Source organism: Macrotis lagotis, chromosome 2, assembly GCF_037893015.1.
Source record: "Macrotis lagotis isolate mMagLag1 chromosome 2, bilby.v1.9.chrom.fasta, whole genome shotgun sequence".
Classification (NCBI taxonomy): Eukaryota; Metazoa; Chordata; class Mammalia; order Peramelemorphia; family Peramelidae; genus Macrotis; species Macrotis lagotis.
The window spans coordinates 56,443,465-57,020,180 of NC_133659.1; the positions used below are offsets into that span (position 1 = coordinate 56,443,465).

The 576,716-nt window shown below is 37.1% G+C and overlaps 1 protein-coding gene, 2 long non-coding RNA genes and 1 pseudogene across 4 annotated transcripts; all 4 read left to right on the top strand.

The window, feature by feature from the left end:
- The first annotated feature begins 19,055 nt into the window (after positions 1–19,055).
- LOC141511868 (monocyte to macrophage differentiation factor-like) lies at positions 19,056–35,491 on the top strand (annotated as a pseudogene).
- A 13,181-nt stretch (positions 35,492–48,672) lies between these two features.
- On the top strand, positions 48,673–373,771 carry PBX1 (PBX homeobox 1). 2 transcript variants are annotated; one of them, XM_074221876.1, is made up of 9 exons: positions 48,673–49,335; positions 52,694–52,767; positions 312,215–312,459; positions 322,919–323,109; positions 327,495–327,630; positions 332,685–332,844; positions 342,629–342,741; positions 344,025–344,114; positions 367,764–373,771. In XM_074221876.1, exons 1-9 carry the CDS (start codon positions 49,145–49,147, stop codon positions 367,854–367,856), a joined length of 1,293 nt encoding a protein of 430 aa, XP_074077977.1. In that variant the 5' UTR covers positions 48,673–49,144; the 3' UTR covers positions 367,857–373,771. The 2 variants fall into 2 exon arrangements, with proteins under 2 accessions (XP_074077977.1, XP_074077978.1); XM_074221877.1 differs by lacking the exon at positions 342,629–342,741 and having other exon boundaries at positions 367,764–367,852.
- On the top strand, positions 61,861–126,085 carry LOC141512717 (uncharacterized). The gene is made up of 2 exons (XR_012475583.1): positions 61,861–75,166; positions 75,399–126,085. It is a non-coding gene; the product is annotated as an uncharacterized LOC141512717 (long non-coding RNA).
- A 17,830-nt stretch (positions 373,772–391,601) lies between the features above and the next one.
- Positions 391,602–409,458, top strand: LOC141511009 (uncharacterized). The gene is made up of 3 exons (XR_012475233.1): positions 391,602–391,807; positions 408,925–408,982; positions 409,258–409,458. It is a non-coding gene; the product is annotated as an uncharacterized LOC141511009 (long non-coding RNA).
- Positions 409,459–576,716: the final 167,258 nt, after the last annotated feature.

Below are 576,716 nucleotides of genomic sequence, written 5' to 3' on the forward strand. Positions count from 1 at the left end.
TGCTCCCAATTTACATGATGGGGCAGCTAGGTGGCACAGTGGATAGAACACTAGCCCTGGAGTCAGGAGGACCTAAATTCAAATCCAGCCTTAGACACTTCATAATTACCTGTGTGACCTTGGGCAAGTCACTTAATCCCATTGCCTTGCAAAAAACAAAACCAATTTACCCTGTGTATACCTTGTATATATGTAGTTGTTTACTTGTTGTCTTGTTGTCTCTCACATTAGGATATGAACTGCTTGAGGACAGGGACTGTTTTTGTCTTTCTTTGCAGTTTCAGCACTTGATATAACAGTATCTGGCACACAGTATACCCTTATTTATTTTTGAATTTTACAATTGCCCCCCTAATCTCCCTTCCCTCTCCTCACCCCCTACAGAAGGCAATCTATACATTGCTATACATGCTATACATTGATCTAAATTGAGTGTATTGAGAGAGTAATCATATCCTTAAGGAAAAAAATAAAATATAAGAGAAAAATTACATAATAAGAAAGCTTTGTGTAAAGGCAGTAAGACTTTGGTCTCTGTTCAAACTTCACAATTCTTTCTCTGGATACAGATGGTATTCTCCATCACAGATATCCCAAAATTGTCCCTGATTGTTGCACTGTTGAAATGAGCAAATCCATTAAGATTGATCATTAACCCCACGTTGCTGTTATGGTGTATAACGTTCTTCTGGTTCTGCTCATCTCGTTCAGCATCAGTTCATGCAAATCCTTCCAGGCTTCTCTGAATTCCCATCCCTCCTGCTTTTTAATAGAATGATAGTAATCCATAGCATGCATTTACCACAATTTGTTCAACCATTCCCCAATTGATGGACATTCACTCAATTTCCAATTCTTTACCACCATAAACAGAACTGCTATGAATATTTTTGTGCAAGTAATGGTTTTACCTTTTTTTCATGATCTCTTCAGGGTATAGACCCAGTAGTGGTATTACTGGATCAAAGAGTATGCATATTTTTATTGCCTTTTGGGCATAATCCCAAATTGCTCTCCAGAAAGGTTAGATAAGTTCAAAGATCCACCAGTGTTTCTGACTCTGTCTTAGCAGGTAGACTCCCAAGTATTTTATATTTCCTGAAGTTACTTTGAATGGGATTTCTCTTTCTAGTTCTTTCTGTTGTATCTTGCTAGTCATATATAGAAATGTTGAGGATTTATGAGGGTTTATTTTATCTCCTGCAACTTTGAGAAAGTTGCTAATTGTTTCTAGTATTTTTTTAGATGATTTTTTTAAGGATTTGCTAGGTATACCATCATGTCATCTGCAAAGAGTAAGTTTTGTCTCTTCCTTCCCAATTCTAATTCCTTCAATTTCTTTTTCTTCTCTAATTGCTGAAGCTAATATTTCTAACACAAAATTTAATAGTAGTGGTAATAATGAGCATCCTTGTTTCACCCCTGATGCTACTGGGAATGCCTCTAGCTTATCCACATTGCATATAATGCTTGTTGATAGGTTCAAGTGGATAATTATGCTTATTATTCTTAGGAACAATCCATTTATTGCTACACTCTCTAGTGTTAGTAGAATGGATGCTGTATTTTATCAAAGGCTTTTTCAGCATCTATTGATATAATCATGTGATTTCTGATAGGTTTTCTATTGATGTAGTTAATTATAATAGCAGTTTTCCTAGTATTAAACCACCCCTGCATTCCTGGGATAAATCCTACTTGGTCATAGTGTATTATCCTAGTGATAACTTGCTGAAATAATTTTGCTCAGATTTTAAAAATTGTGAATCTATATTCACCAGGAAGATGTCTATAATTTTCTTTCTCTGGTTTGACTCTACCATATTGTTGTCATAGAGAGTTAGGCAGAGTTCCATCTTCACCTATTTTCCAAAGAGTTTATATAGAATTGGAACCAATGGTTCCTCAAAGGTTTGATGAAACTCATTTGTGAACCCATCTGGCACTGGAGATTTTTTCTTAGGGAGTTCATTGATGGATTGTTGAATTTCTTTTTCTGAGATAGGGTAATTTAGGTATTTAATTTCCTCTTCATTTAGCCTGGACAACTTGTATTTTTGTAAATACTCATCCCTTTCATTTATATTATGAAGCTTAATGTCATATAGCTGGACAAAATAATTCTGAGTTTACCTTTTTCATTTATGATACTAACAATTTGGTTTTCTTCTTTCTTTTTTAAATCAAATTAACCAGAGGTTTATCCATTTTATTGGATGTTTTCTTCATAAACCCAACTCTTTGTTTTATTTATAAGTTCAATAGTTTTCTTGCTTTCAATTTTATTAATATGTCCCTTAATTTTTAGAATTTCTAATTTGATATTTAATTGGAGGTTTTTAATTTATTCTTTCTCTAATTTTTTAGTTGCATGCTTAGCTCATTGATTTCCTCTTTCTCTAATTTATTTATATAGATATTTAAAGATATAATATATCCCTCAATAACAGCTTTGGCTGTATCCCATAAGTTTTGGTATGTTGTTTCCTTATAGTCATTATCTAGGATGAAATTATTAATTTTTTTCTATGATTTTTTATTTGATCCAATAATTCTTTAAAATTAGATTATTTAGTTTCCAAATAGTTTTAGGTTTATCTCTCCCTGACCTATTATTTCATGTGATTTTTATTGCATTATGATCTGAGAAAGATGTATTTACCATTTCTGTCTTTCTGCATTTGATTATTAGGTTTTTATGCCCTAGTACTTGGTCAATTTTTGTGTAAGTGCCATGTATTGCAGAAAAAAGTATAATCCTTCTGTCCCCATTCAATTTTCTCCAAAGGTCTATCATATCTAGGTTTTCTAACAATCTATTTACCTCCTTAACTTCCTTCTTGTTTATTTTATGGTTAGATTTATCTAAATCTGAGAGCTGGAGGTTGAGGTCTCCCACCAATAGAGTTTTGCTGTCTATGTCTTCCTGTAACTCTTTCAACTTCTCCTCTAAGAAACTGGATTCTGTCCCATTGAGTGTATACATATTTAGTATTGAAATTGCTTCATTGTCTATGGTACCTTTTAGGAGGATGTAGTTTCCTTCCTTATTTCTTTGAATGAGATCTATTTTTGTAACTGCTTTGTCTGAGATAAGGATTGCTACCTCTGCTTTTTTCACTTTAGCTGATGCAAAATATACTTTGCTCCAACCTTTTACCTTTACTCTATATGTATCTCTCTGCTTCAAATGAGTTTCTTGTAAACAGCATATTGTAGGATTCTGATTTTTAAACCACTCAGCTATTCACTTACCTTTTATGGGAGAGTTCAACCCATTCACATTCAAAGTTATAATTATTCTTTATTGCTCTCCATGCTATCTTCCCTCTGTATTTTTCCTCTTTTTTCACTTTACCCATATTCCCTAGTATTTTGTTTCTGAATACCACCACCTTCAGTGTGTTTGTCCTATTATATCTAACCCCTCCCCTTTTTTCACCTTTGCCCCATCTTCCTTCCCTTCCTTCTGTTAGTTCCTCTTTTCCTCCCCCTCCCCCTTCCCCTTTTAATACTTGAAAGGTAAAATAAGTTTCTTAACTTAACTGAATTTGTGTATTTTAACTTTAATCCAAGTCTGATGACAGTAAGATTCAGGCGGTTCACAGTGCCTATGTTCTCTCTAACATCTTAGATGGAAGTCCATAGTAGATGGAAGTCCATAGACATACTTTTGTGCTGACTTGTGGCCCTGGACAAATCACTTAAACTTCCTCAACATCAGTTCCCTCATCTGTAAAAGAAGGAAAATGGACTCAATGAACTCTAAGATCTGTTCCAGTCCTAAATCTATGAGCCTGTAAAATACAGAATGTTAAAAAAAAAGTCTTACTCTAATTTTAGACTTTAATAGCTTAACGTTGCTATAAATTTTGGAGACATTGTTTATTCATAATAATAATAATTATAAAATAAATAAAATGTAGATAATAAGGGAGAATACTAGTATTGGGAGTATTGAGAAAAGCCTTACACAGAGTAGAGAGCTTAGTTGTGACTTGAAGGAATTGAGTAACTATATAAGGTAGAGGAATGCTGAGCATACATTTCAGATATGGAGGATAGACCAGTGCAGCAGAAATATAGCAATTGGAGATGGGAGTCCAGGAGTGAGGGATATAAAGAAGGTCTGTTTACCTCGACTTTGTAGGAAGGGGAAAGGATTACTATATGATAAGATGGCATTCTTCTGGCCCTGTGTCCTAGTATGGGCAGAGTCCCTGAGTCTCTTTGCACTGAGTGGCTAAACAATACATGTTTTAGGGATGGTTAAGTCAAGTCAGTTCTCTACCAGACATTTCCACTATCTCATCATGAGGCAAAGGGAATTATTCTTCCTTTTACCTTTAAGGATTACAAGCATATCTCATTTTTTGTGCTTTGCTTTATTGGACTTGCAGATATTGTGTTTTTTTACAAATTGAAAATTTCTGGCAAGTCAATGTCCAGCAAGGCAACATTTTTCTAATAATGTGCTCATGTTGAGTCTCTGTCACCTTTTGATAATTACTGTAATACTTAATTTTTTTCATTATCATATCTGTTATGGTGATCTGTGATCAATGATTTTTTATGATAATCTTGTAATTGTTTGATATGCCATGAGCTACATCCTTATAAGACAGTTAAATTAATTGATAAATTTTGTGTATTCTAATTGTCCCACTGTTAAACCATTCTCCATCTTTCTCCCTCTCCTTGACCTCCTTATTTCCTGAGACAGAACAATATTGAAATTAGGTCAGTTAATAACCCTGGAATGACACCTAAGTATTCCAGTGAAAGATTCAATCCATATGGCAAACTTCATTGTTGTCTTATTTTAAGAAATGACCCCAGCCTCCTCAATCTTCAGCAATTACCAACCTGATCAATCAACAGATATCAATATTGAAGAAAGACCCTAATAGCTAGTATTTTTAGCAATTAATAAAAGTATGGATGACACCATTTATATGCCAACATATGGCATAAGCATAACTTTTATATGCACTGGGAAACAAAAACAAATTCCTGTGACTCTCTTTATTGTAATATCTATTTTATCAGAGTAGTCTGTAATGAAAATCAGTAATATCTCTGTGATTTCCCTACATGGTGTTTTATACTTCCTACTTCTCAAGACACATTTATTGAACTGAATTACATTGGATTGGAGTGAACTGGATCAAACTGAGTTAAATTGAATTACAACATTAAAGCAAACATTTTGATTAAATCTAAGCTGTAAGGCATTGTTCTAAATTCTGGAGCTAGAAGACAAGTAATCCCTTCCTCAAGGTGCTTACAGTCTATTGAAAAGAAAAGAATTATGTTGCAGGCATGAGATCTATAATTGAAAAGTCCTATCAGAACGAAGTGCTGTTGAAAGGCCTGTGGCACAGGGCCCAGTGGACAAGAATTGATCCAAGTGTTCTCACGTGGCCCTAGAATATCTTGCATCTGAACTATATGGTCTGCTTTACTAGTTTATCCAGCTCATTCTGCCAATATTAGATGTTTCTAATGGGAAAATTTTGAAGACAGAGCAACTTTTAGAAATAAAAGGACTGAAACTTTAATAGTAGAATTCCAGCTGCCTTGTCAAAGAATGAAAGAATTTATTTCTGAGTGGATAGAATGTCTGGCAATCTTCCAATTACTTCACTTAGGTTGACTACCTAGTAAGACTGGATTTCATGGTAACTATCCCCAGGGATATCAGAGATCAACTTAAAGGCAAGCAATTAAATTGTGAAACTGAATAAAGACAATAAATAGACCGTAGTCTTCAGATTAGGTGATCATGGTCAAATCTCACCCAATGGGAGTGTTGAGGGTCTGGAGAGCAGGAAGTGTCCTGCTTGGGTTTTGCTCATAGTATGCATTAACTTAATGATCTTTCATTCATTCCTTTCACTCATGGACTAAAACATTTCCTTATATTTGTGAGTTGATCTGTTCCTTTTTTTTTTTTACAAAAATCAAATCTGAAGATTCATGATGACATAAAAGTGAGTCTAGGTTCTTGAAGGATTCTCTAAGACAGAGAGATTGGAGCACAGTAATCTCATTACCATGAAGCTAATCACCTAAAACCAAGCCTCTGTATACTGATGGGAGATGGTACCAGGTTGGGGATTTACTAATGCATGAAAGGGTTTGGATATGTGTCTAAATGCCTACATTGGTGAAAGTAAATATCTTTTAAAGAATTAGAGAATCTTCACTCAAAATTTAATTTTCCTATATTATATAGCTTCAGAAATTTTTCTGCTTTTGCAAAATGAAATTAGCATAGTAAGGAATCATTTATTTAGATATCAAGATTTTGGTTATATTGATCATCACACAGCTATATAAATGTAAAAGAAATGAAAAAGAGCTCAGAGGAAAAAAATTAATATCTCCAAGTTCAGTCAATCAACAAGCAATTATTAAGTACATCCTAGATTTCAGCACTTTTCGGATCCATGACAGAGAAGGGAATAAACAAATATTGAGCACATATTAGATGCAGGAACTGTAGGAAGCATATTAAAGTACTATCTGGCTTGATAGGTATGTGTATAAAAATGGCATAAACAATTTTATCAAGGAATTTCTGTTCCAACGAAGAGACAACATTTAAGTATATAGGGACAGAATAAACTGGAAGTACAGGAGTGAAGTCACTAAGATCAAGGGGTATGTGGAAAGATTTTCTTGCAAAAAGGTTAGACATGAAGGAAGCCAGAAAAAGTAGGAGGCAGAGGCAAGGAGTGGTAGAGATACCCCTTGAGTCATCAAGAATAGGTGAAATTATATTTCATACACTCTTTTTAACAAGACAGGAGAATCTCTTAGAAATATTTCCTTTAAAATTGTTATATAAAAATATTTCAGCACTTTAAGAAGTGTCAGTCAACATTCTTCTTCATTCATCTGAAATATCTTCACTCCCCAATAATATAAGGGAATGTAATTAAACACTCTACTCCACCCAGGAACCAAGTTTTTCTTCTTCCCAGTGGACTACATCTGGGATTTTGTAATAATGTCCATGGAAACCAAAGGTTTAGTTAACATACATTTGCTTTACAGCAAACAAGTAGAACCAATTTCTCAGGGAATATTTGCTTCCCATTACTTGGTTACCCTGAAATTGAATTTCATGACTTTGTCCAGTTTAAAAATTACCTTTCGAAGTTGGAATCCAGCCCCATAAAAAGCCCCCACCTTTGTATCTTAATGATTGAACACTAGTCGTGTCCTTAGAATTCCTGAGCATAGAAACCAGTGAGGAAATGTGAAATTGGCCCATTGAGCTCGAGTCAGAATTGTAAAAGAGAAACAAATAACATCAGTGCTGAAATGATAAATGGATTTTTAAAAGCATTCTCTCTTCAAGAACAGTAGATGATACTAGGCAAAAGAAAGGGCTCATCTTCAAAAGCAGTTATACCTGGATTGTGTCTCTTTAAGTGTGACACACTGAAGGATTTTGGCAGCTTGAAAGAACCAAACCTTCTGGTGAATACTGCCAACGGTTAGTTCTTAGGTTAATTTTAGCATTGCTGTTTGCATCAGGCTGGTGTTTTTTTTTTAAAACCAATTCTAAGAGCTATTTTGATACTAATGAGACAAGACCATATAATACAATAGTTGTTTTTAAAGCTATCTGAACCAATCTCCTCCTCTAGAAAAAGCATTGACCTTAAATGTGCACATACATACATGTGTGTGCACATGTGTATCTCTGTGTCCATGTATGTTCTCTGTAACATGCAATATAATCACACATACAACATATGTATATGTTCATGTATCTTATCGTGTGTCTGTACATTTATACACAACACAGTGTATAATACAGTGCACTGACAACTTGCATATATGTGCACAATACAGTGCACTGACAACTTCATATATGTGAACATGCATGAACACATGCATATATAAACATAAACATTTCTGACATAATTGAGTGTCTAGATTTTTAATCCTCAAACACACCTATAAATGCTAGTTCTGGTCAGCTACTGATCCAGGCTAATATTGGTGCAGTTATATAAGTGAACAGAATGATAGAGGAATATATTTTATCATAAAAAGCATCATAATATTATACTGCAGCATAATAAAAATTCAATGCTATTCTCCAAGGAGCTGAAAACACTTTGTACATCATGGCCTCATTAATTCTCACCTAAGATTTGTCAGGCCAGTTATTTATTATTGTTTTCCCCATTTTACAGATGGGGAAACTGACACATGAAGCTTTGTAATATTCTTTTAAAAAAAAGTTAAACCTTCATCTTTTTAATCTAAATTCTAGATACTTACTGAAAGTATCAGGATCTCAAAAATGGAACCATTTCCCTCCTATCCTCCACTGTTCCCCCTCCCCCTTGACCTCCAGGCCTTTGTGAAATTCCATTGTCTCTTCTTTTTAAGGAGAGAAGTCAAGGATTTGTTTTTTCTAACAATCTAACTTGAATCATCTACTAAAATGATGTTACAGTTCATGGAATTGCTAAGTTAATTGGATTTCAATTCCACTTAAATTATTTTTAAGAGACCAATCTCTTGGTCAAAAAGGAAACAAGTGAAACCTAAAACTAAAATGTTTAAGTGACATAACAAAATACTACCAAATTAGTAGAAGATATACTTATAGTTCCTTAATTCAGTAATTATGAGTTTGTTGACTTTATTGGGGAAATACAACATATATTCATGGGATACAAGCAAAAACTTTGAATAAAAAATATGGTAATTATAAGATAGCAGTTAAATTATATGATTAAAAATGTCAAATTAAAAAAAATAGATCAGTTGGTCTTTGAAATTTCTTAACAAATTATTCAATTCAATTGCTAGAATAGATTTGATTGAAAATTATCTTTAGGGTGGCTAAAATTAACCTAAAATCAGTCTATTTGAAAGCCTTACACATATCCTAATAGGAAACAAATTAGAAATTTTGAAAAGAAAAATAAAATTATCTTGGAAAATACTATGGAAGAGTAGAAAAAGCTGAACGGTTTAAGGAAAAGAAACCATACTTCTCCATCTGCCAACTGTGAGTAATAATATTTCCTAACTCAAAATCAAGAGAGAGCCTACAGACAATCACCTAAACTAGTGTGTCCAAAAATGACAAAAAGATCTAATGGAGGCAACATTTTCTGACAAGGATCTGTGTGAAGACATGGACACAAATCCCTAAGGATGATAAGATACAGATAAATCTAAGCTTTGTGAAGCCAGGATTACTCATATGAATGAGATCAAGTAGTCATTGAAGTATGGAATTATAATATATTAAATATATAATTATATATTAAATATATATATTAAAGAGTTATGGTTATGAAAGTGTTTTATATACTTACATGTCTGTATAAATAGAAGTAATAATGAATATGGTTAATAATGACATTATGGAAATATCAAATAATAAAAATGTTATCGTAAATAGCATAAAATTTTCATTAAAAAATTTAAAAATATATTATTTAGTGTTTATTTCAGGATCTTCAGAAAGCTAAGGAGTGCAAGGGATACAGTCTAGTGCTTGAAGTCTAGAAGAACTGAGTTCAAATCCTTATCATTCAGGATATGACCTTGCACAAATCACTTGACATCTCTATTCTGCAGTTTCTTCACCTATTCAATGGGCATAATAATCACACCTACCTCACAGGTGAGCATGTAATGAGTTAACATATATAAAGCATTTTGCAAATCTTAAAGCACTTTGTGAACTCTAGCTATTATTATTTTCTTATATGACGATAATAGGTCATTCAGCCTTCTTCCATTTGAATTGATGAGGGAAAAGATTTGTTTGAATTAGTGAAATTTCTAATTTGGAGAATTTTTTAAAAAATCACTCACACAAATCTAAAAGACCATTATTTGGAAGAGGTCTTCAGTGATGTTAGTGGTCCTTAGCATGTGTGGATGCATATAAATAGATGCTCTGGAAATCCTTAAGAATTTTTGAACATTATACTTTTTAAGACTTTAAATATTCTTCCTGAAGCTTTACCTCTTTACACTATTGTTTTGTTATATCCAAAGAAGGAATTTTATGAGTTAATATTAACTTTTGTCCATTTGTGCTGGGACCATTTGACTATCACAAACTCCAAATTCATGAATTCTTTTGATATTTGGTTTAGCAACCAATAAAATCTATGAGAAAATGGTGCCAGGAAATTGAGGACAATCAGAAGAAGTTGACAGGATATGAATAATGCACTAGGGAGATGAATTCAATTGCTTGAAAGGGAAGTACCAGTGTGAAGTATTGTCCTAAACTAGAATTAAAAGAGATAAAATAAAGAAGTAAATGTAACAAATGTAAATGAATGAATGAATGAGTAATTTTTCAAAATCCTTTGAAATGAAGCAACTGGGTTAAAAGTCACTATGCTAAAAATATGATACTAATTTTCCCTGTGACCCAGGGACAGTTGGTTATCAAAATGTGGGATCATTGTATCTATCCTTGAGCAAATATTATGCTTTGTCATTTATCGATGCTACATAATGGATAAATTATCCACGCTTTCTGAGACTCAAGTCCTTTCTCTATAAAATGAAACTTGACCAGATAAACTCTAAAGCCCCCCCCCTCACTCTATGGGGATATTTGCTCTATTCATATTTTCCAGCTACCTCAGATGAAACAGGTTGGCCATACTGACATAAACCAGCCTCTCATCCACCATAATCAAACTTACCATTTTTGTACTATAGACCATTTCATGAATGACTAAAAGGGACCAGTTAGGCATTCTAAGGGTGTATCTGCTAACTGAGCATCCTTCTAATCAGCTCTTAATTCCTCCATATTTATTTCCCCACATGTGGTGCAACTAGCTAGCTCAGGAGACTGACCATCCTGAAGTCAGGAATACTCCTCCTCCCAAGTTCAAATCTGACCTCAGACACTTATTAGCTATATGACCTTAGCAAGTCACTTAACTGTGTTTGTTTCCATTTTTTTCACCTTTAAAGTGAATGGAGGGAAAAAATGGCAAACAACCCCAATATCTATGCCAAAAAAAAATGGCATAATGAAATTGAACACAACTGAAAAGATAACAACAAATGTTTAAAAATATTTCCTTTCCTCTTCTCATCTCCAAACACAAACTTAATCCTCACACGTGGCAATTGATGACATAACCTCCAACTTCACTTGAGTCCATTTAAAATGTACTTTGCTATTCCTCCTCCTTCTTAATTCTTCAAAACTTTTCATTATTACCACCTAATTAATCTGTCTTTCCTCAGTCCACAAAATGAGGGATATACCTATTTATCATGAATATTAATCACATTTCTTCCTGTCTTCTCTAGAAACTTACACCAAAAGTTAGAACCTCTCACCAAAATCTTAGTCCTTCTGATCTCCATTGGCTCCTTCCTTTCGGAGTTCAAATATTCTCAATTATATCTAATTCTAAAGCTCATTTCTGTGATTTTCATCCATTCATCCTGCATCTCTCCCTCTAAGTTTCTTGAACAAGTTTTTTAATAAACTCAAATATCTAGGTGATGGTATATTACTGGTCTGTACTGAGAAGCAGACTCGTAATTCTGTCATTCTTACTCTTCTCAACTATTTTATGCACATGGAACTACCTCTTCCTAGCCACTCCCTTGATTTCTCCTTCCCTCTGGAGGAGTGATTTTCCTTTAAAATTAGGAATGAGGAAATAATGGGAAGAAAAGTAATTAGAGTCCAAAATCCCAATGCTATTTAGTTAACAAAAGCTTTCAACCCCCCCATACCACCACTGTAACAAAAGACTAACTCCTCACCTAAAGAGAAGACTCAGAATAAGAATTCTCTTTCTCTCTATGTATACCTATGAATTTCATAAAGAGAAAAGTACATATTGAACAAATAATGCAAAAATGCGTATCTCTAAATGTAATTTATTCATTCATTCTTTCAAATATTCATTTGCTTATTTATCTTTTTTACAGTTCCAAACCCCCATCCAGAAAATTGATCTGGTAGTGTATGCACACGCATATTTGTATATATGCAAACATATACATATGTATATATTTCTAAATTAAATTCTCTTTTCTCTTGCTCCTCGGTTTTGCCCTTATTGTCTTTCTATACTGAATTTAAGTAAGGACAGATATAGTTCAACAATTCAATGATGCAATTGTTAAACATATTGATCATATTTAAAAGAGAAAGCATCGAAGTAAAGAAATTCTTGAAAAATGGAAGTGTGTCAGGAATCAGTCCCATTTTTTTTCTTAAAAGAGAGAAAGAAGAAAAAAGACAGAACAAAAATTGTAGGAAGGACCAACTGGACAGATGGAGTTTCAGCAATACATCATCCATTCCAATACAGCTCATACTCATTTTACCATATAGGTTCTCTCCTATACAATGATGAGAAGCTGATGACTGGAACTTCCTCCTTCACAGTTCCTCACTCAGTTTCTAGCATGACTATTGATACCAGCATGCTCACCTTTACATATACAAGCACACTGACATCTTTGTCCTCTCACACTCTTCTCTCCTTCTAATATGACTTAGCTATCCACAATTCCTTAGGCTTGGAAGTCAGAATAATGAGACATGTAAGCCCTTTCCACTAGTTTCCAGGTTAAAGGAAATTCCTCAGGGAGGTCAAAAACGTAAACTGTTAGCATAGTTTTTGCCTAAACCAGTAGATATTCAGATGCAGAATCCTTCTGACTTTCACAAGACCAAGGAGAGCTATATATGTCTGTTGCCCCTTTTCCTCACAACGTACTCTCTCTTTTACCTTTCAGAACAAGAATCTAACTTCTTGTACATACCACTTTATTGAATCTGCTTTTTAACAGGTCACTGATGATGTCCTAATCACCAAATCTATTATTTGGTTTTCAGTCATCATTCTCTTGACCTCTCTGTCTCTTGACATTGCTAATCACCACCTCCTAGTGAACACTTTCCCATCTTTGGGCTCCAGAACAACACATTCTATTTTCCTACTCTCTCTCCAAATACTCATTTTCTGTCTTCTTCTCTGGTTGTCATGTCTTTTCTGAAGCTTTATGATGGTATTTCATAATGGTTTTCCCTTGATCCTTGTCTCCTCTCCTCTCCCCTTCTCTTCTCTCTTCTTCTCTGCCCTAGTTCTCCTATAGTTTTCTTTTGCCTTCTCTCTTTCACCTCCTCTCATCTCTCCTCCTCTCTACTCCTGTTCTCTCCTTTTCCTTCTCCTCCTTTTCTCTCTCCTGTGTTCTCCTCTCCTGTGCTCTCCTCTCCTCTTCTCTCCTCTCTTCTCATCTCAACCCTTTCCCTCTAACTTCTCATTCACATCCATCAGTCAATTGCCACCTATATAGAGATGACTCCAAAAGGTACACACCACACTTCCCTTCTGGGTTCTAGACCTATAGCTTCATCACTAAGTGAACATCAAATACACATCTATAAACTAAGCCTCCTGAAATATGTTTTTTTTCTTCATATCACAATATTGATCTGTAATTCTCAACTACATGTCAAACTCTCAAACTTTGAGATATTGTTGATGTTTCTTTCTCGCTCACCTCTCAAATTCAATGAAATATCAAGTCTTGCTAATTCCACCTCCATCTTTCAGAGCAATTCCATCTTCTGGTGCTATCACACTACCCAAGTCTCTCATTGTGGCTAAACTATTGCAATAGCTTTGTAACAAGTATTATTGATTCAACCATTGTCCTCGTTCCTTTCTGAGCATACAACACACAATAGACAACACATATACACACATATTTCTACCTACCACTCACATACATAAACACACACATATTTGCAAAGTCAATTTCTCTTCCCTCTTGCTCCCTATTGTTCCCATATTTTTCACTGCATGTTGAGTTTAAGCAGGGGCAGATATAGTTCAACAATGCAATGATGCAATGTAATCATATTTAAAAGACAAAGTCAAGAAATTCTTGCAAAATATGTGTGCATAAAACAGCCACATAAGCAGACACATACATACACACACGAACATACATTCCATAGGATCAGAGAATCATAGCCATGGAGCAGAAAGTAACATCTCAAAGGCAATGTAATTCAACCTTCTCATGTTACAAATGAGAAACTGAACTCAATGGAGATGAAATGAGTTTTCTCAAGAACACACAGATATGTATCCAGAACATCATCTGTACCTTGGAGGCACAGTGGAGAAAATATGGGAGTTGAAGTAAAGAAGAACTGAGTTCAAATCCACCTTCAGATAATTCTTAACTATTTTACCCTGGGCAAGTCATTTAATCTTGCTAGGTTGTACAGTGGATAGAGCACAGACTTTGGAGTCAAGAGGATGGAAGTTTGGATCCAGTCTCTTGATGCTTACTGTGTGACCTTGAGCAAGTCACTTAACCCTGATTGCCTCACAAATAGGGCCATCCTGATCCACATCTTACCACTGGATCCAGATGGCTCTGGAGGAAAAAGTGAGACTGGTGACTTAACACACCCCTCCCCCTTCATTCAATTCTAATTCAGGTGCTTGTCATGGCATTACTTCCCTGATATCATTCAAAGGATAAATATCATCATCATTAACTGTAAAATGGGAATTATGATTGCACCTATCAAATAGAGACAGTGTAAGATAAAATACATAAAGTTTTTCAAAAACTTTAAAGTGCCATAAATATGATAGTTATTATTATGTGCCTTACATATATAGCTCTTTAAAGTTGACAAAGTATTTTACAAATATCTAATTTTATCCTCAAATCTCTTATTATTATCTCCATTTTACAAAAGAAGAAACCAAATGGCAAGGGATTGTAACTTGCCCAGGATCACACTACTAGTGAGTATTTGAGGTTGCATCCAGGTTTCCTGACTCCAGTTCCCTAACTCTATCTAGTGTTCTATCTAGCTCTTTAATTCCAGGTGCCACCCCTTCCATGAAGTCTTTCTTGACGCCCCCCCAGTCAATCATAATCTTTTCCTTCAGACATCACACAACATTTTGTTTTACTTCTCTCTAATGTATTTGTCTTATAATAGTGTATGTAAAGCATATCTATGCCTTACTTGTCCTATTTAGTCGAAAAGCTTCATAAGACTGACCTATGTCTTATCTAAACTGTCTTACCCCGCCCCCAGAATCTGCAAATAGTAGGTATTTTACTGATATTGGCTGAATTTGAATACATTAGAATAAATATTACAATAACTATAAAGGACATATGAAGAAAGATGCTATCCATATTTTACTGATATTGGCTGAATTTGAAAACATTAAAATAAATATTAAAATAACTATAAAGGACATGAAGAAAGATGGTATCTGAATTCAGAAAAAGAACTGATAAATAGAAGTATGTTTAGAATAATTTTACATATATTTTCATATAATGTATATGTGTGTACACACATATATACCTATTTGTATCTAATAGTAGTCAGGGAAAAGAAAAAAGGAAAAAAGAAATTTACATAACTTTATTATATATTTAAAAGGAATGGCAAGTTGTGCCTAATAAATTTGTAGCTTCATGTGAAATCATTTTTTATTATATTATGTTAGAGAAATGTTTGTTTTAATCTATAAATTAAAATAAAATAAAATTTTAAATAGGAAATATATTCTACAATTTTTTTTTTCTTGTTGCCTTAGTGGTCACATCCTCTCCCACCATTCTGTTAGATTTTCCTGTGGTCCCTGATTTCCAAATTTGTCTAGGATCAAAATAAGAACTGGGAAAACACTTAGATAAAAGATTGAGTCTCAGTGTCTCTAACCTGATTGGAAACAGGAAGGAAGAAAACTTATTTCTGTGAGAATTCCAGTACTTTTTTTGCCCATCTCTATAAGTCAGATGGAAAGCCTCAGCCCCTTGGCTTATTAATTTGATCCCAACCATTTGACAGGTATTCCTAGCTACTGCTGTCAGTGGGGAAGAAGAAGTGATCACAGAAAATGGCAAATCAAAACTCAGGGACCAAGAAGCCCTAGCTGAAAAATTTAAAAAATGAAATAAAAAGAGAAATATATATATGACTTTGGAATTAAGGAGGAAATCGGATTGGTCCTGATGATCTCAAAACAATGACTAACAAATAAACAACAAGCAAAGGACAGGGACGGAAAGAATGTTTTTCCCTAATAAAGGAAAAAGGACTTCATAAATAACAGTTTCCCCAGACCACAGCAGAGTGCATAAGCAATGAGAGGATACATCATGTGATTGACTCCTAAAAGAAACACTTACATGGAACAAATTAAGTTTCATTTCAATTTTAGTTTCAAACTAAGTTTCATTTCAAAACCTGGTTTCATTTCAATTTTAGTCCTAGTGTCACATTGCTTCTTACCCCAATTGTACAGAAAATATCCTTAGATACAAGTTTTGCCACTTAAACTGTAAATGTAAACAGGAAAATCTCAAAGAAAACAATTGAGACACATTCAGCAGAAATATTAATTCCACATCAATCAATTCAATTTGACAAACATTTGTTAATCTCCCTACTAGGTGCAAGAGATTGCTCTGTGAACAAAAAACATAGCCTATGTCCTCAAGAAGGCAATTAGCTTGGAATAGATAGTATGCAAAAGGGTGTGGGGGCAGGAGGGAGAGGAAGGACGGGATTCAACATGTCCTGAGTTAATCAATGTTCGTGAGTCATTTCAGTCATGTCCAACTCTTCATGAGCTTTTCTTGGCAAAGATACTGGAATAGTTTGCCATTTCCTTTTTCCAGTTCATTTTACAGATAAAGAAACTAAAGTTAACAGAGTTGTGACTTACCCAGGGTGACACAGCTAGAACATGTCTGAGGCCAGATTTGAACTCAGAAAGATGAGTTTTTCTGACTCCAGGTGTGTGTGTATGTATGAGTGTATGCTTATATATACAAATGTGTGTGTGTGTGTGTGTGTGTGTGTGTGTGTGTGTGTGTGTGTAAAATGGTTGCCTTCTCTAGCACAGGGTAGGGAGGGAGACAGTTTGGATTTTAATTTGTAACAAAAATATATTCCATAAATTTTTAAAATAAAGAGAGAAGAATCAAGATGTAAGCCTAAATCACTGAAGAAGTGTAACCATTGACCAAAAAAAGTGTTGTATGTGAGAAGAAACAAGTCTAAGGTAAAATATGAATTATTTTGTACATGAGTTAGAAATAATTCCTCATTTCATTGGCAATGACTGATAGATAGTCAAAGAGCAGGAGAGAGATGAGGGCTAGGAAAATAGATTGGATAGTCATGCTGATAGTGATAATGGAACCAATGGAAGGTAATGAGATCACCAAAGCAGAATAAATAGAGAGAAAAACAAGAGGGTCCAGTATAGAACATTAGGAGATGGCCAAAGTTAGTAGGCAAGAAAGAGCAAAAGACACTGAAGAGAATGGATCAAAGTAGATTCATGTTACAAATCAATTAAGATTGACAAATCCATTGACATATCACAAGTCCAGGCTGTGGGGGATATGAGAGACACATAAGACATTGTCTTAATAATGATTTCAGTGTGAGATCTATTGAGGAGATGGCATACCAAATAAGACATTTCACAAAGTATACCAAGTACATACATACCACACTTACAATAATGGACATAATACATAAACAAGTATTATTCTTACCTCACTCTCTCAGAACCAGGTCTGATACATTTTATACCTCCCCTCAGAGTTGGGAGATTTATTTTCATTGCCATAGCCTTGAAGCTTATTGTTCTTCCCATCTGGGGTAACAGGTAGTGACTAGTACCCCAATTCTAGTTAGCTATTTAATATCAGAATACTTTGACAAAACAAGAGCAAACATAGATTATTCCTCCATTACAAGACTACAAGGACATCATTCCTCCACAACAGACACACACACATACACACATACACACACACTCCATCTCTGGGAAAAAAAAGATTAAATTCATAGTTTTAGTTCAGTTTCCCAAATAGCAATAACCCTACCAAGTTGAAATCCAATTACTGTATATGGCTAGTATTCCCAGGACTTTCCTTTTGGGTTGTCTACAATAACCAACTTAGATTCTTGGAATCCCAGATTCATATGATTAGAATTCCCAGGTTGAAGTTTCCATTTCTTACATAGAGAAATGAAAAGGATAAAAGAAAAGATCAAAGCTTCAGGACCATTCCTCTTGGCCATATAACCTAAAGAACCTTCTTTCTCTGGCTAACAAAAGGTGTGAGTGGAGTCTTTCATCCTCAGATGGAAATGCAGGAAAGGTCTGACAATCCTCAGGCGGCTTTAAAGGTGCAGACAGTTCTGATTAGACAGCCCATGCTAAAAGGTTACTTCCACCTACATGATAGACCAACAGAAAATGTCCATGGGTGCTCCAGTCATCCAGTATCCCAGTCACATAGAAGACTCCTTCTTATATTATCAGAATATGTACCAATCATCCACTAGAATCAGTCAATAAACATTAATTAAGAATCTACCATGTGCCAGACAGAATACTTTGTGATGAAAACTAATACATAAAATATTGACATGATGTATCAATTCAATTGGATTTGTTAAAAAAAAAAAAGGGTACCAGAATCCAATTCCCAAATTGTATGTTCCACAGAGTCAACTACTTTTAGTTACTTTTATCTACAAAACATCAGATCAATTCTTTTACATATTGGCTCTTACAAGACCAAAATAATTCAAAAGTATTTAAAGTTAAGGCTCAAAAACTGCTTCTACTAGCCAGTCATTCTTTATACTGAAGCCATGTCTTTCCCTTTTCTTTCCCCATGGCTACTCACTTCTTAGTTCTTAACTCTTCCAGTGACATCTAGATTTTACTGCTTTGAAATGCATTTTTGTGGTTCCTTTTTTAGTCTATAATTTCAGCTCATCGAGCTAATTCTAAACTTGAGTTATTTGTTTGTCCTTCTGGATCTTGCTGAGGCATTTTTGGTTCCAGATGCCAACTTAGTAATACATCATGCTAATCACTTCTTACCTAGGGATCGCAAAAGGATAGATAATTTGGAATGTCATAGTCAGAGAAATTTCACGAAAGAGATAGGTCTTGAACTGGGCATGGAAAACAGACTTCAGAAAGATGAGCCAAAAGCTGGAGGAATGTGTAATAAGTAGCATGAGTAAAGGCATGAAAGTGGAACTGAAGAAAGCACATGTAGGGAATGGGAAGGGTCCATCCTGATTGAAGGAGACAGGAGTCCTCATTGGTGCACAGCAAAAGAAAATATCTCTCCACTGCCCCACTTATGTCCTGATGCTTTTCAGGACATAGTTCAGATAGTGGAAGACAGGATTACATATTCAAACTCTCAGCACTAAAGTGCTCCTCATTCTGATTCTTTTTTTCTGTGATTTTAGGGAAGTATGATAGTTGTTAATGGCTGGTTTATAAACTGCAAAAGAACCATAAGAGGTAAGCTTTTGTTGCCCTAATAAACTGGGAAAGAACTAGATTATTCAGTTAATGGCGGTTTTGGCATTCCAAGCATTCAGGAATATCACTTAGCTCTTCTGGAGTCAAAAAAAATGGGCAAGATATCTGTCTATGGCCAAGTGTTTCCCATGTAACTTTTAACATATTCTAATACCTAGAGTAAGTCCTAACATAACCCTGATCCATACAGTGCTTCTGACTAAGTACCAGACTAGGAGTAGACACTCCATTGGAATTTTAAAGATGAAATCTTTTTTTTTATTTGAATTTAATGAGTACCAATAAAAAGAACATTTCTACCTACAAAAAGAAGAGCAAATGTTATATATGAAAATTCAAATCTCTGTTCTATTTTGCTTTTTTTAAACAAAGTATATGATAAATCAATATGTTGCTTTCAAAACTGTATGTTTTTCTTTTTGAACTTCCTTTCATATTCTCCTTTGCATTTAAACAAATGGAATGACTCCAACGAATCTCATTTTTCTTTCTTTTTCTTTTTTCTTCATAACAACTCTGTCACTAACTCCCCTCCCTCCAAAATGCTCTATCTCAAATAAAGAAAAGGAAAAAGAATATAAGAAAAAAAGTCAAACAAAGTAAGTCTATACATTTTCCTTAAGTCTAATTTTTCATCTTGAGCCTATCATACCTCTAGCAGGAAGTGGAGAGAGTATTTTCAAGATCTGAATATCTTACTCATTTCTTCAGTGTGAAACCACTCTTTTGGCAGTTCCAAGAGGTCTAAATGAATATACATTCAGCTTCATGGAAAACACATCCAGAAGTCTGATATGTATTAGGTATAAGTAGGAGGAGTGGGAAAGTGAAGACATTCCTCCTCCTGCATTCCTTTTCCCTCCAGAATTGATAAAGTATTCCGCTGATATTCCTAATTTTTTTTAAAAGGTCTGATATCACAAAGTTAAACACCTATTGAATTTTAGGGGGGGGGAAGCTATTTTTAGATGCCTCAATTCCCTCATTCCTAAATGAAGACATTGAGAACCAAAAGGATTAAGTGATTGGTTTGCAGTTTGCTGTGTTAACCAAATGAAAGGGAAGATTTCCTATCAGATGTACAACTGTTATGAAATAAATTTAAATTTCCTCAGGTGGCCCTACTAGTCATATATTAGGGCAATGTCCCTTCCTGCCAATGGGAAGGGGGATGAGAAATAGTCTTCTATCACTGGAAATTCTACCTGGTGACCTGAAAGGAAGGATATTTTCCCAATCCCTTTGACTGACATTATCCTTCTTTAGGGTTTCCCTCAGCTAAAATGTCTGGTTCCTTTAACAATCTAAACAAAAATCAAATGTTCTCAAGGGAAGAGCATAAAGACACACTAGAGAAAAGTAATTTTCCAAATATTTTATAAATTGAATACCAAAGGAAGAACAAGGTGCTACCCACAAGTTTATGTTCTGTCTTAATGGGGTAAGATGTTTGTTAGCCTGTGTTTCCTTTCTTCTAAAACAAATCTCATTCAATTCATGAGAAGCTAAAAGTATCATTAAAATAGCTATGAAGGAGATGAATAGAATGACAAGAACTAAGGGGAATTTCAGAAAATTCTAAGATGACTTATATGAACTGATGCAGTGTGAAGCAAAAAGATCCAAAAGAGTAATGGCAACATTAAGACCCATGATTTGAAATGATTTAAGCACTCTGATCAATACAATGGCCAACCATAATTATAGAGAAATGATGAATCATACTATCCACCTTCTGACAGACAAGTAATGGACTAAGTTTGCAGAATGAGAATCATTTTTCTACAAGGTTTGACAGCATAGTTTTGGTTTTCTTTCTTTTTTTCTCCTTCAATTCAGGGCAGGGAGGAAAGAAAGGAAATAGTTGTTAATTTGAGAACATATATATGTATGTGCATAAATATACATACACATGTATATATATATACACGTGTGTGTGTGTGTGTGTGTAAAGTCTTAGGAACATTTTAAAAGTCTTTGTCTTAGGATATTTAGATATAACTCTTTTCTCACTAGCCAGGAGTCAACACTATAAGCCAAAATTACATATTTTAGAGGAGTGAATATTTTTGTATAATTTTCCTGTGATATTTGAAAGCACAAAAGAGAAATTTTAAATATGTATATCTATATATCTTAATATCTCAGAGAGAGAGAGAGAGAGAGAGAGAGAGAGAGAGAGAGAGAGAGAGAGAAGAGAGAGAATTTTATTTATCTGCTATTGATATACCTGGAAAACAGAAAGAAGCAGAAATGGTTATGTGAGTGTGACTTAAATCTCCCAACAAGATATTCAGTCTGAAAGAGGATTAGAAGAATTCACTAGGGTTAATAAGACCACACTTACAAAAGCTACAAACTAAAGAATTCACCAGGGTTAATAGGACCACTACTTACAAAGGCTACAAAATTAATATCAACAATAGCAGTTGAATGCAAAATTAGTCACATATTTTGAATATTAGCCAACAAAATTGAATAATATTCACATTATCTACATTTCCAATCTTAACTTTGGAACATGTTCATATTTTCATGACTGTCTATACCTGCCCTACAAAGAGTTTGGTTATTTTTTTTTAATCTGAAGACCTAAAATATGTCCACCATGAAATCATTCATAAGGCTATCATATAAGATAATGCAGCAAGGCTGTATGTCTAATGGTATTAAGCTTCTCTAACTTTGGGTAATATAGCAACTGTTCTGTGGTTTATATTTTCTACTAATAGAGAAATGATTCTTTGTCCATAGTATACATTGTTAGATCCAGCTGATCTTTTCACCCGTGGGCCTTTTGGCATGGCTAATCCGGATTTCTCATTGTTACACTGGTGGCTTTTCCTATCTAGTTTCCCTTTCCTAATTCTTTTGTCCTAACTACCCAGTTTCCAGGAAGAGGTGATGACCTTGTAGGTAAATTTCTTTGTGCTTAAAAGATTGGACATTATGCCATATGTACCCCCTTCTTTCCACCATACTTCTATTCATCCATTTTTTTTCCTGCCTTGGGCTTTGTCAGTTTTTTCTTTCCACACTGCATCTCTGTTAGCTCCTAAAATAGTTCATTCAATTTAGGAAGAACAATTAACTGAAAAGGGAAAAAAAAATCTTAAGTACAGGGAGGTGTTTCAGCTCCTTTCTCAGGCATGAAGCAAATCGCGATGGTTCTTACTGAGGATTCTTCTCAGCTCTGAAAGAGGGGTTCATGGAAAGCCTGCAGAGGAACTTTGAAAGGTCAGGCTGAGTTTTTCCAAGGGATCCCTTCCACACTACCTCTTGGGTCATCAGCCCTCTGCCTCAAATAGGACAGTGACTCACTTTATGAAAGACAAGACTATTGAGGCTGCCCTGGAATGTGCACAGATGGCATCTATGCTGGCTACAACTGCCACAGACTCTCTCTCTCTCTCTCTCTCTCTCTCTCTCTCTCTCTCTCTCTCTCTCTCTCTCTCTCTTTTCTCCTTTATCTCTGTATATCCCTTCTTGCTTTGTCTGTCTGTCTCTGTGAGCTTTTTTGAAAAATTATTTTGATAACTAAATTGCAATTGATCAATCAATATACATTTATTTCATACCCACGGTGTGCTGAGAACTGTGTAAGCACTTGAGCTCTCCTTTTTGTATTCCTACTTATATCTTATTTTATAAACTTATAAGAATCATTCTGAGATGTTGATAGATTTCACCAGAATGCCAAAGGAACCCAATACACACACACACACACACACACACACACACACACACACACACACACACATTTAAGAAGACCTACCATAGAGCTGAAAGTGAGGAGAACCCAGACACTTCACAGTCATCTCAGGGGATCCAGAATGGTCTGGAATATAACTCTACCAAAATATTTTTATTGTGACTCAGAACCTTGAGGTGGACTAAATGCTGCTGAACTCAAGTAAGGGTTTCCATTGATGCCAGTTTGGATTGTATCCTCTGAGAAGGTTGCAGACTTCCTGGATCTCCTTTAATCCTCATTTCCTGAAATTCAATCTCTAGGTTGATTTCAGGGGAACTGGAAATTTTTTAGGTAACGTAGAGTTTCAGGTCCCCAAATAGACATGTGCCAAGACTCCTTGTAAAATAAAACAAGTCTCTCTCACCCTTTTCCTTTTGCCATACCAACTGACAACATGATGAGATATGCTGCTTCTGGGAGTGATATTTCTTTACCTAAACATGCTAACCCCATGACTTTTTATTGACACCTACTCCATTTTCTTCCTCCTTATACCTTTAGCCATCAAAAACAGTCTTTGGGGCAGTTAGGTGGTACAGTGGATAGAGCACCAGCCCTGGAGTCAGAAGTACCTGAGTTCAAATCTGACTTCAGACACTTAATAATTACCTAACTGTGTGGCCTTGGGCAAGCCACTTAACCCCATTACCTAGGGGAAAAAAAGCAGTCTTTTAGCTAAGAATAAACATGTTGGATATGGTACATGCCTCTTTGTACACAAGAAAAGTCATGAGTTTTTTTTTTTTAAATGTATCTTTTGATTCAGAGTTATTGTTATCTATGTAATGTGAGTTCAGGAATTCCACCTCCACCTTTTAGTCTGTGATTCCATGGAAAGCCTGAAAAGAATGCTTTGACTAGAAAGGAATTTGTCATGGTCAAAATATTGCTTTCCTGATTAGCAAGATGGCATGTCTGCCCATCTCTTTTCATCAGGAGAAACTGTGAGTATTAGAATCTGAACTTTAAATATTTAGCACAAACAGTAAATTCCTTTAGTGGGTTCCTGAATCCCACTTCCCCCAATCAACTGATACTACATTATAGAGTCAGGCATCACAAAAAGTCTAGTACTCTAAAACTACTCAGGAATTTCGAGTAATTTAAACTCCTATTTGAATCTTAAGCCCTCTGGAAAGTGGGAAAATAAGACAATGGATCAACATGACATACCAATTTCAGCAATTCCTTTATATATCAGCGCTGGAGTGAAAAAGATAGCACAAATGGAAAGAGTCCTAGCTCTGGCATTTTGGGGTCTGGGTTCAAATTTTGGTTTAATTAATAACTCAACTACCCAGTTAATCAGCCACTTTATTAAGCTCTCTTGTTTGTAGCTCAGTCATTTCAGTGACCACATTTGGAGTTTTTTTGCCAAAAATATTTGAGGTTTGCCATTTCCTTCCTTCACCTTCCTGTCTATCTTGTTGTCATTCCTTTACAAAATTATAGGAATTCTCTGAATGCATTCAACTCTTGAGTAAAATCGTGAAATTTCTCTTTGATCTTCTATTTGCTTCAGTTTTGTTAATATAATATTGGCAGAATTGGCAGATTTGACAAGAGCTTCATATAACCAACTCAATAGTATCTCTCAAAATTAGGGAACTTTTTTACGTGTGTTTTCTCCTAATTATTTAAATCAGTCATGTGGGTCAAAATATAGTCCCCTGATGGTAAAAAGTGGAAGCACGGATATAAAATTAAGGGTTGCGGAGGGGATAAGGAAATGAAAAAGAGGAGGAAGAACAGAGGAATACTAGGCCTGAAGAAGTGGATTTGTGTAACCTTTCAAACTTATTGTGTATCCAACATTCTGAGAGAACTTAAAGGCAGATTTATAATATAAGAAAGAACTATTCCCTTTGGTTGGACCAGTTGATTTCTGTAGGAAAATCATCATATAATTTAAGCAAATGTTCTTTCTATTGGCTCTTCCCAAATCCATTTTTAGTTCTGTCAATGAATTCATTGTTATACTGGAATAGCAGAAAGTTCATTAGACTGAGAATCAACAGATCCAAATTCAAACTTTAAGTCTGCTCTGGAATAGTTATGTAATCTTGGAGTTATATATGGGCCTCAGGTTCTTAATCTGCTATGATAGATTAGGGAAACTACCATATGTATCCATGTATATGATACATCCTTTTTCAAAAAATTTGTTGTCTAAAAACTGGGAGTGTCTTATACAGTGGTTGTAGATTTTTTTACTTGCATTTCCCACTTTTTTCACACTTGTTGTCTTTGCACACAGTTTCACAATTGTTACCAGTATATTAGGCCATATTTTGCCAAGTCCTGCCCAGAAATAGCTCAAAAAAGACTTTCATACAGCACTAAATTCAAGTTCAAAGTGAACCAGTTTGCAAAAGTGAGTGGAATTGTACTGGTGAACATCAGTTTGCTCCTCTTCCAACTGAGAAAACAACTGGTTACAGGAAGAAGAAACTACTGAAAATGCCCTGGCAGAAGGTCATGAGAGGCAAGGCAGCCAAAAATGGCTTGATTTAGAGAGGGAATTGAAGAGATGATTTGAGGAGCAAAGGGCCATTGGAATTCCTGTGTCCACAAAGATAGTTCAGCAGGAGACCAGGAGAATTGCTGATGAAGAAAAAGATTTCAAAGGAGGATACAACTGGTACTTCAGGTTCATGAAATGGAATGGATTAAGCATGCATCCATGCACCAGACTTGCCCAAAAGATGCCTGAAAGCTATGAGCAGAAGGTCCTTGAATTTCATGATAAATAAAATTTGAGTACAATAACTTTATATAATATATTATTTTTTCAAATTTTGGGCCCCCAAATAAATGTGCATCTTATACATGGGGAAATTTGGTATGTGGATAGAGAGAGGGATCTGGAGTCAGGAAGACCTGAATTAAAATCTAGCCTACTTGAAAGTCTCTTAATCTTTGAATCAGTTTCCTCATCTGCAAAATGGGCATACTAACATAGCCTCCTTTACAGGATTGAATAGTGATAAAGCACTTTGCAAATGTGGTATATAAATGCTAGTTAATATTATTGTAGTGCTATCTATATAACCTTACAGATCCATATCTATGTTTGTGGGAAACTATAACTTTGATACCTCCACAACTAGTATTTATTTTTTCTATTAGAGCATAAATTCATTAGTCTACCTCATTATAATTTTTCTAACACACATCAAATTTAATATTACCAGAAATTCATTGGTTAGAAACAGTCAGAACCAGTGTCCCATACATTATATTCCTCTTTAATTCAAGTCTGGAAATTAATTCCAGAGATTTCAAGTGCACTGTTAACATTTATTGCATTTATTGAATTTGCTTATTCCAAAATTTCAAGCATGTCATGATATAGATTCAGTGAAATTGGATCAATAGGATAGTCTAGCTTGCTGTAAAGTGAGAATAGTGATACCTACCCTACCAACCCCAGAGGGTTGTGACCTTTAGCTGACCAGATAGAAATGAAAAGTATACTGCAAATCATGAAGTACCATGTAAATTTGGGCTATTTTGGTTATTTACTCTAATAGGACTTTAAATTACAAAATAGGGGTTCAAAATATACTTATTAATTTGGACGAATTAGAGCAGTGATCTCCAAATTGAAGGCTGTACTTCCCTAGGGAAGGGTGACCTTAACCCAGGGAGCAATAGATTTAACCCCAAGGGATGTGTGTGTGGTGTGTGTGTGTGTGTGTGTGTGTGATCAATCAATCAATCAGCAGGTTAGAAGATGGGTTACAGGGGCAGCTAGGTGGCACAGTGGATAAATGTAGTGGTCCTGGAGTCAGGAGGACCTGAGTTCAAATTTGACCTCAGACACTTAATACTTATCAAGCTGTGTGACCTTGAGCAAGTCACTTAACCCCATTACCTTGAAAAAAACAAAAAGAAAATAAAAGAAAATCTTTCCTTAGGAATGGTAACTGTGGGGTTCATCTCCAATACAACCTATCCTCATCTCCCAATACCACACTATTCTACCTTCTCCCTCATCGCTACATCTCTTATGCACGTTATTATTTTCCTGTCTTCTGAGTTGGTGTGAGTCCCTCAAGGTGCTCAGGCGCCCACGACACCTGCCACTCTAGTGCCATTAAAAAGATCTGCCCTTGATTCCCTCCAGATCACCACTCAGTTTTGATTTGGGCCCCTCACAGGTGTGTTCTTCACTAGAAAACAGTGATAGATAAGAACCTTTCCTTCTTCCTTTTATTCTTGCCTTCTTCCTTGGGTGAAGAAGAGTGAGTCACACTAAAAAGTACAAATGGACAGGTAGTGGTTTGCATCATTACTCTCTTTCTATCCCAAAACATCCCTCTTCCAAATGTTCCTATTACTTTCAAGGACACCATTCTGCTTTTGTTCACAATCACAGTCATATGTGATTGTAATGACTCAAGCACTAACAGCTCTTCACCCCACCTATGGAAATTAGTTACCAAATCATGTGGTTTCTGTCTATCTCTCCCACCTGGCCCTTTCTCTTTAGTAAGATAGCCTTTCATTCAGACTTCTGCCAGCTCCACCTGGACTATTACAATAACTCCTAATTGGTCACTCAGCCTCTGTTCTCTTCACTACACTGTTTACAATATCCACCAAAGAGATTTTTCCAAATTTCAGATAAGTCCTGTCCTTCCCCTACTCAATCAACTCTAGTAGCCAGGTAAAGCAGTGGATAGACCACTGGCCCAGGAGTCAGGAGGATGAGAGTTCAAATCCATCCTCAGACACTTAATAGTTGCCTAGCTGTGTGACCTTGGGCAAGTCACTCTTGATCCCATTGCCTTAAATAATTTTTTTAAAAAAAGAAAAGATTTACTCTAGGAAGAAATGTTACTTTACCTTTATCTCTTCCTTTTTATTTCTTTTTTATATTTTATGTGAATGTTTATGAATGCAGTGGCACTTTTATAACATAATAAAGGCAATAACCTTCTCTAACACTGGCATTTTGCATCTCCAAAGGGTGAAGTTTTTTTTTTCAATGTTCTACCAGTCATTCTGTTCAGTGACAATCCTTAATAGGGGAGCCTTAACTGAGATGCTTCCCTTCTTCCACAATCAGCCAATAATTTAATTATCTTTTTAGGGGAAAAAAAAGGTCATTTACTTAAATGACATAACTGAAAGAAAAGTTGCAAAGCATTTCTCCCCAAACTTTGACAGACTTCCACAACTTCACATAGAATTCATGGGGCAAAGAGAGGCATGAACTTAAAGTACAATGTTAGTGAGGTTTTGGGCAAGGAACACACATTGCCAAAGTAACTCTCTCTGTTGGTCTGTGAGATTTCAGTGTCTGGTTTGTCTGGAGAATCCTCTCAAAGCTTGCTGTAAGGCGTTGTATTAGTGATGGATGTCTTGCTCTGCTACTCCAATGGGCTGGCCCCACAAAGGACACAGCATCCAAGGGGGATGGGTCAATACACCACTAGGCTTGGCAAGAAGGTTCCTTTGCTGCAGAACTGGTTCCTCCTCATGCTCCACTGCTACTTACCTGGATAGGATAGGTTGCCTTTCTAGGCAACTGTTGTAAGACAGGGACTGGCAGATTACTAAGTTCTTTACCAGGTAAAAGATCTCTGCTCCATAAATTGATCTGCATATCTTGATTTAGGTCTCCAATGTGCAGCTTCAGTCTTCTCTGCCTTCAGCCTCTAGCTAGACCAGGTGTTATTGTATTTACTTTATCTAGTGTTATTGTAATTTTTTTTCTTCAAGTGCATAGTTCTGGCACTTAGAAGGCACTAATATGTTGAGTGACTGATTGATTGATTGGGATGCTACACTACTTTTTTCATCTAGGGTAATGACACTTGCCCTAGTATTGTCAGAGCCTCTCCCAATTATGAGATTTTTCATTTCTGGGCAAGAGGTGAGAGAGAGGTCTCAGTTCTGCTGTTGGGCAATCATTTTTGGTTAAGAGCAAATTCCTTCATTGAGGGAACCAGTCTTGATAGATAAAGCAATCAGCATAGTTATGCTTCTCAGATTACTATGGGGGATTTAGACAGATGAGGAATTGAGTCCAAAGGTGTGGAGGCAATCTCTACCTTAAGGAACCTTCATTGTCATTCTTTCTTTTTTCAAGGTGTGGAAAGTTTCCTTGTGCAGTTGAAAGGGTTTCCCATTTACATTGCAATGGTTCTGATTTTTCCTTCTGGCATAAAGTTTTGCTATACTTAAAAGATCACAACCTTAAATCCATGATAGGAAAGTGTGGAGGTTGTTGTGGTGGATATTGGTACTTGGGAAAAATTAAGAAATAAAACCATTTACTTTTTATGCAATATTGTTATCACATATGTAACAGTTATTTAAGGAATTGGATAAACTTGAAAGAGTCAAAGGTATTTAGCAACTATCAAAATCTGTCTATTAATGCTGTCAGATGCTTTTTTTTGAAATATCATCTAAATTAATATATCATTTACTCTACTCTGAGGCTAGTCACCACCAACAGATAGGACAAAAATATAACTTTTCTTTTTTCTTTCTTTGTCTTCCTTCCTTCCTTCCTCCCTTTCTCTCCCCTCAGGGAGAGACCTCACCCTTAATTTAGAGTGACCATCTGATATTTTCCCCAAATATTCTTCTCTAAGAAGATCATGCCCAAGTAAAAAAAGCCAAAAATCAACCGGAATTCATGTTTCCAGTATTTTTAAATGATAAGTTTCTCCTATTGGCTGAACCAAATAAGTGACTGAGGAAAAGATTTGAAGATAATCTAGACCCTCATAAAACTTCTTAATTATTTGTCTCTGAAAACATTTTTGTTTGTGTAGTCATCTATCCTTTTTGAGGTATAGAATCACCAGTCATAGGTAAAAGAGCTTCATTCACTGCTATATAGGAACAAGGCCTGAATAGGACATCCCTTTACATCTCATTGTGTCTATAACTTACCTTTTAAAACCTGAAAATTTGCTAGTCTGAAAGGGGCACACCCTTACCCTTAATTTGGGGGCACTCCAGTAGGTAGGGAAGTTTAGGAAATAACTCATGTTAGTTTTAGATGTTTTGAAAAAAAGTTAGGTATTCTAAAGAGCAAGGATAAGCATGAAGTATATTGCAGGCATAGGTTATAGCTTCTGCAAAGACACAGGTTTGGAATCTTGTGTAAAATAAATAGCAGGAAGGATTCTCTGGTTAGGCCATATAGTGTATGAAGACAGATAATGTCTAATAAGTATAGAAAGGTAAAAAAGTGTCAAATTGTGGGGAATTTAAATGCTAAAAAGAGGAGTTGGTATTTTACTCTAGCGGCAATAGAAAAACATCAAAGGATTTTGAACAAAAATAACAGAACTGTGATTTATGAAAATCAATTTTGCAACTGTATAGCGATTAGTTGCAGAGGGGGGGAAAGGTTGAAAGTATGAGAACAATTGGGAAAGCATTGTAATAATCTTTTTAAAGATGTGATTAGGACCTGAATCACACTAGATTAGTCGTAAAGTGAGTAGAGAGAAGTGAAAAGTTATTGGCTGTTGGGAACCATTGTGTAGTATTATGAATTATCTTTACATGGTGTCCTTGAACACGAGAATCTTATCTTGCTAAGCACCGTGGGAGTGGGAGTGGATTAGAGACTGGAAAGGTATTTAGGCACTGCTGTTTTGGTGAATAAATAGAGTGCTTGGGGAAGATAAAAAAGAGTCCAGAACTGGGACTCTACAATTGACATATTGTGAAAATAGAACTGCTAAAATTTGATAGCAAATTAGAAATGTTGACTAAGGGAAAGTGACTATAAACTGATGATTTCAAGCTGACAAACTTGGGTGACTAAAATATGATGATATTTTCCCCCTAATCTTGCTTCCCTCCCTCCAGCCTCAACAGAAGGCAGTCTATTAGTCTTTATATTGTTTTCATGGTGTACATTGATCTAAGTTGAATGTGATGAGAGAGATATTATATCCTTAAGGAAGAAAAATAAAGTGTAAGAGATAGCAAAATTGTATAATAACATAATTTTTTTTTAAATTAAAGGTAATAGTCTTTGGTCTTTGTTCAAACTCTACAATTCTTTCTCTGGATACAAATGCTATCTCCTTTGCAGATTCCCCAAAATTATCTCTGATTGTTGCACTGATGGAATGAGCAAGTCTATTAAGGTTCTCATCACCCCCATGTTGCTGTTAGGGTGTACAGTGTTCCTCTGGTTCTGCTCATCAGTTCATGCAAATCCTTCTAGGCTTCCCTGAATTCCCATGACTCCTGGTTTCTAATAGAACAAAAGTGTTCCATGACATACCTTTGCCTCAGTTTGTTAAGCTATTCCCCAGTTGAAGGACATTCACTTAATTTCCAATTCTTTTCCATCACAAACAGGGCGGCTATGAATATTTTTGTACAAATGATGTTTTTACCCCTTTTCATAATCTGATACAAAAAAACTTTTCAAAAAAATTTCAGAATATAGCAAAGATACTCATTATCATTTGTTAAAATTTGGGAAACCTCAATAATAATAATAATATGACAAGAGGGAAAAATACATAAAGACACTGAAAATCATTAAGAAAAGTAAAAAGGAAATTTGGAGAAGATATGGTAATTTACTTTAAAAACTCTAGGGAAGGGAAAATGAATGTAATATATAATTAGTAAGCACTTACAAGGCTCTGTGCTAAGTCCTTTTACAAATATTATCTCATTTGATCTTTACAATAGTCTTTTGAAGTGGATGTTATTATCCCCATCTTACAGCTAAGAAACTAAAGTAGACAGAGGTGTAGTGACAAGCGTAGGCTCACACAGCTAGTAACTATCTGAGGCTGATTTTGATTTCAGGTCTTTCTAACTCAAAATCTAGTAATGGCTGCCAGCAAAGATATTAATTGATACATTTGCTTCAGCATAGTTACTGGGTACAAATTAAACTCTCGAAAAACTTAACTGCTTTCCCTTATTTTAAATTACATTTTATTTTTTAAAATAAGCAAAAATTTACCTCCTCTACCACGCCTTACTTTAGCAAGAATGAAGGTATTTCAAAAAAGTATAATCAAACAAAATAAATTTATGTATTGACCATGTCCAAATATATATACATTTGCAGTGTACACATATGCAATACAAGTCTAGATATGAATATACATACATACATAGATTGTGATGTATATATGTATACATATGCATGTATGTGTTTATAAGTGTGTGTGGCTGTACACATACACACACATATATTTCTCAACGCTACACTCTGAGTCCTCCTTCTCTCTATCAAGAGGTAAATAACATATTTCATTATTAGTCCTTTGGAGTTGTGATTGATCTTTACTCTAATCAAAGTTCCTAGTCAGACATTCCTGATCAGAATTCCTAATTCTCTCAAGGTCATTTGTCTTTACCATATCATTGTCATTGCATAAATTGTTCCCTGGTCCTGTTCATTTCATTCATGTATCAATTCATACATGTCTCTACAGGTTTCTCCATCCTTTCATCATTTCCTATATAGCATAATGGTGTTCCATAACATTTGCATACTATTAACTTGCTCAGTCGTTCCCCAATTTATGGATATACCCTTAGATTTCCCATCTCTGCCACCTCGAAAGGAGTTAGACATTTTTTTTTTTTGTATATTCTTGGACTTAGTTTCACTTAAGAGTAACTCCTTTAATCTTTGTTGTTCTTGTTGTTTTTTTGCAAGCCAATGGGGTTAGGTGACTTGTCCAAGGTCACACATAGCTAGGTAATGATTAAGTATCTGAGGTCAGATTTGAACTCAGGACTGGTGCTCTATCCACTGTGTCACCTAGATGCCCCCCTCCTTTAATCTTGCTGTTGTCCAGTTTAGGTCTCTGTGGATCATTGTACCCTTCATGTTTTCTTGGCAAAGATATTAAAGTGATTTTACAATTTTCTTCCCCAGTGGATTAAAGGAAACAGGAGTGGTTTGTGCTGGGTCCCATAGCCAGTGAGTGTCTGAAGCTGTATTTGAACTCAGGTCTTCCTGACACCAGGCCAACTGATCTATTCACTAAGTTATATAAAGTATTCCCAATCAAAAAGTTGTCAAATTTTATGAATAAACCATTCTCACTAAATTTTTGTAAATTATAAGCAACCATCAAAGAATGTTCCAAGTTACTAAGAATCAAAGAACTGTGAATCAAAACAATCCTGAGATTTTATATCAAACCTTGCAGATTTCAAAAATAATGGATATAATTTAGTTCTAAAATTAACAGTATTGTGTATGATAATTTAAAAAACATAACAACTAGGTGGAGCAGAGGACAGAGCACTGACCTTGGAGTCAGAAGGATGGGAGTTCGAATCCAGCCTCAGATACTTGACACTTTCTAGCCATGTGACCTCACATCCAGGACCATCTCCGGTCATCCCTAATTCAAGTCTGACCACTGGACTCAAATGGTTCTGGACGAGAAAGTGAGACAAATGACTCAGTACAACTCCCCCCACTCAAATGCAATTCATGTGCCTGTCATGGCATCATCACTCTGATAACATGATCTTCTTTGAGAAGGAAGGAAAAATCATCATCAAAACACAAGAGGCACTAAGAGAAAAGGAAATTCCATTCTGAATAACAACAAAATATAGAAAAACATCCAGGGATCAATCTTCTGAGGTGTTCAAAAGACTCCTATAGATTGAATTATAAAATCTTTCAAGAAGTAAAGAACAACTTAAATAGCTAGAGGAATATTCAGTGCAAATGACTAGTGCATTCCAATAAAATAGAAATGACAATACTAAAAAATTAATAATAATTTATACTTTTAATCTATAACAATGAAATTACCCAGAAAATGCCTTATAAATCTTAATGAAACTCATTTGCAAAAACAAAAGATCTAAAATATCAAGGGAAATTATTTTTTAAAAGTAAGCGCAATGAGGGAATAGCACTTTCAGACTGCAAACTGTATTATAAATCAGCAGTCCTCTAAACCATCTGGTATTAGTTAAGGAACAGTGAAATAGATCAATGAAACAGACTGGAAAAGAAAGATTCAGAAACAACAGGACTCAATAATCTAATGTTTGACAGAGTGAAATACATAAATTTCTTAAGAAAGAGTTTCTTATTTGATTTTTTTTAATGCTAGGAAAACTGGAAAGTCTAGCAGAAGTTAGACATAGATCAACAACTTACATCATATTCTACAATACATTCTAAATGAATGCATGGCCTTGACATTGAGAATCATTTTATTTTAAAAGTTATAAATATATATATATATAAAAATATAAATATATATATATATATATATATATATATATATATATATATATATATATATATATATATATATATATATCCCATCCCAGGTCCCCATTGCCCTCCTGCATGTTTAGCCCCACTTTGGAGGAGCAGTGTCCTATAGGGACAGAAAGTCAAGTAGTCAGTGTCTGGAGCAACCTAAGCCTGAGCCTGGGAGATGAGAGCCTTCAACCCATATGACCTGTCAAGTTGAAAGCTGAGGTGGAGCTCCCAAAGACCTCAGTGCATTCATTAAGAACTAATTCTAATGGTACAAAAACCATTGGGCCTCAATCAACAGCCATGTTAAACCTATTTGTCAGGAACATACAGTTACTTTTACACACATGCACTCCTCCTTGCTCCTGCTATCATGGACCATGCCCTTCTCCATCAGCAATCAGACAACTGTTGGGAAAAGATCACAGTATAGATTTATGATATGAGCTCAAGTGACTTCTTTAGAGTTTCCACAGTATTTCACATTGCTTCATGGAAAAAGAGTCACTTTGAGACAATGAAGCATTATTTTTATATATGTGATAGAATGGTGAGCTATTTCTTCATGGCAGCCTACTATGCACCATAATTAAATCTTGAAATTGAACCATTGGTATCTCATAGGTATGGGTTTATCTGGCTCATGGCAACTGGAGGAACCATTTATGCAATTCTCTTTTATGAAAAATAAAAGAGGTCAAGCTTTTTTTTCTAACAATGGGGCTTTCTCCTGCCTTCATAGTAATATCAATCCCATGACATGACCAGGAAAATCATACTTATAACTTTAATCAATTCATGCTTATCCTCAAGAACACATGGAAATAATGTGGTTTCCACTGAAGGCAGGTTTTTCTCCTGTCACACACAAACTAAAGAGGAAATAACAGTGATGAGCTGCAAGAACTTGCCTTTGGAGGCTTAATTTATTGCTTGGGAGTCCTGTTCTTCAAAAGTAATGGCATCATTCCATTTGCCCATGCCATCTGGCACCTTTTTGTGGCCACAGCAGAAGCAGTACATTACTATGGCATTTGGAAATACCTTTACCCAAGTCCTACGGACTTAATCTGAGACTTATGATTAGACCTGTGCTAAGTCTCCAAACCAGTATGACTTCAATTGTGGAAATGGTACAGTAAAGGGGAATTGGGGAATGAGGAGTATATAATTGCAGAAGGAAAAAATACTGAAAAAAATACAATTACTGTGAACCAAAATTAGGAACTGGTGGGTTTCTCCCCTTAGCAAATAAAATACTGTATTAACTATCTATTCCATTCCACCCTCATGAAATACTCTGTATAGAATGACCAATGGATATTTACAATTTGCATTTTGGATTTTTAACCTTACCAATTTTAATGTATTAATTTCCTAAATTAGACAATCAAAATATAAGAAGTTATTGTTTAAGTGCAATAATGATTTTTTCTTTTTAAAAATAATTAGTTTTAGAAAGAATCATGGACAGAACTCAAATGATTTTTTGGCCTTGTTCATTATATCATAGTAAAGCTATTTTTTTTTAGGTTTTTGCAAGGCAAATGGGGTTAAGTGGCTTGCCCAAGGCCACACAGCTAGGTAATTATTAAGTGTCTGAGACCGGATTTGAACCCAGGTACTCCTGACTCCAGGGCCGGTGCCCTATCCACTGCACCACCTAGCCGCCCCAGTATAGATATTTTTTTAAATGGAAACTTAAGAGTATTGTAGAGATTTTTTTAAATCTCATTGAGAAGACATCTATATAGTTATTTATTCATCTGTGCTGCAAGTTATCACAACTTGAAGTCAACATTCAGCATAGTGATAAAAGTTATATATCTTCAAGTGGTTTTGTTAGGTCAAGTAATTTCAATTTTTAAAAAAGAGAGATTCAAAACTTGTCTGTCAACCTGTATCTATAAATTAAATGCTGCTTCAGATAGTTGACCTATAATTTATCAGCAATGAAAAAATTCTTTTGACTTCATCACATTTTATGGATTTTTGACTCTTCCTCTGCCTATGTCACCATTATTTAGGAATCCTTTAGAAGATGATGCAAGGTAGCGCAATAGATAAAGCACCGGCCCTGGAGTCAGGAGTACCTGGGTTCAAATCCGGTCTCAGACACTTAATAATTACCTAGCTGTGTGGCCTTGGGCATGCCACTTAACCCCATTACCCTGCAAAAAAAAAAACCTAAATAAAAAAAAAGATGATGCATGAAGGGATACTTCTGTATCAGGTCAGTACTCATGGATTTGGGTTCTCCATCAGTGGAAAAACCTTGAAGATTATGATAAATTAAATTGAATGATCTTTGCCTACTTGGTGTCCAGTGGTTAAGTTGATGTAGTTATTGAATAATTTCATTTGAAATTTGGGAATTTGCTTTGAGATTTATGATTAGATGCATCAATTCATTCACATCCCTACCATTTAACACACTTTTCCTTTTCTTCCTAAAAAAGACATTCAAGCATTATGAAACTGAAAGTTGTGAGTCTAGATCCCATTTTTCTAGTCCCACTTCAGTGCCATGGTGCTGGTCTGTTTAGCATGCTATTGTAATTTCTCTTAACCTTCTATTAATGTCATATTAAGATTCACACTCTCATTGCTTCATTCACTAGGTTTTTCATGTTGGTATGTTAATAATGAAACAACCTTTTGTCTTCAGCTTTGATTCCAGGTATTACCTACTTTTGACTAATCGACCTGATCAGTGAGAATTATGTAACATTGATGACTTACTTTGAACTCACTAATCCAGTAAAATTTAATTTTTTTTTCTTGATGAGACTTTAAAGGGGATAAATTTTGTTGTTGTTTTAATAGGTTAATAACAAGAAATAATGAAGAGCAAGGTGAATAGAACCAAGAGAACGTTGTATAGAGTAACAGTAATATTGTTTTAAGGATGATTTTGATCAAATAAGTTACTTTGACTATTTTTAAATACCAAAGGACATATGGAGAAAGATACTATCTATTTGTGTCTAATGGTAACCATCTCTAAGGTGGGGATGGGATGGGGGAAAGGAGAATAAAAAAATTGCAAGATAATTTTGTTGTGTATTTTAAAAGAATAGCAAATTGTGCAGAGTAGATTTGTAGTTTCATGTGCAGTCATCTTTTTTATTGTACTATGTTATGGAAATGCTTGTTATATTACATAAATTTTTTTGAAAGAACTCTGCACACACTTGTGTGAATTATGTGGGAATGAATGAGCATAAGACCTCTACATTATTAGGTGGTAAACACACAAAACTACATGTTCTAAAGCAGGCCGCAGTCACAGCAACCACAGACCACTCCTTTATATGCTTGACTCACACACATCTGGATTCCTGATATTTTCTTGTTATATGTTTTAATATATTACTGTTTTTTGTAGGTTCCTTTATTCTGTTCAAAAGTAGCATTATCAACACCACTAAAATTTCTGTAAAATCCTACTATAGTCTTGCGTAAAACTGTAATTTGTACTTGCTCCATTGTCTCTAAAAAAAGAGAGAAAAACAGATTATATACCTTCGATAGCTATGGATAGGAACTTTATTCATAAACAAAAAAAAGAGGCAATTTGAAAAAAAGATAACTGATTATTTGAAAAAAAAATTTTTGAATTAAACTTTTCTGATACAATATCCAAGATAAAAATACACACACACACACACACACACACACACACACACACACACACACACACACACACACACACACACACTCTCATACTTGGATGCATATAGATGTATGTATAAATGTGTAAGTGTGTATTCATGTGTGTGTGTTTATGGAAATAGTCGATTTAGGAAGGATTGGAGGAAAATAAGCAAACTAATGCATTGTTGATGCACTTTTGCATGAATAAGACTATTTGGATTGCAATTTGAGATTATAGAAATAAAGTACTGAAATGTTCACAAATCTTTGACCCAAAGGTTTTGCTATGAGGATTGTATCCAAGAAGATCATTGGTAAAAAGAAATTTCCCATATACATCAATATATTTATTCTGTGATAACACAGAATTGCAAATAAAGTCCAAATCCATCAACTCGGGAGTGGCTAAGAAAACAGTAGTATAGGAATATAATAATATATTATTGTGCACTGAGAACTGATGAATGTGAATAATGAAAATCATTATTGAAGGGCATCTGTTGGATGGTACATCTTAACTGGATAATCATCATCTGTAAAATATGAATAATAATTATAGTAATATTCATACCTACCTCTCAATGTCGTGTGGATTAAATGGAATTTTTGTTAAAGACTTTGTATATATATAATTATTATTATTATTATTATTATTCTCACTTCTGATGCAGAATGAAGTAACCATAACCAAGAAAATATACACAATTACTACAACGATGTAAATGAAAATGATGGCCTCAAAAAAATCAACAATGAATACTGCGAAATTGTTAAATTAAAAAAAGGCAAAAAGTGTGGCTTGAAAGAAGAGCTATGAAAAAAATACCTCAATCCCACTTTTGTGCAGAATGAGGGGGTCCACAAGCATTGCACATTTAACATATTATCAGACTTGTTAAACTATTTTCTTTATTATTATTATTAGCTTTAAGTTATTATACGTTATATAGTATGATTCTTGTGGAGGGAGAAAGGAAGGGCAATGGGGAAAATTATGGTGCTGTAAAAAAAAGGTTAATTTTTTTTTTCTCCCTCAAAAAGTATTGAGACCCCTCCTTGCATCCTAGTGAATTTGTTTAATTTGGGGACTAAAGACTCAAACTGTTCACATCCTTTCCTTTTCCCTTGAGGACAAAGTAGTTACAAGGAGTTATAGGATTTCCAAAATTCTTAACCTAGAAAAATTGGTGGAGTCTTAAAAGATTGAAAAATAGTGACCTCATTGAAGAGGGGGATAGGCAGTGCAGGTGAGCATGAATTGACCTTCATTCATCTGATATGGCTTTGGAAGATGCCTTTAGAAATGGTGGTTGTTTACTATAAACAACTTTCAACTCCTAGTGGACTGGAGAGTAAACTGCCTGGGGTTATTCAGCAATCCCATTATGAGTAGATTCCTAAAGAGGTGCACCTTGATGATAATTTTGGTGAATTGTCTTTTAGCTGGGCCTACTACACTGGTAATTTAAGCCTTCTTCAAGTTCTCCTAGTTTGACCTTCATATCTCATTTTATCTTCAAAACAGCCTGAAGGGATTTCAATGGGGGGGGTAGAAAAAGGAATGTTCCCCTCACTGGAAAAGGTCACATTCTAGAGAAACTGTTGTTTTCTGCCCTTGCTGGTAATGGATAACCTATTATTGCTAATGACCATCATCACACATGACTCTGTGGGGAGACCTTCTGTAAGAAAGCCCCTCCTAACTTTAAAAGAGTCATATTTATTTATAAATAGATAAAAAATTTCTTTGGTATTACATGACTTTCTGGAAATGACAGTGCTACAGAACCAGTAGTCCTTAGTTCTATAATTGACTTAAACCCATGGCCAACCACTGAGGGGAGAAGGGTGGGGAGACTCCAACAATAAGAAAATAAAAACCCTTTAATTTTAGTATTGTTTAATAATTGTATTGAAGAAAAAATTGTATTTTTTATTTTTAATTTGGAATTTGAGTTGGTTAATCAGAATTTTGCCACATGAATTATGTTGTTACTTAGAGTGAAATGTACAATGCTTTTCATTCTTACCAAAAGCCAGAAGTGGGGATATGGAAAAATGTAAAACTTATTCCCTCAACTAATTAGCTGAGGATAGGCAGGGATGCTGCAATAGGTAAAAAGTTTCCATACTCATTCTCAAACTTTTAACTTCTCTGTTGTCTTTATCTTGTCTCTCTCTGACTCTTTGTCTCTGTCTCTGTCTCTGTCTCTAGCTCTGTGTCTCTCTTTTTTTTCTCTCTCTCTCTCTCTGTCCCTCTCTCTCCTTCCCCCACCCCCCTGCCCCAGTAAGGGTCCCCTTCATAGAACAGAGTTTAGGTCTCAGGTATACTTCTTCAACTGCAGAAGACATGGTTTCTACTTGCACCTCTCAAATAGAGTAGGTGCAAATGTATTGGCCTAGCAAGTTTCTGGCTTTTTTGTGTATTAGTCCTTCCCTCAGCACAGAAAGATAAAGTTAGGCCCCAACAGAATCCACACTCACTATACAATACTATACAGAAGCATACCTGGACTCCTGTAGGTGTGAACAGAGGGACAATCCCCAGTAGGAGGGACAATTCAGTGGCAGAACACAATTCAGGGAGGGGGAAATGTGACTCCTGGGAAACACTATGTTTGAGGCCAAGTCTGCTTAATTTGTGATAAGATTAGTGACTTGACCTGAAGCATCATCTTTGTTCTAATCCTGACATTCTCTATGCTGCTCTAGCTTTTAGTAATTTTTTTTATGCTAATGGACTCACTAACAACTGGAAAGATTCAGCATCATTCACCACATGGAACTAGACTTTTGGAGACTCCCAGATGCAGTCATTTCTTGTTATATATTTCATTTAAGTTTCTTTCTTCCTGAAATGTTCCTTATATATCAGACTGCTTGAATATCAGAGGTCAAGATGGACCAGTAACCTCCCTAACCTCATTTAAGTAGAAGGTCATCTGAGACTTTACAAGGATGGAATAAACTTAGGTAGGACTGTACTATACCCAACCCTCATGCAAAACTGGGCTAATTTTTCCTTTAAAAGTATTGAGAACATCATTTAGATTTGATTGATTCAGGGAATGAAGGTTCTGGCTATTAGAATCATTTCCTGGTCACCTGAGTGCAAGACAGATACAAGAAACTCCAGGGATCCTTCCTGGTTTTGAGTTGGTGGGTCATGATAAGTGACTTGAGTAAAGGTACTTCCCTTCACTGAATAAATCTGAGGTATACACAATGACTATTCTTGGTGAATATCTTTCTCCTGTTATCACTAAATGAATCTCTTTTTGCAAACTACTGATGACCTAAGAAGGTCTCATTTTGTTCCAATATGGAACCTAAACTATCACATGCACAGCTTAGTTAGATCCAACCTAAACTATTTAGATATATAGACATGGTAGCTATTCTCCAAGAGATGACAGTTGAATTAATGATTGTTTATGAGTTCATCAATAGAGAAAAGTGCTTCTCACTTCTTAGAAGAGTTTCTAAGATGATTTACTGGAAGTCAGTGGTATGATGGAAACAGTGCATCTGGACTCACAAAAGCAGGTTGTTAAATTTTCTTTGTGAATATTTTCACCTTTGAAGTTAGTAAGCACTACAAATTAGGGCTTGCTATATTATTTTGTTGGACTGTCTAGACTTAAACTTTCATGAAATGATACAAAATGAAGTAAGAAGAAGCAGAACATTATACTTAAAGTAATAACAATAATGTATGATCCCAGATAATTCCAAAGAACTCTTTTTGTTTTTTAGATTTTTGCAAGGTAATGGGGTTAAGTGCCTTGTCCGAGGCCACACAGCTAGGTAATTATTAAGTGTCTTAGGCCAGATTTGAAGTCAGTTACTCCTGACTCTATCCACTGAGCCACCTAGCTGCCTCTCCAAAGAACTCTTGATGAAATGGGCTACTAAACTGATGGAATATGAATGGAGATTAAACATACTATTTTTCATTTTCTTTATTTTGTCTTTTTTTACATGACTAATATGAAATATGCTTTTCATGATTACATATGTATAAAATATATATCAAATTCTTACTGTTTCAGGATAGGAATAGGGAATAAGGAAGAAAGAGAATTTTGAACTCAAAATTTAAAAAAAATGAATGTTAAAATTGGTTTTTACAAAAAAACTAAAATAAAATTGTTTTTATATAACAATTGAGAAGAATAAAATATCATTAAAATATGTCCAGTCTTAAAAAATGACAAACTGTTAATAATGCAGATTGCATTTAAAAACATGTTGTGTGGCCTTTTTTCCTCAGTGATCCAGTTGATAAATATCTACCAGTGTTCCCCTATATGGAGTAAAACCAGAAGTGTAAAGAAAGACATGAACAGTGATCAAAGGAGCTTGAGAAGAATTGGTTAGAGAAGCAGAAGGAGAACCAAAATACATCATGAAAATCCAGAAAGGGGAAGGTAGTGGTAAGGGAATATTGCTACTTCTAAGTCAAGAAAAAAGAGAACTGAGAAAAGGTTATTGAATTCAGCAATTAAACTATTCTTGTTAATTTAGAAGAGAGTAATGAGTAATAAGATTGGAAAATTGACATGAGGAGAGGAAGTAAAGATAGATTATACTACCAATTTGGTAGTGAAAGTGAGGAGGGATATAAGATGAGTAGTTAGGATCAAGTAAACTTTTTTTTAAGCATGGGATTGATCTGGGATGAGTCTAGGCAACAGTGAAGGAACTAATAGATTGGGAGATACTGAAGGGTATCAATTTGGTCTAACACAATCTTTGTGAGGATCAAATGAGAAAATACAATTTGAAAGCCCTTTGAAGAACATGAAATATTAAAGAAATATAATATAATGAAATTTTCCTGTGTCTCTACAACACGTAGTGGACATTTTTTTCCCCTTGAATTGGATAGATTGATTTGCCAGCAATAGAAACTAATGATTCCATGGTAGTTGCTTTTCTCATTTTCTCCCTGAATAATGGTAACAACAGCAGAGTCATTGAAATTCAATAGAGTTTTTTAATGGAAAGAGCACTGCACTAGGAGGCCGGAATACCTGAATCCAGGTTCTAGTCTGACTAGTTATATGAATTTACACAAACCAATCTAGAAAATGAAAGGGTAGAACTAGTATGATAGTATTATAATTTATCAAGTATGCTCTGGATAATGGTTCCTCAGAGTCAGGCTAGTAGATGTCATTTGCAGGGTGCTGGGTTAACCTGGAAATTTGGGATGTCTCTTTTATACTACCATGGGCTCCAGCCCTTACACACTATACTCTCTCTCCATTGTTAGGGGCTTTCAATTAGCTCCCCAATACCATTAATATTGATTAACTTTTACAAAGGATTATTTCCTTTGAAGATATGGGAGAACCAAGTACAAATAATTTCCCTCTTAACAATACCACATGATATAATATCTCTGATTCAACTTCAGTTTCTGTACAGAATAGGATCAGTTCCCTACAGGCCATTATTCCCAACAAGATCATGTCCAAAAATGGCATCAATGCCAGATGAGTCACTATCTCAGCTACTCTTTCAGGTCCTCTATGATTCAATGAACCTATGAGTCTGGAAATAGTTTGAATAGACAGACAATAAACACCTCTCCACTTTATCCCAAAACTTTTGTGACTAGGCCAACTAATCTAGGATTTTATAGTTTAATGATTTCTCAGAAATCAAGATAGAAAACATATTTGATCATATTTGAAAAGTCCTATCATTCTTCCTCTAACCCAAGTTTGAAATTTCAGAGTTTTTTTTTATTTCTCTTACAGCTAATGAAGATTCTTATCTTGTTGATTTTTCCTTGTTTCTCATATGGATCCCTTATTTTCCATTTTATTCTCAATACTCTTGCTCATGTTTTCCCTTAAATGTTGCACTATCCTCCTAATTCTCTTACCTTTGTCCTCTCTCTGGTCTAGTCCATTTCACATAGGACTTCCAAACTAATTGTCTCAAAGTACCCATTTGATTATGCCAAAAACAGTTCTTAAGGTCAAAAGCACTTAGTGGTTACCGTCACCTTACTGAATGGAAGGAAAAAAGCATTTATTTAGTGCCTGCTTGCCTTCTTTCCTTCCTACCTTCTTTTTCTATGTCCTTTATTAAACATGACCATAACAGAATTAGAAAAGATCTTAGAGACCCAAGCCCCTCTTTTTACATGAGGACAATATTAAGTCCTGTAACTCATAAATGATAGAGTTGAGATTCAAGTCTGGGTCTTCTAATTCTAACTCTATCGGTATCGGTATCTTCACCTTACCATGTGGGAAGACATCATACTTTTCGAATAACTAATCAAAATCTAATAGAATTCAAGCTGGAAAAGACCATGAAGGAAGTTGGATCCAACTTCTTTATTTTATAGATGAGGAAACTGACAATCAGAAATGTAAAGGGATATGCTCAGGGTCACACAACCAGTAAACATCTGAATTAACATTTGAAGCTAGGTCTTTCTGAAAAATGAATATTCCAAATACAAATTCACCAATCAGGGTTTTCAAAGATCATCATTAGACTCAAACCTCTCCTTCCAGGTTTATTACCAACAACTCTCCTTCACATGTCCTATGCTTTATTCACAGGCACATTCTTTTCACCATATTAGATTTTTCTTGGATCATTCTCCCTGCCTGAAATGTCATTTCTTCCCACCTCCCAATCCTTCCATCCTTTAAAGTCCAGATTCAATTCTACATCCTCAGTGATTGTTCCATTGACCTTTCAACCTTCCAACATTTGGAATAGTTGGATCAAATTACATTCACACTACCAGTGTATTGCCAACTTCTTCCCTCCTTCCCTTCTTCTCATCCTTTCCTTTCTCCTTTTCTCCCTCCCTCCTTCCCTCCCTCCTCTCCCTTTGTCCATATAGAGTATCATGCCTTTATCTGCAGATGCTCTGCTCAAAGGAATGTAAATTTTGATCTCTGATAGCTTGCAAGTTATCTTGGAGCTTATGACCTTGATTTCTTTTTTAAGGTTCTTATTAGTTTGAGGTTCAGAATGAGAATAAATTGTGATTATTTCTGTTCCAGAAACCCTGAGGGTCTTCACCTCCCAGACTGATTTTTTTAAACTTGGTAAAACAAGTCATTCTTTGCCTCATTTCTTCTTACCTAGTCTTAATCGCCAATTGGACCTTGCCTTAGAGAAACTGAGATACAGGAAAGAACTTAGCTTAAAAGGTCAAGGGCTCCCACTGTATCCAGGGCCATCTCCAGTCATCCTGATATGTATATTGTCATTGGACCCAGATGGTTCTGGAACAGAGTTCAGCCCTCCCTCACTTAAATCCAATTCACTTGCAAGTCATGGCATCACCTTCTTGATGACACGGTCCTCTTCCAGAATGAAGGACAAACAACAGTGACCTTCCAATCGGCAGTATTCACTTCTATTTCCTCCTATTTCCATCTGTTCTTCTCCAGAGATTCCTATACTTTGTACTATTACTATGGCACTTTTTACATAAAACTTAATAATTACATGTATAGTTTATCTCCTCCCTTGTACTGTAAACTCTTCATATGCAGAAGCTGTGTTCATCTTTGTATCCCCCATAATCACTTAACAAGTTCTATGAAGAATGATTATTATGATGATAATTGATGATGATGGTAAAGAAAAAAGATGAGAAAAAGGAGGAGGAAGAGGAGACAACTTGGTGGTAAAGTGGATAGAATGAAAGAACTGAGTCAGGAAGACTCATCTGGAGTTCACATCAGGCCTTAGACATGTGATATCTGTTTGACCCTGGGTAAGTCACTTAAATCTCTTTGCTTCAGTTTCCCTATCTGTAAAATATGCTGGAGAATGAAATAGCAAACCACTCTAGTATCTTTGCCAAGAAAACTGCAAATGGGATCACAAAGAATCAAAAAAGACTGAGTAATGACAAAATGATTTTTATTTGAAAACAATAAGGGCACTTAATTATTTAAGTAAAGATTTGGGTTTGAATTATAGTTCCGTTGCATGATATGAGAATGATCTGGGATGTTGTCCAAGTAGGGAAAGTTGGCTACCAGCTAAGTGGCAGAGTAGATACAATCCTGGGTCTGGAGCAGGAAGGACCTGAATTCAGATCCAACGCTATCTACTTACTAACTGTGGGACCCTAGGCAAGTCACTCAACTTTTGTCTGCTTCAATTTTCTCCTCTTAAAATGACTATAATAACCTACTTCTCAGGGCTGTTGTGAAGATCAAGGAATATAATGGAACCATTATGGCATGATTGCATTATGGTGAAGTTTAAGTGCCTTTAAAATTTTTAAGTCTTAGTCTTAATCTTAATATCTTTGAGACCTTGGGCTTGACTTTGGGTCTGTGGCAAATTGCATAGCTGCCTATTATCAGTAAGATCATTGTGTTATTTGATAATGTATTATTGTGGTTTTACTTTTCACTAGGATTTGATATTTAAAACAGCTTACAAATCAGTATATACATATATGTTAATAAAATAGTTGTTAGTAATATGACTTTGTAATTACAAATAATATTCATGCCCTTATGCCTTTGTCCTGTCCTGTCAAGCAGCCTGTTAAAAGCTGCTCAGGAATGCCTTAATAATTACCCACTCCACTTATCTTGCCAAACTTGTTTTGTGCTAATGAGTGGGAAGGAGACTAGGTCTATGCTAAGAATAACATTTTTCATCTAAAGATCTCAAAGCACCTATCAGGTACTACTTGGCAGCAATTCTTATCTTCATTTGCTGATAAGGAAACTGAGGCTTTGGGTGGCTAAATAACTTTCCAGTTATTCTTCCTGACAGTTAGGGAAAGAGGCACTCCATCTGTTCTCTTCTTTCAGTTTACAATTGGGCTACTAAGGACTACATTAAAAAAATAAAGCAGCCTAGAACTAGATTCTCACTGCCTATTTATTTCCTTATTTATACTTATTAAGTTTTGAATAGACTCTGATTTTTGTGGTTTGTATTTGTAGGCTTTAGACTTAAAGGGCCCTCAAGATCATTAGGCTCCCAAAGTTTCTGAGAACCTTTTTATAGCACTTAATATGTTTGTATTAATTTTAGAAAACAAATAAGAATTCAGGTTTCTATGAATTCAGTACCGTTTCTATTGTTTCTGGATGGTTTAGTGGATAGAGCACCAGTCAGGAGGACCCGAGTTTAAATTTGTGGCATTTACGGTGTGACCTTGGGCAAGTCCCTTAACCCTGATTGCCTCCCATCTCCAGTCTCCTGGTTCATATCTGACCACTGGACCCAGATGACTCAGGTGGAGAAGGGCAGACTGGAGATTCGGCTCAGCCCTAACTCACTGGCATTCAATTCCCATGTTTATCATGATAACACAGTCTTCTTCAGAATGAAGGACAAACAACAGCAACAATTTGGTGTCGTAGAATTGGGGGTCAAAGGATTTTGTTTGCATCCCTGGCTTCTGTAGGGATCAGCTGGGTCACTTTGGGCCAATTATTTGATCACTGATCCCCCCCACCCCCACCACCATAAATGAGTATACTATTTGCATTACTCCTCCCATAGAGATTTTGGGGGGAAAGTACTCTGTAAACTTCCAATACAAAAAGTATGATTCTAAGAACTCATTTTCCAGGCGTGGAGGAGGGAGGCATAGATGGGGAGGAAAGTTGACTTTTCTTCCCCTGATTTGGCAGGATCCTGCTCGTTTAAATTTCTGCTTCTTCGGTGTCATTTAGTTTTACTGTCCTTCCTTTCTTTCTGATGAAACAAAGTGCATTGTCTGCTAGTGGGACTCAACCCTTGATGCAGTCGATTTTGGCCATGTGGCTGGTCCCAATCACTGTTCCTTCTCTCTGCTCTGGCTCAGCGTAGTCTTAAGCAATGCCTCCGGATTCCGAGGAGGGAGCCGAGTTTTAAGAGGTTCTGACACGGTGGTGGGGTGGGGGTGGGGGGGAGCCCGGAGAGTTCAGGGTCTTTTCCTTGTGCTTTGATCGGCCTGCGGCTAGCTAAGTAAAGTCACGCACGTCCTTCCCACGTCCTGGGAAAACCTTCTAGAAGGAGGAAAAGTGGCAACTGCCTAATGCAATTGAAACTCTGGTGTCGGTGGCACCTTTAAGGACCGGAGACTGGCTGGTAAGCTCAGCCTCCTTTACAGCCCACCTCTGAACTCTGATTGACAGAGTGCCGGGTGAGGAGGAGGAGAAGGAGGCCGAGGAGGAGGTGATGTGAGGGAAGGAGGGAGGAGGAGGGGCTCGTCTTTTCTGAGATGGCCAATCAGGGCAGGGGGGCGGGGACCCAGGCCCCCTCCTCCCCTCCCTCTCTCCTCCTCTGCTTCCCAGCTTTCCCTCCCCCCTCCCCACTCCTCCTCCTCCTCCTCCTCCTCCTCCTCCTCCTCCTCCTCGTCCTCCTCCTCCTCCTCCTCCTCTCCGGCTGTGGTTTTCTGTGTCAGTTTTCAGGAGTCCGGAGCCTGAGCTAAACAAAAGCAGAAGGGGCTGTTGGAGTTTGCAGAGCCGCGGAGAGGAAGGGAGGCTCTCTGTGCTTTGCCTGCTGCCGCTGCTGGGGGAGATCTGGCTTTTGCAACAGCCCACCCCCTTTGAGATCACTCTGGCTGGGGGTGGGGGTGGGGGGGGTGGCGGGGGGTGGGGGGGAAAGTTTGCATTGCAATCCCCCAGCCTTCCTCTCTTTTCTCCAGATCAATGCATATTTGCAAAAGGATTAAGCCACAGATTTAAGCTCCGAGAGCCCATTCCTGCTTTGCCAAGGAGCCGGGACTAAAAACAAGCCCCCAAATCCAGCTCTGATTTCTTTTCACCAAGTGGGAAGGTGGTTTATTTTTTCTTGCTTTTGGGAGTCAACACCCTTCCTCATCTGCCCTCATCCCCACCCTCACCCTGCAACCCTTTCGCGCCCCCCCTTCCTCTCCCCACTCCCCATCCTCCCACCATCCTCTAAAAGAGGCAAAGGGATTTTTTTTTGGTCCCCCCCTTCCCCCCCCCAACCTTTATTCTGAGAAGGATTTGGAGAGAGCTTGAACGATAAAGAGCCTTGGTAGTCCCAAGGAGCCGCGCGGCGGAGAAGAGGAGGAAAGAGGGGCTGCTGTAGCCTGCGGAGATGGATGACCAGCCCAGGTTGATGCATTCCCATGCCGGGGTGGGGATGGCAGGACACCCCGGCCTGTCCCAACACTTGCAGGATGGGGCTGGAGGGACCGAGGGGGAGGGGGGCAGAAAACAGGACATCGGAGACATTTTACAGCAGATCATGACCATCACAGACCAGAGTTTGGACGAGGCGCAGGCCAGGTGAGGCTCAGGCTTTTCTTTTTCATTTCTTGGGGAGGTTTTATTTGTTTGTTTATTTTTTTTTCCTTCGGGGCGGGGGGGCGTGGGGAACAATGGGATTTGAATCACTACAGCGCATTCTTTTGGGGGGTTATTTCTTTTCCCGTTCTGTGGAGCGACTACATGGCGGAGGAGTAAGATTTGCAGGAGTGTTGTTATTGAAAGTGTAATCGCCCATGCCGTGATGTGTCTGTATACATATTCTATGCGTGTATATGTATATGAACACAGAACCCGAGGCTCACATTATCTGGGCTTGCCGGCTGATCACCCCACGGCCCTCCACACTTTTTACTGCCTTTTAAAAAAAAAGTCACCCACAGAAGGCAGAAATGTTAAGTTTGGACCAGCATTCCCCATCTTCCTGTGGGGTACCCCCCACATCTCAGGACAACATGTCCCAAGAACACTTTTATTTGCTAAATTCTAAGTTGTCTAATTCAGATCGTTTGGATTTTCTTTATTGACTCAAGAGAGGAAAAAAAATTCTAATTTCCATGTTCTCTTTTCGTTCCCTTCCCCCCACGACCTCCCTTCTGTCTGTGGAACAGGGTATTTCTTTGTCAGTAGTTGTCAGCTATCCAGAGAATATTTTGCATATACTTAATGCTCTCTCTTAAGGGGGAAAAATGGGCCGTGGAAAGGAGAAAAATGGAATTTTGCTTGTAGATCTGTTGATCAGCTTTCTAAGACTCAGGGGAAAAAAATCACCTGGATTTTGAATTCTAATTTGGGTCAGTTTCCTAAGGTGCACTGACATAATTATACCAGCTATTTATGTTTCTGCAAAAAAAAAAATCTATCTATCTATATTTAGACACAGAACTCAAGATTGCTCTTTCCTCTCTTCCTCCTTCAGGAGCACCTGAAGGTAGGATGCCAGAAATCATAACTGAGACCGTGTTGACTCCACGGGGCTTGAGGATGTTCCTTGAGGAAATATAATGACCAAAAGTGCAGTTTTTCAACTTAAATCAGCGCCAAGAAATTGGTATCTCTTACTGGAAATTGGATTTCAAAATAAAAACAGGGAATGCTCAACAATCCGGTCCAAAAGCTTTCCCTTCCCCAACTCCTGAGGGAAAAAAGCAACCTCAAAACAAAATAAAGAAGTCTAATTTCACTTAGATCTATGGGGTTGTCCAGTCTTGGAAAGCAGAATCAATCACAGAAGTATCCCCCCCCCCTTCTTTTACTTTGGAAACGTTTTGAAGAATTTTTCTTTAAAAAAACAAAGAGAACAAACCTTAAATCCCTTGGTTATTTTGAGGCTTTATTACACGATTTAAGAAAGTGAGAATTTTGAAATGATAGCTGGAGAAGAAACAGCAAAAAGCAGAGATTGAATGAATTATTGTATTATTTTAGCTGCAAGCACATGCAACACGTAACTCAGAAGTAAGGGGGATGGAGAGGCTGTTGAAAAGTTGGGAAGGTTTAAAGACCCTTTCCCCAAATATAAAGGGAGTGATGGGGGGATGTAGTTCTTTAAAATCCACTGGTACCTTTTTATATTTTTATGATCTGAAGAAAAGATGGTAGGTGTGGTAAGAGTTTTCAATAGCATTTATATTCTGAACTGGGACAAATTACTTCATTGCATCGGTTCAGAAAAACACATACCAACAAATTACTTTATTAAGTTTGAAATGAGGAAGAATGGAGATGAGTAGACACTAAGACATCTTTCTGATATTCTCATATGTATGTATGTGTGTTGGTGTGTATGAATATATATTATATGTATTTGCACATATATGTATAAACTAAGGAGACAACTCATCTTGGAGTTCAAAGAACTAAATGGTGCAAAAGAGATTAGACCTGATGTTGGGATGGAAAAAACCCATCTCTCCTTCCCCCTCCCCCACAATCAAATAGTGTGTAAATGTCAACCTTTTAAAATTGCAATTATTTTTGTTTGTATTCAGATAGGTGTACAATTAAAGGACATTGTAGAAACCAATGAAAAGGTGTTAATACCTGCAGAAAGACACTCACTTCTTCCCTTTCCTTCACCCCCCCACCGAGAAGAGGTTGTTGAAATTGCCACTTTACTACTTCCTCCTTGGTTGCTAAGCCTAAGGAGTGTCTTTAGTAAATAATATAAATTGTATCCAGTTTCCCTTTTTCTCATTCATTCTTTGACCAAGGGCATTTATTATTTATGAAATATGTGGAATAGGTATTATATGTTTTAGGTACAAAGGCTTATGTTCATTTGGATACTTTTACAGTTTGGGACTTCTGTACAGGAAATAGAAAACGTGCTTCTGGCTTCTCTTCCCTGGGAGGAAAGAGTTGATTTGATTGCATAGCCATAATTATTTTTAACTTTCAAAGGGATTTTTAAAAAAAATCATGTTTTTTGGTACCAGAGGCTTATATTAATCTTTCTGTGTTAATTTTGGTTGGTAAATAGAGGTCCCATAATTCATAGACTGAATATGTTATATTTTGTTTCCACTAAAAAAAATAATCCTTCTACTCTGAGTAATTACAGAGAAAAATCAAGAGAAAAGGTATTGTTTTAATCCTCAAGTTCATAGTGAGCATAAAAACAACCTAGTAAAGAACCAGTCCATAAGGCAGAATCGGTTCCTTTTTTCCCCCCCTATGTGTGCAAGGTCCTAATTGTAAATAATTGAATTTCAACACCTGCAAATAAGCTGTGTGTGCACAAGAGGTATAATGTGAACATAGAGAAATGAATTTATTCCCCATATGTGTATGTTTGCCCCTGGCAATGCATTTCCATAGTCTTTAACTTGGGGACTGAAATTTTATAAATTGACAGTTCTGCTCAGAAGACCTTTCAAGCATCTTATGTTTATGAGGATGTGGGGGGAGGGGGCGTCTGCAGAATGAATTTGAACACACGGATGAATTCAATTTGGAAAGCAAAGAAAGACCTTAAAGCTGTGGATGGTGAATAAGAAGTAGATCTTGGGCTGGGTTATTAACCCATGCATTTGGCTTTTCCTCTGTTAATTGCCCTCCGTAGAAGTATTGGTTTAGGAAGGCCACTTTATTGCAACTGCTTTTTAAAAACTATTCATAAACAGGCATAATTTAGGTTCATTCTGTTCTGTAGTTAAGCCCCCTCCTTTCCCTCTCTTAATTAACATGATTTCTTTTTCCGTGGTGGGACTCTGTACATTAAGTCATAAAAACAATTGGAGCATGCCACAGAGTTATGCTTAGGATATAATTTTGGCTAAACGTTAGGAATTTTTCTTTCCCCCTGTGCATTATCAGCAATTTGATCTTGAAAGTTCACCTAAAGCTGCGGTGTTATAATGTTGTTTCTTTCTTACAGGAAACATGCTTTAAACTGCCACAGAATGAAGCCTGCCTTGTTTAATGTCTTGTGCGAAATCAAAGAAAAAACAGGTAGGGATGGGTTTCTAGTCTCTTCATCGTTGTTTTCTTTTTCTTTTTTCTCTTTCTCTTTCTTTTCCTTGGTCAAATGGCTTCGCTAACCTCTTGCCCTCTGATTGAGGCAATTCTATTTTCTCTCTCTAAAAAAAAAAGTTTGTTTTTTTAAATGAATCAGTTGTCTAGTTTGATTTAAGCCCAAGAATTCCAGAATAAAGGATGTGAGCAGGGTATTGTTCTTTTCCAAATCAACCTTATTTTTCAACATTTAGGACTATCCCCGGGATTACCTCTAGAAAAAAAAATCACCAAATTTGCATAGAGAGTGAAGCCTGTAGGTTTCACTAGGAAGACTTTCCTTTCCTCCACCCCACCCCTAGGGTCTTTGGCTTTCTTGATGGGGGGGGCTAATGATAGGTGGGGGGGTTCATTAAAATGGCGAGTCTTTTGGAGAAAGACATTCTGAAAGTGAAAGTCCATTTCCTGGGGAGAGCCTGTTTTGATTGATAGTAAAATGTATCTTATTAAGAATGAGGGCCCTTTTAAAGTTTTCCTTTCACTCCTTTTTCCTAATTAAAAAACCCAAATCAGCTGCTTCTTGGAAAAGCCAAGTCAGGGTGTCTTGTCAAATGTCTCTGCAGAAACCTCAATATCGGATTAGGTGATTGGTTAGTTTAGGATAGTATCATTTTATGGCTGAGAGATTCTTGGGTTTAGGAAGGTGGAATGACATGAGGATACTTATTCTGATGTTTTCTTACTTTCTAGACCTCAAACCTTGGACTAACAGCACTTATAGTGCATCCCAGGAGAGCATTTAAAATTTAAAAGCAACAATTAAAAAATTGCAGGCATCAATCAGAGGTGTTCTTAAACAACAGATGCTAGGGGAGGGCGTTTAGGAAAATACTATTGTTTGTTTATTTCAGTCCTTTGATTTTCCTAGGTGGGCAAATTCCTACCTCGAGGACCATAGGAATTAAAGAGGCAGCTGGAAAATTGGGGATGGGGAGGGGGTGGGATGATCCTGAAGGGTCAGATATGGAAAAGAAGAGGCTCTTCTTTCTTTTTCTTCTTTCTTCTTCTTCTTCTTCTTCTTCTTCTTCTTCTTCTTCTTCTTCTTCTTCTTCTTCTTCTTCTTCTTCTTCTTCTTTCTTCTCCTTCAACTACTAATACCACTCTTTTTTCTTCTCTTCTGTTTCTGTTTCTTTTCTTCTTTTCTCTTCTGTTTCTTCTTTTTCTCTTCTATTGCTACTACTCTTTTTTCTTCTCTTCTATTTCTTTTAATTTTCTTCTATTTCTTTGTTCTCTCTTCTGTTTCTTCTTTCCTGTTTCTCTTTTTCTTTTCTTCTTCTTCTTCTTCTTCTTCTTCTTCTTTTTCTTCTTCTTCTTCATCTGCTTCTTCTGTTTCTTCTTCTGACTCTCTCATTTTAGAGCAGTGCAAAGTACCTGACATTTTATTTATTTATATATTTTTACAACAAGGAGCATAACAGTCAATAATTCATATCTAAACCATATAAGCAAGGGCATGACATGAATGAAAGTGACAATAAATATGATTGCATGCCCGCTTGATATACATTGATAGTTACACATAAAGGGGGGGGAGGATGTAGGGAGGGTAAACAGGGTAGCTTTCTTTTGAGCAATTCATCCCCATGCCCTTTCTTAAATAAATAAATGAATGCTTCAAAGTGTGAGAAACTGATTAAAAATGTGATTATTTGACTCTTGAAGTATATCTAAAATGACTACAGCCCTTTGTTGAATGTTATTTGGACAGCTTGTAATCTAGACAAAGCACCTAAGCAAAGACATTCAACCCGCTGAAGTCCTTAAGGTTGCATTGCCAAAGTCTAACCTTATTGGGAAGTTGTTAATTACATTACTCCAGAGACTATATAATAGATTATATAGACTGTGCATACACATTTCAAAGTACTTTTATTTTTTGATACTGGGGGTAGCTAATATGCCTCATACTCTGAATTTATTTCCTGAGAGTGAAGGGAAAAATACCAAAGTTTATATGTTACTGACTTTTCCCCTTCTCTTTTATTCTTCATCATTTTTCCCCTCTGTATTTTCCTTCTTCATTAGGCCTAATGACATTCTTTTGAATATTTGAGCCACTGATATTCCTGTCCCTCAAAAGAAAATCAAAACTGGACACTACTGCCGGTTCATTTTTTTTTTCTCTGAAGACGCAAAACCACAAACCAGCCGCCTGAAAGTTATATGTGATGGGGCTGTCTGAAAAGAATATAGGTTTTGAAGATACTTCATTACATTTCTGGGGCCAGGACACAAAATCAGAACCCTTAGACTTTACATAGTGATGAAGATGGCTATTCTAGTCTTCCAATTAAAGTCTATATGGGACAGTAGATCAAAGTTAGATAGTGTAGCTAAAGACTCACTACAGGTATTGGATTAGGTTTCTATCTCTTTAATGTTGACTGTAATATCATGATAAGAATTCACTGTATGCTTAAGGATAAAAATCATCTTATGGTTTTAGAAAAAATAATAGTCTGCTTAAAATAATGTTTGACCTTCTTCATATTAAAACAAAAATAAAAATAAAACTCGTTCTGAAAGAATATGAGCTGTAAAAGGTAGGGACTATTGGTCACGGTGAGTTAGCATTGCTGAAGAGGAAGTAAATGGGAAGATAGATTCCAGGACAGGGGAATGCTCTGGGCAAAGCTAAAGATTTAGATATTTTTTTTTGACTTGTGTTCTGAAGGGCCAAGATGAGGTAGATAGAGGTGCCATAGCAGGGAGAAATGAGTAGACCCCAGTGGTATGTATATCTTCCATGGTAAGGTAGGTGTTATCTATGATTTCTTGCAAAGAACCTCTCCAATTCCAGAACATGATTAGTACGTGACTCAAGAGCTGCTGTAGACTCCGTAATGTGATGGTATATCTTTCATGGGGTTAATGTGTCGGAGAAACATAAAATGTCTGTAAAGTTGCCCAAGCGTTCTTTTCGACACAGAGATACCGAAGCGATCCTGTTAGCGCACTCATTCCTTCGTTGTTTGGGGAGCCCTTATTGCCATTACTTTTACCCTCATTTCCCTTCTGGGAATATTTTCAGTGCTTCCATCTTGTGGGTGACTGGGAGTTGGTGGTTTTCTTTGTCAATTTAAAGTTCTGATATTTGTCTTTCCCTGGGTGAAATTCTTGAACTTCGATTATTGTTAGATGTACAACTCAGAGAAGAACACAGTAGTCATGATACTGATTTATTCCTTTGTGCTATTTATAGTTCTTTTTGTTGGAGGTTTGAGAGGTAAAAAAGAAAAACTTGCTCGCACTGACTTATATGCCTTTTAGAACTTTAAAAAAACAATTAGGCGGCACTGTCTAAATTACAACTGATTGATCGATACTGAAGACCGAAATTACAGTGGGTATATTTTTTTTAAATGTATGTAAGGCTCTTTGCTTCAGGGTGCGGGTGGGTCATTATGATGCCCTTTTTTCCCTCTTTAATAAGGATTAAAACACTAACAAAAACACTTGGATGGCAAAGTGTTAAAAAACAAAACAAAACAGTGTCAGCCTATATTTCAGCTACATGTGTGTTATACTACTTTCTCATTGTGAAGACCCATTAGAGAGACGGAATACAGTATATGGGACCATTTAATATGACTTTATCTTTGGTCTTAAGAACTATTTCTTGTCATCTGACAGATTAGCAGTAGGATCAGGAGTAGGAGAGAGAGAAAATAGGGGAGGAGGAGAAGCGTCAAACAAATTCCATTTCTTAAAAAGACCTTGAATAATTTTTCCCCTCCTGAATCCCCTGTTATTTGTCTTCTTTGTCAAAATGATGAAGGTTTTAAAAGTAGGAAAAACATTCAAATTTTTTTTGGGGGGGGGATGCAGTTTACTAAGCAGAATATTTATAGCTGGCAATGAATAGCTGCAATTGTTGTGAATAGTTTTTAATTTTAGAACATAATAGCTATATCTGGCACTTTGCAGCCCTTTTTCCTCTGTGCATTATCTTTATCGAAGTTAAATCAAATCATTGGAGGAGGTAAATTTTTTTTCTCCTTAACACCCCTTTGTTCTCTTTCTTTCTTTTTTCTCTCTGTGTTCAATTAACACCCCCATCAGAGAACTGTAGTGTATTTTTTTAAATGCTTAATACCGTATTTCACTTCTGACACCCTCTCTTATTATTCTCGCCTGCCTTTTCTTTTTAATATAGCAATTACATTATGGGGTTTCTCCCCCCCCCTTAAAGCACTGGAAAATTGTGTGTGTGTGTGTTTGTGTGTGTGTGTATGTGTGTAGGTGCATTGGGGGGTATTGTGGAGGGAAGCTGTATATTGCAAAGGAAATGTATCTGATGATTTTGGGCCTTGGGCAGGGGGCAGAGAAATAACTCCAAATGATCTAAAGTGTTCTCTGATCAGATTCCTTCTGGGAGTCAAGGTAGCAGGAATGACTTTTCTGAGATACTTGTCTTTAGCGAGCAAATGCTAGCTTAGCTTTTTTGTCTTCTGATAAAAAAGGAGACACTATTAAATCCCATGGATTAAAAAAATACAAATTGTTATTTTTAGAGAAGAAAGAATGGAAGTTGAAGGAAAAAAGTTTCAGTCTAACACTTAATACAAAAAATGTGTTTTTAATGGAGAGGTAGAATGGTTAGGGATTGTATTATTTATTAGAAATATCAATTCTAGTGATAGAGTTAAGGCAGTGGGACATTCTGGGGGACATTGAGTAAGATGAGTTTATCATGGACGATTCTCAATAAACCGTTCTGGCAGAGTATCTATCTAATGCATTTTGAGAGTATAGGTTTAGCAAGGCAAAAGGAGAGGAAAAGATTATTGGTAACTCTCTGAAGGGTCATGGGGTCAGAAACGTTCCAGCTACAGTCATTTCCAGAAATGTAGGACTTATGTGTGCTGGAGTAGTTGGGACAGGAATGGGGAAGCAGAGATTGAAACCAAAATGAAGGAAGTGGAATTGGATATATGAGATATGTGTGTGTGTGTGTGTGTGTGTGTGTGTGTGTGTGTGTGTGTGTGTATGTGTGCATGTATGCTAAAATACAAGATTACTGTCCAAAAGGGTTTGGTTTGACTGTTATATCTCTTGTGCTCTGGGACTGAGATGGGTAGATAGACCCAGGGCTGCCCTGGATAAGTGAGGGTATCTCCTTGTTCTAACTGAGGAGGAAAGAATATGGGCTGCAGCTCTGGATGGGCTGAGGGTGGCATTGCCTGCTTGTATAATTACAGCTCTCTGCTGGTCCTCAGGCCCTTTCTACTGCTATTTGCTGCTGTGGCATGCAAGGCCACAGCTGCCTCTCTCTGTAGTCTCTTTCCTCATTGAAGAGGTCGAACTTTATTTTTGTTTCAAAAGAAATCTCCAAGCAAACAAACAAAACCAAACTCAGAGTGCATTCAAATTAAGGAGAGTTGATTTAGTTATTTTTCTATATTTAAAATAGAATATTGGTTTCTTTAAGAGACCTGGATTCTTCAAGTCATTATTAGCACATATTGTACTTACTTTTGTTCTTTCTTACTTCCATCCTTTTTCAGATGCTTTTTGTTGTGTTGACCATTTACTCGGGCTCTAACCTAGAGCTTTGGAGTTTTGATTTTTGTTTTTGTATTTTTTTTAAAGCATCAGTCTGAGAATCCAAAGGCCAGAATTCCAACTTGGGTTCAGCCAGTTCTCTTCCCTGGGTGGCTCTGTGATCCTGGGCCTAACAACTCCCATGTTTGAGCTCCTCAGTACAGCACAGGTCCTATGAAGATAATTATCCCTGACATTCTCCCCCTCAGCCTTCCAAGGGGGTGTGGTGACAGTTAATGAATGCAGCAATTGATAAATAAAAATTGGTAGAGAATTAATGAGATGTTTGCAAAGAGCTTTGGTCTATATAAACAAAATATGTTATAATAGTTGTATGAAAGTAATAAAATTAGAGAACGTGGCCTATTCTGTTTTTTACTTATTGTTAACTCTTTTGGGACAGGTGAGTGCCTTTTACTTACAGGGATACACTAATTTTTTTAAATTGCTTCATTAGTATATATTAAATGGTAGTGTTTCAGTATCTATTCCATAGAAGATTCTGATATGTTCTTATTTACTGTTTTTGTATCTGAGTATTTTCCCTGATTGGTGCTGGTCTAGTCCAATCCTGAAAACAGAATGTTGTTTATTGGTGGGAAGAATGTAATAAAGTCCCAGAGTCCTTCTTCTGCACTACAACAGTAGTTTGTTAAAAGTCAAGTAGCTATCTCTTAATTATCCATGGTAATGAGAGATCAAAATGGACATCGATAATTCAGTAGCTGCTTTTTAATCCATGGTTTGAACCATATCTTTTGCTTAATCTTTTCTCATAAATGCCAAAAAGCAATATATTGAATTTGAGATTTACTTCTTTTTGTTTCTCCTATCTACACTCTCTTGGAGGTGCTAATGAGCAGTGAGTATACTTGTCCTGGAAGGTAGCAGGCACTTTAGGGAGAAAATAGGAAAGGGGAACAAGGAAAGGCAACAAATTTCTTACATATCCCTCAAATGGGGAAATAACCTTTGAAAATCTAGAGCTGAATGTATTGCTTAATGGCGTTTGTTTGTTTTTTTTCTTTAACTCTGGAGACCTACCCAGAAATTGTGAATGAAGAAAGGCTGAAAGGAATATATGACTGTGGAAAGCAGGAAAATTATATATAAAGTGAACTGCCATAGTAGTAATCATTTCGATCTGCTGTTCCTTAATTTAGGAAAAAGATTGCCCCAAGACTAAGTAAAAAGCATTGGTCATAGATCTGTGGGGTCCTAAACAGAATTATAAAGTAGAGAAAATGTTGATCTTTGGGACCCTTAGCCACCCTTTTCTTTGAAATCTCAAGCTTTCAGTGACATCCTTTCTCTCTATTTTCCCCTTATGCATCCAGTGCACTCATGCTGGGTCTCTTTTCTCTCTTTCTGCCTTTCCCCAACAAAACTTGCTTTCAAAATCTGGTAAACTTATTTACACTGAAGTGTAAATGAATGATAAGTTTTAATATGCTACTTCTTAGGGGGTATATTTACATTTTAATAGGGAACAAAGTCTTATAACAAAGAAATGTCTTTAATTAGCAGAATTTCTACTAAAAGAGAACAGGGATTTTCTTTGGGGGGGGCTATAAAGGGAGATGTGTACGTTGAAGGCCTTCCGGGCATGTCTGATATTCTGCTTTGTAGGTGTCTGTTTAATGTGGCAATCTTGAAATGTGTATGTTGAGGTGCATCAGCTCTATTTCCCTCCTACCCTACCTGGGTACTACTGGGCCATATCCTTATTTCTAAAAGTTTGTCAGCATGAGGAAGGAAAAAAAAAAGATCCTCAACAGCAGCTTTGCTGGGAAAGTCCTTGGAACTCAAAGAAAAGAACACCAGACTGGTTGCAAAATGGGCCAATCCTCAATTTGGCATCAATTAGGTCCCCAATTTACCCTTGCACTCTGGCTGGCTCTTTAAACTAGGACAAAGCAGTCCTGCTGTGGGAGCCTCCCTTCTCCCCAGCCTTTCCTTTCCCAATACAAAAATTTGGTTTAAGAGTTATGTGGTGGTTAAAATTTTCAGAATAGTAATAAAAATATCTAATACTACTTCATGGCCATTATTACTATTTTCTGCAGTAAAACTGCGCAAAATGTGTTTTGAAGTGGGTATTGTATATGCCTCACTCTTCTTTCTCTCCATTGCTATTTTTCTGCTTTCAGTTCTTGACTCTTCTTCCTGATGTATTGTTTTCTTATCCTTAATGGAACCTGGGGGACTCCCTAAAAGAGGGTGTTATGCAGGTGCTGCCATCTTGCTTGTTATGTTAAAAGCACATGGAAGCAAACTCCATGGTCTCTGGGCAAAGACCTTAACTTGGGTGAGAGGGGATACATACTTTTTGATTCTTAATTGTTTCTTCTTTTTTACAACCCTCCTGCTTTTTTTCTAAGACTGTCAAGTGAAAATAGCTTTAATTGGATTAAAGCTATGGGTGCATTGTTCTGCATAGGACTTTCATGACTGATACTAGGTTTTCCTCTGGCATTCTATTTCATTTAGTTGATTCTATGATGTAAAGAAAAATAATGTCTTCTCATATATACTTCATGTCTATCCAGTTCTAGGTTGGATCACTTTTTTTAAGAAAGATTTTATTTATTTTTGAGTTTTGCAATTTTTCCCCCCTTCTTGCTTCCCCCCACAGAAGGCAGTCTGTTAGTCTTTACATTGTTTCCATGGTATATACTGATCTGAGTTGAATGTGAAGAGAGAGAGAAATCATATCCTTAAGGAAGAAAAATAAAGTACGAGATAGCAAAATTACATAATAAGATATTGTGTTTTTTTCTAATTTGAAGATAATAGTCTTTAGTCTTTGTTCATACTGCACAAGTCTTTCTCTGGATATAGATGGTATCCTTCATTGCAGACAGCCCCAAATTGTCCCTGGTTGTTGCACTGATGGAACGAGCAAGTCTATCAAGGTTGATCATCACTCCCATGTTGCTGTTAGATTATACAATGTTTTCTTGGTTCTGCTCATGGAGATCACTTTTGAAAACTGAGGTGTGGGGGCAGCTAGGTGGCGCAGTGGCCTTGGAGTCAGGAGTACCTGAGTTCAAATCTGGCCTCAGACACTTAATAATTACCTAGCTATGTGGCCTTGGACAAGCTGCTTAACTCCATTGCCTTGCAAAAACTAAATAAAAAAAAAAACTGAGGTGTAGTAGGCTTAGAAAGTATTGGGCCTTAGTAGATAGATAATTTGATTGATGGATGGTTAGATGGATGGATAGATAGATGGATGGATGGATGATAGTATTCTTAATGGTGAAGATATAGGGCCTTCTAATAGGAATTAAAATATTTGGCCTTGGTTTTTGGTGAGTGACCTTTGGTAAGGTATCCTGCTGTTCTTCCTTCATCTTATTCACATAGCTATTAAATGGAAATTATATTTGTCTCCCATATACCTAATGTGAAGCTTGTATAGAATTTAGTGTAATAATTACATCAAAGGGTCCTAGCTCTGTGTGTGGGGGGTGGGGGGGTGGGTGTGGGTGTGGGTGTTTGTGTTCTTGATTTTTGGGATCCTCAGTCTCTGTTTTCTTTCAAATTTCAAGTTTTCTCTCCCCACCCATGCATTCATGATGAGTCTGAACCTCCATTGACTTGGCTCCTGAGGTCTCTTCCAAGTTGTAATGTTCTATGGACTTGACATCCTTAAAATATGATAGTAGATGAGATTAGAAAGATAGAGTTTATCTCATGCTTTGAGCTGAGGTAAAAAGGGGATATATTTAACTGGTGGTCCTGTGCTTTTAGGGCAGATGAGGATGAATGTGGTGGTTCATCTTTCTCTGTAGCTCGGGGTTTTTCTACATTTTTTTTTATTAGCCAATTTGAGTCTTAGAGTGTTTGTTATTCCAACAGATACACTCTGTAATTGTCATTGTTACTTGACTTGAAACTCTATGCCCCTGCCTTTTATTGATAACAAGGAATGCTTCCCCAAAACTATAGTGATGAGCCAGAGCAAATGCCTGCTTATGAAGGTGACTTCTACCCATGTCTGTCTGGTATAAGAAATGTTAGAGGTTAGTGTGTGTGATTGGGTGTTGGTTGACCTCTTGAGAATTTTTTATTGGAAGACATGTATTAATGATCATTTACAAACAAAAATTATGGTATCAGGCCTGCAAACTCCCTTTTTATAGGGCATCCTCACCTCCAACTTCTCTAACCCTTAGGAGTGCAGTATCAGGAAGGTGCTGGGTAGTGGGGTGCTGTGGACAATTCGAGGGTATAAATTACAGAGCTTGGTGATGTCAAAACTTTTGTGTGCTGAATAAATCTAAGCCTTTGAGTCATGAGGCCAATTAGGGAGGGAGGGAGAAAGGAAGAGAGGTAAAGAGGAACAGTAGGGTGAAACAAAGTGATAGCGGAGCGGACTGGGAAGGGTTAAGGGGTCCCCTTGTGAAATGGAAACTTAGGTTAGTTTAAAAAAAAAGAAGGTAAGTGGATGAACATGGTAGCAAATCACATGACCTTGGACTAATAAGTGAGGCCCCCTTTTTAGACAGGATAATAACGCAGGGAACTGGGCCTTGGTAGACAGGCGTCTTCATCCCCCCCTCCCCGCAGCGCACTCTGCACAATTAGCCTTTCAGAAGTGGGGGCTGGGGGAGGGAGGGCAGAAACCCCCATATCAAATCTGTTTACTTAACCACAGGGCTGATTTACATGTCATTCATGACATAAAAGTAATGCACAGCCCACCTCTTGTCCCCCTCCCCCATATCTTCCTAATGCTGTCTCTTTTCCTCACATAGAGGTCCCCCCTCCTGTCTGTGCCCTCCCACTTAAGTAAGAGAAATTGCTCCATAAATTAGAGCAGAGTGAAGAGAAACCCAAGGACCACCAGTGTGTGGGCAGAGGACACAGGGACACCGGCTTGCCAGGCAGGCGGTCGGACTCCCCAGCTTCTCATCTTCCAGTCGGCCTTCTTTGTCAGCCGGATCTCTTAGACTGGGGGAAGAGTTTTCTTTCTCTGTTGTGTTTTTTTTCCCTAATTTCCCTATTCATCCCTAGTGCCTCTGTCTCCTTTCTGAGGCATCCTGCTGAGCCCTGGGGCACAGTGCCATAGACTAGTCCCTCTGGGTCTGACTCCCTGGGTATCTCTTCCCTCTCCCCTTCCCCAGCCTCTAGGAAACTCCTTCTGCACAGCTGACCCCCTGCTACCTCTCCTTGGAGCCTCCTTCTTCTCCCAGGGTGGTCAAGGGAGAAGATCCCCCCCGGGGAGAAAAACACACAGGAGCCATCATTCCTTTATTAAAAACCTCCTAATATGGACTTGGGCCGGGATAGCTTGGCCTCTCTGGATCGAGGGAGCTCTATGGCCTTCATGGGAGCTGCTGCTGCTGCTGCTGCTGCTGCCTGGCCTCGTTGGGGGACTGACGCAGGCTCAGACGCACTCCAGGGCCCAGGCAGCACAGACAGGAGGGGTGGCTGGTGTGTGAGCCACAAGGTAGAATGTGAGTGTCTGTTGCAGGTTCTTTCTCCCTAGGCTCTGCGGTTCTGTATTAAATGAATCAAATACTTTATAATCCAAAGTCCCTGGAGAAACCTTCCCTTCTTCCCCTGGCTCCATTCCTACAGAGGGCGGCAGCGGCAGCAGCAAGCAACCCTCATGTCGTCTTTCCTCTGGAGAGATTTTTTTTTAACCCAAAGAACCTTGGCTTACTTTAAACAAGGCTGACATTTGTTTTGGTTAAGCTTGGTCTGATTTCTTTAACATTTGAAACAGGTTTGAGTTCTGCAAACATACCCTGTTCTTCCAAGGCCGCTTTCTCTGTCTCAGAGAAATAACTAGAGGGGCCTCTAATCTGCTTTATTTTTACAAGAGTCTTGGGAAAATGGATAACCGTTCAAAAAAATCCCCCTGCATAGTTGCTGTCTCCTTTGACCCTGCTTGCTGGAGTCAAGCAGGAAGGGGCCATCATCATATTCATACCTAATCCATATTGGGTTATTTTTTTTTAACTTGCAAGCCTAGAAATGGGGGCCCTTGATTTTTATTACTTTATTATTATAACTGCTGCTATTATTGTTGCAACTACTTTTGCTGCTTTTGCTACCATATCAATCATTGTGGTTCATTGTTACTTTTTTAGGGCTGGTGGATGAGATCCAACATTGTACTTTTTATAAACTTTACATTGACTGGATGTCGAGGCAGCTAAATGTTAGAGTACTAGACCAGAAATCATAAAGAACTGAGTTCGAATGTTACCTCAGGGAAAGTCACTTTACTGCTCTCTGCCTGAGGTTTGTTGTGAACATAAATTGATATCTGTAAATGATAGCTATTACTATTATCATCATCATTATTATTATTGTTAGAATGAGGGTCAGGAAAGCTAGCCACTACCATCACTACATATATACCCAAACTGAAGGCTTCCTCTCTGTAGATTTTTATTGTGTCATATTGTCTGCCTAAGTCTGAAGAAGTGAAATCATACATTCTGGACCAGTTTCTAATCTCCAGTACCTTAGGGATATATGTAGAGGAAAAAAGTGTCAAATTAGAAGATCAGAGTTCAAATCTCAGATCTGATGTCCGACTTCAAATCTCAGATCTGATGCTTACTACCTCTTTGGTCTTGACAAATCACTTAATTTCTCAGAACCTCAGTTTTTTTTCTTCTGTAAAAGGTAGAATAGATCAACTCTAACATTCCCTATAGTTTCATTTTCTAAGTGTTTAGAATTGTATTTTTTTTTTAACTGGAGTTAGGAACAGACTCTAGACTCTTTGAAGATAGGCATTATTTTCATTTTTTTTACTTCTAATAGAAGACTTTGAACATAGGAGATCCTTTAGAAATTCTTGATGAGTTGATTTGATTTGTTTGATTGAATTGACTGTAGCTTGTTTTGAAGGTCTAATATGCTCACCCTTGCTAAAGGAGAAAATCTGCTCAGTATCTTCCATTTGGGCCATACAGTAATATTTGCTTCTTCAGTGTATAACAGTTCTTGCCTTTCCTTTATTTTCTTTCTTTGCACCTTTGAAAATGGTGATAGTTCAAATTATAATTATTATTAATTTTAATGCTTACTAGGATATTTCTAAATATTACACACTATAGCCTCTGCTAAGTAACTCTTCCAGCTCGCAAATTAAATGACAAAATTAAAAACAACCTAAAAACTCAAACATGTCAATCCTTGTGGAGTTAGTTTATGTTGTTAAGCTTTTTGGGGAGACATTCAGCTGATAGGAATTTCAAAGTATTTCTGTTCCTTTTTTTGTTTAATTATTAATTTTTTTTTAAATATACCTCATCCCTCCTCTGGTAAGTTATCTTAGGAGATGAGTTATTGACCAAAGTCATCTTTGATTCTATGATCTTTCTATGATCTTTCAGGAACTGGAGAAAATAGAAGCGCCGGGATACTGAACACAGACCAGTATTATCCTGGGGAAAATGAAAACTTTAAATCAATGAGTTTGAGGATACCCTTGGTAAAAATCTAGAATGAACTGCTAAATAGATGTTTTGTAAGCATGTTGAAAGGGAAACTATGATTACTGGAAATTTCTACTATTATAGCTCAAAGAGAAAGCTTTACCAGTCAGTCTAACTTTAGTTTTGTTTGTGTTTTTGAACAGGAGTACTAGATAGGATTGTGTGATGTTAATGGGATATTTAGCAAGTTTTTTTTTTTAACAAAGAATTTGTCATTCTGTCTTATGCTTTCATAACTGGATGATTGGTGATTTGGTGAATTCAAAACTGATTCAATATCTATATTTTCATTAAAATACTTTTTAGTTTAATGAATCACTGTGAGTTTTGAGCACAGGTTCTTAAACTGGGGTCTTGAATTAGTTTTAAAATATCTTAATGATTTTGTTTCAATATAATTGGCTTCTTTTGTAATGGTATTTTATGCATTTAAAAATGCATTTCCTGAGAAGAAAAGACTTTGTCAGGCCACCAAAGTGATCTCAGATCTGATACTTCGGTTAACTGGGAGATGTACCTCAGGTTTTATTTATGATCCTGTTTTATTTAACATTTTATGAAAGATCTGGGTGGAGAAATGAATGTAAATGTTTATCAAATTCATGGATAACTTAGAACTGAGAAGTGTAGGTAATTCATAGCAGAATCAGATCCAAAATAATGATAGACTAACTATAGCAATTAAATGTAATAGAAATAAATAGAAAATGATGAGATTAAGCTGGAAAAAAAAATCAGAATAAACACTCAACAAGGGAAACCTGGCTTAATGAGAGCTCCGGATGGAAAGATCTTGGAGTTTGAATTGACTGCAAACTCAGTGTGACTCAGCAGTGTGATATAGCAGCCCAGAAAGCTAATGTAACCTTAGGCAGCACTAATGGAAGGGGTAGTGTCCAGAAAATACCATCATACTCTGCACTGCTTTTGCTATACTTGCTATATTATTATATGTTTAGGTGAATGTGCTATATTGTTTTTGTTTGTTTGGTTTTTGGATGCTTCAGGCAAGCTGGAGGACCACTAGGATGGTGATAGAACTTAGTTGTGTGATATGAGGAATACATATGAGGGATTTTACCAAAAATCTAGCAATTATGATTATCTTTGGATATCTAAAGAGCTATCATAAAGTGAGGATTTAGTTGAATTTGTAATTCTTGAGGGTTAGGTGTACATTAGTAGATGTAATGAATAAAAGTTACAGGGTGGCAGATTTGAACCTGATTTAAGGAAAACCTTTCAATAATTTGTTGCTCAGTTGTTTTCAGTTGTTCCAGATCCTTCATACTGAAATATTCTAGAGTCATTTGCCTTTTCCTTCTCTAGCTCATTTTATAGAAGAGGAAACTGAGGCATATAGGGGTTAAGGGTCATCCAAGTTGGAAATGTCTGAGGCCAGATCTGAACTCAGGAAGATGAGTTTTCCTGACTCCACCTAGCTGTCTCTAACAACTAGAGGTATGCAAAAATGGAGTTCACTGTCTAATACCATGCTGTGTTCTCTGTGGCTAGAAATGTTCAAAGAATGGAGATCTAATCGGGAATTTTGTAGAATGAATTTGTGTATCAGGCAGTGCGTAGAAGGCTTCTAAGCCTGTTCTGGCCCTATTATTTCAGGTTTATAAGAGATAGACTTGCATAAAGGGGGAGGGAAGGGAATATCAACCTCTGTCTGTCTATCTATCTAGATAAATACATATAGAGAGACAGAGCTAAAGACAGACACACATCTGCATAGAAAAAACTTATGTGATAATGTACTAAAGTTTTTTTCCAACTATTATCTCTTTTGATCCTCAGAACAACTCTGGAGGTAGGCGATATTATTATTCATACTCTACAATTGCGGAAAGTGAAGTGACTTGCTAATGGTTCCATTGTGTCTGAGGACAAATTTGTATTCAGAAGAGTTTGAGACAAGATCTCAAACTTATAATCAAATGAAGAGATTAAGCCATATATCCAAATAAGAATATAATTCAGTGTGAAAGTATATAAAATGGAGGTGGCTAGGTGGTGCAGTGGATAGAGCACCGACCCTGGAGTCAGGAGTACCTGAGTTCAAATTTGACCTCAGACACTTAATAATTGCCTAGCTGTGTGGCCTTGGGCAAGCCACTTTAACCCTATTTGCCTTGCAAAATCCTAAAAAAAAAAGTGTACAAAATGTAATATGTATATGGTTTTTTAAGTGTCTGAGGACCGATTTGAAATCAGGAGAGTTTGAGACAAGATCTCAAACATAATCAAATGAAGTGGTTAAGCCATATATCCAAATAATAATGAATTCAGTGTGGAAGTGTTTAAATGTGATGTGTATATGGTTTAGACAAGAAAGGGTGAGGAAGCATAAGGGAAGTCATTTACATTAGCCTTGAAGGATGAGTAGAATCTAGTCATAGAACATGGGGAAGTTGGAAGAAGTATGATGTGTTTGAGGATTAGTGACTAAGTAGTTTGGTTGGAGTATTGCATTTATATGAAGAACTTGAAAGTAGGAGAATCAACATTTATCAGTGGAAAGGGTGCTAGATTCAGGGACCAAAGGCCATTGTTTGAATCCAGACCTTATCATTTACTTCCTGTATAACCTATGTCTGTTTCCATCTTTGTGAAAAAAAGGATCTGCTTCATTTGATTCCAAAGTCCCTTGCAAATTTCTATATCGGAAGTTAAGGCTGGTGTCCTACTGTGGGAGAAGGTAGATCTGGAATTCTGGACACTGGAAATAAGGAAATATTGGAGATTGTTGAAGAAGAGAGTAGTGATTTTCCCTTATCAAACATAGAAGATTCCCAAATAGTCTGATCTGATTGTGTTAGCCAATTTGGAACTTCTCTGAAAACCATTATTTAACACTAGTTTTATTAATTTTATAATAGAGAGAGTCACTAAATAGAGAAATAGGCCCTGGGAGTAAAGCTATGTAGGAGGTAGGGAGAAGAAACTAGATGAGTGTAGAATATTTCCCGTGGCATACTTTGCCTCTTAAGTGACATTGTTATTCAGCTCCTGGAGGTAGAGGTTGGTTTTAAAGGTCATCCTCGTTCTGAGCTAACATTTCATTTCCACACTGGGTGATTACATGCAGAAACAGGTTTTGGTTGGTGCAGGGGGTTCTCCAACTTCTTGTCTAGTCAGCCTGGAAAATGCTCGTGTCTTGTTTCTGTTCATTTCCTTCCTCTTACATTCCTTTCTTTGCCCCTGTTTGGGGCCTCCTCCTTTCGAAGCCCCCCCCTCCCACCCCTCTTTCGTCCAGTTTGCTATTTACCCACGCAGGGACCTGGGACCACTTGGCATTTCCCAGGGTGGCTGAAATTTACCACCTGCTGAATAGGCATTCTGTGACATTTGCTCACCTGGGCAGCTTAAGCTATGTTGTCTGGGCTGGAGGAATAGGAAAGGGAAGGGTGAAATTTACCTCTATGCTCCAGGGTTCTTGCTGGGAAGGGGAGCAAACAGTGATGGTTTCCACAAGACTGAATTAATTTTCATCATCGCTTGAATATATGTGTACACATATGTATATTAAATGTCATAAATGAATGGAGACAATTTTTGCATTCTGTGTCATTCTATAGTCATTATTTTAACAAATTAAGTTTTCATGCTTAGCATCCTCTTTCTCATGCACCCGCCTCTCCTTTTTCTTCTGTTTCCTTCTTTCCCTGCTGGTAAGAACTGGCTTGAGTTAATGTCTTTTGAGCCCTTGTATAATTAGACTGACTGTCTCCTTAAGGTTTATGATACTCTGGATGATGGTGCACACAAAGCTTTCTCCTTGAGCCCTCCCCAATCTCTTTGCTGGTTAAGGAAATAGCTGCTTGTCTTTTTGGATCAAACCAGCATAGAGGCTTGTGCAGTCCAGTTCCTGGGACAGGCGGACCCTTGGGGCCTCTGGCTACTGGAATACACATACTCCCAGTCTGTCTGTCCTGGCTGTCAGCCTAGGAAGGGGAGCAGGCCATGGATGGTTAAGGTGTTACTCTATACATGGATTTGTCCTGATCTGGTGATGCAAATGGAAGGGTGCTAGAAGCCTGGGGCTGGAGGAAAGTATGACTGAATTGTCTCAGACTGGGCAGTAGCAAAGCAGTAGATATTTCTTTGATTCTACTTCATGGAGCCCAGGGATGGGAATTCTGCTCATTTAAAGTTGACAAGTTCCCTTCAGGAAGTGCAGATGGATTTCTGCTCATTGCTGTAGAGTCATAGCCCTTCAGATGATAGTTACTTGATTTTAAAAAAAATCATTTATAGTCCCACAGAAATTTTCTTCTGTCTGAAAAAATGAACTTTGGCCATGTCCTGTATCCCCTGATGGCTAACCCCATAGAGAGGAAGTGGACAGAGAGGAAGGACTGAGATGCCTCATGAATAAGAGGAAGGAGGACTTGGATATTCTTTCCTGATTGGCATTATACCCCTTACCTGTTTTCCTTTTTATTTATCCTGATTTCTTTCACTAGTGATCCAAGAGAGTTTATTTTGACACATAGATTAAAGGCAACTACCACTTTTTCTGAAATACTCTTAATTTTTTTTCCTGTTTTATAGCTTTAGGGTTTTCAGAAAGAGTTAAGGATGGTAAAGGCTATTTTACTTGTCTTCTTTGGCTTCTATTTCTGCCATTGCTTCACACATAGTTCTTCTTGTGAATCACAGAAATTTTAACGTTCTCTTCCTGTCATCAAGGTAGATCCCTTTTGGATAAGTGCTCTTTGCATTGAGGAAGAGAGTAGAAGTCTTCCTAATAGGAGGATAGATGCTACATTAAAATCTAGAGACGGTTGGCCAGATTACACGTGCATAAGGGGAATAATTTCATTCCTCCTTTATAGTACATGCATTTGTGTACATCTTTTTCCTGTATAAAATTTGATATGGATCCTTGTTACTGAAGATAAAATATAAATTCCTCTGACTAGCATTTAAAGACTAATCATAAATTCTCTTCAAATTCCCATTTCAGATTTATTCAGATATATTGTTGTGGTTTATTTGTTTCAGTTGTGTCTGACTCTTCCTGGCCCCATTTGGGGTTTTCTTGGCAAAATTACTGGAGTGGTTTATTATTTCCTTCTCCAGATCATTTTACAGTTGGAGAAATTGAGGCACAGGGTTAAGTGATTTCTCCAGAACCATATGGCTAGTAGGAGTTTGAGGTTCAATTTGAACTCATCCCAAATCCTAAGGGAGACTGTCTTTATCCCTGATCCTTCATCCCCCTTTCTATCTTTAATTTCTTCTTCTTTAATTTACATTGCATTTTTTTCTGTCTCTGAATAGATTCTCTTCTCCCAACTTAATAAGATTAAGGCTACTATGTTAACTTTTATTTTTCTGTCTTTAGTCAGTCACCAAGCATCTAGTAAGCTGGGGGATACAAAGAAAAACAAACACAAAAGAAGTAAACTACGTAACCCGGGTCATCATATGAAGTAATAGCTGGCATTTATTTTTAATGAATACTTTGCAAAATGCTTTACATATTTTATTTCATTTACATCTCACAAAAACCCTATGTGGTAATAATTATAGTATTAGTAATAATATTAATATAACATTAGCATCAGTATGGTATCGTAGGGTAACATTAACTTCATTTTACAGATTTGAAACTAGGTCGGGAAAGGTTAAATGAGTTGCCTAGAGGCACAGAAGTGATATTTCTGAGACTGGATTTGAACTCAGATCTGTCTAATTCCAAGAAAAGCTCTCTTACCCACTGTGCTAAAGGGTTATTGAAATGAACTGTAAGAATCTTGAGACTTGGAATCATGAAGATCTAGGTTCAAATTCTACTTTTAGATAATTTCTTCTGTGTGAATGTTAGCTTTAAGTTTCCTGAGGCTTAACTTTTTCATTCACAAAATGGGGATAGTGGTTGTTATGAAGTTCAAGTGAGATAATGTATATAAAGTGCTTTGCAAACTGTAAATTATTAGTGATTTTGTTATTTATTAATTTATTTATCTATTTATTCACTAACTCATTCCTTTATCTATTATCTCTTGTCTCTCCAGCACTGTATAAGTTTTCCATAACTTGTGGTTTCAATTTGTTTTCTCTGGCTATTCCAAAATATTCTTTAGCAGTATCAAGGTAAAAATTTCTTCATGTTCCTGGCCAGCCATCAGGGAGAAGATGAGAAGCTTCTCATATAGGTTGACTGAATAGCCGTCCTAAGCTTTTTAAGGAAAAAAAGGAAAAGAGACTTGGGCGGTCTCACCTAGAAGAAACTAGAAAAAACACTTATTGAAATGAAAAGGGAGGGAGGGAGGGAGAAAACTTTTTTGAGAGAACACATGGTCTTATAGAAAGAGCATGGGACTGGGAGTTTGAACACCTGCATTCTAGCCTTGGTTTTGCCACTTAACTAGCTCTCTGACTTGGGGGAAGTGACTGTTGAGTCTTTATTGTGAGGATAAAATGGGATCATCATTGTGATTATTATTTCTTGGAGAAGTTCAATAGGATCTATACATTTAAGAAACAATCAGATTTTTCATCTGTTCCTAAGAAAGAGCCTTTCTTCCTTATTTCCATGAACAATGACCCCCTTCAATCACTAACATACATAATCCCTCATATGTATTTGGCTATATTGTTATTGCTTCCTTAGTAAATCCTAAAGTCTCCCATGGACCCAATGCCTAGAGGAATTAAGCTTAAATAAATTGAACTGGGAACATATTTTAAAATAAAAAATATAGTAATAATAACAGTCATTTAGCCAAAATCTTAGTGGCATTTGAGACTTCATAACAGAAAACCAAAGTAACCCTGTATCATGCTTTTTTAGTTTTTTGCTAAAGTGTGTTACGTAATGAATGATCTTATTTTGATCCTTACAACAAGATTGTGAGGTAGGTATTCTTATTATCCCTTTCTTACAAATGAGGAAATTAAGGTTCAGAGTGTGTAAGTGACTTGTCTAGAGATCGCAAAACTGTGGTTAGCTAGGAAGTCATGTTTTCCTTATTCCTCCAGGTTCAGTGCTCTCCCTGTTATTTTTCCAAATAAACTATAACTGAAGTAGGAACTTTTCAGCTAATGCTCTTTGGTCATGTTATAGATATCCCCATCTCTAGAACTCTGCTAAGGTTCTAAGGACCCTTCCAGTTCTAACTCCTCCTTTAAAGGTATTTGAACTCTGAAATTTGAAAGAATTGACAAAATTTGGGAACTCTTATGTGGATCTGAAGGTAATATTAGGGTCATTTTTAAATCACCAGGAATAGCTCCAAGACAGGAAGTAAATGATCTGTTGTTGGGGGTGGATGGATGGCAATTCAGGGATCACCTGAATGTTGGGTTGCTAGTACTATCATCTTGGGAAAGTGCTTCCCTCTTCTCATCCTTCTCAATCATCATATTTCATATTTTCCAACCACTACAGGATAGGTAGGTCACCAAAATATTCTGTTTATGTCTAAAATGGTGATTTCTCTACTTGTCACTGTCACTCGTCACTTTTAATCCAGACAATGAGGAAGGGTAGGAAGATTATGATACTTGTAGGAGAAGGGATTTGCTTATAGGGATGTATGTGAAATATGCTTTTCAGTCTTGGCAAGTTCACTGAAGCTCCATGGGAAATACAACTGTGTAAATATCACTAAAAAAATAGTTGGCACTCATTGGAATTCCCTTCCCCCTCTTCACTCCAAGTCATTGCTCATGGATATGAGAGGGAGACCACTTGAGAAACATTCCCAAATACATACACACACACACACACACACACACACACACATATATATATATATATATATATATACATCTCCTTCTCTGCCTTGAAATACAGGCAGAAAACTAAAAATTATTGTGATTCTATTTGCCATTTATAATGTGTTACAAAAAACTTTACTTTTTTTTATTTACTCCACAGATAACAATCCTGAGGAAGATACTATTATATTATTCAACACATTTTACAGTGGAGCATACCTGTGAGATTTGGGCAGGTGATATTCTTCCTAGACCTCAGTTTTCTTATCTGTAAAATGAGGGCATTGAATTATAAGGTTGCTCTCAGCTCTAGATCTTTGATCCTTGAGTGATATGGAGAAGTTAAGAGGCTTATCGAGAAAAAAATAAGGAAATAAAACAGTAAGTTGTAGCAATTTTGGCTTGGGGGGGGGAAACAAATGACACACTAAAATCCCAAAATACCCCACAACAAAACAAAACAGGAGAATGTGGGTCTTCACTGCTGATTTCATTTATCAATGCCTTTCCTTCCCCCCCATTATGAAAGTGAATCCAGTGTTGGCGATGAAACCAACTTCCATTTATCTTCCTGTGAATTATTTGCCCTGTGAATTTTCTGTGTGCAGCCCCCAAATTATCCCGTTGTGGCCCCACTGCTATTGTTGCCCCACACCATGGCCTCACGCAGCACCATAAAGATTGCTCTGTTGGCTCAGACCTGTCGTTCATCAGGCCAGTCATTCTGTTTTTGGACAGCAGCATAGGGCGATATTGCTATGTGGAAGAGAGCTTATTGTACTAAGGATTCACAATTACAGTTATGAGAGGACTGTGATGATACATTTTTGCCAGAACTGCTGTGTAACATATACAAGACTAGGTTTCATGTGCTTAATGTTCATTGTAGTAAAGCGATGGGTACTGCAGTTGTGGGCCACTACTTTTAAGTTCTGTGTGACCATAGTTTAGAACTTCCATTTTTATAGGGCACATATGTGGATATGTACATGCACACACATGCACACAGACACAGACACACACACACACACACACACACACACACACACACTACACTTCTTTCCTAACAACAACTTTGTATGACTTGCAGTTATGCAAATAGTATTTTTCTCATTTTGCAGATGACAAAACTGAGGTTGAAGGTTAGTCAATTGCTAAGCTAGCAGATTTCAGAATTTTGAGTTTTGATCTTCTGACTCCAGGATCAAGGCTCCTATTGATGATCCCAATCTACTCCATTATGTTCTATTCTTGAGCAGGAAGGGGAAAATCTTGAACTGACTTCTCTAATAAATATTTTTTAGTACAGTTATCTTGGAGTCTATGGTTGTGAAGGTCTTGAAGAAGAATCATGGAAGATAAGGAAAGAGACTGGGGTGCAAAGGACTCAAGAGCACTTAGATTATGTCATAAAAACTGGAAATCAGATTTAGGAAGCAGATTATTTAAGTAAACTTATACATGGGAAGGGATCCATGAGAAACATAGCATGTTTCTTTCATCCATCAATTTTTTTTTTAGGTTTTTTGCAAGGCAAATGGTGTTAGGTGGCTTGCCCAAGGCCACACAGCTAGGTAATTAATTATTAAGTGTCTGGGGGTGGCTAGGTGGTGCAGTGGATAGAGCACCGGCCCTGGGGTCAGGAGCACCTGAGTTCAAATCCGGCCTCAGACACTTAATAATTGCCTAGTCGTGTGGCCTTGGGCAAGCCACTTAACCCCATTTCCTTGCAAAAAAAAAAAAAATTAAGTGTCTGAGGCTGGATTTGAACTCAGGTACTCCTGACTCCAGGGCCAGTGCTCTATCTACTACACCACCTAGCTGCCCTCCCTCATCAAGTTTTAATCTCAGCTGTATATGAGCATGTACAATTAGCTTATATATTTAGACTTTCTCAGTTATTCTCTAAGGGATCAAATCTTCCTAATGTCCTTTCACCTCCTACCTGAGGTGTTAATATTCCTTCTCTCCTCAGTTTTCCTCTAGTTATACTTACCCATGTAATATTGTATCCTTTTTCTGTCCCATTCCTCCTAGTAAAAACAATTTTTAAAAACAAGTCTAGAAATATTGAAAGGAATGAAAACTTCTTGAGAACATTTATGCTTTGTATTAGCAGTTCATGGAGCCTATACATGGTAGGTACTTAATAAATGTTCTAAAATTTTTACTGTTTTTTTTTAAAGTTCTGAAATGGGTTGCTTTTTAAAATATATTTATTTCAAAGCTCCTTTCTTCCTTTTTCTTTCCCAAATATTGAATAAATTGTTTATTCAGTCAATATAGTTTTATTTATTTTTTTGATTTTTATAAGGCAATGGGATTAAGTGACTCGCCCAAGGACACAGCTAGGTAATTATTAAGAATCTGAAGTCAGATTTGAATTCAACTCAGGTCCTCTTGATTCCAGGGCTGGTGCTCTATCCAATGTGCCACCTAACTGTCCCATATTTGATATGGTTTTAAAGGGCTTTGCACAATGACTGGTGTTTAGTAGGTGCTTATTCCCTTCCTGCTTACCCTGTCTTACCTGGATCAATGGAAATAGTTTCTCTAATTAAAAACCCTAAAAGGCAGCTCTTTTAAAAATTTTGAAAATGGTAACTTCACCCAAAGATTTGTGATAGGGAAGAGGTTTTATAAATGGACATAGAACCTGATTGGAAGAGAAAAGACTATGCATTTGAGCTTTCTGAATGCATCTTGGTTTCTTCCTTCCCCCTCCCTGACCATGTGTAATTGAAACCTTTTCCTTAAGGGGAGTGAAGGCAAAATGCCCACCTTGCCTTATTCTCTACCTCCAACCCCTCCTCCCAACCTCAGTGAAAATTCCAAGCCAGATAGAATCTGTGATATCTCAAATAGTCCTGTCACTTTTCAGGGTCATCCCCTGGGGACACCCCTCCTCCACCTTCCAGTTAAGCACACATTTTCTGCATAGAGAAAGGAAGAACTGGGCTCCTCAGGCCTTCATAGTTGCTCCATTTGAAGTCCATATGTGCCTAGGTTAAAGGCTTTGTTGTCCACTTGGGGCCATAAGCATGGAACATCAAAAGAAACATTGTTGGGTGGTGGAGGGGAGAACATTTAAATAAAAGAATCCTGCCCGCCATGGAGGCGCTGAAGGCTTTTCTTTAAATTTTCTCAAGGGTTTAACCTGGGCCCAGCCATTTGCTGACCTACTGCAGTGAATTCTCCCCCCCACAATAGAACCACCCACAAGTGAGAATTTCTGTAGCAGTCTGAATTTTGTTTAAGCCTCATAGTCTGGACCTTTCTCATACTCTGAATCTTAAATTCTCTACCTTGGCATATTGACACCATTCGGTAGCAGTGCATTTTCAGCTAATAGAAGAGCTAATAGCCTTTTTTTTGCTCTGTTTCCCCCCCCCCCTCCAATCTTAGAATCACACATTTCCATCTTAAACAAAAACAACCTTAGTCTTGTTAGGAGGGACAAAATTAAAAAATAACTCTGCTAATTACTTTCATTCTATTTTCGTTCCTTGCAATATTTCTAGACTTGTTTAAAAATTGTTTTTACTAGGGTACTAAGTTTTTGTTTTTAAAGAAAGCAAAATGGGAAACCAATAATTTATCTTCCACATATATAGAATATAAATTCTATAAATACTCCTTGAAATGGAGACTTATTAAAAATAGTCAAAATGGGAAGCAGAGAGGAAGGGTGGGAAAGTAAGGGGTTGGAAGGCAGAAGACTTTGTTCAAGTCCCAGCTTCCCCTCTTTCTAGGTGTGAGCTGATGCTCTAATTCTCAGTTGTACTAGAATGATCTATGCATCTCCCAGGTTCCTTTTAGCCTTGAAGCTTGTATGAAATTCTAAATATAGTGACCTTCAACCTGAACCATCTCTACAAATCTTCAGGCCAGACTCTATATGAGATCATGTCCCTAATCCTAAGAGATCATGTCCTTGTCTATGGCTTTAATTGTGCTTGTATTCCTGAGGGTATTGGTTAGGATAGACTTTTGGTCCTTCCCATTTAGATAAGATGGGGGTGTTTAGAATAACAAAGCATTGTCATTCCAGTTTAATCCACAAATTTTAATTAAGCACCTACTAAATTCCAAACTTCGTGCTTGTCCTGGGGGACTAAGAAAGAAAAAAAGAAACAATTCTTTCTTCCTCTTTGCCTCAAAGAAGCATTTAACTTTGAGGAAGGTACCAGAACAGAAATAAATAAGCATAAACTGTTTAATTCAGGGGTGGGAAGCAAGAGAGATCTTTTGTAGGAGTACTTGAGCTGAGCATCAAAGGGATTTGGTGGTTCTGTGGCCCACAGGTGATAAGGGAGCACACTGGATATAAGGGGAGCATCACCTGATCCTGTTTGATTGGAACATAGCCTGGGTGAAGGTGAATAAATGCATATTAGCCTGGAAAGATGGATTGGAATCAGATTATCTACAGAGTGTATATGTAGAAGTAGTCCTTGAGATAGGAGAATCTGAGTTCAAATCTATGTGAATTTGGACAAACCACTTAACCCTGATTGTCTCAAATCTAGGGTCATCTCCAGTCATCCTGATTCATATCTGGCTATTAGACCCAGATGACTGTGGAGGAGAAAGTGAGACTGGTGACTTAGCACAGCACCCCCTCACTGAAATACAATTCACTTTCTTTATGGCATCATTTAGTTCCCTGATGTCATGATCTTTTTTGAGAATGAAGGTCAGTGAGGCAGCTAGGTGGCACAGTGGATAGAGCACCGGCCTGGGAGTCATAAGGACCTGAGTTCAAATCAGGCCTCAGATACTTAATAATTGCCTAGCTGTGTGACCTTGGACAAGTCACTTAAACCCATTGCTTTAAATAAATAAACAAAAGAATGAAGGTCAAACATTTATCTTTAAAGACTGTCAGCAGAGAGCTCAACACTCAGTGATGTTGGATTGAGGACATTCATGTTCTTTTTCTTTAATTTATGATGCTTATACCTTGTGTAAACTTGAGTAGAGACAGTACTTGAGTTCTCTGGGACTCAGTTTCTTATCTATCTATCTATCTATCTATCTATCTATGGCTATGGGGTTAAGTGACTTGCCCAAGGCTACACAGCTAGGTGTCTGAGGCCAGATTTGAACTCAGGTACTCCTGACTCCAGGGCCGGTGCTCTATCCACTGCACGGCCTAGCTGCCTCTGAAACTCAGTTTCTAATCTATAAAATGGACTATTTAGATTCTCAGGTTCCATCTAGCTCTAAACCTTTGATCCTGCTTGAAGAAGAGATTGGAAAAATAGAATTTTAGTGAATTATACTTGAACAAGAGAAAGGTGTTGTAGATGTAGACAGATGTGAATGGCCAATTGGAAGTACAACTGAGAACTCCCACTGACAACAGGTTACTGGCCCATGTATTAAGAAATGAGCCATCTGAGAGATTTGAACCTATAGGGATAGAGACTGGAGAAATATCATTTTTAGATCTTGTAATTCTATAATGTGGTTGAAATAGGAAGGTAAGAATATAGATATTTATTAGATAGATAGATAATTGACAATCTTTCTTATATATTATGAACTAGGCAGTTGAAATCTTCAGGTCCCTTTATATTTTAGTGATGGTAATAATATTATCATTATTAGTAATTATATCAGTTCTATAGTTAATAACAATAAAAGGTGTGGTCTCTGATCTTGAAAAGCATATAAATATAGGGTATCTCAAGTCTTAGTACAGTTTTAAGCTTTATTAGTTATTAAGGCTCAAGTAATAATAAAAGCTATTATTTTATAATAATAGTTATTAAAGATTTAATAAGCTATTAAAACTTACAACTTCACAAAGACTTTTGGAATGACCTCTGTTTGTGTGTAATGCATATGCATATGTATGTACTTTTCATGTCTATTTGGTGCCATCCATTCAAAATATTAGAAATGAACAGCTCCCCACCTGTATACCTATGGGATGAAAATTTCCATAGATAATAATAATGTATCTCAACACAAACAGTAGATATACTGTTTCCTGCACTCAGGAATTTATTCAATAAAAGAACAAAAAGTTGCATGTAAATCAAAATTTTATATACATCATATATTTGCACTGGAGGTTGTTTATTAAATCTTCTGTGATTCTTTTTGTAAAATAAATAATTAAAAATTGTTTTAAATCCCTTTGCAGACATAGTTAGTCTACCCACATAATTTATGTGTTTTTCAAGATTGGAACATTTCCCTAAAATACAGTAAGAGCTATATTCTACATGTAGAAATATAAAATAAAACTTTTCTTCCTTTGGTCTCACCCCTACCACAGTTTCCTATAGATTGAACAAAATCTAAAGTCATCCCATGTGTTGAGTAGCAGGGAATATTTTTCCTTCACATACTGACCTCTCATGTGCTTTTTTTCTTCTCGTAGCAGACATAGAAGCAGTGTGGCCCACACCATCTTAGGACAACCCATATGCTTACACAGAATATTACCCAGAAAATGGGGGAGACACTTGGATTTGTAGGGCAGCAGTCTGCTGTCTCATCCACAGAGTGTCATTCTCTCACAAAACTTTTTTTTTTACTATTGTTCTTTTTAAAAAATTAATATTTTATTTTCTCCTGGTTATATGTAAAAATAATTTTTAGCATTTTAAAAAAATTTTGAGTTCCAGATTCTCTCCTTTCCTCCCACTCCATTATTCCTGATTGTCTCCCAAAACTTGTAACCAATCTTGTATGCACTAATAGAGGATAAAAGAGAAATGTAGAACCTAAGCTATTGCCACTTCTTACCTTTGTATCTCTGATGGAAAATTTACCTGGTTCTCTTGAGGTGATAGACTGAGCCAGAAATATCCTAACCACAAGGACCTAGGGACAGAGGCCAAACCAAAAGTGATTGTGTGTGTACTCACGTGCAAGCAGAAAAATGATTGAATGAGGCCAACACCCATCACTGTGTGTTGGGAAACCTCACGTCCAGATGTGGTTAGAGAGGTTCACAGATGGAGACAGTCCGATGAGTGAGATACACGCACACCTAGACAGTACTCTACAAAAATCAATAGTAAATGGAGGTGAAAGGGGGTCTGAGCTGGGCTTTTATTGAACGCAGACAAAGCGGAATAGCTTTTTCAAAAGTTCCTGCTACATGTTAATAGATCCTTTGTGAAAAGTACAGTACAAGATTGGGAAGAAAAGTCAACCAATGTGTAGTGATTTTTCCTCCTGTCCAGCACCAGCTTAGGAACTCAGAGCCTGTGACCTCTGAGATACATGAAGTTGCTTTGACATTTCCTTCATCCCTCTGTATTTTGTTTTAATATTTAGAAAGCTTTGGCTTGGCCCTTCTTTCTCCCTCATCCCTTTCTTCTCTCCCTGCTTCCCCCACCTATTTTACAAGCCTGGCTATGGCTTTATTAGGAATTCCCTATGGTTTAGGGAGGGGGAAGGGAATGGAGATGGAGGGGAGAGGAAGACCACCTCCTCCCCAAGAATCTAGGATTTGGCTCATCACCCAGTGCTTACTTTGTTGAGAGGGGTTGCCTTGGCCTCTTTTATTATGCATCCCCCCCCACCCCAGCCCTCTGCTTCTGGGCAGTCTGAGGATGATTGGCTCCATCTCTCTCTCTCTCTCTCTCTCTCTCTCTCTCTCTCTCTCTCTCTCTCTCCTACGCCCCCCCTCTTCTGTTGTTTAGAGAGGGCCTTTTTTTAAGAGTGAGCAAAGAGGGCCTACAGCTCCCTCCTGGCCTCCCCTCTCTTTCCCCAGCCCCCTCCCCGACCAGGAGTTCATCCAAAGTTCGCATCCAGACTCCGAACAAAGTGGCGCAGACCTTTTCCTGACTCCTCACCCTTTGTCCTCATCACTCAGTGACAGACAGGAATCAAACGCTGAGGACCCAGCCAGGAGAGGAGGGGCCGCTGGTCAGGGGAGAGAAGCAGGGCCAGGGGGAGGGGAGAGAAGTGGAAGAGGAGGGAAAAGTTCCCACTACCTCCCCCACACTATTTAACAAGCACCGGAGTGGGAGGGGAGGGCAGGAGCAGTGGAGGGACAGGAGGAAAAGGAGGAGGAGGAGGAGAAGGGCCACAGCTGAGGAGGCCCTCACATTTCCAAGTTGCTTACAGACTTGCTTCATCTGGTTTCTGTTTGAAGGGAAGAGTTCATGGGATGTTAAATCTGTAAGGAATTCGGTAAAGAATGGGAAAAGAGCGAAGACAAGGAGAAGAGGATATCTTTTGTTTATATCCTATGGCAGACTTTCTCTCCAGCCACTCCAAACATTTTGCTCCTGGAGTAGGAAAACAAATTTTCTAAGAGTTAAGGGCCTCACCTTTTAGAGTTGGATTACTCTTTCCAGGGCACTGGAGTACCATTTAGCAAATGACTTCTTCCACAGTGCTAAATGATCCCCTGGTGCCCCTGAGAGCAGCCTGTTTACCTCCAAAAGGTGAGCGGTTTACTGCCAGAGAGGAGTTTATTGTCTGCGGTGGTGTCTCATTCATCCTCACACATCCCTGTGAGGTATTTAGGGAGAAGGGAATGTGTGGGAAACTAACAGGTTGGATTCGGACTCCTGTTGAGCTGGAATGAATTCCATTAGCCTAGGGAGATGATGAGACTTGCCCAGGGTTTCAGGGTGAAACACAAGTGGAAGTGAGTTAGAACCCACCACTCTCTATCCCCTAGTCCCTCTCAGCTCCTTGGCCCCTTTCTAAAGAAGAAAGTCAGTACTGAATACCCCTGGAAGATTCATCTGAAAAGTGTGATTCACAGAGAAATGCTTGGCTACCTTAATTGGAGAAGGGGAAGGTGGCTTGATGATCGCCCCAGATTCATGATTGGAGTGTCTGACACCTTATTTTGTTTTTCAGGATGATTGTCTTCCCTCCTCTTGTCAAACATCCCCTGCCTCTCCTTCCCTCGGATCATGGCAAGATCTCAAGTTCTAGGTTAGAGCAAAGAGAATGTATAGGGCAGTCTGAGCACTCAAATACTCAAGTGAATTATTGATCTCATTAATGTGAAGATTTCCTGAATAGAATCCAAGGAAACCTATACATTCTTGCCCAGTCTAGGTGTCTTGTCCATGTCTTCCCTGTGTTCACCATGAAGATTCCATCTAATGCATCAGGGAAACCCGTTTAATTTGTCTTCACATTGAAATGTTAGCACTGGGCCATTTGGGCCATTCATCAGTTATGCCTCACTTTGCTCAGACAAATAGCCTATCATTTTTTTCATTCACATCCATATATATATATATATATATATATATATATATATACACACAAGAACACACATACATACCTATATATACACATATATATATATACTTCTATGCACACATGTAAATATATAAATATAGTTATGTGTATTTAAGGATATATGTATTTGTATATATATATATATATATATATATATATCTTTTTTCCAATTCTTCTTCTTATTTCTTGGTTTCTAATATATATAGTAGCCTTATACTTACCTCAGGCTTTCTCTTTATTGTCTTCTTAACGTGATGGTCATTTTCAATTCTTCCAAGACTACTGTCCCATGACTTGCAACTTATACAATGCATGGTTGGATAAAGAGCAGTATGGTCTAAGAGGAAAAGGGAAGCCTTATCATGATATACTGAAAAAATGGAAGTGAGATTTGGGATTAGAACTCAAATCTTGGTTCTACTACTTAATAAGAAGATGGAAGGAAGGGCATAATATAATGAATAATATAATATAATATAATATAATAATATAATGAATAATATAATTTGCTAGGAAGACTTGGATTCAAATGCTACCTCAGACATCTGTTAGCTTGACAAAGAAGTCATTTCATTTCTCTCAGACTCAAATTCATCATCTGGATAGCAATAATTATAGCCATTAGCTCACTGGGTTGCTATGAGAATCAAATGAGATAGCATATATAAAATATGTTATAAAACTTAAAAGTTTTATACAGACTGTCTCAAAAGTCTTAGTGCAATTCTAAGTTGTTTAGTATTTAAACTGCACTAAGACTTTTGGAACACTCTGTATAAATTAGTATTACGTGTGGAACCTTAAATCTCTTAAACTCTCTGCATCTCAGTTTACTCATTTGTAAAGTGAAGAGATTAGATGGATAATCCCTAATGTTTCTTTAAATTCTAAACTAAGAACCTAAGTTATGAAATTTCCTTGTTTTTGTTCTAAGAGAGGATTGGAGAGATATCTTTAGTTTTATAAGTGGATCTATCACCCTCTCCAAAGAACCTACAAAGAAGGGTAATCATAGTCGTTCTTTGAAGTTGATTATGAAGGAATTCTAGAAATTGATAGCTGGAAAGACCTTTTAGATCTATTAGTTCAACTCTGTCATTTTATAGTTGAGGAAACTGGGGCGGCTAGGTGGCGAAGTGGATAGAGCACCAGCCATGGAGTCAGGAGTACCTGAGTTCAAATCCGACCTCGGACACTTACTAATTACCTAGTTGTGTGGCCTTGGGCAAGCCACTTAACCCCATTGCCTTGCAAAAAATAAAACCTAACCCCTGCCCCCCCCCAAAAAAACCTATATAGTTGAGGAAGCTAAGGCTCATTGAGGTTACAAATGATTTTTCCAGGTTCACACAATTAGTTGATAGCACAAATGAAGAAGAGAATCCAGGCTTCCTCATGCTGTAGCTATTATACAGCTTTTTTTTTTTTTGCTTTTTTTTTTTTTAGTTTTTGCAAGGCAATGGGGTTAAGTGGCTTGCCCTAGGTAATTAGTAAGTGTCCGAGGGCGGATTTGAACTCAGGTACTCCTGACTCCAGGGCTGGTGCTCTATCCACTGCGCACCTAGCTGCCCCCTATACAGTTTTATTTCTCAAAAGAATTAAAAAAAAAAAAACAACCAAAAGCTCTGTGACCTGATTTGAATTCCTAGTATGTGGTTATGCTGTGATTAGAAATATGATGCATTTTGTTCCCATTTAATAGAAAAATAAGACAATCCTGTATCATGGCTTTCTTTACAAAGTATTTTGCAATAAAAATTCATTAATTTGGTCTCTCTGATTTTGCTCTAGGAGAGGCTAAAGTTTACTAAGTGACTTGTTAAGTACATTTACAGGGCAATAGGGTTTAATGGGGAATATACAACCTGCCTAAGAGAAGAAACTTTAAAGATTTAGTAACATATATTTTGCATATAGCCATCATTACCTATTTACTGAAAAGCAAGTGTATTAGGTTCTCCCATGGTAATACAATGATTCCGATTTTATTTATATTTGGAAGTGATAGAATGGCATTTCTAACCTTAGTGAGAATTTTTAAATTTTATTTTAAGTTATTTTAAGTTATCCTTCCTCTTATCTGAAGCATTATTTCTCCTATTCTTCAAACAGAAAAAAAAGGAGCGATGACATAACTCACTTTAGATCTGTAGTAACATCACAATAAGGGGCCTGTTTATTCTCTGAATTTCAGTTGGTTTGAAGTCCTTCTTATATTGAGTTGTAAGCTTGGAAAATCAGACCCTTTGTAAATTGGGGTGCTATATTGTTTGTAGTCAGGCATGATCTAGATTCACAGCATTCTCTGTTGCACTCTTGGCAAGATGACAGGTATTGTTGTATGTAAGTATATGTTATCTATGAATCCCTAGAACAAAGCATCCCTATTTCATTGTGAGCCAGGGTGAAGGATTGGGTAGGTGTTTCATGAGGATTTGGAAGGAGAACAAGAGAAACTTCTCTTCCTTCTTCACTCAGTGATCTGATTAGTGCTGTGTTGATGGAAAAACTGGAGAATCCTATCTCAAGAATTCCCCTTATCCCTGTGTCTAAGCCCAAGAGTTAGAAGGGTCACTTTTCTTCAAGTCAACCCAGGACTGTAGGAAAGAAGTTCAGAATTTCAAATTGTAGACAAATTTCAAAGTTTTAGTTATTGGGTAGATTTGTAATTTTATCAATTTGGATGATCCCTCCAATTATGCAAGTTGCCTGCCCATCATATATGACTCTTGTCTATGATGGATCACAAATTGCCATAGCAATGGGGAGAGGGACAGAAAATTCATTATACAGGCTCCTAGAGGCCTTCCTTGGTTTCTCTTGACATCAGAAAGGAACTATTTCCTTATGAACTGACAAGCCCACCTTCTTTTTTATATCAGGTATATATATATATTTCCTCCTGTTGTTTGAAATTTCTCATTTGTTTTTGCTTCATTCTACTCCCATTTATCATGTTGTTTCTGCATTGCCCCCTAAATGGCATTTTCAGTTCAGAGACTATGATCTGTGTTCCAGAACCAAATATCTGTTTTGAAAAGATGGGCTGACCTTTGTTCCTTAGAGAAGCTTAGTGTTAATAAGAGAGCTTTACAATTTTCTGAAGTGAATGCAGTCATTCTCTGTTCCTTACTGAATTCTTCACCCCGCTCATAGGATCCCAGCCTTATGGTGCTAAGGCTGGAAGGGATATGAGACAATTATGTGCCTTTCCCACCCTGCCTCAACATCCTGTTGATGAGGAAGCTGAGACCTGGGAAATTTAAGTGACTTGCTCAAGGTCACACTTTGTGAGGAATCAGACCCGGAGGATCTCATATTCTACTGAAGGAGATAATAAGCAAACAAATTTGTACAAACAAGCTATATACAGGATAAATCAGAAATAATTAAAAGAAGGAAGTCATTAGAATTAAGAGGAATTGTGACAGGCTTCTTCTGGAAGAAGGAATTTGAGTTGACTTAAAAGAACCTATATTCTCTGTCTCAGATATCTGTAGCTATATTTATACGTATATCTATTTTTAGTGATACACACATACATATATATATATATATATATATATATATGTCAAACTGATGAAGAGTCACCCTGTTAATTTATTTTCATTATCTTCAGAATGTAGTAAGTCACAAGACAATGGAAACTTATAATATGTTTATTTATATTAGTGTTCTATTAGCTTTTTAGAATAATACTGATATTTTTATATGGCTTATGGTTGGCAAAACACTCATTTGAACCTCATAGCATTACTGATCTCATTTTACATATGGGGGAAACTGAGGTTCAGAGAGGTGAAGCAGTATAGGAGGAGGTATTATTTGAACCTGAGACTTCCCTGAATCCAAGATCATTATACCATGTTGCCCACATGGAACATTTCCTAGGACAAGAAATTATCAAAAAACTAGGAGAATCCTAGCCTGCTCACCCAGTTCTGAAGCATCTGAAAAGTTAATATTTTATTGATTGAAGTTGCTAAGTCTAGGCTATGGTTGTGACACTAGTGTTTTCTAATAATTTGGGACAGAAACTGAGAAAAGATGAAAGCTTCAGGGTATAGGACCCTGTGACTTCAAGGAGGGACAGATGGGAAGAGGAGTTTCCTTGCTGAGATTCTGGTGGGTACTTACAATAGGGTGGCCATTTTGGCAGGCATTTTGACTATCAGATAGCATTATGATTCCTTCCTCCTGCTCTTTCCTCCCTACCAATGCCTTTTGAAGTATTGCTGCTGCTTGATGAAACAACTCATTTCACTCCCTATCCCCTGTTTGCTTCTCTACCATGGAAACTACTACCTGGTTTTCTCTCCTGGGTATTCCTATTTGGAGGATGACCCCATATCCACTGGGACCAACACTAATGATACACAGACTTTAAAAACTTTGACTTTTAAAATAAGCTTTATAGACTATATCTATCAGATAGTCACTATATAATATAGATTTTGGGTCAACAGTAATCTATTTTGACAGCACTTCATTAAAAACATATATTGTTTTCTTTTCTTTTCTTTTTAAGATTTTTGCAAGGCAATGGGGTTAAGTGGCTTGCCCAAGGCCACACATCTAGGTAATTATCAAGTGTCTGAGGCCGGATTTGAACTTAAGTACTCCTGACTCCAGGGCCAGTGCTCTATCCACTGGACCACCTAGCTGCCCCTACATATATTTATAAGTTAAGGTGGACCCCCCCCCCCAATCTCAACCAGTACAGAGAAAAGATAGCATCCTGATGCTACTTACCTTTCTGGTGTCCTTTATTCACAATAATTTAGTAGGGTTTTATAGATAGGGAAGCTAGGGTTATTGTATGACTATGAAACTTAAGCCCAGAGTTTCAACTCACAGAGATTTACAAAGCATCTTTTATGTATTTGATATTTAGAATTAACACAATGCTAAGTGTACAAAAGACATAAAAGAAACAGTCTCTCCCCTCAGGTATCTTATATTCTATTAGGGAGATACCCATAGATGGAGTAAATTGTCTAGAGAAGTCATGTAATTTCACATAGCTAGGAAGGCTTAGAGATGAGATTTAAGCCTCGGCCCTTTCCCCATAGTCTGATTTTCTTTAGTATTGATGTTCCCTGAGGGAAGAGTGTTTTCAGTCAGTTTTTTATCTTGAAGGCCTGGATGATGAGACGATGAAAGAAGGTAAGTCTGCAAAGCAGTTTGTGCTCTTGGGACAAAGGTGCCTTTTACATCCAAAACCCTTAATTGCTGTTATATTATTTTAGTCTCTCCCCTGACACTGCACAATTGTTATGGATCTGCTCCTCTTTCTTCATGTCCAGTGGTCTTACTCTCTCCAGGCTAATTCATACTCCTAACTTTGGCAACTTCAAGGCCAGATGAATATTTTTTGTCATAGGAGGCAGTATAGTACAGGGAGGATTGTCTGTCTTCATCAAAGTAACAAAATAGAGAAGTGTTTATTTAAATGATCAGTTCTCATAGGTGACTTTATGGATAGTATGAATTTACCCATCTTTTTCTGTGATAGACAAGGAGAACATTATTAGGTTGCTGATGGTTTATATTCATTATTTCTTTCCCTTCTTCTAACTTCAATCTTATCTTAAATCTGTATATTTCTTTTTTCTGTATTATCAACTCACATTTACATGGTACATTTTGGGTTTGCAGAATACTTTCCAAGCAATTCTGCATGATATCACACATTTATTAAGTGCCTACTGTATACCAGGTATAGTACCTATTTCATTATCCCCAACTTTCCAATTTTCTGATATAGAAGATAAGAGTTAATGAGAAATTGAGAAGAATCTGAATCTCTCCTCTATCTTTGGGATAGAAATGAGATTATAAATTGAAGAATTACCTGATAATAGACTGTATTATTACTCATGTAGGTATATAAAAATTAAAAACATACACCTCGAATGTCTAGATGACCCTTCTCACTTTTTCCAATATCTCATAAGGATTTATAAGAAAATTCTCTTGGAAATCACTGAGACTTTAGAAAGACAGAGAAGAAATTTGGCAGCTGCTACTCACTCACTGGTATTAGACAAATAACTCTTAATGCTTTGATAATCCCTTCTGTTACTTTTTAAAATTTAATTCATGGTAAAACCTCAAGTGACTTATTAAACCAATAGTTTGAATTTATGTGTTGGGATGAGAATGACATCTTAGGATATGCCAGATTTACAGCTGGAAAACATCTTCAAGGGTATCTAACCCAAGTACCTCTTTTCTATAGATGGGGAAAGTAAAGCCCAGGTAAGCTGAGGGACTGATTTACCATGATGAGAAAGTATATCTTTTTATATTTTTAGTTTTTTGCAAGGCAAATTGGGGTTAAGTGGCTTGCCCAAGGCCACACAGCTAGGTAATTATTAAGTGTCTGAGGCCAGATTTGAACTCAGGTACTCCTGACCCCAGGGCCAGTGCTCTATCCACTGCACCACTTAGCTGCCCCTGAGAAAGTGTATCTTTAAGAAAGGCGTATACTTGTTTCTAGATTTTTTCTTGGAGTTCCATGAGGTATACTGTATTTGAATAGAAGAATCAGTGGGCTAGTTCAATTTGTAGTCTGAGGGATTCTGAATCACTGGGTCTTATGGACAAGAGTCTTCATTTCTTTTTATTTCTATATTCCCATGAATTAGAAATAGGGAAACTTGGTTTCTTTGCATACTTATCGAAATATTTTCCCCAGAACCTGTAGTTTAGGGGTAGGAAAACTGGGGGGACTGATATTAAACTCAAATCTAAATGGAGATCTCAAGCCACAAATGTTGTTTGAGCACAATATTAATTTACTAACTATAGTTGTGCTCTTCAAACATTTTGGTCTCTAGATCTTTTACCCTTTTAAAAATTATCGAGGACCCCCCCCCACCAAAGTTTTTGTTTTTATGGGATGCATGTGTCAATATCAATGATATTAGGAATTAAAATATCTTATTATTATGAAACTAGTTTTGACCTTGTGGTGGATCCTCTGGAAGGTTGTTCCCTGGTCACATTTGAGAATTGTCCATGGGCTAAAACTGTGTGTGTGTGTGTGTGTGTGTGTGTGTGTGTGTGTGTGTGTATGTGTGCACAAATGAGCTTATGGTTATATTGTCACATTTACAGTGAAACGGAATTTAGACATCATGTAATTTAATATCCCCCCTCCTCTTTCTTACATTCAAGTAAACTGAGAGAACCCTCCAAGAAGTTTAATACCCTGTTCAAGGTCATAAAGATAGGAAGCAGTAAAATAAAAATTTGAATTCAAGCTATGTGCTTCACATTTCAGTTCTGTTTAGTCTGTTCTGCATTAGACCATGGTCTCCCATTCCTAACTTTGCATTAGGGATTGAGTTCGAGGAAGGTTTGCAGGATATAAATATGAAGTTTGGCTACTGTTATTGCATGGGGAAAAAGTCCATTGAATTCCTCATATAAGATGATTAATGATGAATAAATTTATTGTACTTATTACAATGGGTTTGAGGACTGAAATAAATTGGGTAATGTTATCAGGCATTCTGAAAGAAGAGAAAACCCCTGACTTATTATGCCAGCTGTTGTCTACTGTTTCTGCCAAGTTGTCGGGGACCAGTACTTCTGAAGTCATTTAAGGTTTGGGTCATATAATACCTGCAAAAGCTGTAAAGCTCAGTTATCACCCACACACCCATAGAGTTACACAACTTTGCACTGGAGTGAGAAGTATTTAATGGGGATCACCAGAATATATACTTATTATTAGAGAATTCTTTGACCAGTAGCAATTATAACAGAGAATGAAACATGATTCCTATTGAAGGAAATAGCGTCCTTAATAATTGTACTGAAAATATATGACAGACAGTTATTAATAAGTCAATCTGTTTCTTTGGCTAGATTGTAGTTAAACAAATCTGCATGAGCTTTCTTAGCAGAGGGAAAGAGAGGGAGGGACAAAGTGAACAACATGAAAAGTGTGTGGTCAAGTGTCCTATATATATTCTACTCAACATTTGGGAATGGAAGGAGTAGAAAAATGAGAGGTCTTTATAGCCCTGCTCAGCATGTTGGAAGCAAAGCCAAGATGATGCTTCTTTTTGAAAGAGGAGTGGGAAGGGATATGAGCAACACCCAGAAGGAACTGCTTTGTTATGAGGCAGCAGGGAAGAGGCAACAGGGAGAAAGTAAGGGCAAAACTAAAATGTTAGAAGCCATGGCTACAGTTTAAAGATAATAGGTCTACCAGCAATATAAATAGATAAAACTTTTAAAAATATTTATTAGTGGTAAATATTGTGTTAAGTACTAAAAATTCAAGGAGGGAAAAAAAGACATTTCTTTTCTTTTTTTTAATTTTTAAGAGATCTTAAGAAGCTTATCTTTCAATGGAAGAAAATAATACATAAAAGAGTCTTGGGACAAAAGAGTTGGGGAAAATTCCTGCACATAAGTTAAGTGGGGAAAGTAGGGAGTGGAATTGGGAGAGCAGTGAGTATGGATAAGCTATGTATTTCCTGAAATGATAATTCCAGGCAGATATTTACCAATAAGTGGAGGGATTTCAGGACAGAGGTATCTCTGGCACAGAGTAAAGTCAGAATAATTAAGAATAGCCATGTGTTTTCACATTAGAACCCCCAAATAGACTTCATATCTTCATCTAGGAATGCTTTATTCCTCTCTTGGAAGGTTTATTGTGAATCTACCTTCCCTTAAAACTACATCTTCAGTAGTCAGTGCACATGACTATTTAGGTAACTTGGCACTGAATCACCAAGGTCTTACCCCATTCCCCTTCAATCCCACAAACAACTTGGGGACCCGAACTGTGATGGCAACCTGTTCAAGCAGCTATAAAGGGCTAGTTGTCAAATAGGATTATGACAATAAGGACAAAACTAAGTGACAGCCATGTCATCTTTTAATAGTTATGCCTAAAATATTTGGTTTAAGGAACAAGAAAAATTTTTTTTGTTTTTTTTTGCAAGGCAGTGGGGTTAAGTGACTTGCCCCAGGTCACACAGCTAGGTAATTATTTTAGTGTCTGAGGCCACATTTGAACTCAGGTACTCCTGACTTCAGGGTTGATGCTCTAGCCATTGCACCACCTAGCCAACCCCACAAGAAAAATTTTTAATAAAAATTAAAACTCTGTTCCATATAACTGCTTCCTATATAGAGAAAATTGGCATAGTAAATTAGAAATAACATTGAACTTCAAGACAGAAGATTGATATTTTAGGCCTTGCTCAGTCATATAACAGCAACAATAACAATAAAATTAACTTTCAGACAAATCTTTAAGATCTGCTTTGTGCATTTACATGAATTATCCCATTTGATCCTTAAATAACACTGAGATATATATTATAGTCATTAAGCTCCCCATAGTGAAGATGTAGAAACTGAGACTTATAGATATCAATTGAATTGTCTATGATCACACCTGGAAATTGGAGATGAAAGTTGAACCCTGGGTCTTGCCTGTTCCAAATTATCACTCTCTCCACTATGAAAATTTTTTTTTGATATTGGTAAAAAGAGAGTAGTAGATCCACTACTTACCCTCCCAGGGTTCTTAAGTATTAAATGAAACAATTAGATGAAACAAAGTACTTTCAAACTTTAAAGAACTATAAATGTAAACTATCATTCTTTAGAGTCAGGAAGAATTCTTTTTTTAAAAAAACTTTTATTTATTTAAGGCAATGGGGTTTAGTGATTTGCCCAAAGTCACACAGCTAGGCAATTATTAAGTGTCTGAGGTAGAATTTGAACTCAGGTACTCCTGACTCCAGCATCCATGCTCTATCCACTGCGCCACCTAGAAAGGCAAGGAGAAAATGGTTTTTTTTTTTAACAAAACAAAAATTATTTTTTCACTTTCATTTCTTTGCTTTGTCATTTTTCCTAGTTGATGAAAAGTATGTTTGCTGGAAAAGCAATGATAAAATATTATACACTTGTTTTCTCTTCACTGCCCCCCCCCCCCCATTATCTTGTTTCTTGTTTCATGACCTTTCACTCCTCTCCAGGCTTTCTCAAAAAGATACCAAAAGGGAAGGGAAAATAATGAGTTTTTATTTTAACATCTACTATGTATTTAGTGCTTTTTACAAATATTATTTCATTTGATCCTCTTAACCACCCTATAAAGTAGGTGATATTATTATCCCCATTTTATGGTTTAGAAAACTGAGACAAGCAAAAGTTATTATTTATCCAGGGTTACACAGCTAGCAATTATCTGAGGATAGATTTGAACTCAGCTGTTCTTGACTCCAGCCCCAGGGGCTTTATCTACTCTGTCACTAACTGCCAAGAGATCATAGCACAATAGCATCATAAATTTAGAAAAGGAAGAATCTACAAAGACCATTCATTTCTGCTGAAAATTGTATAAGCATATCCTCATATCATTGCTCTCCATTGTCCATTTAAATGGGAATTAAATATAGCTAAGGGCCTCACCTTGCCTCTGTATATACCTAACCTTGATCACCTTGCCTTACTTTCTTTCATTTGGGATGTGGTTTTGCCAGCATGCATTTAAATCTTTCTCTCTTCGGTGTGTATTGAGCTGATCAATGATTCTTCAAAGTGTTTCTCATATTCTCTCCTTTCATATGCCAATGATTTAATACTTTGCTGAAAAATCAGAACTGTTCCATATATATACATTCTAGTATCTTGGGGTTCAGCTCTGGGGACTAATGAATGGAGTAGCTTATTCAGACTTGGCCTCTTACCTGAGATAAAGTAGGAAGAACACACGGACAGCAACAGCTAGAATGATAAGTGAATGCATAGGTGTATCAGAAGGAAAAAAAATGGACCAACCAGAGGTGTGCACCTTATCTGGCTTACTTTTCATCATTATTAAAAGTATTATTGCTACTAATTCATACATTCTTAGCTGCATGGATTTTTCTTAATTTATGAATTGCTACATTAGCAAAAATAGACTTGAATAGCTTGTTTATTCTTTGAGTATGAAGGAATGTACATAAGAGTTATAAGGCAGTTGGAAAGACTGTGAGCTGCTCAGGATCAGTTGGCAGGTCTAGAAAAATGGGCCTGGTCATGGTTGAATGTGTGCAAGTGTATCCCTGGAACAGAATGAACTGGGACGCCTAAGTAGTTACATTTGCAGAAGGACCCATGTATCCTCACTGTAGCCTTTGTTTTTATATCAATAAATTACAACTGGGTAAATGCCTTGAGTCTGAGTTTGTACTGCCCTCCTGTGAATCCAGAAACCCAACTGTTACAATGAGTTTGTAACCAAGGGTTACAATTATTGAGGAAAATTGCATTCTTCATCCACCCCCTTCTGCATCATCACCTTTTCCCCCCTCCCCTCAAATAGCAATCATGTGAGACCTTTCTTCTAGGAATAGTTTGATATTCAACTTAGTCTCCATTTTGAGGAGGAGCCCAGGCCAACCTCATTTATCTCCTGTGTCTGCTTTTGACTTTCTGGACTTGAAGACCATGTTCTCACTCCCCATATTCTCTACACTCTGCCCTCCTCCCCAATTCCTTTTTGGGTCTTGTGTTTTGTCTTTCCCCATTAGAATGTAAGTTTCTTGATGCAGGGACTATATTTTTTGCTATGCATATACATATATATATATATATATATATATATATATGTATGCATATTTTATAGTATAGGCTTAATAAAACCTTACTGTTTTTATTGCTTTTCATGATGAAAGTATGTGGAAAAGTTTCTTTGAGTTTCATTGGTTTAGCTTTCAAGAAACCAGTTCTTGCTATGGTACACTATGCCACAGTAAAGGATTAAGGGCGAATTTGGAGGAAGACTAGTCTTGTCCAAATTTTCTGGTCTTGGATTTATTCAGTTGCATCCTACTCATTACTCCATTTGGAATTTTCTTGGCAAAGACACTGGACTAGTTTGCCATTTCCTTCTTCAGCATGTCTTTTAGGTGCAGAAACTGGGGAAATAGGTACCTTGCTCAGGATCACTCAACTAGTAAGAGTCTGAGGTCAGATGTGAATTCAAAAAGATATCTTCAGGTCTGACATTATCTGCTGTGACACCTAGCTGCCCCAAATCAGTAATAGCAATCATTATCATCAGCATTGTGATTGCTGTTATTATTCTATATTGAGGTAAAGAAGAAAAACATTATGGGTCCTCATGATGTCATGAATTACATCAAGTCCAACAGGACTTCTTCCTCACTTTCCCACTTTTCCTAATACCTGCTACCACCATGTGTGAGAATTATGAATCTATGTTAACTTTGAGATTGCCATCATTGGAGATTTGATCTAAGGATTAAAATCAATGAGACCTGATGTGGAAGTCTATTGACAGTAAGCTTTGAGGGATCCTTTTAACAGTCTCCTTCAGGTTGAAGATGTTAATCTTTATGAATAGATGTTAGTTTTTCTTTTAAGGTTTTGTAATCATATTGGTAATTTCAGTTCCTCAGGACAATATTTGGTAGAAATTTATGGTAATCCTTATCCTGAGAACAAAGAATTCTAGACTCTGGTAAAACTGATCTGAATATTTTTCTGGATTCTAAGTATGTTTTTCCTATGCTGGAAGTTTAGACACTTATTCCTTGAGTTCTCAGCAGAGTTCTTAAGGGAATTGTGAAAAAAAGAACTGCAGAGTTCTGGTGTACTGTTTGGTGATTGCAAAGACACATGGTAAACCATTTATTCTTTTTCTTTCTATTCTTCTCTTTAGTTTTTGCAACTTAATAGTATTTCAAGAGGGAGATAATAGACTCTTGGAACTAAAGGACCTTAGGCATGATCTAGTCCAACTTCTCCTTTTAGAGATGAGGAAATGAGTCTTAAAACAGCTGAATGATGATGTTTCTGACATAGGAGCCTTCAGGATTCCCTAATTCTATCCCATCAGAAACAGCATGTGGAGGATGTGGCCACATGTTGGTTTGCTCCTTGCTTCTCATAATGTTATCTGCCTTTTTCTCACCTTCCACATGTTCCTTCCCCAGCTTCACATTTTCCTGACATTTTAGAAGACTACCTGGATAGTTATTTGTTTATTTTTTTTAGCAGAAACTGTGTGTCTCCCATTGGGTTTAAGAAGAGAAGGGAAAGAGAGAGCCAAAGATACTGCCCCACCTGAAGAGATAAAACAGCAATGGAAACTCATAACTTAGAAGACAGAAAAGCCAAGCTTCCTTTCCGTTTCTCCAGGGGGGAAAAAAACATTTTAAGTACGTGGAAGAGACAACATGGCGTTTCTTCACTCTAGGGCCCATTTTCTGTCTTTATCTCTTTTTCTACTGACTTTTCAGCCAAGCAGGGTGTCACTGCTAGAAGCCTTATCTCTAAGTGTAGGATTTCATTTCTTCCCCCTTCCCCCTCACCCATCCCAAACTGCATCTCGTCCCTGACTCCTGCCTGCCTCCCCTCTGACATCCATCATGAGCTTCATTTCTTTCTAAGTCTTGGAATTCTTTCTTTATGGCATCATTCCCTGACAGACAGTGATCCAGGCTCTTCCCTCCCCCCCTTTTTTGTTTCCTTTCTCTTTTCTTCATAGGAGTCTGGAACTGCTAGGCAAATATTTAGCTGGTTATTTTTACAGTATTCCCATCTGAATATTTTGTCACTAGGCTCTTTTTAATTTCAGTCCTTTCTGGAGAAGGGTTAATAGTTCAAACCCATCATTTTTCTTTTGGGGGTCGAGCTATACAAAAGCTGCCTGGAGGGAGATTGTTCCTCTTGGAGGAGAGAGGATAAGGCTGAGGGTGTGTGTGTGTGTGTGTGTGTATACATGTATGTATGTTTGGGGGTGGGGTGCTGCTTGTGAAGCAGAAAAATGGACCTAGTTTGAAAAAAAGAGAAACTGCAGAGTTCAAAGTTTGGCAACTGAATTCAGAGAGCTTGGTCATTATGAACTAATTCTCTAACTCTCTCTCTCCCTCTCTCTCTCTCTCTCTCTCTCTCTCTCTCTCTCTCTCTCTCACACACACACACACACACACACACACACACACACAAACACAGAAAGTGTCTCCTAGTTATATAACTGAAATGCTCAAGAAAGCTGGGTCATGTCCTTCTAAAAGTACATTACTGAAGTTAGGAAGACTGGAATTATCTCTTAACCAGCTCTTTTCCCCTCATTCACCCCCCCCCCCAATTTTCCCTCTTCTATTGATTTGCTAAGTAAAGAGCAGACTTTGTCTAGGCTCTTTTTTCTCTTGTCTAAAAAAAAACTTTTTACAAATGTAAAATACTGCTATCATCATTTTCTGTCCACTAATGGTTTCTGAAGTGACCAGAATCTTTTTTTATAAGATTTTTGCGAGGCAATGGGGTTAAGTGGCTTACCCAAGGCCACACAGCTAGGTAATTATTAAATATCTGAGGTCGAATTTGAACTCAGGTGCTCCTGACTCCAGGGCCAGTGCTCTATCCACTGTGCCACCTAGCTGCCTCTAGTGACCAGAATCTTTAAGGTCACAGTTAAGGAAGAAACTCTCAGAAGGCAAATTCATGCTTTCCTCAAATGTTTCCATAGCTATCCCTAAATCAAGTCAACAAATATTTATTAAGTGCCTACTATATGAGCCAAACACTCTGTTAAACATTGGGAGATACAATGAAAGACAAAACATTCCCTGCTCTCAAGGAATTCATAATCTATTCTGGAGAAGCAACACAAAAACAGCCGTGTGCAAACAAGATATAGACAGGATAAATGGGAGTCATCTCCAAAGGGAAGGTACTACCTTCTTGCAGAAGGTCTAGCAGAGGATGTTATGTCTGGGAATCATGGATATAGAGTGGGAAGGAACCTTAAAGTTTGTCCAGTCAAATACCCATTTTACAGATGGAGAAACTAAGGCCTAGAGAGCTCTGACTTGCTTAATGTTTCACAGGTCGTGATCATTTCTGGGATTTGACTCCAAATCTGGTGTTTATTCCCTTGTACTATAGTGTACCCTTGATGAAACAAAGAAGGGCAGGGAGAGGACATATTGATATTTTTGTGATGCTTCCTTCTGATAGAATTTTGCCCCAGAAATTGCCCACTTACAGGTTTGTGACTTTTTGGCACATCCCTTACAACCAAAAGACTGAGCATGTGAAAATAAAAGAAAATTGTGTGTGTGTGTGAAAATTTTAGCAGGAATAATTTGTGTTTCTTTTTTATTGGTTGTGTGTGTGTGTGTGTGTGTGTGTGTGTGTGTGTGTGTGTGGTTTTAGGCCCCCCCCCCCGAAAAGGAGTAAATGGTTTAATGTTCTGCCTCATCCTGCACATCCCTCAACAATATTGAGCCTTCCCAGTAGTTGCTATAGTGATTTTTGCCCTATGGGGAGATTAAATGGACCCTAAACGACTCAAAGGAAACTTTTTGGCTTTGGGTTACTAACTCATCCTGAAGGATCAGCCTGTTTGACCTGGGAGATCATCTTTCCGAGGGAAATGGAGGGAACCCATTCTTGGAAGACCATGGAAGTAAACTTGAAAGCTTATTAGGGAAGTCACCTCTCCCTCCCAAAGGCTAAATTTGAATTGTGGGCATTCCCTCAGTCATCTGCTTTCCCGTGGCTCTCTGGCTCTTGTATTACACTGAAGTTAATCCTAAATGTTAATCTCTTTAGTTAAATCTGTTGGTTAAAAGTTAATCTGTTTAGCCCTCTTTTCCTCCCTTCTCTCTTTGCCCAAGTAAGGGGGGGTTAAAGCAGTGTCTTTCCAGGACTGGGTGTTTTGTTAAGATTGCCTATTCTTTGCTCCTGTTTTAAAAGCTGCTTAACCAGTTTCCAGGCCCCATTTGGTTAAAACCCTGGGATACTCACAGCTTGAATGGGATGGGCTGAAACCAAACAAAGCATAGCCCATGAAGGAGTTGGCTTTGCTGAAATTAATATCTAAAGTGCTCCTTCTAGTCACCCCACCCCCTCCCCCTGCAGCCATCCTTGCTTCCCCTTGCCCCCCACCCCCACCCTCACCCCTATTATCCAGGTTTTAGTTTCAGGAACTTGAGACAGAACTTCAGGGTTGCCTCCCTCACTCTGAAAATCCTTTCGAATTTGCTTTCTGGAGTAGCCGCCAAGGAGACTCCTTTGTAATTATTGTTTTAGCTAGGAGAGGGGGGTGGTGTGTTTTATTTAAGTTATTTGAATGAAGGGTCTCCATGTGTGGTGAGAGTTCCTTGCCCTAGGTCACCTTCCTACATACACTTGGGGCCTGTATATACACACACCTTTGTGTCCCATTTTTCCCTGGATTCATGTTGGCCTGGATTTAAAAAAAAAATAATAACCTTGTCCCTTCCAAACACAAGGACATGCCCTCCCTTCTCTAGCAGCATGCCTGCCTAACTTCTCTTCATCATTCTCTCCTTTACTGGTTCAAGAGGTCATACTGGCGAAGTGATAGAATCTTTATGGATTCTCCTCCATTACCTGTCTCTTCTCAGGCCTCTTTATGTTCCCTGAGTGCTGGGAAGACTCTTGTTGCTATTTGCTTCTAAATGGCTATAAATTAAAGGTATAGTATATGAAAAGTATTAAAAGACTGCATGGGAACCAGCGTGCCTCCAGAAGTTGGCACATTGGCTTAAGCAAGTCAGACTCAGAGGCCCAAGTTGTAGAGTATCAGGTTTCAGCTTTCTTCCTTTTTTCCCTCTTTTTTCCTCCTCTGCTCTTTGCTATTTTCCTCTCCTATCACTTCTCCTCATTTCTCTCTCTCTCTCTCTCTCTCTCTCTCTCTCTCTCTCTCTCTCATAGGAAACAAGAAGCAAAGGATAGAGGGGGTGGTGGTAAACTAAGGCTAAGGAGACATATCTTTCTTTACTTGCATGAAGAGAAGACTTGTTTTCCTTTCTCTCTCTGTTTATTTTTTTCCTTTCCTGTTGAGCCAGGGTCGGAACTGATGCTTGCAAAAAGGGAGGGACTTTGAACAATTTGAGCCAGATCGCTTACAGCTAGAGGCCTGTGGCTGTGAAAGATTCATAATTTTGTCCTTTAGATTTGGGGACTCATAGAATTTGTGGTTTTGTGTATAGATTAGGAATGAAATCTCTCTCCCATTCTCAATTTAATTTAATCTCCTTGGAGGACATCTGGATTGGGCAAAAATAAAAGGAGAGGCTTTATTTTACCAAAAAACTTTTTTCCAAAAGTTTTCAGTCTAGGATTGGATTCCAGAAGTATATCGTGAATTCCCATCATGTGCTAAGAAGGCAACAGGGTAGACTCTGAATTCATTTTAGACCAGATTTCCAGGTATGTTAAAATGATTCTGTTGAACAGAACTTTATTGACACATAACTTTTTAAGACCTATTTAAGCTTCTAGTTTATAAAGTCCAATACAGCTGTTAGAATCTCTTTCTTTAACTCTGAGGATTTATCCACTGACCCATCAGTATTTTTGTTGACCCTTTACTACAATGCCCCCCCCCGCCCAGTTTGCTAATTTCTTTTAATTTTAGATAGATTGAAATTATTCCAGTCTTAATACTGTTGTTTCACTGGTGCATGCAGCTATCCTCTCATGTTTGCTATTTGAAGTCCAAATTCCCTGCCAATTCTAAGATTCTCTGATTTTAAAATAGCGAGGCTTCAGAAGGTCTTAACCCAATTTCAACCTAAATATGAGCAAGATAGACAACTACCCCCTTAGGATCCTAGGGCTACCTCTCAGGAATTGGGGTGGTTTTCTTTTTAATTTAAATTTTATTATTTTTAAAAAATAAATTTCTATTTTCTCTCCTTTTAAGTGTCGCAATTTGGGGTGGGTAGGGGGAACAACAACTCAAAGTCCTTGTAATCAATATGCATAGTCAAACTAAACAAATTCCTGCATTGATTTTATCCAAAAAAATAACAAAAACAAATTCCTTCATCCTGCATTTAAAGTATCTTTCTAATGCCCCCATCCCAAGCCACCTTTCTCTTCTCCATTGTGTTGTCCATGGGAAGACTAAATAGATGCTACAATATATTTGCCCCATCAAATTCACCTCTAAATGCAGCATAGTTGATGGACAACTTTCATAGCTTTTGGAGAGACTGAGTCCAGTAATACAGGCTACTCCTCAGGGCTGGCTTTTTCTTGGGTGCAGTGCCTGGACTTGTGGAAGTGATTTTTACAACATTTTTTTATTTTATTTTGGCCTGTACCAAAGGAAAGTGACCCAAATAAGAGTTTATTTCAATCTCATTGCCTAGGGATCTATAAGTCCATGGTTCCAGCTGAGGAGGAAGTGATTATTAGCTATTAGCAGCTGGGAACTCATGACCAGCAAAATGGAAAAATAAGGGATTCTTCCTTTGTGTTCTCTCAGTTCTGTCTAACTAGTCAAGCAAAAGGACTTTGCTTTACTGTTCAGTTAATGGATAGAACAAGGTCATAGAATACCTGTTCTCTGAAGTGGAAAGCTGAAGTTAGGTCCTTCCATTCCATGTCATAATGAATTTCCAGAAACAGGCTTGCCAAATATTTATGAGGGTCCCTTGTGTATCCATCCAGGACAAGGTTCTCATTGGTCAGTCATCCAAGACATGAATTTTTCACCAGGACCTCCCTCTTCCTTAGAAATACCTCAAAGCATCTACCTAGTGCTTTGGGATCCTGTCCTACAATTGTTCTTAAGGATTTTAAAAATTAAGAACATTGTATTTTCTCTCCACCCCTTAAGCCTTTTCTTTGCTTTAACCTCTTAAACACTACTATCCAACTGATAATATTGCATCAAAATAACCCTAAAGGAATTTGCAGGAAAAAAAATTGAAACGTTCAAGATTTGAATAATAATTATTAAGAAAAATTTCTAGTTCTAAGCAGAAAATGAATTCTGAAATATAACTGAATCATGTCTTTGAGGATTTCCCCCAGACCTTTTCATACCAGGACAAATTCTGATATTTTTGAAATGGTGTCTTGGGGGAGACACAAGATGAAATGCTTGTTGGGAAGACTTTAGGTGCTCTAGAGTTCAATGTCTGAGTTTAGTGTAGAGTCCAGGAGAGTATTCTGCTCCTAGCTCTTCAGTGTGATACTAGAGAAACTGTTTCTTTCTTTGTCATTCTCTGAGAGTTTCTTGTAAAATTTCCTTTGTGGATTAGTCCAATGGTTCTCAGCCTTTCTGAGTATGAAGATTCTTTAAGCTAAAAACAACCCCCCCCAAATCATATGTTGTCCCTCACCAAATGCACCCAATGATAATTGTACAAGGCATCTCTTGATTAGAGAAAATGCAATACTAGCATACTATGGATGCAGCTCTTAAATGAACTTAGATTTAGTGATTAGGGGAGAAACCTGTCTTTCTTATGCAGATCAACCCTTTTTCCTCTATCTTAAGAGAGTTACCTAGAAATGCTGAGAGTTTATTTGACTTGACTAGGTTAATACAATCAGTAAGTGTCTGAGACCAGATTTGAACTCAGAAAGAAGAGTTTTTCTGACTCCATCAGCACAACCGAGTCTAGTGGAAACCCTTGAACTTGGGCTTGGATAATCAGGAAATCTAGGTGTATATCCTGGTGCTTACAGTCACTTGGTGACCTCAGCAAATCAAAATGAGCCTGAACTTCCCGAATGTCTTCAACTCTTTGGGGGGCAGGGAGGCGGTTAGGGATGTCATTGAAGAGAGCCGGAAGCATTTTGGGAGTTTAGGAAATCAGTTTTCTGTCATTTGTACATAGGAACATCTGGATAATCTCTCCATATATAAGAAATTGTCCTTTCTATTTGAACTTTGTACAGGCATTCCATAGGTAGGCAAAAAGACCTTTGTCCAGTAGATGTCATTAGGGAAATTGCAAAGATAACTCTTGTTGCATTTAATAAGGAATTTGATTTGATCCTTATATATGCATTTGTTGGAATTGTGATTAAGTTACTGAGGAGAATTGAGGTAGTATGCATCTTTAGATAAACACATCAGTTTTTTATGTTATGGTTAAAATTTTAATGATGCCTTTTATTTTTTATACCACAGTAATTTTCCAATATGTCCCCCACCTTATTGAGCTCCCCTTTTAATAAAAATAAAAGCAGCCACAAAACCAATCACAGATTGATTGCATGGGACAGCATATGCAGTATTCTGCCCCTGTAGACCTTTTCAGCCTCCAGCCAACCTGCTTCCCTGGAACAAGTTTAGTCATTGTAATTAATGTTTAGTTTGACTACATTTTTCCTTTACTTCATTATGCCTATGTGTGTACATATCTATAAACATGAATATATGTACATATATGCAAATTATTTTACATTCATATATACACATAAGTATGCACACATACCCATTTCTTTCTATTGCAAATTTTCTTCCTTGTTAAAATATCTTCACTTTGTATTAATTTATATAAATCTTTCAGTATTTCTCTGAATTCCTTTCATTATTTTTTTAATTCACAGTAATATCTTATCACATTCATATTTGTTATTGTTCAGTCATTTCTGGCTCTTCTTCACCTTCATATGCCACCTTTTATTTAGTCATTTCTCAGTTGATGGATGTAAACATCTTTATTTCCAGTTTTTTCCCTCTATATCAAAAAGTTTATGTATTTTGAGAGAGGTTCAGTCCAAAGTGTTCCATATTTGAATTGATGGGTCAGCTGGAGGGAATAGACCATTCTGGACCAAACATGAACAAACTTTATAGCTGACTTGAAATTTCATGGCCCACCCAAGAGAGTTTGAGGTGTGTCAAAAGGACCTGGGACTTGAGTACAGAGTTAGAATAGAGCTTACATGCTTGTTGATTGATTGCTCATCTGGTCTAATACCCCATTTCATATATAAAGAAAAACCTAGGCCCAGAAAGTTTAAATGACTTTTCCCAAGATCTCCCAGTGAGTACTGGGTCCAGCATTTTAACAGAATCTCTAGCCACCCAGTGTGCATTTTATATTTATTTATATTTATTATTTATTATTATTATTTGTTGTGCTAAAATATTTGCCTTTGTATAACAAGAGAAATATTATCTGTTTAGTTGACTTGCAACAGATAATTGCTCTTCTATAATAGATCTACTCCTTCTACTATTAATTAGAACTGTCCAAAAGAGGAATGAGCTAACTCTAAAACTGATTAGTTTTCCCTCCTTGGAAGTCTTCAAATAGAGACCAGATGACTATTTCATACCTATTTTTGATGATCAATTCTTTTACCTATGGCTTTAATAAAATCACTGCTGAGGTTGCCTCCAGTTTTTACATTCTGTCATCTATCTAATTGTTACTGTTCAGTCATTTTCACTTAATATTTGACTCTTCCTACCCCATATAGGGTTTTATTGGTAAAGATACTAGAGTGGTTTACCATCTCCTTTTCTAGATCATTTTACAGATGAAGAAACTGAGGCAAGCAAGGTCACACACACCAGGAAGTGTCTGGGGCCAGATTTATACTCAGGAAGATGAATCTTCCTGACTTTGGGTCCATTGGTCTATTCCCATTGGTCTAGTCCCATTTTCTGTAGTACAGTTGCTAATCATGTCATTATAGTTATGCTAACACTACAATAGGCACATTAGATGTTGATTTATTTTTTATCTCCCATAGGATTCACTTAACCTTTCATAATCTTGAACAATGTAACACATATCATTATGAAAATCAGTAATCATTGAGTTGTTTGTCATTATGCTAGGCAATATAGAGTTTCATGTAATGTATGAAATACATACTTGATGTTAGCCTTGAGAGGCCAAGAAGTGGCTTCTTTTGTCTTTAACATCCCATTTTATTTTTATATTAACTCCTTGAGGCAGATCTAGGGGATAAAGTCTGGGTCTTTGATTTAATTGATTTAGGGAGCCTACTATTGCAGGTTAGCACTTTGCATCTTTATAAGCTTGGAGAGTTGATTAGAGTAATGGGAGGTTAAATGTCACATATTCAGTGTCAGAGGTATGATTTGAATCCAGGTGGTCTGGTTCTGATAAGACCTCTGGGAAGGACAGCTGAGGAAGCTGAGGTTACAGACGTTAGTGACTTGCCCAAAGTTCTAAAGCTAGTTTGGCATTTAAATTGGAAGTAGAACTCAAGGCTCTTAGCTCCCAGTCTTAGGAGCTTTCCTCAAGCTCACAGGGACTCTCCATATTTGGCATAACTGAAGATAATGTTTCATACAGTGTAGCTTCTCATGCACTTATGACCACCCTCACCAGGATATTTTTCACCATCCTGCTAAACAAGTCTTTGTTTGTTGTTGGGCGACTTTATAGAAGCCTTCTTAGGTGATGAAGAAATGCAAGAGGAAGAGAAAAAAGCGAGACAATCAAGATAATTTTTTGGTCAGTACAAACTCACAGTTCTTTTACTTTAGCTAATTTTTCTATTAACATGAGGAATTTTAGGAATTTGGGGGAATTGTGATGGGGGAGAAGTGGGCCATAGCAGAGTGGGGGTGATTGAGAATGTTCTCTTCTGGAATAGAAAACATCTGGTCTGGAGCAGTTAGGGCTGCACTATTGAGGGGAAAAAAGAGGTGGGGGAAGACTTGATAAGAAACAGACATTGTTTCAAACAATAAATCCCCCTTTGCACGTTAATGAGAAAATAAATTTAGAACAAAGGGTGTCAGACTGCCTGGGTAGCTTTTCCTTGCCCCCTGACTTTTTGGGAGTTTTTTTTTTCAGAGGAGAGTCTTAACTAACTCTGGGATCACCCAACAATGTGGTGGTTGGAGATATCCCATACCTTTCATGACAGGAGCCTCGTGGATTGGAATTGCCAGGGAAATTGACCCCTTATTAGTTCTCAATTATTATTGAGTACTTAGGTGAACAACTGTCTTCTTTGAAGTACATACTTAAAAAAGCAAAACAAAATAAAAAAACTTTGAAACCTGCTAAAATCCAAGCAGTGTGGTGGCCAAGAGGAATGGAAAGACCACTAAATTTGTAATCTGAATAAGTGAGTTCAAAACTCTTCTCTGTTAGCGCAATGAGCTTGGGGCAAATCCTCAGACTTCAGTGTTCTCATCAGTAAAATGAGAAAGTTGAACCTAGATTATCCAGCTTGAAAATTCCATCATTCTCTGACTTTGTCTAAAATCACCGCTTCCACATCCTTGTCTTTCCTTTCAATTTAACCTATCAAGAACTGGAAATATTGCCTGTCCCTTCTATTTGAACTGAGAGTGACCCTAATGGGGAGGAGTGAGGTTACTTTTCTTTACCAATATGGTGATCAAATTCTTTACATCAAGAATTCAAACAAATGACTTGAATGAATATTCTTTTTATAAAATAATTTATTTATTTTCTTGAAGCCAGGACATTTTTCTGGATAATCTTTGATGGATAACCATGGTACTCATTAAAAGAGAGTTTCCCAATAAACTTTACATTAAGTCTATCTGTTTTTGTGATGTGCAGGGAGGGAGATGAAGGTGAGAAAGAATATAGGTGGAAGAAGGTGATGTAAAGGTTAGCAGTATCAAATGGGATCATGCCACCAATGATTTGTGTTTGTTCAAAAATACTGTCTGGTGAAGGACCCATCTTCCTCACTCTTCCTTGTTTTTTATTTTACTTTGGCCAGTGGCATATAAGTTCTCTTTTCCTTTGGGACCTCCTTATTACAAACCTCATCCTTTCTTTACCACGCTTCTCCCAGTGGACAGTGGTTCACCTCATAGCATCATCACACATATTACAGTTCAGTCTGGTGCTGTGTAACAGTTTCCCTGCTACAAAGAGTCTCCAAGAGACTAAGGTTGTAGTCTAAATGCAAACACAGAACTTAGAGGGTGGTCCCAAGTCCCTCCCCTTTGGCCCTCTGCAGCACAGAGTGGACTGACTCCAGGACAGTGTGGGAAAGCTCTCTTGGTGAAAAAGGTGCTGGGGCCATAGGGTACTATTTCACTTTAGTGAAGGGGATTTCTGGTTGATCATGCTCATAAGCCCATGTGATGACCGTAATACAAAAGCACACGATTTGCTTCCTCCAGTCCAGTGAGTCGTCTGTGTTCTGTTAACTCTTGATAAATTGGGCCTGGAAGGGATGTCACTAGGCTAAGAATAGGGAGTCACTAGGCTAAGTGGTGAGTTTCATCAAAAGATCACTGGAACAAGCAAGCAAGAGCTGAGGAATCAGGTGAGGTCAGTGTTATACTTCCTTCAGCTCTATCCCCTGTAGCCTGACCAGTAGGTGTATTCCAGTGGCCTCTTGCCATAGATGATGGGGTGATGAGGCACTCTCTGGCCCCAGTCCAGAGTTGGGCTAATAGAACCAACTTCAGTGTGAAATGCCCCATTGTTGAGTTGATCTCAGTCTTCCCATTTGAGCAGCACCCATATCTGTCTCAAAGGCCAAAAGAAGGAGAGCACAAGATGAAATATTTGACAAAAAGAATGAATCCTGTCCCCAGCCAGACTGCCTTCCATTCATTCCTCTTTATTTTCTGAATTCTCTCTCACCATAAATCCTTTTCCTCTTTCCTTTTCCCTTTACCTATTAAAATGTCTTTAGTCAGAGTGCCAATACTCTTGTCTTTGGCAGCTTGTGTCTTGGTGCCCTGGCTCTGTGAGTCTCTTCCAAGGTTCTTTGTTTTCCCCTTTCTCTCTCTCCCCTTAAATTATATCCTGCCCCATGCTCCATTTTCAAAACTTTTTTTTTGGGGGGGGGGGTTAATTTTTCTGCTTTGTTGGATTTGAATCTTCTTATGTTTCAGATTGTCCTTCCTGAGCCTGCTTTTCTCTCTTGCTTTGCAGCATGTTATTTTCCTTTCTTTCACCTTTCAAGTAAAATTGTTAACCTTGTGAACACCCAATCAAAATGGCATGGTTCTCTCTCTCACTCTCTTTTTCTCTCTTGTCTTGAAATAGTGTGGACCAGCTCAAAGGAGAGAGCCCTTTGATCATGGATGTCCAAGTTTTTGCCAGTTTTTTCCTTAGGTTCTTTTTAGGGCTCTGTGTGTGTGTATGTGTGTGTGTGTGTGTGTGTGTGTGTGTGTGTGTGTGTGTGTTTGGTAAGCACTGTTTAGCTCTTAGATGTTCTTCAGAGAAGAGAATGATACATTTTGGAGGGAGACAGTCTATTTGCTTGTAAGGCAAAGGAAGCAAGGGCTTGTTCTGGGCCTGGCCTCCCACTAACATTTTCTCAAATCTCCCTTTACCTCCAGCTAGAAGGAGAGCTGACAACCCACAACAATGGCCCTTTTTCTTCTCAGAGGGCCAGTGTTTTGATAGTGTCAGGTTACACCCCCACAACCCCCCTTGCCCATTTATAAACTTGACACGGGCAACATGATGTAATGTTATTTTTCAGGATTGCAATGAGGGAATTTTTTGCCCCAGGTCAACAGAATTCTGGTTGATTTTTTTGCTTAAATGAACCATGGCAGGGCATCATTTATGGGCTCCTGGTTAGAGAAGAAGGTAGAATGGTGGGCGATGTTGGGGAGTTGATAACATCTAAATTTTTGCTGGTGAAGGGGCCCAGTCTTTTTCCCCTCCCAATCATGGTTCTATCTCAGCTACCCTATCTCTGCTGAGAAGTGTCAAGGCAAAAGGAGACCCCATTTCTCTTTGTTTAGTTCTCTTCCCCCTGGTTCCCCTGCTATTTTATGTTTAATGCCTACCGACAGGCAGCTAAGACAAAACTACCTTGGAGCAGCCTGGCAACCCAGAGAGTTGTAGGAGACACTCAATGACTTTGCCAGTCCTATTTGGTCCATTCTTCACTCATCTCTCTTCCACTTCTGTGTCTCCTGTTTGCCAGTTCTGCCTGGTCCAGGGAGGATATTTGAGCAAAGTGGGCAGAAGAATAAAACTGAAGGTTTAACTTGCCTGGGGCCCTGGGGTCAAAGCCAGCTTTGATATTTACAATATGGGTTGTTTTGAGCTGCTGGTCCTGTATTTTCTGTCTTATCCTTAACCACTATTTCCTATTTAATGCATACTCCAAAGGTAGTTGTTTTTCTCTTGTGGTTTTTTTAAGACTCTTTGAAGAAGGATCTAAACTTTCCCTTTCTGAGTATGCATAGAAGGAAAAAAGCATACTATTGTTGGTAAAATGACACAAGATCTGGGTTTGGGTATTTTGCCATACCTAGTGACTTTGGGAAAGTCTCTGCCCCTTAAATTAAACCTTAGTATTCACTTCTGAAAAATGGGTATGCCTTATTTTACATAATTGTGAGGATTCTATTGAGAGAATGCAATAGGAATGAAAGATAAATTCTCCCTTGCAGACAAATTCTCCCTTGGCCTTGTTGGAGATGACTAACTTTTGTCTTGGGAAATAGGCATCATAGCATCAAACTGACATATTTTCCATTGAAATTTCAGGCGATGTTATTACTTAAGCCTCTATCTATCTAGTATGGGCTTCTGTTCCCTTAGTGTTATACATGGTGAACGTTGTCCAAACTTGCTACCTCGTCTACTCTTAAACCTGGGAAAGTATTCAATGATATGTAACTGGAATTTCTAGAAAGATTTTAAGATTTATTCCTTGAGAACAAAGAAGGGAAATTACTCTTGAACTCTAAATGAGGTATCTGGAATGATTTTTAATAGGCATTATTGCAGAGGCTGCTATTGAATGAAGCAAAACATCCCAACTGAGATCTAAAAAACTGGACACCAGAGACTTGTGTTTTTGTTTAAAGGCATAAAAAAGGGCAAATTTTAATTTCAAATACAAGTCCATGGAGACAGTCATGAGGATTCCTCTTAAATTTGGTAAAAGCTTTACTATTTCTTCATACCTACTTCACTAACTACTCTGCCCCCCCCCCCCCCCCCAAGGAAGTTATTCCTGTTAACTGGCTTTGTTATTCCACTGATGTTAGTTGGTTCTTTTAGAGTACTACTGCCCAGTTTGGGGGCCTATATCTAAGCTCTCTCAAATTGAATGGCACTAGCTGACATGCATGACCTTGAGCATTGACTCATGGACTGTTGGAAGAGAAAGGACTTTTGAGATATTCTAGTCATCATTTTATAGATGAGGAAGTAGAGGATCAAGGAAATTACAGAGAGGTAGTGGCAGAGTCAGGATTAGAAATCTGATCTCCTGACTCTCAATATGGTGTATCTTATACACCATTTTCCTATGAATATGTAAGAACTTCATTAAAACTGATTTCTGCTTATTTTGAAGATAAATGGCATTTATCTAGACACTGGCTAACAAACATGGCAGAGTTGAAGAGAAAGGGTAAAGAGGCTGACTAGAGACTGGTTTTACCTTTCATTGAATAGTCAAGCAGGTAAAAAAAATAAATAAAAATTCCAAATGTTTATTCCCAGAATTAGGCTTTCTTTGAAAAAAAAAAATGAACTTTTCCCCTAGCATCTTATGTAGGAGGAGTAGGGCATGGTTAGTGGATACACGATAAATTTCTGTCCTCTGAGATGATATGAAATTCATATTATTTTTATTCATTCATTATTTATAGGCCAGACTGGTTAAAGAATGGGGGAACAAGAAAGTATCTTAAAGGTTATCTATATCAGTGTCCTTGACTGATAGATGAATCCCCACTATATAAGATTCTCAAGAAGCAATCTTTGAATATCTGCAGTGATAGGGGTTGGGGGGAGGAAGTGGGAAGCAACCAGGTGGTAGAGTGAAGAGAATGCTAGACCTGAGTTCAAATCCAGCCTTAGCTATGTAACACTGGGCAAATCACTTAACCTTGTTTGCCTCATTTTTCTCATTGTAAAATGAGCTGGAGAAGGAAATGACAGCTACTTCAGTATCTTTTCTAAGAAAACCCCAAATGGGGTCAAGAAAAGTCAAACATGACTGAAAAACAAAACGACAATGATGGGGAACTCACTACCAAATGAAGGAAGTCTATTCTTCATTGCTTCCTTAGTTTTAATCTTGTTTGAGACTAAAACAACCATGTAAATAGTCATGAGATATGTTTATTAGTTGGTTATTTCTTCCTTTGCTTTTCTCTTCATTTCTCTCTCCAACCACCAATAGTTTTCTTTCCCCACGGGTAACCTGAGCAGGAAGACTATAAAGTAACTTACCTTAGTGCCCTTCAGGAGTAAAAATTTTTATTTGGGGCCATTGACTACTTATGAGCCTGAGATATAACTTTTGACTCTGAGAATCACCTATGTCTAAAGAATCTTTTTGCCATGGAGAAAAAGGAGCCGAAATTACAAATTTTTGAAATGATGGAGCTGAACTGATTTTTTTTTGTGATTAATTCTCCTCCCCCCACTAAACTGTGATCAGTTCCCCTCCCTGCAAAATTGCCTTCAGATTTTTGGAACATTATCTATTTATCAGTGCTCTAAAACATCTTTCAGCGTTGCCAAAACAACTGGACTGACTTTTGTACAGTCCAGTCATTTCTGTTGTAGGGGCACTGCTTCTTTCAATTAGTAGACCAACATTTAATTTGTGTCCCACCACAGCTAACTAAAACCAAATGACAGTTACAAATGGCCTGTCACAAGAGGGGCGGAGGAAAGTTGAAGGGGAGGGCAGTGTGGGTGAGGGAAAGCTTCTCTGTGAATGACCACCACACCCTATTGACTTTGGGATTTGGTTTCCTCAGCCCGGATGTAGCCAGAAGGGTCACCACAAAGGTTAAGAGCCAAGGACCTATAGGGGGACTGAGGATTACTATGCTTCTTAACTGAGGTGCCTTCCAGGTGGTCACCATGGAAATCCCTTTTCCTGGGGCCTCTTAGGATAAGCCCCAAATATGTTCATGGGGCATATGGTCATGTGAACAACGGAAAAGGACATGGAAGAAATCTCCACATCTGGCCTCTTGACCTGCTACGAGACTCTCAATACAAGGTCAAGGGGACAGTTTAGTGTCCCCTACTTAGGGAATTAGGAAATTGAGGGTAAAGAATTAGAAAAAATGAAGAAGAGTTATAGAGGTTTTTTTCCCTAAGGGCAGAGGTGAATTGTGGCAGCAAAATGCCTGGTTTCTATTATTACTAAAATACACTTTTAAAAAATTCTTTAGATTTTGGCTTGAACTTTTTACTTGGGGCTGTAATATAGAATAAGAAATATGAATCAGGTCCTTCTTACTGAGATATAGGACCCAGTGAGGTCTTTTTTTTTTTTTCCTTGAGAGAAGGGAGCTAAACTGGCTTTCACAAATCTGCCATCAACTCAGTCTCCTCTCAACCCTAGGATAGTTTTGATGTATGGCATGTGAAAAGGAAAAGTTATGATCTAAGTTGAGTGATAACTTATTATTACATAGTAATGGGTATATCTCACTGGAACTGAGACATTCTAGAAAAATATGAGTATAAAGTGACTTTCAGTTAAACAAATTATTCTTTCCTTTGCAATATACTCTCAGTAGCTGTGTTTTACAATCATACTTTGAACAAATGTCTTAAAAGCAAATATTTTAAGAAAAATTGAGAATTGTTCTTTTAAAGAGTCTATAATAATTTAAAGGACAAGCCACAAATATAAGATGAAAATAATAGTACAAAAAATTCTAAATTCTATATCCTTGTTTTCTTTGGAGTGGAGAGATAATAACCCAGGACATTGTCTATTTCTTTAAATATTCCTATACAGGCAACAAATCTCCATTAGCATCCCTTCTGGATAAGATAGACTGTTGCCTCCCAAGCCTATAAGCTAAACATTATTGGTTTAGTATAGGTGTTCTTAATTGTTTATTTCACTAAGAGTTTTTAACTGAGCCTGGTGTCTGTGGCTAGTTAGCTCAGTTGTTTAGAGTTAATGAGGCCAAGGTCACCGGTTCAACCCCCATATGAGTCAGCTAGCTCTGCTCTGTTCTTCTGCCACAGACTTCACCCTTCACCCCATCCAGCTGTTGTACAAATGCACACGGCTGGTCACAAGAGAGACAGAGGAAGGGAGTATGGAGGCAGCAAATCCATCACTAAAGAGTCAACATGCATTGATGAAGCACCTACTATGGTGCTAGGCTCTAAGAAGCCCAGGACTGAGAGACACAATGATGTCATGGTAACTTTCCATCAGAACCCAGAAGTCTCAGTTCAAACTTGATGTCTTCATGGGTTAACTGAGAATTTAACCTAGGAATTTAGCTCATTTCAGCCTAATTTCCTGACCAGGAAAATGCTAATAATGTTTACATGAAAAAAAAAGATATTGACTTTGTTGATATTTCAAAGATCATATCATTATCATGGATACTTCTAACAATAACAATAATAATATTTAATGCTTTCCAATTTTCATAATAATTGATTCTCTCAACAACCTATTGAGGTATGAGCTATACTTATCTCCATTTTATAAAGGAGAAGCATATATCACAAACCCATCCTTACCTTAGTAAATGGTCTTTGAGAGATACTATGACCAAAAATGTCATTATCTAACCCATGGCTAATCTGGTGAAGGGCCTCTCTGAATTTAGTTCCGCTAGTTCTCAGAAAACAGACCTATTGCCTATAACTACATGCATTTTTGAAGCATTCCCAGGTGAACTCCTTGACATCAGTGGGTTTTGGGACAAGGATTTTGGGACCTATTGCCTATAACTACCTGCATTTTTGAAGCATTCCCAGGTGAACTCCTTGACATCAGTGGGTTTTGGGAGAAGGATTTTGGTCAGAGTGATTCTGTTGATACAATCTTAAAATAATAAAAACAGTAGCAGCAATAACCACAAAAGCCCTGGCCCTGGAGTGGTCTAGAAAATGCACACTTCTGATTAGATAGAACACAATTATTAAAAGAATTTTTTTCTCTTAGTATTTCTATAAATTTGAGTTTTTTCTTAAGCAGGCTCTACTACTTTTTAAACTTTTACTTTTATTAATTTTATCTTCATATCATTTATATAAAGTGAATAGAAATGTGTATTGTGTGCTTTTCAGATGGGGGAAGTGAGACACAGAGAGGTTGTATAACTTGTCAGAGATCACACAGTAAATAATTAGCAAAATGAGAACTAGAACCCAGATCGCCCAACTCCAACCCCCTGTCTTTTCCAACAGTCTATGCTGCCTCCCAGTGGACAGACTATTTGCCTGGGAATAGTAAATTTCTAAATTCTAGTGTCAGCAGGCAAGGGCTTTCTCTATCACTAATGACATTCCTTTTCACCAGCTATCTTATAATCTGCAAAGTAGCAGAATTACTTTTTGTTACTGGAGAGAGCAAATAAATAAAAAGAATAGCTTCCTAACATGTAGTTTGTTTTATTAATAGGAAAATGTTTCAAGTATTTTGTAAATTTTGAAGACTTTCTGCAAGGGAAACTTAAAAATAGGGAACAAAGACAAAGAGAAATTGTGTGATCCAGCCCCCTGCCTACTTTGAGATAAAATCCAGTGTAGCTTGACCTAAGAAGGCCTAAAGTGTCTTTGCATTCATTCCATTTGGTCACTAAGGAGCGATATTCCTTCTCCCCACATCTCAGGGTAGGTTTATATTATTCTGGTCAGTATTCCGGGAACTGAAAGTTTGTGAGGTTGTTAGAGGAGAGAGAGAAAGACAAGGAATCAGATTTGCCTTTTTTTTTAAAGGATTATTAGCTCCAAGTTAATGATTTTTATCCTCTTTTCTCTAATACTATTCAGACCCCGCTCTTCTGTGGAATGGCAGAGCAGTCAGAATGGTAAGGGTTTTTACCAATCTCTGCTTCAGTAATCCTATCACGTGCCTGAGGGATTCATCAGAGGGAAATAAACGCATTAGGAACTCCCTGGGCTTTGCCATCTCCAGGATTCATGAAGTGCTGGGGAGTCTGGCTTGCCACTGAGGAAGCAGCTCATTCTAGAGCAGTCAGGCCAATAGACTTGTGTTTCATGTAGGTTGTGAAATGGAAGATTTGGCCCCAAAGAATGGATAGGCCTTGTTCTTTTACCAACCCAAATCTCTTTTTTTCCCTTCCCCCTCTCTCCCTGACTATGATTTTCCAAATCCATGTTATGAGTTTTCTTCTTTTGTTAGAATGTCTACTTCCAGAAGGCAGATATTCTCATTTCCTTACCTTTGTATCCCCAGATCCACCAACAATATCCAGCCCATAGGAAGCAATATATACTTTAGCTGTTTGTTAATCTGTTTGTATCTCTCTCTTATTCTCATCTATCATCTCTCTAGATCTATCTGTATATCTGTTTGGCTACTTCTTACTTATCTATCATCTATCTATATCTGTCAGTTTTATGTATCTGTCTGCCTATCATATATCTATCTAGTTATTTCTATGTTATCATCTGTCTATTTATCATCTATCTATCACTATGACTATTTGGTCATCTCTTGTCTATCTTTATATCTATTATCATGTGTCTATGCCTGCCCTTCTGAATGTCTATCTATCTATCTATCTATCTATCTATCTCCATCTATCTATCTATCTATCTATCTATCTCTATCTATCTATCTATCTATCTATCTATCTATCTATCTATCTATCTATGTATCTATCATTATGTCTATTTGATCATCTCTTGTCTTTCTGTCTATTATCATGTGTCTATGTCTACCCTCCTGATCTTTCTATCTATTTATCTATCATTTATCTGTCTAATATTATATCTATCTAACTAGTTGTCTATCATCTATCTAGCTATCTATTATCTATATCTGTCTCTCTCTCTCTTTCCCTTTATTTTTCCATAATCTTTACTGAGCTTAAGTTTTGACTTAAAATCTTATCAAAATGAAAAGACACAGGAGAGAAGGGAGACAGCCAGCTAAGGGGAAAACAGCAGAAAATCCACTGGAGTTTAGCAAAACCCTGAGTTCTAGACAAGCTGGGTGACCATGGGCAAATAAGTCACTTGCCCCTTTAAATCTAAATTTCCTGATTTGTAAAATAGAGATAATATTATTTTTAGTTTCAGCTTATCACAGAGGTTGGTGGTAAGGAATCAAAATAAATAAGGTGTTAAAAGTGTTTCATAAACTTCAAAATATTCTATAAAAGTCAACTTTAATAGTAATAACAATAACAACAATAATATATTATGTGATCATCAAATGAGAGAAACCTGGAGTGATCCACCATTTTCTGATATGTAAATCCTTCCTGAATTTTAGGAGCATCTTTTCTAATTAGAGAGGTTGGTGCTATTTTCAGCTCTTTACAAGGCTTCATAGAACTAACTTCTGCGTGGCTAAAGAAGGCAAAACTTGAAGCCCTGAGTAGAAATTACAGGCAAGGAGATTTTCAGTTCGGGACAAAGTTGTTATTAAGAGAGCTGTCCAAAAATGGAAGGGGTCACTTGATGGAGGGAGTGTATTCCCTTCCCTGGAGGTGTTCAGGCAGAGAGGCTAGATGACAACTTCTCAGAGATGCAGTGGAGGTGATTCATACATCAAGCATGGACCGGGATCAGATGGGTCTTTACAATCTCTTCCAACTCTGAGATTCCATGATCCCATGATCCTGTTTCCTAGTGTTCCCTGCCCTTGTCTCCCTGAGGACATAGACACGTGTACATGTACAAGCTGAAATTTCCTTGGGTACCAGAGTATACACCAGCCTGATCCAACACTCCCTTCCTCCCTGCCCCCAAAGCCTGAGCCAAACAGAGGGCAGGGGATTGGGAACACATTGCACAAACTTGGCAAGGAAAGGAAGACCGTTAAGTGAAGGCTAATTGGAAGCTGCCCCAAACTGCACTCTGTTGGAACTATTTACAATATCTTTCAGGCAGTGACTTATTGGGTTATTCACTAAAGGGTAAAAGGGGGGATGGGGAGGAGGCAGGGAGTGGCAAGGGGCAGCAAATGACCTGATAGACTAGCAGCTTGGAAGAAGACATTGTCTGCTTTTAAAAATTCAGCCGCTTAACTCTTACTGTGCTTGTAATCACTGGCACACACCCTTGCCTCTGTAGAAAGACACTGTCCATGATCTAGTGGAGAAAGCAGTGGGCTTAGAGTCTAGAGATCTGGGTCACCTATATGACCTTAAGAAGCAGTTTTACCCATCTGTAAAATGGGCATTGTAAAGATTGTTACAATCCGGTCTCACTGTTGTGGGGGGAACTTTTGTAAATTCTGAAGTACTTAGAGAAACCTATTTTATCAAAGGGAATGCAATATTGTATGAGTACTTCTGGTTTCTTACATTTGATTTCCCTACATGTTTTTTCCAGTGGGGTTTTTATGTTTATTGACTAATTATTCCTCCCCTTTCTCATTATTTCTAATGTTAGCAATACAGAATTTCCTGTTTTCTCCCAGGTTCCTCACTACTTCATTAATATTCCATATAGTATTACTCTTGTTGCTTTGTTATTGTTTCTATTATAGAGTCAACTTAACATTATACAATAAAATTGTTAGCCTTGTCATCTAGAAGACTAAAATTCAAGTTTCTCCTCTGATTCCTATTGGCTACGTGACCCCAGAGTAATCAGTTAAACTCCTGATGCCCAGATAAACACTTCTAAGTCTATAAATGACTGAGTCAGTGTCATCTGCATTTGCAAAGGAATTTTCTTCAGAGAATTTCCTATATCAAGGAAATCACATATTTGATTCCCAATTTATTGATCCAGATCCCTTCCCTCCCCAGCTGAGATTACTGATGGTGATTATTTCTGTCAAATCCAAAGATGAAATTTACTGGTTCCTAATCCTTAATCCTATTTGCCTCAGTTTACTCATCGGTAAAATGAGCTGGAGGAAGGAAATGGCATTTCAGTATCTTTGCCAAGAAAACCCCAAATGGGTTCATGAAGAGTCAGACTCAAATGAAGTGGTTCAACAACATCAACAACAAAATTTGCTTCAGTCTTACTCCATTATTCAAGGAAAAGAGTTAGTTCTTGAGTCAGAATAGACCTAATTTCACACATATTTCACGATTGGGAAAACTTTGAACCCTCAGTTATCTCCTCTTTAAAATAGGGATAATATCTATTTTAAAATTTTTAATTACATTGTTGTTAAGAATGACTTTGATTTTGAAGCTATTCATTAACTTTAAAATGTTTTGTAAACATCAGATATTATTGCTTTGACTTAAGACCAAGACTATTTTGAGTGTCAGTTGAAATCATGGGTAAAGTAGTACACAATGGTCAGCCATTATCATTATTTTTACTCTCTCATTGCTCTCTCAGCAAGATTGCCTTGCTGACCTGTTCCTCTCCCTTCCATACCTTACTTTAGACTCATAGGTACCTGCTTGGATTGAGGGGTTGATGACCATCCTTTGGTAGAGGCAACAAAATAGGTGATCAGACCAGCTGTTCTTATTCAGAGAAACATTTCCTTTCTGTCCTCCAAATCTTCCCTAAGTAGGAAGCAGACAAAGGAGCCAGAAGGATCCATTCTTTCTTTAGGATCTATCCCCTTATGATATCATTAATTGATACTTGACTAATTTGCTAATCCCTGGACAAGTATTTGGCTAGTTTACCCAGTTCCTATGAAAGAATGATGAATAATGAACAAAAATAAAATTATAGCATTTGGGGAATTCTCAGTCTTGGATTTGAGGTGAGAAAATCTGACTTCAACCTATTCTACCTTTTAACTATGTCCCTTTGGGTAAGTCACTTGACCTCTCCATGTCCCAGCTTCCCCAATAGTTAGTTTCCTTGGTAAAATGAAGGTGTTTGAACAAATGACCTCTAAGATTCTTTCCAACTTTAACTGCATGATCCCTTGAACCTACTTAAGATAATGAACAATTTTTCTATGAGATAGAAATACCCATTTATATATTTAACCATTATATATGCTAATTAAAATGATTTTTTTAAGCTATTAAAAACAGGTCCCCTAAGACTTATCTTACCAGGCAATGCTTTGTTAATGCTACTCTGTCCTTGATAGTAAAACAAAACAAAACAAAATAAAAAATTTCATTTATATTTAGAAATCCACTAAGAATTTTTACTAATTCTACCTGACTTCCTTCCAATTTAGTTTGAATTTGTGAACTTTTCAGTATCTTGGGAGCAAGCTCCAGATATTTCTCATCTCTACTATTCATTCTTCCTTTCCTTCTCTTGTCTTTCCTTCCCCATCCAACCATTATCTTGTAATCAGTGTTTGGATCCAGTAGTGGGAGAATGCCAACTTTCTAATATTTTCCCAGCAGATAAGAACCATGGGAAAAAGTTGTGAAACTTTAGGTTGCCTCACTTAAATTTCTAAATGAGTGACTTTTCTTAGGTTACTGGAGAGCTTGGGAATCTAAATCTAGAACTGAAAGGCATCCTAGAAGTCATTTTATAGATAAGGAAACTGAGACTTAGGGGGATTGGGTGATTTACTCAAAATCAAACCTATAAAGAAACTATCAGAGAAAGAATTTGAACTCAAGTCCTTTGACATTAGAACTAGTGGATTTTTTGCTTTTTTGGTTGTTTTTTTACATGTTATTTTTTTTGCAAGGCAAGTGGGGTTAAGTGGCTTGCCCAAGGCCACACAGCTAGGTCATTATTAAGTGTCTGAGGCCAGATTTGAACTCAGGGACTCCTGACTCCAGGGCCAGTGCTCTATCCATTGAGCAACCTAGCCACCCCTTTGCATGTTATTCTTGCACAGGGCCAAGCTAACCTTATTTGTATTGTTCCAATTTTCGTTTTTATACTTGTTGAAGTGAGTACCATTTTTTAATTTTTTTTTACCACTTGACAACAGTTTTCAGTCCTCTTATCAATATCATTCTTATGCACTCTAATAATATTGACCATCTCTTATCACATGTTCAGTTCCTTTTGTTCTAGGTAAAAACATCTGTTGTTGATCTTAAGGAATTCTATAGATTAGAAGGAACATGTTGATTACTCTGTTTGAATAGAAGAACCTTCAACTTGTTCATACATCAGAGGTCAGGGAGTGTCCCTAGTGCCTTGAAGGACTGAAATGCATAGCCCTTATACCCCTATTTTGAAGAAGGCTGTGGTTGTTAGGGTTGATTCCCTCTTCTGTTCTTGGTCTCCTCTTAAGCTATTGGGAGAAGTGTAGAAGAGGGTAGATGGGTTCATAATAAAAACTAGCACAGTTGTTGCTTTGGTGATCCCTTCCATTTGAATACAATGTTGAAGTATGTGAAGGATGCTTTAGAAGAGACTTTTGAATGAGTGGAAGGTGTAATTCAACTGAATAAGGAAATTTAATTCAACTGAGAAGGAAAAAAACCCCAAACAATTCTTGCCTTTAAGGGTCTTACATTGTACCCAAGGGATTATGTCCTGTGAACAAATGACTAAATATAAAATATTTACTAAGTAAAGATATAAAACTATATATATTGTATTGGTTGAAAAGAGATGGGAAAGCATTATGGTCATGTGTGGGACAGTGGAAAACTTCCTGAGGTCCCTTTAACCTATAAGATTCCATCAGCCTATAACTACAGTGGTGTGCCTTAAGATTTGTGGGCTTCATGAGTACTTGCATTTAAGCATTTCAGATAGAAGACTCTAAGATTAACATCCCCCACCCCTTCCTAACTTAGACCGGACCTGGGGCTCTATCTTAACACAAACAGGTTTTGATTTAGTGACATGGCCAGAAGGCTTCTTGTCACTAATTTCCATAAATAGTGATGAAACTGAGTGGTCAGTTAATTGAGGTATCAAGTTGGGATAATCTATTTCTAGAAAGGCTGTACCCCCGAACTTATCTGCCCTTTACTTTTAACAGTCCAAATGAATTTTTTTTTCTCCCAAAGGCCCAAGTAGTTAAGATTACTATGGGAGAAAAATATATCATTGTGAGTATTTGCTTTAAAGCCAAGGATTATCAGGCACCTTGTTTTTTGCTCCCGAGATTCTCTCCATTTCACTCATTCCTTGGAATACCTCCTTCACTATGTCTGACCTTGAAAGCACTTTGGAAAGATGATTATGATTATAGATATAAGGTGGACCTCAAGTGTGTGGATGCTCTCTGTTGATCTCTCTAGCATCCCAGTGCCAAAGGCATTCAGCAATCTCCCCAAGATGGGAGAGCCCACGGTGCAGTCAAAATGGTAATGCATTTGAAATCAGAGGACCTGAATTTGAGTCTTGGCCTTGCCATTCACTCTCTGTCTCTTCACCTGCAAATTGAGTGGGTTGGACTAGGTCACCTCTAAAGTGCCTTTCAGCTCTAAATTTATGATCGTCTGATACCATAATCCTCACAATAAGTTATGTTATGCTTTGGGGAAAACTCTGGAGCCCCAAGGTCTTGACTTACCTCTGTGTGTTGCTAGTCATTAGCTAATGTTTTCCCTGTGCTCTTTCCTCAAGTGCTATCTAGCCTCCTTGGCTCTCTGACCTATAAGAGAGGTGCATCTTTTGGATCAAGCTTTATCCATTATTAAATAAATCTCTGCCTTCCTCATGTTCCTTGATTAGCTTTCCTAATTCTGCCTTCCTACTCCTCCCTCACAGCTATGCTCCCCCCAAAGAGAGATGAAAGCAAAACTTGCCACTTCCAAAAAAGCCAAGTAGTTCTTGTAATTAAAAAAAAATATTATTGATGTCTGTTGAATTCTTACATTATAAACATTTCCAGATTACTGTGATTCTGGAGAACAATATTCAGATCTATTTTCTTATGTAGAAAGACCACCCTTTAGCTAAGGGCACAATAAGCTATTTGAAGTCAATACACACACACACACACACACACACACACACACATACATTTTCTCTCACAACATACACCCAGGGTGGCCAATCTGTTGCCATCTTCAATACTGCCATCGCTACCCCTTCTTTTTTCTTTCTTCTCCCAGTTGTATGCCAGTAATCTCCGGAGGTGAGACCTGCCCCATTACACACAAGATGATCGTCACTAACCCAGTGGGTGCAGATAGATAGAGACATCTAGCAGCGTGTTAATAAAGGACCTGGTGAGGAATAGAAAAATGTCGCCCCCAGGTAGTTCAAATTGTCTGCTGTGGTGGCTGCCCGCTGTCTTCTGCAGTCATGATTGGCTTATGATTGCCCAAGGGGAGGGGATGGGGGTAGAGCAGAGTGAGGGGGGCTTGCCAACCCTGTGTCAGGGCAGTGGAAAGTGACATTAGCAAGGAGATTTCCTTGCTTTATTTTCTTCTCTGCTGGGAAACATTAGATTTTTCTGCATTGGCAAGACTCACAGCTGGCAAGCTGAGGGATGTGCCAGGTCTCAGCTCCCCCAGAGCTGGAGATGAAGCCTCAAGTTTCACCTTCATGTCAAACCAGCCCTTCCACCTGTCACCCCTCAATGCCCCTGACCCCATTTCTCTTGGGAATGCATCTTTTTCCTAGGACTTTCTTCTGTGGTCTCTCCCTGTGTGTCTCTCTGTCTCTGTCTCTGGGGCTCAGCCTCAGTGGCTTCATCCACCTCCTTCCTCTCTGTGCTTAGCTCCTGCAGAGCCAGCCAGCCTCGTGCCTTTCATTACCACGTTAACAAACTCGAGTCGTGCCTAACGAGGACGCCTCATACGTTATGCTAATGATCAAGAGACATGTTAATGATATTTTAGAAGCCTAATTAGTGGAATATATAACTATATGCAATTTGGTAATGGACTGTGACAACAAGTTGTTAAAAGGGGGCTTGACAAATCCAGTTCCATGTGGCCTCAGACAAACAAGAGCTGAGAATGGATGAATGGAAATCCAACAGGGAGATAGAGGAAGGAGGTGTATGTATGTTTGGGGTTGGGAGCATGCATGCAAAGGGGTAAACACAAATTACACTTGTGCATGGGTCAACTTTTCAGATAATAGGGCAGTTGGAATCCCTTCCTTTTGATGACTACAAAGTCAAATAAATGTCTCTGAAGGATTCTTGAAACTCCAATTTAAGCAACTATTATTGCTGGTAGATTATAAAAATGTAGCTTGAGGTGATAGTGTGATGATATACTTATAATTTTTTTTCTCATTCACTCAAAAACTCTTTGTTGCTGTTTGTAGTTGGTGGCATCCACACAGCAGAGGAATCCTTGTAGCACAGTTATCTTTTTGTCGAATAAATCAAAGATCAAAAACAGGCAGTTCAATCAAGAGACATAACCACACCACCCATTGTTGGTATTTTGCCTCCTTTGATAGGACAAAACCTGGGATTTATATTCCCTAGATACAGGATAGCTGTAACTAGCACTTTTGTGTCCAGGATTAGCAGCACTGTCCAAATGTCCTCATTTAATTTGTAGTTTTGGTTGGAGTCATAGAAACCCCCAAATTTCAGGAAACTGATTCTAAGGGAAGGGCAAAAGTAGGGAAGGGGGTAAAAAGCTTATCTGCTATATGACTATAGTGTTGGTGGAGGAATGATAATGGGGGAGAAGGAAAATTGCCTCCTGGTAGCTTCTCATTATAATCAATTATTATTGCCATCTAAATGTTAAACTTGTTCATTCATTTGCTATGGAAGGACTAAACCTACTGTCAGTGCACCTCTAAATTTTTGTTCTCTTAGGTCAAAGCCATTGATCTGCCCTAGTAATGGCACAGTAGTTCCATAAAATCAATTAGACACTATATCATCATTTTATTTCTGTGCTAAAAATCTTAGTCCATGTAGTCTGTTCACGGTCCTTTCTTCCTGGAATACTTCTTTAACTAGACATCTTGCAGAATTCTAAATAGATTGCCTTTATTTTTTACAACAGATTTAGTTTGATAAAGTTGTTTATAAAAGACATTTCCTCAACTTCTATTTTTTTCTGTTTTTCCACTGTATTGAAGGATAGATTTGAATTTATTTTCTGAGTATTTAAAATGTCTAATAGAGCTGGGTTAGTAATACCATACTTCATCAATAGATGTCACTATCAAACACAAGTTATATTGTGTTATACATTGTCTTCAGTTTGAGGTTTCTTGTTCCGAAAGAAGAATTAGTTGTTTTCTTATATTCTTGACACTTTTTGCTGCATATGTGGTTATGGGGATTACATCTTCCTCTTATGTAAATTGTAATCTTTATGCTCACCTTTCAAGAATGAACCTCTTTGGGCTTAGCCAGGCTATTCTTCATGTGTCATAAATAGAGGCCATCATCACATCCAAATTGAAGTCTTTTTCCCTTCAGAAAGACCTTCCTAGAGTGATGCTCTACCAGTATAACCTTTGAGAACCCAACATCACTCCCATGCCTTGATAAAATATTGGCATAACTCTTTGGTGAAGGATTGAGGAAGAGCCCTAGGCTTGGATTTTACTGTGTCAAGATAAGAGGCTCTCTTTATTAACCAGAAAGGAAGAGCAGAATAAAGCTGACATCTGGGAATTTTTAGTTGATGATGGTATCTATATCTTGCCATTGAAAGTATAGCTGAACACCTGATGGTATTTGAATTAATTAGTAAAGGATGTGTAGGCATTTTTGCATGTTATTTCAACTATAATAATAAAAATAATGATAGCAAGCATTTATTTAACAATTCATAAATATCTCATTTTTATCCTTACAACAACCCTAGATAATATTGTTTTCATTTTACCAGTGAGGGAAGTGAGGCAGACAAAGTTTAAGTGACTTGTGCAGGGTCACAGGTTGAGAAATATCTGAGGTTGGATTGGAGCTCACATTTTCTTAACTTCCCTATAGAAATTTCATGGAGATTCAGGAATTTCTTCAAGGGAAATAGAAAAAGGTAGACAGACCAACTTAGAGCAAAATATGCCATCTGTTTAGCTGGTTTTTAGTCATGACCCCATTTTTGTTGGCAAAGATATTGGTTTTCCATTTTATTCTTCATTTCATTGAACAATTGAAAACATTGAGACAAGTAGAATTAAGTGACTTGCCCAGAATCACACAACTAATACATATCTGAGGTTGGATTTGAACACAGGTCTTCTCTCTAACACTCTAAGTGCCACAAAACCTAGTTGCCCAACTGGTATGAATAATTCTTTTTTTAAAAAATTCTCATCATATATATGTAAAAATACACACAGAGCACATACATTCAACTTCAGTCTTCTCATCTTTAAAATGAGGATAAGGATAAAATCTACCAAGACCATTGTGGACATCAAATGATGAAATATCAATTATTGTTGTTTGTTCTTCATTCTTGAGTAAGACTATGACATCAGAGAGGTAATGCCATGAAAAGCACATGAATTGGATTTGAGTGGGGGGTGTTAATTCACCAATCTCTCTAGCTTCTCCAGAACTATCTGTGTCCAGGGACCAGATATGAATCAAGATGACTGGAGATGGCCCTGAATGCGAGGCAATTAGGGTTAAGTGATCTGCCCAAGGTCATGCTAGTGGGTGTCTGAGGTCAAATTTGACCTCAGTTCCTCTTGATTCCAGGATCAGTGCTCTATCCATTGTGCCACTTTGTACTGTGCCAACTTTTTTACTTATGCATAAACTTCTATACACATTTTGATGGATCTGTGATCTGACTCCCCCCAACTATGTCATGGTCAATTTATTTATGCCCTTTCATCTTGAACAACATTAGTCCATTTCTTCCTATAAAATTTTAATCAGGAGGATGAGGGATCCATGCTGTGAGCCTTTCTCCAGGTCTCTTGTCATTCTGTAGATATTAGTAAAGCACATGCTTCTAGTCAAGAAGACTTGAGTTCAATCCATAGACCCAGATATTTCCCCTGCTTTGAATCTTTGACTTCTGTCTGTATCAATTTCTAATGGGAATAATGATGGCACCTGCCTGTCCAGGCTGCTATGAGGATCAAATGAAATAATATTTGTAACGTGATTATTATTGTTGTAGTTATTTCTGTGGTTGACCAATCACCTGTTTTTGGAATATATGTATATGTGTGTGTATGTATATTATGTATATACATAATCTAAGAAATAGCACCATCACATCCATATTTGCACATACACAAATGTCCACCAATGCACGTATATCTATACATACATGTACACATGTGACTCTTTTCTCTCTTTACTTCTTAACCTCATCTCTCAACCTCTCTCTTTTCCATCCTTTTCTGACCTAGGATACATTCTTTCTTGATTTGATTCTTTTCTGTAGTGGAATTTTGTAAATTCATCATTAGATAATTTTTCAACATTCTGGTTAGCAACTGACTATTTTTTTTTAAATGGGAGGCCCCATTACTTTCTCTTTCCCCTTCTTCCTGATGCTTAGCAGAAAAGGTGGAAAGATCCTGTATAACTAGAAGATTCTACATTAATTTCCACTTTTAATGAGAAGATTCATTTTGGGGAGGAAGGGGGGAAGAGAGAAAAAAATGTACAGGGGAGCCAGAGGGAAAAGCACATTCCTTTTTCAGAGCCTTTCTCACTGAATTGTTTGAAGCTAGTAAAATTAGCAGCCGCTTTGATGCTCAAAAGACCTTTCATCTTTGTGTGTGTGTGTGTGTGTGTGTGTGTGTGTGTGTGTGTGTGTGTGTGTGTTAATATTAAGTTGAAATTCTTTTCTTACCACTTATTTGGTTTTTCTGCTAATAATGAAATTATAATGAGGTCCCTGATGGGATTAAAAAAAAACACCTCACATGAATTATCCCATTTCCCATTCAACCTCCTTCTCCCTTTCAGTAAAACCTATTCTGCATAATAGGTCTTTGTCTCTGACTTGCAGATAGACTTGAAGGAAGGCCTGAATCGGAAATGCCCCTATTGTTCTTTTAAGCAAATAGGTTATAAAGTTCTGGGAGGCCACAGTATGCTCTCTCTCTCTCCCTCTCTCTCCTTCTCTCTCCTTCTCTCTTCCCCTCTCTCTTTCCCCTCCCTCCCTCCTTTTTTCCTTCCTTCCTTCCTTCCTTCCTTCCTTCCTTCCTTCCTTCCTTCCTTCCTTCCTTCCTTCCTTCCTTCCTTCCTTCCTTCCTTCCTTCCTTCCTCCCTTCCTCCCTTCCTTCCTCCCTCTCTCCCTCCCTCTTTCCTTCCTTCCCTTCCTTCCTTCCTTCCTTCCTTCCTTCCTTCCTTCCTTCCTTCCTTCCTTCCTTCCCTCCTTCCCTCCTTCCCTGCTTCCCTCCTTCCCTCCATCATATTTGGTGTAGGTGCAATTTATATATTGTACTGTCTTGAATTCACTTTTCTTTATTTTGGGAGGAGGGCTTTTGTGAGGATCTGTGACTTTTTATTGGGATCTAGTGGGGTATGCCTGTTACTGTCTTGATTTGTGGAGAAGGCAGGATATGGAAACTTGGATAACACTGTTTGGGTTGATAAATATATCTACTAATCTGTTTATTATTATTACTAATTCCCATTCTCTCCTGCTTCATTTGATTCCTTCCCAGGGGCCATTTTCATCTTAAACTTGGGTAGGTCCAGGACTGGAGCTAAGTTCTCTGTTACCAATATGTTAGCTCTCATATGTTCTTGAATTTCCATATATGGACAAGTAAAGGCCCACAATGTTATGATTACCAAAAACTATGGCATCCCAGACATAAGTAATTTTCTAATGTTAAAGAAAATTATAGGCAGGAAGTGAAATTTAATTCTTTTCTTCCTAGGTAAGTGTTTCAGTATTTGACAATTCTCACTTTTAGGAAGAGAAGAAGGAAACAAATAGTTATTATGTGGCTACTATGTACCAATCATTGTGCTAAGAACTATACGAATATTATCTCATTTCATAATCACAACAAGCCTGGAAGGCAAGGTATCATTAACCCCATTTTACACATCAGGAAATTGAGACCACCAGAGCTTAAGTGATTTACCCAAGGTAGCACATCTAACAAAATCAGAGGTTGCATTTGAATTCTAGTTATCCTGACTTTAGACCCAGTGCTCTAACCACTGAATCATCTCTCTGCTTCTAAATAAATAGTAATAACTAATCTATTACAATATTTTACTGGACTTTTAAGGTTTGCTAATGTTACTCATTTCATTTGATCATCTTAATAACCATGGGAATTAGATATTATTATCATTCCCATTTTATAGATGAGGAAACTGAGGCTGTGAGAAGTTAAGCAACTTGCCTAGGGTCTCATTGCTTTTAAGTGTCTAGAGAAAAATTCAAAGTTGGTTCTTCCTGAATCCAAGACTAGTCCTGTCACTACTCATCATTGACCCAAGAATACTTCCATCAATCTAGCCAATCTCTACTGTTTTTGTTTTGGCCCATTGTTTCATATTTAAAGATAAATCTGTTTGTATTTGATTAGTTTCATGTTGTTTCCCCATTAGACTGTGAGCTCATTGAGAGCAGGAATTTTTTTTGTCTTTATTTTATTAAGCATATAAAAATGGCTATTGATTGACTGATTGGAGAAGAATACTGCATCATAACTTGAGAGTCTATTGTCTCCATTGACATATATACTGGCTACGCAACCCTGGGTGACCCTAGGCATTTCTTGAAGACTCAAGTTACAGAGGTATTGACCTACATTTAGAGAGGAACTTTCCTTATTCATCAGTTCCATTTACCATTTATATCAGAGGTCTATTCCATCTCCAAAACCCTTCTAATCTTAGATTTCACTTGGGAACAAACAGCAATGGCACACAACAACTTAATGAGGTAGACATGGCAAGGAATTATTATTTCCTCTTTTACTAGGGAGGAAACAGACTCAAAAAGGAAGTAATTTGCTTAAGGCAAATCTGTCTCCAAAAAGTGATGGCAGGACAAGAACACAGCTCTTAGGATGGCCATATCAATATTTTTTCAATGACTTTTAAATGCCTCACCTAGCATTGTTCATCTACATGGCTCAGTAGTTACACTGGTTAGAGACCATTCCCCAAACATCTTTATCTTGGATCTTGGTTCTCAGAGAAGCATTAATAACTGGTTTTAGGGAGCTCACTTCTAATCATGATCTCCCTAGGTTCCCCCCCCCCTTCCTTCCTCCCCACCATTAACTAGTTATAATAAAGTAGGAGAATCTTTACAGTTGGTGATTTTATATCATAGATCAAAGATCAAAGCTGAGGAATACACAGCAACCGTAAAATTAACTGCTTTTTCAATTTTACAATGCTTTCAGTGATAGAGAATCATATAAATTTAATATTAATTAAACACTTAGCTTTTAACCTCCTCTTGCATCTACTTTTGGCTGGTTGCTGGAAAAAATTAATTGGGCATCTTAAATCTTGTGTTACTAAATGCTTTGACAGGAAGGGTTTCAAAAGCACTTCTAACTTCAGCAAAATGCACTTGGAACATTTGTCCTTCCATTCACCTAATTGAAAAGCCATTTTTTTAACTTAAGGAAAATGGACCATTTGGTGATTTAAAAAAAAGGAAGTAGAGCTTATAACCTAGGGCTTTAACTTAGTCTTCTGGAACACTTAGCTCATAGCAAAATGGAAGCCATGGTGTTCCATTATTAAAATTACCCTATTGATCATGCATCCAATGATACCAATATATTACTGGTCACTTGTTGGTCTGTTTGTATGCTTGAATCTCCTGGGTCGTCAGTCCAGCAAGTATTTCCTCTTGTATCATCAATGAAGATTTGAATATAAGATTCACTTTTATAGTCATGAGCCACCTTTTTGGGGATAGAGGAGAAGATATTTTGCCATTCCAGGAACAGTCCCAACAGTGACACAAACCTTACCATCACAATACAAAGTGAAAAGAAATATTATATTTGATGGGAATCTTAAAACATGAAGGATATTTGTCTGGATGTGTGTTTTGAATAATCCTAATGCTATGATGCAAATTATCCAGTAGAATGAAAACTCCTTGATTTCAAGAACTGTTTTGTTTTGTTTTTCTTTATATCCCCATCAGCTAGCACAGTGTTTGACACACACTAGATGCTTAATAATCCCTTGTGATGGATTGATTGTTTCATTTTTGACTTTGTACACCCATCACTTACTACAGTCTCTCGAACACAGTAGACATTTAATAATTGCTTATTGACTGATTGTTTCATTTTTGCGTTTGTATCCCCAATATATTGATCAACACTTAATAGATACTTTTTTTCAACTGAACTTCATCATCTCTATTGATGGCGCCAGTCTCCTTTGGCCTTTCATAATCAGCATGCATCAGTATCCAGACTTCCATAATGGCTGAATGGAAATCATGCCCACCAATCTACCCTGTGTTTCTGTAATCTTTTTCACCAAAGAGCTAAGAGTGCTTTTGTACATATTATCTCATTTATTCTCACAACATCACTAAGAAGGAGTTAGGCAGGGGTAATATAAGGATTCAAAAGTTACCTTTGCTGGGCTGCCTGCTGCGACCATCAATTTAAAGATGGCAGTTGGACTTAGCAGGGTAACCTCAGTCAGCAGAGCTTAGACCCCCAAGAGAGCGTACGTCTGCTCTTCATTTAGACTCAGGTGTCTGAGACAAATGCAAAGCTTGCCTTTTTGACTATACTATTCTTAGCTAAACACTCACTGGGATCACTGCTACACATGTGTCCCACTTGAAGGAACATCACTATATAAAAATTCAAACTTGCAAAAGATGATACATTAAAGGGTTATTATTAATATTAAAAAGTAACTTCATCTTTAAGGAAAAGGAATTACAGAAGGTTTCCATTAAGTAGGTAACTGTAATAGTGCATTTAAGAAGATAATTTGGTTTCTTCCCAATGTTACTGGAACACATCTATTGGCTAGTGAGGTATATTTGTAAAATGTGACAGTATTCTCTGTCACATTGATAGTTAGAACTGCTTTGGATCAATGGGGTAGTGGTATTTCCTGTTTATAAGTCATGGTAGATTGGTTGTAGAATTGTTTCTTGAACCCTAAGTTTGCCCATTTGTATACTTTGTCTCTCCTGTGAAACACCAGACTTTCTCATGTTTAGCAGTCTCTTCTCCCTTTAGTCTCAAAGATCCCCTCACTTCCTTCAAAACGCATTCAAATATTGCCTTCTACATGAAAACTGTCTAGTGCCTCTAATCTCAATTTGCCTTGTATAGAATTTTAGATACTTACATTTGTAACTTTGTGTTTCCTTCTTAGAGTGAAGGTTTCTTGAGGGTCAAGACTGTTTGCTTTTTGTCGTCTTTCTATGATCAGCACCTAGCATGGTGGTTAATAAATGATTATTGATTGATTTATCGATTTATTTTAGCGTTTTCTCATTTTATTGATTGATAAAGTCAATATGTGAAAGTATTCTGAAAGGTAATGTCAGCAATCAACTTATTTAAAAATAAATTCTCTCTCTCTATGTTTGAGTGGGTAGATATATATGTGTGTAGGCATTTATCTATTCATCTCTCTCTTTCTTCAATCTGTCTCTTCTATTTGTCTATCTCTTCATACCTTTATAACATATCTACCTGTCTCTCTTTATACTTTGACACCTCTATCTTCAGTCTCTCATCTATTTATCTTCACCTATCCCTTTTCTTTTATTTGACTATCTCTTTATATATGTATGTATGTATGTATATATATATCTGTCATATGTTTATCTCCATCTACCTCTGTCTCTATTTGTCTATATCCCTCTTATCATATATCCACTTATCTCTAATTATACTTCTACTTCTCTATCTTCTATCTCTTATCTATTTATATATCTCTCTTATCTATTTAACTCCATTTATCTCTTTGCCTCTCTTCGTCTATCTCTTTTCTATCATCTATCTTTTTATACTTCTATATCTCTAATATCTATCTCCCTGTTTAATGTCTCTAGTTTTCTTTCTCTCAAATATTTATTTATCTTTATATCCCTATCTATCATCTATTACCTTTATCCATCCATCACTTTATACCTCTTATCTATCTTTCCCTATTTATCTATTTATGCTTCTATCCATCTATCTCTATTTATCTATTTATTTTTCTCTCTTTATATATCAATTTCTATATTTCTGTTTCTCTTTTTATTTGTCTCTGTTCATCTCTCTCTATATCTCTCTATATATTTATATCTCTCTCTTCACCTATATCTATATAGATATGTGTTTATATATACATACCCACATGATGTGTGGGGCACTATAAAAATTTTAGTGCGTTAGTTTGGGTTGACCGCCTTATTACTCACGAGTGAGCTATACAGGTCTTCCTTAACAAGTGGCAATAAAGACTTTATAGTCCCCCTTACACCATCACATATTTTTGTTTAGGCCACATATTGTCTTTTTTCTTTTTAAGTCTCCCTTTGCTCTTGTCCCTCTCAAGTACCTTAGTTGCCATGGTAACAGTTATATCGTGCTGTGGGTGGAGCTGAGCTACATCCTTATGTGAGACACTTTGAGGGAATCTGTGTATAGTCTGACTAAAAGCCAATAGAGCCTGGGGCCCCTAGCCTGAACACCTGTGGCATTTTTCTTGGATTGTTGTGTTAAGTCCTGTTTATTAGATTTCCTGCTGTGCTTTCACCTTTATAATTCTTTCTAATAACTGATAGATACATATTTGTTAAGTGCTTTGAATATAGTACCATTTTCTAGTGATCCTGCTTTCCATTAACTCTGGTAATCTTATTGAGAATAAAAAAACTTAATAAAAGCTAACAATGGGGGCAGCTAAGTGGCACAGTGGATAGAGCACCAGCCCTGGTGTCAGGAGTACTTGAGTTCAAATCTGGCCTCAGACACTTAATAATTACCTAGCTGTGTGGCCTTGGGCAAGCCACTTAACCCCATTGCCTTGCAAAAAAAAAGCTAACAGCACTAACTTATGATGGTTCTGTCTTCAGAATTCCACCCACAAACACATCAAAAGTTTTCCTTTTGCCAGGTTTTCATTTAATTTTTTAAATCAGTATTCATGAATATTATTGCACCTTGGGGCTTTTTCTTTGCTTTCTCCCCCCCCCCCCTTGATTCAGGTTTTAGCACTATATTTGTCTTATAATTATTGGGAAATGGTAAATCCCTCTGATATCTTTGTCAAAAAAGACAAAAAAACTCAACCCAAATGGGTTCATGAAGAGTTGGTCTTGACAGAAAACAACTCGACAACCACAATAGTGTCTTGTCAAAGTTGTCCTCTAGTTCACGTTGAATTTTTTTAGATTTCTGTTCCTTCTAACAATTTGCAGATTACATTTTTCCTTCTAGCATTTTTTCCCTTTCAAGAAGTTTTAGTTGATGATAGCACCCCCAAATCCAACATAGCATCCTCTTATAGGTGGTAACTAGGATTTTCCCTAGAATTAGTTCATTGGGTAGGATCATTACTACTAGACCTCAGTTCTTATCTTTTCTTGTAGTAAATTGATATGTCCATCAGATCATCAGATGTTGAGGGAAAGACAGAAGTGTCTGTACTTAGTTATCATGACCAATCTTATTTATTTTGTACATGTGATTTTGTATTTTTTTATAAGATGTGAGTAGTATTTTGATTATTTTTTGAAAGATAGCCTCTATGGAAATGAAATAAACATGATATGAAAACTGCCATCAATAAAAGCAGATTCAGCAAAAATGTACTAACGCCCCCAAAATTGTGAATATTTTCTTAATGTTAAACTGTGTTAGCAAACTCAATGGATCAGGCTAGAGTTTCATTCTGGGTAAATTGAGTGCTTATGGATTGTCATGTGACTCAATGAAGGGTTTTCTTAGTCATATATTTCAGACCTTGAACCTTTCTTCTATAGTAAACAGAAGAGAAACTGTGAACATATTCTTTTTGGGATCCAATTGTAGAGAGCTCTAGTGTGGCCATTAAAGCTTAATGTTAAATTATCCCACAGAAATAGGCAATGCAGCAAATTTGGACATCAGCCACATGATCTTGACCATAGTTTAACTTTGTAGTCTTCATTCAATAAACTTTTCTAGGGGACACTGACTTGGGGCAGTCTATGCCACTGGTGTTTACTGACTGTAACTATACTATCTGTAATTTCACATCAGTTCATCCATCCAGCAGTCAATGTTTTGATAATTTTAATTTGACTACTGTATTATCTTAGTATCAGATGCTCCAACTCATTCCTTTGATTATGTACTTTATTTTTATTCACATCTCCATAGTAAAACCAGAACATTAAGAATTTGATACATTACTGTACACAACAGTTTAAGAATAAATACTAATTTAGTATTTCTAGTTATTATGATGTCATTGAAAAAGTAGATTTAGGGAAACCAGACAAATTCATGAGTTAGTCTTAGGGATCTGATAAAAGTTGCAGAAGGAGAAGAAGGAACAGTAAATAAAATTTATCCAAACACTGACATCCTTATTTCTTTGTAGGTTAAATGAAGTACATAGCTCTTATATTCCTTTTATTTTTATTTTTTATTTTTTTCCTTCCTTCCTTTTTTATTTTATTTTTTTAGTTTTTTTTGCAAGGCAAACGGGGTTAAGTGGCTTGCCCAAGGCCACATGTCTAGGTAATTATTAAGTGTCTGAGACTGGATTTGAACCCAGGTACTCCTGACTCCAGGGCCAGTGCTTTATCCACTATGCCACCTAGCTGCCCCGCTTCCTTTTATTTTTTGAAAGAGACACTGAAATAGCTTAGGTCCCAGATAAAAGTTCTGGTTAGAGCAAAACAATCAGTTTAGTAAACCCAGTATCAAGGGAAGAATTTTCATAGAACCTTCAAAGAGATTTCTGGGCAAACCTGATATTCTTTGAATGTAAATGGTGACAGAAGAATAGAAACACAGACCATTTTTTAAATCAGGGAACTGGGAGGGGAGAAAGACAGAGGAAGAGAAATAAAAAGAAAGCATTGACAACCCCAAATGGAAATAGAGCAAAGAAGGAAAGAAAAATTCATTCACTGTTTAACCCAGGGAAAAGTGCATAATGGAAATATACCACATACATACAAACAAGTCCACTTATTTAATTAATTATTTTACTTATTGGAGAAGCTCATCACTGCTTAGCCTCTGGGCACATTTACAAGTATGATATAAAAAAGACAGTCCCTGCCATTACTGTTTACAATCTACAATAGATAACATATAAACAAGACATATTTTCACAGACAGACACATGCAACCAGATACACTTTAAACAAACACCAGTAAACAATTAAAATGGATATTAAATTAGTAAGATAAAGATGGCTTTTGTAATTAGCAATGGTAATAATACAGATTTAAGAATTAGATACAGATTTGGTTCTGATTTGGTTATTTCCATATTAAAGAACATAGGAAAAACAGTTTTGCTTCAGCTTCAGCTGAGAGTGTCAGATATTGGCCTGTGGGTTAGTGTTCCTGGTGTTCCTGTAGTCTAGCCTGGGCAATGCTGAATAACACCACTCACCTTCATGGGCCATCATCCGTATAGAGGCAAATTAGGGCGATGACATAAGCTACAAATCATAAGCTATTGTTAACTTAAGTCTGAGCCACAGCATCATTTCATCCTGGTCCTCTTGGACTTAATTTGATTTCCTTTACTACCTACCCTTCCCCCCCCATCCCAGAACAAATACTCATATTCCATCATTATTACTTTGGTGATGACCTAGTACTCTTCCATTGGGAAATCCCTGGGACTTAGCCATGTTTGAGACATTAAATAGCCTTTGCAGACCCCTAAGGGCATAGGTGTATTGTGACTGAACTTACAAAAACAAAGGAAGTGTGCCATTTAGTACTTCAATACTTTTTTCACATTAGTTTTTATTTTATCTTTCTTTGTGCTGTACCACTTATTCTTCTCTAGAATTAAAATGACCTTTATATATTACTGTGATTCTAAATTAGAAGTAGGTTAAGGCTAGTGTATCCATTTTCATGTTCATCATGTATTACCTTTTTACTAACATTGGGGAGGAATAGTGACAGATTTTCCTAACTTCATAACAAGCAAATGCTTCTATGATTTCTAGATATATTATCACAGTGAAACCTATTGAAAACCCACTGTAGGTTTGGCACTATACAAGCCCAGAGAGGCTTAAGGTCTAGTGCTCAATATGTTGTGTTCCATCAACTTCCCCAAGACACATGTAACCAAAAATTTATAAATGACTTAAAGATCATTGTGATTGCAGACACACATTATGCTTTTGATCCAGAACTCAGGTAACATTAACCCATTCCTTCTCCTCACATCCTTTGTAATATTGGAAGGCTGAGTTTAGTAATGGATCATGGGGCCTAAAATGGTGACAGAAGAATTCATTGAGAGAAATTCGAATGGTCTTTGTATGATTCCCTGTGCTACACACAAAGTAGTAGGTACTCATATAAATGTTGCTTTATTTTTTTCTGAACTTGTCTTCTCAGTATTGTTACTTCTCTTACCTCATAACCCAAGAATGTCCTTTATATGAAGTTTTGTGAGGGTTATCTGTTGCTGTTGCTGTGTTTTTTGGGGGTATCCATGGAATTCCTTAGCCTAGTGTTTCCCACATAATAGGTATTGAAGAAATGAATATGATCATTTCCCAGTACAAGTGTTTTCTATATAATTCATGTAATGTGCTTCAACATGAATATGGATCACTTATATAAGGATACATTGTGAGCCGGGTAGCTTCTTTACCTTCATCCTGTCTGCATCAGTGACTGAACCATATTTTTCTAGAGTTGGTAGAAATCTTCAAAAATCATCTTGTTCAGCCTCTTTATCTGTATATGAATCCACCTTGTCAATTGATCAATCAATTACAAGCATTTATTAAGTGTTAATTTATGTTCATACTTACATTGTTTTCCAGAATATGAATAGAACCTTTTCTTCTAGGGTTACAGTCCATCTATTTTCCTTATATTGCATATATGACTATTTATAGGAGCAACCAGGTGGCACAGAGATTAAAACATTAGACCTGAAGTAAAGAAGTTCAAATGTGACCTCAAATACTTCTTAATTGTGTGACCCTTGGCAAGTCACTTAACCCTGTTTGCCTTAGTTTTCTGAAGTAGAGAAAGAAATGGTAAACTTCACCAGTCTCTCTGCCAAGAAAACTCTAACTGGGGTCATGAAGAGTCTGAAATGACCAAAGAACTATGTCAAAAATCTTATTCACATATGTTCTTAGTCTTAGAATATAAACTCCTTGGGGGTAGACACTGGTTTTTGCCTTTCTTTGTTTTTTCAGTGTTTTCCACAGTGTCTGCTACCTTAATAAATATTTTAAAAAACTTGTTGATTGATTGTTATGGGGAAATGAAAGGGCTTTTAGCATGCCAACACACAGGCAAAAAATTCTCCCCTTTCCCCTGGTATTTTAAGCATATCTGAAACCACGGAGAAGAGTCTCTATGTTGATATGTCTTCTGTTTCAGAGTAGAGGGGTATATCTCCTCTTTGTTTCTCCTTGGTCCCTGACCAAGATACTGAGGAAGTGGGATTCAGGTTGGAGACTTTGAGATGAATGTCCTAATCCTTCCAACCTTGTGGAAATAAATTTTGGTATCCTGTAATGGAGAGCTGAACTGCACATTAGTGTACACCCGAGAGCTAACCACTGCACCCTGAGGGTGACTCTGTCTTTGGAGATGAGAACTTTGAAGTAAGATCTCCATCCAGGGTTTTGAGCTCTTGGAGAATTCTTCATTTCCTCACTTGGGAGGAGGGAGGAGCTGAAGCATGGAGATGGTGGAGGAGGTGAGGGGGGGAGATGGGGGAGAAAAGGAGGAACAACTGTAAAAAATGTTAATTTATTAATCACTGAATATATAGTAGTTCATCTGAAATGCTGTTGCTATGCCAACACCCTAGGAGTTTATTTTCTTAATCCAAGAGAGGAGAGCTCAGTCCCTTGCTCCCCTGCTGTGTCATTTGAATATGCTTCTGCCACCATAGTATCTGTTTTAAGGGGAGGGGGTGATAACAGGCAAGGGAGGGAGGGAAACTAGGCTAAACCACCAAAGCAGTCAAATGCAAAGCAGTAAGAGGCCTTTCTCAGTACGACTTAGTAAAAATGACACAAATTAATATACTCTACTTAAACCAGACCAAGATTAATGGTTCTCTTTCAGTGCAGCTTAGCCCAACTGTCACTCGACAGGCGTTTGTCGGACAAAATCAACACTAATCAACATTTATTCGTCTCTTGCCCTTGGGTCTGAGGAGCGCACGCGGGCTGCACCATTCTCCCGCTCATCTCGCCACGCTTTTCACCCTCCATCCAGCTTCGCCATATATCACCCTTCCTCGTTGTGCCGTTCCTAGTACGGATCCACACGCTCAGCTATCAGGGTACATTAGAGGCATGATAGATTTTCTGTTTTAATTTACATCTATTATATTACAACATAACAGATTTTGATTCAGTGGAGACCAGTGTCTCCTATAGCAAGACTCCTTGGGAGGATTTCTGCATTAACTTATTAAGGTTCGTTAGAATGCGGCTTCAGATAGACTCCTCTCTCTCTCTCTCTCTCTCTCTCTCTCTCTCTCTCTCTCTCTCTCTCTCTCTCTCTCTCTCTCTCGCCATTGCCTTCCACAGGAGCACTCATCTTATTTTCTGAACACTTGACTCCCTGTGTTGTCACATGGGACTGGTCACACTTCCACCCCTTGCTTCCAGCCCTCATTTGATTGAAGTTTTATGGAACAAAAATGAAGATTACAAGTTCTGTCTTCCATGCATTCCTGGGGTGGAGTAAATGGACCTTTCACAATCATGTAGTCCAGAGCTGTTAGAATATCTCTTTTTTGGCACTTTGCTCTAGCCTGCCAAGCTTCTTCCTTATTTCTGTGTCTCTTGTGTTCCAGTCACTTGGGTTATTGCAATATTCATTCATTTTTCTTAAGAAACCACATTATAGGAGAGATGGAATAATTTTTCTCTGACCCATACAAAAATAAAATGTCAAAAGTTTCAGACCAGGAGGGTTGAAGAGCTTGGGGGTGATATGGAGACAGAGAAACCATACCATGGAAGCATATGCTCATTTCTACTATAACCTCCCCAAACCACTTTATCTTACTTTATAAACAAGGTAGATCTATATGGCACTGTCTTTGGAAATGAGATCTATCTATTCACCTATAGGCTTTGGGTATTTTTGGTATTTCTCTACTTCTCAGAAAATTCCAGGGAAATTGTCTATTTTGAAAGCTTATTTGTGAGATATCTTTGGGTGGGGTGGAGTTGGATAGGGGAACTGTGTTGCTTTCTCTAGTGCAGTGAATCTGTTTGGTTTTATGCTGTCTCTTCCTTTTTCTTCTTGCCTTCAAGAAATGACAAGTGTATGGGGAACAGTAACTTTGATTGATTGTGTTACTTGTTTTTTTATTGGTGATCCAGAGTGGTCATATTTGGTGGTAAAGAGAGACAGACTCAGAGATTAGGGCATCTGATGAGTGCAGAAGAAAGTCGCCTCATCTGCTGTCTGTTTGTGCTTCAAGGAGCTCAATTTCTATTTGTACATGAGTCATTTGACTTTTGAAGTTTTGAATCTACAACCCTTGCTTATGAAGATAAGAACCAGAATATTAAATAACATTCTTCCCATCTGTCCTTTTCTTCTTCTAGCTTGTGTGACATCTTTTTTTTTTTTTACTGTCTAAATCTAGCATCAACACAGTCTCTTGCACATAGTAGGTACTTAGTAAATGTTTTGTGTTGGAAACTTGTGGTTGGTCAAACTGATGCCCAGGTACCAGAAAACCATTGTATTTTCTAACTTGTCTTTTTCAGAGCAGAATATGAAGGTCTTTAAAGAACTAGGGGCATTGAAAACATGGGCAGAATTGAGAGGTGTGTTGTATGTGCCCATTTGTACATGTGGCCAGTAGAGTTTATGATGTGTTAGAAGGAGAGCTTGATGCTTTCATTTAAGTTTCTTATTACTCAGCAGTAAAGTAAATGACGCTTAGTATAACTTTGCACTTATAGTACTACAGCTCAATTTAAAAAACAAAATTCCACCAACAGGAGTAGCTCTGGAGCATGCTTGAGCTTTGGAAACTGACCTCATTAATTTTAATGATGGGAAAAATTCCCCAGCTGGGGCTGAGAATAAAATGAGAAAAAATTAAGTGAATTCTGGATGGCCTTATTTGATGTATAGAAATGAGTCAGAATGATGTCTCATTTTGAATGGACTTTTGTGGAACAAAAATGCATATTATGAATTCTGTCTTCTATACAATCCTGGCTTGTATTTAAGTTAGTCAGTAAGGTATTTTCTTGAAGATATTGAGAAAGAAGAGTATTTCATGGATATTATTGGAGGCCATGCCCAAGAGGGGCATAGGATATTTGACCATTTCCAATAAGGTTTCTGCATAATAAATGGGATGCACCAAAGGGACATTGAAAAGAGTTTTAACAAACAAATGAACTTATGGTATGGTAGCTGAAACTATTGCCTGCAAAGCCAAGACATCCCATTTCAAATACTTGCTAGAACACTCATCTTGCACACCTCTGTTTATCTATAAAATTTGAGCACTTACGCAAAGGAGAGCCATGATAAGTAGCCACTGCATATAAGAAATCAGGTGATAAACTAAACTTGATCTACAACATAGTAGTGACTGGTAAGCTTTGGATTATTATATCCATGTTTTCAATTTTACAAAGTCTGCTAAGTTCTATTGGCTTTGAGTAAATGATCATATCTTTAAATAGTACCTGTGATGACTTGTAGACAACTAATCCATTGTTTACAGACAAAAAGCTGATGAAGCATTTAAAAAGTTGTTTAGATGATATACAAAAAAGGAACAGTCTTTCCACAAGAGAACATTTTAAACCTGTAAGTCGCTGACCATTCTCTTTGGCATTGTCCTGTTTGACAGAAGACAAAGATGTAGGTTTCTGCATCCATCAGGTGTGGCCCCTGGTGTAGTCGAAATGGCACTTTCTGACTAAGTGGGGCCATCTGGTTCTCAGTGGAATGTAGGGAGGGTGTCCATTAATATTTAGTGTTTCCCTTGAAATTCATTCTTTTCCAGAGAACACTTCAAGACAGAAGTCAAGGGCACTTGTGTTGCTGCTGCTGATGTGTGTGTATGTGTGTGATGTGAAAGACTGGTGGTTGCCAAGGAGCAGGGAATGGACATAATTGAGTTACCTAGCAACAGCGGTAGCGTGGTCACTTGCGCCTGTTTCTGCCCCTCTTCCTGTTTTGTCTATTGGAAAATACAGATGGCTTCTGTGAAACACTATCAGTCTTGACCACAACTGATGGAGGAGAACATTATGCACATGCTAGATAAATACGGAGATGCCTTGGAAAATGTTAGACTTTCTGAACTGTATAGGGCAGAGTTTTTAATTCTCCTTTGCTTGAATTTGTTTTGCTGTTTAAGACCATTGCACAGAACCAGTATGACTTTTAAGCCAGAAGAAAAGACTTATGAAAGTGTTAGACTCTGTGAGTACACCCTGGGCTGAGCCTGACAAGTCTTTACTTTGTATGCCTGAATAGAAAGGAGTCAGGTTTTTTCTGATAAGAAGAGTGAGAGACACACAGAGAGGATGAGGGACCGACTGAAAAAGAAAAGAAGAGCAGAGCGTGACTCCTGATTGTTCATCCTGGCCTGGGGAACAAAGAAGGGGGGGGAGAGATAAATGCAACCCAATCCTGCCGGCTTGCCCTTTCTCAGAGCTCTGGCTATCACTCCTCACAGATGACATTTCTCAATGAGGTCACCTGCTTGCCTGTTCCAAAGCAGCTTGCTTGGCAGAGAAGTGGATCGGGCTGCTCTGGACCATCTGGGCAGATGTGCATGCATGGAGGGAATTAGAGTGAGGTTGGAATGGGTGTGGTTGGGAAATGGTGAAGGAGATTGGGAGAAGAGAGACAGAAACTGAGAAGAGACAGGCAGAGAGAGTCAGAGAGAGGCAGAGAGGCAGAGAGAGAGGGAGAGGGGAGAGAGAGAGAGAGAGAGAGAGAGAGAGAGAGAGAGAGAGAGAGAGAGAGAGAGAGACACAGAGAGACACAGAGAGACACAGAGAGACAGAGAGACACAGAGACAGAGAGAGACTTGAGTCTTTTGGAGATGTGGCTGTTTGCCACTTTTCCCATTGGGAAGAAGAAAGGAAATCTGTGGTCATTAACATTCAGCTGGTCTTCTGTGATGTCCAAATGGAGGATTTTTCTGCTTTCTTCTTGTCTCCTTCCCCACAATCATGAAAATGAAAGAGACTCAGAGAAACAGGACAGTGAACGATTGTGGGTAACTCCACATATGGTATTTTCTCAGTTCCCATTTATTCTTTATATTAGCCCTAGACTTTTTCTACCACTTGGGTTAGAGAGCTTCTTTCTTCTCAAACTATGAAAGCTTCTCTACAGTGCCTGGCCATCATTAATTTTTAGTGGTTCCTCTTATAACTTTTGTGGGATAGGTGGTGGAATAATTCTGTTCTTTTTAATAGATGAGAGGACCCAGGAACATTAATGAAGTGATTTGCCTGGGAATAAGTGCAGATACAGAGAAAAGATGCAAATTATTATATAAGAAGGTAGATGGAATTATAGCAAAAAAATCAGTCCATCAACAAGCTTTAAGTATATGCTTTGTGTTCTAAATCCTGAGGATAAAGGAACATAGTAAAAGAAAGACCCTGCCTTCAAGGAACTCAAGTCTGATAGGGGAGAAAGTATTTAGAAAACTATTTAAACAAAAAATTATATATATATAATATATGTGTGTGTATACATGCATATATTTTATATGCAAACATATATATGTGAATATATATATATGCATTGTATTTAATACATTAAATATATGCAAATATTTAAAAATATATACAGGATAAATTGGACATAATCTTAGAGTGAAGGCACTATGATTAAAGAGAACTGGGAAAGATTTCTTATATAAAGTGATTTTTAGATGAGACTTGAAGGAATTCAGCTAGGAGATGCTGGTGAGGAAAGAGAGATTTTCAGGCATGGGGGACGACTCATAACAATGGTCATAGTTGGGAGACGACATATCACGTGTGAGGAATAGCCAGGAGACTATTGACAGTGGAACACAGAATATATGGAAGGGGGAGTAAGGGGGAAGAAGACAGGAAAGGTTGCAAGGGGACAGGTTATTTAGGACTAGTGTAGGAGAGTATTATGAAGATGAGGTGACCTCTGAAGGCGGATACTTATAGAGAGCAAGGTTAGGAATTTAAAATGAGTTTGCCTTCTTTCTGCTAGAGCATATGGGAAGCTAGGTGGTATAATGGATAGAGCACCAGCCTTGGATTCAGTACAGGAGTTTGAATCTACCTTCAGACACTTGCCACTTATTAGCTGTGGGACCTTGGGCAAGTAACTTAACCCTGATTGCTTCACATCCAAGGTTACCTCCAGTTGTCCTGATTCATATCTGGTCACTGGACCCAGATAGCTCTGGAGATGAAAGTGAGGCTGGTGACTTAGCACAGCTTCCCCTCATTCAAATCCAGTTCACATGCTTGTCATGGCATCACCTCCCTGATGTGGTCTTCTTTGAAAATGAAGGATAAACATTAATTCTCTGATAGTTGAATGGAGAGCGGGATGAATTCCAAGGGTAAAAAAGTCAGCTACAGATCAGTTGAGCTGCAATAAGGTATCGTAGAATGGAAGCAGGCTCACATTGCTGCCTGGCAGTGAGTTGCCTGGCAGCTGCAACCAGAATGCACAGCCCATGGAAGGTAAGGCAGTGGGGGAGACTGTTGAGGTCTCTCCTCTGGCCCTGGGACAGGACTCTGTGCTTTGTCCATATTCAGACCCTGGTCACAGTCTGGGAACCTCCTATTGCCATCCACAGGCTAGAGTACAGGCAGGAGAGCAGTCAGAGCCTCACATACTGAGGTTCTTGTGGGTGTGTGCCAATAATACTCAAAAGCTCAGGAAGCAACCCAAACCAGACAGAGGCTGAGGAAATGAGTAAAAAGCAATAAGGTATTGTAGATAACACACTTATTAAGTTCTTACTATGTGTCAGTCATTGTATCAATCATCCAAGATACAAATAATAAAAAAAAGAGAATTCTTGTCTTCAAAGAACTTATATTCTAATGGGAGAAGATACAAATAAAAAGAAGCTGGAAAGTAAGGATAAATATAAGGATTATCCAAGGTGGGGGCATGGTGCCAAAGTCCTTAAGATCTAGAATTATCTTGGAGAGAAATGGAATATTATTTTCAAAATAGCAACCCCAGAGGAGGGAATTTACCTGACTATTGGAAGGTGAGAGCAGAGTGATCATGGTCTTGAAAACTGTAAAGTATGACCTATCTGGACCTCTCCCAAAATGAAAGATCCAAAGGAACTAATCAATAGGGAGGAGGGGACAAGGATATTGCAGATTGAGAAGTTTTCTAAGAGACCTCCTAGCCGCAGCTATTTTGATTTTTAAGACAATGTCTTTGAGAAAGTTGTAGTCCTTTGGTTATTCAGGACATTTTGGGACACTGAGATCTTCAACCTCATTCTCATATAATTTGCCTTGGTCAAGTCTCTGAATCTCTCCAGATTTCAGTTTCCTTTTTTGTAAAGTGAGGGACTTGGACTAGAAGGCCTTTAAGGTCCCTTTCAGCTCTTTGTGACCTCAGGCGACCTCAACATATATTTCAAAAAAGGCTTTGCTTCCTATGCCTGTTGTCCATTTATCACCTACCATGACTCCTGTCATGGACTCAGTTAAAATCATGAGTTTTGCTTAGTACATGCTTGCCAAACGTTATTACCTCAGTTATAGGAATAGAGGAGAAATGTAATAGGGAAGAGAGTAGGGCAGATTAAAAACCTCTCGATAGATTATCTCTATTTTTTTTTATTTTTCTTACCATTACCCCCCCAACAAAAATTGAACTCTGCAGAAAAGACTTTTTACCATAGCTGAAACAATCCCCCAAATGGAGAACACCAATGAACTTTAACCTCGTCTGAAACATTTTACACACCGACTTTGTTTTTGTGTAATTTTTATGTAATTATTTTTCTTATTTATCTACTGCCTTCTCCAAAAGGAGGGAGAACAGTTGTGGTCTTTAATTCTCAAAAACAAAAAAAAATTAGAAAAACCACTATAAAAATGAGATCAAAAACCTCGGAGGCAACTGAAGTCTGTTGTGACACAATAACTTGACTGATATGTGTTTGTGCATACAAACACAGTGTATACTTGTGTTTGTACATATATGTAACTTGTAAATATATATATTATATGCGATTGAAATTATCCAAGCAAATATATATATATATACCTACAGCACATTTATATATTTGCATGTAGTATTTGTTGTGCTGTAGTATTTTTTCTTCACCATTTTATCTAAATGTATTTGAACTTTTTTCTTGGTTAATATGATTATATCTATATATTTTATTATTAATAATAATAACAATAACTACTGTTCAGAACTTAGGGTATTTTTTCATGTTTTTCATTTTCTTTCTGTCTCTATAAAAAAGCAGGGGTAGGTAAATGTTATCTTAATGTCAATGAGTACAGTTTTGTCATGTAATTGGACAAATAAATACTCATAACATCAAGTAAATCTCTTAACCTCCATAGGCCTCAGTTTCCTCATCTGTAAAATACAGTGCTTGGGTTCAATGACCTCGAATGGATCTTTCGACTCTAAATCTATGCTTTGATGAGCACTGTGAGGTTAAGTGAGTTGGCCAAGGGCGCAGAGTTAAATAGGTGTCTGTGTTAGGTGTAGCTTTCAAGCTTTAAGTCTGTCAATAATGTGCTCTGTCCACAAGCCACCTATCTCGCTTATGTTTATTCTAGACCCCAGTGAACATTTCTCCCCTTTGAAAGGGAGAATAACACCAATATGGCTTAACAGATGATTAAAATTCTTTTCCAGAAGTGCCAGGGAAAATGGACAAGGCTATTAATTTGTCCAAGTGAATAATAGGGCAAGCAGGACCCTAGGGGTTGTTAACCTTGCTATATGAAGTCTTTTTTGTGTTTAAGAGATGCTCATTGAATATTTGTTGATTTGATTTCATCGGGACCACAGTAATTACATTCATTTCAAATCAGCAGGAATTTATTGACCATTTGTTTTGTGCCCCAGAAAAGCTTGGTCATGAAGGTAATAAAGAAGAAGTCCTCACAGAACTTCTGGATTTCACTGTCCGAATAGAATTGCCTCATTTGAGTATTTAATACCTAGAAATAACCACAGGCATTGTCACATGATCTTCATGGACTCTTAAGGGAAATTGTCACTCTGCTGGGAAGGTGGCAGTACTAAATTAGAAGGTAACCTCTTTTCTTTGTCTGTGACCTTGCACTCCTAGAGGTTAGGGTGGGAGAGTGAGGTTTTATTCTGTAATGATTATTATTTTTTTTTAAGATTAAACCATGAAAACAACTGATTGATGGATTGCAAATGATAACTGGGAGGTCCAGGATGAGACTTCATTTCATCAGTATTTTTCAGCAGGAACCACCTGGGTATTAATTCTGCTGTTAATTTTGTTATTAGAGACCTAGCCAAACAAAGGGAGGTGGCAAAGCTCGAGGATGGTTTAACCTTGATAAAACAGTGATTTCACCAAGGATGATGTTCTCCCATCTATCTTCATCCATCACAGTCCTGCTGAAATATGCTAATGAAGCCCACAGATAGGAAGGAGTATAGAGCAGTTAAATGGGGCGTTGCAAATGCTTGCTGTACCCCCATGACAGGGTGATGCCACTAACTGTCCAAATTTAGTACAGGAAGTCACACAAATGCTGACTCAGTTTCGGGGTATGTGCCAGACTATACTTGGGGGCTCTTTGAAACTAAGAAATCAGAAGATAGACTTGGTGGGAATATATCGCAGAGTGGATAAAGAGAGCTATGGGAAGCCTTTCTCTTTTCCTATGTTTCTCTTGCTCACTTTATAACCAGTCTGTAAAAGATGCAAGAATAGGAAAATCAGAACCTGGAAAGAATATGTTCTTAGATGCCAGTACCAGAATGTGACCTCCAAACTTTTAATTATCCTCAGATAGATGTACATCATAAAGATAGCAATCAAAACTTCTTTGTAAGTTAAAAGAAACCAACGTATTGGCTCAGTTCTCTATCTGTACTCCACAACCTCTTTGCAATAAGATGGGAGGTAGGTGTATTATTCTGTTTTTGATTGGGTTAATGAGCATCTCTTGATTCCCAGACCTTTTTAATTAGACTCCATTGAAACAAGAATCCTTGTGAAGGTCTGAAGCATCAAGGAGAGAGTGTTTTAGTGAAAGGGGCATAAAACTTAGAAAACACAGAGTTGATGTTAAAATTGTACTTTTGACTCTTAACCTTTTGCATACAGTAAGAACAAAATAAATGTTTGTTGAATGTAAGGAAAAATGTCGAAGATACAAAAATATATGGCCTCTGAGTAGGTCAACTTTCTAAAGGCACTTCCCACCAGCAGTTTGTGATTCTGGGTCAGTGTGGTGATTTGTTCTTGAGTTTAACTTTCATCAGATCATATGATTTTAAAGCTATAAAGAAACTTTCAGACTCCCATTATCCTATTGGCTATTTCCTCATTCTAAGATGAAGAAACTGACCCTGCAAGGCTAATAGGGCTTAACTCAAGGTCATACAACTTTGGCATTTCCTTTATAATTTTTTCTTTCATTCTCTCTTCTCCTCCTTCTCTCCTCCTCTCTCCTTTTCTCCCTCCTCTTTTTCTCCCCACCCACTCTTCCCCATTTCCCCTTCTACTTTTCTTTTTTTTCCTTTTCCCCTCTCCTTTTCTCCTATCTTCCTCCCCAGCCAAGTACCTGTCTACATCTCTCTAATATTTAATAGGTATCAATTCAATTCAACAAACTTCCTAATAGCATGCTGGCCCATTTCTACACTTGTACTCTACAATCTCTTTACAATAAGATGGGAGGTAAATTTAATTTTTCATCCTCTGAAGTCTCATTTGCTCATTCCATTCATTGATCAGCATTCTGAAGTCTTTTCCTGTTGTGTTCCTTTATGTTATTGGATCATCACGTAAATTGTTATTCGAGTTATGCTCATTATTGTCCTCTTTCAGTCTGACTATAACTCTAGGTTTCTTTTAATTCTTCATTTGTTTTTTCTTATTGTGATATAACATCATATCATATTTATATACCACAATTTGTGCAACCTTTTCTAGTCAATGTGCATAAGCTTACTTTATACATTAGTGTCTTTCATGCACTCTAAAATCCAACAAAATTGGTTTCCTCGTTGCTCCTTACACTTAACAATCTAGCTTCCATCTCTCTGACTCTATGGGCTGGCCACCATGTCTGAAATATACTCCCTCCTCATGACAGCCTTTTAGAATCTCTATTTTATTTCAAAGATCAGAATCAAATGCTGTGTTATATAGAAGTCCCTTTCTGATTGTCCCGGATATCACCACTTCCTCCCTTATTTCCTTGGACTTATTTTGTTTATATTTACATTTATTTTTATTTCTGTAGAATATAAGCTCCTTGAGAGTGAGGATTGTTTTATTTTTGCCTTTGTAACCCCAGTCCTTGGCACATAATTGGTGTATAATAGGAACTTCTATTGGTATACAATAGAAGATTGAGTGATTGAATGTTACTGCAAAATTGCTGCTATAATTTTTAAAAAATATTCTACACATTTCCTTTCATTCGGTAAACATTTATTTAGTATGCCAAGTTCAATAATTTGGTTCTGATGAAAAAATGAAATAGTCTATGTTTTTATGTAACTTACATTTTACTATGGGAGATATAACATATGTTCATGTAAGTAAATTGAAAGTAATTTCAAGAGGGAGATAATGTTAATTATGGCAATTATGTTGGGGGGTGGGGGCATGGATACAGACTTTGCATTGGATATAGTAATCAAGATGACCATTGAAAGAAAATAGGGATTCTCAGAGGTGGATATCAGGAGGGAGTGTCTTCTTCCTTGAAGACTGGAAGGATATGTACCATGTTTTATATTTCCTTTGTATCCCTTATAGCATATAGTCCAGATCTTTGCCCAGAGACAGTGCATAGCATGCATATGTGAACTTGTTTTTATGTGACATTTACAATCCTGTAGCAACACAAAGAACTCAAATTTGGATGATTCTGATTGGACCACATCTCCCTGGGCAGTTTACTGTGAACATTGTATTTCACACTACATGGTAAAAAGCTCAATTTTTCTGCTTTTCATATTATTTGGACACCAAACCACTGTACCTTCCATAGCAGGAGGGATTCACATTTTCAATTCTTATAATTTGATCCCAAGTCAAAATAAAATAATCATGGAAAGTTTTTTTGTTTTTCAGATGTTTTTACTGATCCATTTTTATTTTTTATCAAGAGAAGTCAACAAGCATTTATTAAGGGCCTACTTTGTGCTGTTCCAAGCACTATTGGCTTCTCCAGATCCACATGATACCCAAGTCAGATAACAATAAAACAAATTATAAATATACATTCTTTGTTACCAGATTGGTAGAAAGCATTCTTGGACTTAACCAGGCAAGCAATTTCCTCAAGTCTGAATGAATCCTAAGCCAGCCAAATCTTCCTCAAATGTAGTTGAACCCCCGAAGAGCCTGCCTGTCTTCATGTTTCATAGTGTACCAACCATGGGCAGTTTTGGAGGGTTGGGGCATGGTGGTGATTTCAGAGAAGAGGAGAGGGAAGAAGTAGTGTTAATTTCTATATTTACTTAAGACAATGAGGTATATTAATTTTCTGAAATAAGTTAAAACTGAAATTCTCTATTCTACTATTAAACCTGAATTGTGATTATTCATAATAAGAGCATTAATAATAATAAAAATAAGGCATAATGTTTCACAAAATAATATATTAATAGATCCTACCAAATCCTCAAAAGCTCCAAACTTCTAGCAGGAAAAAAAAAAGAATGTAAATGTATGCAGTATCCTCATTGTCCAATCTGCTATTGGTATTGAAATTTTACCCAGATAATTCACAGAAGATAAACTTATATCCCAACACTTTCATTCAATTACTGAACAACAAAATCAAGTCAAGGATTTTATACACCTGTATAGGCGTCTGCCAAATAGTAACATAAAAGAAGAACTTAATAGCTGCCATGTCAGGACTTTATCTGATTTCTAAAGATATAAAAAAATAATATAATAATAAATATATATTTTATATATCAGATTACATTATATTATAATAATATTTTATTATCATATTATATATTATAATATATGTGATATATAATAATAATGTCAGCACTTAGTAAAGTGACTGGTATATAATAGGTCATTAACATATTGATTGATTGATTGATAGATAGTCATAGTGTTTTAAGGTCTTAAAAGCCCTGTATATGCAGGACCTCAGTGTTTTCATTGTTAACTCTCCTTTACCTGTTCTGATTAAACCCATTGTGGACCTTTTCTGAGTCAAGAATTCATTGAAAGGTCTAGAGACTAAAGGCTTGTAACTTCCAAGGAATTGCATTGGGTCATTATCTTGCCAAAATAGTAACATTGGTCCCTGGAATTAACCAGTCATCTTTTCCTGCCAAGAAAATCTGTCCTAAGCATCTTCTCCAGTTCCCATTCTAGAAAGTTAATAATTGTTCTCGTAATAAAAGTTTTTCAAATCTGGGGTATGCTTGAGGCTCCTTTTCCAGCAATTTCAACAGTTCTTAATCATAGGTGATTATATATCTCTCTGTTTTTAATACAAGAAAAGATATAAATGAGTGGGAGGGCTCTTGTGTTTGGCTCTTACCATTGGGTTTGGCATTGAGGTCACAGAAGGTGAGAGGCCTTTGGACCTTTAAGAAGGGCTCTATGTTTTCCTAATAATGGTTTGGTCCCTTGTCCTTTAGGCAAGATAAAATCATGAACCCAAGGTGTCAGGCAACAGTGACTAGACCTTTTGGTCTCTATATGTTCTGTCTATATGAGGAGAAACAGTTTTGCTTCCCTTGCTCTCATCCGTCTGTCACCATGACCCTGTTTCTAATGCACTGGGATGGGGGGGGTGTTAACTCCCTGCAGGTGGAAAAAAGTTCACAAAAGAAATGAATTATGCATATGGAATTCATTTCTTTGATGAATAGGGAGCCCTTACAAACTCCTTGGCTGTTTGATTTTTAAGGCAGAGAGAAGGGGAGGAGGATTATGAGGTTGGAGAGTTTAGTGGGGTTGAACTGAAAAGGAGATATGGACAAGAGAGATAGTGGGGGGGGGGAAGACAGTAGAAGGACTTGAGTTTGAAATTTTTCTAGTTTAGTAAGGGCTGCTTTGAAAATAGTCCATAGTCTAATATTCACATGCAGAAATTATATATCTAAGGGCAGTAGAAGTTTTGGGGAGTGGAAGGGGGTCTGATTTTGCTTTGATAATATTGTCCTACTCAGAAGGAAGCAAGTCAAATAGGATCAGAGTACTAGAAAGAAAGCTGGCTTATTTCAGGAGAGGACAGAACATACCACTTCAGATTTTGTTTTCAAGTCTGACCCTCTAGACTCATTTCCAACCAGTTATTTCCCTTTGGCAGTGGCATTTTAGAGGGAGAGGCAGGACAAAGGGGAAAATAAAGAATACTCAGGAGATCCCCAACTGAGACGTTGTTTACAGCTCTCTATAGACCCTATCTATATGCTGAAAGTACCAAAATCGAAAATGATCCATCCAATATCTTTAGTTAATATTACCCTAGGAGCAGATTGTCTACACAGCAGACTTTATCACCCACATTGGGAATCCTGTTTATTGTCAACTCTTTATTAGGATTCAAACTGTATGATTTTTTTGGAGACACCACTGTTTCCCATCATGCCAAAGAGTAGTGAATTCTTCCAAGAATTGATTTAGGTAAAGACTGATCCCTAGCCAGCCCACTTTGTACTTTACTATTGTCTTCTGAGGGACAGAGGTGTTATAAAGTATCGGGGAAAGTGAAGGGAGCTGGGAAATTTTTTCTTTCGTTTTTTTGGTATTTCTTCACAATCTCACATTTGTACTTAAATTTCTGTCTTTTTTGTAGAAAGCAGTGAACTCAGAGTCAAGGAATCCTAGGTCTGTCTTATCTTGACTCCAATACTAACTAGATGTGAGACCCCGGATGAGACACTTCCTCTCTTTGGGCCTCAATTTCATATATATGTGAAATAGAGAAGGGGATGTGGGAATGAATCTCCAAGGCTGCTTTATTTAGACTTTAAGTTCATTTGTTAAGTGAAACCCTTAATAAACAGCCTTTATGATAATTAATGCTTAATTTTTGCCCATTTACATAGACTATATAAGAAATACGATGTTTAGAAAAGTTTAGAGCTGCAGCATTTTGTTCAGAGCATCATGGTCATGCTTCCTTTCTGGTTAAGCATTGGATGCTCTCCTTGAGAAATCTTTTTTTTTGTGGCAAGGCAATGGGATTAAGTGACTTGCCCAAGATCATGCAGTGGGGGTAATTATTAATTGTCTAAGACCAGATTTGAACCCAGCTTCTCCTGACTCCAAGGCTGATGCCCTCTCCACTGCTCCACCTAACTGCCCCCTTATTGAATATTCTTGTTATTGAACAGATGAGCTTACCGCTATTAAAATAGCAAACATGAAAGCCTACATGAAGGGATTTGCCTGACCCAAGACCTTTCAGGTTGTAGTTGAAAAGGTCAGGAGCTTGGGTTTCTCCCTTTGCAAATTCTTTCTTAGGATACCTTGTTACATTGGGTAGAACATTCTGTGACACAGAATTTGCTACCTGTAGCTACTTTATTTCATAAAGTACATTATGATAATCTCTCCCAATACAAATAAAAAATTAATCCTTTATTTTCTTTAACATAAAATATATTTATGAAAAATTCCCCCCAGGAACTTCAAAGTTAATTGTAAACTGCCACCTTATTCATTTTCATAGCGTCTTCCTTGGTAGGGTAGTGACTGATGAGGAAATTGAGGAATAGTTTGGATATACAGCACCTATGCACTCCCATTTGGGAGAGCCAAGATGAAAATGTTACTAGTGATCCTGACCTCCTTGTCTCCTTGTTCTCACACAGAATTATATTTCCTAAATTTCAAGCAGTTTCCTTTGCTGTTTCCTGTGACTGAAATTGTCTTTCATTTTGTCTCTGCCTCTTGGCTTCCTCCAAGTCTGTTAAAATCCCATCTTCTGCAAAAATCTTTCCTTAGTCCCTAAGGCTTCCTTTCTGTTGATTATCCCCATTTATCTTGTATATATTTTATTTATACATAGTTTTTTGCATGTTGTCTCCCTCATTAGAGAGCGAGCTCTTTGATGGTACAGATTACCTTTCTTTGGGTGCTTAATAAACGTGCATTGATTTGACTTGATTTAATTCATGATCAACTTGCATGTGAGATGGTTTCATATGGCAAGAAGCTATCAGACATTTCTCAGCTTCTTTTTCACATTATGCAGAAATTTTTCCCTTGCAGTCTTATTTGGTCATCAGTACAGGACAGCAGATCTTGCAGTGAGTACAAGCTTGGAGGAAGAGACTTCATCCATCCTTCCATCCCCTTGTCTCAAATCTCTGATATAAATCAGAGCAGCAACACATTCCAGAAACTCACAAATTTCACTTTCTGCAGAAGAAATGTTTAAATATCCCCCTTTTCTAGTGACTTGATGGACCAAACTCATTAGAATGCAGCTCCAAAGGTCATAGTACACTGGATCAGTTTTGCACTTTGAGGTTTGGCTTTAATCCATCTCTCAAATCCTCTCTATCAAGAACTCCCATGAATGTTAGTTAATAAAAGTCTGCCAGCTTTTCTTCCCCTTCCCATTAACATGGTGCTGCCTCCAGAGGTTCTTCGAAAACCTGACTGGAAAAATCCATGTCCCTCAAAGGCAGCTAGGTTGACTTTTATCCTCAGGGCATGTAGATTGCTAAAGGCCAGGGTCAAGAAACCTTGTGTCTCATCTTAACTTTGAGACTGATAAAATAGTCAACCGGCTGGCTTTGGGAAAGAGGAGTGTGTGAAACCCACTACCAGCTGTATGGAAATGTAGATTAGGTTAGGGGGGGAAAAAAAACAAAAAAACAACTATAGCAGAACAGATGGATTTGAAAATTAGACCTCCCCTAACCAGTCAGCTTTTTCTTTTCAATGGAAATCTATCTCTGTTTTCCCCAGATGTTGAGTGGGGAACTATTTCTCTTCTCAACTTCTTTAAGGTTATCAGCTATTTTTCTACCTATTGTGAATTAAATAGTGTCACTAAGACTTCAGGCATTCACTATATGTGTGACACTAGAACATATGACTAGAACTTAGTCTGGACTAGAACCTCAGACATCATCTAGTTTAGCCCATCCATTTTACAGATGAGGAAACTGTGACCCAGAGAGTAATTGGTTTCAATAATAATAATAATAATAGTAATAATAATAGTAACAAAAATAACAGCTAATATTTTACTATTTGCCATGCATTGTGCTATTTGATCTACAGTTAACATCTCAATTAATACAGTTGCCCTGGGAGATAGTAGCTATTAGCATCCCCATTTTACAGATGAAGAAACTTTGGCAAACAAGTGAAATGACTTGCCCAGTTTCCTGTGCCTGGTAAGTGTCTGGGGCCTTATTTAAACTGAGGTCTTCCAGAACAGGCCTAAGTTGCTAAATTTTATGGCCCTTAGCACACCCTTAGTGCCAAAATTTGAAACCCGGTCTTCGTACTGCAGAGATTGACCTTTCTAGAATATCAGGTTTCTCCCTGTATTTCCACACCTCAGTTTCCTGACTGGTAAAATGAGGAAAATAATAATAATGATAGTAACAATAAAAAAATAAAATGATGGTATTAAATAACTAATATAATATATTTATATATAAGGTGTTACTATATATAATAGATAATATATAAATCTTATGAAATAGAAATATATAATATATAATGATAACATAAAAATAAATAATTATAATAATAATCCTAAAAAGAGCTATCTTTTGTGTGAACCTGAAGTCACATGGAAATGCTTAAAGTCTTGGATATATGTTGATTGCTATGCTATACAAATTTTGTCAGTGGGATTTCAGTCTCTCTTTCCTTTCCTCATTCGTGAAGAGGGATGAAGAGAAGGGCAGTAAAATTGATCCTTCGACCAGTTCTGATCTTGAGGGTGATTACCTGCCCATTCTAAGCAGTAGGTATGGACATCAAAGAGTGAACCCAGTTGGACATACCAGGCAGTAGCCCACCTGGGAACAGGTACCTATTGCCAGCTTGCTATACACTGCCTAGGGGATTGGAGATAGATGGGTCCTCTGTTCAAAGGGTAGCTTTCCCCACTGTGCCTTGCCCTTGGAGGTTTCTCTTCTCACCTCTTTCCATCAGATCTATCCCTCTGACCATTTCCTCCCCCTCCTCTGCCTTTCCTATAGCCAGCTTAGAAGGGATGCTTTTTTTTTTTTGGATGGAGGTGGGGGAGCAAAACAAAGCCTTGATATCAAAGAGAGGAGAGAAAGGAAATTCTAAGAGTTCAACAGGATCTCCTTCTCTCAGGCCCATTTCCCCATCTTCTTAAACGCACCTTGTCTCTGAAGGAGAATGATCCATTTAGTTTCCGCCAACATTAAACTGATAAATGGAATCTGTATGTAAAAACAATGATAATTTAATTGTATTTTCTTTCCTCGGTTCCCAAGCACCCCTCCAGATTTCCCCATCTCCCCCTCTTTCTCTCTCTGCCCAAATGAATTGGGGGGCAGTTAAGGGGGCCGCGGGCCGGGGCTGCTTGGGGAGTGGGGAGAGGAATCGCAAGCTGTCGGTTTGCATTGTGCGGACGGGGAAAGGTCTCTACCTGCCTCATTTTGTCCCCTTTGCTTAGGCTGTCACCGCTGACAGTCCTCATGTTTATTTCATCTCGCGTGGTGGCTGTCTAGTTTCCCTATCCTCCGATGTCATTAACGCACAGAGAGCGGGCCCTGCAGTGCTGAGCCTAATGAATTCCGCTGTGGCTGCTCGCTCCCTACCTCGTTACGGGAGCTCAAGGTGTCAAATTAAACCCAGCCTAGAAAGGAGAGAGAGAGGGAGAGAGAGGGAGAGAGAGAGAGGTAGAGAGAGGGAGAGAGAGGGAGGGAGAGAGAGACAGAGAGACAGAGAGACAGAGAGAGACAGAGAGAGAGACACACACAGAGAGAGACAGAGAGAGAGACAGACAGACACAGACAGGCAGAGAGAGAGACGCACACACAGACAGAAAGAGAGAGAAAGAGAACAAGCCAAAAAGAGGAAGGGTATGAAGGAGGGGGAAGGAAAAAAAAGAATGGCCAGAGGGAGAGAAGGAAGGGATCTCCAGAGTGGGGGACTCCCCTAAAGTCAGGACCCACTTGAACTTTTGAGGGGCTGATGATGATGACCAGCTGGCAGGGTATCCCCCATGTGCTGACCTTCTTTATATAGCCTGGTCTCTGCTGTTATGCCACCTTTCTGTCCTTATGGGGTTAATTTATCTTCATGATTTTATGCAGATCAGTCACCTTACAAGGCTGAGGGAGGGAAGGAGTAAGGGAGAAACCTAACTTACTTGACTAAATATTTAAGCAGTGGGCACCCCTTTTATGGTGGGTCTCTAAAAATTAGAGGCCAAAAGAAAAATGATCATTCTTATCAGCTATAGGAATAGAACTTTCAAAAGGGAAGCAGAGAAAACCACTATTAAAAACTTTAAAGGAATCTGTTTGCAGGATGCTCCTGCCTCTTTGGTAATCCAAGATTCTCCTTAGAAAAGGAATCCTAAGGTTGCTGGTAGGGGTTTAGGAATGTAATTTTCAGATGGAGAACAAAAAATTGGTGGACATACTTTGCCACAAGGTTCCACAACAAGGATCTACTTAGAACTCGGGACTGGGGGATGTCAAAGTATGCAACATTTTTTTCTGAATGGGATGGATATTGATAAGTCCTTTTCTAGCCTAAGTTGATGATAACTATTACTAGGATATTTATCTTTTCTTTCAGAGATGACCATTATAGACAGTATTTAATAAACACCGATAGCCTTCTAAATAAGAGGCAGATTGACTTCTGACCTTGGAGGAGTCGCCTGTTTTCATGGTCTTCCTCTGAAAAAACTGGGCAAGTCAACACCTCAGCATCCCGAAGGCAGCTCTCTAATACTGTAAATCGTTCTGTGAGTTGTTAAATAGCAATATGTGGTGTTTCCATTACATTAAAATAGCAGATGTAGATCAACTTCCCTGGCCCCTATCCTCAAATAAAACAGTAACGACAGCCTCTGAAATTCAAGGAGGAACTATTAGTAAGGCAACAAGTAAGGATGAAGTAAGTCTATCAGAAGAGGAAAGAGCTATTCTCAGGTACTGAAGAAGATCTCACCAGGGAAGAGGGAGATGATGCTCTGGGGTGGAGGCGGGGCAAGTGGTTCACTTATTTCCATTCATTTAATGGAAGAGGAAACAGACCCAGAGAAGGGAGAGATGTTACTTGCCTCACCTTTAGAAGTGACAAAACCAGGATTCACAAACCAGATCTAAATCGAATACTGGTCTTAGATTTGGTTGATATAAAGTTTAGCCATGCTAGAGAACGACTAGGTCTCATGAGAGACAGGGGATGGGAGAACAATAATGTGCTTTGAATGGCAAGAGGGACTTGACTGCCCAAGTATTTATGACAATGGATAGTCTTGGTATAGGAGGGGAGATATTTCAAGTATTTGTAAATTAATCAAGGAGTATGGATGAAAGTCTTTTTAGAGATGTATTCCGCAAGAGGCAGCATATTGGGAGCATCGTTGTGGTTCTTGTCTTTGTAGTCTTGGCAGCAAGCACACTTGGTACTTTGAAATCTAATTTTAAGCCAATAAGCATGAATTAAGTGTCTACTTTGTGCAAAGCTTTGACTATATGAAGAAAATGAAAAACAGATCTTGTTCATAAGGAGTTTACATTCTGGGGGTGCCTATGCCATATAAGAAATAGTTAAAATGTAATAGTAACAGATATAGCACTCTAAGATTTGTAAAGAACCTTGTTAAATATCTCTGTTATAATAGGTGCTTAACAGATATTTGTTGAATCAAACATATTGACTTATACCTTTCCTTGGATGGTAATATCTTGAATACCTGAAAAATGTCCCTAAGCATTCTTTTTTCCTCCCCCTTCCTGAACAAAAGCAATAATAATAATTAGTAATGCTTTACATTGGATAGGAATTTCTAGTTTACAAATTGTGACCTCAAGTCATCTAAATTGACTATTACAATATTCCCTCTGCTCCTTTATTACTCCATTTTCTTCTCTCCCCTTATAGAGCCACTGCTATGCAATCTAACTTCTGACCCATGATCAGTTCTTTGAAATCATATTGGCATAATTTTCTTCTTTGACTATTCAGGACTTTGGGACAATATCACCTCTGAATCTTAACTAGATTTTAAACATTTCAATATGGTAAAGATTCACATGCATTTTCTCATCTGTAAAATAAAAAAGGTTGTCCTAGAAGTATCTAATGTGTCCTTCAGCTCTAAATCATATGAACCTGTTTGGTGTTAGAACATTCTATGTTATTATCTAATTTTTATTGCCTTATGATATATGTTAATTTAAAAATGAATAGGAACTCCTTCCATTGACACAACCTGTTTGTCAATCATAGAGTAGCCCAAAGTTCAGAAAGTTTAAATGGTTTGTCCAGGGTCAAAAACTTGAATCAACTGAAATTTATTTAAAATAAATTGTCTTTGGCCCCATCTCAGAATAATGGGAGATGGGTTGGGGTTTTCATTAGATCTGCATTGGGAATCACTGGTATATAATTTATAACAGTGAGAAGCAAGTTGGAGCCAATTTGTAGTATCTTCATTTTATGACCAGGGGCAGTTTAATGACCACATTTTTAATATTGTATCTCAAAGTTATTAAAACTGCGGCTCATCAAGTCTGTGAAAGGATCAAAGAACTCAGGGAACTCTGATTTCTAAGCCAATCCTTTGCCATACAAGAAGCAAGTTGCAAATGAAGCTAGTGAAATGAATAACCTCTTATCTCTACCTGACTCCCCTAACTTTCAACTGTAGCTAAAAAAAATAGCCACCTTAGGCTAATAATACAATGGCAAGTCCATTTGTCCATCTTGAAACTGACCCTAAACCAGGCCAGAACCAGTGAAGCAGAAATGGAGAATCTCCATCCTATGGATCATTCCTAATTCTCATCTTGAATTTCTATTAGTCCACAATAAGATTGTTCTGATTACAGCCACAGTGGCCTGGACAATAATTTTCTTCCTGGTGGTCTATTTATTTAAAGTAGAGTTTCTGAATGTTGAAGGATAAGAGCAGCTGAAGATCTGTGAAGAGGAATTAATTAGCTGAAGCCCTCAGCCCTAGTCAATGATATGGTATGACACGTCAGACTCAGCCAACAACAAAAAAATCAAACAAAAAATATTTATTGAAGCCTATTTTAGGCAAGGTACTGAACAATAGGTGCTAAATTTAATGTCTCTTTTCTTCTTTCTCTGCGTGTGTGTGTGTATGTGTGAGAGACACACAGAGAGATAGACAGACGGAGAGAGCACGCGCATGTGCACACACACACAGACACAGACACAGACACAGACACAGAGAGACAGAGAGACAGCCAGTCAGTCTCTTTCCTCCCAAACCTTCAGACTCATATTAAAAATTGCCTGCTGGACATCACCACTTGTATTTTCCACTGTCAACTGTGCCTGAAGCCCAACTTATCTTTCCTGTAAACTCTCTCCTCTTTTTGACTTCTTTATTTTTGCTGGTCACACTGCACCAATCACTCAGGCTCAAAATGGTGATGTTATCTTTGACTTTTCCTCTTCTCTCACCCCTGACATCCAATCACGTGTCAAGTCCTGTCAATTTTGCCTTCAAAATATCTCTCAATACATGCCCTAGTTCTTTTTCCTGGACTAATTGAAAGTGTGGTTCTGAATGCAGTTTCTATGTAGAAAAACTATTTTCTTTTTCTGGACTCTTCTTCCTTTTTGTCCTCTTCGTCTACAGTTTCATATTCTTTTAATTCTGCACTTTGACAAATGCCAAATAAGATGAGTATTTCCACAGAACCAAAAAGGATTGCCCAATGTGGTCATGAATTCACTCCCAAGACTGCTTGCTTCTTTCTCCAAGTATATAATAAATTCAACATGGTATTTTCAAGACTGCTTTCTTTGTTTCCTATTGACTTTCCCCTCTGTTCTTTTTTTTTCCAAATTTAAAATTTTGCTTCAATGATCTTTTTTCATATTTTTCTTTCTTTTGTCATTTTGATATTCTTTTGTTAATCTTTTCCTTTCCCTCAACTTACTCCTCTGATGGAAAAGAAAAATAGTTTTTTTAAATATATATAAAATATGCATAGACCATCTTTAAGTCCATGGGCCATTTCCTCAAAATGTGCACTTCTGCATTTTAAATCATCAGCTTCGGCACTAGTACTCAAGAATCACAGTTGGTCATTGCATTGGTCAGAGTCCTTATGTTTTAGTTGTTTGTCTTTATGTCATTGCTATTATTGTATATATTGTTCTCTGGCCTCCATTCATTTCACTCTATGTCACTTCATAGGAGTCTTTTATATATCTGAAGCTGACCCTTTTGTCATCTCTCAAGGCACTGTAATATTCCATTATAGTCATATTACCATAATTTGTTCAGCGATTTCCCAGTGGATAGGCACCACCTAAGTGTCCAGTTCTTTGTGCCTATTATTCAAAAGGCAACTTGCCAAGTATAATGATGAGGAATTCGTGGTTTCATATTTGTTTGGTAAGTTCTAGGAGCCACATTTCAGGAAGGGCATTGAGAGGAAAGTAAGCAGAATGGTGAAAGATTTCAAGATCATACTAAATAAGGATCAGTTGAAGGAATTAGGGAGAGAACACAGGTGGACAGGTGAGCTGTCTTCAAGTATTTGAAGGTCTATAGATATGGAAGAGGTTTGTTCTATTGACTTCCTAGGGCAGATGTAGGATGACAGGTGGTAGGTACCAAGTGGCAAATTTAGGCTTAATATAAGTGGGGGGGGGACAACTTAAAAAAGTTGTTAAAAAAAACAACTTCCCACAGTCACCACTGTTCAAAATGGAAATGGCTTCCTGGAGAGGACTTCACCTAAACGTTCTAGGCTATAGGAGGGATTCCAAGTCAAACATGGCCTTACAACCCTGATTCTGTGACTGACAGGTTCTCATAATAACTCAACTTTTTTTATTTACCAAAATGAGAATAAAAGAGTAAATATTATAGTGACAATACCAATGCCATTTAGAAACCATCAAAACAAAAATAGATGTAAAAAAAGTCAGTAGTAGTGTAGAGACCCATTGCTTTAGCAGACATTGGTTTTGAGTCTCTTGAACTGATGAGACTAGGTAGATTGTTTGTTGTAGACACTCAAGTTCTGGGAACTAGCACAGTGGGTAGAGTGCCTGATAGAAGTCAGGATGACTCCTCCCTGAGTTCAAATCTGGACTCAGGTATTTCAAGGCTATGTGATCTTGGGCAAGTCACTTACTTCTGTTTGCTTCAGTTTCCTCATCTGTAAAATAAGTTGAAGCAGGAAATGGCAAACTACTACAGTATCTTTGCCAAGAAATCCCAAATGGGGTCACAAAGATTCAGAAAAAACTGAAGAAACAAAAGATAAGTTGCTATTGAATACAAAAATTGGTTCACTGTTTCTCCAAGGATATCGGTCTAGAGATGAGACCATATACCCATAATTTGAAGGTGAGTTTGATTTTACATTTTTTTCTATGTGGTAAGGGATTAATAATTCTATTATTATGACTTAAGATTACTTTGAAAAGTAACTGCTCTATGATGTCCAGGGATCAAACCATCTCCTAGCTAGTTAACAAGAAAATCTACTTTCTGATAGAATTAATTAAGCAGCATAATTTATTGATATAGTTTCCCATTTAGTAGAAATATCATAAAAGCCAATATTTTTAAAGCTCTGGCAGAATAGAGCTAATATAGAAACCAAAGACCATCATCCTTCAGTGTTAGCCTGGGGTGGTTTTACATGCAAGTTTGTAAGTCATCATACAGAACAATTGTGGTTTTGGCAGTAATTAAGAAATCAGAGAATTGGCTATGTTACCAGAGTTCTCTTTCATATGATCCAGTTTAGTAGAGTAGATGGATTTGTAATTGAGAATCTGGCTTTGAATTTTGTCTCCTCTTCACTCTGTGTTACCTTCAGAGGAATGCTGGTACCAGCTGGTAGCCTAACCAATAGTTCAGTGTTTATGATGGGTCTTGGAAATGGATAAATGTCACTTTAATGATAACTTATATGTAAAATAATTATTTATATAGGTTATAGTTGAAATGACTCAACAACAAAAATGTTGACAATAGATGAAATGATGGAGGTGGAAATAGAAGAATATAAAAATAAAGTCACGTGCTCTTTCAATGAGTGGGGGTGGTTCCACCCAACCAGGAAAAAAAATTAACTTTAAGGCCCCAGAGATTACTTTAGATTTGCATCTGTGCAGAAAATGACTTCTAGAATCCTGTCATTACTGGAAAGCTCTTGATCTGAATAGAAGATGGTAATGACTGTTTGACTAACACCTATGTTATCTTAATGTATTAAAACTAGATTAACTGCAATAAAAGTCAAATGAAATGAATGCTTTTACGTAGGATCTTAAGATCTGATTTACCTGAACAACAGAAACAAGAGCATAGTTTTATGTTGATAAGGCTTGGTGTGACTGTGAATGCTCTAGTCTCTGAAGAATAGAAAATTAGTGTCACCCAGAGGGCAAAGAGAAAGGGTGAGGTGGGTGTGAGTAGGCTGGAAGAATTCTAAAGCAGAGCAGAGTAAAAGATGTCATTAAAGAAATATATGAGTGAAAAAGAAGGGCTTGCCTTGTAAGGAGAGCAAGAATGTAATAAGAGCTATTAAAAGTATTATTTTGTTTTCATTTCATTATTTCATTTCAACAACCCTAGGGGGGGCAGGGATAGGTGCCATTATTATTCTCTATTTTTGTTGTTTTGTTGTTCAATTTTTCAGTTGTGTCCGATTTTTTGGTGACTTCATTTGGACTTTTGGCAAAAATACTGGAATGATTTGCCATTTCCTCCTTCAGCTCATTTTACTGATGAGGCAAACAGGATTAAGTCACTTGCTCAGAATCACTCAGTTAGTGTCTGAGGCCAGATTTGAATCAAGGAAGATGAAGTTTCCTGACTCCAAATCGGGTATTCTATCCATGACATCACCTAACTGCCCCTATTTTACAGCTGAGCAAACTGAGGCAGAAAGAGGTCAAGTAAGTTGCCCAGGTTTACACAACTAGTAAAATTCCAAGCCTGAATCTGAACTCAAGTTTTCCTAACTCTAATTCTAGTGCCCTCTCCATTGTACTATCTAGCAAACCTTTAATAGCCAGGATGCCAACTAGAGATATAAAGATATAACCAGGTCCTGCCCTCAAGGAGCTTAACATTCCCCTGGAAGGCTATAACAATTGCTCTATATGAATAAATACAATGTAGTCCATATAAGTACATATAACACATAAATTCATAAAATACAATTTACTCCATATAAGTAGATACAATATAATTTGAATAAGTAGGGAATTCTAACAGCTAAGGGATCGGTTAGTTAAATAGCAAGTATTTATTAAGCCCTAACTGCATATTAGGCATTGTCCTGAATCTTCCAAAGGAGATAGTCAAGCTGCATTATGAAGGACCCTAAGTCTTAATTGGTCTGTTTTCACCCATCTGTATAAGCAGACAAGGATCTATCTGACTTTTACTTTGATAGGGTCATTGTAAGAAGAAAAAAACAGTATTTTTCCTTACCTTAGGTGGAGTCTCTATCTTTACTGCCTTTCAGTAATTTTCCTTGTTCTGTGGCTTTATCGACCACCATGGTCTAAGCCTGTCCGACCTTGCATGCTGAGAGGGAAAGAAAGGTGATGGACAGACAGTCCCAGAGTTAAGCCAACTCCTGGAGCCGCTGCCACTCCATGCTTGTCATCCCGTCATTCCAGTGGCTTTCTGGGAGGCCTCCTGCTAAAGAGACTCTTGCACGTGCCTCACAGAAGCATTGGTGTCATGGCTACAGCAACTTTCTTGCTGTCAAGAGCCTTCTAGGGCAAGTAGGAAGGCTTAATGGGGTTGGGGGGGGAGAAAGAAGAGGAAAGTGAAAGATGGGAAGGCTAAAAAAATCACCATATACAGGTGCTTAACCCTGCTAGTCACTGGTTCCATGGCTAATTCACAAGTTGGTTATGTCTTTATTAAAAAAAACCCCAACAAGCTTCCAGTCCTATTCTAGAGCTAACTGGGCCCCGAATTCTATAGCTAATATTTAATGTTTTCAGTAAAATGGATTCCCAAAACCAATATCATTAACATAAGAACCTCTTTTTAAAACAATTATTTCTTTCAGATAGAAGTATGGATTTGATCATGGAAAATTACAATTCTTTGGACATGCATCTGGGGGTTTTCTGTAGTTTTCCTTTCTGTTTACATTCCTTATGATGTCTGTTCTTGGATGTAACAATGTACTTATTTGAGGTTTTTTTTTTTTGAAAGTCAATGGGGTTAAGTGACTTGCCCAAGGCCGCACAGCTAGGTAATTATTAAGTGTCTGAGGCCGGATTTGAACACAGGTACTCCTGATTCCAGGGCTGGTGCTCTATCCACTGAACCACCTAGCCACCCCAACAATACACTTCTTTGGCATGGAAAAAATTGAAGGACTACAACTTCTTCCCATAGGATAGCCTTTACTTGAGAATCTCTAAAGGCTCCTCTAAAGGCAAATGCCTATAGTGAGAGAGAGAAAAAGAGAAAGAGCACTTTGGAAATATGAAAGAGCCATATAAATACTAGTTGCTATTATGCTAGCTATTTTCATCGTACATTAAAAAATATCAGTCAAGCACGTCTACACAGTATGTAAGGAGATGTTTAAAATTCAAGCAAATAATTTTGGTTGTAATTTATTTCTTCAGATCTTCCTTTTTCAGTGACTTGACCTTAAATTGCATCCTTTAGGCTTTTAAGTCAGAATCCCTGAGAATTCTTAGCAGAGTTTTAGGCAGAGGAAAAGACCTAGCCTCTTGGAAAGCTTTACTTTCAGAGGAAATGAAAAGAATCCACAAGGCAAATAAACCCAGACTTTCTCCTCAAAAGTTCAGACTCAGCAAATTGAAGATGTATTCTTGACTTTGCAACATAAAGCTTGGATGCTTTAGGTTTTAGGGAATCTGGCCCAAACCTGAAGGACTAGTTTGGGTTTGAACTTGCCTCCTACCAGGAACAGACATGTGGAGACCTGGAGCTCTCAGCAACTTTTCCCAAGTCTGAGGCCTGGTGGACTGGAGAAAAAAAATTAAAAAATAAAGACCCCTCAGCATGTTTGAGTATGAGTTTAAATCAAGGACAGAATGCATTAGGCTCACCCCCTTGGGATGAAACATAGGTCCCTGGGTGCTAAGGATCCAAAGGGTCTTTCACAGGAATACATATCTGATATATCTGATGACTTCTACTCCTTATTGTTGTAACAGAGAAAGACCTTGATTGATAAAACCAAAGTCATGGAAGCTGAGTCAGCAAAGGAAGAAGGAAGTGGTTTTGTCTGGAGGTCACACTTTGTGGTTATCCTGACGCCTTCTGTTACTGCTTGTTGCTTGGCTTCAGAAATTACTGCTACCTTTCTCCACATTGCCTAGGCCACTGCTACACAGCAATCTTGATGATAGTTAAACTCAGAAAATCCAGTGCAAGCTTTTTTTTTTTAATTCAGTATTTCATTTCAGTGCTAATAATACAGATTGTGGTCTGTGCCTCTGAATAAATAATGCAACCACTGTTGATATTACTAATTCCCTTTCTAGGATTTATATACTCTTCTCCACAAATTCTGCTCAGCACTGGGGTTACTAGTCCTTACCTGCTGGGTCATGTGCCTTGATTAATATGTGCTCTGTGAGTCTGCCTGGGGAGGGCAGCTAGATAATTGCTGCATTAAAACAGCTGAGCACATTTTCAGACAAACACAATTTGATCGCTTGTTGCTTTTCCTGCTTGCCTTATTTAAGTAAACACAGGTTGGAAGTAGCCAGAAGTAGGGAAGCTTTGCTCCATTGTACTCTTATCCCATTCATTCTTCCCCATCATCCTCGAAAGGAGGGCAAACATGCTGAGTGCCTAAGGAGTCCTGGCATAGCTTCCTCTGGGGTTCTGGAGCCAATTGCATCCTGCAAAAGTGCAAAGCAATTGAATGATGGTAGTGAGGGTCAGGGCAAAAGAACTCCCTCCTCCCCCTCCCGCAATTCTAAAAAAGAAGGTTCATGGATCGGTTTTTCCACATGCTCCAGGGATTACTGACACTTTTACTTGAAGTCCATCCTTATAGCTGTGATACTGTAGCTGCACTTTGGTTTCTGACATTAATCATGTACTTCATGGCATCAAATAAAAAAATTGAATAAAACTTTTCTGGATCTTAATGCAAAGCAGTGACTATTTTTAAATACTTAATCTATTTATGAATTTATTCTTCAGTAGAAGCAAGGCAGAATAGGTTTCGCTATAGCTCAGTGGCATCTTTTGCTTATGAATGATGATCATGGACTGAAAAATGTCTAAGGATACTTTCTTTTGACTCCCAAAAAGCCACTCCTATGGAAAATGATCATTCTTTGCCTGCCTCTGGTCATGGTTGGAAAAAAAATATAGAGATGTGAAGAAATTTAACTCTCATACTTATACCAAAATATTTCCCTTCCATCTTGAAGGAGATACTTCTGGTCTCATGCATATTGTCCCATTGGACTTGCATTCTAGTAGCCAGGAATCAGTGGATTTAAATTCTGCCTTTGACACTTGTGATCATGGTCTAGTCTCTTTCCTAAGTTTGCATATCTCTAAAATGAGGTTATTGCCTATGGCAACTTCTCAGGATTGTGAAGCTCAAAGGAAATAAGGTATGTTAAGAGCTTTGTAAATTTACAAGTCTTATATAAATTTCATTTATCATGTTAGGGATGATGGTGATTAGAGGCTAGAGAGAGATTTAATCAGTTACTTAGATTCTGTAAAAGAGATTCAGTCATTGAACAAGGGTTTGGAAAAGGCAACTTCTAAGATTCTTGTCCATTGTGATGCTATGAAATGTGTATCAATCCAAAGAATGATCTAAGGATGTTACCTTTCATTTTAGCATTCAAATAGAGTATAAACCTCTTTTTTGAGAAGTAATATTCAAACCATTCAGCATTTAAGTTGGGTCCCTGCATATCATTAACTGGATCCAAGCATGTGAAATAAAGCTACTAATCATCAACACAGTGTGTATTCTTTTAAATCAAAGCTATATCAAAGATACTCACATTTAATGAGATGGTTGCACCTGTCTGTCATCAAAATTAAAACATTTCTGAGATGATCAGATACTTTTGAGAGTTTTCCTATGCACTACTCTCATGTAATATCCTACCCATCATATTTCATTGGTAATATTTTATTGACTCTGGTGGAGGTAAGTTGGATGTTAATGGGCCTGTAAGTTGGTCATTATTGCCCAAATTTTATGGGGCAACTTGACTAATTTCCTTCTTCTGTCAGGGCATCTCCTATAGCCTCTGCTGCTAGAATGAATCAATTAATGCTTCAGACACTTTCAAGCCTCCAGAAATAAGGGATATTTGGAGAGGTCTACTATGAAGATCCTCCCTGGAGACTGGAGAAACTCAAGTAATTTTTATTATTTTTATAATCTTCTAATTTGGTGATTTTCTTATGTCCTCATAGTGAGATCATGAAGGGATTGTGGAAACCATCTGGTCCAGTACCCATTTTCAGCAGAACATAAACTCCTTGTGGTGTGAAAAAACTTTTTCATTTTTTGGACTTTGTCTTCCTAACACCAAGCCTTGCACATAGGTCCTTAAATTGCTTTAAAATGGAATTAAATAAGGAACTCCAAGCCTTGAGGGGTGAACTGATATGTCTAGACTCACATGGCAAGCCAAGAGGAGAACCTAGGTTTCCTCTTTCCCATTCAAATATAACTTAACAATCACCAAGTATGCTTTATATCTGGGTATCATCAGGAATAGCCTCTAGAACAGGGTGGAGATAGACATGTCACGTGATAATTGCTCTACTTCAGATAGTCTTTTCCCTGGCATCATACATTCCATTATGTTCTGGTTAAATCACTTTTTAAAACTTAAAGCCCTGTATAAAGATGAGTCATTATTTTTCTTGTTGTTGGTGGTGGTGGTTGCTGTTAGTGTCTGACCTGGAATATTTTGAGATGTAATATAGCTATTCTTCTCCTGTCCCCCTCAATGCCCTCGCTCTATAGCAAGAGGAAAGGATTGAGATCGTTCTTTGAGATAATGAGAAGTCATATACTGAGGCCAAGATAAGACAATTTCATCATTATTATTATTGCTATGATGATTTTAATCATTATACCTAATGCAAGAGAATGATAATCATCATCGTTCTTTAAGTTTTGCAAAATATTTAAAAATATTATCTCATTTTATCCTCATTGCACCTCTGGGAGAGAGGTGCTATGGTTATCTCCACTTTATAGTTGAGGCAGGCAGATGTTAAGTGATACATCCAATATCACACAGCCAGTACACTGATCTATTTACTGTGCCAGCTAGATACCTTTAAATCTAATATCATTACAATTAAATATAACCTTGAATTAGCTAGATAACACAGTGGATAAAGTTCAACACAGTTTGGCAGAGACACTTCAGTGGTTTGCAATTTCTTCAGCTCATTTTACAGATGAGAAAACTGAGGCAAAAAATGTTAAGTGAAGTGGGTAGGGTCACCCAACTAATAAGTATCTGAAACCAGATTTGAAGTCAGGAAAATGAGTCTTCCTGACTCCAGACCTGGTTTCTTTCCACTGACCCACCTGTCTGCCCCTAACTTGCCCACAGTTCTACTTTTATTTTGTGATAGTAGAAGGATTAGAATAGAAACTTTCAGACTCTGAGAGCTTTGCTCTCCTCCCATCATCTTCCATATGACCTTATATCTCTGGTTGTTTTTTCAGTATTTAAAAAATAATCTCTTGATTATTTGGTTTTTGTAGATGCATACACACATATTGGCTTACAGTATCAGGCTTTTTTATTGTTCTTTTTAAATTACTATGAAAAAGAATCATTAAATTATAATAATGACTGAGATTATTGGCATAGAATTATGGTAGCTGTTAGATTCTGACAAAGAGACTTGATCTGTTTCTTCTGTCTGATAAGTTTGGGAGAACTGAAGGTATTTTCTATTTCTCTACCCCAAACGGAAATATCCCAAGAACATTTTCAGTGAAGATTAGTAAATAATGCATGAAGGTCCAGGAGGAGAGCTGAAATAAATGTGGAGAATGGGAATTGTAAGTAAAGTCAATGGCTCTGAGTTTGGGGAAGACAGGGCAGCTGAGGAATGAGAAATGCTCAGATAGGCAATAGGGTATGATCGAGAGAATACTGTGCTTGGAATCAGGAGACTTGGGTTCCATTTCTGGCTTAGACTCATACTGGTCTATACTTTGGCCATATCATTTAATATTTTGCTGCTTCAGCTGTAAAATGATGGTAATAGAGACCACCTATGTTAATTTGCAAATGTTTAAGTTTTATATAAATGTTAATTTGCCTACAGTCATAGAATCTAAAGATTCTTAACCCTGCTAGTCACTGGTTCCATGGCTAATTCACAAGTTGGTTATGTCTTTATTAAAAAAAAAAACCAGCAAGCTTCCAGTCCTATTCTAGAGCTAACTGGGCCCCGAATTCTATAGCTAATATTTAATGTTTTCAGTAAAATGAAAGGACCTCAGAGGTCATATATACCAATGGTTTCAAATCTAAATAGATACATGGGCTATTACTCTGTATTAAGGGATCACTTTGTGCCATATGTTGATTTAGTTTGAAAATGTAATAATTAATATTTTTATTTATTTTGATAAATATTTTTCAATTCCATTTTAATCTGCTTTGGATAACACTTGGGAGTATAAGCATGCTCTTGTTGAATTTCGCTAATTCCTATATTACTGATACTGTGTTACTAGATCAACCCAAAGAATGTTTTTAGAAATGATAGTTGACATTTGTATTGCATTTTAAAATTTGAGGAAACTTTACACGTACTATTTCATTTCTGACCCCCTCCCCCAACTATTATCTGATTATTATTTTTTTCAGATCCTGACTATCAGGATTGCTGGTATATTCTGATCATTTTTGCTCTGTTTTTCTAAATGAGACTCTCTATTCTCTTGACTTCTTCCCTTTTAGTTATATGGTGATCACTGCTTACTTGATACACCTGGAGAGATTTGGGGAACTGCAATAAAATTCTTTCTCCCAATGCTCTGTTCAGACAGTGACTTCTTTTAGGACCCATGATAAAGGAAGTCAAAATTATTACCAGACCTGTATTAAATAGATGTAACATTTGAATTATGTGATGGCAAGATATTATTATAACCTCATGGCTTATGGAATGTTAAAGTTGTAAGGGATCTTAGACCTTATGTACCCTCACCATTCTGTGAGAAGAGTGTTAAGAATGGGAATAATTCAACTCTGGGGGAGGAGGAAGGGAGCTTGAATTTCAGGGTTGGGAAGTATTGGGGGAACAATTTCAGACATAATGAGATACATCAAAAGTGAGGATTTTCAACAGGAACATTTTAATGATTAAACCTATTTCTCTTTTATTTCAAAATAGTGCTTAAAGGATTAAGACAAGAGAGTGCGAGAGCAAGAGAACACTTATTTGTGTTGACTTTGAGTTACTTAGAGTTACTGCTAATATTTTCCTGTCCATTCTTATTTTTGTTCTTTCACTCCTGAATAAAAGAAAATAAAAAAGGATTTATTAAATGTTTACTTTGTGCTAAATACTAAAAATACCAAGGCAATGCAAGATGGTCCCTGCCCTCAAGGTGCTTACATTCTAATAAGGAAAGATAATACACGAGGAAAGGGATGCAACTTATAATGTTTGACAAGCCTGGAGATCCTTAAGGGATAATATCAGGGTGACTATCAAGGTCTGACTTTCTTGAATGTTCTGCCCATCTAAATCCTATATTTCCTTCAAAGTTCAGCTTGAGTTCCAGTTCAAATGTCATCTATACCACACTTTGCAAATTTCTTTTTGTCTTTTGCTCCTCAGAAGTCCTCGAGTACTTAGAGACCTTTTGCCTTTAGTTTGGTTTATCTAGTTTTCTACTGTTCAGTTGTTTCAGTCATGTAGGATTCAGTCGTGTAGTGACCTCATTGAGGATTTTCTTGGGAAAGATTCTAAAATGTTTTTTTTATTTCCTTCTCCAGCTCATTTTATAGATGAGGCAAACAGGGTTAAGTGACTTACCCAGGGTCACACAGTTAGTAAGTGTCTGAGGCTGGATTTGCAGTCCATTTCTCCTGACTCCAGGACCAGCACTCCATCTACTGTTCCACCTTTTATTCACCTACCTTCTCCAAACAAGATGAAAATTTTTCTCTCTGTGCATCTCACTGGGTCACATGATGAGATGACCCAGATGCCCTTGGCCACTAGTCTCATCTCTCTCCTTCCTATCACTGTTATCTTTGCTTTCTCTTTCTGAGCTCATCACCTGGTGTCCTTAATCAGTTTTTCCTTTTTTATGTGGTGCTTATGGCAAAACGTCAGACAGTGGGAATGGACTATATTTGTCCTTGCCTCCTAGAAGCTTTTAGCAAAAAAGGAAAAACAAAACTAAACTAAACTAAATACAAAAACCAGAATGGCCAGAATGATATCTGCCTCCTCGTCATGGTCCATCTAATGCAAAAGGTGAAGGGCAGGCATATGGGTCTGATGGCCATGGAACACCATATCAGAGCCCCTGGGAAATCATGGTGAGTGAAAGACACCATGCAGACACCACTCCTTTGTAGCTCTGCAATTAAGGACAGGCAGTTTGCAATCTCTATACAATTTTAAATGTCTGCTCAAACCTCAGGAGACCTAAGAACTCGAATATATGAAACCTGCTTTCATGGTTATTCACTCACCCTTTTGAGAATAGGTGGAGGTTTTTATAAGGCTCCAATGATTTATAAGTACCAGCCTTGGAGATACAGTTCACATATATATATGTATATATATATATATATATATATGTATATATATATATATTTATATATATAATATGTATGTATATATGTATATGGTATGGTATATATAGTATATATGTATGTGTGTATAGATATATTTATATATCTATATATTTGCCAATATTTCTGTCTGATTTTCCTAAAAATATTCCCTTCTTTTCATTTTGGTCACTACCTATTTATCAACAACACCCTCATCTTCAGCATTATTGTCATCCATTGTATATGGGACTTACATATAGCCATAATATTTATAGATGATAGAGGGAAGGAGAGATGAGGGGATAGATGAGGGGATAGATAGATAGATAGATAGATAGATAGATAGATAGATAGATAGACAGGCAGACATAGGCAGAGGGACAGAGAAGCAGAGGGAGATGGAGAGACAGGGGGATCATAATGAATAAGACTGGAACATAGTTCGGCCTGGAATTTCGACTTTCTGATTCATTCAAAGAGTTTAGAGAAATCCAAGTTTCTCTCTTTATTCTGAGAAGTTCTTTTTTAGGCCAAATAGGAGTTCTATGACTGTTTCTTAAGAAATAATCATTTAATCAGAAAGCACTTATTAAGTGCTCGGCAGTATACCAAGATGAAATTAGTCTTCAACCAATTTTGATTTTTTCTTGGTTTGAAATTGGGACTTCAATTCACCACTGAGAAAGGTCTTGCATTTGGAAATAAGAATTGAGTAATTATAATTGTATACCTCTCCCCACTTACCCTTATATTTTCTCCTTCATCTATAAACACATAGCATATCCCATGAAAGTAGCAGGTATCTAGGAAGGCTCCATCATCAGGTTGTCTTGAGACATGTGCATGCCAACAGGGATGGACCAAGACCTGGCAAATTTATTTTACTGCTGTGCTCGAATGGGATTTGAACCCAAGTCCACTCTGAAAGGGGTAGTAGAGTCAAGTATGCTCTTCCCTTTCCCCTCTCTGTTTTACCTTCCCAGGGCATGGCCACCACTTGACATCTTTTTATCAGATGAGCATGGCACTGCCAGGACAGGCTCCCGGGCGCCAATGTGGCAGCAGCCACAGCCCCTCAGCTTGTTAGACTGAAAGAATGTGCCGTTTTAATTAATGATATGTAAATATCCTTGAATGGGCCGCATTTGCATATTAAGAGAGATTTGCGGAATCTGCGGAGTAATATATTTTAATTAAGGATTAATTAAAAATAATGGGAATTTCATTTTGCCTGGCAGAATCCGTTTAGGTTTTAGCACACGTCTGCTTGGGAGTCTGGTAGGAAAGCTCTGCATTACGATTCCCACAGATGAGGCTGGCACTCCTGTGTTTTATCATCTTGGAGTCCCATTCTGGATAGCAAACAATATAGATGGGGGGGTGAAGATCTCCTTCCGTCTCCCCCCCCCCCCCAGCCCTCGACACCCCTCCTCTCTGTGATTTTAGGGCTGTTTTGGTATTCTTTATGGTAAAGTAAGTAAATGGTTCTGAGACACGGAACACTAGTTGTCTTGGCAATTATGTTAATGGGATGCTATTAGGCTATGATTCTATATGAGCAATTGGGGAGAAGAAATGCCTTACTGAGAGAGAATGATACAACAGACGTCTGTCTTATTGATATAACTCCAGTGGTGCCGCTTTCTGCATAATTACACTCGACCACTTTCATAAGGTGGGGGAGAGGCTGGGGCCTGGGGGAGGGCCTCTGCACCAAGCAGTCTACATTTTACCAAGGGGCATGTTTTTTTCCTAGCAATTTCCAACAGTTTTAGGTGTATGTCCCTCCTCCCACAGACACCTCCATCCTGCCCCCTCCCTCCATCATATACATCTAGCTTTGAGGAAAGTTCCCATCTCAAGATCAAGAATAGTAAGAATCATAAAAGCTTACATTAAGGGGGGACACTAAAGTTTTATATACATTCATCTCATTAGATGCCCAGCACAATGACTCTGCAGGGTGGATTGTTCACATGATAGAATCATGCCCATTTTCTAGATGAGAAAGTTGTGACTTGGGAGAAGTCTCTAGCTTATTTCAGATCACCGAAATGATATAATAGGGAAAGGTCTTTTGACTAGAGATGACCAGAGCTGTGTCCCAGTATGATGACGGTGCCATGGATTGGATTCCCACTTGTATGCGTATAGATTATCTTTGCCACCTTCAGCAGATCACTTAGCATTTCTCGACCCCAGTTCTTCATCTATATGATGAACATGCCTCAGCAGGCCAGCCGTTCCAACCCTGGGTCTGAGTGTATGATCCTGTGAATGTTCAGAAAAGTAAACCTTCCACTAATATGAAATGTTGGCACCTTAGAGATCTGCTGTGAGTGTCTGTCTACTCTCTCTATACCTATTCTTCTTCTATCTTCCTCTTGTTGACTTTTCAACACAAGCAGAAAATCCCTGACCCTTAAGTTTTTCTCAGGTTATTAATATGTGTTCCTGGCCTGTGGCACCAACCTTTGCTACATATACACCTTTTCCATTTTTTTTCATGACCACTAATGCTCTGCATAGCCACAGGAGCTTCCCTTTATCTACTAAATAAGAAGCCTTCCAGGTAGCCCTTCTGCTCTGGGTTGTTCTGCAGTCACACACATCCTCCACAGTGTGTAAGTCAGAGGCATGGACATGGAGCAGGCCAACCTCCCTTCAGTCTTTTGTGGATATGAAGGCAGTAACCTACCTGGTACTTTGATAACCTCTTCTTTGTCCCAGAAGTTGAAAATGCCTATGTGGATATTTTTCCTTGCTTAATACAAGGTACATAAAACCTTTCCTAAAGACATCCACAAAAAACTTCCAAGGCCTCCATCTTTAAAGCATATTTCCTGATTGTTTTGATTGCTGGGCAGAGGAGATACTGAAATTTCTCTCAGGGACCTGTATTAAGCAATTATCCTATATATTCTTTTCAATAGAAGACTCTGGAAATTTTAACATTTCTGGAAATTTTGATTAGTTTTCCCTCTAATCCCATTTACATACGTCTGTACATACTATAAACAGATACGCTGAAAATGAGTTATAAGTTAAAACTTATCTCATGTATAAGAAATACATATATCATGTATATGTGAACATGCATGTTTATGTATATATACTCATTCATGTAAACTCTCCCTTACTCCTGCCTCCCAGTCAACTTTTGGAATTCATGAAGTTTGGGGAAAGCCCTACTTAAGGGATGACATAATGACCTTTCCTTTTAAGCATTTTAACATCTCAATAACTCAGTGAATGTGTAAAACTACAAAAATAAAAAAGGTTTTCTGGGGATGGTGAGAATAGGGAGGGGAATAGTAAGCAGAGGATATTGAAGAAGGTGCAAGCAAAATGATGCAAAGAGTTCCTGGGGCAAAAGAAGACCAGTGGGGTTGAGGAGACTGTAATGACTTAGAGGGTAGCATGGCATAGATCTAAGGGCAGCAGGTAATGAATGGTTGGGGGCAGGGAAGGGGTGTGTGTGTGTGTGTGTGTGTGTGTGTGTGTGTGTGTGTGTGTGTGTGTGTGTGTAGGTATTAGAAAGAGCAATCCCTTTCCCTAGTGCTGGCACTCTGTTCTCTTTTGCAAAGACAGCAGTGCTGGAGCTAATGCAAATGGAGAAAATGCAGTTTCTGGTAAGTGTTCCCTAATAAATAACATCAAGTCTTCTTCCCTATCAGACAGTGACATCCCGCATTTCTCTTCCCTATGCACCAGCCCAAGACATTTAATGATGTGGTGCTCCTTAGGGGATGTGATGTCCATGCTAAATATCTCCACTTTCACAAAATGGTGGGAACAGCTTTCAGCTGGTCTCAAATCATTTCTTACCTCTAGAAAGAAACAGACAAAAAAGTAATTAAAATATATACAGTATATATATTCCTTTATTATTTATGTTTATTATTTTTTTTAATTTAGTGGGGAATCTTCCCTTTTTCTTTCCCATGCAGAAATCCATCCATTGCAAATTCTTAGTCGCTGGAGGATTTCATTAACTGAATGAAGTAAAAATAATCAATTTCAGATGTTCCCAGTGTTTGTGGTAATGGTCTCTCTAACAATTCTGATTAGCCGTGTGAGATGGAATTTTTCTTTTAAATTACAGCCCGTTGACATTAAATATGGGCAAACTTTGAGTGTCTCTGTGTGTGTGTGTGTGTGTGTGTGTGTGTGTGTAGAGGGGGATGGTAGGAAGCCTTCCATTCATTCTTGTCCTTTCCCTTCACTTTTTATTGCTTATTTCATCAATTATGTTATCTACACTAACCCTTTCCTTCCTTCCATCACATTTCTGAAAGGGAAGACTAGCCCTGGATCCTAACCTCTGCACCTGGAGCATTTCTGGAAATGTATATATGACTAGTAGACTATATGTACGTATGTATATATTTTAAGTGGATGGGGGCAAAGGTAATAGATTGATCGAATCTTCATTTATATCTATAGGAACTAATCATGCATTTGAAAAAGTGTGTCTCTGTGTGTGTGTGTGTGTGTGTGTGTGTGTGTGTGTGTGTATTTTTCTACTGGATCTGAATTGGTCATATCTATTAGCTTACTATCTTTGCCAACCCAACTGGGATCTCATCAGAAAGTGCTGGCTGGCCCATATGCCCTACCTTTTCTTTCTTCCCTAGACCCCATGTACTTCCAAAGAATGAATAAATTAGTCTGGGGAGAGTCCACAGTGGATTTTCCATTATTAATCTGTTTCTTTTTATTTATTTTTCATGCATTTTTTTCTTGCTGTGGCTGCTTTCCCCCTTCTCTTTTCTCTTTTTTTTTGACAAGAGTGTATGCATCCTTCTATAGACCCACGAGGATTCACTCATTGTGAATGGGTGTAAATCTATAGCTTGTGTACATTTGAGAGAGAGAGAGAGAGAGAGAGAGAGAGAGAGAGAGAGAGAGAGAGAGAGAGAGAGAGAGAGAGAGAGAGAGAGAGAGAGAGAGAGAGAGAGAGAGAGCGCCGGACTAACCGCCCATGTGTGGTGTGTCTCTGTGTATTGTTTGTACTTTTTTCCTTTGATGAGCTGTCATCTGTGGACACTGCATGGGGATTTGATCGCAGTGATCTCTCGACCCTGTGGAAGACATTAAACACCGTCCCAGACCCTTTGCTCTGCCTTTCTCTCTGAACCTTTCACTCTCCTTTAATGAGAATTTCTCCTAATTATTTCAGTGGCTGCAGCAGAGGGACTGCAGTGTACTTAGATCTTGATACTGGGACGTGACTGTTATGCTGATAAAGGCAAGAGATCAATAATTTAGGCCTCAGCTTTAATGGCAGAGCTGAGAGCTTAAGTATCTGCATTCAGGTTGAGTCTTAGAGGTTCTCTGAGTAGTAATGCTTTCCACAGTATTTTTCCCCTTTTCTTCTTATACTTCCATTAGAGTGTAACCCCCTTTATCATCCTAATTATATTTATTAAAATGGCCTTGCTTCATAAAAATGTACATATGAGCTGTGGTGTGAATATCCACATGTATGCAATTGTACACATAGATTTCTGTGCCTGCTCTTATTAAGAGAGGGTTCTTAGCTACATTGAATTTGTGTGTTTGAATTTCAGCTGGCAAATATGTAGCTACTTCAAAGGAAAACTAAAATAAAATTTAAAAGTCATTTTTATGTTTTCCTTTTTATTCTCCCCGTTTTTCCTCCATTTGAAAGCTACAATTGGATTCACCTTAATGGGTAAGTGTAAGATTTAAATATGGGTGTGCCCATATATGTAATCAAAACAAAGCTAGGGCTAATCTGCATATGGCCCTAATGACATCTGGAGGTTACAGACTGGAAGGGATAGGTCCTGGGGCACTGCAAGTGATATACTCCTTAGTTGGGGTCAGGTTGAAGACATAGCTGGGTAGAAATCAAAACTGAAAACAAGAGTCTAGGGTTTGATACCATTAGTTTGTCATCAATTTATTAAGTGCCTGCTATGTGTGAGTACCTATAATTTATTTATTAAGTTCCTACTAGGTGAGAATAAGTATGCAAAGAAAAATGGGTTCAAATTTTGATTTTGAAGAATACTAGCTCAGTAACCAGGGAGAAAGTCCTTAATCTCTTGGTGTACCAGACCACTCTCTGTGGCTATATAAATGAGTTGTCTATATCACCTACATTCATGATGGAATTATACTGGAAGTTCCATTCATTTATTAAAGCACAGATCTGTGCCTTGATCATGCCTAGGAAATAATTTTTACCCTTAAAATGTTCACATTCTAAGGGGAAAGGTGAGGATTCAATGTGTGTATTCAAGTAATAGAATTCTCTGTTCCTATCTTTGACTCTATCTCTGTCTCTATCTCTGTCTCTCCCCCCACCCCACACACACATTTTATTCATTCAAACCACAAACATCATTTACAACATTATAAGGTGCTCCAGTGCCACCAGTCCTTCAAAGACCAAACTAGCCACAGGGAATCAAGGAGAACACTTTGCCAAAATAAGCAACCTCAATTTTCAATCTCAAGGAGTCTCAGTTTCTCCCATCCACCTTTCTCCTTCTAGTCCCTTAGACTTAAGGATTTAAATCACTTAATTTCAGAAAAGCAATAAACATTTTAATATTTGTGACTTAAACAAGGGCATATAGAGGATGACAAAATATACCAGAAAACATGATTAACTAGGAAGAAATAAGAGAGGTTAAAGGCTATATACATATATATATATATGTATATATATATATAATATATATATATATATACATTTATACTAAAGACTATATGGAAACATCTCTCTACATGTGTCATTAATTTCTTTTTAAACAATTTTTCACAATGATTTTAAACTATAGTTATATATGATAGCATATACATCATCCTATGCCTGCAATCCTCCATTTCTCTCTTGATGGAGGAGAATAAATATTATTCACAATTTATAAACCATAGTAAGTAGACTTAGAGTCAGGAAGATATGGACACATACTAGATATGTGATCACATAAAAGTAATTTAAGCATTTGGTGGTCCCCAGATTACATTAAGATTATAATTTGCATAGCAAAGATGTTTCCACAGTGATAGTTCATATAGATGAACTTACATGTCCAGACCCAAGCAAAACTCTAAAATATAGATCATTTAAAATCATAAATAATTCTAATGATAAGATATCCTTAAGTTCAGTGAAGTCAAACTCAAATAGAAATGGATTCCTGCTACCCATATTAATTTAAAAAAAATCACAAAATAACATTTTGCTGCACTATATTTTCATTTATTTTGTGATATGTTTCTCAATACATTTTTAATTTGAAGTGTCTCACATCTGTGAACTTTGCAAAGGAATTTGGGGAGGTGTTCTGTTTGAAGTCAAACTTTGTTCTTTATAATTTCACAATTTTAAGTTTCTCTTATTTTATGACATTTGTTCTTTCCAGCTTCATTTTTTACTTCAGTGTTTTCATTCTTTTTCCTGATTGTTTTTTTTTTTTTTTGCAAGGCAATGGGGTTAAGTGGCTTGCCCAAGGCCACACAGCTAGGTAATTATTAAGTGTCTGAGGCCGGATTTGAACTCAGGTACTCCTAACTCCAGGGCCGGTGCTCTATCCACTGTGCCACCTAGCCACCCTTTTCCTGACTCTTCTTACTTCATTTTGCATCAGTTCATATAAGCCTTTTGTTGGTTCTCTGAATTCATCATATGCATCATTTTATAGCCCAGTTATATTTTATTCAGTCATAGTTTATTTAGTTATTCCTCAATGGAGGTTTCAAGTTCTTTGCTACTTTAAAAAAAGTTGTTATAAATATTTTAGCATATGTGGGCCCCTTCATATTTGAGGTAGATGCTTCCATATATACCTGGCAGTAAAGTTTTGGGATCAATCACTATCTGAATTTTAGTTCTCAATGTTCTGAATGTTCACTTAATTCTAAGTCACTTTCAAGAATGGTTGTGCAGTCTATTATCTTTTGGGGCAAAGAATAGTATGGTATACTTATATACTAAAGATTTTGTGACACTTTATAGAAGATACACATAAAACAAGATTCCTGCTTGTAATCTGGGTTATTATAAGCTATAATGCTCTCTGATGACCAAAACCAATTCCTTTGGCAGTGAAAGAAAATAGTTTTGCACTTTTGCCCCTCTCATTTGGAAAATTACATTTTTGATTAGCAAAGCTGTTGCCCTAAGTCACATGACTAGTTGAGATCATGATCCACTGGCCTGAGCTTAAAGTGAACAGCCTTTATAATGAATAACTTGGATGCCCTTATCCATTTGGGGGCACCTTGGAAAAGGGATGCTGGCATACATTAATGAACTAGGACTTTTTACAAAGTTGGCTTTTTAGATTCTGCACAGAGAAGACAAAATGGGAAGTAAGTACATCTAAAACCATGCCATTGGCTATTAGGAACTCATAATATCTTCTAATTGGAAGAGCCTTTAACAGTTGTCCAATCCAGCTTCTCTATAATATCCCTGGTGTGATCATCTAGCTTCCACTTCAGTAACTCCAGTGATGGAGAGCAATATTGGTAGAGCCCCTACTGTTCACCTGTAAGCAACTCAAAGGGTCAGGAAGTTCTTTCTTATGCTGACAATCAGTCATTCAACAAGGGACAAACATTTGTTAAGGAATAGAAAGTCCAGACCAAAAAATCTATGCTTGTCTAGGGCAGCTAGGTGGTGCAGTGGATGGCCCTGGAGTCAGGAGGACCTCAGACGTTTAATAATTACCTAGCTGTGTGACCTTGGGCAAGTCACTTAACCCCAGTGCCTTGAGAAAACCAATAAAATAAATAAATTAAAAATAAAACTATGCTTGTCTTTAAGACTTCTTACTTCCTCTTCTACTTCATAGACCTTCAAGCATTTGAAAAGAACTGCCATGTTATCACAGATCTTTTAGGTCTGCTCTTCTCCAGTTTAAACTACCATAGTTCCTTTTGTTTATATTTACCTCTATATGATGTCAATGACAAAAGTGTTGATTTCTTTCCATTTAAATTTTCTCCTGCCAAGTGATCCACCTAGTGCAAGAGAAGATGGGAGACTGTGTAGGGAGATAATGGGACTTGGAATAAAAACCTGTGGGCTCCAATTCTGGCTCAGCCTCTTACATGCCCCCATGATTTAAGTCATTTAACTCTCAGAGCTTCATTTTTCTTCTTTGTTGAATGAGGGGATGGATTAGGTGAACTTAAAGGGTCTTTCCAGCTTTGACATTCTGTGGTTCTGTGAATGCTAACAAGAAGACAAATACAAACTGATCAGTGACTTTCTACATCGCCTAACCTACTCCTCCTGGTGCTCAGGTAGTAAAAATTGGAAGGATTGTTTTATTAACCCCAGGGAGCAAAAGGCAGAAAGCAAATAGACAGCCACAGGGTTGGAAAACTAATTAGGTGTTTTAAAGGAAAAAAACCCCACAAACTTTTGATGATTTAAATCGATGTCAAGGTAGGGTTAATTCTAGCTGCCTCCTGGAGACATTCAAAGGCATAGTACAGCTGATTGTTCATGAGAAAGGGACAAAGTAGTGTAAATCCAGACTAACCTTGGAATTCCAGGACAATATGTTTAAAAGAAATGAAACCTAAATTGCAATAAAAACCTTACTCACCCTGACTTAATTAGTCTTGGACTATTGAGCTAGATTGCAGTTTACATAAAGAAATTTATCTTACAAGGGTAGGATTTGCTGATTGGATTGATAGTGAAAACAGAATTTCATTCATTCATTCAATAAATATTTCCTGAACTTCTATTGTGGGGAGTAATGTTGTGTAGTGAAAGAATGCTGCTTGTGGTATCAGGAGACTAATATCTGATTTCTGAATAGGTCACTTTAGGCAGATCATTCAACTCTCTGGGCCTTAAGTTTCTCAGTTCTAAAATGAGAGGATTGGATTGGATAATATCTTAAGATCCCTTCCAAATTCTGTACTAGGGATCAAAATCTTTTTAAGTTCATCTACACTTTGGCTCTCAATGAACTTTCCTATGTTTCTTAATCTCTATGAAGAAAAAGAAGTACTGGAGTCTATCATGCACAAGAAGATTAGAAAACAGGATACATTTTTACATTTTCATAAAATCAATTCACATAGTTTTATGAATAATGAATTGGTCAAGATGTTTTCTAAATTTCCTTCCATGGCCCATATCATTACTTAGCGATCATATTGCCCAACTTCTTATTTTACAATAAAAGGATTGCAGTCCCTCAATAATTGAGGCCACTCAAGTGGCATATATAAGCTTTTGTGGCATCCTTAGCCCCCATTCTTGTGACTTTGCCCATTAAAGCTTTCTTAGCATTACCCAACCATCGATGGGTTCTACTTGGAATTTTTTAAAGAGCAAAGAAGTTACCAGATCCAGTCCTATCCCTCTGGTCAGATAAAGACTTTCCCTTTCCTAATAGAAACTGGGTTTGGGACTAGGCCAACTAATCTGATTACTGTCTTTTCATCCAATTTAAATTCTTAGAAATACTTCTCATACAGTATATATCAACAATCAGAGTCATTAACTGCAATGCAAATGAAACTGGAAGTAGAAAGTTTCTTCCTCTACTCTTCACCTCAGATCCTCCTGGTCTTCTAAAATTGATAGATTAGGGATGACAGCCTCATAGAGTAGCCAATGCAACTGATGGTGATGCTCATGTTATTTCTTTCATTCATCTACTCCAGAATGTCAGCTTGGCTCATTTTCAAGATTTGAGAATGGGTTATGTGGTCTAGATAGCATCTCAGTCACAGATACTAGTGAAAACATATAATAACCAAAAAAAGGAGGATAAAAAGAAAGCTAGCAGAGGAGATTGGGAAAACTGGAACTCTCCCTCTAATTTTGATATGTTTGAGAATAAAGAACATAAAGACTTGTAAAGCAGGGACACAATTCTTGAACCATATTAAAAAGAAGCATCGGCATTTATTTGTTTTTATTTTTAACCACAGATTTCCTTTCAATTGTAGGAAATCCAGATATAAAGTCCAGTCAGCTCATTTTATAGATAAGGAAACTGAAATCAAGATTAATGAAATCACTTGGTCAAGGTTGTGCAGGTTTTTGTGGCCCATCCACCATTAAAATTAGTGACTTTGACTGAGGAAGACTTGGCCTCAAACCCTTCCTTAGATGCATAGTAGCTATATGTCTCTGAGTTACTCACTCCCCAACCTCATTTCCCCCACCTTTAAAATGAAGGGGTTGGACCCAGTCTCCAAGCTCTCTTTCCATTTTAAATCTTTGTTCTTATAACCTATTTCTGGTAATGTCTGATAAGCAGCAGCTGTGGCATCTGACTGGGTTTAAACATCATTTTTCATGAGACTACAACAACAATAATAATGGAGAGAGATAGAATGGCCTGGGTTGAAGTTCCTTTTACATGTATTCAGATTTCTTTCCAGCTGTTTAAGTGGAAAGCATCTAGAAGCTAGACATATCAAAATATTATTGGGGCTTCCTCAAGCTCACACCTACTGACTGTTTTTTGTTATTTTGGGCTTTGTAAAAAAGTATATGAATAAAAATGCCAGGAAGATCACAATAATGCTTTGCCTCTCCCTGTTTTGTGAGGATACAATGAACCATAACAGCTATCTTCACTCTAATCTATGAGCTTACTTTTTAAAAAAAATAAAAATATTAAGAAGAGGAGAGGGAAAAATCCTCAGAAATTAGTACTTTTTTGAGTTTGAAAGGCAGGCTACACCAATCTTCCCTATCATTTGTGTGGAATAGGCAAAATAGGGAAGTTTCCATTCTTATGATGGGTTAGATTGCTCCAAAGTGGTCCATACACAGTGGTCCATACAGAGGCCTCTCAAGCTCCAGGAGCTTCTTGATAGTGAAGTATGATTTTGGGGGGAAGACAAAGGAATGGAAAGTGATTCCCTGGCACTTATGACATGGCACAAAGGACACTCTTTATTTGCCCAGAACCTCCTGGCATGTTCCTCTCATGTGCCCTTGAAATGGCAAAAGAAATATTTGTCCTTGGATAATTAATCTTAAATCTCTTTCCCATGACCAGTCATACAGAATGCTTTTCTTTTTCATGTTTAGAATTGAAAGACTATCTCTCTCACACACAGAAAATAACACCAACTCATATTACCTTTCCAGCAATATGTTGAGATTTTCTGACGGGCCAAAAGCATCAATTAAATACTCTAGTTATTCTGACTATGTTTTCAGGGCTTCCTGCTGGCACATTGATTCCTTGGAGACATGAATTGCCCTTCTCCTAGCTCCCTGCATTATTATTACTGTTGTTGTTGTAGTTTCATGAAAAATGCTGCTTTGAGCTCAGGCAGATACCACAGCTGTTGCTTATCAGACATTACCAGAAATAGAGAGGGCTTATCTCAGTAAGTATAAAAATCTCTACACCCTACAAATTAGAATCACCCCCTAGTACTTCCTCGGTTGGAAGAAATTGAAAATGATCTCCATGCCTTTGGTGGTGATAAAGCCATAGAATGCCTTTATGTTATTCCAGATCCCTTCTACCCTTTGTCCTCCCTCCCACTGCCCCCAGCCCTTTTGTAGTCTCTTAGATGGACTGAACTGCTCTTTTATTATTATAATAATATGGCTCCTCCTTCCAAGGAAGCCAGAACATCATGATAGACTCATCACTGATGATACAAATGGTACCAGATTCAATACTAGCTCTGGCATCAGAAGCCTTGGATTAGCATCTTATGTTCTGTTTGACCTTGGGTAAGTTACCTCACCTCTCTGGGGACTGGATTCTTCATCCCTAAAATGAGAGTTTGGGGGCTAGATGATTTCCAAGGTTTTCCTTAACTCTTCATTTGGCAAAGTGAATTATTGTAACATCAGGATTTGGGCCCTGAGTGGACTTTAGAGACAATGTTGTGTTTCTTGTTATTTTGTAAGTTGAGTGTAATACAGGGACTCAGAAAGGGTTAGTGTTTATTAGGAGCTAATCTTAATAATAATGGGACTTGACGCAAGGATGTTTTCATTTCTTCTTTGTAACCCTAAGCGTCTGCTACACTGTTCCTGGCAAGTAACAGACCTTTAATAAATTCTCAGTGAATTGAATTTATATAAAGCTTTTGGAAGTGTACAAGATGTTTTAGAAACGCTCTCTCATTTTATTTACCCCAACCTTGTGAGGGAATCTTTATCTATTTTATAATTGACCAACTTAAGGCTGAGATAGGCTAAAGTCTTGCCCCTGGTCACATACTTTAGCGAGGTAAGATTCAACCTCAGGTCTTTTTGACTCTCAGACCTACCCTCTTCTCAACTATGATTGGTCTTTTGAATCCACCATATTCCATAGGATCATAGATTGAGAGCAGAAGTTTGCTTAAAGGTCTTCAAGTCCAACCCTTTCATTTCATAGGTGAGTAAAATGAGAATTTAGACAGATGGAGTAGACCAATGTACTCAGGTAAAAAGTAGAGATGTTGACTAAGGCTTTGGACCTGGAAGTGTGGGGTCAGCTGGCACTTATAATCAAGTGAATGCTATGCATTCCACACTGCTATTTCTTTGATCTCTGTTGAACTTGTTCACCAATTTCCTGTCCTTTGCCTGTATCGGAGATCAAGAGTGGGTACCAAGCTATCCTGTTGTAGTGTAACACTATACTGTTGCTAGACTTGTCAGTTTGTATCTCGCTTGGCTCCCCCCGAAGGTTCCCCCCCCCCCCTTCCTTGCCCCTCTCTGACAGGAATCGGGTTGAGGTGAGAAGCAGAGCCCGCGGAGACAGCGTCAAGGATGATTAGGCTTGCCGAGTGCCACAAGAACTCTACTCTGCTCCAATGGAGTGGCTGGGGAGATGGGAAGATGGAGAGATGAGAGGAGAAGTGGTCAAGAACCCAGGCAGCTGGAGAGGAGAGACTTGATTGGATAGATTAGCCCTCACCACCCATTGACCCTACCTATTTGGCACATGCAGGTTCCTCTTACACATTAAGAACTCTTGGGGGACATCATGAAAATTCAGCAGTGAGTTTTATACTGTCAAGCCAGGGTTTTTAGGATCCTTCTACGTTGCTAAAAGGTAATAATAATATCATCCAGGCACAGTCCCCTTACTGAGAATAATAGGTACTTATGCTAGGTTTCAGATCTTTCTTGAAAACGTAACATATATGGAATGTCAGAGATAGAAAAGGCCTCTATGGTCATGTGGTTCAATCTCTTCATTTAACATAATAGAGGAGGAGAGTGAATTCCAGACAAGGGGAATGGTTTTCTCTCTATCATTCAGTAGATCCAAAATGAGCTATCAGAGCTCTTGATTCCCACTCTGGTAATTTTTTTTTAATCTCCAAAAAAAAAAAGATTTATCATGAGAAATAATAGGATTAAAATGGAGTTATGCCAGTAAAGAATTTTTGCAAGAATCAAGTGTTTTGCTTTAGTATTTTCCCCCTCTCCCTTGCTAGTTGCTCATACTTTTCAGGTAATTAACCAACTTTCTTAATTTGGATTTCTAAAAAAACTTGGAAAAAAAAGGAGAAACACATAGCACAGGATGATATATCCAAGGCCCTCAAAAAGATAACAAAGACATAGCATTTGTTTAAAAAGGTAGATTAGACCTAACTCAATGCAGTAGAAGGGTTTCTAATTAGGAACACTATCTTTCTGAGTTCAAATCTGGCTTCAGACAATGATTAGATTTGTGACTCTGGACAAGTCACTTCACCACTGTTTCTGTTAGCTTCCTCATCTGTAAAAATGAACTGGAGAAGGAAATGTCAAACTACTCCAGTATCTTTGCCAAGAAACCCCCATAAAGGTGTCATAAAATGTCAAATACAATTGAAAGGACCTAAAAACAACCACAGAGAAACTTGTGTACAATAAATTAACAAGCATTTATTAAATGCCTCTTAAAAGTAAGACACCATGCTAGGGGTTAGAGATAGAAACACATAGACTTTGCTTTCATGGAACTTCCATTTTATTGGTGGTAGAGAGTAAGAATACTACATATATATATATCTATATATCTATATATCTATATATTCACAAATAAATATAGGATAAATGCAAAATAGATATGGCCTAACTTCCTGCTAATCTCTGCAGTCTTAAAGTAGATAGATTTAATCTTTTGATTGCACATACTTGGTCTTTTAGCTTTCTGTCTTGGATTGTTCTTCTCTTGAACAGTCTTTGTTCCATCGACCTTTGTTTTTGTAATTCTTTAATTTCTTTGAATTATTGTCTTTTATAAAAAAGCTTGAATCTCCTCTGTTGACTTTGGCCTACTTTTTGAGGGGCAACTTTTTGTGCCTCTGTAACATCTCCTGTCCTATTTTTGTTTTTTTTTTTTTGGCCTCAGAAACCTCCACAAGGAATATGGTTGTCTCTGCTTTCAGAAAATTCAATATTTATTAAACTGAACTAAGAGTGATTAGTTAGGATTTTGCCTTTGAATTCACAGGAAGATTTGCTAATGTACAAAAGGATTTGTTAGTAGATCCCTATAGTTATAATAGATGGTATGTATTATATAACAGAGAAGTTTTCTAATATTTGGCTAATAATATAAATATTTTATTTAGCAACAGAGAGCCTAACCTATGTATACAATAATTTATACAATAATAGAGAAGTCAGAGGGATTTTCTATTGTATTTCCATAGTTGTTTTCAGATCATTATCCACTTACAAATCATGCTTAGGGTCAAGAGTCATAAGGCAATAAAGCTCAAACCTCAGCCCAGTGTAAGGCGTGAGAGAGTGGAACTATCATATCTCAGAAGCCTTTTTATCCCTTCTACCAGTTTCAGTGTCCCCTCTCCCTACCTCCATATTTCCATTCTTCTTCCCTTATTGTGATCTCGTGACTTTGGACAGACCTAAAACATCTTGTTCCTACATAAAAGTTGATGATCTTGAATGTGAATAAATGGAGAAATAGAATTCAATTTACAGAAATATCATTTCCCTACAACTTTTCAGAAATACTATGGAAAGACAATCAGTCCCAAAGAGGGCTTCCTTGTGGAGTCCCTGCTGCATTGTCCAGCTGAGGTTTGGCTGAGGAAGATAGCAATTCCCGGCACCCCCCCTCCCATCCTATTCTTCTTGCACAGAATGAGCAGACCTCCAACTTCTGTTGTGCCAGGCTTGTGTCTGGAGGCCTGCCCTTTCATTGGTGGCTCAGCCCCACCTCGAGAGACAGCGTCCTTCCTCTCTGGTGCCCGATATCGAGCCAGCGAATGAGTAATTGGGACTCGCCAAAGTGTTTAAACACCAGAATTGAAATTAATGTCCCCTCATTGCTGGCGATGCTGACAATACATTACGGCAAACACCTTCCCAAAGTGAAATGAATGTTTGTTTATCCTCATGAAAAATACATCAAAACATGTTGGTGGGAGAAGCTCTAATGAGGGAAGGGGCTGAGCTCTCTGTTAATTCTGGGCCAACAGTTAACCGAGGTGACGGCGGCTCGTGGGGTGATTTTTTTTTTAAAGCATAACCTGTCCACAGCTGTGTATCTAGGACATTAATATGGGTTTAATGAAAACTCCAGTTGATCTGTCCAAAGATATTGATGAGCATTGCCCGGCCATATTAATCATCTGCTTGAGGGAGGAAATGAAGGGAATGGGTGAGCAGGTTTCTGTCAGATGCCAATCCAGACTAAGAGATGTGGGGTTTAGGGTGTTGTGTGTATATGTGTGTGTCCAATAAACCCTCCAACTGCTCTCTCTGTTTCTGGCTGGGGGTGGGGAGGTCAAATCAGAAGGATTGAATGGGACCTTCATCAGTAAGAAGGAGTGCAAAGGAAATTCTGGGACAGTATTTAACATGAAATCACTAAGCTTCTGCCAATAAATCCATTACTGTTAATTATATTGGGACGGCTAACGATCCACTAACAATATCCTTTCATTGATTTTCATTCGAGGTGAATCGATGTTATAGCTTTAATCTGTTTGGATTCCCCTCCTTCCCACCCCCCCCACTTTCATTTTTTTAACCCTCCCCAAGTCTCCCCACCCCCGTACCCCCATCCCTTCCCTTTTGCTCCTGCAGTAATGTATTTCTTCTCTCTCTGGTGATACAGTTCTCTCCCTAAGTGCCAAATGTTTCTTGATAGGAACAAGCTACATTTCTTTATGGCTTATGGCAAACTGCCTTGATTACTTCTACTGTTGTACCCATTATGTGAATTAAATATGTATTCAGTTGCATGCTGCTTGTGGTGTTATTGCAGGGTGACATATGGTACTGACTCAATTAGAGTGAAACTAGCATTAGATAACCCTTCTGATTACATGCATCCTGACCTGCTGCTCGGCCTCCTTACTGCTACTCCCCAGTTGTCTGCAGGCCGCGGGTTTTCATTATCGGTTATCATTTCTTCCACACCGGATGTGGGCTCCGGGTGACTGAGGGAGGGGTGTGGGTCTCAGAGAAAGAAGGCATACAAGGAGGGAGACAGACAGACACAAACCATGAGTTCATGGCAGAGAGAGCTTACATTGGGAGTAGGTTTGAGTTCCAAATTAGTCTTAAAATTCATTTTTTTGAAACTTGTGTCTAGTGGAAGGGCATTTCAGAGGGATCCTTCTGGGCTGGAGATGGTCCAGAAGACCAAGGAAAAAGCCTGGATATGACTAGATGTTGTATCTGTGGTGTGTAGTACTTTACTTTTAAGATAATTCATTGAAAAAGAAAGTTTTCTTGATGGTGATATGATAATTTTAATAATAATAGCAATAATTATAATACTAAAATAATAGTAATGCTTATACTTATCATAATTCGTTCTCATATACTACTCAGCTCTTCAAAACCAGGCTGAGGTAGATAGATAGATAGATACATACATACATACATACATACATAGACTAGAATTTTTATTCTCAGGTATACTAGATAAAACACTGGACTTGGCATTAGGAAGACCTGAATTCAAATTATTCCTCTGACATTTATTAGCTCTATGACCCTGGATAAGTCATTTTCTCCCTCTCAATCTCAGTTTCTCCCATCTGTAAAATGAGGCTGTTGAGGTAGATGGTCTTCAATATTCCCTATCTCTGATACTCTGGTACTCATTTTCAGATTAAGAAACTGAAACAGGGATTGTGACTTATCCAGAAGCATAAAACTAATTAATAGTAAAGATACAGCTAGGGTAAGGCTTCCAATGTGTAGGTCTTGAGAGAGAGAGAGAGAGAGAGAGAGAGAGAGAGAGAGAGAGAGAGAGAGAGAGAGAATGAATGTGAGTATTATATATAGGTATTTATGTGTATAGAGTTGAATATCAGAGGTAAAAAGTCACAGTGTTTGGAGAAGAGGGTTGAGAAATATCTTGTATTCAGCAATAGGCATGAAAGTCTTCTGACATTCCTAGTTATCTTTATTGTACCTTCTCCTCCTCATCATTCCAGTAGGCCAATAAGAGCTGAGGCTAAAAGCATAGTTTAGACCAAAAAGACTCCCTCAGGGTAGAAAAAGAACAAGGGCTGAGGGTGTTAGAGCTGAATGTAGTTAGAAGTTGGGACAGGAGATAGTGCCCCAAGATGAGTTGGGTTAGTTCTTTGCTGTCAAGCCCATTCTTTTCTGTGTCCCTGATCTATAGCACCACTATGCCAATAAGCATTTGACTTCTGTAGATGTGTATTAAGGACTCATTGGGTGCTTTTCTGTCAAGTTCTGAAGAATACGAAAATAACTTTTAAAATGGTCATTAAGCACAGGGTTTTTTTAATATAGTCTTGCTGACTAGAAAGAAGGTTGACATCATGAGGCAGTATGTGATTGTGTCAACATGTGGGACAGATTGTATGTATGCTAGAAGCTTGGAAAATGAAAATATTTGTGTGTCTGGATGGCTACAAAATGTAGGAAGAGCTGGACTAGCTGAATAATGTGCACCCTTCTAACTTTTGCTACTTTATGACTCTAAAGAATGAAGGTTTGCTTTAAAAGGAGGGTATAGTGGAGGTGATAGTTGTAGATACCTGATCCTTTCCTCTAGCTCACCTGGGGACCCACCTAATACCTAGAGACAGGAATATAGTTATTTTCAAAGGATATTTTCTGAAGGATCTGAGGACTGTAATGGCATAGAATAGACTGCATTCAAGAAAATAGCTTCTTTCTGTTGTTGTCTAGTGATCGAAACCCAGCCTTAAATAATTCCCAGGTCAAAGGCTAGAAAGCAGGAGGTAGCCAGGGACAAGACAAGTCAAACAAATCAAGGCAAGAAGCATTTGTTATGTGCCTACTGTCTGCCAACCACTGTGCTGAGCAGAGATGTCACTTCAATGTACCCCTGCTGTTAAATATTCCTGGTTTTAGAGAAAGAAAGAAGTGAGAAAGCAACTTATTATTATGCTTGGAATGGACACTATTCTCTCTATGTCATTGCTTTACAGGCTTCTTGCCTAATTGAGAACTGATATTAATAATTAATAATAATACTATTTAATATCTATTGCCTTCAGGTCTAAGCTAAATCTTGCATTTTGCAGAAAACTTTTCATAATTCCCTCTTGATTCAAGTGACTTCCACTGGTTATTTTATATGTATGTGTATTTTTATATATTCACACACATACACACACATATCCATAGTCTCTATCTTTTTTTTCGTATGTACTTGTTTGCATTTTTGTCTTGGTCCCTCAAACTGAGTGCCTTGAGATCAGGGACTCTCTTTTGCTTCCGTTTGTATCTCCAGTACTTAGCAAAGAGCTAGGCACATAACAGACATTTGACAAAAAAAGTTTTGTGACTGATAAAATACTTTAGTGTATAGAATATCACATAATTTTCACAACCAAGTGAAGTAACTTTTAACCCCACTTGATGAATGAGGAGAGATTAGTAGGTGATTTGCAGTGACACAAAACAAGAAGTAAGGTTATAGAACACCTTGCTAATTATTCTATTTGTAGGTACATGGATGACAAGTTGGCAAAATTGTATCATGGAATTTGAGGGGGGACATGGGTATAGTTTCAGGTTTTGTTGAATGACCAGGTCCAAAAAGTGGGTTAACACTCCATCACAATGTCCCAGTGATCTGTATGCTTGGTCCCATGCTATTTAACATTTTTATCAGTGACTTGGATGAAAACTTAGGTGACAATATTGGGGAATCAAAAGATTGCTTCAACTTTGGGTTCTGCTCCTTAAAACCATGGGACTTTGGGTGAGCTCACTCAGTTTTCTGACCTAAAAATGGAGTTTGAGCTATATTATGACTAGGGATCTTTCCAACCATTGCTTTGTAAGACTATAAATGTGCTTACCAAATCTATAGACATCACAAAACCATGAGAGACAGATCACACATTGGGGTATTGAATTGGGATCTATGAAACTTAGTAGCCTAGATCGCTGAATTTAATTTAAGAACATGAAATAGTGACAAATTGGGAAGCCTTAAATTTGGGCAAAAAAGACATTTTTATTATTTTATTTTATTATTTATTTATTTAGGTTTTTGCAAGGTAAATGGGGTTAAGTGGCTTGCCCAAGGACACACAGCTAGGTAATTATTAAATGTCTGAGACTGGATTTGAACCCAGGTACTTCTGACTCCAAGGCCGGTGCTTTATCCACTATGCCACCTAGCCGCCCAAAAAAGATATTTTTTAAAAAGTGTGTGTGTGAAAAGGATTTGAGGGCTTGGGGAAAATGCAAGCTCTACAGTATTCAACAGTTAGGCGAGAAAGCAATTGTCATCTTTGGGTTTGTTACAAAAGAATTTGTTCTTAGGAGGAGGAAGGTGCTCTGTTTTGGTCATGCTACAACCAGAGTCTCCTGTTCAGTTTTGGAAATCACACTTCATAAGAGTTTGATAAGGTGTTGAATGCTCAGGATGGTGAAGTGCCTTTTGTTCAAGGCATTTGAAGATTGGCTAAAAGAATCAGGGAAGTGTAATATGGAGAAGAGATGATCTAGGGAGATGTGAAAGCTAGCTTCCAAGTATTTGAATACCTGTCATGCAGAAGAGAGATTCAGTTTATTCTTCACTTTATTGTGTATGACTCCAAGGGGAAGAGGAGGAACAAAAGGTGAAAGTTGCAGAGAGTCAGATTTTTGCTTGACGGAAAGAAAAGTTACCTAAAAATTAAAGCTCTTTGTAAGAGGATTAGAGCAGTCTTGGAGAGCCAGATGGTTCCCCCTCAACTGGAATCTTGAAGGCTAGATGATGAGTTGTATTTGTGTGTTTGTGTGTGTGTGTGTGTGTGTGTGTGTGTGTCTATGTCTGTGTGTCTGTGTGTTTTCTTCTAAAAGGGGGAGGGAGAGAATACTTTTTCAAATAAAGGTTGGATTAGCTGACTGGGGTCAACTTCTAACTGTCATTCTGTCATTCTATGAAGATATACTTCTAAAACCTTTAAGATGCTTTCATTCTATATGAAGAGTCAAAGCAAGACTTTGGACAATTAAGTATACAAGTATTAAGCATATTTGTAGATTTTATATACATATATAATATATATGGATATATGCTTATATTTATGTATATAGTTAGGTGCTAAGTTGTGTGGCAAGACCTAAGTACTATAGCAGTTTAATAGAAGTGGAAAGACTTTATGATAATAAGACTTAAGTTGAACCCCAAAGTATAAATATAATCAGAGAAGTAGGGGGAATAATTATAGAGCATTCCAAGTGAAATGAATAGTACTATAGAGGTACATAGACAAGAAACATGATAGCCTGGTCATGGGAGAGTGACAAGAGCAACTTGATGAGAGAGAGAGAGAGAGAGAGAGAGAGAGAGAGAGAGAGAGAGAGAGAGAATTGGGGAATAGTGGGGCACCTGAAATTGGCTAGGCATGATGGACCCATTTTAGGAGAAACAATGGAAAATGGATGGAAATGACTTATGGGATCTGATGCTGAGCGAAGGGAGTAGAACCAAGACAACAATGTACACATCAACAACAACATTGTGAGATGAACAACCTTGATGGAAGTAGCTCCTCTCAGCCGTCCAGAGAGCTAGGAAAATTGTATTAGACTGGCCATGGACTAATCCTTATCCAGAGGAAGAAAAACAAAACAAAACACACACACACACACACACACACACACACACACACACAATCACTCACACACACACACCAACCCTTCAGAATCCGATGAACACTTTATAAAAATTATCTCTTATGTATCACTTTTCCTTAATCCTAATTCCTCATACCAAAAATTACTAATCTGTAAACATGCTTATCAAAATATGTATGTAAAATGCTAACCTGATTGTTCACTGCTGAGGGTGAGGTGGGGGGGTAGGTGGGAAGGGAGAGTGGAAGGAAATTTTGTAACTTAAAAATATACATGTGTATATGGATGAAAATAAATAAATAAATTGCAAAAGAAAAATAGAGATAAGAATTTAGATTCATTGTGTTAGGAAACTGAGACACAAAGGGAAAAAAATAAGGATAGAATGGGCCACAAAACAAGACTGTTATTTCTTTGACCTTGAAAATCTTTCAGTAAAGTCTAGATGCCCATCTCTTAGGGTCATCTTAGAGGAGATTGACTTTATTGGATGGAAGAGAAGGTGAGCTGGATAACTTCTGAGATCCCTTTCAAAGTTTTAATACTATTTGATTCCAGGCTACAAGATTTAAAACTTAGGTAAGCTAGAGAAATGATATTATCACATACAAAGAAAGAGAAATTGGGATGGTGAAACTGATTTAAATTGTGAGGTGGAATTTCTTTGGTATTTCCATATTATGAGACTCTATGATATTTCACAATTCTACTGTGAAACTCTTCGTAAGTTCTTTTGTTCCTCACACAACCCACTTTTAACTTGGTTTTCTGCTTGCTGATGAACGATTTTCTTTTTAGATGGGGGAGACTGTTAGGTAAGCAAACAGAAAATGAGCTTGTTGTCATTGCTTCTGGTCATCTAAAGCAATTTGGAAATTAGTGGGGAAAGATATTGCCCAACTTTGATCCCTACCCAAAGATCCCTCAACAAGTTATTAAATGGGGTAAGGTTTTCAGGAGACAAAATAGATCGAGTGCTGGACTTAGAACTCCTTCTGAGTTCAAATACAGTCTCATACACCTATTAGCAGTGTAACCCTGGACATATTACTTAACCATATTTACCTCAGTTTCCTCATTTGTGAAATGAGGTGGAGAAGAAATGCCAAACCTCTCCAGTATCTTTGCTGAGAAAAGCTCAAATAGGGCACCAAAGTATCAGGACACAATTGTGAAAATGACTGAATAACAAATATTTTCTATTTTTGTTTCTGTCATAGCAAACAAGAATAGAGAAATTAAGATATTTAAAATGAAATCACTGGCAAATATAACTAAAATTAATAGAATAATGCTTCCAGAAAGTAGTCATAATAATAATAATAATAATAATAATAATAATAATAATAATGATACCAATAATAATAAAGGCTGAGAACTTAGGAAAGTCAAAAGTCTAGTTCTCTGGAAAATTCATCTATCCAGAATGCCATTTCTTGATGAGTCCAAATAACTGAAGTTCTCCAGTCTGCCTCTTGATCCCTTAGGTTTTTGGTTCTTTCTGACTTTACCATTTTAACCTTCCCCATTGTTTTTCATCAACCCCACCTCCCCATAAAGGTTACACTCCCACAAAAACCACTTGACAGCTGCTTCCTGGTTTCTTATTCTTGAAAAGGTAATTGTAATTTATGAATGACCCTGCACTTTGAAAGGAAGTGTACCATACATATTTGCCTCTGTGTTGTTTTGCTTCATGAGGTGGCAGGTAGAGGGAGTGTGGTACAGGAAATGTCATTACTTTTCTAAGCCATCATGAAAATGAAAAACTAAAGGAAAGGAGTAAGAGGAAGAGAGAGAGAGAGAGAGAGAGAGAGAGAGAGAGAGAGAGAGAGAGAGAGAGAGAGAGAGAGAGAGAGAGGAGTAGAGAGCAGTGGGATCAGTTGCTCCTTTGTCTGAAAGGGAAATACTATGAATATCCCTTTAGGTCTGTCAAATATGTGGTAAGAAGGAAAATTCTTCTCTTTCCCCCCTCCCTCCACCTTTATTTTTTCTCTCTTTGTAGAATAATATAAAATAAAAAAAAAGCCCAGCAGAAAGGGAGCTGTGATGCTGTCGTCTCTGCCTTTGATGTTATTTATTTTCCTCAGTTGCTGCTCTGGAAGCCCAGAGTTGACAGAGCGGTTTTGTAGAATAGAAACATTATAGACTGTTACTGTCAGAGTGTTAAATGTGATGGATAGAGAAATAGAGGAGAAGGAGGGGACTTAATACTGAGAGCCAGGGTGCTCATGGGAAAATAAACCATCCGCATATAAGAAATGAATGAGGTAATGTGGCGGGAGGTAATGGGCTTTCGCAACATGCCGGAACAGAGATGCTTATTACAGGGCGTGCTTAACCCTTGGGATGCTGATTCCCCTATGAGTGATGCAGAGATATTTTGCTTTGGTCCACTGTATGTGGATATGTCTGACTGACTCCCCTTTAGACAATGAAGTAAGCATGGTGGGGGGCAGGAGAGATAGAAATCTGCCTTTAATAATGCTGCATTTGCAATCTGTGTGTATTAGTAAATGCTGGCAGCTCTTCAGTTGTGAGGTGTCATTGTAACTATTTGAGACCAACAATATGCTTTGGTTTCTGGGTTAGGGAGAAGTGGTTGATGTGAGGGTGAGTGAAGGGAATTTGAGGCTCTACTGATATCTCAGCTTAAACTTTACACAGGTGCTTTGGTTATGGAGAACTTATAATAGACCCTCATGAATCCTATGGTACTTTATACTTCAAACAGGGAGTTCCTTATTTTTCTACCCCACTGCCACCCCCATCTAAATACCACTGCTTTGTTGGGAGACCACTCTGGTGGTGGTGGTCAGAAGTGGGTTTTATATGAGTAAGTGAACAGGGAATGGTCAATTATTCCACTGATTAGATCATGTGTACTGAATGGATCCCCAAACATTTAATAGCAGATTTGTATCCACTAGACTTAAGAAAAGTGGAATAGGCAGCAAGGTGAGATGTGATACAGTGACCAGAAATGCAGCCATACCTTTGGACTTAGTTACCCTAGCTCTGGAATGGAATTCTCTCCCACGCTCCTGTGGTGCCATTAGTCAATCATTTAACCAATGAGTATTTCATTAAACATCTAGTATCTTCCAGGCACTGTGCTACTTACTAGGGATGCAATGACAAAAATAAAATGATCCCTGCCCCCTCAGTGAGTTTATATTCTATAGGATGGGATATGTATACATATAACTATAGATGAATTGTAAGTGAGATAAAATTCTGAGGAGAGGTCCCAACATCTAAGGAGATCAAGATGATAAATGAGTCACAAAATGACTAAATCTCATAGTGGGAAGTCAGCTGATGGTTAAATTCTTGATTGTAACATTCATAATTAGGAAACTGGTAAATGCTACAAATCAAAGTTTGATTTATTGGGGTTTTTTGATTATATAAAGAGTGATGAAGAAAATTTTAATTATACAGATGAAATGAAAAACTGTGCTTTACCTACAGTTTTTGAAGACGGGTTATTAAATATTGTACAAAACTCTAGGGCTCAAAGATCATTTAGTTCAATCCCTTAACTGGATACTTTTCACTATACTATCTTGGACAAATCCAGTGACTGTTCCAAAGGCCTCCAGTGAAGGGAAGTCACAGCTTTTTAACATCTCTCCAACACTGCTTTGCCTTTAGAGACAGAACAGAACTGGTTTAATCCTTTTTCACCTTTATGATAACCATTCATATACTTGAAGGTAGTCATCATGTATGTCATTACTCTTTTTGTCTCTAGGCCATTTAGATAGTTCTTTCAACTGATTGGTGAGGAACAGATCATCTTACTGCCTAGTGACTTTCTGGATATGTTCCAGCTAGTCTGTACCCTTCCTAAAATGGGGAACCCAGACAAACATAGCATTCCCTCCAGTTGCCAGGAGCTATTTATTACTGACTTTGTTTTGGATAAATAAAGTATCCCCAAATTTCTTAGTGCCATTTTAGGACATTTGGTACCTCTTACTACAGCCCAGGCTGTTTGTTATTAGTCTTTTGGTCTACTGTGTTATTAATTCATTTTATTAACAATTGTTGATCTTGTAGTCTACTGAGTCCTTCCAGTCTTCTTCAAATGACTTGACATCTTAGTCTCACCTTCCCTATCTTTTACTTCTGAAGCAGTTTATAGAACCCAGGTCTAAGACTTTATACTCATCTCTGCTGAATTTCTTTGTAACACCTGTCAGGATGTTTTTGATTCCTATCTTTGACAAGATTCATTTCTTGGTATATTTACAAGTCTATCTTCAAACATTGTAAGTGTGTACACACACACACATGTATAAACATGTGCATATATGATATATATATTGTATATTGTATATATGGTATATACACATAAATATGTATATATGATACATATAGATTTTATATATAAATATATAAGTATATATAATATACACACACACACACACACACACACACACACACACATATATAATATAATATAGTGAGAGAGAGAAACAAACAGACAGAGATAAAGAGAGGGAATAGCCCAGGAAACAGCACAGATCTCTAGGGAGCTCCACTGGAGTCATTTTCTAAGTTACTCTTTAATGAGGATTCTTTGGGGTTGACCATTCACCTAATTAGGAATGCACTCAATTCTACTATCAGCTTTTCCACATAGAAGTATGAGAGACTTTATCAAATATTTTGCTGAAAAATCAGGGATCATTTTCTAAAATTAATTAATTCTTTGTCTCCATAGTTCCCTCTTGGTCTCCATTTTGACCATGTTCAACAAGAGCCACTAAAACCTGTCTGAATATTCATAGTGTAAGCAGATAGAGATTAGTGAGGTGCTAAGCATATAGTGGTCACTTAACAAATATTTCTTAATCAGTTCATGCCTTTTTGATAGACAGTGTCTGAAACATACCTTATTCATTATCTCATTGTTTTCAGTCCTCACAACTCTTCCTGTGCATGAGGTTACCTCTTCTCATAGACTTTGAATAATGGGAAATCAAGTTTTTTGCCTTGAGTAACAGGCAATGCCCATAAAGAGTAGGTGGGGTTTTTGTGCTGCTGTCTTCCTCCTGTCCATTCTGATAGTTTTCTTTTGTTCTGCCACATATATGCTGTCCTAGAGGTATTAACTTACTTACTGTACATCATACCAATATCTGATGTCTGACTAAGAGTAGCCTTAATCCTTTTTGAGGTAGCTCATCCATGGCTGAGAATATGATTATGATGATGATTATGATGATGATGGGGGAGAGAGAGAGAGAGAGGGAGAGGGAGGGGAGAGGGAGAGGGAGAGGGCACATTAATTTTTAAGTCATTTTTTAAAATTTGGAAATATTAAGATCAGGATCCTGATATGGAAAGGCCTAAATGTTTTATAGTCACTTAGGGGAATCTGAGGTCTAAAGAGAGGAATGAAGATAGGGAGATAAAAGACTTTATTCTTTTAGGAAGCCTTCTCTTAGCATCCAAAATATTATTTTTCTTATTTGAAGATATCTGTCTTTAAACATGATGAATAAAGGAAAAGGATAAATGGAAATAAAGTTTCTAGACAACATATCGTTCTTGTAATTTCTTATATTTTTATATCTCTTCCATCTCCTCAGGTTGTCTCCCTATTAGAATATAAACTCCTTGAGGGAAAAGACTGTTGAATTTTAATCTTTATATGCTCATTTCTTAGCACTATATTGTTTTGGATCCAAACTGTTAATTTGTACTATGCTAATTCCTCGTGTGAAATAACAGCCTCTCAATGCAGACTAAACCTCCTATGACACATAGAGATTGTTATCGGAGCAGATTGATAAACCTAGTAGGTTTCAGAAGCAGGACTAGAATTGAGTTTTTCTTCACTGTAATCTGACTCTCCTTCTTAGAACTGCACATAGTCGTATTTAATAAATATCTGTTCAATTGAATTGAGTTGAACTGGTCTAGATTGAATTGAACTGCCTGTAGCTTTGGTAAGTAGGGATCTCTCCTGTCTCATTGAAGGTGGTACTTGCTCCTGTGGAAACCTAGCCATTGACATCAATTTTTCTCCCTCAACATTCATGTTTTTCTTACTGTCACCATGGTGGAAGACTCAGGAGCATTTTACCATCCCAAGATATTTCACTTCTTTAAAATTTTGAATCCCAGGTTATAGCTTTGAAATTCATGAAGAGTGGGATGGAGTGATGGCCATCTAGTTGCTAACTGAGCAACTTTTCCCCAAGAGATGTCAAAGGAACGGTGCCAGAAAGGATAGGAATGTTTAAAAAGCATACACATGATACCTGTTGGAACTTTGTTCTTCAGTCTGTGAGGAGAATTTTTCAACAAAATATCATAAAAGTGATTTGAGAGCCACAGTAGAAGGTGTACCCATCAAGGCAATCCATCCTCTTTAACTTACCCTCATATCTTTGAGCAGTGAGCTAAGACAGTTCCTTGTAGATAAGTAGTTATTTAATGAAAATCCATTACTCTCAATTGAATTGAAGTGAGGAATATTTTAAGCCAAATCTGTCCAAATTGGAATATTCTGCCTTGGGAGGCTGTGGGTCTTCACCTAGAAGTTGCATGATGGGTCATTGCTGTTGAGCTTTTCACGTTATGTCTAACTTTTGTGATAACATTTGGAGTTTTCTTGACAGAGATAGTGGAGTGCCATTTTGCCATTTCCTTCTTCAGGTAATTTTGTTGTCTGCCCTTTGTTCTTAAAGAAGACAGAATTATCAAGGAGGTGATGCCATGACATACATGTGAATTGGATTTGAATGAGGAGTTACTGTGCTAAGTCACCAGTCTCACTTTCTCCTCCAGAGCCATCTGGTCCAGTGGCCAGATAGGAATCAAGACAACTGGAGATGGCCCTGGATGCAAGTCCTAGACTCTAGGCCCATTGCTCTATGTATTTTACCTCCTATCTGACTAATTAGAGAGACTGTAGAGAATTCTTACTTGTTCATGGACCATTCAAACTTCTGAGGACCCTAACAAATCTGAAGTCTTGGGATGCTTAAAAGTAGGGAAAGAATCATATTTAGAGTGTGAGGTTTAGTAACATAATGGAAGTGAACATAGGAAAGTGAGGAGATAGAAAACACTATTTTAAAAAAATTTAAAAAGGGATAAGGAATATAAATGCACTCTTCTGACTTTGATGTTTTGCTTTTTGAACAACTTTTTAAAAAGTATGCATACCATAATAATTTACATATATCAAGCATATTTTTAAAATTTTAAGTATCACATCAGATATACTGTTTGATGAATCTGGTCTGGTGTGTAGTACAGGCATTTTTAGATGTATTTTGACATCAACATTTTTATCAAAATTTTTGTATTTGACATACTCACCATTTGATAAAATGTGTGCTGGCGATATGCGCTTTTGATCATGCATGCACACATGCATACATACACATGTGCTCACATGAATGACTTCGATTACGGGTAAAACTGATGGACAGATTGTCAGACTCTTCAGCAGGTGTGGAGAATTAACGTGGAGAATTAACTCATTCTGCCAAATTTCTTTTGACACCAGGCTTCCATGGCATCACCTTGATTTTTAGAATCTGTTGCCTATAAGTATCCACTTTTTTCCTCCACTGACATTTTCTGCCTTGTCATTTAAAAGCTTTAAGGCTGGTTGGTGATTCAAGGGTAAGAAGGTTGGCATAGGAGCACAAAGATCACCAAGACCTGAACTTAATCAAGTTTCCTTGGAGAGCATCCCTAGGAAAAGCTCCGTTATATAGATGTATACAGACACAGATTCTTGTATGGGCTTCCAGAAGTCTGGACTTATTTCAGCTTAGCTGACTATTTAGACAGCACCTAAGAGTCCCCAAGTGCTAACTCTGATGATCCCCCTACTGTTCACAAATAAGGTTTCACTGTACTCCTACAGGACTGAAATACTGACCTGCTAAGGGTAAGGGAAATTATAGCCATATCCAAAGTCTGGAATCTGGTTAATGATTATGGATAGAAGTCCAACTGCTTTCTGAATGAGGCTGATCCAGAAAGGGGGATCCCAGGATTCTTCCTTTTCCCAGAACCCTTCCTGACTCACTCAGCAGACCCATAGAGATACTTTGGGTTGTGGCATTTGGAGACACTTTCTTCTAACTCTTTTTATTACAATTTTCTGCAAATTTAACTATCCCTGAATTGCATTTGAATCAGTTCAGAGACTAGGAAGAAAAACAGACTGAAGGAGGGAGGGCTTATTTTTTTCCCCTTGGAAAGGCAGCTCACAACCAGCTTTATTTGGTAAAATGCAGCAATAGATGCTTGTCAGAAATAATTTATTCCTGTTAGCTGTAATCTGAAGGAAAACAGATACAAGTCCTATAGTAAAAAAAAAAAAGTAAAGGAAAGAAGTCTTGCTTTCGCTGACAGTACAAAGGTGTCATATACAAGAAGGATTGACACAGACCAAGGGGTCTTGTGGGAAATATGATAATAACTATAAAGAAGACAGATTATTCCCCAGTTGCCAACATTCAAACCTTTTTACAGTCAGTTCAAACATATAAAACTTTATTGCTCTAGCAGAAAGGGGAACAATTTCTAGTTGCACAGCTTTCCCAGGGCTGGGTTTATACTGTCTGTGTTATTGCTCTATAGTGGCATTTTAAAGTTTATTGAACAAGACTTTTACAATTGAAGGAAGTATATAAAACTGTAAATTTATTAGATTTTTCAGGATAAGTGCCCTTTCTAGTTGTGCTCAAGAATTCGGAGCTACGAGAAACTGCTAGTTACAAGACTTATTAATATTAAAGACTGAGTGAGCACACATTTTATACCTTAACTGATCTCAAAAATAATATTATGATATGACTGAAAGTCTGAGCTCTGGTGCGATAGAAATATGTGTATGTGTCCGTGGATAGAAACACATGTGTGCCGCTCTGAGAACTGAGCCTGTGGAGCAGTAGGTTGGTCCCCCTCCCCTCTCAAAGTTATCTTTTGTTCTCTCTTACCCAAATACTGATTTTAATCTCCATTAGTGAAGAGATGCCTCCATCCTCCAGAGGGTGACTTTGGGTGACCTGACTTTATTTTCTGCATTCTCGTAATTCTGTGTTTGCATACGCATGCGTGAATGCGTCTGATCACATGTATGTATGTGGGCTCTTTCGGATGGGTATTGATTGGTCTCCTGTGTCTGCCTGTTGAAGAGAGTGTGGGTTGTTTACTTCAGCAGCTGGGTAATCTTAATGCATCCTGCTGAGCTTCTTGTGATGCTCGACTACAAAATGTTGGCCTGTTCTCTACTTCAGGCTTCCTGCATTTCCAGGTGATGCATTTCTATGAATGTTTTGGTGAATATTTACATCATGTGTCAATATGACATCCCCCAAGAACATCTGTAACAGACTGTAAAAGGAGGGAGGGGTGTGGATTAGGTTGTCTCTACAGTGCCTTCCATCTTGAAAGTTCTAAAATTCTGTGATATCATCTTGAAAGCACAGCTTTTTTCTAATAGGCATGTCTTTATAAAATGCATGCAAAGATTTTATCTTTTATGTGGTTTCACTTTTCACATACAATTTGATTTGGGCAGGGGATAATGTTCAGAGGGGGATTATAAGATATGTTGTAATGCTTCTGGAATTCTGTGAAATATAACATAACCCCCACCCCCAGGTCCTGGAGATGTCCACCTTAATTTCATTTTATGTAAATTTGAGGTTCATTTAAATAATGAACAAGGTCCTACCACAGGTGTACCTTCAAATCTGAAAATTCCGAATTTACAAAGAAATAAACCAGAGTAAAGCTATTTACTTTAAAAAATAAAATAATTCACTGAGACTATTAAATGGTGTTCTCCCCCAAGGATTTAAAACTGCAAAAATTATATTTATATGTGACTATTAAGTTCTATAGTGAGGCATACCACAATGAGTATAATTTACCCATGTGACAATTGGGTGTATTTTTTACACTACTCAGTTGTATATTTTTATAAATCTGTCTTGCACAATGCCTTGGAAATAACATGTACTCAGTGAATATTTGTCGGTTTGGTTTTGGCTCACTCATATATAAAATCACATGGTGCATTTATATAAAGTGAATGTTAAGTGCTTTTGGAATTTCTCATTTCAACTTTTACCTGTAATATGTACGATTTTGAAATTTTGTCCATGTATATAATTTTCCATTTTTGTCCAAGTTTTCAGAAACTGAAACTTAAAGAAATTTTCTAAGAGTTTTTTTTTGACCTATATGTGTTTGTAACACTGGATGATTAAAGTCCAGGTGGATGATGGGGAATTAGATCTGTGATTTTGAGGTTACTGTGATTAATATTCCAATTACTTGTGGAAATAATTAAGACAGTGTATTTGAAAAATCATTTAAATTCTAGTATTTAGAATGTATTTGCCTTTCTTTCAACATTCTATGCATGATGCTTATCCTGGATAATTGCTTCCAGCCAAAACAGGGAGCTTCAGTGTATAAGTCTATACATATGGGAATGCAGGGAAGGGAGAAGGATGGAGTTTTGATGATATTTTTCTCTTGGAGTAGAGACTGCTATGACTAAGAAATCATATTATTGTGCACACCTATGGGATTATCCTTCTTCCCTTAGGATCATCATTTCCCTATATCCTATTGAATACAAAAATGTGCTGTGGATTTCCTGGTTAGGATTATTGGGAATAAGAGGTTTCCTGGACTATTGCCATAACTTTGGAAGTTATAGGTATACCTCAGTTTATGTACTACATTCCTTAGAGGCAATGAGGTGATAATAGTGGATGAGTAGTCAGTAAAACTTGAATTCAAATTTGTCCTCAGTCATTTATAAGTTTCATGAGTTTCTAAATTAATCTCTATTTGCCTCACTTACCTCAACTATACTATTTTTATTTGCAAGGCAATGGGGTTAAGTGGCTTGCCCAAGGCCACACAGCTTAAGTGTCTGAGGTCACATTTGAACTCAGGTCCTCCTGACTCCAGGGCCGGTGCTCTATCCACTGCACCACCTAACTGTCCCCTCAGTTATACTATTAATAGTATTTACCTTATAGGGTTGCTGTGAGGATCAAATGAGATAATATTTATAAAAAGTGCTTCTCACATAATATACCATGTATACTATTAATAACTTCATTACCATCCCCAGTATCAACATTAAAAATATCACCATTGAGCTTTAGAGTTGTAAGGTCCTTTAGAAGCCCCACCCCTGGAAACTGAAAATTAATCAAACTTGTAAATAAACTAATTCCTCTTTTAGGTATCCTGGGGTGATCAGATGTTTAAAGAAAGCCTTGTGAGTAAACTATGAGGATAGTATAAATATTATGTGTTAATAAATATGATAATAATGGAATATATTATCTTGTTAGCTGAGGATAATCCTGAATTCCATGGTTTTAATTTTACAAAGAGTTTTTTTTTTAAAAGAACAATCTTATGTGGTATGTAGATCAAGTATCATTAGTGTCATGAAGAAGCAAAGGCTCCAAATGGTAAAGTGATTATTTCAGGATCACCTAAGTAGGAAGCTTCAATGAGACTCATCCTTAACACACAGAATCCTTCAGGGCAACATTCTTCATTCACTATAATTACTGATTTAAGCTGATAACGGTATCATTTTAATTTGTACCTTGGAATTCCTTAAGATGTAGAATATGCTATTGATATGTGGAATGACCAACCACCTACATATCTGTTTAGTAAATCAGGTTTATTGAGTGACTGTTTTCTTAAAATGAAATACACCTAGCTAGAGATTTAGGGTAGAAATTTCCTTTGAATGTACAGGTGCATCCCCTCCCTTTCTAAAGCTACTCTATGGCACAACACCTAATCAGCACTTGGTATACTACCTTCTTTGCAAATTAATATCCCCAACATTTTACAATTTTAGGTTTAAATAATAATGAAAACCAGGAGGATTCAAACCTTTCCAACCAGCCTCTCCTACCACTTTACTCAGAAAACTAAAGGCCACTAGAGCTGTGGAAGAGAATTTTTTTTTTAATCAGGAACTCATTGGCCTTGAAGATGGAGTCCTTTGATTCCCAGGAACAATGGAGGGAACTGCATGAATGAGACTTCCAATGTGACCCAATGGGGCAAAAAAGCAGAACTAGAAGGAAACAAATATCCAATACAGATCTCACGGACCTTAGCACTAACCACCTTTCTGTCTTTCCCACCCTCACAGTTTTCCAGGACTCCTTTAAAATCTCCTCAAGTTTGTTGTCTGCAAGGGCGAATTGCTTGTCCCTATTGAATCTTTGGAAGCTGGAATGAGCTATTGGGAGCCAGGGCCTGTACCAGGCAAGATCCAGTCAGAATGGCGGGTGGTGGCTGTGAGGAAGTCAATACACCCTGAATCTTTTATGAGACCTTGGGTATTCTGATCACAGTGCCGCTGACACTAAGATTGGAATACAGATTATGTGAAGGAGTGCTGGTGACATGAAGCCTGGGCTTAAATCTTCCCAAGGTTTTAACTTGCCTCACCATATGAATATTTTGTTATTTTATCTGGTGCTTTCCCTTCAGTGAGGCCAGTAAGGAGGGCATTGCCTTGACCAGGGATGGATGTGCCTGGAGATGGAAGTAGCGAGAACATCACTCTGGCTAATGGGACTAATGCCATTATCTGTGTATGTGTGTGTTTTAGTAACAAAAGGAGGAAGCCACACATCCCCATGGTGGATGGAAAAGAAAGGAAAAGCCCCTGAATCCCTTGTAATCTCAGGCCACAAAGGGCCCTGGGATGAGGACCCCTGGAGATACTTGTGAATTCATTGCAGATTCTGAGTGAGGATGTGGCAGAAAATACGAAGACTCCTACATGAAGATGAGTTTATGCCTAAGCGCGTCTTGGGAATGCAAATGCATTTAAGAATCTTCAAACTAAGCCGCCCCTTTTGGGGAAAAGAGGAAGAAAAAAAAATCTGACATGGGAAGGACACTGAGAGAATGTAGAATGAGGATCTCTGCTGCTCCCAAGAGGGGAGAAGCTATGTATGCTGTTGAAATGGAATTAGTAGGGGAGGAGACCTGGGTGGGCTACTGTGGCCTTAGACTGTGGGTCCAGTTGGACTCAACAGAAATCACCACGAGGTCACTTTGCCTCAAGAAGGCTTTGGATTGGTTTTGTTTGACATCCTTATTCCAAGTATGAATGTTGGTTGGAGCCCTAGGGAGTTGAAGAATGAAATGAAGATTGGAGAGGAGAGCAGACCTCCTAGAGCTAAACTGGTTTGTCAGTGGATCACTTGTCAGTCATATTAACATCTTGGCTTTTAGCTTTAACATAACTTTAATCTCATGTGATGTTGCAACTGTTGCAGGATAGACATACTTATTTCATGAAATGAAAAATATATTTATTTATGACTTTACTTTGTGTTTGAAGAGCTACACAATTTTGAAAATTTTGTATTATCTCTGTCCTCATCTACATGGGGGAAAGACATAGTCAGAAATAACTGTAATAAGTGATATATGAAATAGAAAAACACTGAATGGAGTTCTGTGTGAGGTATGGAGAGAGAAAATATTACTTGCAGAAGAATTAAGGAAATCTTAAAGGAGGTAGCAAAAAGAATGGTGAGGATATAGAGGGCAGGCATTCCAAACTAAGGGACTAAATGACTTATTAAGAGTCACAGGGCAAACTAGCCTCAAAACTGGGATTTGAACCTGTGTTTCCCAACTCCCAGCCTAATAGAATTCTTTCCATTAGGCTGTGCTTCCTTGCCATTTAGTGGCCACAACTGGTCATTATGATGGCTGTGTAAGGCAATAATGCTAATTCATGTGGGATGTGACTCATTTAATAGGGAGTAAGGTGTGTCTACCAGACATGGAAAAAATAAATACCTGAACCCAATGAAGCTGAGATATTAATGAGTGTCTGACTCTTTTTTGTAAGGTTCTCATTCATTGATCAGTTTTTTTCCTTAAGAACACTTTGTATTGGGAGCATATAGATAAAAGATTTATGGTGCTAATAATACTGTGAGAATTAGTCTCTCAAAAATTAATTTCTTATAACAAAGAGACTTTCTTGGTCAGAGATTTTTTGCATTGCTATAAACTCCTTTTCTCCAAATCTAGAGACACTATTACTCAAGGTCAACAAAGATATATTTATTGCCCACTAAAATCGTACATTCTTTTTGTATTCTGTTCTCTCTCTCTCCCTTCAAAAAACATATATTCATATCTTAGACTATCCCCATATAGAAATATGTAATGAGCACACATGTATAGAGTGGCTTATGTGCTCTAAGCTTTATTTGCCTTTCACAACCAGTGTTGAGATCCTTAGTCTCCAACTCCATAAAGACAAATAAGGGACTAAGAATTTTTGCTGTATACATCCTCTTGTCCTTCCCCTAGCGAATGCCCGAATGGAATTGACTCTATTTCTATTCACCAGAACCCTCCAAGGTCTTCTAAACCTCTGAGGTCATTTTAAACCTTTAACTCTCAAATCTATTATGACCTACTTCAGTTCTTGCCTCACCTATCTCCTCTTCCTCACAGATATTATGGCTTCCATATTCTGACTCAGAATCAATGCTACCTGAACTAAGAGACCCTACCACCCAAATGTTGTCCCCTTCTCCCCACTCTCCTCAAATACCACCTGTTATCACTATGATCTCTCTTAGGAAAGGATCGGTTATCAGTCATGGCTTTGTCATGATTTAGATCATGTCCTAGCACTCTTTTGCAAGGAAGCAGAGGACATCATCTAGAGGTGTGGTGGAATGAGTTTATACTTGGTTCCCAAGAGCTGGTTGTTAAAGTTTTTGAGTGTAAGCATTTATATCTCAGAAGCGTGCCCATCAAGATGTGATTTATGGTTTTATTGATTGTCTAGTCCAGTGATGTCAAACTCAAATAGAAATGGGGTCACCAATCTTACATATGGATCCCTGAGGACTATATATTGACTGTTTTAAAATGTAATGTTATCTGTCTTGCATTTTTGTTTATTTTATTAAATATTCCTTACGGTATTTTAATCTGGCTCTGGCCGTATTGATAATGCATGGGGTGAATAGATACTTAATTGTCTCCTCTGTCCCAGACTTAAGAAAAAGTTGCAGAAAATATTAATCATGCAAATTAAACTTCAAAGTAGCTTAGCAGAAAGCCAGTTGTTAAATATTTATCAGGACATTTGTGCACTCATCCTAATAGGAAACTTTATAAGATATAGCTTGATTCAATTATTCAGTAAGCATTTATTTATCTCTTATTTTTGTCCCAAATAAGGCAGTTTGGATGACTCAGTGGCTGGAGTGCCAGACCTGGAGTCAAAAAGTTCCAATACAGTCTCAGATATTTTTTTAGCTGTGTGACCCTAAGCAAGTCACTTAACCTCTGTTTGCTTGGGAAGAAGCTAGATGGTTCAGTAGATAGAGCTGGGCCTAGATTTAGAAGGACCTGATTCAAATCCATCCTTAAACAATCACTAGGAATATGATCCTGGACAAGTGATCTAACCTTAAAATGCCTAATCCACTGGAGAAGAAATGGCAACCCACTCCAGCGTCTTTGCCAAGAAAACAACACGAGAGAATGAAGCATCAGACAGGACAAAAAAAAAAAACCCTGAACAACAACGATATCTAACAATGCTATTCAGAGCCAATATGTTTATAGAATTTCAGAGCTTCCATATATTTTATGCAAAGTTTTACAACTATTTTCTCTTTGTATCCTTCCAACAACCCTTGGAGGTTATACCCACTTTGCAAATGAAGACACTAAGGCACAGAGAGGGTAGGTGAATTACCAAGGATTTCACAACATGTGTAGTTTTGGAGGCAGGATTTGAATTCACATCTTCCAGACTCCAGGCTCAGCACTCTATCCATTTTGCTACTTAGCATGAAGAGATATGCCAAAAAGTGAGAATTACAAGAAAGAAAAGCATTTGTAGTGGGGGAGCTATTGGACTGTGGTCAGTGAAACTTGTTTTGTAAGAGATGGCTTTGTCATTCCCCCATTTTGACTCTAATTTTTAAAAGTATCACTTTTGAGAGGTGCTGTGGCATTGAGTCAAGTTTTTGTCTTGGGCAAAGAGGAAGTTGATAAGGGAACCTTGGGCAGACTAGGGGACAAGGCCATGGGAAGGTGAGCCCAGCTGTTTGGTTCAGGAGTCAGGCTGGTTCATTAGGAAATGTGGCAGAGCACAAGGAGAACCACTGGGATAATAACCAAATTAAGTGGGACCAAACAATGGGGGGCCGGCTTATTGGATCTGAGGAAGTTTCTTATTTCCAGAAAGTTTTAGGGAACTAAAGGCAATTAGTGAAGGACTGTTAGAAACAGGAGATATTGTCTGTGGGGACTAGGTCTTGAGACTTTAGGGACTTTGCATAGGGACCACCCACTGAAGGGCATTCCAACCCAACTGGAGGTCAGTCTCTTGGTAATACTGAAAAACAGTCCAAGTCATGTTATGGTGGACTCATGGAGGAAGAAAGGCAGTTGTTGAAAAACCATGAACCAGGGGCATAAAAACAAACATGTGCCTCAAGTTTAATCTTTCAGTCTGTGGCTTTTTTTTGTATCCCTTGTCCTTTTGAATCTGTTATTATAGCTGAAATATTATCATTTGGGGGCAACTTTCCCCTCTCCTCTTCCAACTTATGTTGGACAAATCAATAGTTTTTACAGCTGAGGCATTTCCTCCTGAAGTTTTTGCTTTTCCTCACTTACCTTTCTGGGATTTTTTCTTCTCCAGTGAGTTTCAAAGTAGCACAAGGAGTGATTATGGACTATAACTTTCTAGTCTTGTTTTAGTGAGGCAAGGATTTCTAAAGTAAGTTACTCCATGACTGATGGGAATTTGGAAAGTGAGAGAGAATTTGGGAATCAATTTGGGCTTTCCAGAAGTCAGAAGCTGAGAAGTAGAGTGTCCCTCTTCCTTATCTCTCTCCAACCTCTCAGAGGAAAAGAACATGGGACTTCAAGTTGGCTGATTGATCTTGAGACCTTACTATGCTGCTTACCAGTCAGTAGTCCCTTGGTCATCATTTTCCTTATCTACACAATGAGGACTAGATGATGTTATCTAAGATTCTTTAATTGTCATATTCTATAATTCTATATAGTTTTTTTCTGTTTCTTTGTTCTCTTTCACTTCTGAATGAAGTGAAAATAAGAAATGTCTCTAAAGTTCTAGAGATCATTTAATCCCACCCTCTCATTTTAGAGGTGAACAATCTTGCATAGTATATAGGGTGCTTGATCTAATCAATAAGACTGGGATTCAGATCTCATCTTAGCCACTTCTAGAACCTGGGAAAGTTACTAGACACTTTCTAACTTTATTTTCTCATTTGTAAAATGGAGTTAATACTGTCTGAACTTACAGTATGAAACTCAGATGAGATGGTGCAATGTATTTTATGAAATTGAAAGTGATAAGTGAATTATTAATCTTTTCATTAAAGAATGCTGCCTCCCACTGTGTTAATTTGTTAGGAAAGATTTTGTAAGACATTTGCCATGGAGAGGTACAATAGGATGTTCATTGAATTTGGAATCAGAAGATCTGGACAATACCAACTTGTTACTTAGGTTACCTTGGGCAAGCTCCTTGGGCCTCACTTTCCTCATCCATAAAAATATTGAGACTGAGCTGAATGACCTCTGAATTCTTTTATGGTTCTTCATCTATAATCCCAAGAATTTTTGGTTCTTGTCCTACCCTATAATTCCCATTACTCAAAAAGGCATCTCAGCATGTTTCAGAAAAGGTTACATATGCCCTCCTTGATATTAAGTACAAAAGGCTAGAAATGTTTGTAAGGATCTCTAGCTTTCCTCAACAACCTGTTATGGATCTGTCAGTTGTGAATTCATCTCAACCTTTCATCAATTTATTTTTTAAAATTTGCTTGTACCTACTCCCACAAAACCTACTTTTAGTCTATTATCCATAGAATAAACTAGAAAGCCCTCTTAATATTACCAAACCATCCTCATTTGAGCTCTTGAATTCTGGGATTTGTTGAAAAAGGCAGCATTTATTTACTCTATCCTCATATTTCATGCAAGCTTACATTTTGATACTTTAAAGCATTTTACTAATGTGTTTTTTTAATGTCCTAGTCATTTTGAGATATACCATCTCCCATCACTAAATCCTAGATCCATACTGAATTTTCCAATTGTTTCCTTCATGATCCAACTCATACAGAATGAAAGCCTCACTAAAACATATCAGACAAATGGTCACTCAGCCTCTGCTTGAAGACATGGAACAGAAGAAATCTTATTACCTGCTCAATCAGTCTGTCTATTCTTTAGCAGTTCTATTTCTAATTTTTAAAAAGTTTTTCTTGACATTCAGCCTCAATTTGCCTATTTGCCATATCACTTTTAGAGAAATGAAAGAGTTAAAATCAAAAAGTACAGTGATCCCTTCTGACTATGTATGCCACTTTCCATACCCCTGGTCACTCACCTTTCTCCCTTTCCTTATCACCCTGGTTGTTTGTGTACTATCTATTCAAAATACCTTGCATTCATTTTGTAAAGGATATATGTTATATGGATTGTTTCTGCCATTTATAAGCTCCCTTTAGGGCAGAGATTATTTCAGTTTTGCCTTTATCCCTACTTTTGCACATAGTTTTTATTAAATGCTTGTTGATTGACTGATTGATTTGAGAATTCTCCTAGTTTAAAAAATAATCAGCTCCTTTTAGCCAAGTTGAAAGCAAGGTGAGAACAAAGTTCCATTTTACAGCCTTTCAGTCTTCTTCTGTCCAGATCAAAGGCTCTAGTTCTGAGTTGCTCTGACTCTCTGGACAAGGTTCAGTGACCCTGTATATGGTCAAATGGAATAATGTTTAAAGTACCTTATAATAAAAAATTGAGAACATTTCTTCAATATAAAGTAAGACATTCTTATGACTAGGGGAACTATTGGAAAGTTCTGGTTATTTTGTGATATTGGGGAAAATTCTTCTGTAACATTCATCCCATGGTTGTACTATACTTTGTGCCTCAATTTCCTGTAAAATTATGACTGCATACTAATATCCAAGAAAGTTGGTCATATTCATTGGCATTTTGGAAAAAAGAAAAGTTTGAGGGAGTTTAGACATGTGTACATGGGGGGAGGGGGGTTGAATCCAATATAGTCCTTTCTCAGTAAAATTAAGGGTAATGTCCAAATAAATCCTCAGGCGAAACTACAACTAATTTTGCAAGTAGAGAATTGTCTGTTTATTTGTTTTTCTTTTTGTCATCCTCTCTCTAGGTCTTTGCATTTTTCTTTAATCAGAAGACATCTTGGTAGTTTTTCAAAAGAGATTTGTAAAGGGAGAGGAGCATTTATAAGTAGAGGAATGATGGTCTCAAAGAGCAGATAAATTGATAGGAGGATAGTTAAGCAGTTGTTTTTGGATAGTTCTGGACAAAACAAATGAGAAAATGAAAGGAGATACAGTTAGATGAAGAACTGTTAAGTTCAGAATCCAGAAGGAAGGAAAGAGATTCCCTTTGAGAGAAACAATGTGGCTAAAGAAAATAACTTTATATTTTTTTGTCTTTTTAGCTACTGTCTTTCTATCCATCTATTTTTCTATTGACAGTATGTAAGTCTTGGTATACTGCCAAATTCCTTGTGGATAAAAATAAATTATTATGCATACTTATGTGTGTATAGTGTATATATGGATATATGCACACAATACATATATGTGTACATATATTAAAGTAATGACCCTTAGTTCATATATATTTATATATATGAGAGATAAAACAAAGGAAACAGGGGGCGGAGAGTGAGAGAGAGAGAGAGAGAGAGAGAGAGAGAGAGAGAGAGAGAGAGAGAGAGAGAGTGTTAATTCACAGTTCTTGCCAACTTTACCTGGAATATGGCTCTCTTAAATCACCAATGCCTTCCAGACCCATGTGAATCACATCTTTTTGCGAAAATAACAGAGCTTAAAAATGTTTGTCTCTCTCTGGCAAGTTTCACATAGAATGATAAGCTCCTGCATTTCCAGATGCCATTCATACCTTTAGAAGTCTCTCCTCCATCTCTCTGAGCTCCCAAACTCTCTCCTTACCTTCTATATGCTTCCTGGCAGGGTTTCAGGAGAATTTTCACCACCTGCAAAGGAACTGAGTAGATGTGGGCTATAATGCTAAATCCTGTGTCCTCAACCTCCAGGGGTCTCGTCTTCTCAGGGAAGAAAAGGGAGACAGACTTTTCTCAACACCTCTATTTCCCCCCATATAACAAATTGCTTTGATGTAAGTGAACTTGAGAAACTGGTTTGTTGCAAAATTTCACATGGCAGGGAACTGGATTTATTAGGGGAAATTGATTTCAGCACTCCAAGTCCCAGACATGCATAGGCTTGTAGGCTGTGAGCTTGATCCTGTCTGATGTTTATATATATATTATACATATGATATGTATATATATATATATATACATACACATATGTACAAGTGTGTGTGTGTGTGTGTGTGTGTGAAGGAATAAGTATCTTTCCTAGGTTGTTCATTTTCTTAATGGGTACATGAGTTGTTTTAACTAAATTTAGGGTTGTGAATGAGAAGGATATGTATTAGCTCCCTTCCTCATCCCTTTGGACATTTTTCCATGAGAGAGTCAGTCAGAAGGGTCCCATCTGCCTTTCAGGAGAGGGTCGTGCTCTGTGACTGGTAACATCTGGGTGAGAGCCTTGTTCATTATATGCCCCAGAATTTCAAAGGACCTTAAGCTCTGGATATCTGGAAAGGGAAGAGAAGGAGAAAAAAGAATTAGGGGAAAAATATAGAAGGAACGGCTGCCAGTCGAGCAGCTCCCTGTCTGCTGTCTGCAGGCTGCTGCTACCCACTCGTTACAATTAAAATGAAGTGTCCGTCAGCGGCTATCTTCTCTGTGTGGCCCATATGTTTCTGAGCTGATACTGTCCGGATTATTCTGTTCAGGGAAACGATAACGGCTGTTTATAACCTTGGCAAAGACTGAGGCCTAATCAGGCTGGAGCACATTTTCACCAACTGGCTGATAACAGGCTGTTAGCAGCCTTATCACTGGGGAGAGATAGGCCAAAATAACCAGATCTGTGAGCACAGGAGCCCAATCGAGTGGTACACACTCTGGCCCGGCCTTTATTTTTAGATTTCTTTTTCCCTGGCTGATAACAGGAGGAGCTGAGGAAGGAGGCTGGCTGGGTGGGGATATGTGCCTGGGTGGGGGTCAGGGTGAGGTAGGGGGGTTAATCAACAGAAGAGGCAGAGGGTCAGTGTGGCTTCCAGGCTCTAGCCTCACTCCAAATGAGGATAAAGCATATCGACTAGGTCTTAAGAGACAAAGGAAGGGAAGGGAAGTGACTGCCTCTCCTAGCCATTTTCAGTGTGTGGGCCCAATTGCCTATTCTACTCAGTATTTCACCTTCTGTTACATTTCCCACCCAGACAGCCCTAAGTCCTGGTGTTTTGAAGGAAGAGTTGAACAGATCTGACTGTCTCAACTGAGGGTTTTCTTAACGTTTTTGTTACGGATTGATTTGGTAGTCTATGGATCACTTTTCAGAATGTATATAAGGTTAGTATATAAGATCACAAAGGAAAATGATCATATTGTACTTATAGTTATCACAATACTACAAAGAAATAAATTCTTAGACCCCAGAGTAATATTCTTTGAATCTAGTCTTTCCTCATTTAGGGATCTTCCTCAACTTTCTATTTCCTCTCACCCTCATATCCTTTATGTTTTATGCTGTCTCATTTTTCCCCATCCTGGACTTTATTTCATATATGCTCTCACTGATGAGATGAAAATTGTAATGCGAAAAAGTATCTTTTCTAAACACTTTCCTCCTCTCTCCACCACTGCCAAAATCCCTGCAGAAGGGGACGAAACTGGAAAAGTTTTCTGTGGTGTTTTGTGTTTCTTTGTCTCGTGGGTTTCTGTGGTCCAATAAAGTGATGGAATCATTACCAAGCGGCCAAACCTACTGGTGATGACCTTCTCCCTGAGTTCTATTGCCGGAGCCTTCCAGACCAAGATTGCTACTATACCATGATGAGATGTAAGAGTAGGTTCTGCGGAACTCTTGGAGAGCAAATCTGCAATATTCTTTAGATAGTAGGTGACTGGATAATATTATTTTGGTTTTAGTTTTTGATTTTAAAAAAGCCTGAATTTTCTTGAAAGGTGGCATTCTTTTTCATCAGTAGCACATTCCAATAATTACTATTCCTTCTCTAAAAAGATGACTTATATTGTCTGAGAACTTTTGCAAGGCAGTGGGGTTAAATGACTTGCCCAAAATCACACAGCCAGGTAATTATTAGGTGTTTGAGGTTGGATTTGAACTCAGAGGTCCTCATTACTCCAGGGCTGGTGTTCTATCAAGTTTTGGCAGAGTTTTTAAAGAAAAACTCTTTGGTCTAGGGGGTTACACCGCAGCATTCAAATCCAATAGCCAAACTATGGAACGAGAAAGTATTTCAAGGTTTATTATTATCATTCTTCTCATTTCATTCTCATATGTTCATGGATTTCAGGTAGAAATGGTCTGAGGACAAGTAAGAATCTTGTTATTTTACATTTAATGTTCCGAAACAAGAATCAAATGACTGTTTTTTTCAAAGTTGAATAAGGTTATTCTTATTATTAGGTTATATCAATATTAGAGCATGTAGGATTTTCAAAGTGATATATGCATGTGTATGTGTGTGTGAAATATGATGATAATGTTTGTCCTTGGTTCTCAAAGAAGATCATGGCATCAGAAAGGTGATGCTATCACATGCATATGAATTGCATTTGAGTGAGGGGTCACCAGCATCACTTTCTCCTCTGGGGTCTTCTGGGCCAAGTGGCCAGATATGAATCAGAATGATATGAACATTTGTATAAGTATGTGTGTGAATATTGCATCAACCCTGGGAGGTATGTATTTGAAGTTTTATAATCATCAATTTACACATGAGATTGAGACTTATAGAGGCTAAGTGACTCAACCAAGGCCACTTAGGTATTAAGAGACAAAATAGATATAACTTACCCAAATTCTGGTTTGCACTCACTAAGAAACTGGCTTCATCATTTTGATGTAATGAAGGCTTGAACAGGAGGCAAAAAGCAAGATGGCAGAGAAGGTTGACCTAATAGATAATGCATCCTAAACATGAGTAGTGGTGTAGATATGAACCCAAGACCCTAGAGATGGCAAATTTATAGAAATAAGCAAGAAACTGCTTTGGAATTTGTGCTAAGCAGAGAAATCTGAAGCTCACCAGATGAACTGGTGTTCACACTTCTAATTTAAAACCTTTCTTATCTTAAAGTACTTAAGTTAAGGACATGATCCCTCACTCACAGAATACACATATTCTTTGCATCTCTTCAATGATGAATCATTTTTGTCCCCCTAAGACTGAAAGAGAAGTAGAATCTGGTGGTAAAGGGAAGAAGGGAAAGGGAGACTCATGATTGGGGAGTGGAGGGGGAAGTAATGCACTTCCCTGGTCCACACAGATTGAAGGAGGCACAGAAGGCAGCAAAAAGCATTAATGCCATTATCATGCTAATCTATTTACAAGGCCTCCTTTATTCATTAATCTTTAAATAGCAGAACCACTCAGAGAGCCTGAAATAAAAACCACCTGTGCCCCTAGGACCAAAAAATAAAAAGAAAAGAAAAGAAAAGGAAAAAAAGGTGAGTGGAATGATATGTTGAAACAGGAAAGGAAAAAATTAAATGTAAATAGAGAATTTTGAAATCAACCTTTTGTCATTCTTATCTATGTATGTAACAAATTATGGTCCAAATAAAAATTGCTACCCAAGTGCAGACTTACTGGCCTGCTGGCAATTTAGCAGACTCACTGCCTAAACATTGAGAAAATCTTCGTTTTTAGAAAGATTTTATTTATTTTGAGTTTTACAATTTTCCCCCCATTCTTGCTTTCCTCCCCCCACCCTCACAGAAGGTTACCTGTTAGTTTTTGCATTGTTTCCATGGTATTCATTGAACATTGAGAAAATCTTAAGAAAGATTTGCAAAAAACAAAATTAATATAGGGAATCTTTTTCTGTTCAAAAATATTTTTCTTTTCTTTTTCAACTACATTGATTAACTTAGGAAAAATTTTATTAACTTTATAATACACTGAGAAAGAACAATATCTTTTGTTATTTTAATTTTAATTCATAAAAATGCCCAAGTATTAAAACTGGGAGGAAACTTAGATAATATTTCATATCCCTCCATCTCAATTGTTTAAAAAAATTTTAAGTTAAATTAAATTTAAATTAAAACTTTAATTAGTAGTGTAGCCAACATTCTTGGACTTGTTTCTCATGATCAGATGACAGACTGGTCACTTTAAGTTTTTACTAATATGAACTGAAATGTCAGTAAATCACTAGTGCCGTATAGTATAATCTTTTTTCTAATTTGTTTTTGATGAACAAGTGTTTCTTTTCTCTTCTTATCTGTCCCTGTTTGCCATGTCCAAAATTGCCTAGCTCATTCTGACTCTGAGTCATTCACTTCTCAATCGGGAAGCAGGTCGCATTCTTCATCATCAGTCACCTGGAATTGTGGTTGGATATTGCATTGATCAGAGTCCTTAAGGTTTTGAAAATTGGCATAGACATTAACCTAGGTACAGAGAACAGGAACATATGGTGACAAGGCCATAAGCAGCCAGAAAGTTCCCAGAGTTAAATGGTTCTTTTCCCTCTACTACATGAAGTCTTGAGTTGGCAAAATGACAATAGATGGGTCAGCCTCCATTGGAGGAATTTAGGCACATGACCATAAGATCTTTTGTAATTCATTACTTGTCAATAAATATGTCAGGAATACTCTAACCAGAAAGCTAGAGTAACTAAAAATAGAATTGTAGAATATTAGTGATGGAGAAGGGACCCTATTGATCATATTTAGATGAAGGAACCAGAAACCAGAGAAAGTTTGGGTCTATCATGATGACTTTTTTCTTCCTACTATTGGTGAAGGATCAAAGTGAGCTTTCCATGAAAAATTATCTTTATCTTTGGGCACATCATTAGATGGCTTGAGAGAGTAAGACAATTCACATTTATATAGAGCTTTTAGGTTTACAAAGCATTGTCCCCAGAGTAGCCTGTGATATAGGTACTGGAGTAGTACATCTCCATTCCTTAGATTAAAACAAACAAACAAAAACCAAAAACTTAGAAAGGGTTAAATATTTTGTCTGTGCTTACAAATCTAATAAGTGTTAGAATTATGTCAAACCAGGTCTATTGGTTTGACTTTGTCAGTATATTTCATATCATTCCATGTTGTTTCCAATAGCTGTCTTTACTTTTATTAACTGTAGCAGTGATCTGTGGGGTCAAATTGATTCCAAGAAATGTGAATTAATTTTTTACCTTGCCATGGAGCTTTCTTAGGAAAATATTTTGGGGCAGCTAGGTGGCACAGTGATAAAGAACCGGCCCTGGAGTCAGTAGTACCTGGGCTCAAATCCGGTCCCAGGCACTTAATAATTACCTAGCCGTGTGGCCTTGGGCAAGCCATTTAACCCCATTGCCTTGCAAAAACCTAAAAAAGATATATTTTGGATTGTTCTAGAGTCTGCCTCTTTTTTTTGGTTGTTGTTAATAATGAGATACTTTGCATGTTATAGGCATTGGAGAGTATATTCTGTATCTCTCTCCCTCAGAGAGATTAGATGGTATAACCTCACAACCTCCTCTGCCCTGTGCTGTGTATCTCGATAAGCCTAACAAATTTATTAAAAACTAATAAATGGATGGAGGGCTGGTCTTTGAGATCCTTCCCCATCATATAGATATACCAACTTTTGGGTCCTCCACAGCAGTGCCCCATGAATCTGTCATTTTCGAGGACCCATCTATTGATAGTTTGGGTCATAGCATCTGGCTACCCCTGAGTTTGGATTAGCATCCTGATGTTAATGCTTTCAAACCCAATGACCTCCAAAACAGAGAGAGAGAGAGAGAGAGAGAGAGAGAGAGAGAGAGAGAGAGAGAGAGAGAGGGAGAGGAGCAAAAAAGGCTTGGAGATAGTTGGAAGATGTTTTAACTTAATCTGATGCTGTTTATGTGGAAGGTTGGACTAAATGACCTCTAAGGTACATTCCTATTTCTAATATTCTATGATCTGGAGATTCTAATACATGCTCATCTGCCTCAAAATTTCAGAATGAGATGTGGTCAACTCCTGAAAGCTTAGGCCTCATTGGTCTGATGAAATCAGAGTGTTTTGATCTTAGGGTCATTCACTTAGTGCCATTTATATTCTTTCTCCTCCCTTAGTCCTCCCTTTTCTCTCCTCTCTCCATTTCCTTCCATTTCTTCTCTGAGATTATAACCAGTGAAAGCCTATTGTCTTCTTGGGCATATCAGAGTGCCAATATAGAGGGGTCAGAATCTCAGCAGGGAGGAGTTGTTCTAAATAACAAAATTGTAATTTTAATTGAGATGCATGATCTTCAGAGGCACGTGCCTGGCATATTTGGTTCATTAAAAATGAAGACATTCTGCTTATGAATTATGTTAGCAAGATGCTTTAAGATCTTGTGAAAAATGGTGTGTGGAGTGACTGCCAAGTAGGGATTTTATGTGTGTGTCTGTGAACATCACCCACTGAACTATGTCATCTAATGGCACTTCGCATTCAAGAGAATGCCTTTTATTCTTGGATCTCAAAGCCCCTGATCCCTGTGAGTGAAGCACACAATCTCATGTTACACAGATGAGGAAGTCTTAAGTCTCAGAGAAAGGATAGAATTCAGCTAATGACATATATCAGATGGGCTTCTTAGCTATTTTTTTTTGTTGTTGTTGTTACAGATCCCTTTGTTATTCTAGTAAAGCCTATGGACCAATCCTATGGATTTTAACATGCCTAAAATAAAATGGGTGAATTAGAAACAAAAGTAATCTTATTTACATTTAGCTATATATACATATAAACATATATAGATATACATGTATATTTAAATTCACAAACCTTAACTCAAGAATTCCTGGTATAGAGAGCAGTATGACTTAGTAAGCTGTAAGTTAGAAAATTGGCCGCAGGCATTTCAACTTAGAAACACTGTTCTTGTGAGTCTCGATAATCTACCCGGTAAAACCTGTCAATCAATTAACAAATGTTTATTGAACACCTGCTCTATGCTGTTAGGTACTGTGGGGGATATAAAATAAGTAAAAATCAGAGCACTTCTTTTTGAAGGCCTTAAAATAGAATTGAGGAGTCAAGACTAATGTGTCAATCAAGCCATCAGAAAGGATTTATCAAGAACCTACTGTGTGCTAAGCTCTAATAGGTACTGGAGATAAAAAAAAGAAATCCTGACTGTTAATTTTCTCTCATGGGAGATAATGTATACATGCATAAATATATGAACAATACATGCATAAATATATAAACAATAAATATGGATGGGACAAATTCAAAATACAGGTAGTTAGGGAGGAAGACACTAGTCTCTGAGGGAATCAGGAAAGCTCAGCACAAAAGATGATGTTTAAATTACTTTTGGAAGGATTTGAAGGATTCTGTGAGATAGAAATGAAAAGAGGGTATTCCAGACCTGTAAGATGACCACTATAAAGACACAAAGACAGGAGGGGAAATTCACTGTGTGAGGAACAGAGAGAAGGTCAGTATTATTAGATTAAACATGTTGGGAAAAGGAGTCATTAGATGGAGGATTCGAAGAAAAAAAAGTCAAACCAAGGAGTTTTCTATCCTAGAGGCAGCACTGGATTTCAGCGATGAGAGTTACATAGGTAATTGTGTACTTGGGGAAAATCGTTCCGGCCGGTGTATGGAGAGTGATTGGGAGCAGAGAAAGATTGAGGCAGGGAGACCAGTTCTGGTGATGGCTCACTGCAACAGTCCAAAAGTTGCTGTAACAAGGATCTGAACTAAGATAGTGAGTAAAAAAGGAGTTGAATGGGAGAGATATTATTTTATATTGAAATAACAAGATTTGGGAACTGATTGGATACAAAGAGTGAATAGTTGAGGATAAAATTGTGAAAACTGAGTGACTGGAAGAATAGTAGTACTTTCTATAGAAATAGGGTAGTTTAGTTAGGTCAGGTTCTGTTTTATATATTTGAGCTTGTAATCACTCTGAAATCTCCTGTTTGAAATATTTATTAGACAAATGAAAAAAATTAAAATTCAGAAGAGACACTAGAAATGATAATTAAGCTCTTTTAAGTTGATAAGGTCACTGAGATTATGTAGAGAGGAGTCCAGGATAGAGCACTGGAGAACCAATCACAGTAGAAGTCGTGATGTTGACCAAAGCAGTAAATGAAATAGACTGGGAAGGACACAGGAAGGAAGAGAACCAGGAGAGAGGAGTGACATGAAAACCCAGAGAGAAGAAAACTCAGAGAAGAAGATAAATGAGAAACTAGGGGAAAGCATGGAAAAGATGGTACTTTACCTTTTTTCCAAAGAATGGTAGAATGGAAAATGGGTTCTATCCCTTTTGTACAGTGCTTACTATTTGTGTGATTCTGGTTTTTTTTAGGATTTTTTTCAAGGCAAACGGGGTTAAGTGGCTTGCCCAAAGCCACACAGCTAGCTAATTATGAAGTGCCTGAGACTGGATTTGAACCCAGATCCTCCTGACTCCAGGGCTGGTGCTCTATCCACTGTGCCACTTAGCCACCCCTATTTGTGTGATTCTGAAATAATTGCTGAACTTTTCTCAGTTTCATTTTCTTCAATAAAATGACCTCAGAGGCCCCTTAGAGCTCTGATAGTATAATTGTTCATTAAGGATGCTAAATTTCTTATGAATGGATCCTGTGCTAAGACTGATAAAAAATACCAAGTCTGTTGATCGATACCTCTTAGGTACGGGGCCCATTTTCACAGTTAAACTAAGGAAGGAGTTTCATTTCTGATGAAAACAAATTTGATGAAAAAGAGAATATTACCATTTACTCTTTGACATTGGGGAAATCTTTTCTGGCCTCAATTTTCAATGAAGGGATTTTGCCTAGATAGCCACTAGAGCCCCTTCCATCTTTGAATCTATGAAACTATAAAATGAGACCCTTTTTGACAATTATTTAGGTATAGATTCATAGAACAGCATGGAAAAAATTTTGTTTCAATTTCTCAGTGTAGCCCCTCCCCTCTTAGGTTATGCTTTGCTTAGGATTTTTGGGCAGGTGTTCAAATAAATAATGCAGCTAAAAATACTTTCTGTAGCAGCTGGGAGTTCTTTTGAATAACTCTGGGATAGAAGGAATAGTGTCCCAGCATCTTGGGCAGGTGTGTGTTAGCTCCACAAAGTTCAAACAAATAGAACAAATATACATCCTTTACATGGACCAGGGCCTCATTTCCAACAGGGAAACAAAATGAAACATTTATTTCATCCAGGCTTTCCTTGAAACAAGTGTGCTTTGACTGAATGAATTAGAGGTACCCTAACTCAAAAAACAAACACACAAATCAGCCTCCACTAGGGGGAGTCTGATTTTATAGGCAATTTGTCTCCCTTAATCCCTCATAGCCCAATAGCTAACATGGTTCAAGAAAAGGAATTTCAAGAAATTGAAAAAACAACAACGAATAAACAAGCAAGCAAACAAAATTGAGATCACCATCATGACATTAAGTAATTGAATTTGTTGTTGTGTCTGATGCGTCATCCATTTGTTTCCCTTGTGCCTCTATGTGTGACCATAAACAAAGAAATGTAATGGTATTTTGTTAGATTCTAGCATCTTTGCTTCGGTAAAGTCATGACAAATAATTTGGTTTATGTTTTGCAAAAGCATCAATAGAAATAAAGCTATCTCCTGGGGGGGGAGTTACTAGCTACGTCACACTATCTTACATCAAAACATACTAGTCACTGGTAAAAGAGAATGACAACTTGGGTTGAACACCAATGTAGTTTTCAGGTGGAATTGTCTGATATTTTTCCTGGACTAACTACACTGTATCTTGTTGGCGTGGTCCTTTGTAGGATGTCAGGAATGGGTTATCAAATTTCATCCATAAACCAACACTACACAGGCTAGCACGCTTTATCATCTCACTGTATGTCTTGAGTTTAGGAGTAATAATGAAGATATTCCTGATTTGGGGGGCAAATGAACAATCTCTGTGACTCAACCAGACTAATGCGGATGAACAATCAAATTCTAAGCTTTCAGTCAACCCTGATCATTTTCAGAATTAGTAAGACAGAAGTTTTGGGGGTTTGCGGGTGGTTTATGTATTTCACTACCTAGTCTGTATACCAAGATGGCAGAAATGCTGCAAAAAACTACCCCTATAGCAGGACTTGGTTGTGAAGATGGAAAAATCTGTCGTAAACTCTCAGATTGAAATGAAAGAAAACTGTTTTGACTTTGGAGTAGGCATGCTTTTTGGCTCATGGCTTTTCCTTTCTTAAGTTGAGATTGTCATAGAATCTTAGAGTTGGAAGGGACTTTCCAGGCCATATAAGACTGTTGGAAAATTAAAAAAAAATAGCCTGCCTCACTCTTGGAATTTTCAGTAAGAGGAGGATCTAACCCCGGGGGATCTGGCCAAATGACAGTTTTTAGATGATAATGAAAGTGTTACAGAATGTCACCCAGTCTGGTACCCTGGGCAATGATCCCGTCAACTTCACTATGTGGAACAAGCTCGACTTATAGGGTATTACCAGAAGTTGAATAAGAAAACCATCAAAGAAGTGCTGGAAACTATTGTAGTGACTTTCTTTCTTCACCATGGAGAAGCATTTGTTAAAGACCTACTATTTTCCAGGAACTATGATGAAATTGGGAATATAAATACAATGAATGAGAAACTGGTTATTCATCTACTTTCTTGCTTATGGGTAACTGTAGGGGTTTCCATTCAATTCTAACCTGTGATCCTTTGTTGAACCCTGTTCAGAGAGACCTTTCAAGGCTAAAGGTGCTGTCTCAACACAAGTGTAGATTATAGCTTTTTCTCAAAACCTAGTACTATGATTCTGGAGTCCTGCTTTTGTAGGAGATAATAGGAAATGTAGAACCAGCACCCAGCTCCATCAAGACATGGTACCAATTTTCACTTGATCTAAATAACTTATTGAATATTGTAATTAGAGTCTCTTATGCTCTTCCCACACTCTCTAATCCAATGGTACAAATCTCTCCTGTTGTTCCAGAAAGATACTCTGCCTTTCAATTCCAACTATTTTCATTGACTTCCTTCCATGCCTAGTATGCTTTGTCTCCTCCTCTCTGCCTCCTAGCTTCTTCATGTTTCAGGGAAAATTCCAATTTCTGCAAAATCTTTCCCTGTCCTTAATTTTTATGTCTCCTCTTTGAGACACTCCTAAATTTATCCTTGTTTGTCCATAGCATTTTGTACATTATTTCCCCATCAGAATGTGAGCTTCTTTGATAGAAAGGATCGGTTCCTGCTTTACTTATATTATCTTAGTACTTAGCAATGCGCTTTGTGCAACAGCTTTAGCTAAAGTTTATATTATAAAGAGAGAAAAATACAATTGGATGATACTTAGAAAAGGAAAAAATAAATAAAAAGAAAGACTATACCCAAGATGGCACAACATCCTTCTTATTCTTTTAGGGTTTATTTTCAATCTTAGAATGGATTGCATGTTTGTATATCTGCTTATGAGATATGTGTGTATGTGCACGCCTGTATGCATTTGTTTTCATAAGCACACAGTTGGCTGTTGGCCTGTGACATATGATCAGAGTGATATGGACACAGTATTTTGGGCAATATGACTCTTCCCAGTTCATCCTGAAAACAGAGTCAACATCCTCAAGGTAAAGTTCTGAAATCCCGTGATGACCTTTTCGTAAAGCATTATGATCAAGCTGAACATTTCCAGTTTTATCTCAAATGCTTGCCCCATGGGCATATATTTTCTTGCGTTTGCATGACTGTTGGTTATGATTCTTGAGGGAAAAATTTGTATTGAATGCAATATGACCCCCCTCCCCCCAAATAAAGATAGCAAAGTCTCAATATCTAAGCTATCCAGAAATTAGATGTCAGCTATCAATGTGTGGGGAGCTGGGAGAGAAAAAAATTGTGTCCTATAAATCTATATATTCTATAAAATTGTTCTACAATTTCTACAATATCTTTCTAAAGATGACTACTTCATTTTTCACAATATTTCTCTTTCTATAGACTTCCCTTGGGGTTAATAAAGGGGTCACCAATCCATCACTGGGCTATTTAAAAGAAACCCCTGGGAGTTCTATGCTGCATGTAATTCTCTGGAGCATTTTTTTCTTTCTTTGTGGAGACCACTGAAGGAAGTGGCAACAGGTGAATGACTGACTCAAGTTGATGTTTCTTTCTAGTGATGGGGAGGGAGGTTGTGACCAGCTTTTCACCTCTAGGACTTTTTGATGGTGTCTATAATAGTTAGAAGGGGTCCATCTCCTCATTTTTAGATGAAAAATTGAGAGACATATCTTTTGATTTTATCAAAAGCATTAAAATAAATGGGAAAGCTTGGATTCAAATTCAGATCTCTTGATGGCGAATTCCTCATGCTTTCATTTCATCATGTCATCTCTGGGCTTCTAATGAGAATCTTGCACTGCTTAAAGATACCTGGGCTCTCTATGTAGCCCATATTTTGACAGATTGTCATATTGTCAACCTCCAGTTCCAGCTGACTCTTTCATAAAATCCCTCTAATGGTTTAGGACCATCAGCATCTTCTAACCTAACCTAGAGAAAGAGAGAGATGATCAAAAGGTTCTGCTGCTTCTTGGAGCTGCATCTGTTGCATCAAATAATTAGTTGTCCACCTGGGCCCTAGAAACAAGGACATCATTGCAAGGACTTAGAAGCTACAAGATTCAAGCTGACATTTTGCTCCTACTGATGAGAAAGTGGAATATATTTCAGAAGGGAGTGAAATGCTTATTAATGAAGGTCAGGTATCTTAGTGTTGGATTGTCAGCAAGCCATAGCCCTGGGACCTCTTATGGGGGGGGTATTCTAGCTGTCCTGTTGCTAGGTCACAGGGGGATATGTGATTTGCTCCTTGAGTTATTCCAGGGATAAGACAACTCCCCAGAATATTCCTTCAGGGGAAGACTCTTTCCCAGAGGAATATTAGAGTTATTTTTTTGGAGTATCTAATTCTCTCATCATTTACCAGTTGCTTTAATATCAATCAGTCAACAACTGTTTATTAAGCAAACACTGTGATACTGTGGAGCAGACACTAAAGTGCTAGTTTGTGTTTATACATAGATACACAGTTGGTGTGTACAAATATATGGCATATCTATAATGCATAAAATATAGGTATAATATATAATATAATATATAGTGGATATATTTATAATAAGTGTATATATAATATATAGATAACACAATATATATGCATATGAGTACACATTCATGTTTCTTGTCCTTTGTTATTAAGAAGACCAAACCGGACATCTCTCATACATATACATACCATATTCACATATCATGTGTATGTGCATATAAACATACGTTCATGTATATGCATGTGTGTTTTTATGCAGAAACCTCATTCTTTGCACTCAAGGAGCTCATATTTTATATATATACTTTATCATCAATCATATATACTTTCCCCCTTTTATTGGTCATGAGGTTCTTTGGGAGCCTAGGGATACCTTCTGAAAATAATACTTTAAAATGTATAAAATAAAATACCTAGGATTACAAAGGAAATCAATTGTTGAAATATTTTTTTAAAAAGTTCATGGACTCTACATTAAGAACCTTTGTTTTGGTGTTTTAAGGGGAAAAGATAACTATACACATGCATGGAATGTACAATTCTGCTAGAATGAAACGCCCAAGGGAAGGCAAGAATGGTAGAAGTTTCATATCTGAGCCCAAATGGAGTAAACCCTGTTTCTGGATCTAGCCCTGTGCTTTGCAACAACATCCAGGGTCATTTATTGCTGTGATGGGGAGAAAGAACAACTGAATACTGGGGGATTTTTACATTCATGACCTGTATTTAAATAGTTAATTGTTGACTTAGTAGCCTCCTAAATTTGAAATCAGGGGTCCTTAGTTTGATTCCCAGACTCTCTTTCTCTCTTGCTCTCATTCTTTCTCTCTCTCTTTTTTTTCTCTCTCATATAGTATATGTATATACATGTAAATACACACACATTTATATATTATATAGTATATATTATATAGTATATAGTATATAGTATATTATATATGTATATACATATACATATAGTCATGACCATGGGCAAAGCATTTCAGTGTTGCATATGCCTCAGTTACCCATCCTATAAAATAGACTGGTGGCTTCTAATCCTTTTTAAATGCAGGTTTTATCATGAAAGTGACTAATGACTCAGGAAGGGTGTTGTGTTTTTTTGGAGCCTAGTACTTGGCAGTTATAGAATGTTATTGATTTCCATGGTTAAATAACCTTTTAAATCCTCTCCTTTTCTTCCCTCTCAGAGTCACTGGCAGATCTCAGAATGCTGTGAGAGAATGAGCTTCCAAAGACTCTCTTGAGTTTCTTTTTTGTTGTTGTTGACATCTATACTTTGTTCAGTCTCTCACCAGGAGTCTACCTAATGGTTCCCTCTTTTACACTCTGCTCCCCCTCCCCACCTCCATTCTGTCTGTGCCCTCTAGATTACCCTTAAGGAAACTGGCAGGAGGGATTGGGGCAGAGAGGAGAAGAAATGGAGGGAGGGAGTTCTGATCATTTAACAGAGAAAGAAAAACAGCTTCTAGAAGCCACACTGTACCTTCATCTCCATCCTTACCCCACAATGCCCCCCCCCCCGCCAACTTTTAGTTCCAAGGTTCACTGGTGAGTTGTCCTCTGCCTTGGCTGTGCCTGGCTGTCAGAGGTTATATATATCTACTGTGCTCATGCTCATCCTCTGTAACCATTTTCTGTTACAGAATCTTCTTGCTGCTCATCGAAGCCTTAATCCCTAATGCAGCGATCAATGGGTGTGCGCCTTTCCCACTCGGATGCTCATTTTTTAATCCCCACTGCCTCCCTCAATGTCATCCCTTTCCATTTTTCTTTATAGAATTTCAGGTCTACTGTACCTGCTGATTACTTAGTGGAGAGCACTGGACATCTCCCTTAATTAATTCCATCGATTTCAAGTCCCACAAGGTTTCGGGGTCCTTAGATTTCTGAAGCAGCTAAATGGAATGTCTAAATTCTAGCATTTTCCCTCTATAAATTGTTTTGCCACCAAGTTGCTTGGAGGCAGAGAGCTGGTTTTATTTATTTGGGTAGTATATTAATCCACAGAGGACTCTGCATTCTTAACTGGGCTTTTATACAGGAGACAGAAGAAAAAGGTGTTTCTGTGTATCCATCCCTTTTTTCCTGTTTGCTTCCCGTTCTCCAATTCCTTTTCTCTTTTATCTCTTCAGCATACTTTCACTTTATACCACATGTCCACTTTATCATTTTTTTTCGGGTCATGTACATGTGTTAGTAATGTCATCCTTAGATGATTTTTTTTCCTGGATGTATTCAGATAGAGAAAGGGAGAAATCAGAAAAAAAATACAAGGCTCAGAAACAAGTCAGGGATTCCTTTTTAGCTGACCAACTGCTAACTATATTCCTTAGAAGTAGCAACATGGGTCCCAGCTGCACAGAGATCTTGTTTACATAGACTTCCTCAATTTTTGAGTACTCCCCATTAAAAAGTATGCATGGAAAGACTAGTTGGAAGAAAATAATTGCTTTAGTTGCAAATGCAAGCCCTGAAGTTTTGCATTCCATTTTAAGGGGGACCAGTAAGATGGAGGGAGGAGGAAGATATTTGTTTGTTAACTCTTTGGCAGCCTTGCTGGATGACTAATGCTTACAGATGCTCCTCTGGAGCCCACAAAGTAGAATACTAGTTAGGGTTCCAACCAGATTGGATTTGGAAGATAGATGGTTAATAAGATGCATTTTAACTCTTTAAGAGTAAAAAGCTGGGGTCCATGTGGGCAGTGGGTCAATGGAGAGAAGGTAATGGTCAGATGAATGCTCACCCTTGCCAGCTGAGACTGTGAGTGTATTTGTCTGTACGTCTGTGTGTGTGTGTGTGTGTGTGTGTGTGTGTGTGTGTGTGTGTGTTAGACCCAAAAACAAACTGCTGAGAAAGGGAATAGACTTGTTTAAAAGGAGTTTCTCCTTTATGCTTGGGCCAGCCAGGCAGCAGACCCCTCACTGCACGCGGGCGGCTGTGGAGAACTCTGTTGCTATGCGCCGGAAGCTTAATTTTATTATTGCTCTCCCCTATTTAATGTCTGTCTCTCAGGCAGCTGGTGATGTTTTAATGAAGCTGGAATTGTATAGTCTGTAGCGCTGGATAATCATAAGCTGCCGAGTCAGAATCAAATTAATAATTCATGAAATTAAAGTGTATAATTAATTTGAACTGTGCAGATGAGAAGAGGGGCCTGTGCCTACAGCCTAGAAGTAGCTGAAGTATTCTAGGATGTGTTGATGGTCTATGGTCACTACTGAAAACACCATTCAAAAGGAGAAAGGATGGTTTTGTGACTGTGGAGGAAAAATGATATCTGTCCTTTCTCTGCACTAGGTGTGAACAAAACCTCCTTGGAAGCTTCAGAACCACTTGGTTATTTTGATGATTCTCCTGTCCCTGGTCTCTTCTGTGGAAATGTCTGAATTACTTTGATTTGTCCTGGGCAGAAGCCTCCCTGTAGTTCAACAAAATCTAAATCAATAACCACAACTTATGATGCTCTTTTCAATTCAGGAAATTTTTATTAAGTGCCTAATATGGGCCAGGTCTTGGGACTTCAAGAGGAAAGATGAAAGAGTCCATGCTTATACTGTTTTGGTAGGAAACAATAAGTAATATCTGAGTAATGGGAGGGGGGTATTATATAGTAGGCACTAGTAACTGGGAAGGATCAAGATGAAAGATGAGCCTAAGGTAGAAGGTGATCATTGGGCTGAATCTTAAAGGAAACTTGAGTCTGTGGTGAGAAAAGATTGAATTTCAGGTGCTAGAAGCAGTTTGTGCAAACATTTGGAGATGGGAAATGTAAAAGTGTATATGGGAAACTGCAAGAAAGCTCATAGAGCAGAGGTTCTTACTAGGAAGTCTGTGAAGCTGTATGGGTATATCTTTTACATAAGCACAACAGATATACATATATATATATATATAATATGTACACATATCTGAATATATTTGTATACACACATATATCTATAAACATATATGTATATCTGCATGTATGTAAGTGTATATTACATCCATTTAGATTTATATATAACCATAGTATGGGGTTATTTCAATAGAATTGGTTTTTTTAATTCTATGAATTTGAATATATAAAACCATTTTCTTCCAAAGAAATCTTTATATATCACCAAAATGAGAAAGGAATACACACAGAGCAGAGGTTCTTAACATGAAGTTTGTGAATTTGTATTTATAAATGTATGTATGTATGTATATACACAAATGTACTTTACATGTACATACATATGCATACCTATACACACAAATGATGATAGAATGACATTTTTCAATTTAACACATTTTCTTTCCAATTTTAGGTATTTTGTACATATAAAATGTACATAAATTTTCGTCCAAAGGGATCTTTAAAAAGATCCTTCCAAAACCAAGGAAATCCTTCCAAACCAAGGAAAGTATAAATGAAGTACAAATAATGATTTTAAGAATTTTTTGACACAGAGCATATGAAGAGGAGATTCATAGAAAGGAAAGCTAGAGTCATGTCCAACATTGAGTTAGTGTTTTATTGAAGAAGTCAGAGACCATCATCAGCATTTCTCTGGCAGAGGAGATGACTTGGTTAGATTTAATGTTTGAGGAACATGAATTTTATGGTCATGTGGAGAATGGATTAGAGAGGAGAAAAACTGACAGCTAGGAAACCAATTAGTTCTCCTTGCATTGATCAAAGCAAGAGGTGGGAGTCAAACTAGAGTGGTAGGAGAAAAGGGGACAGATAGGAGAGATGGGAGGGAAGACTGGGCAAGATATGAGAAGGGACTGGATATAGTAGTAGTGCACTTTCAGGAGAGTGAAAAGTCTAGGATGACTCTTAAGGTGTCATATTGCATGACTAGAAACATAGTGGTACTCTCCATAGAAATAAGGAATTTGGAAACCTTATTTTTCTTCTGGAAATGGTAATAAAAGAAGGATTGAGGTGAAGAGATAATGTGGCCAGGGTGGAACAAGGGGAGAGGCAAGATATAATGAATTCTCTTAGTCAAGTTGCGTTTTAAATTCTTGTTGGATGGAAATGCGCAATAGACATTTGGTGATGTGGGTCTGGACCTTGAAAGAAAGATTATGTTGAACTCATGAAAGTTAATGAGATCATTGAGACATGGAGTGATGAGAAAAGAAGGGATTCCATAAAAGATATCCAGGGTAGAAGTAAAGCAAAGACTTCATAAATACTGGTGGACTGACTGTAGAGACAGAGAGGGAGATCCATAGCAGAATAGGAATTTCACAAAACTCAGTGAGGAGGGAGGATTCAGGAAGAGAGGGTGGTCATTATTATCATTTGCTCAGAAGAAATAAAGACTAAGAAAAGATTATTCAAGCTTCCACTCCATTGATCCTTCACATAGAAATATGTGTATATGCATAAGGATTCTTGTTCACTCTTTATGGCCACTAGGTGGAGTTATGATGCATAGTGTTGGGTCTGGCATTAGGAAGATCTTGAGTTCTAATCTAGCCTTAGACAGTGACTCTGGTTAAGTCACATAACCTCTGCCTCAGTTTCCTCAGTTATAAAATGAGAATAATAATATTACATCTCTCAGGGTTGATATAAGCATCAAATAAGAGTATTTGTGAAGCACTTAAACAACAGATCTGATATACAGTAGGTATTCAAACTACATTTTTCTTCCTTTATCTTCTTCCTGATAATTTTAATCATGCTCTTCATGTTTATTATCTTTTCCCCCCTTTAGTATATATTTCTTTATTGGGAAAGTTAGAAGGAAGCAGATTTAATCCAATATCCTAGAAATTAGAGCTGACAAAAAAAAAATTGCCTGCTTTGGGGAAATGAGTTCCCTACTTATCTAGATCTTCAGGATAAGGCCAGGTTTCACAAGTTGGATAAGGATGTTGGATTATATAATTTCCAAGGTTCTTTCCAAGCATCATTCTAGGCAAAAGAGCACATTTTTAAAAAGCTTTATACAACATAAGATGAAAGGACATCTAGATGATTTGTTAAATTTATATAAAGTGATTTAGTAGGGACCTTGGACAGATCCTGGAATTTGAGGAAGTCTTTCTTTTCATGGATGCACATTTAACAGCAAAGGGAACCCTTGCATTTGTGGGATTTTTCTTTGCTTCCTTCAAAAATGTTAGTTGGGGAGGAAGGGAGGGTTAGGAAGAGGGGCTACTTTGGGGGCTTGTCTTCTCTTTGCCATTATTTGAAGAAAGGATTACAGTGGAGAAGTACCAGATTTCATATGCCCTTGATGCGTTTGGCAAATCTCCTTATTATGCCTCTAGAGATGTTTGAACAGGCTAAGCCCTTGAATTTTGAATGACAAATATTGTGACTTCATGGTAAACTGTAATTTGGGGGCTATGCTTTCATTATAATATTCCCTCTGGTGTTTATGGCCCCACAAGCTTGGCATTCACCTCACCCCATGCAGTCAGTGAATGAGAAGGCAGAAGAATTCTTTATTTGTCCATTCCTCTTTGTCAGACCACTCAGAGCCCTTGTTCTAAGGGAACAAATGACTGGGAACCATGATACAGACTAATGATGCATGAGCCCCAAAAGATTCGGGTTGAAATGAAACTCTATTGAGTTTACTTTCTGCAGCCATCAAAAGGTTTAACTATCCCTAGGAAGGTACATGGCCTTATTTCCAATAAAATGCCTGCAAAACCGGGAGATCGTATTCCAGATATTTACAACTTCCCTTGGCTCCTGGGAATCAATAGAGATTAATACTTATAGTATGCAACCACAACAATAACACAAAAAGCGACAATCTGTTGCTCTCTCTTCCTACTTCCTGTCAAGGATAGCTTCTCAACTGTCTCGCTTTTCCTCATCTTGGCATTTATTGACTTCTCCAGTGTCTTTATCCCTTTGTTCATAGGTACCTTTTATTCACACACTGTTCTGTCAGATTGGCTGAATACTACTGTACCAATATACTCCAATATACTTTTTAAGCACAGCTTTACCTGCTGGCAATCTTTCAACTATTACAAATCTTGTATCTCAATCTAATGCAGGAATCAGGAACATCTGATGCCCAACCCATCACACAAGCATCTCAGAGCAAAAATAATGATCCTGTAATATGTTTGCCTTCCTATCTTCAAAACTCTTTGCTTACATGAGAAAATCCTCATGATGAAGTAGCAATCCATCATTTCTTGGCAGCAAAGCCAAGACAGAAAAATGAAGTGACTTGCCCAAGATGACTGGAACTGTGATTGGATTAACCCTGTCCTTGTTCAGTAGGCACAAAGAATAATCTCAACTACCTCAGAATTTGGAAGATCTAGCAGAATCTGAAAGGAGTTACCAAAGAGCCTTCTTGAATCTCCTTCCTTGGATGTCACTAAAAACCTGTAAATACTTGAATCCCACTTGGATGATTTGATGGGAGATAGGGAATTGGACTAGATTGCCCTTCTAAGGACCCAATCTAAGTAAATGCTAATCTCATACAAGTGTTAATGACTCATTTAACTATGTGGAAGTGGTCAGGTTTTATTACTTTGATCACTGATCCCCATAGAAATCAGAACCTTTAAGGTGTAAACGCTTACAAAATACACTGCTATTTTGCCATAGGGTTTCACAGCATTCAAGTATCATAGAATTTCAGTGTTGGAGGAGTCCTTAGAGATCATCCAGGTCAACTTGTCTCTAAATTGAAATTACTTTTGCAGATTCACTGATATGTGATCATTCAGGCTTCACTTGAATATCTAAGAGAGGAGGGGAGTTCATAGACACCCTGTAATTGTTAAACTTTTCATTATTTTGAAACAAAAATCTTCCTCTTAGCAGTTTCTTTCCACTGTGCCTTGTTCTACCTTTTGGTAGAACTTTGGTAGAACTTTAACGAAGTCTTTATTCCCAAATTCTTGTAACTTAATAGGTGACCAAATGGTTTAGTAGTAGAATAGTCTTTAATGGGAAGGATGGAACACCAAAGTCATTTGATAGTTATTTTGACCATGTTCCAAGTGACTTACTTGTATCACCACATGGTTGATCAAATAAATTATTTGCCAATTAGTCATTAATGTGGTTAGAATAATTGAATTGACTATAAAATGGCCAGCTCCGAGTTCTTAGTCCCAGCAATGGTACTATGAGGATTTTAATCACTTATCATTTTTTATCTTATTTCCTACAGTGCCACCCATAGGTTTTTTTTTTGTTTTTTTTTTAGATTTTGGCAAGGCAAACGGGATTAAGTGGCTTGCCCAAGGCCACATGGCTAGGTAATTATTATTAAGTGTCTGAGACCGGATTTGAACCCAGATACTCCTGACTCCAGGGCCGGTGCTTTATTCACTGAGCCACCTAGCTGCCCCCACCCATAGTTTTTTAAATCTAATCTTCTAATAAATGTTTAGTAAATTTAAATGAATCTATTGAATTTGGAACATGCAGACAGCTCAATGGGTATAAAATGTGGGAGAGTTTGTATCTGAGAAGCAAAGTTTAACTTGATTTGAGGAAAAACTTCAAGAAAACTGAAACTATCTGAAAGTAAGCCAGACTGTCCCAGGAAGTAGATGGCTCCTCTTTACTGTAGAAAATGGAGGCTGGGTGACCATGTATCAGCTATGTTGAGGTAGAGGTTGGCTAGATGGCACATAAAATCCCATCCAGTACTTGACAGTCTATAGAATTCTATGATTTAAAGATACAAAGAATGTATAAAAAACAAAAGATCCTTTATTTAGCATGTAGCTTGATTATTAATGAAACAAGTCTATTTAAATAAAGTTTGTATCTTTTTAAGTCTTTGTAGGTGGACAGAAGGATTCATTTTATATGGGAAGATTCAATCAATTAACATATGTTTATTAAGTACCTACTATATAATAGACATTATGCTAAACTCTGGGATATGGAGACACAGAGCAGTGTCAAGTTACTTGCCCACTCCATACAGTGTAATCAAAGATGTGGTTTGAAAACTCATCCTGATTCTAAGGACATGATTTTTCAATATCCCCTTCAATGTTCCTTGGCTTTATGGCTGCAGAAAGTCCTTTTTCCCATTTATGATTTCATTCCAGTTACCTATCTTGCTCCATGTACTATTTGGTTAGATATCCTATCATTCTGCCAGTTCCATGCTGAACTTACATTACATTTTATTAAGTTACAAGACTCTTGAGAGAAATCAGGCCCTGAATAGGAAAATGTATTTATCCATTTGCTTGCACATAATGAAATTCACTAATTAACTTATTAATTTATGTATTTGTTTAATGCATGTTCTTACTATGTCTTTTAATATCTTAAAATATTTGCATAATGACTGTCTTCGATTGTAAGTTCCTAGAAGGCAAGGTCAGTTTAGCTCACTTTACTTTCAGAGGAGTGAGCATCACACAGCCCATATTTGATAAATATTTTTGGTGATGCTCTTGTTAAGGGTAGCCTAATCAGAATATTTTGCAAGGTCAATTAGAGCTTTCTTACTAAATAGGGATAGATACAATCAACTTAATGTTTCCCACAATTAAGAGCAGAGGTTGTCTTTTCTAACAGACTGACTGTCATATCCAATCTCACAGGCAATTTCAAATCCTTTTCATTCATGTGAGTTTTAAAGTGAGTGATTAAAAACTATAGATTTAAAGACTCCTTGTTTTCATCTGCTCTCTAGTTTGGCAATCTACAGTACCTTGCCTTGGGCTTAAGAAATAAGCTAATAAATAAATAAATAAATGAATAAATGAATGAATAAACAAACAAACAAATATTTAAGCTACGCAAAGGTAGACTACCCTCAAACTTAGTCTTCACTTTATGTTTTATAGATATGTATTAAAATAAAAATGTGATTTATTTTTATCATTATTTTTAAGCATTCTTGTGTCTTTATCTGCAAATATACATGTCCAAATGTACACACATAGACAAATGCTTACCATTTCTATTGAATTCTTAATCCAAAGGTTCACAGAACCTCAGAGTCAGGCATAAGGGAAGAGCAATAAAATCATGGTACAGTGAAAAGGATGCTGAATATAGAATCAGATGACATGGGTTCAAGTCCCATAACTTCCACTTAAGAGCTGAATGGCCTTGGACAAGTCACTTTTTTTGTCTAGGCCCACTTTTTAATTTCTTTAAAGTGAAGGGACTGTACTAGATGACCTTCTAACTATTTCTGTGATCCTAAGGGATGTATATAGGTATAGGCAATTCAAATTAAAATGCATACCAGGAGTTTCAAATATTGTGAGATCTGATAAGATAACCTATTGCTCACGAATGCATACATTTATAGTTTTATACACACAAGTCAAAAAAAAGTATAAGTGGCAGAATTGCTTCCAAGGGAGCCCAGCTGAGTCCCCAAAGTCATTAAAAAGAGGCACATTTCATCAGGAACAAAGATAGAGTTAGGTAAACATTTTTGAATGTTTTAATTATCTAGGAGGTTAGTAGATTTCCCCCATTAGAATTTTTAAAAAAAGGATTTTTTTTCCCTTCTCCAAAACATCTAAGATTGGTGTCTTTCCTTTCAACGATCAACTAGTTTTATCCTCTTTCACCCTAGAGGAATTTGGAGGTTGGGATTATTACAGGCTCTTTGGTCATTCTGGAATATTGTTGACTCTGCTTTCACTTTCTTGGCATGTTTTCACTACTCTTACAACTCGCTATGGAAGCAAGTAGCACATTCAGAATCTCGATTTGAAGTCAAAGGAGCTCAGTTACTATTCTTGCTCTAAGACTTAATGCTGGGTGACCTTGGGCTAGGTACTTAAACCCTTTGAATCTCAACTCCTCATCAATATAAATGAGGGGTAGGGTTATGTGGTGTTTGAGATCTCCCTTCATAGTGTAGTCCTCAAAATATGGTTAGTCACTTATATTCTGAAAGGGTCTCCCATCACAACCATGGCCAATGTGTCATCAACTACTAAGTCACATTACAAAGATTAACTATAAAGTTTTCCTTAGAGTGTGACTTTATTTCCTCACCTTCTGCATATCCAATCGCTAGTTGCCATATACTTCATATCCTCTTTAGAAATCAGAAGCAAGTGTTATTTTCCTTCCACTTTCTTTTCAACACCACTCTCACATCCACTCCTCCTTTGAAATCAACAGCGAACCCAACACTGTGTTCACTGGTACATTCCAGAAAGAAAGAGCCTGGGACTTTTGCACACCATTCTTTTTTTTTATTATTATTTTTATACTTTTTTTTGCACACCATTCTTAAAAGGCTACCAGTTCTAAATGAGCTTATCTCTTAAAATAATATTTTTTTACAATGACATCAGCACTTTTTGTTTATTTTAGTTTTGCTCAGCCATGGCAGTAATAAGAACTATACACTTCCCTTATTGCCATTCCTGCAAAGACTGTAAATCATGTTTGATCCTTAGGAAGTAGATGGTATATAATTGATGCATCTCCCCTTCTTTGGGGTACCCTAGGGACCCCTAAAACTTTAAGAATCCTAAACCCTTTATATTTCTTTAATTTTTGCCACCATGGCCATTTTTATTTCCTAAACATCTCTTTCTTCTTAATCCACTATGCTTTGTCTCCACATGTGGAGAATACATTTCTACATACTGAAATCTTCCTTTGCTTTCAAAATTCAAATTAGTTGTACCATACAAGCCTTCACTGATTCTTTCTACCTCACTAAAGGTTATCTTTTCCTCTTCATATTTTTGAGAATATTTTGTCTGGACCTCTCCTTTTCTTTTATCATATACTACTTTGAGTTATATTTAAAAGGCTGTTTTGGGATAGAGCTCTGGACTTGTAAGCAGGAAGACTAGAGTTCAAATCCTACCGCAGATATTTACTAACAGAGTTAACTTGGGGCCAGTCATTTAATTTTACTAGGTCTCAGTTGTCTCATCTCATGGGGATACAATAGAGTTGTAACCAGGATCCAATGAGATAACTGAAAAACCTTAAAGCATTATATAAATGCTGGTTATTGTTATGATACTCCTGATTACATTTAAATTATCTTGAGGCTAGGGATAGTATTGTTTTCAAAGAAGTATCTCCCCAGGTTTAACACATTACCCTATTTGTTAATAGTCAATTGATAGCTATTTATCAAATTAAACCAAATTCAATTATTTAATGTCTCTATAACTTTGCCATTCTTTATTAAGATATATCACAAATGGATGGGGTAAACAAAGGATGAGTTGATGGTTTGATTTGAATGAGATTAAGTATGAATACATCTATTGCATATGAATTCTCCTTTCCCTCTGCATTATAGAAGAGCCCCCCCTCCCAAAAAAGGGGGGAACAATTCTCATTCAAAGATTTTTATTTTATTTTATCTAAATGCCTCTTTCTACTTTTGTTGTTTGGGGTTTAATAATTTAACTTTACAATTAAACAAAATCTTATATAATCCAAGTTGTAATGCTTCCACAACATGTTTGAAAAAACATGTACTTTACCTGTGACAAACATGGATCTCTATGTTTTGCATTCTCTAACATAAAGAAGCCTGAACTTGGAGTCAGAAATCTGGGATTGAGTCATTTCCATTTAAAGACATCTTTGAAATTCTGTCTCCTAATCTGTAAAATGGGGACAATACCTACCTCCTGAAATAGTTTAAAAGAGAATTTTATAAATGCAAAAGCACTATACAAATGTGTGTAGTCATTATTACGGTTTCTTGATTGATTGATTGATTGATTGAAGTCTGTCTTTAGTGATTTCTTTCACATTTTTGATGATTACTTTCTGACACATAATCAGTTTCTGTATAGGAAAGAGCTATTTATCAGGCAAAATGATTTGGATCCATTTAGAAGGGTCTCATGGAAGTGAAGATATGCTTCGCTACAATTAGCTTCTAGCATGAACTATTACTGGTGATTTCCATAGTGTTATGTTAGGCATTTAACATTCTCTTCATTCACCATATAATGCCCACTTTGCCCTTTGATCCATTTGATGGAAGCTGGGAACAGAGGGAAAAACCCAGATATGTTGGTGATAGGTATATCAAAGCAGATATGTGAAGATGGTCTTCCATGCGTTGTCCCTCTGGGACTAACTTTGGATGTTTAAAACGGAAAAAATAAAAATATTAGGATGGATTCTTTCTCTGGGTAAGAAATAAATCTGAACGGTCTGTTTCTGCCTATTGGGGAATCTTTTATTGCGGAAGAAGAGGTTGTTTCCAAAATGACACTCCAGTGAATCAAAGGCTTGATATATCTCCGAAACAGAACAGTACACTCTTTAGGAAGTATTCAGATCTGACTAGCTGCATTCACTTTCCAATATGTGTGTTTACTTTCATACCTACATTTGTCTGGGTCAATAGCCTTCATTATGTTTGTGACATTTATGAAAAGATCAGAACAATTGGCACTTTTACCTCACTTTGCCTTTTACCAAATATTTAGTTATATATTTTATTTTGTATAATTCTTACAATGGTCTTGTAATACCTTACAAAGAGAAGGGCTTTTATTATTATCTCAATTTTATGGAAAAGGTCACTGAGGCTCAGAAAGAAATAGATTTTTCCTGGTCTTATAAAATAAAATAAAAAGTAAGTTTTGAATTTAGGTCTTCCTGACTCTAAATCTACCACTGTATCAACTACCCCAATGGTATAGCCTCATCAGTAAGAACGATAGCATAGTCACAAATACTAGTACTAGCTGTTCAGTGAATTTAGTTAGAAACAATATTTGTTCTCTGGAAATTATTTTCACAAATGAAACAACAGCAAAAGAGAGCAGTACAGATCACTGAAGGAACAATAGAGTTGTGGATAAATAGAGTCATTCACACATTCACCCTTAGTACAAGCAAACTGAGCATAATTTGGAGGTATTTCTAAGAGTTCTAGGCATAAGAAGTAGTATACTGTGGTGGAAAGAGGCAAAAACATGGAATCAGATATAGTCTTGAGTCCTCACTTCATGACTTAGGAACTATGTGACCTTGGTCAAGTCACTCAATTTCTTAGTCTTGGTATTCTCAAAAGTTAAGTGGAAGCAAAAATACTTGCAATTCTTATCTACCTCATAGGGATTCTAGAAAGCTTGGAAGAGATAATTTATAGTGTGTGAAAACTCTTTGTGAGCCGTAGGTGATGTAACGTCTCATATTTACATATCATATTAAGGTTTTACAGTTCAGTTTGTCTCTCAGCAACCCTAAGAGGTAGGCTGCAAATACAATTATAGCTGCATCTTCTAACAACCCAAAGCCATTCTTCTTACTATAACATAGTGTCTCTGATATTGTTCTCACTTTGTATTTATAATGATGAATCATTTAAAGATTTTTACTAAGCCCTTCTCTGGGTACAAAGAAGGGCAAAAATAGTCTCTAGTCTCAAGTAGCTTACAATCCAATGGATAGAAAACTTGTAAATAACTATATATACATATTATTTATATATATATATATATCTACACACACTTAAATATATATGGCATAAACATTATTGTTGGAAGGAAATCTCGGAGGGGAAGGCAGTAGTTGCTAGGAGATTTAGAAAGAGCTATGGATGTTGAGGATTTGTGGCTGGATGGCAAAATTTAAAGACAAGTATATATTTAGTTGAGCAGAGAAGAGAACATGAATCAATTGTAAAGTTTGAACTGAGGACCAACTTAATTCATTTAAATAATGTTTAAGATATGAAGGCTTAATCAAGAGTGATGGATTTTTTTTTTACAGAACAACTTATAAACATTTACTAATCTGAATCCAAGAACATGGCATGATTGCTTATTGGTTGGTTGACTAACCATCAAAAGATTCTAGGAACAAATCCTACAGAAAACAATTCATTTTGCTTTTTTCCCATGACAAGGTCCATATATAACATCTCTACAAAACATATGCCACGGGGTACTGGGGAGTCATTGAAACTGAACAAGCGCAATTCTATCATCACTTCTAGGGGAAAAAAACAACAAAATTCATGCTTATTTATATGTGTATGTATGTATGTATGAGAGATGGAGAGACAGAAGAGGGGACAGAGAATACACATATCGATAGGTCTTTGAAGACTGCGATCCCTCTCTGTGATGTGCCTAGGGATGCTCTTGCATACTTTTAGGACTAAATCTTTCTTTTCTTCTTTTCTCTCAAGGTGATATAGTGATACTTCATTTATCTTCCCTTATATCCAGTAGGTTAGTGAGCACACTCATATCTAACACACGCGCGCACACACACACACACACACACACACACACACATACACACACACACACCCCTAAACAGTTTCCAAAACTATTTTCTCATCTCTTTCGCATTACCTTTCACTATTGATATTTTTGTTTGTTAGGTGGGGGTGGGAGAAACACATCCATAAAGCCCATACAAACGAAGCCAAAGGTCGCTGCTGGTTATGGAAGAACTCCTTCATTTCTTAGCAGCAGGACTGCCTAACCAGTATTTAGAGGGGAACAGTGAGGTCCAGGCTATGAATACCATTGAAAGGGTTACTGGGAAACGCAAACAAAAACAACATGCAAATGAGGCTGCCGTCAACAGGTAGACTTAATCAGATGCTGTCAGATGAATTCAGCGTCTCCCCGATTGTCGCCTCTCTTTGCCTCCCATTCGGAAGCCCTCATCTGCTCCAGATGTGGTTTAATTTACTGCGACTTGGCTAATTACTGTAATTAAGGATTAATTACTGTTAATTACTTTCACATAAACTCAACGCCAGTCAAAGAGCGGAGCCTTATGAAGTCTGCCACATAAGTGAGCACAGGCACTGGGGCCTGGTGGAGCACCACAGGTCTCTCCGTGGTGGCCTGGGTCCGGCCACCGCTGCCGCCGCCGCTGCCGCCAGATTAGTCTCCACATGTCCTGACCTTTCTGGATCACCAAGCGCCACAGAAGGACTGAGGGACAGAGGGGAGGTCGGCACCCCGGCCTTGCTCGGGAAGCCAGCTGTCAGACCCTTGGTTCCCTTGGCATTGCTCGCAGGGATGCGACAGTGTGGACTGGAAGAGCCCAGTGATGCGAGAAGAGATTCCTCAAGTTTGCATCACCCTCCTAGAGCCAATGGAGGAGTCAGTCGGGGATTTTGTGAGTCATTGAAAAGTCCGACTGTAGATCTGTGCCAAAGTAGAATGACTACTCATTCCTGGGTATCAGAAAAAAAATATAATATTTCTAGTCAACCAGACTGTGGGAAGAAGTACAGTAGACTAATTAGAAGTTAGGTCATATGATGAGAATATTGCCATTGGAATCAGAGAACCTGAGTTAAAAATCCAGGCCTGCCACTTGCTCCAGTATGATTTTTAATAATCAGACTTTGGTTTTCCAATCTATCAAATGGAGAGGGTGGGGGCCTAGGTGCCCTTTGGGGGTCCTTTCGTATATAAGTTTCTGATACATATGACTCTTAACCAGGACCTTCAAAATCTGCTTGGGGGAGGGTAGGGGAAAAGACTGACTGTATACATTCCTGTATTTTCTAAGGAAGCATCTAAAATCCCTCTCTACTAACCCAAACAATTTCTAGTGTGCTTATAAAAGTGTCAGGAGATATTTTCCTTAGAAAATATGCAGGCTATAGGAGTCATTCAATCAAATTTCCATTAGTGCCACGTTAATGATGAAAATAAGTGAGATACATAGAATTCTCTCCCTGTTCAATGGGATTCATCATTAGATAAAACAGGAGACTGTGGGGCACACTACATAATACTTCCTTTCTATTTATAATGTGATCAATATGCATAAACCTAGGTGTTTCTAATGAAGCTTAAATGGCAGAGACATTTTAAGTGATTACTATGTACTTGACTGTGTAATCTATAAATGAAGGTAAAAGACAGCCCCTGCCCTCAAGGAGCCTACAGACTAATGGGAGAGACAACATGCCAACAATTAAGTGCAATAAGATGTATAAAAGATAAATGGAAGTAAACCACTACAACCAATGTGAAAGTCACTAATAAAGTATCAAAGATAGAGCACAAAAGAGTTCCTTGAATATAAAGAGAACTTTGATAGGACTTAAAAATTAAACTAATTTAAAAGTCATTTAAAAAATTGAACAGTTGTGTTTTGTGTTTTAGAAAGAAGACACTTTTGTAAGTGGAATTTAAAAATTATTTTAATTTAAAAATTTTTTTTAACTCAAAAGCAGAATTATTTAGTAAACTAATGTTTTTTAATCACTTTCACATAAACTTTTTTTAGTTGTTTTTTTTTTGCAAGGCAAACGGGGTTAAGTGGCTTGCCCAAGGCCACACAGCTAGGTAATTATTAAGTGTCTGAGACCAGATTTGAACCCAGGTACTCCTGACTCCAGGGCCGGTGCTTTATCCACTACACCACCTAGCCGCCCCCACATAAACTTAAGAGATTAAAACCCTCCTCACTATTTTGGGCTGTAGTATTATTTTTTGAAGCCATGAATCTAGCACACATTCATTCTTTCCTTTCCTCATATACATAGCTGAGTAGATGTCATCTACTAGTTTTCATCTGGGATGGCTTATTTGCAAATGGACAATTTTTACACATAAACATTATCATATGTATTTAAACTTATGTTCCATATGTACTGCAGATGTATGCATACATATGTAGGAGTATTTGCATGCACATGTCTCTTCCATTGCTAGAAACCCACAATTTGAAAGGTAAGGGGAGAGACCACTAATCAAAACTCATATTTACTAGTTATGGGTACGGTATTGTCCATGGGATATATATATATATATATATATATATATATACATATATATATATATATATTTTATGGATACCTATATGTGTATGTGTCTAAATTATGATGAATTTATTTTTCTTTCATCCATGTATATCCATATCAAATCCCATTATAATTCCAGTCTGATGAAAGCTAACCTCATGGGATTGTAGTCAAACTCAAATAAGATAATGCACATAAGATACTGTGCTGAAAGCACTATACAAATATGAGTTATTATTATTGTTATTATTAGAGTGAACTACTTAGACCGATCTAAATTATTTTTTTACACTAGGACTTGAGTTGACAATATGGTTTAGACATTCCACAAGAATACAAATTAAAACTAAGCATTCTCCATAAGAACTGAAGCTTTTTCAATAATTTTTTGAGTGGCTCAGATTATGATAGCAAGTGGTAGCTTGATGAGAGAGAAGCATCATTTTTAAATGCTGGTAAAAAGCCTTAAAGTAAGCATATCTGGGTTTCAAGTAAGCTCTTTTACTTTGCATTTATTATGCTGAATTATCTGTAGTAGAAAATTTTAATGCTGCAAAATTAATTAGGCACAATTAATGTAGCCTTGGAAGTACCAAGCAAATGGGGCTTGGGACTATTCTCCTCCTAGTGAATGTTTAAAAACCAGTTTTGACCAGGATAACATATTGAGTCAGGGGACTAGAACAACAATGTATTCTTTAGACATGCTGGCATAGTGGAAGGCATCAGAAAATGGTGGATGGAGGAATTAGACTTGGAATCAAGTCAACTCAGGTCAATAATAATTTACTAAACAGGTTCTCTGAGCTAGGCTAAGTAGTAGGGATACAAAGAAAGACAAAAACAAACAAACCAAAACAAACAAACAAGCCAAAAAATAAACAAACCAAAAAAAAAAAACCTACCTTCCAAGAGCTTATAATCTAGTGACCCAGGGTCAGGATGATCTGATCTCTATGTGTCTATGGGATGTCATTTAACATTCTGAGACTCAATTTCCTCAGTAGATGTTAATACCTAGAATAGATGCCTCACAGAATTGTTATAAGGCTCAAATGAGAGCATGAGAGCCAACAACTGTACAAAGCTCAATGTACTTTATACATGTTAGGAATTTTGCTATTGCTCTTGATGATCTATTACCCCCCTCTCCCCCCCCTCCCCATGTGGGGACATAAAATAAATATATTAGACTGGCTAACAAGGAGCCTAATGTGGAATAAGGGGAATTAAAAAACAAAAGTAAACTTTACTGCTAATCAAAGAATGGTAAAGAAGAAAATGAGAGCATCAAGACCAAGACGAGATCCATATCATTTATAAAATCTGATTAAAGGCCTCTGCGTACTTAATCTGTTATATAAATGATCCCATTATATTGCATACTGTCTATGTTCCATTTCACAGACACTTATTAAATAACACCTATGAACCAAATCCTGTAACAGATATAGGGATACAAATATGCACAATGACTAATTACCTCCTCGTAAAGAATTTACAAATATAATTCAAGGTAGGGTGTGAGAACGACTAAGAACAGATTCAAACAAAATGTTTTAGGAAAATTTGAAAAGGGAAAGATCATTTTTTCCTTTGTGTATGGGGTTGGTTGGGATAAGGGTTACGGTAAGAATTGATGGAGAAACTGGTATTTTAGCTGAGGATTGAAGGAAGAGGATTTCAAGAAGTAGAGATGAGGAAGTATACATCAGAACCCTGCGGGCTGACCTGTAGAAATACACGGAAGTATAGCATTTCAGGGTGATGCAGAGGAGCAGAGTAGGGAAAGGGAGGGCTATAAAACAGTACTGAAGGGGTAGTTTTCACAGCAGATTGTGAATTATAACTTAAGGTATATTTCAATTATAATATAGATGCTATCTGTTGTTATGACTACACACAAGTACAGAATTATATACAACTTTCTTAAGAAATTGAGTATGTAGGGACAGCTAGGTGGTACAGTGGATAGAACGCTGGAGTCAGCCTCAGACACTTAATAATTGCCTAGCTGCGTGATTTGGGCAAGTCACTTAACCCCATTGCCTTAAATAAACATTTTTAAAAAATAATTAAGAAATTGAGTATGTATATCAAAATCATCGAACTCAAATCCAGTAGGCAACAAACTGTGACATAGCAGTGGGACCTGAACCAGATTACATTGTAATTAGAAAATATTTAACAAATAAATAAAACTGCAATGCAACATAGATAATATTAATTTGTGAGTTTCTAAGTCAATAAATGACTCTCAAGGATCCAGTTCTGTTTGAGTTTGATAACAATGATATAGATGATAGAGATCTTAGATTGGTAGAGCAGGGGATTTTGCAAATACAGTTTACCTGGATTTTAGCAAAGCATTTGACAGAATCTTCATCTAATATAGGATAAGTATTAGTACAATTAGGTGGATTTTGTTAGGATTGATAGCCAGATCCTTAGTTTAATCATTAATGGTTTGATTAATGAGTTGACATCAACCTGAAGAAGGATGGAAAGATATGGATTGAACAGTAGTACATTTAGAGGAATTAAGAATTGGTTGAGTGATTGTATGCAAAGACTGTTGTAATCATCATCATTATTATCATCATCATCCTCATCATCCTCATCCTTCTTATCCACACATAGATCCATAATAAGATATGATTTATTCAGGTTATAAAAGTTACTTTTGTGTCTTTCTTATATTGACTCACATTATATGTAGCTAAATAATCGTCAAAGTGATTATGCTTGGTGTACGTTTGAATTTTTGGATCTGCAAACTTTTGGAGTCTCCAACAAATATAGTTTGAGGATTGCTATATAAAAGCCTGGATAGAACAGTATGTTATATGCATATACATCTATCTATATATCTATATCTACATCTATCTTTCTATCTATATCTATATCCATGTAGGTAGAGGTATATGTATATAAATACAAATATGGGTGTGGTTTTGTATATATATATATGTATATATATACATACCTGTATGTAACATGTTTAGTATAGTATTTAGTAATTTAGAATCAACTGAAATCTCCTACATGTATAATATGCTTGTTAATACTTTCAATGTTATATGTATGCACACAAGTGGTTGTATAGATATAAACAGAAAGGGAGAGCAAAGATTCATCATTTGAATCCTGTTAGGGAGGGAGGGAGGGAGGGAGAGAGAGAGAGAGAGAGAGAGAGAGCGAGCAATAGTAGTGATTAGGGCGGCATTGTTCTAGACACATCATCTCCAGCTGCCTGCTATTGTTTTCCAGCATTTGAAGATGAAACATATTCATTTAGCTTTCAGAATGAATGGCTTTAATAAGGACAGTGAGGAGAGGTGGGGTAGCCTTGATGACTTGAGAGACCCATCAGTGCTCCCCCTAAGGCCATTCTATCAGTGACTTGGGCCACATGACCATGCACACTGCAATCAGGACAAGTCTTCAACATTCAGGGTGTATCCTTTGACTATAGAAAGAGCTGTTTGAGCCAATGTGAAGATGTATATCAACATTAATTGGACTACGGCAGAGCCAGTATAAGCATTCGGCCCTTTGGACAGTGATAATAATAACTCTGTTAAGTACAATTTCAGAGTTCTCTTAGGTTTGTAAAACCTGGTGGTAGCAATTGTTCCAGGGCTTTTCCCCCCCCTTTCATAGAGATGAGGAAACTAAGACTGAGATATTTGCTCCTAGTCACATAGTATCTCATTACTAGAATTGGTTCTTCTGCAAGGGGAACATGAGTTAAAAACTAGCTGAAGAAGAAAGTGATTGATAGAAGAACAACTATAAGCAACATCAACCTCACTTCAGGGTCTTCTCCATGGTCCCTGGATCCAGATGGACCATTGGAAGATGCAAGGGATCCCCTTTCCTCAAGAGAAAATGGCTTCAGAATATCCTGAAGGACAGGACTTCATGCTGAAGGGATCACATAGCCAAGGGTACACTTGACAAAACCCTCCGTTAAGTGGAAGGCTTAGTGTGTCCCCTCCCCCCCCATGCTCTCCCACTGCTGTCCCTCCCTCCTCCCATGGCCCTGACTGCTTCATTACAATCTGCCTTCAGGCCCGAATTGCCCTGCTTAAGCCTCAAATCATTATAATTACCATTATTAGAAATAGCTGCGGGGGAGGCATCGGTACACCAAGCAAAATGTGCGAGTGTGTCCGCCTGCCCTGGAATCACTGATTCTGAGCTCAGGGGACCACAAGACATGAGGGATCCACCAAAGCCAGCTAATGTGATGGCTGTCAGCTCCACTCACCCCACCTGTCAGGAGGGGGATGCGGTGGGCTTCATTTTTTTAATTGACACCTTCCTCTCTCATTCCACGCTCTCTCATCTCAGTCTAATACCTCCTTTCATCTTCCTTCTTTTCTCTGGGAGAAATCCAGATCTCTGCTTCCAGGATAAAGAAAAGGGAAACAGGGAGAAAAGAGAGGTCCATAGGGAACGATGACATATGCATTATCTTCTAGGAAATACGTAGATGGGAACAATGGCACAAGCTAGGAAATGTACCCCAAGTCAGGAAAGAATGATTGTGGAGCAAAAGAAAGACAGACAGCCTGGGGAATGAGATAGAGAGGATAGGACAGTGAGAAACCATTGAAAATGGAGAGATGGACAAGTAGAGTCAGGGAAACCTTATAGCAAATAAGCAAAAAGATAACCAATAATAGACAACCAAACAAAGCAAAAACTTAAGACTTGGGACATAGGTTAGAAGGGAAAGAATGAAAAGAAATTTACTGCACTAGCTCTATTCATTAACCCAACTAATAATGCAGTATATGTGAATGAAATGCAAAACTTCAAAGGGAGACCCTTAGCAGGATTTGAGAATTATTCCAGATCTAGATTTAAGTCCCATGAATACCCTGATATAAGGAATGGGCCTGGGGGAGAACAAAACCCCATCCTATACTCTAGGAGGGTCCATTCTCTTGAGAGTAAATGCTATAAAATATAAACAGGTATCCATTTAAATGATAATTTAGAGATGTACATGAGCTAAGCCATAAAGGAAGCTAGATACTCTAAAAGTTAAAGGTGAGGAGGGGACTTCAGATCTGATCAAACAATATTCCAGGGAGAGGTTATCCCAGCTTCACTCAAAGACTTTAAGTGGAAAAGAAACCTCTCCATACAGAGACTATCTATTTTATTTTGGCTAGGAGTAGCCAGATGGTATAGTGAACATAGTGCCAGCCCTGAAGTCAGGAGGACTTGAGTTTAAATCCATCCTCAGACACTTCCTAGCTGTGTTACTTTGGGCAAGTCACTTAACCCTGATTGCCTCACATCCAGGGCCAGCTCCAGTCATCCTGATTCATATCTGGCCACTGGACCCAGAAAGTGAGACTGGTGAGTTAGCACAGCACCTCACTCAAATCCAAATCACTTGCTTGTCGTGGCATTATCTCCCTGATGTCATGGTCTTCTTCAAGAATGCAAGACAAACTTCACCATTATTTTACTTTAGCAGAACTTTAACACCATCAACGTTTTCTTCATATCAGGCCTAAATTTGCCTCTCTCTCTCTCTCTCTCTCTCTCTATATATATATATATATATATATATATGTTTTTAGCTCCTGGTACTAGTTTCAGCATCTGGGATCAGCAGGACAACCCCATCCACAGTGAGCTTTTTAGATACTATAAGACAGTGATCACATCCTCCTCTGTTCTGCTTATGTCTCCTCCTTACTACCCATTCCCAAGTCTTCTCTTCTCAGAATTAAAATTCTTCAATTGTCAAGATATCAATTTCCAGCATTTATTGTCTTTTCTGGTAGTTTGTACTTCATTTATGAATTCTTTTCTTTTCTCATTATTGTTCTAACTGGAACATTATTAGCTCTTAAAATTATTTAATAAGTTTGGTGGAAAAGATCAATCTTTTGTGTGTATTCTAGGAATAAAATAATGAGAACACAGAAGAGTACATAGCTTTCTTGGGAAATAGAATTGGTGAACATATGCAGATGTAATGTCATTATTTTAAACAGATCATAGGCTTATAGGATTTAGATTCAGAAGATAACTTTGTACAACCCCTTTACTTACTGGTTTTTTATTTGATTTTTAAGACAAACTTGTGATGTGACAGTAGGAGTATTTTTTTTCCTCTTCACATTAGAGAGCAGGAAGCTGACCGAACCTGATCAATTGTTTTGAAGTTCAAATGGCTATTAGAGGTATTAAGTAACCAAACAGAGTTGAAATGAAATGAATAAAATATTCTATAAAAACCTCACTTTATGAAACTCAATAAAAACTATATATATTTTAAGGGAAAATAAACTGAAATATATGGTAATATCCTATCCTGAATATTACACATGAATATTTATACAGATTATTTCTCTTTGTCTCTCTCTCTCTCTCTCTGTTGTCTCTTCCTTCTCTTTTTCTCTGTCTCTCTCTGCCTGCCTGTCTTTCTGTCTGTCTCTCTCTCCATCTCTACACATACATATATAAACATTCACATGAAATGTTCTTTATAATGGACTTGTCCTGCCTACTGATATATCTTTAAATGGGCTACACATCCAGCTCCCAACCTTTGAGTAAATAATCATGCAATAAAACTCGAGAATTGTTTGGTTGTAGGTTTTAGTTTTCCACCTCAGCTGCTGATGTGTTACCTAGAAGGCTATATTCTACCCAGTGCTTGGTTCTTTCTCACAGCTTGTGGTAAGTGAAATTATTCTGAGATTCAATGAATACCTGCTATTGAGCGGCTTCCCTAACCACCCAAACTGGTCTTTTGTTAGTGGTTATTGAGAGAATTGTCACAGCCATTGACCTGCTCAATTTTGCCTCAAAAGAAATGAGCTTTTTTCTTCCCCTCTCATTTCTAAAAGCAGATCTGGTAATTTGCTCAAATGGCTGTCTTTAAAAGTTTAGATGATTATACTTTTTTCCCCCTCTTGCCTTTTTTCTTCCTTTTCATTTAAGCAACACAGTGGCGTCTCTTTTCCTGGGGCTGAGCACAGTTTTCTTATATAGTTCAATTGTGTATGGGTGTTTGTATGATTCTTTAAAATCTATAGTTTAGATGAGATTATTCATTTCCATGCCATCCCAATGAGGCAGTAAGAATACTACTGAAGTATTCATCAAAAAGAATGATATTAATGTGGACCCTCTGGTGTCCAGGGTTTCCTGAACTTGAAGCTCACCATCCCTGTTCAGTTGCTTAGAGTTATATTATGCATGATTGCTGTCAGCTTCAGAAATGAAATAGAACTGTAGATTGTAAAGAAGAGGGTGAAAATTGAATAAGGGGCATTTTCTATTACATATGTCTCACATGGTTATATATGTGATTGTATGAAAGTATGGCATATGTTCATCATGGAGTAACATATGGAATCACCGGGGCATTTAACTGGAGACCCAAACAGAACTAGTGAGACCTTTGTTCTCTAAGTATACTCTGAATTTTTTTCATGATCTGTTCTTTCATTTTATGTCACTCCTAAATTATAGTTTATCTGAAAAAGATCTGGGGGTTTTAGTGGACTTCAAGGCCAAATAAGTCAGAAGTGGCAGTTAAAAAAGCTAATGTAATCTTAGGCTGTAATGCTAGACAGACCTTCCAGGAATAAATTCTGGAATAATTCTGTCTTACTCCAAATCCTGGTAGTGTTACCATCATAATGAAATACCCTCCCAATGAAATTCTGAGCTCCACTCAAGTATGCCACAATGTCAAGTATGTTGATGCATCCAAACCAATAATTTTTTTTATCACTCTTTCTCTTCTAATCTGTGTTCCAGTTCTTTATATGACAGTAGTCTCCCTACCTTGGACAGACAACATCTGTATGTTATGTTCCACTCTGAACACCTCAGATTAAAGGGAATGTTGTTTAAAGTATTCAGAAGAGAACCCCATGGAAGCAGGGATTAAATTTCCTTGGTATGGTCCAAGGAGAGAGAATCAGGAGCAAGGGGTAGAGGTTGCAAGGAGCTTAGTTTGAAAATGTGGGTAAGGAGAGAGAAGCAAAAGAAACATCCCATCCATTACAATTGTACATAAATGTCTCAAGAGTTGTTATGGTTGAAGAGCTCATCAGCCTGAGGCCAACCTACTGATGAGCCTTTCTGAACTTAGCCTTGGTAAGTTCATATACTGTAACCTTATTACCAGTCTTTTGAACTGAAACCTTGATTCTGGGATTTTTTTTATATGTGTGTGTGTGTCACATACCCTTTGGAAGTATGGTAAAGCTCATGGGCTCCTACTCAAAAATTGTTTTCAAAAATATAAATCAAAATTCATAAGACTAATAAGCAAATGAATTGTACTGAAAGATAATTATCTAAATATTTTTAAAAATTCATGGATCTCAAGTTAAGAAACCTTGATTTATGACCTGGCAGGGCTACTGGAAATTAGACTCTACTGGCATAGCCTTTGAGAATTTTGGTTCACCCTACATCCCTGATACGGCTTTGGAGTAGAGTATTAGTAGAGCTTTGTCCAAATGAGTAAAGAAAAACTGTGATTTTGGCCCAGGGACTTCTTTATTTTATATGCTAAATGTAAAATTGATGTAGTCAACTTGCTGCAAAGGTTGGTTTCATTGGAAGAATCTTGACCGAACATCTCCCTCCACCTCCCTTTTAACCATGAAAACTTGTCAGCTTTGTAGTTATTTACATAATTCTCTTGGTCACTGCTTTGGTTATGTTTTTAAAATTAAAAACAAAAAAATATATGCAAATGGTGTTCTAGAAGGTGAAATGGTTTTGTGTGTGTGTGTGTGTGTGTGTGTGTGTGTGTGTGTGTTTGATTTATGAGCCACTGATGCCACAGTGAAGTACTTGGGAGAGAATCACCTACATTAACAGCGAAAAAATGTCACCATCAATTCCAAGAGGGGCTTGTAAACCTGGGGCTAACAGCCAGTGGTTTATTTTTTTAAAGTAGAAATTTCTTTAACCTTCCTTTGAGAAGCAATACAAATTTGTAGGCACAAATATGGCTGAGTGGCATCCTTCATTCAAGCTTTAAAGTGTAACTTCATTCATTCAACTAAAACCTGTGCTCTGTACAAGACACTTTATTAGATGAAGTGGGAGATAAGGAGAAGTTTCAGGTTGTCTTACCACATGAGCAATCCAATTGAATTTTCCCATTGGATACTATTTCCATACATATTGAGATAGGAAATCTATGACTACTGAATCTGTGGTCAGAGAGAAAAGATCTCAATAAAAAATCAATCCATAATGTGTCAAAAAAGAAGCAGGAGGCTAAGAGTGGCAGCATCGATTTGGAGTATTTCATTTCAGAACCACAAATTGCCAACAAGGAAATATGCAAAAATTGTATATTCTTTTTAAAAATATTTTTAATATTCTTTTTTAAAATTTGAGTTCCAAATTCTATTCCTTTAGCTACTGAGAAGGCTAGAAAAATGATAATAATTATACATGTGAAATCATGCAAAATACATATCCATGTTAGTTCCATCACAAAAATGCCAAAAAAATGAAGTGAGAAAATTATATTTTACATTTTGCACTCAGAACTCATTAGTTCTCATTCTGGAGGAGGATAGAATTTTTACAACATGAATCCTTTGAAAATGTATTGGATCATCATATTGCTCATAGTAGTTAAAGTATTCCACAACTGATCATCATTACAACATTGTTGTTATTGTGCATATTGATCTCCTGGTCCTTCTCATTTCATTTTGAATCAGTTCATATAGTTCTTGCCATGTCTTTTTTTTCTGAAACCATCCCCCTTATCATTTCCCATAGAACAATAGTATTTTATCACAGTTATATGCAATGACTTGTTCAACTATTCTTTAATTGATGAACATCCCCACAATTTGCAGTTCTCTGTGACCACAAAAAGAGTTGCTATAAATAAATTATATATAAATCCTCATTCTTTTTCTTTTTCTCTTTTATCTCATTGTTTTAGTAGTATATATCCATGGTTTTATAGACTTTGGGGCATACTTCCAAATTGTTCTCCAGAAATGGTCAGACCATTTAACAATCCCACTAATAGTTCATCTCTTTCATCTTTTTCACCATTTGTCATTTCTGATAGGAATGATCTGGTATATCAGAGTTGCTATAATTTGTACTTTTCCAATAAATAGAGCATTTTATTTGAATATAGAAAGCTTTGATTATTTCTTCTGTAAACTCCTTGTTCACTAATCAGCTAACAGTTGGGGAAAGGCTTTTATTTTTTATAAATTTTAATCAGTTCTGTCTATATTTGAGAAATAAGAAATATATATATATATATCAGAGAAACTTACTGTAATTTTTTTTGGTATTACTTCATTGTCTATAATTATTATCCTTCCTGATTTTGCTTTGTCTGAGATAATAATTTCTATTCCTTCCTTTTTTACTCCAACTAAAGCAAAATAGATTCTGCTCCAAGTATTCATTTTATTTCTGTATGTATCTTGTTGTTTCAAGCAGGCCTTTGGTAAGCAAAATATTGTTGGATTCTGGTTTCTAATGCATTCTGCTATGAGTTTCTGTTTTATGGGCAAGCTCATCCTATTCACATTCACAGTTATGATTATTAATTATGTATTTCCCTCCATCCTATGTTTTATATTTCTTCTTTTCTCTTCCTTACTCTCTTTCTTGCTCCCTATCTTTCCTTCATCCCTGCTTAAAAATCTATTTTGCTTCTGTCCAATTCCTCTTTTAATCTGTCTTATCGTTTATCATTTCCCTTCCCCATCAAATCGCTTATCTCCATTCGTTAAGATAGATTTCTATACCTAACTGAATATATGTATGTATGTGCACGTGTGTTACACACACGCACACACACACACACACGGATACAAATATACATATATACATATATATGAACTAATTCTGATGAGTGTGAGGTTCAAATATTGTCCCCACCCTCATTGTCTTCTCACCTATGAAAATTCTTCTTTGCACCTCTCTTTTAAAACTGTGCATTTTAATCTCTTTTTTTCCTGGATGATTCTATAGCCTGGATCCATTAAACTATTCATATAAAACGTAATTTGGTTTAAGTTTTAACATTTTCAAAATGGAGAGCATAATACCTGTTTCCTACCTGGCTGATTTAAAGCACATGCTGATTTACAAATTAGAATGTGGGCCATGCTTTTATATCTTCGTTTTGCAAGGACCAGTTCTTATCTTCTTGCCTCTTAAAAATGCTGAAGTCATGACTCTGAAAGTGACTATAAAAAAAAGTTGACAGTGATAAATGTGAAAGTTTAATGAATAACTTTATAACAGAACTGAGATGTGTTAAGGCTTGCATACTAGTCACTAGAAAAAAAGGATTGGGTCAGGTGAGTGAGGTTCAAGTAAGAAGATCCAAAGTGATCTTTTAGGACCAGTCCCTGCAGACTGGTAATACATTAAGACCTGTGAAATGTGACCCAGTATTCAGTGAAATCATAGGGTAAAGCCCCCAAACCCACTGAGTGTACTTAATAATATTTGATTATATTTGTGCTTAACATTTCTTTCATCTGAAGGAGTAATCAATAAAAATATAATACTATGGTCTTGATAATAGCAGTATCTACTGCTATGATAACAAAATGGATAAGGATGCTATTGATCTGTTTTGCTCATTTTTGTTTATCCTCTCAAAGGCTCAGTGAAATCTGTCTTGTTGTATGGTTCCTTCTTTTCAAGAGAAAATCCTCTGAGTTCATAAGAATTTAGGAGTCTTCATTATTATACAGTTTATTCTTTATTCTTTAAAGTATTATTTCTGTCCACTGTGTAATTTGCAAGTGGTTAGTGTCCAGTGCCACCGAGAAATCATCTACAATTTTCTCATTTTCATTATGTTCAATTCAATAAATTTTAATTAAACACCTTCTATATTTAAGACACTTCTAGTAAGCACAATAATGAAATAATTTCTGCCTCCAGGAAGCTTACTTTATATTTTGGGGACATAACATGTAGTTAAAAATTATACTCCAAGGAAAATTGAGTGCAGAGAGAGTAGTATCACCTGGGGGAATAGAAACAGGATAAACTTTATGGTTGAAATGAAAAGAAAAAAAGATAAGAAAGGAAGAAAATCTGGAAAAAAAGATTGAGGGTTTTTTTTTTTTTTTGGTTTGGTAAATGTTATTTTTTTCCAGTTGCATTTAAGAATAGTTTTCAACATTTATTTTTATAACATTTTGAGTTTCAAAATTTTTTCTTCCTCCCTTCCCCCCCCATACATATCCAAAACAGCAAGCAATTTGATAGAGGTTATACAGGTGCAATCAGGTAAAAATATTTGTACATTAATCATGTGAAAAAAAATAGAGCAAAAGGGACAAACCACCAAAAAGAACCCACTAAAGTAGTAATAATATGCTTTGATCTGCATTCAGACTCCAAAATTCTTTCTCTTATATTGATAGTAATTTCCATCTTTAGTCTTGAAATTGTCTTGGACCAGTCTATGCTGAGAAGAGCTAAGGCTATCATAGTTGATCATTGCACAATGATGCATGTATGTACAATGCTCTACTGACTTCACTCAGCATCAATTCAGTTAAACATTTCTGAAATCCTCTTGTTTATCATTTTTTTAATAAAAGATTTTGTTTACTTTGAATTTTACAATTTCCCCCTAATCTTGCTTCCTACCCCCCACTCCCCACAGAAGGCAGTCTCTTAGTCTTTACATTGTTTCAATGGTATACATTGATCTAAGTTGAATGAGATGAGAGAAGAAAAATCAAGTATAAGAGAGAGCAAAATTATATAATAAGGTAAGGGTTGGATTTTTTTTAATTAAAGGTAATAGTCTTTGCTCTTTGTTCAAACTCCACAATTCTTTCTCTGGATATAAATGGTATTCTCCATCAAAGATACCCCAAAATTCTGCCTGATTGTTGCACAGATGGAATGAGCAAGTCCATTAAGGTTGATCATCACCCCCATGTTGCTGTTAGGTGTACAATGTTCTGGTTCTGCTCATCTTGCTTAGCATCAGTTCATGCAAATCCTTCCAGGCTTCCCTGAATTCCCATCCCTCCTGGTTTCTAATAGTTGTCCATCATTTCTTATAGCATAATAGTATTCCATTACATTCATATGTCACAGTTTTTGACCATTGCCCAACTAATGGTCATCCCGTCAATTTTCAATTCTTTCCCACCACTGAAAGAGCTGCTATAAATATTTTTATACATATAGGTCCTTTATCCTTTTTTTACAATCTCTTTGGAATAGAGTCCTACTGGCTCAAAGAGTATACACATATACCCTTTGGGCATAGAATAATGAGATTTCTTAAGGGCAAAGATCAAAGTAATCTTGAAATAGAGGAATGACTTATGGGGATGTATAGGATTGGGGATAGAAGGCCAATTATGAGGTCTATCTAGTCATCTAGTTTATTTGGCACATAGAGTGAGTGAATGAATAAATAGTATTTATTACATTTCGACAGTGCCACATAGTATAATAAACACTGGAGACAGAAATAGGAAATTAAGACAATCTTTTCTTTCAAGGAACTTATATCCTAAGAGGATGTGAAGGAGAAAACACATATAGGGAATAATAATCAGGGAAGGCCATTTTGTTCTGGAAAATCACAGCAAATGTGAATAGAGCTATGGGACATTTTAATGACAAACCTTTTACAAAAGCATTGATAGTCTTGAGTGATTACAATTTCTAGAGCAAGAGGTAGAGTGCAGAGAAAGGTAGGGGTTTGGAATGAATATATGTCTATATGCACCAATCAAAACTATCACCAATCAAACTGAGTCTTGGGGTGGTAGTTCCAAAACTGAGTGAATTGAATTCCCCAAGATATAGTTGTAGAAGAACCCATGGAAACAATAGCAATCACAGTTAATTAACGTGGCTGTAATATTTGCAAATCATATTTCAAATATTTTCTCATTCGATTTTCACAACAAACCTGGGAAGTAGGTGCTAATATTACGATACCCATTTTACAATGAAACTGACAGCCATACAATTATGTATCTGAGGTCATATCAATTCAACTATTCCTGACACAAAGTTTAACTGCAGCAACAGGACCTTAAGTCTAGAAGCTCAGGTAGTAAGAGAGATGGCAATAAGATGAACAGAGATTCTGACAGGAGATATTCATGGAGAGGGATATATGAAATAAGACTGAGAAGGGGGAAAGGTAGAAGGGTACCACTTTATAGAAATGTCAGACTAAAAAATTTATATTTTATTACATGGTCAAAGGGAAACCACTAAATGCTGTTGATGAGAAAAGTATAAGCCTGAAGAAGTCAAAACCATGTGTTATTCTGTTTTCATTCCTATCATTTAGCCTAATATCTTTAACCTAAAAACTACATGCTCAATAAATAGTGAGTTGAGGTAGGGGGAAAAAATTAAGATAAGATTTAGATCTGGAAGGGACCTTAGAAATCATCTAGTCCAGTCCCTTCATTTTATGAGATTAGTGACATGACTTGAAATAAAAACTAAGATCTCTTGACAGACAACCTAGAGCTCTTAACACACTCATTAAATATAAAAATTCTTCACTGAACAAAGTAACTTCCTATAGAATTTCTTTTTTCCATACATTCTCCACCATTTTGGGGGATGTAAGTCCAAGGAGTTGTTCTAAAGATATAGGCAGAAGGCAACAAGTTAAGAATATAGATATTACTTGAAACATTATGTATTTGCACAGGGACACAAGATGCAACTTGGATAGTGCTATCAATTATCTTGTAGTTTCCAATCTCTGTTGATTTTATTTTATACTTCCCAGGCTAAATGAAGTTTTCCTTGGAAAGAATCTTTGTCATTTTGAGGAATCTCAAATCTTGGGTTCTTCCTCTACAAATCATGTTCCCAAACCCTTTGACTTAGAAAATAACACTTCAGGAAGCTGTCTCAGTCATTGGAATGCTAAATGACTTATCCAGGGTGTCTATGCAACTATGTGTGAGCCCAGATTTGACTTGAAGTGCTCTGATCGCAAGTCTAACACTTTATGTTCACTAATCTGTGATGTGAACATTAGTAATAAATCTAATTCAAAAGCTGGCAACTGAGCCCAGATTTCCAAGTATTTCCCTCCTAGGAGAACTTGCTTCCTGCCATAAAATCTATTTAATAAGGAGATCAATGTATTTAATGTGATAAAAGTTGAAGAAAAATTTGAGCCTTTGAACAAAGCTAAAAAATTCTGCCCAACTCCATGTGCTAAGAAACACTCCTGTGACCTAATGTAGTTGATTTCCACAGTTGCTGCCACTCATCTTTCTTCAGGATCTTTATTTTCAAATGCTACCTAAGTTTCATTACTTAATCAAATTGTTATAAGGATCCTCCCCATTAAAATGTTTCATGCATCATAAATATCAAGGCCAACAACCATAGGTAGGCAGTTCATGGCTCCTAATATTACCTAGGCAATTCCCAAGAGCTTTGTAATATAGCAAGATATGACAAGTGAGCAAAGTGGACTTCCTAAATCCCTAAACCCAAGATATTTCCTTGTAGTTCCTTTATTGCCAAAGGAAAACCCACACTTAGAAAGTGGTTTTATGGGGAAGTAGGGACAATGTTTTCTATAAGGAAAGGGTTAAGTTATGGAGAAATAATATTCTTGAGTCAATTTTTCAAAGTATTTTTTCTTTGTTTGGCATCTTGCTATCTCACAGTTACATTCTGCCTGAAGGCTCATAGCAGCCAGTATAATTAGCACAAAGTAAAATACATTACTTCTGAGTCTCATAGCATGGGATTAATAAGCAAGAATGGCTGGCAAACCTCAAAGACTTTTTTATTTTAGAAAGATTTATTATGGGGTGGAAGGAGATTTCCTTTTCACTTTTTTTGTTAGAAAGATGATCAATTCTTTTCCTAGTCTTCTGATTTTTCATTTCTAGATTTAAATCATCTTACAGATGATTACTGCAATAGTAATCCATTGATAACAATTTACCTATATAGTTATGGTCCAGATATGATATTTGTACGTGAGTATACATCATCTATCTTCAGATGTGTTTTTTTAATCTGAATTATGGTTTTACTGGTTTAGGACTCCTAATGAAGAGCTTCTTTGGAGTCACTTAGACAATATATGACTATTGGTCAAAAGTTGGAATCAAATCCAACTCTTCCCAACCATGATATGATTCTCTTTCCACCACACCAAGTTGGCTCAATATTGGCAGAAGGACAAAATCTCACAAAACTTTAAGCTTATATGTGGTCTATACATATATACACATGTGTGTACATACTGCTATCTAGCAAATGTATAGTAGCTGCATATATGAAGCATTATATATTATATGATATTTATATAATATTTTTCATAAATAAATAGTTGTATATTTATGCACATTACTGGGACACCCATATGAAATATTTACAAATATATTTGTAGGATATATTAAATATGAATATTTGTGAAAATGCATACATACATAACTAAACCATACAATATAACACACACTACATTTGGTTATACTTTCATAAATAAATTGGTCAAGTACTCATTGGAAAATGATTTGTTAACGAAACCATATCCAGAAAGTTTAAATCTAGAAGTGTTATATCAGAAGGGGAGGAAAATTTGATGATTTAAAAAAAATTAAAATGGGGAAACACTCCTCATAATAATTCTTTAATTAAAGCAATGTAATTGCCACTTTAACCTCCTAAATTAGAGTGATAGCTAGACAGATAGATAAGATATGCACATATTTTATATACATATATATATATATATATGTATATATGTATGTATATGTATATCAGGAGGCAGCTAGGTGGTTCAGTGGATAGAAGCCTGAACCTGGAATCAGGAATACCTGAGTTCAAACCCAAACTCACATATTTATTAGCTGTATGACCCTGGGCAAGTCACTTGACCTGCATTTCCCCCAATCTACTGGAAAAGGAAATAGTAAACCAGTTCAGTATTTTTACCACGAAAACCCTATATGGGATCACAAAGTGTGAGATATGAATGAACAACTGTAGAACAAAAACATTTCATTCATAAGTATATGTATATATATATTCAAACAAAATATGTACATAGCATTATATTTACAAATAGACATATATTTATATGTGTGTTTATATGTGACATATAACTAGTATATCAAAGGTGCAGTTACTTGTGTAAGTAAAAGTTATGTACAACTATTCATGCTTAGACAGATGTAGGATCACAGATTTAGAAATGAAAGGGTCCAAGATGGCTTCAAATCAAATACCCTTATTATAAAGATGAGAAAATTTAGGCCCTTAAAGATTAAGTGACTTGGCCAAAGTCACGTGGCTGGAAAAGTCTAAAGTAAGATATAGTATACTCTATAGTTGCCTAGATCTTCATGTAACTACATTATCCAGTTTATTGGTTCTTATTATAATACCATGAGATAGATAGCAGAAGACCCTTTCATTGTCATTTGCTGCCCCAGGAGATACTAAAGAAAAAAGATGGGAGTTTAAGACATTTAAGATGCTTGTTGGGAAGACTACTTTCCTGATTGAACTACTTTCTTTACAGTCAACTCAGAGTTGGGATGAGTTCTATTTATATGGGAAGGTAATTTAATTACATTCAGTGCTGAGTTTTAAGGAAAGTTTTCCAAAGGGACCCTTTCATTTCCATTCTTCTACTTTGAACTGAAGCTTTCAGAATGTGTTTAGACTTTTTGTTTGGAAAAGAACTGAAATTATTTGCATGGACTTAGTTCTGAAACTAGAGATTTTGGTGGACATATGCTCCTTCCTATGAGCCTATTGTTGCCAAGGGTTTGGTACCATTTTGACTTCACCAAAATCTTCATTTTTTGGTGAGTGGACTTAAGGTAGCAAATAGAAGTAAAAAGAATGCTAACTCCAATTACTTGTCTTCATTCTGCTTAAGAGTTATTAAGCTCATCCTAAGCCAAGATGAGTTGGGGCATAGAACTGTCATCAAGAAACCAGGATAACCAAGAATCTGGGAGAGTGAATAGGAGCTACAACCATATGCAGTCTGTTTCCTAATGTGAACTAGACTTCTTCTGAGGAATTCCATTCAAATTGAGCATATGTAGAGTGTTTGCTAAGCCACAAGAAGGAAGTGTCACTGTTTGGTTACAGTTAACTCTGGATCAAAAGTAAATGGAAAATATTAGGGATAAGAAAGAAGTTGATTTAAGAATACTTTAACTGCCCTCTCATTGCATGGAAAACCAGGTTTAAAATGAAAGGGGATTCAGGGTGTGGATGGAAAACTTTATAGCTTTAAAAAATTATCATAATTCTCCATATTACTCTTTGTGAGAGCCTCTGGGTGTGTGTTGTGTGTGTGTGTGTGTGTGTGTGTGTGTGTGTGTGTGTGTGTGTGTTTTCATAATTGTATTCTGGGCATTGCTGCATAGTTCATTCACTGGTAAACTGTGAGGCACCCTCTCCTGTTAACAATATGTGATTCTCTGTTTACATATAAAAATATCTGAGAATATAGTATTTAGACCCTATTAGTGAGAGTAAAAATATACAGATAAACTATATCATTCATAGTTATGATATGGCTACTGTCAAAATAACATGTTATTTTGACAGTTGCTTTATCTTCTCTCTGACTGAGTCAACAATAAGAAACTAGTTTCTTAGCAACTAAACTGCATTCTCAAAAATAGTGTTAAAAGAGAAAAGGACCAAAAAAAGAATAAAAAACACCTATAGTTGATTTGGAGGCAAGATACCTTCATTAGGCTGCAGGTGCTTTATAATATCATGTATTCCTTTTTTAAGTTATTCTATGGATTCAAGTTGCTGGCTCGAAGAAACTTTTTTTCAACTTTTTTTTCTTAAGGCAGGGCAGGTGGGACTAGAGTGGTAGAAATCTCAGGAGAGTCCTTTCTTCATTTCATAACAGACCTCCGAGGGAGATGGCCTTCTGTGAGAGGAAAAAAGAAAGAAAAGAAAGGAAAAAAGAAGCTGAGCTAAAGACCACAGAAGTTTGTGCTGAGTCTTATTTTTTTACTATGAACTCATTTTATGACTTTGACCAGATTTGTCCATGGGTCAAGTGCTTTGCTTGGGAAGAGAGTGAGTTTCATCTGTCTCTCAGAAAAGTTGTGGGAAAATAAGATGATTATATTTGCAAGCTGCTTTAGCATTCTCTGAAGAGTCATAACCTTTCATTTTGTGAATTATTTCCAGGGTTTAATGTAGATGACCAGGGACAGTTCCTTCCTTCATAAGCATACCTTGAAAGAAGCTATAGTACAATCAGTCCTACCGGCTTTTGGTTTTATTAGTTGACTTATGGTACCTCTCTCTCTCTCTCTCTCTCTCTCTCTCTCTCTCTCTCTCTCTCTCTCTCTCTCTCTCCCCTCCCTCCTTCCCTCCCTTTCTCCCTTTCCTCTCTTTCCCTTCTTAAGTCTCCATATCCTTATTAAAAAAAAAGAGAAGGTACTCTTAGAGTACCTTCCAACTCTATATCTATGATCCAGTGATTTCCAAATCAGTAAAAACCAAGCATAAAGATGAGGAATCTTTCTTCCCAGACATCCTATCACTGTAGCCATGATAAATAGATAAAGAAAATAGCCTCCAGGGAGTAGGCGCTACCCTAGCCAGTCCTGGTGCACTTATCTGCCAGTAAGCAATAATGGGAGAAAGAAGGCATAAGGGAGAAAGCAAGAGGTGGAGAAAGGAGAGGGGGAATTGTTAATTAAGCACTATTAAATATTAATTGACATATAAATTCAGAACCTCACCCACTCTTGACAGTTATATAATCTAATTAAGTAGTAGGCCCTGTTGCCCCACAGTGGCATTGGACACACTAAGGGAATAAAGTTATCATGTGCTCATAAACACCATGAGGACTTTATTAACCCAAAGCATTTGCTAATAAAGTAGATGGGGAAAATTGGCAATAATAATAATTTTAGTGCATGTGGAAGAATTGAAGTGGCAATTTGGATTAGCATATAGGATACAGGAGTGTAGCTAACCAGCTGATATAACTGGGAAGTAACTCCCACATTCTGGCTTTCTTTGGTGGATGAAAGGATATGGGGAAGGTATTTGGAAATTCTGGCTTCTGACCAGACAGACACTGGGATATCTTGGTGTGTCTGTGCCAACTTACCATCACACTCAAGTCATTAAGAACTGAGTTGACATTTTTCACTCTCTATGGGTTAGAAAAAAGAGTGAGTCTTTTTTAATTTATTTGAGGCAATGGGGTTAAGTGACTTGCCCAAGGTCACACAGTTAGGCTATTATTAAGTGTCTGAGATCGGATTTGAACTTGGGTCATGCTGACTCCAGGGCCGGTGCTCTATCCACTGTGCCACCTAGTTGCCCTGAGTGAGTCTTTCTTATAATTGAGTATGAGGGAATTATTAAGAGGCTTATGACTTGAATGGATCCGAGCATCAATTTGGCTTTTTACTAGTGGTAAGAATAGTTACTCTTTGTCAAAGTTTTGAGAAACCTTTCACTTATACTGCTTTGAAAACATAGCAAAAAAAAGAATCATCCTCTGATTTTCTTCTCCATCATTCTTCAGAGGTTTGGAGAAAAGAGGGAGGTGAAGGGAAGTGTCAAAAAAGAATCATATGGAGTTTCTAGTATGAGGACTGATTTCCATCAATCCTTTCAGTCAATCAATCAATAAGCATTTATTTAGCACCAACTTAGTACCTATGTATTAAATAAACTATTGGGACACAAAGAAAGAGAAAAACAAAATAAAAGAATACTTGGTTTCAAAAAGCTTATAGTCTAATGATGGAGAAAACATCATCAGAGGTACTAGCCTTCAGGAGGATTGGGAAAGGCTTCTTTTAAAAGGAGGGGTTTTACATGGGACATCAGGAAAGACAGGAGGCAGAGAGGAAGAGGGAAATAATTCCAGGCATGAAGGATAGACATTAAAATAACTCAGTTAGAAGATGGAATATCAGGTTTGAAGGGCAAGGAGATTAGTGTCCCTAGATTATTGAGTGTGTGCTAGAGAGTAAGGTGTAAGGACACGTGGAAAGTAGGAAAAGGGTTAGATTCTAAAGAGTGACAAGTGGCAGACTACAAGAAAATGAGATATATTCTCATTCCATTTTCTTAATATGAGTACTACTAGGTCTGAGGTTGTGACTTTGTTCTTCCCTTTGAAGTCCAAGTTTATATCAAATTTATTTTTTTTTGTCGAGCTCTTGTACATATTATTCTGTACGCCCATTGATATCTTGAAGTCAGACTTTTCTATTTCGCTGTGTTATATAGTCAGTCCTATCTCTGTTTCCTAGCATAGAATTGCTGCATAGGTTTTTAAGCCTGCAGGGGAAGGTTTCAATCTTTAGCAAACGAGTTCAATGGAATTTCCAAATGCAATCTGCAGGAACATTTCTGCTCTTATGAGGTTTGCCAAAACCCATTTGGGTATGACACAACCTTTTGAGTTCTTTTTTTTTTTTTTGGTCCTTGCCTGCTTCACTGCATTCCTTTTGGATCTTGGAAAATGGGAGGTGATCTTCCCCCTTCTTAGCCATCATGGCCCTGTCTTTTTGTGCTTGGGGCGAAGTGTAATGTAACTATGTCATAGATTGCTCCGTTACGTCTCGTATGTTAGCAATTTTACCATGGTCTTTTTTATTTCCTTTTCAATTTGGGCTTGAGCAGTTTCCTGAAAGAGTGGGGATAAATGCTCTCAGCATTGGGAGCAGGAGGAGCAACATAATTAAAGGAGAGACATCGGCCTCACCATTAGAAAACCTGAGCAGCCTGGAAGATGCCATCAAGAAGAAAAGTCACTGTGCTCTCAAAATCATGCGTACTAGGTGTTTGGGGGAGAAATCAAGGCTCCCTTTAGCCATTGAGAGGGAAACATAAAAGAAAAGAGGAGCTACTAGATAGTGGAATGAGGGAATGGGAAATCAGTAAGTATGCATTAGAATTTATATATTGTACCTGAGTTTGGAGCATCTGCTAAACCCATCTATATTTCGGACTACTTAAATAACATGACGTTGTGGAGATCCAAAGCTTGACCTGGAGTTAGGAAGACCTCATTGCAAACTATGTCTTGTACATTTAATAGCTTTAGAATTGTAGGCAAGTCCTTTAACTCTGTGGGCTCAATAACTTCCTCATCTATAAAATGCAGCTGATAATAATACACCTACCACACAGGACCAGATGAGATAACATAAAATATTTGAGAAATCTTGAAGCTCTGAATAAATGTCATTATTTGTCATTTTTGGCATGAAATATCATTAATAATAACTGTTATTGTGATCAATGTCCATGTAGGCACAGATGAGGGCTCAGAAGAGAAGTGGGCAGGCTCTAGTCCCTTTAAATTATTTGACATATTTTTTTCCCTTCTATTTTTCCCGTACACTTTTGGAGTCTTTCTTCTTGAAGTCAGGGCTGTATCTTGTGTCTGTGCTGCTGACGTTTTAGAACATGAGAGAGAGCCGCGGTAGGAGCCAAGTATCTGCCAGACTGTGTCGGGAGAACTTTTATCATTTCTGTCAGATACATCACAACTCGCTTGTCTTACCATACATCTTCCTAAATGTGACAGAATATTCAGCTGTTATTAATTGAATACTCTCTAATTTAACTGCTTAGCAGGAGAAAGAGTGACTGGTTTGTTTCAACACGTAAAACTGGCATCAACCTATATGTGGGTTTCCAGTGCAGCTGTAATTTCAGGGCCTCTAAAAAACCTTGTATGAAATGAAATACCTACCCTACTTTTCAGCGAAGTAGCTAAATTAGATTTATTATATTAAAAGAGATAGGCATGTGCACATGCTTTTGTGATGTTTGTGTTGATCAGGAGCATTGAAATTGGTGGGGGGGAGACATGAACCATCTAAGCCATCTTTTTATATGGTTGCTATTGTGCTCATGGAAGCACCCAGGGTCATGGAATTAGTACATTTAGCTTAATAAATAAATGAGAAGTGGAGTGAATCCCATTCCCTGAAAGCTTAAGGATTGGAATACCTGTCCTCTATCATGAATCTTTTACTACAGGCATCTTTGGAATAATAGAAAACATCAAATTTGTAAAAAGAATGTATGAGTTCAAATTCCATCTACCTGAATGATCCTAGAAATGATAAAATTATTGATTAAATGATTAAATTAAATTAATGATTAAATGAGTAATCTCTTTGGATTTAGTTTCTCCATCTCTCAGATGAAGTTAGAACTATGTGATCCTTTATATCCAAATCTAAATCTCTTCTATGATGAGCCCAACCAAAAAAAAATGTGGAAAAATCTCAGGAAAGCCTATGTAATATGAATTACAATTTGTGAAATGTGAAACCTTCCTTGTACTAACTAAAAATGACAACTTAGTATAATAGAAAACCTGTAAAATTTGGAGATAGGAAACATGAATTCGAATTTCAGTGACAGGATTGAGGAACTAGGTGAAGATAGATTAACTCATTTCTTGCTTCTATCTTTCATCTAAAAATATTCTTGGTTCCCCACATCACCCACATCCTTCCCATTCTTCTTCCTTAAACAGCCACCACCTTAGTTCAGGTCCTCATTGCTGCTTCCCAGATCTATTGCAAGAGTCTGTGCCTTAAGTCTCTTTCCATTCTGATTTATCCTCCTCACTGCTGCCAAGGGGATATTTTTTTTTAAAACAGTTCCATGTCATTTTACTCTTCAAAGAATTCTTCTATTGGCCTGTATTTGGCATTCAAAGCCCTTAACTTCAAACCTACCTTCCGAGGTTTAAAATATCTCATTCTCTTCATACACTTTCCAGTCTAGTCAAACTACCTTCTTGCTAAGGATAGTCCACCTAAGGGATATTCCATGTCCACCATCTCTACTTCTTAACACCCCAGTCTTTCTTCAAAACTCAGCTCATGTTAATCTTCTTTAGGAAGTCTTGCCTGATATATCTCCTCTTAAATACTGGTGTCCTCATTATTCAATTACCTTCTGTTTTGGGTTTTTTTAAATTTAATATCGGAACATGTTGACATTGGTTTTCCTGGATAGAATATTAGCTCACTGAGAGCAGGGACTATATGATTTTCTCTTTGTATGCCATATGACTACCTTTTAATAAATCCTTAATGAATTCTTATTCCTAGATTGATTTTTTAAGCAAGTTTTTTGTAAACTTTCAAATACAGTAAGATGTGTTTTTACTTAGGGTCCAGGGGAACAAAAAAGTTCTGCAATATAGCTAGCCTTTCCTTAGTCCTTTCGAGGGAAAACAAAATGATTATCTTCTAGGCTCTATCACCATTGAATGAAAAATCATAAACAATTCCAAATGAGAGAGGGGGAATGGGAAAAAACAGACCAAGATTGGTGTGTAAAGGCACCATTCTATTTAGGCATGTAAATTTCTTGATTCATTTATGTAAATGAAATGCAAATTATTTATTTATTTTTAGGAAGGTATAAAAATGTACTCATTGCCAAAATGCCTCTGGCTGTATGTACAACATATTTTTTTCCTTTTTTAAAAAAAGAAAAAAATGCAAAGTGTGACAATAATGAGGAGCTAGACTTAGCTTTAACATATCACCCGGCATTTCAGAAAAATGAAACCAAGGATATGGCTGTTGGTCTCTGCCTTAAAGGTCAGAAAAGTAACATTTGGCTCCAGAAAGAGGAGGAAGCCAGTTAAGAAGCAGAGAAGACTTTCCCCCTAACTCACTGGGGAATAGTCTGCTTATAACCTGCCCTGAGCCACCTATCATGGGACTATTAGCTTGAGTGTTCTGGGAAATATTATGACCCCCAGGGTGCCGTGTAACTAACTCGCTTGTTCTTGACATGCTGCCAACATGGCCCTCTCTGGACCACAAAGTTGGAGCTCCCCTGGAAGCTTGCCAGTGTTTTAAGAAGGCCCCAGGGGCCATGGCAGCCTCCTAGTGCCACACGGCATTCATAGCCGAACCCAATTCACAACGATCTCCTTTGCTTCCATTCTGGGCTTGGCAGACAAGTTTAGAGGGTTTTTTGGTAAGGAGTAGTAAATTTGCCCCCAACTTGAGAGCTACTTCTTGTGTTCAAATGCTATAATGAGCAGGTGCACTTTTTCTTTGGCTTTTGTTTTGATCCAGACGGGTAACTCTATCCACTGCCCATAAAAATGTTCCATGAGTCACAGAGGCAGCTAATGGCTAAGCTGAGAATTCAGCTTTACATCTATAGCCTTCATTTATAAAATATTCCTACATACCCTTCATGTAATCTATCTATCTATCTTTCATCTTTCTTTCTTTCTTTCTTTCTTTCTTTCTTTCTTTCTTTCTTTCTTTCTTTCTTTCTTTCTTTCTCTTTTTCTCCCTTTCTCCCTTTCTCCCTTTTCCCTTTCTTCTTTCTTTCTTTCCTTTTCTATTCATCCATCCAAACACCATTGGTTTCTCTATCTACCTGTCTCTATGTCTGTCTAATCTATCTATCTATCTATCTATCTATCTATCTATCTATCTATCTATCTATCTTCAAAAACACATACACATATACAATTAGATACAATCTCCTGAAATGCCCTTGTCCATTGAGGTTTCACATTTTATAATCTTTTGACAGGGCTCTCTCCAACAATGGCACTTTTTGAGAGTCATGTCAAAAGAACTTCTTTCAATAGAAACACTTAAAATGGCATATTGTAATGGGCAGATTGAAATGCCACCTGATGATTAGTTGGTTGGTGCCTGTTGATTACTTTATAAAAGAATTTATTAGAAAATTAGTATTTGCATGATAAAGAAAAAAAACAGCACCCGTGTTCTTTGAACTAAGGAATTATGGGCTCTAAATGTAAAATGAATATTAACAGCAAAAACATATTTACTGAGACAGCAATGTCTTCACCAAGAATAGAGATTTTTTTTCCTTGTCTTCTAAGGCTGTGTTCTTAGTAATGAATATAACTTGGTTAGAAATGATTCAGATGAGTATTGCCTGAGGGAAAGTGTCACAGAATAGGATATTACTACATATAATTTGAGTAAGCTCATATCGTAGTTCAATGGACCTAGATCTGGCAGGCATCTTTGAAGTTGTCTTGTCCAGTGTCTTTATTTTGAATATGAGGAAACTGATTTATTCGAAATGCTACAGGTAGAAGGTGGGGGGGAACTGAATTCGAACCCAGATAGTCCATAGCCAAGGATGTCTTGTGTTACAGGTACCTGTCATCAGAGTACACTACTGCAGAGATTTGTTTCAAGAGGTTTCAAGAACAGAGGGAATGCTTTAAAGAAAAAAATTATATTTTAAGTACCAGCCTAATCCAATATTTGACAGTTCTTGCTGTATGATAAATCGCAGTATATTTGTGTTTACTCATCATGACCATTCTTATTGAAAATCTAGCCAATGTGAAAAGTATGATTGTGGAAAAGAAATAGTGAAATAACTGCATTTTTTATGGTGGCATTCAAAGACTAGATTGGGGAAAGGTCATCGAATAGTACAGGATTGTCACTTGAAGAAGGTAGCTCTTATCTCATGAATATGTGGGACTTTGGTTTGTGGGGTGTGCCACAGGGGCTAATGGATAGGGAATAAGTATGAATTGGCAAGTCCAGAGGAGCAGAGAATATCTAGGTACTAAGGTGCTAAAGGGACACATTGACTTGAGGGTTGGAGGTAGCCTGGGAGAAAGGTAATAGGATGCTGTTGACTAAAAGCACAGAATTGGCCATGCCCTTGGGACTGTCAGGAGGTGCTGCAAGCTGGACCATGAAAAATATTCTGTGTCATTATTACAGAAAGTAGGCTACCAATGAAATCACCCATCCAGTCCTAAATCCCTGTCCCAAACATATAATTATGTTCCATATTTAACTGGCATTGATAAAATGCTTTAAAATTTGCAAAGTAATAGCTTTCAAATCAGAAGGGGAGCAGAGCTGAGTAACCCAAGGATCAGCCTTGGAGGAGATGATATACAAGTCTTTTTTTTTTAAACAACCATCTCATTTGGGCCTCACCTCCTGTGTAGGTGCTATTATTATCTTAATTTTATAGTTGAGGAAACTGAGACAAACAGCAGGTAAATGACTTGACAGAAGTAATTAAGTGTTTAAGGCTGGATTTGAACTGAGGCCTTCGCCAAGTCCAGGGCTCCGTCTGTTGGGCCACCTGCCATTGGCCAAGTAGATGAGTTTTTGATCTGTTTCTGAGGAAGGCTTAGCAGTCATATTGCATTCCAGAACTGTGACTTCATCAATCTAGGTCCTCCTTGGGTAAAGAATCCCTCTACTGATATGGATAGTCCTTCCTTCTATAAGCTAAACTGTTTTTTTAAAAATAAGTTAGACTCTTAACCTGGGACCCTGAGTCCTTAAGTGACCTAATTTGAATCTATTTCTTCCTTCCTCATAGAGCAACCTCTTTATATTATTCTAAACTGACTCTCATTAACATTCACTGAATGTCCCCAAAGTCTTAGTGCAGTTTTAAGCTTTAGTTAATTAATATATCTATTATTTAGTTTGATCTGCCACACTAAGCTTTAGTAGCTTAAAACTGAATTAAGAATTTTGGGGATTCCTGTAATTGTTTATTTGCAGTTAATAAATATTAATGTAAACTTTTCACTATTTTCTCAAAGTTTGTATTATTTAGGGTTGAATTTTTAGGGTGGATTTGATTTCCAATTCTGGATTATTTTGTGGGTTCTCATATGATTAGCCACAAATCATACCCTCCATTACCACCATCCTTCTCCCATTTCCATACTTTTCTGTTATTTCATTTGATCTGCATAAAATATGTTAGGTTTGGGGAGTTGTCCCTTTAAATTTTTGTCCAACAATGTGAAATTTATAAGTGCTGCCTCCCATTTTTTGCCAAACATCCTCAATTGTTGTGTTTTTTTCTTTCTTTTCATCATTTCAGCTGGTGGCCTCAGACACAGATCCCACTGCTGCTTGTTTATTATTACTTAAATATATCATTGCATAGTGTCCTAGCTTATGGTTAATAAAACTCCCACTCTGAGTGACTGCAGCCTGGCATGGCAGCCAGTGACATTGGGAGCTTCAGGCTGATGCTGCAGAGGCACATTTGGGATTTGCTCCCAAATCCTGGGGACTGATTGCTACTCCTCAGAGTGCAGGACATTAGAGAATAAGGACATTGCCTGATGGTGCCTGCCAGAGGATGGGAGGAAGGTCCTAGTGTCCTCTCCAGGAATTCCCCCTGCTATGATCATAACTGCAGCCTTCCTTTGAATCAGCCAAATATGCAATAGTCCAATTCCTCCAGTGTATTGAGCTTGATTCAACAAATACTAATATTGTAAATTTTTATTGTCAATAAGTGTCTAATAAAGATAAAAAAGTCTCTTTCATAGAAATCCAATGATTTAAATGAAGGAAGGATGGCAAGGGATATGTACACAAATAACTTACAAATTAAAAATACAGGCAAAAAAAGCTTATAAGAAATTTGTGGAAGATCAGATCTATTTCATCTGGAGATCTGGGGAAGGCGTGATGGAGGAGGGTGATGATTATACTTAATTTGCAATATGAAGTAGGGAGAGAATGGAATAGGCAGAGATGAGGGTGAGATAGAGAGATAATCCATCTCAGTTTTATGGGGGGAGAAAAGTAGCAGCATACAGTGTCCCAGAGAAAGGAATGAACTGACTGACAGGGGAAGGTTTTAAGTAATTTAATTTGCTTTGAGCATAGAGTATGTGAAAAGGAATAGTAATCATAATAGCTAAAATTGATTTCGTACTTTGAAGGTTTGCAGAGCACTTTATTTACATTATTTCTCATGACAGCCTTGTGCCATAATGGCTCACCATTTACAGATGAGAAAAGCAATGCTATGAAAATTCCAATAACCTACCTAGGATCACATAGCTTTTAAGTGTCAGAGTTGGTTTTGGACACAGGATTCTGCTGAAGGCAATACTGTCTTTCCACTGTGTAATGACCTATGTAAAGATTTCCTTTTTTTTATTTTATTTAGTAGTTAATAAAAATATCAAATATCATGCTGTATGATATGGTGGATAAGAGGCCTTCCTGGCGTTAGAGCAAGGAAAGTCTGGGATCATGTCTTTTCTGTGGCATATCCTGATATTATGTTCTCAGGTAAGTCACTGAACCCCATGATGGTCCAGGCCATTGATGTCAAAATCAAATAGAGATAGGGGCTGCCAACATATATAGAAGGATCCATGTAAACCTCAGATTTACATAGAAAACCACATATGTTTGCATATTTCTTTCTTTATCAATACATCAGATTCAGATAAGAATGACATTTTAATTCAGTTTGGGCCATACTTGGGAGTGTTCTCAACCACAGGCAGCCTCTGTTTATGACACCTCTGCTCTAGGAAGTTAAGATAAGGTGCAGACCTACCACTGTAGAGAAAGTTCTCTCATCTAGTGAAATCCCAAATCCAATCCTTAAGCCTGGTAGGTAGTCAAGAATCACAAAAAGTTTTGGGGTAGATTCAGTTATAGTGTTATTGATTAATTATAAGAGTAAGCTAGTTCCAATGTGGAAGGAGATTAGAAATCAGAGAAGACTGGTAATTGAAAGACCAAACAGAAGGCTAAAGGAGAGGATGGAGGAAGACAAAACGGCAGCAATAGAATTTATCAAATTGGAAACTGATTGTATAGATGTGGTAATAAAAGAGAGGAAAGAGTCAAAAGTGACTCCGATTTTTGAATCTGAGTGTCTTGGATGATATTGGATTAGGAGAGAAAAATGGAGAATTTAAAAGAAAGGTTTAGTGAGAACGATAATGAGTCTTGTCTTGTGCATGGTGATTTGGAGCTACTAGTAAGATAGCCAGCTGGAACTGGAAATAAAAGACTTTGTTTCTGAATGGAGATTGGGGGTAAGGATACAGATTTGGGAGTAACTCACATAGATAGAATTCATAAAGGAAGACAAAAATAGATGAAGTCACTCAGGGAAAGAAGACCAAAGAAAATCGTGGGGGACATCCACATTTCAGGGATGGGAAGATTAGAAGCCAATGAGGTAAAGCATAAAAGAGCCATTAGGGAAGTAAGAAAAGGATGAGGAGATAATGGTATTTCAGAAACTAGTGGAAGACAGAACATTAAGTATTCATTCAAGTTATGGTTTGATTTCCTCCCTTGCAGCTTCTTAGTGCCAAAACCCTCTATTTTTGGAACCCAATATTTGTTTCATTTTCTTTTGTACTCTGCCATAGCATGTGATATTTGCAAAAAAGTCCTGCGTGGTGTGCCAGGTGAGGCACCAGTGCCTCCATGGCTGTTGAGAGAAGGGGAACCTAGTCACCAAAGCTGCACAATGTTAGGCGCTCATGCTGCTGGCTTCCATTTATGATTTTTTTTAAATAAGAAAGTAACATAAGGAAAACATTTGCTTTGACACTGAATCCACCCCCACATGTAGCAGTAATTGCAGGGCCTGGAGGGGAAAAAAAGGAGTGCTCCAATTTGGGGCCAACCAGCCTTGACAATATTGCTTTAAACCCTTGGAAAAAATGCAGCCAAACCATAATGGGACAACTGTGGCACAGGTGGACAATCAAGGGCCATAACAGCCTCACATTAGGGTGAGGTTTCCTGAGCCAAGCAATTCAGAGTGGTTGGGGGATCCCTCTGAAAAGACCATTAACCTCAGGCCAGGCCCCAGAAATGTTCAAGCTACTCACCAGGGTTTGCAGGCACTGATGGGATCTGATGCCTACCATGGGTATGAACCATTCCTACTTAACCTTCACCTTGGATGTGATCTAGGCAGAGATCTGCATGGGCTGGGGACCCAGGGACATTCTAGTGTTGCCATTGTTCACACATCGACGTATTCTCTGTCTCTGTGTCTCTACAAAAGTTCAAGCACTGAGTCAAGTTTATTGTTTCTATCTCGTTTATTTTAAGTATAGTTTTACACTTTATTATGTGCTGTGACATCTTAAATGGAGCCTGTCACTCCATCTTGACTACTGCTAGGGGCTAGAGCCACTTACCATGTCACACATTTCAGCAGCCCTGATTAATAGGATCAAAACGAGCAGCTTCAACTCCACCCCTTCATAGTACCCCCTTATTTACATATGCAAATAGTATCAAAATAGTAGAACCCCAAATCCATAGTTAAACTGTTTAAAAATTTATGAAGTTTGTGGTTTTCTCCCCCCTCTCTCTCCCTTCCTTCCTTCCTTCCTTCCTTCCTTCCTTCCTTCCTTCCTTCCTTCCTTCTCTTCCTCTCAACCCTCCCTCACTCCCTCCCTCCTTCCTGTCCTCCTCCCTCCCTCTTCCCCCATTCCCTCCCTTACTCTCTCTTTTTTCTTCCTATCCATCCCTCCCTTTCAATATTTGGAGGGTTTCCTGAATTCATCTCCCACCTTCCCCTGTAACTACATTTGGGTCTCTATGGGATGACAAATGCAAATATACTTTTTGTTCTGTGTTGGCTGTTTATTTGTTTCTCTAAAAGTAACATTTTGTTACATTCTTCTATGCACTTAAAAAAAGAAAAAAAAACCCTATCTTTTCTTCTTATCCCAATCGCTAGTTACAAGTCAGTTTTTTGTAACCCTGTCATTATGCAAGGTAGCCTAAAGTAATTTGAATATTTCATTCTCCCGGCTGCTAATGCACTATGTGTTACAGATGGTATTTGCTCCATCCTTCTGGACTCAGTTCAATTATAAATGAAAGTAGGGAGCTTAGATTTGTCTTTTTGTCTCTGCTTAGTTGGAATAACACAATCAAGCTTGATGGGTAGGAATTTCTCAAACTGCCTCTCTGTCTCTCTCCTAGGACAGTGCACTTCCCAATTAGATCTGCCATCATAGCTTCCCTTTTGCATTTCCATTTGGAGCCAAATATATTTATTTTTGTCCACCTTTCTTTGCTTTGCTTGCACCTTGAGATTCTTAAGTTGTTACTGCCTCATCTTTCTTATTTCCCCTTTTCCTTTTCTTCTTCTCTCTTTTCCTTTCCCCTTGTCTCTTTTTCCTTCCTGTTTTCTATATATCTTATCACTCCCTTCTCTCTTTATCCCCTATGGTATGCTTGTTTTATTTTCCTCTCTCTTCCTCTCTCTTCTCTTCCTTCCTACCTCTCTAACCCTTATTCCTACTCTCTCCAGTGTTATTTCCTCATTTCTTTCCTATAGTTTTTCCCCTTCTCCCCTCCTTCTCTATCTCCTCTTCTTTCATTTTTTCCTGTTTTCCCTTTCTTCTTTTTTCTTTTTCCTCTCCCACCCCTCTCACTTTCTCTTCCTCCTCTCCTCCTCCTCCTTTTAAGGGATATCCTCTTTCCTATTCACTTCTCTGAGGTGACTAAATGATTTATTTCAGTGGTCCAAGTAAACCACTTTTTTCCTCCTTGCCCTTAAGACTGCTTTCCATCTAGGTCTAACTGCTTAGTTGTCAGTAAGCCTATGAAAAGAGACGTTCTTCATATAGAAACATACAAACATGTGACATACAAAATAAATCTAGAACACGTATAGATAGTCATAGTTTTTAGTTAGCTATGGCATTCTGAATCTGCTTGTATACCCAAAGGCTTCAGTGGTGGATGTGTTAGAGAAAGGCTGACAGATAAACATGGTGTGCACTCTGTCAATGGGGTATATTTTTATAGTGTTTGCCTAACTGGTAAAGTGTGCTGTTTAGTTTTTGGGCTACTACTTCCACAACATTATGAGGATTTCCCTTTCAATTCTGACTTTAACAGTGATTGAAAACATTACAGTGTTCAAGTTACTGATTCTGAGACTCAGAATAATGCTCAGAATAATTCAGGCAACAACCCCAGTAATTTTCCTGCTAAGGCATTGATCACTGCATCTAACCAACAGAGGCTTTTCCTCTTTTATGTCACTTAGTGAAGGCCACTTAGTGTCCAACCCTGTGAGATCACTTCCTCTCTCATTTGGATTTTCTCTGCTGGAGGAAACTTGATTCCTTTGGGTTCACACCTGCAGTCATGAGATTGCTAAGAAAAGGGGATGTCTCAAACTCTTAGGGATTCAGTTTTTTCATTTTTTTCTATGAACAAAAATGATCAGGAAAAAAGTTCCCAGATAGAAAGTCATCTATTTGATACAGGAATTATTAGTAATTGGCAATAACCAATCAGTAATAGCATTTCTTGGAACTAGTCAGAGACTTGGCATCTGGTCTCATAGGGAGTCATATTAACTATTTCCCCAGTTCATCTCTTTTCCTACCCTGGGAAAACAGACCTTAAGAACTAACAGTAGTAAAGATCACCAGCATTTATTTAGTGCTTTCAAGTTGGCAAAACACATCTGTTATCTCATTTGATCCTCATAGTCACTTGTAGTTTTTATTATTCATCTCCTTTTATAGTTCAAGAAACTGTAGCTCCAAGGAGTTCCATAATTAGCTCAGGCACACATCGCTAGTAATAATAACTGCTAACAATAGCCAGAAGTTATATAGCAGTCTAAAGTTTTGCAATCATTTTCTCCTTACAACTCTTAGAGGTAGGTATTATTATTACCACCTCATTTACAGTTGAGGTAGCTGAGGCTGAAGTTAAGTACCTTGTCCAAGGTCACATAGCTAATCTGAAGTCTAATTGGAATTCAAGTCTGCCTGATTCTAGATCCAACTCTCTAAGTAATAGGAGTCATATTTGAACCCAGATTTTACCTGACTCTGAGACCTTCTCTTTGTTTTATACTACCTTTCATTAGTCATTGACTAATCCAGAGTCTTCTTCATTCCAGCTTATTAGGAATCTGTCTATGAAAGTAGTTCTAAAAGCAGTGTACTAGTACTCTTTCATGACTAGGGTACAGTTAATTTACTAGGTCCATTTGATAGCAAATATAATTTTTTTTAAATTACTTGGCAAGAATATCCTGATGTTTCTTCTCCTTCTTCCCCCAGAGTTTGAAATGGAACTAAAACAAAATATTGCAAAACAAAGCAAAACATTGTTTTCCTTCCTAGGAATGCATCCCTTTGGTCTTATCCAGCCACTTATTTTATTCTTAACTTGCATTTCACAGTGGTGTTCAACATAGTAGTGGAAGATTAGTGAGCAACATTCCCACTATGGAGGTAATAGTGTCCTAGAATGGGACTCTTGGGCATCTCATTTGAAGTGGTACCTGCATCTCTTGCTGTCCACAGCTACTTTGGGAGAAAGGAGACCAATCATGGTCAGGTTCTTGATAGTGCTTACTGTCCACATTTAATTGTACCAATCTTAACCTTATAAATCTGATGCTAGAAGAAAATTTCATTCCACAAGTCTTCAAGGTTATAAGGATGGGCTCAGTGGTGGGTATATAAAAGACAAGATGAAAAAAACAGCCCCTTGGGGAAGAGGGATGATTTCATTTGATCCTCACTGTACAAAATGCATTTTGAGCTCCTTTCTCATATATGCAGCTTAGCACAGTGCCTAGAATATGGTAGTTATAATATAACATAAATACTGACTTAGGGAAAAAAATGTTTTCTCATTGTCAAACAACTAGTTTAAAGAAAAAGCTGAAGCCAGATCTTCCTGCTTCAAGTCCAACATTCTGCCTGCTATTCCACTCTGTCCAGCCTTATTTTGTAGATGAAGAAACTGTAGTCTGGAGGGATTCTATACCCTGTCGGAGATCTCAAAGGTTGTTCATTGTAGGGCTTTGAATTGAAGTTGGAGCATCATCATTGTTATCATTATTAGTGTCATTTTCATCATCGTTAAACTTTCTATCAGACAAAGCCCTTTACATATATTAACTTATATCCTGGGATGTAGGACTATTATTATTATCTCCACTTTATAAATGAGGAAGTTGAGACCCAAAGGTGACGTTTCTCTCTCTCTCTCTCTCTCTCAAACACACACACACACACACACACACACACACACACACAAAGACCATGTTCTATCCATGGATTTAAATGTAAAAGAAACTTTTGATTTAAATGAAAAAGAAACTTTTCTGGCCATATAGTCACACTTTCTCATTATATCATTAAGAAAACTGAGGCTGAGGTCAATCTATGGTTAATAACTTATCAATGGTTAATAGAAGGTTAATAGTTTGTATTTGAACCCAGCTCTTTAGACTTCAAATTCAGTTCTCTATTATACCATATAGTTACAGTGCTCTTCAGTCATCCTCTAACAAGGCAACTGATAAGTGAATTGAACTGAATATAATTAAATATAACTGTGAAGGTACACATAAGAGAGAAAAGATATATATATATATGTATATATATATATACATATATATATATATTTTAGAGCAACAGCAAAAAGTAAAATTGTCTATTATTTTTTAATTACGCCAACGTTTGGGAAGGAAGAGAGAGTCTGTCTATACAGGAAAACCAGGCAAGAGAAGAGTATACTGAGTAGTAAAAATAAGTTATCTAGGATTGAGTTGGATCCATCCTGCCCTATTTTGTCTGCTTCCCTCTGCTACAACCACATGTCCTTTTCTTTCACTTTCCACTGAAATAGAGAGGACATTTTATTCCAGTGGGGCCATATTTATTTAATTATAACTATCCACAGCCCCTCCTATTTGTGGTCACCAATCTTAGATGACTCTTACTCAAAGCCTGAGGAAAACTCTCTTCCACACCAGTACTAAAAAGGCATTTCTCTTTTGGTGAAAACTTTCAGTGAAGAGAAACCCACTTTTCTGATGGTTCTGATTAAAGGAAAGTTTGCTCTTGAATCAAACCTAAATATGCCTCTCTATGACTTCCACCTACCACCTTGTTCTGCTTTTTGTGACCAAATCAGAACCTGCCAGGCATTCTTCCACATGAATGCACTTAAGTTACAAAGATGCTAGCACACCTGGATCTCTACAACACCAGTACATCCAATCTCTGTCTTTTACCTTCTCCAAAATAAAAAACATTCAGTTCCTTCAACTGATTTATTATTATATAGTCTCTTCTCATCTGACCATTCTGGTTCTTCTTTGGTTGACTGAGGTGATGAAAGCAGCTGGAAACTCAATCATCTTTATTACTCTGTAATATTGTTTCTGGACGACAGATCAAAGATGGTGGTGCTGGCACCAAGTTATTTATTTAATTAATGCAAATCAAATTCCACAAGCATGTTCAATACTAAATATGTTGGGGTTCTCTTTCATCTCACCTATTATTTAAGTCACTGACGCAATATTCTTGAAATCAATATTGAAGGGCTCTCTTACGAAGCTTCTTTGTAAATAGCTGTCTTTTTAAGATGAGAAGCTTAATGTGTATATTTAGGCATTTATATATACTATTTCATTGTATGTATATATCACTCCAGGCTCTTAATAGGAATCTTTTTGGACCATAAGCTCATTCAAAATGTTTGACATTGTGGCTTGTTGTAATCTTTCTGTTGCAATAATGTGAGGGTGGCCACATTACTCAGGAGTGAACAAAGCTAGTCTCACCTTAAATCATTTTTTGTTTAAACCACAGATGTTTAGTTTTTTAATTTGTCTTTTGATTTTGTTTTCTCCATCTTTGGTTATTACATATATATATGTATTTGTATGTAAGTATATACATATTCATATATATGATAAATAAGAGATATAATATGTTACTTCATGGCATATATATAGCATATTGATACATTATAGATGTTATATGATTAATATTCAAATACCTTATATATTTATAAAATATTTCATTTTAATATATAAAAACCATGGAATATCTTATGCATATATTAATACATAAATATAATATGTGAGAGATACATTATGGAATAATGAGTGGAGAACCAATCTTAGAATCAGGAAATTCTAGGCTCAAGATGCATTATGTACCTGGGCAAGTGACTTAACCCTTAACAACCCAGGCAACTCTGTAAAAACTCTTTTAAGTCATAGTGATGGTATCAATTTGCATTTGTAAGCAAGATTTCCTCAAAGATAGTTCCTATACGCAGTGAAATTATGGGTCTGGTCAAAATTTTCTTTTTAAAATTAAAGTTATATATCTACCTTTAAATTGAAGATTATGAAAATGACCACGCACTTCATTTCTCTCTATTAAGTATAGAGTTACTTATCTTTGATGATCTGTTATTTGGGAATCCTTATGACTATCAGAGACAGTTTTCTCCTCCATGCATAAGTAGATCATTTTTAGGAGTTTCCATAGCAAATCCATTACCTGGTGGCCAGTCTTATAGTGATTGTCCTCATTAAACTTAGTTCAGCTTCTCTTGTCATCAGTCACTAGATCCATTCTTCCAGACTATTATGAGCTGACAGAACTTGTGCTTTGATGACTTGGCTATTGAGAGAGTCATCTTCAGTTCATTTGAATGATCAGGGGAGGTCTTTAGCAGAAGTCACTGGAATAGTATAGGTTAAATATAAATGACAAAGCTAAAATGTAAATTGTGGCCAGGTACAGGACAGTTTTCACCACCATTTGGGAAATATTTAACTGTCTTTATAAGGATGTAGGTTCCACTTTCCATGAGACATCTATATGGCACCATAGTGTATTGTTGAGTGGTCCTGACCAAGTACTTATTTATCTCAGTTTCCTCATTTGTTAAATGAGTTGGAAAAGAAAATGGCAAACCACTCCAATACCTTTACTAAGAAAACCTTAAAAAGGGTCACAAATTGTCAGATACAATTGAAGGATTAAAGGGTAATAGTTAATCTCCATGTGCCATGTAGTGATCCTAGCAAACTCTAAACATACACACACACACACACACACACACACACACATTTAGGAACATGGGATCATAGATGTAGAGCTGGAAGGCCATCTATTTTAGCTCTTTCATTAGATAGAAGACAGTAAGTCCTAGATAAATTGTGAATTGCCCCATATCACATAGCTAATGAGCTTTAGAGGTAGAATATGAATCCAGCTCCCCTAACCCCCTGTTATTTTTTCTGCACTCATCCTCTTTGACTTTCTTATTTCCCCTTTACTCCATTAGGATGTAGGGATTCCTAAAGGCCTGTGTTTCCATTTCTTTCCTCCTGTTGGCATTATTTTTACCATCTTTTATAACAGTTCATTTTTGAGACTGATTCAATTATGGATCCATTATTCCTTTTGTGAGAGACTGTCTCAAACCTCTGAAGTCATGGACATTTGGGAATATGGATTAGGATTCTCTTACTCTTCTATGACTAATCTGCTTTATTTAATTGCAACCAGCAACTACATGGGCACAGGTCTTATACTTGCCTTAGTTGGAGTATGCAGTTTCCTCTGCCATGAATCCATAATATTGCTCCATGATGAAATTCTAAACAATATGTAAAACACATCACTAATCTTCAAAGACCAAATCTTCCTAAGTCACCCTCCCCCACCTACATTGGGAGATACCTCCCTTCTCTGATTTCTTGGAGCACTGGGTTTTGTAACCATCTATTCCACTTCTCATGGAATATTGTGTTGTGTATTATAGTTATTCCCCTGCCCAGGAAGGTAGAATTATTGCTTAAATAAATCTTATATCTCCCCTAATGTCTAGCACAATGTCCTTCATGCAGTAGATTGTCAATAAATAATTATTAATTAGTATTAAGTAATCATTGCTTATTAATAATTATTTTGAATGAATGGCAACTTCCTCTGTCTACCTCTTCTATCATTTATTCTAATCCCTATATAAGGTCATAGACATAGATGGACCATGGAGGTCATTTTATTATTGAAGGGCTTTAATCCATAGAGCTAAAATGAGTTGTCCAAGGTAATAGGTATTAACTATCAGAGGTTTCTTACAGAAGGCTAGATCTGAGCTGAGTCTTGAAGGAAGCTAGTGAAGCCTTTAGACCAGGGTCCAGCTAATTTGCTGATCCATATTTCCATATTGCTGGGGGTCTTCTAACCCCCCCTGTAATTTTTTTTTAATTTTGGGGGCTGAACCACATTGATATGGATCTATTTGATTTGTGTGTTTATGTCCATGGTTACAAAAGATATTTAATACAATCCATTGCCAGATGTATATAATCAGAACTACGGAGAGACAGGGGCTTACAGATTTCTTGAGCTCTGAGTTATGAGCTGCTTTGGGCTGTGGCCATATTCACTAAGTTAGGCATCAATTTGACAGAGTGTGAATAGGAGGGGCAAACTGGTCCAGATTGGAAGTGAATCTGGTCCATTGGAAGTCAACGCTCACCTACTGATTAGCAGAGGGATCGGACTTTGAATAACCTGTGCCTTTCCATCCTGGGTAGAGAGAAGTGTGAAAGGAAGGAAAGAGGAAAAGAAGGAATGCAGGAAGCGAGGGAAGAAGTAAAAGGATGAAAAGAAAAGGGGAAGGAAGTAGGGAAGAAAGAAATAGAAAGAATGGAGTAAAAAGAAGGAATGAAGAAACAGTGATTTGCCAAAGTTACACAGTCAGTAGTGGTATCAAGATCAGATTAGAAAGTTATTTCTATTGGAAAATATTTGTTCTATTTGCCTCAGTTGGCCAGGGGAACCCAATAATTCTCCAACAACAGATATAGAAACTCATTCCCCAGTCTTGAAATTTCAGGGGTGGGAGCAGGTACTCCATTACAGAGGCAGGGGTGGCTATTGGTGGTGGCAGCCCATGTGTCAATTGGGGCTCCACAATTTATTGGCAAACTCTTGGGTGGAAGGACAGAAACAAAGGAGATAAAGGTCTGCAGTCAAGACACCTGGGTCCTTATAAAGGGTTAACCCTTTGTATTTATCTGTTAGACTAGCCAAGTTCTGGGTGTTCTGAATTGGGCCAAAAAATGAACAGCTGCTAACAGGGTGGAAAGCTTTAGGGATAGGTTTGCTCATCATCCATATGTCAAGGCCATCTCTTGGCCAGGTATCCCTAAGTCAGGCCCTTCCTTTAATCATATTTAAGCACAGTCTATTTTCAAAGTATATGTCTGGTTTAAAAAAAATAAACAGATGGGATGAAAAACTTACACAGAAATCATATCTGTCACTGTGGACAATTAAGTAAAACATGAAATTGTAGCTAGAACCATAGGGCTTTGCAATATGACAAGGTTTCACATGAAAGGTTCATATGCTGACTTAGGTGTACAGTCCTAACTCCACGTCTTAGAGATTTTTTTTTTGCTTCTTTTTTCTTTTCCATTTTGTATGGTCTTCTTTTCTAATTAGAGCAAAATACAGCTTAAGAGAGAATTTTGTTTTGTAGGGAGGAGATTGAGAAATATAGCAGGATAATAGTCATGAAAACTGAGGTCTCTAAGGCAATTTTAGCACTTTAAGGGTAGAAAGAGTCATTGAGATCACAGTGTCAAAGGTAGAAGAGACCTTTAAGTTCAATGAGCTCAGACTTCTTCTGGAATCCCTTCCCTTTATATAGTTGCTCAGAAAGAAAATAGCTAACAGAAATCTCACTTTACATTTTGTAAAGCACCTTCATCAAAACTACTGTAAGGTAAAGCTCGTAAGTATTATTATCACCATTTGGAGGAATAGGACTGGAATAATATCAGAAGCTGTGATTTCACTGGTATAAGGCCTAAGGCCGTACTGAATATTAGCTAGAATACCATGTCGCCAGTTTTCACTAGAAAATCACAGACTGGCACTTCTGCCTGGTGTTGCTGGAGTGCTGTGGTGTCTCACTGATACTGCAGGGAATCATATCCATCTAGACCCTCCCCAGAAGTTCTGTTTCCTATCAGTTCAGGTTATGGGGTACAATCGATCTGGAAAAGACAATGAGAAGATGTCTTTGCACAGCATTCCCTTTGCTATAATCAATGTAATCTGCAGATCATGTCAACATTTATTTGATGGCACGGTCTTCTTTAGTTATGTAGAACAACGGTAACAACAGAAACAGTAAAGTAGGAACATCTCCTAGTGAGGAAACCCACCTACCTCCTAGTATGGATCAGCAAACTATCTCGACCTTGACCTAAAGGCTTCCCTGGCTTCCTTCAGGACTCAGCTCAGATTTAGCCTTCTGTAAGAGATCTTTTCTGGTTCCTCTCCCTCTCCTGCCCCTGCTCGCTCTCTCTCTCTCTCTCTCTCTCTCTCTCTCTCCATATATGTAAACATATATACATATATATATATATATATATATATATATATATATATATATATATATATATGGCATTACTTTGGAACTCTGCAGGTGCCAAATTAAAACCCCTGATCTAGTCCAACCCCATCTTAAATCAAGGAAACAGAGACGCCCCCCCCAACAGTGACTTGTCCAAGATCACACAGCTATTTAATGATAGTCATGTCTGGTCTAACAGGACATTTTGTCATAGTCTGCTCCTTTTGCATCTAGATGTCTCTCTCATTCACAAAACCATACATCAAACATTCCTCTGTTAAAGGACTTCTTCAGTAGTTGCAGAGACCTTGGCCATCCTTGCATTGCCATGTTGGCCTATCCCGTGCCCCCTGATGTTCTGGAGTTCTGGTGATAAGTTCTGCCATGTTATGATGTTCCTTTTAAGTCCCTCTGATTTGTGGGGTTGCGCTTGATTCCAGAAGATCAAACCTGTGATTGTTGACTCAGTCTTCGGGATGTGTCATCATTGCTCAGAACCCATCTTTGATGTATTTCTCGATTTATACTTGTGGGTAGCCCCAGTCATGACTATGGACCTTATAAACAAACACCAGGAAATGTGAAACATGAGTTTTTGACTCTTTTAAGAAGGTCCCTAGTAAAAAATCACACAGAATAAAGTGGATATCAAAAAGCAACATCACAGATAAGCCACAGACTTTACCTATTTACTTCAGTGCTCTCCTTCATTTATGCTGCTGCTTAGTCATTTTTTAGTCATGTCTGATGCTTCATGATTCCTTTCTGGAATTTTTTGGCAAGGATACTGGAGTGGTTTGTCATTTACATGTCTAGTTCATTTTACAGATGAAGAAATTGAGGTAAAGAAGATGAAATGACTTGTCTAGAGTTACACATCTAACAAGTATCTGAGGTTGGTTTTGAACTCAGGAAGATGAGTTTTCCTGACTCCAAGCTAGCATTCTATCCACTGTGCAACCCAGCTGCTCCCCATCCTCTACTTAATGTTCTGACAAAAACGAAAAGAGAAAGAGAAAAAGATCGCGTATCTTATACTCCACCACTAACTATGGCATGGACTTTATTGAAAGTCTTCTCTCCTTTGTCCTCGGTATGTGAAGTCTCCAGTTTTTTTTTTTTTTTAACAAGGCAAAGGGGTTTAATGATTTGCCCAAGGTCACACAGCTAGGTAATTATTAAGTATCTGAGGCTGGATTGGAACTCAGGTCCTCCTGACTACAGGGCCAATGCTCTATCCACTGTGCCACCTAGCTGCCCCATCTCCAGGTCTTTTAAAGATGACACAACACTTCCTTCCAGTAGTATTGTGTTAATGCCCATCTGATCTTTGCCCACAACTACTATGTTTTATATATCAATGAAAAGTCTTTCATTATATCAGAGGAGTAAAGTTGGAGAAATTGAGAGGGGCACAATGAATTTGAAAGGTGGGGAGACATAGTGGTCTTTGGAGGTAAGGGATGGAGATGGGGACCACAAAGTGATAAATGAGCATTCCATTCATTCCTCTGCTGCCTTTCCAGCTTTTCAATGGAGAGCTTTCTTTGATTTAGAGACTTATCTTACTAGGAGCAATTCATGTGCAAACTTTTTTTTTAAACACATTTCCTATTGCAGAGACTGCTGTGTTGTCTTTTGGGGGTGATACAAAGTTTAAATAATGCTCTTCCTTTGCCCAAATCAAGTTTCCAATCTTGTGGCTCATATGGAAAGGGACCCATGGGCAGTGAGAGAAGAAAGGAGAAAAGGAAAGAAGGATGAGCAATAGGGACCCTTGTCAAGGCCTCCCTCCCTTCCCTTCTGGGCTCCATGAAAACTGCCTAGTTCTGGAATACTTCCTGCCTGAGTTTTCAGCAAGGGGGCTGCCAGGGGACTTCTGTGTTTATTGCTTTTTCTCCGGGTCTGAAACTACTCAGCCTGGCTACTATTTGAGAACACAGAAGTATTTTTTGGTTATTATCAAGGGGAGAGGGGAGTTTCCTTACAACTAAATGAGAACTTGATATCTCTCTTGGCCCTTGAGGGGGGTTCAGATTTCCCTTCCTGGCTTTCTCTCTTCCCATAGCCTGGACTGACATTACAAACTGAGGCATACTGACTTTTGCAGAGGGCAGACACAGAACAATTAGCTTCTATCTCGGCCTCCCCAACCCTCCCCTCCCCTTTCCCCCACTCCCTATTAGACCCTTCTCTTGGTGGATCTCCTGTGATGTCTGTTAGGCTGTCAGAGTGGGTTTGTCGGAAATGCAGACATCTCTGTATTTGACAGTCACTACCATCTTTCTGCCTTTTCTTTTAAAAAGCTTTTTTAAAGCCCCCAGAGACCCTTAAAAAAAGCAACAACAACTGCAAATGCAAATGGAAATTGTGCTAGCAACTAAAATGAACATTGTTGTGAGTCATGAGATCTTGCCCACACTGGGACACACTATTTTTTATTTTGGGTAATATTTCTTCTTTGGCATTTATTATACCTCTGTTAAACACAGCTCATGTGACATAGTGTTACTCATAGGCAATCAGAGAAAAAGCTGAAAGCCAACCATTACCAGGGCAGGGCAACTTAATATTAATAGCAGCCATTAAAAGTTAAAAGGGGAAAAAAAAATTACCCATCTACCCTAGACTAGACTTTTGGGCCTGTGTACATACTTGGGCGCTGGTGCTTGAATGGTAGTTGGGATCTGAGATCCATGGAAGAATAAAGAGAGAGATCATGATGTTGGATGACTTCAGCAAAGGGATTCCTTGTTTCAACTCCATCTTAGGAGCTGAAAACAATTGTCAGTAGACATCTACAAAGTAGAACCTTCCTTTTGATTCTCCTTACCAAGGGGAAGCAGATGAAACTCAGTTTGCAGACTTGTGTTATAGACTCTTAGATCTCCCTAAGAAGACCATCCTAACTACTCTGAATTGGAACTCGTCAAGAGGTTCATAACACCTTGTATTTATATAATGCTTTCTGTCACTGTGTATAATTCATAACAGATTTACTTCAGTGACACCTTTTGCCAGTAAGCCTTAGGGTTCAGCAATACAATTAAAGAAGTCCATATTTTACAAAATTTTTTAAATGATTTAACAAACCCCTTCACAGCTCTCTCAATCCAAGCTAAGGTTTCAACACAATTTGCCCTCTCTAGCAGGACACTTGAAAAGGGATACCCGTGATAGCTAGACTTAAATTTCCAAAATTCCCATGGTTGTACTGACCCTTTCTCCATTAGACTCATAATATACCTCAACAAGATGGGGTCAGCTGAGAAACTTGCTGAGCTTGTTGGTCACCTGGGTTCCATGTCAAGCTAGGCAGAGAAAACTCAAACTGGAAACAAGACTCTTCCCAATCTTTCCAGTTATCAGGCATGTTTTCCCCCTGGATTTTTTTTTAATAGACTCTATATTTACTTGATTTTATACATATTACAATCCTACTTCCTCCTTCCAGTACAATGTAAGGTCATTGAGGGCAGGGTCTTTTTCATGGTTGACTTTAGTTAGTATAGTGGAAAGAGAACCCAATTTGAAGACAGAAAGACTTGGCTCCCTTAATATATTCTGAACATTTGATCCCAAGCAAATCACTTAATCTTTTTTCTAGGCTAATGGTGTCAAAGTCAAATGGAAACAGATCCCTTTCAACTGCATATTGATTTAGAATACCACATCTATGTTGTGTTGTGTTTCTATTTATTTTGTACTGAAGAGTTTTGAGGTCTTCAGTTTGAAAGCTTTACTCCAGAAAATGCTATGAGATGAAGTAGTCATAGTCATAGTAGCAGTAGTAGTAGCAGCAACAGCAGTAGTAGTAGTAAATAATAATAATAATAATAATATAGCATTTAAAGCATTTTACAAATATTATCTCAGTTGATCCTTAAAACAAACTTGGGAGAAATGTGTATTATTCTTGTTTCCATAGCAGAGGGAGCTGAGGCAGCTGAGGCAGCTGAGGCAGCTGAGGCAGCTGAGGCAGATGGCAACCAATAGATTTGCCCAAGTTCACATAGCTAATAAGTATTTGGAATAAAATTTTCCTGATCCCCAGTCTAATGAACAATCTGTATCAGTAGAGAAAGTTTCTCCACTTGGGGGATCACTATATCAGTGAAATCTCACATCTATACCCTATTTCTAATCCTCTAGCATATTAACCCTGCCCATAGTGGGTGCTTTTCCTGAGCAAAGAAAGATGGTCACTGGTAGTTCAATAAGACCACCTCTTCTTAGTGGATCTTTGCTTCATTTTTCATGTTATCACTTTGTCCCTTTAAGCCCTGATGCTGTCTGGTTTAGTAGCACTTTCCTTCCTTCCTTACCAATGGGACTGTATTGACCTAGGGACTGATCAAATCTTTATATCTGAAGCAATCCTTAAATAGGACCAGTTCATTACAATTAAGGAGTCCCAAAGTATTAATACTGCTAGGGATGTATTGACAGGCACATGGATAGCTTGTAAGGTCCAGAGAATCATCTTCCTACTTACATCAGATGGAGTATTATTGCTGGAGTGGCATAGTCTCTCTGGTTCTTCTTGTTTTAAGGAATGTGAATAGAAAATTAAAATAAAATAAGTTCTTTATTGAAGAGATTGCAATGGAGACAAGGGCAAATATTTAAAGTGTCATGGTTTATTTATTCCATAGTTTAGAAGGCTGAGTTGAGATTTAATGATTACCTTCAGATACTAGGTTGATACCAAGGGAAAGCTGAAGAAATAGTCTCCTTTTCTACATATAAATGACAGAACAAAAGAAAATGGGTTAGCAGTGTAGTGAATATTAGAGTACAGGCAACCAAACGCTGAGGAAATCAAAGAGCTTTGGAGTCATTGGAAGAGGTTTCTAAAACCATCTATTTCAACCTATACCCAAATTACAAATTCTGTCCTCCACTTTCCTACTAAATTATGAGTCAGATAGGAGGTTCCATATTTTCCTTTATTTGGATTTATAATCTAAAGGAGGAACTACATTACAGCATATATAATTACAAGAATTGGAGCAAGCTATCAAGATGAGAAAGCAACATCTTGGGAAGTCTTCAAGTGTAGGTTGAGGTACTGCTTGACTTGGATGGCTCTGGATTGGGTATGTTCTTGGCCAAAGTTCAGAGCCTCACCTTTTGAGGTTCCTTCCAGTTCTAGGATAATGAAATTCCAATGGGGTTTTGCCCTTAAAAGAATCAACTGTGGTTCATAGAGCCCTAATAGAGGACCTCCTCCTCCTCCCCTATCAGCCTTTGCTTCTGTCTCCAGTGGGATCCAAATTTTGCAGATCCTGAGCTTATTCAAGCTACAGTATAGCTCTGCACCATATGATGTGTGTGAGAGAAGCTCCCTATGGCCAGGTAAGGACATCTTAGACATTTTATTACTGAGAGATGGTGTGTTTTTAATGCAGTAGTTAGTATATTTAAACAGATTCATCAATCTTTTAGAATTCAGCAATTTCAAGATCTTTTTTTTTAAGGTTGGGGAGAAGTGGAGGGAATCATCTGTAACTTAATTCCCCTTCCTATAACACTCTCCCTCTTCACCACTCCTCCCATTCCTGTATCTTGGTGTAATTACCATCTTAAGCATTGCCTCTTGGTTTCCTTTAGGTACAATTCATGAAGCCAAGAAACTATGGCCCAGCTGGAATATACAGTATCCTTTGCCAGTGTAGATGAGGGCTTGATTACACTTCACGGTTGTAATTCAAGCCTGCTAATCTTCCTCTGGGTTAGAGAAAGAGGTCTGTTCTATTAGATAAGCTGATTACAGCCTGGTGTGTGCTTCAAGCCTATGAGGACTTGTTTATATGTGGAATTACAGCCAGTTGGGGTTAGCGCTTCCCTATATTGACTAAACTTGCTGAGAAATCAGTAGGGTTAGACTTGACCCAGTATCTTGAGGAATTGAGGATGGGGGTGGGGGGAAGCAAGGGAGCAGGTGGGGTAGGAAAATAGAGTCTTGACTACAACTGCTCCCCTCCCTCCCACCCTCAGGAATGTGGCTAAATATTTATTTTTCCTTCTTGCTAAGGAAGTTACCTGATAAAGAGTTGTAAATTCTGACAGTTTTGATTTAAAGGATCCTGCTAGTAGTGGGTTCTTGGAGTCAAAGAATATTATCAGGAGGTTTCCCTGGTATGATATTCTGCTAAGAGTTTCAGTATTGGTATGTTTTCTTGAGGTGCAAATTAGAAAGAGCTTTGCTGGGACCAAGTCAAGTGTGTGGTAAGATCAACAGCCAGATGCTGTGTCTGTACACAGACAACGAAGGATCCAGGCTTGGGGCAAGGGTGCCCACAGAGACCATTTGAATGATTTCTCATTTTCAAAGATGTCTCATTTCAAAGCCACAAAAGCCTTGAAACCACCATTGCCTCTCCCACCCAGCTGATCTCCGGTCAAGTTTGCAGCTTGTGGCTTTGTTGGAGTCTGCAAACCTTTATTTCTCATTGAAGGAGGAAGTACATTTATTGCCACTGGCTAGGAATGTCTAGTGACACAATTTCCATTGCCAGTCCATGGGGGATTTTCACAGATTTCTCAGGGACAGCCTTTGGTTGGTGATGGGGAGTGTGGCTTGTTTCTAAGGAAAGAGGAAAGTTTATTAAGTTCAACTCAGACATTTATTAAATACCTACTATTGCAAGGTGCTGACAGGGTTGGAAAGGTTAAAAACAAAAGAGATAATCTCTACCTCCATGGGACCTATATTTCAATAGGCAATGCTTAAGTTATCTAAACCTTGAGGAAAAAAATGAATGTATGGACACATATGGTCCAATGTTGGGACACCTGGCTTTAACGCCTTAGTGTCTTCATTTATGTATGAATCTATTCATGTGTTTCCATATATACAGACTCCGATGGACTGAGAGAGCAAGAGAATGTCTGCATGTGCTTGGTTGTGATATAAGTGTCTGAGACTGAATTTGAACCCAGGTACTCCTGACTCCAAGGCCGGTGCTTTATCCATTACTCCACCTAGCCACCCCTTCCTAAAACTTTTTTACATCGGGGGTGATGCTCCATAGGGAGAGAAAACTCAAGATAAAGAAGGATGAAACTTTTTGCTCCTGAAATAGTTAGTCCTAAATAGATCACATCCATGACTCTTCATAAATATCTTGACTCCATTAGTATCATGAGATATTAACCTAGCCCTTTTCCCCTCTGATTTCCTCTCCTCTTTTCCCTTTATTTATTTGTATGCTAGCCACACATTTTCTTCTTTTCATTTCCCTTTTATTCTTACTTATCCTGAGAAAACCCTCTTTCCTAAGACTAATGAAGACTGAAAGGTTGAGTCACAACCTCTGGATTATTCTACATCATCTGGGACTGGCTGATAATTCTTGAAGAATTTAGCAAAAGAATCATAAGAATAGGCGTAAAGAGATTGGTTGTAACTTTGAAAAATGATTAGAAAGGGACTCATCCAACATTAGTGGCAAGGCATTTTAAAATATTATAAACATTAACATCCTTTACCATGATGCTTGTAGGCATCTATTTTAAAAGGACCTGCACTTATCATGATAAATGTTTGTGAATGCCAACATTTAATTGATCATTTGTGAATCTTAGTGTTTGTATCTTTAAGTCTAGTAGCCCAAGGGTTAATGGACTTAAATACATATGTGTTCATGCTTTCACATATATTCTGCTCTTAAAAGAATGGAAATAAAAAAATGCTTATGTGTTGAGTGTTTAAAGGACTGTTGTCTCTAGTAAAATATACCTTTTTTGAAGATTCTTGGGGCGGCTAGGTGGTGCAGTGGATAGAGCACCGGCCCTGGAGTCAGGAGTACCTGAGTTCAAATCTGGCCTCAGACACTTAATAATTACTTAGCTATGTGGCCTTGGGCACACCACTTAACCCTATTTGCCTTGCAAAAGAAAACCTTAAAAAAAAAAGAAAGAAAATTCTTCTCTTGGGCAGGAAGTTCTGAACCCCTGAATTTTTTTTAAAAAAGGGGAGGTAATCAAGAAAGCAGTAAGTGTACCAATTTTTAAAAACTGATCAAAAAGTAAAACTCTTTGGCCATTTAAATTAGAATGGATTATAATCAAGGGATTACAGTCATGTTTGAGTGGGACTCAGGGCCCCAGTAACCTCAAGACTGTGCTTGGAATAACTTGGGTATATGGAACCAAAAGAATAAGATCTTTTCAATTTTTATTCAGTTTATGAATTTCTTTATTTTACTTCCCTGTCCCTTTAGGCCCACTATCTGCTGATCTCTCAAAACCCATCTTGGGCTTTGAGGCATTTATTTTGCTTGTGTTTTTGTTTTTGTTTTTTAAACAATAACATAGAACTTTCTCTTCCCTGTAGAACTCCTCTCCCTCCTGTAATGCTGTTTCTCTTCATTATCTATACAGTACTGAAAATGTGCCTTGTGGTTTTCATTAACATTCAGAAGATCCATGGTCCTGTTAAAAGTAATAACTGATTGGAAAAGCCTTTGGTAAATGTCAGAAAGAAAAAAGTCTGGGAGAAGGGGGGGGAGCTCTTGAATTAATGAGGGCTGATTTCCTGGAGATTGTATCTGGAGAAGGGAAATAAACTATCCGAATAAAATTCACATTGGATTTCAAGAGCCTAGACATTAGTAAGTTTGCCCCATAAAGTGACCAGGGTTACACTACTTACTTGTGATAGTTTTTGAGCATTAGTGGGCTGTCTGAAGTGTCTTCTTCCTAGGAAATTCTCAGCAGTGTTATTTAAGTATGACAATAAAACTAAGAATTCCAAATTTCAGAAATTCTTTTCCCATCCAAGAATATCCAAATACAGTTCTTCCCCATGCTTGTGTAAAACCAAACACCCTAAGAAGAAATAGAGAGGCGATCCCACTTCAGGGTTGTGGAAATTGAGGATCCAGGCAATGAAATTTGAATGTGTTGCTTAACTTAAACTCCTTCTTTGATCATGGATTCTACATTCATCTTGATTTTCCTGTCTTATGGCATTCAGTTGAATTCAGTTCACAAATGCTGAGTGTATCTTGCATAGCTCATTGGGATGAGCAGTAAGCAAAACAAAAAGATGAATGGATGACATGGTTCTTGGTTGCACAGACCTTATATATTTTTATGGAGGGGAGCCAGGAGTGGATGGGTATTCAATGGATAGAGTACTGAGTCTGGAGTAAGGAAGGTTCATCCTCCTGAGTTTAAATCTAACCTCAGACATTTACTAGTTCTTTGACTTTGGGCAAGTCACTTCACCTTGTTTGTCTCAAATTTCCTCTATAAAATGAATTGGAGAGAGAAATAGCAAACCATCCCAGCACCGCTGCCAACAGGGGGGAAAAAACAACCCAAATGGGGTCAAGAAGAATCAGATTTTGCTGACAACAACTAAAGAACAAAAGGGGAGTCAGAATAGAGACAGGAGTTCCTAAAAATCTATCGTGTCTAAATTAGTGATTATTAAATTTATTTCTACCCATTGCATGTCTGAGGAAGAAAAAACATTTTTAATTTGAGATGATCACTAAAGGTATCATGGTAAAGGTGACATTTCAGTTAGGGTTGCATTCAAAGTTTCAAAGGTACAATGGTTGTTGAATGAGGGGGAACAGGAAGAGAATAAGCATTTATATAGTTCCTACTGTATAGGAATTTATAACTTGTATATTCCTATTGTATAGGACTTGTATAGCTTGGCCCTGAAATAAGCACTTTTTATAAACATTCTGTCATTTGATCTTTATAACAACCCAGAGAGGTTTAGTTGCTATAATTAATCCCCTTATACAACTGAGAAAACTAAGGCAATAGATTGAGGCAAAACTAGATTGAGGTAAGATTCGTACTTATGTCTTTCTGATTCCTGTTCCAGCTCACAGTCTGTTATACCAATACCAGTCAAAAGAATGAATGGAGAATTCTCTAATATAGAGGTTCTTAATTTTTTGTGCAATGAACCCATTGTCACTCTGGTAAAACCTTTGGATACTAAGGATAATATTTATAAGCACATAAAATATCTAGGATTGCAAAAGAAATCAATTGTATGAAATTTTCTGTGGTTAAGAACCTCTGAAGAAGTTATCTTTCTCCCTTCCTCTCTCTCTCTCTGTCTCTCTCTTTTTGTATTTCTCTCTCTTTCCCCCTCCCTCCCCCCTCGCCTCTCTATTACTCTTAAGATTTTATATTTGCTTTCATTACATTTTATTATGTTTGTCTCTGTGTGTGTGTGTGTGTGTGTGTGTGTATACATATATTTTAGGCTAAAAAAATATGGTGAAGAGAAAATAGTATACCACTTCCTTTGGAGAATCTCTTTGTCTAGAAATACAGTATCAGTTAAAGCAAAAACAAGGTAATTTTAGCTTCACTAGCAAGATCTTCCATTAGATTGCAGCTCCTCTCAGGAGTTCAAAGACCTAGGACAACCCTGGGAGACCTATTATGGACAGTGCCATTCATATCCAGAGGAAAAAAAAATAAAACACAACCCACAGAATCTGAATGGATACTATGTTCACTTTTTTAAAAAACCTTCTCTTATGTTTTTGCCTTCCTATCCAATGGTTTTCTTTCTTTTCCCTTAATCCCATTTCTTCATATACAAAATGACATATATAAATATGCTAAACACAAAAGTACGTGTCCAACTTTTACCAGACTATTCACCACTGAGAGGAGGGGAGTGGGAAGGGAGGGTGGTAGGAAATTATGTAGCTTATAAATATGCAAGTGGATGAATGTTGAAAAGCTTCTATAACTGGAAAAATAAAATAAAATATACATTAAAAATGATCTTCCATCCATTAGATATTCTCAGGATTTCCCTTCACCAAAAGAATGGCTTTATCCAAATCTCATGGCATTATCTTATTTTATAGAGATAAATCACTGGAGGATTGTATTAAATTAATATGGGCTATGTTTTATTTCAAATGGTTTGGGTTTACTGGGGTATTTTTTGGAAGCTGGTAGTTCTATAAATGTTTGCTTTGAGAGGGTAGCATAAGTGAGATTAATCAAAAAAAAGCAGCAAGTATATTCAATATTGCCTCTAGCTACTAGATCTTGAGCTTTAGTCTCTTCCAGAAAAAAAAGGTGAGATATTACATTGGGCCAAGTAAGAATTTTAATTAACTGTCTAGTGTAATGGTCTAAATATTTCTATAGGCTGGTGAGATGAACACTTGTCAAAATAGTGGTACTGGTAGAAATTTTTCAGACTGATTACACTTTTTTGCCGGCCAGGAGATTAAAAAAAACCTGATCTGCAAAACTGCCACTAAACATAAGTGAAAATGACCAGTCTGTTGCAAATAAAGGCAAGATGAGTGCAGATGGCACATGGGCAGCATCAACAGGGAAAAGTAAATTAGGCTTTTAGCATTGTTATATCTGTCACCAAGACTCAGCACGATCTCATAGAAAGGATACTAGAATTCAAGACAGGATACTTAGCTTCTTCTTCTTATTTCTGCCATAGGGGTTCACTCAATCTTTGCCACCGTTTTTCCCAATGGCAAGTGATGATGAGCACGTTTGCCGGTTGCCTTCAACACACACACACACACACACACACACACACACACAAACAAATTCTTTCCAAACTACATATATAGAGTTTGGTTTAATTCCATTTTTTATTCAGTGTTACTATTGCTTGTCACAATGAGAGGTTGGATCTATGAAATGCCAACAAAGAATGATTTGGAGTCTATTGGATAGTTCATGTATATTTACTACATGTAAATATATTCAGTTTTGTTTGTTTTTATTTAAAAGCAATTAATGCATTGAATGATTCATAGAATATAGGAAGTTTGGGACCTTAGAGATGACATAGCCCAATTTTTTTCATTGAACACTTAATAAAGGAGTACCTTGTCCCAAGTCACACAATTCCTGGGATTCCTAACCAGACCATGGGGGCAGAAATCAGACTTGTATCTTGGGCAGCTGACTCTTCCACTGTACCACTCAGATTCTCTGGCCACATCCTTAGGCTCCTGAAGATTGATGAGCTTTCCCCCAGATTTTTGACCATGTCTATTTAGTTAGCACAGTCACTCATCATTCTAGTCTTACAGGCTGCTTCAAGGAAAGATTCACTAAGCTAGTCAATCAATAAGAACCTATAAGACATTTATCAAAAAAGACAGACAGTCCCTGCCCTCAAGGAGCTTACAATCTAAGGAGGGAAACAACAAGCAAACACTCCAATAAATACCAAGCACAAATAGAAAATAGTCACTAGAGGAAAAGCACAAGAGATAAGAGGGATTGGAAAGGATTTCCTTTAGATGCTGTAGAAGGATCCTGGACATTAGGTTTAATGCTACAACTGTTTGAACCAGCCATGATACAGGTCACTAGCACAGCCAGAATAGGTGCAGAGCCCATCACCAGCTATGTGTAAGTACATAGGTTTACTTCCTGTCCAGGAGCAAAGCTTTGAAGAAGAGTCTAACATTAGCCACTTGAAAATAGGGTCATTTCTGGGCTATCAAAAGTGTCAGAATAGAGATTATAAAAATACATCAGTTAATAGACTAGAGGACAAGTTATCTCTTCAGATGAAACTGGTTTAAAAATGAAGTAATTGAGGTCTAAAATCTTGAGAGCACAGATTTCCCTCTCTCTTTCTTTTCTCTCTCTGTCCCTTTCTCTCTCTCTCTCTCTCTCTCTCTCTCTCTCTCTCTCTCTCTCTCTCCTTATTTTATTTTATTTTTTTGCAAGGCAATGGGGTTAAGTGGCTTGCCCAAGGCCACACAGCTAGGTCATTATTAAGTGTCTGAGGCCGGATTTGAACTCAAATACTCCTGACTCCAGGGCAAGTGCTCTCTCCACTGCCTTGCCACCCCCCCCAAAAGAAAATGATATCGTGCCTTTATCCATCAGCTCTCTTCTAATCCGCTAATATCTCATAGCATTACCAAAATAGATTGGATAGTGGTGGTGATGATCCAGGTACATTTCTAGGAATTTAGAGACCCTCCTCTTCAGCAAGCTTTTGAAGAGATCCAGTGCTTTCTGTAATAAAAAGAGGCTACTGCTGCGGGAGCCCCTCTCTCCTCCTCTAGGATTTCACCACTATGTCTTAAGCACAGTGGAGGCAACAACGACAAAAAAAAAGCCCATCTGAAAATCAGAGCCTAATCGTTCCCATCTGCTCAAGTGCTGCTTCCCTTTGCTTCTTGCCAGGATGTTTGCCACAGACGCTAAGTAGCACATTATTTTCGATAAGTTGCAATCATTTACTTGAAATCTACTTCTCCTTTAAAATGTCCCCCTGGAAACTCAATTCGGCAGTTGAGAAGCTCTGCTCGGGATAGAATCTGAATGCTTGCACTGAACATCATGAAAAGTTAAACCTCCTTGAGTAGCAGGTGTTTATTGGTTCAAGATTCCAACCTCATGGACTCATTTGGGGTTGGGGGGGGGACAGAGGAGGTAGAACAGTGGGGGATAGTCAAGTTGATTAGGGTAGCCCATTAGGTTTCATTTCTTGCCAGAGAAGACAAGAGTAGGGGCACAGGGAGGCCACAGCCGAGTGCTTGCCTTATTGGTCCGGAAGGCAAGTTTTTCGTGTCTTCTCCCCCCCCACCCATTATATTAACTCCCGCAAACTTTGCCTTGTTCCCTATATGGAGGCATATGTGCCTATTCAGAGAAATCTATTACAGACAAGTCTTTCAATGTGGAGTTGACATTTTCCTTAAACTAAGTTGTATGAGTCTTTCCCTTAAAAATTATCATTCTGTACCTTTCCCTGATTTTCAACATCCTTAATTGTTGGTCTGTTATTTCTCTGGACTGCAGTGCTTTCAGTAATGGACTTGATGCCCATTAATGAGCCACTCTGAAGGTTCCAAAAAAAGCAAACTTCTTCCTTCTTACTGTTCTTTAGATGCAAAGAAGACACTCATGGTTCCTTGCTCACTGGGTTATGTACTTTGCATTGGTTTTTCAAGTTGTGCTATGGTGTTGTGGATCTATGGGGTCTCATCTGTATTTTTAAGGTGTCTGAGGCAAGGGGAGAATTACTTGATCTATGTGGAGTGAAGTAGAACCATGGAAACTCCAAACAGGAGACTCAGCAGTATCACACCACTGGTGGTTTCCTGCTTCTACTCTAACCCCCCCAACTCCCATTGTTGACTAACTATCTCCTCCCCTTGAAAAGCCAATCTTTCCCCTTGACTTCTTTTATAGTTTCATTCTCCCTTCCTTACCCTTCTCCACAATAGTGATTCTAATAGCAAAAGATAAGGCATAAAACTTGCATTATATTGCAATTAGAGGAAATAACAGGATACAAATGATAGTCTGGTTGGGTAGGGTAAAAGTATACATTTTCATTCATTAATTTGCCTTGACTCAACTTACTCCATTCATCAACTCTCTCTCTCTTTCTCTTTCTCTCTCTCTCTCTCTCTCTCTCTCTCTCTCTCTCTCTCTCTCTCATCTTCTCCCTACCCAAGTGAATAATTGTGTATTTTGTAACCTGAAATGGAATCATCCTTCCTCCTTAGATTCAATGTAGCAATTCCTTTATTATGCATAGTTTGTGATTGCACCCAAGGAAGTTGCTTTCTCCTTCCCAATCTAAATCCCTTCTTCTCTAGAACATTTTCTTTTCTTTCTTTTTTTGGTTTTTGCAAGGCAGTGGGGGTTAAGTGACTTACCAAAGCTCACACAGCTAGGCAATTAGTAAGTGTCTGAGGCTGTATTTGAACTCAGGTCCTCCTTAACTCCAGAGCCAGTGCTTTATCCACTGTGTCACCTAGCTGTCCTCAAAAGTTTTCTTTTTGCGTAGAGAATCTCCCGACCCTGAGGGACTCACAAATTCTCTCTTCCTTCAAAGTAGTTGATTTCTGGCTCCCCTTTCCACTTTCCATCAAATTGCCTTATGACGTGGTTTAGAGACTCTTTTTCTTTTCATCTTAGATAGACTTTCAACTTTCCCCCAAGCTATCCTCTTTACTTAATTCAGTTAAGACACAATGGAAAAAGGCTGAGTTTTAAGTTTGAGGTCTTGACACTGGATCCCACCCCCTTTCCATTTAACTACTTGGGTGACTGACCTTCAGCAAGTCACTTTCTATCTCTTGGCATCCCCATATCTGTAATATGGAGTCAGAGCATATGATGCATAAATTTTCTTCCATCTCTGAATCTATAGTGATTTTAACCATCAGTCTTACTCATAATCTGACTATAGACAAATGTTCTCTTTTTGTGCTTTGTCCTTGCCACCTTCCTTTCCCTTTTTTCTTCTTCTTCTTCCTGGGTATTTTGCATCTACAGTAGCCCCCATAGAAAGTAAGTTTGCCATGCTGCATTCTAGCTGTTGGAATGGAAGAGAATGATTTTTTTTAAAGGTTTTTGCAAGGTAAATGGAGTTAAGTGGCTTGTCCAAGGCCATACAGCTAGGTAATTATTAAGTGTCTGAGGTAGGATTTGAACTCAGGTACTCCTGATTCCAGGGCCGGTGCTCTATCCACTGCACCACCTAGCCGCCCTGAGAACGAATTATTGTAAGGTGTTTTTTAAAATATGTAATAATTTAGGATAATGATACACTTAGGGATTTAGTTTAATTTATCTTGGTTTATCCCCTATGTCTGATAAAGGTTCCATGAAGCCAATGGTAATTTCTTCATAATCAATTAAAAACATTTATTAAACTCCTCCAGAGTGTAGATCACTGGAAATACAGAGATGCAAATTACATAGACCCTGCCTTCAAGATTATCTTCTAGTAAAGAGATGTCCACAATGAAGAATGACACAAATTCAGATGTGATGAAACAAAGGAGAAAACTAAGGTACTAGATGAAATTTCAGGAATCAGTGATCAGTTTGAGTTGGGGGTGGGAAATAAGGGAAGGTTTCAGAGAGGTGACACCTAAGCAAAACCTTGAAGGGAGAGGAGGATTCAAATTGGTAAAAAGGAGAAGGAAGAAATATATTCTAGGCATATGAGTGACTGGCCTGTGTGAATGCAAGAAGTTGGTAGTCTACAGGCTGAGGTTGGGGAAGAGCTAGTAACCCAGTTTGGCTGAAATAGCAAACATTCTATCCCTTCAAGAGTCAACCTGAAGTAGTAACTAGAATGCTGTAATCCGAGTCAGGAAGAATTGAATTCAAATCATGCTTCAGACACTTATTATTTTACCAAAGACAAGTCTCACTTAAGATCTTTATAGTCTTGTTTCTCCCTTAACAAACATGGCAGCAGGACTCAATGGTGTCTGAAGTCTTGTCCAGGTTTACTACTTCTCTGAACCTGTATTTTAATAACTGGAAAGGAGAGTTAGAGTTAGTTAGTTAGAATGGGGGAGGGATTTCAATCTTAAACTGAGGAAATTGTATTCAAATGAGGTTACTAAACTGTTTTGAACAAGTGGGTGATTGTAATTGGATCTTGCACTTGAGGAGGATTATTTTGGTAAATGTATAAAGGATGCAATGGAGAGGGCAGAGGCTAAAAGCAAAAAACGTCAGTAAGGAAGCTCTCTCAAGTCCCAATCCAGATTTGAGCTAGAGAGTGGTCTGAGCAGAGAGAATGGAGAGAAGATTCCAGGTAAGATTTTGGAGAGATTGAAAAAGTGGGAAAAACTATTGTTTGAATGAGACAGAGTAAAGGAGAAAATTTGGATTCATATCAACATTCAGTTGATGAACTGAATTTTCAGCATCCCAGAAAGATTCCCCTTTTCAGTCTTCAAGGTTAAAATTATTTGGAAAATAAGACAAAATCCAATCTGGTGCTTTTGTGTTTGTGAGTATGGGTAGAAGAGAGGAATGGAACCTATGATTTCATTAGTCTCAGGCAGGAGTTCTTAAACTAGAGTCTGTGAACTTGAAAAAAGAAAATATAATTCAATATAAGATATTCCAAAAATCTAAGTGGAGTTTTAAGTTACTAAAGCCTAAAAGGGCACTGAGACTTTTGAAATACTTTTGTATTCCTATGAAATTTATTTAAATCACTTAAAAATATTATTTTGAGGAAAAGAGAATTTCTAAGGGGTATGATACAGAAACAGTTAAGAATCCCAATGCATGTTGGCATATTCTCAGCCTCCTGGGGTCTTAGAGGGTTGCCTAGTACACTGGGAATTTAAATGACCTAAACTGGTCTTCCTGCTTTAAGGCTGGCTCTCTTTCCATTTCAGTACACTGAATGTACTGTCACTGTGTTGGTTAATCATTTTTCCGTTGTGTCCAACTCTTTGTGACTCCCTTTGGGTTTTCTTAGCAAGATACTGGACTGATTTGTCATTTCCTTCTCCAGCTTATTTTACAAATGAGAAAATGGAGGCAAACAACATTAAGTGACTTGCCTAGGATTACACAGCTATTCAATGTCTGAATCTGAATCTGAACTCAGGTCTTTCAGCATTCTGACCACTGTGTCACTTTGTTGTGCCCCTCCCCCTCGTGAATATAGGGACCTCTTGTTAAAAGCATGTAATATAATCTTTGTATCCATAAAAACACTGGCAATCAGCCAGCAAAACTGATCATAGGTTAAGAATAAGAGTGCAGAAAACACCAGTAATGATCATAAATTAGCAATAAAAAAAATGACTACCATGCTAATAATAGTATTGGTATATAGGGGGTTAGAGCAATAATGTTGGCTAGAGGACTTGAAGGCCCATTATATAAACTCATCAAAAATCCAAGCATTTTTGTCTTTTGTTCCAGTTCTTCCACCCATTAGCAAGGGGCTAATCCCAGAATAAACCTTATATTGACCACAGGGAAACCCCAAGGAATGTCTGAAACAGGTGGAGAAAATCCCCAGGGTCTCCCAGAGATAGCTCTAGAGTCTGAAGCCTTAAAATCACCTTCGCCTTGATAACACCCTTGAACATAAAGAGAGCCCCTTTCCTACTTTTGACTTTTTCTCTTTTTATAGAGATTTGAAAGCAATCATTAAAAATCACTCCCAGGCTGGCTTGTCTGACATGAGGTGAGATTTCAACAGAGTTAAGTAGTTCCCAGAAGGGCTTTTCAGATTTCCAGAAGGACTCTGGCCCTTATGTGCAATCACTGATGGGCAGGGAGAACTGTGAATCTTCCCAGCTCAGCAGGACCGGAGTGGGGGTTGCCACAAGCTGTGTACATGGTCTGAATGAGAGAGATTTCAGGTTTTAGAAGCAGCATTCTCCTCCTATATGATTAAGAGCAAGAGGGAAAGGGTAACAGCAAGAGGTGATGAGGAGACAAGAAGAAAGAAGAGGGAGGGGGGAGAAAGGAGAAATTTTGCAATCTATTTCTGGAGACATTAAAAAAATAGGATTTGTTGATGATGTATGTGTGGATTCTCTCTGTTTCATTATTTTGGGATTTAGTGAACAGACATTTTAAAACTAGCTCTAACCAGTAAAAACTTGAACAGGAATGCCATTTTCTCATCTCCCTACCTTCACTCAGGTTCCTCCTGCAGAAGATTGATTATTTTTTAAATCCAAAACTTCAAGTACTTCATTTAGAAATCATGGATGTGATTTCTAAGGTCTAAAATTCACTGGCCCTATAGATCCTTCCCTAATCAGACATATTCCACACAGTGATTTTTTTTGGTATCCTATAAGTTGTAATTTATGGATTAGATTGCAGTCGGGAGTCCCTGCTACTTTAGGATTCTGTAATTCTGAGCTCTCTGTATCCTCCCAACAGCACATCAGGGAGACCTACCTGGGGGGAAATCAATGATCAGAATTGTGCAGGAAAAGAACTCTGGGTTCAGTAATTAGAGGAGGAAGCACCTTTGAGAAACTAATCAATCAAGAATCACCCACCTAGAGGAAAGAGTAATGGGCTGCTGACCCTACGGTCCCTTTTATCCCCAGTTTTTGAAATGCTAGATTCCACCGCTGTGGACTGAAGTTTGTATCTCAAAATAATAATAATATCTTAGTAGATCTGATTCACATAGGACGTATGACTTGGAAGTTGCCAATCTTTCAGGAAAATTTTCAGTTAATTCCACTTTCTCCTGTCCTTAAGCAAGGATCTGAGATCTGTATCCTAGTATAAAACCATATTTGACATGGACACTTAGTAAGTCCTTGTTGATTGATGGAGCCATAATCTCATGAAGGAATCATCATTCCTTTGTGATTGCTTCATGTCTTGATTTGGAGAAGGCAGAAATGAAGCCTAACACAGTGTAATCTAGAAAATCAGTGGGCTTCTCACTTTCTTCCCTGAATATATATGTGAGGAAGCAACCAACCTTGAGGGTGTGAGCACATACATTTTGAGCAAGAAAATATAGGCCTGAACTAGTGAGGACCAGAGAGCCTTATTCCACCTAGCACACGGGCATTTATCCAGAGGGGAATGCGCCAGTTGCCTAGTGTATTAGCATTCTCTCTGCCAACTGGCTTAGGGACACTAAGAGTGCCAAGCTGGGAAAAACGTGTGAATGGGATCCACGCCCATACATCCCTAGAGACAGTAAAGGAGGAAAAATGAGAAATGTAAGTGGGTCATTATATCTAGACAGCACCATGACCAGAACTGAAGAATCAGAATGAAGTCTGTTTAAAAAAATAGTAACAAAATATATTCTTTAGGTTATTCACATAAAAATCTCAGTGTGGAATTTCAAAACTTTGCTATCGGTTGGCTAAAGTCCCCAACCTCCTAGGGAAGATAGACTTTGATCTATCTGATTTGACAGAAATGGAAAAGAGATGATTGAAAGGGGATAAATATTTCTCACCTTTGAGATAAAGAAGGCCAGAGAATAAAATGTTTACAGAAAACACCTGGCTGAGTTCCTTTGACTATAAATGACTATGAAACTGTGTTTCAGGGCATGTGAAGCGTTAGATCTCACCATCGACCTTAGCCTTCTTAAGATTCAAATAATCTCGGCTCTAGAGTGGAGAAATTTCTTATTTGTGAATATAAGTAACCATGTAGGTCATCAAAGAAAGTGGTTGAGACAAGGGTAGGAAGAGTCAAAGTGGTGAGAAGGAATTTGAGGTGCATTTCCACATAGTTGCAGTCAAATCTCACAGGGGACCCTTATCAGCACTGCACTCTTCTTACCTCTGAATTCATGGATATTACCACCTTCTCCAGTTATCATGTGTATACTGAGCTGCTTATGTATTATATCTTCTAAGTAGAAAGCAAGCTCCAACCAGAAAAGGCCTATTTTTCTTTTTCTTTATTTTCCTAGCACCTAGGATAGTGTTATGTAGATGGTAGGAGGATAGCCATTGGTCCTGTAATTTCATTAATGTAGGGACCTCAGAACTGAGGAAACTTTCTTCACCAAAAAGTAGCAGTAGATAAGACTGGAAAGATAGGTTGGAACCAGAAAACCTTGCATGCTGAACTAAAGAACTTAAAATTTTATCCAGTAGGCAATAAGTGGCTTTTGAAGGATTTTGAATGATGGAGTAAAGAGATCAAAATGGTATTTTAGGAAGACAGTCAATGACATTATTCAGAATAGAGAAGAGGAAAGACTCAAGGCAAAAATAGGCCAGTTAGTAGGAATTTCATAGTGTTAAGACTTAAAAGGTAAAGAGAGTTATAAAATCAGATTGTAGCTCCAGAAATGGGAAGGAAGCAACATACAATAGAAACATTGTGAAGAGAAAGTTCACAGAAATTGTTGTCTTATTGGATGTCAGGGCAAGAGAAGGCAAAAATTCGAAGATGAGTAAGGTTTCCTCCCTGAAGGACTAGGAGATCATCAGCTCTCTAATTCTGACAATGGTCCTTTTGGTCCCCAGATATTTGATCAGTGTCCAGTGACATGTTGAGCATGAGGTGCAGAGAGCATCGGTCAGTTTGGCAAAATGAAATCATTAACTAGTAGCACCCCTCCTGCAAAAAAGATTTCTGGTTATACATATTCCTGGGAAACTAGAGAGTACCTCTCATTCAGTACTATCTACATATGTCAAACTATATCTGGGAAAGGTAAGAGTGATGGGGGTATCTTGGAAGAGAAGAGAATGGAAGAGGAAGGAAAGATAAGAGAAAGCAGTGAGGGAGAAGGAGACAAGATAGAGAGTGGGGGAGCATACACACAGAGAAATAGAGAGATAGAGACAAGAGAGAATCTCCAGACCTCAGTGTATCATTGGTCATTTCAAGTCCCAAAGACATCTTCCCTGCACTTGAAAGATATGAAGGCAAAGTAAGGAAAGAGGGATTTTTTCAGCCATTATAGACTGTAAGGCTTAACAACATCCCAGTCTTTTCCGGTCTTAAACATCAAACCAAGAGATCCAGAGACCATTAATATAGGTATCTACAAATCTTCCCAGGATACTCAAGAATGCAACATTAAGGACATCCCACCTTGCCAAGTTGGGAATCTCATCAGCAGATCCCTTTTCTGAAAACTTGCCCTATCCATGGAAGTTTAGGGATGAGGAGCAAGAATTTTGAGATTCCTTGTCCCCCCCCCCGCCCAACACAGCACAACACAATGCAAGATGATGAACATACACATGTACATACACACACACACATACACACACACACACACACACACCCACACACACACACCCCCCTCCTGAGTATCTCTCACACGCCCTTAGAACAGGTGGCCCTTTGTGAAGAAAGAGTCCCCTCTAGTGGAAATCAGTTGAACATGTTTCTCTGGAGCAAGCAAGGACAAAACCCACACCAAGCCCCTCTCCCTGGATGTCTGAATGTGCCTTTGGGTCTGGTTTGTTTTCTTCCTTCTGTGAAAAAACCAGCAGCTCCTCAGTCGAGAGATCAGGCTGTCATTGACATGACATTCCCTTTCTCTTACAAGTCCTATAGAAGAATGAAATCCAGGGCTGGCTTTGGGATGCAGGCTCTTACTCTATACAGCTGCTTTCCAAAGGGTCAGCAACAATTTGGGTTCAAATTGAACACTTGCCTTGATAAAGGCTTTCCTATGAGGGAATGCTGGAGTACCCCAGGGTGGTCTTAAGGACATTGAAGCTCTGGCCCAGGACTATTGCTCAGTTAAGTAAACACTTTCATAGGGTGTTCCTACCAACACTGAATTCACTGGAGTAGACAAATAAAAGAAAAATGGAAATGGAGGTGACTGTACATCCCGAAGACCATAGGTGCTGCACAAATCGTCGACTTGTTCCTTTAACAACCTTGTTTCAGTCCAGGCTGTTTCACCAGGAGATGAAGTTGGGGGGAGACCGTGGGGGGAGGTGCCTGCAGGGCTCATCAGGGGAATGGGGTCCTGATCATATGTGATGGTTTCTGGATTAGGTAACTGTTCCACTGGTTGAAATTGGATCTTGGAGGATGAATGTTAACATCTCTGGTGTCCTGGCGAAAGGTTCATTTGAGTCTTGCATGGTGCTGTAGAGATAAAAAGGAGCTTTTAAATAATCATTTTGTCTCCTCCTCGCCGGAGTGCAAGCTTCCAGCAATAAATAGGTGATATCAGATCTGCTTAGACACATCACCCTTTTCATTTATTTATTTAATGTGGGGAGGATTTTTTTTTAACGGACTAGCTGAACTGATTCAGTGTCAAGGAAACCCAGTACCTACTTTTCTCTTGGTATATCTGGCTCCAATTCATTTTCTAGGTACTTGTGTACATATAATACCTTTTATATAGCCATTACAAACATGGCATCTACCCCAGGCCCCATCAGAGCCAAGTGGTTCTTTCTTAAATAAAAAAATAATCTCCTTTTGGTAAGATTGTCCTAAAAAACCCTTTTAAAAAGCTGCTATTTCTGGTTTTGTTCCTCATTTTTCTTTTCTTTAGGTTTTGTTTAATTTGGTAGTTTTGGGGCTCATTTGTTTTACTTTTGTTCCTTTTTCTACTCTTTTCTTTGTTTCCTAATTCAGTCCTCTATTTTGTAATTTTCTTATTCTGAATTTACAGTACAAAAGCAGACAAGTTATGTTGCTGGTCAGCAAGATTTTAACATGCCAACTTCTTATTGGTCAAATTAAAAGATAAATACAACCCAGTGGAACCAAGTTCCTTCTTTAGAATATTTGCTTGCATGATCCCTAAAGTGACTATTCAAAACTTTTTAATATTTTGTCTGGCTTGCACAGGTTCTTTTTATCCCCAACCAAATTATATAGTTTCCACTCCAAACAATGAAATTGAGTCAGTACAGAATCGACCTTTAAAAGTTATGGCAACCCTGAGAATTTTGTGAAATACAACAACAAGTTTCTGGGTAAGGTTAGCCCTGGGCATCATTGCATCCTTATTTCTGAATTTATTTTGTGCCACTCACACCTGAATTTAAGGGAGAATTTGGTATGATCTTGGAACCTTTCTTATTAATGTTCTTTGCTGTGCAGTGGAATTGTTTTATTATTAATGCAATTAATATTTTCTAAATAAAAAGAAATACTAATAAGAATGTAAACAAAGTTTTTCTCCTTGAAGAAATCATCAGTATAGAATGACAAGTGATTGCTGGACTCTGATTCTAAGTGTTTGACTTGATTCACTTGTTTTGTTTCCTCGTAGTTCTAAAGCAAATGGTGAAAGATGACTTTTTTCCTTAAATAAGATCCTTGTTAGCCATTAATTCTCAATCGGACTTTAGAAATATCGATGAATAAATGAAGTGAAATAGAATATAAATACTAACTATTGTTGAAAGGCGCCATTTTCAGTCTTACACCAATGGTTACATTTTGTTAGTCCCTGAAAAAAATACAGATTAAAAACCATTAGTGGCAGTCCATCCTTTGTAGCTGTTGATCTAGTTAATCTATTTCCATAAAATAACCATAGGGGTGCCTCCCAAGAGGAAAGGCAAAAAGTCCTTTCTTGCATTCTTTGGACATTGTGTGGAAACTAGGGGAACATGAGGATTGGCCATTCCTCACTTTGGTTGGAGTAGCATTGTATAGCGCAGTGCCACATAAAGAGTCATAGGAATTAAGTTGGAAGCCTGACTCTTCTAGCTATTATTTTTTTTGTCCCACATGCTTTCTGCGTAATCTTGAGCAAAACACATGACCTCTCTGGCCCTCAGTTTCCTCATAGATAACATGATATGACTGGAGTAGATGACCTCAAAGACCTCATTCAGTGGTAGATTTATGATCCTAATGACCCTCTGTTCAGGTCATATATTTTCTGACATCCTTTACTTTTCTTTTTCCTCAGCTCATACTCAAAAAAATATTTTGAAGATTTTTATGGCTTCCTTCCTTCCTTCCTTCCTTCCTTCCTTCCTTCCTTCCTTCCTTCCTTCCTTATTTCCTTCTTGCTTTCTTGTTTTTTCAAACACCAATAGAAAACAAATCCTAAGGACTCTTCATCAGAAAACATAGTCATTCCTTTCATTGTGGCTTCCATTTTCTCCCATCTCATGTCCAGATAAGAAAATAAGAGGGAACTAGTACTGAAATTTATCTATTTGTGTGTGTGTGTGTGTGTGTGTGTGTGCATAAAAGGAAGTTTATTGTGCAACCATGAATCCCCTGAATATAGGTGGAATTCTACTTTTTCATGGATCTTTGTGAATAGAAGGTTATTTTCTGTCTTTCCTTCTTCTTTCTCCATATCCATCTCTTTACCTTTAAAATAAGAGAAAGACAAAGATTTCCTAAGATCTTTCCTAAATCCCTTAATTTTATAAGCAAGAAGTTGTAGTCAGGTCCTATAAATGATATAATTCCTTGAAAAGCTCAGTTCCTCTTTCCATTGGGTTCACATCTACTTTCCTTGGGACAACCTTGTGGAGATGACCTTTGTTAATATTCATAGACACTTAGAATTAAGTAGAAACTCTCAAGGCTCAACAGATGTATTCTACCTTTAGTTACTTTTGTGGTTTTTCCAACATGACTTGGAAATAGCTGCTACTTCATTGTCTGATCTTCAGCTCATTATCCCAAAATACATTGGTCAGCAGTGGATTCTAGAAACTTAAAAGCTATCCCCCTCCTTCTCTCTCTCTCTCTCTCTCTCTCTCTCTCTCTCTCTCTCTCTCTCTCTCTCTCTCTCTCTCTCTCTCTCCCCATCCAAACAAACAAATGAATAATCCTTATTTTTTTCATAGTATAATTTTCTCCCTTAATAGGATCGTGGCTATGTACATGGAAGTTATGATTGAAGGCATACTGTATGCAAGTTGCATATAAATTAAAGGGGAAAATGTAGATACTGCTTTATTCATGGCAGCACTTTTATAGAAGCAAAAAAAGTAGAGAAAAAGGGTTTTTTTGAAGTTGCACTATATAAACAAATTGTGATATATAACTATAATGGAATTTTGTTCTGCCACAAAAAATCTTAAATATAAAGATTTAGGGGAAACATGGAAAGACTTTTTAAGATCATAGAACATAAGATTATGGATCTTCCTCCCCCTACTCCAGTTCCCCTTCCACCCCAAAGCTCTGGTTTTTGTCTAAGCTTGTATTATGAATAGCAACTTGTACAAGAGATTTTTGTCTCCACTATCAGGACAAGGACATCTCTACTGTTTACTGTGTTGAAATTCTTCATACTGGATAGGGTCCTTTTGTATTATCAAAGTGATTCCATCTTGGTCATTGTGGAGTTGTCAATGTTCATTTTATAACATTATGAAGTTTAATAGATATGAAATAAGTGAACTCATTGAGTTGGGGAGTCCCCTCCATCAGTGATGATTCCCATCCTTTGCAATAGGTTCTCACTAAAGAAGATTCTCCCAATAGACTGGAGGCTTTCTGAACTGTTTCACTTCTCAGGGTAGAAAGGGGATACCCTCAGACTATCTTTTATTACTTCTCACTCCTTGACTGATCCCTTTCCTCTTTTGATCCCTTGTGACAAAGCAACAAGGCAAGGCAGCAAGCATTTATTAAAGGTTTATTATTGCCAGACACCTTGCTTCTTGTTCCTAGATGGAATTAAAATTTAGCAAAAAAATTTAAATAACTCATACTCAGCCTAACATGTATAGAGTGTTTTTGTGGGTCCTAGCACTTTCCAAAGATTATCTCATTTGATTCTCACAGCCCTAAGAATAAGGTCCTAGTATTATGCCCATTTTACAGATAAGGAAACTGAAGCAAAAAAAAAAGAAACCTATTTGAATGGAACTTGTGTTTATTGAAGTGAAGTTTGGAAGGCATTCAGATATTAGAGGAATTGATATGGAACAAAAAATTTATAAGTGAACCCAGTCATTTTTCTTTTTTCTTTAGCCATTTCTAAAACATTGTACTACAGCTGGTTTAGGAATTCATTTAGTTGTATAATAACACTGACCTTTTCTTTGAATTACTATTAATAAAAGTCAGCTATTAATAGTAGCCAACATTTATATAAAGTGCTTTATGGTTTGAAAAGTGATTTATATATATATGTTGCCTCATTTCTCACAATATTCTTGTAAAGTCTGCACTAAGCTGTTTCAGATCAGGAAACTGAGGCTAGTTGAGATTGAATGACCTGCTTAGGCTCAAGCTCCATGACTCAAGGTCTGAACTGCACCCCCTTGCCACCATCAATCTGTTAATTTTTTTTCCCTTTTTGTTTATCTTTTCTTACAGTGTTGAGTATCCGAGGAGCCCAGGAAGAGGAGCCCACAGACCCCCAACTGATGCGATTGGACAACATGCTGTTGGCAGAGGGGGTAGCAGGGCCCGAGAAAGGTGGCGGATCAGCAGCAGCAGCGGCAGCAGCAGCAGCATCTGGGGGAGCTGGCTCAGACAATTCAGTGGAGCATTCTGACTACAGAGCCAAACTCTCACAAATCCGACAGATCTACCACACAGAACTGGAGAAATACGAACAGGTAACTTCAAGCTCTTGTATCTCTCCCTGATACATCTGGAGAAGGAGAAGGGGCAAAGGGCAAAAACTGGGGTCAGTTCAGGGAAAATCAAGGGAGCAGGAATTCTCATCAGCGAAATAAGAGCAATGAGGAGAAGTTGCCAAAGGTGAATTTTGCCTCCATATTTAGAAAAATAAATGGCTTAAGGATAAAAAGGGCCTTCTGGTACAGTGGACAGCCTTAAAGGATAGAAAAATCTGTGGTTATGAGGAGGCTCACACTGAGGTTGAAGATCATAAAATTACAGTATATTGGGGTTTAAGGAACCCATGAAGCAGGTAGGCAATGTGCCAGACCCTGTTCTAGTTTGGAAAGTCAGAAACTAATCTTAGCTCTTCTGATTTCATGGCACCATACTTCCCCCATGTTGAAGAAAGTTTCTACTCAGATACCAACCAATCAAACCAGACGACCGTAGATTCTAATTCTGAGAATCTATGATAACACAACTTAGGAATGGAGGTTCAGCATCCCACTCCCCCAGCCAGGAAGCAAGGCTCAAAACATCTGCTCTGCTTATTTTCTTCCATATACCATTGTTCATACCTCTGAAAGATGAGAATCACAATACTAACCTTCTGTCTGCATATGATAGGATGTATGTCAAGTGTGCAAAGCGATTGATTCAAACCATAATTAATGATTGACTCCCTAAAGCTCTAGTCATCTAGAAGTATTGGTGTTTCCATAAAAAAGCTTATATTTTTGAATGTGGATCTCATAGTATAGAGAAAAAGTTATATTAATAGTGGAACCATGGTGATTCAAAGTGTGCCTCATTGTCACCTGAATGGCATTGAACAGTTCATTTGACTGCCATGATCTCAGTTTCCTCATCTATATAATACAGGGATTGGGCTAGATGACCTTTGAGATCTATTCCAGATTTAAGCCCATAATCCCATGTTCTTTTGTTTTATCTGATTTGAAAGAATTTATTTATTTTAATTCAGGGCAGTTCATAATTCCTCCTGAGCTCATCTCCCCTAATAGTTTAGGGTTTTGTATGTGGTGAAGAAGATTCTAATTCAAGGGGCAATGGAAGCCTTAGACTAAAATATTCTTCCATATTGTAAAATGTATTTATGTGACGTTATGTTATGGAAAATATATTGGACCTGGAGTTAGTGGTAGAGCTTTGTGACTTTGGGCATTTAACTTCACCTTTTGTCAAAAGTGGCAGTAATTGAATTGTTGTGAGGTACTCACATATTAAGCTGTAAAAGAATGAAAATTATTGTGACTTATGGCATCTTGCCCAAGACACACATATAGCAGCTACTCACTAGTGCCATCCTACTACTGATTGATTGGCATTGGAGAAATAACTTGCTCTGTTTTTGACCTGGATCAATTCACCCTCCTTAGGGAACCTGGTTCCATTCCTCCACCTATCTCCTGTATCTAGGAACTTGCCACAATGGATTTTAATCCAGATACCTAATTGTGGATTTTAATCCAGATACCTAATTGAGTTTTGCCCTACTGCAGCTCCTAACACCCAACTCAAGTGATGTACTACCTCATCCTTCCCAGGAGTAACAATTATAGTCCTTTTAACATCATCATACCTGGCTTTCACTAGTGAGAGATAACTCATGAAAAGCTATCTTGGTGTGGTTGTATTTAGGGCCAAAGGATCTGGAAACAAATCTTACATTTGTTCAAATTCTCTCTCACCCTGGGTAAGTCAATTCCGGCTTATAAGCCTTGGTTTCCTTATCTGTAAAATAATAAACTCTGTTTATAAACTTTTATGTCCTATAGAAAATTGTATTTTGAATCTCTTCCATGATTATTATAAAACCTAAACTATGGATATCATCTTTATTTACTGACTTCAGAATTTTATCATGATTCTATTGGTCAAATTTATTTTTGACTATAGAATACTCTAAGGAATATGAACAAACCTGATGTACTTAGAGGACATTAATTTTATAGCCTTTCAGATGCCCATTTGTGACATCCACAAGGCAAAGGAATTAGAATTCAAATCCTGGCTCTGATACTGCCTACCTTTGTGACCTCTGACAAGTTGCAACCTCTTGAACCTCCTCAGTATCAGTATCCACAAAATAAAGGATCTCCTAGATCCTTAAGCTATAAATTCATCATCACATAAAATATAACATTGTCATACATTCCCAGATTGCTTTTTTTTCTCTTAATTGTCACATTAAAGTTGTTTTCTTTTAAGACAAAGATGGTAAGAAAATGAAATAAGTAAGAATCCTTCTGCCATGCAGAATATGCCAATCTCTTTTTAGGATGAAAGACAACTTAATAGGAATTTTAAAATTTAAAATAGAAATAGACATTTTAAAATTTAAAGTAGATAAAGTACCTTTACTTCTCTCCTACCTAAACCTGAAATGGATTTCCTGAAAATATCCTTCTTGCATATGTACAAAAAAAAAATCAATTGAATTTGAAAATAGTCCTTATACTTTTCCATTGCAAAGAAGAGAATTTTCTTCCAGGATATGAAAGAGAGAAATAAGTATAGAGGTTTTCCACTTCTTTTTAGTGGAGTTTTCTTTATATCTTTGCCATACAGTATTGAATGTTGATTAAAAAACATTTCCCGAGAGCCTCAAGAAATGCTTGATTATAAAATAAGCTACAGCTTTCTGACATCAGTGACAGTAGTACTCCATAGCTGACTGAGTGACTTTGAGTAAAATGTAGAAACATTCCTTTGATAATTTAAATACTATCATGAATAAGAAATGGAAAGATTGTTTCTTTGGTAGTGTACTACAGATTGCCCAGCCAGAAGGAAGAAATAGATGAATTCTGGAAGCAATTCACAAAATTGGTATTGAGGCATAAATGTAGTAGGAATGGGATACTATAGTCATTTGGACTTCTGCTAGGGTGTTACAAAAAACAGAGCAAAAAATAAAATCTAGCTTGCTTTCATGATGATTTGATTCTTCAAAAGGTAGAAGACATGAATGAATTTTCTTGATTTAAATCATAAAAAAGACATTTGATACTAAGGTTGAAGTAATGGGAACCTTGAAGAAGAAGTAAATATCTCATCTTGAATTTCATAATAAATAAGAAAGGGAAATTTGGGGGCTATCTGAAGTGTATCCTCACTTTTGAGAGAATGGGTTTCCAAGAATTGAAAGAAAGAATTCATGGGCTCCTTTGCTCTAAACTTTGATAGAATAAATCAGCCCATGGGGAAAGGATGCTTTATGCAACAGCATTCTGAGAATATGAATGAAAAACAGAAGATGAGAGAAACCATTTGGGCAAAGGGGGTGGGGAAGGGGGAAAGGAGAGGAGCCTGGGCCTAGAAACTAACCCTGGTGTTCTGGAATTCCCACTCCAGTACTTGAAGACAACTAGCACTAATGACTTTGGTTTTTCAAAGGCTCAATTTTCTTTCTTTGGAGAAATGTGTAATGACAAAGGCATAGTTCCCTTCCCAAAACTCAGACTCCCAATGTAACTCATTTCTTTTCCCCTTTAGGAAAAAAAAATCCTATCTCTAGCCTCTGTTAACTTACTATAAGACTAAAACCTTCCTTGTCCAATAACTTAAACAAGATGGTAGAGAGGACTCTAATGAGATTAAATTGGTTGTGTGGGGAGTTCACTGACTATAGATGAGAGAAAAGACATATCTGAAGAAGGAGATGGAAGAAAGATGTGGTTCTCCTAAGGATTCATTGCAAAAAACTAAAAAACTAAATATATTTTTATCTATGGTAGGAGCAAGCAGAACAAGGAAGTGATGGGGCCATTGCTTGCCAAGAATGGGAAGAGTTTAACAGATGAAAGAGAAATAATAGTTGAGAAAAATCTCTCATCTCTTCATTTGCTTCCTTTTTACCTACCAAATAAAATGATCTTCAGATTCTGAAATAGAGAACAGAGCTGGAATAGGGAATTAAAATCTAAGATTAATGAGGCAATCAATGGATCATAAATTTTAAGCTGCAAAGCAACTTATTATTTCCGCCTCAGTTTACAGATAATAATAAATGCTAACATTTATTATATAGTACTTTAAATATGTGCTGGCACTGTGCTAAGCACTTTACAATAATTATCTTATTGGATTCTCATTACCACCCCGGGAGGTGGATGCTATTATCCCCAATTTTGCAGACCGGGAAACTGAAGTGAACATAAGTTAAATGATCTGTCCAGGATCCCACAGCTGGGAAGCATCTGAAGTCACATTTGAACTTAGGTCTGCTTGACTCCAGACCCAATACTCCATCCATTGCTGCCCTAGAAATTTGGAGAACCGAAATGATTAGGTTACAGTTACACAAGTATCAAGGAGAGAGATAGAATTTAAACCATAGTCCTTTAAGTACCAAGTTAGTGCTCTTTACATTATAAAGTTCACATTATTCAGTCCAACAAATATTTGTTAAATGCTTACTACTTGCAAACAAATACTGAAAATAGTTCTTTGTATTTATAAGCACTTAAAACTTGTGCCATTTGTATTTGCATCTCCTAGAAAGAGATATGAGAAATGTTGTGATTTCTTCCTTATAATGAGTATAATGGAGAAGAGTGTTGGACAGGTGTACAAATCACCCAGTATAAGATAGGATATAATTAGGCAAAGGACAGGTCAAGACTAGGTAAGGTAAGAAAATTTGAAGATGGAAAAGATTTTCTTCTGGGGGAATCAGAAAAAAAATTTAATAGAGAAGGTGATGCATGAGCTGAGTCCTGAAGGAAGAGAAGGATTTCACTGGGCAGAGTTGAGGAATGCTTTCAATACCTGGGATAGAGAAATACAGACAGGAGAGTACACGCCCAGATTTTGTTGTTTTCTAGTCATTTTTCAGTTTTTTCTGACTCTTCATGACTTTGTTTGGGATTTTCTTTGCAGGGATACTGGAATAGTTTGCCATTTCCTTCTCCAGCTCATTTTACAGATAAAGAAACTGAGGCAAGTAGGATGAAATGACTTGCCCTGGGTTATATAGTTAGGAAATACTTGAGACAAGATTTGAATTCAGGAAGATGAGTCTTCATGATTCCAAGTCCAGTTTGTTATCCACTGCACCATAAGGACAGATTAAAAAATGGAAAATCCCAACAATGCATGGAGTTATGCTATTACCCATCCACTTGGGGGATGGCATGCCTGCCATTCTTTTTTATTTCTCAAAAATTTTTCATAGGATGCCATTTTCTGATAGGAAGCACTGTCAGAGCAAAAATATGACTCTCTATTTTGACTGTGTCTGTATGAAAAGACCAAACTGACAGTTCTATGGTTGATTCTCTACCTCCCTCCCCCCAACCCCCCCCCCAAGTGACAGATTGATTGGATAGTGAAACAATCCAATAGCTATTACTCTTACTGATTTGGAAGAGGGTGGGAACCAAACCTTGAATCAGCCTTTGTTTGTTTCTGGGTGTATGATATAAGAGAGGTATCTGAAGACTTTCATTAGAAAGAATGAAATGGCAGTATTTTGTTTATTATATGAAGTCTAGGTGCTAATACCATTTATTTTGATCCTGCAGGGGCTAGGTGACTCTACCAAAAAAATCACATATTCTCTCTCTCTCTCTCTGTCTCTCTCTCTCTCTCTCTCTCTCTCTCTCTCTCACACACACACACACACACACACACACACACACACGTACATTGTCATTTGTTTGGGTCCATGTTGTTTCCTCTCAATGGATTGTAAACTCCTTGTGGGTAGGGGTTGTTCCATTTTTGTCTTCATAGCCTAACAATAATATAGGATACATGGACACAATGCATGATTGGGTTTTTTTATTTCATCATAAAGGTAATTGAGGAGAAATAGAGAAAAATTAGTCTCTAACTTCAAAAAGTCATATAAAAGTTATTTATATAATAAGTATTTTTTGATATAAACTAGGTAGCACAGTAGATGGAGTCTTGGACCTGGTATCAGTAATATCTGAGTTCAAATTTAACCCCAGATATTTCCTAGCTAGGTGACTCTGGGCAAATCACTTAATTGCTGCTCGCTTTAGTTCTGTCATCCTGTAAAACAGGAAATAATAACCACTCAGTTGTTATGAGTACTAATTAAATTCTTACTTCATAATCCTTAAAACACTTCATTGATATATAAATGTGAGCTATATTATTATTATACATGGAAATCAGAAATACTATATATATTTGTATGAATACAGATGTAAATATCATGTCTATTTAATATACAATATATTATATATATATATATATATGTATCTATGTTTCTCTTTCTAAACCTACATGTACACAAACACACACTCACCCTTGAATAGAATATCAGGTTAAAATTCAGATGACAAGAATATCCTTCCTCCCATATTAATTAACTTCGTGTGACAATAAATAAGTGATATAAGGTTTTTCATAGCCACAGCTTTCTCCTCTGTAAAATGGGAATAATGATTGTATTTCCTACCTCCCAGGGCTGGTGTTAGACAAACAAACTTTAAGAAGTATGTAAGAGGGGGCGGCTAGGTGGCACAGTGGATAAAGCGCCGGCCCTGGAGTCAGGAGTATCTGTGTTCAAATCCAGTCTCAGACACTTAGTAATTACCTAGCTGTGTGGCCTTGGGCAAGCCACTTAACCCCATTTGCCTTCCAAAAAAAGAAAAAAAAAGAAGTATGTAAGAGTGAAATGAGAAAGACTAAGAGTTGTTTGTAACACATTTTTGGAAACTGGTCAAGATCTATTCAGGGTCCATGGCCACTCAAATTTCATTAGATAATTCCAACAATAAATAGTTAAATTACTGTGGCCCTAAAGAATCCAGAGGCCAATACAGCTTCTAAATCTGCCACCAGGGTGTGGTTTAGGTCCTGGGAAAATCTGGGTCATTATATTCTGTCCATCCTAAGTGGACATGGAACTCTTCACTGCTTTCTACTGTGTATTCCTAAGCAGCTGTTTAGCAGCTGTTGTGATCCACCTCAGCAGTGGGGGAAATGACTCCTCTGTCTGTGGATAGGAGGGCTCAGCACTGAAAAGCCCAGCATAAACATCAGATATTGTGAGTATTTTTATTCACCGTAATGAAGTACATTATTATTAGCCAAGAACTGGGGCTTCCCAGCTGAGAGCTGATGCAGTCTACAATATCGCCTCACACACAGCCCCTCCTCCCATTGAGCCCCTACAAGGTGGGGACGCTGCTGCCCAGCATGTTGTAGCATTTCCCCAGAAAAGGGGGTTGGAATGCCCACTGTGTGCCTACCCTCCCCTTGATCCCCACCCCCTGGCCTTATAGAATCTTAGCCAAGTTACTGCCAGGTTTCATTTCCGCCTTTTTGTGTTATTCGGGCGGAGGAGGGGAACAGGGAGAAGCTAATAATAATACCTTATATTTATATGGCACTTTTCTCTAAGGAGATCAAAGTGCTGTGTAGACATGATCTCATTCATCTTCACAATATCCTATCAAAGTGGGGAGGAGGCAATTATTATTACCACCACTTTGCCAAGAAGAAAACTGAGCCCTAGTGAAGTATCCCCAAGGTGGATGGATAGATTAGTGAGGTAGTGGGAAGCAGTAAAGATTTTGAAAGAGTCTTTTTATGAGGTGATCAAAGTGCTTTCACATAGATTTTTTTAAGTGGCCTTCACTGTATCCCAAGGGTCACTGGTATCACCCTCTTTGCTGATGGGTAAGAACTATTAGCCCCCATTTTATAGATGGAGAAGGTGAGGTACTGAGGAATGAACCTTCTAAGGGACCCTAAGATACATCAGAGGGAATAATTTATAATCAGATCTGTGACCTCTTTTTTTCAGATTTCAGCTAATAATAGCTTCATCTTCCTCTTTTAATCTGGTTATTCTCTTCTTGTTAACATGACAATGTGAAATGGATAAGCAACAAGAGGTCATTCATTGATAGGTACAATAAGCTTAGTGAATGATATTAAGAGGAATAATCACTGCAAAACTACTATTATTCAAAATTTAGTGGATTTGAGGATCTCAAAGTATCCTTCATCTTTATAAGAGCCTCAAGAGTTAATCTGATGATCAGATAGTACAATAGTACTGAAATAGAACAGAAGAAAGAATTCAAACTCAGTCTCAGGTATATGCTTCTCTTATTTGGAACAATCTCAACTTTTCATACATTTTTATTGAAGCCTTCTTTTCTGACATCAATCTAGTTTCCAAATATATCATTTTTCTACTTGCCAAACAATTCCCTTATAATAATCATTAAAACAATCCAAGTTCAGCAAAAAAAATAATAAAATAAAATAAAATAAAAAAAATAAAAACCATCAACAATATCTGATGGCACATGGAGTATTCCATAAATATGGTCCCCTATCAACTGTAATCATTATATATTATATTAAATATACAGATAGGCAGATTGCATCGTGGATGCTTAAACAGCAACTCATGATGCTAGTCATATGGTGCTGGAAAGACTATTTGACTCAGAGTTAAGAAATTTGGGTTTCCTAAGTTCTGCAAAGTAGTCGCTACGGTGACCTTGTTCAAGTCTGCATTTCTATGATGTTAAATGAAAGGTTTGAATGAAATGCCTTCTTCCATCTCTGATATTACCTTTCTAATAATACTTTTAAAAGCAGCAACCTTCAAAAATGGAAAAGAAAATTCTTAGCCCAGAATATAATCTGAGGACTTTCTCAGCTCTTGAGAAAGCTCTTTAATCATATGAAATGGACCATGATGTTATGGAAGGTCCCTGAGGTTGTTGATTCTGGGAATAAGGCCCTAGGAGAATATACTTGTCTTGGAAATAGAAAAGGGAAAAACGGGCCAAGGTGGATTTCTGTCAGCAAAGGTTATCAGTTCCTTTTTAACTCTCCTATTCACTATAACTCTTTAATCCATCCTCAGCACTATAACTTCTAGTCCAGGGCTCAAATCAGAATGCAGCAATATGCTTATCATTCACAATAGGCTCTGATTTTTGAAACCTATGATATTAAATTGAAAAATCATCTCTAAGTAAGCAGAAGGAAGAATATTTTTGCCAATAAATGGGGAGTCACAGAAAAGTCAGCTGGAGAAATGTTACTAAATAGGATAGTGGTTTGATAAAGGACTAAAGAGAAAGTAAATTATTTGCTCTGTGGTTTCAAAAAATGTTCCCTGGGCTCAGGAAGTGAACACGAGAAGGACAGCTGTCCTATGCTATAGCTTGCTTAAGAATCCCTTTGTTCTATCAATATTGAGATTACTCATTACTAAAAATCAGAAAAAAAAGTTTTCAGAATAGTTGGCATTCTTATCTTTCTCTTTTGACAAGAAGTTAGCCTCACATTCTTGGGGGGGCAGAGTAGAGATAGGGGGATTCATCTTACAGTAAACACTTTGAATCTGCTTTGAAAGAGGTCTAAGCCCTATCCCTCTGCCTTAAAATGATCATGGAAAGGAAGGAAGAAAGCCATCTATCTTAAATTGTCCAAGAGAGAGATTCATTCCATTGTTATATACTTAATGCATATTTTCTGACATGTCAGAATCTTGTTACAGACCTAAACCAAGATAAGGATAGAGCTAGCTAGTGTCAATGAAGCAGTAAGCATTTATTAGACTCCTACTGTGTGTCTAATGGATATTCTGCCAAGAACTGGGCTTCCATAGTAAAAAATGAAGCAAATTCTCAAGGAGCATGCTTACATACATACATACATACATACATATATGTATGTATACACACACACACACATATATATATAAAATCAAATGAATGCAATATGAATACAAGCTCAATTTCTTTATTTTTTTGGTGGAGAGAATTATTAGAAACTGAAGGGAGTATATAAGACTACATGTAAAAGGCAGTACTTGTACTATAAGCCCTGATAGACCTGAGAAATTCTAAGAGGGTGAGGTAAAGATTCTATATATGGAAGACAGGTATTTATTAGCTTACTGTAAACCAGACACTATATTAAGAGCTGTTCAAATATCCCATTTTACCTTCCCAACAACAGGTAGATGCAATTATCTTCAATTTACAGTAGGAAACCAAGGCAAACAGTTTAATTGACTTGCCCAGGATTATACAACTAGTAGTGTTTGAAACTGGATCTGAATTGGCATCTTCCTCTCTCCAGGTCCAGCACTCTATACATTATGGCCCTGCCTAACTGCCTCTAGTCATAGAACTGGAAGGTGGCATCACCTTGAAGGACAGCAAAAATTCCTTCTTGTCTGTACTATTGATTATGTGAAGGGGAATAATGGTATTAATTAAAGTTAACAAGGTAGGTTAGGACCAGGGTATTATGGGATTTACAGGCTCACCTAGAACATTTAAGTATCCGACCACCCCCAACATTCTCTAATTGGTCACCCATCCTTACTTCAGGTCACCAGGGTAGACCACCAGTGACTCTCTGTTCAATGACCCTCCATTCCTTGGAGTTTCTTTCATTCTCCTCTAATTTCAGGCATGCAACGAGTTCACTACACATGTGATGAACCTACTTCGTGAGCAGAGCCGAACCAGGCCCATCTCACCAAAGGAGATTGAAAGAATGGTGAGCATCATCCATCGCAAATTCAGCTCCATCCAGATGCAGCTCAAACAGAGCACGTGTGAAGCAGTCATGATCTTACGTTCACGGTTTTTGGATGCAAGGTGAGTCTCTTTCCTTCCCATTCTGGATTTTAAAGAAAAGAACCAAAAAGAAAGCAAGAAACAAATATCCTTGATTTCATTACATCACATAACAAAGTCCTCAGTAACTGACCAGAGGACATAGTAATATATTCATCCATTTCTCAGATGGATCAGATTTTTGTAACATATGATATTAATTTGAATGAGAAATTCCAAATCAAAAAGGGGAAAGGATAACTTTCCCCTAGTATTAAGGGAATCCTTGTCATAGGTCAGGTGAAAAACAAATAAATAAAAAATTTCCTAGTCCAGATAGTTCAGTGATTTGGCAGGAAATCAGAGAAGGATGAGTGATTTGTAGTTCTAAAACTATTTGTTTTTGAAGAGTAGGAGAAGAGTTGGACAGTTCCACAACCCTATTATAACCACAAAAATCACATGCAAGTATGAATATGGAAAAGACACCTCCTACCTCTGGAAGTATTCACATTGGAGAAGTGGCAGAGAGCCCTTAACAAGCACGTTCAACAAGGAGAACAAATGGGCCTTCCCTCGGAAACTTGAAGCCTTCTATGGCAGACTTACTGGTGGCCCTTTGTTGGCACTCTCTAAGAAAGAAAGGCTAATAGTTCTATTAAATTGAGATGAATAGGAAAAGAACCTCCGATTTGAGATCAGAGGACCTGAGTTTGAATTTTGATTTTGCTCCTTGACCTCTCTCACTCTCTCTCTGTAATCTGAGGCAAGTTTCTGAATCTCTCTGAACCTCATCTGTTATATGAGGACCTTGATTTTTACTTTAAAAATGTATCATAGGCTGTCCTTTTTAGAAGAATTTTAGTATCTTTAGAAGAACTTTAGTATCCAGTGGTTGAGAAAATATATGATGATGGAAGTGCAATGTGAGGTTGTAGGATCTTGGGGAGCCATCTAGAACAATCCCCTTATTTTATAGATGAGAAAACTGAGACCCAGGGAGAAAGTAACTTAAGCAAGGAAGTAAATATCAGAGACAAGATTTGAATCCAAGTCTTTTGATTCAAGATTCAATGTTGTTCCCATTGTTCCACATTGCTTCTCTTAATAGCAGAACTCTATATATTTTTGAAAAATAGAAATGTCTAGATATACAAGACTCCTCAAGGACTCTGGAGTGGACACTTGGGAACACCTGCTCTAGGTATTATCTTGTTCACCTCCATTACCCATTTTTCATTCATTTCATTGTAGTCCTCCAGTGTGAAAAGACTGCTGAAATGCCTTTTCTAAACTTGCTAACAGTAAGATCTTTGGGTCATACAGAATCTAGGAATTAAATGAGAATCAATGTGCTCTGCCACCCTGTTAAATACAGATAATTCAGGAAAACCATTTATGGAAAGCTTAACTTGTTTTTTTTTTTTCTCTTTCCATTTAGTCTTAGTTATTCACCCAGAAAGATGCTTTTGATGTTGGATATAATGGCAGAATTGTGAGAGTTTTCATTTCTTAGGAGACTTCCTATCCTCAGGTCATTCTGCCTTCTTTCCCCTCACTTTCCACCTATGTCCAGGTTCTTGAAAGCATCCTATTCCCCAGGGTTGCCAAGTTCTACTGGCCCTCTGATTCCTTTCGAGCCTGGGTAGGACAGCAGCCAGGGCTTGTGGTGCTTATATTCCCATGGCAACTCCCCTAGTTAAAATGCTAGAGTTGGTATTTACATTAACAGGCTTAGAAAAGGAAAGTTGGACACAGCCTGGAATCTTTTGAAATGAGAAGTTGAGAAGAACGAAGGACCAGGCTCATCTCATCTGATTTTTTAATTTTAATTTTTTTTTCTGAATCCAAAGTAGCCATGCAAATGGTACTTGCCAAGAATTCATTCCAAAGCTTTATGAAAATCCCTGTTTTATTCCACTAGCTTTTGTTAAGACTGTGGATCTTTATTTCAAGTTTTTGATTTTGCATGGAAAGTCCCTTTAATACCAATCTGGTCAAAACAAAGAGGCAAATGCCTAAAATTTTTTTCTTTATTTTTTTATTGCCTTATTTACAAGCTGTTTATCATTATTGCTATTTTGTTGTTATTAATTGTAGATAATGATTATAACTTTAATTTAAGTTTTTTAGAAAAAATGCTAGCAAAAGAAAGTGACCTGAAATTGAGCAACTTTTCCTCCTTTATAAGTGTACTTTAATTCTGTCCTCTCCAGTGAAAGGATGCCACACAGTTTCCTCTAGTGTCATGAGCTATAATTGGAAGAGCTGTCTAAACAGGCACCAAGTCAAAAAAAAAAGAGACATTCTTGGAAATCTTGCTGCTGCCATAGAATTTCTGCCACAACATGTAGCTCTCATGAACGGGGACTCTTCAAGACATGTTGCTGTGGAAATAAATAATATACATGGGAGGCCTGGTTCAGTAATGGGATTAGTTTTAGCAATTTGATAGATTTACAGTACAAGATTTGATAATTACCCATGGACGTGTAGCACTTCTTAACTGAGTGCTTGGCTCTGATCTGTGCCAATCAAGTTCAGTCTTCCTTCTCATCCTCATGTACTGGCATGACCAGTTATTCCAAAAAAGATGAATCTGGAGGTAAAGCTTCAGATACAGGGATGGCTGTAAAATCAGTATCATATATTTCTGTATCCATATTCATTGAAGATAGGGATAGGGTGGATGAGTGAAAGCTTCTTATGGTTTTAAATCAGTTTTAAACATAGGATCTTTGATTTGGCATTGGAAAGGATCTTAGAGGTCCATTATTCTCAACCTCCTCATTTTATCAATTACAAAAATGAAGCCCAGAGTGGTGAATGGTCATGCCAGTCATAAGTGGCACAGCCAGAATTTGAACTTGACTTCTTTTAAGTCCAAATTCAATTCTTACCAGTAGGCTGGGTTTTTTTTTGCTTCCTCTACCAATGTTTTACTAAAGATTCTTATAAAAGGCAACAACTGGCTCTTTTGAATTTCACTTCTACACCTTGCTCCTGTATATCTTCTCAGTAGAGGTCCTCACAAGTGGTGAAATGGCAAAGAGGGAGGGTGGCAAGAGAGAGGAACATGAGCACTTTTGAGATATTCTATAATTGTCTCTTCTTGATCCAGCCAAAGTTCGCAATCTCTAAATGTATCACCAGGTTCTGTTTATGAGAGATTACCCTTGAGCTCACCTGCAGCATATACACATTAGCTGTACCAAGGGTTGGCCAGATGAATGAATTCAAGGGTCTCCTTGCTCAATATAACTTTTACCAGGAGGCCCATAAAAAGATATTGAAGTTGTTACATAAATCAGCAAAGTATAATGTAAGCAAGTTAGTCATCTTCCTCCAGTTATCCAGGAAGGGACCTTTAACACATGCCCACTTTTAAGCTAAATTTAAAAAAAAAATCCAAGCTGTCCACTTTTGGAAGCTGAATGACCCAGGAACTCAGCATGGTTTTAGAGAGAGGATTGAGCTTGGTGTAATCTGGACAGATGTGGTTAATACCTGTGGACAGATGGTATTCATCCGGTAAAATCAGGTACTTTATTGTGTTAATTAACCCAGGAGGGACATTGAAAATACAATATTAGCTGAATTTCCAGTGAATATTAACAGAGCACCAAGATCCAGCACTTTCTCTTGGTAAAAATTGGGAAAATCTGTTCACCGGTACCACCAGAGATTGGTTGGAAATCTTTTCACATCTGTAAGGAAAATCTTTTGATAAAAGCAATAAAGGGAGAAAGTGCTAATTGAGCTAATTTAAAAATGGTAGCTCACACTCTCAAAGAAAGACACTCAGAACCTGCTAAGAGCTTCAGCTCCTTCAGCAGCCTGACTAGTGATCCAGTGATCTTTTCTGTGAAGAAACAAGAAAGTGATTCTCACTTTAAATTAGTTCAATTAGCACTTTTAAAAAAAAGGAAAGAAAAAAAGTGCCTTTATTCATAAAGTGTTTTTTTTCCTCTTTCTAGTGACCTCCATGTTAAAAAAAAGATTTCTGGAGGTTTATTTGTTTTGCCACTTAGCAGCTGTAGCCTTTTGAGAGACCCACCTCTCTCCTTTTGCCAAAGGAATAGTATTTTAATTTTGATTATTGTATAACAACTCCCTCTTCCCAGATTCCTTAAGAAAATCATGATCTTTGAACACTCATTTCAACAAGTTAAAAATAATAATTTGTATTTCACTGTTTGCTATGTTGTCATCTCTCTTCAAAGCTTGAAATGATGCATAATTCAAGAGCTTAACCAAATATCTTTTGAAGATATTTTAACGAGTCCCTCTCCCTGAGTGTGGTCAGATTGACCCTATTCTGCAGACAGAACTAGTCTTCTACTCTTCAGATGCTGTACTAATGTGCTAGCCTTTTTTTTTTTTAACTTGAATCATACTTACTGATTTATTTAATTTCCTTTGTAAAGGCGGAAGAGACGAAACTTCAACAAGCAAGCCACAGAAATCCTGAATGAGTATTTCTATTCCCATCTCAGCAACCCTTACCCCAGTGAGGAAGCCAAAGAGGAGCTAGCCAAGAAATGTGGCATCACGGTCTCACAGGTAAGGGGGCACCCAATGGGTTCAGGCTGAGGCCTCGCCACGGAAGAGCTCCATGGCAGGGTAGTGGAACCTTTTGCTTTCTAGAGCACATATATCAGACAAGTCCTTGCACCTGAAGTCTGGAATAGCAGGGTAAGTGCATAAGAGGTATGGGGGGCTCTCTAGTGGAGTACCAGGTCTCATTTTGATTAGCAAGAGCAAGAGATAACTTGGCAGAGACTGAGTAACAAAGTAACAATGGAAAGTTATCTTGGGGACCTTCCTGAGTCTAATAGCTTCTACAATGGCCATTTTTGAGCTTGTAAAAATACTCTGCTGGAATCCTTTACCCCCTCCTTGTGAGCAGACCTTAATTCAAGTGAACAGAATTGAGAGGTATACATATAAAAATGCCAGTGGATTATTCTGGTTTATACATAGAAAACAAAAATACATCCTCCACTCCTGAAAAATTCAAAACCCTCTTGAATTGAGTAGACAAAAGAGTAACTTAGAAAGCCATCTGAAAGCATGGAGACCTACAAGTTTTGAGTATCTGTCTCTGGATCTCTTAATCAGGAGGAAGGATAAAATCAAACCATATGACAATAAAACAGTTACATGGATTAATAATTACATTCCCATAATATTGATTTAGGAGATGAAACATATTTAAGGCTATTATAATAGTGGAAATAACATTTCGTTCTGCTGTAATAGCCAATGATTAGAGTGAGTGAATATCTACAGATATAGAGTGGTGAATATCTAAAGATCTATCTAATATCTGTACCACATATATATATATATATATTATATATATATGTAGAATTTGTGTATATATATATATATATATAAATCACTGACTTGCTATAACTACATATTATATATTATGTTATTTATATACAATATATTTTATATTATATACATATTTTCTATCAGTCAAAGAATTTCATTCACACATCCTATGCAATCAGAATCTCACCTTTGAGAGCACTTGGAAAATCTCTGCCTATTTCTGTCTCTTCTCTCTTTCTCTGTCTCTCTGTCTCTCTTTCTCTTTCTCTTTCTCTCTCTCTCCTCCCTCCCTCCCTCCCTCTCCCTCTCCCTCACCTCATTTTACCTAATATTTCCTCCCTGATCCCCAGGCTCACTTCTCGTCCCTAGACTTCAGTTGATATAAAGAACAGTAATGTTGTAATTCAATAGAAAAATCTATAATTGCTGATTCCTTATGTAGAATAGCAGAAAAGTATTGTGAAAAGTGAGAAAAAGAGAAAAAAATGATAAGGGAGACACTCTTAGGAGAATTTCTACCCCAAGTTTTTAAATTTGTCTTTCTTTGGAAATATATTGTGGGATTCAGGATAGGGAGGGGTGGATTAGTTTGTGTTCCCAAAGCATAATTGGATCTAGTGAGGATATAGAAGTTCATGAATGGGAACATCTCATGAAAAAAAGTGCCACTGAATCCAATCCATTTAAATCTGATGCTACTTTAGGAAATTTGATCTTTACAAAGGTGATTTCCAACAACCTCTTGGTAGGTGGAACTTCTCTGGTCAACCATCTCAAGTTTGATTTTGTTCTTGCCAGATTCAAATTCTTTGAAGTGACCTAAAACCTAAATGAATCTAAGGAATAGGAGAAGGTATTTACCTTTGATATTAGCCACACAAATGAGTAATTTGCATACATACTCATCCCTCTGATTCACACGTCTAAACCATGGTTTTCCTCCTCTCTCACCATCTTCCTACTTGCTCAAAATGGGAATCATGCTGTTCTACTCTACCAACAGCAATTTATTTTGAAGATGTAAAATATTATAAAATAAAGAGCCTTGAATTTGGTCTTGAATTCCAGTCAATCATCAAGCCTTTGATGCATAATATATTGTGCTAAGGTCTCAAGGATATAAAGAAAAGCAACTTGCCCAGGTGTTCAAAGAGCTGACATTCTAATAAAAGAGAAAATAATTATGTTAGGTAAATGTCATGTGGAATGTAAATTGAAAGTAATTCCAAAGCAAAGGCATTAGGAGAACCATGGAAAGTCTCCTGAAGATGATAGGATTTGAGTTATGGAAGCCATAGAAGCTAAGAGGTGGAGGTGAGGGTTCTTCTGAAAACAATAGGGATATTGGAAAAAAAGAGAATAATTTTAGAATGATAATCAATTTTTGTTTTTGAAATGTTCAATTTGAGATGTCTATAGTATGTTCTGCTCATGATGTTAATAAGGCAATCCTCCAACTCTTTTGTAGACTCCGCTTCCCTATTGTTGGGAATGAACTGAGTCAGGAATTTCAAATCCATGGCTTGCTAAAGTTATGTATCAAATAGTCATTCTTTCTTGCATATACATATACATATACATACACACACACACACACACACATATATATATACATATATATATAGTATTAAAAGGCCTTGTGAAAACTAGCAAAAATTTATATATTTAGGGATTAAAAAATGAATTAATGTAAAAGGGAAACAAACATAAAATTTAAGTATGAAGTCACTTCAAACTAAAGCTCTATAAACATCTAAAGATTTTGAAAATTCTCTTAAGAGGAGAGTGCCACCTAGTGACCATTGTAAGAAACTTGCTCATTAGCATCCCTTCCCCACCACCTCCTTTCTTCCCCTCTCTGGAATCCTACATTCAGCATCCTTCCTTCTCTTCTTTCTTCTGTACTCAGAATATAATTATTTCTACCTCTGGCATTCTCTTTCTTTTCTTCCTTCCCAGCCCCTCCACACACGCATACATACTCATATCTTCTGTTACCTTCTCTGCTCCCCACCCCCAATCTTTAAAATTCTAATTTTATCTAAGGGGGGAAAATCATCTTTCCCCTCTCTTTTCTTATTCTCTGTCTCCCTTTCTTCATTACATTTATTAGCCAAATAATTATTCTAATCATTACTGATAAGTTTAAGACTATGCTATTATCAAGGAGAAGGAATACCATAAGGTTTGAAGTGAAATTGTATGTATTAAAGAAATGATACTCTTATGGTTCCCTATCAGAAAGCACTTAAAAGGTCCCTTCAATATCTCTACAGAAATCTTCTTCAATTTTCTCAGGCTCCTCTAATTAATAAACCCACTGTTCTTTATGCAACAGAGTCCAGGATCAATTTTCAAAACAATACCTTTTTCTTAGTTGATTTTACTATTTTTTCTATTTTAATTATTACTATAATAACAGTATTTTTTTACCATTTCCCATTACATATGGTATTGCTATTAAAATATAGCTTAAATAAGATTTTGTGGACCAGTCTGAGAAAATGACTATGAAATTTATATTTGTTTCCATGGGGAAATATATTCTACGTTCCAGCACAATCAATTTATACGCAAATTTCTGGAAGCCAATCTTATACTCCTTGTATTAGTTAATGCCACAAGAATTAGTGCTCTTAGTCCAGATAAGGCAAGTTGCTGATTGCTTCCTGAGAAGTAAGACCTCAAAACAGAGTGATCAAGATCTGTCATTTTGAGGGAAATGTAATAAGTAAAAGAGGAAATCAAATACAAGACATTGAAGTTTTAAGAGGAAAACAGAACAATATATAAATTTATACCCCTACATTTATTTAATCAGTGATTATTCACATAAAGATTTCTTTTACTTCATGAAATATCACCAAATGATAGCCTAGTACCTGTATTCTTTGATTCAATTTTATTCTCATACAGTTTTTCAAAGCTACCTCTGTCAACTAAATTGAGGACAAAACTGAAGTCAATAAAATCAGAAATATTTTAACACAGTGCATATTTTAACACATATGCATAATGCTTATCTCCCCAAGGAAAGAATCATAGTATTCAAATTTGACCTCAACAACTTCCCCACTTTGGTCTACAAGTTCTCCATCATTGTAGAAAGAAAAGGGACCAGTGACAATTGCTATGAGTAACAAAAGGGAAATGAATTAGTAAAGTGAATTGGATTGAATTTGTTCATTAGCTTTCATAAGTAAAACTTTATATTCAGTGGGACAATCAGGGGTTTCCTTGTTTTTATTGGTCATAAGTGAATAAATGCATGTAAGAAATTTGATAATTATACTATATGTATGTGTACTCACACACACATACATAAATATGTTACATATTTAAATTGGAGGCACTTGGGTACATTGGTAAATGTGCTAGAATTGAAATCATTGGACCTCAGCACAAATCTTACTTTGGTCAGTGATCATTATATAACTTATCTGAGCCATATTTCCTCATATAAAAGATAAGATGATTGTTCCTTCCAGTTGTAAATCTATGATCTTGTGATATGTTTTTGTTATAGAAAGTTAGCAAACTTTAGTTAACATTAATGTTACCTGTCTCTAGGTTTCTATATATTTATAATGATCATTTAAGATATAGCCTTCCCACTGATTCATGATTTAATCCTTTGCCTGGGTCATATGATTCATTTCTTTTTTCCATGTAGCTCTTTCTAATTCTATTTTAAAATGTAGGTAAATACCAGATGGTCAAATTTGAATTGTGTTCACCAAATTAAAAGGATTCCTAAGGGTTCAAGTGAAGAATCTTTCCTGATTTTTCTTTTTATGTCTTCACCAAACTAAAATTATAGACATAGTGATCACCATGCATGATCCTATTGGACTGTATGATTTTAGACCTCAAAAGAACCTTAGAAATCATATAGTCCAGGTTTTTCATTATGAGAGAGAAAATTGAGATGCAGGGAGATGAAAGGACTTGACAAAGGTCATAAAGATAGACCCAAGATTTTTCTCTTTGTTATTCTACTACCAACTGTGGGACTTTTTTCAGCCTACAATGTTGGAACAAATGGAAGGAAGGAAGGAAGGAAGGAAGGAAGGAAGGAAGGAAGGAAGGAAGGAAGGAAGGAAGGAAGGAAGGAAGGAAGGAAGGAGAAAAACATATTCAAATCAAAGACTTCATTTGGAAAATTAAAATGAAGGATACTAATCAACTGACTTTGTTTCCTTATTCCCCTCCCCCTGCCAAAAATTAGTGAAAGGTGCAATATTAATTTTCTTATCTTTTCTTGAACCTTGCTCTAGGTGTCAAACTGGTTTGGAAATAAGCGAATCCGGTACAAGAAGAACATAGGTAAATTTCAAGAGGAAGCCAATATTTATGCTGCCAAAACGGCTGTCACAGCTACCAATGTGTCAGCCCATGGAAGCCAAGCTAACTCACCCTCAACTCCCAATTCAGCTGGTTAGTTTTTTGTTTTGTTTTGTTCAAATTGTTCTTGTTTGTTTCTTACATTTGCTTTTTATTCCATTGGGTCTTTTCTTTTCTTTCATTGTTCAGATTTTTGATGGGTTATATTTATGTGTGTTTTATTGTTCACTTATTTTTCTGTTATCGTTTTGGGGTTTTGACCCATTTCTAAAGAACAACCTATTCATGCTATTGTCATGAGAGAAACTTGCTGGGATTTTGCATGGACAAGTTCCAATTGAAATATTTTTGCATAAGGGTCCTCTTCGAACATTTTATAGGTTTAATGAGATCTCCCTTTTCTCACCTGAATGACCTAATAAACAAAACTTTTCTTACAGCCAATTCATTGTTATGCGTTTGGGGTAGAGGGAGGGAAGGGCAGCATCATTGATTCCCATAATGTTCTATCATTCTTAGTTTTATTTGTGAATTGTTTTTAAAATATATTTATAAAGATATATCCATATATATGTATATATAAAACTGAATTTAAATGCAATTTATTTCCTTTGTAAGCTTATTCATTTTATTTTATATATTTAAAAACAGTTTTTCTGAGAAGGGGTTCCTAGGCTTCGTTCATGACACAAAAGAAGCTTATGAACCACTCTTCAATCATCTAGTCTTTGCTGCGCCTCTCCTAATGTCTAGATCACCTGCAAGTCTGCATTCTATGTGGGTTTTACATTCCTTTCACAAGCATCTCATTAAAATGCTCTGGTCTACAAACAAGGCTAGAGTTATTTATATACCTATTTTTTTAAAAGTTCCTATTTATATTTGGTTGTTTTTCATTCCATTCACTTCAAAGGAAATTTCACAGTGATTAATTCATCTTTCCCAGATTCCTGGTCTCCTGTCACAGCATCATTCTGTATGTGAGTGTGTGTGGGCGCACATATGATGTGTTTGCTGGGTTTTATTTTTGTGAATATGTGTTCATACCACTCATGTCAAAGTTGATCATTATACTGTATTGTTGGGGGGTTTTTTACCCCCTCTTACAGAACCTCTTGCCAAGAGTGTGAATTTTTTAGAATATATAGAACCTAGATTTAAGTCAATGAAATGTTGTCTTGATTTTTCTGAACTATGGAAGGAAAAATAATGTTTGGTGCTTTTTTTCTCTTAGAAAAGAAATATTTGTTAAAAACTAAACAAAATTTTAAAAATCTTACTCATTAAGTAAGTTTGAACTTTGACAATGATGTTGACCTTCTAATGCTTGAACTATAGTAGATCTTGGACTGTTTGACATGTCTTTATGAAAAATTTCTCAAGTCAACACCAGCTAGTTTATAGACTATTTAATGACACAATTGGGGCTTTAAAACAGCCTGTTTCTTTAACTGAAGTTTTCTTCTTTCCTCCAACTGACTTGTTATCGATGACATGTTGGGTCATGCCCATTGCTTTGTTACCCTGTGGACTTTTGAGTGCTAAACATGCACACTTATCTCTGACTGGAGACTTTCTTAAGCTAGAGAGCTGCCTAATTATTTTTGGTTTGTATTTGCTTAAATCAAAATATGTGTAAATAATAGTTGTTTGGGAGTTTTTAAACCAGTATGTTAAAAAAAATACAAAAGTCAGTACAACCTTCTTCTTCCTAACCCTACCACTGCCCCTGAGTAAATAGGTACTTTGTGCTTTTCACAGTATGGCCAATAAATGTCTCAAAAATGAAAAATGTCCTTTGTTGTCAAATGGTCATTTCTTAGATTGGTGGCTACCATATTGGTTGTGTCCCTTTGGAAGGTTGATATATTCACCTTTTTTTCTTCTTGTTTGGATTGGTGAAAATGTGCTAAATGTTTCTGAAAAAAGATAAAAGGATCAACCCAAATTTAACCAGCATTTATTAAACACTTACTATATGCTCAGCAATATAGTGAACGTGATTATAATCGATTTAGTCTCCAAACCACATTTATCTTTCTCTGGCACAAAATAGCTTGATCATGAATAGCTTTTGATTTATGACTAGTCTATAGGAATAAAAGAACTGTGTACTTTCTTTATCTATGTACTGTAGTCTTAATTTCATAGCTTTCCTAAAGAGAAAGGTCAGTATTTTCAGGCCCCCCCCCAAACTTTTCCATCTTTTAAAAATTGTTCAGTTTTGATTTATATGCATGCTTCAGTGGAAAGAGTTCAAGAATTGGGAGTCCCGGGGCATGGATTCAAACTGACCCTAGTGTCTACGTGACTTTGCACAAGTCACAAACTTTTGAGGTAAATGTTTTCTAAGCACTGGGGTGAATGTGTTTGGGGTAAATGCTTTCTAAGACCTGGTCCAGTTCAAAATCCATAGTCCTGTTATCATGAGACATTGTATTACATCAGTCTTTTAATTATAGCTTTCTAAGAATTTCCTTCTGTGACTTCTGAGGACACAAAGATTGGATAGCTATAGACAACTGAGCCAAAGGTTTTAATCATGCCTATGTTGATAGAAATTATGAGTGAAAGAATGTCTTCATCGTTTTTGCTGTAAATTAGGCAAAGTGAGGAAAATATTCACTCTTTCTAGTAGCTTGGAACTTCAAAAGATAAACATCTTCTTGAGGGGGAAAATAACTTTAAAAAGGCTTTTCTCTTCTTTGCTCCTAAAACTAACATAAGATCTTTAGTCAGATAACTCCAGAACTTACAAATACTTAAACTTCAAATGAGTTGTTTGCCCTGATGAACCAGATAGATGATCAGTGATTTCAAAGGGAAACATTCTAATTGAAATTAGTTATAATTTGAAAATGACAGATGGATTAATGTTAAAATGATGTAGATGAATTGGAAGTTGGTCAAGGTTCAGGTGACTTGGGAACTTTGTGCCTCTAGACTCTAACTGTGGTAGTTAAGGTCCTATTTTCTGGGTCTCACCAGAGTGTTTCTTCTGAAACCTTGTACAGGAAAGATACTTTTATGACGTGAAAAAAGAATGTCACCTATCAATTTGAATATACTGTATACAAAATGTAATTTACCCCTTGGAAGTTGGCCAGTGGTCAGATTTACTGGGTGAGGATGGAACACCTACCTTTTTTGTTATAATAATAGTTCATTTAAATAATGTGAAAAAGTTTGCAGAGAACCTTATATGCATTTTATCTTCCATTATATGTATTATATCACCAGCAAGAGGCAATGCTAGGAGAACAAAGAATGGAGAGTGAGAGTAGAAAATGTCTTTGAAAGGAGAAAACCCAAAAATAACAAATTTGGGCACTGTTTTCAGTGGAAAGATAATTCAAATAAATGTTCCTACATATTCATCCTAAGCACCAATTTTTATGGTGTTCATAGTCCATTGTAGTGACCGCTGAATGGCAGCCCTGTTTTTTTTTTAATTTTTTGATAGGGAACATAAGAAGTTAATTATTTTTTTCTTCAAAAGAAGAATCTGTATCTAAGGCCTTTCATCTCTCATAAGTAGTGAAGAAAACTGAACATGGAGTCAAAAGCTTCAAATTCTAATTTGAGCACTGCTATTTGAACTTGTTCTCTGTGTGACCATAGCCTTAACACTGAATGGATGAAAAAAAAATCATTTATTGCATTTTACTATACATCAGGCATTAGACTAAGCAATAAAAATTGAAGAATGAAATAAATTCTACTGTCAACATGCTGAATCTCAACCTCTTTGGACCTTAATTTTCTCACCTTTAAAATGAAGGAGGGAGACTAATTGGTTTTGAATGCCCCTTCCACCTTTAAAACATATGGCTTTTGGGAGCCCTGATGAATTAGACAGATTCTTACTTTATTAGGTCTTAAAGTGGCACAGTTTCCAAGTAAGATATTGAAATGTTCAAGTCAACCCATGGAATTGGCAAAATGCTTCCATTTTGTGTGGAAGCTTTGAAGTCTAGAATTCCCTCATTCTCTTTAACTCTTTGAGTGGCAGAGATGGTATGACTCTGTCAGAAAGCTTGGTGACTTTCAGATTGGGGAAAGTGTAGTTCATTTGGACTTTGTCCCCACAGCTCAGTTCCCTTAAAAATGTTTGCATAATATACACAGCATTGTAGGAGGTGAAGTATCCAGAGAAGCTATAAGTATAATAGGGATCTGTGACTCGTCTAATAAGTCCTCAAGGGACCTTTTTATTTTCTTTTTGAGACCAAGGGAAAGAATTCCTTCTGTCAGTGTTTTTCTCCTCTCTCTCTCTCTCTCTCTCTCTCTCTCTCTCTCTCTCACAAACACTTTCTCCCTCTTTGCTCCCTTACCTGTTTTCCTTCTTCTCCTTCCATCTCTTCCTCCCTCCCTCTCCACTTCCATCTTTTTCCTTCCGATTTCTAAATAGAATGGGAAACAACAAGGATGTCATTCCTGCCTGTAAAGTGTGAAAACTTAAAACCTTAACTTAAACAGTCTGTGGAATGCCACATTCCACAAGACGACCCTTCTGCTCAGGCTACGCAGGAGTAAAGCCAAGCTTTGTTTATTGCAGAAGGCAGGAATAATTGCTCTAGGTCAGGAGGAAAAAAAGGAAGATAGAAAACCAATTTTCACGAGAATGGTTGCCTGAGATTATGTGAAGGGTAATAAAACACAATAGTTCTAGGTTTTTTTCTGTGTACCCAAAACTTGTCTAGATAGTTCAACTGACCAGATAGTTCAAGTAACCCGTGCCTCAGTGACTCAATTTAGGAAATAGGCATGATATTTTTCCATTGTAATTGCTCAAACTGTTTGGAGGAATGAGAGGATACTTATTATATATGTATATCCTTCTCTATATATAGAGAGAGTAAATTAATGTTATGTCAACATGAAGTTAAAAAGTAATTTATCCTTATTGTTCTAGAAAAGTCTTCATTGTTATATTTTGTGTGTTTTGAAAAACTGAATCAAACTCTTTGAAGTAGACTTTTATAAGGAAGTCATAAAGAAGATTATTTTTATAGTTTTAGTCACTGGAAATTTATCTTGGAGTATTGCAGTTCTTTGATCACATCTGTGTTCTCATCTACATGTACCAACCAGGTTCCTTGGTAAAAGTTTGGGAATTTAGAGGGGATTAGTCTGTATTTCAGATAAGTGATTTTTAACATCATATATTCCATGAATGTATCTGAGTGACATTTCTATGCGACCTTCATTTTCCTGTTCAAATCAGCTATGGGAACTTTTAACTTCCAAAATAGATATTTCAACTATTAGGGATGGAGAGTCTCTTCATTGTCATCGTCATCATCATCATACCAATAATAAGAATTATATTACTTCTACTACACTTTAAAGTTTGCAAATCTCATTTACAGTTATCCTATTTCATCTTCATGCCACCCCTGAGGTAGTTATTAAACCTATTTTCACTATATCCCTATTTTGTAGATGAAGAAACTGAGTCAGGCAAAGGTAAAGCAACTTGCCAGCTAATAAGTGTCTGAGACTGAATTTAAACTTCTTGACTGCAGGTCCAGCATCTGGCCATTATGCCACCTATCAGGGGCTAATATTTTAGTTGCAGAACCTTTTGAACTTATAGATTTCACCTGTTACCTCCATTTTTACAGCTAGCAGGCTAAAAAGGCTAAGTGACTTTTTTCTAAAGTCACATCTCTAGTAAGTATTTGAAAACAGACATAATCTCAGCTCTTCCCAACTTCAATATACTCTTTTGTTCACTGCAGAAAGCTGTAAGTTATTGTGTTTTTCCTTCCAAACTGTTGTTATATTATCTTTGTAGTAAGGGAAGTCACTTAACAAAGAGAAAATTTTATTCCTTAAAAAAAGTTTAAAACTTGTATATTTTATTATAATGTAGACATTTCCTCCCCTAGTCTTGACCCTGGCCAGAGTGTACATTCAGGATTCTTTTTTAAAGTGACTTTCTGTAAATTGATCAAGATTTTCATCTCTCTGTCCCAGCACCATATAGCCTTCTGAGTTTTTTTTTCACTGCCCTAAAATGTAGGTGGCAGGTTCAATGAATAGACTTCATCCCAGGAAGCTATTATTTTGCATTGTTCTTCAGTTGTATCTGAATCTCCTTGACCCTTGGGGTTTTCTTGGCAGAGGTACTGGAGTTGTTTGCCATTTCCTACTCCAGCTCATTTTTACAAATAAGGAAATTGTGGTTAACAGGGCTAAGTGATATGCCCAGGGTCTCACAGTTATTAAGTATCTGAGACCAGATTTGAACTCAGAAAGATATCTTCTTGACTCCAATCAGTGCAATTTCATCCACTATGTCAAAGACCTTCCTTTACACAGAATAATATTCACCCTTAATAGTTTTTCCACGAGTGGAGAACAAAAGAGAGATTGGCAGAGAAGGAAGATTCAAATGGGAAACCACAAAAACTGTGGAAGTCAAGTTCATGGAGAATGTTTATTACTCATCTACACAGATTAGATGACAGTAGATGGAGGGGAAGATGAAGGGAGTTGAAGTCCTGTAAGATAAGTAAAGGAGAATAATGAACTGAAAGAAGGTGCATCTTAAAAAGTGCTTTCAGTAATTGGCTATCACTTCATAACAACCTGCAGGAAAAGTCCCAGAATGACCTTCTCAGCTAGACAGGTGATTTTCTTCAGCTCTTGGAAGACCTCAAGAGGGTTCATTTAAAATTTGACTATAAATTGGATACTTTTCAATAGGTTATCAACTTTACGAATAGTGCCTTTGTAGGTTCCCATGCTGTCTTCAGTCCCTGTGTTTCTTAGATCATTGGTAAGGACTTCCATCTGCCAGTTTGTGGTTTTAATAGTGACCTATTCTTCTCTCAGGCCACTCCTGGCCCCCAGATCCTTATCAGAGAGTCAGAGGCCATGGCCATGTTCATACATGCATGTATAGAGATGACAAAGTGCTGAGACAGCATTGCCAACAGCAGAAGGGGCTATCTCTGCAATTACTGCTGTGATACAAATGCATTTGTACATGAAATACATTGGTATGCGCATATTTATCTCTGTGTACATTAAGCAGCCAGACATATTTATAATTTATCTATGCACATATATTTTTTGAAATAATCTGTGTCAATTGCAGTATATATCTTATAAATGGCAACTCACCTATCTACCCGGCTTCTGTCTTGTTAGTTGGAATGCATTTGGCTTCTTTGGAGGTGCTTCCCCCACTAGTTTGGGTACTGATTTCCAATAAAACACCTGCCAATTGTCCAACATATGGGTATCTTAGGCAAGTTTTGAAGGGAAAGAGAAATAAAAAATGGCCACATTTTAAACTCTAATGCAGCGGCTGGAACTGTGATCTCACTAATGTGGGTACTCCTTACAGTAATACAGATCACAATTCACCTGAACCTACCCATTATTTGCCTGAAAATAGACAATATAAAATAGCATTTAAGAAGGAGTCTTCAGGTTGACTCCAATGGAATTTGTGTTTAAGGTACAAGAGATGTTGTTGGGAGGCTTTTATCAGTGAAATTAGTAGACACAATGACAATCAAATGATCTGGGGAAAAAATTCCAAATGTTGATCACAATATGTCCTAATCATGGTGCTGTTCTTTCTGTTGTATATCAAATAGCTTCATCAAAATGGCTTTTCTTTTCTGTACCAAAGTAGAAAGGGTGGCATCCAGATTAAACATTCTTGATATGATCAAGGTGGTGGGTCATACAGATCTGGCAAAAAATTCTATCTTCTTTCCACACATGCTTTCCATCTTTGAAGATGAGTCAAACAGAGTCATGGACTGTTTCTGTGATTTCATTAATATAGGGAAATCCCAGTTGATGAAATGTTTATTTATTTGTTTATTTATTACCAATGACAAGTAGCTTTCTGGTAATTTATAGTATTAGAGCTGCTTAAAGTTGAGAAACTATTTGACTTACTGGAACCCAGGTTTTGAGTCCAGCTTTCTAGTTACTATCTCCTAGTTAGAACAACTACTAAAGACTTATACTGTACTAAATTGTGGGAATACCAAAAAAAAAAAGCAATGGCAAAAAGCACAATACCTACAAGGATCTCATATCCTAATGGGAAGGAAGATAAGACATAGAATGAAGCTAGAAAGTAGAAATATCTGGAGAGTCAGAAGTGGAACTTGGAGTGATGTTAGCCTAGATGGACAGAGAAGGGTGCCATGAGGGCAGAGAAAGCTACTGGGATAGAAGGAGAAAAGTCTCAAATGGAACCAGGATTGAAGTGAAGATTCCCATTTTAGATACTGGGAAGAGAACAAAAATTTTGGACCTGGCGATCCAGCACCCTCTAGAAATACTTAATTCTTGCACATTTGGGCTTCTCTTTAAATAATTTCCTAAAGTTTTTAAGAGAAGATGTAATTGAGTCTTTTGTCTTTGACTCATTATGGGGGTTCTAACTAGTGAAATTTTAGCTATTTTAAATAACCCCAACTTGCTTCTTGGGGATTCTTTCCACTTCAATTCCATGTATTACAAACTTCTATAATCTTTGATAACAATACCAAAATGTGCTGAAAACATGAACATTAAGCAAGATTGGTTAGTGGTTTTTTCTACAAGTTGAATACCAATAATAGTTAAGCAATACTTTTTTTAAGGGCAGGAGATATAATTCCTTTAGCCCCAACTTCTCCAATTTGTCAGGAAGGTCATTTTAGAAGAGTTCAAATTCCTGTCTTTGTAAAGAAACCAGAAATCAAGTGTCAGAGCCTACGCATGAATCATTGCTGGGCGATTCCACACAGATGATGGCTGTCAAGATGTGTGGGAAGGGAGCAAATTTGAGCAGAATGGGCTTGGACGGAGTAGAATGGAGCTGACCTGGGCCCCTGAAGTCTCTCCCTTTCAAGGCTAATATCATGTTTATAACCAAACTTTGCACGTTGAGCTTTCTCTCTTAATGCGCTGAGCTGCACGATAATTTCCAGAATAATTCTGAGCCTTTTCCCCCTCTTGCATCCATTCAGATTGTGATCTATTGGAACAAAGAAGACAAAGAAGAGTAGAATAGTATTATTAAAACTAGGTCTCCATTCCAGATAGCTGAAAATCTTTAGAAAAGTTAGTTTTCTACCTCAATCTACAAACCCATATTATTATCTATACCAAATTAGGGAGGATCCTTGGTCCATGATTTTCTTCTTTCTTTCTTTCTTTCTTTCTTTCTTTCTTTCTTTCTTTCTTTCTTTCTTTCATTTCTCTAGGTAGATGACATAGAATGATTAAGTTTATCATTCTCCTAATGCCCTTAAGGCCATCTTGGACATTACTTTCCTGGAAATAAAGAATGACAAGGCATTCTTAATAAAAGACAAATTCTTAGACAAGATACTCATTGCCTTTATAATTACCCTCCCATGTAGTGCTACTCCATGGATAGTAAAAAAAAAATATTATGGAAGCAGCACATTTATTATAGATAAAAGAGGTCACTCTGCTCTTATGGGTGACTTGATTGACATTATCTTGTCCCATTTCTCCAGATTTGACTAGTCCCATGGACAGTCATAAGACTGAGTGAGGTCTCATTGGAGACCACCTCTATTGTCCAGGAAGATTGAGATGACATGAATGGAACTACTTCCTCTTTCCCAGCTTGGAAGCCACCAAAAGGATCAAGTCTTGCTGGCAATATGTCATATCTTGGAGCTTTGCATAACCTCAACAGTGGGCACCCTTTATTGCTTGCTCTCTTCTTCATACTACTAACCAAACTGTGTTTTTGTTGTTGTTTTGGATTTTCATTTTCATTGGGGGGAATTGCTTTGCATGATGTCCTTCCTCTTGGCTGAGAGTTGCGGGGATTGATCCTTTTCCTTTCTATGATTCAGGTGCCTCACTCTTTCCTTTTCAGGTTCTTCCAGTTCTTTTAACATGTCAAACTCTGGAGATTTGTTCATGAGCGTGCAGTCACTCAATGGGGATTCTTACCAAGGGGCCCAGGTTGGAGCCAACGTGCAGTCACAGGTAGGGACCCAGCCAATGTACTGCCAAGCGAATGGGAGCCCTCCATGGTATTGGCAATTTCCCGCACCTGTACAGAGAGAAAGAAAAAAAAAATCAAATCAACCAACCAACCAACCAACCAACCAACCTCACCACCAAACAAAAAAACAAAAACAAAAACAAAAACAAAAATAAAATAAAAAGCAACAACAACCATTGTCTTGGGGAATCTCGTCCACACTTTGTGAATGCATTTGGCTCTGGCTTGACAGTTATACTAGGAAGGCAGGTTAGGAGTCAAGGTATTCCAATGCACACTTGGCAAGGGGAACCAACGTCTATGTTCTTTTTTGCTAAAGGAAAGGGATTAGGAGTTCAAAGTGTTGTCTCGCATTTCCAGGTTTCCTTCACTTACCTTGGACACCAGAGCTCAAGATCTACTTAAAAAGGAGGAAAAATAATAAATGGGCAAATATATGATCATGTTGTGTTTTCATTCTTAACCAAAAAGCCACCCAATCCAGGGCAATAGACATGTTTCTTTTATCACATTTGGAGAGGAGGGACTTCAGTTTCTTTTGACAAGTATACATCCTTGTTTGGAAACAAAGGCATTCTAAAAACCTCACTGCTCCTCAGTAAAGTAGAAGCCTTTTCTTTTCTCCAATCATGATGCTATCTAAAAGGGGTGGAGAATTTCTGGAAATTTCTGATCCAGATGAATCCAGTTCCCAGCTCTGGATGCATACCAGGAAGCATTATTGTCTGGGGTTAGCCAGCTTGTCGGTGATCTAGCTTGGAAAACATTGCCCTGGAAATATGTTTGGAACGGACTGGCCAAATGATCAAAAAGTTGGCTATTCTCTGAAATGACTTCCCAAGCCTCCTCCAATCAGAGATCTGGGTTTAAAGAATATTGGGGAATTGAAAAACTATATAGGCTCACCTGTAGCAAAGGGTAATGGTTAAATGCTCTACACTTTCCCCTGTTCATATCTTCATATGCTTTCTTAGTGAATCTGCTTCCCTCTAAGTGAGGTCACCTGCTTTTCATCTCACCCTTTGTGGTCTCTTTATGGACTTGAGAATTGTATTCAGAGCTGTTGATGGAGTGATTGCAGGTACTTCCCTCTACTGAATCCTGTGTTCAACAAGGGGACCCCTCACAAACATGACACTGGTTTGGCTTCCCCAAAATCTTTCTTGCCCGATGATGATGATGATGATGATGATGATGATGAATGATGACGAATTTCTCTTTCTGTTTTGCTAATTTTCCCTTCTGTTGTTCTTCATCTGTTTAGGTGGATACCCTTCGCCATGTTATCAGCCAGACAGGAGGATACAGTGACGGACTTGCAGCCAGTCAGATGTACAGTCCGCAGGGCATCAGTGTAAGAAAAAAATAGGTTTTTTTTTCATTTTGCTCCCTTCCTTTTTCATTCTATCATTACCAATTATTTCAAAGCCATAGGGCTCAGAATGCCACTTAGTAGGACTTGTCTTAGTTTTACGGTCACCTAGTTTATCACTTCTGTATCGGTCATGCCAACGGCAGCATTCTACCCACAAAAAAGTGGGGATTGGGCAGGCTTCATGCAGGCAGCTGGCATCTAAGGCTGTCAGACACAATCAGTGTTTGCATAGCACCTGCGGCCACATGCATTCAGCAGAGAGAGACTGCTAAACAGGTGACACCTAGTACAATAGTGGTAGGAAATGTCACCACAGTCTGAGGGCTGGGAACCCTAGCAAGAGAGCTAGTAGCCAGAATCTATTGCAACCAGGGTCACTGTCTAAAAATAAAATTTGCTCCAGTCAGTCTGTAACAAAAGAAATTTTAAAAAAATTAAGATGGTGAGGGGGTTGGGTGGGGGGGAGATGAGAGATGAACCATCTTCTACTTGTTCTTGGGTGCGCTGGCGGCTCCCGGAGAGCATGAAAATTCATAGCGACAAGCTATATCGCACAGAGTGAAATCGATCAGACAGACACAAGGAGAACCGAGTGTAGATTTGGGACAGCAATCCAACTTCATTTCTCAGATCAATCGTCCACCATCTCAACAGCGGTGACAGCAAGCTGGGACAAGAGGGTAGCCTGGAAAAGGAGTCTGTTTTCTGGACTGGGGGTTATTTTCTGGGCTTTTAGAGGTCACTGGAGGCTCAGACAACAGGGAAGGGACTCAATACTAAAGATTTTGATAGATATTTTGCTATAGGGATGACCACAAATTGAAGGGTAATGAAGATAAAATCTTTTGGGAGAGTGGAAGAGAGATGGATTGTTTACTATCTTCCTTAGTAGGTTATCCTTTTCCTACTGCCCATTAAGACTTTTCTGCTTGTGATAATCAGAGGGCCAGGTTGACTCTATTGAACCTACCCATTGGGCGTTCAAGTCCTTTCTGTGGAAAGGTATCAAGAAATGAGGTAGGAAGAAGAGGCAGCATTCAGGTTCCTTCTGTCTTTTCAAGGGTTCCATGACTGACTGTTTCTCCAAAAGTCAAGGCAAGATATCTGGAAATGTGTAAGGGAAGTTCTCATTTCCCAGTTGAGCTGGGAATAGGGGAATTTTGAGGATGAACTGCCTCAGGATTTGATAATATGTTTCTACTCACCCCTAAGCATACATGCACCCACCTCTATATGGGCCTGAATTTTCTGTGAGATAAAAGATGGATTTTCCCAAGGGAGTTTTGCATTTTGGCATATGGGAGCTACTCAAAAAGAAATCAAAATGTAGAGTCAGGAACATGGGCACACCCAAAAAAGGGAGCCTCAGAGAGTGCATATGACTTGGAAGGAAATGTGGCTGACCGCTCTTCTCTTTGGAGTCTTTCCTTTCTAATTGGATAACAGAGAAGAGAGCAACATTAAGGATCTCAGGTTCAGCATTGACCCCTGACGTCATCTAGTGGAGCTGGGAATCATTTCTGAAGTAATGTAACTGAACATGTGCAGACAATTATGTCTGATTACATAAGGCTGCAGCAAAAACTGGGCTTGGAAATGTCATTTGAAAGAGTCTATCATTTTTCATTAATTTTTCTGTGAGCTGTATTTACTTCATTTCTAGCTTTTTTAATATACACAATAAATGAGTCCAAGTCTGATCATAAGATTTGATACTTGGGTATGAATTTTAAATTGTCCTACCACATCTCCCCCAAAAGACTTTTGTTATAGGGTGATACATTTTTGTAAAATATTATTTTGTGTTAAGCTGAGGAGTGTGTGTGTGTATGCGTGTGTGGATAGGAAATGTATATGTAGGGGACTAGGAGTATTACTGCCAAGAGAAGAGGAAGAAAAAAAAATGAGTAGAGACTGAAACAGACAGTAACAGGAATGAAAAAGTTTGAAGCCAAGAAATGAAAAATAAACAAATTCCTGAACTACACACAATCATGGAAGCCTGCCGACCCCCAGACAATACCATTGCTTAGTGAGTGGAGGTCTGTAAATAGTCTTTCCAGGTTGGTTTCTCCCTCTCTATTAGTGGGGGCTTCAGCCCCATTCTGTCCATCTAGTCTCCTCTACCAGACTGTCTGGAAAGAGGTGTCTGTGACTAAGACAGAACAGAATGGGTTTCGTCATGGTGTGGTCAAAAATGCATAGCCCTCGAAGCTGTGCTCAGGTTCTATCCCCCAAGTATTAACTAGGGGTATGATAAACAATAGCTCTAGCTTCTTTCTACAAAATGAGGATAATGACTCCTTCTGTAATAATAGGAAGAACCACTATTTATTTTTAGAAAGCTTTACAGTTTAAAAAGCCACATATACAAATGTAAATAAATACATATGTGTTCACATAGGCATATATGAATATATACAACATACACATACATATATTACATATGCAGGATGTGCCCAAAATCTTAGTGTAGTTAATTTAAATATTTCCCCCCGACATGCGTGTGCACACACACACACACACACACACACACACACACACACACACATTCAACATTACCTATGCAGGATCTTCCAAACCTCTTAGTATACACACCTATTCCCCACCTCTCTCTTTCTTATATATGCATGTTTGCATATGTGTGTATACAGACATGTGTATATATGTACACACATTAATATATAGAAATTTATTTACACAGGTATGTGGTATGGGTGAGTATTTATGTAGCTAGATAGATTGATATCGATATTGTGTGTATCTATTTATATGTGTACTTTATATATAAATAACATATAATATTAATATATAAACTCACATAATATGTGTGTGTATGTATATATACACATACACACCATCTTGTGTGAGTTTCTATATTAAGTAGCACAGAGGATAGAGCACCAGGCCTGAAATCAAGAAAACTTGAATTCAAATCCAACCTCAGACTCTTAACTAGCTGTGTGACCCTGGGGATGTCACTTTGCCCTGTTTATTTCAGTTTTCTCATCTGTAAAATGAACTAGAAGCAAATGGCAAAACACTCTGGTATGTGCCAAGAAAACATTAGATAGGGTCCTAAAGAATTGGACACAACTAAAACACCTAAACAACAATAGCCACATGATTAATCCATCCATCTATCTCTATCTTTATCTGCATATCTATCTATCTATCTATCTATCTATCTATCTATCTATCTATCTGTCTGTCTGTCTGTCTGTCTGTCTGTCTTTCATTATATAGGGTATATAAACACACTACATTTTTGTGTATATATACATATATATCCATACAAAAACACACATATGCATACATAGGCACACATACATGCAACACAAATAATTTGAACCCTACCATCCCTGTCTCACTGGGTAGAATCTAATCTCAAGTGGAATTTAGGCTCTTTGGGGGCAAGTATTATTTTCTTTTTTGTCATTCTATCACCAGTAATGAAGCTCCTTATTTGTGATTAATGTTTTTACATCAAATTGAATAGTTGTGAAATTTTAATAGAAACCAGTTGTACAAGCCCACAGATGAAAAATAAGCTTCTGTAACATATTGAGTTTCTGCATATTTTCTTTTGTCTCAGTGGGTTTTTCAGAACTCATCAATGTTTTATGATGAGGATTGATTAAAATAAAAGTTCTCTGCCTTCACCTGCCCCACAGAGTCACAGTCTAAATACTTCTTTCCTTGGTTTTTATGAGAATCAATTTACATCTTTTCATCCACTTTTCTTCCACTAATGACAATACTCAGAGGTGACTCTGCTAGAAGTAACAGAACCTCCAAAGACCTGAACTCTCCTCCTTTGCCATCTTCCTCAGCACAGCTTTCTGACTTTGAATTCATGCCCATCCTCTAAAATCCAACTCCAATGAGACCTTTTCCCATTTCATGTATATTATCTTTTCAGACGTTACTTATGCTAGACTTCATTGGGCAATAATCTATATTTGAGGGTTTTTCCTTGGGTTCAAAACAAACAAAAAAGAAAACAAAACATGATGACATTTTCCTGTTTATTCTTGTTGTTTTGATATCAGAAATCCAGTTTTAGTCAGCTGGCTTATTTATTGTGCAGCTCTCAGCTTTGCAGGGTACTGAGAAATAGGGAGGATATGAAGAATTAAATCATGCCACCCCAATTTTACCTGATAATTCAAGCTTAGAATTGGAAGGGATCTTAGCAATCATCTAATCCAACCTTTTCGCATAGTATCTTGCATCATTCATGGCAAATTGTCAATGAGCTTTTAGTTAAACATCTCCAGTGGCTGCAGACTCACTCCCTATCTCTTGAGATAGTCTAGTCTTTTTTTCCCCTCACAACTCTGATAGTAAGTTCACCACTTATTTAATAAAATTATGCTGTGGTAGTTTATATCACAGAACTTTGAACTTTATAATCATATCATGATAGCAAAGATATTCACTTAGACCAGAGAGAGAATTATTATTGGTATCCATGCCTGATCAACAGGGAACAATAATTTTTTTAAATAATTCAGTTTAATTTCACAACAAAGTAGAGAGTGGTCCATTCAACACTTTTTAATTCTTTGGACAAACAGTTGTGGAGTTCTCCCGCTTGGACAAGTATATTTTATATTTCTCCCTGTACTGATCACATTAGGGTCATGCATGTCTTCATGACTGATAAGACTCAAAGAACAATGTATCCTTTCTCTTCTATCTCCATTAAGTGATTCATCCCTTATTAAAAAAAAAACAAAACTCAGTCTGAATAGTTCCTTTTCCCAAACCTTGAAAACATCTATTTACTTAGACTAGAAAAAAATCAGGATTGGGTCAAGAATTGCAGCATCCTTCCAATTAGATGTATCACATATATCAGATTTGATGATATGATTACTTTTTAAAATCTCCTTCTGGTTCAATTCTCAATTTTTTTCTTTTCCAGACTGAATATTCTTAATTTCTTTAGGCTCTTCTCTCAGACAACAGTTTGAATCGCCTCTAATGTCTTAGCCACCCTTATCTATCTATCTATCTATCTATCTATCTATCTATCTATCTATCTATCTATAAGCTTGTCAATGTCTATTTCCTAAAATATAGAATATTAAGTCACTCTTGTCATAAATATATTTTCAAAAAAAGTAGAATGACAAAATTAACTGGTTTAAATTTTACTTTTAATCCTTATTCTGTCTACTTTCTAGTGCTAATAAAAAGTTAACATAGTCAAAAACTAAAATACTTAAAGGGGAAGGAATAAAGAAAAGGGTTTTACCAGTCATAATATCAATTAACAGGTCATTGAACAAGACTGAACTTCATTTACTATCCATAAACTTCCTGTTTATTAAACACTATATATATATATATACAGAGAGAGAGAGAGAGAGAGAGAGAGAGAGAGATTAGGGCTGATGGCTATACTGAATATATGGTTCAATCAATAAGTACTATTGGCATCTGCTATGAGAAAGGCATCATGCTGACTTCTGGAAATGGATACCAAGAAAGGCAAAAGACATCCCCTTGCCCTCAAGATGCTTACAGTCTAATGGTTCATGCTTCCATGAGACTTAGGATCTAATTTTATGTTCTACCTTGAAAACTATCAGAAGATTAAAAAGAGTAAGCATATTAAAGTCTCTTTTTCTCCTCACAAGCCTTTAGGACAATGAACTTGAAAGACTTCTTTGACTGAGAAATTTAAAACCAAAAGACATTTAATTTTATTATGAACTTGTGTATGAGCATAGAAATCTCCTTAATCTTCATGTGACTTCTTTGTGTTTTCACCTTATTAATCTGGTTGATAAAGACAGCTTGAAAGCTTTTGAAGGGACAAGAAAGGCAACCAATACTTTTGGTTCCATCATCACCTTCTTGTTCTTATCTTCTGGCAAATGGAGAAGGTGGTTCCCTGGCTTTAAGTTTGCAGGTTGAATTGCAAGCACAATGTCTTTGAGTCCAAGGGAGATCACAGATATGCCTCAGGAAGTTCTTTCACCCCTGAACTAATTTCAAACCCTATCTGAGATTATTCTTCCTTATTTATTGAAAGATAGAGACTGGGGATCCTGCCAACTTTAAATCCCAGGGGGTGAGGTTGAAATAATAGAGTAGAAGAAAGAATTTCAAGATCAACCGCCGATCGTTTGAAAAACCAACCGCCACGAAACCAAACAAACATGCCAGGCGTTTATAATAATAATAAGCATCACATCCTGGAGTCTTCTTTGCTCTTTGTGGCATTAGCATTAGCCACAGTCAGTTTTGCTGGCCGTGGTCCTGGTAATGTGGTTTCTAAACAGAATCATATGCTTGATGTGTGTATATATAACACTATATATTTATATAAATATATATGCAAACACACACGCATATATATGTATATATGTATGTATGTGTATATGCATGTTCCTATAAGGAACCAAGAAGGATTTTTCTGGGTCATAGGTTATGTCAAACCTGGTAGCCACATTTCTCTGTTGACTCCTAAGGGAGGCTCTTTTTGTCTCTCTTCCCCACAACTTTATGCACTTAACGCTAGGGCTGGAGGCCTTCCATCCTCCTCTGTGGGAAACTAGAGAAACAACTGAAGCCAGAGGAATGTGATACAATAAAAAAGCAGTGGGCTGGAAAGCAGGAGAGTGGTGTTCTGGTCCTGACTTTGCCACCTGTCCAAGCTCTGGCAAGTCATTTCAACTCTTTAGACCTATTTATTCATCTGCAAAATGAGGGGGTTGGTCTCAATGATCTCTCAGGTCCCTTCCAGCTTCAGCATCCTCTGAGTCTATGCAAAGCTGGTGGTTTGCCATTTCTGAGGAAGTACACAAAGAATAGGGGATAGAATTCAAGGGTACAAATAAAAGGCGACAGTTTTATTTCTGTGTTTTTGGAAAGGCTAAGACATAGAGACTTTCCATTTATGAACAAAATATATGCAGTACCTTTGCATGTGAAATTAGTATTTTGCAGTGTCCTCCCTAGATAAGCCATCCATTTGGCTCAGCAACTCTAGTGCCCTCAGGCTGAGATCTTGTTCATGCTCTGGGGGCCAGTCTAGTGCAGTGAGTTAGCTTAGCATTACCTTTTGCTCACTAAAACACTGCCAAAGCTTCAAAAACTCAAGTTGAGACTAGGCTTGTCCCTGATACAGTGATGTAGCCCCTCTAGGAATTCAATAAATATTAATTGAATCAAAATGTTGGAAGCAATTGCTTTAATTTCTGGAGATGGTTTCTCTTTCTTGTCTCTTGCCTGATGACTGGAGAAGCCCACATTGCTCAGAGTTCCACAGCTGATCCTATTTTTCTTGTGTAATCTTCTAGAAATTTGTCCTTGGAGCCCTAACTACATTTTAGTTTGTGGGAAATCTCACCCCAGTTTCTCTGGCTTAATAAGGATATAAAGGTCATTTCTTGTAGCTTCTTTGCCTTCATTGAGGTAAAAAGCCTTAAGCAATCCAGTGTAAATAGTCAGCTATCCTCTTTTTAGAGAGATTCCTCAATTTTTTTTTTGTTAAATGAAGGTTTATTTGAATAATATGCACATTTAAAAGTCTTTTATAACTACTTTGCCCCCTGAAAGATGTTTCCACAAATGCCAAATTAAGCAACCACCTGGTCTACAAAGAAGCACACATTTGTTGCCACTTTATAGATTTGCAAGGTGAATATCTCAGTGACTCTTTCTTGTGACTTCAGTATTCATTCACGTGTGTGTCCCTCAGAGTCCAATCAGTTAAGCTTTCCATAGATATAGCTAACTGAGAAGCATATTGGCATTATTCCAAAAAGAATTCAAGTGCTCTTTAAATATACTTAAATAAGATTAGCCTATCTTAAAATGATGGTACAACTTAGTATAAGATTTAAAGACATAAAAGCATCTAGGTACAATTTGCTACCTTTCTCACTAATCATTGGCTCTCTCATCATAAGTTAGTCTATAACCTTGTCTTATCTCTGGACTATAGAAAAATCATAGTATCTAACTTGCCATGGATCTTTTTTTTGGACTTTAAAGTTTTTCAAGATTTATACATAACTGTCATGACTAATAATAAAGGGCTTTGTGAAGTTAGTCTCAAAAACCTTGATCAGCTGCTTCAGTCCATTAGCCTTTTCTCTTTCTAGAAGGATGAAACTTTAATACTTAACTAACACTTTAACAGATGGCTATTAATTTCTCATCTTAACATTCTGAGAGGTTTAATTTTACTTTCTTTTTTCTCCTTTTTTATCATAATAAATAAAAAGAGAATAAAGGATAAGTTGTAGTTATTCCATGTGCATGTCTACAATATGTATGGTGTTTCTTTTCAGAGAAAACCTTTTATCAACCTCATTTTCAGCTTACTATTAAAGCTTGAAACTAGAAGAAAAGATAATTTGCATTGAATAATTAAGATTATTCATTAACCACTGCACTTTGGAGCAGTACTTTGGAAGCTTGGCTTTTAATGTACAGTCCGCCTGCATGTATCTTTTCCAACACGTAGAGCTTCAAACATATTTAAACAGAATATAGCAAGATTTCTAAAGTGAAAAACAGAATGGTTTTCATCACAATCCATGAACACAAATTTCATCCTTCCATTTTTCATTCATATTTCTCCATTTTCTTTTTCTAGGTATCTTTTATTTTCCATTCAGTTCATTCCATACATTTTGTACAGACTTAAATGTCTGGGCATTAATGCTGTCTCCAAAGTTTCTATTTACAAAATGACTCTACATTCTTCATCTTTTCTTTTTTTTGGAAGACACCATAAACTTAATTTATAACCAACATTTGTCTTGTTTTTCATTTCATCTAACCAATATATATCAGAAATTTACCAAGTATCTAGACTTAGGAGTAGAAACTATATTCTTTTTTCCCCATCGTAGTTTTTTTTTATGTTTTGTTTTTTTATTTTTTACCAGCTGACCTCTTTCAGTAACTGTGTATTACATTGTCTTCTCCTCTTTCAGATTCCTCTTTGAGAGGAGGTGTTTACTATACAACACCGTATTCATTGTTGAGGTGTTCCATTGTTCATTCAATATCATAGTAAAAATATCTTTCCTTTGATCTAAGTAAGTGGTTCTTAATTTGCATGTGTGTGTGTGTGTGTGTGTGTGTGTGTGCATGTGCACACATGTGTGTCTGATTGTCTATGTCTCTGGGCTATAATGGATCTTTTTAGCAGTCTGGTGAGACCTTATGGACTCCTTCTAAAATAATGTTTTAAAATTTTAAATAGAATAATGATAAAAAGGAAGCTAATTCTGTGAAATAGTTATCAAAATTAAAAAAAATTCCAGCTTAAGAATCTGATCTAAGCTACCACTTTTTATCTTGTAATTCTAATATTTTTTCTTTATTGGTCTTTTGTGGATATAGGGAAGCAACAAACAATTAAATAAGTATAGCCAAAGAATTCTTGTATCTTAGAGAATCCATTAATTTTCTCTTCTCTAAGCTAAACAATCCAACTTTTAAAAAAATTATCCTCAGAAGACCTGTTTTAAGTCTTTTGATGTTAATTGTCCTTTATATCTTATCCACAATCTTTTGAAATAGAATCCATAACTAGACATGTTAGCAGGAGGTCTGATATTCTCTTTTAAAATTGGTCTATTCTGTCATGTAGCTTCTCAGGTGCATTTGTTTGCATACTATCTTCAGAGTTCTTGTTTCTGACTGTTGAATGTGACTGTTCATGTTGTTTGATACTTTATTCAATTTCTAAGTGTAGGAGAAAACTTTCCTAGATGGGACTGGATGTTAATCCTAGAAAAATCTTTAAAAAATCCTCTAATATACTTTAGTCCTATAGGAATTTGTTCATATGGGTACACTCTTCCTTGACATACTTTTTTGAATTTCTTAGGAGATAATCTTCAAAAGTTAGTGTGCAGAAATTTCACCCTCTAACAAAAATACATCCATAATAACAGTGATATGATATGGAATACCCAAACACATACATACACACATACATGCACACAGATACCCCACATATATATGTATAGTATACACATATCCTGTGTACATATGAATTCATGTATACCTATTTCCACACATATATACATACATTTGTATATATGCATGCATATGTTCATTTCTATGTATCACATGTAGAGCAGGGTGGGTTGATACCCATTATTTTTCAGACTGACTCCCTTGCTCTATTTTACTTTCATATGAACAAATCTAAGTGTTCAGAGATGGATTAACAACTCACCATTAAGTTCAATCTCTTGGGATCCTAAGTAGGAATTCACTTCCACTAATTGCTACTCTTGCTATTTAGACCCCACATAATGAATTTTCTATCCACACAACCAGTCATTCACAATATAATACACATACACAATGCGTCCATTTTCCTAATTTGCCTCTCACAATAATGTGCTATTAGATCTTAAATATAACTATCCAACAAAAAACAGGGCACCATGAATACTGATATATTAACACAAATTCATAAATAATAAAATACATCAGGATTCGCATATACATTTGAATCATACTCTTCTCCAATGCACTCGGTGTTGGAGTGGACATTCAAAAAAAGGAAACTAGCAGGGAAACATATGAAGAAGAAAGTTTGTGTCCTTATTATGATACCTTAAAAAATCTGTATTGCAGACAAGGATGTTATGGTTCATTCAGGAACATAAGCACCACAAGAAATAGTTTGTTCATTACTTAACAGTTGGTCCTCACCACTTTTTAGCTGGGCAAATTTTTTTTACTTAAATATAACATTTAGAAATTTTCATTATTTTGAAACAAAATCTTCCTCTTCGCAGTTTCTATCCACTATGCCTTGTTCTACCTTTGGGGACTAAATTAAAGCAGTCTTTATTCCCAAATTCTTGTAATTTAATAGGTGACTGAAAGGGTTAGTAGTAGGAGGAGAATAGTCTTTGATGTGGGACACCAAAGTCATTTTGACCATGTCCCAAGTGGCTTACTTGTATCACCACATGGTTGATCAAATAATATTTGCCAATTAGTCACTGTGGTCAAAATAATTAATCGACTTATAAAATGGACAACTCAGTATTCTTAATCTCAGCAATAGTACTTAACTTAAATATAACATTTAGAAACTCTTTCCATTTACACTCACCTTTAATAGGAGACTTAGAAAGTATTGTTTCTAAATTGAATAATAGTTTTCTATAAGCCTGAAAACCTCAAAGTTCATCAAACTGGCTGTCCCTGGGTTCCTCCAATCCAGGCAGTTATTCACTTACATGGATTGTCATTGCCCATTTCAGGTTGACTCTTTTAAACTAGGCAAAAAACAAACAAACAAACAAAAAACCTAGCTTGCAGGATACCAAAGCATCTGCAAAGATTATTTTTTTCCTCTCAAGCCAGATGCTTCAGCAAGAAGAAGCAGACCATTATGAAAAGTTTCATTTCTTTCCAACTCTATTTAACAATGAAGGAAAATAGCTGTCAGTGAAGTTGTTGGCCAGCGTAATCAGGGATCATTGAATTGAAGCCTTCTTCCTGCTTCTAAAGGTCACAATTCTGAGAGAAGTTTCAGCCAACTTCCCGTGTTTTTAATTATGCTCCCAACCTTTCTCTTAGTTTTCTATACCTAGTTTCTTTCCTGACTTCCTTTACCTTCTCTGCCTTAAAGGAAGGTTCTTGACTTTCAGAGACTTGCTTTGCACTTAAAAATCACAGTACCTTAAATTTCCTTTATTTATTAATAAATTGACATTCCTCTTTCATTCATTCTTTAGATATTTATATGATTTCTATTTTTTAATTTTACTCACTTTGATCATAATATTCAAATGAACTAAGGTGCCATAATAACTTAATGTTCTAAAGTCCCTGGCACTTTCTTTGGGTGTCCTTGAAATTACATTTCTTTGAACTCATGTTCATCTAGTTCTTAATATATAAAAGTTCTAATATATATAATATATATATATATATATATAAAATGTTCTTTCTCTGATTCTATAAAACATCAAAGTTTTCACACAGAAATGAGACATCATTCTCCATCATCTTCAAGGTTATTTGTGTCTATATATTTATACCAAAGATTATTTTTTTACCAAAACTGATCATATACTATCTCAAATCTGTTTTTTCATACACATAAGTTATCATGTTTTATTAAAATAAAATTAATTTCCTACTTTTTATTATCAAAATATCCATCTATAACAGAAACATTATCTTACATCCTTTGACATTTAATATACCTTTCCTTTTACATAAGAATACATTTTTTTTGCCTTTTTCATTTACTATAATGTTCATATGCAAAAGATGTTAAAGGGATAAGTATACTTTAGTTTAAGTAATGAATGTTTCCAAACTTGTTTAGGCTGGTTTTCAGAAAAAAAGACATATAATGCACAACTAGGATATTCAAAAGTTTTAGGATTTGTATAACTTCCCAGAGCTTATTTTTCATAAGCAGAGCCTTTAAGACCTCAGGGTCAATTCAATGCTATGATAAGCCATCATAGGAGGACTTTAGACTGTATTCTGTATAATAGAAATAATATTAACCTTTATCTAAGAAGATTATTTTAGCTTCCTGATGATCTGGTCATTCAACACTCTTTGCTCTCTCTCTCTCTCTCTCTTTCTCTTTCTCTCTCTCACACATACACACACACACACACACACACAAACACACAAATAATATACCATGTGGGAACACCTTGAGAAGTCCCATAATGTAATGTAATGGGAGATGTCTGACTTGGAATCAGGAAGAGCTATATTCAGATCCTTTCTCTGACACATCTTGCTGTTGTTTACATGAATGTCACTTAAACCCAAGATAATTCTTTAAAACAATACATGGCAGAAGGGAGTTTCCAAATTAGAAATTGTGTACATGAATAAAATCCAAAGCATAATTAATTAATTAACTAACTAAAAACAGAGTTAAAAGAACAAAACTCAAAGCAGGGAAATTTTTAAAGGGTAGCCACAGGGAGCCAGAGGACAGTTAGTATTATATTGTTGACTTGTTATGTGTCCAACAAAAATCACTATTTGGTGATTAAATGTGAAGGAGATAGGGTGACCAGCAAATAAAAGATAAAACCTCTGCCTTCAAGTAGACTTGCAGGCTAATCAGGGTACAAACTATATATATATGTATAATAAACTAAATAATTAAATTGAAGATTACAGCATGGTGTAGTATGTGTTTTGGGGAACTGTTCATAGATTCAGGAGATCTGATTTCAAATCCTGATTCTGACATTTCCTGTGTTACCCCAGGAAAACTACCTATCTTATGTAATTTAATTCTCAATATTTCTATCTACAAAATAGCTAATCCAAATGATATCGTTATCCTATAAGGCCATAATGAGAGAAGCACTTTGTAAACGTTTGAAGTTCCTTAGAAATATGATAATGTTATCGATTTTTAACACATCAGACCCATTTTTGGATGAGAAGTTGGGTCTTTGAATAATCTTTTCTCATTCATATTTTGGAATGCTGTGGAAACTTAATACTTCTAAAGAATGGGACTCTGCCCTGAGGTAAGCCAGTAGGTGGTATATCCTTGAAGGGTTCTAAACTTTTAGGATACTACAAAAGCCTACTACTCTTTCCCACAGCAAAGTGATGTACAATAAAATCAAGGCAGATTCACTAACCCATTGCACAGCTGGAAAAATCCCTCTGCTGGGAGTTGTTGGAGGCAATTTACATACAAAATCAATTCTTCTTTTTCTTCTCCTCTGACTCTATAGTGCCTCTGATGATGAGCCCAGAATAAAACAGGGTGTCCCCCAGTGTTTAAGAAAGGGCTATAGGGTGTGGCAAATCAACATTTTGCTCTTGAGCACAAAGTATCCTCCCCCCCTTTTCTCATTTTCATTTCTTCTGTATATAATTTTTTTTTTTTAAAAACAGCATTTTTTCCTAAAAATAAGTTAGGCACAATAGCGACCAGAGCCCAGTTTTTAAAAGCTGTTTGCCTGCTCTCCCCTTCCCCAATGAGCATCTCCCTTCCATCTTCTCCCTCACCCCTTTTCCCCACCACCTTCTTCTTCCCCCATTCCCTCCTCCCCATTCTGTTAGCTGTAATGACCCCGCAAACACCAAACGGCGTTTGAGTGCATTAAGCTGCAAACTCTCTGGTGACATAGCAATTACGGCTCTGAAATAGATTTGGTGCGTCACGGAAGATAAGGGTTTTGAAAGTTTCTGTTGTGATTATAGCTTGTAACTCCCACAAATAATAGGCTTCAAAATAAGAGGCTGCCAACGGAGCCTTTGTGGCTTTGTCTCAGTGATGGCACGTAAATTGCTATTAATGTCCTAAGTGTACTTGAATATGCCAGTCTCTAGGATGTGGAGTTGGCTCAGTGTCTCTCTTTACATGGCATGTCATTGTCGGTCTGATAATCTGTGGTAATTGCTGTCTCTTGGATGGTCAGAAATGTGTTAGCGTCTCTTTCTTCCTGTGTAATAATAAAGAATACAAAGATATATGTGATGAGAGCTGGCTTACACAGTGTTGGACTTTGTCTAGGAACTCTTGCTAGGAGAGATCTCTGTGTATTCATTTATTTGTTTGCTTATAAACCAAGTATGCCAATTATCTTCGAGTATACTTTTTGTATACGTGGTATCTTGGTCAACTCAGCCAAAGAGAAGTAAAATGTCACCAGAAATGAAATTGGGGTTATATTTTCATAGTCAGTGAGATCATTTTCACTCAAGGAAAATATCTTTGTCTGAATTATCTGGATGTGATCACATAAGTATCCAGATTCTTTCCTAACTTTTAAAAACCTTGTATTGTATAGAATCTTACAGTATGAATGAGCAGAAACTATAGGACTGTATGTTAAGTATAGATGAGCACACTTCATCTCTCTCTATAAGTATTGATTTGCATTCTCAATCTGTTTACTAATTAGTTCATTGTATGCATTCTAATAAGAGGCACTGAGGCATGGATGAGAGGATGGTGATGGATTTAAAGTCAAGAACTGCAGAGCTCAAAGTCTCTCTTTCTCTAACACTAGTAATGTGATCATGGGCAAATCCCTTATCCTGTCTGAGTTTTAGGCAACTTTATAAGGCCCTTTATTTTAAAAAGGAGGATATTTCCAGACTATTGAAATTTTAAATATTCTCAAATCACATAGGATCAACATGTGTGTTTGTGTTTGGAATAATGATAGGCTTAGGGTACATGTATTTCAGTACACATCAGTTCACTTCTGCTTTAGCTTTAGTTAGCTAAGTCTAGAGAACCAAGATAGCTTGAGTACATCAGATAAACAGAGAGACATTTTTAGAATAACCTCCACTAACTGTGCTTGACCCATGTACCAGTATATAACTATGGGAAGTAAAAACCTTATATACAGCTGCCCTGTTTTTACCTTTAATGGGAATAAGAAATTAATGCTGTCTCCTAAACAAGAATGTAAAACAGCCCTTAGCCAGTGTCCCATGGGAAATTGAATTCTTACTGCCCACCTTACATTTGAGCTACATATTTGAATACATATTCCAAGTATCTTTTTTGGCATTGATGATCCAAGTAAGCAAAAGTGCATAGAACAAAGCAGTTCTTGTGAATGACTTTCCTTTATTATGTGATCTTGCCAGAATGTCAACATTTCATTATATTTGATCTTATGCAATTGAGATATCTTGACTGAGCAACTTTCATGCAATAAAAAACACACAGGTGCATTTCAATTAAGGTTTACCTTATTAAATCTTTAGGCTATGGGACGAGTTCAGTAGCAAGATAAATGAAGATCAGGCTCCTAATTTTACTATGTGCCTTTAAGTCAAAGATGATGAAGTGTCAAGATGACTCAAATGAGGCATTGGCCTCATAGAACACAAATGGGATAGCATCCCACATGAGGTCGGTTATGTCTTGTGAATGGAGGATATAAGGATCCTGTAAAGCATTTTTGTGGTCAGGACTATGGTTCATGGCTTGCTAGAGGACTTCCCACTTAATGATACTCTGGAGGTAAATTTAAGGACATGTAACATCTGCCCATAATCAGGGAAGAGAAATGCAATCCTGAGAGCCCCCAAATGGTTGATGATCATTCCCATAAAATTTGGAGTGATCCAGTTCAAGATTGACAGTATGCCTCCATCACGACATCAGCAAATCATTTCTAGCTGCAGAGTTAAATGATTCTAACACATTAAATATTTGTGTGTGTGCATATATATATATGCACACATGCATTGATTCTGTTAGTATTAATATGATTTTGTTTTTATACAATCAGCCCCTACTATTGGAAAGTCTTTTGTTTTTCATTTTAGTGTACCAATCAATAAGAATTTAAGTCCCCTTGCTCAAAGTATTTACATTTTATAGTATATATATATATTTGAAGATAAGTATAAAAAACAGGTGCAAAATTGCTATGTGATGGCCAAGTAGAAAGTTTGTTGGTGATAAGAGGAATATGGAGAGTCTTCGTGGTGAAGGAATTTTTTAAATTAAGCTTTCAATGTTAGCTAGAAGCAGGACCTCAAATAAGCCAAGCTCCCTACTTTATTTCAGATATATCAGTCCAATCTTGAATATATTAAAGCTTAGATCAATTTCCAGATATAGTTCTGTATACTTGAGTTCATATCCAGCCTCAGACATTTGCTAGATATATGATTCCCAGAAATTCATTTAACCTCAGACTCAGTTTCTTCATCTGCAAAATGGGGATTAAAGTACACCTAGCTCCCAGGATTGTGCTAAGGATTAAATGAGATCATATTTTTAAAGCCCTTTACCAACTTTAAAGTGTTATATAAATGCTTAGCTATTATTAGATGTAAAACTAAAGACTGAAGGTAGATAAACACAGGAACCCATAGGGAATATTTTGCAGGCAAGTAAGGATGATTAAAAATAAAACTTTTTAAAAAGTTGGTTTAGAATTTTGCTCTTACATCCAATTTACCCTCAATAGTCCATAAATGTACATAGTTATTTGCATGTTGTCTTCCCCCATTAGATTGTAAGCTCCTTGAGGATTGTTACTATTTTGCCTTTCTTGCTAACCCCAGCATTTAGCTTAATGCTTAGAACAAAATAAAAGCTTAACAAATGTGTATTATTGACTTGTTACAAATAACACTTGAGCATGTGTGAGAAATCTGTCAAAGAATTAGAAGTTAGGGAGCCCCAGGTCACTTTTTTAATACTAAAGACACAGCATAATGAATAAAATCATACAATATTTACATGTTTCTTGTAATACTGCCTCAAAATCAGATATGGGAATTCAAAAAGGACTTGAACTTGAGCACGCTTGTATTTATTCAGAGTGAGATGACCTGTGCAACCCATATCTATGAGGGACTTAGGAATGAGTGGCTATTGGTAATCAGAGGTTGGGGCTTCTATCCTAAGATGCACTCATTCATTTAGCCCCAAGTTTGTCCTAGACTTGTTTTGTAGCAGCCTCAAATAAAGTAACCCAAGCCACTTTGGTAGCCTATTCTAATTTAGCCATGGCCCTTATTAAATTATAAGTCCTTGTGAGGATCAAGATTGTGTCCTATAGACCTTTGTATTAACCAGTAACTTGCAGATTTTCATAGTACTTCAAGAGACTGTGATCTCATCAGTATTGATATTTCTTTCAAAAATAAAGATTGAAATCCATTCATTAGATTCTCATTCTGTGTCACTCTTATCCATATCTTGTACATGCTTCAAAGGAAGGACAGAGGTGTTCATCCTCCCAGTCTGTTAGAGGCTTTGCTCTTGGTCGATTCAATTCAACAAACATTTATTAAGTACCCGCTATGGCGAAGACTTGGGCTACAAAATAATAATATTAATAATAATAATAATAATATCAAAAATAATAGCTAGCATTTACACAAAGTTTTAAAGTTTGCATCTTCACAACTCTATGAGGTAGGTGCTATTATCCCCTTTCTATAGACAAGAAAACCGAGGAAGATTAAGTGACTTGCCCAGGATCACACAGGCAATAATTATTGAGGAAGGATTTAAATTCAGGTCTTCTAGTCCAATTCATTCAAAGATTTTGTGATTTCAGTACATTATGTGAACTCTTCATTATTTGCTCTCTTTGCCTTCTCTGATCATACATCTCTTTGCAAATAACATCTGTGCTCATTGATAATGCCCTACATCTTATGTATATTTAGCTCCCAGCCATCTGACCTTAGCTCTGAATGTGACCTTCTATTTGTCTGGCACACAGTGAGAAATGTTTGCAAAGCACTTGCTTCTCATCAGCTCTGATTCGATAGTTAGTGCAAAGATTTTAATCACAATTTTATCAAGGAAATGGAGCTTTTGAATAATTGCGTGACTTTTCCAAGGTCACACATTCAATAAATATCAAAATGCAAGAACTCAGACCTTGGTCTCCTAACTCAAAATGCAAGACATTTTCCCATGTTCCCCATTATCACTGATTGATTCATATATTAGAGGGAAAGATACAACTTTTTGAGGCATAGAACAGCATTCTTTCTCATCAGTCTACTAGGCTAAGGAATGTGAAAATCATTCAGGATAGGGATCTCAACACGACTGCTCTGGTCAAAACCAGTGCTTTGACTTGTTCCTTTGTTATTTTCACTTTAAAGATATATGGTATATACTTATATGAAGTGAGTTTTAGATTGCCAAGTTCTAGTGATGGATCATGAACTGAGAGAAAAGTCAGGTAGCCAAACAAAAAGCTACCTACAGTTTAGTCCTGGAAGCACTAGGGTTTGTAGTTATGTCTTTTGTTCCCTTCTAAGTGCATGTGATGCTCTTTGAATGATGGTCCCACATCATGACAGAGCATGTTCCAGAACAAGCTCTCATGCTTCAGTATTGATATTTTATGCCCATTTTCTTTCTTTCATAGAATCTTAATATCATTGAGGTGGGAGAGGATGGCAGAAGAGAGGGAAGCAAATACATTTTTTTGTCTTATGATGTTCCTGAGAAAATATTATAAATGGAAATGGAGATTACAAAAAAGAAAGGTCTTAAGAGTATCTGAACTAAAATCTCCTCCTGGTTGGGAATTAATTGATTCTGGGATTCTTTTTCCACTTTGCTGTCAATTTTTGCTGATGCCTTTCCCATTGTCAAAAGGCTCTGCATGTTTCCATTGTTATTGTTTCTAACCAGCCCCACCAATACCTCAGTGATTTAGGGCCCTGGAGCATATACACGTACCCCTTTATTCACACCAAAGACATTTCTGGTAATGGCATCTGGCCCATATGCAGATCTAGCTCAAGTTGATGCTGACATCAGCCTGTTTGTGGCACCTCAGCGTCTTTCTGGGTTGCAAATGAGTTTCTTAGTGCCAGGCTAGCATAGGCTGTCACATCCAGTGATGGATTCTCTGCATCAACGGTGTGCTGCTAAGGTAAGCACAGGAGAAGAGTTGGGAAAGGGAGGAGGATACACCTAACAGATCTCAATCTCAACCAATCCTATTTAATGTACAAGGTTAAATTAAGGCAGTTTGGGATCTCCTTCAGAGGAAAATTTCAGCCATTGACACTTGCTTCTGTCCAGAAAATAGGACTAGAGGTGGTAATATGGTAGTCATAGCTAACACTCTTCTCTCCCCCACAAAATTCTTGTGCATTGGATCAATTTGATCCATGTTAATAAAAATTTAGTTGACTGCTAAGCTGAGCTATTGAGATTCAAAGATTTACAAAATAATAATACTATTGCCCTCAAGAAAATTATACCCTATTATGGGCAAGGAGTCTAAAAGAGGATCTTGACATATACATTGACAAATATGGTAAGGGATGAAGCAAAATAGAGAGACAAAGCATTCTAAGAAATAGTTAGTAGGTTTAGAAAAAGTATAAGTGGGGCGGCTAGGTGGCATAGTGGATAAAGCACTGGCCTTGGAGTCAGGAGTACCTGGGTTCAAATCCGGTCTCAGACACTTAATAATTACCTAGTTGTGTGGTCTTGGGCAAGGCACTTGACCCCATTTGCCTTGCAAAAAAAAAACCTAAAAAAAAAAAAAAGAAAAAGTATAAGTTTGGGAGGATTACAGGAATCTTCCTAAGAATGGTTTCATGGAGTTGACTCCTGAGCTACATTTTAAAGGAAAAGAAAGATTTTTAAAGACAAAGATAAGGAAAGAGTGCTTGCTAAGCAATAGGAAACAGTTTCAGGAAATCCTGAAGCAAGAGATAATGTCAAATTCAGAAAATAGCTAGTAGTCTAATTTGGTCTGAAATATTATATATTCAAAAGGGACTAATATCATATAAATGAAGAAAAGAAGATTAAAGCCAGATTAAGTGGAATGGAACATTAAGTGCCAAGCTAAAGCACAGTAGATACAATCTGGCCTAAAATCAGGAAGAATCTTCTTTGAGTTTAAATCTAACTTCAGATGCTTACTAGCCTTGTGAACCTAGGAGGTCAATTAACCCTGTGTGTCCCAGTTTCCTCATCTATAAAATGAGCTGGAGAAGGAAATGGCAAACCATTCCAAAAGGCTTGCCCAAACAAAGCAAATAGAGCCAGAAGTGACTGAAAATGACTCAGCAACAATAACAAAAGAAATCATATATTACAATATTGGAAATAGGGAACCACTGAAGTTTTGTGAGTGAAGGAATGACATGGTCATTGGGCCTGTGTCTTATAAAAGAAGTTTATTGTGGAAACAGTGAGAAAAACGGCCCCTGCATGTGAGGAATAGATACTCCATGGGAGGTGGGGGGAGAACAATATAAATACATATAGTATAATCATAATATAGTATATTAAAATAAGTATAGAAGTTTTAGATTATTTTGGGTCAGTTTAACTAGAACATTGAGTAGGTGAGGGATGAGAGAGAATAATGTCATGTCAGCCTGGGGAGGATATATCAGGGACAGACCATGAAGGATTTTTCTATGACTGTGTATTTTTTAAGCTAGAACATTCATATGCTAGCTTATTATTGTATTTTACCTCAAATGATTTTTCATCTAAAGGGCTCATGTAATCCAATCCACTCCTTTCCAGATGAGGAAATGAAGGTCCAGAAAGTAAAGAAATTTTTCTAAAGTCCCCAAAGTGGTTTAAGTAGATTTCAATCCATGTCTTCTGATTCTAAAGCCCAGGGTTTTCTCTCCACCAAATCACCACTTTATTCTACCTTTCCACTCCATGTGAGTCTTTTACATTGTACTTACTGATCTAGATTACAAGCTCATGAAAACCTTAGAAGTAAGGATAAAAAAACAAATATATATATATATATATATATATATGAATATATGAAAATAAAGAGGAATAAATAATTCTGCTAAGCGCTTTTACAAATATTATTTCATTTGATCCTCACAACATCTCTCAGAGGTAGGCACTATCATTGCCCTCATTTTACAGCTTAGGAAACTGAGGCATACAGAGGTGAAATGACTTGCCTGGGTTGCACAACATTTAAGGCTGGATTTGAACTCAAGTCTTCCTGACTCCAGTATAAGTGCTCTGCCCATTATTCTACCACCTGTTTCTATTCATTCTTTCCTGGAAGAATTAGCAGATTCTATCCAAGCATTGTGAGTCCCCCTTGGGAATCACAAGGAAGATGTAGTGGTTGCATCTTGTCCTGCACATTAACTTTCTAAATCCTTTCCTCGCCTTCAGTGTTGGGTTTGGCACGAGCATTTTAAAAAGTTAGCAAGTCCCTGGGAGAGTATGTGATTTGCATCTGAAAAAAAGATGTGAGTGTTGTGAGGGGGCCAGAGAAGAGAAGAGAAAATAGAAACCCTAGAACCTTCTTCCCCCACCACTTCCAACCCCCACCATGCCATTGTTCACAGGAGTATCTCTGGCTTCTATTGCATTCAAAGATAAATAAATGCACAAAGGCCGAGCTCCCTACTTAATATTCACCCACAGTCCAGGAAGAGGAAAGGAATTACTCCCTAGGGTTAATATGGCAGTAAGCAAGGTCAGCTGTTTCCCAAGACTGTGCATCATCTGAAAGTCTTAACATGAAAGCTGGGATGATACAGCCAATACAACCTTTGTGATTTATAGGAAATCCAGTTAACTTGTTTTTTTTTTCTTGGGGTTTGTGATCTTGTGGGGCTTTTAATCAACACTGACATGTAGGAATCTAACTTCTCCTAAAAGACCCCCAGAGAAGGGAACTGTGAAGTTTTTCCTAGTATTAAAACCATTCACTTTTGGAGAAAGTGTTTCTGTGAGTCTTACCTAATTGCTTCAGATAGACCAGAATTTGGCAAGAGATGCCAAGCTATTTCTGGAATGTATTATTGTGTGTGTGTGTGTATGTGTGTGTGTGTGTGTGTGTGTGTGTGTGTGTAGAGGAGTTTGTTTCTGTATTACTTAGTTTTACATTTTCCATTGAAACAATCAAGAAATGCTTCTTCTAATTGGTTTGGATTGAATAGCTGTCTTGCCTACTTATGATCTTTGTTCATCTAAAAGTTGTCATGGACAGCTACCTCACTTATGGCTGGAAATTAGACTTTTAATGGGAAGGGCCTTGTCCATACACTGTTGTTTCAGTGTGAATTGCTATTGAGGTAACTGGAAAGGTTGTTAGAAGGGAAAAAAAGTATTTTTGGTGAATATGGAATACTTCAAGCATGGTTTTTCTAACTTAAATTACAAATTACCCGTATTTTATTGTAGAGTCTAATCTAGCAAAATTTATTGTGGACCTACTATGGGCAAAATATCTTGATAGATCGTGAGGATATAACAAAGGAAACAATTGATATTCCCACCTAAGTATCTCATCATCTTGGGAGAATTCAGGGTGGTTCAGGCAAAAGATCTGAGTTTAAATGCTAGCTCTTCAATGTATATTTTACACTTCAATGTATATTCACTTAATTTGTCTGAGTATTAATTCCCTCATTTATAAAATGAAGGATTTGGACCTAATCCTTCCTATAAATAAATGATCTTGTATACAAAGATAAATCAGCAAGTCAGAACCACCTATTAGTGTTCCAGAGACTATACTAGATACTAGGGATGCAAAGATGGAACAGTCCCTGTCCAAAAGGATCTTGCATTGTAAATACAAGTTGATTTTTGAAGACATAGAATTCAGGAAATGGTTGGGTTAGTAAAGGCCTTCCCTAAGAGAGGGGGCATCGAAGATGAGCTTTGGAGGAAGTTATTTATTTCACAGGGAAGAGGAGGAATGGGAACATCCTACCTAGGCATGGGAGATAGGAAAAGGAAAATCAAGGTTGGAGAACAAGAAATAGCTGTGTTTTTGGAATGCAAAATTTGAGGTGGGGATCAATGTGAAAGACTATCTGGAGTTCTGTTGTTCAGACTATGGAGCCATTCTTGAGCAGAAATCCAGCATAATTCAATCTGCACTTGAGGCAGATTATCTCTGACCCACCTACTTCAAACTTGGTGTGAAGATAAAATGAGTTCACACATGTTGAAGCACTTTGAAAAGCACAAACATTCTTTACAAATGTTATAATTTTATTCAAAGATTAAAATCTGGGGGCTAAAATCCACATTTTAACTAAGGGGAAAGAAGAACAATGATTGGGAAAGGGGGACATGCTTTAATGACTGAACCATTGATGAGGTGATCACAGAAAGGTTGACTTGATTTTGTTCTTTTCTTCCAGGCTAATGGAGGTTGGCAGGATGCTACTACCCCTTCATCAGTGACCTCCCCTACAGAAGGCCCTGGCAGTGTTCACTCTGATACCTCCAACTGATCTCCCAGCAATTGCATCCCTGACTGACTCCTGCCCCAAATGGGGGGCAGGGGCAGGAGGGAGGGTTTCTCTCCCCAACGCTGAAGCAGTCAGACTGGAGGTCGAAGCAATCAGCAAACACAATAAGAGTCTCCTTCTCTTCTCTTCTTTGGGATGCTATTTCAGCCAATCTGGACACTTCTTTCTACTCTCTTCCCTTTCTTTTCTGGGTAGAAGCCACCCCTTCCCCCTGCCTCCAGCTGTCAGTCCTGTTTCCTTCATCCTCCCTGCACCTTTCCCTCGCCCCGCGGCCTCTGCTACATCACTGAAGGATATTTTCAACAGTTAGAGGAATTTAAAGAGGAGAAAAAAAAGACAAATTACAAAAAAAACAAAACATTAATAAACGTGTTTGTAAATTTTTATGCTGGTGGTTTGAGGAGCCAAATTTACCTCACTCCTAGACTAACAGGCAACCCTTCTTCTTCTCTTTCAGTGTCTCTTGTACTCACACTACCTCTTAGCAGGAAGACGCCACATTGCCCTCCCCATTCCACATGCCCCTCTGCCCATTATCTGTGGTCTTCCATTTCTGGGAGCAGTTCCGAATCAGAATAGCTTCCCCTTTGTTCTCCCCTGTCCCAGTGACTCTTGGGCAAACCACCATAGATGGGTTTATAATGCTCCCTCATTTCTAGTTATCACTCCGACAGGTAGATGTCCCAGTTTTGCCTGTTCAGACACTAGGGAATTGGGCAGCAGGGTAGGGGAGGCAGAGAGTGGGAAGAGAAAGAATTCCTGTGTGCCTTCTCTGCCCCTACAACAGCTCTTTATTTCTGAGGCACAGGTCATAGAAAATATTCAACAATCCATAAGCATTCATTGGTTGCTCACTGCAAGTCTAGCACTAGATGAGTCAAGTAAAAGGGAGAAAGAACTAGAAGGTCCTTGCCCAAAAAATCTCTAACCAGCCCCTCCTTCATTCACCCACTCCCCATCTTACATATCACATACAGATACTTAACATAAAAAAACCCTAACACTATGCATGTGGTGAGATGAAGAAAGAAGAATCATCTGCTCTGAGTCAGGGTTACTGTTTAAAGAAATAAGAGGCAAGAGGTGGGGAGGTTCAGGATCACCAGTATATAGTTGATGGGATGGGCAGAAATAAACAATAAAAGAAGTAGTGTTGCTATTGGAAATTATTTCCATTTTCCTCACTATTAAAGCTCTCAGAAAGCCATATACTGTACTTACAATGTCTGTAGTGGACTTGTCTTTTCCTTTAGGCATATGAAGTCAATTACCAAGTTTTAGAGAACACTGTCCTTGACTCTGAACTTCTTCCTGTAGAAGAGAACGTGCCACATTGCTCATTATTGACCTGGTTTGAACTATGAACCTGAGAGCACTGTGGAAGGAGGAGCAAGAATTTTTTATTGAGTTCATCACAGTAGTTTCTATCCCCTGAGCACATCTAAGAGAGAAGCGTTTGTTCTTAGCAAGGTATTCTCCAACGTCCCCTAAGCATTCAGGCATTAACAATTTTCATAGCCAACTATGCAAGCAATAAAGCTGCAACCCTGTCCCTGACAAAGTGAAAGATGGCTAAATCTCTTAGTGCCTCAATTTCCTTATGGGGAGAGTTCTGCCTACCTCGCCAAGAACTTTGTAAGGCTTCAATGTATATACATATATATTTTTAGAACAGAGTTTTGAGATTCTTGGAAAGCAACTGTTGGGTCCACTAAGTCTTTTCTCTACCTGCTATCTCTAATATATGTGTAAAATGATGATGGTCTCTTAGCATGAATTAACCTATGCTATGTAGGTAAAATAAAGGGCTTTATTGCTCAAATTCTTGCTATTATTGAAGTTAGAAAGACAGGTAGATTTTCTAGCTTGAGACACTGTTTCTGTTTCTAGTTAACTGATGGGGTCTGACTGATTCTACTGCCTTGTACAGGAATCCAATATGAGACATTGTTAAGTACTTTTGGAAATAGCCTGCCCACATTCACCCACCACACCAAGCATCCTCTCATCTTGACACTTTCCTATTGGATGCCAAAGTTCTGGGAATCAGGACAAGCATTTTTAGAATGCATTTGGACATCACCATACTATGGCACTGTGAAAATGAATGAAAGCTCTTCTTTTCGGGGGGGGGGGGAGAATTTATGCCTTTTCCCCCTACATAGGAAACTCAGATAATTTAAGCTTTCAGAACATTTAAAATTAGCTTGCTAACTGGTAGAGTTTTGCCTTGAGGACTAATAGAAGTGTTTTAATGAAATGGAAGAGAAAGGAAGAGAAATACTCCAATTCAAATTTGTGGTGGGAAGGTATTCAATTACTCTGTAGAAGCATCATTCTTTGTTCTGTATCACCAAATAGGGCTCCTCTTGGACAGTACTCATTTGTTAGGATCAATGAGGGGAGATTATTTCAGCAGAAATATCACCCCCTCTCACCCCTATCCTGTTTAGGAACATTTAAGCTTTTGGGCAGAGTAAAGGAATATAGCAAAAAAAAAAAATCCCTATCTCTTGAGAATAATAATCCATCCTAGACTTTCAGGCCCAGATACATGATGATCATAAGAAGTTGGAAATGAAAACTCAGAGCAGAGTCTTATTCCCATGCACTATTTCTCCCACATTTTCATTTGGAGCTCTTTGCTCCATTCTCAAAGTATCACCCATATTGCTCACATCCTTATTCCCCATCTCTCTGTGCCACTCCTTTGGAAAGATTTCAAGTCCCCTAACACACCACTATGCCACCTTCATGGCAACCAAGAAAGCTCTTTCACTGTTGGGTCAAGTAGGAGCTCAGCTAAAGAATAGATTTGGGCGTGGCAGTGCCTCCTGAAATGGAACACTCATACAATCCATAGTCAGATAGCCACTCAGGCACCATTTCTGTCCCCAAATGCCCTTCATTTTCTAGCAGAAGTAGATTCCCTTAATTTTTCCTGGCAGCGGATTATCCCTGAAAATGATTTGCCAGAGCATCGGTTTACTTATCCTGTTCATGATGTCCTTTCATCTCCCTTCTTCCCTTGTGTAGTTACTGACTCCCTTGAAGTATTTTGGCCAGCTTACATCTTTTAATTTCCTTTTCCTTTTGGCTATGATGATGATCATTCTTTCTTTCCTAAGTGTCTTTTCTCACACCCATCCCTCTATTTTTTTTGTTGCTTCTGCTTTTTTCTTTTTCTGCCCAGAAAAACCTGACTTCGATACCAAAAAAGAAAAAAACTGCAGAAACTCAAATTAAAAAAAAAACTTAAAAAAACTTTAAAAAATTCTCGACGATTCTTTCAGCTTTATTAACATTTTCCATTGTTTCTTGCGACTTGTGTCTCGTTCTTTGTAGTATTGATTATGAACATTTGATAATGAATGTTCTTGTATATTCAGATAAAGAAAAAAACCAAAAAAGCGGTCTGAATTTAATAGTGTTTATAATAAAAATTTTAAAAATGACCCTCATAGCACGCAAAACAGGCTGGGGAATTGCCCCTCTTCTTTCTGTGACAATGCGCATCATTCCTGCATTTGTTTCTAACACCGAACTACCTACATTCATCATTTCCCCCATTTTTCTTTTATTTTCTTGCATTTGTGAATTAGTTCAAGAATGCTAGAAAAGTGTCGAGTTGTGCACATCCATTTCCTGTTTCACAATGTTTAAAAGTGACAGTAATTCATTTTGTAAACTAAAAAGAAAAGTTGGAATAGTGAGCATAATAGGTACATCCTAACACATTATGTTTATTAACTTTGAGACCCAGAAATAAATTCTTTTCTTTTATTTTTCCTATTCCTTAGAAAATACAAAAAAAAAATCATTGACTTTTGTTTTGTTTGTGTTGTTTTTGGTTTGCTTATTTGGGGGGCTATTTGGTTATTGTGTGTGTGTTTTTTAATTGTCCAGGATATGACTTTGTCTTTTTTATTCCTTTAAATATATACCAGGTGATGTGAAAAGATGAAATCAGTAGACTAGTGTTTTATTTCTTTTTTTATTTTTTCCCCCTAAACTTCAGAATTCTCAAAATGCTAGGATAAATCTATCTAAGATGTTGCTTTGCTCACCTGCTTTTTTTTTTAAGTATGTGGTGCTTGTAGCTGGAGAAAAATTAAAGATTTGGGCTCTTTACTTGGCTTTGGGAAAATGGCAGGGATGAAGCCATGTGGTATCATGGACATAGTTTCTGCCCGGGTTGATACTGAGTGCCATAAATATTTACTTTATATTTTGTCCACTTGATTAATAACAGCATTCCACAATTTCTCAGCCACCTAGCCTTGTCCTTTCAGTGAAATATGCCTCAATTTGGAGGCCACCTGCATAGTTGGGACCATTATTGGTCTACCACTGGGCATATTTGGTGTAGCTTCCATCTGAATGATCTGGTTCTTTGGGTTTAACTTGAAGGGAGAAAAAAAGTCAAATTGAAACCTTTGAAAATTTGAACCTAAGTGCTCGATTGGTTAGTTTTCACACAAAAGGGGGAAATTATTGTCTTATTTAACCATGATCTGCAAGGATCACAGAGCAATAGATAGAGCAAGCATATCCCCTTCGATTTGGAAATCCATATTTAGTCATGGTGAAATTGGAGTATGCTAATTTTTGCCCCCCTACCCCTTCCCCCCATAGCTCATGACCACTGGCCTGCCCTAAAAAGTAAAAACAGTTTATCTGGGGCTGACAGCTATTGCCTGGTGAGTTTTTGTTGATGTGGTTTGGACTTCAATTTGATTGGCTACCCAGGCATTATAATGGGATTAAGCAGACTGGTTAAAATGCTAATAAACAAAAATGAACTGGTAAATTGTAGTTATTTGCAAGGCTGACTGAATTGGAATATTTTTATTCACTGGTGGATAAAAGAAATGGAAGTAAATTGATTTAAAAGGAACTCAGACCAAGGGCTCTCAAAGTTCTTGGAACCCAAGTAGGAAGGGTATGAAAACTGTATATTCTGAGGAGCAACCCTTCAGGAAACTGCCTTGGCCAAACTTGTTTTGCTGTTTTTAGCTGATAGAAGATGACCAACTTTTCACATCACCATTCAATTTCAATTTCTAGCTCAAAGCTTTCTGGAGTCTTTTGGTTTTCATAAGCCTTTCCCCACCCCCTATTATTAAAATAAATGAAATAACCCCTCCCTTTCTCTCGTGCTACTCCTTTTATTGCCTTTCCCTTATAAAAGTTTTCAAGTTGTTTTGAAATGCATTCTTTTGGTTGTTGGTTTTGTTCTCCCCATCCCCATCCCCAAGCCTCCTTTCTTATAATTCAGAGTATGAAACCTGCAAAGCTCAGCTTGGTTTTGATTTTGAAAGTTTAAGCTTTTCTGCTTCTGTGAGAGCACAGGCCTCTGTCCTTTTGATTCCAACTGAAACTTTTGTGTTCTCTAATGATACTAACAAGGTGTAGGTTTTACAGTCTCCTAATTTGTACTGGTAATGCATATTCCAAATAAATAGTTTCTTTTGTTGCAAAAAAACCCAACCAATCACCTTGTTGTTCTTGTCAATTTCTTCCCTTACCCTACCCCTTTCTGGACCACTAAAAGTCTTTGGATGCTCTGGCTGCCTTTCTCAAACTCAACTGTCTTCAGCTCCCGGGGTCAACAGATCCCCCAGAAGAAGGACATTGACTGTCTGTTTTCCATTTGTGAAAATGATGATGATGATGATGGTGATGATGATGGTGATGATGATGATGATAACCTGGTGACAGTAAGTCACAGTAGCCGCTATCAAACACAACCTACCACCCTATCCATATTCTTAACTGACTCTAGATACAGAAAGTATGGGTTCCTACCTCAAGCTCTGCCACTTCCTACCTATGTGACCTTAGACATAGGGGCTTCAGTTTTCTTATCTGTAAAATGATGTTAACCTACATGACTTCTAAGTTCTTATCCAGCTCCAAATACTGTGATGTATTTATTACATTTGCAAGATGGTTCTTAACTGTCACCATCTCCAAGGTATGAGGAAGAATTTATTCCTTTCTGGAAAAAGCACTTGGGAATAACTGGGTTCAAATCTCAGCCATAGAATTTACCACTTGAATTCCATTGGCCAAGCCACTTACTATCTCTAGGGTTTGGTTTTCCCATCTGAAATAGAAAGGGTTTCAGTTGACTTTAAGATTCCTTCCACTTCTAAAGCTATGATTTTATGTTTCTTCTAACAAGCAGTCACTGAGGCACATACAAAAATGATTACAAAGTATGGTGTCTGTCTTTTAAGAATTTACAGTCTTAATGAAAGCAATACAAGACATGAAGTTCAGTTCTCTTTAGACCTTGACAAGTCACTTGATCTCTAAAGTCATCAGTTTCTTCATTGGAAAATGGAGTTAATATTTATAATACCAGATTTTCACAGCATTGTTAAAAGCAAAATAGTCTTTAAATTCTAAAGCAGTATTTAGATGCAAATTGTTTTTATCAAAGATCAATCAGGTGGGGATTTGCCGCCACCCCCCCCCCCATGACCATTTTCAAAGTTAACTTTTCCTCTAGACCGTGAGTTCCAAACTTTTTGCTCTTCTGGGTCACATTGTCCAAGAAAAACTTCTCAAGGGCCACATATAAAATTTAATATTTATGACTACAATGTAACCCCTATTAACAATGAGTATTATAATAATAAAATGAAATCATGCTGCATGAATGGGCTTTGAGGGCCTCATGCAGACTGTGGGCAGTGGGTTGGACAGATCTGCTGCCCAAACCATATCCACTGCAGTTCAGCACACAGAGACAATTCCGATTGAACAATTCACTTTTGCTATAATCTGGGGAAATTAGGGCATGGGGGGAAAATAAGTTTAGCCCATTTGGAATTTTCCAAATACATACAATCTTATTTCATTTGTTTTGCACAGTGTTGGTTGGTTGACTCTTATCCTTCCTTATTGAAGAAGACCAAAATGACATCACATTGTTTGAGACAAATTACAGTGTGTTCAACTGTGGCTGATAAAAGACCAGTACAAACTTGAATTACTCTACCATAGGTTGGGCACAAATAGTCCATGTGAACACCTGGGGTATTTACTCTAAATTTACATATCTCACATTTCCTTTGAATTAATTCAATTCTATCTTGCTCATAGAGCCCAGCACCTTCTGTGATGAGGGTACTATGCTGGTTGTCCTATGCCAGTGTTTCCATGCTGTACAGTCAATTTTAAAGTTCTTGAGACACTTTTGAGGTGTCCCAGTAATCACTTCTTCTGACCCCCTTGTGAGCACTTGTCCTGTGTCAATTTTCCATAAAATAGTCTTTGTAGAAAGAGTATGTCTGGCATTCTAACAATGTGGTCACCCCATTGCACTTGTACTCTCTGTAGTAATATTTGAATATAATATATAATCTTATTTCATCTTCTTTGCTAGTATTAAATCTCTATAACTGGCATATAATAATGTAAGTTTAAAATCTTCAACAGACAATTCCAGGTTGAAAACTATTTTCCTCTCCAGTTCTTTTCTATGATAATCTCTGAGATTTGTGATTAAAGTCATTTTAGCCAATCCATACTACTACCCTCTGCCCCCCGCCCCCATTCAGTACTAGATCAAAATCAAGGCTTTTGGTCCCCCTTCATATCCTTAAAGGAACTTTCCTTACTCTTTCTTTCTTTTCATTGGCTTGTGACAGATCTTTTAAAGAATCTTCCTTTCCTGGTCTCCAGGTTAAAGCATATTGTCTTCTCTTTTCTCTACTGTTCTCACTCTCTCCAGAAGTCCAGTGGGTTGTTTTCATGGCTTTGACCTCTAGATTTGCCATCCTGGAACTTCTCTGCTTCTCACTCATCCCCCTGAAGATCCAACATGGCCCACATTCATAGAATCACAGAATCTCAGAGTTAAAAGAGACCACAGAAATTATTCTACTGGAATTAGGGGAAGATGCAGATGGAAGGAGTTATGATTTCATTGATGTAGGTAATGGTAAGGAAATTCCCACTATTAATGATGCTCAGCAACTTCTCTCTAAGTTTTAGAGAGTAGCTTGGGTCATGAATGGTTGGATTTATCTAGAGTGACACAGCTAGAATGTGTCAGAAATATGACTTGAATCCATGCCTTCTTGACTCTTAGGCCAACTCTCTCTCCATAATGTTATACTACCTCTCATCTAGCCCATTAATCTTAACCAAGTGTTAAAGTTTTTGCCTGAGCAAAAATTCACTCACTGAAGAGTTCTGCTTATTGGTACTATTCAAAAGAGAAACCAGCTATTCCCCAAGGATATTGGGATATTTAATGTGGCCTTGGGTTAAACTTATAACATGCCCTGATTTTAAATCTTTAGTGACCCACTTGCCCCAGGCCCTTCTTCCAACTCAAATGTCTCAATGTACATGTACTTTTGTGGTATACTGAGATTCTTTTACTCCTAGCCTTCTACTTCTGCCTCTCCTTGCCTTCCTAGCTTTATTTTTCTCAGCTTTGTTATTTTAGTCATTTTAGATCTTTCTTCACACCATCAGTATCAACTCTGCCAAGAAAATAACATCATTGAATCTTGTAATGTTAGAACTTGAAGGAGCCTTAGAAATCAGCTAATACAGTCCCTTTTATGGCAAGCAAGGAAAGTGAAGTCCAGAGGAAGTAAGTAAAATAAGTAATATGTAAATATTTAATGTATAAAAATATTTAAAGCTAGCTAGACCAGGGTTTTGTGGCATAGCTAGCTAGACCTAGGGTTTTTCCCCTCAGTGTTCTTTCCATGCAACCATATTGTTTCTCAAGGACTCAACAACAACTTACTTTAAAGGAAGACTGATCCCCTACTAAGTAGACAGTAATCCCCTGTGCAAGGATCTAGTTTGTTGGTAGATGGAGTTTAATTCAACAATAGTTGGTGGGTCTATAGTATAAAAGTCAAATAATTAATATTGAGATTCATCATGACATATAGAGAATTACCCTCAGAGTCAAGAACTGAGTTCAAATCTAGCTTCTAGTATTTATCACGTCTGACCCTAGAAAAATCACCTAACCTCGCAGTTAACAAAAACTATAAATTGCAGAGAATTATTAAAAATAACTCTGTGAGAACTGCAACCATAAATTGTAGAGAAGGTGCCCACCTACAATGGTAGAATGAGCTTCCATAACTGAGCATTTGTTAAGTCAATGAACTCATAAAAGCAACTCCATTTCACTATAACTAGTGAGAGACCAAGTGACAAAAAACTATTTCTAGCTATCCTCTAGCTCTAGTTTGGCATCAAAATGGCAGGGAAATGTTCTAGATCAATCTTCATTAGGGTAGTGATAATGAATGAGATCTTTCATTTTAGTCATCACAGTAGGAATCCAGAGAGTTTTTTCTGAAAATATTTCCATTTGTCCTTGATCATATCAATTATTCCACAAGAATTTACTAAGCGTTTTGGTCAAGGCACTGGAGATACAAAGAAAACAATAAAATGGCCCCTTGCCCTAAAGAGGTGTCTATCCTATTGGACAATGTCATATAATTATATGTGTGTGCATGCATGTATCTGAGTGGTTATTTTAACAATTTTTTGAGATGAATTTGGAAAGCCTGGGCTAATCCCTACCTTTAATCTAACTCTCCTTTGTGTCTTTTCTAACTCTTTGAATGTTCTGAAAGGTTAAAACCAAGCATTCTATTCTAGGTATTGCCTCATTCAGTTCCTCAAAATGTGATCTATACTCCATATTCTCCAGCAATGAGTACCAGAGAGATCTCAACTAAATGAAACGAATAGATTATCCTAAATCTTCTTTTAGTCTTTGTGTTTTCACATCTTTCCCCAACAAATTCTTCCCCAGAGGGACTAAGAAGCAGCCCAGTTGACTAATGTTCCTTTTGGTCCCATCTCACTCTAGCAGACCAGCCTCGCATTTGCTTTATGGAATTAGGTTTGTCACTACTTCTCTTGACTGTCCTTAACTGGGTTGTGAAATAAGGAAGCTGAATCAGATGGTCTCTAAGGACCGTTTCCACTCACATGATTCTATTATAATTAATGAAATGTTTGCTGAATAAAGAAGTAAAGAAAGTTTTAATGCATGGATGAGATATCAGTTAATTTGAATTAGCTAGCATTCTCTCCATTACATCAGCTTTGAAAATGGGCAAAATCTCCATTTCGTGCCATCTGAGGAATTTTTTTTAAGTTCACACGCCATTCTATTATATCCTATTCTCATCCAATCTCTTCCTGCCCAATGGGAATCTTCATCAAAGAGGGCTCATCTCTTCCCACCATCTGGGAAACTTTCTTACCTGCAGGAGACAGAGATGCAATTGCTTTCTGCTCCCAAGGTCTTTTTCATGACCTGACCTGACCACACAGACAGGAAAGAAAAGAGATTTCATCAGTTTCCCTCATTGTTCATCTCACCTGAGTTGCCTAACATCCCAAGAGGAGCGCACTCTGAGACCAAAGTCCTACTCATGTTAATAACCCTCCAAACATCATTTGGAAATTATTAACAAAGTCCCACCTGTTCACCCTCCCCACACCCACAACAATGCCCCAAACTGAGGACCCCTGACTGTCTTTATAGAAACCCTGTTCTCTAGCCTCCCTTATTCCTCTTCAGTCTCCCTTATGTCATAGTCTAAAGCTGCACTTGTCCACCAACCCTTCTGCTGTGCTCTTTGGAATGCCTCCTCCATAAATATCAAACTTACTTTCATCTTAATTATTTTCTTTCCCACTTCTTTCATCTTTGGGTTCTCATCAAATCTGATTATCCTTTGATGGCATAGCTTACCTGGCCTGGCTCTCCATCACTGGCTGCACTTCACTCATTCCCCAGTCCAGTGGTTAATGTTGGGGAATTGAAATATTCCTTAGTCCCCATTGCCACTTATAGACTTTTTCTCTACCTCTCTCATTCAGTAACCTCACCTCCTTTGGGAGACATCCAATCCATATCTTGCCACCCAACCAAAATTTGGATAATTGTTCCATTATACTTCCCTTCTTTACTCAATGAGTTCACTGCCTAACTCATACTATTTTTCTCTTCAACTCTTACTCTCAAACTAAATGACTTCAACACAAATTGAAATTCCCTCAGTGCTCTTACCTCAGTTTCTCAACTTGTTCATCTTTCAAGACCTATTTTTCATTACCATCTCAGTTACACAGAGATCACTAAACTCAACATTGTCATCACTCACAAATACTCAACTTTCATGTAATTGCCTTATCTGATTATAATTTGTTCCCATTCTACTTTTCCTTCTATCTTCTTATGACATAATATGTTCTTTGTCCTTACTGTGACCTTCAGTTCCTCTACTCATTAGTCTTCCCCAATCCATCAGTCCAACATGGACTACAATCTCTTTCCTTACCATCTTGACTCCCCAGAGAACTAGTTTAATTCTACACTGCCCTCTTCTCTTGAATTCCTTGATCCTTTATTATATCACCAATCTTGATCTGCCAAACCTCATTTCTGAATTGTTTCTACAATATATTGCCTTCTCTCCTCAGGTAATACAAAATAAAGATAGAGAAAATTATGAAACCATGTAGACTATGTCTCTTGCAAATTTGTATTGCATAATCTCAACTGGGCCCTCACTACTACAAGGCAATCCTTTTAGACTTCTTCAAATTTCCCATAATTCCCCTTCTTCTACCCTCTCTTGTTTAGAGGGGAGGGGAAGAGAAACTTTTCCTTCTTATTTCACTAAAAAATCAAAGTCATTCACCAAAGGATTTTTCTTCTCTATACCACCTTAATTCACATCTCTTAGGTGTCTTCTGGTACTATCTCTGTGTACATCTCTGTTTCATGTGAGGTGACCTTTCTCCTTGTCAAGACAAGCTCTTCCACATGTACAAATATTGTCATTCCATCTAATCTTCTCCAATAGTTGCCCCTCCATCAATCTTACTCTTTCAATCTTTAGTCTTTCCTAAAACTTTTGCTTGATCTATCCATCTCTGCTAGCTATTGTCCCATATCTCTTCTCCCTTTTGTGACTGACTAACCTCTTTGAGACAATTTGCTATAGTAGAAGCCTCCACCTCCTTTCCTCTCAAATATTTTTTTTGGGTTCTCTACATTCTGGCTTCTAACTTCATCATTCAAGCCAAACTCTTCTTTTCATAGTTGTAAACAATCTGCCAAATCCAATGGCCTTTTCTGTCCTTATCTTGACTTCTCTACAGCCTTCAGTACCATTACTCACCCTTTTCTTCATGATATCATCTTCTCTTTAAATTTTTGTGCAACTACTTTCATCTGGTTTTCGGCCTTCTTTATTCTTATCTTTATTTATATCCAGTCTCCTTTGCTGATCATCATCCATTCCATGCCCACTTTCCATGGATGTCTTCCCAGTCTCCGTTCTGAGTCTTTTTTTCTTACTTTATATTATTTCACTTGTTGATCTTATCAACTCCTATGGACTCAATTATCATCTCTATGCTTATGATTTGCAAATTGATTTATCTAGCTCTGTTGACTTCAGACTTGTATTTCCAACTACCTCTTGCACATATCAAATAGGTTGTGTAGAAGACATGTTAAATTCAACATGTACAAAGCTGAACTCAGTATATTTCCTCCCAACTTCTAATTTCTCTATCATTGTCTTTCCAGTCACCTAGACTCACATATCATCTTTGACTGTTCTATGTTTATCGCTCCACTAGATCCAAAATTGTTGATTTTACTTTTGTCACATCTCAATAATCCAGTTATAATAGTGTACTTATTAAACCTTGCATATGATACTCTATTTCCTATCTATGTATTTTCATTAGCAGTTCCCATAGGCCATGAATTTTCTCCTTCTTTACTCCTACCTCCTGATTTCTTATGCTTCCTTTATGGCAGCTTAAATTTTACATTTCATAGATCTTTCCTCTTCTCCCTATTTCAATTCTCCCAAGTGCCTTCTCTCCAAGATGACCTTCTATTTACATGAATATAAATATACATGTATAATATATATATAATACATGTATATATATAAAATGTATGTATACTGAAAGTGCATAATTATTTGTATTTTGTTTCCTTCATTAGAATATGAGCTTTTAAAGAACAAATACAATATTTTTGTCCTCTTTGAATCTGCAACATTTAGCACAATGTAAGGAAAATACTAGGCAGTTAATAAATACATGCCATCTAACACCATAGTCTGTTCCCTAATAAATCTTTCACTAGCAACACCAAAAGTACCTTCTTTTCTAACAAAGAAACAGTTAAGTGACACAGACATACCAAACAAAACTTGACAACACAAATAAAATTCCAAATCTATAGTTTCCCCCTTGCTACAAAGAGGGGGGGGAAATGTTTTTCATATATATTTTCTGGGATGAAGATTAGACTATATATTTTCCCTGCTCTTAACCCAGTGTTCTACACATAGTGCTTAATAACCATAAATGAATTATTTAATGAGTGAAAAAACTATAATAAGTTTAGAAATAAAGAAATGCACATATATATGGTAGAATTGGTCTTGTCAGACAGTCATATCTGTATCTATCATAGTATGCTAGTATCTATCATAGATCAATAGTAATAGAGCCTCTTCTTGAATATTTACAGAGACAGGGCTCTCTCTCCCTCACAAAGTAAGTGATTCAATTTCTATTCATATTAAATTGTTTAGACATTTTTTAAAAATTGAGCCAAAAGTTGTCTCCTAGTATTTAGTTGGCTATTATTCTCTCTGGAGTTACATAAAAGAAATCTAATCCTATTTTTGTGTAATAGCTTTCAAATATTCAAATTAATGAATGGAAGATATCTATTTAAGAGTTTACTGAATGTATAAAGCACCATGCTAAGCTCTAAAGAGGAAATAAGCTCTCAAAGAGCTCACATTCTAAATAGAAGAAAAATTTAAAATAGTAGGTTTCAATGGCAAGTCCAGTTGGCAAAGGTCTTTTATAGCACAGTCATCAAATAGATGGCACTGCGTCTTCTTTAATGTTATTTTCACTGATGAAACCATTTCCATTTCTGATATTTGATAGAGCCAAGGGCTTGGTTGGTACTAGCTACTTTTTTTTTCTTTTTCTTCATCAGTTGTAGTTTCTGAAAAGGTGGGGGTTGCATTCCCTGAAATGAAGCTGCCACTTTGTATTTTTATGGATGATGGTTTCAGGGTTTGGGCTGAAGTAAGCCAGTGTTCTGTGTGGTGTTACTATTACCAGTGCTCAGGGACCCAATCTGTCTCTATCTGAACCTCAATGGAGATGATATAAAAGTTGTTTGACTTGCCTCTTATGTCTCCTTAGGGTGACTTGTTACTTCAATTATATTGACTTGCTCACCCTGTTGGTCACAGTTGGCTGGCAGTTGGTGGGAATGATGGGGTGTTTCTGATTATCGGTGGTTGGTTCCCTGGAAAATGGCTTTGAGATCCGGGCTAGAACCATGGCTGGTAGTCTGAGGAAAAAAGAGGGAACAGCTTTATTTTAAGATCTTGAGCTTGTAGTCCTGGCCTGTCTTCACTAAGGTCTAAGATGTGCTGGTCTAGCTGATGGCAGTGATGGGAGTGGTAATACCTATTGTCCATCCCTATATGGGTGACTGTCATCAACTAGCTCTCTATATTTTGGATTCCCTCTTGATTGACAGTGTTTTTCCTGAATTTCAGCATCTATGAACATTGTAGAAGTGATCTGACAAGAGGAGAAGATGGTGTAGCAATCATAAGAATACTTTTCTTAATGAACCTAAGATTATAGCTCCTTGTTATTTTTAGCAGCCACATCACCACATTGGCTGAACTTTTAGTCAGTTAAAACATTATTTTTTTTTTGTTTACACAGAAAAAAAAATCAGGTATCTCTAAGCAGTACTTATATGCAGTTGATGTTTTCAAAACTAAATGAAGAGATTTGAATTGATCCTTATGAAATTTCATCTTGTTACTTTTGATCCATGTTCTCCAACTATTATAATCTCTTAAAAATTCTAAAGAATTCATAAAATAGCCACCCTATAAACTACTTTCATGTTAATACAATAATCACCCTTTAAACTTTCTTTTATGTTCAACATGTTCAAATTTGCTCTGCGAACCTCTCTGCCTTCATGCAATTTGTTAATATGTTGAATGGAAAGAGAACTAGGGACAAAACTCTGTGGCTCTCCTAAAAATAATATTTCTAAATGTATAAAAAAACAACACACGGAGGACTACAAAAGAAACCAATGAAACTGAATAAAGTTGACAAAAATTAAAAACAAGTTCATAGAACCCCTGATCTTAGGCAAACTTAAGTCTCTGACTGTCGCCTACTCCCACCCTGTGACAAGTTTATCATTTATTCTGAAACTGAAAAAGTGAAAAACTGACTCTTTGAGACTAGTTCCTGAGTAAGAAGCAAATTTGAGTTAGCTAGAGGTCCACTGGGAAAGAGCTATGTATAATTTGGTTTGGCTTAAATTATGCTGGTCTAGCTAAGTTTTTTTTTTTTTTCCTTTAAACAGATATTATATTTCTTTCTCTGGTTAAAGATGGCCAGAGGCAGGGAGAATCTGGATCAAAGCAAGCATGCCGGCTACCTCCTAAAATTAGTCCAGATGCTACCTGATTTTCCCTAAAATTCATCTTCTCTAATTTAACTGTATCTTTTCTTAGCTACAGACCCTTCAGATATTCACTACAAAATGATTGATGAAGAGACATGCTGGTTGAGAGCAAGGACTTTATTCTGCCTTTTTATTCATTTTCAGTCTTAGCACATGGCTTGCACATTAGGGGAATTTACTAAATAGTTATTGGTTGATTCGTTTCTTGATTGACAGACCAACCTCTCTATGACCACTTCTGTGAACTATCACTAGATATCTTTCATGCAAAATTCTTTGTAATGGCCGAAATTTGAGTGGAACCTAGAGAATATTGTTACTTTCAAATATTTACCCCATCTAAGATCAAGGGTGTCTGAAATTCAATCATTAAAGATTCATTCTTTTTATTCCTTCTCCCATAATTCCTTTAAAACTGCTTCCTCCCCCCAACCCCACCCCACCCCCCCAAACATAAGCAGGTCTATCCTGTTTCTTGCCCTCTGACCCAGATAATTTTTTTCTAATGATTGCATTATTTCTCTCTTTCCCTTCAATATCACTCTTCTCAAACTAAATGACTAAGCCTATTATCTCTATTTCCTCACCACTCATTCACTTCTTAATACAATTTGGTCTCATTCCCTACCAGTGTTGAATCTACAAATCTCTTCAAAGTCATCCAATGATCTAATCACCAAATCCAATAGCCTCATTTCCCTTGACCTTTCTGCATTATTTGACATGATTGACCACTTTTTTCATGAAATCTCTTCCCTTGGCCTTATGACATTGCCTTTGCTATCACTCATTGCCAGCTCCTTTATATCCTCCATCTCCCTAAGATACTGTACTCTGCCTGTCCTTAGACATCTACAATTCCCAAGGTCACAAAAGGAGCAAGTACCAAAAGGGAGATTTGGTCCAAAGCCTTCAGATGCCCAAACCAGCAATTATTTCACTCAAATGTGCTGCTTCCCTCTCAAAATTTTCAACAGTACTAATAATAGTTGAGTTCTTATTAAATTCAAAGTACAGCATTTATCATGTTTTACTTTCTGTTTTCCTCTACTCCACATCATGTGCAACTGATGATCAAGTATTGTCTCTTCTTCCATTTATATATCTCTCTCAAAGCTACTCCTTCCTTTCTATTTCTATTTAGAAATTTTAAATTGGAGCTGGATTGGGTTTCGGATATATGGTCCAAAGCTATAATTTTATATGCAACGAAATTAGGTCTAGATAAACTGATTTGCTTAAGACTACACAGATTATTGAGTAGTAAAACCAGGATTTGAAATGATATATCACTTGAAATGCAGGCCTCTCTTTTGCAGCAGTTCTCTATCCTTCTTCAAGTCTTTCCACCTTATGCTTAATTTGTTATGATAGATTCCTGCTCACCTTGCTTCTAAGTTTTCTATCCATTAGCCAATATGACAACCCTGCTGCTAAAGTAACTAACCTAATATACTCATCTTTTGAAAAAAAAAAGAGCTAAACAAGTTGTGGTACATGAAGGACTGTAAGAAATTATGAGTAAAATGCAAACAGGGAAGCATGGGCACATATTAACTGATACAACATGAAGCAAGCAGAACCAGGTAAATATTCCATAGAATAACTACAACAATGTGTATGAGAAGAAAACAACATAAAAACTGAAACTAAATTCTGTGAAACTGATAATGATTAGACTTGGCCTCATAGAAGAGCCTTGAGTAGTCATCTTTTTTCCTGACTTTATAGAGGTAGAGGATTCTGAGTGTAGAATAGTGTGGATGTCAGATTTGTTTGATCTGTTATTTAATTGCTCTCTGTTTCTGTCTCTTTTTCTCTCTTTGTCTCTCTCTTTTTTTCCTCCCTTTCTATCCCTCCCTCCTCTCTCTCTCTTAACCTTGATTTCTCTCAATCTTTCTCTGTCTCTATATCTCTGTCTCTTCCCTTCTCTGTCTCTGTGTCTTTCCCTGACTCTGTTGCCTTCTCTGTCTCTCTGACTTTCTCTTATCTCTGATTCTCTCAATTCTATATTATAAAGGATGTTTCTCTCGGTAGAGGCATATCAAGAAATATGAGATTTAAAAAGATATCAATAAAACTATTTGTAAACGAGATAGATCTAGGATTGAGGTGAACTTAGAAGTCATTGAGGCAAATCATCCTTGTTTTACCAAGGAAACTGAGGTTGAGAGAAGTTAAATGACTTATTAGGGTCATACTTCAAACAAAGATATGAAACTCAGGTCCTCCAATTTGAGATTAGGTTCCTTTCATGTTATAATATCATATGTGACTATCAATAATGTCCCATAAGAAATTAAATTCCTTGAGGGAAGTATTGTTTTGCTTATTTATATTTCTCCTAGCATAATGACTAGACTATTGAAAATGCTTCACAATATTTTATAAATGATGTATCTGTTGATCTATTTTAGTTTTGGCTTCTTATAATGCCTAAAACTATGCTAAGTCCCATAAATATATATGTTGAAAGAATGAAAGTGGACAGATGTATGAAAAATGAGCAATGTTTCTAGAAGAGATAATAAAGTACCATTGCTTTAAACTAATACATTAATGACTTATTAAATTTTTGTAGTTAATTAAATCTGGTGCATATGAATAGAGGAGTAAGAAGGAGGCCAAAAATGATGGGGGAGGGTACAGGCCACAGAAAGTGGAGATGGGAATACTGAAAAAGAAATGTCACTTCAGAATTTAGTATAAGTTAGAGGCTTGTTATTTTTTCAAGTCCTTAAACTTCCTGGGCTCCAGAAATGTGGGTTATTTTTTAATAGGTCCCAATACAGTTAGTTATGAGTTAGAGATGCACATACATACGTACACAGACTAGTAAAATTGAAGAATTGAAACTAATTTGAGGAAGTTCAGAAGCACCAATCCAGACCCCTAAGCAATCCCCAGAAGTGGCTAGGGTGACTTGATCTAGGTGTGGGGGGAGCTCATATGCCTCTCTGTGTTGGTAGCCTCCCTGGTCTAGGTTTTTAGCAGTCAGTCCAAGCACAGAATATCTGTTTGAATGCTATAGTGACAAGGGCCATTTCAAAGAGAATGATGGGTCCCATGAAAGAAGCCAGGAACCACAAAGGACAAAAAAGATTAAAAGGATTCTAGGATTTGTTTATTTTTCCCTCCTACACTGGTGGTTGTTGATGCACAGCTAACTCCCCAGAGTTTCTTGGTGACATTTGTTACTTGGCTTTTTGGTCCTTAAATGGCAATTCTGTCCTTTCCACTGAAATTGCTCCTTCTTTGCTAATGTTCTATCTTCCCCCAAGTCCCACGCAGAGGATTTGACATTTGTTATTGGTACAAGAGCATCATTTGCTGAATGTGGAAAAAAAAGTTTCCCCTGAGGGGGAAAAATGAATGATTAGCTTAGATGCCTTCACCTTTCCCCCCATCTCTGTAGCCAGGCTGGGCTCCAGCTGAGAGAGGCATCTCTCTTCTTCATGTTTCTGTTTCACAGAGACATTTCAGACATAGGGCTCATAAATGTAGGCTGGATGTAGGGTTACTTAGGGTGAGCTACTCTGGCTAATACCTTTAGCTCTAGCTTAGTGGAGGGAAGACTACTTCTAGACAGAAGGTGGCATTTCCAATACAAGGTGCACCACTCAATATCTGTGAAAGCTAATGGAAACCAGTGTGTTATTGGGTAATGCCATTTTCTCTGAATTACTGTTTCTTAATTTATAAACTGAAAGAGTTCCATGAGATGATCTCAAATTTCACTCCTATCTCTAAAATGTTATGGTTCTGTGGTGTAGTCTCCATTAGCATCTTTTTCTACCTACATCAGTTTGCTCCTTCAAGAATGGAATGTCATCTCTGCTGCCAGTATCACTGACTGTTCTCACTTTTCTGCTTCTTGAAGGACCACTTCAAAACCCCTTGTTCATGAAGCCTTCCCTCTGGATGTAATCTCTTTTATCACTTTGTTGGGGCTACTCTCAGTTTAAGAGAGACTTTCTTTTGTGTTAGTGTTACCACACAGAAATGTAAATTTTTATCTCCTTTGCTAGACTTTGAACTCATTGTGGGCAGGGGCAGATTTGCTTATGTGTCTTATTGAGGGTCACACAGAATATGCTCCAATGGTTAAATCCTAATTTTAGCATTGTAGATGCCATGCAGTCAAGTCCTGTCATTTGAATTATGAGAAAACAAGACTTGATCAAAGTCCTATAAAGCCTGAGAGGTGGACCATGAATCCAGTGTTCTCTGCCTACAGATGTTGTGCTCTTTCCACTGAAGCTTGGTGCTGAATTCTTATTATTTTTTTTAAAGAGGCCTTGAATTGAACTGATAGTTAGGTCTCTATGGAAGTCATATCTTACACACACTAGATATTCCATAAATATTTGTTGGTTGATTAATGCCTTGATATTTCATTTTCCATTTCCATGTCTTTTACACAGGTGGTCCTCATTGCTTGGTATGCTTCTACTTTCTTACACCTATTTCTTGGAATACATAGATCCTTTTTAAGACTTAGTTCAAGAGGCAGCTAGGTGGCAAAGTGGAAAAAGCACTGACCCTGGGGTCAGGAGGACTTAAGTTCAAATCCAGCCTCAGACACTTAAAAATTACCTAGTTGTGTGACCTTGGGCAAGTTACTTAGCCCCATTGCCTTGCCAAAAAAAAAAGGAAAAGAAACAGTTCAAGTGATGGCTACCACCAAAGTTCTTTCCTGAATCCTCCAATATCCAAGAGTTACCATTCAAAGTTATCTTATGGGCATTTTAAATTTATTTTATTATTATGTACTTATTTGTGCATAAAATTTGCCTTCTAGTTCTAGCATAATGTGAATCAGTTTTTATTCATCATTTTGATTCAATGGACAGAGCACTGGTCTTAGAATCAGAGAGACTCATCTGAGTTCAAATCAGATCTCAGATCCCATGTAAGTTATTTAACTCTGCTTGCCTCAGTTTCCTCATCTTTTCAATAAGCTAGAGAAGAAAAGGGCAAACCACTCTGGTATTTTGCAAAAGAAAAAAATTCAAAACCTAAATGGGCTCAAGAATTATAATGTAGTACTTGACTGAAATGACTGAGCCACAAAAATATCCCTAGCACCTAACAGTGCCTGGTATAGGTGATGGATGAAGAGTTGAATTGGATAAAATTGTCCCTGGAGATAGGAGGTCAATATTCTTGGGAAGCAAATGTAAGTCTAGGTTGTTCTGTTGGTGATCTAGATGAGTGACCTGAGTACTCTAAGGGGGGGGGGGGGAGTTGTTTGGGGAAAGTATTAGCTTCTAGGTCCTATTAGTGTTCACATTCTTTCCTCTCCTTTCTTCCTTTCTCTCCTCCTTCCCTCCTCATTCAGTGTAAATCTACCACAGAGCACTGTTTCTCCTTGTGGTCACACAGTAACAGGCCACTAAACCTGCCAGTGCTGTGAATTATGAGTTAGTCCCTGGAGTCCAAGTCTCTGATGTCCATGGAATGAGATGTAGGGCTCCCCGGCTGCTGAGGTTTTTATTTATTTATTTGTTTGCTTTAGCATATTTTAATCTGATCATTAAACAGCAATCTGCCACCCATCCCCTACCCCGGCCATTCTCAGATGGAACAGATTTTTCATGGCTAATGATACCTATAAACATTGATACTGACACACAGCTAGAAGTGAGCAGAATCAGCTGATTAGAAAACAAATCTCAGTTGGTAGCCCCCCCCAACCCTCCCAGACCCACTTTCCTTGGCTCGATTTTTAGGGGGGCTTAGCACCTATATGGTTCATACCATGAAGGAGTTAAGGAGAAAGGTCACATTAACTAGTCTTCTCTTCCTGGAAACTTCCACATTGAGAAAAAGTCTGCCTTATAGTCAATAATGACTTTCTATGTGTCCCATTGCTATGCATATAAACTGGATACTGCTCTGCAGGCAGTATGATAGTAAAAGTGTCACACGATGGGCCTTTATGTTACTGCCCAGGGAGAGAGCTATGTTGATAAATCAAAGGTAAAAGGGCACCAGATGGTGCCAAGGGAACCTCTCTTGCTTAAGTTGTTGCTTTAGATCCAGTGTGCTTCCATATAAAGGCAGTGACCATGTAAGTCAGTGGCCCTCAGAGGTAAGTTGAGGGAGAGGCACATGGTATAGCAGAAGATGGAGCATGATGTAGTGTAAATAAGGACAGATTCAATCATAGAATTACAAAGGAATCAATAGGCACCCTAAAGGCCATTTAGTTCCAAACCCTCACTTGACAGATGAGGAAACTGAGGCACAAATAGGTTAGATAAATTGTTCAAGGTCATTAAGATAGTAAATGATGGACATGAAATTTAGACCCAGATCCTCTGACATTACATTTACTGTTCTTTACAAGAGGATCTAGGTTCAAATTCTAGGTTTCCATAGCAGCTAGGTGACACAGTAGATAGAGCACTGGCCCTGGTGTCAGGAGGACCTGAGTTTAAATCCAACCTCAGACACTTGATAATTACCTAGCTGTGTGACCTTGGACAAGTCACTTAACCCCATTGCCTTGCCAAAAACCAAAAACCAAAAAACAAAAATAAATTCTAGGTTTCCTACTTACAATTTGACCTTCAGTAAATCACTTTCCCTCCCTAGATCTCATTTTGGCAATCTGAAAAATGATTCTGTAGACTATTCTTTGAGTTGGTGAATCAAATGACCACAGCCCATAGCTTTGATCTTTGGCTAGGTAGGGAGGATAGGACACTGGCCCTGAAGTAAGGTGACCTGGCATCAGACGTTTGATACTTACTAGATGTGTGACCTTGGCAAGTCACCCCATTTCCCCAACAACAACAACAAAAAAGCTTATCCTGGTTGTTGTTTAGTAAGTTAGTGGAGTCTGCCCTTCATGATGCATTTGGGGTTTTCTTAGCAAAGATACTAGAGTAGTTTTTCATTTCCTTTTCCAGCTCATTTCACAGTTAAAGAAACTGAGGTAAACAGATGGTAAGTGTCGGGATAGATGCAAATTCAAATCTTCCTGACTCCAGATTGAGTTCTCCATCTACTGTATCATCCAGCTTCCCTGTATCCTTTTCCCATCACAATGCAAAAAAAAAGCCAAAAAACCATAAGTAATAAAAAATAAAATAAATATGAGAAAATGAAAAAGATAAAAATGGTGCTCAAGTAGTGTCAGTAAATAAATATTTTACTTTGGGTCATTACTTTGACCTAAGTATGGCTCGGGTCAAAGAATAAATCATGGAAATAATAGAGAGGCTAAAAAGTGGAGAAATGAGTGGGGAGAACAGTTTTAGTTGTGGTGGGGTACAAGGAGAGATTATTAATATAGAAAGAAATTTCAAAATTAGGTATTTTGGAAGAGTACATTTGTGAGCAATGAAGTGTTTCTCCTTTATTCTCAAAGGAAAGCGATGTCTTGACGTACAAGTAAATTGCATTTAAAGGAGAGATCTGTGCAGTCATCAGCCTTCCTCTCTCCTAGAGTCACTGGAGAACGGTGGCAACAAATAGGTCAATAGGATTGGTGATGACCTCAGATGAAGTGGGAGACCACGGCTTTTTAAGCTAAGGTCTTTCCTAGGTCCTGGTTTGTCTGAGGCAATGTCCATAGAATAATTAAAGACTAGGTAAAATTTGAGGCAAAAGATGGCCTAGTTTAATGATAAGATCAAGAGTAAATTCATTCTTATATCTGACTGACTGGGAATGAAAGTGAGCATCATGGGTGGTGACATGTTTTATAAACTGAGGACTAAGGGAATTAGAAGGGGCATCCATATGTTAATTGAGGCATGGAAGTGAAGTTGGGTAGGTTGAGACAACAACAATGAATCAGGTCTTAATGTTCTTAGGACAAAGATCTAGAGGCTGATAAATGACTGCCACAAAGATCTAGGTGGGATAATATATCTGAACAGAATGACCTTCTAATCTAAGGAGGAGAGGTTGCTGAGGCAGAAGGTAAGGTGAATGTCTGGAACTGGAAATCAGAAAAAAGAAAAATGTGAATTCCTCTTCTTAGTCAAATAGGCCTTCAGTCATGAGAGAAACCACATACAGTTCCAAGGACAAAAATCAAAGATGTGATGGTTCTGGAGAGAACTTGGTCTCTATGACTACAAGAAGATAGAAGGAGCATGAAAACATAAGTTCTAATATGAGTCAGTTTGTTACCAATAGAACAGGGTTTCCCTAGAACAACATTGAAGGGGAGGGCAGAGTGGAATATAGATATTGAAAAGGTAGGGTGACAAGGATGGCTACAGTGCAAAGGTCACAGTGCATCATCTGTAAGATATTTTACGGCTGAAACATAAAGATTCTAAGTAGAAGAGGAAGTTCGGTGGCTACAGAACTGTAGATTGTGATGCTTTCCCTGGAAGTAGTGGTAAGATATATTTGATTATTATTCCCTACGCAGAAGGTAGAAAACAGGAAGGAGATTTTGTGAGGCAAGCAGTAGAGAAGATGTCCTTCTTGCTGACCTATATCCATGAAGGGATATAAGAAGGAATATCAGAAACCTGGAATATGGTAGTCAGTCATAGTGAAAGGGCAGCACCTGTCAAACCAGAGCTCAAAGTTAACATTCCTGACAACCTGCCCTGGAATATGAGATCCTTACTTCTAGCCTTGACCCTGACTTTAATCCTGATTGTCATCCCAATTAACCCTAACCCAAATCCCAAACCTACTACCAGGCCTAGATGCTACTCCACCTGTAATTTATTGAAAGATTTGTTGATTATTTATAATGAATCCTCAAATGCCCCAAAGTGACATGGAGACAAGTCTGGACTCTTAGAAGCTCTTCCAATGGAGCAAAATGATTGAGTGATGAAACCTATCTAAAAAAGGCTTGGAGTAAGACCTTAGATAGTCACCAGAGCACTGGTCTGCCCAAATCCCTATCAATTCATTCTTAAAGGTAGATAACTAGGTGTTGAATATTTCTGTTTATAGCAATCTATGTAATAATTTGGGGAGACAAGGAATGATTGCAATCTGTAATAGTGGAGGGAGAGCTCTGACAGATGAAATTGCAGGCTCTATGGTACACATAATAACATTCTTTTAGGTCATATCTAATACCTGTATATTTCTCCCTTATCTTAGATAGTCATTTCATGACCAAAATGTGAAAAGGGATCCAATTAAAAAATATGGATTCTGAAATATAACCCAGTTATATCATTGACTGACCCATTTTTCAGTAGTTTCAAGCCAAGCCATCTTAAATCATATGCAAAGGCAACTGATGCTCTGATTATCATATGGATCAATTGTGGGTTATTGATTTCCAATAAGCCACCAAATGTGGTATATTGAAAGGAGGAAACCTCAAGCAAAGATGTCAATTCTGGGGAGCAGCAAGTCTACATTCTATAATTTTTAAAGGCCAATCTCTCCTATGTGTGCTTTTACTGTTTCATTCTATAAAAATGGGGCTAATCAGGTGAAAAGGTAGCTAATTCTTGATATGGAATGAATGAATAGTTCAGGAGCAGACTTATAAAATCTATTAGCTTGAATGTAATTACTTAAAGGCTTTAGAATTGCAAGGGATTGTAGATGTCATTTTCCTCACGCAGTTTGCAGATGAGGAAACTGAGGTCCCAAACAAGGAAGTCACTTACCTGAGAACATACAGTGAGTTAGAATTTGAATCCAGGACTTCTAACTTGATATCCTGGTTCTCAACAGCAGGCCTAAAATATCTCCCTCTCTTATATACACATACCCATTTCTCCTCCCCCCCACCTTTTCCCATTATCTCTGAGGTTTGATTAAACATTTCAAAGAAAGAATAATAAACCTAAAAAGCAGGCACCCAGAAAGAAAAAAAAAAGCCAATCCCCATTCCTTTCAGTCACTTCTCACTGACTGCCTCATATCCCCCATGGATTTCTTGTCAATGACTATTCAATCTCAAGTCTGACCTTTCTATTCTAAATAACACTGCAATATCAGCCTGGCCCAGCCTGCAGCTTCTGCAGGAAATTAACTGTATCTGCCTCTCACAGGAGACCCAAGAAATCCCCTCAGTAACTGAGCCCAGACTGGTTTGGAGGGAAAAAAAACCAACAAAAACCACCCAGCATTATCTTCCTTCCATACACTCCTCCTAATACCCGTCTAAATATCACAGAGCTCCCAGCTGTTTAATTCTAATAAATACTCATCTATTCTCAAAACAGACAAATGTTAGGTCTCAGGTGGGCCCCATGCCTTTCGTGTGGCAAAAAGAAAGAGGAAAAAATAAAAGAAAAAAGAGAGACTACCGGCTAGCTTTAGATTTCCATTCATGGAAAATGCGTTTTATGAAAACAGCTGACAGTTCCCCTTTGGTCAGAGTCAGAGATGACTTTTTGTGGATGTCATTGGAGAGCCTGCTCTGGTTCCCTGTATTCATCCTTCACGTCTATTCCATATATCCTGGAGATTGAGATGTGATTCCATAAAGTGAGCAAAGTCTTTTAGAGTCCACCTATGTTTAGGTATCACCTTATAAACTCACTAATTTGCTTAGGGAAATCATCTCATCAACTCTCAATCAGTCAATCAATCAACAGTATTTATTAATCATTTTTTTATTTGTTAAGCACTGTGATGAGTACCAAGAATACAAAAAAAAAGACAAAAACCAGGTCATGCTCTCAAGAAATTCATAGACAGATGGAGAGATATCATGCAAATAGCTGCATACACAACAACCTGTATACAAAAGAAATTAGAGATAATCAACAGAGGAAAGGCACCAGCATTAAGAAAGGAAAAGAAAAGAAAGTATTTTTGTAGAAGCTCTATTTAAGGAAAATTCTCCTAACAATAGCAGTTGATCCAAAGCAAAACTGGACCCCCCCCCTTTCCTGAAGGCCTTTAGCTGTGGAAGCTAAATGACCACTTCCAGGGAAGGTTAAAGTGGGGATTCATATTCAGACTTGAATTGTATTGTTGTTTTTTGTTTGTTTTTTTGACATCAGGAAGTGATGCCATAACATGGACTTGAATGTGTACTAAGTCCTCCTCCAGAGTCATCTGGGCCCATTGATCAGGATGATTGGACATGGCCCTGGTTGTGAGGTAGTCAGGGTTCAGTGATTCACCCAAGGTCACGTGATTATTAAGTGTTAAATGTCTGAGGTCACATTTGAACTCAGGTCCTCCAGACTCCAGAACTGGTACTCTATCCAATCCACCAATAAGATGGCCACTGAGTAACTGTAAAATAGAGCATTAAATTTAAAATAAGAAAGACTTGAGTTCAAATGTTGCCTCAGATGGTTGTGGTTCACTAATTGAAGAAATATTGAACTGTTTCCTCAACTATATAAAAGAAATAATATTAGTGTTAGTGCGTATTTTATGGGAGTGCTGTGAAATAACAAGTAAAACTTTTCTTAAGAATTAACACAAGGGGGGCGGCTAGGTTGCACAGTGGATAGAACACCAGCCCTGGAGTCAGGAGTACCTGAGTTCAAATCTGGCCTCAGACACTTAATAATTCCCTAGCTATGTGGCCTCTGGCAAGCCACTTAACCCCATTTGCCTTGCAAAAACTAAAAAAAAAAAAAGAATTAACACAAGGTGATTGATGCTAAAGTATTAAGGAAGAGTTGGAAATTTCATGACATTTTTGTTGGGGGGGGTACAGAATTTTTTTTGACACAAACATTGATGGAATTTCCATGACCTTTGTCCTGTCTTTATGAGTAATCATAATCAATTATGAGCAAATGATCAGGTATACAGAACCTCAGTGATAATAAAGAATTATCTTTTCCTGTCTGTGTACATTGGTATATCCTTTGCATAACTTGATTGGTATCTTTAAGCCTAACCAAGTGACACTCAGGTGGTGACATCACCTTTACAACCATGATGCCTGGGAATAGCTTCGACTCTTGGGGTAATTTCATCAAATCTTTAATAAAGCGGATAACAGCCCTTCGCAATAATTGATAATTAACTCCAGAGTGATGAAATTTGATCATTTAAATCATAGCTTTAGGGGTTAAAAAGAACATCTGGTCGAATCCCTTCATTTTACAGATAAGGTAACTGAGGCAAGAAGAGATTAAACAACTTGCCTACGATCACACAGGTATTAAGTGACCTCCCAATACTTCTCTCCCCCCCATTTGTACCATAAATATTGTATTTACTTCAATTATTGCCTTTAATTGTCCCTGAATGCATATAATCCCGGGTACTTAGGGAGATAGAGGCTGAGGCTAGTAGATTGATTGAATTTGGGAGTTCTGATCTTTGCTAAGGCTAGTGCTTGCATTATCAGGACCACCGGATGAACTTTTGACAAGTGAAAAGGGAGGAAGGATAATGCTGCCTAAAGAGGAATGAATTTGTCTGCATTGAAAACAGAGTACCAGCCACTTAAGCCCCCAATTTAGTCACTTAACCCCACATTTGCCTTGCAAAAAAAAACCTAAAAAGAAAACAGAGCACCATCATCCATGCCAGTTGACAGTGATGTGGCATGAGTCTACTTCATTTCAAGGTTGAACGAGATTGGTAGAGCCAGTCTCAACAAATAAACCAAAAACAAGCATATATTTATTATCTACAAAGGTGATAATATTTCAAGCTACAGTCTGGGGGGCACTGGTGCTGAACAAGGGTAGCCCAGCTAGTCCATTGGTTATTGTCTTCTAAGTATAAATGTCAATAGATGTGTTTCCCAAATAAATTTTCAAAAATTCAACTCAACAGGAGCTTTCTATTCTACTTTTCAAGTAGAATTTGCATTGAAGGATAGGAGCAGGATAATTATGGTGTCTTGATGTTCCTATCCCCAAAAGGTCTTTAATTAGTATCTCCCTTACAAAGGTAAGGTATTTAATCCAGTATTGGGAGGATCGTTGTGTAGCCTTACTTTCAACTATAACATATTGCTGAAGATGATTCTCAGGCCTTGAGAAAGCACTGCTGACTTCAAAATGAGTCTTGGCAATTCCATGAACTCTCTGTGGACAAGCTGGGACTTTATCTCTAAGAATTTCACAGAATCACAGAATCTCAAATACCTAAAATTAATTATCATGCTTCCTCGAAATCTTTTTCTTTAAGCTAAATATTCACAATTCCTTCAACCGATCCTCATATGCCAAGTCTTCCAGCTAATCAATATCTTTCCCAAAGTGTGGTGATGAAGACTGAACATGATACTTCTGATGGGGTCAGACTAGGACAATGTATTGTAGAACTATTGTTTTCATAGTCCAAGGCCCTCTCTTCTTTTAATTCAGCTTGATGTTGAATTATCTGTTGTGTCTGGCATCACTATGTTGATTCATATTGATTCTTCTCATTGCACTAACCACTACTATCACCACCATCACCTCTGATGATTTTTGTACACCAACTTGTGTCTAGCTATATTTCCCCCATCTTATAGTTTGGAAACTGATATAACGAACCCAGGATAAGAGTTTTAATCCTAAACCTATTAATTATCATTTTTTCCAAGCTTACAATTCTATTCTCTCAATGTATTTTTGGAACTTGACTCCACTATTTCAATTCCCTGCTGCTTACTACCAATGTGATCATAGACAGGTCAATTAGTTTCAGTTTCCTCACATGTAGAATGATGGAATTAGACAAGATAAATACAGGACCATCAGGACAGATTTCTCAAAGTAATACAAAGACCTCATTATTATATCCCTTACTATATTTGGTACTACAAAACTAATAGATGAAAGAAATGCTGGAGAATACATTTTTTTTTCTTTCAGATTCTGAGGAACAATATATTGAAAGAAAATATTCTTTCTTCTGAAACTTGGGACTAGTGGCATAGGTAAGAAGTTGAATTTGGGGAAGAGAAATTTGAGAGAAACTGAAGGAAATTAGAAGAAAATGTCCAAATCTAATCCAGATTCTACTTGGAGATTGAAGAAGGGACAGGATAAAAGTTAATGAGAATATTAAAAAAGATTAGGGGGGTCATGGATCAGTAGGGCATAATAATTGAAAGACTCAAGAAGTAGGGAAAGGTATTTGGCAAGCAAAGACAAGGTAAATAAGAAAAGGTAAATGGTACTATTTGAAGGTGAAGCAAATTGACAAAACAGGTTGGCAAGATGAGCAAATTACTGAAACAACAGGAGGTTGGTTCAAGGTGAAAGGGGGAATGAGCTAAGGCTATGGACCTGTTAAAGCTAAGGAAAGAAAATTGAATGGGCATGTCAAGTTTTTAAGAGGTAATAAGTGCCTGTAAATGTTTTGACCCGTTGCTTAGGATGGAAGTGTAAATATTTATAAATAACTTTTTTTTAAATGACTAAAAATGTAGGAGAGTAGGGAAAATTGTGTAGCAATTTTAATCAAGTGTATGATGTTTGTCTATTTGCCACAGCTGAGTGACTGTTATTTGTTATTCAATTGGAGGCATCTATGTCACACAGTGAATAGATATCTTGTCCTGGAGTCAGGGAGATGAGTTCTAATCCTACCTCTAACACTTAATGGCTACATGTTCCACTTCTAGGAGGGTGTCCCTTGCAGTTGAGCTTCCAAAATAGTTTCCCTACAGTTGATGTTGCTGATACCAAAAATGGAATCTTAATGAAAAATATCTAATTTTCTCAGGCAACTCTTTTAACCTCTATATCCCTAGATTTTTTTCCTTCTGTAAAATAAGAATACCTTCTATAACTTTATCTTAATAGAGAAAAGTGATAGAATTTATGAAATATTTTGCAAACCTTAAAGCATTATATAAATGCTGTTTTGTGGTTAAATTATTAAAGACAATAAAATATGCTTATAGAAACAGAAGCCAGAATTCAATGGGGAGAGAGTTCTGTCATGAAGGAAGAGACTTTCCCCTTGCCAGTCTGTTGGCATATAAGAGTGTTACACAGATGAGAAAAGAAGGGAAATGGAAAGTTCCACAATCCAAGTGTAAAAAAATATTCATGGTTCATCCTTAAGATTGAGAGACGGTTGATCAGAGGAGGGAGCAGTTCCTACATCTCCCCAAAGAGTGACATAACAGAACTACAGGAGCTTTTGGGAGAGAGAGATCATAAAGGATAGATCAGAAGAAGAATGGGGGGGCAGCTAGGTGGTGTAATGGATAAAACACCGGCCTTGGAGTCAGGAGTACCTGGGTTCAAATCTGGTCTCAGACATTTAATAATTACCTAGCTGTGTGGCCTTGGGTAAGCCACTTAACCCCGTTTGCCTTGCAAAAACCTAAAAAAAAAGAATGGAAGATCATTCCTGGTTGAAGCTAGTGATTCTCTAACCAGGGGTGCCTATTGAACTGATCATAGAGAGCAATGTACTGTCTTCAAGGGCCTGTATACTAGATGCTACAGATAACATCAAAATGGATGGCAATGATCCATTTCTATTAACTCATATGGAAAAAAGTGGCCATAAGAGGAATTCTACAAAAGTCAGTGATGAAAACTTTGTTAGGTATTAATAAAACTTATGAAGTCTGATGCAAAAGAAAAAATGAAGTGCATAGGGATATTGCTTTTCCCAAATCTTGCCCATTGAAACCAGGGGATGTAAAAGTTAAAAATCGATTTCTAAAATAATAAATTAATAAAGAAGGAATAATCTGAGAAAGAGATTTGAATTTCTAAGCCATGCTTAAAATATAGGAATGATAATTGATGGCCAAAAATAGAGTACCCTTGGGGCGGCTAGGTGGCACAGTGGATAGAGCACTGGCCTTGGAGTCAGGAGTACCTGAGTTCAAATCCGGCCTCAGACACTTAATAATTACCTAGCCATGTGGCCTTGGGCAAGCCACTTAACCCCATTGCCTTGCAAAAACTAAAAAAAAAGTAGAGTACCCTTAACAAATGTTGGTAGAAAGGATTTGACACAAATATATCTTAATGGTTTTAAAATAAAAAGTTGGGGGTAGGAGAATACTGCCTCTGTATATACCCAAGCTAGTTTTACAGTGAAGGAAGAATATCAGTTTACTTGCTATTTTTTTAAGTTTTCAAGAGATAAAGTCCAAGAACTGAGAAAGTAATAAAATTCATGGCATTAAATGTCTGTATACGAATCTCCAAATTTAAAGCACAAAGGAAGAGGAAATAAGGGGTCCTAATGTAGGAAAAATGACCTCATATTATAATTATCACTGACAATATTAGCTGAATTAAATTCATGATTGAACTGTGGGAAATATTATTAAAATGAATTAGAGTGGCATTATAAATTAACATTGTCATTGATATTTCAAAACTCATGAAATATGGGAGAAATATCACAAGAGTGGGAAAGGAGGGGCAAATGGAACAATAGTTTATTAATGGTTTATTATGTTCCAGACAGTCTTCTCTTCCATACTTTCCTTTGGAGTCTAACTCTGGCCAAAAAGTGTGTGGAGTTCATCATCAATGTGTATATCCCTGTAAAGTGTATTGCTAAAGAAAGTGAATGTAGCCATAGTATTCAAAATTTCTCAGTTTGCTGTGACTGGTGGTTCCATGTATGGATGATGTGGTGCTAATTGGTAGAACAGAGAAGAGGAATTAAACTGCCCACCAAACTACCCTCTAGCCTGAAGGTCTACAGAGCCATTGTGCTGAGCTCATTCTTGTAAGCCTGTGAAACCTGGACAATCTATCAGTACTATGCCAGGAAACTGAATTGTTTCCATTTGAATTGTCTGAGGAAGATTCTGGAGATCACCTGATAGGATAAGGTACCAGTCCCTGAAGTCCTTTCATAAATGAAAGTATTCAAACTCCTATTTGCAGAATGAGCTGGTCGTATTCTAATACCAAACATTCATGTGTTTAAAACACTTATTTTGCAAAAAATTCACACAAAGCATATACTCACATGGTAGTAAGATAAAGCAATACAAGGACATACACACTCAAGGTGTCTCTTAAGACCTCTGGAATTGATTGCATGACATGGGAGACACTGGCAAAGACCACCTAGCATCAGAGCAGAATTACAGCAGTTCAAAAGAAATACAAGATGTGCAAATTTAGAGAACCCACCCCAAATGATAACATGGCCTATTTGTGTTCTACCTGTGCTAGAGCATTCTGCATTGACATTGAACTGATCAGTCAGTTGGACATACTTTAACTTGAGTCTAATATAGTGATGTCACTTCAGTCTTCTTTGAAAACAAAGAACAAAATTCATATCCCAGGCACAGTACTAAGCTCCATTCAATAAAAAAGACAATCCCTAACCTTAAGAAACATATATTCTAATGGAGAAAGACAAGATATAAAAGGGAGCTGATCAGTTTGGGGAGGGGGAAATATTTAAGTGAGATATAGATCAAAATTTAAAAAGTCAAAAACCTAGTTGGATAATAAAGGACCCAGGATGAGATCATCAATAGGAAAGTAGGGCCAGAATGGAGGGATCTTCTAGGATGAGAAGATTACAGGTTAAAACGGAAAAATCTAGGTGAGATTATAGCCGAGGCATGTTGTCCAGGTCAGAAAAGTCAGCAAAAGAGCTAGGAGGGAAACTGGCATCCCAATTTAGAAAAATAAAAAGTGTTGTGGGAATCAGACTGCAAACTATAGGAAAATGAACTTGACTTTGATCCTAAGGAGAAATCTAAAATAGATCATTAAAGACATTGTTGGTGAATACTGATAAAGAGAAATAATGATTAGAAAAAAATCAACATAGCTTCATCAAAGAATGACAAGCCAATATATTGCATTTCATTTTTTGACAAAATTATTAAACTAGTAGATGAGGACAATACTGTGAATATAATTTACCTAGAGTATAGAAAAGTTTCTGATAAAGTGTCTCATAATCACCTTGTGGAAAAGATGGAGAAATGTGGAATAATTAGGAGTATAATAAAATGAATTCACTAGTTATATGGCTAGTCTCAGAGTAGGTCTTTTAAAATTTTTTTATTAGTAAAAATCTATTTTTTCTCCTTTTCACCATTCTCCACTGGGAAAAAATAAAAATGCTTTTTGTAGCCAACAAATGTGTAATCAAGCAAAAGCAAATTCTCATGTAATGAGTTACTTTGACTCATTCTCCTAGAGTCAGGTGGCTACACATAATAATAATAGTAATAATAATAATAATAATAATAATAATAATAGTTAACATTTATATAGCATCTATCATGTGTTAGATACTGTGCTAAGCATTTTACAATTATTATCTGCCCTGCAGGTTTCTAGAGTTTCTTAAAGGTTTTTGTGGGTCATCTCTTTATTACCATTGGTCAAAGTCCACCACTTTTTCCTTTTTCCTTCCATTATTAAGTGAGGGTAGAGCATATAGGGGAACTATCCACTGCCTTGGTATGTAAATCCTTTGTAAATCCTTTATTACAATCTAAGATCACAGAAGCTTTTTAAATCATATCACTGGCTAATATTAAGCCCATTATCTCTACTTTCCAACAGCAGCCCTGTTTTGTTTGGACCTCAGAGAACATCATGGCCATCAAGAATTAACTGATCACCTGAAATCTCATAATTATGTTGAATATGTCATCTTTGGAAATCAATATCTTTTCAACCACCTCTTCCTTTTGATTGGAAGACTGGAGATAGAGCACTAAACTCCTTCCAGTTTTCCTTTATAGAAGTCTGTTACCTGAACTTTCCAGGTTACACTAATTTCTTTCTTTCTTTTTCTTTCTTTCTTTCTTTCTTTCTTTCTTTCTTTCTTTCTTTCTTTCTTTCTTTCTTTCTTTCTTCCTTCCTTCCTTCCTTCCTTCCTTCCTTCCTTCCTTCCTTCCTTCCTTCCTTCCTTCCTTCCTTCCTTCCTTCCTTTTAGTTTTTGCAAGGCAAATGGGGTTAAGTGGCTTGCCCAAGGCCACACAGCTATGTAATTATTAAGTGTCCGAGACCAGATTTGAACCCAGGTACTCCTGACTCCAGGGCCAGTGCTTTATCCACTGTGCCACCCAGCCCCCCCCCCTTTTTTTAGGTTTTTGCAAGACAAATAGGGTGAAGCAAGCTTGCCCAAGGCCACACAGCTAGGTAATTATTAAGTGTCTGAGGCCAGATTTGAACTCAGGCACTCCTGACTCCAGGGCTGGTGCTCTATTCACTGCACCACCTAGCTGCCCTGTGACACTAATTTCTAACCAAAGTTTTACTTGGTTTGGATTCCATTGCATATCGTACCCTTGTACTGTTACCAGCTGGCTATACCCATTCCCATGCTTTCTAATTGCTTTTGGTATATTGTCTTCTCCCATTAGATTTTAAATTCCTTGAATGAAGGAACTGTTACTCTGTTTCTTATTTGTATACCCAACTTCGGTACAGTTACCAAAGCATAGTAGGTACTAAATAAATGTTTACTGAATGAAATTGAAAATAAAAAAAAATCCAGATGTTTTTTCCCCCAAGATACTTCTATTGGACCTCTCTTTCACTATTTTATTCTGATGTTGACTCATTTTTATCACCAAATGTAAGGCTTTATCTCTAATTAATTTCTTCTTTTTAAGACTCCAGTCACTATTATGAGATCTGTCAAGATCTTTTTTGGATTCTGACTGTCATCTAGTGTGTTGGCTATTCCTCCCAGTTTGGGATCATTTCTAACTCTAATGAGCATCTAAGTCATTGACAAAATTGTTAAATAGCCCAAGGTCAAATACAGAGCATTAAGGTACTCTCCTGATTATCTCCTGACATGCTGACAATGAACCAATAAGGATCTCCTTTCTGATTTCATTATTAAGATTATATGCCAGTGAGATCAAAGAAAGGTAAAGGGCTCAACTGAACATAAACATTTCTGGCAGTTCTCCTTTTTTTAGTAAAGAGCTGAAAATGAAGGTGTCCACTATTTGGAGAATGACCAAACAAATTATGATATGAGATTTATATGGGTACATAAATTTCATTGAATCCTTTTAGGCTACAAGAAGTGAAGGGGATTATTTTATACAGACATGAGAAGACTTGTATGAACTGATGTAGAATGAAATGAGCAGAACCAGGAGAAGTTTGCCTATAGTAACAGCATTGTAAAGACAGTTGAAAGACTGAAGAACTCTCATCAGTGCAATGACAAAGCATAATTACAGAGCACCTGTGAAGAAATAAATATGCTTATCACAAAAGAAGATAGACCCACAATGAAGATTATGACATTTTGTTTTTGATGGGCCAATGTTAGGGGCTGTTGTGTGTGGGAGCACTGTAAACTATCATCACCTGGTGTCCTTGAGCACTAGAGCCTTATTTTACTAAGTGCCATGGGAGTGGGAGTGGATTAGGTACTGGGAAGGATACTTAAGCACTTGTATTATGGTGAATAAATGGAATATTTGGGGATCTTGGAGAACTTGTTATCCTTGTCTTCCTTGTCTCCTGCCCCTCCAATGCTTACATGGGAAAGATTGAGGGAGTCCAGAAAAATTCTCAACATATGGTGTCTGAACTGGGACTCAACAGACCAATACAAATATAACTGAGATCTTGTGCTTGAAAGATGCTAACTCTTCATATAGAGAAGATGGGAAGGATGCATCTGGGAGAGTCAGGATACTGATTAAGAGAGGAAGCTTTTGAAGGCTGAAGTATGTATATATATATATAGATATAGATATAGATATAGATATAGATATAGATATAGATATAGATATAGATATATACATATACATATACATATACATATATACATATATATTTAATAAGTGATTCTAGTTGACCAACTACATGGTAAATGGGGGGGGGGTTCTTTGATTGCTTGCAGAAGTATGCAAAAGGTCTTGCCGGCTTTCACAATCTCTCAGTCCTATTGGCTGCTCTCATACATCAAGATTGATGAGATATCATATCATAGCAGAGGTCTTAGGACCTTGTTCCTCTGAAGTCATGTAGACCAGAGATATTGATTTCTAAAGCTGAGTGATTCAGGATAATTATGAGATTTCAGGTGATCAGTTAATTCCTGAAGGGCATGATGGCTGTTCTCTGGAGTCCAAACAATACAGAGCTGCTGGTGGAAAGTAGAGACAACTGGCTTAATAATAGAATGTAATATAAGAGGTAGGACTCACAGACATAGTTTCAGAAACTGTTCCAATAACTGGGGATACAAATAAGAAACTTAAAATCTAATGGGAGAAGACAACATAATCAAAAGCAAAAAAAAAATGGGAATGGGTATAACCAGCTGGTATCAGATGCAGGGGTATGATATTCAATGGAATCCAAACCTTTACCCTCACCTGACTTCACCTGGATGGTGTGTTCAGTTTTGGATCCTTTAATTTTAGAGGGTCTGAATTGATCAGTTGGAGAGCATATAGCAGAAAATAAACAGTATGATAAAATATTTTGATTCCATGACATATAAGAATGGATTGAAAACATTGGACATGATTACCCTAAAGATGAGAAATTAAGGGACAAATGATATCTGTGTGACCTTGGAGGTGGTATTGGGAGCAATTGGAGGAAGTTTTAAAGAGAACAATTAGTCTTGATGGCATGAAAAGTTTCTGAACAATTAGAGCTGGTCCTAAGTGGATGGGCTTGTGAAGAATTCCTTCTCCCTGGAGGGCTTTATGCTAAGACTGAATGACCACCTGTTTAGGTTGTAAGATTCATTTTGTGAATAGATGAGGTGATTATGGAGGCCTTTTCTGATTCTCAGATTCTTTGATTTTGTGAGCTGCTCTATGCTCTTATCCAAGTTCTCATATAGAAAGAAAGATCAGAGTAAATTAGGTCACTAGTTTTATCTAGAAGCAACTTTGTTGTTTAGTTGTTTCAGTTGTGTCTGATGCTTCATAAACCCATTTGGAGTTTTCTTGGCAAGGATACTGTATTGGTTTGTCATTTGCTTTGCCAGCTCATTTTACAGATGAGGAAACTGAGAAAAACAGGATTGAGTGACTTGTCCAAAATCTCACAGCTAGAATAAGGCCACATTTGAACTCAGGTTTTCCTGATTCCAGGTCTTATCCATCTTGCTAGGCAGGTGTCCATAGAAGAGCTATAGGGTGAAGCAGATAGTACTGGGTTTGAAGTTAGGAAGCCCTGAATTCAAATCCCACCTAGGACTTAAAGTTATATCCACACTTCAACAAGTTCAGTAGTATGCTTATTGACACCCAGCTAATGAAAAAGACCTCTTATAGAAGGACTTAGTTTTCCTCCTTGTGTTTTTCTTAAAGCTTAAGTTGGTTTTCAAAACCAGTCGAATTTAGTAATTCATTTTATCTAAACCCTCAGTCTCCCTCTCCATGATGTGTTGAACTAGATAATTTCCAATATCTCCTCCAAATCTCAATCTGTTGTCCTACATATTTTAAGCCTATCCAAACTCTCCTACTTAACCATTCTTCACACATGGGTAGGGACTGTTTTTGTCCTTCTTTGTATCCATAATTCTTAGCAGTTTCTGGTTCATAGGATGCTAATGGATGCTTGTTGATTGGTGAATTCAGTACACAAGAGCCTGGCTTAATATATTGTTTTAAAGAATACACACTATTAGATAACATTTTCCCGGAAATTACTTTTCAATTTAGTCTTCTTAGAACTCACTCAGTGACACAATCCACTTCAAAGGGTTCAAAAAAGGAACTATTTTTTAGTTTTTTTTGCAAGGCAATGGGGTTAAATGTCTTGCCCAAGGCCACACAGCTAGGTAATCATTAAGTGTCTGAGGTCAGATTTGAACTCAGGTCCTCCTGACTCCAGGGCCGGTGCTCTATCCACTGCACTGCCTAGTCACCCCCCAAAAGGGAATTTATTGATAGTAAATATCTGCCTGCAAGAAGTGTGGTAATATTATTATTTTGACCATATAGTGATACCATGTCCACTTATGATTTGTGGTATAAAAAGAAAGATTCTATAGACATGTGATGCAGGCTAGATAGGACAAAAACAGAACTTTTTTCATTAAAATATTTTAAGACTGGTCATTGGATAAGCAACTGAAAATGGGCTAAGGTGTCTCCAGGGTGAAGGTCACTGAACTCAGGACAGCCCTTTAGATATTCCATTAGTGTGTAGTTAGATAAAGTAATAAATAAATTATTATTAAGCACTTTGCAAATATAGTATTATGTAAATGCTAAATAATCATAATAATATAGTAGTCTCCTGATCTTGATGAACGGGTTGACTTCCATGTCATTTAAAATGGATAGCGCAGCATTATTTATGAAGATGAATGAGTTTTGAATTCAAAAGCTCAATAACCATTCTGTCTCTTCCATTTCATAACTCATGGCTCTCTCTATAGCACCATGCTTTTTTCTCTCCTCTTTGGAACAGAGAATAAGCATGGAACTTGATTCTTTTGTTGGTGAACCAGGGGGATATATGCATCTCTATATTTGTAGGGTTATAGATTTAGAATTGAAAGGGACCTGGAGAAATACTTAGTCTAGCTCCCTCATTTTATAGATGAGTAAACTGAGAACCAGAATGGGGAGATTACTTTGCAACTCTGCAAATATATTGTAAAAACGAAATGGACTGGGTTTGTGACATCTTCAGTAGAAAGAATGACTTAAACTATTACAGATAGTCCCCTTCTCTGTAACTTCAAATATAAGGAAACAATAGGAAGTTAAGTGACTTGTCAGGATCACACAGTCAGCAGGAGTGAGAGGCTTTTTTGTTGTTCAGTTGTGTCTAACTCTTCATGATGTTATGGACCACATTACACTAATGCTGTCCATGAGATTTTCTTTGCAGCTAGAGAGTGATCTGCCATTTTCTTCTCCAGTAGATTAAGCCAAAGAGTGGTTAAGTGACTTACCCAGGGACACACAGCTAGGAAGTCTCTGAGGTTGGATTTAAATTCAAGTCTTCCTGACTCCAAACACAATATTTCATGACTTAGCCACCTAGCTGACTCTTAGGCAAATGGATTAAGTGACTTCTTTCAGGTCACACAACCAGTCAGTGTATAAGATTTGAATTCACAAAGATGTGTCTTCCTGTGTCACCTAATTGCCATCACTCCTCTTTATATACTGCAGTGCCAACTGTCCTTTCAGCTCTTTCTGGCCCATGTTAGACTAGTAAGATCCTCATGTCTTTGTACCGAATTCTTCCTATCCCAGAAGGTACATGGGCTTCATTGCTGCCTCTCAGAATCCCTAGCTTCCCTCAGAGCTCACCTCAAGAACCAACTCTTACACAAAGTGTTTCAAACATCTCCCAGCTGTTAGTATCCTGACCTGAATATTTCTTATCTACTTTGTATATTTTATACAAAATTGTATTTTTGTATATAGTGTGAGATATGTCTATATGTATATATATATATATATATATATATATATATATATATATACCTACATACATACATACAGAGAGAGAAGAGAAAGGAGAGTACATAATTGAATAAATTATCCACATTGTTTCCTTGAGGATTTATGAGCAAGGAAGGAGCAATTATTAAGTGCCTACTTGAACTAGACACTATATTAAAGACTTTACAAATATTCTCTCATTTGATCTTCATAACAATCCTGAAAGGTAGGTTCTGTTACTTGCCCATTTTACAAATTAGGAAAATGAGGCAAAGGGAAGTTGTTATTTGCACAGAGTCAAACAACTTCCTGACTCCAATCCCAGTGCTCTATCTATTAGGACCTTAGAGTCCATCAAGTACAACCTATTCATTTTATAGATGAGGAAACTGAGACACATAAAGGTCAAGTAACTTGAATGGGTGAGCCACATAGCTTGGAAATGTCTGAGGTGGGATTTGAACTCAAGTTTTTGTAACTTCCAATCCAATTATTTCTGTCTGAGAAAGCCATATTGGTTCCCTTTTGTCTTTGTATCTGAACCATAGCACAGAATTGGACATAGTAAGTGCTTAATACCTAGCTGTTTATTGGACTGGCCTGGTTCACGCAAGTGAGAGAGGCAGAGGCAGGCTCCCAAATATGTCTTCAGGTTTCCACCACAATACCCTCTCTATTATACCCCACTGATAGTCCTCAATGCCTAAGGCTTGTTCTACCTGACAAGAGAGGCAGTTCCTTGACAGAGATGTCCTGGAGTTCCAGAACACACATAGGACATGATATCAACAGACTTTAAGTTATCAATTATCAACTATCAAGAGTTCTGATTTTTGATGCTGGAATTGTTTGAGAGAAGTCAAGAGTGATGAGATACAAAAGTGAACCACAGCCTTTCAAGCACAGAGGCTTACTGGATCAGCCTTGCTCATCAGTCTCCAGTCCTATTTCAAAACAGTTAGGGAGGGTCTATGCTAATCAGTTATCACCCAAGACCAGGACATTAGTGGTTTCATCAGTCACTTTTCCCAACCCTCTCGGGGAAGGTTACTGCAGGGTAGAGGATATGTGTTATTTTATAGCAAGTATGACCAATAGATAGTTGGGATTCCTACCTGCAACTGTTCCTTTGCATTGACTGGTATATTAGTAAGAGTCTTGGGTTTCAGATCAAAGGAATCATGTCCCATCCTTGTTCTCCTGGGAGATTCTTGCCCTTACATGAGTGTCTGTCCATTTCTGTCTTGCAGGAAAAAGGTGAAGAAGTGACCAGAGTGGATAAGTTGCCAGAGGCAGTGACTATGAATGGTAAATGACCCTAGATCATGCTAATTAGACTCTTAGAATCCAGCTATGACATTTGCTTTGTCTCTGCTGCACAAGAAAATCATTTGGGTTAAAGGATAATTCTCTTTTAGAAATTACTTTGAAAGATTCCCTAAAAATCATCTGTTTCCGAAGAGTCAGACTTAGAATTCCAGTCAAAGTATCACACCATTATTGGAGATCAGGAAATCTAACATCTCTGGTGAATATAGGCAGTGTTTCCATGACATACCTTGTTATATTATGACCTGTTGCAGTGCAAAGATGACTGTAAAGATGGAGTTTGCTGTAGCATCTTGGGCAAGATACATCAACTCCCTGGACCTGGATGAATTGTATACCTTAACAACAGCATTATGTGATGATCAACCATGTTGTACCTAGCTCCTCCCATCAGTTTAATGATCAAAGACAATTCTAAAAGACTTGTGCTGAAAAATGCTATCCATCTCCAGAGAAAAAACTATGGAGTCTGACTGTTATATGTTTCTTCTTTCTCATGTTTTTCCCCTTTTGTTCCAATTCTTCTGTCATAATGTGACTAATATGGAAATATGTTTTACATGATTATACATGAATAGCCTATACCAGATTGCTTGCTGTCTGGGGAGTGGGAGGGAAGGGAAGGAGGTAGAAAAATATGGAACTCAAAATCTTATGAAAATGAGTGTTGAAAACTGTCTTTATATGGTTTGGAAAAAATGCTAAAGAATCAAAAAAGTCATAGTTGAATTTGCACTTTTAATCTCATAGTATTATCATTAGAAGAGCAGCTAGGCAGTTCAGTAGATTGAGACCCAGCCTGGAGTTAGGAAGACTCATCTTCTTGAATCCAAATCTGGCCTCAGTTACTTTGGGCAACTAACTATGGGCAAGTCTATGGACTCTTTTTGCCTCAGTTTCTTCATCTACAAAATGAGCTAGTGAAGGAAATGGCAAACCATTCCAATATCTTTGCCAAGAAACACGATACAGTGTCATGAAGGGTTTGGATATGAGTAAAAACCATTGAACATCAATAAATACAACTATCATACTTGGGTCATCAGGAATGATAAAAACAAAAGATGTAGGATGGATGGATTTCAGCCCTTAGAAAGTGGTAAGATGATCTCCCAGTTACTCTGCTCCCTTTCATACTTGCTTTACCTCTTTACTTCTTCTTCCTATCCAGGTGGTACAGTGGCTAGAGCATTGGACCTGTAGTCAGGAACATTGAGTTTTAATTCAGCCTCAGCCACTTATTATCTGGGTGATCCTGTATAAGTCACTTAAATTATCTGCCTCTGTTTCCACTACTGTGAAAAGGTAATAATAATAATAATAATGGCACCCACCTCCTAGAGTTGTCAAATCAGGATTAAATAAGTTTATATATTTTTTTAGGTTTTTGCAAGGCAAATGGGGTTAAGTGGCTTGCCCAAGGCCACACAGCTAGGCAATTATTAAGTGTCTGAGACTGGATTTGAACCCAGGTACTCCTGACTCCAAGGCCAGTGCTTTATTCACTGCACCACCTAGACACCCCATGAGTTTATATGTTTAAAATACTTAGCATAATGTCTGGCATATAGTTATTTGGTTAGTTGTTGTCCTTTGTTTACAAAGAGGATCATTATGACATCATGTTGTTCAAGCCAGATTACAGTGTGACTGTCTGTGTCTGGCTGAGCAAATCAAAATGAGTTTGGAATGCTCTACCACGGCTCAGGTACAGATAATTCATGTAAACATTGGGGGTATATTTGGCATATAGTAGGCACTTAATAAATACTTATTTATTTCTCTTTCCCTTTCTAACATCCGTAAAATGAGTAGGAGAAGGAAATGCCAAACAATATCTTTGCCAAGAAAACCCCAAATGGTTATAAAGAGTTGGACAGAACTGAAACAGCAATAGCAACAACAAAATAATAATGAATATATTAATAATAGACTAAGGCTGGTCAGATCCTTGACATACAAAATCTTATTTCATTCTTGTATCCATTTTATGCCTTTGGTGCTATTTATCTCATTTTGTAAATGAGGAAACTGAGGCTTCAAGGAATTGCCAGGTTCCTACAGTTCTTAGGTACCCGAGGCAGAATTTGAATCCAGGTTTTCCTGGCTCAAGGTTCAGCACTCTATCCTCCAAGCTTTGCTGCCTCTCTGTTATTAATAGTATTGGGCATCCAGTTCAGCCCAGAACTCTGCCCTGAAGGGTGAGAGTGTCAAAGATAAGGAAGTGCATGGGTCTCCAAAGCAAAAATTGTGCCAGCCACAGCGGATTGCCTTTCGAAGGAACAGCAGAATTAGTGAGTGATGAGGTTATTGGTGATGACAGATTTTTAGATTTTAATAAGTTGGCTGATGCAGTTGCACAACGTCCCATCCACAAGATTAATTCAGATCAGCAGGGACAGCAACATTTTCTTCCCAACCACAAACTGGCTGAATCATGATAAAGACACAGGAAAACTGCAGCAATCTACTGCCAGGGCTTAGGGACGTCAGGTTGTCAGCTGTTTGGGCTTGGGTCCATTGGTTGGAAAAACCTTCTCTACACAGAGTAATTTTTGCTCTGAATCAACAGGTACATAACCCTGGCCTCTGGCTCCATTTTTGCTGAGACTTCTGGGGTATGCATTGTATCACAATTTCCTCTCTGGTCACTTTTTCTAGGTGGGGACAGGGATCAGGGATTGTATCTCTTCAGTCGTCATAGTGAAGAAACCACTGTCATTAAGCCATTGAACTCTCATAGATGGATGATGGTCAACCACAATAACACTGAAGAGACTGTGGGCTAATACGTCAAGGGAAAGAGTACCCACAGCACATAAATATTCGATTGGAATGAGAAACATGGAAAGCACAGTCATGTTGAAAGAAATCTAGGGGTGAAAGCCAACAGCAAATAAGATATGGTTATTTGATGTGGTTTGAAAACTATAAATGTCCAGATCTCTTTGGAGTTGCATATGGACCTGTCATAGTACATGAAAATAACAATCTCACTCATTTTCCTTCCTGTTGTGTGGCCATAGCATTCTGAAATATGCTGCGTTTGACCTAGGGAGAGCTCACATAAAGAAAGCACATACTTTTCAAAGAATTTAAAGCATAATGGGAAGGTTACTGCCAATCAGCATCTTTAAGTGGATGAGGCAGGTCAAACATCTACTTGGACCTTTTGTGGAAAGGGAGCACCTGCTGAATCTATGAACAGATTTGAAGACGATAATAAGTAATGGAGATAATGAGGGTCATCTACTGATAACTCTAATAGTTCTACTAATTCCATCCCAAAAGATATGGGGAAATAATAATAAGCACATTTATATAACACTTAAAATTTTTAGTTTGTAAATGCTAATGCTTTTGGGGGAGAAAGTACTCTTCACAATTTCCCTTACTCAAGCTAGAACCCTGGGATTAGCACCCTGAAAGACAGGTTTTGAGAGAAAGTAGAGCTCATGGCAAATACAATTTTATTCCCTAAAGGAAGACCTAGGCTTTGAATCCTGTCTGTAACACTAGGAATGTAACTTCACCTTATAGCCTCTGGCTATGTAAAATAGCTATAAAATAGTGATGATAAAAATTTAGCAAGATATTCATTAATCAGGAGCCAATGCAACCAGAGTCCTCAGTTGACTTTCTTCCTGATCAGTTTAGGAGAAAGAGGCAAATACCTTTCTTCTATTAATTATTTACCTTTTACCCTGTATATATCTTGTATATATGTTATTTATAAATTATCTCACCCATTAGATGTGAGCTTTCTGAGGACAGGGGTCATATTTGTCTTTTTTTTTTGGTATTCCCAACATTTGGTACACCTGAAACAAGGTAAGTGTTGAATTGTTGTCTTGAAATAATGATGATGATGATGATGATAACCAGCATTTATATAATATTCAAGATTGTGTTTTATAAGTATTATCGTATTTCATTCTTACTACAACCCTGTTTGGTATATGCTATTATCCTCATTTGACAAGTAGTGAAACTAAGAAAGATAGGTTAAATGATTTACCTTGCATCACCCAGAGAGTAAGTATTTGAGTCTACATTTGAACCAGTTCTAATTCTAAAGCCTGTGAGCTATCTGGGAACCACCTCTTTTGTTGTTGTTAAAACATTTCAGTTAGGCTTGACATTCTGTGACTCCATTTAGGGTTTTCTTTGCAAAGATACTGGAGTGATTTGCCATTTCCTTCTCCCAGATCGTTTTATAGATGAAGAAACTAAGGCAAATAGGCTAAGTGACTTGTCCAGGGTCACACAGCTAGTAAATGTCTGAAACTGAATTTGGACTCAGGAAGCTGTCTTCTTGATTCCAGATCCACTCTATGTACTATGGCACCACTGAGTTTTAATCATTCTTTTAAATCACGTTATGTTTCCCTTATGCTTAGCAATCCTGTTTTATCAATAGGAATATACTACCATTCGATATTGAATTTATATTGAACATCTGGCTTCTCTTTTACTTTCTTCTTTTGAGAAACTCAATCGTCTCTCAAACTATAAATAGCATTGTCTTTGGGATTCTGGGACATGGATTTGTTACTGAATCAATAAATGTGAGAACAGGAAGCCTAATCCCCCTTATTAAAGGTCAGCCTTCCCTAGGAATGAACCAAATACAACAGTTTAGAGCATCAATATGTGTGTGGGTTCAGCCAAGTGCTGCTCTATGGTAGTCCTATCTAAGTCCATGTTGTCCCCTCCCATAGAATGTAGGCTCCTGAAAGGCAGGAACCATTTCTTGTTTTTGTACTATTTCTTGTTTGTTTTTTTTTGTAAAGCTCACTGCTTTATTCAGAGTAACTCTTAAATATGTTTTGATTTCAGCTTAAATCTTTTGTCCTGTCAAGTTAATCATTAGGATATTTAGTCCTCTACTGAGTACTCAGCTTTAAGACAAGTGAAAACTTGGAACAGAGGCAGGCAGAGCTCTTAAATGGACGGGAGGCATGAAAAGTGCGCAGAATTCTATGGGAATCAACTTTTACTAGATAGAGTGGTAAATGTTAAATTTTCAGTTTGATCACATACTTCAGAAACCTGCAAATGCAATAGAGCAAGATTAGTTTATTTTCCTGTTAGTTAATTGAACTTAAGACAGTGATAGGAAAAAAATGTTAACTATGAGGATTAAACAATAAAAGTATGTTGTAAATGCTTCTCTCACCCTTCACCCCCAGAACTGATTCTAAAATATTTATTAGCACATCAGTGAGATGAGTAAGAAAAATGAGAAAACTCGTTAAGTGTCTATGAGAAATATATTTTAGTGGCAGAAACATTGATTAATACAGAATCCACCCAATAATTAAGTTGTTTTGAGCTATGAGTCAGAGGGAGGTTCAGTTTACCTACCTGGTGGCTAGCTATTTGCAAATATTGGTCAAACCTATCAGCCATGGTAAGTATAAATGTGAATGGAAAAGCAGTTGCTCTCATTGTGCCAGAATTTAGTTGGACTCCTGGCTAGATAATTGCAGTCAGAAATTGTGGTCCCAAATTGCTTCAGTCACAAGTCTGAGGGTCTCTGGCAGCCTTCATCTTTGGGTCATGATATGCTGGATTTCCAGGCCTGTGAAAATGAAAGGAACATCAGCATTTGTAATGGTTAAAATGAGTCTGGACCAAATGCTGAAAGATACATTGTCAGGAGCAGCCATGCACTGGACCCTGGGGATGAACAAGATTGCCGTATAGATCTTTCCTATTCCAAACTTCTTCAAATTTGCCCATTTCAAACATGCTCCGTTTATTCCAAATGAATAGTAAAGATTTAGCTCAGCTCCATATAGTTTAACATTCATACAAAGTATAGTGGAGCTCCTCTAAACTATAACACCAAGAAAATTTGGAAGCAAACCCCCAAATGCTTCAAGTCACCTCGACCTGGGCTCTAAGACCTGGCACTGGAACAGTCAAGCCAAAGCATCTTGCCACTTAGGAAGGAATCAGATATCAGATGAATGATTTCAAGTCTCTCTCTGAAGTTCTATTTTTTTTGTTTATTATTATTATCATTCTAAAAATATATCAAAGGTGAATGGAAGAATTGGGACAGTGGTTGTCTATCTTTCTTGAGTCCATTAAGAAAGGAGAGGAGTGTCACAGGGCAAACTGAAAGGGGAAATGGAATTAATTCTTTTCTTTGCTAAGTTCTCAGCCTCCAACCTTTCCTTAAACGCAGTTTCATAGTATTGTGAGATTGAAACTGTAAAACCCTTAGACATCCTTTAATTCAGTCCCTTCCTTTTACAGGGGAGATGACCTAGAGAGACTTGTTAAAAGTTCCACAGATCTTGGGAGTATCCAAGCTAGGGTTTGAGTCTAGGTTTCTTTCCAAACTCCAAATCCTTTGCTCTTTTCATTAAGCTATGGTAGCTCTGTTCAGCACTTTAAGTTAAGCTAATAATTATTAAATTGATGGAGTATAATCTTTTTCAAAGAATTTTACATTGATGTTTCACTTGATCATCACAATGACTCTGTCCAGTGAGTAGGGCAGAAATTATTACATCGATTGGATAGATAAGAAAATTGAGAGAAAATAAAAGGTCACATATGTCAGAAGAAGAGAAAGAGCCCAGATTTTGTGATCCTTTGACATTTTTTTTCCTGTGTAAGGGAAAATTTTCCCAGTGTTCATATTCTTTGAAATTTCTTAGTTGACTATTTCATTTTATCAGTTACATTCAAAAGATTTCAGGGGACCAGAAAGCATTGGTCTGTATTTGGTCATTTGGCAGATCCCAGGGCAAAAGGAAATCACTTTGCAGTATTCCTCACATCTCAGGATGTCCTCCCCCAGCTCTGACTTGAGGGAACACTGATGATCCATTTTTTACTCCACCAACACCTTAGTTTGCAAAACCAATTAACTCAAACTAGTTGGTATTTGGATTGGCTACTTAAATTAACTATTATTGCATTGCTGATAAGGATAATTTGAAAAAGAAAAAGACCACCAGGTCCAACCTAGACATATTAACCCTCTCAATATAATAATATGAACACTCAGAAATCTGCCTCCTAGGGCCTGTTGAGATGAACCAAGGTTCTGGGTTCTGGTTTCTGGTAGGCTTTCTTCATTCTATGTATCCTAAATTTCAGAGGTCCCTAGCACAGAGATGAAGGGATTCCACTGGATTCATTTTCTAAATTTGAAAGCAGCCTCTTCTCTTTGTTGATCCTTGTATGAGATGGTGGGAATAATAATTATAGGCAACAATATATTATATGCTTATATAATATTTGCTTGTAGATGTTCTGGAAGAGAAATTGGAATGCCCTTTCTTATTTACTGCTCCTTTAGACTTTCTCCTCTATTGCCATAGATTCAAAGCTTCCCTTCCTTTGATGTTTATTCTATCTATATACCTCACACTATCCAGACCCTGGTTATACCTATTTGTTGACTCCAGATCATGCTCCCTTCTATTTCCGAGCTAAATAAGGAATCAATTCAACTTTCTATGAATGAGACATTCCCCAATTGATAGATAGTCAGAGATGAGAAATTGTCAGAGGAAAAAATTCAATCCATTAATAATCAAATGGTAAAAAAAATCTCCAAAGCACTAATAATTAGAAAAATGAAAATTTAAAGCAACTTAAGTTCCTCTCTCATAACCATCAGGTCAGCAAAGCTGACCCAAAAAATCCAAATAATAAATACGCTGGAGGGTCTACTGGAAGACAACAATGCATATTGTTAATGGAGATGTGATTTATGCCGGCCATTCTGGAAAATAATTTGGAACTATGTCCCACCCAAAGTTACTAAACTTGGTAAAACCTTTAACCAACAATACCAACATCCTTAAAGAGATCAAAGGAATGTGGAAAAGGACACTATATACAAAAATATTTATATTATTCAGTGATCTAGGTTGGTGTCTTACCCTTGTTCTCATTAAGAGCATTAACTGTGTCTTTTTATAAATTGTGCATCTTTTATTGTATCTAGGCCAATTATCTGCATAGAATAGGTCTTAATAAATGTATTCTTTAACCACCACTATCCCTAAGAGCAGTTGATGAAGCACATTCCCAGAAATATATGATGGTTTTATCTCCACTCCAACCTCATATAGTCTTAGGGATTTTAATACAAACATTGATGTACCTCAAAAACCATGGTCTTTCAAGGCACTGAACCCTTCTGTCCCAGTACAATTTCTGCCTTATATGATCTATCTTGGAGAAGATAAAAATATTAAAAACTTCTCTAAAATATCTCTCTATAACATGAACTGGGTTTTAACAAAGTATAAATCAAATTCACCTAAATTTAGACAAATCTCTGGTGCATCTCATTACCAACAGACAAGACTGGTGATGGAACTCAAACTATGTCATCTGAGGATCTATGACAGGAATTGGGACTGTTAAATTCAAGGAAAAAAAAGACTAACAAAGGACCTGTTTATGTTCCTCAATGATTTGATAGGTTGTCACATGGAAGGGCTTATTATTCTTGGCCCAAGAGGGGCACAATGAGGTGAATATCAAAGGCAGACAGATTTAAGTTCAATAAAAGGAAGAGTTTTCTAATGAAAAATTAAATTAAAAAACATTTCGTAAGCACTTACTCTGTGGGCTACCTTATAACATATTCAGTCTTCTTTTCCTTGAGTTGTTTGAGCAAAGATTCGTTGACCTCTTGTCTGTGATGTTGGAGCTGGATTGATGTTTCAGGTACTGGTGGAAGTAGATGACCTCTAAGGTTCCTTCAAATTCTGAGATTTTATTATTTTTCATGGCCATTATTCTATAATTTCCCTCAATATCTAAAATAGTAAGCCTGTGATAAGGATTTATCTCTTGTCCTCAACCCCACTAATACTATAATAGACTTCCCCTTTCTCCTTTACAGAGCAGAGCTATCATTAAACGTGCAGTTACTAGCAATTCACACTAAGCCTGTCAGTCATTAATAAATGGAAATGAATCCACTTTTGGTATATTTGAATAAAATAAAGGCAAGAATTCAAGAAAATGAGGTATAAGAAACATTTCTACCACTTAGAGGCAGTGGAAAGACAATGAAATGGGCCTTGGCCCTCAAATGAGGAGGACCTCATTCAGAATCCTAACTCTGAAATACAGCTTCAGTTATCTCACCTCTAAAATGGGAATGATAATATGGCATCCATCATACAGGATTACTTTCAGGTTCAAGTTACTCATAAAAAATTTAATCAGGAAATATATGAAAAGAAGAGAAAACAGGCTGCTCACAGAGTGAAAATTCTAGGTGACATGAGTCAGTGGGCCATTGCTAATCTCCCAATGTCATGAGAAATTAAGGGCAGTTTTCCAGTAGATTGGGTAAACCCCTTACTTCTATTGCAAGTTTGTGGGAGGAATGTACAAGGGTCACACAGGATAGGCAACCAAACATGGATTATTATTGTTTGATACTCTTAAATCAATGAGATCATAAATCCCTTTCATTACTATTTGAGCATTGGAAATGGGTTAAATAAACTGAGAATGTTAAGTGAAGTTAAAATCTTTATGGCGGAAGGAAACCTCTTGAACCTTGAATAGGTAAAAAGGAAGAAACCTAATAAAAATACTAGACTGAAAACACAAGACTCTCCCAAACTTTCATTGTTCAAAAGTTTATGACCAAGTGAACAGAATCAAAGATTAAGATCTAGAAAAGACCTTAGGGAACATTTGGTCTAATCTGTCATTTTTCAAATCAGAGAACTGAATTTCAGAGAGGCCAAGCATGGCCAATGACTATAGTAAACATGGGGAAGGAGGTGAAACCACTTTAGTCAGTGCCCGTTCCACTATGTTCTGCTGCATCCATTCAAAATTCCTCCTGGGGCAGCATTGTCTTGCTTCCTAACTTCACATTCATCCAGCTCCCAGTTCTTTTGCCAATCTACCTATGGCATCACGGGATGTTACCAGGCTCCAGTTCTCCTTTAACCATGTCCTCTTAGAAAATATTTTGTAACCTAGAAATATCAAATTTAAATGATCCCTTTAAGTAGAGGTTGTCCCTTACTGGGGATAAGGATATTCTTATCATACTTTGCACAGTGACTGGCACATAATAGGAACTCAATAAATATATTTTTATTAATAAAATGCCATTTTCCAGGATAAACTAAATTTGGCAGTGAAAAAATGTGACTCTCTTGTCTTAGGTTCTCTCACGTTCCCTACATATCAAATGGGACAGTTTTTCCTCTTTTCCCTTCATCGGGGACTGAGATGATGAGAAGTCCTATCCTGATGGCCTGAGCTTCTCAGAGACAAGTGTTAAATAAATCTGAGACACCATTATTAACATTTGAAAAAGTAATGTCTCTGAAAATTGTTTTCTATTAAAACTGAGCTATACACATATACTTATATATAATATTATATATATATATATATATATATATATATGCTTCCCAGAAAGTCAAGACAATCCGAAAAATATAATCTTTCACCCCTCCTTTCCCCATGACAGGATACTGTACAAACTATCTATCATTAACCCTTTGTCTTCTTTTTCTAAGAAATTTCCTACACATTTTATCCAAGAACTTTGAATTGCCCCCACCTTAAATTTGGCATAATTTGTTTTCTACTTTTTTTAATCCTGGAATTTTCTTTCCTTGTTTTACAGAATAGGGTATCTTTGCTTGACAGCTCACAAATGAAAACAAATTACAGTCAATTCTCAATTATTCAGTAGTTGATTATTCATTGGCCTGCATGCATCATGCTGTACCTTTACTTCCATTTCCTTTTCCTATTAGGTCCCTTGGCTATTCATTGAATCCTTTCCCATGGAGTAATCCAGGATAATAAAAGTCAGAATTAGTCAACTTTACTCTCTATAGTCATGGCTCTGCTCTATGGCTTGGTTGGGGGAAAAGAAAATTGCAGGTTAAAAATGAGGTTTGCAATTTTGATCAAAAAATTACAAAGACTGAAAAGCATAAAAGCTATTTCTAATTCTCTCTGTTTCTCATCATCAGTCATGTTTTCAGGCAGACTAGTCTTGAGGCAGTTAGGAAACTCCCCAAGATGGCTGAGTGGTGAAAATATGCTGATTTGAAGTCAGAAGCTGAATTCAGATCCTTACTCTTCCATTTGCATGAGTGATAGCAGGCAAATCATATGACTCTTAAGTTTCTTCATCTGGAAAAAAACAAGAGTTAGCTCTAGATATTCCTTCCAGCTAAAAATCTATAATCCTTTGAGGTAATATTTATGGAGTTTCTCTGTGTCCAGAAATATGGGGAAAAGGGAAGTGGAGAAAAGAGGCAAAAGATGAATTATAGATAATTCCTGCTCCAAGAAGGTTATTTGAGGAAATAAAACATTTGCAATGGAAAGATAATTAAAACACAATCCAATAAACACTATTTATTAACTATCTAGTCTATGCAAACAGCAATATCCTTTACATTGGTTAAGATACAAATGTTACAAAGTCCTGGAGCTTAAAATTTGAATGTTGACTATCAAAATTATCAATAATCACAATGGAAAGGAATACATGACAAATGGATGACTAAATGGAAAAACATTTACTAAATGTTTGCTATATGCAGAACCCTATGCTAAGCACATATGCAAAAATAGAATATTCCATACTTTCAAAGAACTCACATTCTAATATGGGGTGACCTCAAAGATAGAAGTTTTCAAGCGAAAAGTCAGATAAAAAGCTCCTATGGTCCTTGGGGTATGGAAGCAGATGTTAATGTATCTTCCTTAATGTCAGTTATAATAAAACCATATTTGCTTTGGAAGTTGATGGAACCAAAGTCTTTGGAAGTAAGAAATTACTTTTATTTTTCTTCAGTAACTGTAGCTGTTTAGAAGGTTCACTGTCAAAATCAGTTGAATTAATTGATAGGTTGTGTCTCCAAAAATATTCACTTCTGAAGATGATGACTATGGGAGCTAGAGAGAACAATGGTTTGGGGGGTCTTGGAAGACTCAGTCTTCCAAGGCATCTTCAGGAGAGTATGAGGAGAGGTGATAGTTGAGGTGACTTGATTCATCTCTCTGTTCTGGTTATCTTGCTATATTAGAAAAATGTAAAAATAAAGCTCTTTTGAAATGGTTTTTAGCAACAGGTAGCATTGGGGAAGAGTTTCTGGAAAAGGAGACATCTGAATCAGTCTTCAATGAAAGGAGAAAATTTAAAGACACAAAAATGTTAAAAGAAGTCATTCTTGGGGTGGCTAGGTGGCACAGTGGATAAAGCACCAGCCTTGGAGTCAGGAGTACCTGGGTTCAAATCTGGTCTCAGACACTTCATAATTACCTAGCTGTATGGCCTTGGGCAAGCCACTTAACCCCATTTGCCTTGCAAAAATCTAAAAAAACAAACAAAAAAACAAACTCTACCTCTGACACTTACTAGCTATATCATCATAAACAAATTATTAAACATTTTAGATGTGCAGTTATCTTTTCTGTGAAATGCAGTGACTACTAGCACCTTGCTCAAAAATTGTGTCAAATGAGATAATGCTTACAAATCTAAAATTGCTGTTTAATGACTACTTATTATTAAATCATAGGAACTCAATAAAGAATTTTGAGCAAAGTAATGGCATAGTACTTCCTTCATTCTTCTGGGACAGAACCAAGATGGCAGAGTAGAGGCAGGGACTAACCTTAATTCTCCCAAATTCCTCTAGGAAAAAAAATTTAAAACTGGCTCAAATTGAAATCTGGAGCAGCAGAGTCAACAAAACATCAAGATGAAATTTTCTTGCTTGACTTCTCAGAAGGCAGGACATTTGTAATGAGGATAATTTAGAAGCCTTCTCCATAAGATCAGGGTTGAAATAAGGTTGCCCCTTATCACTGCTATTATTCAATATTGAATTAGATATGCTGACCATAACAATAAGAGAAGAAAAAGAAATTGAAAGAATTAGAATGGGCCATGAAGATATAAAACTTATCACTCTTTGCACATAATATGATGGAAACTAAAAAATTAGTCAAAATAATTAGCAAACTTAGCAAAGGTACAGGTTATAAAGTAAACCACATAAATCACCAGAATTTCTCTATAATACAAAGTCAGGATAAATAAGAAGGAGAAATTTTATTTAAAATATCTCAGACATTATAAAACTATTTGGGAGTCTGCTAAGACAAACCCAGGAGCCATATAAATAAACACAATTAAAAACTTTTTACCCAAATCAGATTAGATCTAAACCCTTAGAGAAATATTAATTTCTCATGGGTAGACCAAGCCAATACAATAAAAAATGGCAATTCTACCTAAGTTAATTTATTCAGTGTCATGTCAAACTAATAAATAATTATTTTATATAGATAGAAAAAAATATTAACAAATGCATCTGAAGAATAAAAGGTCAATCATATTAATAAAACTGTGAAAGGTGTCCGAGCATACAACATTCAAAATTGTATTACAAAGCAGTGATAATGAAAACAATTTGGTATTGTCTAAGAGATAGAGTAGTGGTTCTGTGGAATTGTTGTTTGACCTTCATTCTGTTCTTGAAGAAGAAGACCATGACATGAGGAAAGTGATGCCATGATATACAAATAAATTTGATTTGAGTGAGGGGGGTAGCTGTGCAAAGTCATCAAAGTTGATTTGTGTGTGTGGGGGGGGTAACTATGAAAATTTTCCAGGATCAGATTCAGATTCAAAGTCCTTTGGATCCACAGCCCAGATATAGAGCAGAACAACTGGAGATGGCCCTGGATGCAGTAAAAGACCTTGGCTTTTTAAAGCCAGGTGTTTCCCAGGTCACAGTTTGACTGAGGCAATGCCCATTGAGTAATTAAAGTTAGGTCAATGAGAAATGAGGCAAAGAGGGCAAGAATGACTACTTCCCCCAAACAAGAAAAATATTTGTTTGTAGAGTAAGCTCCTCAGGTAATCTCAGTGATTTAAGGCACATAAGAAAGAAAAGGAGCAAGGAACCTCTTTTCCATAGTGCAAAAACTACATCTATCTGGGAGGAAAGGAAGACCCTTAGAGTTTCTGGTCAAAACAGAAAAATTGGCATTGGAATTCACTCTGAACCAATCAGGGACCAAAGAATAGCTAAGTGAGCTTTCCAATCAAGGAACTCCAGAGTGATTTGAATAAGAAAAGCCATGAAAGAAAGAGGAAGGAAGGAAGGAAGGAAGGAAGGAAGGAAGGAAGGAAGGAAGGAAGGAAGGAAGGAAGGAAGGAAGGAAGGAAGGAAGGAAGGAGGGAGGGAGGGAGGGAGGGAGGGAGGGAGGGAGGGAGGGAGGGAGAGAGAGAGAGAGAGATGAAGACAGAGTTTTTTTTGAATAGTCAATGAATTCACATAATTCCTGGGATTTAAAACTGTTCAGGATTTATTTTAGAAAGCCTACAAAGTGCACAGATTAAAAACTTTTCTCCTCCTAGACAGACTAGGGGTGTGTGTGTGTGTGTGTGTGTGTGTGTGTGTGTGTGTGTGTGTGTGTTGTGTGTTTGTGTGTGTATGTGTGTGTGTCTGTGTGTGTCTGTGTGTCTGTGTGTGTGTCTGTGTCTGTGTATGTGTGTGAGAGAGAAAATTTAGAGAGAATGAGACAGAGACAGAGACAAAAAAATAGAGGCAGAGAGACAGACAGAGACAGAGACAGAAACAGAGAGACAAAGAAAGAGAGACAGAGAGCTATAAGGACTGGCTTAGTCCCATAGGGGCTTAGTCCCACGGTGCTCCAGGAGGCCTAAGCAGGGAACATGTGGTCTAAGAAAGAGAAAGAATTCTTGTAAGGCTAAGGTAGAGCCCAGAAGAGAGAGAGCCTGAGGAAGGGCCTATCCTTTTATTAAATGGACTTCTGTAGTGGACTAGACAAATGATGGCTTTTGAAGAATAGTCTAGCACCTGGCTTTCCTGTCCCAAGGTAAGTGACTTAGAAGCCCAACATGTCATTTCCTATCATGCCAGTGTAGGTTTGATTTATCAACAGGCAAGTGCATGGAAGTAGCTGGAAACTGGAAGCTGGGGGAAGGGGGAAGCTGTAGGTGAACAATCCAAGGCCACTCCCATCCTGGAATAGAGTCATTTGGAACAGCAAAATTCTGCAGATAGGTCACAACATCTTCCCTGCATCACTAGCACTGGAGCTGGTCCTTTTACTCACAGAGGGAGCCAACTGGATCCAGAGGAGATGATCCTGGATAAGCCCAGACTCCTGGTCACCTTTTAGGAAGATCAATACTTTCACAATCAAGAAACAGCACCCAAATGACTCAGACAGTAGTATCCTTCTAGAAAAATAATCATAATCAAAGTGGAACTTCAAGCTAAGAAAAAAGGCAGGAAATAAGCAGTTATCCGTTCTTACTATGGGCCATAGGTAAGTGAAGGATAAAGATCATGTCTTTCAGAATTGCCTTTTAAAAAAAAGATCTTGGTACTATCTAACTCAACATTAGACTATTTTAGGAATATCAAACTTATTATTTGTAATAGAAAGGTACTCTATCTGGATTTTGCTAATTGGGTAGGGTGGCTATAATTAAATACCATCCTACCATTACCTGGGAGAACTTTTCTCCTAAAGTCTACTTAGGCTAACTTGTGCTAAGGAGGCTTAGATGGCCCTAAAGAGATATACACAGAAGTGAAGAAGTAGTCTCTACTCAGCAGAGACATTGCAAACCCTGCTATCAAAGCACAGTGAAGCAAAAATAAACATTTTGGTGGAAACTTGTGAGTTTTGATTTTGAATCAATATTAATCACTATTTTAGAACCTCATGTGTGATATGTTATGATTTCTTTTTCTTAATTGACTCATCAGTGGGCAAAGCTCTTGATTGGCAAGCTAAGTCTATTTCTACCTGCTATTAAATGCTTGTTAATTGAACCATTGATGGATCCCATTGATGGACTTTAATATCTTGTAAGGCTGGATTTCCTAGTACCCACAGCATGACTATCAGAATCTATCTGAGGTGGTGAACTTCTGAAGTATACCAGTCTAAGCCTCCCAGCCTTGTCAATCCACTCCTTGAGACATCAGTCACTGGATTCTGTTTCAGGGCAGAGACTGTAAGAGATAGGAAGTCTGAGACTAGTTTTGCCTGTTTCAAAATCTTCACTTTTTTCCATTGTCAGGTTTGAGTTTCTACCTACCTAAGACCCTTTGTCTTGCTTTGGCCTCTACTTTCTTTTTAATTTTTTATTGGTGACTTGTTACCTGGTGTTGACTCATTACTTCCCTGTGACTAGTTCTGACCCCCTTTATCTATTTCTTGGTGCAGATCATCTTCTTGACCTATTTCTGTATTCCAGTGTTAATCTCTGCTTGGGTTCTCTAGATCCTGATTTTCATTTTTATTTCATCAATCCAACAACTCCCAAAGTCTATGTGATAGAGATATTGCTCAATAGATAAGGTTTGACAAACCCAATTGTGTTGAGTAATCAACATGATCTCAGATGGATTTACCATGAATATGCAAACCCAGTCCAAGTAAAAGTATCATAAAGACTTGTTGTTGTTTTAGTTTTGGTTTTGCAAGGCAATGGGGTTGCGTGACTTGCCCAAGGCCACACAGCTAGGTAATTATTAAGTGTCTGACATCTGATTTGAACTTAGGTCTTTCCGACTCTGGGCCCAGTGCTCTATGCACTGTGCCTCCTAGCTGCCCCTATCATATAGACTTTTAAAACTCAGATACTGCTGAGTACACCCACTCAGAGCAGAAGCATTTATCTAGAACAGGTGTCTAACTGAAGGCAGTGGGCTGTCCCTACTTCTATAGGATAGATTAATGAAGAATTGGGAAATCTTAAAAAATAAAAATATGATATAAAAACAGGTAATGTTCATTTCTGCTTTTTAGGGTCAATATGCAGCCTCCAGGATCCCTCTCTCCTTGAGTCTGACACCACTGATCTAGAGTATTTCTAACATATGTTTAACTAGCATCTGTTTGAATACATTTCGGATCAAGATACATAGCTGATTCCATTTTAGATACAGAGTGTTATATTTTTCCTTGTAAACCACATGTAAAACTTGGAAGTACTATCCCAACTCCCACATGAATTGATCTTCAAGTCCCCAGAGTATGACTATTACATTCCTTCTGGGTTCTAAGACTAGACTTGAGGGATTGTGGGTTGTATTTATACATACTGGTGTGCTTCCTGCAATGATTATCTGTGAGAATCTATAAGTCAGCCAAACTTGTTAACTTTTTTGAAAGGATCATTTATTAAAGTGGTACTATAAGAAATGATGGTGAAAATAATACCTCAAAGACTATAACATACTTTCTCATGAGTACATAATTAAGTAGAGGGAAAGTGGGATCAAGCTTAGGCTACACGTACCTTGTTTGTGATCCAACTTTGTGGTGACTGTGTGATAGCATTGGTTTTGATGATGGTTCCCTCTATTTTATTGTCCCTGGACTTCCACCTGTCTTTTTCTGTGGTTCTACAGTCATTCATGTGAGTTTCTCATTGAATTTCTTTATAATTATTTGATCTCATATGAACTTCAGGGTTTTGTTGGAGCAGATATATGAAAATTTGGTCATCTACCATCTGTCTGATTTGGCATCCAGGGCCATCTCCATTCATCCTAAACCACTGGACCCAGATGACTGTTTTTGTTTTTGCAAGGCAATTTGGTGAAGTAACTTGCCCAAGGTCAAACAGATAAGTAATTATTAAGTGTCTGAGGTTGAATTTGAATTCAGGTCCTCCTGACTCTAGGGCTGGTGCTCTATCCATTGTGCCACCTAGCTGCCCCTACCCAGATGACTCTAGAGGAGAAAGCAGAGCTGGGGATGTTGTACAGAACCCTTATGCAAATTCAATTCATGTGCTTGTCATGGCATCTCCTCCCTGATTTGATGCTCTTCTCTGAAAATGAAGAACAAACAACAGTATTTACTGGAAGTCTCCTGCCTGTCTTTATAAGTTGTTCTCATCTTTATCATCATTTATTATCACCATGATAATCAAAATATTAAGAATCTAATTGTGCCAAGTTGGTGTGCTAGGTACTATTCTATAGGAGTGCTATACAATTCCTGGTTTCTAGGAGTTTAAAAATGATGTAAACTAAATGAAATATAATATTGATGAGAATAATAATTATGTTAACAGCAACAATAATACTCAGCTATATATTATGTTAATGTAATATCTTTATTACAGTATCAGTACAAATATTATTAGTTTCATTTTACAAAAGTGAAAGCTGGAACTCTAAAAGATGAAGTGACTTGTTGATGGTCAGTCAGTCTATTAACTGGTATTTAAGTTCCTATTATGTATAGAGCACTTGAAATTCAGAGGATGACAGCAGACAGTTTCTGCCTTTAAAGGTCTCACATGCAAACTATGCACAAAAAAAGATATAGACAGAATAAATTGGGGGGGGGGAGTAATCAACAGAGAGAAGGCTCCAATATTAAGGAGAACCAGGAAAAAATTCTTATAGAAGCTGAGTCTTTAGCTGGGAATCTAAGAAAAGAAGGAAGGAAAATGAGGAAATAGCTATAAGTGCCTAGAATGAATACTATAACGTGAACACACTATAAGATGATAGAGACATCAAGGATCTGAGAGTAAGAATCTAGTCTTATTATGAGACATTCCTGTTTAATCTAAACTTTAAGATGTATTCATCCTTCACTGGAAAAAATATTTTACAGCAAGTTTCTCTAATAAGGGTCCCATTATTATAGGGAATTGTGCCAAATTTATAAAAAAATAAAAATCGTTCCCCTATTGACAAATGGGCAAAAGATGAAGAAACCAAAACTATCAGTTGTCCCATGGGGAAAAAATGCACTAAATCAACATCTATTAGAAAATTGCAAATTAAAACATCTCTTAGGCACCACCTCACGAGTTGGTTACAATGACAGAAAGTAATAAATGCTGGAGGCAATGTGGAAAAATAGGAATATTTATTCTGTTGGTGGAATTGTGAACTGGTCCGACCATTCTAGAGAACAATTTGTAGCTATACCTAAAGGTATACAAACTGTGCATAGCCTTTGATTTAGCAATATCATTATTAGATCTGTATTCCAAAGAGATAAAAGGGTAAAGAACCTATATGTCCAAAATATTTATAGCAGCTCTTTTTTGTGCTGGTAAAAAACTGAAAATTGAAAAGATTCCCCTCATTTGGAAAGGGTTGATCAAGTTGTGGTTTAAAAATAGTTATGTTCTTGTGTTATTAGAAATGATATGCAAGATGGTTTCAGAAAAACTTGGGAAGAGGTATGAATTGATACAAAGTAAAAGTGGATAGAGTACCAGCCCTGGAATCAGGAGTACCTGAGTTCAAATCCAGTCTGACACTTAATAATTACCTAGCTGTGTGGCCTTGGGCAAGCCACTTAACCCCACAGCCTTATAAAAACAACAAAACAAAAACAAAAAGACCTCTAATGACAAATTCTATTCAGCTCAAGAAAGAGAAGTGATGAATTCTGAGTGCAAATAAAAGCTTAGTTTTTAATTATACATATATTTTTTGATTTTCCAATTATATACAATAGTAGTTTCTACCCATCATTTTTTGCAAGGTTTTCAGTTTTATGATTTTTTCTCTTCCCTCCCTTCCCACCCCCTTCCCCCAACAGAAAGCAATCTGATACAGTCTTTACATTTGTTTCAATGACATGTATAGATCAGAATTGAATGTGTTGAGAGCAAAAGCATATCAATAAGGAAGAAAATATTAGATAGCAAAATTATGTAATCATAAGAACTTTTTTAAAATGGAAGATAATAAACTTTGGTCTTCGTTTAAACTTCATAGTTCCTTGTTTGGATGCAGATGGTATTCTCTATCGAAGATCCCTAAAATTGTCCCTGATTATTGCACTGATAGAGTGAGCATGTCCATTAAGATTGCTCATCACCCCATGTTGCTATTACAGTGTACAATGTTCTTCTGGTTCTGCTCATCTCACTCAGCATCAATTCATGCAAGTTTTTCCAGGCTTCTCTGATATCTTATCCCTACTGATTTCTAATGGAACAATAGTGTTTCCTCCCATACATATACCACAATTTGTTCAGCCATTTCCCAATTGATGGTCCATCCTTTTGATTTCCAATTCTTTGCCTCTATAGAGCTGTTATGAATATTTTTGTACATGTGGGGTTTCCCCCCCTTTTTCATGTTCTCTTCAGGATCCAGACCCAGTAGCAATATCGCTGGATCAAAGAGTATGCACATTTTTTTATTGCCCTTTGGACTTAATTCCAAAATGCTCTCCAGAAATGTTGGATCAGTTCACAGCTCCACCAACAACAATAAATTAGTGTCCCAGATTTTCCACATTCCTCCCAACATTGATCATTATCCTTTCTGGTCATATTGACAATCTGAGAGGTGAGGGGTAGTTTAATTTAATGCTTTAGGTTTTGATGCTCAGAGATGCTTTATTTTGCATTTCTCTAATCAGTAATGAGTTAGAGCAATTTTTCATGACTAAATAGAAAAGCCTATTTTCTATGTTTCTTGGTTTTTTTGATTATTTTTTGTAACATTGCTAATATGGAAACCTATTTTGCATGATTTCAAATTATATTGCTTGCTTTTTCAATGAATGAGGGAGGAATTGAAGAGAAGAAAAGAATTGGAAACTCAATAATTTTGTAAATAAAAGTTTAAAATAAATTTTAAAAAATAAAAATAGATTCATCTTTAATATCTCTACATCCCTAAATCCATTTCTTTAACTTTTTTATTCCCACTTCTGCCAACAAGCCTTTTAACAATGAAATATATCATTAAAATAGTTTCACCGACAAAGATAGCTTATAAACATAGCCTTTCCACCCCTCATTGTCCCAGGTCATCAAACTATGCACTCATGGAAATGAATAGCAGCAGTGTTTAAGGCCACAGTCTTTGAATAGTCAGAAAGCTGAAGCAGGTAAGTGACTTGTTCAAGGTCACACAGCTAGTATCTGAAGCTGAATTTAAATTCAGATCTTCCTGACTCTAGGTCCAGTGAGACACTTTTCTGACTTTAGAAGATATCACTCTTGGGACTTTCAAGCAGAGACAGAAAATGGTCATAGCAGCCAATCCCCATTTCTCAAGTTTCAGCTGACTGCTAGATTCTACACCTGGAAAAGGACTTTCTAGAGGTGACTCAGTGGATAGAGCACCAGCCCTGGAGTCAGGAGGACCTGAGTTCAAATGTGAATTCAGACACTTAATAATTACCTAGCTGTGTGGCCTTGGGCAAGCCATTTAATCTCATTTGCCTTCCAAAAGCCTTTTTAAAAAAGGGACTTTCTTTCAGGTGGAGAGTCATAGGCATGGACTTCAGAAGACAGCCTGAAGAAACATTAAGTTTTTTTCCTCAGTTCAATTTTATTTTTTTTAAAACTACTTCTTAACTGAGTGATTAATTGATGAAATCACAGCTCAATCGGATTACTGTTTGAGTAAAAATACCTCCTTTGCAAGGCTCTGCTAGGGTTGGAGATCACTTAAAACAATCCACTGAGACAGATGGATCAAGAATTATTGTCACATGTATATTGTTGCTTCTTGTGTTCTTTCTTTCAAACACTGTAATCCCATTTGGGTTTTTCTTGGCAAAGATACTGGATCGGTTTGTCATTTCCTTCTGTAGTTTATTTTATAAATGAAGAGTTGAAGCAAACAGAGTTAAGTGACTTGTCCAGAGTCACACACCTAAGTGTGTGAGGCAAGCTTCGAATTTAGGAAGATGAGTCTTCATGACTTCAGGTCCAGGGTTCTCTCCACTGTGCCACCTCTTTGCCAGTCTAAAGGGTTTGCAAACCTTGTAGCCATAGCCTCTCTCCCTCTTCCTCTCGCTCACCTCTCCCCATCTACCTCCCTCCTCTCTCTGTTTCCTCCTTTTCTTCCCCTTCTCTGTTCCCCTCTCTCTTTCTCCCCCTTTTCTCCCTCCTCTCTTTCCCCTTGTCTGTCTGTGTGACACACACACACACACACACACACACACACACACACACACACACACACACACACACACACACCTCAGCCACTATTCCTATTATCTACGGTCTCTCGCACTGCACAGCAGAAGGGTGGCAGAGCTCCTGCCTTAGGCTGCCCGAGCCTGCCTGGCATCCCGCTCGGAACAGAATCCAGCGGCCCCGCCGGCCTCCAGGGTCCGGAGCTGAGCCTCTCGGGCGGCCCGGTCTGTGTCTCCTCGGCTCCCGCTGCTGAGTCGCCCCGATTGCCGTCTCTGGGCCAGCCCCGGGGCCCGGTTTTCCGCGGTGCCCTGGCTAGGGGAGCCCCCGCGGCGTCGGGGCCGGTCGGCCCGGGCTCAAGTTCACGGCCACGGCCGCCGCCGCTTCCTCCGCAGGTGGCCGGCTGCCCCCGCCGCTGCTCAGCCCCAGGCCGCTGGCTTCTCTTCTTCCACCGCCTGTCATTCTTCCCCCCGTAGGTGTCCCCACTGGCAGGAAGGTGATCGAGCACGAAGAGGCCCCTATTAAATTTCTCTCCTGCCTCGTCAGCAGATTTCCTGTGGAGACCTGCGGTGTTTGAAAAGTCACTTCTTCCCTAGGAAGCCAGCTTGGGGTGGGGGGCGCCAGGAGGGGAGGGAACCAGGGACGCTGGGAGAATTCCATTCCTTTTTTATTCTTATTTTATTTTACTGCTTTTCAGAAACCTCGTGGGATGTCATTTTTAATTGCAATGTATGGAAAATATCTCGGGCCTTTGGAAAAGGCAATAAAACTTGTTGGGCTTTGTTTGAAACGTTCTAGTTCACATGTGCAAATAATAAAAGGAGGGACCCCCGAGTCAGAGAGGATCTCCTAAACCTGCCTCCTGGCTCCTCCTTTAAGTGGTTGGAACATTCCATTAAAAGAGCAGTGAGATACTGATATTGGCAGCTTTAAGGCTTTTCAGATCCATTTTGTGATTCAGCCTCCCCCTCCAGCTCCCTACCTCTGGGGCTGCTTACTGCACATTTTCAAATATTGCTGCAATGGCAAATCTGGATTTGGCATCTCCTACCATGGTGGGGCTTAGATGGGTGGTGGCAGAGGGAGGGGAGTACTGGGTTTGAAATCCAAAAGTCTGACTGAGTCAGGGCTCTTTGGCCTTGCTCAAGTCATTTCCCTTCGAAGGGTGTGGGCGCTTTGGACAGAGCACGGGTCTTGGAGTCAGAAGAATGGTTCAAATTCGGCCTCAGATATTTTCTAATGTGTGACCTTGGCCAAGTCACTTAACCCTGACTGCCTCGCATTCAGGGTCATCTCCAGTCATTTTGATTCATATCTGGAGGCTGGACCCAGTTGGCTCTGGAGGAGAACGTGAGGCTGGTGACTTAATATGTCATCACCCTCACTCAAATGCAATTCATATACTTATCATGGCATCACCTCCCTGATGTCACGGTCCTCTTCAAGACTGAAGGACAAACATGATCAAAATAAAGAATTAGACTCCACAACTTTAGCTTCTAAGCACCAAGATGATAAATACAAGGAAAAAAAGAAATACTACTTGAGATTTTCACTAGCTGTGAGATCCCAGACAAATCCGTTTGCCTCTGCCTGCTTCCTTTTCCTCATTTAAAATATGGGGGACAACAACAGTACTTACCTCCCAGAATTATTACAAGAATCAAATGAGAAAAGCAAGAGATTTATATATATATTGTATGTATGTGTATATACATATATATATGTGTGTGTGTATATATATATGTATATATATATATATATATATATTTCCCTGCTCTCATTGAGCTTACATTTTAATGGGGGGAATACAAAATATAAAAGAAAGCTGGGGGCAGCTAGGTTGTGCAGTGGATAGAGCACCCACCCTGGAGTCAGGAGTACCTGAGTTCAAATCTGGTCTCAGAAACATAATGCTTACCTAGCTATGTGACCTTAGGCAAGTCACTTAATCCCACTGCCTTACAAAAGACAAAAAATAAAAATAAAACAAAGAAAGCTGAAAAACTGAGGGGTGGGATACCTGCACAGGGGTATGACAAAGCAGGTCTTGAGATTTAGGACTGTAGCCTCGAATGGAATGAAGACATGTCTGGCCTTGACATCTGTCTTAAAACTGCTGGTTAGGAAAGGAATCAGATAATTAGAGAAAGAAGCTTCTGGTATAGAGTGGGCTTAGAGAGGAGAATGTTCAGAGAGTCAGGGATAATAGCCTGAAAAGGCTCTACTTCTGAAGGATAACAGATTTGGAGTTGGAAAGAGACTTAAAGGTGATTTTAATGGATGGATATTAGTGAGGTTTTTTTTAATGGCACAATAGATAGAACTTTAGGGCAGCTAGATAAGTCAGGGAGACTCTTCTTCCTGAGTTCAAATTTGGCCTCATATACTTACTAGCTGTGTGACCTGGGCAAGTCACTTGCCTCAGCTGTAAAATGAGCTGAAGGAAATGGCAAACCAGTTCAGTATCTTTGCCAAGGAAAAAACCACATGTTTATTGCAAACCTTAAAGTGATTTTTATGGTAGTCATTATTATTAGTCCAATTCTGCAATTTTACTTATGAGGAGACTGATACTCAGCTCTCAAGTGACTTACCCAAGGTAATTAAGGTAGTAATTATACAGAACTGGGATTCAAATACAGAATCTGTGGCTCCAAATCTATTTGCCTTTTGACTACATTTGCTTTTTTTCCCCTTGTGGTTCTAAGTAGTAATGGAAATTCATTTATAAAGGGCTATAAGATTTCCAAAAATCTTATAATAATCCTGTGAAGTAGGTAATTTAAATATGATTGTCATTTTTTTTTTACAGCTGGGAAAACTGAGGCTCAATATTGTTACTTTGACCTAGCTCAAGACCCAGATTTTCACTCTATGAGAAACACACTGAGTCCAACTTTGCATCTGCTGCTTTATCTGGTTTCAGAAGGGACCCCTCTCAGGATAAACCTTCACTTCTATTCAATCACCATGTTGCTAATTCAAACCATGATTGATACCATCTGTCTCAGTCCCTTTTCTCCTTTGATTGGAGGGTGGGGTACCAAACTACTTTCAATGACCACCTTTAAAGAGGGTAGAAATTAGACTCTCAATTAACTACACTTTGCATTTATACCTTTGCCTGGTTTCAATTCCGCAGAACAAGCTGTTCCCATTCCAGGTACCGCCTATCTCTTCCCTATACTTTCCTACAAGTTTCCTGCCGCCATTTAGTGGTGTTTCCACTTTTTAGATTGTAAACTACTTGAGGGCAAGAACTGTCTTTTTTATTGATTGTATTACCAGTACTTAATACATTGGATACACACACACACACACACACACACACACACACACACACAAACACATATACACACACACACATACATTTAATAAATGTTTATTGGATTGGTATAATGGAGTAGTTGATAGAAATGTTGACTGGGACACATGAGTTATGGGACTCATTAATTTCCTAAGCTTCCGCTTCCTTGTCTTAAAATGGGAATTAATATACTTGTACCTCAGAGAATTGCTGTAAGGAAAGTACTATCATACTTAGAAGTATTATATTAATGTGAGGGATTATAAATTTGATGATTTCTACATACTTTTATCTGGTACAGACTTTATCTGGGCTTCCATTTCTCTTGTCCTCAGCGTAACATGCATTCAAATTCTACCTTCCATCACATGGATGATTACCTCAAAGCTTGGTGCTTTTGGAACTACCTGGGAATGTGATATTCATAAAAATGGTTGGCCCTATTCCAGGCTCAGTGAGGAAGGGACTGGGACAGGCTGGGGTTGGCTCTTCAGTGAGAACAGGTGTCTCTGGAGCACCTTGATCCAACCCCATCTTTAGCGCCATTGGATTGTGTCTCTTTTTATAAATTATTATTTAGATGTTGGAGAATGTACCTCATGCTCAAACTGTCTTTGGCCTCACATATCCAACTTATCAATCTCTCCCCATGTAGGGGAAACAGGCTGGAAGGAAGCCATTGATTGGCATGCTCACTTACACAAATTCTAGGAGTCAGTGTCAGGCCCCTCCAGTAAAGGTCTTTGGGAAAATGGCTGAGGTCCATGGAAAAAAAAAATGGCAAAGGAGAAGGAATGCAGGGAGAATAGATTTCTCCTATTTATATCTTGATCTCTTTCCCCCTCCAGAAAATGTCACTTCCCTTCATCTTTAAGCATCTCCTTCTTTCCAAATGTCTCCTCTAAATCTGGATACCCCAAAAGTTGATTTGGATCAATGGGCAATGTGACCGTGTGAAGGTAGGTCTAAGGCCAAAGTGTACAGAGATTAGGATCAAGACCAGCTATGATGCCTGAGTTTAAATCATTGACTGTTTGCCAGAGAGGCCATTGTGATATAGTGGAAGGAGAGCTAAATCCACAGTCAAGAGCCATGGGTTTGATAGTCTGGTTACCTATGGACAAATTCTTTCTTCATCTGTAAAACAAAGGGGTTGAAGTCAAAGATGACTCTTTTTTTAAACCAATAATGTTTTACTTTCTTTGGAAACAAAACCAAAGCAATACCAATCTGGAAACAAAATGAATACTCATTGATTGACTAATGGCTAACCAATCTATGGCATGAAACTGTATTTGGTATATAATTGTAGAATAAGAAAGTGACAAAAATGAGCATAAAATCCCTTTTAGATTACTTTTCTAATTTGATCTCAGATTCACAAATTAGGTCAAAGAGGTGTGGGGAGAAATGGGAGGAACAGGGAAGGTAACTTCCCTAGATTCTAGGGGTAATTCTGAATCTCCTAGCACTGTGGTTCATGGACCTCCATCAGTATATTTCCCAATAACACAACTATTTCTAAAGAAAGGAATTTACTTATGATGACATAATAAAAAACATAGATAAAATATTCCTCTCACAAACCTGGAGTACCCTCTCCCATAAATACACACAATATCCATGGAAAGAGTTGTCTCTAACTTACAGCACAATGATAGGCATACATCTAAGATATATTTGTGGCAAAAGCAACTTACACGTTATAGTACTGCAGGACCTGGGAGTCCTTTATGTCATTATAAAGTTCTCATGCCATTTAAACCAGCATCTTTGCTAGGTAGGTTGACTAGCTAGATAGAACATTGCAGTAGGAGACAGCAAGACTTGAGTTCAAATCCTCTCTCAGATACTAAATATTTACCTCAGTTTTCTCATCTGTTAAATTGTGTCTAACAACTAACACAAAGGTTATTGTAAAGATCAAATAATAAAAAATACATAAAAATGATCTGCCAAACTCAAAGACTTAGCTAAATGCCAGTTCTCATAATTAATTGTAGTAGTGTTTATATTATTTCTATTGGTAGTATTCTCAGAATGTGCCTTTCCCCCCAGTCAGCTCTCTTCAATGCTGCCAGAGGACACTTTTTTTTATTAATTTACTCATATATTTATTCACTTACAAATATTCATGCTACAGATATTTATAATTTTGCATAATTACTTTGCCATGATTTTGTGTTAGATGCTGGGGGAGAAGCATAAATAAGACAAGGCCTCTATCCACAGTGAATTTCCAACAGAGGATACACTTCTTGAAGGTGATTCTTGCCTCTAACATTTGCTTTTTTGTAATTTACCTGTCTAGAATATATATTTTCGTTCTTTCAACTTCTCCTTTCCCATTAAGGAACTCTCAAACTGCTGAAAGGAGAGTCACTCTGAGAAAATTGTTGCTAGTTATGATAGCCCATGGGGAATGGGGGCTAGTGAGGAGAAAAATTCTCTCCAAAGAGTTAATGAGTCTGCTTTTTCCCTGGCTGCTGGATCTCAGCCTCAGTTTCCTCATCTATAAAATGGGGTTAATAATAATAGTACCTACCTTCCAGGAATGTGAGGATAATGAATCTCTAAACCTTAAAATGCTATATAGATACATGAATAATATATAATTTTAAAAAGTGATATGTTATAACATATATAATATAGATACCTCTGTTCCCTCCAGAGCTCCCCTCTGTAAAACTATGAATAGAATGTTTGTCTTAACCAATGGTCTATGCTTTTTCTCCAATTTCCCATGCCCTTATGGGGTCCCCTTTCAATCAGGAGGGAGATCTTGGTACAAAGGTCCTCAATGAGATATCAGTGCATTGATAGGTCAGTCCTCCAAGATCATTGATGTTTTAAGAGGAGAGGATATTGGTTAAAGTTATCTGGAGGGGTGGAACATCAGCCCCTGTATTGAGCCAGGCAGTAGTTTTCCAATCCTAACTCCCCTGAAGTGCCACCCTATACACAGCCATCTATTCTGCCTTATGTATGAAGGTGGACGTGCTGCCAGAAATCTCATCCAGATTGTGAGGGAGCATGCCACAGGGGCAGGGCCGACCTCTGCTGTCAGTGCCAATCTCTCTCCCTCCCCATACAGAGGATGTTACAGTTGGCACCTGGGATGTCACATTCTGACATGTGAGGCTGTGTCAGGAGGGGAGGGAATGGGGGGTCGGGCTGGTAGGGAGAGACCTTGGCTTTCCCAGCCAGGTACATGTCAAACCAAATCCCACTAATGATTCCGTGTCACACTTGGACCTGGAGCTGATCTGTATCAGAGTGATACAGCTGAAGTCAAATGACAACGTTTGTCTGGCTGGCGCTTATCTGACAGGACAAGCTTCCCAGCAGCTCACATTGTTGACTGGGGAGGCCACCATGGGTGGGTGGGGGCAAGCAGTGGGGCTCGGCCTCTCTCCCTCCTTCCTCACTTCCCTATTCGCCACCTTGTCCTTGAATTTGCTGTTGGTTTGTGTTTGCTGACATTTGAGCAGATTCTGCTTATGCAAATGGCCTTGTTTCCTTGATTTTGATTCTTGTACATGTGTGGACACCACTGACTGGCGTGCAGGCTTATTTGCATCATGGTAAGAGCCAACCTGGTCACTCAGGCTGCTGCAAGGAAAGGGCTGACTGGGGAAGAAGGTACTTAATATTGATGTGGATATTAATACATTTTCATCGGCTGTCTCTTCATCACCATCTCCCTCACCCCCTTCTTATCAATGGACACATTCTTATTGAGCATTGACTGTGTACAAAGACATTATCTTAGAATAGTTGATATTCTAGGGCTGGGGAGGGGGGGTGCTTACTTGTTCTGTTTTGTCTCAGACTACTAGAAGCATGAATAATTTGTAGGGAGGCAGATTTTAATTTAACATAAGGGAAAATATCTTTGCAAGTAGAACTGTCCAAAGGTGGCACGGGATAGTTTGGGTTCATGGAGTGGAAGAGGTGGAGGAGTCATCATTGTCATAAAAGCTTAAGTAAATATTTCTTACTATAAAAGGGAGATTCAGACAACAAGAGATTCAGAGCTATTGGGAATGGGGAGGTGCTGAGAGATATAGTCTCTCCCAAGATCTAGCTACTCCCAGGATCACTAATCTCCAGTGGTACCTCATTACTTTGAGCCCATTAAAGCTTTTCACACTCTACTACTGATCTACATTTCTAGGCTTTATTATACATTATTTCCTGTAATATACTCTAAGACACAGAAAGTAAACATAGCTTGAAGACTATTGGGTGACCCTCATTTGAAGACTGTTGGGTGACCCTCTTTTCTTTTTAAGCTTCATAACAATGGTTTAAGACTGGGGCACACTGGCCCTTCATGTAGTACTACCTTACAAATAACACTACATTTTTAATTGCCATGTCTGGAACAGACTTTTGCTTTAATTTTTCTTTTAGAATGTTGTTTCCATAATAACTCATTCAAATAAAGAACTATCTTTTTTTTAAGTTTTTGCAAGGCAAAAGGGGTTAAGTGGCTTGCCCAAGACCACAAAGCTAAGTACTATCTTTTCTAGAAGACCTTTTTGATGTCCCAGGTTCTAGTGCTTCCTTCCAAATATTAGTCTTTATTTTGTAAATGTTTATGCACATGTTATCTTCCTTGATAGAATGGAAGCTCAAATTATTTATTTTTTTTGTCTTTGTATTCTATCATCAGCAAAGTGCCTAATAACAATGGATAAAAAGTTCGATTTGGAGTCAGCAAGATCTTATTCAAAATCTTGACTCAGTCACTTACTAGCAGTGTGACTCTGGATAAGTCATTTAACCTTTCAGTCAATTTCTTCATCTGCAAAATGGAGACAATAATAGATAATAATAGCCCTTTCCTCCCAAGATTGTTGTGAGGATCAAATAAGATTACATGTATACATATATATATATATATATATTTATATATTATATGTATGTATATAGGTATGTATGGATATGTATCCCTTGGGAATATAGGGAGCTATAGCAATGCTCACATTTTGTTATTGATTGACTTCATCTAATTCTTTGATCTACACACTAGAAAACAGGCACAAAGAAGGTAAGTCTCAGATGGCAATGCTTTGCAATTCTAGGTATTTTATTTTTTACTTTAAGAAGGATCATTTTGTAAAAGGGTTTCTAGGCTTTACTAGACCATGATAAGAGTCTATGACAGAGAAAAAGTCCTGGGTTTCTGAGAATCCCACCAGTTTTGAGATAATATGATCCTAAAATAATTTCATCCAGGCCACATCTGAATATGGATCTTTTTTACAACTTCCCTGAGAAGTGATCATCTAGCCTACCTCTGAACATCTCTAAGACATGGGAAAATTACAATATCTTGAAGTGATTCTTGGTGCTTTTGACAAGATTTGATGAGAGGGAAGCTTTACTTCATCTCATTTACTTGATCTCATTCATTTGTATATTTTCTTTAATGATATAAATCATAACTCTTTCATTACTTGTCCATCTGGTGAAGTCTTGTCTATGTCCCACCAAAAATTCCTGACAAGGAATTGAGCCACCACACTGGGGACCTTCCAGACTTTCTCCTAGCATTATGAACTACATTACTTTTCTAAGAATTCAATCGATTGTTTCTAGCTCTACCAGGTTGGGTCAAACTGAATAAATCTAATTCTTCTGCATGCTTCTAATATTTAAACCCAATTCTCATGATTTATCTCCTTCACTTGCCTCAGATCATTTCTTTTCCAAACTAAAAATTCTCAGTTCTTCCACAATAATCCTTGTAAACTATGGTTTCTGGTCCTCTTCTCATTCTTTGAATTTCTTCTTTTTATCAATAGTCCTCATAAAAGGAATTAGACTCTACTCCAGATAAGCTCAGATCCCTCTTTCTCTTCCTACCTAGTATTATGATGGTTGTTTCTAAAGACTTTGTACTTACTCTATTTCTTTTGTGGCAATCTTATATTATTCCATGGATTCACCTCTTCCCACTATGCTATTTTCTCCATCTCTACTATGTTCAAAAGAATGAAGAAAATTCTTTAATATAACATTTTATTATTTAAGCTTTAATATTTAAAATCATATTAGTAATGAAAATGTAATAGTAGTTGTGGAGGGTCTTAAGGTTTGCTGAATACTTTAAATATATCATCTCAATTGATCCTCACAACAGCTTCTCTATTTCATAGATAAAAAAACAGAGGCATACAAAGATTCAATGACTTGTCCAGGCTCTCACAATCTGAGCTAGATTTGAACTCACTAACATCCATCTCCCTATCCATTAAATACCTGATTAATAACACCAGAATATCTTATTCCTATTTTTCATCAAATACATCTCCTCAACTAGCACAGCTTCTTCTAAATACCAAGAATTTAATGTATCACAAACTAAACTTTACCAAAAACCATCAGCTTCCGGGATGAGAACTCACTATTTGACAAAAATTTTTGGGAAAATTGGAAAACGGTATGGCAAAAAGTAGGCATAGATACACATCTCAGACCCTATACCAAAATAAGGTCAAAATGGGTATTAGACTTTATGTGATAACATGGATAAATTAATAGACCTAATAGATCTATGGAAAGGGGATACATTTATGACCAAACAAGAAATAGAACACATCATAACCTGCAAAATGAATGATTTTAGCTATATTAAATTTAAAAGTTTTGCATTAATAAAATCAATGCTGACAAAATTAAAAGGAAATCAGAAAGCTGGGAAACAATCTTCACAACTCTGAGTTCTGATAAAGGTCTCATATCTAAAATATAGAGAGAATTGCATCAAATTTATAAGGTCACAAGTAATTCCCCAAATGATAAAAGGATGTGAACAGACAATTTTAAAAAATTATTTAAGGCAATGGGATTAAGTGACTTGCCCAAGGTCACACAGCTAGGGAATTATTAAGTGTCTGAGGCTGGATTTGAACTCAGGTACTCCTGACTCCAGGGCCGGTGCTCTATCCACTGCACCACCTAGTTGCCCTGCAGATAGTTTTCAAATGAAGAAATTAAAGTTGTATATAATCACATGAAATAATGCTCCAAATCATTATTGATGGGAGAAATGTAAAATTAAAACATCAATGAGGTATCATCTCACACCTATCAGACTGACCAAGATGAGAAAAAGGGAAGATGATCAATGTTGGAGAGGCTGTGGGAGAATTGGGACACTGATGCATTGCTGGTGGACCTGTGAACATATCCAACCTTTCTGGAGAGCAATATGGCACTATGCCCAAAAGATCATAAGGTTGTTCATATCCTTTGACCCAGTAATTCCAATTCTAGGTCTATATCCAGAAGAAATTATAAAAAAAAGGGAAAAGTCCTACATGTTCCAAAATATTCGTAGCAGCTCTCTTTGTAGTGGCAAAGAATTAGAAATCGAGGGGATGTACATCAATTGGGGGATGACTAAGCAAATTGTGGTACATGAATATTATGAAATAATATTGTTCTATAAGACACCATAAATAGCCAGACTCTAGAGAAGCATGGAATGACTTGCGGCATCTGATGCTGAGTGAAGGAGTAGAACTAAGAGAACAATGTACACATCACCAACAACATCATAAAATGAACAACCTTAATGGAAGCAGCATCTCTCAGCAATCCAGAAAGCTAGGAGAACTGTATTAGCCTTGCTATGGACTCTATTATCCCCATCCAGAGGAAGAAAAGCAAAACAAAATAAAACACATGCAAAAAAAGAATCTTTTAGAATCTGATGAACACTTTATAAAAATTATCTCATCTCTCTTTTCCTTAATCCTATTTTCTCATACCAAAAATTACTAATCTGAAAACATGTTTATCAAAATATGTATGTACAATGCTAACCTGACTGTTCAACACTGAGGGGAGGGAGGTGGGAAGGGAGGGTAGAAAGAAATTTTGTAATTTAAAAAATATTCATGTGCATATGGATGAAAAGAAATATGTTTTAAAAAAGGAGGAAATGTAATATCATGGGAAGTATGTAGGTCTTCAAATCAGAAGATCTGATTCTGAATCTTAGATCTTGTATTGTTATGTCTTCCTTTGTGACCCTAGGCAAGTCACTTATATGAATCATGCCTCAGTTTTCCTTCTTGTAACATTTATGACTGTAATTTATATTTAACTCCCTATGCCTCAGTTTACTTACCTGTAAAGTTGAAATGACAACAGTACAGGTACTGCCAAACTTCATCAGGTTATTGTGAAGAAAATTCTTTGGAAATGTGGAGATATTAAATAAAAGTGAGCTTTGAATTTCCCTCAAATCAGATGCCTTGTTTGAGTTCCTTACATTTGTCAGTAATACCATTATTCACTCAATCACTCACTTTTGAAACCTTGGCACAATTATCTTTGACTTTCCCTCTCCCTCTCTCCCCACCCCATGTCCAATCAGTTGTCAACTCTCATCAATGCTAACTCTGTAATCTACCCCTTTGTCTCTACTCTCCCTGCCACCATGCTCACTCAACCTTTCATCACCACCTGCCTGGACTATTATAAAAACTTGAGACAGTTTTGTTTCTCTTCACGTGGAAAGAATAGCAAAAAAAAAATTGACTTCTGCTCATTGGCTCTATTATTTCCTTTTGTCTACATCTCCTTGTGATTAATAAAACAACACTAGAGAAAATACCGACCAGCAGTCTATGGACAGGAGTAGGGGAGGAGGAAATCTCTTCTTCTGACCAAGACCAAAGTTTACTTTAATTATGATTGACAAGCATAGCAACTAAGCCGCTAAGTAGACATTGGTATCATAAATTTAAAGTTGAAAGGACTCTTTGAGTCCATTAAGTTCAACTACCTAATTTTAGAGATGCAGACCTAGCTAGAAATGGTTGAGAGGAATGGGTCTGCTTGACTCCAGGTCCCACTCTTCTTTCCAGTTCTTAATGTTGCTAAAAGCAGTCGGCAAGGATATAAAACACATGGGCCCTTGGGCAGTATAAGCAATCATAACGATGATGAAACTCAAAGTCACACCTGCATATTGGCTTAAGTTTCCCATACATTGCCTATGGGGGTAAGTAGTATAGTTATTAGTACCCTTAGTTTCTAGATGAGGAAATAAGCAAGTTGCTCAGGATCTTATAGCTGGTTGGCAGCCAGAACTTAAGCCACTGTCGAGCTTCTTTGGATTCAGAGGTTGGAGAAGGAAGAGTAGAGGCAGGGAGAAGCAAAGGGAGAATAAGGAGGAGGGCTAAGGAAAAGAGAGAAAAGGAGAGGGAAAAGGGAGAAAAGTGAGTAAGAGGGGATTAGGGGGAGGGAAATAGGGAGAGAGAAGAAGGGGAGGGAGAAGGGAGGAAGAGAGAAGAAAGGGAGGGGGTAATGGGGAGAGAAGAGGAAGGGGGAAGAAGAGAGAAGAAATGTGAGGGAGGGGGACTGTAGAGATAAGAAGAGAAGGGGGAAAGAAGGAAAAGAGAAGAAAGGAGAGGGAGGGAGAATGGGGAGAAAGAAAAAGGGAAAGAGGAGAGGGGAGGGAAAAAAGAAGCAGGGGTAAGGGAGGAAGATAAAAGAAGGTAAAAGGAAAGAAAGAAAAAGGAGAATGAGACAGTCACATTGGCAAATATATAATAAAATCTGGTAAAACTTCCTTTATAGGTGAAGAATTAAATCCTAAAAATGAAAGCTTTGTGGTTCAGTAGGACGATTTTTATAGATTTGGTCAAAATTTCATATTGGGTTCCAATTCTTACTCCCATGTGACTCTGGGCAAATCACCTCACAAACCTGAATTTTCTCAACTGTGAAGAGGATTAGACTTGATAAGCTCTAATGAGCAGCTAGGTGGTGCCCCACAGAGAGCCTAACCAGGAGTTAGGAAGATTCATGATCCTTAGTTCAAATTTGACCTCAGACACTAACTGTGTGATTCTGCACAAGTCCCTTAAACCTGTTTGCCTCAGTTTCCTCAACTGTTAAATGAGTCAGAGAGGGAAATGGTGAGCCACTGCAGTATCCATCCCAAGAAAACCACAAATGAGATCATGAAAAGTCAGACACAACCAAAAAGGCAACAACCTCTAATATTAGACCTATCTATAGTGCTTCTGGGAATTCCTTTCAGATTCCACATGTCATGGTAGACCACACAGAAAGTGATTAGTAGAAGTGAGATTTGAACCCAGCAACATTATTCTTTCTACTAAATCAAACTTCCTACAATAATTCACCAGTGCTCTCTCTTGTCTAGAACAACTGACCGCAGGAAACGTCTCACCCAACCTTCATTCCTTTGCAAAGAGCATGGATGGAGAAAATAGCAATAGCAGCTGTCATCAAGGGTGAATGGTCTCTTTGACACCCCAGATTTAGCCTAGCATCGTTAAGTTGAATTTGGATGCTTGAATACCACTGATATTTTGTGCTGTTCAGCAAATTCTATATTTGATTCACCCATCCCAGGGGCCTTTGTGAAACAGAGTATTGTATCCAGAACAGAGCTGCAGTCAGCCTCATATTCATGACTGTGGATAAATGGTCAGACATAATATAGCGATGAAAAGGCCAGTGGGTGGAAGGGAAGGATGAGGCCAGATTCATCTTTTTACCATTTATCCTATGCATTTCAGCATATGGGCTATGAAACTCTTTTATTTCATTTTCCTTATAACATCTCAGTGGGACACCTTGTTTTACAGATAATAGCAATAATCACAGGAATAGAGTCCTGGATTTATATAATGTCCATCTTTCAGGGAGCTCAAAGACGTAAGGATATAAGTTTCTATAGACAGACATAGAGATGAAAGGTGATTTAACTACCATTCTATCAAGTGAATATGAGCTTTTCATATAGGAAAGACACAGTTACAGGTTTGACAATGGTTGTATGTGGGTGAGGACCAGCCTACCAAATTTTGTACATCTTCATCACTAGAAGGTTGCATCCTAGGGGATATCCCTTTCTTCCTTCCAAAAACAATAACTGTAAGGACCTTTCCTACGAGTACGCAGAAGGTGACATATTAGTAGAGGGAGAAATCAGATTGATGAAACTACTGATGAAGTATGATTAGAAAGATAAGATTAGGGTGGCTAGGTGGCGCAGTGGATAGAGCACGGGCCCAGAAGTCAGGAGTGCCTGAGTTCAAATCTGGCCTCAGACACTTAATAATTACCTAGCTGTGTGGCCTTGGGCAAGCCACTTAAACCCATTGCCTTGCAAAAAAAAAGATAAAAAAAAAGATAAAAGATTTTGTTGTAGTTGTTAAAGTCACATCTGACTCTTGATGATCACAATTGGAGTTTTCTTGGCAAAGATACCATATTGATTTGCTGTTTCCTTTACCAGCTCATTTTCCAGATGAGGAAACTGAGGCAAAAATGGTCAAAGGACTTGCCCAAGATTACACAGCTGCTAAGTGTCTGAAGCTGAATTTGAACTCTGGAAGAGAATTCATTTGAAGCCCAGCACTATGCTCTATGGCGCCACCTAGGCATGCAGTGACATAGTTCACCCCATCATATCCAGTGTATCTTTCTAGGAACTGGTTCTTCAGCCAATGATACCACAGGAACAATAACATATCCAGAATGATGATCTGAAGATACTCTTGAATAGTAAATATAGTCCCCAAGTAAGCTACACTTAAATTTGGAATCAGAACATAAAAGATTTAGCGCTGTAAGGGATGTCAGAAGTCATTGAAAGGAACTCATTTTAAGGATGAAGAAACAAGCAAAAGATGTTAAATGCCTTGCCCACAATCAAAGAAGTCATAAGTATCAAAAACATGATTTGAATCCAGACCTCCTGACTCCATTGCCAGTGATCTCTTTCCATTGTGCCATGATTTTGAGGATTTGTGTCTTAGTTGGACTCCTTTCGTCAATGTAAACTAGATATTTTTGTCTTGTTTGTGATCTTCAGAGATTCTGGGACAAAAAAGGGCTATGTATGGGGGGACAGCTAAGGGACTCAGTAGATAGAGCACCAGCCCTGGAATCAGGAGGACCTGAGTTCAAATCTGACCTCAGACACTTAATTACCTTGCTATGTGATCTTGGGCAAGCCACTTAACCCCATTGCCTTGCAAAAACTAAAATAAAAAAGGACTACATGTTGATCAAGTTGATAGTGGACTCTCTAAGCTTAGCTCACCTAGACCTCAGATGATGGACACACGGGCTATGCCAGAGCCTTAGAAATGTTTTCAACTTCTCTCTTTCCTCTCTCTATCTTCATCCATATAGTCTTTATCAATCAGATTCATTCTATAACCAGAATGTCTATGTGTTTTCCAAATTCAATGAAGGTAGTATTGTTTTAAATTTAGTATTTCCTCTAGTGTACAAAAGAGTTTTCTGATAAGTAGGACCGAAATTCATGTTCATAGAATGGAATATCACCAGCTTAGTATTCTGGAGTCCTTTTGCTTCAACTTAGGTGATTAGCACTTGAGGGACCCTCAGGATCATTCAACCCAGTCTTGATATTTTACAGGTGTAGAAACTGAGAATAAGATAGTTGGAATAGCTTGTTTGATGTTGATGGGAGTTCTTTCTGCCTCCTTCACCAAGAATGTGACTCAACGGAAATCTGATGAAATTTTAGTGTTTCATGACCCTAGAAATAATAGGCAGAGATAACAATAATAATGGTTCAAATTTATAGAATATTTTACAACTGACGAGCATCACATATATGCCTATTTACTGTGTATACATATAACATATATACATATATATTGCTCATTTGATTTTAACTGTGTTTAATTCTTTAAGACTCATTTGTGATTTTCTTGGCAAAAACATTGGCTCTGTTAGCCATTTCCATCTCTAGCTCATTTTACAGATGAGGAAGCTGATGCCAACAGGTTCAAGTGACTTGCCCAAGGTCACATAGCTGGTGTCTGAGGACAGATTTAAATTCAGAAAAAAATGAGTCTTCCTGACTCTATTCACTGAATCATCTAGTTCTCCTTCACATACATACATTTGTACACATATGCTCTCCTTTGATCCTGCCCAAAACCTGTGAGGAAGGTAATGTTATTATTAGCCTAGCCCACACCCCACCCCCTTGGTCAAAGAGGAAGCTGAGGATCAAAGTTTACATGCTTTTCCCAAGACCCCACAGCCAGCAAATATCTGAGCAAGGATTCTAACTCAGGTCTTCATTGGGTTCAAATTCAACCTTCCATTTCCTATGTCAATGAGATGATCTTGGTATTTGACATTTCCTTTGAAGGTTATCCCCTGCATTGCCCACCTACATCATACAGGGCAAGTGTTCAATCTGCCTATCCAAGCAGTATAAATACTATCAGGTTTGAAATGCATACCTATAAATTTCATTCTTCCAAAAGTTCGATGGTGAGATTTCCCCTGAGATATTTCCTCTTGCAAGATCTGAATATCTCAAAGCTAGAAGGGAAGTTAGAAAAAGAATTGCGAAATTCCTAGCTCAGTCTGGAATGCATTCAACACTTAATAAATGTGTGTTCCTTCTCTCCATATCCCCTCTTAGAGAACCTCTAATCCAGGTGGAAAGAAGAAGAAACAGAGCAAGGAAATAAGAGAGAGGCCATGGGGAGCAGAGATGCTCCATGTTGGCAAACCCATTAGAAATAAAAATTGGGTTTTCTGCCAACGTTGTTAAGTAAGAAAGACTGACAGGAGAGGAAGATTGACAGGTTGTGGCAGAGGATAGGACACAGGGGGCAAATTATTCTCTATGGGAGTGTTTGCCAAGTGACATTAGCAGCTTTTTCTTCTCCCTCTGTAGGTCCTACTTTGCTAAGTGAACAGTCTTTTGCTTTGAAAACTAAGGTTTCCAATGTAGTAATAAACATGGTATTTTCAAGGAAGAGATTATTCAAAGGGTAAAAAATTATGTGGAGGGAGAGTCTTATATTGGAAACACAATTGGAATTCCATTATTACTCTCTTGGGCTTCTTTTTTTAAAAATTGCATCATTTCCCTTTCCTATTGACACAACAGTCTAGAAATAATTCAAGAGGCCCCAATACAGGAAACTCTTGATTCAATAAATGAGTAAATCAGGTGCTAATTATCCACTGTACAAAATAATTATTTACCAAAGAATTCAGTGAATGGGTCATTTACACAGTGAACTTAATACAATTAAAATTTGATTTAATGAAAAAAGAGACATACCCATTTCCCACCAGGAATGTAGCTATTACATTAAATGAGCCTAGCAGTTTTAAGTAGCAATATTTCATCATATCCTAATTTTTTTGGTTCAGAACTAGAATTTCATTGAAGAAGGAAGTTGCTAGTATGGAAACTCCTTTCACAGATGCCAACTGGCAATTTGGTGGCACAGAAGATAGAGTGCCAGACCTGGAGTCAGGAATACTCATCTTTCTGGGTTCAAATCTGACCTTAGACATTTGCTTTCCTCAGTTTCCCTTAATCTATAAAATGAGAATGAAATGGCAAGCTTCTCCAGGATTTTTGCCTAGAAGATACCAAATGGGGTCATAAAGAGTCAGACTGAAGAAGAACTGAACAATTTATTCAGCAAAGAAACTATTAGGCAACTGGTAGTACAATGCATAGAGCTCTGGGCCTAGAGTTGGTAAGACCAGAGTTTAAATCTAGCCTTAGACACTTCCTAGAGGTATGAATCTGGACAAGTCTTTAACTTCTCCCAGAATTTCCTCAAGGACAAAGTGGAGATGATAATAGTATCTACTTTACAGAGTTATTGTAAAGATCAAAGGAGATAAAAGATATAAATAAAAGTGCTTAGTACACTGACTGGCACCTAGTAGATGCCATTTAAATGCTTATTCCCTTTCCCATACTAGGGTACATCATTTTTTGACATTCCAGAATCAATACTGATATAGTTCAACTTTCTATATCTTCTATAGTGATCACACTGTACTCTAAGAATTGATTTTCAGCACAATGATCTGATGTACTGGAAGTATATTTTGTATCATCAAAGAAATACTAAATAGTCTCCAGTTTAATTGGAATGCTAAAGGGCATCCTGGAGGAGGGGAGCCAGGGACCAGCTTTGGAGTCAAGAAACTCTAGGTTCAAAGTCCTACCTCTGACCCCTGTTAGCTGATCCTAAATGTGATAATAACAAGATTAGCATAGAACAATCTCATACTCATCCCTCCTCATTTAAAACCCAAAGCCCCAAAGGCACCTACAAAGAAGGGAGAGAGGTCATCCAAAAAAAAAAGAGGTAGAAAGACTGACATTTATAATAGTTTCTTTTTCTCCCTTTCTCACCTTTTTCTCTTTCCTCCTCCTTCTGTGCCTCCTCCTCCTCCTCCTCCTCCTCCTCCTCCTTCTTCTTTCTCTCTCTCTCTCTCTCTCTCTCTCTCTCTCTTTCTCTGTCTCGGCTATTGGGGTGAAATTACTTGCCCAGGATCACAGAGCTAGCAATAATAAGTGTCTGACACCTGATTTGAAGTCAGGCCCTCCTGACTCTGGCTCTATCCACTCTGTTGCCACTCTTTACACAGTTTTTCTCATGCAATTTCTCATTTTTAATACATTGCATCACCCTCAACAAGACCTAATATAGTCTTCTTTTAATCCATGCCTCCCTTAGAATTCCTATATGCCTTATTTGACATCCCCCCCCTTGAAAAGAAACAAAACATGCCCATCCTCTCCCCCTTTCCCCCAGCAAATAATCCATCTTTTGTCAATTTAGTTACTGTTCTTGGTTCTGGGAAGATAAATAGGTAAGTGCGGTATGAGAGCATGAGAGGTAAGAGCCTAGGTGGAGACTCCTGGGAGCAGAAGAGCCAGAATGCACCTGAGAGAATTGAATGCTCCTTATTTGTCTGTCTTTTGCTGGGTAATGCATTCAGAGTAGTGATTCTGGGCCAATTCAGCAATACAGCTGGCAGCTGAGTGTTTAGCAGACTGTGGCCTGTCACTCAGTTCACACTCTCCTCCTATAATGTCTGTTCCCTTGTCATTTGCCTGGTGCACATTGCCACCTTTTATCTTAAGTGAATTGAATATGGCTGAGAGGTGCCAGGGTGAGCATGTCCCTGGAGATTAGCTTCCAGGCTCTGCTGGCATATCAGTCAGGTGCAAGTTTACTCTTGCCATCACAGTCCCTCCCCAGGTAGAGTGAACCCCTCTTCTGGAGGGTTACCCCTGGAGCTGGACTGAGAGTTGAAGAGCTTCTCCCCAGGAGTTGGGAAGTAGCAGCAGTGAGGCAGAGCTGAGGTAGCCCATTTAGGACAGGCAAAGCCAGAGACAGTTTGCCAATTGCTTTCCTCTTTATTTTCCCACCCAGGGGTATTACAAGAGAAATTTAATCTCTATGTTTCTGGTTCATTTGCATTTAACTTGTCACAGAATTCTTTCCTAAGAGTCATGTACTCAAGAGACTAGGAAGACTTCAGTTTCTGTCTTCCTGCCCTCCCTGCCTTCTCTCCTTGCCCACTCCCTAAAATCTCAACCAGGAGAACTCAGTCAGGTCTACTTAGTTTTCCAAAGTGAAAATTCAGTTTTATCTTCTAAATCCTCATTATGTTTTCTTTCCAATGATCCTCCATTAATTAGAAAGCACTTAATTATCTGTCAAGACAAAGAAGAAGGCACTATCATGGGGTCAGGAGAGCTATTGATGAATTCGGGCTTGGGCTCAAATCCCTGATACATACTATCCATATGACCTTAAGTCACAACCTCTCAGACTCACCGTTTCTTCATTGATAAAATGACAGTGTTAGCCTTAAATCATATCTAAAATCCAACTTTAACTCTCTGTGATTCTAGGAACCAAATAATGGATTCCCTCCTCTCATTAAGTATTAGTAAATTTGGAAGTATGAAGAAAAGACATTAAATGATTCTCTAGACTAATACTTGTCCTATTGCTAGAAAAACTTGTTTTCCCCTTTGGGCAGAGGGAATAAGCATTTACAGAGAGCCTACTATGGGACAGGTCCTGTGTTTAGCATTCTTAAAAATATTGTCTCATTCAATGCTCACAATATCCATGAAAGGTAGAGGCTACTATTACCCTCATTTGGAGAAATTGACTACCAGAGGTTAAGAGACTTTTTGCCCCAAATCACACAAATAATAAGTGTCTGAGGCCAACTTTGAACTTGAATTTTCCTGATCTCAAGTCCAGTGCTTAATCCACTGAAGCTGCTCTGCTATTGCCACAGTATACAGATAGATCTACATTTTAACATTTTTTTTCATCTTGCTGGCTAAAGATCTTTTATTGAGATTTTATTCTTTCTTATTTTTCTGTGGTGCTTAATTACATGGACAGGGCCTACTTAAAATTGTCAGAGACCAGCAAAATTGAGAAGTTCAATTCTATGCCTCACACCTAGCAAATAGTCAACTTTGAGTCACCAAAGTATAAATTTAAAACTGAACTATGAATTTTGGTATACCTTCTAGTCTACACGATGAGTTGAATTAAATTAATTGAGGCTAGGTGCTTGAAGGATATTGTAGGTAGTAAAGAATAGTTTTAATTAGAATCAGTAGTCATCATATGGCAGTATTTACTGCTCATCTCCTGGACCTAGGTTGGATTCAAATTGGTTGGCCTTTCTGCTACTACAAATTTAGCTCTAGGTTTACTCATTATTGAATGAAATTTGACTTTGCTGATGTGAAAAAGCAGGGTTTCCTGACAACTGGTCATTGATGTCTGCTAGTTTTTAGAAAAATTCATTTTGATGTTAGGTGGGTGGAAATGAGTAGAAGAGGTACACACACACACACACACACACACACACACACACACACACACACATATATATATATAGAGAGAGAGGAAACAAGAGTCAAAGATAGAGAGATGGAGAGAGACACAGATACAGAGAAATAATAGATAGATAAATAGTGATGAAGACAAAGAGAGAGACAAGGATTATATATATAAATGTGTGTATCGATATATATACACACAAACACACATAGACATATATAAACCTATATACAAACAGACATATACACAGGCATATGCATATGTATGTGTATATATATATACATATTTATTGTTCAGTCATTTTTCTCATATCTGATGACCCCATTTGGGGATTTTTGGGCAAAGATATTAGAATGGTTTGCATTTCCCTCTCCAACTCATTTTACTGATGAGAAAGCTTGAGGCAACAGGGTTAAGGGATTTGCCCAAAGTTACACACCTATTAAGTCTCTGATGCCAAATTTGAATTCAGCAAGACTCCAGGTTTGAAAAAAAATAAAAAGAAAAACTTGATACTTGGCACTGTATCCATCATGCCACATAGCTTCATATATACAAATGTACATATATACACATATGTATATTTGTAATATATTCTATAATATACATCTCCATATACACATATGAATATATTCTATACATATTGAATATATATATACAGATATATGAATACATATGTATATAGAAATATATGGAGATAAATATATTTATATAGAAATATATAAATGTAAGTATACACACGTACATATATATATATATATATATATATATATATATATATATATATAAAACTATTTCTAGAGATACAGAGACAGGGAGAGATAGAAGTATATATGTAGGAATATATATGTGTACAATTACACACACATATATATTCACATATATTCACACCCATACCTGTATTTCTGTCATTCTCTCTTTATATTTATCTATATCTTTATCTATATATGGAGAGGGAAAGAGGACAGAAGTGGGGACAGGAGAGAGAAGGAGAGTAGCAGGGAGGAGAAAGGAAAGGAAAGGGAGGGGAGAAAGTCCCCAGGTTCTCCCAGCAGTTGTTTTCTGTTCTCCCACAGCACAAGTTTGCTTCTGTTCTGTATTTTATCCTGAGCCTTTATTTAGTTCATGAAGTACTGAGGACCTCTGATGGCAAGACTGCTATACTTGGCAGGAATGCTGTTGCAGCTGCTTTGCTAGTTGAAGAAGCTCACCAGTATCCAGGACACTGGGATCCTGCCTTCTCATTGGCACCTCAGCAGTCTTTGGGTTTGCCTACATGTTTCCAGCTGGTTCCATGGACTAAGACTAGCCAAAGACTATTTCCATCATTGTATGAATGTGGGGTTACACTTTTTTTCTTCTTTTTCTTTTTTGCAAGACAATGGGGTTAAGTAGCTTGCCCAAGGCCACACAGCTAGGTAATTATTAAGTGTCTGAGGCTAGATTTGAACTCAGGTACTCCTGACTCCAGGGCCAGTGATCTATTCACTGCACCACCTAGCTGTCCCAACACTTTTCTCTTAAAGGAGTTATACTTCATAAGTAACATGGACATCTGGGATGCAGATGAGGTGGGATGTATGACTTAGTTATAGGAGGACCACTTATTGATTTAAGCATTCCTCCTTTTTTCTGAGCTTCCATTTTCTTTTTCATGGGATGGAGATGATAGCACCAGTATCCAATTTCCAGGGTTGATGCCATAGGATAATGGTAGGGTTCATTTTAATTCACCAATGTTAATTTTTGGAGAGGTCCCATGATACAGTAGATATAGTCCCTAACAGAACCAGGTTTGGATTATGCCTCAGTTACCAGTGGGTAGAGAATTCATCTCAGAAACAGAAAGACTTAGGTTCAAGTCTTGTCTTTGCCATATATATATACATATATATATATATATTCAATATGTGTTTTTCCAAGCAACTCAATGAATTTCCAAGGGCTTCAAGCAACTTTCTAAGATTATTGGTGGCACAGATCAAACTGACATGCATTAGTAAATAAGTTTACACCAGGGTTGTCAAAAAAAGGAAAGAAAAAGGATTAACATATTCCATAGGGTATCTGAAATTCCATCAATTTCTGAATCAGAAAGTCAAAACTTTTTTAATACTATAAAAGGATAGTATAATTTTTTACCTCCACCCCTAACCAAGAGGATTGTGCTCATTATGACTGAACTTTACTAAGAGAGTCACCATGGTCTAAGTTCCTGGGGATGCCTCTATCAGAGACCCAGTACAGGAAGATTTTGGGTTTGATGTGTTTACTTGACTATATTCCCCAGAAACAAGTAAATAAAAGCCAGAAGATGAATGTCCTTTGCTACTGCAAGCAGCTGCTGCCGTTCCAGCATCTGCATGGCCAGTTGATTTAGAGATTTGTGGAGGGAGCCTCTGAGCCCCTCAATTCTGCCAAGTGAATTATCAGGAGCCTCCTGTGGTGAGAGTTATCTTACCAGTCCAGGTGCTTTGGGAACAAGTGCCACAAAACCTGACTATGAAATACACAGGCTCTCAGGGGAGATGGGGTACTAGCCTTGGAGGTGAAGGGCTCTCTAGGGGTTAAGATAACTTGAAGATGATTCTTCAGTTCAAGTGATGAACAGCTACATAAGACAAATGGTCAAGGAAGGCAGCTGGTACTGTTGGTGGTCTGTTAGAGAAAGTCATTTTTAATAAAGTCAGCTCTTCATTATCTTTGCTAATGGGGGCATACGATTTTATGATAATCTCAACAGTAGATAATTCCTTTTTTTGGGAGGGGTTGGAGGAGCTTTAAATTTTATTAAATGTTTTCTCAATACTCCTAAGATTTTCTTTTATTATTATCACATTTAGTTTAGGTTAAAATGAAAGTAGATCCTCTTCTTCTCTCTAGTAGAATAAACTCTTTGAGGACCATGATTGGTTTATTATTTTTTTTATATTTCTATCATCTAGCGTTGTTTCTAGTCCATGTTAGATATTCAAGAAATGCTTTTGAATTAAATTGAAGATAGTGCAATAGCCCCAGAGTCAGGGGACCTGACATTGGTCTCAGACATTTAATAATCACCTAGCTGTATGACCTTAGACAAGTCATTGAACCCCATTTCCTTGCAAAAACCGAAAAGAATTAAATTGAAATTTGGGGCAGCTAGGTGGCGCAGTGGATAAAGCATCAGCCCTGGAGGCAGGAGTACCTGGGTTCAAATCCGGACTCAGACACTTAATAATTACCTTAGCTGTGTGGCCTTGGGCAAGCCACTTAACCCCATTTGCCTTGCAAAAAAAATCTTAGAAAAAAAAGAAATTATACTATTTGCCTCCTGGACAAAGGCATGCTGAACATTTTGGGTCATTTGGCTGATATTACCAATAAACTTTGTTTCTTTTATAATAGCATTTTATTTTTTTCTAATCACATGTAAAGATTTTTTTGCATTTTAATACATTTTAACTTACTAATGTAAACTTTAAATAAAACTTAACTTAAATAAATGAAATTTTAACATTTCAATAAAACTTTTTCAAATTTTCTCCCTCTGCCCCACAAGATGGTAAGCAATTTGGTATTACATATGTGTACTTGTGTAAAATGCTTTATCTGCATTCAGACTCCATCAGTTCTTTTTTCTGCATATAGATAGCATTTTCTATCATGAGTTTTGGGGTTTTTTAAGGCTTTTGCAAGGCAATGGGGTTAAGTGGCTTGCCCAAGGCCTCACAGCTAGGTAATTATTAAGTGTCTGAGGTTAGATTTGAACTCAGGTACTCTTGATTCCAGGGTCAATGCTCTATCCACTGCGCCACCTAGCTGCCCTTATCATGAGTTTTTAAGAATTGTCTTGGGTCATTGTATTGCTGTAAAGAATATATTGTCATAGTGGTTCATCATAGAATGTTTCTGTTTCTATATACAATGTTCTTCTGTTACTGTTTACTTCACTCTAACTCAGTTAATATAAGTCTTTTGAGATTTTTCTGAAATTTGTCTGCTCATCATTTTTTATAATACAACATTCCATTACATTCATATTTCACAACTTGTTCAGCTATTCCCCAGTTGATAGGTATTTCCATAATTTCCAATTCTTTGCCACCACAAAAAAAAGAACTGCTACAAATATTTTTTGTACATATAAGTCCTTTCCCCTTTCTAAATAACAATATACACTTGATAATGAAAGAAAGGGATTACTTTCTATTCATACTGAGATAACTTTTATAATCCATTCAAGGTTCCTTGTCTTTAAAATGAAGAACTATATGACCCTCTATACTTTCTTCCAATTCTGTTATTATCTAAAGATACTGTGATACAGAGAGTGAAATATTCCTGAAGTTTTCTTTATATCAGAATTATCCACAAGGCTGAAGTATGGTATAGTAGAAAAGTTAGTGGCATAGGAGTCAGAAGACCGACATTCAAGTCTCTATTTCACTATTCACCAGTATGTGGATGTGAGCAAATTACTTAACCATGTCAAACCCAGTTCTTCTTCTAAATAATGGGAATCATAATACTGTACTATCTACTTTGTAGAAGCACTTGTGGATTTGTGCAATTCTAGATAGAAGAAATAGCTTACTCTGGTTTCCTTAAAGAATTTCTTAATCATTATTTCATGTGATAGACCCACTGGGTTTTGTGGGAGGAAGTATAAGAAGACCTGGCACAAGAGGCCAGCCAGAAACTTGTGGTTAATTGTAAAGGAGGTCCACTAGTCTGAGGACAAAATGAAGTGAAAAAACATCTACTAATACCTTCAGAAAGAAACCTCCAAAGGAAAAGTCTCAGGAATATCATAGCTCAAACCCAGAGTTTGCACATCAAAGGGAAAAAAATACTGCAGATATTAAGAAAGAAATATGTCAAGTATCAAAGATCCACAATCAGAATTATTCAAGACCTGACTTTTATCATAAATGAGAGATGATCTTTGAATATGATATTTGAAAAGTGAAAGCCAATAAATGTATGAACCAAGACTAACATGCTGCAAAGCTGAATGTAATACAATAGGAGAAAAATGGATCTTTAATTAAAGATACAACTTTGAACCATTTCTTATGAAAAGACCAGAGATTTCACATAAAAGGCAATAGTGAAATCAGAAGGATAAAATTTTCCTAGTAAAAGGAGAGAGCTGTATGATGCTGTAGTAATAGCATTCAAATATACTTCAATGCTTTTGAGGGAGTTAAAATAGTTGTTTTTTTGAGAGTTCTGGGAGGATAAAAAGAAGGGAGCAGAAAAAGAAATACATGAGTGTAGAAAGGAGGAATGGGAGTGGAACTTGCTATTTCTCATAATTAAAGTTTGTGAAAAGTATACAAACATGGAGAAAAAATGGAGAGAATGGGCTTTAGATGAACTACACTCATATGAAATGGACAAAGGACAGTTGAGCAAGCCATATACACAAAGATTTTGGTCCAGACATACATAAAACTTGGCAGTGAAAAATGGCAGAGATAGAGAAAAGGATGAGGTTAAAAGAATGATATTTATCAAGCAAGACGACATCCTGAATCAATCATATGAAGAACAAGCAAATGTGCCCATCTTTATTCTGAGTTCTTTATCTATCTGTTTGGCGGTTAGTAGTATGTTTCAATAGCAGTTCTCTGGTATTGTGGTCCTTGTGTTGATCAAAGATCTATTGCTTTTCTGTCCACTTCCCTTCTCATCACCTTGAACCTGATCACTCTCCACAATTCTAAAGTGGTTCTTACAAAATCTTGTGAGACTGTGATACCTTGTTATTTGAATTGTTTCTTTTTTGTACATTTGCAAAATTTTCCCTGACTTAGAAGCTCTGGAATTTAGTTATAATGTTCCTGGAAGTTTTAATTTTGGGGTTTCTTTCAGGAAATAAACAGTGGGTTCTATTGATACTTTGCCCTTTGGTTCTAAAATATTTGGACAACCTTCTTTCATGATTTATTGAAATTTAATCTATTTTTGGTTATAGATTTCAAGGCCAATGATTCTAAAATCATCTCATTCCATTTTCTAGATCAGTTGTAATTACTGAGGATGCAATGTTCTTCCATCTCGAAGATCATGACATCAAGGAGGTGATGCCATGATAAGCACATGGACTGTGTTGAGTGAGGGAGTATTCTGCTAAGTCATCAGTCTTACTTTCTCCTCCAGAGCCATCTGCCTACAACTTTGATTCTTTTTGAGCCTTTTGTTATGTTTTAATATTTCTTGGAATCTTATGGAGTCATTATCTTCTATTTGGTTCATTCAAATTTTCAGGCAGGGATTTGGGAGGAGAGATTTTTCTCAGTCTGCTTCTGGCTCTGAAGCAGCTGGGCACCTGTGCTTCCTCCTTTTTCTAGCTTCAAAATATGTTGTGAGAAGGTATCTGTAGGGCTATGACATTGTATACTAATGGTAACAGCTCAACAGAAAAGGACCAGGTCTCTCCCCATCTCTTGTCTGGATCAGACTTTGGTTTTCCTTTCAGTTGCAAAAGACTGTGCCTTCACCTCCTCCCCCTTACACAAACATACACATTTTTCCTTAGATGAATTCAAGCATTGTAGATGTCCTTTATAATATCCCACCCTAGGACCTGTGGTCACTGATACATGGTTTTCGATCTCATTCATTGGGTTTGACTCTTATTAGAGTAAGGGTAAGTCCCTTAACTTCTTTGACATGCAGTTTTTCTCATCTTTAAATCGGGGATATGAATACCTGTATTAATTATCCCATAGAGGTTGTTAAGCTCAAGTCAGGTACTAAAATACTTTGGAAATATTAAAGCACACACATAGACACACAAATACATGTAACATACACCCATATATGCACACACATATGCACATATATATGTATATGTGTGTATTTGTATCAGTTGTTTTAAGAAAATACACATTAGTGGATTAGGTCAAGGGACTGTATATCCAGAACTCTAATGCAATGCTTCTGAATGAAGCAGATAAATGCTATGAAAATTAAAGGAGAGAGATCACTTTCATCTATGGATAAAAGAGGAGGAATAATAGAATGAACAAGGAAGAAATGGACTTCAGTAGATGGACACAAGAAAAGATTCCATTTCATGTATCGGGATAACATAAAGGGATAAATCAAAGCACAAAATAAAATGATTAACAAAAAGCACATTAAGTCAGTGGTAGATACAACCTTGATCACAATAAGACATTGGCTGCTTTTCTTGCCTTGGAAAGGCAGGGGAAATAACCCTATGAAAATTACAGATGTGAAACTTGATCAGGGTCATGGATCTTGGGATGTTTTTCCCACCAACTTTGGTGTCAAGATTCTGCTCCTTTCTGAGCTGTGACTTGGAGTGTCTCACTGGTCTTCCATTCCACCAGATTCTAATTAAGAGAAGCTTATTCTGTTAGTGTTCTAGGGAGTACAGAGAGCCTCAGGGAAGGAATATCTCCTATGCTTTTCTTTAGACAGATGCAAAGAATTTGAGAATCAATTTTAGATTCTGAGATGAATAAGGGGAAGAAAAACATGTGAATGAAGCATCAGTCCAGACATCACTGGTTGAGTTCATGTCTGGGAGTATATATATCTAATGAATCTTTTGCCTCTATTCTTAAAAACAGCACCCATGGGAGAAAGTTGAGCCTGCACACAAGAAAGCTATAATCTAACATTAAAAACCAGTAAGGTGCATATTACTAGTGTTGAAAGAAGACCATGAGGAATTAAAAAAAGAAGTCAACGTGAAATTTGTCCATGTTTTGCCATGTGAGATGAAACAATTCTGCTAAATGTGTCTTTTGATTAGAAAAGAGAAAAACTGTGAGAAAGAAATTAGATGGCATTTGTAAAGAATTTTTCAAACCTTAAAGTTGATAGAAATACTATATTTAACTATGATCTTTGGTCAGATATAGAAATGGTCATAACCTAACATATTATGAATGAAAAAAAGTGAAGTGGGTAAGTTTGACCATAGACTAGGTAATAGAGGAGTGATGTTAAATGAACTTGTAAACAGTCAGCTTGATCCAGTTTGTGAAGGAATTTTTATGTTAAATAAGGAAGATTTTATTTTCTCCTAGGGGAAATAGGATTTCACTGAATAGGAAAGAGATTGTCAAAAGTCCTCTGCTTTAGGATTATCAATTTGACTTTCTATTAGAGAATGGAGAATCTTGAGACAAGGATTCCAATTAATTCTTTTATGAATACTAATTTCACTGTTGTCATTTGATGTGGTATTTCTTGTTCAATGATCAATGAATTTTTATATAGTGCAATTGCCACAAAAATATTGAAACCAGAAGACATAATAAAACTGTAGCTAAATGAAAAATTACTTAGAGATCATCCCTGGAGAAGCAAATAAAAGAGTTCATGGGATCATAGCTTTAGACCTGAAGGGAATCTGAACCATTTAATCCACCCACCTCCCTTTTCACTTTATCGATGAGGAAACTATAGTGTAGCATGTAGTCTGAAGTGTGATTCAAACCCAGATTTTTCCTAACTCCAAGTTCAATGCTGTTTTCATCATGTGCCCAAAAGAACATCCTTGACTAGCTCACTTCACAGTGCTTATGATGGGTATATGTAAAGTGAACACCATGAAGATAGATGCTGTCTATGGGTCATTATCTGTTACCGAGGATGAAAAGGTAAAGAAATTTCTGGTAGAAGATGACAGATCCTCCAATTCAAGTCAACATAAAGATCAGTACAGGGTGTTTTTCAATGTTAAGAGCAACATAGCTGATGTGTGTTTGAGATTTATAAATAACATTCTGTGGTTTGTATTGACACGTCAATGAACTCCATGGTCACTCAATAATTGACCAAGTGGTTGAATTGACAAATTACAAACTTGTTAGTTCTGCGACATAATCAAACTGGATATTCCTTCTAATGTTATATATTGCAACTGACTTTTTTAAAATCAATCAGGCCATGGGATTAAATGGTTCTGGAATAGGCAAATGAGAAGCATGTCTCTCCTTTCACTATAATAAATATAATTGTGAAAGTCATATCATCATGTATATGTTGACATGGTCTTCCTTTATACTGAAGGATGAATAGCAATACTGCTATGCACTAATCCTTTTTGCTTGCTATGCGACTCATTCATTTTCTCACATAATTCCTCCATAGAGAGGTCCACCTAAGTGGACTTTAATTTAGATATCCTGACAGTTTTAGATTCTGAAAGAAAAAATATACCACCCATTGGTCATCTCTCCTTGCTATTGTTGCATGACCTGTCTGCCTCTTTTCAAAATCAAGATTTCCTTGATAAAACTTTTCCACTGTTTCCTCTGTACAATTCTTCAATAGCAGTAATAAAACCATGGGTTTTATGGTACTGACCTTTGGATGACTTTTGATTTTAATTCTTTTTATACTGTGGTATCACATGCTTTCCAGCATTGCCAGAGCTCATGTTTAAAATATTGGCCTTTATTTCAGTGAGAAGCTTTAGGTCATTAAAAACATGGTGCAATTTTCCAAATGCAGTTCAGCTTGCTCTCATCCTCCTATTCAATTTTTGGCCTAGCTCATTCCCCCTCTATTCTGTCTCTTCAAGATGGATGTCTTGATAGACCAAATCTTGTGCTTGTCCATCCAACTGCAAATTATAATCAGGACAATCGACATCCATCTTTCACTTGCATTTTTATGTGTCGATAGTTAGGCTGAACTCGTCTGAGTGATTATAAATCTTTTTTAGGAGGCTCTGCAATGTGGGCTTGATGAAATCAGCACAATGTCATTAGTAAACAGAAGCCTTCCTAAATGGTAACCTTCTCAAGTTTTTATGTGCAGGGCAATGTCCCTTCAGTTGATTCCCTTTGGCAGATATATAACTTTCTGTTTTGTGATTTTTTATACAAGCAATCAGAGGATCAATGATTAAGATTTTCTCTGATATTGAATATTTTAGGGAATTTGATACCACTTTTCATGGTATCAAAAATATTCAAGAATATTTCCTTCATGAATAAGGAAATATCACAGTAACATTTATTTAAGGTACCTGTAAATGAATAAAATGGAATATTTTTGCACTGAAATAAATCATAAATATGAGGAATTCAGAGAAACATGGGAAGACCTGGCACATAGTAGTTACATAATCAAAGTTAATCGATTGATTGACTAAGTGATTCCATGCAAAGTGAAGAAAAAAGAATCGGGGAAAACAATGCATACAATGCATAAAATAATGTCAGCATGAAGAACAGTAAGATAAAAATTTTATAATGATCAAACTTGAATCCAAAGAAGAACAGAGAAAATGTATCTCCTTCCATTTCTTGCAGAGGTGGGGGACTAAGAAAGTGAAATATTTCATGTACTGTCCGACAGTTAATATGCTGATTGATTTTATGTAACTTTAAAATAATAAGTCCTGCCAAATGCATTCAAAATATATCCCTTGGTGGATCTGTCTCTTTCTCTACCTCTTATTCTCCTGGGAAATACTCTTCTCTATCTACTTATCTATCCTAAGTTGGTACAGAATATGGCTAATTGGCTATAAGTATGTTTGATGAATTATGAAAATCAAATCTGTACTATAGAAAGATGAAGTTGCTTTCAGTGAGAACTATACTTATTAGCATGTTAATAAATTTGTTTACAGTTTGACCTTTTGTCTCTGATCCACAGTCCCAGGATTCTCAATGACCAATGTGCTTTTCCCAAGAGTAACATTCCTCTTGGTGGAGAGAATTTTCCCACATTGGGCTGGTGAAAAGAAGGTTTGAGGCAAACAGCAGTTGAATGAAGTACTATATATTCGTATTGTCCTCAGAGGCAGGCCTAGGTTGAGAGGGTAAAATTTATAGTTATGTAGATTTCTGCTTAATGGAAGAAAGAATATTCTAACATTTAGTGTTATGCAAAATGAAATGGGCTCCTGTCCTCAAGTCCCCAAGGTAGTAAATTCCTTGTCCCTAGAGATTCTCAAGTGGAGAATGGAATGCCATTTGTTGGAAATACTATTTTCTCATTATTTAGAAAAAAACTGGATTTTCACCTTTAAAATTCTATGACTTGATGACAAACTTAATTGGAATAGTCTAGAGCTAAAAGCATTATCTGTAGTCTCCTGGGACCACGTTACTCCCATTACTACTTTGTCATTTAACTTGAGTTTTCAAAAATAAACAACAGAAAAAATGGATGAACTCTGATCCTTAGTTTTGCATTTCTAGCCCTCTGCAATCTGAAATCCACCTACCTTTCCATTCTTATTTAACTTACCTTCTATTCACAATGCCTACTAACTGTTCTCCATAAACAACATACACTGTCCCAATTCTTCACCTCTGATGACTAATTTAAGCATCTTGCACTTAATCTTCTTTTCAGTTTTAAGAATCTCAACCTTCCTTCAAAGGACATCTCACAGGCTACTTCAGAGATCTTTAACCTGATAATAAATGTAAGTGAGCCCCCAGGACTAAAGATAACTGTCCACAAGAGCTGAGAAATTAGAAGCTACAATTCAAGATAAATTGGAGTCAAGGGGATCAAAATCACTTGTTTTTGGAGATATCTTGTGTAAAAATAATAGTATAAATGAAGTACATTGGACTTAGACATCAGCTGATGGAATAAATGAATGTGTGACCTAAATCAAGGAACTGGGACATCAGATCCAGTAAAAGGAATCAGTCACTGGTGTTAATGATAGCATCAGTCCAAGGAGGTTCAAAACTGAGAAAGAATCTCCCTGGAGGGTAGAAGATGGTAGGAGTAGAAGGCAGCTAGCTACTGCCTTGTACTAAGTGACTGCTATGGTATATACAGTCATTTCCTCCTGAAGGCAAAGATCTGGTCTGTGGGACTTAAAAGGAATGACTTGGGGCATGCTTAGACAAATTGGCTGAGAAAGGTTGATAACAAGCAAACCAGAAATTGAAGTCTACTCATTCCTGGAGAGATCAGCAAAGGTTATTGGTACCTGAGATTCTGGAAAGCCAGAGTATAGAAATGAAATGTCTTGATTTGGGATTCATTAAAGTGCATTCAACAATCAACCATTTATCCTACTATGGGGCAGAGTTCTATGAAAGCAACCAACAATTTAGATACTTTTGTAAAAGGGCATTTGGAGCCTAGGAATCCATTTTTCCATCTATAAATCATTCAATAAGTAAGCATTGTTAAGTACTAGTTATGTCCCTGGTACCATAATAGGCTCCAAAATTACAGACAAAAATGAAATTTTGTCTTCCAGAAAGGAACTAATATCCTAAGAGGGGAAGCAAAGTGTGAGTTTTGAAGGAAACCAAGCCTGACAAAGAATGGATTGTCCAAGAGAAATCTGGAAATGGCAACCCCCTCCTTTGAAGACATTCAGAAGCTTAAGGACATCATTGACTAAACCAGCAAATAAGATTTGAGATAGTTACTGGATGGCATCTTAACTTATCCTAAACTAGCTAGAAGATCATGAGCAAATTAGCTCACCTCACAGGAGATATTAGTGGCACTATTAATATCATAAGATCACGATTTAAGATTGGAGATGACAAGAAGTCATTTAGTCTAATCTAATCTAGGCTACTGTCCAGTTGAGGTCTACAAGGCATGGCCAGAGTTCGTGAATTGTCCAAAGGTGGGTAGTCATGGAATCTGACCTAGTAGTTAAGAAAACTAGATTCTATTTTCTTTACTGTCACTACTAATAATTATATAGCATTTGTAATATGCCACACACTGCACTAAGCCCTTTATAATTATAATTCTATGTAATTTTATATATGTGTATGTGCTCATGCATATATACATATGTATACACATATGTATATATATATGTGAACTATATAATTCTCACAAATCATTTAACCTGTCTTAGGTCCAGTTTCTTCATTTGGAACATGATGATTGCTAAGCATTATTCCAGATCCGAAATTCTGCTGATTACATATGAAACCCCTGTCCTAAGGTCATTGCTAGGGGATTCTCACTTGTATAAGGTTTAGTGATCCTTGAGAGCTTCAACTTGCAACCAGTTCCTCTTTCAGGGTAGCACATTCATCCATACTAATAAGGAGAGAGTTCTCTATCAATGACCTGTGGGATAGGGGTGATACACAGTTTGCTAGTCAGAGAAAGGGGATTAAGACCATGGTCCCTTGACTTCTGATCCTTCATCTTATCTTTCCTGCCTCTTGGCCATATGACTGAATGTGTCCAAAATAATCTTGATGGGCTAGTGGTATAGGGGTAGAGAATAGGTATATAGAAGGTTAGCCTGTTCATTTAAGATACTATAGTCAAATTTCCCCCAATCTTGAAACTCTGCAATAGTCATCTAAGAGAGTTTTAGAGAACTCTTTCCCATCCAATTTTACCTACCTTCCTGCTAGAGATACAATACTCTTGGAATTCCAATTATTAAATTTTCACTGTGAACACCTAAGAAAGAAAATACAATTCAGGGCTTGATTTATGTTTTATTGACTGTCTGGATAGAAAGTGATGGAGAAAATGTTACTAATGAAGATTATAACAGTGTGCTATGTGGACCTTTCTTCTCCTAGAGAACCATTTGTTAAATATTAACCAACATACCATCTATACCCTCCCCCTGGAAGTCTATGAATATCAGAAGTCAGCCCTGGATTGCTAGGCTGCTTACAAGTTTCTGGGAATGGCTTAGTCTCTGGGACAGGGAAGAACACATTGGAGGCACTCCATTTCTGGTGATATGATTAGATGCCAGTTGGAAGTGCTCCAGGGCTTCTTATAAATCATGTGGGCAAAACATTTCCAAAAATGATCTTGCCTGTGCAACTGAGTAACTATTTATTTCCCCTTAAAAAATAGGGGTAGGGAAGAACTGATTCAAAAAGGGCAGTCTCTTTTTGCTTAAGTTTCAATAGGTAATGAATGCATTCTTAACCTGGAGGAACTGAACTTGGAGTCAGAGATGTACATTAGATGGAGTCATGTCTCTGTTACTTAGGAGCTGTGTGATCCAGGGCAAACCAATTCCATCATGAAAGGGCCCCCCTCCCCATCCCAACCCCCTTAGGACTTCTGCAAATATTGATCAGGGAGTCTGTGAATTTGGATAGGGAAAAACAGATATATATATATATATATATATATATATATATTTACTAATCTTTAACTGACATTTATTATTTCCTCCAATTACAAATGTAGGTAATGAACTACAATAATATTAGAATTCATCTGACTGTGGAAGAGAGGCAGGAATGCAGGAAGGCAGGATGGAAGGAAGGAGATAAAGAAAGAAGCGAAGAAAGAAGGGAGGGAGGGGGAAGGGAAGAGAGGAGAAAGGAGGTGAGAAGAAAGAAAGAAAGAAGGGAAGAAAGAAGGGAGGAAGGGAGGGAAGAAAGGAGGAAAGGAGGGTAAGAGGAAAGAAAGAAAGAAAAAGAAAGGAAGGAGGGAGGAAAAGAGAGAGGAAAGGAGGGAAGAAAAAGGTGGAAAGAATAAAAGAAAGAAAGAAAGAAAGGAGGAAAGAAAGAAGGAAGGAAAGAAGAAAGGGAGGAAGGAAGTAAAGGAGGAAAAGAGAGGAAGGAAAGGAGGGAGAGAGAGGAAGGAAAGAAACAAATGAGGGAGGGAAGGAGGAAGAAAATAAAGAAGTAAGGAAAGAAGGGAGGAAGGAAGGAAGGAAGGAAAAGAGGAAAGGAGAGAGAAGGAGGAAAAGGGAAAAGAAGGGAGAGAGGAAGGAAAGAAAGAAAGGAGGAAGGGAGGGAAGAAGGAAGGAAAGAAAAGGGAAGAAAGAAAGAATAGCAAAAAGAAAAAAAGGAAGGAAGGAAAAGAGAAAGGAAGGGAGGGAGAGAGGTAATAAAAGTTTACTAAATGTTTGTCATGAGCCAATTACTGGGGTAAGTTCTTTATAAGTATTATATTTGATTCTATCAACCCTGGGTGGTAGGTGCCATTCATATCTCCATTTTACAGTTTAGGGAATTGAAGCAGACAAAGGTTAGGTGATATGATCAGGATCAAACAGCAAGGAAATGACTGAGGCTGGTTTTGAACTCAAGTCTAATTGATTCCAGATCCAGTGCTCTCTTAATTGTGCTACCTATCTCACAGGGGTCCATGACACACACAAATATTAACAGCCACTGCTCTAGGGTTTCTTTTTTTCCCCTTCAGAGTTACCTGAGACATTGCCGGCTACAACTTAAAAGGTACTTGGCAGAAGCCATCATCTTTGCTTGGGTCTTAGCCATTTGTCATCTAGGACAGGCTGGTCCTCCCATTTCTGTTAGATCTTTTCCGTAAGCCCCCAGCCTCCTCCAGCCAGGCTTCACATTAGATGGCTCTAACTGCAAGGGGATGGTTATGAAGAGAAAGGCAGAGAAGGTGGAGGAGGAAAGGAGGAAGGAAGGGAGAGAAGCAGTATTGGTTTTTGAATGCTCAGCATAGAACCAGGTGCCTGAGAACCATTCGCATCTTGCCCCTGTTACTAATAATCCTCCCAAAATCACCGAATGGTTTCCAGGCATTAAAGTTATCGTTTGCCATAAACCCCTTGTCTGTTTTCTAGAGAGTTTAATATATCGCAGGAAGTTTCCCCCATAAAAGGTGATCGCTATGCTCCTATGAGTGTGCCCAGCATCTATAACTTATGACCTTCATAAACGTGAGTGGGTCTCGCGAGTGAGTCCATCAGTCTTTGGAGTAATTCTGTTTTGTAGTAAAATATTTTATTGTGCCCGCTTCTGTCTGTGTTTGCCTCTGTTATGGGGGTGGGGGGCCCTCCCTCTTCATCTTTCAGTTTTCCCTTCTCTCTTTGCCAGACTAACCTAAAGACCAATGGATCCACCTTTGCTGTTTTGGGGCTCCCCAACAGCCCAGCACAGTGGCCAAGCCCAATGCTTGGTTATCATAAGAGGGCCCCTTGGATTTGGAAAGGCTTCTGGATCAATGCACAACAGGGTTATTTATGGATGGGCCTTCTCCAGGGTCTTTTCCTGGAAGTATATGAAGTGCTCTCCAAAGAAACTTAGTTCTTTATTCAGGGAGTGTCCTTCAGATCTCAGAACAGCAAAGGATAATGCAAGGAAAAGAAACAAGGGGAAAAGCCTGTCCCTGAGTATTTGGGAGTGAGGGGAGCCAGCTGGAATGAAGGAATAAAAGAAAGAAGGTGCTAGTGAGGGGGAAAAAAAGCAAAGAGATTCAGAAAGGAAGACCTAAAAGTCAATTTCCCAGAGATTCTACTGGAATCTAGAAAAATGACATCTGGTCTAATTAGATTGTTGCCATTGCTTGTCCTTCATTCTGGAAGAAGACCATGAGATCAGGGAGATGAGGCCATAAAAAGCATGTGAAATGGATTTGAGTGAAGGGGTGCTGTGCTAAGTCACTGGTCTCAACTTTCTCCTCTAGGTCTGGAGGCCAGATATGGATCAAGATGATTGGAGATGGCCCTGGATGACAGGCCTTCAGAGTTAAGTGACTTGCCCAAGGTCACATAGCTAGTAAAAGTTAAATGGATTTGAATTCAGGTCTTTCTGTTTCCAGGACTGGTGATCTATCAAATGGACCACCTATAATTAGATTTTAAAATCCATGAAAGTAAGAGCTAAGTCTCAATGATCTTTGTGTTTCCCCCAGGGACTGGTACAGAGATTTCTTAGGCACATAGATATGTTTGATAGATAGAAGAGAATTCAAAAAGCATTCTGGATGGAGACATAGTAGGACTACACCTTGTTATTTGGTTGGAAGTACAACAGATAGTGATGATGGTGATGGTGGTGAGGAAGAGGGTGGTATGGGCAATAGTGCGACATCCCTGATCACTCTTTAGCATCTTGGCCACCTTTGAAGTTTGCCATTCTACTGTGAGTTCTCACTAGATAGTCTGCTGTGGGGGGGAAATGACTATACTTTGCTATTTCTTGGGGAAGTCATTTTGATTTAGGGCAGTTTCCTTAAAATTAGAATGTTGTCCCAGGTGATTTCTAAAATCCATTTTAATTATAATGCTACCATTTTATTGTAAGTAGACATTAATAGAGACCTATATCCACCAATAGAGAGTAATTCACTAATGTTTATTTACTAAACTTCTAAAAAAACTTTGTTTCTCCCATTCCTAGAGAAGGAGGAGGAAAAATAGAAGGAAAAAGAGGAGAGGGAAGAAGAAAAGGAAAAAGAGGAAGATATTGATGAGTGAAAGCTCATAACACACAAGGAAGATATAAGGGAGTATGATGAACCTAGGTGATCAGGGCTACTGTTGCTTCAGGGAACATCCAACAGAGATAGTGGTGGCATTAGTAGAAAGTCAATAGCACCACCACTATGGGCAAATTAGTGACAATCCTGAAACTCTAAGATAAGGGTGGGGATTGTCCAGTCCAAGAGCTTTGTAAGGCTCAAGAAATCATTTGGTATGACATTGCCAAGGCAACTGCAGGTGGGACTTGAAAATCAATAAATGTAGGAGTTGTTGAGGGAGGAATTCATTGAATGTTTGATTAAATATAGCAGGCTATAATTGATAATTTTATATGGCATGCAAATAATGATATAAATAACCAAATGACCCTTGGTAGAAAAAAGGTTCCCCACCTTTGCCCAAAGACAAGGTGTGTTGTTAAGCTACATAGAAGTCACATGAAACAGATGCATAATTGGTAAAACTGTTTGTACTGCTGAGAACAGAACATAAAATCTCAACATTCTCATCTTTTATTTAGACCCTTCTCTGGCTTTGAAAGTACTTCCATCTCTGTTTCTATTTCTCTATCTGCCTATTCATCCCTCTGTCTCTTCCCTTAATTGTTTTCTTAAGAGTTTGTTTTATTTTTCTTTTAAATTGTTTTATCTAAGATAAAATGTAATTGGCCTTTGTATTGTTGATCAATGTTTTTCATTATTCCACTAAAGCCAAGGGAGAGGCTGCAGCTGATAATGCACACAAGAGAAATATGTTAACTTAAAACTATTATTTACATATCTGTACAAACTATATGTATGTATACATACATATCTATTACATATCTATTATATATATAATATATCTATTATATATGTATATATATATATATATATATGGGGAGAGAGATTGATTAATGATGTTTATTCTTCATTTTCATAGGAGGCAATGACATCAGGAGGTGATGCCAAGATATACATTAGAAGTGGATTTGAGTGTGGGGGGTATGCTCTGTTTAAATCACCAGCCTCACTTTCTTCTCCAGAGCCATCTGGGTCCAGTGGCAAGATAGGAATTAGGACGGGGTAATCAGGGTTAAATGACTTACCCAAGGTCAAGTATCTGAGGTTGAATTTGAACTCAGGTTTTCTTAATTCCAAGGTTGGTGCTCTATCTACACATTGTACCAACTAACACCCCCCCACACACACACAAACACACACACACACTCACAAAGTATGAGTGTATCTATATACCTCATCTTTCTGATGTCATGTCTCTCTTTAAGAATGAAGAACAAAGGGCAGCTAGGTGACACAGTGGAGAGAGCACTGGCTCTGGAGTCAGGAGGACTTGAGTTCAAATCCAGCCTCAGGCACTTAATAACTACCTAATAATGACCTTGGACAAGTCACCTAACTCCACAGCCTTGCAAAAACAAACCAAAAAAAAAAGATTAGTTAAGAATGAAGAACAAACAAACAACTATCTATATAATTTGTAATGAGCTTACCTCCTTTCTTAGAGTTGGGGTGGCCTAAGAAAGGCAGATTCAATATCTCTTGTGTTTAGTCATTTTTCAGTTGTGCACAACTCTTCATGACTCCATTTGGGATTTTCTCAGCAAAGAAACTGTAGTAATTTGCCATTTACTTCTCCAGTTCATTTTACAGATTAGGAAATTGAGGCAAACAGGGTTAACTGACTTGCCTAAGGACACACAGCTTTTAGTATCTGAGGTCAAACTTGAACTCAGATCTGCAAGACTCCATCCACTACACCAGCTAACTACCTGAAGTGGGGTTGGCATTGTTCATTTTTTCTCTCAAACCTGGAAACCAGAGGAATTTTCAGAATCCAATGAACCTGATGAGGCTTGTAAAAGGGTCCAAGTTCTTCACTCTCCTGATCTTACCAACTCAGTCTTGCTCCTCCCATCCCCATTGTTCTTCCTGTGGCATGTTTGAAAGGAAAACCATTCCCTCAATGGTGGCCTTGTGAGTGTTGGCCAGGAAAAAAGTCACATTGAAAGGGAGGAGTTGGAAAAGGATCATGAGAGGATTGGACCCAGGAAAACAATAAAAGTTCATCCCTTTGCACCCACCAAGCATAACAAATGTTGGACTCTGATAACAAACAGGATAAAGAAAAGTTGCAGATCTATGAAATCCCCTTATACTGGACATTAGAGTCTAGTTAAATTTAAGAGCCCCATTTCTTTCTGGCTACATGACATATTTTCATATGGACATGAATTCTACCATATTAGGATCTTTTATATCATTGCTGCAAGTTCTCAAGGTTTCACATCAAAGAATTTTCCTCTGGGGGGAACTCCTGGGGAATTATGGCTGAGGGATTGTGATTTAGGGGGACTGAAGAAGAAAAGGTAAGGAAAGAGAATCTGATGGATTTTTATAGAGCTTTGTCTACACCTGGAGAAAAAAAAGACAGGGAAAGCGACACAGAAGACATCATAATGCCATTTCCCTCTGCTGTATTATATACTTCATAGACTGTTAGCTATCTTATCAACCACATTGGAAGAGACTTTTCAGAGAATTGTTCTGATGTGTGTGTTTTGTTCTAATGGCAGAACTTTATTTGGCCCATAAATTCCAAGAAATTCAAATCCAAAAGGAAGGAAATACAGTAACTTTTGTTGGTGATTTGTTTCTTGGTCAAGGCCAGTTTTGTTTTTTCATACTCCCTTTCTATGGCATTTATCTGTCACCTTTTTCCTTTCCCCAGACCCTCTTTGTTCTCTCTCTCTCTCTCTCTCTCTCTCTCTCTCTCTCTCTCTCTCTCTCTCTCTCGCTCTCTCTCGTCCTCTCTCCCTCCCTCTCTCCCCCTTTTTTCTTCATCTCTGTTATTCTCTCTCTCTCTTTCCTCTCTCTCTCCTCTCTCTTCCTCTCTCTCTGACTCTCTCTTTCTCTGTGTCTGTGTCTGTCCCTCTCTGTCTTTATCTCTGTGTCTCTGTGTCTCTCTGTTTCTCTCTGTTTCTGTCTCTCTGTCTCTCTTTGTCTCTGTCTCTCTGTCTCTGTCTCTCTGTCTCTCTCTGTCTCTCTGTCTCTCTCTCTCTCTCTGTCTCTCTCCTTCTCTCTCTCCTCTTCTCTTCCTTTCTATACTGCTTCCTGTCTTCTTCCTTTCTCTGTCTCCATCTCATTGTCTCTGTTTCTCTGTGTCTGTCTCTCTTCCTCTCCCTCCCTCCCTTTCCTTCTTCCTCTCCACTTCCCTGACTATCTGAATATTTAAGACATCTGAAGTGCTAGAGGAGAAAAAAAATATGACCCTGACTCAAAGTGCGATCCACAGGGAGTTCTGGCTGCGCACTTTAATTATTGCTAACGAAGTAACATTTTAATAGCTTTAGGTAGAAATTGATGAGCCCTCCTGTGCTCTATAGGTCTTGGGAAGGCATGCCATGATCTCTTATGGAAAATAGAGAGAAACAGGAGCAAGGCAATGGAATTTGAAGCACTGACACTAAATGCTTTCTTCCATGGATGTAAGAATCTGTGATGGTTTAAATGTTTATCTTGGCCATTTCCTCAGCATCTTTGTGAGGAGAAAGAAAATGTCAATCTGTCCATTCTATAGATGTAGGATTGAGACACAGAACATGGAAGGACAATCTGTAGAGTCACCTAGTATATAAGACAACCATGATAAAAGCAGTCAAGTCATAAAGCTCCAGATTTTGACTTTTCTTGTTTCCCCCCATAGCAGCTTATATAAACTAAGTCATGGGGACAGGAGCTCAGAGCTTGGTTTTTGGCTGAGAACCAAGGGTGTGCCGATAAATGTTCAGAAATTACTTCTCTGTGGGGGAAAGTAATTTTAAGCTAATTAGTAAGTTATAATTTATCATCAATATTTTCTATTTTTTTAAGTCTAAACAATCATCAAAACAATAAACCAAGGGGCAGCTAGGTGGCACATTGGATAGAGCACTGGCCCTGCAGTCAGGAACACCTGAGTTCAAATCTGGCCTCAGACATTTAATAATTACTTAGCTGTGTGGCCTTGGGCAAGCCACTTAACCCCATTGCCTTGAAAAATCTAAAAAAAACACCAATAAACCAAGCCTCATTTTATAAAATTTGGCAGTTTTCAAGGTATAAATGCAAATGAAAATTAGTAACAAGCTCATCAGTTGATTTGAGCTGACTCCAGACCACCTCTGAAACCCTGGTCCTAAGATATGCTACCAAGCTTGTTGAAGAATAACCTGGTATAAGGTGTGTAAAGTGTCTCACAAACCTCTAAGTGCTATATAAATGATCGTTATTATTGTTGGTCCTGGTGTGCCATAAAAAAAGGAGAACCAAAGGTCCCTTAGCTTGTGGTCATTCTTTCTGATCTTTAAATAATCATGGTAGTGTTGTCTATGAATGAAAGAAAAACCTGCTAGAGTGAGAGAAAATTGTAGATTTTATTCATTAATCTTACAAGATCCAGGTGCCTTACTTAGCATGAGGCACAAGGTAGCATTGGAACATCAGGTAATTTATAGATTTCAAAAACTCTTTTCCCTCCTTCTTGGATTTTCATAGGCTCTCAGAGTTTGAGTTACAATCTAAGAGGTCCACTCATCCCCTGACATGTCCCTAATCTGATTCCCTGCCATCATAGACCACATGATATGCTGATGAACCCCAATTGTCACAGGGGGTGTGGGGGATAATATCCAATTACCTAATTGTACAATTGTGCTTTAGGTTAAGATTTCTAGGTCAGTCTTGACTGGTTGAGAACTGGGTTCTTCTAATCTTGGATTTGTCATCTCTGGAATGGGATTAGAAAAATGCTCCCCATTTTGTGATTGGTTGGGGCCATTCCCCCTTTGTAATGGATTCCCTAGGGACCCCTCCACATCTTGTGAAGACCAGCTGTCCTCCATTCCTCACAGTAGAATGATGGAAAGGCACAGAAAAAGTAATAATAATCCTAAAGTTATTAGATCATTTCTAAACCTTCACCTAGTTGTACTGTAGGACAGTGATATAGTCATGGATGAATTTTTCACCAAATTTGTGGAAAAAATTTGAAATTCATAACAACCCTGAGAGATGAATTTATTATTGTTTCTACTTTTACAAATGAGAAAACTAAAACTGAGAGATTCAACAATTGGCTTAGAGTCACATAGATAAGTAAATGTCTGAGGCAGGTACTTCACTAATTTGGTTAAACTCCTCTGGACATTCCCATTTCATTAATTTTCTTTCTAAAGAGCTGTGCCCAACATAGAATGCATCACTTCAGGGGTGATCTGACCAGGGAAGGGGGACTATTTGCTTAGTACAAAAATTCATGCCTCATTCATGCCACTATTGACTCCTTGTAAAGAACAAAGAAAGAGGAATAAAAAATGCAAATGTTGATGAATGCTCCGGTCAGGAGATGTCACTGCAACACTCCAGAGTATGGCTGAATCAGATTAAAATGAAATTGAGAACCATTTAAGAAAATAAACAAAAATAAATTAAACATAGATAATACATTTTAAAACAAAGTCATTATCTGACCCACAGGAATTTTTATGTATAATAAATGATCCCATTTCTATTTGAAACTGACACCGTTGCTCCAGTCTATTCATTCCCTGTCATCTCATTAAAAATCATAACAATATGTGGGAATTTCTCGAAGGGTAGATTTAGAATCATTTTATCTCCCCTTAAAATACTTCATTGGCACCTCTAATATTCTTGACTTTTCTATTTTTAAAATTCCAGACATCCCAGTAATGGTTTTCAGACAACATAACCTCTTCTATAGTGGTAGTGGATACTAGAGAAGGAATTGATGTCAGTAATAAACTTTGTTTGGATTGGAATTTGCAAATTAGAACAGAAGAAAGTTCAGATTCATGGAATGCTAAGTCACTGGGGCTAGAGGATTTAGTTGCCAAAATCAATATGCATATATCTATATAAATGTTTTTCTTTCTTATTATTTTTACCAACATTATCATTATATATTTAAAATATAATAGCTCACATTCAAAAGAGCCTCACAGTTTACAAAACTGGGGTACCAGGAAGAGATTGGTGGTGTCCACATATATGAAACAATGAAAAGAAGAGACTTTGAAGGAGATATGCTCTTTTTTCCATGATGAATTGAAACCACTAGAAAAACATGTTATTGGAAATATCTTGAAATTACTGATTAAGGATCCAGGATGATGAGAGAAGAAAGGACTTAGAAAGTAAGAGAATCTGAGAGAGTTGAAAGGGACTTTGGAAACCAATTGTTTCACAGCTATCAAGTGGCTAAGCCAAGACTCCCAATTCTTAGAGCAGTCACCTTTCCTTCTCATAGTAGTGTAAGGAGTGGTTCACCAATAATTTAACAACATATAGGGGAGATCACATGGCCTAGTAGAGAGAACCTTGAATTTGGAACTAGAACAACTACGTTCTATGCCTGGATCCATTATCAACAAGCTGTATTACTTAGGGGAATTCACTGATTTTGGGTACTGAACTAAATGACATCTCAAGTGTCTTCTAGTTATTTTATTCTAAAAAGGAAATAACAAAAGCATCACAGCTGGAAAGAACTTTAGAGATCATCTCGTTAAACTCTTTCCCCCTCTTTCCAATATTATGGATTATCATTAAGACACGGGGACAGATTTAGGAGGCTGGGGAGGCTGAAGAACTTGGAAAAAGTAACCAAATCCACTATATTGCATAGTGAGTTGAAGTCTCAATGTGCAGCCCAGAATACACCTACAACATATCCCACAGCCTGTCTTTTAATGTATTTTTTTATGCTCCACAGATGTCCTTTATCATAAATTCAGATGTATCTGCACGTCCCAAGGTGAGCTGGTGTCTTCTTCCTTTTATTGCTGGCAGTTTGCAGGCAATGGAAGTGACATTAAGAAAATACTGCATTTCCTCCAAAGAAGTTGACCCCTCCCGCCATCTCTGTTCTAATCTTCCTGTTATTCTCTTTGGTCATTCCCTTTTGTGTCTCTGGTTAGTTTACATTTGAACTTGGGGCTATTGTACAAGCCTCTGACTTTCTCCTCTGGAGGGAAAGGATATATTTTGTTTGCAAGTTAATTTATATAAATAAAACACTTTCTTAAAGCTTAAATGATTTTTCCAACTGACAAACTTCTATTAAGAGCCTACTATGTATTGAACACTGTTAGCTAATAGAGATACCAGACAAAAATGAAATATCTCTGCCCTCTAAGAACTTCTATTCTATTGGAGACGTGTGTGTGTGTGTGTGTGTGTGTGTGTGTGTGTGTGTGTGTGTGTGTGTATAAATGTATCAATCTCTGTAGCTATATATCTATCTATATAAACCTAGTAAATCCAAAGTAATTTTTTGGAAGCAGGAAACATTAAAAGGTAGAATAATTAACCTTATATATCACCAGTCAACAAATATTTAGTAAGTTTACTAAGTGCTAATCACTATATTGAGGGCTAGGGCCAAAAAAGAAAGGCATGACAAACAAACCACCAAGCCCTGCTCTCAAAGAATATGAATGCACAGTAATTGTTTGGAACATTGGAACATGCAGCTATCTAGGTACATGCTAAAGAGCAGATGGAATGTAAACTGGAAGTGGAAATGTTAGGAGATGGGGAGACTCAGAAAGGTTTTCTATAAAGGGTGGATTTTTGAGCTGAGTCTTAAAGGAAGCAAAAACCAAGTGGTAGAAGGTGGAGGATGGAATGCATCAAGCCTTGAAGATGGTCATTGATTGCCAAGAGGGTGATGTTATTTGCTTCTTATAACACATCCAGTAAATGTTAGTGTCAAAACTTGAGCCTAGGTCAGCTGAATTGCAAACCTCTTGATCTTTCCAATACTCAACAATGTTCACAATTCATGGTTCCTGTATTCTGAATAGGGACAGCATAGTCCATTTCCACTTGAGAAAACAAAGAATATTTAGATGATGTAAGCAGAGTCAGGGATGTACATGACTTAGAGGAACAGTCTTTCCACTCAATATAGCAAAAATTTATTATGTGTCTAAGTTATGTTATACACTGTATTGAGTCACTGGAAATTCAAAGGTGAGTAAGGGTCTGAGGCTAGATTTGAACTCAGGTCTTCTTGAATCCAAACCTGCTTCTCTATGCACTGTGGTCCACCTTTGTGCCCCTGAGCTTAAATTCTAGAAGTATCAAGAGACCTGAATTTCAGTGCTGACACAGATAAACATTAGCTGTATGACCATGGGCAAGTAACTTAATGCAAATCAATTAATCCTCAGTGTTCCCCAAGAAATTCTCTAAAGACTATAAAGTCACACATAAATTGCTGATCTACAATAATGAAGGGAATTTCCACAAGAATATTCTCCACAGAAATGAAATTACAGTTTCAGAAGAGCCAGATGAAAGAATAAAAATGGAAGGAAATGCTATTATTATTTCTCTTTCTCTTTCAATATATGTCTCTAGCAGGATGAGCAATCAATTAGGATCAGACTAACCAACCACAGTTTTAATTGGTTGCTTTATTGTGCTGGCTAAACTGATACTAATTGACAGCATAGTCACCCAGGGATAACAGTAGGATTGAAATGGTAAGGGACAATTGAATCAATCAATCAACGCACTGCACTTAAACTAACTACTTTAATCAAGAAAGAGTATAATTCTTGAACCAATCAATCATAGACATTAAACTAGATATGAAAATTATTAATCAATTTAGATGGAGTAAAAGTCATTGGAAGAAATTAAATTATGCTACACTGGAAACATATTGGGATTAGTTGAGGAAACTTACTCATGTTCTAACTGGATTTTATGCAATAAAAATGCAATTTGGAAACTGGGAATCTAAGTTATAGACCATCCTAAAAGAGAAAACAGTCCAACCAATTATCCAAGAGGGAATCCCAAAGCAGTGGTTAGTGAGCAGAGAATATGTTTTTTTCCTAAGAGGTGGAAGGTAGAGATTGGAGCATTTCCAGACTTTAGGAATGGCCAGTGGATGCAAATGGGGTGATGTTCTTTTCATCTTCTAACAAATCAGTAAGAGAGTTTATCAACATTTCAACCTATATCAGTTAACTACTCTTTCCCATAGTAAACTGTTAACAATTCCCTGCATCCCTCCTTCCCACCTTGAACAGAGGACAAATTTTAAAAAGTCAAAGGGTTGAAATATTTTGTATTCTCTATTGTCATTCTAGTAGTGTTCTTGGGACAACAATGGCATCAGAAGCTAAGGAGAATTTGGACCCACAGTAGAAAGGCAGCATAAAGATTCTTCAAGGGGCTAAGTGGAAACATGCAACGGACCTAAAGGGAATTTCATAAGGACTCCACAAAGGGAAGGAAAAATACTTCCAGTACTCACAAATTATGATTCACTTCTTTTTGAAAAGGTTCAAAGCTTAAGCATACTTTCTTTTCTTTAACTCTGAAGGTACATTTGGGAGAAGTGATTGGGAGGAATGTCTGTATGAACTGTCCTTACTATGTCACCACAGCAGATATCAATTTTAAAAGTTAAATAAGTCTGGCTTGCTAATTGTTAACAACTGATAGTTAATAGGGGAAGGATACCAGTGAGAGTACAGTGACTTTAGTTATGGAAAATCAGTTCCAAGCCCTCAGGGCTACTTTAGAACTCCAAGAAGACAAGGAACCAGTTAGTCTCCCACTGGGGAACCAGTCTCCAATGCATAGTAATTTTTTTAGTCTCTTCTTTTTACTCTTTGAATACCATCTATATCTTTCTATCTCTCTATCTTAATATCCATCCATCCAGCTCTATCTTACTTTGAAGCAATCAATTGCAATGTTTTGTTTGCTTAATCATTTTGTCACTCTTTTTCATTTTATTGGATCATCTAAACCATTCACATTTAGTTTACAAGAGGGATGTTAATACTTTCCTCCATTTCTTGCTAATATTTTTTTTCCAAATAAGGATAACTCCCATTCTATGTAAATACAGTATTTTGTCTTTAAATATTTTAGCTTACTCCACTTTAGGGCAATCCTGTTCACACCAACTATTTCCTTCCCCATCAACTTTTTCCTTTCCCTTTTCCATTCTCTATTCTTACCCATTTCCTTTGTTTTGTTAACATGTTAATTTATTTTTCTTCCTTTTATGTACTTATTTAACTTGTGTTATATTTTCCCCCAGGGCGGGTAGATGGTTCAGTGGCCTTGGATTCAGGAGGATAGGAATTCAAATCCAGCCCCAGTACCATTTACTTAGTTGTGTGACCTTGGACAAAGTCACTTAACACTCATTGCCCCACATCCAGGGCCATCTCAAGTCATCCTAATTCATCTCTGGCCACTGGACCCAGATGGTTCTGGAAGAAAAAGTGAGACTGATGACTTAGCACAGCATCCCCCCTCACTCAAATTCAATTCATGTGCTTGTCATGGCATCACCTCCCTGATGTCATGGTCTTCTTTGAAAATGAAGAACAAAAATTATTATTTTCCCCCTAGTAATCATGTAAAATTCCCTTTCTTCTACTTCCGATAAAGTTTTTTGTTCACTAGGTTTTAAACATTTCATTATCTGCTCCTTATTTCTAAAATTCACTTTTTCCATGTCCTCTTCATTTATCTCTCCTTCCTTGTCTATATATTATATAGACATTCATTCTTTTGTGCTTGATCCTTAATTTTTTTAGTCCTTGATTGTCTCATGGAATTAAGATTCCTAAGGTAGTAAAATCAAGTTTAAATAGAAATATCCCTTTCAGTCATATATCGACTCCCATAATCAACATTATGTTGTATTGTAGTTTTGTGTATTTTGTTATCCATTTCTCAATTACATTTTAGTTAGGTTCAGCTGCAAATTTGACAAATCTATTAAGGTACCTATGTTTCTAAATTATTGCCTTTTAGATTGTGACTTACTTGTAGATATATAAGATCCTGCAAGGGAAAAGAGAATATTATCTATGTTAGAGATTTTTCTATATCTGGGAATTTTTATTCTATTTAGTCTCTCCTCTATTTTCTCCTTATTTGTTTTGTAGTTTCCCTGAGTCTATGTCCTCCTATTCTTCTGGATGTAAATTTTCCCCTGAATCTATTGATTCCACAATTCCTAGGGAAGAATAGGTGATCTCTTAAGTATCAAATCACTATAGATTACACTCATTTCAAGACCTTAATATCCCTTTATTAGATATCTTCCTTCCTCCATGGGACCATCATCAGTGCTACCTTCTTCCATCATTAAATTAAGATCTCTCTTTTCTTTGTCCTTGATTCATATGTGGATCTCTCAGCTCTCATGGATACAAATGTTACTCTATGTTGATGATTCTCAAATCTACTTATCCAATTCTTGCCTTTTGGGGGACAACCCAATCAGAAATCTCCAACTTTCTATTGGATATACCATAGACATCTTAAATCCAATTTGCTCAAGATAACTCATCCCCCCAGCCTCCAACTACTCCCTACTTGCTTATTACCATTGAGAGGACCACCATCCTCCCAGTATCCCAGCTGTATGACCTATAAGCCCTCATCACCTCTTTCCTTGACAGTTTGTAATAGCCTGTTGGTTACTGTCCTTGATATGAATCTTTGCCCATTCTAGTCTATCTTTCATTAAGAGGTCAAAATGGTTTTGCTGCCCTCCCAACTTTCCAATCTTCTTATACAAGAAATTATAAATGGTTATTTTTAAATTATTCTTATATTCTGAAATTGAGGGTTTTTTTGATTGTCATGTTTCCTATAATAATTATCTATATATTCTCTTTTCAAGATTCTTATATTTTCTTTATACAGAGATTGTATATTTAAAAATATGACTTTTTTTGCTTCTCTTCTTCCAGATTGTCCTCCATTCACTTGTATTTGCATTCTGAACCAGTTCAACTCTCTTTTGTTTCTTTGGTATACCTTTCCATCATAGAGTCAAGTGTTTTTTTTCTTTCTTTTCTACCACTTATCTCTGTTGTACAGGTCATAAATGCTGCTTTCACGAATCTAATTTCTCTTTTAAACTATTTAGTAAACCCAAAGTGTATTTCCATACTCTCTGGGAATTTAGAAGGTTTTTTGCCTCATAAGATATAGATTCATTTTACTTTGTCCTTTATTGCTAATTCATAGTGCTATATTTATCAGTTATTGATATCATCCTTTCTGATTTATCTGCTTATATTCTAGGTTTTTATCTGCATCTCCTTCATAAAATCTTTGGTAATTTTAGCCTTTCTTCCCTCATTTTCCATTACTATTCGCTTTATGACTCCTTCTCCTTTGATAGATTATTTCTAATATTTTCCCCCTCAAAGATATTTCAGTCTCTTTCCCACCTGAAAATATCCTATTTCCCTGATTTCACACTCTACCCAAATGACTTCTAATGGTGACAAAATTAACCTCAATTGGATGCTAATCTCCCTTAGGTATTATTGGAATACCACACAGTATCACATACTGATATCCTGACTTACTGCTCTCTGTTCCTCAGTTTTCTTACTGAACTCCATTGCAATACAGAATGCTTCCATACTACTGTCTTGGAAGGGCAAGTTTCTGACTTTTTCATTTTTCTCAGGAGCTTGCATAAGGCAGAGATGGTGTTGAGATATATTGCAAACCCACGGGTGAGTCTGTATAGCTCTATCCAAATGATGGACTGTGGGGAAGGGATTGCTGATTAAGTATTTTCCATGTTATTCCTCTCTATTTGTAGTTCATTAGGCTTTTACTTTGTTTAGGTTCTTGGTGTTACCTATTTCATCTCTTGAAGAAAATTCTAATTTTAGAGTGTTTTAAGAAGCTATGTGGACTGGAAAAAATAGTGTAGCCCTTCATTTTATTGATCACCTGAACTTATACTTGTTTATGCTTGTTTTTAACTTTTATTATATACTCTCAAAAGTTAAGACCCTGTCTGTGGTGATTCAATGAGACTATGAAAGTGGTGAATGAGAGTGACTGAGTAGGGGAGTCAAGCCAAATGATCTGGTTAGCAGGATACCAAAATTCAAAGACCTAGATAAAGTGTGAATGTGCCACCTGTAAGAAGAATGGTCTAGTTATGGTGAGTACCTAGTACCCTTGATGTTGGGAAGCATCCAGTATATGTTTATAATGGCTTTGAGGGGACAAAGAGGACAATAGACATATCATGAACAAGCAGTAGCAGCAATATCTATCAGGGAACAATACAAAAGTGAGCTAACTATCCGGTGCAAAACATTTTTCAGAGGAAATTTTAGCTATACTATCCTCTAACAATACCATAGAGATGTCCTTAAAAAAAAAGACCTGGACTAAGAAACCAGAGAAGTCTGAACTTAATCTTCCAAAGGACAAAACATTTACATTGAGATTCCCTTAAATAATGAGCTCCTCTCATGCATTTCAAATACCATACAATGCAAGTTACCAAAAACTATTTTTCCAGAACTTTTCAGGAATATATTTAATACTTAATATTCAGGGACAGCCCTGGGCAAAATCATGAAGTAGGCAGTGGGTGTTTTTGCTTCTCCTTACAACTTCCTTTCTGTGTCCTCTTCATTTTGTGATTCCCTCCCTTAAGGCAGTCAATGTTTTCAGGTTACTCTTCAGTAGTGTCCATCAGTCAAAATGTACCCCATGTTTCTCCCCTTTTTTCCTGCTCCCCAATAAAACTTAATGTTCCTGTGCCCATTCTGTCAGACCTCAGATTTCTGCCAGGATTAATGATAATAAAAATAGCACCTGGCATGTAGGATAATAATAATGCCCCACTAAATTTCTTCTGGAGACTCAGAGTGGCAGACAGACAATGTGAACATTATGTCTCAACATCAGCTCTTGGTTGTGAAGATTGAGACTTCATTCATGAGATCATAGGAATTAGATTTGGAAAGGAACAGAGGTCATATGATACCAAACCCCTCATTTTAATGATGAGGAAACTGAGGATGATTAAGTGACTTGCCCAGGGTTATGCAGGTGATAAGATAGTAAGCATCAGAAGAGAGATTTGAACCCATATTCTTTGATTCCAAAAATCCATCTCTTTTTTTCCATTGCTCTATTCTCCCTACTTTATTTAAAGATAAGGAAACTGAGACTCAGGTTGACTGACTTGTCCATTATCACACATCTAGAATGTGTCTTCCACTCCAAGCTCCCCTGGTTATCCAGTCTACATGCTAGTCCTTCCATGGTTGAACAGATTGAAATATAATTTTTTCATTTATTATTTTAGAAAAATTGTCTTGTTTTGATCCTCACAACCCCAGAGGGAGGCATGGCACCCATTACTAACTCCATTTTACAGAAGAGGAAACTGAAGTCAATCTGATAAAAAAAATTAAGCTAATGTGTGAATGATTGCTAATGGCTAATCGCCTTATCTTCTTGTAACACTTGTGCTTATTTTTGGCCTTGGATGTCTAAATACTTCAGGAATAATTTGGGGAGAGAGGTAATCTAGCACTGCCAGGACATAGGGAGAGATCCATTTGGTATAAGGAGGGTATGCCAGCATCCTTTAAATTATATCAGTCAAACAATAATAGTAATAAATTAAGGACCTACTATGTGCTAGCACCCATGCTAACCACCAGTAATGCAAAGAATGGCAAAAGACACTCCTTGAAGAGCTCACCTGCATTTCCTCAAGGTCAGATACTCCCAAACTCAGCTAGGGTTAAAAATAATATTATCTCTCTCTTCCCCAAATTACAATAGAAGGCTGCATTTTAAATCATAAACTCCAAGTCCTTAACTTTCCAGAGCCTAGGATAAGAATTACTCAGATTTGAGTCCCTGTAACATTCTCTCTGCTTAAAGCTTGGATTCAATTCTTGAATATTTCCAGCTCAATAATTTAAGGAAGGACTGGTTTTCATCAAACTCCTAGAGTTCAGTTGGAAAGCAGAATGATTTGACCAGTTTCCATTTGATGCTTTGGAGAAGTCAACAAGACAGTCTAGCCAGGGAGGGTTTTTATGAGCACTTTGTTCTCCTTGGAAGAAGAGTGCTGAATAAATGGTGAGTTTTCCTTCGGAAAAAAAAACCCACCAGTAACCATAGCAATAACAATTCCATCTCTAAGTGAAAATTATTATTGTTATCTTAGTTGGCAGGCCTAGTTTCTTTCCTGTCACAAGAAGACGGAAGACAGGCATCGTCTTGGAGTCTATAAAAAGCTCACCTCTACAGGATGGTGACCAGCTGTTCTCCATCTCAGCTAAAGACAGACCCAGAGACTGTGTTTAACGTGAAGTTAAAGTGAAGTTCCCTGGAAGGTGCAGTTGATCCCTAGAAGAGGGGAGTTGAACTAGAAAAGATGAAAACCTCCTTTTCTCTAGGGACCGTTAAAGACAGCATAGATTCTTATCTGCTTGCACAGGTTTGGGGGTGGCCTTGCCTACAGGCAGGGGGCTGACCTAAATCACTTCTTCAAGATTCCTTATGCCCCCTGGTAATAACTGGTCAAATAATTTATTCTCCCATTTCCATTCGACTAATTTTTGTTAAGTGTCTCCTAGTTAGACTCTTCGGCCAAAAACCTGAAAGCCCTGGTTATCAAGAGTCTGAAGTCCTTTTGGTAAATAGAAATTTCCAAGAGAAGAGAATAATGAACAGTGGGAAGAACTGTAAAAGACTTCTTGTAGGAATTGGCACCTGGATTGTGCTTTGAAGGAAGACAGATTCTCTTTTAGTTTATTTTTCCTAGAGATTTGGGAAGCTACTAGACTTTCTCTGGCAAAAGGAACTTGGAGTGAGAGGCTCCTTTTTTTTCCAAATCAGATTTTCACCTGCTGATCTAAGGGTACTGAAAGAGTAAGATACTTGCCCAACTTCTTGTACAATCAAGAATTAGAGGCAAGACTGAATCCAGGTTTTCCTGGTTTTCTATTAACTCAGCTGCAGCTTCCTTCTAACCATTGTGTAAGAAAATCATTGAAGGACTACAAACTATTTGGCTAGATAAGAACTATTGGCCTACAGAGACCTTTGAAGAAGTTATTTAATTCTACTCTTTCATTGGAGTCTTTGTGTGTTCTGGGGAATCCAAATCAAACACTGAAATGAAAAAATTAACTTTTCTTAAAGTAAAGACTAAGTATTTTGGGGCTCAATTTGAGTAAATATGGAGGTAAACTTCTCTGGCAGGTATTTATGAACTTTTTATGTGTCTTTTGGACCCCTTTGGAAACTTGGTGAAGCCTATGTTCCCCTTGGCAGAATTATATTTTAAAGGTATAATATGATAATATTAGATTACAAAGGAAACCAAAAGCATGGAAAAATATGTTTATATATTATAAATATCTTATAAATATTATATATAAACATATACTTATAAGTATGATTACATATACAATATATGTGAACACATATAAACATACATATATAAGCATATATATCTATATGTTTACATATAGATATTCATAGACCCTAGTTTATAGAACCTTAGTCTATAAAATGACTTTAACAAGAGATTCCATGGATTTAAAGTGGGAGAGATAATTCTGTCTTTTGAGAGATACTTTTTCTGATATGAGAATTCCTTATTCCAGTCCAACTGCCTCATACTTTTTCAGAGGAGTTTGTTATCTTCTGGAAAGTTCTTTCATTTGAAAAATTAATGGTTGGATCAGAGCTTAGTTCTTCAGGGGTGACAATATTTTACCTCATAGTTGACATTTACTTCTTGGCAACCCATTCCTTCTGAGTTCTAATTGCAGAGCAACAAACCCTCTCCAAAAAAGGCAAAACTAAAGACAAAAAAGGAAAAACAAAGACTTTAAGACCCTTTGAGATCTCAGCTAATTAAAAATGAAAATTAAGACTGAAACCTCAAGTCATCCTGTTCCATCTTTCCAAAGGAACAAATTATCAGGGAGTCATTGGCAGAGGAGCTGTCTTTGGTTTCAAGATGAATTTCCTAACTACCTCCCGCAGGCAGGGTGGGGAGTGGGGGGGGGTAGGAGTGGGATAAAATGGCTACCAGCTCTGTCGTCCAATTAACTCTGCCACCTCTGGCATCCATAGGCTCCTTATTCTTGTTATATTACACTGAAAATGCTTTAACAGTCGTTAGTGAGCAATTACTCCTTGTTGTTTTTGCCAAGACCCCAAGAACCATCTGTTTTCTGCTGATGGGCAAACTCATCTTTGGTCTTCCCTACCCCATGTGGTGTTGGTGAATAGTGGCTCAGTCTCTAAAATTGTCTTGTGAGGCATTACAAGAAGACAGCTAACTCCTCCTTGCTGGAGCCTTTTTCAATGTTAATTGGGAAGGGAAGTGGGTGGAGAATGGGGGGGGCAAGTCTGGGATACAATAGTTCTCTGGTTATAGTTGGTGGACCATTAAGGTTCCTCCAGGTGGTCTTGGCCTGGTCTCTTGCAATATTGTGTGTCAAAAATGATGTCTATACAGCACTTTAATTCCCTGGCATTGATTCATGATTTCCATATAAGATCCTTTATTGGCAATTCATCCAGAACAATGCCAATCATAGTATAGAATGAAAGAATCTTAAATCTGGAAGATTCTTGGAGGTCATCTTATTAAACTTCCTCCCTTTATGATAAAAGAAACAAAACCCAAAGAGATTAAGTGATTTACTCCAAGGCCCACAGCTAATTACTGAAAGGACCAATACTTGAATCCAGGTAAAACCTAGTCTGGAATCCACACTTCTAGAGTGCATGGATATAGTAAGGGAGCAGGCATACTGAACAAGAACTAAAACATATGAATTTGAATCTCTATAATTTACACTTTCTGTTCCTTAGATTCTTCATCTGTAAAATCAGCATAATAAGTTATATTTTACTTATAATACAGGGTTGCTTGGATGAAAAAAAATTGGAGAGGCAATGAATCACTGTAGAAAGCCATAGAAAATGGAGACTGTTCTGGCCTAGGTCAATGACTTACTGGTAAGTCACTTCTCTGTGGATCTTTCCTCATTTGTAAAATGTAGACATTGGATTAGAAGGTCCCTCCTTGTTTTAAATATAGGAATTCATGATAGATGGTCCTAAGGAAGCATATGGGGCTGAAATGAACATTGATGGGAAGAAGATAGGGTACCATAGAGAGAGAAAACCATTTAAAAAAAACTCAAAACTTGAGATTGACCTGATGAGTTAACCTTTGTAAAACACAATAAATGGATTCAATGGGGAAAAACAATCATAACTACTCAAGCCATTCTAATCTCCTAATAAGAGAGGGTTAAGAGGCTACCTAATGATAGGCAGAAATTCTCAGAATCAGTGAGTCTGATGATGGCATCATAGTTGGGATAAAATGGAAATGAGAAACTCAACAGCTAAATTTAATTCAGTCCTGTCCATTTGCTTCTTTATATTTATTTTTATAAAAGATTTGATTGTGTCTTTTTTTGATAATATATTCTGGAATATATTCCCTTTTCACCTACCAAAGAAATGAACTTTCCTATATAAGGGCAGGAGGAAAGAAAGAAGAAGAATTTATCATGTACCTAATACTTGTCAAGCACTCTTTTGAGCTTTGGGAATACAAAGGAGGAGAAAAGAAGAAAGAACAATAATTGATTAAATGTGCCCAACGTTTCTAATGTCTAATGTTATTCTCATAATATTCTTGTGAGATGGGTGCTTTTATTATGGGCATTTCATATGTCTCTGAGGCAGGCAGAGAGGGTAAGTGATGTGCTCAGAGTCATATAGTTTATAAATGTCTGAGGTATTATTTGAATTCAGATATTTCTGTATCTACACTGGAATCCAAACCACTACATCACCCAGATACCTATATGAAAACCAACTCCTATATATAAAAAACAAAAAAGAACCCCTCCAGATAAGCAATCTGAGACCATTAGTAATATAGGTGCAAAGGATAGATCACTGGATTTGGAGTCAGGAAGACTTGAATTCAAAAAAAGACCTCAGATATTTCTTTAGTTGTGTGACCCCAGACAAGTCACTTAATCTTGGCCTCAGTTTCCTCAATTATAAAATTCTGATAATGATAGCACCACCCACTCCCAGGGTTATTTTGAGAATCAAATAAGGTAGTATTTGCATAGTGTTTAACATAGAATAAATACCATATAAAAGTCAGCTATCATTATCATTACTATCATCATCATCATCATCATCATCATTATCCCATACTAGAACTCCCTACTCTCTTTATTTCTTCTCTAGTTTTACAGGCCTATTTTATATTACTTTCTCCCATCCATAATCTATATACTCTAGCTAAATTAGATTATGTCCTGTTCCCCAGATATTCCCCATCTACTCTTCCACTTTTGTACTTTTGCTCCAATTCTCCCTCTTTTTCTGGAATGCCCTCCCGTTCTTCATCATGATTTAAAGACCAACTCAAATGGCTCTTCTTTGAAACCTCTCCTAATCCACCTTTCTGTTAATGTCTGTCCCCTTCGTCTTACACTTTGTGCTCCTTGAATGTGCTGTCATTTCATTTACTATTGACACTTACATAAGACTATTTCCCTCTCTGGGTCTTGATTTCATTATCTGTAAAATGAGATAGCTGGAGTATGTGACTCTGTAGATCCCTTCTAATCCAACATCCTTTGACTCTGATTTTTGATTATAGATACATATGTTTTTCTCATCCCTAACATCTTTATATAATGCTATATGCTAAATGCTAACAAATATTTAATAACCTGCTCTCTAAAAAAATTACCCACAATATATTTTAAAGTTTAATCTGCATCATTAATATTTTGTTCATCACTTTCATAAGTCAAAGCCATCAACAAAACAATACATCAAGCCCCAAATTGTAGCTACTCTCTATTTGCAAAGCATAAATTTGGCTCCAGTACAACCCTGGATCATCAAAGTTTATGAAGCATTTACTTAGATTGTCTCATTTAATTCTTATGACAACCCAGAAAAGTATGTGTGATAATCATTAATATCTCCATTTTATGAATGTTGGAAATGAATGGGTGAATGACCTGATCAAGGTCATATTGCTAGTAAGAAATATGAGGTAGAATTCAAATCCACATCCTCCTAACTCAAGTCTATCACTAGACTGGTACAACAGTACTAGAATTTAATTCTTTTTTTTAGTTTTTTTTTTAATTGAAAGGCAAATGGAGTTAAGTGGCTTGCCCAAGGCCACACAGCTAGGTGATTATTAAGTGTCTGAGACCGTTTTTGAACCCAGGTACTCCTGAGTCCAAGGCCGGTGCTCTATCCACTATGCCACCTAGCCACCCTAGAATTTAATTCTTAAAAAGGAAAAGACTATCTTAAGTTTGAATCTCATCTAAACTTTGCATTTTAATAAATTCATAATAAATGTTGGATAACATGAATGAAATTACTTTACCAAGAAAGTCTGAATGCTGCGCATATCCTACATCAGATTGCTTATTTTCTTGGGGAGGGGTGTGAGAAGGTAGGGAGGGAGAAAATTTTACAAAAATGTATATTGAAAACTATCTCTATGTGTAATTAAAAATATTATTAAGATTTTTTAAATGTCTGAATGCTGCATAATTTCACATTCAGTTATTTTTCAGTCATGTCTGATTCTATGTGACCTCATTTGAGATTTTCCTAGCAAGGATGCTAGAATGATTTGTCATTCCCTTCTCCAGTTCATTTGACAATTAAGAAACTGAGGCAATCAAGGTTAAGTGACTTACCTAGCTTTGCACAGTCAGTGATTGTCTGAGATCAGATTTAAGCTCAGGAAAATGAATTTTCCTAATTCCATATCCAAAACCCAATTCATTGTGATACCTAACTGCCTCTATAGTTTCACATAGGCAAGGATATTTGAATAAAACATTAATTGTGAAGTATGTTGTCTTCATTAGAACTTTCCATAGTAGGGGGGAAGCTAGGTGGCAGAGTGGATAGAGCACCGGCCTTGGACTCAAGAGTACCTGGGTTCAAATCCGGCCTCAGGCACTTAATAATCACCTAGCTGTGTGGCCTTGGGCAAGCCACTTAACTCCATTTGCCTTGCAAAAAAAAAAAAAAGAACTTTCCATAGTAGAAATTTTCAACTAGGACTCTATGAACTTATTTTTTTTTATTGGTAGCTTTTAATATAATTAATTCCTTTGTAAAACTATATATTTTATGCTAATGTATTTAAAACCATTATTCTGAGAAAGGATCCACAGGTTTCATCAGTCTTCCACTGAGGACAGTGACATAGAAACGTTGCAAAACCTTTCTGGATCTATCTTCAGAGCTTATTTTATTTTCATCAAGTGCTGAGACCCAACAAAATATGAAGAACATGAATTGTTAAAGTAACTCTTAGAGGAGGAAATTTGGTACAATCCTCAATATGATCCACTCTTCTGCGTCAATAGACTAAGTTTTCTCCCAAACAATTACCTAGGGGTGAGACTTTGACGAGGAGATCTTAATCTTTAGTGACATGCATGACTGGAATAAATAACAAAACATCCTTCTGCTTGGTGATGGGTAAAACCCTAAAGACTCAATCTGGTCTTGATGAGCATCCAAGAATCTGGATGCTCATACCCCACTGTGGAGGGCGAACCGTCCACAGTGCTGTGAAGGAGGTCTGTGGTTTCTTGAAATGCCTGGTTTGTTCAATTATGGGCTGAGCTAATACCCTGCTTCCTGGTGATGCTCCAGAGTATAAGCTAGCGGAACTCTCTCCTGTATCCAGATGCCATCTCCACCATTTATATCAGATGCATAAATAATAAAGAGCTTGGTTTTTTTAACTTTACATTTTAATATACTGTCATTTGCTAGTATGTTATCTTTTAGCTTTGACCTGGACAAAGAAAATCACTTGTTCCCCAAAACATGGAATCCTCATTGAACTCTTATGCCATTATCCTGGGGATATCTGCATTGTTCCCTCTTACTTCAGTAAAATGTACAAATTAACTTATCCACAGTGAGTGGAAAGAAGAAATGATGTTTTTGGAATAAGCATCATACTGATCATTTTTCCATAGCTATTGCTAAGGACTATACACTTTTTATCCATGAGATTTAATTAGATTAAAGTTTAATTAGATTAAATTTTGCAATTGAATAATTCTTTGAAGAATTCACCTCAAACCTCTTCTCCCAGAAACCTCCTAGATCTTCAGATCTGGTTTGTATCTCCCCAAACAATAGGACATTCTTTTCACTTAAGATGAGAACCATTTCACCAAATTCTATATTACTGATTTCTACTCATCTTCAACCATTTTTCTTTTATCTCACTTTTATTCTGTCCACTATTTTCCCAAACACTATGTCCATACTCTGACTCTTTAAGCCAAATCTAATTAGGGGCATCCCTTAAGAAAAAAATTATGAAAACAATAGACAGCATGAGTAATGAAGGATTACCTATTTATCCATTAGTCTCAATAATCTTACCCAAACAGTCAGTCCTCCTAGCTCTGGGTTCCTTCACTTTTTTGTGTTATAGATTCCTTTGGAAGTCTATACTTTCCTCAAAATTATGTTTTAAAATGATTGAAGAAAGTGTTGAATTTCAATTAGAACTTGCTAAAAAATAAAGATCTAAACATTTTTGCCATTCAAATTCATAGACACTTACAAATCTGATATGTAGTCTGTTGAGCCCAGGTTAGAAGTACCTTTCCTTAAGTGGATATCCCTGAAATCTACAGTCTGTTGAACCCAGGTTAGAAGTACCTCTCCTGAAGTGGGGATGGGTTGCCATGATTTTTTTTTACATTCTGTTGAAATAGAGTGCATGTTGGGTAGGAGGAAAAAGAGCTGTGAAAGAATCTATCATTCTCAATGCTTGCTTTAGGATGCAAATGTATGTTACCACTTTTTAGTACCCCAAAGCACCTTGTTTTTGAGTTCCTTTCTTTTGGCAGGCATGTCATGGAACAGGAATGATCAGAAGCAAGAATGAGCAGAATCAGAGTGACCTTTTTTTTAGGATTTTTTTTTGCAAGGCAAATGGGGTTAAGTGGCTTGCTGAAGGCCACACAGCTAGGTAATTATTAAGTGTCTGAGACCGGATTTGAACTCAGGTACTCCTGACTCCAAGGCCAGTGCTTTATCCACTATGCCACCTAGCCGCCCCCAGAGTGACCTTTTTTAATCAAGAAAAGTGGCTCCTTATTCCCCCCAACACATACACACACACACACACACACACACACACACACACACACACACACACTGATCTGTAAATAGAAAAAAAATGCAAAATGCAGGAAGTAAATCTCAGATCTAAGCAAAAGATGAGTTCTGAGTAGCCTGGAAAGATTCCAGAGTAAATTTTGAAAATATTGATGATCAGTTAATCTGCTAGATCTACTTTAACATTCACTTAGTAAGTATTTACTTATTCAGACATTTGTAATGGTCAGGATTCTCTACCAGATGACATATGAAAAATCGAGATAAATTGCATGGCCTCTGCCTCCAAGAAACTTCTAGTCTAGTAGGCAGAATGTAAGAAGTCTTCAAACAGCGCTGGATAATCACGTGTCAGGTATGTTAAAATAGGAGTTCCTTTGGGGTGCCACAAGGCAAGGAGTGGGGAAATGAATGCAGTGTGACTGATACCTTACAATAGAAAAATTCTATCCAAAGTTCTCTTCCACATGGGATCAACTGAAATGCAAAATAACTAATTGCAGCAGGCTTCCTGATAAAAGTCTTTAGGGGTGATGAGTTATAGAAATCTCTTTTGCCCAGAAGGCACTCTCCCCACCTAGAATCTCTAGTTGTTTTTGAAAGTTCAGCTTAGAGCCACATACTATATAAAATCTTTCCTGATTCCCCCATCTGCTAGAGTACCCTCCCACCAATACGATATATTTCTTTCATTTATACAGCTATTCATTTGTATATTCTGCCTCCTCCAAGAAAAAAGTCAGCTCTCTAAGGGTAGGTATTCTTTCACTTTGACTTTTGTCTCCCTAGTAGATGGTCCATCATGTGACAAAGCATAAGGGCTACATACATGGCTATTAAGTACTAGAATGATGATAGTGATGTTTGTATAATATGGTGCCCATAGAAGCTGGTTATTATTTGTGTAAATACAGTGGAGGGAACAGTATTTGGCAAGAGTTGAAGTGTATCTTTGATTTGTCAGAATGGTATTGTAAGCTAGGTTTTCATGGGTATCTATCAGCATGAGTTGATATTCTTTTTTTGTTGTTGTTTTTTGTTTTTGGTGTTTTTTTAATTTTTCAAGGCATTGGGGTTAAGTAGCTTGCCCAAGGCCACACAGCTAGGTAATTATTAAGTGTCTGAGGCCGGATTTGAACTCAGGTACTCCTGACTCCAAGGCCGGTCGGTGATCTATCCACTGCACCACCTAGCCTCCCCATGAGTTGATATTCTTGTGCTCATTGTTTGTCAAAATGGGCTAGACAAGCAATGATGGAACTATGAAGCTGCTGCTGCTGCTGATGTTTGTCCTTCAATCTCAAAGTCCATGACATGTGAATTGAATTTCAGTGAGGGTATGCAGCCTCACTTTCTCCTCTAAAGCTATCTGGGTCCAGTGACCAGATATGAATCAGGACAAGTGGAGATGGTCCTGGATGCAAGGCAAAGTTAAGTGAGTTGCCCAAGGTCAGGCTACTAATAAGTGTCAGTTGTCTAAGGCAACCCGTCCTCCTGACTCCAAGGCTGGTTCTATCCACTCCACTACCTAGCTATCCTATGAAGCTACCCAGTCAGTCACCAAATCTGAACTTTATCAGCTAAGCTGATTTTTAAAGAAAGGGTGAATACTTAAGGAGAAGAAGTGAAGTCATATGAAATGCTCTAAATCATTTTTGGCTAGATAAATACAAATTAAAACCATGAGATATCACTTTACACCTATCAAATTGACTCAAATATTGAAGGGATAGTGACAAATATTTTGGGGGATGTGGAAAAATTGGAACACTAATTCATGGTTGGGGGAACTGAAAACTGATCAGCCATTTTGGAGAGAAATCTAGAATTATACCCAAACAGTTATTAAATTGCTTAAACCCTTCTACCTGACGACACTGTTAACAGATTATTTTCAAATGTGATTCCAAAGAAAAGGAGAAAGAATCTATATGTTCTAAAATATTTATAGCTGTTCCCTTTGTGGCAGCAAAGAACTGGAAATTGTGGGGTTGCCTATCAGGGAATGGCTGAAAAAGTTATAGTCTATATTGTGATAGAATACTACTGCTCCATAAGAAATGCTGAGCTCAATGATCTTATCTTACAAAAACATGAATAAACTTGCTTGAAATAATGAAAAGTGAAATGAAAGAACATTGAATACAGTAAAAAGCATTGTTTTAAGAACAACTTTGAACAAATAAGTCATTTTGATGATTATAAATAATCAAATTAACTACAAAGGACCTAAGGAGGGAGGTACTATATACATCCAGAGAAAGAACTGATAGAAGTGTGTATAGAATGATATATGTGTATGTGCACATACACACAAATATTTGTGTCTCATGGTAGTCATCTCTAGGGCTAGGGGAAGGGAATAAAAGAGGAAAAAGAAAGGAAGTTACCTGATAATTTTAATATATATTTAAAAGGACTAGGAAGTTACATATACTAGATTTACAGTTTGATGTATAGTCATATTTTTATATTTTGTTATGTAATAAAATGCAGGCTTTATTTCTTAAATTCAGAAAAAATAAATAAAATTTAGAAGAAAAAGTAAATTAAATGAATTTTGTCAATTATAGTCCAAGTTAAGGCTCTAAAGAGCAGCACGGGTATAATAAAGGGTTTTGGTAGCTCAGATGAGTGAAAGAAAATCTAATTAATTCTCCCAACTCCTTGTGAGGTAGAAGGTAGCATGGTGTCTTGCCTGGAAAGACCACTGGACCGAGTGTTAGAATATATCATTTCGAGCCTTAGATCTGCTCTGATTTGGAGCAAGCCATTTTCCTTTCTGAAACTATCTCCTTATCTATGACATGATATTCTTGAACTGGATGATACCAAAGGACCTCTAAAGGTCTGCCAATTTTCTGTTCGATAAGTCCAAAGGTAACAGAAATACCAAGACAATCAATTAATCAATGAGCTTCCAATAAGTATACTCTGGGACAAGTAATGTGTTAGAATACAACAATGAAATATTACTTGCTCTCAAGGAATTTATATTCTATCATTCATACAAATTAGTACATATATACATGTATATATATGTATATGTATGTATATGCATGTATATATATGTGTGTATATATATATATATGAAATAGAGACCCAGAAATGTGACAAAAGTTGGTCATCCTGGGATGGCTAGATGGCACAATGGATAGAGCACTGGCCCTGGAGTCAGGAGTACCTGAGTTCAAATCAGACCTCAGACACTTAATAATTACTTAGCTGTGTGGCCTTGGGCAAGCCACTTAACCCCATTTGCCTTGCAAAAACCTAAAATAAATGTGGAAAAACCATTGGTCATCCTCCTGCAGTGGAAAAGGAAAGATGGAGAAATGAATTGTTTCCTCTGCTCTTTGACTTTTGACCCAGACACAGCTTAAATCATCTTCACCCGCAGGTGCATTAAGTTGTCTCTCCTCCCATGCAACCAGCAGCACTTTGAGTTACAAGGATCCTCTTCTTTAGCCAGTCCCTCAAGGGTCATTGTGGTTAGTGAAATGTAACTTTTTGTAATTTTTTTGTCACACAATAACCAAGCCTGGGGCAATTTCTAACCTAATGCAAACTGATAAATCTCTTTGAAAATGACTTTTATAAATTTTGTAAATGGCACAGACCCATTCACACATTTTTTAAAGAATGTGGGGTTTGGTTTCTTGTAGGACTTGTTGGGCTTAATAGATATAGAATTTAACAGCTCCTGGATCCCAATAACTATTATAAAATGGACTAACTTGAAGGAAGAAGGAAAATGTAAGGGCAGGAGAGTTATTCATAAACCATAGGCAGAGGTGAAATTTAAGCTCATTTGTTTTGATTTCAGGGTCATTGTTCTGCATCTTATTCTACTATCATAGGATAGTATTTTGGAAAAATCTAATGACCTATTAAAGCTGTTGTCTCGTCCATGAGGATATTAACTTTAGTGGCTCCCTATCATCTCCAAGATTAGAAAAAAATCTTTAAGAGTTCAAAATCCTTTATAGCCTGCATCATCCTCACTATCCCAAATGTCTTATGCTTTTCCTTTCCCTCTCCATTGCATCATGTAATAATTTTGAATTTTTTTGCTGGATCTCAAATAAGAAATCATCTCCTGATTAGGCATCTTCACTTACTTTTCTCCATGCCTGCAATGCTCTCCTTTTTCATCTCTACCTCCAAGTTTCCTTAGCTTCCTCCAAGTTAAACTAAAACCTTAGCTCTTCAAAAAACTTTTCCTTCTCTTAATTCTAGTGTCTTCCCTCTGTTGATTATATCTAGTTGATGCTATATATTTCTCTTTTGTACATAGTTGCTCACATGATATCTGTCCATTTAGTCTATGAGCTCCTTAAGAGCCATAATTGTCTTTTGCTTTTCTTTATATCTACTTAACACAGTGCTTTGCACATAGTAGACCTGACTGTTCCCCCCAAAAGTGCAGATTGCAATCACCTTTACCTGCTTATCCTATCTTACTGCTGATCATTTCCTACTGTATATTTACTTTGTGTACACATATGAAGATGGAAGAGCACAAAAAAGTACTGGGAGCCTTCTTTTGATTCTCTCCATATTGTCTAGATACCAATAGAACACATGATGGTCTATTAGTTGTCCATTAACCATGCTAACTGACATATATCTTTAACTTTTTTCCTGTAGCCACATGTTCATCATATTTATTCCATTTCTTTCAAATAACCTCACACTTACAGTGGACCACAGCTTGCTCATGGCCATGATAAATCTCTTCACTTTGTTTTTGGTAATCCTCAACTTCCTTTCTTTAGAGACTATAATATTTCATGACTCAAAGATGCCTTAAACGTCCTCCTCCAATAAGTTGTCTTCCACACTAATGTCAAAATCATATAAAAGTCCTTGAAATATATAATAGAAATAGCTCTCTTTGATGGCCATCTAATCATTCATATGAAGGGAGGCATAAAACAAGATGTGTATTCATCAGGAGTATTTCCCACTGTCACAGAGGATGTTAAGTACAGAGCCTAAATCAGAGAGTTTTCTTCTAGGTGAGGATATTCTCTATGTGCTTCTGTTCATAGTTGACATTTTGTAAAGTGCAGAAATCAATCAAAAAGCATTTGATAATTTGGTGGACAATGTGCCAGACATTCTTTTAAGGACTGAGATTACAATAAAAAAATACTGTCCTTTACCTCAAGGAACTTATGTTCTAACAAGGATTGTCATCATGCCCCAGAAAATTCAACAACTTTTCCTTTTTACTTTGAAAGATTTTTTATTTAATTTGAATTCTACAGTTTTCCCCAATCTTGATGCCCTCCCCCCCCATACCCACATAAAGTCTTTAGATTGTTTGCATGGTATGCATAGATCTAAGTTGAATGTGATGAGAGAGAAATCATATCCTTAAGGAAGAAACATAAGATATGAGATATAGCATAATTACATAATCAGATAACTTTTTTAAAATTAAAGGTTATAGTCTTTGGTCTTTGTTCAAACTCCACAATTCTTTCCCAGGATACAGATGGCATTCTCCATCACAGATATTGCAAAATTGTTTCTGATTGTTTCCCTATTGGTATGAGCAAGTCCATTAAGGTTGATTATCACTCCTGTGCTGCTGTTAGGGTGTACGATGTTCTTCTGGTTCTGCTCATCTTGCTCAGCATCAGTTCATGCAAATCCTTCCAGGCTTCCCTGAATTCCCATCTCTCCTGGTTTCTAATTGAATAATATGTCCATCACATACAAATATCACAGTTTATTAAGCCATTCTTCAATTGATGGACATTCACTCAGTTTCCAATTCTTTGCCACCATGAACAGAGCTGCTATGAATATTTTTATATGGTGACATTTTGACCCTTTTTCATAATCTCTGCAGGGTATAGACCCAGTGATGGTATTGCTGGATCAAAGGGTATGCATATTTTTTGTTTCCTTTTGGGCATAATTCCAAATTGCTCTCCAGAGAGGTTGGATGAGTTCACAGCTCCACCAACAATGTATTAGTGTCCCAGATTTCCCACATCCCTTCCAACATTGCTCATTGTCCTTTCTGGTCATATTGGCCAGACTGAGAGGTGGGAGGTGGTACCTCAGAGATTTTTTTAATTTGTATTTCTCTAATAATTAGTTATTTAGAGCAATTTTTCATATGATTATGGATTGTTTTGATTTCCTCATCTGTAAATTGCCTTTGCATATCCTTTGTCCATTTGTCAATTGGGAAATAGCTTGTCTTTTTTTAAAAAGTTGACTCAGTTCTCTGTATATTTTAGAAATGAGTCCTTTGTCAGAAATACTATTCATAAAAGTGTTACCCAATTTCCTACATTTCTTTTGATCTTGGTTACAGTGGTTTTGTCTGTGAAAAATCTTTTTAATTTAATGTAATCAAAATTGTCTAGTTTATTTTTAATGGTGTTCTCCATCTCTTTCTTGGTCATAAATTTCTTCCCTTTCCATAGATCTGACAGGTACACTATTGCTTGATTTCCTGGCTTGCTTATAATATTTTTTTGTGTCTAGATCCTGTATCCATTTTGATCTTATCCTGGCATAGGGTGTGAGGTGTTGGTCTAATCCAAGTTTCTGCCATATTAATTTCCAATTTTCCCAACAGTTTTTATCAAAGAGAGTTTATATCCCAATAGCTGGACTCTTTGGGTTTATCAAACAGCAGATTACTATAATCAATTCCTTCTATTGCACCTAGTCTATTCCACTGATCCACCACTCTATTTCTTAGCCAATACCAGACAGTTTTGATGAATGATTCTTTATAATATAATTTTAGATCTGATAGGGCTAGGCCACCTTCTTTTGTGGTTTTTTTCAATTAATCCCTGGAGATTCTCAACTTTTTATTTCTCCAAATGAATTTACGTACATTTTTTTCTATCTCATTAAAGTAATTTTTTGGAATTTTGATTGGTAGGGCATTAAACAACAACAATCTGCTAAACAAAACCCCCCAAAAATTTAAAAAATAGAAGAAAATGTAAAATACCTCATCAGCAAAACCACTGACCTTGAGAACAGATCGAGAAGAGATAACCCCAAAATTATTGGTCTCCCTGAAAGCATTGAAGAGAAAAAAGCCTGAACTAAATATTACAGGATTTAGTGATGGGAAAACTACCCTGATACCATGGAACCAGAGGACAAAATAGTTACTGAAAGAATACATTGATCCCCTCTGGAAAGGAATTCCAAAATGAAAAATGTCAAGGAATACTGTAGCCAAATTCCAGAATAATCAGATAAAAGAGAAAATCCTGCAAACAGCCAGAAAGAAACAATTTAGATAACAAGGAACCACAGTAAGGATTACAAAGGACCTTCAGCATCAGCATTAATGGATCAAAGGGCCTGGAATGTGATATTCCAAAAAGCAAGGGAACTTGGAATGCAGCCAAAAATCCATTATCCAACAAAACTGAGCCTTCTCTTCTTAGGGTAAAAGAAAAACTGTTATCAAATAGGATGAAACTTACCATATCCCTACCTGGGAGAAAGACATTAATAACTCTCAAGAGTTGTAACTCTATTAGAGATAATTTTATTAGCCAGAAGAGATGGATATTCATGACTTATTCGAAAAACTGCTATCCAATAAGATGAAACTGGTTATAACCTTACCTGGGACTCTAATTAAACTTTCAATAATTGTAATTCTAGTAGAGAGAATATACTTAGCCAGAAGTGATGGATACTCATGACCTTTCTGTGACTCAGAATGATTTAAAAACAACACCTCCTTAAAAAGGTGGATAGTAAAGAGATGGGAGGTTAGAGGAGGCTGAATGGAGTAAATCTCATTACATTAAGAGGTACAAAGGACCTATTGCAATAGAGGGGAAGAAGAGTGGAGGTGAGAACCACCTCATCAGATTGACTTAAAATTAACATACATAGACTCAGTTAAGTTAAAAACTCTCTTAAATGATATGTACATTCACACAACAGTTTGACTTACTACCCACATAGGAAAAACAAAAGTAGATGTCCATCCTGAGTGTGATATGAAGGCAGAGGGTTCCCTGGAGCTCATTCAACAGTACATAGACCTTCAACAGACCATGAAAATGAACTAGACTTTGAATTGAATAGGAGAAAAAGAATGAGTTATATTATCTTTAGGAAATTATACACTTTTTAAGTGACCATGAAACTTCTCTTTGAAACAAAGATCTATTTTTATATACAAACCATTTTAGGGTGATATTCTACTGTAAAGCTATGTAAATATGATTTATTATGATGATGACAGCTCCTTCTCAAATCTAAAGAGTGGAAGAAAGCAGAAAAAAATAGTTATCTGGCTTGAAGTCCCTAGTGAAGGAGGAAAAAAGTACAGGGAAGATGGCTCATGGCCAGATTCCCAGAAAAAAGGGATTAATCCTGAATGAAATGACTTGATATTATTTGCAGTATTTTTGGTCTAGAATAATAGAATTTAAAACTAAATGAACTTATAGAGACCATCTAAGTAATTCTCTTATTGATTAGAAAACTCAGGTCTAAAAAAGACTAAATGATTTGTTCAAGGTCACACAAGTAGTAAAGAGTAAAGAGGGGATAATTAGGTCATATTTGAAGCACTCCAACAATAATTACCCTCCCCTAGTTAGGTTATACATAGTCTGTTATTCAAATTGCCCTCCAGGTTAGATGAAAAATAAGACCCTCAGAATTGCAAGCTCTACCATAAATTCTTGAACAACACTTAATTACGCTTCAGTCACCTAAAAAGCAATGCTGGCCATTCTTTTTTTTTAATTTGTTAATTTATTATTTTTTCCAATTATATGTAAAGATCATTTTTGACATTTATTTTTCTAAAGTTTCCTCCCTCCCACTCATCCTTCTTCCCACCCTAGGACAGCAAGATACCTAATATAGGTTTTACATATACAATTGTGTTACATATATTTCCATATTAGTCACACTGTGAAAGATGAATCAGAAAAATGGAAAGAGCCCCCAAAAGAAAAAAAATACCTTCTTAAAAAAAGTGAAAATAGTATAATTTTGATTTGCATTCAGATTCCATCAATTCTTTTTCTGGATGTTGATGGCATTTTCCATTTCAGGTCTTTTAGAATTGTATTTGTTGTACTACTGAGAAGAGTTCAGTCTATCACAGTTGATCATTACACAATCTTCCTGGCAAAATTTATAATGTTCTCCTGATTCTGCTCACTTAGCTCACCTTCAGTTCATATAAGTCTTTTTAGGATTTTTCTGAAATATTCCTGCTTATCTTTTCTTATAAGGCAATAATATTCTCTTACTTTATTTATCATCATTTGTTCAGCTATTCCCCAATTGATAGGCATTCCCTTAATTTGCAATCCTTTTCTACCATAAAAAAGAGCTGCTGTGAATATTCATTGGGTCTTTTCTCCTTTTTAATGATCTCTTTAGGATACAGACTTAGTATTGTTATTGCTGAGTCAAAAGGTGTACATAGTATTGTTGCCCTTTGAGCATAGTTCCAACTTGTTCCCTGTAATGGTGGGATTAATGCATCATTCCAATAACAGTACATAAGTGTCCTAGCTTTCCTACATCCCCTCCAACATTTATCATTTCCCTTTTTCCATCATATTAGCCAGTATGATAGGTGAGAAGTAGTATCTCAGAGTTGTTTTAATTTGCATTTCTCTAGAGCAATTTTTTCATATGACTTTAGATAATGTTGTCCATTTTTTTAAAAAACCTGTTTTTTACTGAAGACATGTAAAAACAGTTTTTAACATTCCTTTTTTTGTAATATTTTTGAATCTGTATTTTTCTCCCTCAGTCCCTTCCCTCTCCCCTTTTTCTTGATATGATCTCATAATAGGTTGTACAGTTATGTTAAACATACTTCCATATTTGTTGTGTTGCAAAAGAATAACCCACAAAAGGGAAAATCATGAGAAAGAAAAAAATAAAGCAAATGGAAAAAAAAATTGAAAATAGTATGCTTTGGTCTGGATTTAGTCTCTATGGTTTTTTTCTCAGGAAGTGGATGGTATTTTCCATCAAAAATCTTTTTGAATTGTCTTTGACTATTGAGAAGAGCTATAATGCCAGATCATCATACAAAGTTACTTCTAATGTGTGCAATGTTCTCCTGATTTGAGTCATTTCACTCAGCATCAGTTCATACTAGTTTTCCAGACTTTTCAGAAGTCTGACTGCTCATGATTTCTTCCAGAAAAATCGTACTCTATCACATTCATATACTACATTTTGTTCAACCATTCCCCAATTAATGGGCATTCCCTCAATTTCCAAAGCTGGCCATTCTTGAAAACAGTTTGGAATTCTTTTTCTACCGTGACCTAACCAATTACTAAAGTGGGCATTCTTGGATCCAATAATACCATTTCTAAGCTTTAACCCCAAAGAAATAGATCTAAGAGGAAAAGAATTAATAAGTACAAAATATTTATTACAACTCTTTGAATTGACAAAGAATTGGAACCTAAGGAGTTCACATTATTAGGGAAGTGGCTAAAAAATTATGGTATATGAATGTATTATAATTAGTGGATAAAGAGATGAAAGGAAAGGTTTTTTTGAAAGGAACAGTTTTAGAGAAACCTCAAAGATTTGTATGAAATTATGTAGAGTGAATTAAGCAGAATCAGGGGAACAATCTACATGGCAAAAATATAATACAGACAAGCAACTTTCAAAGATTTAAGAACTCTGATGAATGCAGTGATGATTTTAGGAGCCCTGATGAAGCAGGCTATTCATCTCCTGACAAAGATGGTGGATTCTTTATACAGAATGAGATATGTTTTTGAAAGAGACCAATGTGTACTTTTTTATGTTTATGCATTTTTGTTATATAGCTTACATTTGTTTTTGCAATTTTTTGCCCAGGGGGGGAACCTTATTTAGTTAGAATGGGAAGAAAATAAACTTAGGTTAACTGAAATAATAAAATAATACTTTTTAAAAGAAGAAATTTTGAAGTAACCAGCAATTATGATTTTAGGAACCTTCGAATAAGCCATGTTACTCTGGTGATAGGCACAAGAATTTCTGTTTTGTTGATTCATCTGACTGTATAGTAGGCAGCACAAGTATTTGAAAAATGAATGAGTGTTGTAACAATGAACAAATGTATCCACGGTTTCTCTTTCTAATGATGACTTTGTTTCACTGGACAAACAGCTTCCTCACAGTGCCATGGGACTCAAAAGAATCTCACCCATTACTCTCAGAGATAACAGGGAGGATCAAAATGAAGTAACTATACTATGGTTATATAGTAGCAAAGACAGAAGCTCTCTTCTGAAAGGTCTTTTTGGGGGTCCCTAGTTGAAGGGCTCATGAGTCTATTTCAAAAAGAAACTAGTGTTTCTGCTGCAGAAATTCTTTCATGTCTTGTCAAAATTTATGGAGTAAATATTTCCAAATGACATTTAATTCAATTGTCATTTATTAAATATCTGACACGTGCAAAGTCCTATACTTACTTTGTGGATTTTGCTTTTGTCCTTTTTTTTGCCTCCCCAGTTAGACTGTCAGTTCTTTAAGGGAAAAAAAAGACCACTTCTGCCATTTTTTTTGGTTTACTCTATGAGTTCCAGTAAAGTATTTGGTATAAGTGGGGGGGGGCAGCTAGGTAGCACAGTGGATAGAGCACCGGCCCTGGAGTCAGGAGGACCTGAGTTCAAATACAACCTCGGACACGTAATAATTGCCTAGCTGTGTGACCTTGGGCAAGTCACTTAACCCCATTTTCTTGAATAAAAAAATAAATTAAAAAAAGTACAGTTGCTGCTGGGTCCAAGCAGCTAGAGCAGTATGTTCTTTTCCTCTCTTTTGAGGGACCCTTTTCATTGGACCCACACTCAGGGTTCAGACTTGGTAGAGCCTAATCACCTAAATGCTGTGTCGGGTCCTTTTGTCACCTTATTATTTGAAGGTTACATAGATAAATGTTTAAAAGAATGTGCCCCAGGCATACTTTTAAGTTTAATCTGTATTTTTAACATTTTGTACAATACTTCTTCAGTTTAAACAATAGAAAAACTATCAAACCTGGATTTATAGCATTCGCTAATATCCTAAGTGTAAATGTTTCCACTGAAAATTTAATAATTGATTCCTTCCAGTTGGTTGGATCTGATTCCAACACATTCTGACTGTGAAAACCTTCATTTTTTATCCCTGGGAAAAATATTAAAAGTTTACAGTTGGCCCATATCTAAGGTCTACCCAAAAAGGGGTAGAAAGGTATGCATTGTACAATAGAAATTGGGTATAGGACCGATAGCTATTTCCAACTAAACTCAATAGTAAGCATAAAAGGTTCTCATAAGCTAGCATGGACAAAGACTAAAAACAGGAAACAATAGCATATAACTACTGTAATACTCCCCCAAGATTCCCTCAACTATCAGAATTAAAAAAACAATTTATGAGATTGATATGTAGGAATTCCTATTTTACCTCAACCTTGTACTAGCCTAAAATACTCTCTGGGTCTTTGGACAAGTGAGGCCAAGAGTTAAGTTCCTACCCCACTAATAGTCATTCTTTCTAATGCAGATGTTCCCCTTGCTGCCAGTGAACTTCAAACACCTCTCAAACCCATGAGGTTTTCTCCAAGGTTGCACACATCAATCTGAGGAATGCTATTTGATCATGTATAATAAGCAAAGATATGCAAAGCTAAGACTGTTCAAAGGTCAATCTCAAATTATATTTTTGTATTTTTTAAAAATTTTTACTTTTTAATAATTTTCTCAGAGATGAAAGGTGAAGGTTTCCAGAGTCAGAATGTGTTGAATCCAGATCCAATCAGCTAGAGGGAATCAATTGTTAAATTTTCACCTAGGATATTAGCGAATGCTCTAAATACAGGTTTGAACTCCCTGTTGCTATCATATGCAGGCTTTTCTTGCTGTACATCTAGAGTCAAGAAGCTCAAACTGACTCTTTCTCAACCCTCATGCTAGCCAAGGAGCTGAAGTCAGACTCTGCTGCTTAATTTGATACTTCCTTATTCATCCCATCACAGGGAGAAGGAACCAATAGGGGATTGCCTCATCTTGCCAAAGTGCCCAAATCCTTGGTACTCAGGGAGCACATGCAATTGTCCAAAAAGCCTGTAGTTCTGTTCTTCCCATATTCCAAGGGGAACAATTTCAGTTATGCTTATCAATTAATTACTTTCAACAGTTTCTGTTAAGTAAAATGGTAGGTATTTAGAAAAATTCATTTTGCAAAAGGTTTTGATTTCCAAAATCCTTTGGACCCAAGACAAACTTAGTCCTGATACAAGGAACCACCTCCTGTGAATTAATTTAACTTCTGGGAAACTTTAATACTTTATAACACCAATTCCTAGGAACTACAATAAAACCTATAGCTCCTGTTCTAGTTTTTGTGGCCATAATAAAAAAGAACATAGAATGAAATGTTAAAATATACTGGTACAGCTAATAAAATCTATGGCATTATAGAAGAAGGGGAGAAATCAGTGAAGATTGGCAGACTCAGAATAATTGAATGGTCTGTCCCCTAGACCTGGGATATATTCCCTCCTCATCTCTCTCTCTTTCTTACCATCCCTAATTTCCTTCAAGGCTCAACTCAGTGATCACCTACTTTGGGGAGCCTTCCCTGCTACCCTCTCTCCTACTCACATTGCCATAATGTTTATATGTTTTATTTCTCAATAAAAAAAGGCAGGGACAATTTATCACGTTTTAAAAAACCTCCAAACCTATTATGATGGCTGGACTAAATTAGATTGAATTGAATTGATTCGGGGAATGCTTCATAAAAAAGATTAGGTAGATTTTGAATTATAGACATCATATATATATATATATATATATATATATATATAGAGAGAGAGAGAGAGAGAGAGAGTGATAAATATATCTAAATATCTATATCTATCTAAATCTATCATCAAATGGACATAAGAAAGCATCTCACATGGAGAAATAACATGATTGAGAGTACAGAGGCAGATAGCATTCACAAGACTGTGAGGAGAAAGATCTGATCAAAGTAGGGAGCAAGAAATTTGGCTAAGTGGGGTGGGGCTCAAACCATAGAAATAGGCAGAGGTTTAGGTTGTGATGTCATCCTGTTAAAGAATATTAGTGCTATAAGCGACCTCAGAGAGCATGAACTGTAATCTTTTCAGTTGCATATGGATAAATGATAATTTTGCTTTGTATAGAGCTTCATATTTTTTTTTAGGTTTTTGCAAGGCAGATGGGGTTAAGTGGCTTGCCCAAGGCCACACAGCTAGGTAATTATTAAGTATCTGAGGCTGGATTTGAACTCAGATACTCCTGACTCCAGGGCCAGTGCTCTATCCACTGCGCCACCTAGCCACCCCTAGAGTTTTATGTTTCATAAAGAGCTTTCTTCACAATGATCCTGTGAGGTAGGGAATGAATTTATTGTTATTCCCATTTTGAAGATGAAGAAACTGAGGCTTAGGGGCAGCTAAGTGACATAGTAGATAGAGCACTGGCCCTGGAGTTAGGAGGACCTGAGTTCAAATGTGATCTCAAACATAATAATTACCTAGCTGTGTAACCTTGGGCAAGTCACTTAACCCCATTGCCTTAAATAAATTAAAATTTTAAAAAAGAAACTGAGGCCTAGAAAGAAGAAATCCTGTCTCCCAATGTGTGTGTGGGGGCTATTACCAGCAAAAATCAAAGCCAGGTCTGGGCTCCCAATCCATGTCTAATCAATATAATCAAGCATTTATAATTTGTTCTAGTTTCTCCATGAGGAGAAATTATGAAGTCCTATATGATGCTAAAGTATGATGTGCATGCATGTAAAATGTCCATATATATGTAGCCACACATACGTGTATATAGACATGTCTATCACCCAATACATGCCTATATGTATGCACACATACATAAATACATGCTTGTAATAAAATGCACATGTTTCCATGTACATTCACACAAATTTTTGCATCCCATAACCTTGTTTGTAGGTTGTTGTTTTTTTTGATGGGTAGAGGTGGGGAAGGTGGTATGTTGCCTTTCCCATTAGATTGGGAAACTTTGAAAGCAGGGACCATATTTACATTTCTTTTTATCCTCCACCTCATTGTATAGAGGAAATTGAGGCAAACCTGGTTAAAAGATTTCTCCAGGGTCACACAGTTAGTAAATATCTGAGGCAGGATTTGAACTCGTGAAGGTGAGTTTTCTGGTTCCAAATGCTCTATCCACTACACAGCCTAGCTGCCCTCACACATAGTAAGCACTTAATAAATGTTTATTGACTGACTTCCTATTTTAGTGGAATGTGTAAGGCAGTAGAACTTCTTTCAACTATGGAGTAGATTCTAAAGATGACAAAATCCATTCCAACTTTAAATTTCTTTGATTCTGTGTTATTGGTGAAGAATGGTTTTCTTCATCAGCACATCCCAAAAGAACATACAGATATATTCATATATATATATATATATATATATATATATATATATATATATGGATAGAGATATAGATATAGATGATATAGATAGAGATAGATGATAGAGATAGAGATAGATGATAGAGATAGAGATAGATGATAGAGATAAATAAAGAGATAGAGATGATAGAGATAGAGATAGATAGATATAGATATGGATAGGGATACGGATATGGATACGGATGCAGATGCAGATGCGGATGCAGATGTTGAGATATAGATATAGATATAGATGATATAGATATAGATATAGATATAGATATAGATATAGATGTAGATGTAGATGTAGATGTAGATGTAGATGTAGATGTAGATATAGATATAGATGATATAGATATAGTGGGAGAGGGAAAACTCATTATTTAATATTTACAAAAAATTCAGCAATATTCTATTTTTTTGTAAAAAGATCATTATTTGATGATAATCCTTAGCTTTGTGCTTTTCCCTTTAATTGTTACTGGCTCAAACTAGCAAACCCACTTAAGCTTAATAAATTCCAGAGATGATAAGAACCCATTTGTGCACTTCTCCACACCAAAGCCCAAAGACCTGGCTCAGGAAGAAGTTAGGTCAGCAGTAGGAGCATCAGGAACAACAGAAGTAGCAGCCGCCCCCTGTCTTCCCTTGTCACCCTTTGATGGAGCATCAGGTCAATAGAAGATACTTTTCACTGCAACCTTCTCTCAAAAGACTGGTTGATGGAAGAGCACAGTTCTTTGTGCAGAATGACTATAAACTCTGCTTGATCTGGATCAAGCTCTGAGATTGGGAGGCTGAGATGGAAGCACTTTTTCAGAGTTCAATTAATAAGATTTCCTAGAAGCTGCCTAGGTCCAGTTACAGTAATTATCTGATGAGTTTGCTGAATCAGCTAATATAGGCTTCCCCAGTCCTGTTGCTAATTAGACTCCAGCCTCTCATCTTGTTAATAAGCTTCCAGTTCATTTGCATGCATAAAAGGGGGGGTGGAGGAAGGAAGAAACAATTCACCTTCAACATGTGGCCTTTTTTTATTAAAATTTGCAATCTTTTATCCTGGCTCAGACACATCTGTTTATATTGCATCCTGTGAAAAGGTTTCAAGTAAATTCAGTGCCTATTGTCAACTTCACCTTTATCTCTTCTTCCTCTTCCTCACTTCCCTAATTCTTTCTCCATCAGGTAGGTAGAGGAGCTGATGAACTGGATTTGCAAAGCATTAGAATTGTGAGAATGTTAAAGGTAGAAGGGTCCTTAGAGATCACTTGGGATAATTATTTTATATTACAGAGGATTTGAGGCTCAAAAAATCAGGTGAATTGGCCAAGGTTTCACACAAAACTGAAGCCAGAGTCAGAACACAAGTCTCACATCTCCCAGTGTCATTCTGGTTCTGTCACACAACTATGGAATCATGTAGGTTAAATCATTTGGGAATTATCACTTATCATGGAATACCGATCTCTTTTTCAATCAGCTCCCATCTCTTACATATCACAAGTAGAAAGAGCTTTATGAACATAGTCTATTCAGTCCTTTACCTAAAAAATTGCCCTTTATGCAAGAGTAAAACACACTTCTCTAGTGGGTAGAATATAACACTTACTTGAATGACACATATTATCTTTGTCTTCCTAGGAAAGAGAAGGAAATAAAAGATAACTGATAAATCCATTGCATACTTGATTGGGAGGGTAGTGATGAGGAGGGTGTAAAGAAGAAAAAAAAAATTGGTTTTCTTTTTTAGCTTTGTTTGGTGTTTACCTGAGAAAGGGTAAGGAGTAGAGTTTTCTATTTATTCAAAACACTAAAAACAATACTTTCCATTACTGAGGTATATTTGTATAGAGAGAAATAACGCGGGGAAACAAATATACACATAAATAGGCACAAAATGAAATATGTTAGTGAATTTATGATCTCTTTGATATAAGATGTCCTTCTAATTCTGCAAATCACAATCTATTCATGCTTACCTATTTTATGTGACCTCTGTCTTCCATAAACTTGCAAGAGAGAATTCATTTAAAGTACTGGGAACCTCTTTCAATGCATCTTTATATTGTATGTATATCAACGGAGCCCAGGGTCTATCCATTGGCTATGTATGCCTCACAACTTGCCTTGTGATTGATCTCTTCTTTGAACTCACATTTCTTTGATGATTTCCCTTACTCTGCTTCTCTTTTGTGATTCCATATTTTTACTTTGTTGTATCTTGCTCACACCCACCATGTGCCTCTCCATTGTCCTTTGGGATACTCAATTTTAATTCTTCAAAGTAACCTTCTATAAACATATAAATGAATATGCATATAAATGACATGCATGTGTGTACTTGTGTGTTTATGCACATTAGGAATATATACATACATGCATACATCATGTAAATGTACATGTATCTGTCTTTGTCTCTGATCATAGCATATCAAAAGGACTTTAGAGACAATATGCCCAAACCTATAACTGAATAGGAATTCCTTCTTTAATATCCCCCACAAAGTGCCCTTCGAATCTCCATTTAATATCTCTATTGATGGAAATCTCTCTGTCTTTCTATTTGTTTTGCTGATTCTATCTCTCTGTCTCTGTCTGTCTCTGTCTCTGTGTCTCTGCCTCTCTCTCTCTCTCTCTCTCTCTCTCTCTCTCTCCTCGACCTTCCTATCAGTAAGCTTACAGAGTGAGGATTTGCATTTTTTTACTTGTGATAGTGATGAACTGTGAATGAACTGATTCAAGCACATTCTCTCTCTCATCCTCCTCTGGCCCAACAAAACAATGTTGGTTTAAAAAAGAAGCATTGAAAAGCATTGAAAAGCAAAAAGAAATATATCAGCAAAAAGAAATCACGTGACCGTTGGGTGTCTGAGGCTGGATTTGGATCGGGGTGCTCTGAGCTCAAGGGCCAGTGCTCTGTCCGCCACCCAACTGCCCCTACTATTATTACTTTTTTATTTTATTTTGGTACTCTTTTTTTCTTTTTTTGGTTTTTTTGCAGGCAGTGGGGTTGGGGTGGCTTGTGTGTCATACAGCTGGGTGATTGTTGGGTGTACAGGGCTCAGGTGCTCCTTTCTCCAGGGCTGGTGCTCTGTCCACTGTGCCACCTGACCATATCTACAATTATTACTATTTTTTTATTTTAATGTTAATTTTTTTCTCTCCCCTTTACTTTATCGCTCAAACAAGTCTATTTTTTTTGGGAGGGGGGTATTTTGTTTACTCTTAAACAAAAATATTTTGTTACTGTATAAAAAATTATTTGTACAAAATGAGAATAAATAAATATTAAATTAAGAAATCATGTGATGATAACGAGACATGATTGATAGCTTATGAGTTCCTTTAACATCTGTTTGTTAACAAGAAAACACGGGGAAGGTAACCAGTATATTGGATGGCGCCCTGTGAAAAACATATGAGAGAACATAGATCAGAGTCATATAGGAGAGGCAGGGTTGTTTCTATACTATTGAGGGAATATCTATATTGTTGAGGAAATACTTGCATTGATTACATTGTAGATTTACTAAAGTTTTGTAAATAATCCATTGAACTTTCACTTAGACATAATTTACTTTTGCAAACTTGAAAATATTATCTTTTGGTCAAATAGGAATGAGATATTATTGAATATGTATATACATGTTTATCATTTCAAAGATCCTCACGTTCCTGCAATAAATTCACCTCACAAATTTATTGATTCCTCATTATGTTCATAGAACTCTTAGGTTCCACAGATCCTAAGGAAGTGACTTTGTTTTTTGTTTTAGGTTTTTGCAAGGCAAATGGGGTTAAGTGGCTTGCCCAAGGCCACACAGCTAGGCGAGTGGTCTATCCACTGCCCACCTAGCCACCCCTAAGGAAATGACTTTGAAGTGAATTCAGTGCCTGTTGAAGCTTTATCTTTTTTTTCTCTTATTCTATTACTATCACTTCTTTCTATCCCTGACTTTAAGGTCATTATATTTTCATGATGGAGAGAGGATATACACATAGATAATTTTGACACAAATTAGAATATGAAAAATGCAATGAAAAGTACAATATGCTATGAAAGATTCAAAGATCTGAAAGGTAGCATGTTTTGGAGGACTGGAAAAGATTCATAGAGGTGGTGGCCCTGAACAATGTACAGAAGTATTTCAATTTCATTATATTCCCATATGGGAATATAAAAAAAGAAAAAAGATAATCCTTGCTCTCAAAGAGTTCAAAGTCAAATGGAGGGAACAACATGCAAACAAATGTATGCAGATAATAGATATACAGAATCTATTGGAGATAATTAGCACAGGGAAGGCAAAGGATTGGGAAAACCTTCTTGTAAAAAGGAGGTCTTTAGCTGAGATTTGGGGACCCAGTGAAGTGAGGAAGGGGAGATGGAGAAGGAGAAAGCTCTAAGCATGGGGGACCAGCCAGGGAAAATGAAAAGTGTTGGGAAGAGTCCCTTGTTTGAGGAATCACAAAGAGTCCAGCATGACTGGATTTTGGAGAACAATTTAGTTTACTATGGAGTATAGAATACATGAAAGAATTGAGGTAGAGGGCGGCTAGGTGGCACAGTGGATAGAGCGACTGCCCTGGAGTCAGGAGGACCTGAGTTCAAATTTGGCCTCAGACACTTAATAATTAACCTAGCTGTGTGGCCTTGGGCAAGCCACTTAACCCCATTGCCTTGCAAAAACCTAAAAAAATAACAACAACAACAAAAAAGAATTGAGGTAGGAAAAATAGATTCTAACTAAATGCAGAGCACCGTGATTGTCTGTCTAAGGGGTTTATGTATGAATTAGGCAATAAGGAACCATTGAAATATTTTGAGAAGAAGAAAGATACCATCTCAGAACCTCAGGTTTAATTTATCAAAATTAGATTGTAAGTATCTTTAAGGCCCTATAGAAGTAAGGATAAAGACTGGACCTCTGTTTTAATTAGTTAATGCAACTTTCCAGAATCTTTCTCTGCAATGAACAGTTTTCTTTCTTTTTATTTTAAGTTTTCAAATGAAGAAATTAAAGCTATATATAATCATATGAAAAAATGCTCCAAATCACTATTGATTAGAGAAATGCAAATTAAAACAACAATGAGGTATCATCTCACACCTATTAGATTAGCCCAGATGAGAAAAAGGGAAGATGATCAATGTTGGAGAGGCTGTGGGAGGATTGGGACACTGATACATTGTTAGTGGAGTTGTGAGCAGATCCAACCCTTCTAGAGAGCAATATGGAAAGAGCAATAAAACTGTTCATACCCTTTGACCCAGCAATTCCAATTCTAGGTCTATATCCAGAAGAAATTGCAAAAAATGAGAAAAGTCCTACATGTTCCAAAATATTCATAGTAACTCTTTTTGTAGTGGCAAAGAATTAGAAATTGAGGGGAGGCTCATAAATCGGAGCCTAGCTAAACAAATTATGGTGCATAAATACTATTGAATATTATTGTTCTATAAGAAACCATAAATTGTCAGACTCTAGAGAAGCATGGAATGACTAATGGGATCTGATGCTGAGCAAAGGGAGTAGAGTCAAGAGAACAATGTACACATCAACAATATTAGGAGATGGACAGCCTTGATGGAAACAGCTCCTCTTGACAGTCCAGAGAGCTAGTACAACTGTATTAGACTGGTAATAGTCTATATCATCCCCAACCAGAGGAAGAAAAACAAAACAAAACACAAAGTAAAAAGTACTCCTACCGAATCTGATGAGCATTTTATAAAAGTTATTTATCTCTCTCCCTTAATTCGAATTCCTCATGCCAAACATTACTAATTTGTAAATGTGTTTAGCAAAATATGTATGTAAAATGCTAACCTGACTGTTCCCTGATGAGGGGAGGTGGGTAGGAAGGGAGGGTAGAGGGAAATTTTGTAACTTGGAAATATGCATGTACATACAGATGAAATTAAATAAATAAATAAATAAATAAATAAATAAATTTAAAAAATAATCTTCCTCTGCCTATATACGTTTGAGCCTTCTCTGCAATTTATAGTCTTAGAGAATGGCATAAGACACTCCATTTTTTTTAGGTTTTGCAAGTCAGTGGGGTTAAGTGACTTGCCCAAGGTTACAAAACTAAATAATTGAGGTCACATTTGAACTCAGAACCTCCTGGCTCCAGGGCGGTTGCTCTATCCACTGTGTCACCTAACTCCCCCAAGACACTCCATTTTTAACACAGGTTATTGTGCTAGGGTCATACTACTATACCATTAACCAGATACTGCCTGCTTTCCTTCCTCTCTGTCTTTGAATATATCATTCCTTCTTTCTTAAATCTTTCCCGACTCTGTTTGAAAGTCTAACTATTCTTCTTGGTCTGGCCCAAATACTGTTTTCTCCATGAAATCTCTGCTTCACCATGGTCTAATGAAAAGAATCTTGAATGGAAATCAGAAGAGTCGTTAAGTCTCTGAAATCTTTGAGGTGCTTTGACATAGAAAAAGATGAGTGTATCCAACAATAATATAGAATTGCTTTATATACTTCTCCAATATCCTCACTCAATTTTACAAATAAATATAAAAATCTATTTGATTAGACTACTATTTAAAAGTTGGTTTTTATTATTTAAAAAATTAAAGAACTATATTTAGCTCTTCATTCATTTTTCTTGATGAAAAGCATTATCTTTCAAGTATGTAATCTTTCCAATTTTCATGAAAGATCACATTGCAAATGTTTATTTCTTCCTGGAATCATATAACTATGTCATCATATAGGGTAATGAATCCCTAACATTATGCTTTTTTCCTTTAAAATGTCATTAATTATATTGAAAATATTTTATGAGGCAAATTGACTTTAGTAAATTTGTAAAGTAACAATTTTTCTGTGACATCAGTTTTCAAAACTTTTGACACATATAAAATCAAATGAGCACTTTTAATTACATTTTTTTGCTTCATTCAATCAACATAAAAATAGGAAATTTTTAGTTTGCCATTTAATTGATCAGATAGCTTCTTTTGGACATGGTCTTTTTTAAGTCCGGTTTGAATACAGAAGCTGTAGATTGCAACAGCTAAAGCAACAGAGTTATACCAGGAAAATGACTGCATAAAAACTTAGGAAGGGAACTATATTATATATTCACCAGTCATGTAGAACTAGAAATTCAGTTAAAGTTATAACCAATTAAAATTTAAGATATTTATATTTAAACTTTATTGTTGAAAATTTCAAATGTTTGCCTACAACCATTTTAAGTTATTTCAGTTTATTAAAAATCATAATCTTTTGAGAAGCCAGTTTGGTTTACTTACTTTACTAAAATGAATGATGTTAAGAAATATTACAGCAATTATAGTGCTTTTAACTTTCAAAGGGATATTATTTACCATCAAGTTTAATGACTTCATGTTCAAATAAAGTAACAACCGAATTCATCTGTGTCATGAACCTTTGCCAACATGACAACAGTGGTAGATCATACCTGTATCAAGATTTGACATACATTGGCTTATATTTGACATTTGCATATATATGTTATTAAATAATTTTGTAATACATTAATTGTCAGAGTGAATAAACTGTATTGATCTTGTTTTTATTTTGAACTTTGTTTGGATTGAAAAAAAAAGTCAGTATAATTTCCCATACTTTTGGCCATTGATTTGCACTCTGCCAAGAGCTGTTAGCCTTAATGTTAACTTCACTATTTAAAATATTGAAGAATTGATGAAGGATGCTATTTTTCTTTCCCTGATTGTTACTTTAAACTAATTGGTTCTTTGAAAAAATAAAAGTAGTGGGTACTTTGATGAAGAGATGATATCATTATGGAGTGAGTAATGGATAAGGAAAGGATAGCTGAGCATGTCTGAGTTACAGACTATATTTAGGGAGAGTGAGTTATAAAAGTCTGAAAAAATATTGGTAGGATTCCATGATATATTTTATTGGAAAAATTATCACAAGGATGGAAGGTTCTCAAGAGTAAAATTCTTAATTCACAATTACAAATAATTCTAAAGAGGCAGAAGAGAGGGAATGGTATAGAATTTATTTTGGGCATGTATATATAAAAAAGTAACCAAGTAATTTAGAATTAAAACGAGATGTTGCTGTTAGGGTGTAGAGAGTTTTTTCTGGTTCTGCTCATCTTGCTCAGCATCAGTTCATGCAAATCCTTCCAGGCTTCCCTGAATTTCCATCCCTCCTGGTTTCTAATAGAACAATAGTGTTCCATGACATACATATAGCACAGTTTGTTAAGCCATTCCTCAATTGAAGGACATTTATTTAATTTCCAATTCTTTGCCATCGCAAACAGGGCTTCTATTCAGTGCAACAATCAGGAACAATTTGGGCCTGTCTGCAATGGAGAATACCATCTGCGTCTAGAGAAAGAATTGTGGAGTTTGAACAAAGACTATTATCTTCAATTTAGGAAAAAACCCATTATGTTATTAAGTAATTTTGCTATCTCTTATACCTTATTTTTCTACCTTAAGAATACAATTTCTCTCTCATCACATTCAACTGAGATCAATGTACACCATGGAATCAATGTAATGACTAACAGAATGCTTTCTGTGGGGGGGGGGAGGGAAGCAAGAATGGGGAAAATTGTAAAACTCAAAATAAATAAAATCTTTCTAAAAAAGAATTAAAATGAGTATTATAATCCTATGAGAAAGAATACTGTCAAACTGCTAAAAATTTCTGTAAAATTTAAGGATGGCAGTTAACTAAAAAAACTATGAGAAATTTTTGTTTGTTTTTCAAAAAATCTATAAAAGGGGCAAAAGGAAGAACACAACAAGGATAAGGCTATATCTCAGCTTCTATTATATGATCAATTGATTCTTGAATAAAATTTATTGTGAATCTACTATATGTTAGATATTATGATAAATGTAGAATAAAAAGCCAAAAAAATATAAAAAACAGTTTGTCTTTTAGAGGTTTATATTTTATCAGGGAAAGCAACATGTAAACATATAGGGGAAAACCTCAACGATATCTTAAAGAACTATAAAGAACTGGCAAATGTGATTATAGAGTACTTCAGAAATTAAAGAAACTAGAAGTATAGGAAAGTTGCACATTTTCTGATTTATATAAGAGGGAAAAGTTGAGATATTCGAGATATATGTTAGTAAGACTAACTCATTTCTGGAAAAATTAGACAAAATGGATTGTGAACATTTAAACAAGAAACGAAAAAGATCAGCATGAGTGACACCTTCAATAAGAATTAATGGTGCCAGACATATGTCATTTAATTTTCTACTAAGACTATTAGATTGCTATATCAAGAGAATGCTATAGACATAGGATTTCAGAAAATTTTTTTTAACAAATTCTCTATTAAGATCTGCAGGGTTAAGATTGATAGATGAAGTCAATTGCAGTCGGATAGATCTAGATGGTTAATAATCAGATTAAAAGACAATGATTACTAGGTCAATGCCAAACCAGAAGTATGGCATGGAGAAAGAGTCAACTTCCTTATTCATGTGCTATTAAATAATGTACTGATGAGTTGAAGCAGGAATACTTGGTAAGTTTATCAAATTGGCATATGATGTACTATTAGGTAAGATTGTATACACATTGGACAACTGAATCAGAATCCACAAAGATCTCAACAGGCTCATTCTGTAGGTCAATCTGATAAGAAATTTAATCAGGGTTAAATGTTATGTCTTGGATTTACATTGAAAAGATGAACTGGAGAAGTTTGGAGACATTTTGCATGGAAAAAAACATTTTGCCAAAAAGTATCTGAGGATTTGAGGAAATTATGCATTCTACATGATTTGACAGAAGCCATGTTAGCCAAAAAGATCAATATAATCTTGAGGTCATATACACCGGGATAGGGATAGGGATAGGGATAGGGATAGGGATAGGGGAGAGAGGAGAGAGAGAGGAGAGGAGAGGAGAGAGAGAGAGGAGAGAGAGAGGAGAGGAGAGAACGAGAACATATATATATATATATATATATATATATATATATATATATATATATATATATATATATATATACTGGGTGTATATGTATAGCTAAGTGTTAAGAATAAGTGAGATTTTATATATGTATGTGTACATGTGTATTGTAAATGAGTATTTGATAAGACTACATCTGGAGTATTATGCTCAATTCTGGGTGATATATTTTTGTGAAGGATATTGATATGTTGGAGACAATTCAGAGAAAGGAAATTAAGATGGCTAGAAGACTAGAAAACATACTTTGTGAAAAAAAAGATTTATAGGACCAAAAATTTTTAATTCAGGAGAGATGTAGGTTGGGGGCACATTTATTTCTTAAAATATTTGAAGGACTATCATTTAGAAATTGTATTAGATTTATTCTGTTTCATCTCAAAGGGCAGAACTAGGATCAATTGATGGAAGTTGCAGAGAAGTTGATTTTGACTTGACAATTTAAACTCCTTGAGAATAGAGGATGGTTTTTGGCTATTTTTCTATCCCTCCTTACTTAGCACAGTACCTGTGTAATTATGGTTTATTTATTGACTTCATGTAAGGGCATAACAAAACTTTTCAAGAAATGTACCTTCTCCCTTTGGAAGAAGTGATTTCTATACTAGTGAAGGTCCTCAGGTAGAACTAAATGACCACCTATGAAGAATATTATTTAGGGCTTTCCTTTTCTGATTCTGGCAGAACTTTTGTTCACTTTTGTTGTCCCATTCTGTAAAGATGAATAAAGAATTGGATAGAGTAAGAGTATCAAGGATTTTCAATAGTTAAAGAATAGCATAAGAAAAGGAAGGGAGGCATGAAATTCTGAACTGAGTGGTGGATATTCCTGATTTAGTGGAGCTCTGAATTATAGAAGTAACATAATAAGAAACCAGAGTGGGAACCCAGGAGAGTGCCAGATTGAAAGATCCTATATTTTAGGAAAGGAATTTGAAGTAAATAAGTATCAAGTCAATATAGACTTTTTGGCAGAGGACTGACACAATCAAAAATCTATACATAAGGATGGATTCGAGGGGGTGGCACAAAGTAGAGGCAAGAAAGTATATTAGGAGTCAATGCAGTTCAGAGGAGGTAGGCAGTATTTCAAAGGTATTGGATATATGTGTTTAACTACCAGCTTTGCCATATATTAGCTGTATGACCTTGGATACTTTGCTACCCTTCTCTGAGACTGACTTTTCTTCATCTATAACATGAGCTGATTGGATTAAATGACCCCTAGCATCCCTTCCAACTCCAAATCTTATGATGATATGGATAAATGCAAAGTCTTTGCTGTAATTAATTATTTCCCTAATCTACAGTGTCTCAGTTATGGGCATTATACCAAACTGCATTGGACAGGTAGTTACCACTGAAATCCAACCCTCTTTTACTTACTTTTGGCATTAGTCACTACTCAAATCCCTGAATAGACATCTTTTGTTCAAAACAGGTGTCCTGATGCCTGCCTGAAGTATAATTTGGCATGCCTGCATGCCCAGTGAATGAACTGGATGCCACCATACAATTCCTGGTGTCATTTTCCAAGTTGGAAACTCATACAACTGCACAAAGGGGACCCATGAAAGATGGACATGGACAATATGGAGTCAACCAGAAGGGAAGCATCTCCGACCCTAGAATATTGGTCTGGTTACAGTTAATCAAATGGTATTGTGTTCTCACACAGTGTCTGGCACATAGGGGAAGACAAGATAAATGCTCATTGAATGCTTTTATTGCCAAGGAAGTATCCAACACTGTACAAGGTTCCATGTAGGATAATAAGAACAAAAACAACTTATGGTTAAAAGACACTTTAAAATTTACAAAGCACTTTATATAAATCATCTTATTTGATCTTGATCTCTTTCATCATACGTCCTCCCATATTATTCATCTTCATGATTCTCCTTGCTTCAAAAACCTATCTTATAAAGTAAATATTTTCTCTGTGATGGTGTATGATTGGGAATTATGGAACTCCTCCGTCTCCAAATGGTGGATGACCTATTGGTCAATGGGGAGATACATGGTGATAGATTGCAATAAAATGCTAGTGGTGACCTATGTGTAAAAAATGTCAAAAGAGATAATGATGAAAATACATGATTGAAAAATGACGTGAGATGGGTATTTGGCAGATGATGGGTATTGAATGTATGCCTCCTTATAGAGGATTTATAAGAAACCATGAATAAGAATCACATATGGTGAAAAGACATGGAGGAGTTGTGACATGTTACAATGTAGGGAATGTACACATTGACAACATCCCAGATTCTAGAATGAAGCTAATATATGCCACAATAAAATCTCACTGAATCCATAACCACTTTGTTTAAATATCATCCAAATTACTATATATGTGGGTTATTCCTAATTTTTATTTTGAGCTCTTGTAAATAGCAGATGGGTCTTTTCTTCTTTTTTAAAAAAATATTATCCTTATATTCCTATAGGGGATTCTAAAGCAAGGATCTATGAATTTGTTTTCCAAAAAATTGATAATTATATTTCAATGTAATGGATTTTCTTTGCAATCCTATGAATTTTATACTATGCATTTTGAAGCATTATTCTGAAAATGAGTCCCTAAGCATCTCCATTGTTCCAAAGGGGTCTATGAAAAAAAAAAGTTAGGAACCCTTATAAGAGTAGGATTACTGGTTCAAAAAGTATGAACAGTTCTGTATATTTTTCTGTATCATAGAATTTTGCTTTCTTGAAAGATTGTTCATTTTGAAGCTCAGTGGAAAATATGCCAGTCTCTTCAAAGTCTCACCATCACAGACCATTATCTCATTGAGACTATCTTTGGCAAATCACTGGTTACTAAGTAATATCTCATATTTATGTTAATTTGTTTTTCCTGTTAATATTAGCAAGTTTGAATACTTTTTCAGGTGGTTCCTGACAGTTTATATTTCTTCTTATTTGCATATGATTCTCATGCAGATAGTGCATAATAAATGTTTGATAAATATGTAAACTTTGATTGTTTATTCACTAGGGAATAAATATTATTGTTTTCAAATTTTTGTTAATGCTTCATAGATTTCAGATGTCAGGTTTTATTTTTTTTAAATCACAGACAGTTTCTATGAAGAATTATCCTAAATGATTTTTCTTTAGTAATTATTTATATTTGTTTCTTTTTTGTAATATAAAAGTAGTTTTTTGTTTTTCTATCATATGATATATTTGTCTGATAAATTTTCCCTAAATTTCCAATGTAATGTCTCATAAAGGTAATACAAGTAATCTTATATTCTGGAGGGGGATGCTAATGGAATTCCAGCTTTGGAGAGTCATGTCATTCTGGAAAGGCTTGAAGTTGGTGTCCAATACTGACCTGCCTCTAGATTGTGTGTCTGTCATTGGAGTACCACTATAGTTAAACTCAGAAGAACTCACAAAGTCCCTTAAATCTCCCAAATTCTATGATGTTATATATAGGACAGAGGATGCTGAATTCCTTTACAATCAGGACTTTCAAAGATCATAGAGGTATTTAGGTGGGGCAGTGAATAGATCACTGGGTCTGAAGTCAGAAAGATCTAATTTCAAAACCAATTTCAGACATTCAGTACCTTTGTGACCCTGAACAAGTTATTTAATTTCTATCTGCCTCAGTTTCTTCATGTATAAAATAGGTAAAATAAAAGCAGGGCTGTTGTAAAGATCAGATGAGATAACAAAGAGGTAGTTAGGTTATATAGTAATTAGAGTGCTTAATAGTAGCAGGAAAAATCTGAGTTCAAATGATTATTAGTTCTTAGTTTAGATATTTCTTAGGTTGTATGTTCCTAGAATATCTCTGTCCACTCCAGTTTCCTCATCTGTAAAATGGGTTATTAGATCACTTATCTCCCAGGGTTGTTGCAATATCAAATGAGATATTTGTAAAGTGCTTGGCAAGCCTTAAAGCACTATATAAATGCTATTATTATTATTAATATTATTATTAAATAATAGAATTGTAACCTCTGCCAGTCAAGGGATTAGGTACTTAGACTGACAAAATTATACATCTGTGATGCTACTAAAATATAATTTCTTCCATTCTATTTGTGACATAAATTTTATGGAACTAACTGCCCCCTGTGAAGATGTTTCATCTAATGTCATGTTTTCAAAGATCCAATTAAAGACTCTAGGGAGATTATTCCTACATTGTGTTCACAAAGCTGTAGGTAGATTTGTACTATCAATGACTCCTGTCACAAACTTCCTATGATGCTTCATTTGGCAAAATGTTATATCTACAGAGATGTGTTGTGAAAATCCCCAAACCTCTTTTGTGTCTTGTTTTTTTTCGCTTGGAGGTGTGGGTGAGAGATGATCTCAGTGAACTATGAGGATTATTTATGTTAGACTGACTATTTTATGAAAATGATTCTTTTTATTTTTTCTATAAATTCCACATTCCATGTGATTTTTAAAATCAGAATTGTGATTTATTTGATATGGGAAAGTACTAGTGAAGAATTTCCCCTTTAGAATCATCTCTTCATTTTACAGTTTTAAATAGTTGTCTTGGGGGGAAGTGAGAATAAACATGGGGTCACATAACCTATTAGAGGTGGGATCTGAATGCAACTTATCTTGACTCTGAGGTTAGTAACTATCTAATGCTATCACCAGATTTCAAATTTTCTTTATTTGAAGCACCAGCTTGTCCTTAGCTTCCCCATGGCTTGACATCAAGTACTCGCTCCTTGTTAACAACCATGACACTCACCTTCCTCATCAAGGTTCCCTGATGTAGGAGAGATAAAGGATCCTGACATCCCCTACACTAACTAGGGGGAGAAACAGAGAGCTTGTTGAAGTACACCAAGATGAAAGGCAGTTTCTCTGAAAGACCATCACTGACTTCCATTCATCTTCTTCTGTTTGGTCTGAAGTCCATCATATTCAAAACTCCAGCAACACTTTCCCTTCCCCCTCCCAACCCCATTCTCATCCTCCAATCACTGAGACCTGGTTGGGAGTAGATACCTGTCTTCTCTTGCTCACTTTTCCCATTCATTGGCCCCTAAGCATCTCATTTTTGAGCTTGGAATTTCATTTGCAAAATGACTGGGTTGGACTGTGCCCTCTTAGGTCCTTGCAAGTCTAGACCTATAAGCCTATGATATTCTAGGCATTACTGGATGGCCTAATTATGAATATTTCTTAGGAAAGAGTTTCCCTTTTAGGACTGGAATAATGGTTTCTAACCCTTGATCTTCTATCATTACCTTTGTGACTTGAAAAAAATGTAAAGGAAATGTAATACAAGGGGTCAGTCCTAGATGGGAAAGGAATACAAATAGAATTGTAGTAAAGGTGACCCATTCAACATACACACCACACACACACACACACACACACACACAGGATACAACAAAAATAACGAGTAGGATGATGATGATGATGACAATGATGATGATACCTAGTATTTATGCAGAATTTTAAGGTTTCCAAAAACCTTACTTCAGTTTTCACATCAGTAAAATGAAGGATATCAATTTTGTGACCTCTAATATCATCTCTTCCAGCACTAAATCTAGGTTCCTGTAATATTCTAAATTTTTAACTAGAATGGACTTAGGTGTACAGATTCATTATTCATTTGAGGTTTGTCCTGGGACTTTGATTATAAGCCAGCAGAGGAAATGAGAACTACACTCTGGATTCTCTGTGATCTATGCATAAATATATATATATATATATATATATATATATATATACACACATATATATATATACCCAAGTTCCTGCCTGTCCTAAGAAGACAAGGCAATAACAAGTAAGTCATCGAGCCTCTTCCAGAAGAGCAGAATTGAATTCCTTAGTTCCCAGTAGGAACTTCTAATGTTGTTGAATCATAGGAAGCTTGTAAGAGGACACATAAGCCAGCTTTTCAAGGGATTGGGTCCTGAGCTTTCCTGAAGTCCCCAGGAACTGATTCAAACTTGAAATGACCCACTACAGTGTGTGAGATATCAGGTGTGTGCTAAGTAGAGAATTGGACTATGGCACAACCACAAAAATAGAGTCAGTGCCCAGTCTTAAAACAACTGAGCCAATGGAAATTGAAAAGGAAGGGGTGCTGGAAGGGCTAGAAGGTTGAGAGACTAGACTCTGTCCCTTTACTTTAAAGGAAGAATGACTCATCCAGTTACCCATGATGTTTGGACAGAGGTCAGATGACTGGGTTGAGCTGATGAGACCTTCTGTTCCCTGACTTGGAATACATCTTATCTGACTTTCAGAAAAAAATATCTAAGCTATTCTGAGGAGAAAAATTTGGATTCTCTTGACTCTGATCCCCCCTTTTTTTCTTTCTTTGAGTCTTTGAAGAACAGAACTGGGAATCTGGGGATATACTAAAAGAGAAGGGTCCAGTTGGACTTTTTCTAGAAGCAGACCCAGTAGAAGGTCTTGCTTAGGTGTGATGAGGCATATCTGTATATCTCTCTGTTTATCTCTCTCTATCTATCTATCTATCTATCTCTACCTATCATCTATCTTTTATCTATTTATATATCCATCCACATCAATCTCAATTATCTATCTATACACACATATATAAATAGTTCTTCATGCATGTGGATGTAAAAAAGACTGCATGTATATGCATGTGTTCATAGCCAGCACATGAGGCAAGTATGAAGGGTGTCTACAGATCTGGATGGGTGGACTGAATGAGCAAATGAATGCACACCTGCCATCCTTCTTTTTACACAGATAGGTCAGAGCCATTGTTTGGCACAATTAACCTGGGACTAAGAGACTTGCAAATGAATCCAGTGGTGCGTTGTGTGTTGGAGTCATTCCAGCATGTGGCTGGCAGCAGGGGGCTCTGATCCAAAGCCTTCATCACACTGGACTAGACTGCCAACTTGCCTGATACCTTGTGCTTTGGAGGACACAGACAGAGTGAAAGTATCAGACTGGAAAATTGCCCAGTGATCTGTTACAAACATATTGTCAACTGCTGAAGCAACGGTGTCTGTCCCTACAGTGGTGGGTGAGTGCCATCCCCTTTGGCTCTTTGGCGGCCACGTCTTCCCCTACCCACACACAGTTGGGGAAGAGCCATCTAGAGAAGACATGTAAAGGGGACATAGTAATGAGAGGTCAATCCTAGATAGGAAAGGAATACATATACATATGGGATTTTAGTAAAGGTGACCTATTCAACATTCAGCATATATGCATAATAAGGAATAAGAGGACAATGATGATGATGATAATTTGTATTTATAAAGAGCTTTTAGGTTTCCACAATTCCTTACAAATATTATCTCTTGAGTCTCAAAATTATCCTGATGGGTGATCCCTATTTTACAGATCAGGAAATTAAGACATTCAGAGATTAAGTAATATGTCCAGGGTCATACATAAGCAAATGTTTAAGGTTGGATTTGAACCAAGGTTTTGAATTAAGATCAATGAGTCTATCCATGGCACTACCTAGCTACCTCTGTCCTGGAAGTCAAGAGACTGTGGTTATGGTCTTGTCTATGGTTCTAACTTCAGAGCATGGTCTTGGTCAAAGAGAGTTGGGCCAGCTTATCTTTTAAATTACTTTTCAGCTCTTCTATTATTGAACTCTGTGCATGATTCTAGTGCTAGGCTCTGAGAGAAATAAAGAACAAATCAGGTATGGTTCCTGCCCTTAAGGTACAAACAGCTTAGTAAGGATATTGAACATCCACAATAATAAATATAATGCAAATCTGAGATTTATGCATGATTTTAAAAAGAATACAAGATACTCAGGTAAAAGGAGAAGAGTATCTCATACAATCAAAAATGTCTTCATGGAAGAGGTGACATCTAAGCTCATATTTTCTTTAAAATATAAGAGTATGTTTACTATAGTCTCTTTTATAAGTGAGGAATTTGTAAGCCAGAAAAAAATTAAAAAGATTTGTTCTAGGTTGCTCAGGGAGTAAATATCCAGGATTGAACTCAGACTATCTTTCCTGCTGTATATTGCCTAAAGTAAACCATGAAGTCTAGATGGAATGTTAACAGGTGAAAATGGATTGAGTTAGAGGGTACACCCTAGCACTAAGGAATAGTGTGAGCAGTTTCACAAAAGCAGAAATATGGGTAAAATGTTTGGGACATGGTATAGCTGACAAACTCTCTGAAAAGAATATATGCACACTGTACTTTTAACTTTAATCTGGTATTAACACTTTCCTCATCACTTTCTTAAGTCTAGAGAAGTCACAAAGCAATAAATCAAGTTCTGATTTGTAGCATCTACCAATTTCCAAGGGATAAATACTCACAAGGAAAGTGTAACCATTAGCTACCAAGAACTAGTGTGAGTCAGACCCAACATAGTCCTAGAATTTGCATTGGATAGAAGGGAGGGTCTAATGACAACTCTCTCTATCCATTGCCTTGCACCACTTCTCCTGTGATTAACTGTTCCTTAAAACCTTATTTAACTCTTTCATCTTTCCCTCAGGATTATACCTCTGGAACATGGGAAGTTGTCTTTGGGCAGGTGGGATGAGGATCAAAGGCCCTGGGGATTCAACTGCTGGGGATCTATGTTCTCTATCATTCACACTATCATAAAGTCACAGCTGGAGCCAGTCCCAAGAAGTAAGGCAGTTGCTGATGAGGATTGAATATTGGGCGACTGACAAAAGGTTCCCCTAACAATAATAAGAAAGGAAAAAAAAAGCTGAAGGGCAGACTGATACAAGGGAAAAACCTCTAGATTTGGAGTCAGCAGACTTGCATTGGTATGACAATTAGCAAGTCCTGTCACCTCCCTTTGTCCCTTTGCTTTAATTTGTTTTGTTTTGGTCTGGATCTGGATCTGGATCAGAGGCAGTTGGGCATCATAACTAAGAATACTATTTATTATCATTATTATTTATTCATTTTTTATATAGAACTTTGTTATTATTTATATTGAGAGTTATTATTGCCTATATAGGAGCTATAAGGTTTGAATATTGCTTCACATATGTAATCTCATTTGTTACTCACAACAACCCTGTGACAAAGGTGCTACTATTATCACCATTCTATAGAAGATAAAACTGAAGTTGAGAGGTTAAGTGATTTGAAGGCCAGTGGTTCCAGGACAGAGGTAACTAGGTAGTGCCATGGATAGACTGCTTGGGCTTAATTCAAAACCTTGGTTGAAATCCAACCTTCATTAGGATGGGGAGTGTGGAAACGCCCTCCAAAGATTTAGATCAGTGGCTTTTTGTGATTTATAGTCTTGGAGGATTGCTTAGAGAATAGAAATATTTTTTAAAGGTCTCTTTTATTTAAGAAAATGTTTTTCAATTGATAAGCGTTATTTTCTCTTTTTCTCTTCTCTCTCCCATACCCACCACTGCAAAACAACAATGTCATGAAAATACAAGTAAAAAAGGAAAACAGGACATTTGTAAGATATTGGATAACAAAGGAATATATTATCATATTGGCCATGTGCAAAAATGTGCAAATCATTCTGGATATTTTTATTTCTCAAGATTCAGGAAACTTTCTTCCTCTTTGGTACTTTGAAATCACTGCTGATCATTCCATCTTTCAAAACTGTTTATTTTTATAATGTTATTTTTATTATAATATTAACTATTTGATTGGTGCTGCTCACTTTACTTTGCCTCAGTTCATATGAATCTTCCTAGATTTCTCTGAATCTTTCCACTTCTTCATTCATATATCAATGTAATAAAATATTATTTTGATGTAAAAAAGAACAGTGAGAGTTTAAGTGACTTGTTCACAGCCACTCAGTCAGTTTGTCAAAAACAGAATTTGAACTCATACCTTTCTGACTTCAAGATGAGATATTTATTCAGGTAGATGATGCAGCTAAATGGCATGACAGATAGAGTGATGACCTTGGATTCAGAAGGATCTGAATTCCAATTCTACCTCAGACCTTTACTTAGTAATAAGATCCTGGACAAATCACTTAACCTCTCAACCTCAGTTTTATCTTCTATAGAATGGTGATAATAGTAGCACCTTTGTCACAGGGTTGTTGTGAGTAACAAATGAGATTACATATGTGAAGCAATATTTAAACCTTATAACTCTATATATACAATAATAATAAATAAATCTCAATATAAATAATAAATAAAGTTCTATATAAATAATGAATAAATAATAATGATAATAAATAGTATTCTTAGTTATGATGCCAAACTGCCTCTGAAGCTTCAACTAATTTATCAATGAAATGGGAAGTCAACCAATCAGTATTTTATTATGTATCTACTTTGTCCATTTAATGGGTCTATAAAGACAAAAATGAAATGATCCCTGTCTTCCACAATCTTACATACTCTATCATATAATAAATCTTTATATGACCTACCTGAAAGAGTTGTAAATATAATTTTTATTCATTTGCTAAGCATTTGTTTAATTATTGTTATGTGCCTAACATTGGACAACATATTGGTGGAGATGCAATGTTATGAAGCTATATGTATATTTATTATGATAATATCTCTCATTGACTATAAGGACTAATATTCTTACTATTTCTTTCTCAGAGAGAATGTTGTTGGGTTTTTATGTTACCAAGAAGGAGTAGCATATTAATTAGCTCATACAGGGAGAGAATAAATTTTTCTCTCCCTGTCATATGCCCCCATCCATGGATGTTGGAGAAGAGACAGGAGGTAGTAACTTACCTCCAAATTGACATGGGTTTGGAGTGAGAAACCTATTTTAATGGTATAAGGAAGTTCTCATGAACTTTCCAACTCCCCCAAATCTCCCTCCCCTCATAAATCTACCATGTGAAGTTTAGGGATTGTGTATAATAGAAGTCTTAAGAAAATTGACGGGTTTTTTGTTTCTTTTTTTTTGTTTGTTTGTTTGTTTTTGAGTTTCAGAGGCTCATAGACTTGTCTCATGTATACCAGGCTAATGAACTGGTCCTCAGGGAAAGGGGATGAGTGCCATCTTCTGGAATAAAATTGAATTGAAGGGAACTGTAATTATAGTGAACCACAGAGCAGAGGGGCTCAGGGACTTGGAGGAGAGTGAAGTGTAGAAACAGCAAAGAAGGATTTGACAATAGTCATCAGGAGCAGCAGAGAAGAGAGACAATGAAAAGGTGATGATCAGCTGCTGAGAGTGAGGGAAAACTATAGCAGGGAAGTAAAGGACAAAGGATAGAGAACTGATGAGGAGCAGCAAGAGATACATCTGCTAGAAGCAGAGGAGATCTAAGGAGGTTATCAATCTAACGGAGAAGGAGGAACAATGAAAAGAAGCACTGATGGGAAATAGACCCAGAATGCCTACTTACAGTAAAATAGTGATACACTAATTTTTAGAGAGTTATATCTCCCATGGGTATTGTAGTTTCTACATGGTCTAATGTAAGTTATGCCTGCTTCCACTGATATGGAAACAAAACTGTTCATGTTTGGACATTTGTGAGTCTTAGGATAATAAAGACAATTCATGATTCACTTTGGGGAGTGATCAAAACTTGTGATCCCAGATCATCTCAGTGGAAGCAATGAGTTACATAAATGAGAGTGTTCTAAAGTATCCCAAATCCCCAGAATCATCAGGAGAGTGCCTCCAACACAAGGGTTAGGTGAACACATAAGCAAAGGTTATTTTATCTATTTAATATGATATCATGTGTTAGACCTGGGAAAAGAGGTATTATCTCAAATGAATAAAGCATTCATTGACTATGTTTGAATGGGAAGAGGAAGTGACAATATTTGTAGTATAGAGCAAAGGGGGTTGTGAATGTATGTATACTAGGCTGAACAATTTTGAATAAGGATCTCCCTTAGAAGGCTCTGCAATATTCAAAGATAGCTTTCATGAAAAAGGAGAAAGCCTTTGACCTTAGTACTTGAAAAGACTTAGGACATATGTACATTCACACAAAGATACCCATATAATCATACTTACCAAGAACAACTGAAAAATTTTGCAATATTCACTTAGATGCTCAGATACTTTAATGGTTCTATGATTTTGGGTATGTGGGCTATTCTGCTATGGGAAGGGAGATGGTGCAGTAGATGGTGTGTTGGTGGTCGAGTCAGGAAGACTCATCTTTTGGAGGTCAAATCTGACCTCAGACCTTTACTAGCTGTGTGGCCCTGAATGAATCACTTAATGATGTGTACTTTAGTTTTCTCATCTGTCAAATGAACCAGAAAAGAAAATGGCAAACCTCTCCAGTAGCTTTGCCAGGAAAACCCAAATTTGGTTATGAAGAGTTGGATATGATTGAACTGACAGCAACAAAAATAATTCTAATAATATAAATTATGACACACCCAAGTCTTCTCTTCCTATGTACATCTTATTAATGTAACACAGGGGTCCATCACATGTCCAATAGGAAATTCCCATAGATTTCTTAACATAATGAGAGCATCAATGATCCTATGACCTGCTCATCTGTTATTAGAATGATTCAATGGAAAGAACACTGAATTTGTAGGTCAAACTCCAATTTCCTACTGTGACTCTAACATTTATTCCTGGTGTGACTTTGAGCAAGTTGCTTAAACATACTGGGTTTCATTTTAATCATCTTTAAGCTGAGAAAGTTAAGTGAGGCGACCATTATGGATTCCTCTAGCAAAGAGTATATGTTGCCTTATGCTCTTTATGTGGCCATTTGACCCCCCCCTTTTTTAATCATACATCTCTTTATTGGTTACCTTTATGCTTTTTCTTCTGTGCAAATCTTTATAATATACAAGTTAAAGTCTATGCTTACCATGTATACCCCACTACCTTGGATGTCCAACAATTTTGGTTCTTCAGAGATCCTTACACATAGCATTGCTAAAAGTCCACTGATGTTAAAAACTAACAAACATGAGCCTTTATTTCGGGAAGAAACATGGTGCCATTTAAATACATTGTAGTCTCTCAGTAGCAACCCAGTTTTTTCTCATATTTAATTCCAGGACCAGTACACATCAATAGACAAATTCTATGGGTTGTTCCAACAACTGTATGTCATATTCTCCACAAAAATAATCATCCATTATCCACTATATTTTCATGTGAAAATCCTTAGGTAGAGTTTATTGAGGGAGTATGGGTCTCACTTAATAGACTCTGCAATGGTCCCAGGTTTAGAGCTGAAAACTAGAGATCGTCTAGTCCAAATCCCTCAGAAGTAGACTACAAACCTAAGTCCTCTGATCCCAAGCTAGAATTCTTTCTGTTAAACTATAATGCCTCTTGATGCAATAAGCACAATATCATCTTCAATTAAGAGAACCTGAAGAACTTGACAACCTATAAGGAGACTGTTTCATATAGACTGCATTAGGCATCCTCCCTGATGGTGTTAAGCTTCTTTGTCAAGCCTATGTTCCCATTTTGTTGCCTTTCTTCCTATTAATAATCTTAGGGACATCAAACAGAAAGGAAACTTACCTAGTTTTAATATATGTTATGGTATTCTTGTTAGAAGAGAGAATTTAAGGAAGTTTTTTTTTTTGTGAGACTGTACCAAAGACTTTAAAAATATAATAGGAGTGAGACCATAGTCTTCATAAGATGCATGTGAAAAGTATTCACTGAATGAAAAGGAGAGATTAAGAGGAAAGAGGTGAATCTGGCATTCCTTTTTTTAAGTTTTTGCAAGGCAATGGGGTTAAGTGTCTTTCCCAAGGCCACACAGCTTGGTAATTATTAAGTGTCTGAGACCAGATCTGAATTCAGGCACTCCTGACTCCAGGGCTGGTGCTCTATTCACTGCGCCAACTGCCCCTGGCATTCCTTTTGAATGTTTATGAAGTCAATCAGAGAGACTCTCTTTCATCATGTGGTTAGCTTACAGGAGCCAGATATAAATGTTCCATGGTCTGGGCACTTCCCTTACTTGTCATCAGGATTGTCAACTGTGAGAATAACATAGTACTTACAGGTTATTCTAGTGCTTTCTTCACAACTCTTCTGTGAGGTCAATGGTTTAAATACTATTATCTCTTTTTTATAGCTGAGGAAACTGGAACTCAAATAGGTTAAGTGGCTTGCTCATGGTCAAATAGCTTGGAAGTGTCCTAGCCAATTGACCTTGAACCTGATACTCGACTTTTTGCCACTTGCTTTGAGGATAGGCTATAAAAAGCTTTCTGGGGGAGATGAGTTTTGAGCTAGATTTTGAAGAAGTCCATGACAGATTGGGATTACCATACAGTTAACCTTTTCTGATGTGCAATGGCTAGAATTATGCTGATTACAAATCAATTGTGGCCATTTTGTAAAGACATTGTTTGGAGGGGGCAACAGTGATTCCAGGAGCTCTAGAAAACTAAAATCATTCCTAACCAAAAAAATGAATCCCTATAGCCAAGTGTGTTCAGGGAAATGAAAGGCAGAAGTAAACAAATAATCTAAATGGCCACAAATCAATTAGATGGTGACAAATATGAATTTCAACCACACAGTATAAGGTGTTATTCAAAATGACTTGTCTGAACATGATGGCTTCGAATTTACATTTAGCTGTAATTAATGTTGAGTGGCACTAACTACTGCTGCTCACACCGTCAAGCTGATGGTGTTTGTTAAAGAGCCACTAAAATGGTGGGAGCCATTAGGCAGAGATGATATGCCACCCCCATTTTCAGTCATTTGTACTGGATTGTCCTTCCTTGATTACATCACATTAGGAGAAAAATTGCTGTGCTTTCTTGGTGTATCTACTCCCTAGGCTCATTTGCTCTGTGGGATTCAGTCTTAAGCTTGAGAATCACAGACATCTCCCCAGCAACCAAGCTCTGCGGCAGAATACCAGAATCTTGGAAGCTCAGAGTCAGAGGGGTCTTCAGTGACCATCTAGTCCAATCTGATCTGAAGAAGAATTGCTTTGACATCATAACCAAAAAAAAATCAACCAACCATTGACTAAAGATCTCCACATAATAACACATTAGGAGACTTCATTTACCCTTAATATAAGTATTTCTCTATGGATTTAGCATGCAAATACAAGTGTCTCCTTCCTTCCTTTACCCCATCCCTGTAAAGGATTCCTGCCCCCCCCCCTTCAATTTTCAACCATTGCTACCAATTAAAATAACTCCATATTTCCAAGAATCAACTTGGGCTTCATCTTTGCTTGGAGACATTCCTGTCACAATGCCCCATCCCCATTTCATACCAATCAATGTGAAATTAACTTCAAATTCCTTAAGGTAGTTTTTCTGGGAATCCTCTTCTTTGCATTCATCGCATTCTTCATTGTATCATAGTATTTTATATTTATATGTATTTGTATTTTTTATATTTATATTTAATTTATATGTATATTTATGAATGCTATATAGGTATGTATATGAGTTTTCTCTTTAATAGATAAAACTTATATAGGAAACTGAGTGTCTGAGGACTTAGGGACTTCACTAATAAGGTCACATGGCTGGGATTTAAACCCAGGTCCTCATATTCAAAATCCACATTGTCACAGTTTTGAGTCATCAGGGTTTAGCATACTAAATATCACATGGACTGTAGAATGCCTGCGGAGGCTACCTTTTAATTCTAACATAAACACCCTAGATGATTATCAAATATCTTTGACTTAGATTGGAATGAAGTGGAATTGCTATTACTCTTTCCATATTCCATTCTCCTAGAACATCAGAGCTGGGCAAACTAGAATCAAAGATTCACAGATGATTTGAATTGGAAGCTTCATGTTCAGATGACCAATAATCATATTGTCTTTAATTCTCCCAAATCAATTTTTAAAAAATGGGAAACAATGACATAATTACTACCCTGGGGTTGTGATTTTGGGGCTCTGGGTTCTAATTCTAGCTCTGCCAAAGACTGATATGCACTGCAGCGGCAATTTTACTTATCTATGCTTCCATTTCCTCATCTCTAAAATTATGGGTTGACTATCTAAATTTCCTTCCAGCCTTCACGTTCTATAAATGTATAATTTTATTATTCTGTCTCAGTGAATAATTGTTCTTGGATTGGTGAATTTATGGATAAAAAGCACATTAAAAAGCTGAGGGATCTTGAAAAAAATCAATTCACCTTTTTAAGTCTCGATTTCTTCATCTGTAAAATGAAGGGTTTGGACTAAATGTTTGCTCTGTTTCTTCCCAGCTCTTAGAGTCTATGAGACTATAGAAATGAGGCTAGAGCAATCTAATGGCTTTTTATTACACAGTTTTGCTTAATAATAATAATTGACATTTATATAGCATTTCAAACTTTTCAAAGTGCTTTTCCATGCAGTATATCATCGGTGCTTAACAATAATCTTGCATGGAAGATATGATAGGTATAATTAATACTCCCATTTTACAGATGAATAAGATGAGACTCAGAAAGGTTAATCACCTTGCGGTGGTCATATAGCCACTTAGTATCAAAGACGTGATTTGAGTCCAGGTATGCAACTTTGCAACTACTACTGCACCCCACCTTTACTTGTCTACTTCTTGGAGATATTCTGCCTCTGCCTCTGGCTCTGAGACTGAGGCTTTATATTTTCATTTTAGATAGTCTTCACAAAACCACCAGATGATAAGGCATCTGTTTCCTTTTTATAGTCCCTGAGAAAGTTGATTTGTTCAAAGTCATGCAATAGGTGAAGTGAATAATACAGACAGGACTGATGACCAGACCACCTGACTCCCTAGACTAGTCTGCTATTTATGAGTTGGGGGGAAAAAACTGAACAAAACAAAACTGCGCTGCTTTTCCAAGTAACATGATTTTTTTATATTATTATTAATACTGAGAATAAGAAGGAAGATGGCAAAAGCAGCAGAGATAACATATGGTATTGAAGGCACACAGTTGCCAGAGAAAAATGTTTTAAAATTAATTTTATAGGTTGCCTGAGCAGCCTTTTAAAGGAATCAGTTCTGTCTCTGTCACTAGTTCTATGAAGATCCAAAGCCTCGGAGTCAGATAGCAGGCTGCAATTGCCCAATAAAATGCTGCGTGTCCAGAGATAACAGGGCAGGATTATTCTTCTTGGTATCTCCTCTATTATCAGGTGGCAGCCAGGGACAGTTAGGGGGCGAGAAAAGGGAGGGGTGGGGGGGTCCATAGGAAATACCTCTGAGAAAAAAGAGAAAAACACTGCTGCTATTCCTATCTGAGCTGTCCCATCAGCACCATGGCAATTACCGTATTGGTCTCAATATAAGCTGCACCCCTGTAATGAAAGCATTGGAAAGAGAGAGCAAAGAAAATACATACATAAATATCTGTATGTATGTATGTATATATGCACGCACATAAATACATATACATATTCTGAAAAAATCATTATTTAAAATTTTCACTTAAAATCATTGACTATGAAAAGTTAAATTGAACATATTCTAAAATCATTTTATTTATTCAGTTTTATTACTACTATCTCTTTATCTTTTGTCTCATTCATCATTCTCTTAATGGATACTTAGGTTTTCTGTGAGCCAGATTTGTGTTTTGTTTTGGTTTGGTTTTTGGATGCAATTTAAACTGAGACCAATATGGTAATATAGATGAGAAATGAAGATTACCATTGCCAAAGCATATAGGGTTGCATGTCTTGTGGAGAGAAGAGAGAAAAAAAGAATAGAAAGGCAAGGAACATAAATGCTTCTAAGGTTAGTCAAACCTTCCTGCCTGAATACATTCACTACCCTTCTTCCACCTTGTGTTTATCACATTGCGTCAGGGGCATTCTGGACCTAATCTGACTGGTTATTGAAAGCAATTTGTTAAATTTCAGTATGATCATTTAAACCTCTGAAATTAGAAAATGCTACAAATAAAGGACAGAGTTATTGTGTTATTGATTGTATAGACAAGAACATATTGGAGAAATGTTAATAATGAAGGTTAAACTAAAGTGTTTCAAGGATATATTTTATTAAGGAAAGTTGCTAAACATAGAATGTTAACTATTTACTATGACACAATTGAAATAAGCTTTACACAATAGTATTGGATGAAATTGAAAAGGCTGTACCTTGGGACTGAATAATCTAAAGGAAGGTCAGGTAATATAGGACTGCAGCTGAATGAGATGAGAATCTGGACATAAAGAATACTCGTTAGTCCATTCCACATGATGAAGCAATAAGTGGAAGCAGGAGCTCAAGACAAAACCAGAGAACAAAATTAGGCAAGCAGTGAGAACGAAAGAAAAATGTGGGGGACATGAAAAGAGTATGAATGTAAGGCAAAGTATGCTAAACACAAACTTCTTAGATTCTTTCTACTCTAATAGGAACTAGGTGTGCCCACCTTGTAAATGAAGCAAGTCCTTGTAATTGGCATTAGTAGTATAGAATTGGAGAATCAATGAATTTGAAGGGATCTCAGATTTTATCAAGATAGGAAATAAATCTACAGCATTTCTTAGGTAATATTTCATATATGTGTGTATATGTGTTTGTGTGTGTTTTATATGTGTGTATATGTATACACACAAATAGAAGCTGAAAGGGGGAGGGGCAAGCCTAGAGAGTATGAGTTGACTGGGAAATTTGGACCCCTATATGAAGGCAGGTTTTGAGAGGGAATTTTCTCGGGGGTTTTTTATGTTTTATTTTAACTCCTCTTCAGTCCTCCAATCAAAAGGAAGAAGCTTTTTTTATTGGTTTTTTAATATCTCCCAGTATTGTTGGGACAATCAAATGCAATAATGTTTGGAAAGTGCTTAGCACAGAGCTTGATTTAATAAAAGTTTCTTCCCTTCCTCTTTCTTTCTCTTTTTCTTACCATAATAGCACACTGTCTGCCTCTACTATCATGGCAAATCTACTACAGATACAATAATTGTCCTATTAGAAACATCATCATAGGTGAGAGGTGATCCTGGATTCTTGAATATCATGCCATTGCCAATGGAACAGAAGCTCACATGAAACCTGCTAAGTTAGAAGTCTTTAACAACACTCCCACCAAAAGACTATATTCTGTTTTCTGAAGTTAGAATGAAGTTTAGAGAAAATGACCACTAAGTTGACTGGAGACATTTAAGTTTTGTCCACAATAGCAATGATTGAAGGGCATCTGCTATCTTGTATGGCTTAACTTTTATGACAACTCCAAATAGAAGGATATTTTTTTAAACCAAGATGGTGATCTAGAATCTATTACACTATGAAGCCAAAACCAATTTACCTAAACATTAAGGAAGTTAGAAAGAGTAGAATCCAGATCCTACCCTGACCCTTAGTAAGTGAGTGACTCAGGCCATGTCATTTAATTTCTAATTGCTTCAAATTCATCATCTGTAAAAAAAAATGAAACCAAATATTGTTGCAAACCCAAAATGAGATAATATTTTTAGTGTTTTGCCAATTTTAAGTGCTCTCTATATAAATGCTATCTTCATCCTCATCCTCCTCCTCTTCACCATCTTCATTATTCTAAAGTTTTTTCTTGTTTTGAGGCAAAAAATACTTATACTGTGGGTGGACCAATGGATCCACTAATTGATTGTTAGTTACCTTACTTTGCTCCATGGTTATAGGCTGGTCCTTAAAATCCATCAAGCTGTTCAGCATATAGACTTCATTTTTCATAGGGAAGACCCAATGAAAGAGTATCGATGAATCAATATAAGCCCATTTCCTCTCCTGGAAAAATCAATCAATCAGTTAATTGAGAAACATCTCATATCAGCTACTTATGTACAGGATGGAGAGTGTCAGTCCCATCATCTTTCTATAGGAAGGGCATTAATATAGCATGGTAATTGGTGAGGAAAGAAGCTTATTTTTGACACGGGGGAATGGAAACAATTGGTTTTTGGAATTTTATATTACTATTCAGTTATTTATATCATTAGATGATTGACAGGTTGTGAGGGCCTGGTTCTAGAATGGGGTGCATAGATGTTCCCTTTCATTTCTACCACCAATGATTGGATGTCCTGATAGGAGTCAGGCACAAAAATAGATTTCTGTTCAAAAGTTGGAAAGCTCTCGTTATCTCCTAGCTACCTGGATATTCAGTGGGTCAAATTAGCTACCTGAGGGTCAGAGAAATAGCAGTCTTCAGCAACTTGCTGCATAAATAGAGTTCAAAATGATAGGAAAGCACATGAAATTATTTAAATTTATGTAAATGTATTCAATTGTCAGTGGTTATTCTCCTATTTGTGTTTAATTTTCTTATTATGCATACCATATCTTCCTACAGACAACTATATTCAGAGTAAACCAGTGAATGAGGTTAGTGGAATTTTTTTCATGTTGTTCTCACCATACCCATAAGGGTGATGAAAGAGTAACCAAATCATCCAGGGCTAAGAGTCTGGTATGAAGATCCTAAGCCCCTTCATCCCTCTGAACATGTTTTCCAATACCAGAAAAGGACTCTCTACCACCTGGATAAACCTATCTTTGATGCCAGGGAGGTTAGGTCTCCGATAAATCTGCAATGACACCCTAATTTTCTTTTGGATCAGGTCAGAGCTCAGCTACTTCAAAGCCCTCAATTTTCTGGTCAGTCAATCAGTTAAGGTGCATTTGCTAAGTGATTACTATGGGGATACGATGGAAAATAAAAGTAATCCCTGCCCTGAAAAATCTCATATAATAAAGAAGGCAATATATTGATAACTTGATACATGAAAGGTATATAGAAAGTAAATAGAAGTTAATCAAAGGAGAATATATACTAGAAGCTGAGGGAAATGGGGACCTCTCTTGAAGAAGCTAAGATTTATAGAGGAAACCAGGGAAAGTCAGAGGAAGAGATGAGGAGAATCTTTCTAGGCTTGAGGGACAGTCCAAATAATCACGGAGCCATGAGATGAAGAGTAATAGTCAAAAAACTTTAAGTAGACCAGGGTAACTGGTAGATAGAATGTGTGGAAGAGAGTAAAGTATAAAAATATTGGACAGGCAGGAAAACCTCAGGTGATAAAGGTCTTAAGAGATAAGAGGGAGTCATTGCTGTTAACTAAGTAAGTGGGGGATATGGGTAAATCCACGCTTTAGGAAATCACTTTGGCAGTTAGTTGTGTGAGTGAAGACTTATGTGTGGAAGGAGAAACAAAAAGATGATGCAATATTAGATATTTGTTATGAGGGTAAGTGAGGGATTGACTATGATTGACTTTGTGAGCCTGGCTGAATGAAGGAGGGTGATGCTATCTATTGTGATAATAAACTTAGGAGGACTCAGATAGAAAGACAAGTTGTGGGGTGGGTAGGTGGCACAGTGAATAGAGCACCAGCCCTGGAGTCAGGAGGACCTGAGTTCAAATCCAACTTCAAACACTTAATAATGACCTAGCTGTATAGTCTTAACCCCATTGCCTTGCAAAAACCTAAAAAAAGAGATAATAAGTTGCATCTTTGACATGGTGAATTTGAGATGCCAACTTAGTGCAAAATGTTCAAGAAGCAAGTGAATGATAAAATGTACTGCAGCCCAGGAGAGAGATTAATGCTTTATTGATAGATCTGGGAATCTACCTAGACTGATAGTTGAATCCATAGGAGCTAATGAGGTCAGTAAGTATAATAATATGGGGGGGGGGGGAAGAGAATGGTCACAGAATAGAATTCCCCAGGTCAGCACCTTGGGGGATATTCACTCTTTTTTTTTTTAGGTTTTTGCAAGGCAAATGGAGTTAAGTGGCTTGCCCCAGGCCACACAGCTAGGTCATTATTAAGTGTCTGAGACTGGATTTGAACCCAGGTACTCCTGACTCCAAGGCCAGTGCTTTATCCACTAGGCCACCTAGCCGCCCCAGGATACTCACTCTTAATGGGTGTGACATCAGTAAAGATTCTATAGAGGAAACCAAGGAGTTGCTAGGCAAGTAAGAGGAAAACTGGGAAGAGAGAATTGTCACGAAACCCTAAAAGGAGAGAAGAAGGGGAAATTGAGGTTGTTAAATGTTACAAAGGTCAAAACTGGATGAGACTGTAGTAAAAGCCAATGGGCTTAGCACTTCAGAGATCATTGGTTAATTTTGGAGAGAATCGTTTTAGTTGATTGATGAAGCTGGTAACAATATTGTAGAATGTTTGGAAGGGATTGAGAGGATAAAAAGCAAAGGCACCTGTTGTAGGTGCTATTCTTGAGGAATGTAGCCAAGAATAAGAGAAAAGATAGGACAATCAGTTCAAAGGAATGATAGAATCAAGTGAGATAGTTTTTAAGAAATAGGGAAAACACGGGAGTCTGCATGCAGCAAGGAAGGGGAGAGTAGGTAGGGAGAAAGTGGTCTTATAATTTTTATTAAATCTTATTTCTCAGTGTTTTCTTTGAAGAATCCTTTGACTTTCTAAACTCACAGCTGTGCTAATTATAATTTTTCTTCTAGGTGGCCTTAAACTTTTAGAATACTCTCCTCGCATATAATTTCTGCTTTTATTTCAAACCCCTGCTCATGTTCCAATTTTTTCAGGTACCCTCTCTCCCATTTCTCCAGTCCACCATGATCTCTGCCTCCTCTGAATTCCTAAAACAGTCATCCTGGAACATAATCTCATACTTGTTTGAACTTGTCTTTTTTGAGGGGGATGGGTGGAGGTTGAAGGAAGAAAGCTTAAGAGAAATCCCATTTTGTATATTTCTCCCCTGATGCAATTTAGGAATTTGCTTATAATGTAAAATCTTAGAAAGGGTTCTGGGAGCAATGAGAGATGAATAGATTTGCACATAGTCACACAGATAATATGTATTAGAGTTAGGACTTCTATTCAGGACTTAATGGAGCCAAGAATATTGCTATATTCACTATAAGGCTAGAGGGAGTAGGTGATGCTATTTTTTCTGGACTTCTGGATGTGGTGTCAGGAAATTTAAGGTCAAATATAACTTAAGACACTTCTAAATTGTATGATCTGGGGCAAATTACCTAATTACTGCCTGCCTCAGTTTTACCAACTGCAAAAATAGAATAAAAATAGCACTTCTATCTCAGATATCATGAGAATAAAATGAGATATTTGTAAAATACTTTATAAGCCATAAAATGCTATAATAAATGCTATTATTATGTGTGTTATTATGTATATTATCATTATGCTATTCCTCAAACCTCTTGCTTTACTCTCTGATTGGTTTATTTAAATAGTATTTGTTCATCAATAGAAATGTAAATGACTCATAGGCAGGGATCAAGGCATATACTTTTTTTTACCACTTCCTGAACCAGGAATATACTTGTATATACTAGAGTATATACAAGATGAATAATTTATATGACTAAGTCAATGGAGTATCTTAGAAAGAGCACCATATTTGGGGCCTGGTGTTTTGCATCTGATTCTTAGCATTTCTATTTACTTCCTGTGTGATCTGAGGTACCTTTCTTGACTTCATTTTCTATATCAGTAAAATGAATGGATTGGAATTCATGGTTTAGAAAGATACTTCCAACTCCAAGGTTTATTATCCTGAAACAGTTCGGAAAGATGGAAAGGATCATAATGAGATCAAGAATATGGAGCTACACATACCCAAAGAACACTTGGGAAAAGGTAAGACAAAACTAGTTATAGTTCAAGGTTTTATACTGGAGGGGTAGGAGACGATATTAAAATGGTGATCTGGAGCCAGATTTGGGGAGCCTTGAATGCAAGGCATATGTGTGGACCTTAAATTATAGGCAACTCAAAGTCAAAACTGCCTTAGGGACTGTGCAGATGTCCATCAGAATCTTGTTTTGCATTATTGCTTCAATAGCAAAATAAAGCTCAAATAAAATCTGGATGAAGAAAATAGCCAGTCTTGATTGTATTGAGATCAGGAAAGATGGGGGTGGAAGCAGAGTTTGGAAGTTGTATAGAATTCTCACTCAGAACCGGAGACAGTGGGGTTTTACACGAATGAGTTTTCTTTGCTCTATAGCTGCTAAAAACCATAAATCCTAGAATAGGGTAATCCCCAATGGCCAAGTTAATGGAAACAGAATGTGAAAGCACATTTCTCCTCATCCTCTTTAAGAGCTGCCCAGCACCATGCCAGGAAAAAAAAAAAACAACATAGCAGAGGAGCAGGAACAGGGTATAGCTTCAACTTAGTGTTAGCCTGGAACCCTGCTGGAGGATATCCAAATCTCCAAGGGGAATTTGCAGCAGGGCAAACTGGGGTTCTTCAAACCATGTAGTCTCTTCCTGGTATTTCTTGGGGAAGTAGGGAAGCTAGAAGACTTCTTTGAATGGAAACCTAATGATGGGTCTGGGCCTCTGTTCTGGTCTGAGATAGATCAGGGGCCTTAGAGGAGAAGCTCAGTGATATCCTGCTAGCACTAGCATTGGCTTGCCATGTTAAACTGCCTAGACTATTGTACTCATAAAGCTGGAGAGCAACTGGCGCTATTACACAATCCACCTTACCTGTGGATCTTCCTGAAAATACATAAAATTGCCTCCTAGGAGACCCTAAAAGCTAAGTCCTTAATTTTGCCCTAGAGGCCATGGAATGTGGATCTGTCTCATGGGTGATGAAGGAAAGGTACAAACTAAAGAACAGAATCTATGGGACAGGGATTAGAGTATGGTTTAGATTAATGAACTAGAATTCATGGAAGTGACTCCAACAGCATTGGAGAGGAGATAGAAAAGGGAAAACCACTGGGAGAAGAAGGGCCTGAAACCCTTCTTGAGTTCTTCATCACTGTCTTTCCTCAGGTGGCCGAAATTATGCTATGTGGTTTACATGGAAGGCAGATTTTTTTTTCTCAGACTGTCATTTTCTCCAGTAAAATTGGGGTGGAAAATAAGAAAATGGTCACCATTCCTAGAAAGTCTTTGAGAGAGCTTCCTATAACCTTTCATGGACCTCCCAAGACTTCAGCAAACGTTGGTCAATAGTCCCTGAGAGCAGATGCAAGACATTATTTATGATCCTTTCCTCAGGTCTTGTCTTTGGTTCTCATTAGTTAACTGCATTGTCTGAATGTTTACTAATAAGAAGAGTTCCTTACTTTCACCCAATGAGTTGGGTGGGGGAAAGGATAAATGAGCTGTGCATTAATCCTCATCTTCATCCAATAAGTTAGAAGATGCTGTATAATTAAGCTATATGCCACCCCTCTTACCTGCATCCTCTCTGCCCTTGCATTCCTTTTCTGAGAAAGTACCAAATGGCAGCTGCTCTTCCTTTCCCCTAAAATCTCTAATGCTAGCAATTTGGGGAACAGAAACAGGAAGAGGCAGCCTATAGATCTCTAGAGGATTGTTGGCTAATACATTAAAATTAAAGAGAAACAGAAGCCATCACTACAAATTGCAACATTATTGTTCAAGCCAAGATCATCCTAATTATAAACTAGCATTTTTATAGATGTCACAGAGGCTGTTTTAGTGCCTCTTTGCTGATGCTAAAAAGATAGTGTGGAAACATGATCAGGGATCCTCACACTGCTGTCTTACTGGAGGGGGAAAAGTTAATTAGGCTCTTTTTGGCATATTAGTGAAGACAGGCTTATTAGACACATTTACAAGCTAATGATATGCGTATCCTCTGCTATCAAAGAAAAATGCATTTAAATAAACTGATTTACAGTTCAGCCATTTTCATCTCTTTAACCAGTACAGTTCACACTCTCATTACATTGACTTAATTGGCTTGGATTCTCGAATTTCTCTAGGCCCCTCAGTGAGGTGGTGGTGGACTATTCTTATGGTTTGCTTCTGTCAGGAAGCAAGTGACCTGACTGCCCTACTTTTGGTTCCCTCCAAAAGCTGAAAAATTTTAGTCCTTGTGAAGGCAGTGACTTCATTCAATCCAATTTAAAAGGCATTTATTGAATATTTCTATGTGCCAGACATCAGATTCACAAAAACAAAACCAAGCTGTGACTACTCCCAAGGAACCTAGATTTTACTGAAGAGAAAGTAACATATATCCAGAAAAGCCCCAACAAAATCCAGACAGAGTTCATTCAAAATGCTTTGGGGGTAGGGAAGACATTATCACCCACTGCACTTATATAGGTGTATAAATACACATGGTACCTATACACCTATGGGTGGACACACAAGTACAAGTGTTCACATGTGTGTAAATTTGATAGTCATCTATAGAAGCATGCACATGAGGTCCTTCGAAGGAAGCTAGAGATTCTTAAGGATTCTTTTCTGAGAGAGACACCATTGAAGTCTTCTACTCCATCTGCAAAGTTAGATGATTTGCCCAAGGTCACAAATTCTGTAAAATGATTATGCTACCTCAATATGATTCTCAGAATTCTTATGAGAGAGTAGATTCTAAAGTGCTCTACCTATCTTGAATCTTTTGTATTTTCATTGTCAGTAAGTAGATGAGCCAAGATTCAGACCCATATGGGTGATCTCACTCAACTGATATGATCTACTCATAAGGATATGGCCTATTGCAGCTGGTCTACTCTATATTGCACCTCACTTCAGAAACGAATGCATCTTTCACTAGTAGTTAATATCATGTTTGTCCTTCATTCTCAAGGAAGACCATGACATTAGGGAGGTGTATTTGAGCAAGGGGATCCTATGCTGTCACCAGCCTCACATTCCGGATCCAGTGGCCCGATATAAACCAGGATGATTGGAGTAATTCATATATCTTAAATGGGGACAGGATGAAGAGAGGAGACTAAGAGAAGGGAGGGAATAAATCCTAGGGAAATAAGAGGGAAAGAAAAAAAGAGGCAATGCTGCTGTAATTGTGAATCCAGAGCTCATCCTTAGAGAATCTGAGTGTTACTAGTGCTAGGATAGAGAGTTGATTAGAAAAGTATAATGGTCAGGATTTGCAGAACAGAACTTCCAGGTCTCTGGGGATTCAAAGAATACAGCAACTCTTGAAGAGATCCATGTAACTAGAAAGGGCTCACTGCAAAAAGCTACCTGGAACTGGACATGCATGAGCATGGGGTGGGGGCGGGGGGGTAGGAGGAGATATCTCTGAGACAGAGATAGACAGGGTCAGAATGAGACAGAAAAAGACCAAAAGAATGTTGTAGAATAAGTTTCCTATCAAAGCAAAGAATCAATAACAGTGTGAAGCAAATAAGAGGAGTTGACCAATCCTGCTCAACAACTCTGCTCATAAGAAGGTTCTTTCAGCCCATTTATATGAAATTTCTACTTGGAAGTAGTTAAGATTGTACACACTTTAGGAATATATTTGCAAAGGTAAACATGTTCAGATGATATACTCTGATGACACAATTTTTATGTTCTTTGTAATAATCTCAAACTGATACACAGCCTGAAGGCTAAGAATTTTGAAAATCATTCCCAAATCTGACAACCAGTGGGAGATAAGGTCCTTGAGGCCAAGCAGTGTATTATTTTTTTCTTTTTATATCCTGTATCTACAACATATGGAGCACACTTAATTTCTTTAGAAATGAATATATCCTCTTTCTGTATCACTTCTCTGTCAGGAAACAAACATTTTTTGGAATCGTGATTGGGCACTGGATTCATCAGAGTTAAAACTTTAAAAATCTTTTGCTTTTAAAATGTCATAGTCTAAATTATTCTCCTAGTTCTTTTCATTTCATTCTGCATCATTGCAAATTGAGGTTCAAGTGATGCCTGTTCCCCTCAGACCTTTCCTATTTGTGTAGACTCTTAATTTGCTTTCCCACCCTCATTTCTCCACTTCCCCCCCCCCCCAGTTATTCCCCTCCCCTTTCTTTCAGTTCTTTTAATTAAGATCATCATAATATAAGCAAAAACACTCTCAGGCATTTCATCTTATTTAATTCCATGACCCCTACTGATATTACAATTCTCAAAGGATGCTTGCATACTCCTCCTCCTTCATTAGAATGCAAAAAATTATACTTTCTCTTATGATTTTTCATTTATATTTACATATTTACTGTTTCTCTTTACTACCATGCTGATATTTCAAAGTTTCTGGTCAGCACTGATCTTTTCACCAGGAATGTTTTGAAGTCTTCTATCTCATTAAAAATCTATTTTTCCCTGTACTAATACACTAAACTTTCCTGAATATGTTATCCTTCTTTATAAACCTAGATCTTTGCCTTTTAGGATATCATATTCCACATTCTCCAATTCTTTCTAGTAGTATCTGCTTCTAAATCTTGTGTGAACTTTAATATGACTTCTCAATACTTGAACTCTTTGTCTGCTTATAAAAATTATCTCTTTGAGCTGGAAGTCCTAGATTTTGACTATAATGTTTCTCAAAGTTTTCATTTTGAGGTTTCTTTCAGAATTCTTTCTATTGTTTTTTAAATCAGCTTTCTTGAATTGTTTCTATCTAAACTCTTTTTTGATCATGGCAATCTTAGTTCTTAAATCATCTCATCTTGATATGTTTTCTAATTCATTTCTTTCTTCTCTCTCTCTCTCTCTCTCTCTCTCTCTCTCTCTCTCTTATATTTTCTTTTTTATTTTTTTAATATATCACATTTTCTACTAGCCATAAGCTTCTGTTGAGTCATTTTGCAATGACCCCATTTGGGGATTTCTTAGCAAATGGGGAGCTGTTCCTTCTCCAGTTCATTTTACAGATGAGGAAACTAAAGCAAACATAAATGACTTACTCAGGGCCACCAAGGTAGTAAGTGAGACCAGATTTTAACTCCAGTCCTGCTGACACCAAATAAGACACTCTATCCATTGTGTCACCTAGCTGCAACTTCTTTGGTTCATTCTGATTTTTTAAGTCTGTGACTTAGTTAAAATTAATTTTTTTTTAACTTATTTATTTTGCTCCTTTGAGACTTTGCTCATAGCTATTTTGGAGCAATTCTACTCTTCTGGATTTTTGTCTTAGGCATCCCTGTCCTCATAATAGTTCTTTGTCTGGGCCTCCCAACATTGCTGACCTACCTTGGATCTCTGGGTCCCAAGGCTGTGATCCAGCCTCCCTAGATGACATTTCCATACAGGCACAATTGTTGTGGCCAAGGAAATGAGTCCATAATCTATTCTAGAAGAACTGACTGGTTATGGGTATTGAGTTCATTGATGGCTGACTTTCTTCATAGTTCTGGGCCTGGAGTCCATGCTCTTGAGTGCTCTAGGGAATTCCATTGGCTAGGTTGGAGACTGAGTTTGAAATCAGCATTGGGTGTCTCCATGCTACTGTCTGAACTCTCAGGTCTGTCTCATTCCTGTGGCAGTTCCATCTCTTCTCCTTTGCCTGTAGATTGAATTTCTAATCTTGGACAGAAGAGATGACCTACTTTAGAGAGTAAAAATAAGATATATTTGATTTTTTTTTGCAAGGCAAATGGGGTTAAGTGGCTTGCCCAAGGCCACACAGCTAGGTAATTATTAAGTGTCTGAGGCCAGATTTGAACTCAGGAACTCCTTATTCCAGGAGTGCACCTAGCCATCCCTTGTATTTGGTTCTTGACGAAGGCTTGATGACTGGCATCGTAGTTTCACTTTCAATTTTTTTTAATGAGATGGTACAATATTTTTCTTAAGTCATTAGTCAAGCTTAATAGTACAGCATCAAGCTACTTTACCATCTTGACTGGTCTCTTGTATTTTTCCTAAAGCATATAATTTGACACCATTAGGCACCAAATTCTCCATTGTAAACAAAAAGAGACAATTGTGTAGTGGTTTGAGGGCCAGTCCTTGAGTCACAAAAACCTTGCATCAAATCTCATTTTTGCTATTCAGTTCATGTCTTTCACCAGTTGGCCTGATTTTTGTCTTGCCAACTGGACTTCGATGATTCTGGAAGACAGAGTGAGGCTGATGACTTTACACAACTCTGCCTCACTTAATCCAATTTATCCTCTGGTGAAGACATCATTGGTCCTCTTCGAAAACAAAGGATAAACAATAACAATTTAGCTGTCAGGGCCTGTCCCATGAAACTCAGCTGACATTTTTTTATATATCTGGCATCCTAGATTTAGAGTTAGAAGGGACCCCTTGAGCCACCTAGGCTCAACCCTTTCATTTACCACTTGAGGATACTGTCACCCAAGAGAAGTTAAATTATTTGCTTAGGCTCACACTGCTAATAAATGAAAATGGTAAGGTTTGAACTTGGGACTTCTGATTGAAAGTCCCAAACCTTTTCAATTATAGTATGCTCCCTTTGTCCTCCCTTACAGAATTTAAGTGTATTTCAGCCAGAGATAATTTCATTTCTGTCTTTGCATTCATGTATTAGGCACATAATGGGCACTTAAATAGCTACTGACTACTTGACTCCTAGAAACTGCAGAAGAGCAACTAGGGGGCACCAACATTCATAGAGTACCCTATCTGGAGTCAAGAAGACTGCTTCCTAACTTTAAGTCCAGCCTCAGACACTTATTATGTGACCCTGGGTGAATCACCTAACCTTCTTTACCTCAGTTTATTCATATGTAAAGCAGTCTGGGGAAGGAAATAGCAAGCCACTCCAATATCTTTGCTAAGAAAATCCCAAATGAGGTCATGAACAGTCAGACACAACTGAAAAACAACTCAAAAACAACAAGCTACAGAATCCTGAACAAGGGTCTGAACCTCTACTACTGTATGGACTCCACTAAGACTGAGTTGCTAACAAATAGCAGATCTGCATTAGTGGGAGAAATTTTTACCCCGAGAATTCTCCCTATTAGTGAAATCCTAGAACCATATACTCCCCTTAAAATACATGAACTCTTATACCTTCCCTAGGAAGACCAAAGCCACTGGATGGTTAAGAAATATGGACATGCAAACTATTTCTACACACTGAACCTTTCCATCCTGACTCAAGTCCTTTATTCATTATGACATAAGGATTAGGGGAAAAACATTCTTTTCTTCTCACCCGCAATCTCCAACCCTCCCCCCCCCACATTCACAATTGTACAAGTTGGTTCATATTTTTATGATGATGATGATTATCAAAGACATCATTTGAGCTTAATACTTGGGAATGACTTCACATGCCAGTGACTAACAATGTTACGGACAATTATTTCTTTGGAACGTTACTGCCTTGCCATCAAGGGAAATGTTGCTTTGGGAAGGTAATAAATGTGGTTTATTGAAGAGCAGATACATTGAATCTCCCTTTAATTTGATAACATCTCATCCTCAGCTATCCTTCCAAAGAAAGGCATCCATGAGCAATTTAAATTAAGGTGGTCACTTTTCCCAACAGCTTTCTGATATCCATTTGTCTGGATGCCTAAGGCATCCTTATAAGTAAAAGGGTGGAGGGCAGCTTAACCCCTCCCTCAACTATGGGTCTTTAGTCTCTTGTGGTAGCAGCCCTAGTGGCCCAGTTTGGGACATTATGGACAGACATGATGAAAGCTACTTTCCCTTCCATAACCTATATTCCCATTCATCTCCTCAGATATGAAAAGAGATTCCCTGGGGAAGGTAAGACTATCTTTTGTTATCTTCATACAGTTTCACAGGAAAAGAATACTCATTGCTCTTCTCTCAATGCAATTACAGTCTTACAATTTGGTGGAGAGTTTGGTAAAGCAACTCAATTCTACTCTTCATCCAGAAAGGTGCTTAGTGCCATCTGGGGGCAAAGGGGAAGATTTCAGCTCACTTTTCTCCTTGGGAACTTACATTGCTCCTAGGAAATAGGAGAAATATCTGAGTTACTAGGAACTTCAGAAGGTGTTTGAATACATAAATATATGCATGTTATGATGTCTATATGGTTAATGTATTTTTTGTGGATATACATTTCATATATATCTATATATATAATATATATAACATATATATATTATATTATATATATGTATATATATATATACTTTTTTAATTGTTATTAAACTCACATGGTAGAAGGTATTGCCTACCTCCCAATCTCATTGATGAGTCAGAATTCCTAGAAAAAGACTATTTTCTACTTGGGGCTTCAGAGATGTCCCTGAGAGGTTGAGCTAATATTTTTCTAATGTTATGAACTTTAGTCCCACATCCCAAATGTCTTCTCTGCCATCTCAAAGTTTTTAATACCATTTCAGCATTTGACATCAATTAGCTTTTTCAAAGGAATATTTACTGAGAAGATATAACAAAGACGAGAATAGCAATACTTCCCCAAATACATGGGAATGGGGGGCACACTCTTCTATGCCATCATGGAATTTGGGAAAAGTGATCTCCAGTCAATCTCTACAAAACATTTGTAAAGTATGTTTTCAAATATAGCATAACCATTGGACATTAGCATCTTGAATATTGCTAAAAAGGTTGAAGTAGGTCATATTATTGGTTTACTCACATTCAGCCTCTGGCAAATGCCAGTATTCTGTCAGCTAATGACCATCTTGCACTCCCTATCACCAAGACCTTGTCCTTAAAATTAGAGAAGAGCATGTATATGAAAGGAAGGAGAGTAGAGGCCACCCTAAGTAGAGAGAGCTGACCTGAGACCCCTCTCTGCCTTGAGGCTCATACCCCACCTCTCCCACTCAAATACAACCAGACAGGAAAGAGAACATACCTTGGAGATTTTGCCCAGTTTGAATGCATATTTAGGTCCAGATCAGAAGATGATCAAAAGGCTCTGTATGTTTTTTGTTTTTTCACATAAAGGTAGGTGAACTGAACAAAATTCAAATGTTTGTGTGTGCTCGGAATTGTGGAGCATCATACCTCCCTGAAAGCAAGCATGGCATCTTCTTCCATAAGGTTTGGAAGCAGGTAGAAAACATTGCACATGCTCTGATGATAAAGTTGAATTGTCTAGGCCCTGGTTTAAACAGAAATAGTCACACACATGGACACAGACACACACACATACACATACATATATGACATATATTTTAAACATGCATATAAATCTACCCTTGAGTGTTTTATATGCAGCTATGATTATATAACACATAACACATAAACTTTATTTATATCTACACATGTATTTATAAATAGATTCATATATGTGTTTAAGTTTAATCTATAATGTTTATAGTGTGTATGCATATATATAAACATACTCAGAGTCCCAGCAGCTCCCTATCCACTGTATTTTTTGGAAAATACATTGAAGAAAAGATATAGATATGCCTTGGAACAGGATGTTCTTTGATTGAGAATTCCCTACACCAATAAAAATCACAGGTCTGGCCAAATCACATCATTTAAATAGATATACTGATGAATAGATAAACGATAGAAAGATGTGTATACACTAGGCATGTTTTTCTACCAATACATAGCTATAGCTATCCTTCTATTTTCAATTTTTAGGGATATGGTCAATAAAGAGTTGCCATGAATTGAAGTAAAGCATATTCCACTTAACCATCTAGAGGACTCAATGGATATTCCACTTAATCAACTAGAGGACTCAATGGAGAAAGTGCAGGGACTGGAATCAGGAAGATTCTTTTTTTCTGAGTTCAAATCTGGTCTCAGACATGTAATAGATAAGTCACTTAACCCCCTTTGTCTCCATTTCCTCATCTGTCAAATGAGCTGGGGAAGGAAACTACAAACTACTCCAGTATCTTCACTAAGAAAACCCCAACAGCAGTCACAAAGAGTTGGACATAACTGAAAATGACTTAACAATAACAAATCCCTAGGTGGGGAAACTCCTGTTTCCAATGCAGGTCAGTTCCTGGTGAACAGCTTTTTGTCCTAGAGAATTGCTTGGAGAATTGAGATGTTAAATGACTTGTCCAGTGCAACATGGCCTGAATATGTGACAGGCAGAACTTGAACTCTGATCTTTTCAACTTTGAGTCAACTCTATAGACACTACACCACACGGCCCATCGTATGAGAAAGAATTCGACACTTTCTCCCTCCTCCAATATGTGTGGTATATATTTACATAGATCATAATTTCACAACAAAAAGAGGCCTTAATGTTCAAATCAGGTAACCTAAGTATCATAAATGTTTCAAATAACACTAAATAAATATTAATGTAAATGATTATTATCCTCTATTCCAGTTTTTAGCTAAGAATATTGGTACTCAGAGACGTGAACTGAACAAAGCCAGAATGCTCGTGTGTGCTCTGAATGGGGAGCATAAGACTTTTCCATTATCTGTCATTACATAGATTGAAGTAATTGTGAGTTTCTCAAGGTTAAATTTGGTGAAAACTTAAAAATACCAATTTTCTATCCCTGTCTCTTATTCTACCACAACCCAATCATGTCCTATACAGTCAGTTATTTTGTTCCATAACTTATTTTGTATCATATTTCCCTAATAGATTGTAGGCTTCAGGTGGGAGAATATTGGGTCTTATTTAAAGTCTCTCACAACCAAGACTTCCCAATATGCTGTCTACCTAATGAAACTTAATGTTTCTTTAATAGATTGAATAGGAGATTAGGCTTATGGGGGTGGGGAAGATATCTATATCATCTTCTGCTTTATTAATAGTAAAGAAATAAAAATCTGAGGATGGTGATGGTATATGGAATAAGTTGTTCAAAGTAAAGTTAGAATTTGAACTACTTTTGTGACCTTGGAGAAATCTTTCTATCCCTCTACAATCTCCTTCTCTGAAAAAGGAGGAACTTGACTTGGGTGTTTGTTAATGTCTTTTTAACCTGAATCTATTGTGTTCATATAAATTTTTGCTATACTGAACTTCATACTATCACAAGAATGAGCTATAAAAGCTATGATGGAAACCACAAGAATCTGGAAGCTACAACCAATAGTGAAAGATCTCTTTTTGTTTGACCAGAGGACCTGCAATCCATGGAAAAAGCTGACTGTAGAGCTCAGGAGACTCACTTAGATAAGACCAAGCTAAAGGTCACTGAGGAAAGATTTTACAGGCCCTCAAGTCTAGGGAAAGGACCTCATAGACCTTTACTCCATTCTGGCTGCCATGGAGATGACCAGTCAAGTCTGAACTTTCTAGTTCAGAAAGGGCAGGCTTTTTCCCTTTTCTAGTTGTTGTCATGGGTTGTTGTACAGAGCAGTGATTGGGAAATGCCAGTGGGTCAGGTCTTAGATGAAATAATTGTTGGGCCTTGGGGGAACAGATCTGCATTGTAAATAGAAAATTTTTCCAACTGGTAAAATATTCTTACTTGGTGAGGATATTAAGGAGAGACAGTACTCAAACATATGAACACACAACACACACGGACACCAGATAATCTGTCTCTCTAAGAACTAAAAGCATTTATTTTTATTTTTTTCCCCACTTAAACTAAAGAGCATCTTTTATCCTCATCACAGCCATAACAACTTCTAGATTTTTAGAACTGGAAGTAGAAAAATAGCAATGATGATGATGTTGATGACGATGACAACTTATCATAACATTACAATTTCAGGTTAGCAAAGTGTTTAAACATATGTTTTGTTATTTGAGCCTCAATATCAACTCCCTGATTATTATTCCCATTTTTCAGATAAGGAAACTGAGGATGCAATATGTTAAATCATTTCTCAAAGATCATATAGTTTTTTAATGTCTGAGATAGAATGTGAACTGGAGTTCATCCTCCCTTTACATGGCAGATGCAGAACTAAGACATGATCTTGGATTGTTATAGCTTTTTTTGATCCTGAATTTAGGCATGATGTCTCAAGGAGTCATAATGTGATGATATGCAAGATTGGGGATGAAAGTATACTGGAGTTTCACAACTGAGCAAATGGTTCAAACTTGTCTATTTATATGTGAAACAGAGTCTGAGAACAGAGGAAACTTGTGCAACCAGACTACAGTAGGAAAATGCCAGAGTTATTAATTTTTTTGTGAAAAATGCTAATGGTTTTGGTCTTTCCATTACATACCCCTCTTCCTCCCCTCTTCACCCATTCTTCAATTTCTGCTTCCCTCACACTATGGCTTTGGCTGAGATATTAAAACAAGTGGTTAAACCCAGTTTTAAAATTCAAATGGCTTAATACAGTAATAGATCTGTGCTAGTCTTTAAGAATGTGTAAGTAGGGGCAGCTAGGTGGCATAGTGGATAAAGCACCAGCCTTGGAGTCAGGAGTACCTGGATTCAAATCTGGTCTCAGACACTTAATAATTACCTAGTTGTGTGGCTTTGGGCAAGCCACTTAACCCCATTTGCCTTGCAAAAAAACCTAAAAAAAAGAATGTGTTAAGTAAAATCATATGTTTCAAGTCACTAAGCATTTATTAAGTACCTATTATTTGCCAGGCACTAGGTAAAGTTCTGGAGATACATTGAAGACTAGAGATTGTCCCTGCCCTGGAGGAGTGCTCATTTTAAGTATATAGTCTAAAAATATTACTTCTACTCCCTCGTTCTACCTATCTTCCCTATAAGATGTAGGACAGATGCTAGAAACTTCTCTCACTGGCAACAGAGAGAGGTAGAAATTAATATTTGTTTTGAAACTAATATAAAAGTAAAGTTGGAAAGGAAGAAGGCCTTCATAAACTGATCTGTTGTATACATAGCCATTTAACCAGATTGGGGCCCAGGCACATACCCACTTTTTAGTCTCTATAGCATTACTAGGAATCATCACCATCCCTGTAAAACAGATGTTAATCCTTAGATTCAACCAAGAAACTGTATTAGAATCACAACATTGTCAAAGTCCAAACTGTTTCCTCCCATTGTTGAGGTAAAACATTGTCTCAAAGATGGAAGCACATTTTGAAAAGATGCTACCATTACCAAATCAACCTGTATTAGAGCTTTTCAAGCTCATATTGATCTCATCAGCTATAGTCTGACACAGTGCCTTGACTCCATCACATTTTGGTCCTCTTTGAAAATGAAGGAGAACAATCAACCAAGCCGACCAAACACTCACAGTCATTGACCTCTGGAGAATGAAAAGCTCTCCCTAACCCTGGAGTTGCGTATTGCAAAAAATGTATACGGAGGAACTTGTCTCAGGTTTAGAGTATATGTGGTATATTCTCACATGTGCTATAACTCACAAACTCTTGAAGTCTTTTTCTCCTTTTCAGTAAGGCCACCATGATATTTCCCTTCAGTATGGTTTACTCATAATGTTTAATATGTCCTTAGCTCCTAATACAGATACTGTCACAAATATTCAAAGGATGCTATTTGAATGTTGATGAGAAGTCTGAATATTCCAACCTTTAGGATTTCACAAAGCTCCTTTGTGATCAAGAATGGCCTGGGATGGGGCAAAAGATTTTCTCTTCTGCTTGTCAATCCCAAGTATAAGCTATTCTCTATCAAGAATTGACCATAATGTTTTATCCTCTAGATTTCCAGACACTCAAATCATCAATTCCACATCACTTTGTCATTTTATTCAAAACCCATAACACACAAATAGACTCTCATCAGCAAACTTCAACCTACTTCCAATGAGTTATTTAATTTTATCCAATGGCTTTCGCTCTTTCCAAAAGGTCAAGGACTCCTCACATCTAATCTAATGACCTGGATTGATTGATTAAATAAAGGAGTTCTCATCTTGTAAGAGCAGTTAGATGGCAGGATTTGAATTCCAATCCAACCTCAGACACTTGACAAAATGCTGATTGCCACATACCCAGGGCCATCTCCAGTTATCCTGATTCATATCTGACCACAGGACCCAGATGGCTCTGGAGGAGAAAATGAGGCTGCACAGATCCCCTTACTCAAATCCAATTCATGTGCTTGTCATGGTCTTCTCTGAGAAGGAAGGACAAATATCATCATCTCACCTGGTTAAGCAGTTACTGTAAATAAAGTGATTTTGTTGATTTAATTCAATAGATCTCCACTCTTATGCTTCTTTCAGTATTCCTATAACTTTTATCCTTAACAATAAAATAGGAAAATAGTAATCAAAAATAGCAATTATTTATGTATACTCTAAGTACTTCATATATGTTTGTTTCTCCAATAACCCTGGGAGACAGACTCTATTATTATCTTCACAAATTAGGAATCTGAGACTTAAAGAGGTTAAAATGATTTGTTAGAATCTCAGGTAGGATTTGAACTCAGGTTTTACTGATTCCAAATCAAAACTGGGGAAATGCCAAACTCACAAGGCTATCGTGAGAAAAACCCCTTACTAAGTTGTAACACTGGATACAAATGTGAGTTGTCATTAAAGAATATGCCATGAGGCTTCATTAAGTTACAAACTCCCTAATGAACTGAAAGTATGATTTACTTTGCATCAATTCAAGATACCCAGACCTCCTGAGCAACTTGGCTTTTGCATAAAATGAGAAAAACTTGTATTTCAAAGATTTACAGGATAGAAGACTCAGTTCTGAATGTTGAAAGCCAGAGCTTCTTTCTCCTTCTGCATGGGGGAAGAAGTGGAGCATCCAGTGGGAGAGAGAAGTACCTTGAGACTTCAGTACACATGCTTCCTTGAACACCCATCACTCCTTCCCAGACAGCTCAGCAGGCTGCCCTGGAAGCCACAGGGAACCTCTCCTTGCCAGGAGAAGGATCATTACCCACAAGGAAATACAAATCCTATTCTTCTTTTAATCTGCATTCTCAGAAGGCAGTCTCGCTTTTGTGCTCCAAAATGAATCCTAGCTTTGTTTTATTAACAATGATAAGGAAGCCCTTTCTTTATAGAGTGCTTTATAAATAATAAGATACTTCATTTTTTACAGCATTTTATTGAGAACAAAACTATATTCTCATCACACATTTCAGGGCACTGAGCACTTTTAAAATAACTATATAAATATATATCTTTTAAATTATATATTTATATATAGATGTGTATATATAGATGTATGTATATGTGTATGTATATATATATATATATATACATATATATATATATACATACACACACACAATGGGGAAATATTCTAAAGCTTATAGAGCGTTTTCCTCATAGAAATCCCATGAATTAGTCTAGAGTAAGTATAGTCACCTCCATTTTACAAATAAATAAGGTGAGATTTAGAGGGTCTATCATAAATGATTTGTTCAAAGTCATAGTAGAATTGGGAGTATACTTCAGGTCTCTTATGCTATTCTGGGCTGCTTTTTCAGCATGTCTTGCCAATCTTTACATTTTTTTGCTTTCTTATCCATGATCAATGCCCCATCTCACAAACTCTAACATCCTAAAGACACTCTCTTTACATATAATATTCCAGTTGGACCACAAATGCCAAATATCAGAGAAAAAAATGGAGTGATCTGTGGAGGAAGAGGAAGTGTAAAATTAAGACCATTGATAATAATGATAATTTTTCAAGAAAACATGAACTTCATGACCTCTCAGTAACCTTTCTTAATCTCTATACCATAATGGATGATATTGATAGGTCATTTTGGTTAAAGAAATTCGCCTCTCATAGGATAACACTATTATGATGAGACTTTCTGAATTCAAATATGGTTAAGAGAATTTTCTTCATGTGAACTAATTCAAAACAATTGAATAGGATGATGGTGGGTTGGACTGCCTTTGGAGAATTTCATATTACCTTTATCTTCTTGAAACAAAAGTATTCTTCTTCTGATTCTGTAGGACTCTTGAGTCATAGAATACCTGAGGTTCTTAAGAGTGAGTTCTGAAGCATTCAAAAACTATATGATGAAAGTATATTCTGCAATAGGTTATCACTGAGAAATTTCCTATCCCTGATATGTTTTTAAATTGGTTCTATTAATTCATTGGTGGAGGGAATTTGAAAAAAAATTACCAATGTAAATTATTAGAACCTGTTCTGAGACTCAGAGAGTTGCTAGGGAACACTAAATTATATAACTTGTAGGAATCAGAAACAGGATTTAACCCAGGTCATGACTTTTTGGGCATCTATCTATCCACTTTACCATTCTGTCTGGTATATAATGAGTAATGAATGAATGAGAATGAATGAATGAATGAATGAATGAATGAATGAATGAATGGATAAAAACTTAATAAAATGATAACAGAGTAAATTAAATCAGAGATACATGAGAGGAAAAGGATGTTGGCCAATTCATGTGCATAAAGAGCATGGGCTAACCAATAAAAGGGTTGAGTATCCTCATGGATGACTTTTTTTTTTGGCCTAGTCATAAAAGCTTGGTGTTGGATATGATCCCAGCCAAACATGTATATAAACCAGAATTTCTTCTATAATGTCTTCAAAAAGTGGTCATCCGGTTTTTGCTGGATAAGTAAAGAATCGAAGTATGCATTAACTTCTGAGGCAACCATTCTACTTTTGGATACTTCTTAATGTTATTAACATAATCCTGACCAAAAATTCCCTTATTAAGGGATTTTAATACAAACTTGTCTTCCCATCTTTAACTTCCACCATTTCTGTATCATTAAGCTCTCCTGAGTTCAAACAGATCAGGATGCTGGCTTATATATGTGATCACAGTGAATAGATTTATTTTCCCAGAAAAAAATATAAGACAACACCTTCCATTGAGCAATATAACCATTCTATGATGCACCTATGTTACAGAAAGTCAATACATGTGTTCAAAGGACATCCAATTGGGAGTAATCAGAGGAAGGTTTTGGAAGGAGAAAGCATTTGAGATGTACCTTGCAAAGGGGAATGGACTTTTATAGACCAACATGGAGAAAGGAGCCATATTCATGAAGGTAGAAATAGCACAGCAAATTTGGTAAATGGGATGTAGCTGGAGCATAGCAGTGAAAAATCAGTTTGGAAAATTATATGAAGCCAACTTGTGGAGGAATTGAACACTGGACTAAGGTAAGGATTGAGAACATAAACCCATTATCATTGGGGGGGGGGTCATTGAAGGTACATTTGATTATCAGTCAGAGAATTCATTTTGCAAGAGCAGGAGGATTCTATGCCTCCACATCCTGGACTTGCCTTCTCTGATCCCAGAATATTTTAGAATTACTTCAAACTGGCTCTGGAGAGACAGCTATTTAATTTTCAGTGTCAACATTCACACCTTGGAAGTTGGAAAATACTATAAATCAAGATTTTGTTTACTATTTTATTGATTGTCTCAAGTTTAAAATATTATAGGAAAATGTTAATAATGCAATTTAAACTTAAAAGTATGTTGTGTTTACTATTTCTTTTTCTCAAAGACTAGGTTGTTAAACATCTATTTCTAACCCAAGGCATGCTATACTCTCTTCACTTCAAAATATTTCCATCTACCATCTCACCTTCTCAGGGACAGGTTCTCTTTTGTGCCTTTCAAGGTATTGACTTAAGTAGTTCCATATTAATATGCTACTGAAAGAAGGTTGGCAACCTCCTTCTTTCCTTTTACCACATGAATATTTGCTATTTCTTTCTGAAGGTAGTGTCCCAGTTTTGCTGCATAGCTCAAAGGAAGGACATAAACAGTAACTTATATCTGCAGTGTCTACAAGGAAGATCACCAGTTTTTACAGGTTTATAAAAAAAATAAAGGTAATCTGAACTGTGTCCATGATGAGTCTGAAAGTTCAAGTGGTCTTGAGTTACTGGACAACTAATATAACTGCCATAATTCAGAAGTTCAGGGTGGAAGGAAAAAAAGATTGAAAGAGAATTTCTCCATTATTCTCATTTTCCACATGTTATCCAAATAAAAATAAGAAAAATCTTATGAACTACAGAACAAAGAAAACCTTTAATGCTTTCATTACCATTCCTTCCTTGAAAGAAAGATGAACCTATCCTTTGGAACTTCTTGCATTTTTATTTTTAAAAAAGAGGTAGAAGTCCTAGAAAAAAAATTTTTTCCTGAAACTGCAGGTATACTTTCAATTGAAATTCAGGTTGGAAGCATTCTGTTAAAGGAGAGATTAATTTTTTTTTCTCAGTACTTTATAAATTTACTTTTAATCTAAAAGTAAGATTTAAATTATCCTGGAGACAACATTGCTACAGGGGCAAGGTTGCAGTTTGGTTTCCATTAAAAATCCAGCAAATACTATCCAAATGAATGAATGAATTATATCACTTTTCTTACAAGGATGTTGAGTCACTTCACAGATAGCTTTCATTTAGGCCTTGTCTAATTCAGCTGTATATGGTGGAAAATGGTTTTGGAAGTTTGAATTCTAGGAGCTCATAGGATGGATTTTTTGGCTTTTGGTTTAAACAAAACTGAGAATCACAGGAGTGTAGCACTTTGATGTGAAAGAGTCTTTAACAGCTATGTAGGCCAATCCATTCTAAATTATCCCAAATAAGTAGTTACTAGCTTCCTTTTGAAAATCTCTAGTAAGTAATGAATTATTGGTGGAGTTGTGAACTGATCCAACCATTCTAAAGATCAATTGAGAACTATACCTTAAGGGTTATGAAACTGTGCATTGCCTTTGATTCAGCAACATCACTAAGATCATAAAAAGGTAAAAGGATCTGTGCACAAGTACAAAAATATTTTAGCAACTTTTTTGTGATGGCAAAGAATTGGAAATTGAGGGCATGTCCATCAACTAGGGACCTGTTGAATAAGTTATAGTATATAAATATAAAAATGAATACGTTTATACTATAAGAAACTAAAAGCCAGCAGATTTCAAAATATACCTGGAAAGGCTTATAGTAACTGATGCAAAGTGAAATGAGCTGAACCAGAACACTGTGCACAGTAACAACAACATTATGCAATCTATGATTGACTTTGACTCTTCACAGCAAGATATGATCTAAGACAATTACAAAAGACTCATGATGGAAAATGGTATCCACATCTTATTAGGGACTGTTGTGTGTGGGAATACTGTAAATTATAATCACCTGGTGCCTTTGAGCATCAGAACTTTATTTTACTAGGTGCCATGGGAGTGGGAGTAGATTAGAGACTGGAAAGGTATTTAACAATGGTGTTTTGGTGAACAAATGGAGCTCTTGGAGAAGTTGTCTTCTTTGTCTCCTGCCCTTCCAATGCTCACCTGGGGAAGGTTGAGGGAGTCAAGAAGTGAGACTCAACATATTGGCGACCGACCTAGGACAATAAAGGCAGAGTTATCTGAGTAAAGACCAGGATAAGGAGATAGCAGATACAAGCAAGAGAACCAGGCTACATCCCAGAGTGGAGGACTCTGGAGAAAGTAACAGGTTGATTTGTTATTTAGGGGACTTATTTTAAACAAAGAGGAGCCAAGGAAAGTAAGAAAACAGTGAAATATTTAGCATAGGGAAGTCAGGGGAAAGTAGAGTCTCCGAGGCAGCGCCCTAGGGGGTAGAAGTTTCTTGCTCAGCCGGAATCTGTACCAGCACCATGAACAGAATGCAGAGGACCTGCTTGCTGCTCCATTTGGCCCTGGCTGCCAGCCTTTCCTTATATATGCACTAGGCGTGTTAAGTGTAAAGGGGATCCAAGCACCTAAATCTACAGGCAACTTTAGAGACTTCTCATCGCCAAAGACCCTGAAGCAGACTTTGATGCAGACCCTGACAACAAATTGTACTCCAGAAGCCATAACAAGTTTCACTTGCCAGCCTACAGCCAGCTGCAACTTGGCTGTTGCTTGGGCAGCAGAGGACTGTGAATGAAACAGTAGTTGTGCTTCCTGTGTGGAGCGTGCAAATTGTCACATGCTATTGGACAGTTTGTAATGGGGTGTTGACTGCTGTTTGCAAAATGCAACAACTCCAAATTTTACTGTCAACATCTTAAGTAATTTCAAATGCTTTTGTCTCATTCTCTGCTGTTTCCACCCTCTGCAGAGGGAAGGGGGAGAGAAACCTTCTTTTTTGGAACTTTGAATAACTCAAACCCATGTCTCAAAAACTTATTTTAGAAATCAAGGGACCCACATGCCTTTTTCCTGGTTTGGGGAGGAGGAGCGGGGTTGGTCAGTGACTGTTTTTCAATAGGTTATTGATTGGAAAGCATCATGGTTTAATTAGTTAAGGAAAAAAAGAGGAACATTTTTTTTCTGGGATTGAGAAATTTGGATTTTGTCTTTCAAATGAAGCCTGTGCCTATGACTTGGATTTCTGTTGACCAGTCTTAATTGGTGTTTCATGTGTATATGTGCATTTAATTATCGATAGGACCTTTTTACATCTCCCCACTGGTCTGGAGAGGTGGGAAAATGTTTCTATATTCTGAGATTTGGAGCCAGCCAGGATGTCCAACAATCTCACTTTGATAAGTTTGAAATACAAAAGAATTATTTTCTGTGTTTGTGTTAGTGTCTAAACTCTGAAATTGTTAGGTAAAGTTAAATGTTACGCCTTTTAGTTTGAATTTTGAATTTGATTGCTTTGAAAGATTTTTGTTGGCAAAAGAAAAAACTTTGTAATCTTTGTCTTGTAAGTTGGGAATAAAATGTATTTCAAGGAATTTGGGAATATTGGTTTTTACTATTGTTTAGTTGACATTTGTTTATACAATTTTTTGAACTTTTGTTTAAAACTTATGTGGCATTCATTATGCAATAATTTTGTTTCAAAAACAAGAAGAGGGATATGTTAGGGACTGTTGTATGTGGGACTACTGTAAATTTTCATCACCTGGTGCCTTTGAGCATCAGAACCTTATCTTACTAAGTGGGAGGAGATTAGAGACTGGAAAGGTATTTAAGCACTGGTGTTGTGATAAATAAATGAAGCACTTAGAGCTCTTGGAGAATTTGTCTTCCTTGTCTCCTGTCCCTCCAATGCTCACCTGGGGAAGGTTGAGGGAGTCCAGAAGTGGGACTCGACAACATCCAGAGAAAGAACTGATGGTGTCTGAATATAGATCAAGCATACTATTTTCACTTTATTTTTTTTCATTGTTTTTTCTTTTGTTCTGTTTCTTCTTTCACAACATGACTAATATTGAAATATATTTTATATACTTGCAAATATATATAAAATCTATAATAAATTGCTTATTGTAGTAGGGAGGGGGTATCAGGGAGGGAAGGAGAAAATTTGGAACTCAAAATTTCATATAAAATGAATGTCAAAAATTGTCTTTGTGTATAATCAGAAAAATATAAAATACTATTAAAAAAATAAAAAAGAGAAAATTTTCAGTAAGATGAGTCCACTGTCTTCAGAGGAAGCCACCTATATCACATCAGTACAAGTTTAAATGTTCAATTTTTCCTTCTATCAACTCAATGTAGGTTCTTCATCATTTTCCCCACAGGGTCTCACTTTTTTGAGGAACAAGAAAAAAATCTCATCCCTCTTATATATTATAAGCCTTCAAACACTTGAAAACACCAACCTCATACTCTTCAAAGTCTTCTCCTCTCAAGGCTAAACATTCCCCATTCTTTTCATTGGTCTTCAAACGATATGATCTCTGGTGCCCTCGGTTTTCTATTCACTATCTTGTTGCCTACAAGTCTATCTTCAGTAGAGAAGTCCCTCTATATAAGTTCAGGGGTCATTTGGATATGTATAACATCCTTCACCTGCTATAGTTGGTCAAACATTTAATTAATTCATCCCTAACATGTTCCTAGATTTAGTGAATTTCAAGTCCTGTGGTTACTGTGGTAGTGCAAAATGAAATGACCCATGGGTCAGACATCCTCCCCCCCCTGCTTTATATCAGCATATCCATATCTATATCTAATCTATCTCTATCTCTATCTCTATCATCTATATATCAGCATATCTATAGCAATCTTATTATGCCCTACCTACCATGGAGAATATCACTGGACAGGATTTAAAACTACATTTTATTTATTTGTTCATTTTACATAATTTCTGATATTTATAGTGTGCCTTAAAGTTTGCAAAGTGTTTTATAGTTCATTAACTTATTTGGATCCCAACAGCCCAGAGATAGATACTGTGGATATCACCATTTAGTAGCTATGTGACCTTGGGCAAGTCAATTAACCCAGATTGGAGTGCCTCCAGTCATCCTGATTCATATGAGATCCAGATGGCTCCAGAGAAGAAAGTAAGGTTCGTGACTTAGCACAGCATCCCCCTCACTCAAAGCCAATTCACCTCCCTGATGCCGTTATCTTCTTTGAGAATGAAGGACAAACCACAACAATACTAAACTCACCATATCATATACTTGATTGTGCACTGGTCAGACTCATTCTCTTCTAAGTACTACACTTTAAAAAAAAAGATATTGAAAAGTTGGGAGTCCATGAAAGTGACCAAGAAGTCAGACTCTGGAAGGACAGAAAAGCAGTCTACAAATTTATGAAAAACTCTCATGTGTATGAGAGATTATAGTTGAATCTCATGAGATGGATTAAGGGCATGCATTTGAATTTATTCTATTTGAAGTTATAATGAGATAAAATATGGCAGTTGATTTCAGCCCAACTGAAATATGTAGTGTAGATTTGAATAATGTGGCCACTTCACAGGATTCAAAATTCCATAACTGCAAATTGATTCTTCTTGACTAGAGATGAAATACCTAGGTGGAATGGATAGACTCTTCAGAAGAAAATTTTAGGGTAGATATAAGGGGGAAAATGACTTTCTAGTGGCTGCCCCAAAGGGATGATGTGAGGAGATAGAAGCTTCTCTTTTATCATGAACTTTTAAGCAGAATCTGGATGCTCTCTTGTTGGGTTTCTTGTAAGGGAGATTCTTGGCCAAGACTGTAATATGGGGCATCAGAGGTACCTTAAAACTGTAGTTTTATGGACTATTAAGTATAAATATGTATAAACTCTTAGGTATTAGCCTCTATTCCTGGAATTTTCCTCCCATGTGCCCTGAAAACTCTCCTTCCTGACCTCTACCTCCTGGTGCCCATGATTTCTTTAAAGTCTCTACTTAAGCAAAAAAAAAAGTCCCAATCTCCCTTAATATTAATATATTCCCATAGAGATTACCTCTATTTTAACCTGAATAGTTATGGAGAGATTGTCTCTTCCCATTAAAATCTGAGTTTTTTGAGATCAGCGACTGTAACGTTTTCCCTTTCTTTGAATCTCCCAAGTGCTTAGTGTAGCTCTAGACATCTAGGAAGCCCTTAATAAATGCTTGTTGAGTGAACTATTCAATTATGATCACAACTGTATACTTAAAGAAGAGGACTATTTCATTTTAAGAACTATTCAACAACAGAGATTGCAGGAGAAAGAAACCCTCCTTTAGATAAATTTGCTTTCCTGAGAAAGAAATTCTCATTTATTCAGACATTCTAAACTGGGTTAACTCCAAAACACAAATGACTAGAAATTTAATTATCCAGAAAACTCAATTCTCTTCACATTATAGTCAATTTTACTCTAAGGTCAGACCTCCCAGAAAGCAAGATTTTGTGCTGAGACAGAAGAATAATAGAATATTTGTACTGAAGAGCTCATAAAAGTTATCTAATTTAGTTGGTGGATTGAGTCAGGAGACTCTTTTCCTGAGTTCAAATCCTGCCTCAAATATTTACTAACTGTGTGACTCTGGGCATGTCATTTAACCCTGATTGCCTCAGTTTCTTCATCTATAAAATGAGCTAGAGAAGGAAATGACAAATCAATTTAGTACTTTGCTAAGAAAATCCCAAGTGTACGCATGATGAGTCAAACATGACTGAAACATGACTGAATAACAAAACTTCATTTTTATAAGTGAGATTGAAGATAAGTAAAGAAAAATAATTTAATATAGGTTATAGATCATAGAGTTATGTATCTAGGAAGGACCTTGGAGATCATCCAGTGCTGCCGTAATTTACACATGAGGAAACTATGGTCCAGAACCTTTTGATAATTGTCACATACCTAGTAACTTGTACCCTAAAGTATTTAAAATAGACTTACTTAATTATAATTTTGTCTTTGGAAAATTGTCTCATAAGAAACCTTGAAAGAGGCCACTGGAAGGACTGGCAACTTAGTATAGAAAAACCCAGAATGTAATTTTTGTTTTTTCAAATTATGCCCGAGTTACTTGTGTTCTTGTGGAGGTAAATATGAATAACTACTTCCTAGTAATTTATGCTACATGAAAATGGACTCTAACTCTCTTGGTTGGGGGCATATCCACCAACCACTGTAACTTATCTATACATCTTAGTACAGTTGGGAATGGTTTTCTTTCTGTCCCACAGGAACTGAATACTTTGATGAACCATCCCATGCTCCCCTTGCCATTTACACCTTCACTGATCTCCCTCTATAGATAATGCTACAGAATGCAGAGAGGACATGACCAGAATAACAATCCATGATAATACTGTTCAGCGTCTTAAAAAAGACTCTGGGAAACAACATAGGGTTCTGCTGTTGTCAACCACTCCTCTCTTAAGTGATTTCACTCTGCCATTCTCCATGTTAACTTTTGTGCCTTCAGAATCTACCTTCCTTCTCACCCTTTCTAGATGTAGTTTTCTAGAATCCTTATCCTCCCTAAAGGAGAGAATTTGGTCTATTGTTGTTACAGTGAACAGAAACCCAGTAAGAGGGAATGCCACATCCCAAGCTTATAGGGGTGGTTAAAACTGGAATCTGGATTCAAATGCTAGCCTTTCAGCTATGTTTATAAATCTGGAGGTCTCTCCTCTAAACCACACATCCTCAGCTACTTGAGCCATTGCTCCTTTCCCCACACTTTGTGGCATTTATAAAAATAACAAAACCAAGGAGGGTTGATTCATTTTGTAAGTCTTCTTCACATGACAAAAATAATTACTCTAAGAGTCCTCTAAAGACAGAATTACTTTTGCATTTTATATTAGACTACCAAAAAAACCCTTGCAAAAATAATATTTTTATTACATGCATTAGGTTTCTCTAACTTGAATTTTTATAAATTTATTTTACTAATTCACTTATGAATTTGCTTCATGTGTGACCTGTGGCTATATTAGTTGTCCATATATATTTATAGATGAAAACCTTTTAGCATCATATTTCTTATATAAAGTTAAAATCATAATATGGCTATCACTTGACAAAGATTTTATTCTGAGGATCATTGGATCATTGGGCAGACATTGAAAATCATTAAATACAACTACCCCATTTTAGAGGTGAAGTAATGTAGGCCTAGAAGGGTGAAATAATTTATGCAAAGTCACATAGCAAGTGGCAGAACTGACACATGATCCCCTAGCTCTCTGAATCTCTGTAAATTTATCTTTCAAATGTACAATTGTATCTCTTGAAACTAAACTTTTTTTATTCACCAGTATTTTCATAACATGTATCTGAAAGTGCTCAACCGAAAAGTTAATTGAATTTATTCTAATAATAGTCTGTTGCTTTTGTTAATGTATATATGTGATCATGTAAAAGTCATGTGAATTTGCTTTGCAAATAGCTTTAAAAGATGATAGACAACAATAGTCATGTTTCTGTGCTTTCTGTTAGGAAATATTCCTAGGCTCTGATTCTTGGTCATCATTTTTCTCCCTCTAGGTCATTTCACTGGAATGTCAATCTTTGGCAACCTCTCTCTGTAGATGATGCTCAGTTTTCTAACTCCCTGAATTCTGAAAGCCTCTCTTAGGCAGTGCACCAAGTCATTTCACTTCAATAACTTTCAAAGATATCAGCAGGGTTTTTTCCCCAATTCTACTGATCAGTGGTTGAAATGATTAACTATGAGAGTATTTTATGCCATCTTACTGTAAGACATAGGAAATGAGATTGAGAGAGGTTGTGATTTGTCTAATGTACTTCATTGATTCAAATCAAATCAATATAATTGAATTTGACATTTTTGTTGTATCTACTATGAGCAAATCCCTATACCAGAGTTTGAGGATACAAAGACACAAATAAAAATTGTACTGCCCTCAAGAAGCCAACACTCTAATGTGATGTAACAGACAAACATATAAACAAAAACAGAAGTATTTCATTTCATAAAGAATGAAGAGAGGAAAAGAGAGTGAAAGAAATAATAGAATATAGTAGAATACTAATATTCTAACAATTAGGGCAATTAGGAAAGTCCTCAGGCAGGATGGGGTAATTGAGATGTGTACTTTGAAAGAGTTCAAGGATTCTTCTAGTTGGAGAATACTGATATTTTCCAGTCAAGACTTGAACCCACATTTTCTGGTTCTAAGACTAATAAATATACAATTATACTTTCCTTACTTCTGATTCCATTCAGGAAATTCTTTCAGAATCATAGCAGGTTTGACAAACTTCACAGTACAATATGGTGCTTTCCTTGCAAAATACATACTTCTTCTGTTAAGCTACCAAAATAAGAAGGAAAAAAAATTCAGCATGAAGGCACTCTTGGATCTCTGAAACAATACAAGGTCTTGTGCAAATTCACTGGAGCCTTCATTCTATTGTGCCAATGATATTTAAAACCAGATGCAGACTTTCTCTGTCTCCTTGCAGTAAGATTTCCTGTCAACAGTCATTGTTTCTAGGAGACACTGAAGGCAAGGCTGTCTCCATGTCCTGTAATTAAAATAAGTGAAAACAAAACCAAACCAAAAATCCTTGTGAAGTTAACACTTTTATTGCACAGGCATCTCCTGCTGTCAGAAGAAAAGAACTGAAAGAAACTTGGGTGAACAGAGAAAAAAAAATCATTGTTTTGTCACGTCTTCTACTAGCTAACTCTGTGATCTAAGGCAGCTTGTCTCACTTCTCTGTTTACTTCTTGGCAATAGATTTTAGGAAGGAAAATCCCAAGCTAAAGAGTGCCCAGAAGAGGGTCCTCAGCATGATAAAGGACATCATGATCATACCATATAATGTTAAAGAGATTATGGTTTTTTTATCCTGGAGAGAAAAACAAGTGCAAATGAAGTGTAAATTTAGAAATGTACCAGTAAATGTTTAGCAATATCTCTATAAGGGGGAAAAAAAGTATTGCAGGATACACTTTAAGTTTAAAATTGCAATATTAAGATTAGAGTTTCTTCAACTAAGCAATCAGCAAATCAATAAATAAAGTCCTGCTTTGTAGTTTTGCTGGTTTCCAAGGTGTTAACACCTAACATTTCCACTGAAAATTTAACAATTGAGACAGTTCACTTTAGACACCTGAGGATATAATCGTTCTCATCTATATGAAGGACTGAATAAGAGAGATTTAATTTATTCTACTTGTTCATTAAGGGAAGAACTAGTGCAACAGGCATAAAATGCAGTAAAGCAGATTTTGGCTCACTAGATGGAGTACAGATAGAGGATGCTAAGTCAGGAATATCTGAGTTCAAATCTAGTCTTGGACACTTCTTAGATGTGTAACCCAAAGTTAGTCACATAACCTGTGTCTTACTTAGTTTTCTCATCTGTAAAATAGGTATAATAATAGACCTACCTCCCATTGATGTAATGAGGATAAAATGAAATATTTGTAAAGTGTTTTGCAAAGCTTGCTACACTGTATAAATGGTTATATCTTTTATTAGAGCTGAAAATTAAATGAATAGTCTCATGGAAAGAAGAGGTCTCCCTAACTGTCTTTAACCAGAGGCTGATTGATTTCTAGGATCAGATGTCATGGAGGGGTTATTCAGTCAGCTCTAAGTTAGAATAAATGGCCCTTTTCACCCTGAGGTTCTTGGCTTTGATTCCATTATCTGTAAAAAAATAAGGGTTGATGTCAGATATTTGGATAAGGAGTTTTTTTCCCAATTCACAAACTTTTAATCATAGAAGTTACTTCTTAAAATCTATAAATTTGAGGAATGATTAATTTTCCTCCTATGTATTTTTTCTCCTCTATATCTTTGAGTCAATTTTCCAATGACACAATAAGAAATAATAGGAGAAAGAGAGAAAGGCCTTTGGCAGAATGAATGAATCTCAGTGCAAGGTTATGGATAAGACAAGGATAAGAGTACCTTACAATTGGTGAGCATGAATGTGTTAGATCAATATTATTGGAAGACATCTCCAGATCAGTGAAACCATTTGAATATTTGAGTGTAAAGGAATCTTGGTATATGAACTATGTATTTATCAACAGGTGCACAAAGTCAGTTACTGAATCTTGATTGATTCAATGTGACATATATAAATATCTACACATACATATGTATGTGTATATATACATATATATAGCACATATACATAGAAATATATGTACTCACACACATATTATTCTTAACATTTCCAGCCTGTCTCTTTTCCAGAAGATTTTAAGGAAGGGGATGCTTATCAATTGGGGAACGGCTAAACAAATTGTAGTATATGAATGTTATGAAGCTCTATTGTTCTGTAAGAAACCATAAGTAGGCAGACTTCAAAAAAAGCCTGGAAAGACTTGCATGAAATGAGGCTGAGTAAAGAGAGTAGAGACAAGAGAACATTGTATGTATTAGCAGCAACAGGTCAACTGCGATGGACTTTGCTCCTCTCAGCAGTACAGTGATCAAGAACAATTTTAAAGAACTGTGATGAAAAAAAAATTTCAAAAAAATTGTGATGGAAAATTACCATCCACAACTAGAGAAAAAAATCATGGAATCTGAATGAAAACTAAAACATACTATTTTCTTTTTTTAAAACATGATTTATGCTTTTATTCTTTCTCATGAATTTTCCCTTTAGTTCTGATTTTTCTTTCACAACATGACTACTAAGAAAATATGTTGAACATGATGCTGCCTATATAAGATTACTCTATAGCATGGGGAAAGGGGAGGAAAGAGAGGAAGGTAGGAAAATGTGGAAGTCAAAACCTTACAAAAATATGAATTTGAAAAAAAAAATTTAAAAAAACAAAAAGAAAATATATTTACCTTTATACCAGAGTGACCTTTATCAAGTCAGCTTCTCAGACACTCAGTTTCAGCAGCAGTATAGTGAGTTACATTAAATTATTTTCTTTTCTCCATCTCTGTTTCCCTCTTCCCTAGCTTTTTTTCCTTCCTTGTCCAATTCTCCCTTCCCTCCACTCTTTCCTTCCTTCCTTCTTTTTTTATTTTGCCTTTCCTTCTTCCTTCCCTCATCTCTCTCACTTTCATGCTTTCCTACCTTTTTTTCCCCCTCTCCTTATACTTCTCATTTTAAGAACTTAGTGGTTTCCTGTTCATTTTGGGGGGTAGCAATTGGAGTCAAATGACTTGCACAGTTTCACATAGCTAGTAAGTGTCAAGTTTTTGAAGCTGGATTTGAACTCAGGTCCTTCTGATGCCTGGATGGGTACTCTATCCACTGTGCCACCTAGCTGCCACTAGAAGTTCAATTTTTTTCAAGATCAAGTACATTCCTTCTTTTTCCATTGAAAATTTCTGGACTAGTTCACCTTTCAGAGATTTCTCCCATCTCTTAATTCCTGATTTAGTCTTCACTACTTTATACTACATCACAATGACTTCTTATATTACATATCTAAATTATTGATTATATATATATGAATAAAGTGATTTATATATAAAGTGATTTTATATCTATAAAGTGATAATATATCTAAACTAGAAATTATTAAAAATTATTTTATACATATAAATAATATCCTTCTAAATAGAGGGTGAGACCTGAAGACTAAAAACAGGATCTTCTATTTTTCTTGTTTTGATCAAGTTCTAGAAATATAATATAGACCGAATAATTGTTGATTGACTGATATCTGCATTTCCATTGTTCTGTAGCTCATATATCACTCCAGACTCATTCCCCAAATTAGCATTTCTAAAAAATCCCTTTACATTCACATACAAATTTTCAAGAACCATAGAATGATAGGATTAATTTGGATCTTCAAGATCCAATTAATTTTATTAATAAAGAAAACTAAGGCCCCTGATTTGATCAAATTCAGGTAAGTAGTTTGTGGCAAAACAAAGACAGGAATGTAACACCCTAACTATCCTTATAGTACTCTTTTTTTCTTTCTTTTATGAACAAAGAACAAATATCAGAACAGATTTTTGTTGGAAGATCCATGTGCTTTTTTCCCATGGACTACATCTCCTAGAAGGTTTTGGCATTAAAAGTGGTAGTCTTGAAAGTGATTTCAAGGACATAGTGCTCTTGAAAATGATCATAGACCTAAATCTGGAAGGGACCTCAGGAACTATGTAATCCCTCATTTAACACATGGGGAAATTAAGTCCTAGATAAGCTAAATGCCTTATCTAAAGCCATACAGGGAGCAAGTTTCACAGGTGGGACTAAATACATGTAACATGACTTACAAGGACATTTTTCTTTTCATTGTACCCTTCATCATGAGAAGAATAGATGGGGAAAATAGAGTATATTGTGACTATGGACATGATTATTTCCTTCAAGACATGAAAAGGACTCAGCCACCCATGAAATTTACTCAAACTCTAACATTGAAAGTAGAATTTTCTGGGGCTTGCTGTATAGTTGAGATGGTGAGCAAGCAGAGAAAAGTCTGGGAAAGATGATGGGTTGAAGTTTCTTCTGAGTTTGATCTAAGGTCAAGAATTCCAGTCACTAGGCAATATTGACTTTTGTGAGTGACTAAATCACAATCTCCATGTACTTATGGGGATTCCTTTTTCTTTCACCATTCTTTGGAAATCAATGAAAATAAAGCATCATTCAGAAAGTAGGACAGAAATTGATATGGTTGTACTTCTATATTCCTAAATTAAAAAGGTGGAGCAATGTGTGGGTTAGAAAAGGTGTGAACCATAGTAACTGCTGTCCATGGTTCTGAACACTCAGACATATATGCAAATACCATTGAGCTGAACTTATACTGGGTATAAGGGCATTTTATTCTAATAACACTAAAATTGCCTGTGAATTTGATGACCCTGTGGCTATGACTATATAAACACACACAAATATATTTAAAGAAATATTTTTAAAAATCAGAAAAATATTGGAAAAATATTTTTAAAAGATTAAAATCTTCAAATATCACTTTTAAATTTTGATGAGCAACTGAAGGAAGAGCAGTTATTTGTGGAACTGCTTGCTTTCCTCCTGTTTTCAGATGAACCACTGGGAAAAAAATAGAATGCACCTATCATTGTAATCCTCTCACCTGAGTTTGTGTGTGCACACATGTTCTTTGTGAAGCCTATGTAACTGTCTGTATAACTGACAATTCACAGGATGAGGATCTGTTTATCCAGGGACTTCCAGCTACCCTGGCTCCTGTGGTTCTCATTAGCAGTAGAGGCTGAGGCCTGCTTTCTCTGTCTCAGTACAGCTTGCCTACTGTCAGGCCTTATCAAGATCTTCTCTGCTCAAGTTCATGGGCAGTCATTATTTTAGAACCTGGGATGCCAACACAGTAGATTTTATGTGATTAGCTGCTGAGATAAACGTTAATTAGTTTTCAATTTCCATAAAGTATCCCACTGACAGAAAGATTTGTTAAATCAGTTAATGGCTATAGATTATCATTCCAAAATTAAGGAAAGTAAAGGAGAAGCTATGGAAGCTGGGGAAGAGCAAGGGTAGATGAAGAAGGGCACAGACAATATTCTCCTAAAATATATACATATGTAGATTTGGTGTAGTAATCATAGAATACTCGCAGACTATGATTTCTTGAGATTGTTATCCCTTTTTAGAGATTTATTGTGGCTCTGAAAAAGACAAAGTGTCTGGGAAAGAGAGCCCAGGGAAATGGTGGATAAAGGATAATTAGAAAAATGCCCTTCTCTTTAAAACAAGCAAAAACTCCAACTGAACAAAAAGTTAAATTGGCTAAACTGTTTTATTATTTATTTGGATCATCAAAGAAACCAGAAAAATATCTGAGAATAACATCCTACTTAAAAAAGGGCTTTGAAGACTTGTGGTGAGAATTCTTTATTATTATTTGGATGTTTGATGTTTAGGTGGTTTAATATTTCATTTAAGAGAAAAAAGTATAATCAGGAACTCATGATTAGATAGGATTGTTCTTCAGAGGTAGTGAGATGGTATCTTGAAACCTTGTCTTGCTGTAGCCTGTCTTTTTTTTAATGCAAAGAATAAAAAACAAATGATGCAGTTAGAGGTGGATTGACAATGACATTTCATTAATGGTTTGAATAAAGCAATTTCTCCCCTTTTCACAATATAGGCAACCATAGCAGAAAGAGAGCTTCATTTATAATCTGATTCAGAAACATCCATTAAAAATCAGTAAATATAAATGCATGCATGCATGCATACATATGTATATAACTAATTCAGGAGGGATTTTGTGAAAGAAAAGATATATATGTATACATATGCAGATACACATATTTTAAAAGATTCATATATACATAAAATGTGTATTATGTACACACTCATTTGTGTATATACATATGTGCATCTAGACAGACATGCTCATATATAGACATGGGCATGCATATATTCATGTATGTATGTAAATGCATATATTTGCACAAAGCCCATGCATTTACATACACAAAAATGAACTTTCCCACATATATAAACATGTATGTATATTGGGTATGGATATATTTGTTTGGATACACACCTATATGTATATGTTTATATACACACATATATGTATATATTTCCTTTCAAGAAAATTCTTCCATTTCTTGCTTGGTTTTTTTACTGCAAATTGTGAAGGTCATGTGTTACATACTAAGTCAATACTTTTAGAAGTATTCACTGAAAGATATAAAGGAATCTCATTAGACTATTCTGGTATTCACTGGAGCTTTATTTAGAAGCTAGAAAGGCAGAGGGCAGCTAGGTGGTGAAGTGGATAGAGCACTGGCCCTGGAGTCATGAGTCCCTGAGTTTAAATCTGGCTTCAGACACTTAATAATTGCCTAGCTGTGTTACCTTGGGCAAGTCACTTAACTCCATTGCCTTAAGTAAATAAAAAATAATCATTAGAAGGTACAAAGGCAAAGGTGAATTCCATAAGTCCATAAATATGTAATACCAAGCCATCATATCCGGGTGATTCATGTGCAAACCCCACTTTGTCCTGAATGAACTGGAAATGAAATATGTTGGCACATTTAAATGCCAGACACATCATCATCATCATCATCATCACCATTATTTTTTAATTTTTTTCTTCCTTCTGAATAATTTGGATATTTCAGACCATTAGAAGCTTGGGGAAAAAACAGTGAAAATTCTCAGACTTTAAGGATTAAATGTTTTGCTTGAGGAACATTAATGAGGCCAGTGTCATTAGATTTAATAGTACCTGGAGGTGGGGTGTAAGGCATAAGAAGACTGGAAAGGTGAGAAAAGGATTCAGGTTATGAAGGACTTTGAAAGGCAAACAGTTTATATTTTATCTTAGGTGTCAGGGCGATTTCTGAGTGAGAGGGAGGAACAGAATAGTCAAACCTGGGCTTTAGAAAGATCATTTTGACAGCTGAATGAAGGATGACATGGAAGAGAGAAGACTTGTGGCAGACAGTCTAATCAGGTGGCTACTACTAAAATGAGAATGTGCACCATCGCAGTGGCAGCATCAGAAGAGAGAAGGGAACAAATATAAGACATGTTCCCAAGGTAAAAACAAGTCCTGGCAACAAATTTATAGTGGGGAGAGGAGGGGGTTTGAGAGTGACTAATTGAGGATGATACCTGGGTTGTGAACCTAAGGGAGTGGGAGGATTTTAGTGTCTTCAGTAGTAATAGGGAAGTAATATGGGGGGAGATTTTTGGGGGAAAGAATGAGTTCTGCTTTGGAAATTATACTGTTTGTCCTTTGTTTTTGAAGACTATGAACATCATAGGTGATATCTTTACATACTTGACTTGGATTTTCACAGAGTTTCACAAAGTTATCAGTCTCACTTTCTCTTCCTGAGTCATCACATTCTAGTGGTAGGACAAAAGTCTAGACTGATGATGGAACAGAATACAGTGGATGATCTTGGCATCTTTGATGTCTGGCCATGCTATAAGGACTTCACAGTACCTGTGTCAACAGCCTTCATGTCCACTGGAACTAATTGTTTTCACCACCTATTATTCCCTTTGGACATGATGAATTTAAGCTATCTACACAGTAATATCAAGCTCAAACAGAAACAGATCCCTGCTGGCAACATAATGACTTAGAAAACCACAAATTAACATTATCAAGGTTGTATTATATTTGTATTTATCTTGTTAAACATTTCCCAATTACATTTTAATTTGATTGAGGCTACACTTAGGAGTTTGCCCATGTAACTCAGATATGAATCACTAGTTGACACCTCTGTCTGAAATATCCAATTTGAAATATCTAAAAGACAATGAGAAATGCCAGGTTGTAGATCAACAGAGAATTTGTGACTGGATAAAAAGGTTTGAGAATTATCAGCAGAGAGATGATAATTGAATTCACAGAAGCTGCTAGGGCTCAAATCCTTACTTTTCTACTCACTACCCATGTAAGTATGTCTTACTTAAGCACAAAAATCAAACTTCTCAGGATCTCAGTTTTACAGGAAGAAGCAAGTGCCCATTTGGATCCATTTTAATTGATTTCTCATCTTTGGCACCAAAGATGATTTCTCATCTTTGTGCTAACAGAATGTGACTTCAATTAAAATGAAGTAATTAGATGATGAGGCAACATGTTGTAGTGGTAATAATGTTGACCTTGGAATTAAATTCCATTCCTGGCACTTAATAGATATGTGAAATGTGACTCAGCTCAACTTTCAAAGCCTTAGTTTTCTCATCTGCAAAACCATAATAATAGTATCTATTCTCCCTAATTCATAGAATTATGTGAGACTCTGTTTTGCTTGATAAATTGACTACTGCCTACAGACTTAAAGAGTATTACAGAAGAAATATACTGATCAAATACAGAGCAATATATCCCATTTTATCTCACTTAGGAAATGTTGTGGCTTAATTTAAGAATTCCAGGGCCATGAGGATTGGGAAAAGGGAAGATGGGGGAAAAGGATATTTAGCCCTGGATGTTGGAGAAGAATGGAATAATGGATAGAACATGGGGTATAGAAACATAGCCAACCTCTGATACCTCCTAACTTTTGATCCTGAAAAAAAATCACTTAACTTTCTATGACTCAAAATTCTTAATCTGCAAAGTGAGAAAGTCCTATGTAGGGCTCTAAGATTTAATATGAAATGATCCTATCATCCTATTGGTGAGATCAAGATATAACCATACCTCCAAAGGGTTCAGACTCCAAGAGTTCCACATCTTAGATTAGATCTTCAGGTCATGAATGAACTTCAATGGAAAGAGAAAGGAGATATTCAGGGATAGTCTAAGTTCAAATCTTAGATCTGCTGTTTAACATCATGTGATGTTGAACAAGTCAATGTCATTGAACATCATTTTTCTCTTCTATAAAATGAAGACATTGAGCTAGATAATTTCTAAATAGTTTTACCAAGCATGTTATGCAAAACTTATTCAGTTCAAGATAGATTCACTCAAGTTTCACTCAATAATTCTGAAGGTCAAGGATTTACAGGAAAAATCAAGTTTCCATTTAGAAGTATTTCAATTGAATTCTTACCTTAGGTGCTAAATAGAATGTGGAATCAATTAACAAGGAAAGTTTCTAGCATGTATGGATCTTAAGTAAAATAAAATT

Excerpts from the sequence above, each read along its gene's own strand:
- PBX1 (XM_074221876.1), top strand. The coding sequence starts at position 49,145 with ATGGATGACCAGCCCAGGTTGATGCATTCCCATGCCGGGGTGGGGATG. Across the intron at positions 342,742-344,024 it reads GAGCCAACGTGCAGTCACAG|GTGGATACCCTTCGCCATGT; the intron begins GTAGGGACCCAG and ends TCATCTGTTTAG. Across the intron at positions 344,115-367,763 it reads ACAGTCCGCAGGGCATCAGT|GCTAATGGAGGTTGGCAGGA; the intron begins GTAAGAAAAAAA and ends CTTTTCTTCCAG.